The sequence below is a fragment of the Ovis canadensis genome, chromosome 3 (genome assembly GCF_042477335.2).
Source record: "Ovis canadensis isolate MfBH-ARS-UI-01 breed Bighorn chromosome 3, ARS-UI_OviCan_v2, whole genome shotgun sequence".
NCBI classification, from domain to species: Eukaryota; Metazoa; Chordata; class Mammalia; order Artiodactyla; family Bovidae; genus Ovis; species Ovis canadensis.
Window position 1 is genome coordinate 181,219,610 of NC_091247.1, and position 576,716 is coordinate 181,796,325.

Sequence of the window (576,716 nt, forward strand, 5' to 3'; positions counted from 1 at the left end):
CGGCCCCATCTGACGAGCGGCCATTCATCAGGCCGGCTGGCCTATCAATGACATTGCTCCCATCGGGGCTCCTATAAAATGATGCTTTTTCCCATGAAACATCCGCAAACATTTTGACGGGTTTGGCTTTGCCCGGCTGGATTACTGAGTGTCCCCTCTCTGGCTTGCTCTTTCTCGCTCCCCCTTCTCCGAACTCTTTGCCTTCTCTCTCTCTCTCCTTTCTTCTCTTTCTGCCTTTTCCTTTCCTTCTTTCTATCCTTTCGTCCTTGCACTCTCTGCGTCTTTCCTTCCCTCCTTCCTCCCTTCCTCCCTGGGCAGCTCTAGCACAGGGGATCCCCAAACATCAGGATTTTTGGGGGGCGCCTGTGCTGTCCATGGGAAGAGCATGCATTGTGGGTTACTGGAGGAACCCGACATGGATTCCACAGGTTAGTCCTACTGGTGGGGGTTGGGGGTAGACATTGGGAGGGAAAGAAGAGGTAGCAGGGGAACTTCAGAAAGAGTCGCAAAAAGTTCAGAAGGGTCAACTTGACAGTGGAACCCCAGGAAATAATGGAGCGTGCAGAAGTTCTCAATCCCGTGCGATGCGCGATGTGTGTAAGCGGATGCGTGGAAGTGTGTGAGTGTGTGTAAACGTGTGATTGTGTGTGTGTAAATGTGTGTGCGCGCGCTGTGGAGTGCGCTTTCGCTTGCCCTGGACATAAAGTTACGTAAAGATTCGCTGGCTCGCGGCGAGCCCGAGGTGCCACTTGCAGAAACTTTGCGAGCCGACCGCCCCCTCCCGGGTCCAGCTCCTCCCCCGGTTTGGGGGTCCCGGAATAGCGGTGCGTTCCGGGGCTGGTGGCTGGGCCAGGAAGCCGAGCGGAACGCCCCAGAGGCGGGGGAGGGCGACGGTTCTGCACAGCGCCTGGGAGGTGGGGACAGAGGCTCCAACTGGTGGAGATGCGCAGCTGGAGGGAGTGGCAGAGGCGAGCCCGGTGGTCCTGGGGAATCCGCGCCCGGTCGGGAGGAGGGAGCCCCGGGCAGTCCGAAGCGCGGTGCAGCCTCCTTGGCCGGAAGGAGTACCTGACGATGCGTTCTGCTTGGGGACAGTAACTCTACGGAAGGGAACAGGATGCTGCGCGGCTGGCAAGGCCTGGCGTCTGGGTCTGCAAACTGCTCGGCACTTTGGGGTCTGTTGGCTGGAGGCGCCAGGTTTGGGGGTCGCGGCCGTCCGTAACCACCGAGAAAGTAAGCCAAGGCATCTTTTACAACGAAAAAGCCCAGCGTCTCGGTTGTTTTTCCAGTAGAGCCTCGCAGCTCTAGTATGTTTGAGGAGCCGCCAAACTTCTAGATCAGAGTTGTGCTCCCTACGCCCCTTCCAGGTGGAAGAAATTCTCCGGAAATTCACCTCCTCCTTCAGTTGCATGACTTAGCGACTGAACAAGGACAACCCTCAATTGCCATCTTCCAGCCAGTGCACTCCTACCCTGGCTAGGTTGCAGCCTCGGAGTTTCTTGGAGAGGCAGAAACAGCAGTGAGAGCAGCCTGGGCCGAGACAGCAGCTTGAAGCGATGCTTGGGAGAACGCCTACGAGAATCCGCTGCTGGACTTTGCCGCGCGGAGCAACAAGTGCCTTCCAGCCTCTGCCATCCTTAACACACACGCCTCTCTTCCCTGAGCAAATAAACAAACAACACAGGACGGCATCCTCACCTCCACCTGCAGGCTGGAAATGAATGTGGACTGGGAGTAGGGGTCATTCGGGCATCGGCCAGATGGTCTTCTTCCCATTCTTGCAGAAAGGTTTCCAGCCCCTTCTAGCTTCCGCTGGGGCCCTGGTGGCCAAGATGCCCACCCTACTCTGGTCAGAGGTATCTTTGATTTTCCAGGAAAATTGTCTATCTCTGATCTCAAGAGATCAAACCTCTCTTTTGCAGTCCCTGCCAAGTGGGTGTGGGCTCCCTGGGAGTGGGGATGGGCTGACACCCCCCCCCCCCCCCCCCCCCCCGCCCCGCAGCCTTCCTTACTATATGCAATGACAAATGAAGGCAAGGAGAGGGGTTACCTGCCCTGCGACTGGCTACTGAGTGTGGGGCCAGCCCTGACCGGGTCCTCTCCGCTGGCAGTAAAGAGGGCACCCAGAGAGAGAAAGAATCCTTTCCCCTCCATACTTCCATGAGAAGTATTTGTGCCACCATGCATGTCCTGAGCACCCCAACTTTAGAAGTGAATATCCTTGAACAAAAGTAAACCCATGTCTGCATGGTTTGGGGCCAAGTGTTGATATTTGCAAGGGGTCCACGCAGGACTTGAGGTGCCTGTGTGCCACACCAGCCACAGCCCAGCTGGGGGTTTTAGCAGCCCCCTCAACAGGACTGGAACTTCTCTGTGCATCCCGAGAGAGCTGCGGGTTTGTGGAGGCCTTCTGTTTTCTGCTCTACCTTGTGGTCATGGAGACACCTTGTCACTTTCACTTAATGCAGACATCCCCAACGGGTTCTGAAAACTTTTCTCCCGTCCACCAAAGGGGAAGGGAGTGAATGGCTAGATGGCCATCCTGAACTCAAAAAGTTCTGGGAAACGGCAGCGGGACGAAATGACACGAGGCGCACCAAGTGACATTCTCATGCGGGTTTGCAAAACCGACGGCGATGGAAGTGCAGCTGCCGCGCGCGGTCCGGTCCAGAACCTTCCCTCACCTCGCTTCCAGAGAACTTAATCCCATTAGCTTTTCTTTGGAGTTTCCCTTGTTATGTAAAGGTTCCTTTCTTCCAGGCTAGCTGGGACCAGCGCTCCTTGGAGCAGTCCGATTCTGCTCCTTTAACGGCAGATTGTGCGCAAATCTAGGGCCGAGACACGAATATTACTGTTAGTAATATTACTGTTAGTAGTGTTTCATCCCGAAAGGGCTGGCACAATCGATTAGCAGCAAGTGCTGAGCCGAACTCCGGAGCATCCCGGGTCAGAGAGGCCGGCGGGCCAGGCCTCCGTCCCCTACTGTTAAGAGGAAAATTCCCGCAACTTGCCTCGGCCCGGCAGGAAGGTTTTGCAGGGGCCGGGGCTCTAGTGTTCTGCCTGGGGGCCACTTCAGCGTGACCTGCGGCAAAGCGCCTCTTTGTTCCGCGCACGGAGCCGGTAATATATTCCTCGAGTTTTCCCCAAATACTCAGCAAGTGTGGGACTAAGATAATGGCCCCGTCGGAGGAGGCTGGGGAGCCGCCGGCGCGCTCCTCTGAGCCCTGGGCTAGCCCGCCGCCGAGCGCCACAAAGCAGAGCCGCTCTCCCCGGAGCTCCGCGGCGCGGCCGAGCCCGGGGAGGCGGTGGGGGCCACAGGCGCGCGCGTGGGGCCCAGGACGCGCCGTCCGGCCGGTGTGCTGTTGGCAGTGATATTGTTCCCGGCTCGCGCAGAAGTCCCGCACCGCGCAAAGCCTCGCGGATCCCGGGGTGGCCAGCCGTCCCCACGCGGGCCGCCGCCGCGCCTACGTGTTGGTGGCCTGTGGGTCCAATCCTGGCGGTCCTGCCAGGCCAGCGTTGCTCAGTTACTCAAGGTGTCTGGAGATTCGAGAACGAGAGGAGGGAAAGTAGGTCGAATTTTAGGCCGCAGAGAACTTGTGCACAGTGGGCCGGGGCCAGGTCGGTCGCCTACGCAACGGAAGAATTGTTTCTTGTTAAACGGGATGGCGCCTTAGCGACGGGCACTGATGAGCCCGACCTAGAGACGTCGTCTGCCTCCACCCGCTTTCCACCTGGAACTCCAAAATTCAGAGCCGCCAACGCACCCATAGAGCCTGCTTTGAGGCCCCTGGACCACAACGGCGGGAAGGCACTCTGGTCTACAGGCTCCCGGCTCAAAACAAGGCCCGACCTGGCTCCGTGGGCCTGCAGGTGGGGACATGCAGTGGATTTGGCATGGGGCAACGGGAGAGGGAGCGCCCGGGTGGGACCAGGCTCTAGGCCTCCTCCATCCTCTCCCAGGCACGGCCCTAGTAAAGGAGCCGCCTTCTCTGGCCCTGGGACCCGGACTGCGGGCTTGGGGAACAAGGATCGGAGCTCTGAACTTTGCCCTCACGTCCAAACCGGACTATCTCGCCCTCCTTGGACCTGTGTGTGCCGCAAAGGAGGCATGCTCGCTCCACCCTCGCCACCTGCCAAGTGCCGGCGTCTGGGTTTGGCATCAGGATCCAGTAAGAGCCGCGTGGTCCCCAGGTCCCCTAGCCGTGTGGCTGCAGCACTGGGCAGCACACGTGCAGCCGGGGATCCCGGAGTCCAGCTCGCGACTTGGTGCAAGTGGCCCAGGACAGCGCGCTTTCCCACCCGGCCTGCAGGTCCTGGAGACTCGGAAGTTTGCTGTGGCCGCCGCGCGGCCAGGCCCTGGGATTTCCATAGCTGCGCGCGCCCCCCTCCCCAGCGCGTCGCCATGGAGACTGCTGGAAGTTGGTGGTGGAAAACAGACCCAGCGCAAAGCAAAATATTATGAGTGCAGTTGGGGTGACTTCAGGGGGGCAGGGGACCGGAGGGCATGAGCGGGAGCCAGAGGCAGAGGCCGACAACAAAAGGCCGTATACGCGGAGGAGAGAGGAGTTCGCACGGGGCCTCCCTGCCGCTGTGTGAGAGCCGGACCGTCCTGCTTCCCAGAGGCCCCGAGGTCTCTAATTTCTCTCCAGCAGCTACACCTTTTCTCATCCCGCCTGTGCCCCAACCCCGCCACCCCTCCTCCTCCGGGTTCTCGTCCAGCCTCCTTCCCCATCCCGAGGTTAGGAGCCAGCTGGGCAGTATGCCCGCCTCCCCCACGAGCAACAGGCTCTCCAACGTGAAAGGTTCTGGCATTTCTTCCCCAGGACCCATGGGTCGCCCCAGATGAATTTCTCAGCCCCACTTCTTAAACGGTATCTGAAAAAGTGAGGGGACTTAGCAGCAGCAGTAGAATAATGCGGGAAAGAGAAGAGCAGGAGGTGCCTGGTCAGAAATTTTGGAAGAATCGGACGGGTAGTAAAGGGAAGATTCTATGGATTCTTTTACTCCTTCGCGCAGTGGGGAAAGCTCCAGGTTATGATTCTGACTGGAGCACTTTGGGTAAATCTTTGAGCCTTTCCAAGATTAATTTTAATTGTCTGTAAAACGAAGGGTTAGACAGCTCCCAGACTGGGATTTTCTGACAAGTTAGACGGATCCTTTTCTACCATGGAGGCCAGGTTACCACTATCCCAACTGTGATCCACAGAGTTAGTGAATCTCTCCTCAAACTAATACTATACTAAAATAGTTTTACAAGTCATTTAGGATTTTAAGAGTCAAGAACCTTGGATAACCCCTTTTTAAAGGCCTATGATTGCCATTGTCAGTTAAACCTAAGGAGCATTAGGTTTTATGGGGCTGTGCCCAGGGTTGATTTAGGGAACACTAAAATGCCTCTAGGTGATGAAGCCACCATCACAGACCTTCACCTATGCTGGATAAGAAGACACACTGGCCCATGTGACGAGATGCTACCATCAAAAGAAAACCAGACTTTACTCTCCATTGCTTAAGCTTTTAGGAAGAGATGAGGCTCCTCTCACACTTGGCCACTCATGGTGATACATTCGGCAGAGGAATCCTTCCCTTCTCTCCAGATTCTGTGGCCTCATCTATAAATGAACAGGTTGGATATAGAGACTGCCATGGTCTGTCTGAGAGTTTGTAGCTCATTTACATGCCCTGTGTGTCTGCGAACTCTGCCTGGGACTTGGTTTATAAAGTCGTTAGTTTATCACTCACTGAGCCTCATAGGCGCCCCATGAGAGAGGCATTTTTTGTGACCTGCATCAGGCACAGGGTTTTTCTTCCATTTTCAACACAGCAAGGTAGTGATTCTAAGTCAAGTTAATGCTTGTGTTTCCTGGTGTTTGTGCAAAAAAAAGGCTGAAAAGATATGGAACAGTGACATCACATGTTGGATGCCAGAGAGTCAGGTCTCCACTTGCCTAGGCCCCTGATTGCTTGCCCCTGCCTGTTGTACAGGCCTTTTGGGACACTCTTCAGCTGCCCCTAGGGCTCCACAGCTCTGCAGAATGGAAAGGTGCGTGTGTGTGTCAGGAGCGGGGGGTGGATTTCTGATGTTGTTTCTTTCCCACTCATTACGAGATACTTGCAGTTTTATCAAGGTGAGGGGAGAGAGTAACTCAAAGATAATTTGGAGGTATTGGGTAAAAGTAAAAAAAAATACTTTGGATGAATTTATCAGTTTTTATTTTATTTTATTAAAATTTTAGTCTGCCTCAGTCACTGAGCACCTGTTGGGTGGCAGAGCCTGGAGATGAATAAGGCCTAAGTCCCTGCTGTTAAGGACTTGAAAACGTTTTGGTGAGGGATGGTATGGGCATATTTAGAGCGGTGAGTGCTACAAGGGACAGAAAAAAAGAGTCCCCTTGAGGCCTGGAGGAAAGCATGCTCTGTGTTGTTGACTATCTACCATATGGCAGCCGTGTTTAGGGCATTTTCCCACACATTAGCCATTTATGTGTGTGCTCAGTCATGTCCAACTCTCTGCAACCACGCTGGACTGTAGCCCACCAGGCTCCTCTGTCCATGGAATTTTATAGACAAGAATACTAGAGTGAGTTGCCATCTCTTCATCCAGGACATCTTCCTGATGCAGGAAGCGAACCCATGACTCTTGCATGGGTTGGCATCTCCTATTCCAGGGGCTTTTCCCCACCCAGGGATCGAATCTGTGTCTCTTGCGTCTCCTGCATTGGCAGGAGGATTCTTTACCACTAGGGCCACCTGGGAAGCCCTTAGCAACTTATGCCTGATCACAATTCTGTGTTGTCCCATTTTAGGATGAAAGAGGGTCTGGAACTTCCATGGGGGTCACAACTAGTACCTGGCAGAGCTAGATCAGAGGCCAGGTTGGGAAAGCCCATTCCCTCTCTCCACGCAGGCTGTTTCAGCTGGACACCTGTAGAGTGCTAGCCTGGCGCGGCTTGGTGATGACGCTGGCCACCAGGTGGGTTTGAATCTCCTTGGTGAGAAGGGAAATGCAAGGATGAAAGTGAAAGAGCACATTGTTCCCTAGTGCTCCTAGAGAAAACCTTGCTGAAGCTGTCATGTGATCTGGGTTTGAAGAGGGTTTTAAATGATGGCAGTGGTAGGGAGCAGTGCATCAAAACGGTTGAGTACAGACTTTGGGCAAATGTTAGCTTGTTTCATTCCTCCATTCAAGAATTATATGGGTCTTCTATGTGCCTGCCCTGCATTGCGCTAAATGCTGGGCTTAAAAAATGCCATCTCTGCTCCTCTGGAGCATACATTCTAGACAGACAAACAGATAAATACAAAAATAATCTCAGCCAGTGATACATACTATGAGGAGAAAATGTTCTCTAGATGAATGAAGATAGAGCGTGGTGGTGGGTAGGTTGCTGCCTTTCACAGGGTGCCCTTCTGCCCCACGGAGCTGTATGTCTTTGGTCTGGAAGCTTCATATTGCTGGGCTTCAACTTACTTAGGGAACTGATAGAATGGTTTGATAGTACTGTTGTGAGTATATGATGTGAAAGGCGTACTAGGTAGCATATATTCAATACTTACTATATGTCTTTGATAAGCATTTTAATTTAAATGCATTATCTAAGTAATGCTTACAATAATGCTATGAAGAAGAAACTATTATCACTCACAGTTTGAAGGAAGAAACTGACAGGCTCAAAACAAGAAAGTTTCTGAACTCTAGAAGCTAAGCTGAAATGCACCTTGACAGCGTGGGGAGCAAGACTGATCTTAATTGTGTATGCATGCTATAGTTTCCTGGGAAAGAACACAAGTAATACATCTAGCTTTTTGTCTTCATTTTTAAAGCTAATGGTTGTCAAATGCCTTTCATATGCCAAACGTGTACTAAGCACTTTAAATTCATTATTAGTTATATTTTAAAATATATATTAGGGGTACTATTATTATCCACTCCATGTTATACATTGGAGAATGGAGGCGGATAAAGGATATCCTTGAAGTGGATAAGTACCCTAACCAATAAGCATTCCACACTGTTGGTTACAAGGCTGTAATATCTTTTTCTTCTTTTTGGTTTTAGCAAGGGAGTGGGTTGTGTTGGACAGGATGTCCAATGAAGTTCATATCATTTTAGCAAAACATGCTATTATCTCCCCATAAGAAAGTGATAGTCCTTTATACTGTGGAGACAAAATTTTAAATTATTGTTGGCAAAAATAGGGACAAAAAAGGACATCTCTTGGAGAAGGAATGGTAACCCACTCCAGTATTCTTGTCTGGATAAGTCCATGGACAGAGGAGCCTGGCGGGCTGTAGTCCGTGGGGTTACACGGCTGAGCATGCATGCATGAGGGTAGAGGGAGATGGGTTGGGAGCAATAAACTGGTAGAACTAAAAAAAAAGGAACATCTCTTTACTCCTGATGTGAAATGCACTGTGGGGATTCATTTGAAGTTTAGTCATCATTCACTTTGTCTCTGTGAATGTCTAGGCTTCATTCATGCTCATATATAGACACAACCAAAACACACAAATGAGGCAGAAGCCAAGGCTGAGCGCCGAAGAACTGATGCTTTTGAACTGTGGTGTTGGAGAAGACTCATGAGAGTCCCTTGGACTGCAAGGAGATCCAACCAGTCCATTCTGAAGGAGATCAGCCCTGGGTGTTCTTTGGAAGGAATGATGCTAAAGCTGAAGCTCCAGTACTTTGGCCACCTCATGTGAAGAGTTGACTCATTGGAAAAGACTCTGATGCTGGGAGGGATTGGGGGCAGGAGGAGAAGGGGACGACAGAGGATGAGATGGCTGGATGGCATCACTGACTCGATGGACGCGAGTCTGAGTGAACTGCAGTAGTTGGTGATGGACAGGGAAGCCTGGCGTGCTGCGATTCATGGGGTTGCAAAGAGTCGGACACGACTGAGCGACTGAACTGAACTGAACTGTGATTATTTATGTAGCCTTTTGGTAATTTAACAAACTATATATTGCAGCTAGAAGTCATTCACACACATGTGTGTTGATCCATGACTTCAGGTGGATGTGGGTGTGACTTAATGAAAAGAACATGGGCTTTGCCATCGATAGACCAAGGCTGAAATCTCAGCTTAGTCACTTGCTTGCTGTGTGACCCGGGGAAAATGACCTAACTTCTCTAAGCCTTGCCTTCCTTATTTCTGTGTGAAAAATCCCCTCCTTATCTTTCAGTGTTCTTCAGAGGATATAAGTGTCCGGGGAGGGGGAGGTTGTTGGTAAAATAGGTGGAGGGGATTAAGAAATACAAGCTCTGGCTATAAAATGAATAAGTCACAGGGATGTAGTCAATAATACTGTAATAATTTTGTATGATGACGGCTACTGGACTTGTGACTGTGTGGGAATGTATGTGATTGTCAGATCACTATGTTGTACACTTAACAATATTGTATGTCAACTATACTTCAATAAGAACAAAAAGAGGATATGATGAGATTATGCACTTTAAGCTTGGCTCCTAGAAATTGCTCAGTAAGTGGAAGATCTTATTATTATTAAAAATAACTATCTGATCTTTCTCTGTCAAATTTTAGGTATCTAGTTGGGAAAAGGGATAAGAATCCTGAAAAAATTTAGATTGTTTCTGCATATCTAGCTGTTTTCTGTACTAAGTGTGGTGCCTTGCTCAGTCGCTTCATTGTATCCAACTCTCTGCCACCCCATGGACTGTAGCCCACCAAGCTCCTCTGTCCATAGGATTCTCCAGGCAAGAGTACTGGAGTGGGTTGCCGTTTCCTCCTTCAGGAGATCTTCTCAGCCCAGGGATCAAACCCGTGTCTCTTTCATCTCCTCCATTGCAGGTGGATTCTTTGCCACTGAGCTACTGGGGAAGCCCCCCAATAGTCTCAATTCTCATGTCAGGATAAATAATTCTTTTCTAAGAGGATTGGACTGAGGGATTCATCTTATTTTCATTTCTCTACCTTTTCCATGAACAAGGCGTTTTCATGCTTCTGGTCGCCATGGTTTTACCCTTGTGTTTTCCAGTTTGTTAAAGGAAGGGGAAAATGTGTCTTGTAGAAGCAACACCTGTTGACTGGGATGTGACTCCCGGAAGAGAGTTGCATGGAGCTCTCAGAGAAGCCTCTGGTGGAGATCCTTGCACAACCCCGATGCCCTCTCAGTTCTGGAAGGTGATGGCCTATGTTCTTCATCCACCCCCTCTATACTTGTAGGCATCACTCTTCTAAAGACTGAACCATTTTACACTTGGTTTTCAAGAAGTAAAGAATTCAATTTCAAGTGAGCCTTTCTCTGAAACTCGTTTTAACGGGAAACTCGTTTTAACGGGAAACCCGTTTAGTCCTTTTTGCCTTTCTTGCATATTTTTCTACTGTGAGGAGAAAATGTCCATTTGTTCTCTTTCTGTTTTTACAACTTGATTTTATATACATTGTGTTTTTTTTTAGTTTTTGAAATATTTGACAACTTTCTTTAAGAGAGAAAGATCACACAAAGCAGAGAAGAGTGAAATTTGGCCCTTATGTTCTCACAGGGTCCAAACTTGGGCAACGAGGACTGGATTGACCTGTGCCAGTAGGTTGTGTGGTCTCTGTTGTAAGTTCTGATCCTCAGTGCAGAAGTTCTTTAAAATAGGTGTATAGTTTCCACTTTTGTGGTTGGTTAATCCTCAATGAAATATAAAAGCATAATCTGCCTCTGAGAAATAAAAAATCATTGGCAGACAGGTGAATCTGGATGTGTTGGGTTTATATTGTTGTAATTGTTTTGCTTTAATTTAAGGCGATAATGAGAAAGCTTTTGGAAAGGCTGCAACCCAGTGAAGGTTGGTTAGGGCTTAGTGTCCTGCGTGTTTTCTGACAACTGATTTGTGCTAAAGGTCAGCATTGTTTAGACGCAGCCTAAGTGAGATTGATGAATGCAGCAGGTTTTTATTTAACTGGAAAGGAGAATTACTACTTCATAAGCACTGATCCTCTGAATCCATCATGTTGAAGGAAATCCACTATCAGTGAACACACAAGAGAACTACTCCTGAACTAGATTTTGGACTGTCATTTGAATAATCTTAAGAGTGATTAGTGATTGCTAATCATGCCGCAACTAATTTTTGAGGCACAAGTGCATCTGGTGGAGAAACATATCAACACGTTTGTTCTGAATCTTGTGACTGCTGTGAAGTCGTTTCAAGCTAATATTAGACTTTTGAATAAGGAAGTGTTTCTTTGAATGTTACAGTTACAGGATTTATAATTTTTCAAAAATGAGCATGGGAGATATTTGAAATTTATTGATGATATTCCACATCATCTTTTCCCCAAATGATTAGTCTAAATTAGGGGTGTTCATGCATGTACTGTATTTATAATTTGTATACTGCTTCTAAATGCTCATGGGTAAGTGAAATTCCTATTGAAGTTATTGGGGTCTTATAAAGTTCCAGAATTGGGCCCATGGCATAAACTCACATCTATTTATGATGGAATTGATTGATTAAACATTTTGACATGTTTTCTTTGTGGTGTTCAGTTTCATTGCTGATAAAAAAAAATCTAGAGTTGGGGGAGAATTTGAATGTTTCTGTAAGCTCTTTACTCGGTCTAAAAGAAAATAACTAATTTTATGTCATCCTTATGCAACTACTAAAACAGCTTAAATTTCTGTTTTTAGTTTTTTTTATTTTACTTGATGACTTCTTTTACATAACCAACATAGTTTATCCATAAAGCATTATTAGACATCATAAAAAATAAGTAACTTTGGCTGAGAAAGCCCTGGGAGTTTTACAAGGAAAAAGATTCCAGAGGGCTTGAGGCCCTCAGTTAAAATGTTCAAATTTTTAAACATTGAAAAGAAGATTTCTAAAGCATTGAGCTGTTGTTGTGAGAGAGCCTTTGGTCTCCATGAACTTTTATTTTCGACTCAGTGGGCAAAGTTTTTGAGGTTGCTGTGGTTTGGGTAGGGGACCTTTTCAGAAATGCCAGGCTTTTAGAAAAAAAAAAAAACAACAAACCCACAGCTTTTCTTCTAATCAAGGCTCTGTTTTAAAGTTTGAAAACTTTGCTGTGATTAGAAAAATGAATTATTTCTCTGTTTCATTGGGGTTTCTGCTGGGTGCCCAGGCTGCAGAGTGTCTCCGCCTGTGTTACCTTGCAGGGCACCCCAGAGGCACTGGGAGACAGGAGGGCTGCCTGCCTGGAGCTGGTCCCTGCCACACTGTACCGGGCATGAGCATCACTCAGAGGCCAGCTGAGCCCTGAGCAGAGCTGGGAAATCACCCTGGGCAGAGGGGGTCTAGAGAAGTCCAAGAGATGAGGAACCTAAAGATAGCATTCCGAGGGGGTCTGTGTTTCGTTTAAAGTTCTTCTTGGTATTGAAAGGTGATTTTACAAAAAGAAAGGGGGAAAAAAACACAAAACCCATCTAATTGTACATAGTATCTGGAGACTATATATTGATATATAGATTATTTTCAAGAAGGGAAAGGGAATAAAGAGAGAAAGAAGGAAGAAAGAGACAGAGGGAGGGAAGGAGAAAAGTACACTGAAATTATTTTGGTAATTAATGGCAGGCTGACCTAATGAGCTATTTTCAAAATTATTCGTTGCTTTTTTAACAAAGTGACTCACTTTTTGAAATTGAATAGCAAGTTAATAATATTTATAATCTTTTCCAATCACTGTGTGAAATGCTTATGCATGTTAACTCAATTAATTCTCATACCCAACTTGTGGTATTAGTTACCCATCTTGTAGAAGAGGAAATTGAGGTGCAGAGAGCCCAGGTAACATCTCCAAGCCAAATGGCTAGCGGCAAACGAAGGTTTGAACCCCAATTTTTCTGATTTCAAACTCAGGCTGCCTCCTTGCGGCCTAAGACCAGGAGTTAGGAGGAGACCTTAGAGGTGTCCATCCTAGCTCACCTGCTCTACTACATAAGGAAATTCAGGAGGTCAGGTCACCCCTAAACCTAGGGGAGACAGCATCTCACTCTGCAGTTTCCTGGAGTGCACTTTACGACTGTCCCTGGGCTTCTGGTTGCCATGGGCACCACGACATGACTTTGGCCAAGGCTGCTGACCGAAGGCACCCAAAGAGGCTCCTTCCTGTGGGGGTGCCTTCATACCATGTATTCCTTTCATCTGAGTCCAACCTGGCACCACCACTGCGAAGGTAGTTCCCACCTGCCAGTCACTCTGGCCAATTTGACATCTTACATCATCAGTCTTCATACCTATTACCTCACAGGCTGCCTGCTTTTCCTTACAATGCACGTGTGTGTGCTCAGTCAAGTCCAACTCTGTGATTCCACGGACTGCAGCCCAAGCAGGCTCCTCTGTCCATAGTATTTTCCAGGCAAGAGTACTGGAATGGGCTGCCACTTCATACTCCAGGGGGTCTTCCCAACCCAGGGATCAAATCCATGTCTCCTGCATTGGCAGGCAGATTCTTTATCACTGCTTGGTTCGGCATAAAAACCTTGGTTGTTAAAATAACAGCCAGCCCCTTCCACTGCATAGCATGTTATCATTTGCCGTCACTGATATAATCATTAACTGCTCCGGCCCTGGAATCCCACAGGCTTAGTAAGAACTGGCTTTGCCATGGGCTAGATAATCAGAACTCAGCAAGTCATGTGACCTCTCTGAGCCTCAGCTCAGTAAGGTGGGGCCATGCATAGCACCTACCTTATAGGGTATTGTGAAGACTAAATGAATTAGTGCATATAAAAGGGTCTGCACAGGGCCTTTGCATATTGTAAAAGCTCAATAAACAAAGGGGTTTTGAGGTCTTGCTTCTTCTTGAGTCCCCGTAATAGCTTCCAAGGCCTTCTCTCCACTCCCTGTCTCTGTCCTCCACCCAAGACTGCATAGGAGACAAAAACACTTTCTACAGCACTTCCACTATATTCAGTCTTTTCAACACATAACCTCATAAGCCTGTGACCTGGGTGGGATCATTCCCATCCTGTACTTAGGGAAATTGTCACTCCATGGGATTCAGTCACGTGCATTGGTTCATTTTTGTTGTTGTTTAGCTGCCAAGTTGTGTCTGACTCTTTGTGACATTATGGACTGTAGCCCACCAGGCTCCTCTGTCCATGGGATTTCTCAGGCAAGAATACTGGAGTGGGTTGCCATTTCCTTCTCCAAGGGATCTTCCTGACCCAGGGATCGAACCTGCATCTCCTACATTGCTTCGTATGGCAAGAGTATCCAAACTGAGGTTGTTATGCTACCAAAGCTAGTTGCACTTTTTAAAGCCAGGCCATCTCCACACCAATTAAAAACATGCAGTTGCAGGGAAGGGGCTGGGAGTTTCCCTCGTGTGTCAAGTTCTGACTGACTTAACTTTGGCTCTCAGTGTACATACTTCCCATCCTCGTTTTCCGTGTTTACTTGATGCTTCTTCCTTTCCTTCTCCAGATTTCCATCCATGTCATTATTCTCTGTGCTTAGTGAAGTGCAAATCACCTGCCAGAGTGTCTGACACAAGTCAGCGCTCAATAAGTATTTATTTAAGATATTAATCAACCTCTCTTTCATATTGTGAGGAATGCTTCATCTCTTTGCTTGCTTTCTAGAAAGCCTGACTCAAGGCTCTGTGTAAGCAAGTCCTTGATAGATTAACTGCAGATTCCCTGAGCCCCTGTGAACCAGGCATGGAGCTGGTGCTTCATTCATTTATTTCTTTCCCTTCCTCTTCTCTCCTCATTGATCTGCTCTTCTGTGCCAAGCACTGTCCTAAGAGTGGGGAATCAGGTACAGTCAGCTCTTAAGGAGCTTATTCTTAGGAGCATATTAGTACTAAGTACTAATATTAGGAGCATATTGTTCTCCTAATCCTCATAATAACCTCATGGAGTAGATATTTTTAATATAGGAAGAAAATTGAGGTCCATGAGGTTAAGTAATTTGCCCAGGATTGTGTAGTTTACCTAGCCCCTTTTAAGGGGAAGATTAGAATTAATGCCCTCCTGGCTTCCCAGGCCATGCACCAAGAGATCCAAGTATCAAACAGAATGATAACAGGAAGGAGCTAAAGAGTAATGCTGGGGAGGTGGGCCTGATATAAGAATTACAATATTGGTAGCTAAGACTCACATAGTGCTTATCATGGAAACACTCTATGCCTCATGATACAAATCCCATGAGGTGCCATTATTACCACTCCTATTTTGCAGATTAAAAAAACTGAGGCTCAAGGAAGTGGAGTTGCTCACCCAAGGTGACAGCAAGACAGTCCGACTTGAACCTGGCAGTTGAGCCCATGGTCTGTGTCTTTAACTACTACAATGTTAATTCAAACAAACCAGAGAAGTGCCCCAGGCATAAACAGATGCCTGGGACTCATGGCGGCTCCATGTGTCTACAGCTTGCCCTGTGCCACTCCTCTCCCTGAGCTGCCTGCTCTCCAGGTATGCTCTCCCCACTGCTAGAAGTGGAGAGAAAATGACATTTTTCCAACCTGCTTTTGCAATTATGTGCATTACCTCTGGTGTTCTCAGGGATATTTTCGGAGCAGGGAGCTGCTTTTACATTGCATTTATCTTTGACAGGAGATGGCACTGAACATCTTAGGTTTAATTTTCTCTAGTCTCCGGAAACTGTTGGTGAGTTCAGGATCTGTGACATATTGGCATTGGTGTATCCTTGGGCTTCCCTTGCTAATTCTTGTTAAGTTGCAAATAATGACATCTTAATCTCTGCTCACTTCAGAGTTTTCTACATTGAGTTTTCCTAAAGTAAGAAGGGGCAGTAACATTTTTGAGCATATATTGTGTGTCTGGTATTATTTTAGACATAGCTTAGTGCTCACAACGAGACTTTAAGATGTGTAATTATGGGTCTCATAAGATTGCTGGGAGAAATATCAACAACTTCAGATATGCAGATGGTGCCACTCTAATGGCAAAAATTAAAGAGGAACCTAAGTGCCGCTTCATGAGGGTGGAAAAGGAGAGTGAAAAAACTGGCTTAAAATTCAACATTCAAAAAACTAAGATCATGGCATTCAGGCCCATCACTTTGTGGCAAGTAGATGGGAAAAAGTGGAAGCAGTGACAGATTTTATTTTCTTGGGCTCTAAAATCACTGCAGCCATGACATTAAAAGATGCTTGCTCCTTGAAAGGGTATCTATGACAAACCTAGACAGCATATTTAAAAGCAGAGATATCACATAGCTGGCAAAGATCCATACAGTCAAAGCTATGGTTTTTCCAATACTCATGTATGGATGTGAGAATTGGACCACAAAAAAGGCTGAACACTAAAGAATTGATGCTTTCAAGCTGTGGTGCTGGAGAAGACTCTTGAGAGTTCCCCAGACTGTAAGAAGATCAAACCAGGTAATCCTAAAGCAAATCAACACTGAATATTCATTGGAAGGACTGATGCTGAGGCTGAAGCTCCAGTAATTTGGCCATCTGATGCAAAGAGCTGACTCACTAGAAAAAATCCTGATGCTGAGAAAGACTGAAGGCAAAAGGAGAAGGGGGCGGCATAGGATAAGATGGTTCGATAGCAAGACTGACTCAATAGACATGAATTTGAGCCAACTCCAGGAGATAGTGGAGGTCTGAGGAGCTTGGCATGCTGCAGTCCATGGGGTCGCAGAGTTTTACAAGACTTAGCAACCAAACAACAACAACAAAACCTAAGTTAATGCTTAGGTTAGAGTTAGCTGGCTCAGTTGCTAGGCTGTGTGATCTTGGGCAAGTCATTGCTATGATGATGATGTTGACGAGGATGATGGTGCTTGCTTTGAGAGGCAGTATTCCAGGAGATGGCAAAAGTGTCACCTTGAACTCACTCACATCATGCAGTGACCGAGACCCCAGCAGATCAAGAAGAGACATGGGACACTGTTCCTGTGGCTAGGCCAGATGAGTGGATACAGTTAGCTAGAAAGAGGACACATTTCTTATCTCTTCTCATCTCACTCATCTGTTCTGACTCAAGCCTTAAGACTGAAACTCTTGTAGTGGCCTCCTACCAGGGGGACATTAAGTGCCAGTTAGCCTGGGGCAATCCTGGTTTACGTATAGTGTGTCAGTCGCTCAGTTGTGTCTGACTCTTTGTGACCCCATGGGCTGTGTAGCAAGCCATGCTCCTCTGTCCATGGAATTCTCTAGGCAAGAATACTAGAGTAGGTAGCCATTTCTTTCTCAAGAGGATCTTCCTGACCCAGGGGTCAAACCTGGGTCGCCTGCATTGCAGGCAGATTCTTCACTATCTGAGCTACCATGGAAACACCCGGTTTATGTATATTGTCCTGGCAAAATTCTTACCAGCATTGCTTTTTAATTTCAGAAATGTCCAGGTTTAGATGATAAGAGGTAGGGTCTCATGCTTCCCTTTTCCTCCCCCACTAAGACTGTGTTTAGCAGCCCCTGATGGAGCTGCCCGCAGAGCTGATTTGCTTCTGCCACACTCTGCTCGAAAACTTTTAGAGGTTCTCAAACCTCTACTGAATAGAGTCCAGACTCCTTAACCCAGCCCTGAGTATGAAGGCAGTGCCTTTATGTGCTCATGCCCCATAGCATCTTACAGAGTGCTAGTTAAACAGGATGGGTCTCATTAAGCACACGTTGAATTAATACCTGTTCTTGAATGCGTCACTTTCCTGCCAGCCCCGGGGCCTTTGCACATGCTGTTTCTCCTGCCGTCCTCCCTCTGTTTACCTGGGGTAGTACTATGTGTCTTCTTACTCTTCAGCTGTCAGTTTGATGCTACTTATTCTGAGAAGCTTCTCTTACTCTCATGGGTTAGACCAGACCTTATTGTTTTTCCCCTCTCCCCTGGCTTTCTTTGTAATGACATCTCTATTTGTGAGATTACTGAATAGCTGACTCCTGCACTAAATGCTAACGTTCCACAAAGAAAGAAACCATCTGTCTTCTTCCCTGCTATGTTCCTACTGTCTAGCTGAGTGCCTGTAACAAGTTACCCTATAAAGAGTTGATAAACAGACAGTGGGATGTACGAGTGTAAGGCCCGTCACAGGCTGAGGCTGTCCTTTCTGAGCTAGTGCAGTTCATGTCACCCGATTAAACCCTGCAACAGAATCTTAGCACACTTGGAATACATATGAGGTTCTTACTCCGGCCAGCAAGTCACGCATCCTAACTTCCTGACCTCATTTCCTACGGCCCTCCCACTTCCTCCCTCTCCCCTACCACGCTGGTTTCCCACCTCTTCCTCACACCCTCGAGCCCTCTCCCACCTTGGGCCTTTGCACTTCAACATCACCTCCTCTGAGAGGCCCTCAGTGTCCCTGCCCCTTAAAACTGCACCCGCATCTCTCTCTATCCTGTTCCCTGGCTCCATTTCTTCATGACACTCATTGCGCTCTAAGTCATCGTGTTTCTTGGTTTTCCTCCGTCTCCACCACAGAGTATAAGCTCCCTGAGAGCAGGGACCTTGCTGCATGTTCACCACTAGAGCCTCAGAGCCTGGCAAACAGTCGGTGCCAAATCACTGTTTGGTGGGCCAGGGATGGAATGAGAGCAGGGCCAGGGTGGGGCTGCCCCTTGGAGGCAGGGACAAGGGCCCCTTCCTGGAACCCAGTGGCCCCTGGGGCAAGGCCTGTAGTGTTGCCATGGCAACCCACTGACCTGAGGCGCCCCCACCCTGGAGAGGTCACAGCTGCCCACCTCCTGGGCCCACTTCCCACACGAACCTGTGTGTCACCACCGTGGGGAGCCCCAGGGGAGACAGGAAAGGGGCCGAGACAGAATGATCCAGAGGAACGCACATCCGGGCCTGAGGGGAGACAGGAGCAGGCCCCGGCGGCACGGGTCCACTGGTAATGACTGGGGTCTGGGGGAGGGCTGTGAGGGTGCGCCCTGGCACCCCCAGAGGGAACTGGGGCCCGGTCTTCCCTGGGTAGCTTCACGTGTGGCCTGTCAGCTCTCTTATGTAGCATTTCTAAAGCTGTGCGTTCCTAAAATAGGCCCCAGTGCAGCACCCCAAAAGACTGCTGATAAAAAGAGGATGAATGCCGCCTTCTATTAAAACCTGGTGACACTTCCTAAGATGAATGCCGCTTTCTATTAAAACCCAGTGACGCTTCCTAAGTCAGGCGGCATTTTCCTCAGGTATTGCATAAGTCAAGAACTCCCTGTTCTCACCCAGTTCCTCAGAAACAAAGCTCATCGTGTTATTCCCCCACTGCTTCAAATCATGGCCAGCTCCCAGCTGCCTGCAGGCGTCTTGGCCTGGGAGAGGGGGCAGTGAGGCCTTTGCAACCTGCTCCTAATGGAATCCCCCACTTGTCCCCTACCATGCCTTGGGTCACGGGTCATTGGGTTCTTCACCTTTCCCAGAGCCCATTTTGTGCCTTTGTCCGTGATGGTGGCCCTCTTCCCCAGAACACCCTTCTCTCCTCCTTGGTCTGGCAGATGCTGACCTCTTTAAGGGCCAGTTGAAATGCCCTCCCCCCTACCCTCTGTGAAGCAGCCCAGCTGAGCTGGAAGCCCCTTTTTGTCATCTAGACATACTCCCAGTTACCTGCTGGCTTAGAAAGGCAGGGTGCCGGGGTGACAGACAACAGCACTGGGGTCAGACAGACCTGTAGTGGTGACTTCACCTAGCTTGTCTGACACTCACTTTCCTCCTCACAGCGCTGGAGCTGTTCAGGGCTCTGTTCCAGAACTGCTGTGAGGAGGAGAGGTCAAGCAGAGTGACCAGCGTGGAGAGGGCACTCAATAAATGCTGTGTCTGTGTGCTTAGTCCCTCAGTTGTGTCTGGCTCTTTGCAACCCCACGGACTGTAGCTCATCAAGCTCCTCTGTTCATGGGACTTTCCAGGCAAGAATACTGGAGGGGGCTGCCATTTCTTCCTTCAGGGAATCTTCCAGACCCAGAGATCAAACCTGTGTCTCCTGCATTGGCAAGTGGATTCTCTACCACTGAGACACTTGGAAAGCCCTCAACATATGCTTGACTGTCCCCACCACAGCTGTGAGCACCTGGTGCGTAGAGACCATGCTTCCCTCACTTTCCCACAAGCCCAGCATGCTAAGTGCATCACCTATGTCATTTCAGCTAATTTTTGGAGAAACCTGGAAGGCAGGACTTTAAAGAGGTTCAGGAACCACCTCAATGTTACATAGCTAGTAAGTGGAAGGACTGGGCTTTGAAAGCTAGTTTTTCTAACCACTGGGTCCACATTCTTCCTGGCTTGCCTCTATCTTCTCTTTCATCTTGTACTGTCTGCCTGGGGTTACTCTGCATCAGCCACAAACATGTTCCATAAACAGATCACTCACGATCCACCCGTGAGCCTTTGTCTCTGTGGTCCCGGCTCTCAGAACCTCAGAAGTGCTCACTCCCTCACCATGTTCAGTCTCTGCTCCAGTGCTGTTTCTTCCCAGAGGTCTTCCTGAGGAAGGATGTTCCCTCTTCTTTCATTCACTTCATCACAACCATCACGACCAGCTCTGTGCTTGACACCACTCCAGACTCTTGGGGACTAGGCACCAAACGAGATTCTCAGGATTGTTAGAATTTACATTTTTAAGACGGAGGGAAACGTTGTTGCTGTTGTTCAGTCACTCAGATGTGTCCACCTGTTTGTGACCCGATGGACTGCAGCACGCCAGGCTTCCCTGTCCTTCACCATCTCCTAGAGCTTGCTCAAAGTCATGTCCGTTGAGTCAATGATATCATCCAACTATCTTGTCCTCTGTCATCCCCTTCTCCTCATGCCTTCAATCTTTTCCAGCATCAGGGTCTTTTTCAATGAGTCGGGTCTTTGTATCAGGTGACCACAGTGTTGAAGCTTGAGTTTCAGCATCAGTCCCTCAAATAATATTCAGGGTTGATTTCCTTTAGGATGTACTGGTTTGATCTCCTTGCTGTCCAAGGGACTCTCAAGAGTCTTCAGCACCACAGTTTGAAAGCATCAGTTCTTCAGTGCTCAGCCTTCTTTATGGTCCACCTCTCACATCCATACATGACTACTGGAAAAACCATAGCTTTTCTATATAGAACTTTGTTGGCAAAGTGATGTTTCTGGTTTTTAGTACACTGTCTAGATTTGTCACAGCTTTCCTTCCAAGGAGCAGGCATCTTTTAATTTCATGGCTGCAGTCACCATCTGCAGGGGAAGGAAATGGCAACCCCCTCCAGTATTCTTGCTTGGAGAATCCTGTGGAAAGAAGAGCCTGGAGGGCTGCTGTCCATAGGGTTGCACAGAGTCGGACATGACTAAAGCGACTTAGCATGCATGCATACGTTGGAGAAGGAAAGGACAACCCACTCCAGTGTTCTTGCCCGGAGAATCCCAGGGACAGAGGAGCCTGGTGTGCTGCTGTCTATGGGGTCGCACAGAGTTGGACACGACTAAAGCTACTTAGCAGCAGCAGTAGCAGCAGTCACCATCTGCAGTGATTTTGGAGCCCACGAAAATAAAACCTGTCACTGTTTCCATTGTTTCCCCTCTATTTGCCACGAAGTGATGGAACCAGATGACACGATCTTAATTTTTTGAATACTGGGTTTTAACCTGAGTGAGGGAAATAAATAAAAAGAATGCATAACAACATCTTTTCAGGTCCTGAAACTCTCGTCCATCAGAAATATCCTGCTGTAATATAATGGTTTCCTGTTAAATAGCTTTTGTCCATCTCTTCTTTTTAAAATTATTTTATTTTCTTCTTCTTTTTTTTTTTTCTTGGCCACACCACCTGACATGTGGGCTCTCAGTTCCCCAACCAGGGATCGAAACTCCGCCCTCTGTACTAGAAGTGCAGAGCCTTAACCACTTAAAACAGTGACAGATTTAATTTTCTTGGGCTCCAAAATCACTGCAGATGGTGACTGCTGCTACTGCTGCTGCTAAGTAGCTTTAGTCGTGTCCAACTCTGTGCGACCCCATAGACAGCAGCCCACCAGGCTCCTCTGTCCCTGGGATTCTCCAGGCAAGAACACACGGGGAAGTCCCTGTTCATTTCTTCTGTTAGAACTTTACACTGAAGACCTTTGATAAGTATTTGCAAAATAAATAGATGGATGGATGAGAGGGAACCACTGGTCTGTGCCTGCTCTTGGGTGGCCTCGGGTGCAGTGGCTTGAAGCAGGGTTCCCGGCCAGAGTCTGAAGTGAGATCGCTGAATCCTCGGCACTAGACCGCCAGCTCCAGTGGCCAGTGACAAGGCCCTGGCAAATTCATGTGGAAATGAATTTGCACATAGAGACAGGAGTGAAACAAGTAATGTGTTTATTAGGAAAAAAAAAAGGGTACATGCAGACAGACACGCAGGTGGGCTCCAGGAGACAGAATGGTAGTAATTGAATTACTTTTATGGGGCATTTCTTCTGGGTTTCCTTCGGCCAATCATCTTGCTTTGCCTGGTTCTGAGTCTGTATTGGGTGTATCTTAGGGTCCTCCCCTGTGTGTGTGCACATCTCTCAGCCAAGATGAATTCTAGGGAAGAGACCTATGGGTACGTTGACATCACTTACTATGGGTGGTGCCCCTTCCCCTTTTTGACCTCCAAGGAGCCTTTCTGTGCATGTGTAGTCAGAGACGTCTCCTTGACTTCGAGAATGAGGAACGTGTGGTCTTTTATCTTTTATCTGGACAGGGTCCAGCCTCCTCCATGATCCTGCTGTTATGGAGTTTCTGTCCACAGGGGAGAAACTATTCAGCCTGGGGCCCATCTATCTCTTGTAGGATGCAGTGGGAAGAATAAGCATAAGCTTTGGAGCCTGAAGATCTGGGTTTGAATTCTGACTTTAATACCTTTGAACTGTGTGACCTCGGGCACACCACTGCCAACAAGCCACAGCTATGTGCAGTTTCCTTATCTGTGCCTACGTACTCAGTCCTTTAGGAGTGTCTGACTCTTTGTGGCCCTATGGACTGTAGCCGGTCAGGCTCCTCTGTCCATGAGATTCTCCAGGCAAAAATACTGGAGTGGGTTGCTCTGCCCTCCTCTAGGAGATCTTCCCAACCCAGGAATTGAACTCATATAACCTGCTGCTACTGTATTGCAGGCGAATTCTTTACCGCTGAGCCACTGAGGAAGCTATTCCTTATCTGTGACGTGGTGTAATTTTCTATCCCATGAGGTTGACTGTGAAGCTCAGATCAGGTTCTTTGTGTCAGGGTGCCCTGTAAACTTCAAGGATTATGTGCCTTTTGGCAACCAACGTGGTCGGCTCCTCCTGCCAGGCCAATGTATGTTCGCAAAGCACTGCTCTGAGTCTTGGACTGGCCTGGATGTGCCGTGCCCCCGGTGCAGCTACTTCCTAATTGTTATTTGCTGCTGCTGCAAAGGGAAGCAAGATTTCCTCCTGGGAAACCCAATAACCACTTAAGGCTCTGCTCAACCTCATTTTAGGAACTTGAGAAAGTCACTTCAAATTCGGGTTTCCAAATCTCTGATCTGAAGTGGGGAGGCATGAAGATTGGCCTCTAAGTAATGTGGGTTAAACTCCCTGTAAGATGAAAAATCTATGAGGCATCCTCCTTCCTGCCCATGATCCCAGATGAGTCAGGTGAAAGGATGCTTTGCAGCCCAGGAGCCTATGCTCACAGTCATCTATAAATCCTGTTGGACACTTAGAGCAAGGCTCGTCCTTCCTAAAAGGTCAGATGGTTTTTATGGATCAAGTATGAGGCAGGTGGGAACAGGAGGTTATCCAAGTGTGAATTGAGCTCTGCTTCTCCAGTATCCCAGAGCACAGCGCCAATACTGCTGTGATGATCACAGTATGAGAACTTTTGTTTTTCATAACAATAAAATAGATATTAAGGCATATCACATCATATTGTCCTGAGTTTTAATTTATGACTTCTCCACACATGTAAAAACTCACATAGTATCTGGCACATAGTAGGAACTTACTGTTGTTTTTCAAAAACAGTAATGCATTCAACAACATATTTATTGTACTGTATCTGTGCACCCAGGCAGAGTGCCAGCTCCTGGGCACAGGTAAACAAAAATGACAGGGTCCCAGCAATCATGAGCTGATGGAGGTGCATCCGCCTTGTTTTTTTGATGGCAACTAGAGGGCAGAAACCAGTCTTACTCATGTTTATATCAGACTCACTTGACTACAGCTTCTTGATCTACATGGGACAAAATACATTTTTGTTAAATTTTTCTTGATTTGGAAAATTGCCTTTGATGTGTTTTCCTTTTTATGCTGTATGTGGTAGAAAAGAAAGCAATTAGGAAATTCTATAGACATGTGGATATATCTCCTTATACACTGTGCATTTTTTGATATCATTCATGTCAATAACATAATGTTCGTTGAAGCCAGCCTATAGGAAAAACTTTATACCAGGCATTAGTGGAGAATCAAGAGAAATAAATAAAATGGACTGCATTCTTAAGATGTTCAAGTTCTGAACTGAGGAGCCTGTTATGTAAAACAAAGGCTTGCAAAGAAACATGTAAATGAACTTAGCAAAAATTGTAATATGTAAGTTGAGTTTTAGCACAAGTTGTGATACAAGGCAGACTGTGATCATTGCTGCAATACTGGCAATGTGTTCTGGAGACCGTATGGGATATGGGATAAGGAGAGCTCAGAGCACGCTTGGAGAGACAACACTGTGGTTATGACCTGAGTGTGAATGCTGATCTTCCTCTTACTAGCTGGATGACTTTGGACAAGTCATCTAATCTTTCTGAGCCTTAGTTTCCTGATCTCTAAAATGGGCATATTGATAGAACCTATCTTGTAGGGCTGTTATGAGGATTACGTATGATGGTGTACCAGATGAGTTTACATAATACTTGACCCGTAAGAGCTCAGAATATGGTGGCCTTTGTTCAGCCCCTTCATCTACAAATGAGGGCTTCCCAGGTGACTCAGTGGTAAAGAATCCATTTGCCAATGCTGGAAACACAGGAGAGGAGGATTTGACCCCTGGATTGGGAAGATCCCCTGGAGGAAGGAATGGCAACCCACTCCAGTATTCTTACCTGGAAAATCCCATGGACAAAGGAGCCTGGCAGGCTACAGTCCATGGGAGTCACAAAGAGCTGGACATGACTGAGCACAGACACGCACACAATCTACAAATGAATAAGATAGATGAATGCAGTGTTTCATTAAACATTCAGTATGCCTGTCGTTCTGGTTGATTAATTCTTGATCTTTGTAAGACCATAACCCATTATTAATAGTTCTAAAGTATGTAATGTTTACATCAGGTGACCTGAACAGAGAGAGGCCTTTCAGTCCTATGGAGCAACCTGACTTATGGGACATGAGTTGCAGATGGCACTGTTAAGGGTCCCCCTAGGGAAGAAGACAAAGCTCAAAAAGCACCTGTGACTCCAAGGCTTGTGGCCTCCATAGATTTTTCAGAATGTTGTGTTCATACTGTCTGGAATACAAGACCTTTGAACACTCTGGAAACCCCCATGTGTAGAACAACAGAGGTGGTGTTTCTGTCAGATCTGGCACAGCTTAGACCCCGTCTGAACCCTCAGAGCTCACTGAGCCCCACGTGTTCAAACAGACGTTGATTAAATAGAAGATGCCAGAAGCAGGAGAACTGGATGGCTAAAAAGTAGAGGAACAACTTCTCCCAAGAAAGTGCTGAAACAAGTGGGGTCCATTTTGACTAGAAAAAAATGAAGACGTGTGGCTTCCTCCTATATCTGACATGTGCCTCAGAGACCAGACCTACTCTGCACTGCTCCAGGGAGCAGAGCTGGGCAGCACAGTGGACACAAGCTTAAGCCATGGGTCAGAGAGGTCTGAATTGGGGGCAATGGATGGGGGAAAGGAGTACTTGGTGAGATTTCTTGTCTCTCCCCTCTCTCCCTCCTGTCACCTTGCTTTCATCTCTCTCCAGGGCTGGGGTTGGGCAGTGTTGGGGAGAGGGACTGCCCTCAGGACAGCTCTTACTTGACTTGAACTCTTGTGGACGGTTGTTGCATCTCTGGCCCAGCTGGTGACCAGAGCCAGCTCCTTTCCAGAATGTTGCAGTGAGCTCTTCAGAGAGGGTTCCCCCTCCAGTTGCTGGGGATTATCACCTGCAAGTATAGGCCCCTTTGCGGAATAACAATGATGGTAACAAACCTGATTTTGGCACAGGCAAATGGGTGAGAGTGCTCCCTTTTACTGACGAAGGAGAGTGGCGGTGTATTTGTGAATGTGTGTGCCCACACGCACATGAGAGTGAGTAGGTGTGCATACCTAGCTAGGAAGACCAAGGGCTGACCTCGAACAATAGAAATTGATTTTGGTGGTATGGTTAGGTGGAGGGAGGGATTGCAAATTTCATGAGACGCCATCTGACATCAGCCACGGCTGTTGCCAGGGAAAATGTGCCAGGACTTGAAAGGGTTAGAAGATCTGAGTAGAGGCATTCTGGAGAATTCTGAAAAGACTTCTGGAGATTTGTATCCAGATGTGGTTTTGCATAAAATGTGATGACACACACCCACCCTGTGTCATCACAGCTTTGAAACCATTGCAAGCTGTTTGTTTCTACATTGTGCGTTTGCTCTCTGGAAGCGGGTAGCGTTTTAATGCTTTGAATCTCTCGGCTGCTCCCTGTTTCCTTAGAAATACCAGATTTCCATATCCTCTTAACAAGCTGGTGCCTGTTCCACTCCTTGGATATTTCTCTGCTACTTATTTACAATTGGGGAAGCAGCTTTTTTAAAAAAGCAGTTTGTTGAAACATTCAATACACACCAAAACCCCAACATTTCACTCTGCTGTTGGCACTTGCTTTCCCTTCACTACATCGCTCGGGAGCCAGTGTTAGCGTGGTTTCCTTTAACAATATGTTACTAAGTAATGAACTTTTCCTTGGCTCTTTGAATTATGTGGCGTCACATTACTCGATTAAGCTTCAGTTGCTCTCTAGGGAAACTGGAGATGAAAATCCTTACTTCAGAGAGTTGTGGTCAGAATTCAATGAAATATGTTAACATTAAAATAGGGGTTCAGTAAATGCCAGCTCCCACATTATAAAGAAGGCAGCAGGCGACAGCACTGTTCAAAAGCACACATTCATAGGTGTAATCAGTTCTGCTCTAATACTAAACGCATCCCCCCCAGTTATCACCATTCTACAAAACTGCACAGCAAAAAGCACAGCATTCACTGGAATAATAAACTAGGGGCACAACGCTTAAAAACTTTGTCAGCGACGCGTGGGGGAAAAGCTAGGACCCTAATAAGAAGGATAGCATGGTTTTACACATGTTAAATGGTTAAGAGGCATATAAATACAATAAGTATGGCACTTGACCTTGAAAAAGACTTGAAATTTACTCTTGGAAGTGGACTTTGGTAGGGCCACAGTTTGTGGGTTAGTGTGAAACGGTGGAACGTGGTCTATCTGTGGCTCACAAACCATGCCAAGAACTCAAGTAGCTGGTAGATGTTTGAAGTGTGAGCACGCGTGTCTTTTGCATATTCCTACAGGGCTCAGTTCAGCTATGTGCAGTTTCTGCGTTCACTTAATGTTTTCTAGGAAAGAAATCAAGCATAAGCAAACAGAAAATTTGTGCTAGGCACAAATGGTTCCCTAAGGTATCACTTGCATTGAACACATTTGTGGTTTCAAAACAAACATTGTAGCAGAACTGATGTACTTACCTGATGCTGTTGAATGAATGAACGAACCAATAGTGGATGCTCATAGAAAAAGCATTATGCCACTTCTTGGAAAGTACATTTGTATTGTCTGGATTTGGATTTTAAAAAAATCCTATGGTCTTTGGGTTTTAAAACTAATGCAGGGACTTCCTTGGTGGTCCAGTGGCTAAGATGCCATGCTCCCAATGCAGGGGACCCGGGTTCCATGCCTGGTCAGGGAACTAGCTCCCACATGAGACAACTGAAAGTTCATATGCTGCAACGAAGACCGGAGAGCCTGTGTGCCACAGCTAAAGCCCAGCAGAGTCAGCTAAATACATTTAAATAAATAAAACAATAGGTAGCTATTCCAGACCTTCTGAAGCCTCCTCCTGTGGTGACTTTCAGTCTGGGCTTGAAAGAGCCCCTTCAGGGGTCACTGACAGAGTAGGGGTGGAGGAAGCTGCAAGTTTCCCTGCCCTCCTCTTCAACCAGAACCCTCAGGGTTGTATCTGCTTTTCTTTTTGTTTTCTTTTGAACTAAGGGTTCTGCTGCTAACTCACAGGTCTCCAAACCATCAGTGATTCAGTTGACCAAATTTTGTTTTACAAACTAGTTCTCAGAAATATATTAATATCTTCTTTTTGAAGAAAGATAATCCCCTGTGGACACTCAGTTGGTACTAATACTCCAAAATTATTTGAATTTGGCCAAGAAATACTCAAGTGGGGCTTTGAATTACCATTTTGCCTCCAAGCTACTTAGCAAAGTCTCATCAGCAATGGTGCATACTGGGCTTCATGTTAAACCCAACTCCAGTCTGGGCAGATCTCAGAGGAAGGTTGATGGGCATTTAATCTAGTGCATTGATGATGTTCCTGTCTCTTTGCAAACACCAACAGTGTGATTTTCTTTATTTTTCATTTTCAGAGAGCTGGATTGAAAGATGTCTCAACGAAAGTGAAAACAAGCGTTATTCCAACCACACATCTCTGGGGAATGTTTCTAATGATGAAAGTAAGTGCTTAAAACTCAATCTTCCATGATGTCCTGGCTATGGGCTGTGTTCTGATGAGGAATGGTGCTTCTGGAATGCTAGACTAGGACGTGTTACCTGAAACAAAAGGCTCTCCAGCCATTTATGAAATACCCAAGCCTGCCTTATAATATCCTCCAGCAGGGAGTTCAATGCATTCAGATGGATGTGGAAACTGAGGCCACAGCAAAAACTTGCTGTTTATAAATTCTCATTGTCTGAGTCCCTAAAGACTCCATCTCAGTGATGCTCCAGTGGGAAAATGTGGACTTTGAATAGGAAAGGCCATTCTCTGTAGATATGGATTTAAAGGAGTGTGTCTTGGGACTGTTGTTTTAAAGTCACAAATGTCTTTGGTGTTGGAAAGTAGCGATTTCTCCTGCATCTTGAACTAGAGAATTGGAATTGAGGAAAGATATAAACTGCTGTGTTTGTTCCTTTCCCTATGTATGTCAGGCTAGGGCTCCTGGGTACCTTATATTAAGAGCAGAGGACTACTTAGGACTTGAATTTGTCCCTAAAGCACTACAAAAAGGGGGCAGCTTATTACAAAGTCATTTCCAACAGGGACAGAATGTCTTTCTTAGTTGGTAAAGTGCATCTCCTTGGTTCAGTTTTCTCAAAGATTCAGGGACTCTTCAGGGAAGATTTAGCCATACTGTTGTATGTCGCAGTAGGTTTTCTTTTTCATTGCTGCATAGTACTCCACCGCATGCTTCTATCACAGTGTATCGATTTAGATGTTGACGGATATTTAAACTGCTTCAAGTTTTCGACTGTTTAAGCATCTCTGAACATTCTTTTTTAACGTTTATTTTAATGTGGTAGAATATGCCTGATGTAAAATTTATCATTTTAACCACGTTAAGTATATAATTCAGTGGCCTTAGGTACTTTCACCTCATTGTGCAACCATCACCACTATCCATCTCCAGAACTTTTTTCATCTCCCCAAACTAAAATTCTGTACCCATTAAACAATAGTTCTCCATCCTCCTTTCCCGCTAGTCCCTAGCAATTATTACTCTACTTTCTGCTATTCCTTATGAATTTGACTAACTGTAAGAATCTCATATAAGTGGAATCACATAGTATTTGTCCTTTTGTGACTGACTTATTTCATTTGGCATAATATTTATCCATGTTGTAGCATGTATCACAATTTCCTTCCTTTTTAAGGCTGAATGACACTCCACTGTATGTATATACACCACATTTTGTTTATCCATTGGTCCATTGATGGACATTTGGGGTATTTCTATTTTTTGGCTAGTGTGAATAATGCTGCTATACACACAGGTGAACAAATAACTGGTTGAGTTCTCCTTTCATTCCTTTTAGATATATAACCAGAAGTGAAATTGCTGGGTCTTATGGTAATTCCATATTTACTATTTTGAGGCACTGCTGTATTTCTATGGTGGCTGCACATTCTCACCAGCAATGTGCTAGAGCTCCAGTTTCTCAACATTCTTGCTAATACTTGTTATTTTCTGTTTTTTGTTTTTTTTTTTTTGTAATAGCCATTCTAATGTATAAGGTAATGTCTCATTGTGGTTTTGATTTGTAGTTTCCTAATGATTAGTGATGTTGAGCATCTTTTCGTGTGCTAAGTGACCGTTTGTATTATGTATATTTTGGAGTAATGCCTATTCAAGTCTTTCAGCCAGTTTTGAAACATAAAGCTTGTGAACTCTGAAAATGTCATTCATTTGCTTTTTGCTGCTGCATTCAGGCTCTCTCTAGTTGCGGCAGGCGGGGCCTCTCTCTAGCTGTGGTGCACAGGCTTCTCGCTGGGGCGGCTTCTCTTGTCGAAGGGCCTGTGGACTCCAGGGTGCACATGGGCTTCAGTAGCTGTGACCCATGGACTTAGTTCCCCCGGGGCATATGGAATCTTCCTGAACCAAGGACCAAACCTGTGTACCCTGTGTTGGCAGGCAGATTCTTAACCACTGAATCACCAAGGAAGTCCTTTTGATCCTTTTTTAAAAATCAGATGGTTTATTTCTGTGGTTGATGAATGTAGGAACTTCCCCGATGGTGAGTGATAGTGAACATTTCTTTCATGTGCTTATTGATTATTTGTTTTATTCTTTGTAGAAAAGTCTATTTAAGTCTCCCAACTGCTAGTTCTTTACATATTTTGTATATTACCCCCCTATCAGATATATATGTTGCAAATATTTTTCTCCTATTCTGTGGGTTGCATTTTACTCTGTTGATTGTGCTCTTTGATGCACAGTTTTCAATTTTAAGGTAGTCTAATTTATCTATTTTTTCTTTTTCTTACATTTATTTATTTTTAATTGAAGGATAATTGCTTTACAGTATTGCATTGGTTTCTATCAAACATCAGTATGAATCAGCCATAGGTTTACCCATGTCCCCTCCCACTTGGACATCTATTTTTTCTTTTATCTGTGCTTTGGTGTCCATATTCAAGAAATCACTGCCAAATCAAATGTCATGAAGGTTTTCCTTTGTTTTCTTCCAAAAGTTTTATAGTTTTAGCTCTTATGTATAGGTTTTTGATTCATTTTGAGTTAATTTTTGGTAACTTTTCACTTTTCCTTTTCTCAGTTTATGTCTTTTTTAAAATTTCATGTACTTCTGCTCTTATCTCTAGGTTTTCCTCCCTTGCACTTTCTTCGAGTTCAATTTTTTTGCCTTTTTCTATTATGAGATAGACACTTAGATCACTGATTTTCAATTTTTTCTAAGGTAGGCATTTAAAGTTATAAAAACTCCTCTAAGTACTACTTAACTGCATCACATAATTTTCCTGGTATCATATGTGCATTATTATACAGTCAAACTTATTTTTTAATTCCTATTGTGATTTGTTCTTTTACCCATGATTTATTTAGAAATCTACTGCTAATTTCTAAAAACTTAGGGATTTCCTAGTTGCCTTTCTACTAGGAAACCTTATATGATTGCTGTTACAATTCCACCATGGTCACAGAATATATTCTGTATGACTTCAATGTTTAAAATTAGTAAGACTTGATTTTTGTCCAAACATATGTTTGATTTGGCAAATGCTCATGTATGTTTGTAAGGAATGAGTATTCTGCCATATTTGGATGGAATATCCTACAGGTATCAATTAGATCAGGTTTTTCAGATGTTCCATATCCCTATGGATTTTGATGTTGTCTCTAAGGTACTGAGAGAGGTATTACAGTGTGATTACCTATCTTTTCAGTTTTGTTAATTCCTGCTTTACATGTTTTAAAGTATTCATTTCTTAGAAATTTAGGATTGTTGAATCCTCTTGTTGAAATGATGTCCCTCCTTATATTGGGTTTCCCAGGTGGCTCAATGGTAAAGAATCCTCCTGCCAATGCAGGAGACACAGGAGACTTGGGTTCAATTCCTGGTCATAAAAATCCCCTGGAGAAGGAAACTGCAATCCACTCCAATATTCTTGCCTGGAGACTCCCATGGACAGAGGAGCCTGCCGGGCTACAGTCCATGGGGTTGAAAAAGAGTCACACGTGACTTAGCGACTAAACAGCAGCATCTCCTTATATCCAGTAATACTTATTGCCTTCATGTCTATTTTATCTGATGTTACTGTAACTATACCAGCTTTCTTTTTTTTATTGGGATTGTTGTGGTATATCTTTGTCTTTTTATTTTTAACCTTTCTGAATTCAATATTAGGATTTTTTATATAGTTTAAAAAAACCAGTCAGATTATCTTTAACTAGAATATTCAGATCATTTAAATGTAATATAGTTACTTACATTGTTGAGCCTAAATCAGCAAACTTGCTATCTAGTTTTTATTTCTCCCATCTGACTTTATTTCTTTATTCCTCCCTTGTTCCTTTTTTGGGGGGAGGGATTAACACAGTTAAATATTTTAAAGTGTTTTTCTCTGCTAACTCTCTGATTAGATGTTCTTTTAGAGTGTTTCACTCAGGGATTACATTCTGCACCCTTCCTTTCATGTCTGCCTCACATGAATCCTTCCCCCACTTCAAATACAGGGCATGAACACTCTCACAGCCTGACCTAACTTAACACTTTTCCATCATCTGCGCCATTGCTTCAGTGTATTTTACATCTAGCTATGTTAGAAGCCCTGTAAGACGTTTTTATCATTGTCTTACATATTAGTCAATGCTTATTGCTATTTATTCGCACGTTGACCCTTTCCAGGGCTCTTCATCCTTGCCAGCAAGTCCTTGTTTCCATCTTGGATAACTTTTTTTGTTTCCTTCATAACTTTATTTATTTATTTAGGCTGGAATGTGTGGCATGTGGAATCTTTGCAGGATCCTAGTTCCCTGACCAGGGATCAAACCCATGCCCTCTGCATTGAGAGCACTGAGTCTTAACCACTGGACACCAGGGAAGCTCAGGGATCATTACTTCTTTAACCCAAAGAAATTCCTTTACTATTTTTGGTAGGGCTGTATAGAGTAGTGTAGATCATGAAAACCATTGTTTATTTTACCTTTATTTTTGAAAGATATTTTTGCTGAATATAGAATTCTAGTTTGGTAAGATTTTTATTTCCCTTTCAACCCTTTAAAGTTTTCATTGCATGGTTCTCTGGTTTCTAAAAGTTAGTCATCAGACTTACTTTTACTCGTTTGAATGAAGTGTGTCTTTTTGTCTCAGACAAAAAGATATTTTTCTTTGTCTTTAGTTTACAGCAGTTTGACTGTGATGTTCTACCCAAGGTTCAATCCCTTGTCCGGGAACTAGATCCTGCCTGCTGCAACTAAGATCTGGTACAGCCAAATAAATAAATATTTAAAACATTTCTTACCTCTTAAAAAAAAAAAAAAACCTGTCTCTTCTGTAGGTCCCTGCTCTCAAAGAATTTTCATTCCAGAAGGGAAGCTAAGGCACATGTTTGCATATTAGTAAGGCAAGGTTGTATGTGATAAATTCCACTTGAATTGTGTTCTACCTTGTCATACCAGGTATGTCCCTGGATTCCAGTATGACCTCACTGGAAGCTTGTTAGAAATGCAGAATCTCAGGCCCACTCCGGACCGACTGAGGCACACTCAAGGCATGCTAAAGTTTGGGATCAGTCAAACAGTTGGAAAATGACTAGGGAAGGCATCTTGAAGGAGGCGGCATTTGCGCTGGGTCTCGTAGGATCCATGTGGTTCCTTTAAGTAAAGAACTGGGAGGCAAAAACCCACAAGGCAGGTTTTGAACTTGAAGAGTTCTCCACAGTGTCTTGAGCAGAGAGATGGAAGGGTCATGGGAACCAGGACTAGGGAGGAGAGTTTGGACCAAGTTGGTGAGGGACTTGCATTCTGACAAGGGGTTTGGAGCTGCATAGCTGTGGTGCCACTGCAGGGGCTGAGTGGAGGAGTGGCAGACCCCAGTTTTCAGAGGGTGAGTTTGGTTCTCTGCAGGTGAATTGGAGCCAGGAAGACACTTCAGAGCCTCCCACCTGGTCTGGGGAAGGGGACGAGGCTGAAGCCCAGGGTGATATCAGTGGGACGGAGGGAACTGGACAGACTGGGGTGATGGGATGGGTCTGAAGAGCAGGAACCCAGTGGGATTCCTTGGGATTCCTGTTTCCCTGCGTGGGAAACAGAACAAATGACTGCGCAGTCCTGTAACCCTGATGGGCCCAAGTCTTCTAGGCTTCAGGTCACCATTTCCTTAACAGCTAAATCAAATGACTTCAGCCTCTATCTTAGATTCTGGGCAGATGTCTAGAGTTTTCCCTGTATCTCCAAGAGTTATCAGACTGTGTGTGTGTGAGTGTGAGTGTGTGTGTGTTTGTGTGAGTGTGTGTGTGTGTATGAGTGACAGTCCATACGAAGTCCTGTTCCCTCTGCTCTCTGACAACTCCTAACAACTGTCAGACCCTTCGGCAGCTCCCTCCCACCTGCCCCGTGCAACATCCGCTTCCTTTACCCTTCCTGACCCTTCAGCAGCTCATTATCCTGGCGTTGCTGACAGACCGGTGCTGAAGGGGGTATTTATAGCACAGGGACAGGAAGAGTTGGAATTCAACAGCACGGCAGCGTAGAACTGGGGTCACCGTGGGCCACCACTTAATTCCACTCATCATTAACATTAAAATCCCATCAAACTCCAGGGCTAGAGAGGTGTAATTTACTTTTCTCTCCCCCACTCGGCATGTCCGGTTATCATCCAGTTTGGTATTTTCTAACTCCATAAGAGAGGGTTCCAGAGAAATGTGGTTCAACGGGTCCACATTCCCATGGAGTTGTAGGCAAAAGCCCCAGCCCCGCCAACAGCAGAAAGGCTCTGGGACACCTCCTAGAGCAAGGACAGGGGCTTAGAGCCAGAGGTCTGGGGTGGGAGGTGTGCCACAGAGAGTCCATCTAGGATGGCTTTCAAAAACTGGATTGCCCGTGTTGGATGAACCCTGCAGTGTTAGTCCCGGCTGGGCACCTAGGTGCAGCCCTGCAGGCGGGCTTGGGAGGCCCAGTGCTTCTGTTATGATTGAAGACAACCTCCAACTCTTGCCCTTCCTCGGTCTCCATACACATCATGGGCTGCCCTGTTTTGTTTTGTTTTTTAATATTTTCTTGAATGTGCCACACGACATGTAGAATCTCAGTTCTCCAACCAGGGATCGAAACTTGCATTGGAAGCTCGGAGTCTTAACCACTGGGCTGCCAGGCAAGTGTCCCTACAGATTGCCATTTCTGCCCCCCGAGTGTCTGTCTGTTCTCTCCTTGTAGAGAATTAGGTAGTTCCTCCTTTGCGCATGAAGCCCACTGCCAAGCCCTTCTGCACCTGCACTTACTCCCTCCACAGCTGTCAGTCCCTGAGGGGAAAGGAGCGTGTCTGATGGACTGGGCCTCACTTAATATAGAAGGCCTGGGGCATCATAGGTGCTTACTGAGTGCTCATTGCTGCTACTGCTGCTAAGTCGCTTCAGTCGTGTTTGACTCTGTGTGACCCCAGAGATGGCAGCCCACCAGGCTCCCCCGTCCCTGGGATTCTCCAGGCAAGAACACTGGAGTGGGTTGCCATTTCCTTCTCCAATGCATGAAAGTAAAAAGGGAAAGTGAAGTGGCTCAGTCGTGTCCGACTTTTAGTGACCCCATGGACTGCAGCCCACCAGGCTCCTCCATCCATGGGATTTTGCAGGCAAGAGTACTGGAGCGGGGTGAGTGCTTATTAAGTAATGGTTTTTAGCAAAGCAAAATACCGTACAGCCATGCTAGATTACGATCCATATCTGTACTTTACTTTCAGCTTTTGGCACTCCAGGACCATTTTAACCATTTGAAGAGGTTCTTCCTTCTGATATTCCCTCCCCAACAGGATCTTTAGGTCCCTCCCTGGTCTTCCCTTCTAAGCTTCCTAATGGGAAGCATATTTGTTTATGCATTCTTCGAGCATTTCCAATGTTTATGGTATATTCTTCCAGAATTTGATTTCTTTATGCAAACATTCATATATATGTTCTTTTTTTGCCATTTTCTCTTTTATTGCCACTTTCTTACACACAAAAAATAGCACCTTATATACACTTTGCTGTGACTAGCTTTTTTACAGAAATCCTAGAGTGTAAGAATGGAGAGCGCATTCTCATTCTTTTCTTGTTTCTAGTCTTCTTTTTCACAGCTGTGTAGTATTCCACTGTGATGTCATTTAGCTAACTAGATGAGCACTGGGCTGTTTTCAACACTTTTGCTGTTATAGCCAAGTCGCAGTGAACAACCTTGTGTCTGGTCATTTCCCATGTGTCCAGGAGTAGTGGCAGTATCTGTTCACAGAGGTGGGACTGCTGGATAAAGGACATGCAGGATTTCAGTGATTCTGTTAAATGTCTTTCCACACTGGGGGAGGTCATCATTTTGCATTCTCCCTGCAAGATAGGAGTCATCTGTTTCCCACAGCTTCACAGCAGAGTTTTGTGACTGTGGTTTGGATTTTTGCCAATCTGATAAGTGAGAAATGGCATTTTAGTGTACTGTTCATTTTCATTGGAATCGATGATCTTTTCACATTTCAGGAAGATTTGCATTTTCCACCGCTCATGTATCTTGGACTTTTTCTTTTTTGAATATTTATCTATTTAATTCTGGCTGTGCTGGGTCTTCGTCACTGCATGGGCCTTTTCTCTAGCCGTGGTGAGCAGGGGCCACCCTCTAGTTGCAGTGCTCAGGCTTCTCCCTGTGGCGGCTTCTCTCGTTGCCGAGCGCAGGCTCTAGAACTTGCAGGCTTCATTAGTTGCGGCTCCCAGGCTCCATGGGACAGGCTCGAGAATTGCGGCCCACGGGGTCAGCTGTTCCGTGGTATGTGGGATTTTCCCCCGTCAGGGACTGAACCTGTGTCTCCTGCACTGGCGGGCAGGTTCTTCAACTCTGAGCCACCAGGGAAGCCCTCCTTTTGGTTTTAGTGGAGCTCTTTCTAATAAAAGAGGAGGGCGGTGAGACTGTTGTCTGTGGTATGATTGCAAGTTTCCCAAGAGAGTACTTACGGTGCGGGGGTTTTTTCCCCACTTAGAGACTTTAGATTTTTCTCATGTGGTAAAATTTCTCAAAATTTCCTCGTATGACTTTGGGCTTTGTATCAACATTAGAAAGGCTCTTTCCTGCTCCAAGATTATGAAGGAATTTACCCAGAGGAGGTGAAAGGAAGCAGGTGTGGGGCCCCCTCTGAGCGGTGCTGCCAACATCACAGTCTTGTTTGGGACTTAGCCCCATTCCCACGGGGAGAAGGGTTTGCTGCCAGGGGCTGATGCCCATTGCCAAAGGCCTGGTCCAGGCACCCTGATCATCAGCTGGTGCTCTTTGCAGGGGCTGGAAGGGAAGTAGATAAGGGGGAACGAAATGTTTGGCAGCCCCATTTGTTCCCAACAGGTGAGGTCTGGCCAGGTGCAGCCTGATTAGTATAATGAAAGGAAATAGAATTAGAACTTTGAAGTGAAACTTGAGGCTTACATAAATTTGAACCTTTCCTGGGATTTGAAAAGAAGTAATTAATTTAGAAACGTTCTCCATCCATATTAAACGCTGCCACACCAGCTCTAAGCAAGAAATGTTCTAAAATAGAGTTCCCAAATATTGTGAATTCAGCCAGCATAGAGGCAGAAGACAAATGATTAGGTAGGTAGTATGTTCCCTAAAAGTCTTTAGTTCAGTTCTACAGGTTTGAAGGGAGAATGAGCCTCATGAGTGTTGGGGTTCAGGGAGGTTGGGGTGTCCTTTAGCCTGGGTCCGTCTCCTGGCTCCACTGCTAAACTGTATGACTTAAGGTAAATCACTTCACCTCTCTGAGCCTCAGTTTCTTCCTCTGTAAAAGGGGATAATAGTCATAATTAAACCTAACATTAACTAAGCACTAAGAAAGTATCAAGTATTTGATGTTTCACATTCATTAAATTATTCACTGTTTCAGGAAGCCATGAAAATTAAATGCAGTAATGTGAGGAGCTTTGCCCAGTACCTGGCATGTTATAAGACCCCAGTGAACATTCCCTGATGAAAGTGAAAGTGTTATTTTCTCAGTTGTGTTCAACTCTGCGACTCCATGGACTGTAGCCTGCCAGCTCCCCTGCCCATGGAGTTCTTCAGTAAAGAATATTGGATAGCCATTTGCTTCTGCAGGGGATCTTCACGACCCAAGGATCGAACCCATGTCTCACACGTTGCACACAGTATCTTTACCATCTGGGCCACCAGGAAAGCAGCACTGTGACTTTATATGCTTACTGCAATCGGATGGGTAGACTCAGCTTTCGATTGTGGTATTGTCTTAGCCATTTATTCATTCCACAAATACCTTCCATGTGTGGGTATTAGAAATGCCATGGTGACTGTTGTCTGTGCCCGCAGAGCTTACAAACCCCCAAGGCAGGTGCACTGGCCAGCATATAGGGATCGCATCCTGTGACAAGGGACATAGGGACATGGCTTTACTGGGGACCAGCCAGGGTGCTATGTTATTACCCCCATTTTACAAGTAAGGAAATTAAGGCACCAAAAGTTTGCTTGAGGTCACACAGCCAGCAAGTGACAGAGCCGGGATCTGAGCCTAGGAATTTGACTGCCAAGTTAATATTAGGACATAGATCCAGGAAGGGCAGCAGAGATGCTCCCCATTGGGAAATGGACCAGGATTCCCTGGATGGGGATATTAGGAATTAAAACTGCAAAGTAGGAGCAGCATGGAGGGGCAAAGAGAAGACCAGGCACTGGGCAGCATCTCAGTGGGAGGAATTTTAAGCCAATGTTGCTCTCCGGCTTTGGTAGGACGAGCGATGTGGGCCTGGAGGGTGGATGGCTCAGTGTGGGCTGTGAATGGCTCCAGGAACCTTGTTGGGCTAGAATTCTGCCTTAAGCATTTCTGCCTGTTAAAATGAAGAGGTACTTGGCAAGGCTGATTCCAAAAGTCTCTATCAACCACGGCTATGTTCATTTTTCTAAAACGTGCTCTCCTGTCCTCTTTGCCTAGCTGGCTCCTGCTGCTCCTTCAGATCCCAAGCCTGGGCTTATACCCCTACTCGGTCCTGCCATAGCTTCTTGGGTCTGCCTTCTCAGCTCTTGCCCAAGACTTACATTTTATTGGCTGACAGTTTGAGCTCAAGAAAGTAGAGACCATGTCTGTTTTTTCTCTTCCTTTAGCCCCTGGCATGGGGCTGGAACATACTCAATAAACATTTGATGAAAGAGTGCATTCTCCAGCACTTCTGGGGAATTAGGATTGAGAGCCATCAGATAAGAGGGTGATGCCCGAGTGTGACACACACAGTCTTTGAGGAAAAGATGCTGGGAATGAAGTCCTCAGGGGTCTGGAGGGAAAGTGGCCACAGAGGTTGGAGGCCTCTGTTTGATGACTGAGCCAAGGGTCCCTGTTGGCTCCAGGTAGTTCTTGTCTAAATGCTTTCAGTAGCTACCTCATGCCCATCACTGAGGGAAGTCCAGTCTCCATCCATGGGGTGCATGGCTTCCTACAAGTGTTTCAGTCAGTTCAGTGTCTCAGTCGTGTCGGACTCTGAGACCCCATGGACTGCAGCATGCCAGGGTTCCCTGTCCATCACCAACTGGCGGAGTTTACTCAAACTCATGTCCATCGAGTCGGTGATGCCATCCAACCATCTCATTCTCTGTTGTCCTCTTCTCCTCCCACCTTCAATCTTTCCCAGCATCAGGGTCTTTTCAAATGAGTCATTCCTTCGCATCAGGTGGCCAAAGTGTTTCAGCCTCATGCAAAGCTCCGTTTCCTTACTTATAAAAGAATATAAAACAACTCCTTAACACTGTTGGGAGGACCAAAATAAGATGGCAAATGAAAAGTGGGGTACAGTGCCTGGTTTAAGTACTTAGCTGGTGAATGCTATCAGTATTTTTACGATCCTCTTTTTAAATGTTTCTAGTATCTTTTTAATCATAGTTTGTGATATTTAATCCTCAAATAATCTTTGTGATGTCAGTTATGATTTTCAAGTTTTAGGGGGGAGCCCTCCAACTTGGATGAGTCAAGCAACTGCTTAGGCTCTCATAGAGTTGAGGACAAAGTTGGAACTCAAACCCATGTCTGCCTGCCTTCAAAGCAAATTCTCTTACCAGTGGTTGGTATTGGAAATGGGGCCTTAACAAAGTTTAGTTGGGGGAAAAAACCTGATACAATGGAGATAGATAACCCCTGAATGGGCTTCCCAGGTGGCTCAGTGGTAAAGAATCCGCCTGCTACAGCACGAGACACAGGAGATGAGGGTTTGACCCGTGTTTCAGGAAGATCCTCTGGAATAGGTAGTGGCAACCCACTCCAGTATTCTTGCCTGGAAAATTCCATGGACAGAGAAGCCTGGTGGGCTACAATCCATGGGGTTGCAAAGAGTCAGACAGGACTGTGCAACTGAGCATACATGCATCCCCTGAACGGGAAGCACTAGGTATAATCTTGGTATGGGGAAATTTTCTGGCTCCGGACAATGGGCCACTTGCCCTTCCCCTCCCCCATGCCTTTTTGCATTCTGCTTGCCCTCCCCCTACCCAGAGCACCCCCTCCCTCAGGATCCTCCTCTCAAAATCTGACCTGTCCCTGTAAGGGTGACTGAGAGAAACGGTATACAAGCCAGGATGTGCTATGTGGCCCTCACTTACCTTAAGTTAGGCGTGTTGTGTGTGTGTGCACTTGGGTGTGAAAGAGAACACCAAAAACAGACTGGCGGTGTATAGGATGAAGAGTTGACAATAGTTTGTCCTATTGAGAGGCACTTAGGTTTCCAGAGATTTCCATTTTCCATGTATTTTCCAAATTTAAAAAAAATGTTTTATTTTTGCAAACAGTAAACAAAGCTGTGTTTTAAATTCTGATCATCTCTTCAAGGTCAGCTCAAATGCCACTTCCTCTTTGGAGCTGTGCTGTCCCCTGCTGTGTATTTGCTGTGCAGGGTCCCTATTAGTGCGGTTGTGTTTGCCCCCCATAAATTTTCCCAAGCAGAGAGGCAGCCTCCCTTGCCTGCTTCTTGCACTAGATTTCAGCTGAACAGGAGAAGGCAATGGTGCCCCACTCCAGTACTCTTGCCTGGAAAATCCCATGGATGGAGGAGCCTGGTGGGCTGCAGCCCATGGGGTCACCAAGAGTCGGACACGACTGAGTGACTTCACTTTCACTTTTCACTTTCATGCATTGGAGAAGGAAATGGCAACCCACTCCAGTGTTCTTGCCTGGAGAATCCCAGGGACGGGGGAGCCTGGTGGGCTGCCATCTATGGGGTCACACAGAGTCGGACACAACTGAAGCGACTTAGCAGAGATGCTCCAAGGCCTCGGAGCCAGAGCAGCCCAGGGCAGCCTTCCACGCAGCCTCCTGCACTGGCGTTTCCCAGCTCTCAGCTCCAAGCTCTACTCTCTGGCTGTGGCTCTCACTTTGACGGCTTCTTTTATGGCAGGACGTGGGCTCGTGGGCTCAGCAGCTGTGGTGCGTGGGCTCAGTTGTCCCAAGGCACTTGGGATCTCAGTTCCCAGACCACAGATCGAACCAGCGTCCCCCTCATTGCGAGGCGATTCTTAACCACTGGACCACCAGGGAAGGCCCTGAGTTCCTTTCACTCAATCTTCCCTGGTACCTTTCAGGATAGGCATTATTATTGTTGTCGTCAGTTTAGAGACCAGAGATTGTCTTAAAGTTTGAAGGGGATTACCAGATGTCATAGCACTTCTCCAGCACCCTTGCACCCCTTCACCTCTTGACCAGGACCTTCAGCCACCTTGCTTCTCAGAAGGTGGCCTGATTTTTCAAGTCCCTGTAGTTTTATCCCCTTACCTTCACCACCCTACCCTTGACTTTATGTCACCTTCCTTGACATCTGGTTCCCATCTCTGGCCCAGTTCAGGGTTCAGCTTACTTGTGGTTTCTCCTAGGAAATCTCTCTTGATTGGCCCCACTTTTTCATGCCATCTGGGTTGGCGGTATCCTCTCTGCCTACCCATATCACATTATTTATCATTTCTTATTGAACCTGATTTCTCTCGCTGCTGTTTGTTTGTCTCTTTCCCCAACCAGACTCTAGGACAAGAGCTTAATTTCTTTATCCTCAGTGTCTAGTTGGCATACATTAGATATATAATGAATTTTTGTTGAATTAATTAATAGGATCCCTTCAATAGCCCTTTAAAATGACAAGGTTTACAAGTGAAGAAAAAATAAAGCCCAGAGGTTGAGGGGTTTTCTCAATCATGGCCAGTAAGGTTTTGAATTGATTTTAGAATATAGATCTTTTGTGACTCACGTTGACTGATGTGCTGAAATTTTAAAAAGCAGAGAAAAAATGCCACCCACTCCAGTGTTCTTGGGCTTCCCTGGTGGCTCAGATGCTAAAGAATCTGCCTGCAATGTAGGAGACCTGGGTTCAGTTCCTGGGTTGGGAAGATCCCCTTGAGAAGGGAAAGGCTACCCACTCCAGTATTCTGGCCTGGAGAATCCCATGGACTATATAGTCCATGGAGTTGCAGGGAGTCAGACACAACTAACTTTCACTTTCAGAGAAAAAAATCCTGCCAATCCTAGGGGAAACGAAAATGTAAATCATGAGCCAGCACAAGCTGGACAGAGATATATAGGATGTTTATATATTTTTCCTTATTTAAAAAATGCAGTTGCTGGTTTTTTTTTTTTTTAACATAGCCTTCCTTTCAATTATTTACTTAGTGTAATTCTTAGGAGTTGAGTTGTGGGACCAAGTGACTGAATATTTTAGATAGCTGTCAATATCAGTGCAAAATTACTCACAAATCTATTGTACCAGTTACCACTACCTTCAGAGAAATGTGACACTGTCAATTTGACTGTTTGCACCCTAGCACTGGAGATTGTTAATTTAAAATTTTTGTTGTTCTCAGAGATATAAAGTTGTGCCTCATTGTTTTCTTTTTATTTCTTTGTGAACAGTTGAGGTTGAGTATTGTCCTTTACGTCTATTTACCTACATTCTTATGAGACTTATATGTTCATGTTCCTTTTTGTGTTATTTTTTTTAAGATTGTTGAAGACATTTGTGGAAGACAGACTCAACTATTTAATTAAGTGCCAATGGGAGGCACTGACTGGAGGGAACACAAAGATGACTAAGATACCATCCTGCTTTCTTCTTTTTTAAATTGAGATGTGACTGACATATAAAACACTATATAAAGTTCCAGGTGTATAATATAATAATTCGATACTTGTATATATTACAAAATGATGACCCCAGTAATCTAGTTAACATCCATCATCATACATAGTTGCAGAATTTATTTTTCTTGTGATGAGAACTTTTAGGATTTACTCTCTTAGCAATGTTCAGAGAGTACTGTTAATTATAATCACCATGCTGTACATGACATGCCCACAACTCATTTATTTTATAACTGAAAGTATATACCTCTTGACTCCTTTCACCGATTTCACCCATCCCCTACCACAACCCATGGCAACCACTAGTCTATATCTGTTCTCTTTATTTATAAGTTTTTTGTTGTTCCACATATAAGTGAAATCATATGATATTTGTCTTTCTCTGAGTTATTTCACTTAGTATAATGCCCTTAAGGTCCATCATTATTGTTGCAAATTGCAAGATTTCATTCTTTTTATGGCTGAATAATATTCATGTGTATATCTATGTATAAACTATTTTCTTGAGCCATTCATCTGTGAGTGGACGCTTTGGTTGTTTCCATATCTTAGCTATTGTAAATAGTACTGCAATAGATGTGGGATGCAGATATCTCTTCTTACTAGTGTTTTCATTTTCTTCAAATAAATACCCAGAATTGCTAGATCATGTGGTAGTTATATTTTGAATTTTGTGATGAACCTGTATACCATTTTCGATAGTGGCTGCACCAATTTGCAGTCCTACCAACAATGCATGAGGATTCTCTTTTCCCCACATCCTCACCAGCACTTCTTATTTCTTGTCTTTTTGGTAACAGTCATCCTAAAAAATGTGAGGTGATCACTCACTGTGGTTTTAATTTTCATTTCCCTGATGATTAATGATGTTGAGCATCTTTTCAAGTACCTATTGACCATGTATATATCTCTTGGAAAAAAATGTCTATTCAGATCTTCTGCCCATTTTTGAATCAGATTGTTTAGGGGTTGTTGAGTTCTTTCTATATTCTGAACATTAACTCCTTGTCAGACATATGATTTGCAAATATTTTTTCGCATTCGGTAGGCTGCCTTTTTTTGTTGTTGCTGTTTCTCTTTGCTGTGCAGAAGATTTTTAGTTTGATGTCTTCTCACTTGTCTATTTTTGCTTTTGTTGCCTTTCCTTTGGTATCAAGTCCAAAAAAACCATTGCCAAGTCCTATGTCAAGGTGCTTGTTGCCTATGTTTTCTTCTAGGACATTTATAGTTTTAGTTTTTACACTCAAGTCTTTCATTGATTTTGAGTTAACTTTTTATATGGTATAAGATAGTGGTCCAGTTTAATTCTTTTGCACATTGCTATCCGGTTTTCCCAATACCATTTATTGGAGAGATTGTCCTTTTGCCATTGTGTATTCTTGGCTCCTTTGTCACAAATTATTGACTGTGCGTGTGAGTTTATTTCTGGGCCCTCTGTTCTGTTCCATTTCTCTGTGTCTGTTTTTATGCCAGTGTTCTACTGTTTTGATCACTATAACTTTGTAATTTAGTTTGAAATCAGCCATCCTTGCCTTCTTAAGTGGGATCTTCTTAAGCAAGATACTCAAGTCAGAGAGATGAATGTGGATATGTGTAGAAAAATAGTGTTGTACAGTTTGGATGGTTTTGGAGGCAGGGAAGTGAATAACCAATGAAAAGAGGTTTTATTAACTCAGAAAATTGTATTATCTCACCAAACAAAGATGCAGGGATTTTTAGGGTTGGTTGATGAGAGGCACAGCATGATATTCAGAATCCCCAGGTTTTCCCCCTTTTCCTCTCTGACTTCCTTGGCACTGAATTTGTCCTCTGACTGCTCTTTTCCCAGTTGAAAGTTTGCTACCTCACTCCAGTTATCATGTCCACTCACAGCCATGTTCAAACGTAGGTCAGAGCAGGGTATCTCTTCTGTTTCTTTCCCTTCCCCCTCCCCTTTCTCCCTCTTTTCTCCTTTCATTTCTTTTCTTTCCTTTTGTCCTTCCTCCATTCCTCCCTTTCTTTCTCCCTCCCTCCCTCTCTCTCTCCCTCCTTCTTTCAAAAGCATACTCCCCCCAACCCACCCCACCCCAGTTTTGGAGACCAGAAATTTGAAATCAAGGCCCTTTTTCCTTTTTGTTAGGAAAAAAATAACTTTCCCAAAAGCACCACAGGGCTTCTTCTTAATCTGATAGTCCAGATCACCATGTCACATGCCCCACCTAATCCATCAGGGGGTCAGAGGATAAAAAATTACCATGATAGATTTAAGTTAACCAACATTCATGTCTCTAGGATTTGGAGGAGTGCAGTCATACTATTCAGTGATGGAGATGGCTCTTCAAACTATAATGTATTATGTCAAATAAAAATACAAATTGATATAAGATTTGTCTGTAAAAGTCAGTTTCTCCTTTTTTTCATGTTAAAGTGTGATAAATCTCTTATGTTGAAAAAAGCCAAAATGCCGTTGCTCTCAAAGCATCAACATTTGAGGACAGTGTAGTCTTCTGAAACTTGAGAGAGCTGAAACGCCCGGGTGGTTTCCTACTGAAGTTCGCTCCTTCTTCTTTTAACAGATGAGGAAAAAGAAAATAACAGAGCATCCAAGCCCCACTCCACTCCTGCTACTCTGCAATGGTGAGTTCCCTTCTGAACAAGCTTTCCTTGATGCAAAGCTCATGTGACTGGTCTTCTTGCCAACAGCACAGCATATTAGTTGGAATGTCATAGCAACTTGACACTCAATAGCCCATATGCAATCAATTTAATTTGCAGGTGTGTAAAAAATACTCACCTTAGATATAGCCTGGAGATATACATTTTGATATTTATTTTATTTGGGAGTAGACTTATTTTCCCCACATTGAAACACTGACAAGGACTGGATTCCACATGGATGTTATCGACTTGAATAAAATCTATTATTTTAATAAATAATGTTGCAGCCAATTATAGAGGTATAGGTCTGTTCTCCCTTACCAATGACCCCTCAATAAATTAATAATTAATTGCAACTATTCTACAATTGGGGCTTCCCTGGGGACTCAGAGAGTAAAGAATCTGCCTGCAATGCAGGAGACGCAGGTTCAATCCCTGGGTTGGGAAGAGCCCCTGGAGAAGGAAAGGGAAACCCACTCCAGTAGTCTTGCCTGGGAAGTCCCATGGACAGAGGCACTTGGTGGGCTACAGTCCCTAGGGTCATGAAAGAGCTGGATATGACTGAGGGCCTAACACTTCATACTATAATTATTTTTTGACATTAGTAACATGAATACAAATTATCTACTCAAGTGGCTCTCCCCTTACTATTTGAAATTCCTGGACTTGATGTAACAGTTAATGATGTGGTTTAAGTGTTTGCAGTCATGTTTCATATGTACAGGTAAACTCCCCTCTAAGAGCTTGACTTACAAATTATGTTGTAGCTTTGAACACCAAGGCTACAGGAACACCTGACACTCACCCCTCAGAGGATTTTGTCAGTTACGGGCTATTACTGCTTCTAGCAGTGCAGCCCACAAAGGTGAAGGAAGTGAGGAATTAAGGGGAAGGAGAGAGAAAGGGATGAATCTACTGTGTGCCAGGCTACATGTTAGGCACTTTGTACAAGTGTCTCATTTCATTCTTACAATTCTGTCAAGTTAGTGTTGTTATGCCCATTTTACAGATGAGGAAAAGAAAGCTTAGGCAGTTAAATCATTTATCCAAAAATACACACAGCCATGAAGTGGCAGAGGCAGGAACCTGGCTGGATCACTTTAACTGCAAAGCCTTTGCTTCAGAAAAAAGGAAGAGAAAAATCAGGAAAGATGGAGAGACCAGATCAGAAAAGGAAGCAGATGGGCTTTAATGAGCAAATCATATTAGATTCTTTTGACTTATCCACCCACAGGTGAGAGGAAAACAACATTGGGAGAAAGCATTCAGGAACGCAACTCAATCTTCTCCAACAAGAGTCTCAATAGTCAGCTTGTTTTGCTTCAAGGATAGCAAAGGTTGTTTTCAAGAGCTCCATTTTCAGTCTTTTGGCTTGTTTCCTTCAATTTGTCCCTACATTCCTTTTCTCACTGCATTTCCTGCTTTTTTACTTTATTTAAAACTCTACTTCCCTCTTCAAATCTCTCCCTATACCCTTCTGCCCAAATTATGGCCACACAGATTCCCTCAATGCCAGCACATTGAGTGAAGGATCAACATAAAAGACTTTGGGAGTGAGAGTTTCTAGAAACGCTAGAAATCAGCAGATACTCTTGGTTTAATCATCTGAACACATTGTACACTTCAGAGTGAAAAATTTGAAGGGGACTAGAAGAAAATCACCTTTTTCACATCTGTTTTCCTGTGATCTCCTGACATTTGCCTGGCAACAGAGAGGCTGTTGATAGTGTCATCTCTTACGTCAGACTGCATGCATGTGTGTTGAGCTGCTTCAGTCGTGTCCAACTCTTTGCAGCTCCATGGACTGCAGCCCGCCAGGCTCCTCTGTCCATGGGATTCTCCAGGCATGAATACTGTAGTGGGTTGCCATGCCCTTCTCTGGGGGATCTTCCTAATCCAGGGATCAAACCCTCATCTTTTACATATCCTTCATTAACAGGGGGTTCTTTACCACTAGCACCACTTGGGAAGACTGCCAGGAATTAACTCCCAGCTGTGCTTTTCCGTGTGACCTTGAGCAAGTTCCTTCACCTTTCTGTGCCTCAGTCTACTCACCTGTAAAATGGGGATGGCAGTAGTATTTTCCTCATAATGTAATCACAAAGAGTATGTACAGAGGGCTTGAACAGTGTCTGGAGAAGAGTGGGTGCTGGATAAACCTTAGCAGCTGTGGATCACTCAGCAGACATCTTCCTTCTGAGTCCTGGAATAGGGCTTCTCTCCTTCCTGTTATACTCAAAGTCAGTTCTCCCGCTGCACCTAAGTCTATACAAAATATTTATTTTTCTAGATAAAAGGTCCCATATGTCATTCCAGAAGAAATTTCATCTTGCAATTCACAAAGCCAGGCAGTGGATTTGTTTTTATGAAAACAAAAATCTGTTTTCAGAGCCAAATCAGGTTTGAAAATCTTATTATTATCAAGAGGCATCAGGTTGTTCAAACCTCAAGTTTTCCTCCAATCCCCTTTATATTTTTAAGATAGAATTTCAGTCATTCACTAAATTAAGAAATATTAGCACCTACTGTTTGCTGGCCCCTATTCTAGGCTCTGAGAATGCAGTGGTGGGTAAGACAGACCAAGAATAGGGGCTGATGAAAGAAAAATTTGGATAACAATTTTAAAAATTATTAATGATAAATAAATAAACAAGGAATATATTAGATAGAGATAAGCACAGAGTGAAGAATTAGAATTGGCTGAGATAATAGTATCTCACAGGCTATTTTAGGTTGAATAGTGAGGGAAAGCTTCCTTGAGGCAGTGACATCTACGTGGACATTTATGTGACAAGAAGTCCTCACGACACCACGATAGTGTTAAAATCAGGGAAACGTTCTCAGTAGAGGGGACAGTGTGGGTCAGGCTCTCCCAGAGGCAGACCCTGAGCAGAAACATGCGTGCAGGTAGTTTATTAGGTGGGTGGTACCGCAAGGGTGTAAGGAGGGTTATTGGTCTGCAAGGGGGCTACGGCAGTGGCTTTGGTGATCCCACAGGGAGTTCTGAGCTGGGGTGACCCGTCAGAGATAAGCCCTTCAGAGACTAACTGAGGCGATGGATCTGGGCCTTTATTCTTGCACCTCACTCATCACAGCAGGTAGGCAGTCCCCAGGAACAGGGCTAAATTGGGGTGAGACAGTTCCCTTCCAGTCCTGCTGAGGATGACTCCCCAGGAAAGCTTCAGCCTCAGCAGTCAATCTCTCAGCAGTGGGGAAGGACATTTCAGTCCTGAAAGGTAACCCAGGCATGCACCAATGCACCACGGCTTGTTCACTCTCTCCAGGGTGGGAGCTTCCTCAGGGCACTGCAGAAGGTGGTCTGTGTGATGGGAGCTTAGCCAGTAAGGAAGACAGTGACACTGATGAGATGGGATTAAGAGGCTGGGAGACTGTAAACAGCAGGGGAGAAGCAAGGGCATTTCTCTAAACTTAGGGACAGCAGTTGTTCAGTCTCTAAGTTGGGATCTGTTTGTGATCCCATGGACTGCAGCGCACCAGGCTTCCCTGTCCTTCATCACCTCCCAGAGCTTGCTCAAACTCATGTCCCTAGAGTCAGTGATGCCATCCAACCATCTTATCCTCTGTCATTCCCTTCTCCTCCTGCCTTCAATCTTTCCCAGGATCAGGGTCTTTTCCAGCGAGTTGGTTGTTCATATCAGGTGGCCAAACTACTGGAGTTTCAGCTTCAGCATCAGTCATGCCAATGAATATTCAGGATTGATTCCTTTAGGATTGACTGCTTTGATCTCCTTGCTATTCAAGGGACTCTCAAGAGTCTTCTCCAATAACACACAGTTCAAAAGCATCAGTTCTTTCAGCACTCAGCCTTCTTTATGGTCCAGCTCTCACATCCGTACATGACTACTGGAAAAACAATAGCTTTGACTATTTGGACATTTGTCAGCAAAGTGATGTCTCTGCTTTTTAATATGCTGTCTAGGTTGGTCATAGCTTTTCTTCCAAGGAGCAAGTGTTTTTTCATTTCATGGCTACAGTCACCGTCCACAGTGATTTTGGAACCCAAGAAAGTAAAGTCTGTCACTGTTTGCATTGTTTCCCCACCTATTTGCCACGAAGTGATGGGACAGTCATGCTCAAAACCGTGGTGGAGGATATGTGACCTCTTACATCGAGTTCCACATGAGTACATTGTTTTAGACTAGAGTTTCAGCATAAAACTGTCTCTCAGAAGGAACTGAAGACACCTTCCATTTTACAAGGGAAAATGGCATAATTTATACTAGGTCCCCTTTCTGCTCTGGCTGCCAAGAAGTCCAGAGCTAAATCTGGTGTATCTATACTTTTCAACCTCTTTCCTTTGTCTAATTTTCTTCTCCTTTTTCTTATTTTGTTAGGCTTTTGGAAGAGGGCAGGATGCAAATAAATTCAACAAATACTCATTTACATTTGAATTTTAAATTCTTTACACAAAGTGTATTTCCTTATTGGAAAACAAAAACATCACAGATAAGGTTAAAGTCCTTTTTTCATGTAGTTCCTTCCCTAGTCCTCCAAAGCAACGCTGTTACCAGTGAGAAATATGTGTGTGTGTGTGTGCATACATGCATACACGTGTGTGTATATGTGTGTGTGTATGTGTGTGTGTGTGTATATGTGTGTGTGTGTGTGTGTTTACTGTCCCTTACCTATGCATTTACATGCATATGTACTGATAGGACGGACTTTCCTGGCGGTTCAGATGGTAAAGAATCTGCTTCCATGCAGGAGATCCAGGTTCAATCCCCAGGGTCAGGAAGATCCGTTGGAGGAGAGTATGGCAACCCACTCCAGTATTCTTGCCTGGGAAATCCCATGGACAGAGGAGCCTGGTGGGCTACAGTCCATGCAGTCACAAAGAGTCTGACATGGCTGAGCAACTAACACACATGTACTGATAGAAGTTTCTGCACTGTGTTTTTTATTTAGTATTTTCTCCTTTATAAAAGAATGCAGATATATAACACCAAAATTATAGTTAGTTCCACAACCTGTCACACTGTCTTGATACATAGCTTGTTTTCTTCCTCAGCTTGCTTTTCTTCTGCATATCCTCAAGCTATAGCCAGATTAGTCCACAAAGAACAACCTCATTTTAATCACTAAGCAGTATTTCAGGTAAGACCAAGGCAGAATTCCTTTCACCGTTTCCCTCTTTTTTAAGAAAAGTATTTATTTGGCTGCATGGGGTCTTAGTTGAGGCAGGCAGTTTCTTCCCGAAGATTCTTCTTTTGCAGCTCGGGCTTAGTTGCCCTGGGGCATTGTGGGATCTTAGTTCCCTGACCAGGGGTCAAACAGACACCCACTGCACTGAAAGGCAGTCTTAACCACTGGACCACCAGGGAAGTCCTGACATTTCCCTCTCGACATGCATTTAGCTGTGTCCAGATCTCATTTTTGCCATTACATACAGAACCCCAAAGAACATCTTCATACATCCCCTCACACACCTAACAGAAGTGTATCTTCTGCATGGGTATCAGGCAGTGGAAGTGCTGGACGCACAGAAAATGTTAACAGGATTGCAAAATTGCCCACTGTAACAGTCTTACCATTTTATATACAGCCTCAGTGCAAAATGCTTTTTTTAAAAAAAGAGCGTTGCTCCATGACAGGACATCTCATCCTTTGGGGTATCTACATCCTTCACGTTGTCCCCTTTCTCTAGGGGTATTGGGCAGGCTCAGGAAGGGACCCTGGCCTCACCACCCAGGTGGTAGCTGCTGGCCTGACAGTGCCCAGCTCTGCCGGGATGCTTGGCTTGTTTCTGGGATTGGGTTAGGAGCCATCTGCTTCTCTTGCCTTCCTCAGCCTCGTCGCCAGCCCCCTCCCATGTCCCCAGATACCATCCCCGCTCTAAGAACAAATAACACAGCAGCCAAGCTGCTGAAAATAAGCAGAGTCACATGATCTGAAGGCAGCCCCCAGCAGAAAACAGGCAAATATTGTCAAATGCCTTCCGCCAAACACTTTCCAGCATCCTCGGTCATGAGGTTAGTCAAGCCCAACCCACTGGGGATGGTGAGCCCTGCTGGAATCCTGGCCACACAATAACCTCTATTCACAAGGAGGATTTCGGCCGGGGAAGCAGCCCGTTCCACTGTCCCGGCCGGCTTGCGGCCAGCACATGTCCTCCTCCCTCTCACACACCTCCCCTGTGGCCGGTGTCACTCGGAGCTTCTCTGTGCTGTCAGAGTGGAGACACTTTCTCATCTGCAGCTTCCGGGGAAAGGAAGGCCCTTCCCCAAGGAGGGGAATGGAAGACCACGCTGCCACTTGCATAGGAGACATTTTCCTTTCTTTTGAAAAATAATAATTAGGCTTGAATGATTGCTAGGCTTTCAATATCTCAAATCAATATGAAACAAGATAAATTTGGTGTTTCTCTTTAAAATGTCTTCAGAGGCCAGAGATAGAAAATCAGACTGGATACTATTCCAATACTTTGGCCACCTGATGCAAAGAGCTGACTCATTGAAAAAGACCCTGATGCTGGGAAAGATTGAGGGAAGGAGGAGAAGGGGACGTCAGAGGATGAGATGGTTGGATGGCGTCACTGACTGAATGGACATGAGTTTGAGCAAGCTCTGGGAGATGGTGAAGGTTAGTGAAGCCTGGTGTGCAGCAGTCCTTGGGGTCACAAAGAGTTGAACACAACTAAGCAACTGAACAACAACAAAGCATAACCTTATTTGCTTCCATAATATAAGTTAGACCACCTCTTTCCAGAAAGAGAGGCTAAACATTCTTAGTTGTGAATGTAACCAGAAGTGATAGATAATGGCAGCATCTAGCCCATGTGACTTAGTCCTGCTAGAAACCTTCACCTAGAGATGGAGAAAGATAAGCAGAACAACATGAAGGGTATAAACATCTCAGAGAATGAGATGCTATATTGTAGAGCTGGGTTCTTACTTTTAGAAAATATTTTATGCTGTGGGTAAAGGTATAAAATGGTAAAGCCTTTTGAGTGGGCAATTTTGCAATCCCGCAAATTAAAAACATGTTGATATATGAGTCCACGCCTGGATACTGACAATGGAGAGACACTTCCCCAGGTGTGCAAGGGAGCACATATGATGTTCTCTGCAGTCCTATTTGTAATGTGAGGTGGAGTTGAGTAGACAGGGACTAGATGGAAAGGGAAGATTGAAAAGGGTGGTTTATGGTAGAGGATGGTGCCAAAATCTTATCTGCTGCCAGTCGGGGCCACTAGCACTCTGACTGCCAAACCCTAGCCTAGGCCCCAACAGATGGGTTAGCAACAACACCGAACTTGCGACACTCTCCTATTACACTGCCTAGTTTCTGTAAAAAAAAAAAAAAAAAAAAAGACTTGATTAATCAAAAAACGAACAGAGCAATTTTGATGCCAAACCATTGCTAATGCCAGGCCTTTCTGGAATACCAGTTTGGTAGCTTGTAGGAGAGAAACAAGATTTGGATTAGATTACTCCAGATTCCGGTCCACTTGAGTCATTACAATGGCAGAAATAAATCCCTGATTCATTCCATGGCTGAGCACTGACCAAACTAAACAGGTTGAGCCAACACCCGTGATGTGCCAGGCTTGCCCCAGCTGATGTCACCAACCGAGCTCCTTGGATCCCATGAATACTTGTAGAGAAGGCCGGACTGTTACCCCTCTTTGAAGAGGAGGAAAACAAGGCAGAGGTTCCCAGTCTCACTCTACCCAAGTAGGGGAAATGCCTAACTCCTAAGAAGACCCTCAACCAAGGGGAGGTGGGGCCAGTCGAGGTCCCGGGAGAAATACCAGGGGCCCACCTGAACTCATATTTGTCTGAAGACAGTTTAAATGTTAGTCATTCAGTCATGTCTGACTCTTTGCAACCCCATGGACTGGAGCCCACCAGGTTCTTCTGATCATGGGATTTTTCTAGGCAAGAATACTGGAATGGGTTGCCGTTTCCTTCTCCAGGGGATCTTCCCAACCCAAGGATCAAACTCAGGTTTCCTGCATTGCAGGTGAATTCTTTACCATCTGAGACACCAGGGAAGGCCGTTTGTCTACCCAACAGCAAATCTTGGATTTAATTGTTTGTTTAATAAAATAGATTTGGTGGGTTTTTTGATTTGTTTTGGCCTTTTGGGGAATCTGACTCAAGCCTACTCAGAGCCCACGTGAGCCACCATTTTGTACTTATTTATCATCTGGTGATCGTCCTTCCAACTCTTTGTAACCCCATGCAACGTAGTCCATGGAATTCTCCAGGCCAGAATACTAGAGTGGGTGGCCTTTCCCTTCTCCAGAGGATCTTCCAAACCCAGGTATTAAACCCAGGTCTCTAGCATTGCAGACAGATTCTTTACCAGCTGAGCCACAAGAAAGCTCCTTCCTCGGTGATCAATGCAAAGAAATAGAGGAAAACAATAGAACAGGAAAGACTAGAGATCTCATCAAGAAAATTAGAGATATCAAGGGAATATTTCATGAAAATATGGGCACAATAAAGGACAGAAATTGTATGGACCTAACAGAAGCAGAAGATATTAAGAAGAGGTGGCAAGAATACACAGAAGAACTGTACAAAAAAGATCTTTATGACTCAGATAATCACAATGGTGTGATCATTCACCTAGAGCCAGACATTCTGGAATGTGAAGAGAAGTGGGCCTTAGGAAGCATCACTACAAACGATGATAGTGGAGGTGATGGAATTCCAGTTGAGTTATTTCAAATCCTAAAAGATGATGCTGTGAAAGCGTTGCACTCAATATGTCAGCAAATTTGGAAAACTCAGCAGTGCCCACAGGACTGGAAAAGGTCAGTTTTCATTCTAATCCCAAAGGAAGGCAATGCCAAAGAATGCTCAAACTACCGCACAATTGCATTCATCTCACACGTTAGAAAGGAATGCTCAAAATTCTCCAAGCCAGGCTTCAACAATACGTGAACTGTGAACTTCTAGATGTTCAAGCTGGTTTTGGAAAAGGCAGAGGAACCAGAGATCAAATTGCCAACATCTGCTAGATCATCGAAAAAGGAAGAGAGTTCCAGAAAAACATCTATTTCTGCTTTATTGACTATGCCAAAGCCTTTGACTGTGTGGATCACAATCAACTGTGGAAAATTCTGAAAGAGATAGGAATACCAGACTACCTGACGTGCCTCTTGAGAAACCTATATGCAGGTCAGGAAGCAACAGTTAGAACTGGACATGGAACAACAGACTGATTCCAAATAGGGAAAAGGAGTACATCAAGGCTGTATATTGTCACCCTGCTTATTTAACTTATATGCAGAGTACATCACATGAAATGCTGGGCTGGAAGAAGCACAAGCTGGAATCAAGATTGCTGGGAGAAATATCAATAACCTCAGATATGCAGATGACACCACCCTTATGGCAGAAAGTGAAGAAGAACTAAAGAGCCTCTTGATGAAAGTGAAAGAGGAGAGTGAAAAAGTTGGCTTAAAGCTCAACATTCAGAAAACGAAGGTCATGGCATCCAGTCCCATGACTTCATGGGAAATAGATGGGGAAACAGTGGAAACAGTGACTGACTATTTTGGGAGGCTCCAAAATCATCACAGATGCTGATTGCAGCCATGAAATTAAAAGATGCTTACTCCTTGGAAGGAAAGTTATGACCAACCTAGACAGCAGATTAAAAAATAGAGACATTACTTTGTCAACAAAGGTCTGTCTCGTCAAGGCTATGGTTTTTCCAGGAGTCATGTATGGATGTGAGAGTTGGGCTATAAAGAAAGCTGAGTGCCGAAGAATTGATGCTTTTGAACTGTGGTGTTGGAGAAGACTCTTGAGAGTCCCTTGGACTGCAAGGAGATCCAACCAGTCCATCCTAAAGGAGATCAGTCCTAGGTGTTCATTGGAAGGATTGATGTTGAAGCTGAAACTCCAATACTTTGGCCACCTCATGCGAAGAGCTGACTAAAAGACCCTGATGCTGGGAAAGATTGAGGGCATGAAGAGAAGGAGATGACAGAGGATGAGATGGTTGTATGACATCACCGACTGAATGGACATGAGTTTGGGTAAACTCCAGGAGTTGATGATGGACAGGGAGCCCTGGCGTGCTAAGGTTCAATGGGGTCGCAAAGAGTCGGACACTAGTGAGCAACTGAACTGAACTGAACTGAACTGATCATCCTTCCTGGGTTCCCACCTGCCTTCTGAGAAACTGTCAGCTTCCTAAAAGCAGAGGTTGGATTTGTGTCTCCTTGTTTACTGCTGTATTCTCCAGTGCCTGGCACATAGCAGATGCTCAATAGGTAAACACTGACTCACTGAGCAGATGGATATGAGTCCCTAGCAGAGTGAGAGCTTTATAAGGGTTGCCCCTGAGTTCATACTCCAAGGAAGGCTTTCTCCCAGCCTTGTGATTTGAGGCAAGTCACTTAGCCTCCCATCTCTTCCTTTACATCCTGGGGATAATGTTACCCATTGAGGGAATGGCAACAGCAAGTATGAGCATCTCTGGTACAGAGTTGGCCCTTGAAAATATATGTAAATCAAATCTGTTAGTGTAAACAGGTTTCCCTTTGACCACCCAGGTGTTGCAGTTTTTGTAAAAAGTGTTTTGAGGGACTTTCCCTGGCTGTGAGGCATGTGGGATCTTAGGTCCCTGCTGCTTCTATTGCTGCTAAGTTGCTTCAGTCGTGTCCGACTCTGTGCGACCCCAGAGACAGCAGCCCACCAGGCTCCCCCGTCCCTGGGATTCTCTAGGCAAGAACACTGGAGTGGGTTGCCATTTCCTTCTCCAATGCATGAAAGTGAAGTCGCTCAGTTGTGTCCGACTCCTAGCGACCCCATGGACTGCAGCCTACCAGGCTCCTCTGTCCATGGGATTTTCCAGGCAAGAGTACTGGAGTGGGTTGCCATTGTCTTCTCCGACCAGGGATCAAACCTGCATTTGCTGGGGGTGCGGGTTTGATCCCTGGTCCAGGACCTAAGATCCCACATGCCTCAGAGCCAAAAAATAGACATAAAACAGAAACAATGTTGTAACAAACCCATTAAAGACTTTAAAAATAGTCCACATAAAAAATTGTTTTTAAGTTTTTTGTTTTTTGGATCTGTGCAAAAGCTTGCTTTTCTTCCCCCCATCCTCACTCCCTTCCTCTTCCTTCCATCCGCTGTGTTACTGACCATGTTCAGGGCACAGTGCTAGGAACCTCGCTGACTAAATAGGAATGTGCTTTGGTCCCAGTCTTGAAAGAGCTTTCAGTCTAAGATGTGAAGCATTACCTGAATATTCCACAATAACATAGTTACCCTCCATACCGATAGCTACCCTCCATTGAGTGATTGGTGTATACCAGCCGGAGGGCTGAGGGCTATGCATGGATTCTTGTTTTACCCTCACAGCAGCCTTGGGAGATGAGTATTGGGTACCACTCCCTTCATTTTCACAGATGAAGGAAGTGAGAATCTGAGAGTTCAGGTAACATACCTGAGACAGTAGTGCTTGTCAGTGATGGAGGAGAATTCAAGCCCAGTGATCCCTGATGTAACACTGCTTTCTCTCAGTGAAGCTGTTAGAGCCATGAGAAGATGGGAAGAGCTCTGGAAATCCCTAGGAGGCAGTGAGAGCTTTGGGAGCAGAGGACGCATCTCCTCAAGTAAAATGCTTTCTACAGACATAACTCAGCACTCTACTTATTATCGAATGAACGAATATGTGAATTTGTCAAGGAAGAAATTAGTGTTTAGCAGATGGGGCTGTGTGGGAATTAAACATGGCTTCATGGAAGAGAAATTTCAAGTGAGCATTGAAGAGTGAGGCCCCAAAGAGGGAGTCCCCTCCGGTGGTGGGAAGGCCAGGGAGGGTGTATAGGAGGGTGGAATGTGGCAAGGTGTGTTTGAGGAGTGGCAGACAGTCCAGGGGTCTAGAAGTGTCTATGTAGGGGAGTGAGGCCAGAGAAGCTGGAGATGGAGAAGTTGTTAGGGGTCAGAGAGAAGGAGCTGTGGGTGTCAAGGCAAGGAGTTTGGACTTGTATGAGAGATAGAGAGGAGCCAACTGAGTGCTTAACTAGTGTATTTTTCCCACGTATTTTACAGTCGCAGAGCTCTCTGATAACCTCAGTATTAAATTATGATGTTTAGCAAGTTAAAAATAAAAGAATCCTGGCATCTTTTTGTTGTTCAGTTATTAAGTTGTGTCCGGCTCTTTGTCACCCCATCTACTGCAGGACACCAGGCTTCCCTGTCCTCCGCTATCTCCCAGAGTTTGCTTAAACTCATGTCCAGTGAGTCGGTGATACCACCCAACCATGTCATCCTCTGTCATCCTGTTGTCGTTAATTTTGGTAAAATAGAAGAAAAAAGTTTCTGTCCCAGACACGTCTACAAGGACTTGAGAAGCAGAGGCTGGACTGAATGCCCATGTGCATATACAAGAAAAATAGGTTTAAAATGAGAGCAGAGGAAGAGATTATGCTACCAGCTGAGACATCTGCTCTTCATTGTAAAGTGCTAATATGAAGCTTCCAGCACGTGCCCCCAGATGCTGTGTGCTGAAACTTAGTGAGGAGGCCTTTTGACAATGTATACTGCAGATAATGACTTGTGTTGGCGAGTGGATTGAGGTCATTATCCCTCCATAATAGGATAGGCTCAATTCAAATATGATCAAGTTGTTAAATAGAAGATCAGAAAATGGAAGAAGTAGAATGTTTTTGTGATCATTAAAGAAAAAAAAAATCCAGGTATAATGGAGTATTGTTCACCATGCCAGACTAATGATGTCCTGTAGAAGTGAGGAGGAAAAGGGGAAATTTCATCAGATACGAAGAGATATAATTAACTGCCTTTCTTTATGCCATGCCTTGGGCAGGGAAGCTGGCATTCCAATTAGCAACTTCGGTACACGCAGTTTGCGAGGAGGTTTGGGGAACAGTGTCATGATGCTATTCCTGTAGAAACTCATCAAGCATCAAAGTCGCCCTTAACGCCAATTACATCTCTTCGCTCCTAGAGCTTATTAAAATGCTTCATAGTCATAAGCCACCTAGATACCTTGAGGCGAAGAAGCTCCAGTAAGAGAAATGAAACATGGATAAGAATGTGGTTATTTTAGAAGGCTGTGGTCTTTGGTAGGTGGCTGCTTCGTTAGCTTAGCCTCTGTGAACCATGACTGACACCCATATGATTCAAACTGCTTGTCGTAGCTATGGTCTCAGTTAATGACATGTTATTTTAAACTTGATCTCATATTTAATCCTGATTCCATGAGTGACCAGATTTAGTGAGCAAACAAGCCACACAAACAACAAACAGAAATTGAGGCACAGGGGCTTAGGTCTTCCCGGGTGGCTTAGAGGTAAAGAATCCCCTTGCAATGCAGGAGACACAGGAAACAAGGGTTTTGATCCCTGGGTTGGGAAGATCCCCTGGAAAAGGGAATGGCAGTCCACTCCAGTATTCTTGCCTGGAGAATCCCATAGACAGAGAAGCCTGGTATAGTCCATAGGATCGCAGAGTCGGACACGACTGAAGCAATTTAGCGCAGGGGGTTAAGTAAAGTAACCAGTGAGTGGAGGAGCAGAAATTTACCTGGGAGCCCATGCCCTTGAGCACCACATTTGGAAGCATTATCCTTCCCACCACCCCCCCATAATTTGCCTTGTTGGCATTTATTAATCATGGGAATGGAGCCCCCTTCCACCCATTCAGCTCAGTTAAACCTGAGGGCTTCCCAAGGTGCTCCCACCCTCCTCACATCTGGCATGAGACCCACACCCTATGTATTATCTCTGCCCCTTCAGCCACTCCTTCAGTCCACACGCCATCATTTCCTGCCCCAACTATTAAAGTCACTCCATCCTGATCTCATTTGTTCATTCATTCATTTGACAGGAACTAGTGTTAGCCACTTGGAGAAGGCAATGGCAACCCACTCCAGTACTCTTGCCTGGAAAATCCCATGGACGGAGGAGCCTGGAAGGCTGCAGTCCATGGGATCGCTGAGGGTTGGACACTACTGAATGATTTCCCGTTCACTTTTCACTTTCCTGCATTGGAGAAGGAAATGGCAGCCCACTCCAGTGTTCTTGCCTGGAGAATCCCAGGGACGGGGGAGCCTGGTGGGCTGCCATCTATGCAGTCATACAGAGTCGGACACGACTGAAGTGACTTAGCAGTGTTAGCCACTATGTGCCAGGCTTCATTAGTCCCCCTTGTCCAACCATCATGCAGGTACTAGGTGAGTTTTCCAGAGAATAAATTCCATCATGGCACTCCCATGCTTTGAAAAGTTAAGCTTCCTGTAATTTTAAAGATCATATGCTTTTTATAAGATGAATTCCAAATGGTTTAAAGCACATGTTTGTTGAATGTGTCTATGGATTTTTCTTGCCAAAATTAATTTTAGGAAATCATTAGCAAAGATAAGCAAAAAGTGGTATTTCCCTGCTCTGGGTAGCTGGCTATGCACTGGTTATGGGCAAGGTTCCAACTGCCCAGGTTGTTCTTGTGTGTGCATTAGACTGGAAAATGTCCCACAGCACAGTGGCCAAAAGAGTTAGAGTAAAGTTTTCTAAGGAACTCCCTTAGTGGAAATCTCAACAGTCCCAGATGAAAATTATGAGACCTGATTGAGTTGTTGTCTTTATTTTTTTAACATTCTTTTATACTCAATCTATTGCTGGCAAATACAACATACTAAATTTTCAATTAATGGTAGTTACTGTTGTTGATTACCTTTTAAATTGAAGTATAGTTGATTTACAATATTGTGTCAGTTTCTGGTATACAGCAAAGTAATTCAGTTGAACATATATATTTGTTTTCATATTCTTTTTTATTATAGTTGATTATAGGATATTGAATATAGTTCCCTGTAATATACAGTAAGGCCTTGTTGTTCATATGTTTTATATATAATAGTTGGTATCTGTTAATCACAAACTCCTAATTTATCCCTCCCCCACCCCGTTTCCCCTTGGTAACCATAAAATTGTTTTCCATGCCTGTGAGTCTGTTTCTGCTTTGTGAATAAGTTCATTTGTATCATATTTTAGATTCCACATAAGTGATATGGTATTAGTCTTTTTCTGACTTACTTTACTTAGTATAATATTATAATCTCTAGGTCCATCCATGTTGCTGCAAATGGCATTATGTCACTCTTTTTTATAGCTGAGTAGTATTCCATTATATTTGATAACATTATTATTATTCCTACAACATCCTAGAAACACCTGGGACTTCCTGCCTCTGAATATTTTTTTTTCAGTTCTCTCAGTACCACTCCATTGCCTTCTGAAAATAACACTATCACAGTAACTTATTTTAAAAAATATTTATTTCATTTTTTGGCTGTGCTGGGTCTTTGTTGCCACTCCCGGGCTTTCTTTAGTTGTGGCAAGTGAGGGATATTCTGTAGTTGCTGCATGAGGGCTTGTCATTTCGGCGGCTTCTCATGTTGCAGAGCACGGGCTCTGGGCCATGTGGACTTCAATAGTGGTGGCCCGTGGGCTCAGTAGTTGCAGCTCAAGGGCTCCAGAGAATAGGCTCATTAGTTGTGGTGCACATTTGCCCTGTGGCAAGTGGATTTTCCTGGACCTGGGATCAAACTGGTATCCTTTGCATTGCAAGGTGTATTCTTAGCCACTGGACTATGAAGGAAGCCCTGACCCTTGAGGTTTTATTTTCTCTGTTTCATGCCCAGATGTTGGAGGTCCATGCTTGGAGCAGGTACTTAAGCAAGTCACCAAGGATACAGGCTTCCTCTTGCTTCTTGCACCCCAGTCTTTGTCCTGTGGCTTTTATCCTCAAAGTGGCTGGTCTGCATCCGGGTTCTGCTTTTGGCTGTGGGCATCTGTGAGCAGCCACTGAGGGTTCACCAGCACAGCTCCACAGTAGAGCTGGTTGCCTCTTACTGACGGCATACCCTGCCCACGGCTGGCTGCGCTCTTGCACTTGGTCCCATTCACCCTGATAGCTCAATTGGTAAAGAATCCGCCTGCAATGCAGGCAACCCCGGTTCAATTCCTAGGTTGGGAAGATCCCCTGGAGAAGGGAAAGACTACCCACTCCAGTATTCTGGCCTGGAGAATTCCATGGACTGTATAGTCCATGGGGTTGCAAAGAGTTGGACACAACTGAGCGACTTTCACTTCACCATGTGGCTGCTACTGGTATCATCTGCCCTGGTGTACTTCCTTGCCCAAAGTCCAAGGTCTTGGGTGCTCCCAGAGGGCCTGATGGCAGAGGGATTGTCTCTCGAAGCAACACCATTTTCATAGAAACTCTTCAACTCTAGAGGTTGCTAACTCTTATGCCAAGCCATATTCTCCTATGTGGCATTCAAGGATTCTCCGTGCTCCCACAGTTTTCTCCTTGTAGATACTGCTTCACACACCCCACTCTCCACTCAGACCAGTGTCTCCATCATCCAAAGCTTGTGCCACATTGGTCTCTTATCCTTGCTGTTCTCCTTGCCTGGAACCCCCTCCATCTACCATGGCAGAATGCCACAGTGGCTCAGAGTGTGAAAAACTCTCCCGTTTACTAGCTGCATGACCATACGCAAATGAATTTCACCCTCTGAGCCTCAGTTTCCTCATCTAAAATATGGGCATAGCACTTCCATCATATGGTTATTGAGAGATAATCCATACCCAGTGCCTGGCGCCTAATAAGAGCACAACAGATGATACTGTTTTTGTTATTGTTACAAAGATGGAACCATAATCATCTGTTCCCATTTTCACGGTAATTTCTGTTTTCCTACCTTCCTCTGCACCTGTGGTTGGGAATTTGTAGTACTTCAATATTCTTATTTCTGTGTGTTATTCTCCCTCAAATAAACTGCAAAGTAAACTAGGGCATAGATTGTGTCTTATGTCAACACAGGAGCCTACAGGAGGCAGACAGGGAACAGAAAATAGATTGAGTGTAAGAAAAATAGTGAGGAGGGAGGATTCTGGCCAACCCCAGGGTGCATGTAACTCTGGCCAATTGTTGTCATGCGGGAATATGGGCCGAATGCTGCCAGATCTCAGCCTTTTCAAAAGAAGCCAGAAATCCAGCTTCTTATGTGAAATGTCCTGAATTTTAAAAGTTGGGCCAACACTGTTCAAGCCAAACAAAGAATGTTTGTGAGACCCCACTTTGTGAAAGCTGCATTTTTCAGATGATCCCCACGAGTTTGTGCATAAGCTGGTTGTTTGGACCTTTGAACTTCACTTTTCTAGGGAGATGATACTGTGAATGGCATTTAGGGGTCCATTAAAAGGCTGATCCCCATTCACACCAGCCCCAAGGCTCAAGATAGAGCCTAATCTAATCTCTAAGTAAAACCTAATCTCTAAGTGAAACCATTTTTTCCACAGGGTGACACCCTTTGAGTTCCGATTCGTGATGCTGGGGACACACAGAATGTAAGCCCTTTCAGGACAGGGCCTTTGCTTTGTTCACCACCGATTCCTTAAAGTCTAGAACACTGGCACTCAGATATATTTGTTGAGTTGAAGATGACCTGTATCTTTATCTGTCTATGCTATGTGCTGTGTTAAGTCACTTTAGTCATGTCTGACTCTTGGTGATCCATGGACTCTAGCCCACTAGGCTCCTCTGTCCATGGGGATGCTCCAGGCATGGATACTGGAGTGGTTAGCCATGCCCTTCTCCAGGGAATTTTCCCAACCCAGGGATCAAGCCCACATCTCTTACGTCTTCACATTGGCAGGTGGGTTCTTTATCACTAGTGCCATCTAAGAAGCCCCTTTATCCACTGTCCACCATTCATCAGTTCTCCAAGTACAAACAAGGACCACCCTGTGCCCCACGGCATCCCCAGCACCTGGTGGGCGATAAGAGAGCAATAAATATTTGCTGAAGGAATGTATGACTAAAACAATCTGTCCAACAAACATTTACTGAGCACCTGCTGTGTACCCAGAGGTCTGCTGGACTTTAAAAACGCAGAAGTGAATCAGACACCACCCCGGCCTCATGGAATTAGGTTGCCTAGAAGGGATTGCATCAACTATTTCCTGGAACACTTCTAAAAATTGTCAGGCGTTACTCAGCGTTCCCCTTCCCGGAGGAAGGAGGAGTGGGTGAGATGACCTGGGACCGGTCGGTCAGCACAGGCGTCTTCACTCTTCCGAGCGTCCCTTGGGTTGTTTGGCTGTCTGCGTCATCCACGCACTTGGAATATGAAATGACTGAGCCGATTTTCTCTCAACCACATGTTGCAATGAGCCAAAGGACTACTGCCCTTTCAAGTGGGCACCTTGGGAGGCCGTGTCCTCATTCCTCTTCAGTTACGACAGCACTGAACCACTTCTTTGGCAAGTGCCCTCAGAGAAAGTTAGAAGCCACTTGAGGACATTTGTTTCATTGCTTTAGCATCATGCCTTATTTCTGACCCCCTAGAAAAAATCATTGGGAGAAAAGGGTATTCCAGTCACTTAAGCCCTCAAACTTGGTTCCAAATGACTTGGGATTGTTTCCTAAAATTCAATTCACCATCAAAGGAAAAATGTTTTCTGTTGGTGAGTTTATTGAACAGTGTGTGCCTCATGCTCTGGTGGCAGCAGGGCCCAAAGAGAAGTCCCCAAACTGTCATGTGCCCTGGCAGTTTTGTTGAAAAAGAGGTTTAACCTTCCAGTGTGTCCATGACAAAGGAGGCTGTTTCTTTTGGATGTTCACATTCTCCTTTTTTTATTTCAATAGTGAAAACTTTTATATTTAGACTTAGCCAACTGGACTCAGTTTAGATGATCCCAATTTTGTTTTCAGTATCCAAAGTATCACAGTCAGGAGCTGGTCAAATATATGCCTTTTCCTCTCCATCAGGTCTGATCAAGGTGTGACCTCAGCCGCATAAATGTCATAGAGCTTCTTCACAGGCTGTTTTTTTTTTTTTTTAACTTTTTATTTTGTACTGAAAAGTGAAACTGTTAGTCACTCAGTGGTATCTGACTCTCTGCAATCCCATGGACTGTAGCCCTTCAGGCTCCTCTGTCCGTGGAATTCTCCAGGCAAGGATACTGGAGTGAGTTGCCATTCCCTTCTCCAGGGTATCTTCTTGACCCAGGGATTGAACCTGGGTGTTCTGCATTGCAGGCAGATTCTTCACCTTCTGAGCCACTAGGGAAGCCCCATTGGGGAATAGCAAATTAACAAACAATGTTGTGATAGTTTCCAGTGAAAGTGAAGGGACTCAGCCATACATATACGTCTATCCATTCTCCTCCCAAAGAAAGGCAATGCCAATGAATGTTCAAACTACCACACAATTGCACTCATCTCACATGCTAGCAAAATAATGCTCAAATTCTCCAAGTGAGGCTTCAACAGTACATGAACTGAGAACATCCAGATGTTCAAGTTGGATTTAGAAAAGGCAGAGGAATCAGAGATCAAATTGCCAACATCTATTGGATCATAGAAAAATCAAGAGAGTTTCAGAAGAACATCTATTTCTGCTTTATTGACTACACCAAAGCCTTTGACTGTGTGGATCACAACAAACTGTGGAAAATTCTTCAAGAGATGGGAATACCAGACCACCTTATTTACCTGCCTCCTGAGAAATCTGTATGCAAGGCAAGAAGCAAGTCAAGAAGGAACAGTTAGAACCAGGCATGGAACAACAGACTGGTTCCAAATTGGCAAAAGGAGTACATCAAGACTGTATATTGTCACATTGCTTATTTAACGTATACGCAGAGTATAACATGCGAAATGCCAGGCTGGATGAAGCACAAGCTGGAATCAAGATTTCAGGGAGAAATATCTATAACCTCAGATACGCAGATGACACCATCCTTATGGCAGAAAGCAAAGAGGAACTAAATAGCCTCTTGATGAAAGTGATAGAGGAGAGTGAAAAAGCTGGCTAAAAACTCAACATTCAAAAAACGAAGATCATGGTATCCAGTCCCATCACTTCATGGCAAATAGATGGAGAAACATTGGAAACAGTGAGAGACTTTATTTTCTTGGGCTCTGAAATCACTGCGGATTGTGACTGCAGCCATGAAATTAAAAGACGCTTGCTCTTTGGAAGAAAAGCTGTGACCAACCTAGACAGTGTATTAAAATCAGAGACATTATTTTGCCAACAAAGGTCCATATAGTCAAAGCTATGATTTTTCCAGTAGTCATGTATGGATGTGAGAGTTGGACTATAAAGAAAGCTGAGTGCCGAAGAATTGATGCTTTTGAGCTGTGGTGTTGGAGAAGACTCTTGAGAGTCCTTTGACTTCTCCCTTGGAGGAGATCCAACCAGTCCATCCTAAAGGAAATCAGTTCTAAATATATATTGGAAAGACTGATGCTGAAGCTGAAACTCCAATCCTTTGGCCACCTGATGTGAAGAACTAACTCATTGGAAAAGACCTTGATGCTGGGCAAGACTGAAGGCAGGAGGAGAAGGGAGTGACAGAGGATGAGATGGTTGGATGGCATCACCAACTGAATGGACATGAGTTTGAGCAAGCTCCAAGAATTGTGATGGACAGGGAAGCCTGGCATCCTGCAGTCCATGGGGTCGCAGAGTCGGACATGATTTAGGACTGAACTGAACTGAACTGATTCTCCTCCAAACTCCCCTCCCATCCAGGTTGCCACATAACATTGAGCAAAGTTTCCTGTGCTAGGTCCTTGTTTATCCATTTTAAATATAGCAGGGTGTACATGTCCATCCCCAACTCCCTAACTATCCCTATCCCTCATCCTTCCCACCGGCAACCATAAACTTGTTCTTGAAGCCTTCACAGCCTGTTTAATTTGGTGCTGGTTGCTCTTGACATTCACAGTGAATACCAATGTGCTGTTGTCTTCTGTTTTCTTCATGGCTGATTTAGTGAGGGGGAACTTGGTGATTGGATATCTATGTTTTGGTGTTTGGGTTAAAGAGGGGGAGGAAAAACAACTGTCTAGTTTATTCTTATGTCCCCAGTATCTAGCACAAATTCTGGACATCTGAGTGTTCAAAAATGTTTTATGGAGAGGGAGAGTGGATGATAATGAAGTCCAACACCTACTAAGTGCTCACCACATGCCAAGCCCCATGCTGGTTTGTGTCACACGTTACACCTGATCAACAATCAGATGTAACAGTCTGGCAGTTACAGTTGATACCTCCAGAAAGAAACTGAGGGCTGAGGTTAAATAACTTGCCTAAGGTCACGAAGCCAGCAAGTGCCAAAGCTGGAATTTGAACCCAGGGAGAAATTCCTTGGGCTTCTCTTGATGGCTCAGACAGTAAAGAATCTGCCCACAGTGTGGTACCCTGAACCGCTAACCTATAGTCATTAAGAAGGTAATGGCTATGGAATCATATGATATAATCTCAGTACAGCAGGGAAGGTGAGCCTAAAGAAAGCAAGCAGTTTAGCCCCCTGCTGTGGTCATAGAACCTCCCTCAGTGAGCAGGTCAGAGCCTCTCGAGCTCCCAGCCTGTCTTGGGGTGTTTGTTTTCCCAGGCTGTCTCACTCCGCTGCTCTCATTAGCCAAGAAGCTGCAAAATTTTGACACCTATCAGAGATGGCTACACAGTGGGTAGCTTGGGTAAATGGGGGCACCTGCAAGATTCTGTATCATTGCTTGGAGTTGGGGGGAACCTGATTCATCCAGAATGCAGTCAGGTCAATGACCCCGCAGAGGAAAGGGATTAGGAATTTGCATTGGAAAAGCGACCTGAGGTAGTACCCAAAGGGGCCAGGAGTCTGATCCTGCCAACTCTGTGCCTGACCTTAGGCAGGTTGCTTTGTTTTCCTGGGTCTCAGTTTTCACATCTGTAGTAGAAGAGTTATTTCTCAGGCCTGCCCAGCTCTGGAGAAGGACTAGAAAGAACAGGTCCTTCTTGCTTGGGTTCTCTCATCAAGCTTTCATTTCCCCAGGCTCGAGGAGAACTACGAGATTGCAGAAGGGGTGTGCATCCCCCGCAGCGCCCTCTACATGCATTACCTGGATTTTTGTGAGAAGAATGACACCCAGCCTGTTAATGCTGCCAGCTTTGGGAAGGTGAGTCCAACTTCATCCAGCTTATTCCTTTTCTCCCCCTTCTCAGTAATGGATGTGTAGTTCTTAACCATGTTTTAAATAATTCCATTTTTTTTTTAGGTTACCAAAGTAAATACTTTGGTTACTTTGCCATTAAAATGTCAAACAATTGTTAACAAAGTAGTACCAAACCGAATGCCAAAACAGAGTAATAACAAAGATTAAAATTTTCGAACAATTCAGACATGTTGTAAAATAAAAGTGAATGTCTACCTTGAATTTCCTCAGTACTTAGTTTGCAAACAATAACTTCTTTTCTCTGAGAGGTAGTTCTTGAACTGGAAAGTTTGTTATGTGGATGTCAGTGGGACAGGCTTGGGTTAGCAACGTGAGAGACTTGGAGAAACTGTGAAGGGGCCTTGCATCATCAGCGTGGACGTCTGGGAGTCCTCAGCTGGAGGTAGTACAATTTGTACTATCACTGCAGACCCGAGTGTTCTCTATCCACTTATGATGAAAATACATTCCACACGTTTTCTGTAGTTATCTCTACAGAAAACCATTACCACTGAACATTCATATTCAGCAGGCCAAGGCAGGCAGCTGGAAGTTTAAGATTCACTCCATTGTACAGCAGAAACTAACACAACATTGTAAAGCAATTGTATTCCAATAGGAAAAAAATAAAAAGACTCATCATGTGTTTATTTGATAGATTAAAAACCTAGATATTTTACATCCTGAAAACACTCATTTTGAGTCAATACATCTAAACTCTTTCTCCTTTTATTAGCTTCTTTTTTTACCATGTATAATTTTTTTTTTTTCTGCATCTGCCAACAACAACAAAAAAAGATAGTCTTGTCCTGCACCATTATTCCTTACCAGTGTTCTGAGTGTAAGTGTAGTGGACTGAAACAACAGGAAGATGTTTCAGTTTCAGAAATTTCCTTTTCAGATCCCCAACAGATATATCATGAGCAAGAAAATAAAAAGCAGAGCAATGTTAGGCCTAGCAACCACCCCAGAGAGTCTGAAAGCAAGTGGCCAAGAACTGGCTTCACTCAAAAAATGTGAAGATGCTCGGTGGTGATTTAGGGAGGGAAAAATGTTTGTGTGATGGGTTAATGCTGGTTCTCCAAAATGAAAAGAACTTTAAAAAACAAAGGTCAATGAAGAAACAACTTTTGCCGGTTCATTTATTCATCTGGGCAGTGTTGACTGAGACACGCTGTATGGCAAACATTATGGCAGGCAGTGGGACTTAAAGGGAACCCGATCTGGGTCCCCCTGTGGAAAGGCTCACAGACTAGGGAGGGGCAGTGTGAGCCCTCGGCAGTGGGAGAAGGAAGAATCCAGATGGAGGGCATTCCTGTTCTGTGGTCCTGCAACATTTTCTCGTATTCACACGCACCCTGAATGACTGTGATGGAGAGTCCAGATAAAGCCTCTCAGATAGGAAGACAGGGTGGGTGAACCAAATGACCAAGAATCCCAGCTCTCCTGGATTTATCACATGACCTTTCTGAGCCTCAGTCCTGTCAGCTCTGAAATGGGAATTAACCCCTGCATTCTTCCCAGGGATGTTGCAAGATACACAGGAGAGAATGGCGATGGCTGATACAGCCTACTGTGCTATCAGTCATCTGGTTGCTCAGATATTTAGTAACACCTACCATGTGCATTACAACTGTCGTTCTTATGAATTCTCCATGAGATGCTTGTGCACAGATACAAATAGCCATTGGTTAGCTTAGGTTCTGAAACAAAACAAACCAAAAAAATTCACCATTTCTAGAAACTCCAATTTGCCTGTGTAAGGACCTTCTATTCCTTTTTCTCTCAAATCTGTTGTCAGCTCAGGGTTTCCTTGACCTTGTGATCTAGGTAAAGTCAATTTATCTCTGACCCCTTCCTCCTAGCACCTCCTAGACCCCCTCTGCCTAGCATTCCAAGTCTTAAATCTGCCCCCAGGATTTCAACAAGTCCCAGGGTGTTTGCATCCTTCAGTTCAGTTCAGTTTAGTCACTCAGTCGTGTCCAACTCTTCACGACCCCATGGATTCCAGCACACCAGGCCTCCCTGTCCACCACCAACTCCCAGAGTTTACTCAAACTCGTCTCCATTGAGTCGGTGATGCCATCCAACCATCTCATCCTCTGTCATCCCCTTCGCCTCCTGCCCTCAGTCTTTCCCAGTATCAGGGTCTTTTTCAAATGAGTCAGTTCTTCCCATCAGGTGGTCAAAGTATTGGAGTTTCAGCTTCAGCATCATTCCTTTCAAAGAATATTCAGGACTGATTTCCTTTAGAATGGACTTGTTAGATCTCCTTGCAGTCCAAGGGACTCTCAAGAGTCTTCTCCAACACCACAGTTCAAAAGCATCAATTCTTCGGCACTCAGCTTTCTTTATAGTCCAGTTCTCACATCCATATATGACTACTGGAGAAAAACCATAGCCTTGATGAGACAGACCTTTGTGGGCAAAGTAATGTCTCTGCTTTTTAATCTGCTGTCTAGGTTGGTCATAACTTTCCTTCCAAGGAGTAAGCATCTTTTAATTTCATGGCTGCAATCACCATCTGCAGTGATTTTGGAGCCCAAAAAAAATAAAGTCTGACACTGTGTCCACTGTTTCCCCATCTATTTCCTATGAAGTGATGGGACTGGATGCCATGATCTTAGTTTTCTGAATATTGAGCTTTAAGCCAACTTTTTCACTCTCCTCTTTCACGTTCATCAAGAGGCTTTTTAGGTCCTCTTCACTTTCTGCCATAGGGGTGGTGTCATCTGCATATCTGAGGTTATTGATATTTCTCCCAGCCATCTTGATTCCAGCTTGTGTTTCTTCCAGTCCAGCATTTCTCATGATGTACTCTGCATATAAGTTAAGTAAGCAGGGTGACGATATACATCCTTGATGTACTCCTTTTCCTATTTGGAACCAGTCTGTTGTTCCATTTCCAGTTCTAACTGTTGCTTCCTGACCTGCATACAGGTTTCTCAAAAGGCAGGTCAGGTGGTCTGGTATTCCCATCTCTTTCAGAATTTTCCACAGTTTATTGTGATCCACACAGTCAAAGGCTTTGGCATAGTCTATAAAGCAGAAATAGATGTTTTTCTGGGACTCTCTTGCTTTTTCCATGATCCAGCGGATGTTAGCAATTTGATCTCTGGTTCCTCTTCCTTTTCTAAAACCAGCTTGAACATCTGGAAGTTCACGGTTCATGAATTGCTGAAGCCTGGCTTGGAGAATTTTAAGCAGTACTTTACTAGCATGTGAGATGAGTGCAATTGTGCGGTAGTTTGAGCAATCTTTAGGGTCACCTTGACTTATGACTCCTCCCTCTATATATACCACCTCTCTCCACACCTGCGCTGTTCAGTATAGTAGCCACTGGCCACATACAGTTGTTTAACTTAAAATTAAAATTCAGGTCCTCAGATGCACAGTAGCTACGTGTAACTGCAGGCTACCATATTGGACAGTGCCAATAGAACATTTGCATCTGCATAGCGAGTTCTGTTGGACAGCCCTATTCTGTACCGTCACAAGCTAGGGGTGGCACTCAGGGTCTTCTTTGCTTTGCACAAAGCAGTCCACAGAAAGCATCTGTGATCCTAACAGATTGAAGTTTGCAGTGGTAGTTTACACCCCAAACATTGTCCCATGGAACAGATGTCCCCATCTCAGAATGCTCCCTGGTCCTCCTTCTGCCAGTTCCCCAAAGCTGATCCCAGCACTCTGCTGCCACATCCTTCCTCCTAGAACTCCTCTTTCTGTTCCCTTCACTGTCTGCTTCTCTCTTGGGATGACCTCCACCAAATTTCCTCTGCTCTCCAATCCTTGGTTCCTGCTGACATCTATACCCACAGGTCTCATTTATTCCAAATGGCTTTTCAAAGTATTTTTCCAAATAGTAAGTTTCCTCTCTAAGAATTACAGTGCCAGCTGCTTTCAGAATAGTCATTTAAAAAAGCATCCAAATGCCATCTTATCTTCAGTCCCAAAGCAGGGAAATACTCTAATGGAATTAAAAGCATAAATGAAAAACGCTCTCTGCAGCTGCCTTGCCATCGATTTCAAGTGCACTGGAAAGGAGGGCTGTCCTTCCAGCCACAGAGGACAGAAGGTGCCTGCTGAGGGTTTTCGCATTAAGTTTGTTGAATTGAAATCCCAGACACATTTGCCCTTCCTGAAGGCTCCAAGCAAGCTGCAGCTGCCATCTCCTAAAGAGAAAGGGACTAGTTGTTCTGAAAAACCTTGGAGGGGAATCGTGGACAGTCTTCCTTTGAGCAGTTCTGTCCGAACGTATGATTCATCTCTGAACTTGTAGCTCAGAACAAGCAAAGTTCACTATTTCGGCTTAGGTTTTAGAGAAAAATTAAACTGGTAGTCATCTTCCCATCTGACTTGTAAGTGGGCTGAAATGAAACAGGCATTGGTAGTGAAGCTCTCCCAAAGTCACCTGGCTGAGATACTGTTCTCGATAATGTGGACAGAAGCAATTGCTCTGCTGCAAGTGAGATCCGAAATAGAATTTCTCTCTCCAATACTGTGGCCAAGCTCCAAAAGCACTGGCTTCCAGTAATGTTGTATTGACTCTGGGTCCTGGAACTAATTTAGGGATTACAGAGAATGCTGAAGCTGCTAGCTGAACTGGTCTTGTGCTTGCTTTTGCTGTTAACTAGGGTCATGAACGGTCACCCAACTTGGAGACCCTTAACTTTTCTGAGCTCCCATCTCCTCACCTTTCCTTGGAAGCATCCCTCACCAAACTACTGTGTGGATAAAATGAGACTGTGCTATGAGAACGTTTTTTAAAACTAAAATTCTCTACCAAGGGAAGAAATCACTGTCCAGAACTGGCTCCATTCCACTCTGTCTCCTCTGTTTTATTGTGCTCCATTTTTTACTTATCACTGTCTGAACTATTTTGTATATGTATGATGTTACTAGTATATACAGTTATCTATACTGTACTGTAGTTATCTATACTGTATTATAGTGTGTGTGCAGTCAGTCATGTACAACTCCTTGTGACTCCATGGACTGTAGCCCACCAGGTTCCTCTGACCATGGAATTCTCTAGGCAAGAATATTGGAGTTGAGTGCCGTTTCCTACTCCATGGGATCTTCACCACCCAGGGATCAAACCCACATCTCTTACATTTCCTGAACTGGCAGGCAGATTCTTTATCACTAGTGCCACCTGTACTGTATACAATGTATATATTGTATGCAATATATAATTACATATAATTAACATATCTATCTATATATAAGTTGCTTGTGTTTTGTCTGTCTCTTTCTTTAGAATGGAAGCTCCATGAGGACTTTTTTTGTTCACCATGCATGCCTAACCCCTGGAATGGTGCCTGGAACATAGTAGGTCTTCAGATATTTGAAGACTGAATGATTTATATTATTGCTATTCACCAAGAACACTATGAATCATTTGACATATGGGAATTTGTTTAACCCATATGGTCACCCTATGAAATTGGCATTGTACCCACTTTCCATTAGCCCACTTGCCAAGTAAGGATAAACTTGTTGAGGTACCAGTGTCCGTCCTTCCTATTCTGCCCTCTGACAACCTCAAGGGGAAACCCCACGTCCGACCCTGGCATCATTCCATGATCAGGCATCGTATCAGTCCTGGATGGATTATTAAAACTCATCCTCAGCTATGAAAAAGCCCGTGCATGCGTGCTCGGTCGCTCAGTCGTGTCTGACTCTTGGCGACCCCATAGACAGTAGCCTCCAGGCTCCTCTGTCCATGGGATTCTCCAGACAAGAATACTGGAGTGGGTTGCCATGCCTTCCTCCAGGGGAGCTTCCTAACCCAGGGATCGAACCCAAGTCTCTTCTCCTGCATTGGCAGGTGGGTTCTTTACCATTAGCACCCACCTGGGTTCTCTCCAATTTAAAACTTCCATCTCACTTCCATGGAAGTAAGAGTCTCCCTCTCTCTATGCCTCAGAAATTGCTCTGTGAAAGGGGAAGGGGAGTTTTTTTCTTTCCTATTCTGACTCCTCCAGTGTTGCAGGAGGGGTCAGTGGGGGAGGGTGGCTAGAGGAAAGCAGCTGGAGCCATTTCGCCCAGTCAGTGCTCTCCGAAGGCTCCTCCCAGCTCTCAGTGTGCCCTGCTTGGATTGCCATCCATGTGCCGTGGGTGGGCATCCAGCAGTGTGTTTGCAGGCACCTCCTGTGGGTCCCCCTCCACTGGCTGCAGGGCAGTGCTCTCCAGCTGACCTCCCATTGCCCATCACTCTCACTCCTCCCCTGAAGATTCACCCTGTGGCTCTGGCCTCGTGCTGGAGGGTTTTGACCAGCTCTCTGCACACCTTGTGTTGCACTTATTCTCAGAGACACCCAGATGAGTTCCCACAAGTGTAATGAGTGTGGAACAGGCCAAACATACGAACAGAAAATGGCTTTGCTTTGTTCCTCAACTGTGTTCTGGCCAAACTGCCTTCCTGGACCCCTGATGGTTTTGTGGCAGGTTGAATAGCTTTTTGGTTATCCACTAAAAAAACAAGCCTCTTTTCAATAATGTGGATGCTCTTGTAGACACTAGAGTCCAGTCTAGTGCTCCAGTTAAAATTGCAGTCTCTCATTTACTTCAGAACTCCTTCCCCCCAACCCCATCCCATGAGTGGCCAGTTGATGGGGGTTGGAAACTTTTAGTGGGGGCGGGGGAGGGGAATGGTCTGACCTTCTGCTCATCCCTGACCTTTCCTTCCTGCTGCTGGTGCCTCCAGGCTTGCCAGGGTGAGAAAAAAACACTTCCAAAGGGATAGCCCTAGTGCTCCAGCAGAGGCAAGGAAATAAATATCTAGAGAACAACAGAACTGTCAGTTGAAACAAACACAAGGTAATAGGGATCAGAACTGGCCTACACCTGACATCATACTCAGTCAAATTACCCAATCTTATTAGAGACAATTCTTTTTAACAGATATTAGAAGTATCTGGGTGTGGGTAGTCGCGGAGTCATGTCCGACTCTTTGCAATCGTGTCTAACTATAGCCATCCAGGTTCTTCTGTCCTTATGGAATTATCCAGGCAAGAATCCTGGAGTAAGTTGTCATTCCCTTCTCCAGGGGATCTTCCCGACCCAGGGATCAAACCCGGGTCTCCTGCACTGCAGGCAGATTTTTTATCACTGAGCCACCAGGGAAGCCCTAGAGGTGTCTAGCTATGTGTAATTATAAATACAGCATTCACGGATGTTTAATAAAATTAACAAAAATAGCAAACACTTACATTAGTTCGGTTCACTCGCTCATTCATGTCCGACTCTTTGTGACCCCATGGACTGCTGCACGCCAGGCCTCCCTGTCCATCACCAACTCCTGGAGTTTACCCAGACTCAAGTGTATAGAGACGATGATGCCATCCAACCATCTCATCCTCTGTTGTCCCCTCCTCCTCCCGCCTTCAATCTTTCCCAGCATCAGAGTCTTTTCAAATGAGTCAGTTCTTCACATCAGGTGGCCAAAGTATTGGGGTTTCAGCTTTAGCATCAGACCTTCCAATGAATATTCAGGACTGATTTCCTTTATGATGGACTGGTTGGATCTCATTGCTGTCTAAGGGACTTTCAAGAGTTTTCTCCAACACCACAGTTCAAAGCATCAGTTCTTCGGTGCTTAGCTTTCTTTATGGTCCAACTCTCTCATCTATACACGACTATTGGAAAAACCATAGCCTTGACTAGACGGACCTTTGTTGGCCAAGTAATGTCTCTGCTTTTTAATATGCTGTCTAGGTTGGTCATAACTTTTCTTCCAAGGAGCAAGCATCTTTTAATTGCATGGGTACAGCAGTGATTTTGGAGTCCCTCTCCAAAATAAAGTCAGTCACTGTTTTCACTGTTTCTCCGTCTATTTGCCATGAAGTGATGGGACCATATGCCATGATCTTAGTTTTCTGAATGTTGAGTTTTAAGCCAACTTTTTCACTCTCCTCTTTCACTTTCATCAAGAGGCTCTTTAGTTCTTCTTCACTTTCTGTCATTAGGGTGGTGTCATCTGCATATCTGAGGTTATTGATATTTCTTCCGGCAATCTTGATTCCAGCTTGTGCTTCTTCCAGTCCAGAATTTCTCATGATGTACTCTGTATATAAGTTAAATAAGCAGGGTGACAATATACAGCTTGATGTACTCCTTTCCCAACTTGGAATCAGTCTGTTGTTCCATTTCCAGTTCTAACTGTTGCTTCTTGACCTGCATACAGATTTCTCAGGAGGCAGGGCAGGTGGTCTGGTATTCCCATCTCTTTCAGAATTTTCCACAGTTTATTGTGATCCACACAGTCAAAGGCTTTGGCATAGTCAAGAAAGCAGAAGTAAATGTTTTTCTGGAACTCTCTTGCTTTTTCAATGATCTAGCAGATGTTGGCAATTTAATCTCTGGTTCCTCTGCCTTTTCTAAAACCAGCTTGAACATCTGGAACTTCACAGTTCATGTACTGTTGAAGCCTGGCTTTGAGAATTTTGAGCATTACTTTGCCAGTGTGTGAGATGGGTGCAATTGTGCATTATAATAGTTCAAGCATTCTTTGGCATTGTCTTCCTTTGGGATTGGAATGAAAACTGACCTTTTCCAGTCCTGTGGCCACTGCTGAGTTTTCCAAATTTGCTGACATATTGAATGCAACACTTTCACAGAATCATCTTCTAGGATTTGAAATAGCTCAGGTGGAATTCCATCATCTCCACTAGCTTTGTTTGTAGTGATGCTTCCTAAAGCCTACTTGACTTCACATTCCAGGATGTCTGGCTCTAGGTGAGTGATCACACCATCGTGATTATCTGGGTTGTGAAGATCTCTTTTGTGTAGTTCTTCTGTGTTTTCTTGCCACCTCTTCTTAATATCTTCTGCTTCTGTTAGGTCCATACCAGTTCTGTCCTTTATCGAGCCCATCTTTGCATGAAATGTTCCCTTGGTATCTCTAATTTTCTTGAAGAGACCTCTAGTCTTTCCCATTCTGTTGTTTTCCTCTATTTCTTTGCATTGATCACCAAGGAAGTATTTCTTATCTCTCCTTGCTATTCTTTGGAACTCTGCATTCAAATGGGTATATCTTTCCTCTCCTCCTTTGCCTTTCACTTCTTTTCATAGTTGTTTGTAAGGCCTCTTAAAACAACCATTTTGCCTTTTTGCATTTTTTTCCCCCTTGGGGACAGTCTTGATCACTGCCTCCTGTACAATGTCACGAACCTCCATCCATAGTTCATCAGGCACTCTATCTATCAGATCTAGTCCCTTAAATCTAATTCTCACTTCCACTGTATAATCATAGGGGATTTGATTTAGGTCATACCTGAATGGTCTAGTGGTTTTCCCTATTCTCTTCAAGTCTGAATTTGGCAATGAGTTCATGATCTGAGCCATAGTCAGCTCCCAGTCTTGTTTTTGCTGACTGTATAGAGCTTCTCCATCTTTGGCTGCAAGGAATATAATCAATCTGATTTCAGTATTGACCATCTGGTGATGTCCATTTGTAAAATCTTCTCTTGTGTTTTTGGAAGAGGGTGTTTGCTATGACCAGTGCGTTCTCTGGCTTCCATAAGCCTCTTATCCTTCTTCATCAGAGAGCAGACAGACTGTAACCCACAATCACAGAAAACTAATCAATCTGATCATATGGCAGCCTTGTCTAACTCAATGAAAATGAGCCATGCTGTGTAGGGCCACCCAAGATGGATGGGTCATGGTGGAGAGTTCTGATAAAATGTGGTCCACTGGAGAAGGGAATGACAAACCACTTCAGTATTCTTGCCTTGAGAACCCCAAGAACAGTATGAATAGGCGAAAAGATAGAACACTGAAAGATGAACTCCCCAGGTCGGTAGGTGCCCAATATGCTACTGGAGATCAGTGGAGAACTAACTCCAGAAAGAATGAAGAGATGGAGCCAAAGCAAAAACAACACCCAGCTGTGGATCTGACTGGTGATGGAAGTAAAGTCCAATGCTGTAAAGAGCAATATTGCATAGGAACCTGGAATGTTAGGTCCATGAATCAAGGCAAATTGGTAGTGCAAACAGGAGATGGCAAGAGTGAACATCAACATTTTAGGAATCAGCAAACTAAAATGGACTGCTGCTGCTGCTGCTAAGTCGCTTCAGTCGTATCCGACTCTGTGCGACCCCATAGACGGCAGCCCACCAGGCTCCCCCGTCCCTGGGATTCTCCAGGCAAGAACACTGAAGTGGGTTGCCATTTCCTTCTCCAAAATGGACTGGAATGGGTGAATTTAACTCAGATGACCATTATATCTACTACTGTGGGCAAGAATCCCTTAGAAGAAATGGAGTAGCCATCATGGTCAACTAAAGAGTCCGAAATGCAGTACTCAGATGCAGTCTCAAAAACGACAGAATGATCTCTGTTCATTTCCAAGGCAAACCATCCAATATTATAGTAATCCAAGTCTATGTCCCAACCAGTAAAGCTGAAGAAGCTGAAGTTGAATGGTTCTGTGAAGACCTACAAAACCTTCTAGAACTAACACCCAAAAAGATGTCCTTTTCATTATAGGGGACTGGAATACAAAAGTAGGAAGTCAAGAAATACCTGGAGTAACAGGCAAATTTGGCCTTGGAATACAGAATGAAGTAGGACAAAGGCTAATAGAGTTTTGCCAAGAGAACACAGTGGTCCTAGCAAACCCCCTCTTCCAACACTTACATAGGACTTTCTACGTATCTGGCCCTGTTCTGAGCATTTTACATATGTCAACCTTGTCTAATCCCCCAAACAACTCTGTGAGGTGGTAACTGTTATTTTCGCCATTTCATAGATGGGTAAGCTGAATTCCAGAGAGGTTAGGTAATTCACCCAAGGTCAAAAAGCCAGTAAGTAGATCTGTGATTTAGAATGTGAACCTGAGAAGTCTGGTTCCAAAATCCGTGTACTTAACCGTCTCCTTTACACAGAGCAAGTTATTTTGGGGGTTAGGGTGGCACAGAGCAAGTTATTTTGGGGGTTAGGGTGGGTATGTGTAGAGGCAGGTTTTGCCTAAACAATTGTCCTTTAGACTTTGGTGTCATTAGCAGTCGCCTGGGCATTTCCACGTGATCAAATTTGGGAGTGAAGTCTCAGCCTCTCCGTCTCTCAGTTGTTAAGCATGCTGGTCACTGCAATTGAGATATTCCCCCTTCAGCTCTTCCCCTCAGGGTGTTCCAGGCACTGGAAACCCCTGCCAGTATTTTCCAGCCTGCCTCCCCTCAGCCCGTGGGCTCACCCATTTATTAGGAGTGCATTTATCTCAGGAGATGGGCAAGAGGTTGGGCGTCCTCTGGGTGTTTGCACGTGAGAAACCGCAAAACAAGATGACAGGCGAGCCCTTGAGCTGTGAGCACCCAGGATGGGAGGGAGGGGTGCAGAGGAGGAAACTGTCACCTCTTCAGTGGCAGTCTGAGAACCAGGTCAGTCTGGAAGACCTCTCAGAACCCAGTATTGCCTTCTCCCAACCCACAGCCTTGTGAGATCCATGGAAGGCAGAAGCGGGTGTTCCCATTTCACCAAATGCTTCTGTCTCCTGCTCTTCTACTGGTCTTTTGTGTGCTAAGTCACTTCAGTGGTGTCCAGCTCTTTGCGACCCTATGGACTGTGGCCTCCCAGGCTCTTCTGTCCATGGGATTCTCCAGGCAAGGATATTGGAGTGGTTTGCCATGCCCTTCTCCAGATCTTCCTGACCCAAGGATCAAACTCTCATCTATTAATGTCTACCTGCCTTGGCAGGCGGGTTCTTTACCACTAGCATCACTGGTCTTCTAGAAGTTCTGAAAACTCCACCCAGGCCACTCTGCTTTCTGAGGTGGCCCACACTCTTGTCTGTCAATTGTGTTTCTTTCTAAATAAATCCACTTCTTACCTAGCCAAAAATATATATATTCCATCCCTAAGACATCCCTGGTGGTCCAGTGGTTCAGAATCCACCTTTCAATGCAGGGGATGTGTGTTTGATCCCCAGTCAGGGAACTAAGTCCACGGCCCACACACTGCCAACAAAGAGCCCATCTCCTGAAACTAAGACCCGCTGCAACCCCCAAACAAAGCAACAACAAAAAGCTCTACCTGCACAGAGATTCAAACTGTGTTTAGCGAGAGTTAAGCTTTTCCAGAAAGAAAAACTGGGCCTCCGATTTCTGGCTAAGAGAACATCTCTAACTGGAATGCCTTCCAGGCACTTGCAGCAGATATTCCTTCCAGCGGAGGCTGAAATGCAAAAGAAAGTCTTCTTCCTCAAACTTCTCTTGAGGGCCCACCATGTGTGATAGGTGAGGAGTTCCCAATAATGCTAGTTTTCTGAGCCCTGAATGTGAGGGTCTATCACCCTTACTCTCTGTGTGACCCTGGACAGGTCCCATTTCCCTCTCTGAACCTCAGTCCCTCCACCTATCACAGGGGGAAGCTACTCTACAAATGTGCAAAGATCTTTACCATATTAACTGAAGACACTTTTCAACTAGGAATCATGATGACAGTAACACTGATTCTTTCACCAGGCACTGGGTCAAGCCCTCTGCATGTATTACCTCATTTAGTCTTTCTACAGCTCTGTGAACTAGATGCCTTCTTTGTTCCCATTTAAAGATGAAATAGTTGATTCTAGGGCCACTGGAGCCTTTCTTATGAGGTAAATCCTGGGTAGAAATCAGAAGGTGTATCAGTTAGGAATTGTGTAGGGTTGTGGTTAAAAGATGCCCCTCCTCATTCCCTTAAATAAATTAGCAGCTTTACTTTTCTTCACATAGAGTAAGTCTAAAAGAGGATAACCTATGCTGGCATACAGCTCTACAGTAGCATCAGGGGGCCACCAGGACTACTTCTCTCTCTGTGCTCTGCCATCCCTAGCAGATGGCTTCTAATTTCTAGGTCACTTCATGGTCCAAAGTGGCTGCCTTACAACAAAGCCTATATTCCAGGCAAGAAGTATGAAAACAGGGTGTAGGGAGAGAAAGGTCAGAACTTCAGCCAAGTCAGCTCTCTTTAGGAGCTTTCCCAGAGCCCTGCCCAGCAATTTCCCTTTTGTCTCATTGGCTGCCCTTGGCTGTCAGGGAGGTGAGAAAATGTAGTCCATCATCTCCTGTAATAAAAAATTAGAGTTTGGTTAGAGAGGGAAAGGGGTAGACATTTAGCCATTTTATCCATATAAGAGCTTTTCAGAAATTCACATAGCCCTTTTCTTAAAAAAAAAAAAAAAGAGCTGTAATTGACATTTAACATTATATTAGTTTTAGGTGTACAACACAGTGATTTGATGTATGTTTATATTTCAAAATAATTGACACAATCAATTTAGTTGACATCCATCGCTACACAGAGGTACAAGTTTCTTTCTTGTGATGAGAATTTTTTTAAATTCGTAGTTAGCGTGAGAAATTTGTTTGTTTATTCTTGGCTGTGCTGGGTCTTCCTTGCTGAACGTGGGCTTTCTCTCGTTGTGGGGAGTGCGGGCTGCTCTCTAGCTGCGGTATGTGGGCTTCTCCTTGCAGTGGCTCCTCTTACTGCACGGGTTCTAGAACGCAGCCTCAGTAGTTGTACACTGATTTAGTGGCTCCACAGCATGTGGGGTCTCCCCAGACCAGGGATCGAACCTGTGTCCCCTGCATTGGCAGCTGGATTCTTAACCACTGGACCACCAGACAAGTTCCATGAGAACTTTTAAGATCAACTCTCCTCACAACTTTCAAACATACAATACAGGTTTTTTAACTCTAGTCATCATATTGTATGTGACAACCCAGAACTTATTTATCTAATAAATGGAAGTATGCACTTTTTGATCACCTTCACACAGTTTCTCCCCCATGTGTCCTTTTTGTGTCCCAACTAGGAAATGGACCCCAGAATCCCGAGAGCGGGTAGGGTGTACTCTCAAATGTGGAGCCCACGGGATCCAGTGTAGGTGGCAACAGGTGACCAGCTTAGACTGTGTGTGAGTAACAAGATTTATGGTCCACGGTTTGTTGAACTTATCAGGAAGAGGCTGATTCACCAATAGGCAACTGGACACCTGTGACCACAGGGCAATTTGAATACATGCAGAGGCCCTTTGGCCTCGCAAATACTCCTCCCCACTCCCCACCCGCAGAAGGCTTGATGATTTCTCAAAATCCTTGATTCCTTTCATTAAGGCCTTTAGTTTGTCCTGTAAGTATGACAGAGCAGGATAATTCATTAATACTTACCAGTTACTAACACTTCAATACAAATAAGTTTAATCTATTAAAGGAACTTAGAGATCTGTTGGTGAGACCTCATCTTCCAGACCAGAACACTAATAGTCAGAGGGATTGAATGAGTTTCCTAAAGTCACACATGCAGTGGCAGGGCTGGGTCTGAGCAGGTAGGGGGCCGTCACTGGATGTCTGCTATGGGGCAGGAACCCCTATCAGATGTAGGAAGACTGGAGGAAGGGGATCTGGGGCAGCAGACGCACTTGTTTGAATTGAATTTATTTATATCCTGTCTCTTCCCCATGAGGCTTGAGGTACTTGGAAATTTGGGCTGTGGGTAGCGCTTACTTGAATGTATGGCTCCTTCCTTCCTGCCATCCTTGCTTGAGCAATGCAAAAAACAAACGAACAACGATGTTCTGGGACCTGTGCTTCTGTCAGCCACATAAATGGGGAACACAGATGAGGCCAAAGATTCCTCTCATTTTAAGAGACTGCCCTCCTCCAGTACTTTTGCCTGGAAAATCCCATGGACGGAGGAGCCTGGTAGGCTGCAGTCCATGGGGTCGCAACAGTCAGACACGACTGAGCGACTTCCCTTTCACTTTTCACTTTCATGCATTGAAGGAAATGGCAACCTACTCCGGTGTTCTTGCCTGGAGAATCCCAGGGACGGGGCAGCCTGGTGGGCTGCCATCTATGGGGTCGCACAGAGTCAGACACGACTGAAGCAACTTAGCAGCAGCAGCAGCTCCTCCTTGAGTCCTCACAATCTGCCTGACCCCAGGTCGCTCACACCTCTGTGGAGGGGCACAGAGACAGACAACTGGACTCTTGAGGGATCTTTAGGATTCTTCAGGGATGGTCTTTTTTCAACTTGCAAAGGAAAAAAATTAAGCACATGGATAGTTTCCTTCAATTTCTTGCATATTTTTTTCTTAACCTTAGTATCTGCTATAGTGTTTCCATATCAGAATGTCTAATTTCACACCAGATTCCACATTTTGTTATTTCAGGAGTCTTTACTGACATGCAGCCTGAAAGTTCAGAAATCAAAGTGTATGGGTTTGAATCCCATCTCCACCATTTACCTGCTGCATGAACTCAGGAGACTTCTTAATAGCTATGAGCCTCAGTTTCCTCCTCTGTGAAATGGGGGCATGGTTCTAACCACCTCAGGACTGTTGAGATAATGACTGTTAAAAGGGCTGCCTTACCACAGTGTGTGGTAAATATAAACAGTCAATGCACTTCAGCTATAATTGTGCTTTCAGTTTACCTTTGCAACATTTTATGAGTTTAATACATCATACTTTTAATATACCATCAGCAACATATCAATGTTTCAACCCTTCTAGATGCTCTTCCTTCTGAACAATTTTGAGAACAATTGTTCTAAAAATTTCTTACATTGCACACATGCTACCTTCACCACCCTCACCCTCTCTTATTATCGTCTTCAGAATTATTCCATTTTTGACTTAACCTTATCTTATGTAACTCACCTCATTCTAGCTAAATCAGTGTATGATGACGGTTTCCCTTTACACTCACACACATGACACATCATCTCATCAGCCTAAGGACAATCTTGGGCTCACATATGGATTTTGGGACTTCCTGGAATCCACAGTACTTATCAAGGGGCAATAGATTGTTAGATTGTTACCTTTCTAGCCCTGGGAGTTTTCTTGGAATTCTTCACCAGTCTGTATGCATGATTTGAAATTCCATTTCTGTCTCATTGCTCTAGATGTAAGTTTCTTGTAATTTTTTGAAATTTCTTTTGTGGAATTTCCTGTGGAACCTGCAGCAGGATAGAACCTCCCTCAACCTCTAGCGCCTGGTACCCAAATGTGCTGCTTCTCCCCACATTATTAAATGCATAGAGCTATAATAGTAAAATTAGTCTGGCAAACACCCATTTCAAGGTGGTAGCTTTGAGGTATTGGAGAAGGAAATGGCAACCCACTCCAGTGTTCTTGCCTGGAGAATCCTAGGGACAGGGGAGCCTGGTGGGCTGCTGTCTCTGGGGTCACACAGAGTTGGACACGACTGAAGCTACTTAGCAGCATTGAGGTAAAGTGTTCAGGAAAACTTATTCATACTACCAGCCTTAACTATTTTTTCTCCTCTGAAAAAGGGACAAGGTCTGTTGTCAACAAAGAGAATGAATATCCTGCTTTCAGATGTCAAGTTGTGACAATTAGGATCCCTTTTAAATAACTTCTTCCCCTCATCCTTTTTCTCTCTTGTTCAAAAAATTGTTGTGTGTTTTATGAGAAGGCCCAAGACTTCTACAATGCGTGGTTATAAAAGAACAACTTGTCCTTGTACTGAATTTATAATTTCGTACTATTTGAAAAGGCCCTTTTCTTTTTCCACACCAAAATGACCTCTGAAATAAGATGGGCAGCTTTTGTTTTAAAACTGTCTCCTGCAGCCTTGATTCTTTGTGCACATGAATTTGTCTCCCTCGGAGTCTGGAGGGATCTCCACTTCATTGCACTGGGACTTCTGGATTAGTTCTTGTCAGTGGCAAATCTTTGCCTACTACTGAGCGGGAATGAATGTGGGGGAACAACCCAAAGCCTTTTCTTAGCACATCCCCGATGACTCCGTTTGGAGATCAACCTGGATCGGGACCGTACGACTTGGAGTCAAAATCAAACAAGGCCTATTTGTAGAGTAATGAGGCGAGTGGCTTCCGTATGTGGCTCTGAAGGTGTCTCTTGAGGGGACACCCACAAAGGACACTGAGGGTCTCATGCAGTTAGTGGATGCCTTGCTGGCTCCCTTGGGGGTCAGCAAAAATGGTGAACAGAAAACACCATGGAGCTGGATCCCTGCTTCTCCAGCTTGCTGGTGTCTGTGAGTCCAGGCAGCCTGTATCGCCATAAAGCCCAGCCTCTCGTCTGTGGGACGGGAACCATCATGTTCTCCTCCAGTGTGGTTTTTAGGATTAACTTTAGTGCCAAAAGTAAAATACTTCCTCTAGTGTGTGGGCATCCATTCTTCCTCTTACTCTTCCCCTTCCTTATCTTAAACCCTCCGAGGGTTCGAAGATGCCATTTCAGAACCATTTGCCCAAACTCGCTTATATTTCTTAAAAGACTACACCCACATGTCAGGGTAGCCTGTGTGCTGAGTTCCCTTTTACCTAAAACGATGTGTTGTATGGAATGAAGAACGGACCGTCGAAGGAGATAACCCAACCACTACCCAAGAAAAGTTTCCAGCAGCCCCCGGAGAGACCAGCTCTCCAGAGCTTCTCCACTTCCCACCCCCCGGCCCGGGGAGCCCCCTGCCCTGTCTGCCCAGGCTGAAAGAGCGGAGGGTGGGATTCCCGAGTAATTAAAGGGAATTTGGAAGACTGGGATGTCGCGGAATGTTAGATCAGTAGCTAGAACAGCATGTGGTGTTCTTTAGGCAGGCTTCATTGAATCCATACAAAAAAAGAAAGAGGGGCTGCCTGCCGTCTGCTCATTTATCAAACAGTGAAGCTCGACTCTCACTGCTTCACAAAAGTGTTTGACTGTTTGCTGAGTCTTGCTCCAGAAATTAAAAGCTGAACAGCCTTAGTGGGGCTGAACCAACCCTGCATTTTGAAACTCCAACTAAATTGTGCTGGGCTTTCAGATTCAGGGGCCAGCTGATTATTTCGTGAAAGGAGAGGAGAATAATTTGTAATTTTCAGCCTATAAGAAACACTTAAAAAAAAAAAAAAAAAGCAAACTCCCTTCCCACAGGTTTTTGTTGCGGCTGGAGGGAGGAGGTGCTGTCGGCAACAGCTTTCTTTGCTCAGAGTGGGAAAAGTCTTGACCTCCAGTGGGGCAGAGAGCGATGTGGTGCAGCCGGGCCTCCGCCCATCCCCCACCCCCCACTGCTAACAGACTTCCTCTCCTCTTCCTGCTTTATCTGAAATGACCTTTCTCTCTTTTTGGAAAAGAGGATTTGGCTATCAGATATTTTTAGAGAAAAAGCGTTTTCACAAACGGAACTAAAGATGCTAACAGTGCAGATATATGGCTTTGGATACTGTTGTTTAGTCACTGAGTCATGTCCGATTCTTTTGTGACCCCCCCGCCCCCCACGGACTATAGCCCTGCCAGGCTCCTCTGTCCATGGGATTTCCCAGGCAAGAATACTGGAGTGGGTTGTCATTTCCTTCTCCAGGGGATCTTCCCGACCCAAGGATAGAACCTGCTTCTTCTGCATTGGCAGATGGATTCTTTACCTCTGAGCCAAGATACCACAAAAGCCTGAAAACTGAGTTAACTGAGAATCCTCTGAAGATCTATCAAAACATGGAAAGATACAGTGCTACCTCTGCCAATGAAGAGAATGTGCTAGAAAAGGATGATGGCTCGTGGAAGACATCATGAGGGAGGCAGAGATGTGTTGGCAGAGGTGACCCTCCCTGGCACCTCTTCACCTGTCCAGCCAGTGAAATTCCACTGAAGTGGATCCTCTAGCCTCCAGGCTCCTCGTCCTCCTGGCTGACAAAGCTCTAGGTCCACTCTCTAACTTCTCGGACCCTGCTATAAGGCTGAAAGTCAGGCCGAAGAAGTGTTACTATCTTCATCTGATAGATGAAAAAGCCTTGTGTTCAAATGGAAGAAAGAGACATAGGTCATTTTTTGGAGGGGGCTCTTCAATTTAGCACATTTTTTAAAAGTGGGGTACAGCAGAAACTAACACAACATTGTAAAGCAATTTTACTCAAACAACAACAACAAAAGTGGTAATATCCTTCAATACTTCATGGGATGGGGAGAGGGGAAAGACGAGAGGTGAGCCAGAATGAAGGAAGGAACTGGTGGGTTTGGACTTGTCTGGAGGCTTTACTGAGAAGTAGTTAAGGTGAGGCATGCCTGGCAGCGGGGGCAAAAGGAGACGGTTGCAGCAACCCAGGTGTGAGATCCTGGCTGGTAAAGATGGAGATACAGGTTATGTTGACAACAGAGGGAGAGTGGAACTTAGTCACCGGCTGGAAGCAGTAGGTGCAGCAGTTTGGAGATGGAAGCGCTCTTACCTGGTCAGGGAATCAGGAAAGTTGTGATGGAGGCAGACGGTGTATGTGGGGTAGTGGGTTTGAGGGCACAGTGGTGAGGAGGAAGAGACAGATGCAGGTGGAACGCACAGAGGTACGGAGCCCAGAAGCTGTGAAGCAGTCAGAGAACTCAGCTACATGAAGTAGGCTGACCTGGATGGAGCATGGGGCACCTGACTGGTAATTTAAAAAGAAAAGATGGCAGGAAAAGGTGGCATTGCACAAGGGTGTTGAGCTCCTGATAGAGGAGCCTATGGCCACAGAGAATTGTCAGTCCACTGAGTAGACAGGTATTGACTTGGGTTGTCCCCCGCTGGCAAATTCACTTCAGTTCAGTTCAGTTGCTCAGTTGTGTCCAACTCTTTGTGACCCCATGGACTGCAGCATGGCAGGCTTCCCTATCCATCACCAGTTCCTGGGGCTTGGTCAAACTTAAGTCCACTGACTCGGTGATGCCATCCAACCATCTCATCCTCTGTCGTACCCTTCTCCTCCTGCCTTCAGTCTTGCCCAGCATCAGGATCTTTTCCAGTGAGTCAATTCTTCACATCAGATGGCCAAAGGATTGGAGATTCAGCTTCTGCATCACTCCTTCCAATGAATATTCAGGACTAGTTTCCTTTACGATTGACTGCTTGGATCTCCTTGCTGTCCAAGGGACTCTCAAGAGTCTTCTCCAACACCACAGTTCGAAAGCATCAATTATTCAGCACTTAGCTTTCTTTATGGTCCAACTCTCACATCCATACATGACTACTGGAAAAACTTTGACTAGATGGACCTTTGTGGGCAAAGTAATGTCCTGCTTTTTAATATGCTATCTAGGTTGGTCATAGCTTTTCTTCCAAGGAGCGAGCATCTTTTAATTTCATGGCTGCAGTCACAATCTGCAGTGATTTTGGAGCCCAAGAAAATAAAGTCTCTCACTGTTTCCATTGTTTCCCCATCTACTTGCCATGAAGTGATCCGACCGGATACTATGATCTTAGTTTTTTGAATGTTGAGTTTTCAAGCCAGCTTTTTTCACTCTCCTCTTTCACTTTCATCAAGAGGCTCTTTAGTTCTTCCTCACTTTCTGCCATAAGGGTGGGTCATCTGCATATCTGAGGTTATTGATATTTTCCCCAGTAATCTTGATTCCTGTGCTTCATTCAGTCCAGCATTTCATATGATGTACTGTGCATATAAGTTAAATGAACAGGGTGACAATATACAGTACTCCTATACATGACAATTGATGTACTCCTTTCCCAATTTGGAACCAGTCTGTTGGTCCATGTCTGGTTTTAACTGTTGCTTCTTGACCTTCTCGTAGATTTCTCAGGAGACAGGTAAGGTGGTCTGGTATTCCCATCTCTTGAAGAATTTTCCGCAGTTTGTTGTGATCCACATAATTAAAGGCTTTGACATAGTCAATAAAGCAGAAGTAGATGTTTTTCTTGAATTCTCTTGCTTTTTCTAGGATCCAACGGATGTTGGCAATTTGATCCCTGGTTTCTCTGCCTTTCCTAAATCCAGCTGGATATCTGGAAGTTCTTGGTTCATGGACTGTTGAACTCTGGCTTGGATAATTTTGAGCTTTACTTTGCTAGTGTGTGAGATGAGTGCAATTGTGCAGTAGTTTAAACATTTTTTGATATTCCCTTTCTTTGAGATTGGAATCAAAACTGACCTTTTCCAGTCCTGGAGCCACTGCTGAGTTTTCCAAATTTGCTGGCATATTGAGTGCAGCATTTTAACAGCATCATCTTCTAGAATTTGAAATAGCTCAGCTGCAATTCCATTTCAACTAGCTTTGTTAATAGTGATGCTCCCTAAGGCCCGCTTGACCACATTCCAGGTTGTCTAGCTCTACGTGAGTGATCACACCATTGTGGTAATCTGGGTCATGAAGATCTTTTTTGTATAGTTCTTCTGTATATTCTTGCCACCTCTTCTTAATATCTTCTGCTTCTGTTAGGGTCCATTCTGTTTCTGTCCTTTGTTGTGCCCATCTTTGCGTGAAATTGTTCCCTTGGTATCTCTAATTTTCTTGAAGAGATCTCTAGTCTTTTTCCCATTCTACTGTTTTCCTCTATTTCTTTGAATTGATCCCAGAGGAAGGCTTTCTTATCTCTCCTTGCTATTCTTTGGAATTCTACATTCAAATGGGTATATCTTTCCTTTTCTCCTTTGCCTTTTGCTTCCCTTTTTTTCTCAGCTATTTGTAAGGCCTCCTCAGACAACCATTTACCTTTTTGCATTTCTTTTTCTTGGGGATGGTATTGATCACTGCCTCCTGTACAATGTCATGAACCTCTGTCCATAGTCCAAATCCACCTGGGGACCTCATTTATCCAAAAAGGACTTTTTGCTTTGTTAATATTTTCATCAAGCAGAAGGAGTGTTTAATCGCTGGATCTCCTCTCTACTGGCTGTGGGTAGATTCAACCCAGGAGGAGACAACAGTCTGCCTGCTGATGTCAGTCCTCTCCAAAGTTTCCCACCTTTCCCGCCTATTAGGGGGCAGTGCTCTCAGATGCTGCTCATAGCCGAGGCCACCAGAACATTTCCAAGAGAGTCAGAGTTGGGGGGAACTGAAAAGAAACCTTCCTGGAAGTATAGATGGGAAGAAGAAATCATTTCCTTCCTCCAACACACCTGGCATGAACAAATGCAGGAATATGACATAAAAGAAAGACAAGTTTCTGTGAAAAGAAGGAATGAGGGACTTTGGGGCACCTTCATTCATTCAGAGGGAACCGTATGCTGTGGTAGAGTGCTGTGTCAGACGGGGTGCATTCAAATCCCAGGTCTGCACCTTGTGAGCTGTGTGGCTTTGTATGGGTTACTTAGCCTCTCCAAGTTTCAGTTTACTCATCTGTACAGAGGAAATAGCAGTGGAACCTGGCTTGTAATGACTGACTGAGACAGTATGTGCAAAGTGATGGGCATGGGGCCTGAGCTAGGACTTGCCTGTGTGCTTAACCAACTCACCTCTGTATCCTACTGCTTCCCGGCTTACTAGGAAAAGAGAGGCAGGGGCACCTAAGGGTTCATGAGTAGGGTCCCAGGGGAAGTGGGGGAGGCTCAGAGAGAGAGGAGCTCCTTGGGGTGAGTGGGAGACAAGGTGGCTTTGGCATTCCAGACAAAGGAATCAGCATGTCCCTGAAGCTCAGGGAGCACACTGGGGAAGAGGCCAGATTTGAGGCTGGGAGCTGGGCTGGGGGAGGTCACAGAGGGCATCCTGGGCTAGCCTGAGGATGCTGGCATTTTCTCCAGTGTGGGTAGTGAAGAGGTGCCCTCCATTTTCTACAAGAAACTGAAATGATCGCACTTGAATTTTAGAAAGATCCTGCTGGTGGAGCAGCAAGCCCGGAGACAGGGCAGCCAGTTAGGAAGCTGAGTCTGTGGTCCAGGTGAAAGGTCACAGGAGCTGGAGCTGTGGCAGGGCATCAAGAGAAGTGGCTGAAATCCACTGGATGTCTTGGGCAGAACCAACAGGAGAGGGGTTGTGCAGTGTTAGGAAGAGAGTGGAGTCTTGGGAGTGCCTCTGTCTTGGGTGACTCATCAAAGGGTGATGCTGATCTCAATGACAGTAAAACTGCATGTATTGTTGTTGTTGTTTAGTCCCTAAGTCATGTCTGACTCTTTTTCAACCCCATTGACTGTAGCCCACCAGACTCCTCTGTCCATGGGACTTCCCAGGCAAGAATACTGGAGTGGGTTGCCATTCCCTTCCCCAGGGGATCTTCCCTACCCAGGTTTCAAACCTGCTTTTCCTATATTGGCAGGTAGATTCTTTACCACTGAGCCACCAGGGAAAAGTGAAAGTGAAAGTCACTCAGTCGTGTCCGAATCTTTTCAACCCCATGGACTGTATAGTCTGTGGAATTCTCCAGGCCAGAATACTAGAGTGGGTAGCCTTTCCCTTCTCCAGGGGATCTTCCCAACCCAGGGATCGAACCAAGGTTTCACACAGTGCAGGCAGATTCTTTACCAGCTGAGCTACCAGGTAAGCCCAGGAATATTGGAGACTGTAGCCTATCCCTTCTCCAGGGAACCAACCCAGGTACCAAGCCAGGGTCTCCTGCATTGCAGGCAGATTCTTTACCAGCTGAGCTACCAGGGAAGCACAAGCCATCAGGGAAGCCCTCAGTATCTACACATATTTCAAAAGGAGTAAATAAAACCCATTGGCTCTGGAGGAAATCATAAGTTAAATTGATTGTGAATTTACAGTTCCTGTTCTATGACTTGATAGTTCCTCAAGAACCTAACGGAAAAAGTCACATACACGCTGGTTATGTTTTCTTGTCTCACAAAGGCAGGACAAAAACAGTGCCTCCTGAAGGCCTGTCCTCATTTCCCTGTGCCTCCAGACATGTCTCTGGACCAGAGTCTAGGGGCCAAGGGCCAGGCACTGCTGTTTGGTTTGTGGATGTTATGTTACACACCATTTGGATAAACATTTTAAAAGATTTCACAATTCTGTCCTTTCTGTTAAATCAAGTAAGAATCAAGCCTCTCAGTCAAAAAAAAAAAAAAAAAAAAAAAGAAATCTACATATTGTCTGTAGGGAGTGATCTATTTTTAAAAAAGAAAAACAACCAGTATAACATTCTTACAGATTTTTTATCCTTCCTTCAAGAATATCTTGAACTTCCTTGTCAATTAAGAATATTTATAGGAAGAAAATCCTTTTCTATTTCCAAAAAAGAGTTGATTTTGTATACAATGCATTATATAAAAATCTTTTATATTCCCCACCATCCTGCTACCCTAACAAATATCCATTTTTATGTTTTCATTCCTATATTTGTACAAAAATTGATTACAACCCTAGCATAAATTTTGATGCCTGCTGTTTCAGTTAATATTATGTCATAAGCATTTTCTGTGTCATAGCATAGACTTTGTTACCATAATATTCTATTGGGTAGATATGCAATCATTTATTTAGCCAGTTCCCTGTCATTGTTCATTTCCATTGTTTCCAGGTTTTCAGTCTCATTAGTAGCCCTGCACAGAGCTTTTCCTTATTTTAGCTTTTTCCCTTGAAATTAGTAGAAAAAGTATAAATATTTTGTGGCATTTGATATTTACTGGTAAAAATGCTTCTCAGAAGGCTTGTACTAATAAACAATGTCATCAGCAATCTATGAGCTTTTCAGTTTTACCACACCCTTGCCAGGATTCAGTATCATTGTTTTAAAAATGTCTGCTAATATCAGAGCATTTTTAAACATGGCACCTTACTGTTGTACCCATTGCATAGAAAAATTTCCCAGACTGAAAAAAAAAACAAAACAAAAACAAACCTCTGGTTTTCCTAAGCAACTGATATGCATTTATCTTACAGATGGGTTTCTCTGGTGGCTCGGTGGTAATGATTCCACCTACCAATGAAGGAGACCTGAGCTTGATCCCTGAGTCAGGAAGACCCCTTGGAGGAGGGCATGGCAGCCCACTCCAGTTTTCTTGCTTGGGAAATCCCATGGACAGAGAAGCCTGGCAGACTATAGTCCATGAAATCAAAAGAGAGTTGAACCTGTAGCTACTAAACAACATCTTATGGACACTGGACTAACTAACTTGACTGTATCTACTTTCTTTGCTTGAGTAGATAGAAAACTCAGAACCCAGATCATAACCCACTTTTAACTAAAGTGAAGAACATGTGGATTTGTCCTTACACTTCCTGTGCTTCTCTCTCCATTGCTGCTGCCACGTCTCTAGCTGTTCAGTAACTGTACCCTATGAACAGCTGCTTCACATCTTGGCTCTGAAACCAAACATGTGGTAAGGGACTGGAGGGCATCCTTGGCCAGAGTTAATATAAGTGACCCAAGGGGACGAGGCCACTAAACCTTGGTGTGGTCTTAGGCTGCATGGCAAACAAAGTGTTAGAGTCCTGTCACTGACCCCCTGAGTCAAACCCCATGCTTAGTGCTACATTTCCTTAGGTGGCAACAATTTTAAAACCTGAGATATAGCTGGGCAAACTCCGGGAAATGGTGAGGGAGAGAGAAGGCTGGCGTGCTATAGTCCATGGGGTCCCAAGGAGTCAGACTTGACTTGGCAACTGAACAACAACAAAAATAGTTGATTTACAATATTGTGTTAGTATCTGGTATACAGTAACATGATTCAGATGTGTGTGTGTGTGTATGTGTGTGTGTATATATAATATGTATTTTCAGATTATTTTCCATTATAGTTTATTCAGTTCATTTCAGTTCAGTCACTCAGTCGTGTCCGTCTATTTGCGACTCCATTGACTGCACTTTGCCAGGCTTCCCTGTCCATCACCAATTCCCAAAGCTTACTCAAACTCAAGTCCATCGAGTCGGTGATGCCATCCAACCATCTCATCCTCTGTTGTCCCCTTCTCCTTCTGCCTTCAATCTTTCCCAGTATCAGGGTCTTTTCCAATGAGTCAGTTCTTTGCATCAGGTGGTCAAAGTATTGGAGCTTCAGCATCAGTCCTTCCAATGACTATTCAGGACTGATTTCCTCTAGGACTGACTGGTTGGATCTCCTTGCAGTCCAAGGGACTCTTAAGAGTCTTCTCCAACACCACATACAGCTCCAAATTCGCCAACACCACAGTTCACAGTTATAGTTTATTACAAGATATTAAAGTTTCTTGTGTTATACAGTAAATCCTTGCTATTTATCTATTTTATGTACGATACTGCACATCTGTTAATCCCATATTCCTAATTTATGCCTTCTCACTCCATAACCATACATTTGTTTTCAATCTTAGTTTCTGTAATATAAATAAGTTCATTTGTACTGTTTTTAGATCCCACCTATAGGTAATATCATATGATATTGTATAATATTTGTCTTTGATTCACTTCGTTTAGTACAATAATCTCTAAGTCCATCCATGTTGTTGCAAATGGCAGTATTTCACTCTTTTTTATAACTGAGTAATATTCCACTGTATATACACTATATCTTCTTAAATCAATCCTCTGTGTCAATCATCTGTGAATCGGAACTTGTGTTGTTTCCATGTCTTTGCTAATGTAAATAGTGCTGCTATGAACATTGAAGGGCATGTATCTTTTTGAATCAGGGTTTTCATATTTTGGGGATGTATGGGTCACAACAATTTGAGAGGGATGTAGACAAAGTGAGAAGCTCACATCCTTGGCTTACAGGAGTTGAGATTAAAGAAACCAGGGATGTGTTGTCTCAAAAGTGACACCCTTAGAGAATTTGGAGATTTACTGCATCGCTTTGTTCTACAGAACAAATCATCACTACAAGGTTACATCTTAGAAGCACTTTTTCTTACTTCCAAAAGTGGTATCATGATGTTATCTTATTAGATTCTCCAACCATCCTTGTGAGGATTTCAGCTTTTTTCATCCCTTTTCAAATAAAGAAATACTGTGCCAGCCATTCTCTACCCTGGAGACAGTTGGCAGCTTCCTGATATACAGAAATAATCAACCTTCATGCTGTCTATTCCAGATTTTCAATTTCTGTCTAATTTCTCCACTTCTTTCCACCCTGCTGATGCCGATTCAGTTGGGGCCACCAACATCTATCCCTCTGATGAGGGGAGAACTACAGAAGACCCCGAGTATTCAGATGTTGGAGGAGGAAACTAAAGCACCGAGAGGTTAGATAGTGAGTCCAGGTTCACATAGGATCACAGTACATGTTTGTTGAATGAATGAGCAAATCAGTCAATGAGAGAATCAATGTAGTTGGAAAAGGCTGTGAGTGGACCAACAAAGATGGATGAAAAGATGCTCATAGCTCATGCCCTGCTAGTGGAAAACCAGCAACAGCCTCTCTCACGAAGGACAGTGTACACACTTGCTCTCCCTGACCATGCTTGCCTGCTCGATGCTGTATTAGAAGGGAAAATGAAAGTGTTAGTTGCTCAATCCTGTCCAACTCTTTGGAATTTTCCAAGCAAGAATTCCAGTATTCTTGCCAAGAGAATTCCATGGACAGAGGAGCCTGGCAGGTTGCAGCCCATGGGGTCACAAAGAGTCAGGCACGAGTGAGCAACTAACACTTTCACTTTCAAGCAAGAATACTGGAGTGGGTTACCATTCCCTTCTCCAGCAGATCTTCCTGACCCAGAGATTGAACCTGGGCCTCCTGCATTGCAGGCAGATTCTTTACCGCTGAGCCAGCCAGGAAGGGAGCTGGAAGAATGTGGCTAGACTTAAAAGTCCCTGGAAATGAGACAGAATGAATGAGTCATCAAGATAATCACTAGTAATAATGGATAACATTTATTGATCACTTACTAAGTGGCAGGCACTGTTGCAAATTATTTACATGTTTATGTTTTAAATTTTCACAAAGATTTTCTGAAGTAGATGTTATTATCATTCCCATTTTACAAATGGGAGTTATTTGAATGTTAAATAACTTGCTGGAGGGCCCCAGATAACAAATGGCTGAGCTCTGATCTAATCCAGGTAATCTAGCTCCAAAGCCTTTGCTCAGAACCTCTCCACCATCCTGCCTGTTCACACACGTCATTGCTCTAAACACCAAGAAAGATGCACATTGGTTGTGTTTTCACCTTGGCAGATGGCTCCTCCTCCTAGCTTTCTGGCAAATCTGTGTAGTTGTCCTGGGCCGCAGCAGTTTGCATTGTCCACTAGGCAAATGAGCAAAGGAGGCTCTCCAGAGCCCGCGGAGTTGGGCTTCATGCCTTCATTCAATAAACACAGATTGAGCCCTCTTCACCTGAGGCCTGGGCCACGTCCCTGCTCTCATGGAGCTTGTGCTCAAGTGGAAGGAGATGTAAGATAAGTACTCAGAGAATAAGAGCTCAAGACAACTTCAGAGAGTTCAAAGTGAGAGAAAAGAGGAAAGCAGTGTCTCATGATGGGGGTCAGAGGTGTCTTCTTGTGTTACTCTGCACCTGCTGGGCAGAGAAGGCATAGGCAGAATGACTGTCCAGAGGCCCGAATGTTAAAGGAGCTAATACTGTGAGGATCTGGGTGAAATGGGGTGCTCAAGGCAAAAAGAATCTCAAGAAATGGAGGCTCTCAAGGCACAAGCTGGAATCAAGATTGCTGGGAGAAATACCAATAACCTCAGATACACAAATGACACCACCCTTATGACAGAAAGCAAAGAAGAACTAAACAGCCTCTTGATGGAAGTGAAACAGGAGAGTGAAAAAGTTGGCTTAAAACTGAACGTTCAGAAAACTAAGATCATGGCATCTGGTCCCATCACTTCATGGCAAATAGATGGGGAAACAGTGGAAACAGTGAGAGATTTTATTTTCTTGGGCTCCAAAATCACTGTAGATGGTGACTGCAGCCATGAAATTAAAAGATGCTTGCTCCTTGGAAGAAAAGCTATGACCAACCTAGATAGCATATTAAAAAGCAGATGGACCACAAAGGTCCATCTAGTCAAGGCTATGGTTTTTCCAGTAGTCATGTATGGATGTGAGAGTTGAACTATAAAGAAAGCTGAGCGCCAAACAATTGATGCTTTTGAACTGTGGTGTTGGAGAAGACTCTTGAGAGTCCCTTGAACTGCAAGGAGATCCAACCAGTCCATCCTAAAGGAAATCAGTCCTGAATATTCATTGGAAGGACTGATGCTGAAGCTGAAACTCCAATATTTGACCACCTGATGGGAAGAACTGACTCATTTGAAAAGACCCTGATGCTGGGAAAGATTAAAGGCTGGAGGAGAAGGGGATGACAGAGGATGATATGGTTGGATGGCATCACCGACTCAATGGACATGAGTTTGAGTAAGCATTGGGAGTTGGTGATGGACCAGGAGGCCTGGCGTGCTACAGTCCATGGGATTGCAAAGAGTCGGACGTGACTAAGTGACTGAACTGAACTGGGTGAAATTGTATTCCAGACAGAAGGAACTGCAGTGCTAGGGCCCCCAATGAAGAGAAAGCCTGCCATGTTTCAGAAATAAGAAAAAAAAAAAGAAAGCCAGTGTGGCTGGGATCCAGTGAGTCAGGGTGAGAGTCAGCAAAGAGGAAGGCCAGGAGGTAAGCACAAGTTACAGAGGCTGAGGTGGGGGGTTGATTCCAGGTACGTTGGAAGCCATCACTGGAGGGCTGTAAACAGGGGAGAGGCAGGCTCAGAGTCAGTGTGTGCACTGCCTACATTGTGAGCAGGGAGGGAAGCTCAGAGCGGCCAAGTGAGACCCTCTCAGGATCCAGAGCCCCAGCATCACGCAGGTGGTCTCTTCCTGACCCTCCGAAACCTGTGGTCCTCTCAGGGGGCCTGTCAGACGCCCTCATTGCAACCCAGGGTCCACGTTTTCCTCCAGCCCAGGGTCCACGTTTTCCTCTGTTCTTTAGATTGCCATTTGTAAACACAGCCACTGTGCTCCCAGCCTTTTCCGATGGGTAACTGGTTCTTGCTTGACTTGCAGATCATAAGGCAGCAGTTTCCTCAGTTAACCACCAGGAGACTCGGGACCCGCGGACAGTCAAAGTAAGCACCGACGGCCTTTCCACCTGCAGAGCGCGCGTCCATGGGCCTCCAGAGACCCAGACTCCGGGCCTCTCATCCTGAGCTCAGTCTGGGGAGAAGTCTGTGCCTGGTGGGAGTGGCCCCCTCTCCTAGGAGCCCTAACAGAGATGCTGTCCAAAGACCAGCTGCTTTAAGGAATCCGACTTGATGCCACCCTGCCTGTAGGTGTTTATGTGACGTAGTCTTGAGCATCTTCTAAAAGGAGCACCTTGTGGTCTTTTGACCAGTTTCCAGGTTACTCGGATTGTTTTGACCAGCAAACTGTGTACTCTCACAGAATCCAATCAGCCAGAGAAGCAACACATACCAATGCCTGCAAGGGAGATGGGCCAAAAGATGCTGTGGTACCCAGGCATCCTGCTTCCCAGTCACCCATTCTGTCAACCAGCCCCTCAATGTTTGGTTCTCGTTTTCTGCTGTAAGATAATGGTGCTAACTGCTGGGGAGACATGAGCAGACAGGTCCCTGCACTCCTGGACGGAGCAAATATTCTCCAGGGGAAGACACACACACACACAAATATCATTAGATTGTGAAGGGGGTTGCCCTAGGGAATAATAAGACAGTGGCCTGGTCTAGAAAGGGTAGCCTAGGAAGGAAGGCCTTACTGAGGAGGTGACCCGAGGAGTGAGAAGGCTGTGCAGGCGTCTGTCTCCCAGGTGAGAGTCACTGGGAAGGGAATCCTGCCTATCCTGCCCAGGCTTCACAAAAATCTAGATTTATAAAGACTCATTTCAAAGGGTATTTCAAAAGACTGTTGGAAGTGACTAGGTGTTCTGTGAGGAAGGTCTGTTGACCATGAAAGTTTGTAAGCTCTGAACTAATCATGTTCCTTTATGCAGGACTTGTCAGAACCTTTATTATGCCAGTTATACCTGGTGACTCCACTAGGGAGAGCTGTATTATGTAGCATTTCTAAACATTTTGACCATATTGGGTAGCGGATCAACCTAGTGACTTATAAAACAATGAAACTTTTTATTAAAACACAGCAACCACATATAGGACTTGTAAGACTTGTCACTTAAAGTGCTTCAGAAGCAGTTATCCAATACTGTCCCCCTCATCCCAGCCCCCGGCCATCCCTGGGCAGCACATTCCTACCCTCCAAGGGTAGGTTTAACTTTGGAGCCAAATTGGATAAAGAATGTGGAAAGTAGATGATCAAACTGGGGAAACTCTTTTTAGTAAAGGTCTGAAAATCAAATGAACCTAATTTTTTTTTTAACGTGGCTCAAAAGTTCTGGGGGCAATTTTCAAAGAGAAAAATTTTGACCAAGGGGTATTTTGGAATAAATTTCTAATAATTTTTCAGGGTGACTCCTCTGAAGAATAAGTTTCATTCATACTGAAGAATTCAAGTATTTGTTTAAAATGAGTTTTCAGCCCTGGTAAGAGTATGAAGTAGAAAACCCAGATTCTTTCTTTCTTGTTTGCTGGTGAGCATGTGGTTGGCACACAAGGGCAATTCAATCCACAGATAGTGGATGGTTGGAAGGCTATTCAATGAATGGAAAGGAATTATTTTTTTCTCCAGCCCATGGTCTTTTTAGCATCACTGGCTCCAATACATTGCTGCACATTTCTGAGATAAAAGAGTTTAAGTAGATAGTAATGATATATACATGGTAAAAATAGGCAATAAAAATAGTAAAGATAGAAGGAAAGTTTTCCCATCCTACATAAACTTGGAGAAAGTTTCATTCTGTCTACATTTAAGAGCCTGTTTTTGTTTTTTGTTTGCTTTTTCTTTGACCTAGAGGTTGGCAAATGGGGAAATATCTTTAAAAATTCAGTTTCATTGTATCCTCTCCATAAGCATCCTCCAAGGTTGGTAACACATTCAACCAAACGAAAGGTAATAAGAAGCTCTAGTCTCCAACATGGCACTTGGCCTTACAGAGACAGTCGTGCCCGACTCTTTGCAACCCTGTAGACTGTAACCCACCAGGCTCTTCTGTCCATGGGATTCTCTAGGGAAGAATACTGAGGAGGTTGCCATGCCCTCCTCCAGGGTATCTTCCCAACCCAGGAATTGAACCTGAGTCTCCTGCAGCTCCTGCATTTGCAGGCAGGTTCTTTACCGCTGAGCCACCAGGGAAGCCCCTTACAGCGACAATCCCTCAGCAAATTTACCTGGACAGACTAAATGGGTGTGGGGTGGTGTGCTAGTGCAGAGTGTGTTGACCTGAAATAAAAAAAAAACTTACAGACCTGAAATAAAACCCTGAGAAGTGATCAGAGCACTAGCATCACTAGCTTCACTGCAGTTGGCAATTCTAGCAGTATACTCTGAAAAATCAAGAAGTGGTCTGATTTTACGTTATTACCATCTTGAGCTTAAGAAAGAATAAAGGCGGACTTTGTAAAGTTAGGGAGGCGTGTCATAACTTCCTTCCCACCTGGAAGGGCTCCCAGAGCAAACGGAACTCCCCCACCCCACCCACCAAAGGAGTGCCTTCCAGGTGGGAAGGCAGTTATGACAGTTGGCAAGCAGAAGGCACAGGAGCTAGAAATCAGTTCGACATAAGGAAGAACTTTCTGATCACTACACTGACCTAAAATGAGCTGGGCTGCCTTTGGAGGGTCCGAGTTCTTCATCCCAGCAGGCATTCAGATAGAGGCGCGATGCCCTCTAAGCAGAAGTATCACAGAATGGTATCCGGAGTGGAGGGGGAGTTGAGGGAGGGAAGGTTACCTGTGCTCAGCTCTCCCCTCCCCAGGAAGGCTCTCCCAGAACTCAAGAGTGTTTTCTCCTTTGAGTTATTTCCTGGCTATCACCACCAAATCGCTACCAGTAGAAAAGAGTAGTTACCACATTATACAGCATTTCTGAAATCAAGGTCCAGAATTACTTACATTAATATTGCCATGTGATTGCACAAAATGACCCTGGACCTGCTAAATGAGAATCTCTAGGGGTGGGACCTGGGAGTCTGTATTTTAATATGTTTTGTGGGTGGTTCTTATCATTAGTAAAGTTTGAGAATCACTGGCTTAGTGGTGAAAAGCACCGTATTTACAGGCTCAAATCCTGCCTCTACTGCTTACTCACTAGGTGATCTGGGATGTCTTAAATTCTCTGGGTCTTAGTTTCCTAGTCTGTAATATGGGGATATTAATCAGTTCCAGCCTCCCAGGGGCTTTGTGAGATGAAATTAGGTAATGTGTGTAAAGCACTTAGCACCTTGTTGGCGGCTATGTTACAAATAGTAGATAATGACGGTCTCATCAAGCCAGGAATGTCCTGCAGGGCCACACCCAGCAGGCTTGTGGATCCCAGAGGGATGTGCATGAAAATTACCTGTGGTTTGTCTCAGTGCTGATTCTAGGGCCCTATCCCCTGTCCTGGGAAGGGGCCTTAGAATCTGTATTTGTATTATGTGCCATAAGAGGCTCTGACAAACATCAAAGTTTGCAGCAATGTGTTTTCTTAGTGCAGCACAGAGGCTCTGTGGTCAGACCGACCCACTTCCTCCCCTAAACAAGCTGTATGACCTTGAGCAAATTACTTAAGCTTTCTTGCCTCCAGTTCTCACCTGTAGAAAGGTTATAATAATCTCCACTTCATAGCATTATTGTACAAATAAATGTAGGGAAAGCATTTGCCAAAGTGCCTAGCACACCATAAGTTCTTGATAGATAGTTGCTAAAATCCAAGCAAAATGCACCCTTCATCCCTCATTAGTCTTAATTGAAAACATTACTATTATTAAGCCCTTCCTGAGCTAATAAAAGGTTCTGGTCTTTGTTTTCCATTCAGTGTCAACTGAAACACTGAGTTTATCTTTTTAGATACAGTTGTTTAAGACTGCTATTTATTGATTAAGAAAAACATAGGCCAAATGAATTTTTGTTGTTGGTACAGCTGGCAGCCATGAACACCCTCGTCTTCTTGGGTCTTTGCAGAGGGGGATGTTCAGACGCTGTGCCTCTGGAATCATGCTTGGCTAGATACAAGAGATTAAGTACAAATGGAAATTTTTTCATCCCACTTTCTGCTTTGCAAAGTATTTGACTTAACATTGTCTGTAGGAGGCAATTCTGGTTATTTTTACCTGATTGATGGCTGGCAGCATGGAAATTTGTTTTAATTCTAGATTCTAAGATGTTGAGCCTAACAGGGGAGTTAACTCTTTTAGTTCAGGGAGGATGGGTCCAAGCCATCGTTGGCCTTGGGCTCCAATGGCTCAGGATCCCCCAGCTGATAAAGGTACACGTGGGTCTCTCTCTCTCTCTCTCTCTCTTTATGGCCCAGGTACCATTACTATGGTATTGCAGTGAAGGAAAGCTCCCAATATTATGATGTGATGTATTCCAAGAAAGGAGCCGCCTGGGTGAGCGAGACAGGCAAGAAAGAAGTGAGCAAGCAAACGGTGGCGTATTCACCCCGGTCCAAACTTGGAACATTGCTGCCAGAATTTCCGAATGTCAAAGATCTAAACCTACCGGCCAGTCTGCCAGAGGAGAAGGTGAGCACGCCTGCAGGACTGCTGGAGTGGGTGGTTTCTGTCTGTCTCTCACAATCACACCACACCCACACACACCACATCCACACAAACCACACCCACACACACACACCCCACAACCACACACACCACATCCACACACACCACAACCACACACACACACCACAACCACACACACCACAACCACACACACACACCACAACCACACACACAACACACATACACAACACACATACACCACACACACACACACACCATACTCACATACATCACTCATACATGCCACACTCACATACACCACACTCACACACACCACACCCACATACACCACACTTATACACACTTTTATTGCAAAATAGTGAGTTTAAAAGTATAAGGATAGAAATCTGAATCAAGTTGGTCCATTAGTTGTGACAAAGATAGCATCCCAAAGCAAGATGTTAATAGTAGAGGTAATGGGGTATGAGGTATACAGAAGCTGTCTGAACTACCTTCATAACTGTCCTGCAAACCCAATCCTATTCTAAAATAAAAGTTTACCTCTCTCCCTATCCAACTTGTCTACCTACCTACCCATCTGCGATGCTGCACTGGTTTCATTTCATAGGGGAGGGCCCCCTCCTCTGCATAGCTTTTTCACAGGATTAAGTTTATTTTCCCATGTGCTGCAGAGGATGTGGTGACCTCCACTCCCACAGACAAAGAAGATTTTAAAGGTGGTGGTGATTCAGAGAGTTTGGGCCATGGCACTGGGGAGAAATAATTGGAAACACCAATCTGGAGACTCTCTCCCGGGTGACCCCATCCTAAGCGATCTTTTTTTTTATGGGAGTATAGTTGCTTTATAATCTGTTTCTGAAGTGACTCAGTTAGATGTATACATATATCCCCTGGTGTTTTTTTTTATTTTCTTCCTGTTTTAGGTCATCATAGAAGCATTAAGTAGAGTTCCCTCTGCTATACAGCATAATGCCTCTATCTTGATGTGGCCCAGGGTACCAGCAGGTGTTGAGTTTCTACATATCACACTGGAATGCAGTGATGAATGAGACTTGATTCTTGCTGTCAGGAAGCTTACAGTCAAGCCAGGGAGACAGATGCTTGTACAATCAAACTAAGTTTGTATGAAACGTATATCTATGTTCTCAAACAAAAAGAAAAAATAAATCCTTATTTTTCTCAAATTTGATTTTTTTCTCAGCAAACTTCCTGTACCATCGCTTTAAAATTCTTGGGAAAGTGAAGCTAGAGATGCATTTCTTTTGCTAAGCAGATTCCAGAGAATTTCCAAATGTCTTTTTTGTGATTTTGGCAAAAGCACCTCTTCTTATAGATATAGGCTGGATGTTAACTTTTCAATATCTCAGCTGATGAGAATTTAATCCAGTAGGCCTTAGTGAACTCTGTCTACAATGTGCCAGACACTGAGCTAAATGCTTGATACACAAGCATGAATAATATGCTGTTTTTATTAGTATTTTCCCAAAATCCACAATTTCAGGGGGTAGACACGGCACAAAAAGAAAAACCTGTTCTTTCTGTACAACAGGGTGAGTGCTCTGAGAAATATGCAGGTGCTATGGAGCACAGAGGAGGGAGCTGAGGGAAATGAGTTTCACTGGGACCTTACAGGATGCATAGGAGTTAGACAAATTTCATCCCCTTGACAGAGAATGAATGACTTGAAATTCCAAAGGCAGCAGTAATGTGTATTAATGTATGCTTTTATTGTTGATCCTTCCCCACCCCCACAGGTTTCTACCTTTATTATGATGTACAGAACACACTGTCAGAGAATACTGGACACTGTAATAAGAGCCAACTTTGATGAGGTAGGTCACTAAGTGTTAGGCTGTGAATACTGTGCATTAAAATATTATATTACAATAACACTAGCTTTGACTATTTTCCAGGTCTCTAGAAGCCCTTGATGTACATTAGCTCCCTGGATCCTCAGTGATCCCAGGAAGCAGGCACTATCATTACCCCCATTTTGCAGATTTTCTGTGTGGGCAGCGGCTGGCATGGCTTTTTCCTTGTTCTAATGAGTGAACTACATCCTGCCCAGTTGGCCTACTGGGAACCCAGTTTTGTCAAGGTATCATTATGCCAGAATTATACATTCAGAAAAACTAAAGGAAAGCTTGTCTATATTTTGGGTTTAACCTTTTCCTGAGGCTCATCTGCTTCAGTGCATTTGGAACTGATTACCCTCCGTTCTCAAGTTCTGGTCCCCATGTCCATCTAACACTGCCCGTAGGGCCATCTTTGAATACAAACAGTGTGAGGATTTAATTTTGATTTTAAAATATTATAGTTAAAGAATGGAGAGAAGAAATGAGAGGATAGAAGCACTGGTTATATAAACAGAGAGAATAAAATATTCTTGTCTAAAATGCCATCCGAAAGAACCTTCCAAAAGGATGGCAGGAAACTACACATTTCACCCCATAACCTGAGTCCATTCTGTTTAAAGAAAATGCCTTTCAAACAAAAACAAAAACAAATAAAACCACTTGGGATCAGATGTGGACATTGAATCTGAGGGAAGATAACCTAGACTCTGGGCTTCCGGGATATCTCAGCTGGTCAAGAATCTGCCTGCAAAGCAGAAGACCCCAGTTCGATCCCTGGGTTGGGAAGTTCCCCTGGAGAAAGGATAGACTACCCACTCCAGTATTCTTGGGCTTCTCTGGTGGCTCAGACAGTAAAGAATCTGCCCACAGTGCAGGAGACCTGGGTCAAATCCCTGGGTTGGAAAGATTCCTTAGAGGAGGGCATGGCAACCCACTCCAGTATTCTTGCCTGGAGAATCTCCATGGACAGAGGAGCCTGGCGGGCCATAGGGTCACAAAGAGTCGGACATGACTGAGTGACTGAGCACAGCACAACCTAAGCTTTAAAGGGGGCTGCAAGAATCTGTTGTTGGTGGTGAAAAAATGCCTGAGGTTTCCTGTTTTATTTATTTATTTTTTTCCTCTGAGGCATTTTATTTGTATGTATTACATCCCTAGAAAAAGAATCCAAGGATTTTCCCTCCTGTATGTTTTCGTCTTGCTTCTTCATGGTCCATGATGCCAGCTGAGGTTGTCAGTACAATGAAACCAAACTGACAGGATGGGAGCAGGTTATTCTGCCATTTTTCTAGATCTTTGAGTTGTACATCAAATCTGGGGCTGATCACTCCACACTTATTTAGCCTGCCTGTGAGGTTCACAACAATTTTCCCAGCCCTGTGATCATCAATGATTTCAAATTCGCCAATGTAACCATGCTTCATCATCACTGTTAGAAACCTGAGGATGACTTTGGAGCATGGCCTAATAAGGACCTGGCGTTTGCCTCTCTTCTCGGCATTGTTGATACTCTTGAGAGCATCAGCCAGGACATTCATGCGCACCATTATGGCAGCACGGAAAGATGGCGGAAAGAGAGAGCAATTTCCTGTTTTAGAGTGGGGGGTTTGTGTGCTGCTGGAGATGGAGGGGACAGGATGAGGTAAGGCAGTGAAGACTTGCTGAGCACTTGCTGGTGCCTGTGCGGCCCCTTGCACTGTTCTCTCTGGAGCCTGCTGCAGCAGTGGTACCCCCGTATGTGAGCTCTCACTTGATTCATAGACACAGCTCCAGAAGAGGGGGCCATGTGTTGATCGAGTAGGACTCTTCTGCCTGCTCTTGACTTTCAGCCACTAGGTTTTTAAATCTCCCAAATTCCTTCTGAGACCATTTAAGTGGATTTTTTTTTTTTTTTTTTGTCTTAAAGAAAGAAAGCTCATTGCTTTCTCTCATATTGTGGTTTGGCTATGTCTTACATATCAAAGAACCCTGAGATCTGGGCAAATCATGACTCATGATTAGTTAAGACAACACTGGCTTCTGTAACACACAAGCCCCAAGTCTCAACACAATTTGACAAGACATGTCACAATCCAATGTGGATGCCCTCGATTGGATGGCTGGTTGCTGGGGATAGTTCAGGGACCCAGGCTCCTCCTACCTTATGGCTGTAGCCTGCCCTAGAGTCTTGGCATCCTCTTTTTCAGCTGGTGGATCAGGGAAAATGATTACAGGGAAGACATCCTCCCTTCTTGAACATGTTGGCCCAGAGATAAGATGCATCACTTTTGCCCATATTCCATTGGCAAGAGCTGGTCTCTTGGCACTCCCCCACCCCTCTCTGCTCCTTGAGGTAAGGGGAGATGGGAAGTGTGGTTCCTCTCTGGGCAGCAGCTTATTTACTAGAGGAGATCTAGTGGTCCCTCTCTGCCACAAGTACTCACAACAAAACTGGTGATAGTCCTCGCTTAACATTCAAAACTTATCAAAACTTACTCATCGTCTCCCTTCACTGTCTTCTGTTTCTTAATTCTGACACTTATTGGGCGTCTAATGACTTACACACTGCTAGATCCCAGGAAAGGGGTGATAAGATAAGCCTCAAAGGGAAAAAAGTCATGCATACCAGTAACTCTGGAGAAGGGAATGGCAACTCACTCTAGTATTCTTGCCTGGAAAATTCCATGGACAGAGGAGCCTGGCAGGCTGTAGCCGGTGGAGTCACAAAGAGTTGGATACAACTGAGAAACTCACACACAACAGCAGTTAGGATGCAGAATATATGGTGAGAGGTCCAGAAGCCTTGTGAGGGCTTGAGTGTTCCTGTGGGAGAAGGGCCAGACTTGGAGCTCAGGCTTGGATTCAAGACGTGGCTCAATTCCTCATCCTAAGAATGAAGATAGGAACTGCCTATCCAGTTCACAGGATTGTTGGGAGGAGGAGATGAGACAATGCCTGGTAAAAGGTCATACAAATGCTTGCTTTTATCAGATATGTTAATCAAAGAATGAAGGGAGATCACACAGTTGGTTAGATCTTTGTCACCTAACACTGCTGGTCCAGTATTCTTTCCACCCCACTGGCAGGGGTATTTGGTGGCTATTTTTGAGGTGGCTGATGAAAATGTGGTTGATTCTACCCAAACACAAAAAGAATGAAAGGGGATATTTTACCTCTGATGAGAATGGCTTTTTCTCCTACAGCTGAGAGAAGTCATCAGTAAATAGATGGTGGATGTCTCTGGTACATTTTGATGATATAGTTTGTTTCAGATCTTCAAGATCTTTAATATCCATTGAGGTCACAATGTATGCTGGTATCACAGTCTTAAATTACCTTGTTTCCTTGTTCATTGTTTGTCTCCTGCTACCAGAACACAAGCCCTTAAGGGCAGGGACCTTGTTTACTACTGTATCCAGGTCAGCTATACTCTCAGGCTCTCAGTAAATATTCTTGGGTGGGTGAGTAGATGGATTGATGGATGATGGATGATGGAAAACCTCCACAGACTTACAGCATTATCAGGAGAATGCAAAGAAGCCAGCTCTGCATGTAGGGGACTTCCTGCAAAGCCTTCTCCAAACTACATTGCACAAAGAGTTGTAAAATCAGATAGCCCCGTGTTTGAGTCTCAAATCCACCACTTACCAGCCTGTGACCTTGAGAAAGGTACTCAACCTCTGTGAGCCTCAGTTTCTTTTGCTGTAAAATGGAGGTAATAGCTATATCTACCTCATAGTAAAATTGTGATAATTACATGAAAATTGTATAGAGTATCTAATTTCAAACTCAGAGCATAATAACTGCTAGCTATTGTTTTGTCAAGTTCCTTTTAACACTATAGCAATTAAGTACCCATGACTCGAAATCATCAGATAAATTTCCACAAGATGCCAATATACCAGGAATAAAGTAAGTATGGACATGGAAAAGAAATAGAAAACTTACCTAGGTATTGCTAAGGAAATCACCTTCTGATGCTTTATTGAGCAGAGAGGAAAAGGGCTGAGAATTCAAGGGACAAAAGTAGATAATCCAGAAAACTTGTTTTAAATAATCATTTTCAATCATTTACCTGTGATTCACCATTTTTGCTTGCAAGGAGTAAGGAGAACTTTTTCTGTCTAATTATGTTTCTATTTGTTAAATGCCTTCATGATGCCAGGCATTTTATAAATAATCTTATTTCATCCTGCTGCTGCTGCTGCTGCTAAGTCGCTTCAGTCATGTCCAACTCTGTGCGACCCCAGAGACGGCAGCCCACCAGGCTCCCCCGTCTCTGGGATTCTCCAGGCAAGAACACTGGAGTGGGTTGCCATTTCCTTCTCCAATGCATGAAAGTGAAAAGGGAAAGTGAAGTCGCTCAGTTGTGCCCGACTCTTAGCGACCCCATGGATTGCAGCCCACCAGGCTCCTCCGCCCATGGGATTTTCCAGGCAAGAGTACCTGGAGTGGGGTGCCATTGCCTTCTCTGTATTTCATCCTACTAATAGGTAAACATCATCTCCATTTTGCTAAAGTTGATAACTCTCTTTTTTACATAATTATTTAGTCCCAAGCTCCAGATTGAACTGACTTGCCATCTAACATAACATGGCCTAATCAGAGCTCTGACTTTCCACCCTAAATCTGTTTTTCCCAAGTCTTAGATAGCCACTACCACACATCCAACTACTCAAGCCACAAACCTCAATTCTTCATATCTAGTCTATCAGAATGTCCTGTTGGCTCCACTGCCTGATAAGAACACTGCGTCTGTTCATTTCACACCTAACTTCCAAGTATCAGCCCTTGAGCTTTGCAGTGTTTTCCCTCCTTCTGAGGAACCAGCCCGTCGGACATTGTTGTTGTTCAGTTGCCCAGTTGTGTCCGGCAGACATTGCTGCTGCTGCTGCTAAGTCACTTCAGTTGTGTCCGACTCTGTGTGACCCCAGAGATGGCAGTCCACCAGGCTTCCCCGTCCCTGGGATTCTCCAGGCAAGAACACTGGAGTGGGTTGCCATTTCCTTCTCCAATGCATGAAAGTGAAAAGTGAAAGTGAAGTCGCTCAGTTGTGCCTGACTCCTAGCGACCCCATGGACTGCAGCACACCAGGCTCCTCCACCCATGGGATTTTCCAGGCAAGAGTGCTGGAGTGGGGTGTCATTGCCTTCGCCGCCGGCAGACATTAAATGCTCTTAAATGCAGAGTAGGAGGAGAGGTTGAAACTGGATAACACGGCATCTACAAATGCTGCTCCAGTGACAGAACTGACGGCAGTTCTCAGTGCCAGTTGGACAGACTTGAAAAAGACAGATGGCTGTTCATGCGAGTGATCCTCTACAGATTTGTTTTAATGTACACAGTCGCTGATGCTTTCCAGAATTTCTGCTGGAAACTGACTCATAAAAAGAGAGTAGGGCTACATGCAAGGAGAACTTAGAAAGACAAATGAATTTAGAATCTACCAAATATTAGGAATCAACTGGGCAGTGCTTCTTATTCAGAGTTGGAAGGGCAGGCAGGGAAGTCCAGGACCTGGCCAGAGGCCAATGTCCCGGGATGAAATGGGATCTGGGGACAGCCAAGGGTTGTCTGGAGGGTGAGCACCTTGTCTAAGAGATGCGGCTATTTCCAGGCTGAGGCCAGCTAATAGCCATCCGTTATCCCAATGACAATAAGAGCCTTGATAGGTGAGCAGAGCCACCATGGGGATCCTGGCTGGGTGATGCTCAGAAACTTAGGCGAGGGTGTCTCAAGTGTTTATGGCAGTGCAGGGATTTCTTGGGGCTTCCCAGGTGGCACTAGTGGTAAAGAACCCACCTGCCAATGAAGGAGGCATAAGAGATGCAGGTTTGATCCCTGGGTTGGGAAGATCCCCTGGAGGGGGGCATGGCAGCCCACTCCAGTATTCTTATCTGGAGAATCCCATGGACAGAGGAGCCTGGCGGGCTATAGTCCGTAGGGTCGCAAAGAGTCAGACATGACTGAGGTGACTTAGCGCATATGCGTGCACTGATTTCTTATGCCTGGAAGTGGTAGTGCCTCCATAATATAGTAATTGTAATAGAATTTAACCTTTATTAGGCATTTACTATGTGCCAATCACTATAATAAGTACTTTTATAGGAGTCTTTACCAAAATTTGGTTGATACTATTTTAATTCCCATGTCACTGATAAAGAAACTGAGGCATAGAGATATTACCCCTCTAGCTGGTAGTGGGGACTTAAAGGCAGTCTTCACTCATCTGATTTTTAGTTGTTGTTGATTTTAATTTTCAGTCTGGTTGAAAACTTTGCCATATTTTCACTGTCATGTGATTAACAGAACTGTGACTTGAGTTTTACAGTGTACAAACCTGACCTCATTCACCTTGATCATGTTTTTGGCAATTAACCATTTTCCCTCTAGGAAGTCAGGGGGCATGCTTTTCTCTCCATTCCTCATCCATCAAGCCTCCCATCCAGTGTTTGCACTGAGAAGTCCAGCCAGGCCACAGGCATCAGGACAGTCTGTCCACCTGAGGCTGAGCTGATGTCACCAGGCTGGGGTCAGAGGTAACCTGTAAAAAGGAAAGCAAGACCCCACTCCTAATAAGGGCTTGAAGGACATCTGCAGGTTCCCAGGGTGGGGCCAGAAAGCTGGGAGGCAGGAGACAGTCCAAGGAGAGCCATAGGTCTCGGGAATGGGATAGAAGTCCAGTTATCAAGAGAAGAGCAAAGTAGCCATGGGATTGATTTATGGAAAGATAGGCAGACTTGTGCTCTATCTATCCATTTCCTGACTCGCTGTCTGGCTTTGGACAAATAAGTTAATCTCTGCAAGATGGGAGCAGCTATCCTCAACTGTAGTATCAACTGAGAGAAACTGTGCTAAGTTTCTAACATATAGTAGCACCCAGTAAATACATAATGCTGACACCAATAATTACACCACCTCCAAAGTGTTAGCTTCAAGTACTGAATTACTTCCTGCTTTGGATCAAGATTGACTTATAGAACCTGGGATATAGGCAGTGCTGTGCATGGGCTTCCGGAGTGCCCATCTCTGGAGGAAAGAATGATACCTGATCTAGGAACCAAATCGAGCTTGTAAGAATTCACAGCAATTCAGTTATTTCTTCCCTAACCTTAAGAAGAGTCATTCCTCAATGTTAGTTGTGTCTGACTCTTTGTGACCCTATGGACTGTAGCCCTCTAGGCTTCTTTGTCCATGGAATTCTCTAGGTAGGAACATGAAATGGTGTGCTGTGCTTAGTTGCTCAGTTGTGTCCGTCTCTTTGCAACTTCGTGGACTGCAGCCCACCAGGCTCCTCTGTTCATGGGGATTCATCAGGCAAGAATACTGTAATAGGTTGCCATACCTTCCTCCAGGGGATCTTCCCAACCCAGTGATCGAAGCCAGGTCTCTCGAATTGCAGGCAGATTCTTTACCGACTGAATCTCGAGGGGAGCCCACAGAGTGGGTAGCCTATCCCTTCTCCAGGGGGCCTTTCCAACCCAGGGATCAAACCTGGGTCTTTACATTGCAGGTGGATTCTTTACTATCTGAGCCACCAGGGAAGCCCCTTGAAAATGTTATTATATGCACTAAGTAAACATCCTCAACTCTGTCCATTCACTTCCTTTGTCTTGTCCCACCCCTCCCCCTACCTGGCTCTCTCACTGACCTCCAACTCACACCCTGGAAGATAGAGGTGTAGGGGCCTGCTATCCTGGTATTTACAACAATAATTCCATTTTGAGTACCTACTAGATTTCTGTCTGTTGCTAGTGGTTAGAGTTGTGGGTGGGGGGGTTGTCGTAGCTTACTGTCCAGATATCACCATCTAGCATCCCGTAATAACACCAGCCAGCCAAGGCTGCAGCAAAGGCTCTTTGAGAAAATGGTGGAATCTGGATACAAAGAGGCCCTTGCAGTTTATCAATTTGGGGGCACATGTGCATCAGGAGACTTCAGTTTGTAGCACCTACTCTCTTTCCTCCTAGACATATTCCTTTTACCAGCAGCTCATCACTGTTCTCTTCCTTTCCAGAACTCCTTGAGGCCCCCAGGGCACCAACAGGCCCAAAGAGTAGTTCTAGTGCTCCAAGCTTTTTAGAAGCCATGTCCCACTTTCCCTTTCTTAACCTTTTTACGCAGACCCCAGTAAGTATGAAGGGGCCGATGGGGTGACAAGCTACTCCTCTCTCCCAGGGCAGAGCAGACCCCAGGCTGCCAGGCCAGGTGCTCCTCCAGCAGGGGGCATGCACACAGATGGCCAGGGTCAGGACTTGGGATGGGAGGACCTTCCAAAGCTCCTAATCCACCCCAGGCTGAGAGCCTCTGCGTCTGCAGGGGGAGCAGAGAAGAGCACTGTGGACCAGAGTGGCCTTGGCCAAGTCCCCAGGCTCTGCCGGGAGGGCCCTGTGTAACCTCATGGTTCTTCTCTCTGTGGGTCAATACAGGTTCAAAGTTTCCTTCTGCACTTTTGGCAAGGAATGCCGCCCCACATGCTGCCTGTGCTGGGCTCCTCCACGGTGGTGAACATCGTCGGCGTGTGCGACTCTATCCTCTACAAGGCTATCTCCGGAGTGCTGATGCCCACCGTACTGCAGGCGCTACCTGACAGGTGGGCACGCTTTTTCTCCTATCCCCGTGTGGCAGGTCCTCGGCCATTTCTCAGTTATGGAAAATAACTGTGCGTTCTTTGGGGTCCTCCCTTGTAAAGATAATTAATTTTGTTGTTGCTGTTCAGTTGCTGTCATGTCTCACTCTTTGCAACCCAATAGGCTGCCACACTCCAAGCTCCCCAGTCCTCTTATCTCCTGGGGTTTGCTCAAGTTCATGTCCACTGAGTCAGTGATGCTATCCAACCATCTCATCCTCTGCCGCCCCCTTCTCCTTTTGTCTTCAATCTTTCCCAGCATCAGGGTCTTTTCCGATGAGTCAGTTCTTTGCATCAGATGGCCAAAGTACTGGAGCTTCACCTTCAGCATCAGACCTTCCAATGAATATTCAGGATTGATTTCTTTTAGGATTGACTGGTTTGATCTCCTTGCTGTCCAAGGGATTCTCAAGAGTCTCCTCCAGCACCACAATTTGAAAGCATAAATTCTTCAGCACTCAGCCTACTTTATGGTCCAACTCTAAAGTCTGTACATGACTACTGGAAAAATCACAGCTTTGACTGTACAGATCTTTGTTGGTAAATGATGTTTCTGCTTCTTGCTACACAGTCTGGGTTTGTCATAGTTTTTCTTCCAAGGAGCAAGTGTCTTTTAATTTCATGGCTGCAGTAACCATCTGCAGTGATTTTAGAGCCCCTCCCCCCCAAAAATATCTGTCATTACCTCCACTTTTTCTATTTGCCATGAAGTGATGGGACCAGAGGTCATGATCTTAGTTTTCTGAATGTTGAATTGTAAGCCAGCTTTTCCACTCTCCTCTTTCCCTCTCATCAAGAGGATTTTCAGTTCCTTTTTGCTTTCTGCCATTAGACTGGTATCATCTGCATATCTGAGATTATTGATATTTCTCCTGGCAATCTTGATTCCAGCTTGTGAGTCATCCATTCTGGCATTTAGCATGATGTACTCTGGATAGAAGTTAAATAAGCAGGGTGACAATATACAGCCTTGACATACTTCTTTCCCAATTTTGAACCACTCCCTTGTTTCATGTCTGGTTCTAACTGTTGCTTGCTTCTTGACCTGCATACATGTTTCTCAGGAGGCAGATAAGGTGGTCTGATATTTCCCATCTCTTTAACAATTTCCCACAGTTTGTTTGGATCCACACAGTCAAAGGCTTTAACATAGTCAACGAAGCAGAATTGGACTTTAAATTTTAAAGTATAAGACATTAAATTTTATTTATATTTTTAAATATAAGTAAAAAAGTTTAATATTTTAAACCACTTGTACTTTTCAAAACTTTCTTGTGGTCCAATGGTTGGGACTTCACTTTTCAGTACAGTGGATGTGAGAGCTTCCCTGGTTGGGGAGCTAAGACCCCACTTGCCGTGCAGCCTGAAAACAAAGACATAAAACAGAAGCAGTATTGTAACAAATTCTATAAATACTTTAAAAAATGGTCCATCCATGTCAAAAAATAATCTTATAAAACAAGATACAAAACATTAAAAAATTCAAAAAGTATGACATGGTACACAGTGAAACGTCTCTCCGTTCTATTCTTCTTCCCAGACACCCAGGTCCCCTCCCACAAAGCATCAAATAGAAACATTTTCTTGCCGGGGGGTGGGGGGGGCGGCATTCAGATCTGCTATTAACATGTAACCAATGCATGACATATACTTTTTAAATTTAATTTAATTTTTAATTGGAGGATAGTTACTTTATAATATGTTTTTGTCATACATCAACATGAGTCAGCCACAGGGACACATATCCACATCCTCTCCCTCTTAAACTTCCCTCCCACCTCCCTCCCCATCCCACCCTTCTAGGTTGTCAGAGAACACCAGCTCTGGGTTCCCTGTATCATACAGCGAATTCCCACTGGCTGTCTGGTTTACAACTGGTAATGTATTTGTTCCAATACTACTCTCTCAAGTCTTCCTACCCTCTCCCTCCCCGACTGAACAGTCTGTTCTTTATGGCTGTGTCTCCTCTGCTGACGTGCGAATAAGTTCATCTGTACCATCTTTCTAGATTCCATATATATGCGTTCATATACAATATTTGTTTTTCTCTTTCTGACTGACTTCACTCTGTATGGGCTTCCCTTGTGGTTCAACTGGTAAAGAGTCTGCAACATGGGAGACCTGGGTTCAATCCCTGGGTTGGGAAGATCCCTGGAGAAGTGAAAGGCTACCCACTCCAGTATTCTTGCCTGGAGAATTCCATGGATAATCGATGGAGTTGCAAAAAGTTGGACATGACTGAGCAACTTTCACTCACTTCACTCTGTGTAATAGGCTCTCGTGACACCCTATATATGCTGTTCTGTACCTTGTTTCTAAAAGGAACAAGTCTTGAAGACTGTGTTGGACAGCTTCTGTGCCCCTGCAGAGGAAGGCTCCGCTGTGTTCTGTGCCGCCTTCTGCCCTGTGAGGTGCAGCGGGGCAGGGTAGACTGTGTGGAGCCCCTTATGGGGCTCCATTTCCCTTTGGCTTCCAGCTCAGATCAGCCAGTGTGAAGGTTGGGGTCAGCAGGGAGGTCAGAAGGAGGGAGAAGAGTGAAGTCGGGAGACTGCCTCTCTGCTTGCCTCCCTGTGAGGTCACCTCTGGCTGGCCACGTCCTCCTTGGGGCTCTGCACCCCTTCAGGCAGCCTCTCTCTCCCTCCACGCTGTCCTTTGGGTGTGAGGTGGGTGACAGCCTGCTGGCCCTAAACCCGGGTTGCTGCAGTCACCCTTATGGGTTCACCTATGCATATCCATGCCTTTATGACTTGTCCCCTGTAAATAAACTCCACTATTTTGAGTGGCATCTGTTTCCTGTCGGGACTGTTACAGAGAGCATTCTATATCCACCCATGATGAAGTTTGTTTTTTTCTTCTCTCTTAACACCTGCATATTATGCCTTTGTGTTGAGTTTAATTTTTGCCTTCATGTTTCCAGTCTTGTCCCACTACTCTACAGTGCTATGATGAATAATGTTCTCAGTACATTCTTTTATACAGTGCAGTTTGTTAGTTTCCTAGGGCTGCAATAACAAAAAGTACTGCAAACTGGGTAGTCTGAAAAAATATATATATATGCCTCACAGTTCTGAAGGCTGAAAGTCTGATATCAGGGTGCTGTCAGGGTTGCTTCCTTGGGCTTCCCAGGTGGTGCTAGTGGTAAAGAACCCACCTGACAATGCAGGAGACAGAAGAGACACAGGTTTGATTCCCGGGTTAGGAAAATTCCCTGGAGAAGGGCATGGCTACCCACTGCAGTATTCTTGCCTAGAAAGTCCCAGGGACAGAGGAGGCTGGCAGGCTACAGTCCATGGGGTCGCAGAGTTGGACACAGCTGAAGCAACGTGGCGCACATGCACGCACAGGGTTGGTTCGTTGCAGAGCCCGAGAGAAGATCTGTCCCACACCTCTCTCCCAGCTTCTGATGGCCACCATCAGTCCTGGGCACTCCTCGGTTTGCAGCTGCACCACTCATCTCTGCCTCCATCTTCACACTGACCCCCACTCTATATCTCACTGTCTCTTGTAAAGACACTTGTCATTGGATTTAGGGCCCACCCAGTTAATCAAAGGTTTCATCCTAAGATCCTTAATTTAATCACATATCTAAAAACCCTTTTATCAAATAAGGTCAACTTAATGGGTTCCAGTGGACTTATTTTGGGGGAAACAACCCTTCATCCTACTGCATAGAGTATACATGCAGGATCAATTCCTAAAGGGCTCAATTCCTAATTCAAAGCCTACGTGACTTAAACTTTTCACAGTGAAGTTTTAATTTGCATTTATCTTATTATGAATGGCATTAAATTATGGAATTATTCTATCTTTTCTTCACAGATTTAAGGTGCCTCCTATTTTATGTAGTAAATGTTATATGTTATATATATTGGTACTATTTCTAGCTTTCCTAGTCTATACCATTCATATTGCTGAATATTCATGTTCTATGCTTCCCAGGTGGCGCTAGTGGTAAAGAACCCAGCTGCCAATGCAGGAGACAAAAGAAACGTGGGTTCAATTTCTGGGTTGAGAAGATCCCCTGGAGGAGGGCATGGCAACCCACTCCAGTATTCTTGCCTGGAGAATCCCGTGGACAGAGGAGCCAGGCACTCTATAGTGTACGGAGTCACAAAGAGTTGGACACGACTGAAGCGACTTAGTATGCACCCACGCATATTCATGCTTCAGGGTCACGCTATCTTTAAGCTTTGTGCTTTTTTTTTTTTCCTCTCTTGAAATACAGAATTTTATTTAGAAACTGTATAAAAATAGAAAAAAAAAAACAAAACCCTGTCAAGAAAGACCAGGTGGAAAATGGGTTCCCAAGAAAATGGAATTTTAGGGCAACAAAAGTCTAAAAGGCCACAAAAGAGAAATAGCACCAGTGTTATTTGAACAATGGCTAGTTACTTGCATTTTTTGGCATTGTTAATCACTGAATCTGGGTTTTCCTCTGAATTCCACACAGAGCATGCACTACACAACAATTTTATCATACAATACCTGCTTGCTACACACATTTCAGGACAAGCTACCACCAGAAACAAATCAATACAAATACATCAGGAGCTGAGCAGTCTCGGTAGTGGGTGACACACACGTTGCAGAATTCTGCCAAACAAAGGAACTGAGTCGGCTGTGAGCAAAGCAAATGAGGGGGTTAAGGAATGAAATATTTTAAATATTAATAATTAATTCAGACATGGTACTCTATTTTCTGCAAAAGAAAATTAACATTTAGTAACATGCTAACATTTTTATCTCCAAAGAGATTAGTGTACTGGCAAAGTATTCCAATAACAGTGGAGGGCTGTGGACAGCAGGTACCAAAACAGCCTTGTGTTTTTAAATGTATTTTAATATTTGATAGGCTAGCTCCTCATACTTACTTTCTTTTGTAGAATTTTCCTCTTATTGTCAACACAGTGGCATGGTGGTTTTAAGTGTTTGTGTGTGCATGTACGTACATATTGAATATATGTACATATTTAAAATTTGTCAGTTAGAAATGCATGCTCTGTTTTTAGGGGTGAAATGATACAACATCTTGAATTTGCTTAAAACACTCTAGAAAAGAAAGAGTAGCATGTTATAAATCAAACCGGCAAAATGTCTCTAATTATTCATGCCGGGTCATGGGTATTGGAGGTTTAAAGTTTTTCATAATAAAAGTATTAAAAGCAAAACTTAACAGAAAGTAGAGTGCCCACTGAAATAGAAAACACAAGAAAAGAACCAGGTGTGATGGGGGAAATAATGAATTCTGTTTGAACGTGCTTAATTTGATGAATCTTTGAGGGCTTTGAAATGGCGGTGTCCCCGGGGCTGCCTGCCCCATCGCTGAGTTGCTGCTTTCAGTGACTCCTAATGGTTGCAGTCAAAACACCATCAGAGATCATAAGACTCTGTAGGGCCCTGCAGGGAGGACTGTGGCCTGTACTGTAGGGAACACATGAAGCCCTTTGTTGCTGTTGTTGTTTGGTTGCTAAGTTGTGTCTGACTCTTCTGCAGCCCCCATGGACTGTAGCCTGCCTGCCAGGCTCCTCTGTCCATGGAATTTCCCAGGCAAGGATGCTGGAGTGGTTGCCATTTCCTTCTGCAGGAAATCTTCCCGACCCAGGGATCGAACCCACATCTCCTGCATTGGCAGGTGCATTCTTTAACCGCTGAGCCACCTGGGAAGCCCACGAGGTGCTAACCATGTGTCATTCCTCTTTCTAGCTTGACTCAGGTGATTCGGAAGTTTGCTAAGCAGCTGGATGAGTGGCTAAAAGTGGCTCTCCATGACCTCCCAGAAAATTTGCGAAACATCAAGTTTGAATGTAAGTACTAAGTTTGGAAGCAGAGGGGAAGCGAGGGTAACACTTTAGTACCAGGTATTTTACACAGGTTGTTAATAAAATAATAAGAGCTAACAATTTACTGGTGCCTACAAAGCACTGAGTACTATGCTTAGCACTTTCCATGCATTAATTTAGTTGATCCTTACAAAATGTTTATTACAGGTGGCACACCTCTCCTTTACAGAAAATGAAACAGGCTCAGAGACAGAGTCAGCGGCAGAGGGAGGTCTGTCTGTCTGACGTCCATGTTTCTGCTGTCACCTCCACACTTTTTATTCTAGTTAGTCCTCACTCACTCGCTGATGTAGAAAACAATATCCCTCTGCTGCTGATGAGGCTCAGAGAAGCAAAGAACGTTCCCCAAAGCTACACAGCCACATAGCTGGTAATTAGGGGCCAGAAGTTGAACTCATATCTTTCTGACCCTAAAACTGAGATTTCCCCGAAGCTCCTGCCCACAAAATGGGGCTAACAGGAGATGAAAAACAGCTTCAGGGGTCCACATATTTAATTCTCTGCCTAAGGGGAAAGCAAAATTAATATTTCTCACAGGGTATTGGGACTATGGATCTTTTCTCTGACAAGCGTCACCACTCAGTCCCCAGTAATCATTTTGCCTGAGAAAACTGGGCCTGTTTCTCTGGCTCAGTGTGTCCATACTTGTGGGAAGTCTCACGTGCCATTAAGTAAAGATGAAATGATTTTAAGCAAAACAAAGTTTTGAGGTATATGTTTCTTAGAGCTCCATTTGAAGACAGCTTGCCATTCTTGCCCGAAATAAGTGCCAGCAAGAAAAATGAAGGAGATCAAATTACCCTCTCTCCACAGGCAAAGGGGGCCCTTTCAGACTCCCTTTGAGGCCGCCTGCCGTGCCCATCACCTATTGATAAAGCCCGCTTTATTTCACGGCTCTCAGTTCTTTTCTTTTCACGAGCACTAAATTCCACATCACAAAGTTAAAGAAAAAGTAATTAAGGAGAAGGATTAACGATTGATCGCCCTGGAAAATTAGAAGTTCATCTGTCCCCCCACCCCACCCACCTACCCCTCATTCCTCCACCCCACGCCCTATTTTTCCAACCAGGCTGGCTCTGAGCACAAATTGGAATAATCCCAGGGAAATTTCTGATTGTTTCTTGACCAGTTCAGAAATTAATGAGAAGAATGCCCCGTGCCCATTTTAATTACGCTAGCAAAACAAACCTGTTGAAAGTCTGAAGCCAGGAGGTTTGTTGCACCTGCCACCTGTGGGTGCCTGGAGGCACCCGCTCTCCCCAGGGAGCCTTGGGGTTGCGCTTGGAGAACTTCCAAGGAGTAGAGACATACTCCTCTCCAAAGGACTCTGTAAGGACGAAGATCTCGGACTGGCATGTGGCTTGTCTGCTTCAAAATCTACAGATATAAGATCACCCCACTTCAAAGCATCAGCCTGTTATGTTAGCAGAGAACCCAGTCATCAAAACACACCAATTGGGCATGGAGACCATTGGTTGAAAACGACAGATTGTGAATACAAAGCCATATTCAAGGTGCTGCCCAGGGTTCCATCCTAGGAGCAACCCTGCTCAATCAAGGTTTCCTAGTAGATACACTACTTTTTAAAGGGCCTTCTTCAAAGCCTCCACTTGATTCCTGCAATTATTTATGGGGAGAAGAGATTGAACTTGCAATTAGCGAAATGAAAGACAAGTAAATAATTGCTTTTACTCACGGTTGATTGACGCCACAATTTCTCACACCTGCCAGTGTGGAGTGCAGGCAACTTTGAAATATGTACCCCAAATATCGCCATCTTAGGAAATAGCTGTCCAAATGGGAGAACAAAAGAGCAGATGCAGGGTTTCATCAGCAGGTAATAGAAAATAGTGTTGGACCATGCATGAGACAAAGTTAGGCAAATAAGGAAGCTACTTTTGAAAATCGCCCCTGGAAAATCCCAGGTCAGACCATAAAGCATGCAAGTATTTCATACTCACTCTTTTCTTCTTGCAGTGTCAAGAAGATTTTCCCAAATCCTGAGACGGCAAACATCACTAAATCACCTTTGCCAGGTAGCTGTCCTGTGTTATACGTTCTAACGACTGCTAAGTCATTGCAACTGAGGGGCAAATCCACGGGAAACTCTGGAGCGGCTCCATCAGGACGTGGCTGTTTAACAGTACACTGTCATGGGACTTCTCTGGTGGTCCAGTGATTAAGACTTCACCCCCACCCCCACCCCCCACCCCCCCCCGCCAGTGCAGGGGGTCCAGGTTCTATCTCTGGTTTGGGAGCTATGGTCTCACATACCTTGTGATGAACAAACCAAAACAGAAAACAGAGGCAATATTGTAACATTCAATAGAGACTTTAAAATGGTTCCACATCAGAAAAGTGTTTTAAAAAACACTAGTACACTCTCACTATTATCTTGAATTTCTACAGATAAGGGATGGAAATGTTAGCCAATCACCAAGTGGTTTCAGCTAACATAGAAAATGATTTCTGATGTCATTTGTCCATTAACCCTTTAGATACCCTAGGTCCACAAGTTTGCATTTTGCTTGAGTACGTCAGGGTTCCTCAGGCACTGTTGCCTTTGGGGCTGGGTGATTCTTTATTGTGGGGAGTTGTTTTGTGTATTGTAGATGTTTAGTAGCATCCTTGGCCTCTATTTACTCGATGCCAGGAAGGCCGCCCACCCCCAAGTACCACTTCAATTGCAACTGTCAAGAATGCCTTCACCATTGCCACATGTAACCTAGGGGGGTGCAGAATCACCCCAATTTTGTTTTGCCCCAGATTTCTGTCCTTTTTAGCACAGAAGTGATATGTACTCACTACAAAAAAAAAAAAAAAAAACGAATAAAGGTATGTATAGTAAAAATTAGAAGATCCCACTCTAGTTCTGTAGTTCTAACTGAAGGCATAAATCTTTGCATTTCTGTTCATTTTGCACCTCAAGGAAGCAAATCTAAGTCTGTTAAGGCAGTCCACTAACATTCATTAAAATATGAATGACCTTAAAGCAGAGGGGACAAACTGGTGGCTACAGGTCAAATCTGGCCCTCAGATGTATGGCGTTATTTTTGTTTGACTGGCATAGGTTCAAAAATATTTTTTCATTTAGTCACTAACAGTGGAAACTAGGAGATGACAGCTAAACACCCACATTTTCTGTAGAAAACTTTTAAGAGCTGCCACCCCAGAACTAATTCCCCCAGCGTAGCAAGCAGCCGGATGGGCTGAGTGTCTTCATCATCAACCCCGCTTTCTCTTACGCTTGGCCCACCTCGCTCATGAGTGTCACCTGTCTGCCTTATGTGTTCGGGTCTGTAACCTCTCCCTTACACTGGTGGCTTCAGATTGGTGCTGGTTACTCAAGGTCGAGGTGGTGATGGGGGTCTCTAGTTGGAGTGGCCTGAAGGAAGGCGCCAGGCCAGGAACCAGAAAGTATAAAAGTACCCCCCAATACACACACACACACGTCACTGTTCCAGCCCTGCCCCTGGAATAAAATGGCACAAAGGGTGATTTGGAGACCAGAGGGAGACGCTCCACACTCATGCTGTCACAGAGCCCACCTCGGGGCATTGCTGTGGGGTAGGGTAGAGCCTCACAGATGGGTGGGATTCAGGAAATAAGATGAATATTAACGAAATAAACACTGCCAGGGTTAGTTTTTAAATCCTACCTCTCTCCATCAAAAGGTTTTAGGATGGACTCGACATAAGCCTGAGGGTTCCATTATATCACTAAACACGTAACATCTACCCATAAAGATCAAAAGTTTCTTGTTAAATGTTTTCTGCTAAATTTATATTGCATGGATGTGTATCTTGTTAAACAAAAACAATAATAATTTTATAATAACAAAATTAGCAATTTGATAGAAGCAAACATTTCCAGCCATTAAGGATGGTAAATTCTAGCTCATGGAAAGCCATATTCATCATGGGTATTGGGTCTTGGGAACTGTCATTTTTGTCTTTGTAGCTTACATATTTATTAAATATAAAATATTTTAATGTGTGTATAGAATTAATTGATTTGAGGTATTCTTTTACAAAGGAAAAAAAGAAACATTGTCATATTTCTGAGGGTGACTGTCTTCTGGTTCTTTTCCCCAGCTTGGAAGAGACAATCTTAGGGTCATATCAGGGAAATAGAAATGGTTTTAGGACATAGAACTAGACACTTAGGAAGTGTGGAAAGGCTTGACCCTTTAATGTACCAGGTAGTAAAAGCATCCACTTGCATGCCTACAATAGCCTACATGCTCATGTGCACACACAGACACACTCTTTCCACTTTCCAGACAGACAGTATGTAAGTTAATCAGCAATTATTACCTTTCCCATCTTCACTGGATAGCCACCAGACACATTCCTGGACCAGCCAAAGGATCAGGATTAGTGAGGGGGATGAGACATCATGTAACATCTCAGCTAATATCCCAGCGAGCTTTCCTAAACACACACAAAGCAAGTCAGACGAAACAACATCTGACCAAATGCCCACCCCCACCCCCACCCCTCAGATACTTAAAACCAAGAGCCAAATATTCAGGCCCTTCTGGATACACTAAGTGGGCAACTTGGCATTCATATCTCAGCCATTCATCCCACAAAATCCTTTGAGTGCCTACTGTGTGTACCAGACATTTATGCTTATATCCCAGACACTTGGCCTCAGCAGGAGGAAAAAAAAAAAAAAACCCACCAAAAGAATGAAAAGTGATAAGTGTTATGAAAGAAAGTGAGTGGAAATAGAGGATAACTGGGCATTTTAGATCCTATTCAAATGGTGTGGCTAGAGAAGTCCTCTGCATGGGTGCTGCACTTCACTTGGAGCACACATGATGGCCAGGAGGCCAGGGCAGGGTGAGAGAAGAACATTCCAGCAGCGGGAGCAGTCAGTGCAAAGGCCCCTGAGCTGTCAGTGCCCTCCCAACAAAGAGAACCGACCTGCATGACAGAAGGCCCATTTAGTGGGCTCTTACTCCCTGAAGCGTGCACCTTGCAAACATTACCCCAAGGAATATCCAACAGTGGCGCTCCAAAAGAAATGCATACTATTATATCTCTATTTTAGAGGTCAGGAAATGGAAATTAATCTTGCCTGCCTCTGATCAATCAGCTGGTCAGCAGCAAGGTCAGGATTTGAACTCAGTATGTTTGAATCCAGAATCTGAAATTTCCATATTCAGTTGTTCTCATTATCATTAGAAATCAACCCAACTCACCTTTCATGTATTCATATATTCTGGCTGCCTGTGTCCTTCAAGGCGTTCTACACTGATATGAGGAAGATTTTACCTGAGCTCAGACAGTCTACGTGTAAAAGGGGCTGTCAGTATTTACATCTGATTGGAAATTCACAAGCATTAGGAGAGTTAAAAGGTCCACTGTCTTTGAAATCTTGTTTCATTAAAGACATTTTTGAAAACATGCAAGGAAAGGAAATGATTCTGGAAATGTTTTTCTTTGCTTTTATCAGTATTGTTCCAACTTGCTAGTTCCAACTATTGTTCCGAGTATTGTTCTAGCTCTCAAATTTAAATTCTGCTATGAGGATTGCTGGGGAAGCCACAGATTAAACACAGACACACTCACATTCACACTCACATTAACAAACCACTGAGCTGTAAGGTAGAGTTTTCCTTTTCTTCTACCTCAATTATTCATCTTTGTTTTAGTCATTATAGTCACATAAAAACCGAAAAACAAAAACGTAGACCATAAATTGCTTCCGAATGTATTTAGATGAAAAATACACCTGGTAACATTTCTGAGGTTGAAATCTATCATAGTCCCAAGGATAGTGGGACCTTTCCAAAATCTGAGCCTGTCAATTCTCAGGTGCTAGAGACATGGGTTGTTAAACACAGAGCTCTCACCCAACAAGCTCCCATCAGGAGGCTGACAGATCTCTGGGCCTAATCCCACTGTTCCACCAGGTCAAGACCAAAGCCGGGGGTGGGAGGGGGGTGGGGGGGGAGGGGTGGGGAATAGCAGGTTTGTTCTGGCCTAGGCCACCGGGGGGTAGTTTCTTATAAACAGAGACATGAGGAGAGAGCCACAGAAAACAGTATACAGATCTTCCAAGTTACAGACTCATCTTCTGAGTTTTCTTGAATTTCAAAGCACTTAGCGAAGCCCCATGAGCAGATTCATTAAAAAGAACTGAAAGGAAATAAAGGGAAGGCTTTGAACTTAACAACCCACGAGCTAATGAGTTTATTGGATTGCATTTCCAGGCATCTCGAACAGTGATCCACAGTGCAGACATCACGTTCCAAATGCTGGAAGACTGGAGGAACGTGGACCTCAACAGCATTACCAAGCAAACCCTTTACACCATGGAGGACACTCGTGATGAGCACCGGAAGCTCATCATCCAGTGTAAGATGCTCCACCAGGGCGTGTGTCTTTTTATTTGTTTAAAAAGAAAGAGTATGTTGGTAAACAAAGTGGCACACTCCCACCCTGTCCTTCTCCCTGGGATCTCATCCCTCCTGTTGTTCCTGTTAAAGTGGTTGGCTCAGGTGGAGGAGCTGGTTGATTTACAAGGACGTGGGTCCACATTGCTGGGGAAAATGGGTTCTGGGATATCGGGCGGGACACATCAGGCATTCCCTGGGTGGCATTAACAAATGAGGAACAAAGCTTGCCACCTCTCTTGGCGTACGTCAGCCTGGAGGCAACTGGATATGCTGCCTGCTTTTCCATGGAGAGTCACGGGAGTCAGCCCACATATTGGCAGGTGAACCTGTCAATCACAGCAGATATCTGAGAAGGAAGTGGATGGTGACTTACTTCTGTGAACCTGTGGCCCCTGTGGACAAAGACTGGGAGACTATTGCTCCTGATATTATCCTGATATTGCTGTTCTTGGCAGCAGAGGACATGGGAGGACTACAAAACACCACCATCCTTAACATATCTGTGCTTTTCCTCAACAGCCCATCACAGTCTCTGCCTGGGGAATCCCCTAGACCAGAGTCTGTTGACTTCTTCCTTTCTTAATTCAGCTGGCCCTTCTCATGCTTCTGGGCTTAGGGGGCTGGGGGAAGCGAGCATGAGGACAGAGGGTGAGTCCGCATTAGCTCTCAGGCAGCTTGGTGCTGATGTCAACCAGGAGGAAGGGGATATGGCAGCTGCTGCACCTTCTGAGAGGAGGAAGACCCAAGAACCTCATAGTAACATCATTTGGGAAGCTGCAGAGTGAGGTTCCCCTGAGAAGAGGGGCCAGCTCTCCTGAGAGCCCTCAGCCCCTTCAGTTTCTACTATACCCCCTCAACACTGTTGTCTTGCAGGAAGACTTTCTGCCTCCAACCTAAGTAGGTCATGTTTATAAACAGAGTTCTCAAAGGTGCTCCTATTAGGGACCTCTTTTCAACAGCAAATGGAGCAGCTGAAACATTGCGCCATGTCCCTCGAGTTTCTTTCCTGGTGACCTCAGGGCTCCTCTCAGGCTCATATTTCTTCCTCTGCAACAGCCTCCAGCCTGCTTTGCCCTGTTGAGAATGTTAGAGATTGTCGCTAAAAGGATAATTCAGCTGATACACTGCCCAGTTTATGCCAGATCCTGTGTCATGAGGGAAGATTCACTTCTCACCCCCATATTACAGATGAGCAAACTGAGCCTCCCTGAGCCAGTGAACCTTGCTCAAGGTAGCAGAGCTGACCCTGGAACCCAGGTCTAGTCTCCCTGTCCCTATCATGCACTAGAGCATGCCAGAGCAGACAAAGATAATGAGATGTGGGCAAGCTTCAGATGTTCCGGGACCATTCCAGGTTTTTACAGTCGTGCTCCCTGTCCTGCTTTTCCTTCTAGAAGGCAATGGAGAGCATGACTGTGAGCACCCTAACAGTGCTAGCTGTACCCAGATGGCTGTGCCCCCAGGGCCTCACACAGGGCCAGGTGTGGAGGAAGGGGCCAGCAAAGTTTGTGGAGGACCAAACAGAGGGGTAAAAGCCCAGAGCAATCCATCTTCCTGGTTCTGCTCACCATTCCTAGCAGCACTGGACTCAGCTCTCTTCTCTCTCCAGCTTTCGTGGGGGAAGAAACTGTGACACAGACTCATAAGGAAACATACAATCACCACTGCTTGTTTTGGGGCCAGGCTCTGAGCCTCTGCTGGAGCAGCATGCAGGTCACTACTGCCTCTCCTGGAAAGAATCTGTTGGGCCTTTCTCTTCTTGTTTTCTTCCCTGAAGGAGGGTACAGCAACCCAATCCAGGATTCTTGCCTGGAGAATCCCATGGATAAAGGAGCCTGGCGAGCTACAGTCCGTAGGGTCGCACAGAGTCAGACATGACTGAAGTGACTTAGCACGCGTACACACTTCTTGTTTTCTTAAGCTAGGGGCAGAATGTTGCCCTTTGAATCTTTGTATTCTTCTAGAGGAAGGGCAGAGAAGGCAACAGCAACCCACTCCAGTACTCTTGCCTGGCAAATCCCATGGACGGAGGAGCGTGGTAGGCTGCAGTCCATGGGGTCGCTAGGAGTCAGACACGACTGAGAGACTTCACTTTCACTTTTCACTTTCATGCATTGGAGAAGGAAATGGCAACCCACTCCAGTGTTCTTGCCTGGAGAATCCCAGGGATGGGGGAGCCTGGTGGGCTGCCGTCCCTGGGGTCGCACAGAGTTGGACACGACTGAAGCGACTTAGTAGCAGCAGCAGCAGCAGCAGAGGAAGGGAGTCGTAATGAAGTTTAGGTCAAGCCACCTGGTACTTACTGAATGCCTGTCCTGGGTCAAACACTGGGCTAGATGCTAAGCAGAGAGCAGTGAATAAGATAGACCCTGCCCTTCCCACACGGAGTTTAGAGCTAATGGCAAATCAGAAATCAAACAGGTAATTTCCAAATGGTTGCTTGTGTGCATGCTAAATCACTTCAGCTGTGTCTGACTCTTTGCAACCCCATGGACTGTAGCCCACTAGGCTCCTCTCTCCGTGGGATTCTCCAGGCAAGAATACTGGAGTGGGTTGCCATGCCCTCCTCCAGAGGATCTTCCCAACCAGGGGTTGAATCCATGTCTTTTATGTCTCCTGCATTGGCAGGCGGTCTTTACCATTAGTGCTACCTGCGAAGCCTTCCAAATGGATGAGTTTTACCAAAGGGAAGCCTGAAGGCAGATGGCCTGGCACATGAGTGTCACCCTTGCTCCTTCCAGACAGCTGGGAAATCAGTCCCTGGACACAGTGAGCTGGACCAAGGGCCAGTCTGAGAAAGAACAGGGGCAACTGTGTACTACATTCTTCCTCCCTTACAACCAATTGACAAGTCTTCAGATTCTTGCTTGAGGGGGTTACCATGATGTCCATGATGTAGATGCTGGCAGGGGATGCTCATTTACCTTCAGTTAAAAAGTGCACATAAGGATTTGAGCGTGCTGATTAGAAGGGGTGTTAAGTGGTGCTGCGATGAGAACATGGGGTTGGGATGCCTGATAGACCTTAAGTCAAACGTTGGCTCTGGTGGACTCTGGCTACCAGATCTGTAAAATGGGGATAATGCAAAGAGATTAAATGGGACAATGTGTGCCTTGCTCTTGGCACATAGTGTAGAGCTAGTGTAGTGAAGAGGTTGCAAGGCAAGCGCTTGAGTCCCACTGTGTTTGAAACTTGCCTCTAACCAGAGGTGAAACCTTTGGAAAGTCACTCATCTCTGAGTGCCTCTGTTTCCTCACTCGTCAAAGAGGGAAGTAATAACAGTACCTACTTCTTGGGGCCATTCATCCTTCCAACAAACATTTGAGCAGCTACCAAGCATCAGGCACTGTTCTCGGTTCTGGCCTCGTGACATTCACATACATGCTGGAGGTTGTTTCAGGTTAGAGGGTGTCCATATAAAACATTTTAGGGCAGTACCTGGCATACAGCAAGCACTCAGTAAATGTTGGCAGTTAACACTTTCACTGCAACCATGATCATTATCATATCATCATTGATTGAAGCACAGTAGCTTGGGCACACAGACCGTGCCAGGAAGGGGGAAGTGCCACCAAAGAGAAAGTGGTGCCAGTTCCTGTTCTGCCACCAACTCATCCTCTGACTCTGAGGGGGTCATTTGACCTCTTAGACATAGCCTCTTAGACATAGACATGGGACATCCTCATCTCGAAAATGACACAGATCAACTAAATGGTTTTGGAAAGCCTTTTCTTATTCTGAAGTGTTTGACTTTGGGTCCTGCAAGCCGACCTCTTGCAGAAGCTATCACAAGTAAAGCAGAGCAAATTGGTCGGTCCTGGAAAATGGAACAACAAAAATTGCTCAGACAAATGAAAACTGTAGGAATGCGTGGTTCCTGAATTATGGCTTGATTTATCGAGCCCCACAAACAAAAATACACAAAAATATAATAAAACAAGATGTTTTTGATTGGAGATCATCACAGCAATGTCTCTACTTTCTACAGTGCTCCAGTGATTACAAAATCTTTCTAGATTCAGTTGTTTGACTCGTGCCTGAAGACAGGTTGTGAAGTGGTACGATTATCCTCCTGTTAGTAATGTGGAAACTGAAGGCACAGAGATTGCTCCCTCTACTCCACAAATATTTGTTAAGCATCTGCTACATGTCAAGCACTAAGAGGCTGGTTCAGCTACTTGGCCAATACCATCATGGTTCAGAAACATTTGAATGATCAAATGTGCCGAGAGAGTGCAAGAGAGTATTAGCATGTGTCTGCCTGTTTGCACAAGCAAGTACTTGCTGGATAAGAGCTATGTCACAGGGAATGCACCAGCTAATAAAGATATCAGACAAAGATGTAGCAGGGGGACACACCCATAAACACCACTAACTATAACAAAGGGCTCTTTGTGACATAGTGAAGGTAAGAATACAAATAATTAAGGGCTATGAAAATATAGAGGAAGAATGATCAGCTCTGCTGACAAGGGGCATAGGAGGGTAAGTAGAATTTCACAGGAGGATCATTTCCACTGTTTTGTGATGGACTAAACAATCCAAGCAGAGGTTGGCAGGAATGGCAAGTAAGCTGGGGATGGCCATGGTTGAAAGTGTTCTTAGGCATGGAAGATGAGCTTGGAAAGGTAAGTTGGGGTGTATTCTCTAAATCCTTGAATGTGTGTCTGTTTAAACCCAACTACATGGTGTGGGGGGCTCTCCTTTGTTTGACAGTGTATCAGGAATTTGACCACCTCCTGGAGGAGCAGTCTCCCATCGAGTCCTACATCGAGTGGCTGGACACCATGGTGGACCGGTGTGTTGTGAAGGTGGGTCTGCTGACCGGAAGGTCCCAGCCCTGTATGGCAGTCCATCACTCTTGTTGATGGCACCTGGGTCACCAGCAGCAAGCTAGCTGAGTGTTTCCTTGGCAGCCTCAGAACCCTAAGGATCCAAGGCAAAGCTTGGGCTCCTCCTTAGGAAGTAGGCAGCAAAGAGAGTCAAAGGAGGCAAGACTCTGAGGGCTCCCTCCGCTGGTTCAACCAGGCCAGGATCTCTTTTTTCTGTTGTACACATTGAGTCTTAAGATTTCATTTCTTAGAGTAAACTTTTGCTGCTAAAAATAAAAAGCCAAAAACCACCGTTCCATGATATTGAACTTAGAGACACCTAAACCTTCTTGCCATTTTTTATAAGAAAGAATAATAAGTGAAGATCAAATCAGCCACTCTTAAAGCTGTTCACTCTCTCTTAGGTGGCTGCCAAGAGACAAGGATCCCTGAAGAAGGTGGCCCAGCAGTTTCTCTTGATGTGGTCCTGTTTTGGCACAAGGGTGATCCGGGACATGACCTTGCACAGTGCCCCCAGCTTCGGTAAGACAACCCCAGCCCCCTCCAAACCAAAAACGTCTTCTCTGGGCTCCCTGGATCAAGTCCATCTCTCCAGAGTTAGGCATGGTCTTGTTGTCTCTGAGACCATAAGGGCAGCACCTGGAAACATCCTCTGTTCTGGGGGACGTGATGTTAGGACTTTCAGGGAGAAAGATGGCACTGCATGCTAAAGGAGAAGTATTTATATCTGCAGATGAGAGGTTGGCACGCACTACTATTTGAGTTTAAAGAGGAGTAAATAGCAGTGGCTGTGCTCCCCTTTTTCTGGAAGCCCCAGTCATGGCTGCTTTTACAGGACTATTTTGACAAATTTCATAGTGTGGATACGCTAAGACTGGGCACATGAAGAAGCCCCTGAGTCCAAACATTTGCAAATGGCTTGATTGACAGGCCAGCGGTGGGTAGACAAGTTTCTTTGATGACATGCCCCAGTCTGATCCCTCGTGAAGGACTTCTGCATTCATTTTCCCCTTTGCTTTACTGACCCCTTGGGTTTGCACCACCTCCAGGAGACATCCCTACCCCAAGTCCTTGTCTTCTGTTTTCTATTGTTAATGAGACTTGAACCCTCTGCCCAGAGGTGCTTCTAGTAGTCTCTGTGGGCAAGAACCTAATCACTGACTTGGGGGGAATATTATGTTTCATTAGAAAGAATGGCATATGCACAGAGTTCAGATCATCATTAAACAAGTGACGTAGGACTTCTAGGCATTATCCAGACATTTGAAGTCTCAAAAACACTCTGGCCTTCAATTTTCTAGGCATTTCAGCAAAAGGCTGTTGGCAAATTTTCAGGGTAATTGCCTTGTTCTCTGTTTAACTTTGCAAGTAGAAATGTGGTTTTTGCTTCTCATTATCTCCAATTAAGCCAATCAGCTCTGGGCTTTGCTCTGGGTTTAATCTAACACTTTTCCATCTAGTTTTTTGTGGTCTTGTCAGTATTTTCCAGTTGTGCTATACAACGTGGTGAATATGTGTTGAAACAAAGAATGCACTATTTTTTCTAAACAGCTCTGTCTGTGAAAGACTGTGTTTACTCAATTGGAGAAGTGTTTTGCTGTGGATTTCTTTAATCTCAGCATTGGGAAGTTCTCTGAACCTGCCTGCACCATGGCTACAGATGGAAATTCTCTCTGAGCTGTGTATGGAAATGCTCTGGTGACCGCTACCTGGGCAGTGACATCAGACACGGCATTTTGATGACTTCCAGTTCAACACAGTTAGTGTTAGCACATGTTACTTCTGGCTCTGGGAAAACCATTTGTGCATAACTGCTTTCAGTTAAGCCAATAGGTAAAAAATACTCAAGATTTTTTCACTGCTTTAGAATCAAGGAATTAAACAATGCCACACAAATAAATATATACACAGCCACAAAGCAAGCATCCTCTCCTTGCTTTATACCTTATGCTTCAATTTGCTGGTTCTTGAACTGACTATATTATCAAAAACCCTTCATTAGATAGAGAATGTAGTTGACGTTGTAATAGTCTTTGAAATCCATTTGTATTTACTAAGTTAACAGTCGATGTTATGGACAGTAGAACAATGAGAGTTCAGTGAATAAGTACTAAGAAATACTATTCCTTAAAACGTGTTTGTTTCTTTTTGAACCGTACACTATTCTAGGATACACCGGAAACTCGGGCAAATGGCAAAGAATGGTCACAAAACTTTTAGAAAAGGAAAGAAAAGAGATATGAACCCAATTTCACTTTTACAGTATTTTTCAACCATGAACCGATGGAAATAATACCTGTCTCCAAGTCCGTTTAGCAAGGTCTCTGAAATGGTCCTGCTCATCCGACTCATTGTTGAGTTTTGTGGCTTGGGGTGACAGGCAAGTTGAAAGAATTTGCGGCAGACAAAAGCCCAGCTCCCCCTTTCTGCCTGTATATGTCAAAGACACAGTTGGTGGTTGTGTTTGGGTCATGTGTTCCCTGTATAAAAACAGCTAATTAGGAAAAAGAGCCCTCTGTTCCCTGGCCCCACCCCCAACCGCAGGGGCCAGCTCTATATATCTTATAACTCCCACACGATCCTGGCCCTGTGAATGGTGCGGGCGTTTGTGTGTCTGCGTAGCAGGCTGACCATCACAATGATCGTGTGGAATATCACAATGATCCCGCAGGGACTCTATCACCTCTTCCCAGAAGAGCCTCTTTCAAAGGTAGTTGACTCCTTTCTTCTCCTTAATTCCTTTTCATTCGTTTCTCCCTAATTCCTTTTCACTGAAAGAGCCTATGCTGTGAACTAAAGTAGCCAGACTTTCTTTCTTTGCTGCAAGCAGCACTTTCTAGCAAAATTAGTCAGCAAAGGTAGGGTGGTGGGCAATGAACTTTTTCATCCTAATGGAGCTGAGGAAATTAGAGACTCTATTTAAACAACAACAACAACAATGCATTTGTGGTTGACTGCTCTGAGTCCAGTTCCTAGGATACCTGGCTCCCGAGGCAGGCAGGTGTCTTTACCTTTTCACTCTGGGTTTTCACCAGATGCCCCTGTTTTCACTGTTTGGGAACATCTAGAAGGCAAACATAGTTCCTGGAAGGGCTTCAGCATGAAATGGTGTGGAAAGCTGCCTTGGATTTGAAGGCTAAGGGGGTGGGGCTACGTACCATTTCCCAAGTTTTCACCTTTCTGCACACTTTTGTCCTGGCCTAGAGTCAAAGCTCACCCACTCAGGCAAGGGCAGCGGAAGCCACATGGGAGCAGCTCCCAGGCCAAGTGACTGACGGACAGAGCCTCCAGACTACTTCTCAAGGTTTGGATGTCCTGGCCTGGCTCTCTTACCCAGAACCCGCTAAACTGTAGAATCTTGACCTTCAAAATGTCACTCACAACCCCGCCAAGCACCAGGTGGCATGAATTGCTTTCCCTGTATTGGAGAGAAAAAGCAGAAACCCAGAGAGGAGACGGGGCTTGCCGAGGATATACAGCAAATTGAGCTGAGCTCCCCCGCTAGGGGCTCCCCTGCTAGGGCCACACTGCTAAGGCTTCTTCTAACCTTCTTCAGCCAAATAGTAATAAGAAAAACAAAGTAATGTTTATTCAGGGCCTAGTATACACTAGACACAGTATTAGGCACTTTCTCATTGAATTCTCACAACTTACGAGGTCCGCTAGCAGTGCCCTCAATATAACAGACGAGGAAGCTGTGATAGAACAGGAAGCAAAAGCAAGATAATGCTACTCTTTCTGACAAATGTGTAGGAAGCACACAGTACCATTTAATTCTCACATCAACTCTGCAAGGCAGACAATCAATATGGTAAGTGGCAGAGCTCTGTTTCAAAATCAGATCTGCCTTGCCACAAAAGCCACGCTTTCTCAATTACCATAATTAAGACAAGTATCCTGGGCTCGGATGCATGGCACAAAAAAGGCTAGATAAACTGTTTACCCCTCGTTGATGGTTTTTCTAAAGCCATATTGATGGAATAAAAAAAATATTTAAGCTATGAGAGAAAAGAACATTAATTAGATGATCATGAGTGACAAGAGAGATGCCAGAAGACAAGTGTTGAGAACAAAGAACTGTCAACCATTATAGAAAAATGAGGGCAAAGCAAAGATATTTTCAGTTATACAAAAAGTCAGAGAACTGTGGCGCCCGTAGAACTTCACTTAAAAAAATTAAACAGTGCATTTCAGTAAGAAGAAAAATAAAACCATCACTAAATTCTGGGATGCAAGAAACAGCAATGTTCTAGATATTGTTGTTTACCAAAAGTGTAGTGGTTTAAAACAATATTATGCCTACAGATTTGATGGGTCAGGAATGTGAACAGGATTCAGCAGAGATGGCTGGTCGCTGTTCTATGATGTCTGGGACCTGAGTCCAGCAGGGATGGCTGGCCTCTGTTCTGTGATATCTGGGACCTCAGATGGGAGGACTCAAAAGCTGGAGCTCACTCAGCTGGAGGCTGGAATCCTCTGGAATCCTTGGGTGTCTGGTGCCTGGGCTGGGATGACTTGGAGTCTAGGACGGCCGATCAGGGTGCACTCAAATGGCCTCTCTGTGTGGCTCACTTTCCGTGCTGTGTGCTCACAGCACGGTGGCCTCTGAACAGTTGAACTTCTCTCGTGGAGGCTCAGGCCCCCTGAATAAGTGTGCCAAGGAGGGAGCAGCCATGCCTCTTATAACTCAGTCTCAGAAGTGAAAGTGTCACTACCCTTGCTCTGGTGATCAAAGCAGTCACAAACCTACCGAGACTGAAGGAAGTGCATAGACCACCCCCACCCCCACCCCCGCCCCCCTGTACAACACACACAATTTTCCCAGGAAGGCTTGTTAAAGAATTTGGAGGCCTTCTTTAAGATGAAAGAAATTTTTAAATATATAAGCAAATTTAAGTAACTTTTGATTGTAATTTAAAAACTAACTTTGGTTGTGTGTTTTAAAAAGGTAAAATCAAACTGTAAGAAACAATAAAACACAGGGAAGTTTGGAGAGAACCTTTCAGGAATAGTTAGAGTGTGCTAAAGGTCTTTGTCTTGAAATACTATATAACTTTAGATTTTGTTGAAAAGAATGTATGGTTTGGACTTAATAGATGTGTAGGATATAGAATCATCACTAGAAGAATAGAATCATAATTTGCCAAAGAAAAATGGAAAAATGTGAAAATTTAACTGACAAGAATTAAGAAAATAAAGGAAGTTTAGAAAAAATATATAGTAAACTCAAAACATGAAATAGGATGCTAGAAATAAGATCAACTAATAATCACAGTAAATGAAAAGATCTCTTCCCTCAAAAAAATCAGGCATTAAACTGCAACTTTTACTAAACCTTTAAGAAGCATAAAATCCTTAGTTTATGAAAATTAATATGAAAATTAGTGTTTTAGAGAATAAAAACAAAAGAAGGAAAGCTATACAGTTAATTTTATGAAGCTGATATAATCTCAGCTTCAAAACTTAGAAGAGCTATAGAGGAAAAGGAAATTATGACTCAACCACACATAAATATAGATGAAAATATTCATCTATCAGTTCAGTTCAGTCACTCAATCATGTCCAACTCTTTGTCACCTCATGAATCGCAGCACGCCAGGCCTCCCTGTCCATCACCAACTCCCGAAGTTCACTCAGACTCATGTCCATTGAGTCAGTGATGCCATCCAGCGATTGCATCCTCTGTTGTCCCCTTCTCCTCCTGCCCCCAATCCCTCCCAACATCAGAGTCTTTTCCAATGAGTCAACTCTTCACATGGGGTGGCCAAAGTACTGGAGTTTCAGCTTTAGCATCATTCCTTCCAAAGAAATCCCAGGGCTGATCTCCTTCAGAATGGACTGGTTGGATCTCCTTGCAGTCCAAGGGACTCTCAAGAGTCTTCTCCAACACCAAGGTTCAAAAGCATCAATTCTTCGGTGCTCAGCCTTCTTCACAGTCCAACTCTCACATCCATACATGACTACTGGAAAAACCATAGCCTTGACTAGACAGATCTTAGTCGGCGAAGTAATGTCTCTGCTTTTGAATATGCTGTCTAGGTTGGTCATAACTTTTCTTCCAAGGAGTAAGTGTCTTTTAATTTCATGGCTGCAGTCACCATCTGCAGTGATTTTGGAGCCCCCCAAAATAAAGTCTGACACTGTTTCCACTGTTTCCCCATCTATTTCCCATGAAGTGATGGGACCAGATGCCATGATCTTCGTTTTCTGAATGTTGAGCTTTAAGCCAGCTTTTCCACTCTCCACTTTCACTTTCATCAAGAGGCTTTTTAGTTCTCTTCACTTTCTGCCATAAGGGTGGTGTCATCTGCATATCTGAGGTTATATATATATATGAATAAAATACTAGCAGATCAAATCCAGGGCAAATTTTTTTAAAATCATGGTTGATGAGTATGATGCCAAGAATTCAAGTATGATTCAAAGTCAGAAAATTACTCATTAACATGCATTACAAATTAAAGGTCTTCCCTGTTAAAAGAGAAAAATGATATAAACATCTATAGATACAGAGGAAAACATGTATTTGATACAATTTAGCTCTCAAGTATAACTTTTAAAAACTCTTGGCAAACTAGGAACAGAAGGGAATTCATTGAATATGTTAAAGAGTATTTTAAAAACCTGCAGAAAACAATGTACCAAGTGGTGGAACTTTAGAAGTTTTCCCATTTCAATCATGAATAAGAAACAAATGCCTTTTAATACTGTTTCTGATAGCTATGTACTGGAGGTGCTGGCAAATGCAACAAGAAAAGGAAATGAAATATAAGAATCAGAAAGGAAAACACAAAATTGTCTTTATAGATGTCATGATGGCTGACAAAAAATAATCTACAAACTAATAGAACAAATAAGAATTCAGGCAGGTTACTGACTTCAGTTTTAAAAAAATCCTTAGCACTCTTACCATTAAATAGAAAATAGCTATCTTTATGTATCAGTCTAAATGTCTATATCTATATATTGTATTCATAATGGCAACAGAAAGGCATCCATAAAATAATTCTAACAAAAATTATTTTAAGGCCTTCAAGGGAAAAATTTAAAAGTATTATTTACATGTACCCTGTTCATGTTTGGAAAGTAATATGTGATAAATAATTTAAATACAATCTTCAAAAAAAATACCCTAACAGAAAAATGGGCAAAGAATATGAATAGATAGTTCACAGAAAAGTAAATTCAAATGGAAATAATCATATGAAAAGAGATTGCACCTCTAAAAATTAGGGTACTGCAATATAAAGACAGTAACATTTCACACCCTTCAGATGGCAAATACTGTGTTAACTACACTACCAGTAAGGAGGTGAAAAATACTAGTGAGCAGTTTGGCACTACCTCATAAGACTCAAGAATGTAGATGCTCTTGGACCCAGAGATTCTACCTATGGTCCTTAACACAAGGCAACAGGTACAAAAATTTAAAAAAGAGATTCATTACAGCCAGTTTCCAATAGTCAAAAATGTGAATAACCTAAATTCCATCAACAGGAGGATGGACAAATAAATCGTGCTATGGTCACACAAAGGCTATGGCCATTAAACAAGAGCAATGTGCCTTGGTGTGGCTAGATCTTAAAAAACCCAAGGTATCAAGTGCAGGTTGCAGAATGCTCTGCAAAATATGGTACCATTTCTATCAAGTTTGAAAATAAAAAACAATATAATTTGCTTTTGTGGACATATAAATGTATGTGTTTGAACAATAAATGGCAGATTTGAGACAGTGATTACATAAGGGCTTGCTATGTCAGGGCATGCTGTGTCAGAGCAAGTTAAGGAAGGGAACACTGGGGCTTCATTTTTATCTTCAATTAAAAAATTCAAATATGTGAAATGTTAAAATTTTATAAAGCTTGGTGCTGAGTACACTGGGTGTTCATTTTAAAATTCTTTCTTTTTTTGGGGGTGCCTTTGGAGAAGGCAATGGCAACCCACTCCAGTACTCTTGCCTGGAGAATCCCATGGAGGGAGGAGCCTGGTAGGCTACAGTCCATGGGGTCGCAAAGAGTCGGACACGACTGAGCGACTGAGCGACTTCACTTTCACTTTCACTTTCCCATGCAACATGTGAAATCTTAGTTTCCCAACGAGGGATCGAACCCAAGCTCCCTGCATAGGAAGTGCGGAATCCTAACCCCTGACTGCCAGGAAATTCTCTTAAAATTATTTATACTTTTCCATATATTTGAAATTTTTCAGAAGAAAAAGCAATGCTTTGATTCTATAAGACAGCATTAACTATGTCATCATATAACAACAACAGTCTCCTTTTGTCTGTATCCTAATACCTTTTTCCATAACATACTCCAATGCTCAATAGCTCTGTAACTTTAGGCAAGTGCTTTAAAATCTTCTGAGCTTTCATTTCCCCATGTGTTAACTGAAGATAATATCTTCTTCACAGAGTTGTTGGAAAATTAAAAGGGCTTAGCACAGTGCATATGGTAAGTGGTCAGTGCTTACTTATTTCATTTATTTGTCTAACAAATAACCATGGAGCCTCCACTGTGCCTGACACTGTTCTAGATGCCCAGTAGAGAACAGTGTGTGTGTGTGTGGGGGGGGGTGTAGATAAAAAGACATAAAATTCCATCCTTTTATGACACAATCTAGTGTAGGGAGGCACATAATAAAGATAAATAAATTCAGTCTGTAGACTAGCAGATGTGTTAAGTGCTAAGGGAAGAAATAAAGCAGGAATGTTAGCTGTAATTGCCTCTCTCCTGTCTTTGCTGCTTCTGTCTTTCCTCTCCCTCCCCTCCACTCCCTCCTCTCATCAGTCTTTCTGAGTCTCCTTTTCTGCTTTCCTCCCTCCTGTCTGAACTGCTCCCATGGTCACGACACCCTGGCACTGAACTGTTTGTCGCCTAATAATCTTAAGGATGGATTTCTGCTCACCAAGGACACTGTAGCTTTTGTGGAGTCAGTGACTGAGCTTGAAGTTTCCTTTGTGCTCAAAGCACTTATCACGGTGGTGTGCGAGCAGCAGTAGCTCTACAAACTTTCCTTGTTTGAAGGATGATTGAAATGATCAGACCAGTTGGGTAGCTGATCAGTCATTAGGTGGAGAGCTTGAATCCCCAAATCAACACTTCCCCTGGAGTACTGGCCTCCAAGCCCAGCTCTGATATTTTCTAGGAGGGTGATCTTAGTGTCTTCACTTCATCAGATCTTGTTTCTTTATCTGTTAGACAGGAGTATTGTGTAGATGATCCGAGGTGCCTGTCTGTGCTAAAACTACTAAACCCATTTTTATTATCTAGGGTTTTCCCTTCTAATTTGGTTTCATAATGTCTTTCTCTCTATCCTTGTTGACTTAGAGCCACATCTCAGCAAATACTTCTTCATTGTGGAGACCCTTTGGAACTTTTTGGTATATGCTGCCGTCTTTTGACTTCTTTGACTCTGAATGAACAGTCACGCCATAGGACTTAGAATGTTAGAATGTTCTAATCTTAGAACATTACTAGCAAAAGAGACCTTAGCCACTGTTCATTAAGCACATGTACTTTTCTTCATTATGGCACTTCTGTAAAATAGAGTTGACTATTCCCCTCTCAGAGAACCTTATTACATGATTGATTGAAGAACAACTTCAGAATCAGTCAGACTTGGGTTCAAGTCCCATGTCTGACACTTAATAACCATGTGACATTGGACAGTTATCTTTACCCATCTGAGCCTCAATTTCCTCCTTTGTAGAGGGAGGGTATCACTCATCTCAAATGGTGGTGATGAGGATTAATGCAGTAGTAAATTTCCAGCAGTTAAACCAGTGGCTGCCACAGAGCAAGAGCTCAGTAAATAACTGGTTTTGTATCTAACATTTCCAAGGAGCAACTCATCCAAGCCTTACTAAGTCTTACTAAGTAGCAGAGCTGGAGTTCAACCTGGGCAGTTTGATCCAGCCCCATGCGGTTACCCACCGTGCTCTACCTATGGCTCACAGGACTCATTCTGGGGAAGTGGATGGAAAGTTTAGTTGTGGAAGTCTGCATCTCACAATGACTCAAAAACACCTGAATGTTCTGAATTCCAAATGGGGTCAAACAACAGACACAGCACCCCGGGAATGGAGGAAGAATGAAGACCAAGTTCAGGATGGGGGTCAGGGTCCTGGAGCTCTGTGGAGGGACTGGGGTAGATGTGCATGATCTGGGGGTATCTGGGTGGCCTCAGCGTTAAGCCAGGAATCTTGTTCTGTAGCATTTCTGGACCAAAAGAATCAATCTATCTGAACTGAAAGGTTGTTGTGTGTGTGTGTGCACGTGCACAAAGAACCCAGGTACAACTAAAAAGCAGAAAATAAATTCCACCTAAGAGGAGCCATCCTAAAGCCCCCAACTGGCCCTTATCAACTTATTTCTGAGACCTGTAAAAGCATAGCACCCAGCTCACATGGCCCTTCTGAGGACCAAACCCTTTAATCTTCCCATCTGTGCTATGAGGAAACTGAACCAGATGGATCTGTATGGGAAAGGGGAACAGAGTTTTGGAGCCAGACAACCTGAGACCAATCCTTGCTTAATTCCAATGGAGAGACTCATTTCCTCATCCATAAGAGAGTATAATGGGCTTCCCAGGTGGCTCAGATGGTAAAGAATCCACCTGCAATGCAGGAGACCTGGGTTCAATCTCTGGGTTGGGAAGATTCCCTGGAGGAGGGCATGGCAACCCACTCCAGTATTCTTGCCTGAAGAATCCCCATGGGCAGGAAAGCCTGGTGGGCTGCAGTCCATGGGGTCATAAAGAGTCAGACATGACTGAGTGACTAAATACAGCACAGTTCAGTTCAGTTCATTTCAGTTCAATTCAGTCGCTCAGCCATGTCTGACTCTTGGCGACCCCATGAACTGCAGCATGCTAGGCCTCCCTGTCCATCACCAACTCCCAGAGTCCACCCAAACCCATGTCCATTGAGTTGGTGATGTCATCCAACCATCTCATCCTCTCTTGTCCCCTTCTCCTCCTGCCCTCAATCTTTCCCAGCATCAGGGTCTTTTCAAATGAGTATAGCACAAGAGAGGATAATACCACCTATCTCACAGTTTTGTTGAAAGAATGAACTCTCTGTTAAGCGCTTAGCAAGGTCCTTGGCATATAGTGAGCATCCGATAAATCTGTGATGACAGTCATAGTGGTGTTGATGATGATGTGATGATCAGATCACGAGATAAATAATCCTGGGGAGTCTCAGAAGGCCTCTAAAAACAGCAAGGTGAATGGGGGAAGGAGAGGTCAGTGAGAAGTGCTGGACACTTCATGGGACAGCAGGATATCCATGTGGAAATGTCCCTTTGAGAGGTGGAAACATGGGACAAGAGATGAGGGCTTGGCCCCTCTCTCCGACTGCAGACATGGAGTACCCTCCCACATGTGGATCCATGTCCATTGGAGGCAGCACAACATGCAAGAAATGAGGGTTTTGAAGTAATGTATGCTGTCATTGTGAACAACTTGACTTTGCAAAACAGAAATAAAAGCACCTACTTTTACAAAGTGGTTATAGAAATTGAATTACTGAATATAATATTTTGAGAACAAAGACTGACACATTAGAAAAATCTTCCAAAATGATTGTTCATATCCCTTTTAATGAAATAATCTACTCTAAGTTTAAGATGAAGACTACTACTTGAGGATACCCAATCTTTTCAAGCAACACCTTTTGTAAGCACCATGTGGTAAACAGAGGTCTCAGAAACACTCAAGGAAATAATTCATTTGTTGCTAACTTAAAACATCGATTATGCTCCTAGAATTATGTCACATACATTGGTAGACACCAGTGAGTTAGAAGACAAAGTCTCTGCTGTGGATATCCTTACAGTCTAGTCAGGGGAATCAGAAGCTTGTGGAAGAGAGGAAAATGCAAGACACTATGTCCAGAAATGCTGAACAAAGTGAAGAGTGCCTGGACAAGGATAAGGACAGTGTGAGTGGAAGAGCTCAGATGCATTTTGACAGATGGCTCAATAGGTGCCATTTTTGATGATGTCCTATTAATAAATTGAACAAGGAAGAGACTCCCTTGCTCAATTTATTAACTGAAACACTTCAGTCCACTCAGTCGTGTCCAGCTCTTTGAGACCCCATGGACTGTAGCACACCAGGCTTCCCTGTCTATCATCAACTCCTGGAGCTTACTCAAACTCATGTCCTAGAGTCAGTGATGCCATCCAACCATCTCATCCTCTGTCATCCCCTTCTCCTCCCACCTTCAATCTTTCCCAGCATCAGGGTCTTCCCCAATGAGTCAGTTCTTCACATCACGTGGCCAAAGTATTGGAGTTTCACCTGCAGCATCAGTCCTTCCAATGAATATTCAGGACTGATTTCCTTTAGGATGGACTGGTTGGATCTCCTTGCTGTCCAAGGGACTATCAAGAGTCTTTGCCAACACTTAACCTTATACTAAACCCCAGGCTAGGAGAGGAGATGGCAAAGGAGAGCAAACTCTTGGGAACAAGGTAATTCGTACCTGAGTGGGAATGAGGGTCTGGGACAGGTGGTCAGAGCACTGCTCAATGTGTTGTCAGCCAGACCAGAGGGCACACCTGAGCTGAGACGGCTTACCTTCCCTTTGGATCTCCTCTTACCAGGGTCTTTTCATCTAATTCACTTGATGTTTGATGACTACGTGCTCTACCTGCTAGAATCGCTGCACTGCCAGGAGCGGGCCAATGAGCTCATGCGAGCCATGAAGGGAGAAGGAAGCACGGGTAAGCTGGCACTTCACTGGGACGTGCCCTCCTTCTCACATTGACTTGGATCCTTATGTCTGTGCTCTGTGTTTCTTCAGCTCCACATCCCAGAGAATTTAGTTTTGGTGAACAGGTCAGATGGTGGGAAACCAACACTGTCTTTTCCTTCTTGAGAGTGGGCATGTGTGTATGCAGGAATCGCCTCATGTGCCACCATTGTGATGGGAGACCATCAAAGATTTTAATCAGAGGAGTGCCATGATAGGGGCTTCCCAGGTGGCATCAGTGGTAAAGAACCTGCCTACCAATGCAGGAGATATAAGAGACCTGGGTTAGATCCCTGGGTCGGGAAGATCCCCTGGAGGAGGAAATGGCAACCCACTCCAGTGTTCTTGTCTGGAGAATCCCATGGACGGAGACTGGCGGGCTACAATTCATGGGGTTGCAAAGAGTCAGACATGACTGAAGCAACTGAGCACACAGCACGCACATGACTTGATAAATACCACAAGAACATTTCCTTTTTAAAAGTCCCTTAAGGATAACTTGCCGTGACCTTTGGCTCTAAGAATCCACACTTCTTCTTCCCATAGCAGAAGTCCGAGAAGAGATAATCCTGACAGAGGCTGCCCCGCCCACCCCTTCACCTGTGCCATCATTTTCTCCAGCAAAGTCTGCCACATCAGTGGAAGTGCCGCCCCCCTCTTCCCCTGTCAGCAACCCATCGCCTGAATACACTGGCCTCAGCACTACAGGTAATGAACGTCCCTCCAAGGCTCTGAGTGGGGAGATGATGTGTAAAGCCAGGGCTCTGTGGAAAAACATTCTCCCTCCAGCACCCTCCCAGAACAGTGCCAACATCTGAGTATCCTCCTGGATTTATCCATTTATTCGTCTGCTCATATTCCTGATACTTCTGTTTTCAAGTTGGCAGATTAAGTACATGATAAAATCTCCAGATTCCCCCACCAAAAAAGAGAGACTAAGTCACTGACATGGTTGAAATTATATAAAACACAGGACACAGACATTCTAGAAAATGAGAAAGGGTTCTCCATGAACCAGAAACTGAGGGGTATCTCTGGAAAATGGGGAGACAGGAAGCCATATGATAAGCTGTGGCCGTACTAAGGTAGGCAGGGCTGTAAGCAAGGTCCGAGCTAATGCTGTGGGTCCCCAAGGAAGGGGAGAGTCCATCTAGCTGTGGAGACCTCACAAGGGAGGAAGAAGCTGACACTAGATTTTAACTGACAAAGGTATTACAGGAGGGCCTCTGGGCAGAAGACAGTGTATGCAAACGCAAGTGTGGGACCCTTTCAGGGAATGGTAAACTGGCTAAAATATGGGTGGGCATGAAGGCATGTTATAAGCCTGGGAAGGTAAATTTGAGTCACATCCCATAGGATCTTGCATGCCAAGACGTTTGAAAATGGAAGAAATGTTACAAGGATAATCATAGCTAGTTGCTAATATTTAAGTGTTACTTTACCATGAGCAAAGGACCCTCAGCATAATTGTTTTACTTGATTACAAGGTAACTATTGTCCCATTTTATGGAGGAGGAAAAGTAAAGGGTGGAAAAGAAATTCCCGGTCCTGGCAGGCCCCAGCGTCAGCAGTTGCCATAAACAAATTTATTCATTTGGTCATTCAGCAAATGTCCTAGCTCTCAAGACTTGTGGAAATGATATATTGTATGTGGAATATGCAGTAAGTGTTGGGTAATACAAATGAACAGAGTGCATGTGTGTATGGGTGTGTGTTTGTGTGCACCTCTAGGTTTTCTCACGTGGTTAGAAATACGGGAATTAGATGAGGTAAGAAAAGTCTAAGTGCTTGGTTAACAGTGCAGTGCTATCTAGACAGAAGTGGTTACTGTTCGGATTGCCTATAGGATGAGGGCTGTGGCCAAGAGCGCTGTAGGAGTTCAGAGAGAGGAGCAGACCCTGTCCATCCCACCAGAACCCCAGGCAGGCAGGAGGGAAGCCTTCGGGAGAGGGGTGAAACTCAAAGGCAGCCTCAAAAGATAAGAAGGAGTCAGCTAATAGGAGAAGAGTGAGCACATGGGAATGAAAGGCAGAGACAACTTTCTGCTGGATGGGCCTGGGTGAGGGTGGGGGTGAACAGACCAGACTGTAGAGTGGAGAGCTTGTGATAATAATTCTGTGATAATTCTAAGTCTGTGATAATAATTCCTTATCTTTCCTTTTTTATTTTTAAAATATTTACTTGGCTGTGTCAGGCCTTAGTTGTGGCATGTGGGATCCTGGTTAAGGTGTACAGTTATGATTTGTGGGCCCAGAAGTTGTGGCACCTGGGCTCTCTAGTTGTGGAGAGTGGGCCTAGTTGCTCTGCAGCATGTGGGATCTTAGTTCCCTGACAAGGGGTCAAACCTACTTCCACTGCAATGCAAGGTGGATTCTTAACCACTGGACCACCAGGGAAGTCCCTTATTATCTTTTCCACCCAAATCTGCTCTTCTATTCTGCCATTTACCCAAGTACTAAATCTGGGAATCAGCTCTCCTCTCCCTCAACTCCTCCAGGATTAGCTAGGGTAGGCTAAGCCGCTGTAACAGACCCAAACATGGCTGGAGTTAACACGATGGGAATTTATTTCACACAAGGTGTTTCAGTCAGAGAGGAGGCTGTCTTTAATACAACCATTTGGAAATGAATGTCCCCTCAATGTGGGGCTCCACCATACCCCCAGGGCATTGCTTCTCAAAGTGTGGTCCATGGACCAGTGGTATGAGCATCACCTTGAAACTTTTTGGAAATGCTTGTTATCACAGCCCATCACAGACCTACTGAATCAGAAAGTCTGGGTGGTGACTTTCCTGGTGGTCCAGTGGCTAAGACTCCATGCTTCCAATGCAGGGGCCCCAGATTCGATCCCTGGCCAGGGAACTAGATCCTGAACACCACAACAAAGATCAAAGATCCCAAGTGCTGCAACTAAGACCTGGATCAGCCAAATAAATAAATAATTAAAAAAAAAAAAAAGAAAGAAACTCTAGGGTGGGGCCCAGCCATTTGCTCAAGAAGCCTCCAGGTGATGGTGAGGCTGACTAGTTTGAGGACCACTGGCTTTGGGCTTTGTTAAGCCTGCAACCAGCTGAGAGAAATGGAAAGTGGACCTGAAGGAGGAAAAAGCCACTGATAGAAGCCCTGGCCTGAAGGCAGCACGTGCCACTTCCACTTCCATTCTCTCAGTGAGGACTTTGTCACATGGCCTCATGTACCTGCACACAGAGGTGGGGAATGTGGATAGTGAGCCCCCAGGCGGGAAGAGGGACGGATTTGGGGGAGACAGCTGGCATTCTCCTCCACATCTCCCAAGGCCAGTTGTTCTAACCCAGACCTTGACCCACCATTCCTTCCAGCCCACTACGGCCACCAGGTTCAGGCCTTTCCCACCCCTCACGGGCATCCACAGTGACTCTGGAGCTGGGTTCCTTCCAGGTTAGAATCTTGCTCCAGACCCTCATAACATGGGCTTAGTTACATCACAGTTCCAATTCAAATACACTGGGAACGACATTACGTGTTTGTGAAGATCAAATAGGATGAGATTGTCGTGTTTAGGTTCTGTCTTTTATCTCTTCATTCAGTCACACATCTATGCATTTATCTATTCGTTTATCCCATAGATACTGTGGCAGACTTTATTTTGGGGGGCTTCAAAATCACTGTAGATGGTGATTGCAGCCATAAAATTAAAAGATGCTTACTCCTTGGAAGGAAAGTTATGACCAACCTAGACAGCATATTCAAAAGAAGAGACATTACTTTGCCAACAAAGGTCCATCTAGTCTAAGCTATGGTTTTTCTAGTGGTCATGTATGGATGTGAGAGTTGGACAATAAAGAAAGCTGAGCACTGAAGAATTGATGCTTTTGAACTGTGGTGTTGGAGAAGACTCTTGAGAGTCCCTTGGACTCCAAGGAGATCCAACCAGTCCACCCTAAAGGAGATCAGTCCTGGGTGTTCGTTGGAAGGACTGATGTTGAAGCTGAAACTCCAATACTGTGGCCACCTGATGTGAAGAGCTGACTCACTTGAAAGACCCTGATGCTGAGAAAGATTGAGGGTAGGAGGAGAAGGGGATAACAGAGGATGAGATGGTTGGATGGCATCACCAACTTAATGGACATGAGTTTGGATAAACTTTGTGAGTTGGTGATGGACAGGGAGGCCTGGCATGCTGCAGTTCATGGGGTCGCAAAGAGTCAGACACAACTGAGAGACTGAACTGAACTGATTCAATAGATATTTCTCAAGTGGCTTCTATGAGCTAAACACTTCAGAAGTTGGTGATACAAACAGGTGAACTACGGTGCCTGCCCTTGGGAGTTTATTGTTAGATGCCAGGGTTCTGATGGGGCTTTCCTGGTAGCTCAGCTGATAAAGAATCGGCCTGCAACGCAGGAGACCCCAATTCAATTTCCGAGTCGGGAAGATCTCCTGGAGAAGGGATAGGCTGCCCATTCCAGTATTCTTGGGCTTCCCTGGTGTCTCAGACAGTAAAAAATCTACTTGCAGTGCTGGAGAGAAACCTGCATTGGGATCCCTGGGTTGGGAAGATCCCCCAGAGGAGGGCACGGCAACCCACTCCAATATTCTTGCACAGAGGACCCTGGCGAGCTACATACAGTCCACGGGGTCACAAAAAGTTGGACATGACTGAGGAATTAAGCACAGCACAGCACAGGGTTCTGAAGATCAAGACAGTAGCTATAATTTAAGGTAATGACTGCTGAATTGGAAGAAAGGTCAAAGAGTTAGGGAGCACAAAGCGGGGCCTCCAGCCTGTACTTGAAGAATCTGGGGAGCCAAATAATGAGAGAAAAGGTATTCCAAGCACAGGCTTGGAGGCAAGAAACAGCATGTCATTTTCACGGGACTTCAAGTATTAATACGTATCCCAGGAGACTTTTGTTTAATTCTTTTCCAAATGTTTCCAGAGCCGGAGCTACTCAGAGAGGAAATGAGCAGATGCTTAAAGCCTATAAGGTGCCTGCCCTCTTTTCCACATTGCCAGGGACAGAAAACGTGCTAACCATCCCAGTGGCCCTTCGTCAGGGACAGTTCAGGAGAATAGTTCTTCAGAGCAGTGATGGGAAGCAGGGTTGTCCATAACTGGCATTAGATGGAGCAGTGGTTTCACTTTGGGTCCACAGCTGGAGAGAGTCCTCCTTTTCAGTGGAAATTTAGATGTGAGCATCATCACATTTATTTACATGTGTGCTCAGTTCAGTTCAGTCGCTCAATCATGTCTGACTGTTTGCAACCCCATGAATTGCAGCACGCCAGGCCTCCCTGACCATCATCATCTCCCGAAGTTCACTCACACTCACATCCGTCGAGTCAGTGATGCCATCCAGCCATCTCATCCTCTGTCATCCCCTTCTCCTCCTGCCCCCAATCCCTCCCAGCATCAGAGTCTTTTCCAATGAGTCAACTCTTGGCATGAGGTGGCCAAAGTACTGGAGTTTCAGCTTTAGCATCATTCCTTCCAAAGAACACCCAGGGCTGATCTCCTTTAGAATGGACTGGTTGGATCTCCTTGCAGTCCAAGGGACTTTCAAAATTCTCCATCACCACAGTTCAAAAGCATCAATTCTTCAGCGCTCAGCTTTCTTCACAGTCCAACTCTCACATCCATACATGACCACTGGAAAAACCATAGCCTTGACTAGATGGACCTCTGTTGCCAAAGTAGTCTCTGCTTTTGAATATGCTATCTAGGTTGGTCATAACTTTTTTTCCAAGGAGTAAGCATCTTTTAATTTCATGGCTGCAATCACCATCTGCAGTGATTTTGAAGCCCCCCAAAATAAAGTCTGACATGGTTTCCACTATTTCCCCATCTATTTCCCATGAAGTGATGGGACCAGATGCCATGATCTTCGTTTTCTGAATGTTGAGCTTTAAGCAAACTTTTTCACTCTCCTCTTTCACTTTCATCTTCACTTTCTGCCATAAGGGTGGTGTCATCTGCATATCTGAGGTTATTGATATTTCTCCCGGCAATCTTGATTCCAGCTTGGGCTTCTTCCAGCCCACCGTTTCTCGTGATGTATTCTGCATAGAAGTTAAATAAGCAGGATGACAATATACAGCCTTGACGTATTCCTTTTCCTATTTGGAACCAGTCTGTTGTCCCATGTCCAGTTCTAACTGTTGCTTCCTGACCTGCATATAGGTTTCTCAAGAGGCAGGTCAGGTGGTCTGGTATTCCCATCTCTTTCAGAATTTTCTACAGTTGATTGTGATCCACACAGTCAAAGGCTTTGGCATAGTCAATAAAGCAGAAATAGATGTTTTTCTGGAACTCTCTTGCTTTTCCGATGATCCAGAGGATGTTGGCAATTTGATCTCCGGTTCCTCTGCCTTTTCTAAAACCAGCTTGAACATCTAGAAGTTCACGGTTCACGTATTGCTGAAGCCTGGCTTGGAGAATTTTGAGCATTACTTCACCAGCGTGTGAGATGAGTGCAATTGTGCGGTAGTTTGAGCATGCTTTGGCATTGCCTTTCTTTGGGATTGGAATGAAAACTGACCTTTTCCAGCCCTGTGGCCACTGCTGAGTTTTTCAAATTTGCTAACATATTGAGTGCAGCACTTCACAGCGTCATCTTTCAGGATTTGAAATAGCTCAACTGGAATTCTATCACCTCCACTAGCTTTGTTCGTAGTGATGCTTTCTAAGGCCCACTTGACTTCACATTCCAGGATGTCTGGCTCTAGATGAGTGATCATACCATCATGATTATCTTGGTCGTGAATATATTTTTTGTACAGTTCTTCTGTGTATTCTTGCCACCTCTTCTTAATATCTTCTGCTTCTGTTAGGTCCATACCATTTCTGCCCTTTATCGAGCCCATCTTTGCATGAAATGTTCCCTTGGTATCTCTAATTTTCTTGAAGAGATCTCTAGTCTTTCCCATTCTGTTGTTTTCCTCTATTTCTTTGCATTGATTGCTGAGGAAGGCTTTCTTATCTCTTCTTGCTATTCTTTGGAACTCTGCATTTAGATGCTTATATCTTTCCTTTTCTCCTTTGCCTTTCACTTCTCTCTTTTACACAGCTATTTGTAAGGCCTCCCCAGACAGCAGTCATGTCCAACTCTTTGCGACCCTAGGGACTGTAGCCCACCAGGTTCCTCAATCCACAGGATTTCCCAGGCAAGAATACTGGAGTGGGTTGCCATTTCCTTCTCCAGGGTATCTTCCCCACCCACGGTTCAAACCGTGTCTCTTGTGCCTCTTTCATTGCAGGCAGACTCTTTGCTGCTGAGCCACAGGGGAAGCCCTTATTTATGTAGATGCACCTCAAATCGCATTTCATTTTCTACTTTGAGGACGAAGAATCTGACTCCCTCTCACCTCCCTCCCATTTTTCCCTCCACAGTGGGTTATTGTAGTTCCTGCTTAGAAGGCTCAGGAAGAAAATTGTGCATCAAAGAACAACTTTATCTGCTGAAAATAAAATGGGATGAGAACTCGAGCATTGTTCGAGCTCTGCTGATGCTCAGGGGTTCTTTGGAGGCTGAATCGGGGGTCTCCCTCCTCACTCAGGAAGGAAGGGCAGTGAGAGCACCTAGAAGCCTCTTACCTGAATAATCCTGCCCGTGCACACACCCCTCCCCCCTACCCCCACCTCCTGGCAGACAAGCACATCAGTCAGCCAGTGATAACATCCATACTTCTAAAATCAACAGGGAAATTATGCAACTGGAACAGCTGTGCATTATGAAGCAGAAATAATTTGAGTGGAATCTTTTGGCCAACCTAGCAACAGATCAAACAAGAAGACTCCAAGGCAGTAAGGGGAAGGAGGAGTGTGAAGGAAAGACTTCTAGGGTCTCATCATCTTTCTCAGCCAGCTCGCAAGTCTGCCGCTGACTTTCTTTGTACTAATGTGGAGGCCTCGAGGTATGGCAGGTGTGATAGTCAAAGGCACAGGAATATCATAAACGTGTTGAGAGATTTCTGTGCAATGTGTTCAGGCGTCGTAAAAGTAGCTTCTTAGAAATACAAATGTGAAACAGGTTCTCCTCAGATGACTGTAACCTTTGAAGATTTTGGCACATTCCAGCTTTGTTCTCAGATATCTCCAGGGGGCATTAAAAATGTCATCCTGTATAAAACTATCTGTAATATTTTTCTCAAGTACCACTTTTGAAATACTCCATTGCTAAATTGGACTGGGCCTTGGCATGCATTGTGGCTCATGGTCTTGGAAGAACCACAAGCATAATTTCCTAACAGCATGTATGGTTTTATAGATACTATGATATAAAGCACGAGTTATCCATGGTATACACCTGAATATCAGGAAATCTATTACAGTAGGCTTAAATTTGGGAATTTGTGTGTTTTTTGAACAATATTGTACATTGGAAAGCAATTATTGGAAATCTTTTAAAATGCATCTGTCATGTTTTTTTAACTCAGCATATGGTTTTCATGCTCAGTTAATTTTTATTTCTATCTTTAAATGATTGCTTGATTTATATATTACTTTCCAAAAAATGGTTAAAAATTTTAGAAAAAGCAAAACCATTTTGTTTTTAAAAGGACCCAAACCAGGAAGCAAGAAGTAAAGAAGTAGAAAAAATTAAACAAAACAACTCTTGGCTGGAACAGCTTATTAACATCTTAAATGAAATTTTGTGTGATTCAGTGACTCTGTTGGGCTTCCAGCACTCTGAATATCATTGCTCAGATGATGTACATATTATCAAGTTCAGCTCCTTGAGTATTAGAGCCAATCAGGTGTTTGCAGGTCTTCCACAAACCAGCATCTCACTGTTGATGGACATTTCCTCATTTTTTCAGCTGTGAAAAAGAGAACAGTATTATGTCTGCTTGGTAAGCACAAAGAGAACATTAATTCATTGCACACAACCTTTGGGGATCCTTTGATACAAGGCGTACAAAGTAGGGTGAGAATGGAGCTATGATTCACTAGGAAAACCACATCCCACCTATATCTGTATATAGTGCTCTGTCCATCCCTATATGGATTTCTAAATATGTTTTTTAAAAAGATTTATTTATATATGTATTTCTGGCTGTACTCATTTTCATTGCTGTGCCCTGGCTTTCTCTAGTTGTGGCAAGCAGGGACTGCTTCTCTTTGCAGTGCACAGGCTTCTCATTGTGGTGGCTTCTCTTGTTGTGGCTCGTGGACTCTATAGAGCACAGGCTGAGTAGTGCCGGCACACAGGCTTAGATGCTCCGTGGCATGTGGACCAGAGATGGTCCTTTGATGGACCTGCTGGACCAGAGATGGAACCTGTGTCCCCTGCACTGGCAGGTGGATTCTCAACCACTAGACCACCAGCGAAGCCCTAAATATGTTTTAAGATGGTATTTATTCATTGTTGTTAAAAGTCAGAGGGAAAAGGAAAGGCATATCAAGCACCTCGAATTGCACATGATGCACGGCCAGTTTTGACTGGGTATGTCAGAGTCTATGGGAATGCCTTGAGAGACTGCTTACAGGGTTCCATTTTAACAGATTTCTACAAGGCAGAATCAAGCCCATTTATCCTCCCCCCCCCAATGTTGGTGGCATGCCAGCTCCTTCATGACCCAGCAAGGTTCAGAAACCTTAGCTTACTTTAAAAAACGAGCTTCTCCTCCTGAGGAGCATGGCAGGTGGTTCCAAACTGAGTAGCCCACTTAACATGACACTGGGCTGCAATTCTTGAATGTCTTTAAAAGCAAAATGTTAAGATCCCACTCTCTCCAGGTCAGGCCACCAGAGGATTCTAAGAGCTTGTTTATGATGTCATTTTAAGTATGCCCTCTTTCAGCAATGACAATAAAAGTTAACTATTAAACTCATGTTTTCAACTTCCCATCATGGGTTCTCTACAACACAAAACCAGCAAATTAAATCACTGAGATGCTAGGATGCCTAAAGAAATACAGGCAAATTCCTCATAAATAGCCCTAACTGTAGAACATCTGGCCTTCCCAGCTGCGTTTTCTCTGCATCCGTTGAGGATGTAACAAAGATAACTGGCCCCTAGTCTTTCCAAATAACAAAAGCTCAGTTATTCTGAGGGAAGCCGAAGTGAGTGGGAGCTGGTGGTCACCGCAGCCCTGCCACAGAGCTGCATGACTCACTCACAGAACTCAGAATGGTCCCTGCCAGTGAATTCCTCCTCTTCCATCCCTGTTGCTTCCTTTTCTCTAAAGGAACAGGATTAGGAAATAGACGCTGGCATTGAAAATAAATTGTTTAATCTGCCCCTGACTTCACACCAGCGAGGTCTTGGCTTCATGTTGGGATCTTTAGATTTGTTCATTCATTCATTTGGTCATTCATTCAGCCACAAGTAATTCCATGTCTAATCTGTGCCATGTCCTAGGGTACAAAAGTGAAGAAAAAAAAAAAAGGTGCAGTTGCTGTCCTCATGATACTTATGTTCTAGTGGGTAAGAGAGTCAATATGGAAGTTAAGCATCAGGTAACTATATAATTTCAAATGGTCATAAGTGCCATGGTGGCATCATCTTAGTTGGGTGGTCAGAGGAGGCCTCTCTGAAGATGTGACATTTGTCTGAGACCTGAAGTGTCACAAGGGGCTAGCCACATAAAGACTAGGGAGAAGAAAAGATCATTTTAAGTAGTGGAGTACAGCATGTGTACGGGTTTGAGGCAGAAAAGAGCCTGGCATAGTGAGGACTGACTGATGGGTATAAATGAGGGGGAGAGTACAGGAGAGGAAGCTGCAGAGATGCACAGGGGCCAGGTCATGAACCAACTTATCTCTCTGGGAGCTGATTCACTTGCTGCCCCTGATCAGTTTTGTCAGTCTCCTTTTGGCCATGGAACTATTGGTACTGTGTAATTCAAACAGATGAATTTTCAACTTAGAAAATATTCTTCTTAAGCACAGCTACCTTTAGGATAGATGATAGCCAGTGGGGATGGAGCCAGATGTAAAATCTTTCTCTTCTCAGTTTTGAATGTTATGGGAAATGTTTTTTTGGTGTCAAATCCTCTCAAGCAATCCTATCCAAATAGAACTTTCTGTGATGATGGGAACTTTTTTTTTTTTTTTTAACCTGAGCTGTCCAAAACAGTAGACACCAGTCACTTGGGGCCACTGAGTAACTGAATGCAGTTAGCGCAAGGAAGGAACTGAATTTTTAATTGTATTTAATTTTAGTGAATTTAAATTCGTACTGGCTACTGTATAGGGCAGCAGCTCTAGACTCTAGATGTACTTCTAGGAGCTTATTTCTCAGGAGGGTACTAAGAAAGGCTTAGGTTGGCCCCAAACCTGAGCAACATCTGTGATGGTTCATAGAATCCTTGTGGGGAAAAGGTTCATATGATTTAGTCCAAGACCTGAAGGGAGGGTATGGCCAGATAGACTAGGAAGCAGCTTAAATGTTCATAAGTCTGTACCGGAGTCACAGCTTGTGATCTGTAATGGCCCCAAACATGTAAAACACATGATAGGAGGCAGTGTTTCCTAGAGCCTTGCTGCTCAAAGTGTGCTCTGTGAACCAAGAGCATTGTCATCATTTCAGTTCAGTTGCTCAGTCATGTCTGACTCTTTGCAACCCCATGGACTGCAGCACATCAGGCTTCCTTGTCCATCACCAACTCCTCGAGCTTGCTCAAATTCATGTCCATTGAGTCAGCGATGCCATTCAACCATCTCATCCTCTGTCATCCCCCCTTCTCCTCCTGCTTTCAATCTTTCCCAGCATCAGGGTCTTTTCCAGTGAGTCAGTTCGTCGCATCAGGTGGCCAGAGTATTGGAGTTTTAGCATTAGCATCAGTCCTTCCAATGACTATTCAGGACTGATTTCCTTTAGGATGGACTGGTTTGATCTCCTTGCAGTCCAAGGGATCACTTAGAAGCTTGTCATCATTTAGAAGCTTGTTACACATGCAGAATTCATGGCTCAACTCCCAGTCTCCCAACCAAATCAGATTTGCATTTTAACAAGATCTCCAAGTGATCCAAATGCACATGCAAGTGTGAGAAGCAATTCTTACTGTTGAGTTCAGATCCCCCTCTGCTACTCACCTGCCCAAGTTCTGGGCCTCAACTTTCTCACCTGAAAAAGGTGGTAATACTGCTTACTTCAAAAGGTTGTTGTGATGATTCAATGAGTCAATATATAAAAAGAAACTAACGTGAGGCCTGGTCTATGTTGATGATCATTCATGATGATCATGTCTATGGATGATCATTCATTCATTTATTCATTTAACAAGTTCATTATTGATTTCCTGTTATATTCTAACCATTCTCCCTGTCCCAAGGCACCTTCTTTTTAAAGCAACCCCTTTCAAGGAAAAAAAAAACACATATATAAAAAACTCAGGGAAGAAGAATATTTTATTGAGGATGGGAAGGAAGGAAAGTACTCCTCTCCAGTAGTTACAATATTATCATTCTCAAATCCTATAAGATCTTTAGAGGATTCTCAAAGATCAAGGACATTCACCACTATTCTCAGACTTAATTAGAGGTGGTGGACCGGGGAGGGGAGAAGAGAAAGATACGGAAATTAGACAAACAGGGAAGGTTTGTTATTGTTTTACCAACAAATAAAAAGCATTAGAGCTGTCTTAGAAATGAGGCACAAACTGTTAGCTGCACAGATTTTCTTTTATTAGTTTCCTTAAAGAAGCAGCAGCAGCAATTCTCACTGGAGGTCCCACCGGTAGGAAAGGGAATGCAAGGGGTGTTCTTTTCTGCTCCCTAGGCAGAGAGGGTTTCTCACCCAAGCCAGTAGGTGTTAATCTGCTTAAGCCTGCCTGACTGGATCTGTTAGCTTGCTGGCACATGGCCATTTAGGGGTTTTGTTTCCCAGACCACAGGAGCCCATTTTTCCAAGAGTTCCACTAGCTTTTTGTTTGATAACGTCTATTTCTAGCAGCATTTACTCCTTCAACAACAAATTCAATGGAACAAAAATTTACTGAACACCTACTATTTGGCAGACCCTCTGTTGGGGATACAGAGATGAATAAGGAGCAGTTGCCGTGCTCCAGCAACTCACACAAAAGTAACTTCTGCATTCTCTCAGGTGATGGCTATTCTCACTGTGTCTTCCTACTGCTTGAGGGTGGGTAGGGGGAGAAAATCCTTTGGCTTCCTTGGTTGCCCCTTTTAAATACCCACTGACCTCACTCTGCTCTCCTGAGGGCCCAGGGGCTTGAAGGGTTAATTACTTGCTTGCTGTGGCTGGTTCATTGTTTGCCCAAACTTCTCACCCCCTCCAATTCCGTTTCTAATTGTGAAATTTGCTTAATATATTTTAATAATGCTTTTCTTTTCACAGAGGCAATATACATTCTTTATAAGAAAATACAGATAAACCAAAAGAAGATAAAATATTAAAACTGTTCTCAGCAATAACCTGTTTTTAATAAAAAGGGGACTTAAGATTATAAGTTATTTAATTTTATATGAAGTTCAAAATATAGAGGAGAGCAGTCACCCATAATCCAATCATCTGAGACACGGGCAATTTATTATTTTTTCCTTCCAGTCTTCTTGCATTTATTATAAATGACAGCTAGCATATAGCCTGCTAAGTCATTATCTTTGCGGGGGAAATATGGTATGGATGTCTAAACAAGGAAGGGGTACTTTTAGCTGTACTGGTGGATAAGGATTTTGTGATTTTGCAGAAAGACATGAATTTAGAAGTTTACTCACTGTTAGTTCAAGTCACTGTTGCTATTCAAACATTTCATCCCTAATGACAGAATCTGACCCAAGAAACTTGTCTTCTTTGGAATCTGAAATGGGAAATAAAGAAATGTCTACTTTAATAAAGTCTGATATGAGACTTCCCCGGTGGTCCAGTAGTTAAGACACCATGCTCCCAATGCAGGGGGCCAGATCAGGAAATTAAGATCCCACAGATGTCATGAAGCAGCCAAAAAAAATGTCTGATAGAAGAATACCTGAGAGTGCTTGAATAACATTAAAAGCCTACCACGTGCCAGGCTCTTTGACATATATTATCAGAGTTAATCCTCATAACAGTCATACAAGATAGGTGTATCTATTCCTAATTTACAGATGATGAAATAAAGGCATATAAATTTTAAGAAGCTAGCTCAAGATCTGACAACCAGTGCATGGCAGAACTAGGACCCAGAGACATTATGGTAGAATTCCACTTTTAAATGAAAACCTTTCCTTTATCTTCCCAGAAGAATTTCAAGATAAAAATGGTCTGCTGCAGAAAGTACAAGATTGGAGGACCAAAGTTTTCTCTTTTCAGTTCAGTTCAGTCGCTCAGTTGTGTCCGACTCTTTGCAACCCCTGCAGCACGCCAGGCCTCCCTGTCCATCACCAACTCCTGGAGTTTACCCAAACTCATGTCCATTGAGTCGGTGATGTCATCCAACCATCTCATCTTCTGTCATCCCTTTCTCCTCCTGCCTTTATTCTTTCCCAACATCAGGGTCTTTTCAAATGAGTCAGCTCTTCGTATCAGGTGGCCAAAATACTGGAGTTTCAGCTTTAACATCAGTCCTTCCAATGAACACCCAGGACAGATTTCCCTTAGGATGGACTGTTTGGATCTCCTTGCAGTCCAAGGGACTCTCAAGAGTCTTCTCCAACACCACAGTTCAAAAGCATCAATTCCTCTGTGCTCAGCCCTCTTTATAGTCCAACTCTCACATCCAAACATGACGACTAGAAAAACCATAGCCTTGACTAGACGGACCTTTGTTGACAAAGTAATGTCTCTGTTTTTTAATATACTGTCTAGGTTGGTCATAACTTTCCTTCCAAGGAGTGAGCATCTTTTAATTTCATGAGTACAATCCCATCTGCAGTGATTTATTTTGCCTTAAAAATGACCTCCGTTTAACAAGTTCTTTAGTCTTCCATGTGCCTAAAAGGAGGTGTCTAATCCTATTCCCAGAACCTTTCAAAATCAGTTTAATCATTTCTATTGTATCAACATTCTAACACTTATCAGAAATTAAGTTGATGAATTTATTGTCACTATTAGTGATTTCTTAAATTACTCTTTTTTATTCTCACCATCTCATAAAGTTTCTAAGCCTCTTGAAGTTTTTAAATTTTGTCAGGTTCTTTCCCCAATCCCTAGCACTTTCAAGGTATCCAATTAAAAAGCAAATTAATGGAATTAATAGTATGTATGGACGAGGTCAGCATTAAGGTCACTGTCTAATAATCTTTAAAAAGACCTGGGCAGGTGGAGCCCAATAATCTCCTTACGTTTGTTTAAAGCAATTTGTTGGATCCTTAACACCTGTTGAGTTGAGTGTTGCGAAGTTATTTGGAGAGCCCATTGGAGCTACATGGCCCGAGCTTTCTTTGTCCTCTCTCCATTCTTCGGTCTTTTTTTCTTGTTTTCTCTTTCTTTTTTCTTCTTCTTCTTTTTTTTAAAATTTATTTTAATTGAAGGCTAATTACTTTACAATACTGTAGTGGTTTTTGCCATACAGTGACATGAATCAGCCATGGGTATACATGTGTCCCCCATCCTGAACCATTCCCCCCAACCTCATCCCTCAGGGTTGTCCCAGTACACTGGCTTTGAGTGCCCTGTTTCATGTATCAAACTTAGACTGGTGATCTATTCAGTGCTATTCTCTCAAATCATCCCACCCCCACCTTCTCCCACAGAGTCCAAAAGTCTGTTCTTTACATCTGTGTCTCTTTTGCTGTCTCGCATATAGGGCCATCATTACCATCTTTCTAAATTCCATATATATGCGTTAATATACTGTATTGGTGTTTTTCTTTCTGACTTACTTTACTCTGTATGATAGGCTCCAGTTTCATCCACCTCATTAGAACTGATTCAAATGCATTCTTTTTAATGGCTGAGTAATAGTCCATTGTGCTTATGTACCACAGCTTTCTTATCCATTTGTCTACTGGTGGACATCTAGGTTGCTTCCATGTCCTAGCTATTGTAAACAGTGCTTTGATAAACACTGGGGTACACGTCTCTTTCAATTCTGGTTTCCTCAGTGTGTATGCCCAGCAGCGGGATTGCTGGGTCATATGGCATTTCTATTTCCAGTTTTTCAACGAATCTCCACACTGTTCTCCATAGTGGCTGTACCAGCTTGCACTCCCACCAACAGTGTAAGAGGGTTCCCTTTTCTCTGCACCCTCTCCAGCATTTATTATTTGTAGACTTATTGATAGCTGGCATGAAATGGCACCTCACTGTGGTTTTGATTTGCCTTTCTCTGATAATGAATGACGTTGAGCATCTTTTCATGTGTTCGTTAGTCATCTGTTATGCCTTCTTTGGAGAAATGTCTGTTTAATTCTTTGGCCCATTTTTTGATTGGGTCATTTATTTTTCTGGTATTTAGCTGCATGAGCTGCTTGTATATTTTTTAGATTAATTCTTTGCCAGTTGTTTCATTTGCTATTACTTTCTCCTATTCTGAAGGCTGTCTTTTCACCTTATAGTCTCCTTTGTTGTACAAAAGATTTTAAGTTTAATTAGGTTCCATTTGTTTATTTTTGCTTTTATTTCCATTACTCTGGGAGGCGGGTCATACAAGATCCTGCTGTGATTTATGTCAGAGAGTGTTTTGCCTATGTTTTCCTCTAGGAGTTTTATAGTTTCTGGCCTTACATTTAGATCTTTAATCCATTTTGAGTTTACTTTTGTGTATGGTGTTAAAAAGTGTTCTAGTTTCATTCTTTTACAGATGGTTGACCAGTTTTCCCAGCACCATTTGCTAAAGAGATTGTCTTTTCTCCATTGTATATTTTTGCCTCCTTTGTCAAAGATAAGGTGTCCATAGGTGCATGGATTCATCTCTGGGCTTTCTGTTTTGTTCCATTGATCTATATTTCAGTCTTTGTGTCAGTACCATACTGTCTTGATGACTGTAGCTTTGTAATATAGTCTGAAGTCAGGCAGGTTGATTCCTCCAGTTCCATTCTTCTTTCTCAAGATTGCTTTGGCTATTCAAGGTTTTTTGTATTTCCATACAAATTGTGAAATTATTTGCTCTAGTTCTGTGAAAAATATCATTGGTAGCTTGATAGGGATTGCACTGAATCTATATATTGCTTTGGGTATTATACTCATTTTCACTATATTGATTCTTCCAATCCATGAATATGGTATATTTCTCCATCTATTTGTGTCATCTTTGATTTCTTTCATCAGTGTTTTATAGTTTTCTATATAGAGGTCTTTTGTTCCTTTAGGAAGATTTATTGCTAAGTATGATGTCTTTAGGGATTTCTAAGTAGAGGATCATGTCATCTGCAAACAGTGAGAGTTTTACTTTTTCTTTTCCAGTCTGAATTCCTTTTATTTCTTTTTCTTCTCTGATTGCTATAGCTAAAACTTCCAAAACTATGTTGAAAAGTAGTGGTGAGATGTCGTGTTCCTGACTTTAGGGGAAATGCTTTCAATTTTTCACCATTGAGGATAATGTTTGTTGTGGGTTTATCATATATGGCTTTTATTATGTTGAGGTATGTTCCTTCTATGCCTGCTTTCCGGACGATTTTTATCTCAAATGGATGTTGAATTTTGTCAAAGTCTTTCTCTGCATCTATTGAGATAATCATATGGTTTTTATCTTTCAATTTGTTAATGTGGAAGAAATAGAAAATCTTAACAGACCCATCACAAGTATGAAAATCAAAACTGTAATAAAAAATCTTCCAACAAACAAAAGCCCAGCACCAGATGGCTTCACAGGTGAATTCTACCAAAAATTTAGAGAAGAGCTAACACCTATTCTACTCAAACTCTTCTAGAAAATTGCAGAGGAAGGTAAACTGCCAAACTCATTCTATGAGACCACTATCACCCTAATACCCAAACCAGACAAAGATGCCACAAAAAAAGAAAACTACAGGCCAATATCACTGATTATCATAGATGCAAAATTTTTCAACAAAATTCTAGCAAACAGAATCCAACAACATATTAAAAAAGATCATACATCATGACCAAGTGGGCTTTATCCCAGGGATGCAAGGATTCTCCTTTTTCTTTTAAAATTTTCATTGAAAACCCTTTGGCCAGCAGTCTCTGTACTAAGCACTGGTGACCCAGTGGTGGGCAATATAGGCAAGGCCCCTACCCTCATGTAGCTGACAGTCTGGTGGGGAGGGGGTTCATACATTAATTCAATCACACTCATGAATGGCTATAAGGTTACAAATTGTGGTAGGCACAATCATGCTGTATGGGACCTGACTTAATGGGATCTGGGGTTAGGAGACAGCTTCTTTGTATTGAAATATGAAGAATGAGTGGGTACTTAGGGAAGACTGAGGGTTCCAGGCAGTGGAAATGGCTGTGCAAAGGCATGTGCAAAGGCCTTGTGGTGCTAGGAATTGTGGTACTCTGGAAAAATGAAAAAAAAAAAAAAAGCTATGGTGGCTAGATCAGAGGTACAAAAGCAGGGAGTGAGGGATGCTTCTGGTGAGGTCAGCAAGAACCAAGACATAGGATGTGTAAAGATTCTGGCTTTCAGCTAAAGAGCAGTGGGAAACCACTAGCATGCCAGAGAAGAACTGGGGGAGTGAGAACTGCTGGTGATGATGCATCTTTGCTTATCTCTGCAGGAGCGATGCAGTCGTACACGTGGTCTCTAACGTACACGGTGACAACAGCAGCAGGGTCCCCCGCTGAAAACTCTCAACAGCTGCCCTGTATGCGGAGCACACACGTGCCTTCCTCTTCGGTCACACACAGGATACCAGTTTATCCCCACAGAGAGGAGCACGGGTAGGCGGCTTTCCTGGGATGTTGTTTTACTTTTGCTTTGAAAGGACAGAGTTTACTCAGCAGTGGTTTCCTCAGAGGACAAGAAGGACTTGCCCTTTGTTGAGGTCTGCCCACACCTTGTATGACTATCTCATGCAGTCCCCTCAACAACCAGGTGAGGTGGGCAGGTGACCCACTTGGACAGACGAAGAAACTAAGGCTGGACTAAGTTCACTTCCTCAGGCCACATGGCTGCAAAGGGTGAGGCTGACTGAGATTCTGTCTGCCTCCTTTAGGAAAGAAAACGGAAAAGTCCCTTTCACCAGCTCTCCTGGGTGGCTACTTTATAGGCACATAACATACAGCTTCATGGTGGGTCCAAGTCTCAATCACAGGGGGGCTTCCCCACCCAAGGCTGGGGGTCCCTGGAAGACAGGGCTTACTCATGGGGTTCAACTCCAAGCGGGTTCCAGTGGTGATTTGGACCCTGAATAAATAAATCATTTGTTTTGCCCATATTTTCCCCTAAATCTGTAGTGGTGTTACTGTGATGTATAAATTACAAATCCCCTTAAAAGGGTAACCTGAATCATAGCAGCTTTTTGCCATTTTGCATTGTCTTTATGAAAAGACCTTCCTCCTCCAGTGTCTACTGTGCCCTGATCTGAGAAACACTGATGATGTTATAAAGGGCCCTCCTTCTTGAGAAGGTGAGACTTGGCTCTGAGGGCACAGTGAGCCTCACAAACCAGGTTCCAACAGACCAGCTGTGGGGGACACAGGAAAGGAGGAAGGAGGACCACTCAGGTCCCTTCCACGCAGTAACTGAGGCCTGACTGTGGGCATACTTGGAGTTAATTCCAAAGGCTCAGGTGCCCCTGCCAGTCACTGGGACAGCCATTATTTTCTCAGGGGACCCCTGAGAGTATTTCCCCCACACATTCAAAATCGACTTAGAATTGTTTCAGAGAACTTTCAATTCTGCAGAAATGACAGCACAGACACTCGTGTGGTCATATACCAGCATCTTTGATGTAAAGATGTTATTAAGAATAGTGGTAACAGTGTTCTGTGTTTTCAAAGCAGTATCCTATGTTTATAAAGTGTCTTCACATATACGACTCTCAGAGTAGCGAGGTGCAGCATTTTTTACAGATGTGAGAAACAAGGATGCAGGTAGCCCAGGGCCCCACAGCTGGGAGCTGGTGGAGCCAGGCTTAGAACCGGAGGCTGATGCCTGGTTGGCCATGTTGTTTTCCCCAGGAGAGAGCTCAGAGAAACACACTGCATCCTTCCCCAAGATGGAGAAGCAGAGGACTGAGCAAAACAAAAACATAAGTCCCAAAGTAATTTCTTCTTTTTTTCCTATTTGACTTCAGGCTATAATGTGGGGCTTTTTTACCACAACAGGAGACAAGGTCTCCATCACTAATGATGTTTTGCTCAGGGCTGTTTTTAATTCCCTGAGCACTCACTGGGTGGTGAGGGAGGTATGCCGAGGCGAGAAGGAAGACCCACCTGGGAGTTTGACGCTGTCACAACAAAGCCAGAGTGGAGACGGTAGGAAACAAGAAGAAAAAGAAAAATGTAAAACAAAAAGAAAGAAAAGAAGGAGTAGATGAGGTTGATTTTTAAAGGTGTCAAACTGCTTTGTTCTCCCTGCCATTACTCACAATATTCCATGCGCCTCCTGCGTTTTAGATACACGGGAAGCTATAACTATGGGAGCTATGGCAACCAGCATCCTCCCCCAATGCAGAGCCAGTACCCAGCTCTCCCGCATGACACAGCCATCTCAGGACCGCTCCACTACTCCCCGTACCACAGGAGCTCTGCGCAGGTGAGTCGGTGGTCCTGCTTGCCTGCCCAGGCCTTGGTGAGCTTGATGCCAGGTCTAGTCAACACAATAGGCACCTTCTGCATACTGTGTGTGCAACCTCTGTGCCTCCAAGGGAAGGCTGGTCTTTTCCTCCGTGCCACTTTGTCCCTCCCGTGGCTGCCCACAGTGGGTGCTCAGTCAGCGTCATCCCAACTTGCTTTCACCTACGTGGGTACCGACCATGTGCCTCTAGTTCTGTCCTCCCTTTGACCTCTCTCCTGGGAGCCAGTCAGCAGTGAGGTCTGTTACCCTTTTTTCGGGCGGCCACCTTCAGACTGGATCTTTTGTCTCCTCTCCCATCGCCCCTTCCTGGTGCAGTCAGACCTTCATCAGGTGCTGTCAGGATGGTCATCTCAGCATCATCCTAACTGGTCTCTCAGTTTCACGTGTGTTCCTTTTCTGTCCAGCAGCCCAACCACAGACTCTTAGTAGAAGAGTCTTCCTGAAATGGACCCCTAACACATCATTCTCAGGCCTTTGGGTCTTCACTGTCTCACAAGCCACACTAATCCTCTGTGGCCTTGGTGAATGGGAATGGTGGCTGCCACTGTTACACCAGTGTTAGGCACTCTCCATGCCTCAGACGCTTTGCTGTCTACTGGCCCTAAACACAAGTGTTGCCAGTTCCATCCAGTTCTGCATGCTTGGTGTCTCTGGACCCTCACCGTCCTTGCCTCAGATCAGGTCTTTATCTAACTTAGACGATGACCAAAGCGTTCCCGTCTGTCTGTCTCTGTGTCAGTAACTTGTCCCATCCTTGGTCCATCCTCAGTACTGCAGCTGAGAGAATCTTTTGGGTAAAACAAAACAAATCAGAAGCCTGGCCACAACACTCTTCCTCTTTTGCATATTATCACTTTGAGGGTCAAGTTCAATTCCTTAGCACAAGACTCATGACCATCTGGGCTCTGCCTGCCTTTCTGGCCTACCAGCCACACCCCACCTTTGTCCCTCCATGCCAGTTCATGTGTAGCTCCCTCAGGTCTTTGCAGATGCTGTTGTCTCGGGCTGGGACTCTCTTTCTCAATAAGCAGCACTCTTCTGCTTATTGTTCAGGACAAGCATCCCATTTGCTGACACTGTCCTTGTCCTTCTTCCAGAACCATATTAGGTGCCACTCCTCTGTACTCAAATGGTGCATTGGGCTTTCCACTATTGGTACACTTCTCATCACTGACTTTCCTGATACCTGCAAGAGACCTCAAAATTTCCTGAAGGCAGAAATTAAGTCTAGGATCCTCAGGTCACTGCACTCATCAAAAAGAAAAGCTAACTGTTACTAAACATTGTCCTGTGCCAAGCACAGTACCAAGCACCTTCCACATCCCCATGGTAACCCTTGCAGAAAGGAAGTGAGGGTAACTTGGTCAAGGACTTAACCCCGGGCAGAGTGACCCCAGCTGTACAGGCTCCTAAGCCCTAGCCTCTGTCACCATTCAGAGAGAGCACTCGCTGCTTAATTTAACAGAGGAGTGAATAGGAGGTGGGTCAGCAGAGACAACTGTGGTGTGAGGCAAGCAGGGAGGGAGCCGCAGTAGGTCTGGGAGACATGATGAGAGTTCAGCCTAGGAAACAGCTTCTGTAGCACTGGTGAGACCAGGAAGTAGAGAGGGGACCGGCAGAGCAGGGAGGCTGCCAAGGAAGCACATGCAGGAGTCTTAGAACAGAGGTGGCAGGATGTGAGCTAAGTGGAGGCTGCAATTACATCAGCTGTCAGCACAGACTTGCCTCCGAGGGAGAGCGCTGAGCAGAGTGTATCCACAATGGATGGGCACTTGGGGCAAACAGGCATCTGTTTTGATGTCTATCCGCAGTCCCAGGGGAACCGTAGGATAATCCCTAGACAAGCCAAGGAGTTGATTCCTCTAAACCATCACCTGGGGCATTATTATAGGTCTCCATCTGTGTCACATGGAGACACCTGCTCCCTAGGTCCTGCTTCTCTTGGGACCAGGGTCTGTGCTCTCCATGGTGATCCCCTAAATGACTAAGAGCTGCCGCCATAGACTGGGTCACACTTTCACAGTATAAGCAGCCTATCCATCCAACCATTCATTCATTCCCCCATGACCGTTGAGTACCTACTATGTGGCAAGCATTGCCCTAGCCTGTGAGAATAAAGGGAGAAGGAGATGGAGGCAAGCCTGCTTTGAGAGAGCTTCCACTCCAGTAGGAGACCCTGGCGAGACCAAGCGGAGATCCCAAGCCACAGCTCCCAGCATTCTTCCCTCTTTCTTCACCCCCTCATCTCTTTCCTGAAACTTCTGGAGCTGGTTTTTCTGGGTATTAAATTTTTAAAGCCTTTTGCCATAAAAAGAAGCCACGGGCTCCTAAATGCCCACGCAGCCCACAGTGGTCCAAGACAGGCTGTAGCATCCCCTCTGGAAACCACAATGGTCCCCAGCTGGAGCACCATCATGTAATCACTCATCCTAACTGGAGAGCTGGGGACTAAACGAATGCCCATGGAGGAGCCGCTGAACCCAGACTGGCTGTGGGAGGCCACAGGGTCCTGCAGCCCCTTCACCACCATGCTCTGTGACTCTCAGGTCCTTTCACAACCTCTGACCCCCACCACATACTCACACTCTGCACTTTATGGTTAATGCCTCCGTCTCCATTTGTAAAGTGGGGTGGGGAGACATTTAGTTACACTACATCTCTGCCCAGGTTGATGGATGAGGTCAGGGTTTCTTCCGGGGAAGGTACTATCTAGTACTTTCTAAATCCTTCCTCTTTTTCCATTCACACTGATGCACGTTGAGGCACTCTGAAATACATAGGCTCACTCAAATCTCAGAGCAACCTTCCAAAGAAGGCATTTTCCCCACTTTTTAAAGATGAGGAAAAACTCAGAAGGCAATTTGCCCAAGGTCATGCATCTAGTAAGTGACCAAGCAGATTCAAAGGCAAATTCTCCAAATCTCAACCCCAAGCCTGTGGCACTGAACACTTACAGGGTGTGTGTTTTAGAGGACAGGAGGTAAATTCAAGAGGTTACTGAAGCTATTCTCAATAAGCTTCAGGTTCCCAAAGAGGAAAAAACACACACCAAGATACTGTATTTCTTTCCTTTCCTGGTACTGCGGTTTAAGGTTGAACACACAGGGGGAAATCTACTGTAGGCCTAATTAGTTTTAGCTTCCCAGAGCAGAAGTCAAGCCATTCCAATCCTGAATACCAAATATCACACTTCATTATAGCAGACTCAGCCAGGAAAAGATTAGTCTGAGGTGAAGAAAAATCATAATGATAAAATATGGTTAAAGAATGCAATTGGTCATTAACACAAGACACTACTTTCTGCAAATAAATGCCTACCATTTTAGTCTTAAAGAACTAATACAACATCTTTGTGAAGTCCAGTAATTATAGATATCCCAGCATTTATATACTCAAAATAATGTGAAGTCATTTGTTTTTTGAACTATGGTACCGTGTGCCCTTGTTTCTACTATTCATTTGTACAAGACATGCTTTCTTCATGAGTACTACAAAGGTAAACCTCCACACTCCTGCTTGAATGCTCATAATTCCTCAGTTAGTGAGTCCAGATGGATGAGGCTGCACAGGGAAAGGTTTGAATTATTCCAGAAAAACACCCTTCTTGCTGCTATGCTGCACGTGTCCCACATCATCAGTGAACAAGGGACAGTATCAACGGCCCCTTCCCAGGCGCCCCATCCTCATGGCCAACCAGAAAGAAAACAAACATGGAACCTCTACCTGTCCGCAGCCGTGAATGTGAACTGGGTTCTTGAGCTCAAAAGCTGTTAGACCAACCATAAGCAAACTGGCTGGAAAGACACTTACAGTGAACCAGAAAGTGTTGCTCATTTCTCAGCTGTATAGCCAAGACCCAGCCTTACCAGCTGGTCACACAGCTCTCACAGTGTCTCCAGTGGACCACGTCCAGTGGGTCCTTGATCTCAGAGGCACAGTGATTGCTTCAAAGTTTGCTTAGCATGCTCCACTTTGGGGTAGCATCCTCGGCCAAAGGTGAGTAAAAATAGAAAAACAGACTTTCTCTGACTATAGGGCCAGGCTTCCTGAGTTCAAATCTCAGCTTGGCCTCTGATTAACTCGGTGCCTCAATCTCCTCATCTGAAAAATGGGGATAATTCTAGTACTTATTTCATAGGGTTGTTGTGAGGGTTGAGTGATTTAACAAAGGTTAGGACAGGGGCTGGCTCATAGTTAACACTATCTGTGTATATTATTATGATTATTCTTTGTAACACCACAGTTATTATTATTTTTTGTAATTGTAGAATTAATATCTGTCTTCCTCACTATACTAGCCCTGTGAAGGCGAGGGGGTCTAGGTCCTTCCCCTTCTGACCATTATATTCCCAGGACCCAAAACAGACCTGGCTCTTGGTTGGACCTCAGTATACAATGGTCAGTGAATGAAGGGATGAATGGATCCTTACTCTGGCAGTAAGTTGTGTGTGACCACAAGAAGATCATTTATCCCTCTCCTGACCTCAGTTCCCTCATCTGTAAAATGAGAGGTGGGATCAGATGGTCAATCACTTAAGGCTCTTCCTATCATTAGTGGACCACGAACCTATGACTCGAGGAAGAATAATATTCATAATTGCAACTATGTTTTGAAAACTTATTGTGTGGAAGCTCTGGGGCTTCTCAGGTGGCACTAGTGGTGAAGAACCCACCTGCCAGTGCAGGTGACATGCAATATGGGCTCGATCCCTGGGTCGGGAAGATCCCCTGGAGGAGGGCATGGCAACCCACTCCAGTATTCTTGCCTGGAGAATCCCATGGACAGAGGAGTCTAGCGGGCTACAGTCCATGGAGTTGCAAAGAGTCGGACATGACCGAAGTGACTGAGCACACGGACACACTGTGTGGAAGCTCTAAATGTTTCACATGTACTCACTTAATCGTGACCCAAAAGGCTCAGCAGACGCGGACTGTCCAGCACAGATTTGGGGGAGTTGTGTCCTGGGTGGGGGATGCCTGTTGGCAGGACTTTGGGCAGTGAGAGCCGCCTTTCATGGGAAAACAGGGGGCCACCTTTCACCCATTCTCCAGTAGAGGCCCGTTTGGTGAAGGTCAGGGATAAAGGGCTCATTCTTCTCTCTCCACGTGCAGGAAAGTCAGCGCTTGGTGTGAGAAGTCACTTCTCAAAATAGCATTTCCTAATATGGTTCCAAAGAGGCTCAGGGTCAGTCTCAGCAGAGATGGACTCACACCCTGGTCCCTTGAGGGAATCTTTGCCCATTTGTGCACACACACACCCACACATGCCCACAGACACCCCTCACACACCTCCCACAGGGTGGGGACTGGGGACTTACCTCCATTTTCACATCAGTATCAACAGCCCTTGATCTGACCTAGAAAAGGGTAACTTCAAGTAAGGGCCTTCAACAAAAAGCACTTTTATCCTGGACAGAGCTCTGGGGACCCCAGGGTTTGTGCCCAGCATCTGGATGAGCCCCATGAACCCGGATGTGAAGTGTGAGCGGTGAGGCGGGCACTCCCATTGGACTGAAGAGCAACTTCACTGGTGGCTTTAATGGCCGGGCCAGACAGCCGGCACTCCAGCCTCTCAGCTTTCAATGGTCTCTTCACCAAGGGGAAGACGAGGCACTGACTCATTTGCAATTAGCTGACCTAACGGGACAGAATTTTCCAGGCCGGATCCTGTGGTAACAGAATTTTATTGTCACGCTGGAGATATTTTGAGCCCGTCTCATTTCCAGGCAATTACTCTTTTGAGCCTGTGACACAACCCCTGGGCACAGCTGCATTGAGGGGCCTTGACTTGGCACAAAAGCCACCCTCTCTTGGGTTCTATGGGGAGGAGGCTGCATGATACAGTCCCTACACAGGCCAGGCAAGCGAGGCGCCTCTCAGGAGCATCAGGCTGAGGCCTGGTTGGGGTTACCAGACCCTGTGGTCTGCAGTGGGAGGAAGGTACTGAAAGGCAGAGTGACAGAGAGATTCAAGTTTAATGTGCTGTGTTCCAAAGGGGAGTCTTCCTCTCTGAATTCTCTGGACTTCAGTTGTGTGGTGGCTCCTGCCTTGTTTGGGCCAGACTGACGTGGGGGGAAAGAGCTAGCCCAGGCCCGGGCTCCCCTGCCAGCTCATCCACTAGCTCACCATGGGCTCCGCACCTCATCCTAGCTGGATCCTAGCTGTCTCATCAGTGCAACGTGGGGTTGGAGTACAGGAGCCCTGAGGTTATTTCTAGCTGTAACAACCTAGGGTTCATTTGCCGGATAGTAATGTGGCACCTGCTAGGTACCAGGCATCATTCCAGATGTTGGGAACACGCTGTGGAAGATGACACCACGCCACCAGGAGCTTAAGAATACAAGCCAGTGGGAAGAGATACCTGACAAGCAGGATGCTAAGATCCTGCCCTGAGAGGTGAAGGTGGGGCACTAGCTTGGAGAGACAAGATGTCCAGAAAAGTCTCTTTGAGTTGGTGACATTTGAGCTGAGACCTGAAGAATGATGAAAGGGCAAGCAGGGAAGGGGCTTGGAGGGAGGGGTGGGAGAGACGTGCTCCAGGCGGAGGGAACAGGTGGGACAAAATACCTTGAGATGGGAACCAGCCTGGCATGCCTGAGGGCCAGAAAGTAGGTCTCCGTGCTAGGGAGGGGACATGTATCCGAGGAGTTTACTAGAGAGGCTACTGGGAGCGGGGAGCAAACTTTTGGGAAAAATTAAAGACCATTTTGTAATAATATGCTTTAATATTACCTGTTTAGTACCTGGGGGCTCATTATCTTGGTCAGGACCCAGTCTTACCATGGTCTCTTTGGGGTTCAGAGGGGCTGCCACACACACACACACACACACGCACACACACACACACACACACACAGCTGCTTTGGGGAGTATGAAAGCCTCCGGAGGCTCCCCGTGGTCTCCTTGGCAACAGCCCTGGGTGCCTCCTCTGCCCTGAGCTCCAGATACCACCTCTGCCCTTCTCACTCTTTTCCTACCTGTTCTTCTGACTGTGTAAGGCAAGCTGTCTGTCCTGTGGAAGACCAAGCCCTCACTACCAGACCTCCTTCTTCACCTGTAAATAGCTGGTTCTCTTTGCCTGCTTTGGGCCTAACAGCCTTCCCCCACTGCCCCTCAGACTCCCACTCAAAAGGCGGAGAACAGTTCACTTGGCCCCCTCGGCAACAGAGAGCAGCCATTGCTGTCATAACCCCCTCTCCTGGCTTGTCTAGGCTTCAGTCTGTCTGTCTCCCTCACACTGAGGCAGCCTCCCACCTAATCCCTCGGGGCTCCACTCTCCAACTGTCAGGGAAGACAGATGGGAGAACAGAAGACTTCGCACATTCGCAGGCAGACTCTCTCCCTACTCGCTGCCCTTGCCATCCTGGCTGACTGGCTCCTGTTCATGTTGGCGTGGCCCTTAGCACAGCAAGGAAATCTTTGTGTTGACCAGCCTGCAAACGGAGAGCTCTAGCAAAGGGAGCCCAGGACTCCTCCCCTTCTTCCCCTCTGATCTACTAAAAGCAGCTCGTTTGCATAGCTGTCTTGGAAACTGAATAGAATGTAAACGAAGCAGCACTTTGGGGCACTTCTCTTATTTCTGATTCTTTCTAGAAATGTGTGTTGTTGTTGTTGTTGTTGTTGTTGTTTTGCCTTCTTCTGGTAGCTATTAACACCCTTTTCCCTGACCTGCACAAAAGCACCTTCCTCCCCTCCCAAGGGGCTTATCTTGACTCCTTCCAGGTTCATACCAAGGCCAATAACTCGCCATCCTATCTTCTAGGACTTCAGTGAATGTGAACCCAAAAGAGATGTTCTCTAAATGATAGGCACTAATACTAACCTTTGACACTGTTGACTTGATTCCTCTTCAAAAACCTGCTTTTAGGCTGCAGTTCATAAGTGGATTCAATTGCAAAATGCTATTTTTAATGAGGTCGTTGTGTTTTTCTTGGCAGTATTGTTCTCTTGGGTTGATGGAGTGGGACCTATCACAACTCCATAAATGATAAAATGATACAGCTCAAACCCATCCATCCATCCATGTCTATTTGGACATACTGTGACTCAGGTACACACACACTCACTCTTTCTCTCTCTCTCCTGTATTCCCAGTGGGGTTATTCCTTCTTTGGGGTTTGACTTCCCCAAACATTGCAGATGAAGAGCACAAAGCCTGTATGACTGGTTGAATGAATATCAGCCCAGCTCTGGCTATGAAATGTTTTGCTCTTCTCCTGCCGGTTGCTTCCTAGACCAAGAGTCAGTCTTGCAGAATCTCACTGATGACTTCCCACAAACTTTCATTAACAGAGTCTTAAGAATTTAACGTAAACTGTGAACGTGACTGATACTGTGTACATGCAACTTCAAGCTAATTTTAACTTTGTGGAATTTCTTTCCCCTCAACAAGTACCCTTTTAATAGCCCCACTTCCCGGATGGAACCTTGTCTGATGAGCAGTACTCCCAGACTGCATCCTACCCCAGTCACCCCCCGATGGCCAGAGGTGCCCACAGCCAACACGTGCTACACAAGCCCGTCTGTGCATTCCACGAGGTATGGAAACTCTAGTGACATGTACACACCCCTGACCACGCGCAGGAATTCTGAGTACGAGCACATGCAACACTTTCCTGGCTTTGCTTACATCAACGGAGAGGCCTCCACAGGATGGGCTAAGTGACTGCTTTCATAGGAATCCGTATTTAATATTAATAATAATTAATAATAATAATAATAAACCCATCACCCACCCACCCCCAGAAGACTTTATCTCTCTACATTGTAACTCCTGGACTATTCCTAGGCATCCACTTTCCTAATGAACATGAGGCTGGGATTCAGTGCGGGATGAATAAACTTTAGTTCTGAAAAGGGGCTCACTAAGAGTCAGTGAGATTGGGTTCCTGTATCCAAGCCAGACTTGACTGTTTGTACAGAGCACTATCTCAGGCAGGCCGACAGACCCGTGACATTTCCCTCTGTTCCATGTCTTCGCAACCACTCCCAGTAAACCACTTATTTTCCTGTTGACAAAAACTCTTTAGTCTTGAAGGATGGATACTAGAGACAGAATCTGGTTGGCGCTCTTGGATGGGCACATAATTGACCAAGAGCATTCACCTTTCTATCCGGCTGTCATCTTACTGTACAATGAACAGCCCTCAGAAGTGTCTTAAACATCCCAACTTGCTGGTGGTGTCAGCACTGCTTCCTGGAGCACCAGGGCTAAATGGAGGTGTCCAGAAACCCTAGAGTCCCTGTTACACTCACGCTGTCACCATTCCTGCCTGGTCTTGGAACATAAGCACTGTTGAGAGGGAAGGAAGAGGCCTGTTCCGTATGCCTTAAGTAGATCGAGGTTTGTAGAAGACCGGTTCTTCTACATTCAAGTATTTGTCTTAAGTTTGCACAATGGCTAGTGTCAGCAAAAGGCAGAAGAGCATTTTCTAAAGTTCTGTGAGAATGCGGACTTATGGCATTCAGTATCACACTCAGCTCTGCTGTATTAACTTTGTGAACCTGAATGGACCAAACTTTTAACTTACCAAGCACCAAGTGTGAAGACGACTTTCATGGTTCCTTCATAAGACTATAATAATTTCCGACACTTTGATAGAAAAAATTCAAAGCTGTGCCTTTGAGCCTATACTATACTGTGTATGTGTGGAAATAAAAAAAATGTATTGTACTTTTGGAAAATTTTTTCGTAGGCATTTTTCTGTCAGATTTGTAGCAATTTGTGAGGTTTGTTAGAGATTAACATAGGTTTTCTTTCTGTATTATAAAAAACACCAAGAAATTATGGTGGACCTATTACCCTATGGGTAAGAAATAAGTGGAAATATGACACCGGATGTTTTAGCAATTGTTCTGTAAATAAAATCTTTGATCACACCACTCAGTGTGATAATCATGTCTACAGCTAAAATGGAAATAGTTTTATCTGTACAGTTGTGCAAGATATGAATGGTTTCACACTCAAATAAAAAGTATTGGAATGACGTTCTTTCTTTTTGTTCATTTTGCGTTTGATACGACCTGTGTGTGTGCACATATGTATTTTGTGTGTGTGTGTGTGTGTGTGTGTGTGTAATATATATGACATTCTAAATACCTAGGGTGTAAGTAGGCAAAACAAAAGTAAATGGTCTTCTATAGTTGTACTTATCGAGTTCCTTGTGATCTTGTCATTATTAAAATGTGGATAGGCCACACATGCAGTCCTTAAAAAATGATTTAGCACCTACAACCTGATTGTAAGAAGCAGTCCTACACACAAGGACTGACCTGGAGTTTTCATGATGGCTAATGTCAGCAAAGGGCAGAGCCTTTCAGCTCTTACAGAGGATATTATTCTTCAATGCCAATATCACTAAGAGGTCCCCTGACACTCAGTTCATTATGCTTTAATGATCGCTAGGTGTAAAGATATTTTGAGCACAGTGGTTTAAATGCTAATAAACTTCTGAAACAGGACAATAATATTGTTAAATAGTTAATAAATATCAACAGATTTTTTTTTCCAGGACTGCAGTTTGATTCTAGGGCTGGAAAGTGAGGCAAAATTATTAAATGCTTTGCCCAAATGTTAAAGAGTCTAGGATCTATGAGAAATTCAGAGCCACAGATTTCCAGAAATGGCAGTACTGACTATTTTAACTAAAAGGCATGAGAATTTGACAACTCAATTTGCATTTTAAAAGGTTTATTTTTAAAGCCAGGCTCTTACTTGCTATTACATAACATATGTACACCTGAAAATGCTTTGGGGATTAAAATTATACATTTTATATAGTATTCCCTTTAAAAAAATTAGCTGTGTTGTTCTACCAAAAGAAAGCAGATGTTGGATTTCACTCTGATGGTAATTAGTTTGATCTTTCGGCCAAGGTCCATTAGTTGGCTTTATATGAGGAAAATAAGGGAGAGGAAGGATGAAATTTCATATTTAGTCAGTGAAAATAAGCCTGAGAATAACCAGACCTATTGCTCTCTTTACAATCCAAAGCTCATGCTCCAGAAATGAATGGGTGTATTAAGTCTGACTTTTGACCTACTAAGCACAAAAAATTAAGCAGTTGCCAAATTCTCTGGCCAGGTAGCTGCTGCTGCTGCTGCTAAGTCGCTTCAGTCGTGTCTGACTCTGCGCGAACCCATAGATGGCAGCCCACCAGGCTCCAGGCAAGAACACTGGAGTGTGTTGCCATTTCCTTCTCCAATGCATGAAAGTGAAAAGTGAAAGTGAAGTCACTCAGTCGTGTCCGACTCTTCGAGACCCTATGGACTGCAGCCTACCAGGCTCTTCTGTCCATGGGATTTTCCAGGCAAGAGTGGTGTAAAGTAATTAACCTCCAATTACAATAAATAAATTTATATATATATATATATATATATATATATATAAAAGAGTACTGGAATGGGGTGGCAGCAGTACATAATATTGAAATAAACGACACCCATGTACACAAGTACTAACCACAAGCTCTTTAAACGCACAGATATTTAGGCAAAAATAGTCACAGCCAATAAGGGCCTGAATCCCGGAAAACACAGTGATTGCTCCAAGAACTTTGCAGAGGAAAGAATGTGTTCACAGCACAGCCAGGAACCGAGAGTCATCAGCACCACAGGAAGAAGGCAGCTTCAGGTGAGGCAAGTGGCCCCTGGGCGTTTCTCTCCAGACCACAAGGTACCCATCTCTTGGGAGATGAGTGGACTACCTGTGTTCCCAATTGTTCTAAAGCTTCCACTTCAGAACAGAGAGGGATATGAGTAAGAAAAGATAACTTCTGTGAGTTCATGACTCAGCTGCACCTTCTCTCCCTCTTGACGGTTCCTAGCCAGTCACCAAGATGGGAATGGGCAAGGTCGGCCACTGGGAGTGGGGCCAGCCACTTGTCAGAGGAAGAACAGAGGAGTCTTGGCAATAAAGGGACCCTCCCCTCTTCAGGACACTCTCTGAAAAGGACTCTGCCAGCTTGAAACTAGCTGAAATCATGAACGGCAGCCAGGATGGCTCACCCACGTCGCAGGCCTGTGGAGTCCAGGCATCCATCCTGCTGAGCCCTTGTCAGGCCTCTAGCATAGCCCAGGTCTGGGAAGAAAGGGGAGCTGTGGCCCCTCGGAGACCACAGCCTGGTTACAGACCAATCAAAAATGTACATCATCAAATAAACCCAGCCTCACTGGAGAGAGGGCGTGAAATCATGGAAGGTGACCTTGGAGGGGTCACCTCCCTACTCTGGGCTGTGAGCAGGCCTGCTCTATGACTATGACATCCTGAATTACAGCCTGTGTGCTGATGGACCAGGGCAGGCAGATCTGGGTGAGGAGGGTGGACAGCTTAGGGAAAACAAAGAACAGACTGGCAGCTGGGCAGTGATTCAGGGAGGCAGCCACAAGAGAGAAGGCGATGGCTCCACCAGCTGGTGCTAAAGAAATGGCCTGAGGTTCACATCCACGAGCTGAGCCCATATCTCTGCACCACCATCACCAAGCAACACCCCTTCCTCGTACCTGATCCCACTCTCTCTTTCACAACTCCACTGGGGCAGTAGTCTCCTGCTATCTCCCCCATCCTGCAGATCTGTCCTATTTGCTTTAACGTGACATCAATCAAAATGAAGCGAATCTGGAGAAGGAAAGAGAAAAAACGAACAGGCTATTTGTCCCAGCTTTTCATACCTCTTAAAGGCAGAATGGAAAGATTGAAAAAAATTAAATCCTAGGAAAGGGCTAAACACTCCCTTTATCACATGGGAAAGAGTGTCGGGGTGGGGCAGCTGTAGAGCTCCTGAAACTCAGAGTTCAGACTTGGTCAAGGGCCTGAAGTATGCAAATCATCATTATCGTCAGAAGCTTAAAGGAAAAATAGAGGGATGTCCTCATTGGCTTCGAAGTGAGGTAGAACCGAGATTAAATCTTGGTTCCACCAGAGATGATGTAGAAGGAGCATTCCTACCCTCAGTAGGATTAGACGTCATCTGTTCTGAGTTCTAGCTGCCCATTAGCATTACTCTATCAACTTTGTAAAAATAGGGATGTGTAGGATTCACCCACAGTCAGTAACTGACCTAGAATGTGATGGGGAAATCTTTTAAACTCTCCAGATGATTCTAATACGCAGCCCAGGTTGAGAAACATGACCTCTGCCACCTTGAAGTTCTAAGATCCAGGGACTGCTCTCCCCTGAATAGGTACCCCAAGTTTCCTTTTTATAAGGTTCCGGTCTGTCCAGAGTGGCAGACACCAATCATCCACACTGTTTATAGTTTTCCCCAGCTGACAAACCTCTCCCTGACAGCACTGTTTTGTTTGTGCTTCAGCCCAGCCCACCTCCCTACCACTCTGCCGCCTGCCCTCCTAACCTGGACCTTCTCTGCTTCGGTTCCTTGGCAGCCTCCCAAGCTAAGCCAGCCCTTGTGGTTTCCTCTTCTTCCAAGGAGGTCAGAACCTTTTGTGCTTCATCAGCCTCCTCCCTGAAGCTCTTCCTCCATCCCTCCTCCTGCATATCAACTCCCCCCGCCCCGCCAGCCCTCTCACCCCCATATTTTGCTGCTACTGGTGTAGGTGGGACGGAAGATGTAGGCTCAAGAATTGAGAAAAGAGCTGTTGCTAGGAAAGGAGTGTGGGTGAAGAGAGAGCGTGGGTGGGAGAAACAGGGCTCCCCAGTTTTATTCCTCCCTTTGTCGTCATAAATGCCTCCAGAGCTAAAACCAGTTGTTTTAAGAACTATTATGAAAAATAATAAGGTCTGACCGGGACAGCAGGGGTGAGAGAATCAGCCTCAGAACAGCTGCAGTGCTGATCCTTGATATTTATAACAGTCTTCTGATAGATGGGAAAGCCACTGAGAGAAGTCTCTAAGAGTGAATTCTCCAAGAACTACCAAACGGTGCCCTGACCAGACACAGTATCCAAAACGTCTCAGCCTGTGCTACACCTCTTGGAAACAAGAACCTGCCAAATGTCTTCTTAAGGACTGAAATGTAATTACAACAGAAGGCCAAGTTTTAAATGAGGAGACACACTTCCTTCTTCTCACATTGAGCAACGCGTGGTCCATTCCTGAACCAGCTCTAGAGGTTCTTGTTCCTGGGAGGTCTGCAACATGCTAGCCCCATCAGAAGCATCTTTCCCACTTCTTATAACCTCCTTGAGATGTCAGTGGTGTAGTCATTTCTGTTTACAGGTGGAGAGACAGAGGCTATGACCGGTTTAGTGTCCTGCCAGAGCCGGGATGTACAAACTGCACTGTTCCACTCCAGACTGTCTTTTCTGCTACAGCACCCTGCCTTCTTCCTCCTTCCTACTTTTGTTTCCATGCCATCCCGCCCCCATTCCCTTCTCCTAAGTGGCTTTGCAGTTTATAAATCAACCTTGACCGTGGTAAGAGAACCTGCTGGGGTTGAACAGAGTTTCAGAAGTTCTGGGAAATTTGTGTGTGTTCAATGAAGGCAGCTGCTAAGCTGCACCAGCTCTTTCGCCCACACCCAAAGTGGCATCCACTCACTGTAAGTTCACAGCAGACGCTAGCTTCCCTCCGTCACTTCCCAGGGTACATACAAACCAACACATTATCAAGAATCAAGACTTGGTCATTCTACAGAGAAACAGGAACAAAAGAAAATCAATAATAATGTAAAAAAAAAAAGCAGGGCACAGGAGAATTTTTATTACTAGGTCAAAAAAAAAGCTCTGCGGGGGAGATGCAATGAGCCAAGCATTCACTAGAATGAAGTCATTGGAGGGGGTGGAGGAGGGGTGCTGGCTACCTCTTGCTGTTCAGGTCACTACCCTTTGACAGCAGTGGCCTCTGACCTCAACAACCCTACAATTCTGTTTGGACTGACCCTGAAACCCATGAAAGTCAGATGTAGGCAGTGCCCAAAAGTTGAGATAAAGCTGACTAATATGGGAAAAGCTCCCGGTATGTGCCCCCAGCTGAAAGGAGCTGGCAGTTCTTTGGCGGGAGATGCAATTTATTCTGTCCTCCTCCTTTCAGGGAAATGCTAATCCTTCATAGGCAACTGGAGGGGAAGACTAAAAAGTGGTGATGATGAATGACAATAATCCTTTGTCCACTGCCACCTCCTCCTAGGGTTGAACCTTAAGAGTTTAATCGAATGTTGGTAAGTAAATTAATGCTTTACTGCATTAAGAGTTAAAAAGGAAGTGGCAGGAAGAAGAGTTGTGAAAATGCATGTCCTCTGATACGTGACTCTCAAAAGCTTAATTACAAAGACATTGGTACAGAGTGTGTGTGTGCACACGTGTGTATAGTGTTTTAGCCTCCTTCTTTACATACACAAACAAAGGACAGTCACTATCCCCAAACTCTTTTGTCAAAGCATGTCAGTGTTAAAGACATTAACTTCAAGGTTTAAAGATCAAAGTGGTATGTTAAAATTACTTTTCTGTTGTTAAAAACATCAACAACAACAAAATCTCAAGCATTTGTTCGCCAATAGTAATAACATGACCTTTATCCCCACATCTTCCAGCATCACTGTGAGGGAGGTTGCCTTTTTCATTCCAGTTCAGCTAACACCTGAGTGGCTACTCCATGCCAGGACTGCTGTGCTGGCCACTTGGACAGTCATCTCCTTTAACCCTTACGACATCCTGCAAAGTAGGTATTATCATGTTCGTCGCAGTTGAGAAAATCAATGTTCAAAGAAGGCAAGTAGAATCTTTTGGCTTTCAAGTTTTCCTCTGAGATACAAAAAACTGGTTGCCAGAACGGTTTTAAGGAATTTGACAAATGATGGGCTTCTGAGACTCACACAGTGAATTGGGACTAAACACCAGGTTTTCCAATTCCCAGTCCAGCTCTTTTGCCACATTACAGCACTGCCACCCAAAGTGCTGGGTTTTCCCAAGAGGTGTTTGGATGGGAGTCCAAGCCAGCGAGATGCAAATAGGTCTGACCCACATTCCAGCTCTTGGATAAATAAAAACTCCTAAAGGGCAGAGCCCATTTCGTGTGCTTAATTTGAGAGCCCCACTGTGGACAGTCAATCAGTATTAAACAACTACAGGTACATTTGCCAAGGACTAACAGCATGGGCTCAATTTTAGCAATTAGAATACTGCAGAGGAATATTACAGAGGAATCTCGTACAGGTACTGAAAGGCTGGATCAAGTAATCATAAATTTCTAAGAGTTTAAAAAGAAACCTCTGAAGTCACCTAATTAAACTCTAATTTTATAAATAAGATCCAGAGAAATTAAAACAACACACACAAGGGTTTGACACCAGTCAGCAACAGACCTTTTCCTGTCTCCCAGTTCTATTTACGTCATATGGTATTGTGACGTAGTTTTCAGGAATGGAACATGTTGTAAGCTGAAACTGGACTGGATGGTTATACAGAGTCATCAGTGATAATGACGTCTCCCAGATTTAATTTTTCCTTATCCTACTCGACCAACTGACCTCTAAATCTCCCTTGCTGGCTTTCAAATTCAGCTAAGTTGGTTTTCATTTCTCAATAAGTGTTTCATTAGTTCTGGCCTCTCGAACTTCTCTCTTGGCATTTCCCCCATCTGCTAGCCCTCTAAGCTCTCTGTAGTATTCTCTATATAGTTCTCCAAGAAGGCTTCTCTGATTACTCTTCTTCCCATAAATGTTTATCTTGCTTTGATTTGCATAATATTTACATTCAATTTGTTCCTTCCTAACAGTAGAAAAGATCTGCCAACTGCCTGGGTGCTTCTTATATTCCCAAAGAACAGGATCAATTGATTTTACTTGTTTTTATTTTTTATGGTACCTAAGACAATGCTTTTCACACTGTTCATGGGGTTCTCAAGGCAAGAATACTGAAGTGGTTTGCCATTCCCTTCTCCAGTGGACCACGTTTTGTCAGATCTCTCCACCATGACCCATATGTCTTGGGTGGCCCTACATGGCATGGCTCATAGTTTCATTGAGTTAGACAAAGCTGTGGTCCATGTGATCAGTTTGGTTATTTTCCTGTGATTGTGGTTTTTCACAACAAACTGTGGAAAATTCTTAAAGATATAGGAATACGAGACCACCTGACCTGCCTCCTGAGAAATCTGTATGCAGCTCAAGAGGCAACAGTTAGAACTGGACATGGAACAACAGACTGGTTCCAAATTGGGAAAGGAGTACGTCAAGACTGTATACTGTCACCCTGCTTATTTAACTTATATGCAGAGTAGGTTATGTGAAATGCCAGGCTGGATGAAGCACAAGCTGGAATCAAGATTGCTGAGAGAATTATCAATAACCTCAGATATGCAAATGATACCATCCTTATGACAGCAGAGAACTAAAGAGCCTCTTGATGAAAGTGGAAGAGGAGAGTGGAAAAGTTGGCCTAAAACTCAACATTCAGAAAACTAGGATCATGGCACCCAGTTCTACCACTTCATGGCAAGTAGATGGGGAAAACAGTAGACACAGTGACAGACTTTATTTTCTTGGGCTCCAAAATCACTGCAGATGGTGACTACAGCCATGAAATTAAAAGATACTTGCTCCTTGGAAGAAAAGCTATGACCAACTTGGCATATTAAAAAGCAGAGACATTACTTTGCCAACAAAGGTCCGTCTAGTCAAAGCTATGGTTTTTCCAGTGGTCATGTATGGATGTGAGAGTGGGACTATAAAGAAACTTGAGCACCAAAGAATTGATACTTTTGAGCTCTGGTGTTGGAGAAGACTCTTGAGAGTCCTTTGGACTGCAGAGATCCAACCAGTCCATCCTAAAGGAAATCAGTCCTGAATATTTTTTGGAAGGACTGATGCTGAAGCTGAAACTCCAATCCTTTGGCCACCTGATGTGAAGAACTGAGTCATTAGAAAAGACCCTGATGCTGGGAAAGATTGAAGGCGGGAGGAGAAGGGGACAACAGAGGATGAGACGATTGGATAGCATCACTGACTCATTGAACATGAGTTTGAGTAAGCTCCGGGAGTTGGAGCTGATGGGCAGGAAAGCCTGGCGTGCTACAATCCATGGGATTGCAAAGAGTCAGACATGACTGAATGACTGAACTGACTGAAGACAATGCTATGCTCCAGTGAGCCCCAAATTATTTGTTAAAGGCACAAACCACGTCAAATAACTTTGCTACAAAAAAGAAACTTCATTCTTAATAGAAAATGAATTTAAGGTAACTTTTAACCTCCTAGATTATTCTGATTTCTCAAAGACTAATTAATGAGTCACATGCTTATAAGTTTGTTAGTCTACAAAAAAATTATATTCATTTAGTGGTTGATATTCTATCAGAATCTTGGTCCAGTGATTATCAACCAGGAAGCTTTTAAAACTACCAGTACCCAGGCCTCACCACAGATCAACTAAATCAGAATCCTTGCAGGTATGCCCAAGCCATGATTTGCATACATCATATTGTAATTTGATTTGCACATATTTATATGTAAAACCTCACTCTCATTAATAAATTGGTCTAAAGAATGAGCATGTTCAAATATGCTTTTGTTGTCCTTAGATCATAGAATGTTAGAACTGAGAGAGAACCAAGACTCTATCTGGATCAGATCCTTTATTTTACAGTTGAGGACACCAGATGACATTGAGAGTGTCATGACATTGGGAGAGCCTCACATGGTGGCGTGGTGGTTGTTGAGCGACACTTTGTATCTCGAATTAGTGAAATTCTCTGAAGTCCAATTGTGGAGCTGTAGTGAGTAGGCCAAGCTGTTTAGTTTTTAAATTTCTTCTAAAGAAAATGTATAAAAAATACTACATGTGAAAGACTTGGATTGTAAAAGCTGTTACTGCCAGGTACTTCTATAAGACCTTTAATTTGGCACATTCCGACCAGTCCATTGTTATGGCAGAGGAAATGCCAGCACAGGATATATCAAAGTCCAAAATAAATGACTAGTATCTATTTGCAGGGTTTTTCACTGGCCCTGACCCATACGGTTGTAGCATTTTATGCTATCAGAGCCCAGAGCATTTCTAGCCCTTAACTATACCACTTACGAGCACTTATTGCTCATGAGCAAGCTAATCTATACATTGAACTTCCCTTTTCTTTATAAAAAGGAAGATAGTGCCTGTCCTACTGACCTTGCATTTTCCAGCTATTACAAGGATTAAGTCAGATGATCTATGTGGAGATATTTTGAGAACAGTACAGCACTATCCAAACATAAATACAGAATTATATTATAATATCTTAGAGCAGTGACTTGTGAATAAATATTTGTTGCTTTGATTACCCAGACTCTAAATCCCAATTCCTTGGCACCAAGCCAGGCAAGAATCAACAGGAACTGGAGTTACTGCTGAACTAGAAACTCTAGTTACTGAAAGTATCACATAACTATTCAGGGAGGTAAAGTGATGTAGTGATCCAGAATTTAGCTAGTCTAGGCTCTAGTCCCAGAGTCTGCTTTTAACTATTGACTTTGGACAAGTCACTTAATTTTTCTGGGACCAGAGTCTCGTCAGTGGTCAAAGGATGACTTGAATCAAAGACCCTTTTGATTTATAAAATCAGAATATTAGTGCTTAATTAAAATTACTAAAGTGCAATTTCCCAAGCCATTAATTCATGTGGTTTCACATTTTAAAAATCTCTTTTTAGAAGTAGAGGGTTGAAGCCTAAAAACATAAGCCTATTTCTGGTAAACAGACATTTCAAACACATGTGTATAAGACCCTCTTTAAAATAAATGTCTCTACTCAGATACTTTATGCTAGCTAGTATCCTGTCCAGGAGCCGTTGCTCCAAAAATAAATATATGGTTACCCCAAAACCATGTAGAACAGTACTGGACAGAGAGTAGGCAACCAAATATTTTATGTTACGCTTCTCAGTTTGAGTCTCAGTTGGTGTTATTTAACTAATCCGAGCCTGATTTCCTATATGTAAATGGGAATACCTCACTCAATGATCCACTGAGATGGTGTACAGTAGAATGCTTTGTAAACAATTAAAGATAACTGCAAGATATTACTACTAAATGAGGAATATAGTTTACTAAATCTTGCCTAAGAAGATGCTTTTTAAAGAGACAGACCAAAATCTGACTTTATTATGGATACAGCACTTACCCCAATATCTGGCTTAACAAATATGCTCAATAAAGGTTTGCTGCATGAAATGTACAATCCAACGAAAGGCCAAAAGCTCCATGAGCTCAAATTCCACTTCTTATTTCTAAGTTCTCAGATTCTAGCACAACATCTGATGCACAGAAGAAACTCAATAATTATTAGATGAATAAATTTTTGCCCCTTCTAATTCTTCAGCACAGCTCAAGAGGGAGAGGTAAGCAGGGCTGGCATGGAAGATGATTCTGGTAAAGGTAGCTTGGAATGGAAAACTGAAAGTTACTTAGAGAATTCATGCACACTCTAGCAAATAGTTTGGGAGAGCAGAAAGAGCATAGATAGGATCCTAGTTCAAATTCAGTTTTCAAATTCTGCCATCTCAGTAAATTAACCTATTAACCTCTTCAAGACTCAGATTCCTCATCTTAACAGTACCTCCCTCACAAGCTTAGGGCTTCCCCAGTGGCTCAGCAGTAAAGAATTTGCCTGCAATGCAGGAGAGGCAGGAGATGTGGGTTTGATCCCTGGGTGGGGTAGCTCCCCTGGAGAAGGGCATGACACCTCACTCCAGTATCATTTCCTGGAATATCCCATGGACAGAGAAGCCTGGTGGGCTACAGTTCATAGGGTCACCAAGAGTAGGATATGACTGAAGCAACTGAGCATAAGGTTAACGACTAAAATGGAAGCTCCATAATAGTAGGGACTTCATTTTGGGTCCACTGTAGACAGACTGAACTGTACTGTACGGTATTGAACAGTGTCTGGCACAGCATAGAGTCTCTAATATTTGTTGGTTTGTGAGAAACTGAGATAACATAGGTAACGTGTGTGACAGAATGTCTGCATGTAGCGAACACTTAGCAAATGTGAGATTCCATTATCATCATCATCATTACCATTACTAGTATATCCATATTATTATTTACTAGCGGTCGTAGAGGACCTGCCTTTGGGGAAAGACGTAGATACAAATATCGAATTCCCTACTTACTGGCTGTGTGAGTTTGGACAAATTACTTAACCTATTCGGATTCGTATGGTTCCACAAAAATCTCAGTGCCGTGAGAAATCACCTAACACTGAGTCTTGAGTCCCTAACACGCGATACACGGCGGCTATTATTATTATTATGAAGGCAAAAAAACCCGCCGAGTCCCCTTTTATCCGAGAGCTGTCTACCATTTTCCCACATTATTGTAGCTGAATACATAGCATGACCGCAAACAAGGAAGGAAGGAAAGAATTTCAAAGAGACCGAAACCGCTAAACGAGAAAAGAGGGAATTAAAACGGTGCCTGACAGTTCCCACCAAGGGGTGCCAGTTTCCGCGACTGTCAACCAGTCCGACCAGCCAGGGCTCGAGCAGGACAGTCAGCTCGGTAAGGAACAAAAAGGAGGCAGAGCCGACGTTTGGACCCTCCCCCTAACGGTCTCCCGGCCGCTGGCCTCAGGCGGCCGCTGGACTCCCTTTTCCGGCCTCTGCAGGACCACAGTTCCCAGCATGCCTTTGGCAGGAAGTCTTTCCCGCTGGATGACTACGAGTCCCGACATGCCATTCGGCACTCCAGTAGATTAGATGAAGAGTGGAATGACCCCGTCGCACGCAGGGAATTGTAGTCCATTTAGCTGGTGGCTCTTAGAGGGGCGGGGAAGAGCCGGGTCGCTCTCGTCAGCTGAGGAGAATGATTCATAGAGGAGGGTCAGGAGAGAAGAACAGCTCTGTCCGTGAAAGCCCATTTAAAAGGCTGGACTCTTCTCCGAGGGAGAGAGAGGCAGGGGAGCAAGCAGGGTCTCGGGCCTGACCCCGTCCGCCAGGCCTCTACCGAGTACTGGGCCTTGTCAGAGGTGGCGGCTAGGCGCCGGTTGCTGGGGGACCGGTGACGTCGCGGGGTGAAAGTTGAGGGGCGGTGACGTCGGGCCTGCCCGGGCGGAGGCTGGCGGGCTGGAGGCAGAGGGAGGGAGGGAAGGAGGGAAGGAAGGAAGCTGGGAAGAAGCGAGCGAGCGGGGGCGCGAGGCGTTTACCTGGAGGCAGCGGCTTGGGCGCGCAGAGCGGCCGCGGCTCCCCCGCACCTGCGGCCATGGATGAGGAGCGCGCCCTCTACATCGTCCGGGCCGGCGAGGCGGGGGCTATCGAGCGGGTCCTGAGGGATTACAGCGATAAGGTAAAGAGCCCTGGCCCCGGGCGTGCGGTATAGCACCCTTGGGCCGCCCCCCTGGGCTTGCATATCGCATCCCTCCCAACCCCCCCTCACGCCGGGGATGCGCATTGCTCTCCCCCGAAAACGTTTCCGGCTTGGGCATGCGTGTTTGTGCCCCCAGCCTTTTCCATCCGCGCATCCTGTATCCCCCCTGCCCCCATCCTGGCTCCCACCACTCTGATTCCGGCCCAGCAGCTTGTCCCACGGTCCTCTTCCCAAGCGTGCAAGTCACACCCCCGGAATCGGTGAATGTCCGTCTGTGCCCTGTGCCCCACTCTTGGATGCAGAAATGCACGCGAGGCTTCCTCACCTGCATAGCATAAAAATACGTGTTTCTTTGCATAAACACGGCCTTTGACATGCTTAAGACGTATCGGCCACGATGGCAGTTCTTTATAGACACAGCACTGTACAGTTTTCAAGGTGTGATGTCTCATATATGGTCTAACTTGATTCTCAGAATATTTGTAGAGTAGAGAGTATCATCCTTCCCATTTTCTAGATGAGAATACCGAGGCACGAGGAACTGAAATCACGCCAAGGTCATGGACCTACTGTGTTGTACTTGGGAGGAGACTAACTCCTAATAATACCTGTTACTTGTATCGCATTATCAGCTTTCCCATCCTTTATCTTATTTAATCTTGACAGCCGTTCTGTGAGGTTTCATCTGCGTTTTGCAATTGAGATTCTAGATCGGTTAAGTAACTTGCCCAAGGTCATACTTCTGAGCTGGGATTCCAACCTAGGTCTTCAAACCATTCATTATTCTTTCCACTTTACAACTCTACACTAAAAAGGTATCTTCTTTTATATCCCAGTCACTTCTCTGAATGTCTCTTCAAGAACCGTTAGCTCTCCATTACTTTTCCTTCCAGGAATTGTACAAGCTCGCTTCTAAAGGTGACATACCACACCTTTATTCTTCCATTTAGAAGACTACTTAATAGAAATGACTGACTTCTGTGAAAACACACCCAGCACCATGTCACATCCTAGATATAACATCTTCCTTCCTTTCATTTGCTTCCATTCATAATTTCTCCTGTGTTTGCTATGTGCCCACCACTGCCCTAACCTGTGCTTTGCATTGTGGAGCTGCCAGTATGCCATTTCTGCCCTATGTGGAGAATATCAAAAAATCAGGCAACTTCACTCCTGTTTGATCTTCTCAACAATCCTGTGAGGAAAGTGATGGTATTCCCTGTTTCACAAATGAGAAAATTTAGAATGTTGTTGCCCCAAGTCCACACAGTCATTGAGAGATGGGGCTGAGATTTGAATCTAGGTTTTCTGATTGCTCTTTTACAGTACTATGCTGTTTTCTTTGGGAGGCTGTATGGATTCAGTTAAATTCATATCTTAGTTTCTTCAGTCTCTGATATGCTTTATTGTTGCATATCTGCTTAACTTAGGAGAAATTCATTTAATGCACAGGTGTACATATTGTGGAGATTATGGTCGTCCAGTGGTATCTGCTGGGGATTTGTTCCAGGACCCTTTCCCTCCCTCATGGATACCAAAATTCATGGATGCTCAAGTCCTTTATATAAAATGGCATGTTGTTGTTGCTTAGTTGCTAAGTCATGTCCAGATATTTTGTGACCCCATGGACAATAGCCCACCAGGCTGTTCTGTCCATGGGATTTTCCAGGCACAAATACTGGGGTGGGGTGCCATTTTCTTCTCCAGGGGATCTTCCCGAAACAGGGATTGAGCCCGCGTCTTCTACATTGGCATGCAGATTCTTTACCACTGAGCCACCTGAGAAGCCCATAAAATGGCATGTGTGCTTGTGTGCTCAGTTGCTCAATCATGTCCAACTTGTTGCAGCCCCAAGGACTGTAGCCCACCAGGCTTCTCTGCCCATGGAACTTTCCAGGCAAGAAAACTGAAGTAGGTTGCCATTTCTTACTCCAGATGATCTTCCTGACCCAGGGATTGAACCTGCGTCTCTTGTGTCTCCTGCATTGGCAGGCAGATTCTTTACCACTAGCACCACCTGGGAATAACCTATACACATCCACCCTTATACTTTGAATCATCTCTGGATTGCTAATAATACAATGTAAATGCTATGTAAATGTAAATACAATGTAAGTACTATGTAGCTCAGTTTAGTTCAGTCGCTCAGTCATGTCCGACTCTTTGCGACCCCGTGAATAGCAGCACGCCAGGCCTCCCTGTCCATCACCAACTCCCGGAGTTCACTCAGATTCACATCCATCGAGTTGGTGATGCCATCCAGCCACCTCATCCTCTGTTGTCCCCTTTTCCTCCTGCCCCCAATCCCTCCCAGCATCAGAGTCTTTTCCAGTGAGTCAACTCTTCGCATGAGGTGGCCAAAGTACTGGAGTTTCAGCTTTAGCATCATTCCTTCCAAAGAACACCCAGGGCTCATCTCCTTTAGGATGGACTGGTCGGATCTCCTTGCAGTCCAAGGGACTCTTCAAGAGTCTTCTCCAACACCACAGTTCAAAAGCATCAATTCTTCAGCGCTCAGCCTTCTTCACAGTCCAACTCTCACATCCATACATGACCACTGGAAAAACCATAGCCTTGACTAGATGGACCTTTGTTGGCAAAGTAATGTCTCTTCTTTTGAATATGCTGTCTAGGTTGGTCATAACTTTGCTTCCAAGGAGTAAACGTCTTTTAATTTCATGGCTGCAGTCACCATCTGCAGTGATTTTGGAGCCCCCAAAAATAAAGTCTGACACGGTTTCCACTGTTTCCCCATCTATTTCCTATGTAGCTAGTTGCCCATTAATTCAACTTTTGCTTTTTGGAACTTTCTCCAGTTTTGTTTTGTTTTGTTTTCCTTCAAATACTTTTGATCCATGGTTGACTGAATTCATGGATGTGGAACCTGCAGATATGGAGGCCTGATGGTATATTCAATGCAACTTGATTTATAATTGCTTTCCAAAAAATACTTGAGGCAGCTACAAACAGATTTTCAAAAGAACAAAATGTAATAGAAAACTTGGCTGTTGTGTTGAATCACCTAGTGTTTATTTAGCACTTACTATATCCCAGGTATCCAGCAATAAATAGAAACTTTCTTCTGTGGGAAGGGAGGAGGAAAAAACCTCTGCCTGGATCTTATCACCTCCTTCAATATTCCTCCTTCTCTTCACGACTAAAGTAGTTAGAACTCCAGATTTGCTTCCTCTAGTTTATCTTTCCTTTTCTTGATCTCCCTCCAGGTTAGTTTCATTTACTACTCCTGGCCAAGTGCTATCAGAGCTTAAATTCTGAACTTTCACATTGGGAATGGTTTTAGAGTTATAATGCCCAATGTGTGTAGTTTTGGGGTGGTATTCTGGGGGCCAGCCTTGAGAATGCTGTGGCTTAATGTGAACTGGGTCGGCCAACTTCTTCAGAAAAGAGCTTTCATGTTTAATGCTGATTGCAGTAGATCCAGAGAACAAAGAAAATAGCTGCATTTCATGTTGGCAGTGGGGCTTTGCCCTCAAGGGAAGAGACATTAGAGGCAGATGAAGAAGAAGGGGAAGTATGATTGCAGTGGTCTGGCAGTAAGAATGAGGAGGTCAAATTAATTGTCCCACTCTCTGGGAAACGGAATCTGAAATTCTAAAAATGTGCCTGGGTCTACTGTGTGCCTCATTTTCTTTATCTGGAAGAGTGGATGAGAAATGTTTAGAATGAAGTGATTACGAGGCATTAAAGAGTCTAACCAAGAAGGGAAATGAATGATGTAGAGAGAGAATGATTAGTTTGTTCTCAAAAGGAAGCTCAAGTATTGTGGAAAGAAGGTTGAATTTGGAATCAGATAAATCTTGCTTCAGATCTACCATTTATTAGCTTCATGACTATGGATAAGTTATTTTAAGCCTGAGTCTCAGTTTCCTTATCTGTAACATAGTTAACAGATATGTACCTATGTACAGATATGTGCCTTATCTGTAACTTAGGTTCCATCACTTAAGTTATTATGAGGTCTAAATTAACTGATGTATGATACCAAATACTGTACAAGGCATCTAGGAGGCATTCCCTAATGATCAAAATTCTCAAGAGGTCCTGTGGCCACAGCACAGGTTCTAGAGCCAAATTGCCTGAATTCTGATCCCCAATTTACTATCCATGTGTATAAAACAAGGTACTTAACTTTACTGTCCCTCAGTTCACTCATCTGCCAAACACGGATAATAATAGTACCTGCATCATACATTGTTGCCAGGATTAAATAAGTTACATGTATAAATCAGAACAGTGCCTGGCACTGAAGAAAAACCCATAGCTGTTCTAAACAGAAAAAGTCAGGGATTAACCCTGTGCCATGGAGTTGACGTCGCCTGATTAAAAAAATAGAGAATATATTTCAGTTTTTCTTTTTCCTTGACCCTTGGCACTTATTAATGGCTGGCGAAATACTTTGTACCATGTTTAAAGCAACATTTACCTGTCTGGCTCCAGGTAACATCTAATTTCTACTGTGTTAAGAAGATTCTGATTTTCAAGCCACCTTCTCTTATTCACTGATCTTGTCATCTTGGGGAGAAGGAAGATCAAGCTATCCCTTTTAAAAGGAAATTTGCCTGTTTCTCAAGGGCATAATGCAAGTTGACTCAGTGTAGGAAAGTATTTTTTAAAAATAGGAAGAGTTGCCCTTTTCTTCTCCTCTCAATTCATCTGTTAACATGTATTGAGTGCCATGTATTTTGTTCTTTTAACAGATTTAGTAGAGATATTGGTTGCCTTCATTATGATTATCAACAACAAACAGTGATCTGGGGCCTTGAGGTGCATAAAAGTATCTTAGTTCCTTGAATCCAGGATATTTGGACTAGAAGGAACCTCAAAGATCACTGGGTCCAATACTCTGAATTAATAGGAGAAGAAACTGGTGTAGCATCATCATCAACTATGATGATAACTAGAGAGATATTTTGCGGCCATAGAGGCCACCGGGGCGTATGATTACCCCTTGGCAAGCTCCAACAGAACTCCATTATGTAAGTATGAGAAGTTTATGGCCAAATGAAAGGTAAAAGTTACTTAAGATACAGACAGGTAGGTAGGTCTCTGAGATGAGTCCTCATGAGAGGAAAACAGCACTGATAGTAGTGAAGTGTGTTTATGTGCTGCTGCTGCTGCTAAGTCATGTCAGCTGTGTCCGACTCTGCGTGACCCCATAGATGGCAGCCCACCAGGCTCCCATTCCTGGGATTCTCCAGGCAAGAATATGGAGTGGGTTGCCATTTCCTTCTCCAGGGCATGAAAGTGAAAAGTGAAAGTGAAGTCGCTCAGTCATGTCTGACTCCTCGCGACCCCATGAACTGTAGCCCACCAGGCTCCTCCGTCCATGGGATTTCCCAGGCAAGAGTACTGGAGTGGATTGCCATAAGAATCTAATTGATAGGGACCTAATTTGGAGACAGTTGTAGAAATACAGCCTCCACATTTGAATAAGGGGTATAAACATCCTGGACCATGTAAGAGGACATTTTGTTTTATAGTTTGAGGTTGAGTTCTGACTCAGAGTTCATTCTACAGATTTTTGATGAGCATGTGTAGTGGGCTGTTCCTTTGTTATACGTGTTCTTATTTCCAGATTGGATTGGAATTGCCTCAGTAATTGGCAGTTACTGAGGTTTAGTTCTAGAAATAATCTCCGTTCCTAAAACACAGCACAACACACATACACACACAGACACCACTCCAGTTAGGTTGATTCCTTTGCATTGGTACTGTTTGAGTATATATTTGGAAATCTATGAAATAAATCCTAGTTGTCTAGTGGATCAGTATTTGGCTGGATGCCTCCCTGTAGACTGTGCAGTAACAATAGTAGTGTCTACTTATTGAACACCTGCAATGTGCAAGGTGCTATACACAAAGATAAGGAAACTCTTGACAGGTAGTAAAGTTGAATAACTTGACCAAGGTCACGCTTTCAGTAAACAGTGGGACTGGACTCAAACCAGTGCTTTCTGACTATTGAGCCTAGCCTGTTCATGGGATGTGAAGCTGGCGGGGGCAGTCCTCAAGAGCTGGATGTGTTACTGAGCTGTTACTAACTTACTTGGTCCCTAAAGCTTTACTGTTGAGTTCATATTTGCTCCTGTTCATCTGGAAATTAAGCATATAAAGAAGGTGAAGTGGTTGACTGTTGGCCAGCAGTTCTAGAAAGGCATTTGCAGCCAGAAATGCTGGATAACCTTCCCTTCCCTTTCAGCCTTAAAAAGAGGAGAGAACAAGAGTTGTGGTGTGCTGTGCTTAGTTGCTCAGTCATGTCCGATGCTTTTTGACCCCGTGGACTGCAGCCCACCAGGCTCCTCTGTCCATGGCTTTTCTCCAGGCAAGAATACTGGAGTGGAGTATCATACCTTTCTCTAGGGGATCTTCCCAACCCAGGATTTGAACCCAGGTCTCCTGCATTGCAGGCAGATTCCTTCCTGTCTGAGCACCAGGGAAGCCCGGTACAGAATAGGTTAGGTATGATCTAAGTTGGATAAGAGAAGCCTGCCTTAGAGAAGTCAACATCTTTGAATCCAAACAACCATAGGCATCTGAGTTCCTGAATAGATTGGCATATTCTAAATTCAATTTATTGCCTCACAACACCAGTATATTTGCTAATTAAATTAAGTCCTCATGCTAGTTGGACAGGGCTTTTGAAAGCTTTTCTTCCTCTCTTCCTTCTTCCCTTCTTTTCTTTCTTTTTTAATATTGTAGTTTTACCACAGGATCAACTTTACATTTAAAAAGCAAAAGAAAAATTAGTCCTTGGTACTATTCTAAATTATCACCTTAAAAGATTTAATTCTATGTAGAAACCTTTTAAAAAATATTTTCATAACTTAGTGATGGTCTTTCTAAAAGATGATTTCTTCTTCTGTTTCCTTACCACAAATGCAAAAAAAAAAAAGGTTTAGGAGGACTATTATATTGGCAACTAGGTACATTTATTCTAGATAATGTATGGAATTAATATTTCATATATGATGGCAAAAATTAAGCTTTCTTAGTTCTAAATGCAATTATGTATTTTCATTTGTAGTGAACCTTTACTAGGCTTCAGTTTATTACCAACAGAACAATCTATTGATTCTTTATCTTTTGTTCAGTGTTAGTTTTTACTAAACCTTGGATCTGTAAATTTCTAAGTTAAAGCTTTTGTTCTTCCTTTTCTTCTTTCTTTTCTTGTTTGTTCATTAATTCACTTTTCTGTTAATTTTTTTCTTTTAATAATAACAATATATCAACAAGTTTTATCAAAGGAACCACCAGAAATTCCACCAACCCTGTACAGGTTTTATTTTTGGATTTTTAACACTCAAGCCTTTGAATGCATCCATCCATACATTGATATAGGTACTGTCATCATAGACATACAATTTGATATTTTACTGTTTTTACAGTTATTGTCATAAAATAATTTTCCATGTTGTTACAGAACTTTTTAGCCATCTTTAAAAAAACTGCAGTATGATAATGTTTCAGATGAATGCACAGTAGTTTACTTAATCAGTCTCCTGTTGTTAGATATTCAGGTTGTCTCTTTTTTTCTTTTGTAACATTTGGTAACACTGCAGTGAATATAATTTTTATCTCCTCTGGATGATTTCATTAGGATAAATTTCTAGGAGTAGACGTTCTGGGTCAAAGGATATGAATATTTTTATGGTTGCTATTATGTGTTGCCAAATCACTTTCGTTTTTGAAGATGATGTCAATTTATACTGCCTCCAGCAATATTACACATGGATTACTGAAGCTTATTTTTCAGAGAGCTTTATGTCCTCAGCCTTGTTCTCCTTTGCTCTGGTCTGTAGGCTGCTGCTCAAAATATTCTTCCAGAATAAGCTACTGTTACACCTCCTTCAGAGTCTTCCCCTGGTGGCCTGTCACCTTTATGTCAGTTCAGGTATAAATTTTTAAATCCAAGCCCTCACCATCTGACATCCATTTTAATTGTTTTGCAAACCATATGTGAGGTAGCTTCTCTTTAGGTTTCCTCAAATGGCCCTTCTCTGTTACGTCTAAGTCTTCCCTCTGACTATTTTGCACTTTAGAACTGCTTCTTTGTCAACATTTCTCAATCTCATTTAATTTCAAAAATCAGTTCTTCTACAAAGCTGTCAGTGCAGAACCACCTGTAATGATAATATCTTTAGTACTTACTGTACTTAACTCCTAATGGGTTGCCAATAAATGTTTGTCAGTGTTGCCAATGAGAAATACAAAGGAAAGGCAGAGAGATGTTCAGTAAAGGTTTTTTTAAAGAGGAAAACTTAGAGGGTTCTTAAGTGCACTTGGCTCTCTTGAATAAAACTTGAGAAGAGAATGAAGAACTTTATGCTCTATTTTTTGGGGGGTACTGCCTCTCTCTGACAGAGGACAACTTACTCCATTCTCTATCTCAGCTACAGAGAAAAAATAGTGTTGCCAGTAATTTCAGGAGAGTCGTGACCCTCCTTTTTCTTTCAGTTATTTTTTTCTCAGTATCATTGGCATCATCATTATCATCCTAATGATAATCATCCTCCTGCTAACTGAGTGTTTACTATGTGCCAGGCACTCAGATGGTACATTTTATGCCTTAGCGGCAGCAGCTTTGTGAAGTAGGCACCCCTCTTTCCACATGGGAAATACAGTTATAGTTTGTTACTTGCTTAACTATTAAGTGGTGGAACCATGGTTTAAACTCTCATTCTTACAGAATTACTGTCCTTCCCTATCTATAATTCTCTGATGACTTCTTATTGCATTTGATAAAGTACAAGCTCCTTAACAACACTGGAAGATCCTTCCAAATCTCTGTCCAGTCTACTTTCCCATTCTTATCTTCCTCCACTCCTATCATCCTCTAACATGTGTCCTGTGTTTCATTCCAACAGAGCTGCTTATTTCACAAATATATCATACCATTTGACACATGAGCCTTTGTTTCCGTCCCTAGAATGCTTTCATTTGCCTCCTGGAAAACTCCTATTCATCCCTCAAGGTCCAGCTCAAATGCTCTATACTCTATGCAAAGCATTCCAGATTTTCCTGGACAGTTTGTGGCTTGGTACTCTGTTCTTTTCTGTATATATTTTTGCTTTAGTCTTTTTGTACTGCTTTATAGTTATTTGCTTACTTCTCTCTTTCTTTAGTAAGAATATTGAGGTGATTTGGGAAGACAACTTTTTTTATAGACATCAGATATTTTTTAATGTAGCCAAAATGAAAAATCTGTATATTTAAAATGACATTGTTTCCCTTTTCTTCCTCTTCAGCATAGGGCTACTTTCAAATTTGAATCAACAGATGAAGATAAAAGAAAGGTAAGCCTTAATGTTACTTTGTGTGCTGTGTGTGTCTGTATGTATTTTCATTCATAAAGTCCGCTTTATAACAGCAGACTTGATTTCATCTGATGGTTTAGTATTCAGTTTCCCTTGTGTTTGATTTTTAGGACCTCTGAGAAGAAAGACAAGTGCCAGGTTTAGTATGAATTACACACAACACCCTCCTTCTCCATCCCCATAGGACCATTACACTTGGATAAATCAGGGGGATGGGAGGGGTTCAGAGGGGACCCTTCGCCATATCTTCTCCTCTCCAGAGATTGGCTTTGTTTGATGGCAGGATTGCAGGCTGCCAAAAATTGCTAATTGCTAATATTGTAAAGCCAAGCTTGGCTTTGGGTTAAGTTTTGGGGAAACAGCTACTGATGCTGCTGTGCCTCAACCACATATTGTTCTCTGTGCTGGCAGCTTTTTTTGTAGCCAGCAATCATCTTCGTCACTGACTTCACTGGTAAAGAGGAAAATGGGATCAAGAGGCTCATCACTAGAGGAGTTGTTATAAGAGAGGATGCATCAGAGATCGGATCATAAAATGTTACATTGGCCTGTCGGGGTAGCTTGTGGTTGCTTTACTTAGTTGATTAGAACATGATGTTCAAGGAGAAGCTCACCAGTTCTGCCTCAGTGTTTCCTGGGCCCTGTACTTCTATCCTTGGCCTTACAAACAGTAAGACGAGGTGAGAAAGCATGACTGAATCTGTGTAAACCCATGATTGCTGCTGGAAAAATAGCTTAAGTCCAGTGCTTTGCTGGTAATGGTTTGATCATACCTTGAAATCATCCCTCTCTTCACGTCTACCCCCATATTTAATGTCGACATCCTGCTCATTTTGCCTTGTAAGATTTCTCCATACATTCCCTCCTTAGCCCAGCCCTTGTTCATACCTCCATCTGGACTACTGTACCAGTTTCCTAACTGTTCATTCTTTTTCCAGTTATGTGGCCTTCCATAATTCCATTGTCCATAATTCTATAACAACAATCTGACTGTGTCACTCTCAACCTTGAAACCCTTGAGTGACTTTGTCTATAGGATAAAGTTCAAGCTTCTTATCATGACCTCGATGCTCAGTGATCTGAAGTTTGCCTACTTTTGCAGCCTGTTGCTTACTTCTGTCCCTTGTAGTTTATGCTCTAGCAACATGAAATGTTTCCAGTTATGTACACATACACATCCCTTCTGTTTCCTACTTCCTATCTTTGCATGTGTTGTTTTCTGCCTGGAATGCCCTCTTGTATATTTCTTCACCCTTTCACCTGTTTAATTCCTACTCAGCTCTAGGAGCTTCTCCTTCAGGAAACCTCTGGCATTCCAATTAGGGTGAAATGCCCCTTTTCAGTATTCCTATAAAATTTTATGTAAATCTTTAATCCTAGGCTTATTATTTGTTTCTTAATTTTATATGTGTGTGTATGTTTCTCATTGTTAGCCTCTGTGAACTCCCTGAAAACAGATGCTATAATAATATTTATCTTTATATCCTCGGCATCTAGAATGCCCAGCACAGATAGATACTTGAAAAGTTTTATTCAGTGAGTGACATGGAGGATAAACTTTGGAAGTTAAAGATTTACTCTGATTTTCTTTTGAATTTAAACAATGTAAATAAGACTAGAATACCTTTTAGAACAGGGTTCTCAGCCAGGGATGTGCTGTTTGGGGAGCTTTTTCAACAGGCCTGCTCAGGCCCCATCGCTGCCTACTGAGTCAGAATTTGGGGGATGGAATCCAGGCATGTGCATTTTGATAAATGGTCTTCAGGAAATAAGTACCTTACTCACTTGGTGGGAGTAGAAAATAACACAAGTCCCTATGGAATAGAAGCTAGTTATATCCACCAAAATTACAGATGCATTTTGCCCTTTGACCAAGCAATGTCACTATTAGATCTATTCTGTGGGTAATTGAAATAAAGTAAGCAGCGTTACTCACTGAAACATTGTACATAATAGCAGATGATTGGAAACAATAAAACCTCCGGGAATCAGGGAATATTTATAGAAACTTATAGAGATTTGCATAATGGAATACTGCACTGTGGTAAAAGAGAGAAGGACAGGGAGGAGAGAGACTATTATGTGCTAATGGGAGAGATGGTCAAGTGAGAAGAGAAAAGAAGCCAGGTGTTAAAAAATGAATATATGCATTTTTTAGGTATTAAGGCTAGGAAGGCAGCTGCTGTTTAGTTTACTTGGGAGAATCCATACTATATCTATAGATTTGTGGTACCTTATGGATCTGACACCAGAATCTTTGACAGTGCTTTCACTAGTCAAAGTAAGTGCATAAAGACAGATTTCCCTCCCTCCATATGGCTTTCAGTTAAGGGAAGAAAAATCCCCACACAGTTGCTAGTAAAGCATGTTTATTTCCTGTAGGGTAGTAGCAAAACTTAACATTTTCAAGGTATTATCTTTTATTGCCTTTTAGATTTTTGCTGACCATAACTACTGTACTGGTGTTAATTTGGTTTAGTGTATAGATTGCTGCTTCCTGGGAGCAAATGTAACAAATGTCATTAGGGACCTAGCTAGGTAATCTTCATTAACGTAAAAACATTGGCAAACAAAACTATTTCAGTCTCCAAAGGTTGAAACCATTTAGTGACTCTTTCATGCCTAAGGCCCATAAAGACTTTGAAATCAAAATTATTGGATTTCTCTAAAGGATCTGTATCCTAACAGCTTTTTCAGTTCTCAGTGTAGAGAGACATGGAATAATAGGCATGTCTCCACATTAAACCCAATCTTAGAAAGGAGGAACTCAAATTACCATCCAGTTTGCTTTCCTGCTCTAGTTCTCTTTTTCTCTTTCCTAAACATGTCTCTGGAGCCTTCTATCAGTTTGTTGGTAACAGCATCACCCCTTTCCATAAACTACAGGTGCTGTTGCTCTGAAAAACACACCTCTCTTATGTAAAACCTTATGACAACCAATAAGTAGATGTAAGGGAACAGAGCCTTTCAAAAAATAAAACTTGATTATGTGAACTTTCTAGGAATTGATTATAAAGTAATGATCTTTAGAACTAATTCCTAACATTTGTGTAGCATTTTGCATTTTTATGAAGATTTGCTTTTCAGTAATAAAGTTGTAATGTTATAAGTATGGAGAGAATATCACCATACCAATTTTATGGATAAGAAAACAGGCTTATGTTAATGACAACTTGTTAACACTCACATTACTAGTAAGTGGTGGAGCCTCAAGCAGAGAACAGATTTTCTTGCCTTCACTGCTTAGTGCTCCATGGCTCCCTCTCATTATCACTTGAGGTATATTTCAGAAGGCTTGAAATTATGACTCAATACTTTGTTTCATCTCTTATACCTTGAGACACCATTTAGGCAACTAGACTTTAGACTTAAATCAGAAAATATCAAAGGAAATTACCAACTAGGAGTGCTTAAATTTTTCCAGAGAAGTAAAGACAGACACATTTCTGATGTTTGTGCACAGAATGCAAATAGTTCCAGGTGCATGTAGCTCATGATATATTTGGGTGTAAGCACCTGTGCTTACTGAAGCATTTACTTTACATCTTCTCTACCTAAATAGATGGCTATGACTATATACCAACACATAAACAAATGTATCATGCAAATATGAAGGACGGAGGAAGGTATGATGAATAATCTGAAATTTTATACCTTAAGGAAATGAAAGTTCTTATATTGGTTTCTGAAGCACAGCTGATCTCAAGGCCAATAAAGAAAACTAATTGCAATAAATATTGAAAAATATCTATCGCAAAATGATTTTAAAAATTGCAGCTCTTTCACCTATAAGAATACAACCATATCCAATGCAGAAAACTTCAGTTGTTGTCTGAGATAAACTTTTAGGTATTTAGTTATTTTCCTCAAAAGAATCAAGTTAAAAATAGTTAAATTTCAAGCATTTATTTCATTAACTTCAAACTGACATAGGTAATTTCATATATCTGTGAAGGTATAAGGTAGTTACTGAGTTGAGAACTCTTTGAGGACAAAAATTCTAGCTTACTTTTCTTTGTACTTTCAGTCCTTGACACTGCATCTGGCACAAAATAGGTACCTACAATACATACCAGTTAAATGAATAAAGGGGATTGGAGATTAAGTGGAGACCAGAATTTGTATAACTTGTACATATGGTTTGGTTTTCAGTTTGATATTTTCTTAAATAGGCAGCAGATTCTCAAGCACTTTTCATACTGTTGTTTACTGAAAATGCAGAATACAAAAATATTCATACAGGTGATCACAACCATGTAAAACTAATACAAAGAAAAATGTCTACAAGGAAATTCACTAAATAGTGGCTTTGTATTATTACTGTGGATGATATTTTCATTTCTCTTTTCTATATTTTAAACTTTTTCAGTACAGTATATCAGATATAAGAATATGATGATAATATATGTGATAATATATTCTTTCAGAGTTATGTGATTCGGGATGTAAGCAAAGACCCAATACATTTTAAAATCATTTATTGTTTCTAAAATTGGCCCTTTGTGATTATCTTACATATACCTTTTGGGGGAACATAAAAATATTATTAGGTTTGGAGATAGTATCCCTTGTGGAGCTAGTTTATGGAGTGAAATAAATTTATTTGAACACAAAAGTCCATTTTACCATTTGAAATATTTCTTCTTTTTTCCACAAAGTTGGATGTACTTGGCATATTAGTAGAGATCTCTGTAGTCCACAAATATTTTTTCAGTAATTCCTGTGTGCCAGGTCCTGTGTTAGGCCTTGGTTCCTAAGTTGGCTATTTTCCTATGGTGTTTGGTTTGGCATTTCTCAGCTACAGATGCATACTGAGGGTTGTCATTGTGGACTATAGAAAATGAATGGGTAATTTTCCATATTAGAGTCCCCCAAGAAAAATGTGCCAAGATAGAACCATCAGTCGTATACTGTGAATCCATGCTTAGGGATAGCTTGAGGCATGAATGCTTGTTCTAAAAGCCTTTTACATTTAGTATAGTCATTTGAAATTGTTAAACTCCAATTTTCACTAAAAGAAAATGAGCTTTGTGTGTCTTGCAAATTTGACTCAAATTTTAGTTGATGTCTCACTTTGGGGAATAATTTGATATATGATGCAAGTTTGGTTCTCATTTAGAAACCAATAACTTTAAAGATAATCATTTTTAACATCTTGATTTCTTTAAAACACACAAACACACATATTACCAAATGCATTCTAAAACTTTTATTTTTAAAGTTTCTATCCAGTTGGATCTGGCATAAAACTTGACTAGAAGGGCTGAATTATATCATAGGCCAGGATGAATACCTCACAGTAGTTCAGAAGTAAAATAATTTAGACTTCATTTCAGACTCCATTTTTTATATTAGATGTGCTGCCAAGGTATTGAAGGACAAATGTAGGAAGAAAGAACAGAACAGCCTTCTGATATAGTAAGCCTTAGATGTGACAGTCCATACATGATCTCTGTATGGATCACTTTCTGCCTGGGAATGTTAAGAGTAGTATCTCTGATTTGTACTTTAGAGTTTCAATCCTTTTTCTCATATAAAAAACTCAGCAAGAAGTTCTGCTTCCAGCCATGACAGTGTGAGAGCTTTATGAACCTGCTCCTTAATTAAAAACTGGTTATTTAAAAACAACAACAACAACAACAATAGCCATTTAAATTATCTGGAAATCGTCCTAAAAGCATGAAGTCAATGAAGGAACGCTTATTCAGGAAAATATACTGAAAGAAAAGTGTAAGTCTGTGGTATTTGAACTGAGACCTGCTCCCTTTCTTCCCACTTTCAGTGCAGTGAGATGGAAACCCTCCTCCAAACTGAGACCAAATTGCCAACATCACTTGGATCATAGAAAAAGCAAGGGAATTCCAGAAAAACATCTATAAAATGTTTTTATAATATTTTATAAATGTTATAAAATAATTCTGATTTATTAACTGTGCTAAAGCCTTTGACTCTGTGGATCACAACAAACTGGAAAATTCTTAAAGAGATGGAAATACCAGACCACCATACCTGCTTCCTCAGAAACCTATTTGCAGGTCAAGAAGCAACAGTTAGAACCGGACATAGACATACAGACTGGTTCAAAATTGGGAAAGGAGTATGTCAAGGCTGTATATTGTCACTCTGCTTATTTAACTTCTATGTAGAGTACATCATGCAAAATGTAGAGCCAGATGAATCACAAGCTAAAATCAAGATTGCTGGGAGAAATATCAACAACCTCAGATAAGCAGATAATACCACTCTAATGGCAGAAAGCAAAGAAGAACTAAAGAGCCTCTTAATGAGGATGAAAGAGGAGAGTGAAAAAGCTGGCTTAAAACAGCATTCAAAAAAGTAAGATCATGGCATCTGGTCCATCACTTCAAGGCAAATAGATGGGGGAAAAGTGGAGACAGTGGCAGATTTTATTTTCTTGGCTTCCAAGCTCACTGTGGATGGTGACTGCAGCCACGAAATTAAATGACATTTGTTCCTTGGAAGAAAAGCTATGAACAACCTAAGCAGCTTATTAAAAAACAGAGAGACATCACTTTGCCAACAAAGGTCTGTGTAGTCAAAGCTATCGTTTTTCAGTAGTCATGTGTGGGTGTGAGAGTTGGATCATATGGCTGAACATCGAGGAACTGATGCTTTCCAGTTGTGCTGGAGAAGACTCTTGAGAGTCCCTTGGACAGCAGGGAGATAAAACCAGTCAGTCCTAAAGGAAATTAACCCTGAATATTTATTGGAAGGATAATGCTGAAGCTCTAATACTTTGGCCACTTGATGGGAAGTGCTGACTCATTGGAAAAGACTGTGATGCTGGGAAAGATTGAGGGCAGGAGGAGAAGGGGATGACAGAGAATGAGATGAGATGGTTAGATGTCATCACTGACTTGATGGACATGAGTTTGAGCAAGCTCAGGGAGATGGTGAAGGACAGGGAAGCCTGGAGTGCTGCAGTTCATGGGGTTGCAAAGAGTTCGACATGACTTAGTGACTGAACAACAGCAAACTGATAGAGCCAAGATCAGAGCTCCTACTTTCCTCAGTCCTCAGTTGGAAGGCTAACTAACCAGTAGGGACAGGGATAAGGTCAGCATTTGACATCCTGCCCCAGCCACATGTCACTGAGACAAAATTCTGGGTGAATTATAGCTGAGAGATGGGGTCTCTCTTCTTTCACCCAGTCTCCACTCGTGGGTCATGGGCTCTACCTTGAGTAAGGCAACACTGAGAATATTGGGGCACCAACTGCCCTTGCCCTGGCTGGTGGGACAAGCGGATTCCACCTTGGAATCTGAGGAGGCAAATTGAGTTTTGGGCCTGCTACTCCCCTGTCTCCTCCAGTTGAACTCTCAAGGAGGTGTCACCTAGAAAGAAGCATGCTGTTGTCTCTGCCCTCAGCATCAGAACCAAGGTTCAGGAATTTTGCCAAGAGAAATAAGCAGACCTTATAACAGTAAGCTCTGAATCTCTTCCCCAGAGGGACCAACTTTTTGCTACAGTGTGAAGTTTCTGCCTGAAGGTATGGGTTGTGGTGAAAGGAGGAGTTGGGAGGAGACTGACATTTTGATTGGAGTTATGGGGCTAACCAGACAGTCTAGCTAGTTTGCTAGAAAGGAAGGAGGAAAGACAGCTGGGAGGAACCTTCCTGTAATTAGAACAAATCTTAAATACTTACCTCAGGAACTATCTCTTCAAAAGAGCAGTAATAAATTGGTTCAGTCTGTAGAGCAATTTATGCCCCAGGACTTTGTTGAAGACAATAGATCAATCATTCTGCAGTTAGTGGAGCTTAACAGCTGGGTGTGGTCAGGGAAGAGAAAGTCAAAGAGAGGCCTGCCAAAGCCACTGTCATCCGAGGATGACTGTAGCATACCAAAGGGTGAGACCCATGAGGAGCTACATCTGCAGGGAGGAGGAGGAAAATATACTCAACTAAAATAATTCATCTAGTCACTGAGCAAATAAGAAAAATAACAATAGCAAATCTTGGATGGCATAGACAATACCCAGTGTTGATGTATTATTTAAAATGGCTTCAAAAAAGAACAAACAAAGCTATGTGAAGAAACAGGAAAGAATGACCTATACACTGGGGGAAAAGCAGGCAGTAGAAACTGCCTGTGAGAACAACCAGAGGGTGGATTTAACAGACAGACTTCAACATATTCATTATAAATATATTCAGAAAGGACTTCCCTGGTGGTCCAGTGGTTACAACTCTGTGCTTTCACTTGAGGGGGCTTGGGTTTGATCCCTGGTTGGCAGAAGTTCTGCATGCTGTGCGGTGTGGCCAAAACAAAAAAGAGAAAAAACAAATATTCGGAAAAGTAAAGGAAACCATAATTAAAGAAGTAATACAAAATTTGATGATATCATAACAAATGAATATCAATACAAAGATAGAAATGATTAAAAAGAAAAAGAAGAACCAAATGGAAATTTTGGAAGTGAAAAGTACAATAATGGGAAAAAGATCACTAAAGAGGCCCAATGTTGGGTTCAAACTGTCAGAAGAAAGAATGAGCAAATATGAAGATAAATCAATAGTGTATACAAGGTAAAGAACAGAGAATAAAGAATAATGAAAATGACTGCCTCAGAGAAATATGAGATGATGTTAATGTATCAACATACATATAATTGGAGTACCAGAGGAGAGGAGAGAGAAAAGGGAAGAAAAAATATTTGAAGAAATGTCTAAAAACTTCCTAAACTTATTGGAAAACAACTTACATATCCAGGAAGCTCAATAATGTCTGAGTAGAATAACCTCAAAAAGATCCATAGACACATCACAATAAAAATGCTAGAACGCAAACACAATGAGAAAATTTTAAAAGTAGCAAAAGAAAAATGGATCATCACTTACAAAGTAGTCTCAGTGAGATACACAGCTGACTCCTCATCAGAAATGTAGGCCTGTGGCAGTGGAATAATGTATTCCAAGAGCTCAAAGAAAAAACCTCAACCAAGAATCTTATATCTAACAGAGCTATCTTTTTAACACTGCAAGGGAGATAAAAACATTTTTAGATAAATGAAAACATGAATTTGTTCTAGACCCACCTTACAAGAAATACTAAAAGTCCTTCAAACAGATAGCAAGTTACCTCAAACAGCGATTTAAATCCACACAAAGAAACAAAAGAGAACTAGTAAAGGTAATTATATAATTATAAAAGATAATATAAATGCATATTTCTCCTATTCTTTTAAATGATCTTAAAAACAGTTGTATAAAACAATATGTCTATAATACATTGTTCAACTAGTAACACACAGAAACATCATGTATTTGTCAGAAATAGCACAAAGGTTGATGAGAGCAAAGCTGTACTGCACTAAGGAAGTGGCTCTAGATAATAAAGTCACTATTTGGTTCTAGAGAACCAAAAATTATAAATAAGAAGGCCAAAATAACAAAAGCTGTAAGTATATACCAGCTGTCGTTTCTCCTAAGTGACTTCAAAAGACAAAATTATATATCAAGTAATCATTTTTGATATGTATAACAATAATGCCACTAAAGGGGAAAGGGACAGCATCATATAGAAGTAGTGTTTCTACACCTGACTGGAACTGATGTAATTTGAAGCTAATTCTGTTAAGATATATATATATGTAAGCTATTTAAGCCCTAGAACAACAATTTAAGGAAATGACTCAGAAAATAATTCCGTTTTGTAAAAGACTACAAAATGCTATTGAAAGAAACTAAAGAAGATCTAAGGGCTTCCCTGGAGGCTCAGTGGTAAAGAATCTGCCTGCTAGTCAACGCAGGAGACACAGGTTTGATCCTCAATCTGGGAAGATCCCACATGCTGTGGAGCAACTAAGCCTGTGCACCACAACTACTGAGCCTTTGCCCTGGAGCCCAGGAGCCACAACCACTGAGCCCTGCACAGTGCAGCTACCGAGACCTGAATGCCCTAGAGCCCGTGCTCCACACCAAGAGAAACCAACACAGTGAGAGGCCTGTGCATCACAGCTGGAGAATGGGCCCCGCTCCCACAGCTAGAGAAAAGCCCATGTAGCAATGAAGACCCACCACAGCCAAATGCAGAGAGTTGGACGGTGAAGAAAGTTGAACACCGAAGAATTGATGCTTTTTAACTGTGGTGTCAGAGAAGACTCTTGAGAGTCCCTTGGACTGCAAGGAGATCCAACCAGTCCATCCTAAAGGAGATCAGCCCTGGATGTTCACTGGAAGGACTGATGTTGAAGCTGAAACTCCAATACTTTGGCCACCTCATGCAAAGAGTTGACTCATTGGAAAAGACCCTAATGCTGGGGCAGATTGGGAGCAGGAGGAGAAGGGGACGACAGAGGATGAGATGGCTGGATGGCATCACCAACTCAATGGACATGGGTTTGGGTAGACTCTGGGAGTTGGTGATGGACGGGGAGGCCTGGCATGCTGCGATTCATGGGGTCGCAAAGAGTCGGACACGACTGAGTGACTGAACTGAACTGAAAAAGAAATTAAAGAAGATGTAAAGAAATGAGAAAACATCCCATGTTCATAGTTTGGAAGATTTATGCTCAGATGGCACTACTTCTCGTTTTGATCTGTAGATTTAATGAGATACCTCTTAGAATTCCGGGTAGCTTCTTTGTACAAATTGACAAGCCAGTTCTGAGATTCATATAGAATTGCAGGGGATGCAGAAGTGCCAAAACAATCTTGAAAGGAACAGACCTGGAGAACTTACAACTCCCAACATCAAAACCTATTACAAGGCAACAGTAATCAAGACAGTGAGTACTGTGACACAAAGATAGATAAACATACATATGGTTGACCTTTAAGCAACTCAAGGTTTAGGGGGCCAATTCCCTGAGCAGTCAAAAACTCATGTGTAACTTTATAGTTGGTCTTTCACATCCACAGTTCTGCATCTGCAATTTCAACCAACTGTGGATCTTGTATGTATTTACTGGAAAAAAAAACCTGCATATAGATATAGATGTAGATCAATGGAATAGTATTGAGAGTCCAGAAATAACCAGTGTGTCTGTGATCAACAGATTTTTGACAAGAGTGACAAGACCATTCAGTGGGGAAAGAATATTTTAACAAATGGCACTGAGAAACTTAGCTACATATAAAAGAATACATTGAACCTTTAATTCACACTATGTGCAAAATTTAACTCAAGATAGATCAGACCCAAATGTAAGATCTAAAACCATAAAACTCTTAGCAGGAACGTAGGGTAAGTCTTCATGGCCTGCATTTGACAGTGGATTCTTAGGACACCAAAAACACAAGCAACCAAAGAAAAATCAATACATTAAAGTTAACTTCATCAAAGTTAACTTTTGTGCTTATACTATCAAGAAAGTGAAAAGAGAACCCACAGAATGGAAGATAGTATTTGCAAATCATATGTCTGATAAGAGACTTGTATCTAGGATATATAAAGAACTCAATAATAAAAAGACAATTGAATTTTAAAATGGGCAAAGGATCTGAATATACATTTTTCCAAAGAAGATATACACATAGCCAATCAACATGTGATGCTCAACATCATTAACCATCAGGGAAATGAAAATCAAAACTGTAATGAGATACCAGTTTATACTCACTGGTATGGCTAAAATCAAAAAAGTCGGATAATAAGTATTGACAGGGATGTGGAGAAATCAGAATGCTCATACATTACTGATAGATTACTGCATGTAAAATGATGTGGCCACTTTGGAAAATAATCTAGGAGTTTCTCAAAGGATTAAACAGAGTTACTATATGACCCAACAGTTGCACTCCTAGGTATCTACAAAAAAGAAATGAAGATATGTGTCCACAGAGAACTGTGTACTTAAATATTCACAGCAATATTATTCATAATAGCCAAAAATGGAACCAAACCAAATGTCTATCATTTTGTGAATAGATAAATGGAATGTATCATAGCCATACGATAGAATATTACTTATCCATAAAAAAGAATAAAAGTAACTGTTGTAAGTGCTTATAACATGGATGAACCTTGAGCATATTATGCTAAATGAAAGAAGGAAGACATAAAAGGCCACATAATGTACAATTCCATTCATATGAAATTTCTAAAATAGGCAGATCTGTAATAACAGAAAGTAGATCATTGGTTTCCCAGGGGCGAGGGAGAGAGGGGAATGGGGAGTTACTGCTAATGGGTATTGGGTTTTTTTTAGGGTGATGAAAATGTTTTAAACAGTGATGATGGTTGCACAAGTGTGAATATACTAAAAATCAATGAGCTGTATACTTTAACAGAGTAAATTTATGATATATAAATTATGTTGATAAAGCTGTTATTAAATACTACATGCCCATCATTCCAAGCACTATGTGAATATTAACACCTTTAATCCTAATAACAAAGCTAATAAATGAGGTACTGTTTTCTTACTTACTTTACAGATGAGGAAACTAAGGCACACAAAGAAATTACTTGCTTAAACTAGTGAAGTAAATTACTTGCCTAAACTTGTGAAGTGGGAGGACATGATTTAAGCCTATGCAGTGTGGTCCACAGCCCTTGTGCTACACCATACTGCCACTCATTAATAATTGAGTTGACCTGTGTATAGCTTATGCATTGATTCTGTTTTCTGGTTGTAGGCTCCAACTTTCTCCAGAATTTGAGATTTGTTGCAGAGCATAAACAAAACTTTGACACTGAGTTAATTAAAACCATTGACAGAAAACAGAAGTCCAGGATTTACAGTATGACCGGATAGGGTAACTAGTGTCAGCCCTCCCCATAAGCAGTACAGTACTTGACCTATAGGCATGCTGCAGATGTCTTTTACGATTATTATTTTGCCTAAAATGTAGGGTTTTGATTTTTTTTCTTCTCAGCAGTTAGCTCTTCCTTACACAGTTTGGCCATGTACTAAGGAAAGGGTATAACATGTACATCTTTGGCTAATTGAAAACTCTTAGGACCTGAAAGAATTCCAGGCTGAACAGACATTTCCAGTTCCCCATTTATAGATGAAAAACTGAGAGGTTGACTTACTTGAGGTTATGAAAAATGAGTGGAGGATCTGGGACTCAAACTAGGTCCTCTGCCTCCTTTCCTGCCTTCAGTGGCTGTCATTGCAGCATGGCCCCTCAGGAATTTACAGTATAGTAAGGGACCCGGAAGATCTTCCAGGACAGTGATTCCTTCTAAGGTGTCTTGTGCTGAGGGTAACCAACCAGAATCTGACTGAATACTTTCAGTAATGGGATCTCCACAGCAGCCATTTTGCTGTTAGATAACTTTGTTAGAGAGTTTTTACTTGTATGAACTTGACATCTGCTTTAATTGATCCTCCTGCTCTATCCCTCTCTGCCTCTGCCTTTGTCCACCACTTAGCTTGTCTTCTACCTTCTTTCCCCTGCTCCGTCTCTTTCATTTTTTCCCCTACTTATTACCCAGCACTCACATTTATCAAGAAGCTTTTTCTAGCTAAATTCTCTATGTAGTTTATTTCTTTAAGCTTTAATACACAGTTTAAATTGCTATGCATTGAAATACATTTACAGTCCTTATTCATTTTACATATGTTCAGTCTCCATAGTATTGTAAATAACTTGAGTTATGTGCTTTTATAGCTCCCTAACCCCAACTCAACCTTTTGTCGCTTGGTTAGCATTTATTTCTCTTGAATAGTTTGCATGTACTTGAATTTTACATTGAGAGCATTTTAAGTTACGTGCCTGTATCAGGCCTGTGTGCGCAAGTGCTCAGCAGTGAACTCGATAGATTCTAAATGGATACTACAGAATCTATAAAACTAATACAAAATTGCCATGTTATAACATCCGCACTTACCTTTTCAAGTGGCTTTGGCATTAAATGGAAAATACAGATAAAATTTTCCTAGCCCTATTGTGCTTGTGCAGAGTGTGCCTGTTAATATTACTTGATCTGCTCGTCCATCTGGCTATCTTTATGAGGTAATGTGCATAAGTCTCTATTCTATCCCAAGCACTGTGCTAGAGATTTTTAAATATATCATCTCATTTAATATTTATAAGCCCTAGATGTTATTCCTGTTTGTAGAGATGAGGAAATTAGGCGCAGTGATTTTAAAAAATTTGCCAAGGTCATACAGCTATAAGCTAGTGTTTGAACCTAGGTGCTTTCCTTACTTCAGTTGTACTGTTTCCTAATAAATAACCTGTGAGATACCTTACTCCTTACAATATATTGTCTCACATGCTGTTCATGTTAAATAATATATGATATTAATAATATAGATCTTTCACAATAACTGTGAAATAGATATATTTATATCTTACACATGATGAAATTTAGCTTTAGGTGGAATAAATAAATTGCTCCAGATCCAAATTCAAAAAACAATAGAACTAGGAATTAGAAAAAGCCCAAACTGTTTCTGTGCTTTTTTTCTGCTACACCACTCATGTGTTCTTGTGCCTTTGAAGACCTCTAACATCACAGCTGTCTCATTGAAACAACTTTACTCTTGTCCTTATTCTCGGCTGTCTTAGTCTGCTCATGCTGCCATGACAAAATACCAAAAGCTGGGTTGCATAAGCAAAACAAATTTATGCCTCACAGCTTTGGAGGCTAGAAGTCCAAGATAAAGGTGTTGGTAAGGTAGATTTCCTTCTGAGACCTCTTCTCTTGGCTTATACTCACCTGCTTTCTGACTGTGTACTCATCTGATCTCCTCTTTGTGCAGAGAAGGAAGCGAGTGGGGAATGAGTGAGCCAGCCCTCTGATGTCTCTTGTAAAAAGGATACTATTCCCATAAGACCAAGGCCTCTCCTTCATGACCCCATCTAACCTTAATAACCCTCTCAAAGCCCCATCTCCAAATACCATCACACTGGGATTAGAACATCAACATATGAATTTAATGGGGATACAAATATTTAGTCCATAACTTCAGCTTACCATCAGAGTCCCTGATTATCTTCTATAGGGGCCTGGGCAACTAGAGCTGAGATCTAGGGATTTAGAGTATTTCAGAGTGAAGAGGTGAGCATTGTGGAGTAGACGACGTTGGAGACAAAGAAATTCCAGGGAAACCTTATATAGGTAACACTTTGATACACTGAAAAAGACAAAAAGCTGTAGAGATCCACGGGATGAGAATCTGTACCAGCCACCAAGGTATAGAATATATGTTGTGACGGAATGTATATCTGCCAGCTTTGTTAGTGTGCTTTTATATAATCAAACTATGACTTGGCTAAGAACTCAGTAAAGATTAAATGTGAGAATGTTCCCTTATTTGGCAAACTAAAATGCAACAAATGATAATGCTCCTGTATTTGTCAGTATATTAACTTAAAATACTAAAATATGTTTTGTATAGGTAGTGAAGAAGAACGTTTTCTGAAAAATAAAGACTCTTGCTTAAGTAGTAAGAAAACCAGAGTTGGCTGGTACTGTATTTGAAGAGAGATTAATAGTTTTGACATGTCCATTTCTGCCCTCAGTCAAGAAGGGAAAGGCAGCTGATTGGTTTTTAAGTTTTCGTTTACAGCTAAGCTATTTTTCCCATCTGTTAATGAACTCTTGATGATGCATCATGTCTTTCTCAGGATTGCTAATTAGCAAAGAAACTTGAGCCAAACTTACATAATTGTTGTTACTGTGAACTCTCAGTCTTTTGGCAGGATCACCATGATATAGAACATAGCCAGAAGGGTTGTATTATTGAAAAAAAATGTACATGTGCAAGAAAGGGAGCTAAAGGTGAAATTAAGGAAGTGAAATAAAAACTTCATTCACAAGGACAGTATCCATTAACTAAAAAGTGATAATTACTATTGCCTCCCATAGTAAAAGTAGGAAAAAAAAAACCCAAAGTGTATAGGTATCATATCATATTAAACTAAATGTAATTGAAACCAGCTTCATGGGCATTTATTTATATTTTGCTTTTTATAAAGAGATTTCAAATTTGACCTCCAGAATCCTCTCTAACCTTTCTTAGAAGTGCAGTGTAGAATCCTGGCAGTAAGCCATTAATTGTTTAATGTTTTTGTAAAATACTATTTTTTAATAGGTCTGTCTTCTGGCAGTGACAGCACTGTTTCAACTATTGATTATAATCTTATTTTAGAATTTAATACATCTCTGTCTTGTGCATATGCATGTGTGTGTGCGCACGTGCACGCACACACACGCACACACACACATTGCTGTGCACAGAAGGCAGAAGTTTAGAACTATCAGATTTAGGTGGCTGACCTTCAGCTCCAGTTAAGAACTAAAATTAGATCCCTGTGGAATATATATCCAGTGACATCCATCAGAAAAGAGTGTAGGCATAACCCTGAGAAGCCAGGGAGGCATCATTCAAGGGACTTTGCCCTTAACTACAAAACTGTTTCCCATTTGAATTTTTATCTTAAAAATTCATGTGACTTTTTGTATTGTCAGTTGTAACACATTTGTTTATTTTCATGTAGAAACACTTCCCTGTTTCCACCCTTGATAAATCTTTTAGTAAATCTTCTAGTTAAAGAGGATGCACAAGGATTGTCCTGTGACTTTAAGTATCTCTGGCATTGTGCCAAATCTCCCAGATGAATGTGCCTATTTTAAGAGCAGGGTTCTCTCCCATCACTATAGGAACACTGGTTGATTGCAGTGAGAGCATAAATCAAGCATGTGGCTAACACTGCAGACATAATGGACAAGAAGGTGGGGGTGGGATGGGGAATCCACTCTTATTAAAGAGAAAGTGTTTAATTCTATTAAGGAGAATGGATAGGTATTTCAGCACACAATAGAAGACCAGAAACAGAAAATAATAATAAGAACCATGTTTAAGGACTTGTCTGTTGAAGGAGAAAAAACAATCAGTCCTTAGTAATTCCTTTCACAGACCTAGCTTATCCCAGAATTGCTTTGAATGTTGTAACATTCATTTTTTATTTATTTTGTCACCAGATACCAGTAGAATGAAAAGAGAGTAGGACTGGGAGTCAAATAATAATCTTAGTCCCCTTTTCCATTGTAGCTTTCTGTGCTGCTTAAGCAAATCATTTAGCTTCCTTGGGAGTCAGTTTTCATTATCTATAAAGTAAATCCCCTGATCCTGAGTATGGGCTTCCTAGTTGGCTCAATGGGTAAAGAATCCACCTGCAATGCAGGAGATATAGGTTCCATTCTTGGGTTGGGAAGATCCCCTGGAGGGAGGCATGGTCACCTACTCCACTGTTCTTACCTGGATAATCTCATGGACAGAGGAGCCTGGTGGGCTTCAGTCCAGAGGGTCTCAAAGAGTTGGACATGACTGGGCACACACACACAATGTGTTATTAACATATGTTATTATTAACATATGTGAATATGTTATTAAGTATTATTTTCTAAAAGGATTCTATGGTCAAATAAATACAGGAAGTATCAGCTTAAAAAACATGTTTCTTTTCTACAATTCATCTGAGAATCTTTAATATTTTAATAAGCCTTATAAATTTCCCAGATTTATTCTTTTAACAAAACCCATTTTTTTAATAGAACCTTTTGTACTGCTAGTGTTTATTGATGTTAAGTAGTCATTATAGCCCTTTATAACTCTTAATATTCTGATTCTAGAAATTATACTCATTTTGTTTGGCTCTTCAACTGTTTTCTGGCCTGTAGTTATCATAGGGTTACTGCCAAGTTGAACTCACTGCCTCTGCTGTGTGTGTACTCTGCCCCTCTTTCCAAGTTGAACTGAAAAGTTATTGCATTTTCCTGTTTCTTATAAATAAAACAGACATTAGTTTAGTCCTTGGCTTTTGCAGTGTTCACTTTCTCTGTTCACTGCCATTTCATTTTTGATTTGGTTGTTCAGTCATTGGCCCATTTTTAGAGGTCTTGTTCTTAGAAATGTACAATTTTGTCTCTTACTGTGTACCATCCTCTCATTTAATAAGCAGCACTGTAATATATAGGGTGTTATCCCCATTTCACATGTAATGAACCTTATGCTCAGAAAAAAACAAATAACTTGCCCAGATCTCACAGCTAATAAAATAGCAAAGTGAAGTCTCTCTGACTTGGCAACTCAAATTTTCTATTATGGCATATACATTATAGTTATAGTGGTAAACTGAGTATTTTATTCTAAGGCAGCACATACATATTATCTTATTTAATTCCCCCAATAGCCCTATGAAGTAGATACTGTCATTCCCATTTTATCTTGAATTTAGTAAACAGACATTTGGTGAATTGTTAATGAATAGATAAATAGATGAACAAATGAATATACAAACCAACCATGGCACAAACAGGCCAAGTTAGTCTTGAGTCTTGGTATTAGATATAGAGTAGTTGCTTAGTCATTGAAAATGTTAATTGCTCAGTCATGTCTGACTCTTTGCGACCTCATGGACTATAGCCCACCAGGCTCCTCTGTCCAGGCAAGAATACTGGAGTGGGTAGCCATTCCCTTCTCCAAGGGATCTTCCCAACTCAGGGATCGAACCCACATGTCCTGAATTACAGGCAGAGTCTTTACCATCTGAGTCACCAGGGAGGTACAATATCACTTATGTTACTTACGAAATGATGGTATAAGAAGTTCTATATGGGGCATCATTAGGACATCATATTTCAAAGGTACATTCTTATTTAAATGTAAAGCCAAGTTGTTGCAACAGAGAGACCCCCAATGAAGAAGTGATTTAAGGAATATGGGCGTTTATTACCTTTCCAAATAACAGTTCATAGGTGATCAACCATGCAGGTGAGTAGCTCTGCTCCATGTGATGATTCAGTGACCTAGCTTCTTTACAGGTTTGTCAAGTCATATCTTTGCCATTGAACATTGTCTTAGCCTATACTGGGCTGCCACTTCCAGGTTCTGGGCTGCAGAAGGGGACAAGAAAGGGGAGAAGGCATGCCCACTATTGTAATGACCCAAACCTGAAAAGGGCATACAGTGTGTCCTCATATGTTCCATTAGCAAGAGTTCAATCATATGGCCATGAAGAAGAGCTGAGGAATGTAGTGTAACCAGGCAGCCATGAAACTTGCCACAGTTCTCTTACTGTTTAAGAAAGGGAGGATGGATTTTGATGGACATCTATCACTTTTTACCACAGTGCCTAATAATTAAAGCCTTAATAAGTTCCCTGGTGGCTCAGTGGTAAAGAGTCCACCTGCCAAGGAGAAAATGTGGGTTCAGTCCCTGGGTCTAGAAGATCCCCTGAGAAGGAAATGGCAACCCACTCTAGTATTCTTAGCTGGAAAATCCCATGGTCAGAGAGGAGCCTGGCGGGCTACAGTCTATGGGGTCGTAAAAGAGTTGGGCACAATTTAGTGACTGAGCAACAAAAACAAAGTCTGTTTATGAGGCATTATAGTATTTCCTCATTACTCTGGGATCTGAGTTAATTTTACTGCCTTCATTATATATTTGAAGAAAACATATGGGATAAAATGCATTCTCTAGAGCTGTGCCTTCACATTATTTGTGATGAAGGACCAAGTTTTTTGCTTATTTGTTTCTTAATTTTCCTCTAATTTGTAATAGACCAGTAGTTTTGAAAGTACAATAAAAATGAATCATTAAATAATTACATTCTTGGATAGCAAAGTCAAATCACTATAACAGTTTCTGAATACATATTCTCAACTTTTTATGTGCTTAGTTGTGTCTGACTCTGTGACCCCATGGACTGTAGCCCACCAGTTCCTCTGTCCATGAGGATCTCCAGGCAAGAATACTGGAGTGGGTTGCCATGCCCTCCTCCAGGAGATCGTCCCAACTCAGGAATCAAACCCAGGTCTTCCTCATTGCAGGCAGATTCTGTACCGTCTGAGCCACCAGAGAAGTCTAAGAATACTGGAGTGGGTAGCCTATCCTTTCTCCAGCAGAACTTCTCAGCCCAGGAGTCAAACCAGGGTCTCCTGCATTGCAGGTGGATTATTTACCAGCTGAGCTACCAGGGATGGTCTGATAACAGACAGTTTGTGAACTGGCACCAATCTGCAGACACTTTTGAGTAGTAATATTTGTCTCAAAAGTATTTTCTTACTACCTCTTTGGAGTTGCCAGAGTATAATAGACTAACTATGATGTCTATATTATAAGCAAAGACATTTTCTTTGTGTATATAAAACTTGACTTTTCTCTTTTAAAAATATTTTTAGAAATAAACTTTTAGGATAGCATATAAATCATGATGGATACATTATTTGAATGCTCATATATATGTCATAGCCTGTTTTCGCTTGTTTCATAGTTGAAGTTACAGCTAATCCTGGTTTTACAGATTGATAGTGAAAAGCTTACCATTCTGGAGCTGGAAGAAGGTTGCCTGAAAGAGTCTTGATGCACGATACAGAGGAAGAAGAAAATCTCATAAAGTGACATACTGAGGGTCACAGCTAAATGAGAGATAGCATAGTATGATCATGGACTTAAGTGGAAATCACACTGGAGTCAGATGATCTGGATTGAGTCCTGGCCTTCTACTTCTCAGTTAAGTGTTCTTAGGTAGTCATTTCAAGAACCATATAGTCAGTGTTCCAGAGAAGGCAATGGCACCCCACTCCAGTACTCTTGCCTGGAAAATCCCAGGGATGGAGGAGCCTGGTAGGCTGCAGTCCATGCTAAGGGTTGGACATGACTGAGCGACTTCCCTTTCACTTTTCACTTTCATGCATTGGAGAAGGAAATGGCAACCCACTCCAGTGTTCTTGCCTGGAGAATCCCAGGGACGGGGGAGCCTGGTGGGCTACCGTCTATGGGGTCACACAGAGTCGGACACGACTAAAGTGACTTAGCATAGTCAGTGTTCAGTAAGCATTCCTTAGATTGAGGAATGTATATGAAAGTTTTTTGTAAACTATACAGCACTTAAGCAAACAATGTTGCTATTATTATTAAAATTATGAAATCATCCCTTCTGATACTAAGTCCACTGCTTTTCCTGAACTCTGCTATATTTCATGCTAAACACCTGTTGAAAACAGGAGTCATATTTAATATTGCATCAAATTAAAATTGCTCGAAAGGGGATAGGCTACCCACTCCAGTATTCTTGGGCTTCCCTTGTGGCTCAGGTGGTAAAGAATCCTGCAATGCAGGAGACCTGGGTTTGATCCCTGCGTTGGGAAGATACCTTGGAGAAGGGAAAGGCTACCCACTCCAGTATTCTAGGCTCGAGAATTCCATGGACTGTATAGTCCATGGGGTCTCAAAGAGTTGGACATGACTGAGTGACTTTCACTTTCAAATTAAAATTACGTTTATAAGGACTCTATAGCAATGTGGAAAAAGTAAATTTAAAAGACAGGAAACAAAATTATTTACACATGATGATTGTGATTCTGTAGGCTGAAGTAATGTGCTTATTACTAATACTCAAGTAGATTGACTAATGATAAATCTGTCCACTGCATATAAAATATGTTAATACTGCATAGTATAATTATAAATGTATTTTCTATTTTCTTTGATAGTTTAATGCATTTTACATTTTAAATAACATGCATAAGGAATTTAAACTCTTCAGAAAAGAGAACTTTATTTGAAGTCACATAATTTTTGCTTTTCATATAAAAAGACTTTTTTACACCATAGGACAAACCATCTTACCAGTACAATCACAAGAACAGCGTTTACTGCTTCTCCCATTCCTTCTTAGAAAGGGCAACTATCCGGGCAACATTAGTTGACTTCTACTAATGCTTTAAATTCAGGGAACTTCTTAGTATAATCAGTTTATATGTTGGGTGCTCATTGTGTTCTTGTTGCTCTGCTGAGGGCTGCAAGGATTATGAAGAAATAAAACACAATAATAGTCACAATTCAAATGTGCTTGTTATGTCCCAGAGACTCTTTCACAACAGCCCTCTGAGATATAAGTGATATTATTCCCATTTTACAAATGAGAAAGTGAGGCTCACAGAAGTAAAAAAAAAAATGTCTGAATCATAGTGGTAAAGCTGGCTGTTAAATCCAGGTTTTTCTGATTTGAAAGCCTCTACAGTACATTTTCTTCTCTCATAAAAGAAAGATGTCCTTTCTACCTTCAGAGAGCTTTTAGTAGCTGAGGCAAACTCATAAAACAACAGGAAGAATTCACTAAATACCAATGATTGCTACAAATTTTGGTATGGGCATTACTTGGAGAGGAAGAATGTTGGGGGCTGAAGTAGTAAGGAAAAACTTTATATCAAAAGTTAATTTTAAGCTTAGTTTTGGAGAATGGATAAAACTTAAATAATCAAAGGAGAAGGACTGATGCATATACAAGGGAGATAGCAAGAAAGAAAAAAAAACTCTACATGAAATAATTTGAAATAAATATAATTAGGAGGGTTTGATAGGGGAGCAGTATGAAAGAGAAGACTCAAAATGCAGGTTCAGTTCAGTTCAGTCGTCAGTCATGTCCGACTCTTTGCGACTCCATGAATCGAAGCACACCAGGCCTCCCTGTCCATCACCAACTCCTGGAGTTCACTCAGACTCATGTCCATCGAGTCAGTGATGCCATCCAGCCATCTCATCCTCTGTCGTCCCCTTCTCCTCCTGCCCCCAATCCCTCCCAGCATCAAAGTCTTTTCCAATGAGTCAACTGTTCGCATGATGTGGCCAAAGTACTGGAGTTTCAGCTTCAGCATCATTCCTTCCAAAGAAATCCCAGGGCTGATCTCCTTCAGAATGGAGTGGTTGGATCTCCCTGCAGTCCAAGGGACTCTCAAGAGTCTTCTCCAACACCACGGTTCAAAAGCATCAATTCTTCAGCGCTCAGCCTTCTTCACAGTCCAACTCTCACATCCATACATGACCACTGGAAAAACCATAACCTTGACCAGACGGACCTTAGTTGGCAAAGTAATGTCTCTACTTTTGAATATGCTATCTAGGTTGGTCATAACTTTTCTTCCAAGGAGTAAGTGTCTTTTAATTTCATGGCTGCAGTCACCATCTGCAGTGATTTTTGGAGCCCAAAAAAATAAAGTCTGACACGGTTTCCACTGTTTCCCCATCTATTTCCCATGAAGTGATGGGACCAGATGCCATGATCTTTGTTTTCTGAATGTTGAGCTTTAAGCTAACTTTTTCACTCTCCACTTTGACTTTCATCATGAGGCTTTTTAGTTCCTCTTCACTTTCTGCCATAAGGGTGGTGTCATCTGCATATCTGAGGTTATTGATATTTCTCCTGGCAATCTTGAGTCCAGCTTGTGCTTCTTCCAGTCCAGCGTTTCTCATGATATACTCTGCATAGAAGTTAAATAAGCAGGGTGACAATATACAGCCTTGACGTACTCCTTTTCCTATTTGGAACCAGTGTGTTGTTCCATGTCCAGTTCTAACTGTTGCTTCCTGACCTGCATACAGATTTCTCAAGGAGGATCATAAATCCTAAGCTGAGGATTTGAGATCTTTACCTTATAACAATATATAAATGATAACCAGTACTGAACACTTAATGCTTTCCAAGCACTGTTCTAAGTACTCTACATATGTGATTTCATTTAGTAACTTTCCAAGATCACACCATTAGAAGAGAGTAGAGTCAACCTTTAAACACAAATTTAAATCCAGAACCCCTGCTCTTAATCACAACACTGTTCTAGTTCTGGAGTCTATGATAAGTTGAACAAGTTTCAGGCCTAGGACCACTGATCTTAAACAAGTAATACACTTTACACCTCAAGTGATTTTTAACATTTACGAAAAGTAGTATGACCAGATAATGACATCCCATCCCTATTCTTGCCACCCTGATATGTCTTTAGGACAGTTGAGGAGAAGTTACGGTGTTTGTGCTAATGGCTTTCAGCTCTGCCTACTTTTCTGTGCTTATCTGGTCAGTTACTCTCAGTTAACCCCTGGTCCCCAACGTCCAAGTTATATCAGTCCATTGTTAGTTGTAGTTCATTGGCTCCTGAACTGACAGCAACAGCATCAACTGGGAACTTGTTAAGAGTCCCAATTCTGGCCTCATTCCAGACTGACTAAATCAGAAACTCTGATTCAATCTGTGTTTCAACAATCCTCACCTAGAGATTATGATACTAAGTGAAATAAGTCCGAAAGAGAATGACAAATACCCTATGATATCACTTATATGTGGAATCTAAAATATGACACAAGTGAACATATCTATGAAACAAACAGACTCAGACATAGAGAACAGACTTGTGGTTCACCATGGAGGAGGGTGAGTAGGAAAGCGAAGGACTGAGAGTTTGGGACAAACTATTATATATGAATGGATAAACAACAACGTCCTGTTATACGGCACAGAGTCCTATAGTTAGTATCCTGTGATAAACCATACAGAAGAGAACATGCAAAAGAATATATACATATATATGTGTAACTGAATCACTTTGCTGTACTGTAGATATTAACACAAGACTGTAAATCAACTCTACTTCAATAAAATTAACAAGAACAACAAATAATTCTTTTAAGAGATTATGATGCATGCTGAAAACCATTACTATAGTATACTCTAGGGTTTCCATTAGGGAGCAAGCTACCAAAAATTTTTTGACCAAACATGGTATTAACATTGAGAATCTCAATCTTGAGTCTCTGCTGCTGGGTCTTACAGCCTAACTTTATGGAAATAGCCATGGCTACTAAGCTAGTGGGGGGTTCCCAGATGGCTCAGTGGTAAAGAATCCACCTGCCAATACAGGAGATGTGGGTTCGATCCCTGGGTCAGGAACATCCCCTGGAGAAGGAAATGGTAAGCCACTTCAGTGTTCTTGCTGGGATAATACCATTCACAGTGGGCTACAGTTCATGGGCTTGCAGAGAATCTGACACGACTGAGCACGCGCACTGCAACCTAATGAGCATTTTAAAAGGGCTTTTTGTCAGCCTCTCTGAAGTAATTATACTTTATGAGCATACCTAAGCTTTGCTTTATGACTTTAGTTCATTCCTGAAAACGTTACCTCTTAGTGAAAAGATTTTAAAGCAGAAGATATTTCCATCAATTTTAATGGAAAAAAATTATGTGTTTCATGGTTATCTAAGATACCAAAATAGTTTTCAGATTAAAAAATATATCAGTTGAACCGTGATAACAAGTTTGTATAAATAAATACTTAGAAAGTTAATAAAAACAGTTTGTACTTAAAATGTTATGTAATGATGATTTATTGTACTTACAAAAAGAGGAAGAGAAGACTTGATAGTGAGAGGAGGCTGGTGGTGGAGGAATACAAAGGAATTATTCTTTGGAAGGGGTTGGAGAGTCAGGTAGTAAACTTTAAAGCAGATAATCTTTGGGAGTATGTGGGTATCTTGCACTGAGATGTTGTGGGGAGGGAGGTGGGAGGGGGGTTCATGTTTGGGAACGCATGTAAGAATTAAAGATTTTAAAATTTAAAAAAAATTAAAACAAACAAACAAACAAAAAAAATAGCTATAGCACACCTGGGCCTGCCAGTGGGATACAGATGAAAGGAGTGAGATGCCCCAACATCCATCTCACTCTATAAGGAACTAAGTGCTTATTGAAACTAAGTGCTGTATAGAAGGAGAGCAGATGGAGCAGCTGGGGAATCTTTTGTTCCCTTCAGTCTTCAAATTAAGCCTTAGAAAAAGAGTGGAGTCCTGACTGGTGGAAATGGGGACAGGGTAGGCCATGCTGAGGTAATGGTGGGAGAAGGTTCAGGACATATTGTCAGGGAACTGGGAGTCCGTTTGGAGCACTTGGAAAGGAAAGAAAAGGGAGGGTGTATGTATGTGACAGAGATATAGGAAAGGGGACACTGAGCTTATTTCAGCTGTATTCTGTGGGCAGCAGGGAGCAATGGAAAGCATTTGAAGAAAGCAAGGCATGTTTTTGAAGGAGTAAAATCAACTGAAAAAAACAGTTATAGTACAGGAAAATACCATTAAGGCAAAATAAAGAAACAAGAGCACCTTTGAAACAGAAGTCTTTCGTGCACTCAACAGATGGGGGAATCATAAGGAATGCTACCTCTTCAGTGTTCTTAATGTGGTTCATATGCAAAGAAAAACTTCTGATTCATCCAAATGCGGTACATGGTTTAATTTTTCTTTATAATATTCTCTAAATAGAAATAATTGTATTGAGTAGAGCAATGAATGTGTCTGTTAAATATAACTTCTTATATTTTGAGTACGTCTTTGATTTTTTTTTAAAGTTGTAATACAAAAGGGGAGGGGTTCATTGTCCAAGAAGTGGTTATTACTTTTCAAGAGACATTATAACAAAAAGCTACCTAACAGTTGTCATGTGAGGCAAGTCTGTGATGAGAAATGACATATCTAAAAACAACTGATTGAAAACTGTGCTTGAAACAGTCTTGGTTGTGGATTTCCTGCAAGCCTTTAGGTGAGGCAGTTTTTAACTCTAAATTTTGTAGGCCTCTCTAATCTCTTTTATGTAGCCTTCTTATGTCCCAGAGTTTTAACAGTCCGTTTGGTTTATAGCCTTGGCTATTTGTATTCATACTTTGCTCTTTTTTTTCCTTGAATCTGACAGTGGAGGAAGAAAGAAGTCATTCCTACCCACAGACTTGGAGCGAGGGGAGGAGATTTTATTATTGTTTTTGGTTTAGAAAGAAAAGAACTAAAGATTTCTGTGTTTTATTAGATATGTAGAACTCCAAATACATGTATATAATATTTTATAATACCTTATTTATTATGTATTTCTTAAATAGGAATGTAGATAATTCCTTCTTGGTTAAAATTATATGGGAACAAAGGTTATTTAACTCCACCACCCAGGAATATAGCACGTAGGAAACAGTGTGTAAAAGATATTTTTTTTCTTTGTCTCGGAAGTGAAAAATCTGAAATTGGAGAAATTTTCCTATTTTATGTATTATTAATAATGGGCATATTATACTTTCCTCTATCCCGAAACAGCATTCATGAAAAAAATGCTTTTATGATGATATTAAAATATTAAGTAGAAGTCCCTTCTAGTTAATCAGGTATATTAAGGGATAGAGTTATCAATGTAGTAAAGTGTTTTTTAGCTTGCTAGGTTAATTTTTTTTCCACCTCCATCTAGAGAACATAGTACATTTAAAATTGACATTTCCATAGCTGTTTGACTCAGATGTACTGAGAAGATGCACATGGCCTAAAATTTCTGCCAAGATCATAATTCTTGACCCACAGATAGCCTCTTTTAGTTAAAGTCTGATGACAGAGTAATAGAAACTTTGTAAAACCTCGTATTGGTCATAGTTGTTGCTTTTGTTTTTATAAAATATAATGGGTATAGAAATGGTTGGCAGTGGAATGGTTATACCTGCTTTTCCTCATACAAGGTTTGAGGTTCAGAGACCCAGATCTGCAGTTTATGGAGAAGAAAACTGGACATGGACTTTTAAGAGAATTATCAGTGGTTCTTAAATTTGGCAATGACAGAAAAAACTTTTTCAAAAAATTCAAGATAGCGTACACTTGGGTCCAAATAAAGAATTGTTTCTGAGATAGTGGTAGCAAGATTCAGAACCAGGACTACTAGTATACTTGTGTAATCTGTGCCCTACTCCAAGAGAACAACGGAGAGCTAAGATCCTGCCCACACTTTGAGCTTCCTAAGCCATGTGTCCTGGCACAGGGCTGTGTGGAGGAAGAGGGCTTTTTTGGTAATTTGACCACCCAGTAGGAACACTGTCTGCAGTTAGCGTGGAGAGGGGCACCTTTTTGCAATTGACTGAAAGGAATCACATATGCTAGCTGAGCCCTCTTTGCAACCCAGTACTTGAAATGATTGTTAGCAATGTTGTCAGCAAAATATCTTCTCTGGGGTCATTTGATAATTAAATGTTATTACATATTAGCTAAAGAGAGTTCTAAGGTTTATATAACATGGGACTACTGCCCATAGTACTATAAATTCGGAAAACATTAGCAAGGCTGAAACTGGGCATAAATGTAGGCTTCTTTAAGTCTTTTTATAAGAGCCTATACTTGTGGCCAAATGTGAACCAGTTCTCAAGGCATTAATTTTTATTTCCAGGAGGGGAATAGCTATGATTCAGACGATTACCTTCAATCCTCATAGTATATGTAGTCTGATGTTAAAAATTCTTGAGAACAAACTTATATAAGATATTTGAAACTCATCTGTATAAAGTCACTAATTCTCTTTGAAACTAAGAATATTAGGCTGGAAGTTAGGAAACCCATACTGTTATTCTTGCTACCCCACTAATTCATTCTGGCCTCATACAAGTAGCTTAACCTTTCTGGCCCTCAATTTCCAAATCTGTAAAATGAAAGAAGTGCACCAAATATAAGGTCTCTTTCAGTTCTAACATTCTGTGACTTTAAAAAGGTAAAAATCTTTTCTAGCCAGATCTTGAACTGCAGTTTAATACACTGATAGAGAAACAGTCCATTTTAAATCACTTAAGCCAAATAACCATATTTTTCATACTCATTCTTGTTTTTCAGAAACTCTGTGAAGGCATATTTAAAGTCCTTTTAAAGGACATCCCAACAACATGTCAAGTGTCCTGCCTGGAAGTTCTCCGCATTCTCTCCAGAGACAAAAAGGTTTTAGTTCCTGTAACAACCAAGGAAAATATGCAGATACTGCTGCGACTAGCCAAGCTAAATGAGTCGGATGATTCTTTGGAGAAGGTGTCAGAGTTCCCAGTTATTGTGGAGTCATTAAAATGTCTTTGTAACATAGTGTTCAACAGTCAGATGGCACAGCAGCTCAGTCTGGAACTTAACCTTGCTGCAAAGCTCTGTAACCTCCTGAGAAAGTGCAAGGACCGAAAGTTTATCAATGACATTAAGTGCTTTGACTTGCGCTTGCTCTTCGTCCTGTCACTTTTGCACACCGACATCAGGTCACAATTGCGCTATGAGCTCCAAGGACTACCGCTGCTAACCCAGATCTTGGAAAGTGCCTTTAGCATCAAGTGGACCGATGAATATGAATCGGCCATAGACCATAATGGACCTCCTCTCTCACCTCAGGAGACAGACTGTGCCATTGAGGCCCTTAAAGCTCTCTTCAATGTGACGGTAGACAGTTGGAAGGTGCATAAAGAGGTAAGGTCAAGAAGAGTATTCTCGTCTGCTTGGAATTTCATTGATTTGGGAGCTGCCTGAAACAAAGGAATGCTAAACAGGGAAATGGAAGAAGTTTCCAATTCCCACATTAATCAGTTATATGACTCAGGATACATTTCTTAACTATTTGTAACTCTTACTCTTTCCATCTGTGTGACACTTATCAGAATAGGGTGAGGATGGACTGCTGTTTTGTAAGGTGCCAAGTATAGTTCCTTTTTGAGTTGTACTATCATGTGTCTTTTTTTTTTTAAGTGCCTCTTTCAGAAACAAGGTTTAAATTATTATAAGAGTTGATGGGAAACAAAACAATAATTCATAAAGGTATAGGCATGTTCATTGCCTCTGTTTTAAAGAAACATTGAGATATTTATGCCAGTTGAAATCAGTCAGTCAGAATGGATATCTGCTCAGAAGAATAAAAGACACTGTGTTTATCACCTGTCATACCAGTCTCCTGATGTGTTACTCTATCAGAAGTGTAGGATACAGCTAGGATATATGCTGATACACCAGTATAATTACACCAGAATATGGGAAGGTTATTTTAAACCACTTGATTTATTTCTAGACTAAGATCCTTTTCCGTGGCTTGGACCGTCCAGCAACCCAAAGTGAGGCAGATTTGATAGTTTATATTTGAGTACCACAAGAACAATATGCTGAATGAGAAGATTAGTTTAAGAAAGTCAACTATTTTCAGTGAAGAGGACAAACCTTTTCCCTTGCTTCTACAATCTTAATATTTCACGTTTACCATCACTCTTTAACCTTAAGTAACTCATAAAATATAGTCTCTTACAAAAAGAAAGAAAAGAAGTATTTTGGTGCCAGAGCAAATTATCTTTTTTGACAGTTGACTTTAGGACTTAAGTTAACATTTTCCCGTGTCTATTTGAGGCAGTTCTCACCATGAGTAAAGGTCTGTTTTTGCCAGCACCTTACTTTGAAAGGATTATCTCAGTGTGGTGCTATAGGAGCAGTATGCAGGCATCTGAGTTTTAAAGTGCAAATAGGTCTATATTTTGAAACCAAATATTTGAAGATCAGTCCTAACAGCTGTTTTAGATGACTGTAGTATGGTTAGTTTTTCCTGGGACTTGGCAGAAAAAGATGCAGAAAGCCCACATGCTCCATTTGTGCTTTGAAACCAAATATTTGGAAGTATTTAAAATGTTATGTCTCTATGCTTATTTGGTACCTTCTATGGTTATTTTTCTTATACTGTTTGGTGTTTTTAAGTTCTCTATTTAGTTGCAAGAGCTTTTCTGAGACTGTTGGTTTGCCATTGTTGGAGGCCCTGTTATTTAAATTGTGTCCAAAATAGTAGCTCAGACCCTTTCAGATTCCTGACAGAAAGGATTTATAGTTCAGCGGCTGCACATCAGCATATGTATGGAATGATGTGTAATAAATAACAGTATACTGAGATTAGCCCTAATTAGTGTGCTTCAGTTATAATTAATAGCAGGGCTGGAAGAGGCTTTAGAAAATGTTGAAGTGGCAAATGCTTACTCTGTATTATAGACTGTTTATTTTTCAAAAGATACATGATAAAGGATCAGTAGTCCTGAAGTGGACATCTCAACAAATCCCTTGTGAGTCATGGATCACTGGATACAACCTTTGTAAAATGTACATAGTTAATATGCCTCTGGGCTATTTTGAAATTATCTGAAGTTGTAAACAGTATTGACAACAGAGTCTTGAGTCTGGAAAAGGTTGGGCTTCCCAGGTGGCCCTTCTGGTAAAGAACCCACCTGCCAATGCACGAGACTTAAGAGACCCAGGTTTGATACCTGGGTTAGGAAGATCCCCTGGAGGAGAGCATGGAAACCCACTCCAGTATTCTTGCCTGGAGAATTGGACTACTAGTGGGCTACAGTCCATAGGGTTGCAAAGAATTGGACACGACTGAAGTAACTTTGCACGCACGCATGCATGCATGCATGGGAAAGGTTAATTTAAACCATTTGAGTCTCCATAAGTCTCTAAATTCAAATTTTAGCAAGCATTTAGTCAGTCAACAAATATTTATGAACAATTGCCAGGTATTACCCAGGCATTGTGAAATATATTGGTGAATAGTACTAAAGCAAACTTCAGTTCTATTGGTGAGACAGATAATTAGTAAGCAAATATGTAATTTAGATTGTGTTAAGTGCTAGGAAAGAAACAGTACAATGATGGAGAATATTTACTATAGTTAGAGAAGACCTCTGAAAGTCTCTCCTGAGATCTGAAGACTGAGAATGATTCAGCCTTCTAAAGAATGAGGGGAGGAAACCTTTCTCAGAGATTGAACAGCATGTGAAGAGACACAGAAATCAGAGTATAGAATACTTTTTATTGAGGTGTCTACAACTTGACTATGATGCTTTGGATGTGGCCAACAAAATTGGGATCATCTAAACTGAGTTGGGCTTCCTTGGTGGCTCAGACAGTAAAGAATCTGCCTGCAATGCAGGAGACCTAGGTTTGATTCCTGGGTCAGGAAGATCCTCTGGAGGAGGATGTATTACTGGCAATCCATTCCAGTATTCTTGCCTGGAGAATTCCATGGACAGAGGAGCCTGGTGGGCTATAGTCCATGAGCTCACAGAGTTGGACACAACTGAGAGACTAATACACTACAACTTGGCATAAAGAAAATCTGTAGTAAGGGTGCAGAGAAACTCTTCCTCTTGTCAGGAAGAGTTCATTTACCTGAATTTTAATATCTACTTGATTGTCAGATTAAAGACATCTTTCTCCAGGTGAGCAATCATCTAAAGAATTGCTAATACTTTAAAATACCAACTGAAAAAATAAATAAATAAATAAAATAAAATACCAACTGAAATAAAGGGATGGGAAAGCTGACTGTATGGAAGAATCCAACTTTAAAATACATATTTAAAAATAATGTTTTCCTTATTCTGAAAGGGAATACTTGCTAAATAATACTTCAAAGATCTAAGGGAAAAAGCATATGAGCAAGAAGAAAGGACAGATTACCTGTAAACCCACCACTCAGAGATAAGCCTTATTTGCATTTTGCTGTATATCTTTCTAATCATTCCTCATTGTATAATATATAAACATATATATATACTTTTTTTTTAACAAAAATGCAGTCATTTTATCATCTTGCTTTTTTTCTTCTCCACAATAAAATGTTCTTGAAGAGTAGTAGATTACGTGATGTGTTCCTTGAAGCTATAAAGTTCCTAGGAGTGACCTCTGAGGTTGAGTGGACAGTGTTTCAGTTTCCCACCCTTTCTTTAAAAAAAAGCACCTTTGATTGTTACTGTTGCTATTGTTATTTTTCTTTAAATTTAGGTTACAACTAGACTTCATTTGGGATATAGAGTTCTGCATCCAAAAAAAATAAATTTTAATAACCACTTTCTTTTCATATTTGTTAAAGATAAATCTTTATGAAAGAACAAAAGTGAAAGTTGCTCAGCCGTGTCCGACTCTTTGTGACCCCATGGGACTATACAGTTCATGGAATTCTCCAGGCCAGAATACTGAAGTGGGTAGCCTTTCCCTTCTCCAGGGGATGTTCCCAACCCAGGGATTGAACCCAGGTCTCCTGCACTGCAGGCGGATTCTTTACCAGCTGAGCCACCAGGGAAGCCCTTATGAAAGAACACTCACAAGTATATGTGTAAAAATACTTATAAGTATTCCTTCATAAGGATCCATCCACCTTTACCAGATGCCCTATGTGTAAGAATTTGGGTTTTTTGCAATTGTTTGCTACTTTAAATAGTAATACAGTGAATTTTCTTACAAAGTCTTTGTAGATAAATTCCTGAAATTCCTGTGCCAAAGGATTTTTCAAAACTTTAGGGTTTTTTGTATGTATCATATGTATTTAAATGTATATGTATTACCAAATATTGACCTTCAGAAGAATAGTACTAGTTTATACCTTTCAAAACCTAAGCATTTCACTTTTTAAAATCTTTACCTATTTTACAACTCAGTTGTCACAAAAAAATATGTTTGGTTTTGGTTTTAACTGTTCCAGTAGGTATTTTTATGACTGTTCATTTACAATTCACAAAAATGGAAAATTAAATTTCTCTTGAGGTTTAGCAAATTAGTGGAATTTGTTCATTTTAGATTCATGCCTCAATGTTACTATCTGGAAGCCAATGCTATCAGTAGAATTTGGAGATTCTTTTCCATTCATTAGGAAATGTAGCTAGCCTTATTTCCACATGTGGTGTCTGTCTGTCTCCCTACCTTCCTCCCTGTCTCTTTCTCTCCCTTTGCTGATAGTAGTGTATTTTAAAAGGTCAAATGGTCAAGTGATTCCTTTTATAGGACCCAAAGTCAATTCTGGAAAAGTTTATGGAAATGATCCTATCTTCTTCCTGTTTTAACCCTTTGCTAAATGTCTTGGCTCATCGAGGAAAGCATGTTATTCTAGAGATCCCTTACTTTTAACATATGTTCCCTTCTGCAGTGTTTCCTAGGTATCCATGCAATGTAGTGAAAAAATACAAGGACAAGCACACATGTTAGAGCCAGACAACCAAGTACAAACAGAGAAGTAGTACAAGTATCTGAGTATTAAAGGATGCTGTTTGAGTGAGATAAGAGAGTGAGTATCTTTAGGAGTCAATCGGAATGTCACATTGTAACAGAAGAGATTGATCCCATAATTATTGTAGAGACTTTGAAGGAAATGTGAAAAAAGTACATGACATTATTTAATTAAAAATAAAGTTTCTCTCTTTTAACTGAATCATTTTTTCAACAAACATTTATTTTGTCCCCAACATATGCAGAGTTTCATATTAGGTACACAATATGCATTATAAAGCATCTTTGCCCTCAGAGAACTAACAGTACAATAGGAAAATCAGACACGTGAACAGATGGATATACATAACTGTTTTGTCCTATTATTTACTCTCTACACTTTCTGTATGTTTGAAAATAAAGAATTACCTCAGAATACACAGATGCTACAAATGCCATGTATTCTATAGATCTTTGCAGGTATATCTAACCTCACTGTCTTAGTCTTTTTGCTAAGCAATATACCTAGCACAGAATAAATGTTTAGTGAGTATTTGTTTTATGAAAAATAAAATGTGATGCAGTTTGTGCAATCTGCATAAACAGAAATATATAAGAAATAGCCCTAAGTGACAGGGAGGAAAGAAAGTTTATGATACCTTTAAAAATTTCAAAACTATTAAAAAATTTTTTCTGGAAACCTAAAACATTTAATAACATTGTTTAGAGAGCAGATTCTTTTTTGAAGATACAGCACACTATTTTATAGCATTTATATTTCCCTTTGTGAGTTAATTCAAAAAAACATTTATTACTTTATGCCCAGCACCATGTTAGCTGTAAAAGATGTGAAGGTAGAATACTTAATCTTTGCCTATAAGGAGACAGAGATCTTTGAACATAATATAATTTAGGAGGACAAATAACTGAAAAATAGCCTGGGTAAAATATAGGGTGAAATACTACCCAGGGTATAGCTATATTTCCAGGTAAGAGTACATGTTTACGTTTGTGTGTGCGTGTGTGTTTATGTTTCACCTTTGTAGAACTGAAATTTAATTTTCATAGGACTAGTTTCCTAAACCTTCTTGAACTAATTAGAACTACCCTGGGATAACATAGCCTGTTTAGGACTCACTGGTGTGAAGTATTCTCCTTTCAGACTTCTTCTCAGGCCTTGATTAGATCAGTTAAAGCTTTCAGTGAAAAGGTATGAAGATATTGATACCTTTACCAAACAAAAATGAAAATATTACACAGATTGTATAGGAGAAAGCAATGGTACAGTAGTGGAATCTATACATAAGAAGCAAAGTCTATATAAAAAGGTCCCCCCACCAAAAAAAGATTCCAAACAGTTTCATGAGTTTCTACCTCTCTTTTAGTGTTACCTCATTTTGATTTCTTCTATCCCAACAAGCGTGCTTGCTTTTCTCTTTTTTCCTCTTCTCTGTCTTAGGGATTTTTTTTCCTTATCAATCTTTGGCGATAGTAGGATTACAGAAGAGAAAATACTGATGCCCTAAAGATATCAAATCTAAGCTCTTGAAGAAGTAAATGACGGCTTATAAGTTGTTTGTATACTGTTTTGTAAAGAGCAATTATATTTAATCCTTCAAGCATCTATATGAGACAGGAGGAATATTAATCTCATTTGACAAATGAGGACAGTGAAGATCAAAGAGTTCATGTAGTCACACAGCAGAATAACCGATAGTAGGAAATCATGTCCACTCTAACCTTTGTTAAGTAAGACATCTTAAATGATAGATCTTATTCAACAAATATTTATTGAGCCATAGACAAATAATAGGATAAAAAGTCTAGAAACAAACATATACATATATAGTCAACTGAGTTATGATACAGGAAACACTGAAGTGCAATGGGAAAAGGTGGGTTTTTTAATCAATTAAAAATGAATTTAGGGATTTCCCTGGTAGTCCAATGGTTAAGAATCTGCTTGCCAGTGCAGGGGACACAGGTTTGATCCCTGGCCTAGCAAGATTCCACGTGCCACAGGGCAACTAAGCCATGGGCCACAACTCCTGATCCCACACTCTGGAGCCAACAAGCCACAACTATTGAGCCTGTGTTATGCCTAGAGGCCATGCTCGCAACAAGAGAAGCCTCTGCAATGAGACGCCCACACACCACAACTAGAGAGGAGCCCCTGCTCATTGTAACTAGCGAAAGCCCACATGTAGCAACAAAGACGCAGCACAGCCAAAACTACATAAATAAATTTAAATCTCTACCTTATACCATACAGAAAAAATTTGTGATGGGTAAGAGATTTTAAAATGTAAAAGGTAAAGTAATAAAAGCTTTTGGAAGAAAGCAGAAGATTATCTTCATGACTCTATTTTAAATAAATCAAGCATTTCTTAAATACGAAAGATTTTTAAAATAGTACAAAATAAAGATCAAGCCATAAAGGAAAAATTGACAAATTTGCTTTCATTAAAATGAGTTCGTCAAGAGAAAAAGGTAAAAAAACCAAGCTACCAAATGGGAAATTCTATTTGTAATACATATATGCAATAGGTACTCTATCTAGAATGCTTTAAAGAAGTTCTACAAAGAGTGTCAATCAACCCAATGGGAAAATATGCAAAAGGCTTGAACAGGCACCTCATAAAAGAGCTATACAAATGACTTACAGACATAAGAAAAAAATGTGTTCAACATTATCGGTCATTGGGAAAATGCATAATAAAACCTCTGTATGGCAAATTTAAAAGGCTGACAATACCAAGTGTTGGCACAGCTGTAGAACACACTGATAGACGTGTAAGCTGGTATAAACACTTTGAAACACTGTTTTGTGGAACCTCCTAAAGTGTGTCTTATGTATATGACCCAGCGTACCAAATGGCATGTAAGAAAGTATGTACATGTTCATAGCAGCACTCTTCAGTATAGCCCACGTGTCCAGCAAGAGTAGGATGGATATGTGAATTATAATATATTCAGCAGTGACTTCCTAACCTAGCTATGAGGAAACAGATTGTTTTCCCTAGATGTCAGAATGGAACTCTTGTAATACAGTATTACACAACAATGTCAGACTGCTTGAAAAGTTTCTAAATGTTCAAATGTACCTTCTGTACTCATGGCATTGCAGATCAGTGGCAAACAGTGCAGACCAGCACTTCAAATAACTAATCTCAAGTAATGAAAATCAACAAACTACAACTGCACAGAGCAAAGTGGATGAATCCCACAACCAGATGCAGAAAGGTCTTTATTTTATGATTCCCTTCATATAAAATTCATGACAACAAAAATCACTCACCTATGATGTTATTTGTTAGAATTATAATTGAAGAGCTAGAGATCTATCATTTGAAGAGGTCATGAGGGCAGTTCTGAGGTTCTCAGTCCTGGCATTGCTTTGTTTTCATGCTGGTTGTATGGACGTGCTCATTTTGTGAAAGTTTATCTAGCTGTACACTTAGGATTTGAGCACTTTTTAATGTTTTATTTACATTAAAATTATTGAACATTTATTAAACATATGCCTTCTAAACCTGTGAAGGTAATAGATGAATGGAGAAAACAATGCCTATCTAAGTATATAAACAAATGTGAAATTACAGATTATGATTCCCTGAAAGAAATCATAACAAGATACAGTGAAAGAGAATAATAAAAGAAGGAATTGAAGCTCCAAGAAGGGGCTTCTCTGAGACCTGGAGGATGAAAAGGAATCAGCGATAACCAAGGCAAAAACTCTAGGGACTTCAGTAGTTATTTTGAGTAAAGAAATAGAATTTAGTGTATTTACAGTAAAAGAGGATATGCAGACATAAGGTACAACCTGGGAATTGGTGTCACAAAGATTGGGACAGGAGGAGAAGGGATGGAAAGAAGTAGGATTTTCACTTGCAGTTGCAGAAGTGAAAAGACTAGTGGAAAGACCAGCATGGAGTTTTGCAAGAGGCTTGTCAACATCAGCATGAGAAGAGAATGATGTGATATTTAAAATAAAGAAAAATCTAGTGTTAAAGGAAGTGTATTCCTAGTTAATTATCCAAACCAAAGAAAATACGATCTTTTTAAGAGTTAACTGCTGTGGTTAGTTGCTCAGTCGTGTCCGACTCTTTGCAACCCCATGGACTATAGCCCACCAGGCTCCTCTGTTCATGGGGATTCTCCAGGTAAGAATACTGGAGTGGGTTGCCATGCCCTCCTCCAGGGGATCTTCCCAACTTAGGGATCAAACTCAGGTCTCCTGCATTGCAGGCGGATTCTTTATCATCTGAGCCACCAGGGAAGCCCAAGATTTAAGTAATAGATGAATTTCACGTGCATTTCAGTGTGCTTCATGTAATGTGATGTATGTAAAAGTAATTTGCATATTAGAGAATTTTGATTCAGACATTTGAAGATGGATGGCAAGTAGAACAGCATTCATTCCAAACCCTTAGCATTTCTAGCATTCCACTGGTCCCTCCTCCCCAGCACACAATAATTTCCTTATCACTCATTTCAGCTCTATCAGTCTTCCCTTTTGATTTCTTCCTACCTCATCCTTCCCCCTCACCCTCAAATGTTTCATTGAAAGTACTAAGCATTTTCATGTATGTCAGCTTCTTTAATCCTTTTGTAACCCCAGCAGTCTCATGTTTGTGGAGCTGCATAGAGGAAACTTTGGCTCAGAGAAGCTATATGACTTGCCTAAAGTCACAACCTATACTCTTGACTCTATGTGCAATGCTTTTTCTCTCATGCCATTGAGACCTTCATCTTTTCCAAATTAGCACGTGGTAATGTTATTTCCACTCCAGTGTTCTTGCCTGGAGAATCCCGGGGACGGGGGAGCCTGGTGGGCTGCCCTCTATGGGGTTGCACAGAGTCGGACATGACTGAAGCAACTTAGCAGCAGCAGCAAGCAGCAGTGTTATTTGAAAATATTGAAATATGAAATATTTGAAATATTGAGATATTCAAAATATTACATTATGAGTAATGCAACTGTGCTGTTTTTTGTTAGAGTTTACAAAAGACATCTTTCTGGAAGTGCTAAGTTGTATATAGGGATATAAGATGTTGTTCAGTCATTAAGTCATGTCCAGCTCTTCACAACCCCATGGACTGCAGCGCACCAGGCTTCCCTGTTCCTCATCATCTCCCGGAGTTTGCCCAAGTTCATGTCCATTGAGTCAGTGCTGCCATCCCAACCATCTCATCCTCTGTCACCCTCTTCTCCTTCTGCCTTCAAGCATTCCCAGAAACAGGGTCTTTTCCATTAAGTCGGCTCTTCACATCAGGTGGCCAAAGTATTGGAGCTTCAACTTCAGCATCAGTCCATATATGTATAGTGACCATATTTCACTTTACATAGACTTGGAATCAATTATATATATATACACAAACAAAACTTTAAAGCTTTTAATAGCTTTTGAAGTAATTGGAAACTTTCTAAAATGTAACATATCTGCTGCTAAGTCACTTCAGTCACGTCCGACTCTGTGTGACCCCATAGACGGCAGCCCACCAGGCTCCCCCATCCCTGGGATTCTCCAGGCAAGAACACTGGAGTGGGTTGCCATTTCCTTCTCCAGTGCATGAAAGTGAAAAGTGAAAGGAAAGTTGCTCAGTCGTGTCCGACTCTACGCGACCCCATGGACCGAGGAGCCTTGTAGGCTGCGGTCCATGGGATTTTCCATATCTAGGATCTGATTATAGTAGATAATTATCACTAATTTCACATGTCTTCTTAATTACTAAAAATCTGGAATAAGAAAGGTACGACCTTGATGCAGATGGTTAAAAAAATTGTAGTGGCCCAAGATCTCACTAAAAATAAAGAGGTAAACCAAATGATTATTCAGAGCTTAGCTTATTTCCTATTATTTGCCTTGCCTCTGACAGGTGAAAGTTGCTCAGTCGTGTCCGACTCTTTGCAACCCCATGGACTATATGGTCCATGGAATTCTCTAGGCCAGAATACTGGAGTGGGTAGCCTTTCCTTTCTTCAGGGGATCTTCCCAACCCAGGGATTGAACCCAGGTCTTCCGCATTGCAGGCAGATTCTTTATCAGCTGAGCCACAAGGGAAGCCCAAGAATACTGAAGTGGGTAGCCTGTTCCTTCTCTAGTGATCTTCCTCACCCAGGAATCAAACCGAGGTCTCCTACATTTCAGGCAGATTCTTTACCAACTGTGCTATCTGACTATCTACATGTCTTTAACACCACTGAAAGTGAAAGTGAAGTCACTCAGTTGTGTCCCACTCTTTGCGACCCCATGGACTGTAGACTACCAGGCTCCTTTGTCCATGGGATTTTCCAGGCAAGAATACTGGAGTGGGTTGCCATTTCCTTCTCCAGGAGATCTTCCCAACCCAGGGATTGAACCCAGGTCTCCTGCATTGCAGGCAGACACTTTACCATCTCAGCCACCAAATACCACTACCAATGAGTAAACATTAGGAAAATAGGAGATTAAACTCAGATTGCTTGTTTTTCATCACTTGCTTGTCACTTTGGAGAGCCTAGGAGCAAGATTGGGAGGAACTAGGAGATTAAGAAGATTCATTAAAATGAAGTAGATAGATTAGTAGATTTTAATCCATTGTCTTTGAAACTTAAGAGATAAGGTATTTTTACTGAGAACCCACAACCTGCTTCTGAAATATCAGATAGTATTATATGTGTTTGAATTTTTACACTGACTTGTAAACTGGAACAGTATATTATCCAACAAAAGAATCTAGACTTTGTGGAAATGGAAAAGATCCCTAGTTGCACTGAATCTTGTCATCAGGTAAAACAGAGTAGGTAATATATGGATCTGATCATGTTTTTCTTTGACTGACACATCATAAGGGAGAGGCCAGATCAACAATTTCTGGTTTCAGCCATTTCTGGCAGTAGCTGTAGCTGTTCATATGAGATGACTGTTCACTTAGTGTTACCTTGGAAATTATTCCTGGAACATCCTAGTGTCTATTATGTACGCATGAGAATAAGTGTTTTGGGGGTCTGATATGCCATAGGATGACTCCCAGGAATGTGGTAATGTACCAGACTCTTTGCTAAGGCATTCTTTCAATCTCCAATTTTTCTTCTGTTTTATTTGCCATAGAGTGAGTCTCATCAGTTTCGTGTCATGGCAGCTGTCCTTCGTCATTGTTTACTAATCGTAGGTCCAACTGAAGACAAAACAGAAGAGCTACACAGGTAGGTAGCCTCTATTGATATCTCAGTGAAAGACATAATCAGTTCTTATTGTTTTTATGCATTTGATTTTAATTGTTATAAACACAAGAAAGTGGAAATATTATAGTAAATCAGGTAGCCAGTTGGTTGAAAATCATTACTGTGCCCTGATGAGAAATTTTCATTCTGTTTCCTTTGACTTTGTTATATTGAGCCCCTCAGCAAGAGAAGAGAATTTGGCATTTGTTGCATTCAGCAGTAAAACCCAGAACAACAATAATAATATCACATAGTTATTGAATACTGTGTATAGCATTATGTTGAGTGCTTTATAAAGACTAACCTCTCTTAATCATCACACCAATCTTATGAGGTAGGTACTATTTTTCCCTTTCAATACGTGATGAAACTGAGTCATAGAAAAATCAAGCAGTTTCTCTGAGATTGCATATAAGTGAAAGAGCTTGGGGTTGAACCCTGATTTTAATTACTACACTTAAACTAACACTATATTTTCATTGTAAGAGGGTTTATCATAAAGTATATCTTAAGCAATGTTAATCAGATTTTTAAAACTTATTATAAGAATTGGGTCACAGTCTCAAGTATCATCAATATATAAAAAAATAGTTCAAGTTTTGTGACTTGCCCACGAGAGCTATTATGGACTGCTGTTAAAAGTTATCATTCTCTGAGAACAACTGAAGAAGTACTAATGCATTTTTCCAGTTCTCTTACTTTCTATTTTATGTCAGATTAGTAGTAACAGCACTTCTTACTTTAACATGAGATTGTCTATGGTGCTTTATTCTATAAGAACACAAATGACATTTTAAACAATTCAAATAAATTCAAATTTGTAAACTTTGGCATTAAATCTCCTTTAAAAACAATTTAAAACTGGGTTCTTCTAATAGTAGAAATTATCTTTAGAAATTATCCAAAACATACATTATATTTACAGTATATACAGCACATACAGTATATCCAAAATATATGGTATATCCAAAATATAGCTTAAGTAAAACTGTATAGAAATACAGCCAGAGTGTAAAATATACCCTTGTTATTTTTCAGTCATATCCATATTATTTTAGTTATGATTGGCAGTTTATCATTTGATATTGTACTCAGTTTGTTGGTAGGTTACCTTATGTACTCTGCCCTGCAGGCCTTCAAAAAATTGTTTTCTTCACAATTAAAAAGTATACTTTTTTCTGTAGCTACAGATCAAAAGTTCCTTTAAATATCTAGAACTGTGTCTTTAAAAATAATCAGATTAACTGCAGTAGCTCAAATCCTTTAAAAAAGATTTTATTGAGCATTTTTATCTCACTAATTTTTTCATAACAAGAAACACTGGAAACCTAGATATTAAATCTAAAAGAAAATGGGTTTATAAGCCCAGGTATAAATTTCTTTATTTTGGAAATCTGATATCACAAGTTAAATGACATTCATACAAGGATATGAGAAGAAAGTGTTTTGATGGAAGTTGTTAACACTAGTCACAAAAACATTGCTAAGAATTTCTCTGAAAAGTGAATTTAATATTTTAAAACAGTACCCAATATTCATCAAAAGAGAGCAAAACTGTATAGAGGTTTTAACAAGAAAAGATTTTTTTTTAAGTAATCTGATATCTTTATTTCTGATATTTGCTTTAAATACTTATTTTTCTTAAATTTAAAAAATATTTTTCTTTAAATTTATTTTTATCTTATAAGTTGCTCTGATAAATTATGTGTTAGTTCTACTATAAATAAAAAGGAATATCCCTAGGGCCACAGACAGATTTATATGTATTTCTAAAAGGCTTTCTTGGGAGATTGAGGTTGCTGCTGACATGACAGTTTATCTGGACTGGCCTTGCATGTCCCTTTAATCAGAATTAAAGTGATTAGTATCATTAGAGCAGTAGTAACTCTAAGCTAATCTATTTAAATGCAGAAAAACTGTACCAGCCTCAAAGGGTTATTTTAAGAACCTTATTAGAATTGTAATATCTACTAAATTCTGCCCAGTTGTAGTGGCTCTGAAAACTTATGTGTGTGGTTAAAAGCATCATTTTAAAGATAATCGGAATGTTTCATATTTCAACACCTCATTCCATTTTTTACCTTTATTTTGTAAATTTGTTTTTGCTTTTTTTTTTAAGAGGAAAAAATGTAAGGAAATAAGTAAACCTAGATAGTGTGGTGGATGGATATGCATTGTCATCAAACTCAAAGGATTGTAATAGTGATTAAATGAGAGCAATTAGTAAAGCCATCCATCCCTGGTATGGAGTGAATTCTCAGAAAATGGGGAGAAGCTGCTCCTGCCAGCACCACAACCCTATTGCCACTGCTGCTTCTGTTACTGTTATTATAATGAGCATATTGGCTTTGAGATCCAATATTTCATTCTAAATCTCTTCTTTAAAGTTTCTTCAATTTTGATATTTTGTTTAGAAAGCTGTTTCTTTATATATATTGTGATTGTGTAGTGAAATCTCTTTTCTGTTAATCTAAGATTTTATCAAGCCAGATGCTTGGCAGGCATGTCAGGAACCTGCTAAGGTGCTCTAGGAGACAAATGAGTAAAAATATGGCTTAGCAGCAGCTTTTTCTGATATGTTGTCTCTGTAAGACAGTGCCTTTCTTTTTCCCCCTAGAGAAATCAGGAGGACATGGACATAGAGATAAAATGAGTTAGCTGACAAAGACAACTGACCTTGACATCAACTTTATTACCACTAATCAGAATTTTATATGCTTTCTAAAATCTATATGTTCTATTTCATTTCCTTCTGTCTTTATTTATGGTAAAAAGTAAATTGTTGGTATGATCCACCTTTGCGGCTCCATTAAAGGACACCCTAATTCTGTCTATCTCTGCTATCTGCTTGAGAGTATTTTCAGCCCTCTTGTCCATAATCAGTAAGTGTATGCTAAACACTTAGCCAAAAAAAAAAAAAAGAGTTGCTTGTGGATGTGGTTGTGGTTTTGTTTTATTTTGGAGAGAAGGGGGAAGATGGGGATGGCCTGTATGCTAGAGAAGAAAGGAGAGAGAAGGACCAGATCTGATTTAATTTCCTTCAGCTTCTCACCCTAATTCTTTCACTCAACACATTGGCATCTACAAAGATTTCTTTTTTTGTATCCAAAAGTACCAGTGTGTATTTAAAAAGTACTTGCTTCCTTGCTTTTTTTGTTGTTCTTTGTTTAGACCAATTCATTTTATCTCACATATTTAAGGGGACAGTTCAGCACCTAATGACACCTCATTACAATGCTAAGTATAATGTCTTTTTCCCCCAGCTTTACTGAGTCATAATTGACATATAACATTATGTACATTTAAGGGGTATAGTGTGTTGATTTGATACACATATTACAAATATAAAATGTTAAAAAATAAGCATAATGTCTCACACATGGCAGACTTTTGATAAATGTTTGAAAATTGGAACATTTCATTTGATTTATATTTATAAACTGAGTACTTACTGTGTGTTAGACACTATGTTGAGCTCTAGAGGCGACAAAGAAAAAGAGAGTATGATCTTTGTTCTCCAAGGCTCACCAACTAAGTTGATGAGTTGTAGTTTTGAATAGGGTAATCTGGGCAGACCTCACCTAGATGGTATTTCAGCAGAGACTTAAAGGAAGTGAGGGAATGAGTGAGCCCTTTGACTGTGTGGGGAAAGAGCGGTCCAGGAAATAGCACAGAAGCAAAGGCCCAAGGGCAGGAGCAGTGGCAGGTGTGAAGAACTGCCAAGAAGTTTGTGGCTAAACCACCATGCACATGTCTCTTTACCCTCTTGAATTTTACTCTCAGAGCATTTATTGCCTTCTACTCAGTTAGCTTGTTTTGACTGATCTCTACATGCTAGAAAATAAGCTCCAGAAGGGGAGGGATTTACCTCTGTTTTCTTCATAATACCTGTCTAAAAATGCCTGGCATAAGTAATTAATAATTACTGAACTGAGTTAGATTAAGGTAAACTTAGGTATTTACCTCTGAAAATCTTTTGAAGATCTTGAGATTCATATAAGTAGATTTTCCAGCCATGAAAAAATGTATGTGAGCTCCCAATATACAGAAGATACATTTGACCAGGAAAGTTTGCTAACAGCTGTAGGTCTGCTTATACTGTTATCATGCTCCTCAGTGTCATCTGGTATTAAATTATGTTTAGCCCAGCAACTGATACAGGACTGGATTTCAGATTGCCTTCCTTCTCCCACAACTAACTAGATTTTAATCAGAGCATTAAGGAGCTCTAAATAGGCCCTTGCTTTTGAATCTGCATATCAGGAGGGGGCTGGGAGCTTGAGTGGGAGGATGTCATGTCCCAGTGATTAATGATCTCTAGGAGGCTGAAAAGGGGAGAGTAATATACACAGTATTTCTACCCCCTGGAGTAGGAATGCAAACACCATTGTGCAGATTTGTGCATAGTCACTGACTTCCTGGTAGCTGGAGAATTTCATACACTCTTCTACCACAAATAAAACTGTCAGAGAAGTGACAACTCAAAAAGCTGGCTTTCCTTACTTAAAAAGAATAGCTCGGACACAGTGAGCCAGAAAATTAATTTTGTAGTTGTTTGGTAACCCAGTTGTTCAATAAGAAACGAGAAAATGGAACCTTTTCTTGAAAAGCCTAAAACCTCCAAATATTTGTTAACTCAAACTCTACATTTGATTTTTTAAATTTACCAAATTCCTAGAAACTGCCAATTTTAGATGAATTTAGAGGGAAGCAGTACTTTATAATGTAATGCATCACCTTAAATATTTCAGTGTGGTCTCTGTGTTAGATTCCAGCCTATTGCCCTCTGTGTTGAAAAAATACTGGTAACATTTCAAAATTGATTTTACAGTTTTAGGAATTAATTAAGAAGAGTTCTGTTTTTTTTCTTTTACCCCCAGTAAATCTATGATATCTAATAATAGTTCCCAAATGCTTAAGTTAGGAGCACAATATTTTTATCTATAGATAATTATCTACAGATAATTGCAAAAATTTTAAAAGGAAAGTTTGAGGGAAAACTGTGGTATTTCAGCCAATTGTGATCTTTTACAAATAACCAAAAAGGGACTTTGTTTAATACTAGTAACAGTGATAGCAGCAGCAGCAGCTGTAGTAGGTTCTTTGTAGGTAGAACCAAATAACTTGTATTTTACCAGGAACCATTCATTCATAGGACTTGTTAAATTATTTTTCTTCTTGGTTTTGATTTTTTTTATATTTCCCATAATGTAAAAAGAAAGAAAAGAAATACTCATTCTTAGGGAAATGCAGCCACACTTCAGGATAGAGGAGAGAAAATATTTTGTATTTTATTTCTATTTTGTTGTTTATTTTTTATTTTTGAGGGTGTCACTATAATCTAAATTAAAAGAAACTACTGTGGCCTAAGTTAAGACTGCATCAGTTAGATTAAGCCTTGAATTTGGTTTCCAAGTGGTTAGACTTTTAAATTGCATTTGCAAGAGTTTATTTTTAGTCAGGATGTGGTTATTTTTAGATCTGCTTCTCTGTCATTAGGAAATGTAATGCCTGTCTCTCCATTGTTGTTTATCAGGAAGTTCTGAGGCACAGGCTTTTAAGATCCAGTTAGCACAGAACACCACCTCTCCTTTTAAATGAAAAAATATGAAATAATACATGAAGGAAAATATATTAAGTAAGAGCATGTCTGATTTTTAAATTGTTAATGTCATTTTAATCTCTTACACACTGAGAAGCAGAACAAAATTTTTAGGAAATACCAAAAAATACAAGGTTTGGGTTCCCCCTACTGGTGTACATACTAGGCTTGTGATTTCATTAATACACAGCAAGAAAGGCCTAGGGGGATGAAGATTTGAAATAGCTATATTGGCCTCTTTTAAAGAAATCTGGGCATAAGAGAGGGAGAAAAAGCACCGTTTACCATTTTCTGGAAATGTCTTACGAAAAAGGGGATGACCTAAAAATTGTATTTCTACATCTAGAAAGGACAAAACTTAATCCTGCAATATTTGGTTTTTAATGCTGTTGCCTCCATGATAAGCTGCTTATATACAGTGCTTCTCAAATGCTTTATGTTGTAATCTAAGGAATAATATAACACCAGTGAATCCACAAAAGGATTTAAAACCCCAAGGAAAAACTGCAAGACTAGTATTGTATCATAATGAAATTAAAGAGCTAGTGTTAAAGCTCACTAATTCCTATTTTAGCATTTCAGAAAGTGACATGACATCATGTGATTGTGTATGTCCATTTAACATCTGTTCTTTCTAATTTGCCATGTGTGTATTTGAAACAATTCTTTTTATTTTTTGTCTCTTTGTCAGTAAATGACAAATAATATTAAAGGCTCATTTTGAAAAAGAAGAATTTTAATTGACTCCTTAAAGTCTTACTATGTTTGCATTTTAAAGGACTATTCAATCAAATTAAAATATTGTCTTTTTAAATTGCTTTTCAGCAATGCAGTCAACCTTTTAAGCAATGTTCCGGTCTCTTGTTTGGACGTTCTCATTTGTCCATTAACCCATGAAGAAACGGCCCAAGAAGCAACGACTTTAGATGAACTGCCCAGTGATAAAACAGCTGAGAAAGAAACAGTTTTGAAAAGCAATACCATGGTATACAATGGTATGAATATGGAAGCCATTCATGTCTTACTCAATTTTATGGAGAAGAGAATAGACAAGGTAATTCTGATAAAATGGAGAAGATGCTTCTAAAGAATGTAATTGTACACATATACAAACATCACAGAATGTGATTTTTTTAATCTAAATTTTTTATAGCTGATATCTTGAATAATTATTTATACTCTGGAAAGCTTTTTATTTACCATAAATGACAAATTGCTGAAACCAAGTGAATTTATTTGTTTAAAGCTGAAAAGTGTGTTGATGTGACACCAAAATTGTGACTAGTGCCTGAAAACAAAGAAAAAAGTAATTTTCTAGTGTAGATATTTTATAAGTTCTAGAGGTAAAAATTATCCCCCCCCCAAAAAAAATTGATGATAAATATTTTCCATAACACCCAAAAGACATCTTTAAAGGAAAATTGCCACTGTAAGCTGCTTATTTTCTCCTTTCTGATCACTGTCTCTGTCAAGTAACTATATTAAAAGGCAGAAAGTTAGTTGGGGTCGGTCATGAAAACCTTTGCTGCCTTTAAGCCCATTGAGCCAGTGAGAGTCCTATAAAATGTAGGAAAAATCAAGGATATAAATGAGCATTAGTAAGCATGATGATAACTCATGAAATAGAAATATATTTAAGAAAATAATTTTTAAAATAGTTTTTACAGCTTTGGTAACATAAAATATCTCCCCCTCAAAAAGAGGAGTATTAATATACTCAGTTATATGAAGAAAAGTAATACTGATAGAAAGTAATCTAATGCAGCATGTATGGTTTTCTTTATAGGGAAGCAGCTATAGAGAGGGTCTCACTCCAGTTCTCAGCTTGTTAACAGAATGTTCCCGAGCCCATCGAAACATCAGGAAATTTCTCAAAGATCAGGTAACTGTTTAATGTATATTTCATCTCAAAGTTAATCTTCCTATATGTATTTTTTAACGTAAAATCAATGAGTCAAATTCTTTCAGTTATTTCCTTTCAGAATGTCAGAAACTCAAAAAAGTTAGTGTTAATCTTTGAAATCTTCCTAATCCAGAAATAAGTGACCCTATATATTTTTTAAGTCATTCATTCATTTATTCAACAAATGTTTATTGAGATTTGTGTGCTGTGTTCTAAGCCTTGAAATACAAATGAAGTCTTTGCCTTGTGGAGTTTCCCTTATAGTAGGGAGATTAAAAAGTAAACAAGTATCTTGATACAATGGCAAGTAGTGATAAGTGTTCTGAAGAAAGATACAGAGGAAGGGAAAACTTAAGGGAATAAGGAAAAGCCTCTCTGAGAAAATTTGAGCAGAAGCTTGGATAAGTATGAAAAGGATCTTTGAAAATATCTGGAAGAGGATATTCTCTGAGAATAGTTCTGGGAATATTCTGGAAGAGGAATGTACCAGAGAGAATGAGTTCAGAGTCTCTGGATGAGAGGATATTTTGGTATGCTTAAGAAAAAGCAGAAAAGCTAGACAATGTCATGCCAGAGGGAGAGTGCTGAATAAAGTACAAGAGGTAAGCAAGAATCAAACATAGTAAGGTTGTGTAGGACTTTCAGTTTTCTTCTAAGTGACGTGGGAAAGCATTGGACGGATTTGAGAAGGGAAGTGGTGTCACCTCATTTATATTCTGGCTACTAGATAGGCCAGAGGAGTGTGACTAGATGTGAGGAGACCATCCCAAAAGAGAACTGATGCTGAAGGTTATGATGGTAGTAGTTAGAGTTCATGGTAAGAAATCATCTTCCTACCTGCTGTCTGTCTGCATCTGTCTATACCACCATATCCTTTGTCTCCCCTCTGTCATAGGGGATTAACTGTCCCTGCTTCCTTCTGTGGCCAGCCTCTGTGCTCATATCCTGGAACCCTTTCCCTCTCACCTCAAGAACTTTGCTCCTACATTTATTCTCTTTCTTCTCACCTTTTTTTTTTTTTTAATGTATTGGATCATTTTTGCCTGCACCCAAACACATCTCCCATCTTAAAGGCAGAAAAACCTTCCCTTGATCCCACTTCTCAAGCTGCCTCCCCATTTCTCTGCTCTTCTTCATGGAGTGTTCCTCAGGAGAGTTTTCTGTGCTCACCTTCTCTCTCCTTTTCACTCATTTTGATTCTCATGTGAACCCACTGAAATTAGGTTTTCATGCTTTCCACCCCACTACAGAGGTGTTTATCAAAAGTTATCAACCCAATATTGCCAGATCTAATAGTTCTCAAATCTTTTTTTTAATTCCCCAATACCATTTTGATATAATTAAGTATTCTCTCCTTTTTGAAGTAATTTCTTCACTTGGTTTCTTGGACACACAGGGAACCTCTTCTTTGCAGTGTTCTGAGTTCCCCAAGACAATGTTATCTTTGTCCCTATGTCTGCTCTCTTGCTGATCTCATTTAACAATCTTGGTTTTGAAAATCTTCTATTCGCCAATGGCTCCCAAATTTCTAGCTCTAGCCTTATTTGTCCCCTAAGCTCTCCAGACTTATATAATGTATGCCTACCCATCTCCTCCCCTTAGATGGGTAGTAGGTAACTTAAGCTTAACATATCCCAAACTAATCTCCTGACTTGCTATCCTCCGTCCTTCTATCTTCTCCTTCTTTCCTCATTCAATACATGGCACCACCATTCACCCCATTGTTTATTGTCAGGTAGAATTTCTCTTAATAAATGAACTAGGTTCATTTTTCTCTGTATGTTTATGGTCAAGATTTAATAAGCACTTTGTGTAGATCATATTAATAGATATTGCTGATAAGGAGAGATTAGAAAGTAGGGACTCATACCTTTGAAGAATTTATAGTCCATTAGAGGACTAGGTACCATCAAACATGAATAATCATTTAAGCAAAATAAATTAGATAACTGAATTAAAGTCATTTCCAAGTTTGATTATTTTAAGACAGCTATTCTGACTAGAAAGACTTAGTGAAGAATAATATATGAAAATTCTTTGTGTCCTGTATTTTAGCTTTTCACATAGGAGAGCCACATTCTACTAAACTGTTTAGATTTTGCTATCTCTAAGCAGGATACCCCAAATATATCCTGTTTGTTAAACAGATTCTTTATATGAAGGCCTTAGTCTATACATTATATAGGTACAAAAGACTGTGAGACCCACTCCTTGTCCTCAAAGAAATACTGCAGTACAAAGGAGACATAACAAGTAAAAAGTTGACTAAAGAAGGATAAATGGCACAATACAAAAATCAACTTTCCTTCTGAGGAAGATGCGCTCTAGACTATGATGATCAAGAAGGGCAGAACCTCAAGTAACAGATGATTAGTTTTGGTAACAGAGTAAATGGAACCATGGCTAATTAGTTATTGTGCCCAGTGGTTAATACCTGCTTAAGTCTACCTTGTGCATACCCAAAGTAAATTGGTCTTGAATATTCAGTATTTGGGCAGGTAGAAAGAGAACAGATGGTAGAAATTACTTATTCAGGTTGGATTAGTCTGGAGAGGCATATAGAAGAGATGAAGATTCCATGGGTTTGAAAACGAAGTGGACGAGATTTCTCAAAAGAAAAAATTTAATGAAAGGTAGTATTTGGGGGAAAATAAAAATTTTGGAGAAAAATGATCCATTGGAGAAGGAAATGGCAACCCACTCCAGTATTCTTGCCTGGAGAATCCCATGGACAGAGGAACCTGGCGGGCTATAGTCCATGCAGTCGCAAGAGTCAGACATGACTTAGCAACTAAACCACTACCACCGCCAGAGGTGATCCAGACTTATGCAGTTTAAAAACTACAAAATTTCACTTTAAAAACTTGTTTTAAGGAACCGAAAACATAGCTAATAAAATTTTTGTTTGATAATCTTTATTAATAGATACTGTGCTCTGGAACTGTAGGCACATACCACATGAAATCACTTGTTTCATGTCTCATTTCTCTAGAAATGGGAGATAAACTCAGTAGGGTTAGCTGAATCAAATAATAAGAATTTATTGTGTAATTATTTTATGCTTACAGGGCACAAATAGCAATCTGCTCTGTCCTGCCAGAGATATTGAAATATGGATTCTATAAACACTTGGGTAGATTATTCAGTTTTCTGAGATTTCGTTTCTGGTTTGTTTGGTTTTTTTTTACGCCACCTGATACATGGTAGGCACTCAATATAGAAAGAGATAAAGAAGGAAGGAAGGAAATCAGCTGAATGGATTAAACAAAAATAATATGCACATAAAGAGTCTGGCATAGTAAATTATAACTTGACTTTGTGTCTGTCTCCATTTCCTGGCCTAGTGCCTTGCCTATAGAAGGCACTTTTAAAAAGTTACTTGAATGAATTCATTCTTCCTTCAAATAGCAAATATTTATCGAAACCTGTAATGTGCCAGGCACTGAGAGTGATAAACAAAACAGAAAGAAATCCCTGCCCCCAGACTCTTATGGAAGAAGGTGGACAGTTAAGAAATGTATACTGTGTCAGGTGGTGATAAGTGCTGTGAGGAAGACTAAACCAGGAGCAAGGGATGAGAAAAGATAATGCTGAATTCCTTAGGGTGATCAAGGATTGTCTTCCTGTAAATGATATTTGAACAGAGACCTGAAGAAAGTAAGGGAATGAGCCAAGCCAGTTTCTAGAAAAAGGGTTTCTGGGCAGAGAGCGCAGCAAATGCAAAGACCATGAGGCAAGAAAGTAGTCAGTTAGTTTAAGGAGTTCCATCTGTGAAAGTATAGAAATGTGAGCAAGAAATTGTCAGAAAAGTAGCAGGAAGACACATTATGTGAAACCCAAGGAATCTGGAAAGATCTCGACTTTTATTATGCATGAGATGAGAGGCCATGGGAACTGGAGGACTTTGAAAAGAGGCATGACATGATCTGACTTTCAAAGGATCATCCTAACTGCTCTGTAGAGAATAGATCATAGAAGGACCAGAATGAAAGCAGGGATGACTTAGGAGACTGTGGGACAGTTCAGGTGAAAAATATTGGTACCTTGAATTTAGTAATACTAGAGGAGGTAGTGAGAAGTGGTCGAGTTATGGATATAACGCAAAGGTAGAGCCAAAATAATTTGCTGATGGACTGGATATGGGATGTGAAAGAGAGGAATTAAGGCTGTTTGCAGTAAACAGTTGGAAGAGTGCTGAGTCGCTTCAGTCATGTCCAAGTCTTTGCGACCCTGTGGACTGCAGCCTGCCAGGCTTCTCTGTCCGTGGGATTCTCCAGGAAAGAATACTGGAGCGGGTTGCTATGCACTTCTACAGGGAATCTTTTCGACCCAGGGATTGAACCTGATTCTCTTATGTCTCCTGCATTGGCAGGTGGTTCTTTACCAATAGCACCACCTGGGAAGCCCAGGTTGAAAGAATGGACTTGCCACTTAATGAGATGGAAAACTGTAGAAGAAACAACTTTGTTGGGAGCTTCAATATCTGTTCAGGACATTCTAAATTTGAGAAGCTTTTAAAGTCTGGGGGTCATGGAAGAAATCAAGATAGAGATATACTTTAGGGAGTTAGCAATAAATAGAGACCATATAAATCCATAAAACTGTATGAGATCACCAGTAGAAAGTGAAAATAGTAAAGAAATGTTGCCCAAGAACTCAACCCTTGAATATTCCAACAGTTAAAATACAAGAGGAAAGGGGTTTCCGTGGCAGTCCAGTGGCTAAGACTCCATGCTACCAATACAGGGAGCCCAGGTTTGATCCCTGATCAGGGAACTAGATCCCACATGCTCCCACTAAATATCCAGCATGCCACAACTAAAGATTCCATGTGCCACAACTAAGACCCAGCACAGTCAAAAATATTTTTTTAAAGAACAAGAGAATAAAAGAGAATTGGCCTAGAGGCTAAGATGAAGCAAGCAGTAAGATAATAGGAGAACCAAAAGAGGAAAGGTCTAGGTGAGTGAGTGAGTTATCAAACAGACAAACCAAGCAAGTTTTGTAACTCCTCTAGGGACCAGTCTATAAAATAGGAATGACAGTGTTGATACCACCTCCCTTGTATGGTGACTGTGAGGGTTGATCATAGAGACTGTATGTATATCATCTATTACAGTACTCCTGCCTGGAAAATCCCATGGACAGAGGAGCCTGGTAGGCTGCAGTCCTTGGGGTTGCCGAGGATCGGACACGACTGAGCAACTTCACTTTCATTTTTCACTTTCATGCATTGGAGAAGGAAATGGCAACCCACTCCAGTGTTCTTGCCTGGAGAATCCCAGGGACGGGGGAGCCTGGTGGGCTGCTGTCTGTGGAGTCGCACAGAGTTGGACATGACTGCAATGACTTAGCAGCAGCAGCACGTAGGAAGTACTCAATAACTAATAACCATTTTATTATAAAGAAAACAACTAGAAAACATATGTACAGGGGTTTTTTGTTTGTTTGTTTAATAATTAATGAATATGTTGCAGGAATTAAAAGAAGGAAAAAAATCAATCAGTAAGGGTATTAAAGAAGTCTCTGAGGGAGAAAGAGAAATTTGACCCAGACTTTAAAATGGATTTTGGTAGAGGCAGCTGGGGCATTCCAAGGTACTGAGATGAGTAAACACCCAAGAATGGATTTGAATATATCATGATGGTCAGTGAAGAGCTGTTTCTCTTCAGATGAAATTTCATTGCAGACATGAAATGAAATTATATGAGGTTGTTTTTGTTGTTGTTTCAGTTCAGTTCAGTCGCTCACTTGTGTCCGACTCTTTGTGACCCCATGGACTGCAGCACGCCTGGCTCCCTGTCCATCACCAACCCCTGGAGTTTACTCAAACTCATGTCCATTGAGTTGGTGTTGTTGTTTAGTTTTATTTTATTTGGAAAACTATTTTTTTTAATGTTTGTTCTACTCTTATAAAACTAAGCTTGGTAGACATTATAAGAAAGACTAGTTGGATAGTACCATTCTTACTTAATTCAGCACTTAAACGATTGATGATGGTTTTGCATTTGTGCCATTAGGTTTTACCGCCATTGAGGGATGTGACCAATCGACCTGAAGTTGGCTCAACTGTGAGAAATAAGCTGGTGCGCCTCATGACACATGTTGACCTGGGAGTCAAGCAAATTGCTGCTGAATTCCTTTTTGTCCTTTGCAAAGAGAGAGGTAGGTTAAACTCTTTGCCCTCTACTTTTTCACCTTTCTGAGGGTATTTGGGAAATGTTTCTGTTATTAGTGGCCATCCTGTTCTGCTCTTTTCAGAACTTATTCTCTATCTGTTCCATTAGAGGGTTTGAGGAGATAATAAAAATTAATAATTTAAAAGCTTTTCTATACACTTCTGAATTTATTGAGGCATGCAGACAGATACACTACTAAACACATTCACATTTAAACTTTGCTTCCTGTATCCTTAACCCAGACTTCTTAATCCTTATGAGTCAGGACCTGGAATCATTATGAAGAATCTGCTTACGTAATTAAGGTGTTACTATTTTGATAACCAGGCAAAGGCCTAGGTTATTTCCCCTTTTTAATTTCTCTTGGAATTAAAACTACAGGAGTTTTAATCTCTTCATTTCTTCTTTAATCAATAAAAAGTTATTGAATGTGAGCTATAGATGCTTAAGATACATCCCTTACCTTTGTGTTAATGGTAGGACAAAAGTAGAAAGAAATTTAAAAGTAACTATACTATAATAAATACTATTCTATAAGTTCATATAAAGTGATTGCCTTCTGAAATACATCTAACAATTTAAATTATTGGGTTATTTTGCTCTGCAAAAGTTCTCCAAACAAGAACTTGAACCAAGTTATTCAGGTATTTTTACCTATTTCTTTCTTCATCGCCTAGTTTATAAAAGTACTAGTAAAAGTCCCAACTAAGCAGATTTTATATTCCACTTTTTAAAGTTCCCCAGTTTTGTGAGATAGATAACTTAGAGGTGAGAAACTTCACTCACTTCTTCAGTCAGTTGAATTCTTTTCTCCCCCACCAGCTTTACTGGGGTATATTTGACATATAAAATTATATATATTTAAAGTATACAACGTGATGATTTAATATACACTGTGAAATGATTACCTCTGTCATGTTAATTAACACATTCACTACCTCACATAGTTACGTGTCTGTGTGTGTGTGTGTGTGTGTGTGGTGAGAATGCTTAAGATTTATTATCTCAGCAACTTTAAAGTGTACAACAGGGTATTGTTAACTATAGTCATCATGCTGTATATTAGATCCCCAGAAATTATTAATCTTATAACTGAACTTATTCATCTTATAAATTGTACCCTTTGACCAGATCTCCTTGTTTCCCTACTCTCTACCCTCTGGTAATCACTACTCTACTCTCTATTTCTATGAGTTTGAATTTTTTTTCAGGTTCTACTTATAAGTGAGTTCTCTAGTATTTATCTTTCTCTGTCTGGCTTATTCATTTAGCATAAATATTCTCTAGGTCCATACATGTGTTGCAAATAGCAAGATTTCATCTTTGTCGTGGTTGAATAACATTCCATTTTATATACAGTTCACCATTGACACGAGTTTGAACTGTTTGGGTTCACTTATATATGGATGTTTTTTTAAATAAATACACACTATAGTACTACATGATCCACAATAGGTTAGATCTACAGTTGGTTTGGTCTGTGAATGTGGAACCACAGACACAGAAAGCAGTCTATAAACCTATATCCATATTTTCAGCTGCATGAAGGGTGGACATCCCTAACCCTAGGATTCTTTAAGGGCCAACTCTGTGTGTCTTAGCTGTTCTTCTGTTGGTGAACACTTAGCTTGTTTCCATTTCTTGGCTATTGTGAAAAATGCTGCCATGATCATGGGAGCTGAGATATCTCTTAGTTACTGACTTCATTTCCTTTGAATATATTTCCGGAAGTGGCATGCTGGATTATATTGCAGTTCTATATTTAATTTTTTAGTAACCTCCATTACTGTTTTCTGTAGTTGTTCTTCAGTCACTAAGTCATGTCCGACTCTCTGTGACTCCACAGACTGCAGCATGCCAGGCTTTCCTGTCCTTCATAATCTCCTGGAGTCTGCTCAGATTCAAATCCATTGAGTCAGTGATGCTGTCTAACCATATCGTCCTCTGCCGCCCTCTTCTTTTGCCTTCAGTCTTTCCCAGCATCAGGGTCTTTTCCAGTGAGTCAGCTGTTCACATCAGGTGGCCAAAATATTGGAACTTTGCTTCAGCATCAGTCCTTCCAGTGAATACTCAGGATTGATTTCCTTTAAGATTGACTTGTTTGATCTCCTTGCACTTCAAAGGACTCTCAAGAGTCTTCTCCAGCACCACAATTGATAAACATCAATTCTTTGGTTCTCGGCCTTCTTTGTGGTCCAACTCTCACATCTGTACATGACTCTTGGAATAGTAGCTAGTAGCTACACCAATTTCCATTCCCACCAACAGTGCCGCATCCCTCCACATCCCTGTATCTCTTGTTTTTGATAAAAGCCATTCTAATAGATGTGAGGTGATCTTTCATTGTGTTTTGATTTGCATTTTCCCTGATGATTAGTGACATTGAATACCTTTTCATGTACCTGTTGGGCATCTGTATGCCTTTGGAAAAGTGTTTATTCAGGTCTTTTGCCTAATTTTTAATTGAATTGTTTGGGAACTTTTGTTATTCAGTTGCATTCACTGAAATTCTTAACCTTCATTTCTGACTAATTGATACAACCATTTAAGTTACTGCTAAGATAGTATATCAATAAAATCAATATCACTATAGTGATAATAAACACAACTATTGAGGTATCATGTGTCAAACATTCTAAGCCATAATCTCATTTCATTCTCATAAGGATTCTAATGTAAATATTATTATTATTTCAGTGTCATAAATGAGGCAAGAGTTTTATCCAAGGTCATGCAGTTGCTTAAAGCTAAGCCTGAATTTGAGTCCTGTCTTTCCATTCTGCCATATTTCCTCTCATGATACAAGTGATCCATAATGCAATACAAATGAACAAACTGGGTTTGGACTGCTGTCTGTGGTCCACTTATATGCAGGTAAACATATACTACAGTACTATGTGAGCCACAGTCAGTTTAACTCACAGATGTAGAACTGCAGTAATGGAGGGCCAACTGTAAGGTTATGGGAGGACTTTCAACTGCTTGGAGGGCCATCATCCCTAATACCAGTGTTGCTCAAGGATCACTAGTAATTATCCTCAACTGTTCTCACAGACTAGCTCATTTAACATCTACTTTTTTAAGCAATTCGATTATTTCTATGAAAAAAGATCCCACATCTTGAAATTAAGTGATTGGAATAGTGCCTTGCATTTAGTAGTCTGTAAAAACTTGCTGAATTCAATCAATTTTTCTGAGATCAGAAATTAGCTGATTTTCAAGTATAATTGTTTGTATATATATGTGTGTGTATGTATACATATATATGTACATATATATACATACACACACATAAATCTAAACCACACATGTATGTAGTCATTAAAAATGTTTATCAAAATATAATGTTTTTCAAACATTTATCAAAATCTTATCCATTGTTACCTCTAAGTAGTAGAATGCCTGGAGATTTTCTTTTAGTTCTCTATATTTTATAGTTTTCTACAGTGAACATGCATTTATTACCTAAATACATAAATTACATTTATAAATATATATCTAAATAATTTTATGAATCTAAATATAGTTCAGCTCAGTTGCTCAGTCATGTCAGACTCTTTGCCACCCCATGGACTGCAGCAAGCCAGGCTTCCCTGTCCATCACCAACTCCCAGAGCTTATTCAAACTCATGTCCATAGAGTCGGTGATGCCATCCAACCATCTTGTCCTCTCTTGTCCCCTTCTCCTCCTGCCTTCAGTCTTTCCCAGCATCAGGGTCTTTTCCAATGAATCAGTTCTTCACATCAGGTGGCCAAAGTATTGGAGTTGCAGTTTCAGCATCAGTCCTTCCAATGAACATTCAGGACTGATCTCCTTTAGGATGGACTGGTTGGATCTCCTTGCTGTCCAAGGGACTCTCAAGAGTCTCCTCCAACATCACAGTTCAAAAGCATCAGTTCTTTGGTGTTCAGCTTTCTTTATAGTCCAATTCTCACATCCATATACGACTACTGGAAAAACCATAGCTTTGACTAGACGGACCTTTGTTGGCAAAGTAATGTCTCTGCTTTTTAATATGCTATCTAGGTTGGTCATAACTTTTCTCCCAAGGAGGAAGCATCTTTTATATATAAATGTATATATATAAATATAATCAATCACCTCACATATGTGTTAGTGTCATAACACATATGGTATATACATTTAAAATGAATTTGTTAATTGTTTTTTGTTTGAAATGGTTAACTTTGTTCCCCTAGGACCCCGTATTCAAGGTTTCATAGTCCTAACTTTGAGCCCCAAATGCATGTTCGCAAAACTTTATCTTTTTCATTTGATCTTTAACAATTATTTATATTCATCTGCTTTTCCTTCCAGTTAGACTTTAATAGTAAAAGTATTCTTTTGGAATACAAATTTGCTTATTCAAATTTTAAATACTTTTTGAGGTAGACCCTGGGAATACAAAGATATACATGATAAACAAGGTCTCTGCCCTCATATTATTTACTTTATCAAGGATTATAAATTCAGATGCCTACAAAATTAATAAAGTAAGTCAAATGGATAGAACATAAAATGATCAATGAAAACTGATACTTAGCTAATTGTTGGGGAGATAGTGGGTTGGGAGTGGAGGAGCAAGGGGAATGTGGGGGACTAGAAAGAGGACCTTGGTGCTGTTTAGCTCCAGCCGATTGTTACCATGAAGGGACATGTGGCCAGTGTTACCAAATCATCCAGATTTTTCAAGATAAGCCAGGACTCTGGATTTTTACATAAAATTCCTCAGTTTTTAAATGCTGTCAACTAATTCTCATTTAAAATTCGAATTCTAATTTAAAACCACCAAAAAGTTTGTAGTCCATATTCAACTTATAAGTCATCATAAGATTTTGGAGCTTGGGCTGGGTTTGGAGACAGATTATATCACAGTAAAATAAATTTAAAATAATTTATCAGAGTGATTAAACTTGCCTCTTAAAGATGAATGTCTTTAAGCTGAGTTTGAAAGTTAAGGTACGATGATCCAGGCACAAAGGTCAGACCACTAAGTATAAACAGCACAAATATAAAAAGCAGTCAAATTGGGTTAGGAACAGAGATGAGATTAAGAATGAAAACTGAAACAGAACGAGATACAAATTCAAAACTATGGAAGATTTGGTACAGAAACAGCTATCTAAGGGCCCTCTGTGCCAGGCTAAACATATCTCGCAACTAACAGCTGCCTCTTTGTTTTGTTGAGCCCTGACAAAACTAAATTTTTATTACCTGTTCTGCCAATTATGTACTTTATACAGGGGCCCTATAACAAGCCTCACATAGTTTAATAAAGAAAATAATTTGTAAAACAAGCCTTTGTGGGTATTTCCCCCCTTCCCAAACTCCTCCTCTTAACACATTTATTAATTCTCAGCATGTGTTAGGCACTGTGGTAGGGCAGAGGCTGAATTGCAGAGATAAATAAGGCTTAAACTCTCTCAGCACATAGCCCCACACTTTTATATGCTTACTTTTGTCTCATTTATTTCAGACACAGTAATAGGAGTGTCAGTGGCACCCCTCTCCAGTGTTCTTGCCTGGAAAATCCCAGGGACAGGGGAGTCTGGTGGGCTGCTGTCTATGGGGTTGCACAGAGTCGGACACGACTGAAGCAACTTAGCAGCAGCAGCTTGAAAGCAAGCAGTCTCCCTCTCCTGATGATCTTTTCTCTTCTTGTCTTCTCAAAAGCCTTGTTCCATCAGGTGTTAACCCTTTGTTCCTTTATTAACTCTTCCTAATTTGTTCTTCTTTTCAGTATCCTTATTACCCACTCAGACTTCAACTTGCAGCAAGTAAGGCATTTCCACCATTCCCTACTTCCCAGATTCCACTGAAAATGCTTTCAGTAAGGTCACAAAGTCACAAAGAAACAAAGTGTTAGAAAGTGTTAGTTGCTCAGTCCTGAGACCCCTGTGGACTTGCCCTTCAGGCTTCTCTGTCCATGGAATTGTCCAGGCAAGGATACTGCAGTGGGTTATTATTTCCTTCTCCAAGGGTCTTCCTAACCCAGGGATCAAACCCTGGTCCCCTGCATTGCAGGCAGATTGTTTACTATCTGAGCCACAAGGGAAGCCACAACTAATTTTCAAAAGGAATGGATAGTTTTTAGTCTTTATCTTAATAGCATCTTTCTTTTGTAACAGTTGATACTGGTGACCGCTGTCTGTCTCTACTACAACACACTCCTAGATTTCCTTTGACCCACCTCTCTGTTCATTCTTTTCAGTCTGATTTGTTCACTCCTATCTTTGTCCACATCTAGTTGCTATCTTTCTCTAAAGTTCTCATCTGGCCCCGTCCTCACTTTACCTTGCTTCCTGAGCAGTATTATGCCCTCCCTTGGCTTCTGCTTCAGCCTATTTGAGGGGGATTTCCAAAGCTGCATCCCTCTTAATAAACTATTAAAATAATACTATCCCTGTGTTTCTGGTCAGGTTTTCTTCATTCTTTCTTACACACGGCTGAGAGCGGGACTGTTCTAGGGTACACATATCCTATTGGCATTCCCCCTTATAAAACTTTCAATGGCTCTGTCACCTCCATGGTAAAATACAAATCTTACCTCCATGGCCTACCTTTATAGTGTAAATATGCTAAATCTACTCCCTACCCTGCACTTTTTGCTTAATCATGCTAAAGACTTCTTTATTCTTGCCTGATTATACTGCACTGATCCTTGGCTTATCTCCACGGCTTTGCAGATGCTGTTCCTTTCGCATGGAATGCTTCTTCCATCCTTGTTAGCATAGTGAGCTTTATGTATTCTTGAAGATCATAATCTTCATCTGTGTGAAGATCATCCAATGAAGAGTTCATCATTCTCTGCTTGGTACCATTTTTACTTAGCCCTCTCTCTTTTTAAAATACTTCTGACATTTGTTATAACTCTTTGTTAAACTTTTATTCTGGACATTGAGTTTCTCTAGGTTAGATATCTTGTCTTCTTCACCTTTGGTTCCCCAGTGTTTAACAGAGTACCTTACAGGTAGTAGGTACCCCATAAATGTTTAATGAAAGACCAAACATTAATGCTGTCTATGAATTCAGTGTAGTGAATACACTGTCTTATGGACTTTTCCATATAAAGGAATAATTGTAATATACTTTGGTAAGCACCATAAGAGAAGAATGTGCCAGGTACAACCTGGAAGAGGAAATGATTGGTTGGTGTGGAAAAGGTCAGAGAAAGTCTTCATCCAAAAGAAAAGAGAACTGGGAAGAAGCCTTGTTATATACAGAAAAGAGACTAGTTCAAAGTGTGAGGAATCTGCATTGCACAGGAGCAGTAGGAGATGAGTTTGGGAAAGAAGGCAGAGGCAAGAAAATGATCCCTCTAGGCCCTGTTTTAGAATTTGAGCTTTAGCCTTTGGGGGAGGTTTTGGAGGTTTTATCCAGAAAGGTGCTTATGTCATACTTTTGCTTTACAAGGATATAAGGGAGTTGTGTGTAACCAGGAGAGGAGGGGGTGTGAGATTGGAAGTCCAGAGACTAGTCAAAGGAAGCTTCTAGTACAGTATTTCAAAAAGTCACAGCATTTAACTGAAAGGAAAATTACTGTAAATCCTTCTCTGTGTAACAGAGAGGGGGGAATGGTTTCTGGTAGAATCTGGTTCTGCCCTTCTTTCTCCTCAGTAAAAGAGCAAAGCCTTTTTTCTTTTTTTCTCTTAGTCAAGTGTGATAAACCCATGCTTTGTATAAGCAGTAACGTCATTACTACCAGTGCAGTTCTGACTTTGCCATGTGCTGCTGTGGTTGCTTTCCTCTGTTCATAGTGCCCTCTAGCATCTTGATAAAATCGTGCGGAAATCTTTCTTGTCATTTGTTTCATTTCTTCAGCAGTTTCATCTAAGTGCATGGATGAGTACTGTGACAAAGACAAAAACATATGTTGTGTTTCTTTTTTTTTTTCTTTTAAGGACCACTCAGAAGATCTTTTGTTTGCCTTAACAGCTCATCTTAACATCCAAATTCAGTGCATTTTCCTTTTACTAGTTTCCCAATATCAAATAGGATATTATAGAGAATATTCAAAAATAGACTGAAAAGTAATTAGAAACACTCCACTAGATATCAGTAATATAAATCAGAACTTCACAAAGAAAATGCCTCCTCACTATGTGGTTTTTGTAGTCCATTTGTCTCTCCTTCCGAACACCAGTTTTTAAGGGTTTATCTTATTAGCAAATGTTCATTTGATTTTTAAATTATCGGCTATAGCCTTATCTACTGTTCTGAAAGCAAAGTGTGTCTGAAACAGTCTTTGTAACCCAACCTATCACAGAGTTGACACAGAAGGTTTGTTCCAGTGAATGAATAGTAAGTACAATTTTCATAAAAGTGCTAGGAATTTTTACCATTCACTATCCAGGAGGATTTTCTACATAAGAAAGCAGGTTATTTAGTGTTCTGTTGACTTCTTTTTAACCTATTTTGGCCTTTCATAAACTATATTCTTAAACTATTTTAATGTTTAGCCACTGTAGGTGGGTATTTAAATTTTGTGTCTTTTTTAGTTACTTTTTAGTATATTTATTTAAACCATTTACTCATAACATCTCAATTTAGACTTTCACAGTTTCAGTGAGTATTTTTTTTTTCTGGAACTGCTAAATATCTGTATTTGTTTAAAAATATATCTTATCCAAAAACTTGCAATGAGAGTGTCATTATTAATGTGGGTTCAGATATATGATCCTTCAGCCTCAGTGACTTTGTGTCTGACCATGTCTGGGGTCATGTATATTAGGAATATCTGTATATACTTTTTATTCACTTCCCCTAATAACCATTAAGGCTTCCCAGGTGGTGCATTGGTAAAGAATCTGTCTGCCAGTGCAGGAGACACAAGAGAATGGGTTTGATCCCTGTATGAGGAAGATCCCCTCGAGCAGGAAATGACAATCCACTCCAGTATTCTTGGCTGGAAAATTCCATGGACAGAGGAGCCTAGCGGGCTACAGTCCATAGGGTCACAAAGAGTTGGATATGACTGAGCATGCACATATAATAATCCATTAAGAATCCATTAATTTATCTAAATCACTCCATCTTGTGGAAGAACTGATGGAAAGAGAGAGCATATCAGATTTGTTCAGAGGGCTTTCAAATTATATCACCATGATCCCTCATTAAATTCTGATGATTCTACCCAACACCCATTGAGAATTAGTACCAAAGAGACCACAGTTACCAATAGGTTTTGATGTAGAAAATAGTTAAAAGTGACTAATGTAAAACTTTATTTAATCTACTTACATTATTAATCCATATTTCCTTTTGCATAAATTTTCCTAGTTTCTGAGTCCTTTGAAAGCAGACTTCCCTTTACTTGCTCCCAAACTACCTATTTTCAGTGTCAAGGGAGATACTCTGTTATTAAAGTATTTGAAAATTTAATGAACAGTTCTATCCTGGACTGTTCGTCCTACATCCTCTCGGTGCCCTTCATGGTACAGTGCCATGGTGTTTCAAGAAGTTTTGCAAAGAAGACAAGAGCCTTGAGGGTGAGCGTAGTGACTCGCCATTGGAAGTAGAGAAGTTGCCCAAGAACTCAACATCGACCATTCTACAGTCATTCAGCATTTGAAGCAAATTGGAAAGATGAAAAAGATAAGTGGGTGCCTTATGAGATGACTAAAAATTTAAAAAAAAAACATCATTTTGAAGTGTCGTCCTCTCTTATTCTACACAGCAACAAACCATTTCTCAATTGGATTGTAATATGTGATGAAAAGTGGATTTTATATGACAACTAATGACCACCAGCTCAGTGGTTAGACTGAGAAGAAGCTCCAAACCACTTCCCAAAGCCAAACGTGCACCAAAAAACTGTCATGGTCACTGTTTGGTGGTCTGCTGCCTGTCTGATCTACTACAACTTTCTGAATCCCAGCAAAACCATTACATCTGAAAAGTATGCTCAGCAAATCAATGAGATGCACTGAAAATGGCAACATCTGCAGCCAGCATTGGTCAACGGAATGGGCCCAGTTCTTATCCATGACAATGCCTAATCGCATGGTTGCACAACCAGTGCTTCAAAAGTTGGACGAATTGGACTAGGAAGTTTTGCCTCATCTGCCATATTCACCTGACCTCTCGCCAGCCAACTACCACTTCAGTCATTTCGACAACTTTTTGCAAGGAAAAATGCTTCCACAACCAGCAGGAGGCAGAAAATGCTTTCCAAGAGTTTGTGGAATCCTGAAGCGTGGATTTTTACACTATAGGAATAAGCAAACTTACTTTTTGTTGGCAAAATGTGTTGATGATAATAGTTCCTATTTTGATTAATAAGGATGCATTTGAGCCTAGTTATGATGATTCATTCAAAATTCACTGTCCAAAACAGCAGTTATTTTTGTACCAACCTAACACCAGATACTTTTCTAAGTACCTTGCATGTATTAATCTGTGAGTTAGGTATTATTCCAGTTCTGTATATCTGAAAACTGGAGTAAAGAACTGCAAAATAATTTACCTAAGGTCCATGTGCTAATTGGTAGAGTTGTCATTAAGGTCCAGCAGTTCCTGGCCTTATACTCACTGGGTATATATAATGTGCTTCCATACTTTTTCTGATTTCTTTGAAAAAGCAGTAACTTAGCCTATCCTGTTTACATTTGCTAATATCCTTAGGTTTTCTTGGACTTCCCTTGTGGCTCAGCTGGTAAAGAATCCACCTGCAATGTGGGAGACCTGGGTTGGGAAGATCCCTTGAAGAAGGGAAGGCTACCCACTCCTGTATTCTGGCCTGGAGAATTCCATGGACTGTATAGTCCATGAGGCCACAAAGAGTCAGACACAACTGAGCAACTTTCATTTAGGTTTTGTTATTCCTTATTATCTTAATTCCTATTTCCCTCCAGTTCCTATAAAAGCAATAAGAAAGATTTTACATTATATGCTATATTGGTAAAATCCAAGTCTGGCTTTCCTTAACTCTAATCATCATTTCTCTGAAACTGAATAAAGAGAACAATTTTGTGATCAAAACCTTAAAACATCACCCTTACCAATGGCCTGGCAGTCACAGAAGCCCCACTCTTGCCACAGAGTGTATTCAAAACATCTCCATTTGAATTTCTGATACTTTAAAAAAGGGTTTTGGTCCTCAGAGCATATAGGATTACTACTACCACACTTTGACAGCCTCTCAACTTTTAAGATTACTACCATGGCATGTATGTCCAGCTTCCCTGTGTTGGTGGGTCGTTGGTGATGACAGTGAGCACTCAAGGATTCCTGTCTAAAAACCTGTTCTGTTTTTGCAGTGGATAGTCTCCTGAAATACACTGGCTATGGGAATGCTGCAGGACTGTTGGCGGCCAGGGGCCTCTTGGCTGGAGGAAGAGGAGATAATTGGTACTCAGAGGACGAGGACACAGACACTGAAGAATACAAAAATGCAAAACCAAAGTATAGTATCACATTTCTTTTCACCTAACTTTGTCTCCCTTTGGATTGGTTATTTGCCTTTCACTTCCTTTGTCTTTCATTTCTCTTCTTTTGTGGATTTGGAAGCTTCTGTTTAGTATTGTTTTAGAGATGGTTGCATAGCTAGTGCCTTAGAGAATGACATCAAGTGATTGAGGAAGGATAATTTTGCAAGAAAATGTTTTGCTGCATGATACTTTTAACATGCTCATCATCCTCTCCTAAGTATTAAGAGAGGTAGTATTTTTCGACGTCTCCTGTCATACATTTAAAGGATATTGTTGCTTATTTTGTGCTCTCCTTTCCATAAGTTGAGATTTTATAAGGTATAACCAAGACCAAGAATTTAAGTTGGTTATCTGATGCTTCAGTCTTTCTCAGAAATCTAAATGTAGGTTCCATACATTCTGATCTTTCCTCTTGTGTGAAAGTCCTTATAAGTCAATCAAGTAAAGCCACAAGGCACATTACTAGCCAAAGGAAAGAAGTCTGGCTCTGTGGTAAATTTTAATTTAGCAACTAGGGAACCATCTTTTAGCAGAGGCGTTAGTCCGCTGGGTAGGCAAGCCAGAGACTCTTATCAAGTTTTCCTTGACTCAGTGCCTGTAAGTCAAAGACACTAGTTGTCTCTCATCCCGAAACAAACCACCTCTACTCTCTTCTACTGCCTTCCCATCCTTTTCATCCCCCTCTCAACTCCTTAGTTTCTACTTGTTAGGAGTTATTTGAGCTCAGTTTTTTGGTTTTTGTTACTGAATGTTAAAAGGGTATGCCCTTCCTTCTCAATGATGACATCGACATATGCTGTTTTCTACCCACGGTCTTCTAGAGTGTGATGTGGATCACGTAGTAGTTGATCAGGGCTGGAAAAATGATTATCTGCAAGATACAGCCCATTTTTAAAAGTGTAGATTGTGCCTTGTTGAAATGACAATAATGGGTTGTCAGAAGGTAAAAAAGATCACTCCCTAGTTTGATGAAGTTTCAAAACCAAAATCATCGCCAAAGCCAATGTAAAAGAAACCAAAAACAAATATCCTTCCCTAATCAGATAAGACTTATAGGGCCCGTATTCTTAGCAAATCAGGTCTGAGTAGGTGGTGTTACTTGTGGCATTCCCAGATCTTTCAGCCTTGGTAAGATCTTATAGAGTGTGTCCCCGAAGAAAAAGGCTTTGGGGGAAAAAAAGCTAGCAGTGACTTTAAGCATTAAATTCTTAAGACTGACACCATTTAGATGTTATAAATTGGGCATCTCTATCAGATATTTGAAGCTAAGGTAGAAAAATAATATATTAATCTTTGGATAATTATAGAAGTCATCATTCTAAATTATTCTTGCTAGCTCTTGATTTTTTTCATTTCATAAACTCTATTTCCATATTAGTTTAATATCCTCTATTTGAGACATTAAAGTGTACCACTTAAAGAGTCTCATGTTTTTAAATTAAGGAAGAAATTACATTAAGCATTCAGTGTGTCCCCGGGTATGTGGACACAGTCAGCTAACACAGGAAATTCTTGAGTACTCATGAGTGGTTGATATCATTGCATCTCAGTGTGTATTTTTGAATTTGTTTGGTGGATGACTTCTAAAATGGCATTGGTCATATACCAAGCAGGGCTTCCCTGGTGGCTAAGACAGTAAAGAATCTGCCTGCAATGCAGGAGACCCGGGTTCTACCCCTGGGTCAGAGAGATACCTTAGAGAAGGAAATGGCTACCCACTCCAGTATTCTTGCCTGTAGAATTCCATGGACAGAAGAGCCTGACTGGCTACAGTCCATGGGGTTACAAAGAGTCAGACATGACTGAGTGACTAACATAGATCCAACAAACACAAGACTACTACTATAACAAGAAAAACCTCAGAAAATATACAAGAACATTGGGTGTCTCCCAATAGTACAGGAAATAGAAATGTGTTACATTATGGAAGTGATGTTAGAGTTCAGGAAAGTACTGTTTTTTGAAATCAAGGACCATGATGTGTGATATTGTTATTATCTTGCCTCTTGACCATAGACGGATTTTGTGCTTAGGCCTTACATCCCTGGTTGGAATCTTCTTCAGCCTTTGGACTTGGCCTGTATCATTAATATAGGAATGGTGTGTTAGTGTGGCCAGAATAGTCACCATTGTGAAATCTTGTTGTGTTTCTTAAACACTGCTCATTACAAGTGTAAATATGTCTTTTAACATAGCATCACATCTTCCCTTTTCAGATAGATCTGCTTCTGTTTTTTTCTTACATCTTCCCCCTTTCAGGTGCAGCAGTGTTTCATTTGTTAATTTTAAATATTTATTAAACCGGTTCCCATGGAAGTGGTGGTAAACAAAGTGCTTTGCAAGCAAGATAATCCTTTGTGCTTTGGACAGTGATCCACAAGCTCAAAGAACTTCTTCCTTTAAGATTGTTATGAAAACTTCTTAGCAATCTGGTCAAGTTTATAAAGTCAGCATCTGAAAGGATGACTTACTCCCCTACCGCCTGATTAATCATCACCAGTCAGTGCTCTCAGGATCACAGTCTGCTTCTCTTATGATGCACTTATTCACAGTGTTAGTATTGGCAGAAGCAGAGAAATTACCCTTTATTCAGTTGGCCCTCATCCCGTTGTCAAAAATATAAGTGGATTCTGATTAATGCACCAAGGTAACCTGTAATCCTTTAATGGAATCTGAAACTAAGAATTGTATGGAGCTTACATTTAGGCCATGAGAGACAGTTAATATCACAACAGTCCTTTCTGTGTCAAGATAAATGTATTTAATGGGCTGGAAATAGCTTTCTGCAATTAACATACTTAGAGAAAATACAGTCATAGAATCAAGTATATGCCACACAGGTTTTTGGTGTATGTCTAGCCATGTTTGTAAAAAAATAATTAAATAAGCTTTGGTCCTGTATAAAAGAGAAACCATATTTCTAAATACTAACTTTATACCTGTTTCTTTTATGCCTCTGAGCATGAAGGCCCCTTGACTGTATTGGTGATATAATGTATAGGGCTTCCCAGGTGGTGCTCGTGATAAAGAACCTGCCTGCCAATGCAGGAGACATCAGAGATGCAGGTTCGATCCCTGGGTTGGGAAGATTCTCTGGAGAAGGAAATGGCCACCCCTTCCAGTATTCTTGCCTGGAGAATCCCATGGATAGAGGAGCCTGGCAGGCTATAGTCTCTAGGGTTGCAAAGAGTTGGACATGACTGAAGTGACTTAGCACAGCTTTCTAAATTCTAACTTTATACCTGTTTCTTTTCCACCTCTGAGTATGAAGGCTCCTTGACTGTATAGATGGTACAGTGTAACTGATCACTGTGGTTTGTACATCATTCCAAACATCAGTTGACAGGTGTGTACCCTAGTGGCATCTGGCTCATTTTAGACCAGTTGCCTTCAGGCTTGGTATAGTGTATAGGAGCCTATCAGTCCAAAGGGTATCTTTAAAAAAGAGCTGCTGTATGGAGGGGGAGAAGGGAAGGGCCAAAGTGGGTAGAACTGTAGGATGCCCTGTTATATTCTTAATACACCACACTAGTTCATAATTACACCCAGCAGATTAAAGTATTATACTACTAAGCAATTTGGGGGTGTTTTCTTCTTGAGCATGTATTTTTCAACAGTAGCTATGGCAGCAGCTGTATAGATATTATAGTTTCTTCAGCACAAATGACTTTGTTTTGTCAAGATTTTGTTACGCTGCTTTAAGTCAAGTTCCATTATAATTTTCTCCATATGTTGGGGTTATACAAATGAAGAGATAGCTTTGTTTTTAATATTTCTTGAAGTAGATAAACCAGAACTAGGACTTGAAGATTTCTCGTTTTGCTTAGTTTAGACTATGATGGTATATTTATATATAGTAGGTTGTAACTAGCCTTTCTAGGAACTAGAATTAATTTCCTGTAAGCAGTCATGAAACACAATCTAAATTCAGATCTCTAAAGACCAGGATTGAAAATAAAATCACTGCCTCTACTGCTGTGCATACTGGTTAACTCGCCTTTGTGATATTTACAATTCATACCAGCTTTGCACTTCACAAATTGAGTTCTCTGATTTTTCTTTTGTATTTTAATTTTAAGAAATGACCAGCAAGAGCTGTGTTATCTGAATCTACAATATTGAGCTTTGCTTCAGATTTTATTTCCTACAGATTTACAACCATAGTTTTTTATATCCTTTATATCAAGGATATCACTTGAAACCAACAGCCCAATATAAGAAACATATAAAGCACTGTAATTTTAAAAGTATCTTGGAGCTTTTTTAGTTGCCTAGATGCAACTTGGTGTATATATGTGTATTCAGTGTGTCTACTTATATTGCTGATCCATGATACTTAATAAATGAATCATACCACATTACCCTATTTCTTTGCATTGTTAATAGGATGCAAAATCTTTGATTAAGACATTGTTCCATAATTTATCCTACTTCTTAAATGTGAAATCAGTCTTATTTATACAGTAATTCTCAAATTTTCACCTCAGTCAACATTATTAACTGGTATCTCTTTAAAATATCTTGAAACTGGATTTAACCATAGCAAACTCCACAAAAAACCTAGTTGTTGCATGGCTTCTTTAGTTAATGAAGATTGCATGTGCAGCTCCATGGTGATGACTTAACTTAATAAACTAACTCACTGGATTCAAGGACTTCTGGCTTGCTTACTTCTTAACAAGTAGCTCACTTATGCTAATAATAGCTGGTGATTTCTTGAATGTCAGAGAAGGCAATGGCAACCCTCTCCAGTACTCTTGGATGGGACTTCCCTGGTGGCTCAGTGGTAAAGAATCTGCCTGCTAGTGCAGGAGATGCAAGTTCGATCCCTGGGTTGGGAAAATCCCCTGGAGAAGGAAATAGCAACCCACTCCAGTATTCTTGCCTGGGAAATCCCACAGACAAAGGAGCCTGGCAGGCTACGGTCCATAGAGATGCAGAGAGTCAGACATAACTGAGCGAATAAATAACATTTACTGAGTATCTAATGTGTTGTACTAAGAACTTTCTTAACATTATCTCATTTAATCTTCACAGCAAACTTTGGGCTAAAGGTTATCCACATTTTACAGATGAGGAAAATAAAGCTCAGTGGTTTCCAGAACTTGTCTAGGGCACACAGTTCATGAGCAATCAGGTGACCTAACTAGAGCTGGTCTTTTTTTGAGATTTTTGTTTGTTTGTTTGTTTTTGAGGCAGGCAAAGCAGGCTTTATTGTACTTTTCACTCTGCCTTATTTTGAGGGTAAAATATACATAAAATTTACCATTTTAAGCATACAGATCTGTGGCACCATGTACATTAACGTGTAGCCATTACTACCATCTATTTCCAGAACTTTTCATCTTCCCCAGCTGAAACTTTTATCTATCCCCTGTCTCCACAACCCCTTGTAACTATTGTTACACTTTCTCTGTGAATTTGCCTAGGAAACCTCATGTAAGTGAAATAATATACAATATTTCTCCTTTTATGACTAAGTTCACTTAAAATGTCTCTAAAATGCATCCATATTATAGCATGTGTCAAAATTTCCTTCCTTTTAAAGGCTGAGTAACATTCCGTTGTATGTATTTACCACATTTTGTTTATTGATTCATCCATCAGTGGATGCTTGGGTTATTTCCACCTTTTGGCTGTTGTGAATAATGCTGTGAATGATGAAGTTTGGGTATATACCCAAAGGGGAATTGCTAAATCATATGGTAATGCTATGTGTAATTTTTTGAGGAACTGCCATACCATTTTGCATTCCCACCAGCAGTGCACAAGGGTTCCAGTTTCTCCACATCCTCTCCAATACTTATTATTTTTCAGGTTTTTCTTTTAATATCTTAGCCATCCTAACGTGTGAAGTCAAAGCTTGTGTTTTAACTGCTACCATATTCTTCAGGGCCAATCAAAATGAGAGATGAGTTTGCCCTTCATGTAATCTCCCTGTTCTTAGAGCATCTATTATTTTTCTTTGATATAACCAAAATAGAAAATAAGGGAAAATATATTTTTTATAAATCCTGATATCCCTGAAAGTTAAAAGTTTTATTCAGTTCATTCTGATTCATATAAATCTCTCAGGTAATTCTGGTTCTCCCTTCATAGTACATTCAGAATTTAGTCACCCCTCACTACCATCACTGCCACTATTCTAGTCCAAGCTCAAATTTTATCTCTCTCTCAGATCATTTTAAATAGCTTCCTAACTGGTCTTGTTACTTCTATCTTTGTCATACTTTACTCATTCTTTACTTTTTTTACTTTACTTCTGTACTTTTTTTTGGTCATTCTTTTAGTTCTCAACACAGCAGCCAACATGATCTTTATAAAAATGTTAGTCAGACATTACCACTGCTCAAAACTCTCCAATGGCTAAAAATCAAAGTCCTTACAGTGACGTACATGTACCCTTTCTCACTGGGCTATCACCACGGTGATTCACTGTTTGTCACGCTCCAGACACACTCCTGAGGCCTCGGCATTGACTGTTCCTTCTGCCTGGAATGCCTGTTCTCCAGATAGCTAGAAGGCCATTCCCTTGGCTTCTGCACGTCTTTACTCAGTTATCGTCTTCCTGGTAAAGTCTGTTCTGTCCCCACAATAAAAATTGCCACAATCCTTCCTTCACCCTCCACCTCACACTTGCTTGCTCTTTTTTCTTCATAGCACTTATTACCTTCTAACATACCATACAATTTACTTATTCATTTAGTCTGTTTTTCCCAGTAGAAGATAAACTCCATGAGAGAATTTTTTTTATTCATTGAGATGTCCCCAAAATAGTGCCTCATGTGCAGTAGGCATTCAGTAAATTTTTGTTGAATACATTAGTTTTTTAAAGGTGTTAGTAAATTTAAGTTGATCAGCCCCTTCTTATCATGAGGATAACCAAGACAGATGAGGTCCCTGCCTTCTTCAGGCTCCACATCTAGCTGGGAAACGGGGCCAGCGGATGGAATTCAAGAAAACAGGGTATGGTAAATTTCCACTCTGTTTATTGTTTTATGGGTGGCAGATGTTATGGAGAGTTTTTCCTGGAAAGATATTTCATGAGCATATAATGTCTCCTTTCCCGCCCCACTGCCCTCTTCTTCCTTAATCTGGACTCACAAACGCCTTCTCCTAAAAATCCTGATCCCTTTCCTAGAAGTTGCAGATCGTTAGTCCACAGACTAGATTTAGCCCACAAGTAGGTTTTGCTTCACTTGCCTGATGTTGCATTGGTTATTTGGTTTTATGTTTTTAATATCTGTTTTACATAGGGCTTAAACTAATTTAGAATTCATATCTTTCAGATGAAAATTTAGATTCCTAACTTCTTTTGAAAAGATGGAAGTTCTGATAACATTAGGCCTACAGTGCCACATGGTACCTGACTGAGTTGAGTGACTGTGGCCCCTGTCATAACAGGCATAAAAAGCTCCTTCGATTTGATAATGTATCTTCTTTGTTCATCTTATCTGCCTTAGCCTCTGTAGGGACTTGACTTTACAGCTTGTTAACCAGGATGCTTGGAGTAAAATTTGACCTATGTTTTTTAGAGATAGATGTTAACTTTCTTATAGCTCAGGGAACATTTAATAGCTCCTTTTTTTTTTAAGTAAAGTAGTATAATGCAATTGATGTTGGCCAAATGTAGCAACAATTTGAAGAGTAAAAGTCTTAATCCTTTTGTCTCCAGACCTATAGCTGCAGTCATATAACAGCATTATATACAATATAAAATTCTTGATGAAATATCACACAGAAGAGTTAGGATTGGAGTGATGAAAATATGGGGGCCGGGAGCAGAGACAAGGTGGGAAAATCTGTGATAAATATAAAATTACCCAATAAAATATCTACCGTGGTTAGTGTACTTAAAGTATCTTAGGACCAGAGTCTTGGACAAAAAACCAGTCCCAGAATTTCAGTGTTAAGATTCTGAAACCTGGAAAGTTACATCTCAGACTATACTCTTAAGGTTATAAAGGTAGCAAGTATTTGTTCAGTGAAAATATTCTTTTATGAAGCCTCACTCTGTTGCTGTGGTGGTGACTATTATTTGTTTTCTCTTTCTCTGGGTGGGGAAACTGCATGAGACTGGTTTGAAGTGGGGAGCAGGGGGGGAGACCGTGTCTTAGGCTGCCTCCTGCCCCGCGCATATTGGCGTTTTTGATTTTTTTTTTTTAACCATAACTGAGTGGCAGAGTTCAGCAACTTCTGCATGCCATGGTGGTGGTTATGTTCTTCTGAGTATCAGCTTGGGGTTTGGGGCGGGGGATGTTTTTTCAAGGAAAAAATTGAAAGCTCAATTCCCAGAGTGTTTTGAGGGGGTGGGTTGGAATGTTTTACTACATGGGTAAAGGATGGTAAGTTCTTAGTCTGTAAGAGTGAATTTTATGCTCAGTGAGCAAAGCATTGTATGACTCTAGTAGCTAATTTCACAGCAAGTTGTTAAATCATTTTAGCAGCAGCAGACTTGAGCTTGTGGAAAAGAGTCATCATTTCCACTAAGTCCTTAAAAGCACCAATAAAAGAATCAAATGTGTCCTGATCCAAGAATCATGTCCTGACTTCATGTGCTGTGGTATCCTCCTGACAGATTTTTTTCCCCTAAGGCACAAGATGACCTGTGCTGATTTCATTATATTCTAAATCAGTGTGTGGATCTAATTTTTTTGTCACCTTTCTATTGAACTTGAAGAGAGACTTCTCTTAAGAGACAGATGAGCATGACTTAAAATAGTTAATACACCTGTCTTGCCTTATACCTTCTTCTAAGGCCATATTTCTTTTGTCTGCTTGGAAAGTGGCATGTGCATTATAAGTACCTTTACTTACTTATTTTTAAGACTAGTTGTTTTTCTAATTTAACAGGCTGCGGAAGAGAAACCAGTGAAAATATGTCCTGTTGTTTTATGTCTAAGCAAATAAGAGATGAGTGGTGGAATTACATTTTCATTGTGGCATCTGGAGACTTCTTAAAAACTACCTTCTCAGAAGCCTTATTTGGGTCCTCATTGTTCCTGACTTTGGGGAAATATGATGACCCCATTCAACATTTTTGTTAATGGCCACCAACTCGAGGCCTTTTTCTTTTATTTTATGAGTACCTGACACTTCCCAGGTGGCACAGTGGTAAAGAATTCACCTGCCAATGCAGGAAACGAGGAGACTTGGGTTTGATCCCTGGATGGGGCAGATCCCCTGAAGTAGAAAATAGCAACCCATTGCAGTATTGCCTAGTAAATCCCATGGACAGAGAAGTCTGGCAGGCTACATACAGTCCATGGGTCACAGAGTCAAGCACGACTTAGCAACTGAGCATGCATGAGCACCTGAAAAGAAAGGAGAGGGACTAGTAGCACACAGGGAGTGTCTCAGGTAGGCTGTATCCCGGTGGTTCGTAACCTCAGTGTGTATCACAGTCACCTGGGAAAAAACATTTAGTTGGTTTCAGGTGAGGCCCAGGTCGCATCTTTTAAGTTTCTCAGGTGATTGCAGTTTACAGCCAAGGCTAAGAATCACTGACAAGCCCGTGGGTTTTCAGACTGTTTCCCCAGAGTTCCTGAAAGTGTCTTAGGGGCTGCCTTCAGAGGAAGCGAGTGAGTGAGGATAGAAGGGAAGCAAATAAAAGGGATTCTAGGCCCTTACTCTCTTTGGCCATCCCTGGCCCCTCTTCTGCCTGAGCAGTTCCACTTTCATCTATTTCATATATCAGCTTTCTGTGTAGATTTTATTTGTTTAAAAGGATGAGGGTTTCCACTGCTTTAAAGGAAAAAGAAGTTTTTTAGCCATGGCCCTTGACAAAGGTCTTTATACAAGAATGGTAAAATAGATGTTTGAGATCCAGTTTTTGAGGATGGTAAGCACTGAGTCCTTCTGCAAGGAATCTGTCAGGCAGCCTCTGAGAAATGTAGAAAAAGAAATATTTTTCTAACATTATAGTACCTAGCCCTTGCTCTATGTGAGGAAAAGCCCTGCTTAGTTAAGGAAGTCAGCTTGCCCAAGTGAAAAGTCTAAAGCCAGGCCAGCAAGCTGGCCACGCGAGGACGTAATCAATCACAATGTCTTGGTTTTGGCCCACATGATTTTTTTCCCTGTTTAGACTAGAACTGTTCTCCATTTTACCCTAGTGCACAATACTCCACGTTACTTATACTTAACCAGTTCACTCATCTGTCTGTCCTTAAGGCTTGGCCCCTGAAAGCATTTGTGTTTATAAACCCTAGAAAGTAATTTATTGGCACTTTGCTATTTGCAGGGATATTTGATCATTAAAAACATTACTGTCTGTCCTTGGCTGGTACAGAGTATTATAACCTCTTGTCTGCTTATCCAGAAAGATGTTTAAACTGTAGATATTTGGCAACAATTGAAAGAATTATCTTTTATTTCACCTCCTCCTCAAAAAAAAAAATAGTATGACTTTTAATTAAGAGGATAGTTTGGTTTGGTATTAGAACTTCATACAAAGTTTATGGAACACATTCATTTTAAGTACTTTATTAAATCTATTTCCAGAAAGCCAGATGGCATACCTGTCTTTTGGTAGACTAGATTTCATTCCTTTTTTTTTTTTAATCTAAGTTAGATCAAATCTGATTAAAATTGTTCTGCTTTATCTTTTATTATTTAAACACTCATTGCCTTCCGTGGTCTCACTAATGGACTAATTTCCTGAGATTATAAATTGGCATGCTTTCATTTTCAGATTCCAGCCTGTCATCATTTTTCCAATTTTTTTGACATATTTGTTTTATGCTGTATCACAAAATAGGTTTCTTTTCTCTGAAATCATTTGTCCCCTATATAATTAAGCTGTGCATCCAAGGATATTTATCCTAACGGCACCAATCAAATTTCCAATTTTTAGAAAGTAGCCATGCTTCAAAAAAAAACCTGGCAAGGTAGCTATTACCCACTTCCCAAAGCAAATTAGTAGGAAAAGTCAGTTTTTTAAAAAAATTCCTATAGCAGTTCTATACCATAAAATTGCTACTGCCAATTTTTTGGCTATTATACTCTTTCTTATTATAACTTAAAACTTGGACCAGAAAAGTATAGAAAGAGCATAATTTGAAAACATACAGCATAACTTTTTTTTCTTTTTGTAGCATTAATCTTATCACTGGTCATTTAGAGGAACCAATGCCAAACCCCATAGATGAAATGACAGAAGAACAAAAAGAATATGAAGCCATGAAACTTGTCAACATGCTTGATAAACTTTCCAGGTATTGTATTCCCCTCCATTTTTTGCTTGGTTTCTAAAAATGTTCTATTTCTTTGTCTCTCTCACTGAGAGTTACCATAGAACAGCAACTCTGGAAATCCATGTTGATTGGAACAGGCTGGCCCAGGCAGCACTAGTTCAGACCTCTCTTGGCCACTGTGGTTCTTCTACATGTGCCGCTTATGGATGTGCGTTCCTAAACATTTCAGCTCTCAAAGCTAGAAGAGTAGCTGCCAGGTCACTGTGATATTTAACCAACTAACCTCCCTGTCTTCAAAAAGATGCTGCGAATTAGGTTTGATGATTTTGCTGCTTCTTGTATTTTTTTGTTTTAGTCTGTTTTGGTTTTTGTTCCAAATCATGATGCTTTTTATTTTTATTCATTTTTGATGTGCAAGTTTGCATTCTTTCTTTTTGGATTGCTGCTGAAACCAAGAATTCTAAACTGTCTAGGAAAAGGTGAAAAGGAATAGCTCAAATGAAGGATTTTCTGAAAGCAGGCACTTGTATTAATTAGGGATTCTAAAAACAATTTCACCTTCCCTTCTTGCTTCACACCTCCTTCCCCTCCAAAAATAGCCAGTTTTTCAAATAATTAAACTAAATATATACTAATAAGTAACTAGTCATCTTGGAGGAGTTATTAGAAAGTATTCCTTTCACACTTGCCTGAATTGCTCAATTTTCTAGTCATATATTGAGTCACTGTCTCCTTTAAGCCATCTTGAATGAGTGCTTCTGTGTGTTGGTGGCAGCTGCCACCAGAAGGTGAATTTCTTCTGGTCATCTCCTTTTTACAACAACTCTGCACAGGCTAGTATCCCTCAGTCAAGAGAAATAGCAACTGGAGTGGTAAAGCCAGAAAGTGAACCATAGAAGGGAAAGGTATAATAAAGAAATAGTCAGAGGCTAAGAGCACAGCAGGAAGCTTAGAGCAGAAATGTTCAAAAACAGGAAGAGCTGACATGAGGAGTGTGACAAGTTAGGATATTTAGACCCTCTACAGAGTCTGAGTTTTCAAATGATGCTGATAATGCAATAGACTTACGTAGAAGTAAGTAGCTTCATATATAAAAAGCTAGTATGACTAGAATTTAGTTGAGTTCCAGCTATTCCTTTTAAATTTCCATCATTTTCCCAAGCTTAGAATTTACAGCTAACCATGCTCATAATATTCAAAAGACATTGTTATCTCTTTGCATATGACATTCTTCATACTTTGTATAGAATATACATGTTTCTACCCTGAATGAATTTACAGTTAAAGAGAAGATATGTTGTTAGAGCAAACATAGGAGGCAGAGGAACAAGTTCTGAATGAACAAATAAAAATAAGATTTGTACTTCACAAGGATCTGATGTGGCAAGTGAAACACAGCAGTGTAACTACAGCAGTTAGGATGAGAACCAACAGAGTCCACCTGGTAGATGGAAATATTAACAAGGACCAGAATGGAGCATACTAGCTTGAAGACAGTGAACTAGGTTGAATAAATTTCCTTTTTCTTAAATTTTATTTCAGTAATATGAGTTCTTAAAAGATAACACAGATACTATCCAACTGGCCCATTTGCCTTGGATGAGTAAACATCCAGCCGACTCTCAGCTCAGTCTGAAGGTGGTATTGATTTTTGCATAGCAAAATATGTTTTGTGTTGGATTTGATGGTATGAATTTCGCCATTCAAGTTGAAGTTAAGGCAATTTTGAGAATAGTCCTAAATCACAACTTTTCCATGATGTGTGGTGGGTTTTTTTTTTTTTTAACATTGTCTGCCTTTATGTGCTTTCTAACATTTGCTCTCACTAATAATAGTCAATGACAAAACCGTATGGAGATCAGCAGTGGGCATTCCAAAGCTGGAATGCAAAGAATGAAACCATTCTTTATGCGTCGTCTTACGTGTTTGTCTTAGTTCCTTCTCTTTTTTCATTGTTGTTTTTGGTTGTTTTTTTTTTTTTTGAGGTAAAAAAGATGCCATAAAGCCAAGGGAGACTAAAATCAGTAAATTCGGGGAATGTTTATTAAGCAGGTACTCTGTGCAAGGCACTGTGCTAGGAAGATGAGGGAGATTCAGAGGTGAATGTGGTAGTCTCTGCCTTTGGAAAACTCACCTTTTAGTGTGGGATATGGCTATAAGCTATTTTAGAACACAGGGTAGAAGTTAGTAATGTCAAAATAAGGTCTGTATTGAACTGTGAGCACCAAGGAAAAGGAGCAGTTCATTCTGTTGCAATGAATCAGGGACTGTTTCACAGGGAAGGTAACAATTGTGCTGATCCTTGAAGTTTAAGAGGTGTTAGATTGACAAATGGAGAAATGACCATTCATTCCAGGTGGAGGGAAACTTACTCTTGTTAATAAGATAAATCTTTGAAATTCACATACTGCATCTTTCTTCCAAAGAGTTCTGGTTATTTTATCACAATCTGATTAAGTTATCAGATTTATCATTAGGGGAAGCAAGGCCCAAAGAATTGCCCTACACATTTCCAAGCTAATGACTGATGAAAATCCATTTCCTTTCACAGTTTACAAAACTGTTTACAAAATGTACACATTTCCTTTCACAGTTTACAAAACGTACACTGTCTTTCTAGCTAAAGTGAGGCTAAGAACTTCATTTTTCAGAATTCAAGACCTTTGCTCTGTCCACTGTGCTACTGTGTCTGTCTGTTAGAGTCAGTGTTCGCCAGAATATTTCCTAAATCATCCTCTTCAGCAATGTGCTATTGGTTAGTTCCTTCAGCTGTCACTTTTAGGATGTTCTGCATCCCACCAAGTCTTACTGTGCTAAGAGTGTACTATAGCTTTGTCTGGTTAGCTTTCCTTTCCAAAAATGAAATCATTTTCTCCTGGGCCTGAGTTGAAAGGCGTGTGAGTAAAGGATAGTATTGGAGGTGATGTGGCCAATGAATGGACACTAGACACTCCCTTTTTTCCATCCATAGGAGAGCAGATGTGAAGGACCTGCACCAGGATGGTGGTTAGCAACAGTGGCCCGTGCCAAAGCACTTACCAAAGTGATGACTAAGGTTGGTCATGCCAAGTACTATTACTGAGCCTGGTGTAGGGTACAGATGTTATTTACCACCAAAACTGTAAAAACCACCAATACGAAAATTTAAATTACATTTCCATTTTGCCTCCAGGCTGGACATAGCCACTGCCCCAAGTTGTGCACCACCTTAGCAACTTTATCTAAGCTAGATTTTTAAGGACACTGGAGAGAGCAGTGCTGAAACATTTTCTTCCCATTGAATACCAACTGACAGTGGTATCTTTCCTTTTTTAGTATAAGGATCCTGTTTGTGACAGATGTAGGTAAGGGGATTGGCAGTGGACCTGGAGGTCTTAAGAGTTTGAGAATAATCTGAACCCTATAAATCCCATCATGTCTAGCTAGTACAGTGCCTTGTACCCTGTGATTTTCCCAGTGTGTTTGATGAAATGTCAAAGCTGATCCCCAAATCAAAGGTTAATTTTTTTGCTCAATAAAATAGCCTACATGGTTTAAAGACTATAAAGTATACTTTTGTCATTTCAATTTCTTGGCCAGATGTCATAAAATTCAGGTCTGGAAAGGAATTCTGTAAGGTACTTTGGTCCATGAGTGGCTAATTTAAATAATGGGGTACCTAATTTCTTTAATATAGAATGATAATTGTAATATTTATCAGACATAAGCATTAAGAGGCATGGAGATTATAGAAAGCTTCATTGACATTTTTAATGTGAGAACAGAGGTGGGAAAGAGGATGAAATTGGCCTGCCTCTCCACCTCTTCTTTCCTGTTTTGAACTGGAAAAAACATAAGTCCCTGCAACTTAAGCGGGAGATTAGAATTCGGATTGTATGCGGTTAAGCAAGTCCAGTGTGGCTAATACAATTGCATTCACCTTAGCTACAGCACACAATTTGCATATTGCAGCACAGCCTCCTCCAGAAGAAGGGAGAGAGGATTGACTGGCTTAAGCCTAAACTAACCAAGGGAAGTAATATTTTAAGTTTCAAGTTTTGTTGTGACTTTTCTAATCCCCCTTAGTTTCTTAATTGGAACAGGACTGACTAATCCTCTACTGTACACTTACCCCATCACTGTTTAACAAGGTACATTGCCTTTTTGCTTATAAATTGTATCAAAATCTTCTAAAATTTACATCTATATAAATAATTGTTTTCCATTTCTTCCCTTTCTTATCTACTCCTTGTCCAATATATTTTTGCCAGCCATTGTGTAGTATTGGTGGGACATGGCTTTCTTAATAAATGAAAGTACCAAATATAGAAATAGTTCCCCTTTAATCTCCAAATATTATTTTTAAGCTTATTAAAGCTGGGACAGGTAATTTATGACTGAAAGTAATAACTATATAATTTCTTCCTTATGACTAAATTTCTTGACTCTGCTTATAAAAATAACAACTGTGATTACTCCCACCTTGGTGAGTTAATCAAGGAAATGCTTTGTAGGTACATTTCAGAAATACGATTCAGTTTTTATAGCATTGTAAGATCTATTGTGGGTACGAAAGTGCAATGATCTTAATTGCTTACATCAGAAAATCCTTTAGATCTGCACTGTCCAATATGGTAACCACTAGTCATATATGACTATGGCTAGTCTGAATTGGGATGTCTTCTAAGTGTTAAAATACTCAGACATTCAAAGACTCAGTACAAAAAGAGAATATAAAATACCTCAATTGTTTATTATGAATTTATGTTGAAATAATATTTTTGATATATTGGGTTAAGCAAATTATTTTAAAACTAATCTTACTTATCTTTTCTCACTTTTTCAATGTGGCTACTAGAACATTTAAGATTGCATATGTATGGCTTACATTATGTTTCTGTTAGACAGCACTGTTATGCCTCATTAAAAATAAACTGTAAGTTTTCTTAGAAGCTTAATTAAAGGAACTTGGATCCAGTTAAACTAATATACCCTTACAGTGGTAAGGGAGAAATATGATATTGTTCATCTTTAGGTTAAAGAGGGCCTTTCCACTGGCTGGACAACTCTAAGTAGGATGTCATGCAATCTTTGTGTTGCTTATTGGTAGTCATTGTCCCTTAACTCTGTAGTAGGAATGCCTACTTTGAGCTCTTGATTTAAAGCACTAGCCAAAATAGTGGCTTTTGTTTATTAGAGAAACATCAAATAAGAATAATCTCCATTGACTACTTGCTCTTAGTCACCCTCCTCCTTTCTAATTGAGAAGAGCATGTCAGAACTTCATTTCTACTGCTTTATTCAACACTGCCAGTTGGCATGCTGACCTCTTACTAATATTTATTTTGCTGATTTTGGACATCAGGATAGAAAGGTCTGTAGAGAAATTACCAAGAAATAAAGATCATCTTCACTTAAGGGTAAAACTCAGTTTTATTTTTCTAACACTATCCCTAACCTCTTTCTCTATATTTTCTTAACCATACTCTTTAATGTGAGGTGGATAGCACACATTTTTAGAAGCTTTGCATGTGATCTTCTAACAGAAATGAGAATAATAAAAGACTAATATTTTATATATTGCTTTTAAGTTTGAAAACAGCCTTGTGAATTAGATAGGGTAAGAGATATTTTATTGAGGCGTAAATGGGACCAGTGATTAAGTATCTAAACCAAGATCAGTCATCTTGTCAATGACATAGTCAGGATTTTGTTCTTAGACTTCAGACTCCAAATCTTGAGTGGTATTTTTAAAAATTACCAACATACAGCTCTCAAATTTGTCAGTCTGATTATCTTTAGTAAGATGCTCTAAATTTTAAATAGATTCAAAGGACAAAGACAGATAGTAAGCCTATTTACCTGAGAAGAAAATTAAGATTTGGAGGCCATTCCTGCTTATTCATTCCATAATTGAGCTTTTCTCAAATATCAAGTCGGGTCCTAAGCAGCTTATATCAAAAACAAAAACAGCTTCATATGAAGGAAACCAGTAAAACTGCTACGATTCTATGTTACTATAAAATATTTTAATTATTTTGAAAAGAGAATATTCTGACAGATTCTTATATTCAGTGTGATCATATGAAGAAAATTAACTTTAGAAAGACTTCCCTATTTATAAGGCTGTTGCCTGTTTATTCAACTCTCGAAGTGGAAGGACATGCATGGTGTGGACAATGTGCCATGTCCATTTCTCTTGGGAATGATATTTTATGTTATGTAGTTTAACTTCCCAACTGTACCCAATCCCAAAGCATGACGGTGAGGCTGAGGGAAGGGTCTCGAAATGTTTTTGAAAAATGGAGCTTGAAGACCTCAGATTTGGTACAGAAAAGCTACTACACCTCTCCTACCTGTTGGTTAGTGGCTTAGTAAAAGATGAGTGTAACTTCAGCACTAGGAAGCCATCAGATGGAAGATTATACTGAAAGGTGAAGGATCAGCAAAGGACATGCTCTAATGGTATATAACTGAACATTTAACTAGTGCCAAAAGTTGTATTAATTTCTTGAGGACAAAGCATTTAAAACACTTCAGAATATCACAAGTTTTGAGGAAATCCATTGTACTTCAGTAGATTATGGACTATTCCGTTGATGCTGAAGTATTGAAATAAGATGCACTCTCAGAATTATAGCAAAGATTACAGAGCTTCTTTCTCGGGGCTTTCACAGGCTCCGTTACAGCAGGCATTTTTGGAAAAGCTCTGTTAATTAAAATGCTTTATTTATATACTAATTTTCATCCCATCTTCCAAATGTGAAAGGGAATTAAATACAAAATGGCTAATTTTAAATGTCAGGGTTCTTTTTTTCCAAGCCAACCTTACATTAAGAACAGGAATCCCTGTGCCAAAGAAATGGTTCCCAATTATCCCATCCTGGGTTTTGTTATACATTGTACAGAAGTCAACAAAACAAGTATGTAACAGAACCTGCCTAAATAACAGCCACCCTCATTAAAATCAGAATTAATCAGGGGGTGATTGAAGGAAGCAATGCTTCATAGGTTCCCCCTTTTTCTTCTTTTCTAATCATAGAACAAAATATGTTACATAAAAGGATTGGAACTATTATGCAGTACTCAATTAGAGGGAGGTGAATAGGTCTCTAACGTGCTGTTTTATCAAAAGAGCAGACTGGTGTTTGCATGACTGTTGTTTCATTACAGACCCTGTCATTAATTCCATGTGTCAATACTGCCCTGTAGTACACAGAGCAGACAAGAAAGAAGAGCCCTTGAAAACAAGGGAATGATTTTTGAGTCGTTATCAAGCTAAGTGGCAAGCGGGAAGCTGAAACTCGTATAGGTAAATTCGAAGGGACTCTTGGGAGATCTGCAAGTGGGAAACAAGAATGCATTTTACCAACTGCTTAATTATGTCCTGTTTTTCAACAAGTACACTTGAATTGAATGCTTTGTTTGTATTGCACAAAAACATGTGCTTTGGGCAAGAGTATTCTCTTGTTTCCAGGTCAAGTAAGGTGTTTTATACACATACACATCTGGCCTATTCTGTAATGTGCTATTGGGTATGTTAGTATCTGAGCCCCAATATTGCACTGTCATTTCTGGGGGAAAGTTACATAGGAACCAGAAGTCTAAAAAGTGGAGCTTTCTCTAAGGTCCTGAGAGGTTGTATAAGCCCAGGCATCCCAGAGGAGCATACTTACAAGGAAATGGTGGCTCAGGAAAATGCGGAACTATATCTGGGGGAAAAAAAGACAGACTATAAAACTTTCAGTATGGTATAAATTCCATAATCTCCCATCCCTAAACCTTTAAAAAAGTACTTTTTGGTTTCCGTTAGCAGTCCTGAGGGTTAGGCTGGGGCAAAATAAGTTTTCCTTTCTTGGACGTGCTTTATCTGTGTCCTCGTGCCTGGCCAAGCCCTTATAGATTATGGTTCCTTATCGTTTAGTAAGATCAAATTTCTAAATGATGTTTCGTTCCAGTTGAACATTCTTGGAGGCTTATCTCTTCCCTGGCCAGATGCCTGATCAGATGAGAAGCCCGCCATGATACTGTCACAGTGCCTAGAATGGGCTCTTTATCCAGTAGACATCACTGTACTTTTTGATGATAACGAGGGCAGTCTTAACTTGTGTTAAGGCCTGTGTATAGCATTGAAGGTAAGTATGAAGGAGTTATTGCTATGTGAATCTCTTAACCCTGATGCACATTTCAGTATACAGTATCTTCGTTTAACTACATGATCTACATATATCTAACACTTAGCCATCCTTTTTAGATGGGACCTTCATAATTTAGGACCAGTAACTCTTCATGAAATGGCCTGTTTATTGAGGGCCATGATTGAATTTAGATCCATCCTTAAAACATTTGCCATTGCTTTGATTTTATTTTTGGAATCATTCTAATCATTTGCTGGTAGCTTTGCAGAAAGGACTTGTGGTCTTGGTGTATGTCAGTGACAATTAGGTAGGCTGCTGTGCTTGACTTTTAGGTTTAGAAGATCTTTCTTAGAAATAAAAGCCTAGCAGTTTTAGTGTCTTAAAAACCTAGTAGCTTTTTAAGCAGATCATAACTATTTAGTAACCTAATATTTAGACTCTTGGAATTAAAATAGAATCTTAGGGATCATCTTGTCCAACCCCTTCATTTTATAGACGGGGAGACTCAAGCCCAGAGAAGGAAATGACTTGCCCAAGGACACCGAGCACATTAGTGGACAATCTGAGACTAGACCCAGTGGTGCCCCATATGTAAGCAGCCAAGTCTACATGAATCAGTGGTTGGAAATTCCAGGTTGTATGGCACAAAGAGGGCCTTGATTTCTGGACGGTCAGAATGTCTGATGACACTGACTCATCAGGGAAGTAATTATAGTTAAAATAGTATGAGGACGACTCGTGGCAAATGGTTCTCTACCATTGTCCATTTATGCTATGACCCATGTATTACATTCTCTCAGTAGAACTTTACTGAGCACCTGTTATGTGCCCATCCTAGATACTGCAGATCACAGCCAGATAAGACATGGACTCTGTCCTCAAGTTGCTCAAGTCCAGTAGAGAATGAGAAATCCCTGGAAAGCATCATACAGAATTCCCTGTAGAGTGCTAATACTTTTCCTAATTGTAAATCTTGGTGATGAAAGTGAACCTTTTCTCTTGGTCAGGGTTTGTTTATTAGGAGTCACATAAAACACTATACCATTCCTTTCTGTGAAAATACAAGATAATACCAACTGCAGCTAAATTGAGTTCATAAACACTTATTGAGGATCTACCATCTGCAAGGCACTGTGCTAGACACATAGGGATATGAAAATGAAGCGTAGAATATTTTCTTTTTAATATGTCAAAGCAGTATTGTTTTATAGCTTTCAACCTTTGTAATAAGAATTATTTTTAATAGTCTTAAAATACAGGACCCTTGAAATAGAAGACAAAATATCTCTGTACTGTAACCCAGACTTGTCAGCCCAGGATTACAAAGTCTCCATCCAAATCCTCTTTTGTACCCCATATCTGTCTTGAGCTTTCTTTTTCCTTTATCTCAGCCAAGCCAGCCTGCTTGCCAGTCCCTGCACACAACTAACTCTCGCTTCTGTGCCTTTGCTTGACTAATCTTCTGCTTCGGGATGCCTTTCTCCCCATGAATCTATGTCCATCACTGCCATTACAGTCTGGCCCTGAATCCATCTCCTGCCAGGAGCCTGTGATCAGCATCCCCATCTCCTCTGTGTCCCTCCCATGTGTACATAGCCCGTACGACTGGTGGAATAACAGTTCTGTGGTATTCATTAATGCTTCCCATTCTCTGTCCACATCTTGCTGATCTAGATACAACAGATCTTACTAAATGAAGCAGTTTAGTATAACCAGGTCACTTTTCAGACCTTTTAGGAGTAAGTTTCTATATCAAAGAATTCATTTTGGTATTTGTGGACTGTTACATGATAGAGAGGAAGATCAGAATCGTTAGGATGGGGGTTTGAAAAGTAAGCCTCGGGGTCCATAAGAGAAAACAGTCACATATCTATAAGTGATCCTCTCTCCTTCTATTCCCAAACAGGATGAGAAATCGCCTTTAAATAAATTTCAGATACAGTAAGGGTGTATTGAACTGTCAGGCTAGGGGAAGCAGGGCTCTGCCTGTTAATCATCTCAAGCTTGTTGATCTGCTGTTCTGTAATTCCTTTAATATTGTTTAATGTGTGTGTGTTTTACCTTCTGAACTGACTAAAAGCTTCTTGAGGACAGGGACCATGTCTTTTATTTGCTTCTGCATACTCTTCCCCCACTTATTCCTAAAGACTGCCCTAACAATCTTGTGGAAACCTTCCTTGCATAAGCACATAAAGGACAGGAAATGCATTTCATGGGTTCCAACTACATCCCAGCCATTGCACTATGTACTTCATATGTATAATGACCTTTCACCCGCATGATGATTCAGTGAAATGGGTATTGCTATCCCAATTCTACTGATAAGGAAGCTGAAGTTCAGAGAGTTCAAGATCTTACTGCTATAGAACCTAGGTCTGATTCCAAAACCTTTATATGCCTTTCACTGTACCATAATAACAACAACTAATATTTAGGACTCCTTTACAGTTCATAGAACTCTTTCATTTACACTATTATTGTTGCTGTTACTACTACCACTGCTAGTATTATAACCCCTTAAGTCATCACTAGGAAGTAGGTAGGTAGAGCTAGTATTATTATCCCCATTTCACAGATGGGAATACAGAGACTCAGAGACTTGCCCAAGATCACACAACTGGTAAGTGGAAGAGCCAGGACTTCAAAGAGACTTCCTGACTCTAGACCTTTTTGTTCTTTCCAGTGTATCACATTGCCACCTTAATTTATTTGCATGAATGCATAATTATTTGGCCAGTTATCACTGACACCTCTCCTACAGGAGTGTCAGTAAGACAAGACATCCTAAAGCATCCTATAGCCAAGTGAAAAAGAAAATAATTCATATCCTTAGAGGAGCATCTATGTTAGTAGAGGGGTGATACAGAAAATCCAAAAAATAAAGCCTTGAGAAGAATAGTTCACAAGTGAGAATTAAAATATGAGCCCCTTTATTCTATAGATGAATTTTCATAATTTGGCCATAAAACTTTTGTAATGTTTTTAATTATTTCTATTATAAAATTGGATTAGGGAGTAGGGGTGAAACCTATGGACTTGATTTGAAAATATTCCTCCTGGGTTTGGATGGGAAAGTACTGCCTACCTTGTGCAAGCTGGTAGCTAGCCCCAGTATCATTCTGTTACCAGAGAAATGCAGAAATATTAGGAGTGATGGCATGCCCCCCACCCCCCGCCAGCAGTTCATCACTATCTTGGTAGAATTCATACAATCTCATCTACTGATCCCATTCCACCCACCCATACCCTTCACCACACCTCACCTTACTGTTCCTGCAGTCACCAACCCCTTCAAACCTTTGAACATTCTGATCCCTTAGTGTTTCACCCCCGAAGGTGGTCCCCTTCTCCTTTTGTATTGATTATTAGTAAACAGTGTCCAGGATCACAGAGTCCTTCAGGACAACCAGAACTAGGAATTGTTACTAAAGTACAGATGTGTAGTATGAACTGGTACTAGAGAGAAGTTTCAGTGGAAGCAGATTGTTCTCTAGTTCCACTAAACATTTCTACCTGGTTGTCGTGTAGAGTTCTTCACTGTCCTGAAAGATGTCAGTGTCTTCCCCCATCCCCCAAAATCTGCTCCATCTGCTGTGCTCTTGCTCGAATGAATGGTCACCATCCACATGGTCATCTGAGCTGGGAGCCATAGAGACACTCTTCCTCACTCCCCTTTACCAACTCTGCCCTCCCAGTGGATGACAGCTCTACCTTGGAAGTGATGCCTTTTCTTCCCGCAACCACAGCCCAACTTTGTGTCTCCTCTCACACACACTGTTACAGTGACATCCTCGTGACTTGCCTCTCTGCCAGTTTCCCTGATTCCGATGTGTCTTTGCACTGCTGCCAGAGATTCTTCCCTATAAAGCAGCCCTGGCTGGGCATTCCTTACAGACTAGGACCCAAGCTGCTTACTTTGACATTCAAGACACTTGACTCCCAGACCCCAAACTGCCCTTGCAGACTTACTTCCTGCTGTTCCTTCAGTGAACCTTACCCCTCCCCAAACACTGGGCCCTTTCCCAGCTTGAGAGCAGAGAAAGAAATTGACACAATCCAGAAAGGTCTACACAGTCACAAGTAGGTGGGACCATACAGAGCCCTCCACACAATCTCCCTTGCCAGAAAAGTCCTGTGCCATCTTTGCCTGGCATAGGACACCTCCCTGGAGGTGCTGCTCCCTCCCACCTTCCTCAGGTGATTAGATCGATGCTTCGTCTCAGGAGCTGTGATTTCCTTTGTTCCTGATCCTATTACAGCATTTACCCCATTATGTCCTAAGTTATTTTCCATGAGTATGTTTCACTCACTGCTCAAGGGCAGCAGCTGTGCCTGGCCTTCCTTCTCTCCCCAGTATATGACACAGTTCTCAGCACATAGTTGTTGAACAGCTGAACTCAGAGTGTGTTCCTTCAGTGCAGTTAGAGCAGTTAATCCAGATGTGCAAAGAGCCCTGAACTGGGATTCAGGGACTGTCCCAGGTCCAGCTTTGCCACTAGACATGTGACCTTGGGTAAGTCACTCAGTCTCCTTTATTAAACAAGGGAGTTGGACTAAATGATCTCTAAGGCCACGTTAAGTTCTATGATTCTGACCCCATTTCTGGGATCACAAAACACATTTCCTACTTTATAAATATTTAGCAACCTCAATTTAACCAGTCAAACATCCATATTAATAGAGTCTTCAGACTCTCAGCAGTAGTCTCCTGGTAAGAGCTGCTTGATTAGGCTCCTGTTGGCTTATCCAGTGACCACTGAGCTGTTCTTCCCCTTCCCCAGAAGTTTCTCTGCACTTGTAACACTAGCACATGGTTGTGTGGCTGGCCCTTCCCAGGAGGGAGCCCTTCTTTGTGCTGGCCTGAGGGACAACCACAAGGAAGCAGAGGGAGAGGAGGCTTTATTATCTTCCTTCACTCTAGCTCCCACCAACATTACAGTTGCTGCCATGTGTGTTCTTGCTGTAGACATGTTTGTAGGGGGCGATGCCCGTTTCTGTGAGAAATAAGCTTTAAGCAGCTCATGTGCTCTTCAAGACCCTTTTAAAGTACACTGCTGACCTTTTGGGGTGGGAGGAGGACTAGAGTTAGCAGCTCAACAGGTACATTCACCATAATCTCCATATAATAAATAAGAGCCCATGAAAAGATTAAACAAATCTTTCCTAACGCTTTTTGATTGGCTTAATCAATAATTAATCATCTTTAGATGAGGCTGTAACTTGTGGAGTAGATATAATTGGATTAGCTGAGGAGAGGCAGTTGGGGAGCTTTGAAGAGATTAAAATGGCTGTCAATCCCATAATTAAACTGCCACAAACAAAAGCAATGGTTGTTTTTTTTTTTTTTTTAAAGAAGGAGAGAAGAAGGAAAGAAAAGGGAGGGAGAAAGTTGGGAAAGGCCAACTGATTTGAAATCAATAAGTATTAATATATCACTAGAGACTGGAGAGGGAAAAATCAAATGGCAGATTTATTCCATTAAATGATATCCATACATTTCAAATCAGCCATTTAATTACATGGCTGGTCCACTGGGACAGGTGAAATTTTGGCAGCTTCAACTTCACTAAAACAAATCCACAAAAGGAAAAAAGTTAATTATTAAAAACAGAAGAGACCTGCTCCTTGTCCTGAGCCCATTTAGACCTTGACTTTTCATACTTTTAATTGGCTTAGTAGGTTTGGCCTGTGTGAATGAAGTCTTTTATCTCCCTCTTTTTCTTTCCATACCCCTTTCATCTTTCCTGTTACAAACACACAGAGAGAGCTTGAGGAAAAATACTTTGTTTTTTAAAGACTTTTCTTTTTTTTTTAAAGGATGTGGATTTGGGCGGGGGGAGGGTGTGTGTGTGATGCTGGTGAATACTTTTTTCTCTCTCTTTTATCTCTTTTTCCAGAGAGGAGTTGCTTAAACCAATGGGACTAAAACCTGATGGGACAATAACGCCTTTGGAGGAAGCACTCAACCAGTACTCTGTCATCGAGGAGACCAGCTCTGACACAGACTGAAAGCATCACCTGCTCAAATCTCAATATTGCTTTTATCAGCATCTTTTCTCTGTAGCTCCAGGGGAATCTTTTCTCTCAAACATTTATGCCCTTGCTTTGGCTAGAAACACAATAACTGGTTTACTCATTGAGAATCCAGCGTATTTAAGAAGTGATCCTGTGTTTTTGCGATATTGAGGCATTCATACAGAGCTGCAGTTAGATGGAGTTGCAGGGACTAGGAACAGGAAAAGAAAATTCCATTCTGTCAAGATGGAACTGAAGGACTTCACTCTATAAGGCAGCCTTGGTTGAATCTGGCAGTTCTGTTTGCCAAGATTCTTAACAGAAGATTTAGCTGTGTCCTTCCTCTCACTTGTGTGAGCTGCCCTTTCTGAATCTCTCCAGAGACAGAGGCACATGAGAAGCAGAATGAGCTGCTAAAAGGGGCTAAGGCAAGTGACCCTTTAGATCAGGACTGAGTGAATGGAAGCCAAGCAGCTGCTCCATAGGCCTAGCCCCACTCTTCACTTCATTTCAATTTTGTATAAATCTATAGAGACTCACACACACACACATGTGCGCACACACACACACACACACACACAGCCCCAGACTTGCAAACTGATTAATTAAAAAAGTTTGTATGTCAGTTATCTAGAACTTCAGAATACATTTCTCCCTATAAAGTTACAAAGGATGGTTTAGTTCTGAGGCAGCTACCAATGCCTATTTATTCCCTAATAACCTGAACACTAGTACCATAGAACTGAACCCCGCCTGTATTGCTGCATGGGGAGCATGCATTCTGAGGTCTAACACAGGGGTGCCAGGAAAACATTCCCTCCAACCCGGAAGAGGGAATGGGGACCTCTGGGTACTGAGAGTTCTTCTGTGGCCTCTGCTGAGGGTGGAGGAGACAGCAGCACCCATTTGTACATATAGGTCATTCATACGCCACATGTTTTAAATCGGGGACTGTGTGTGCTTGTGTGTGTTCTACCTTTCTACCATATGTGATCAGTTTAATGGTAACTTTATTTATTTAAAAAAGAAACACAAATAGTTACTGTTAAACTGATTAAGGCTGTTTTTACTTTGGTAAAACAGATTGGTCATATGAAAAAGTAGAAAATGAATCATGCAATAGACAGTGGGCCTAGTTAATCAATGGCTAAAGTTGAAAAGGGGTTGGTTTCCTCTTATATATATATATGTATGTATGTATATACATACATATATATACACATAATGTGCTTAACCACTGCCTTTTAAAACTTTAAATTAAATAAAACATTGGGGTTGATTCAATTTAGCCATCTGTGTGTGTTTCTTTATAAACAATACTATTTATTGTTTATTGGGGTAAAAATACTATTTCACAGTTTATGCTTTTTTAAAGTGCTTTTACATCTATTATCTCAGTTGTAATAAATAGCTTTTCTAAGGATAAAGTACACAGAGTATTAGTGAAATGTCTTTTATCCAGAAGTCACTTCTCTGGCAAAAGTACAAATCAGGAATACAGTTTTAAAAGGCCTTTGAGCTGCCAAAAGAGATGTCAGAGTTTCTTAGAATTTATTTCTACGTGAGAGCCTCAAGAATCTATCTCACTTTTTGCCTCTCTGCTAAAATTTGCATATATTTTAACATGTTTAGTTAATCTGACTTTCAAGTCCACCAAAAAAAAAAAAAATGGCAAAGGAGGAGGCTGTTGGATGGAAGGCAGACCTACTGAAAGCAAAAATCCAACTGAAAACTGGATAGGAATGTGGGGAGAATGAGAACTACTTGAGGTATCATAAGTCTGGGACCATCTGTTTCCCAAAGGACATTCTAGTTGACCCAGAAAGTATCCATACAATAGTATGGCCTGTAAACTAATTCTAATAATGATGACCTTGTGTTTCTTTTTTAAAAAAGTTAAATCCAGAATACTCTATAAAAAGACTATAAAGAACACAATACATTTTAGGATTTTCATCCAAAATAACTGAAGTAGAAGTTATGGGCGACCCATGTTTTAACAGTAAATAAAGTGAAACTTGGTAATTCATAATTTTAGATTAAGTGAAAAAAAGTTTAGAAAAAAGAATTTTAAGTATTTTTGTTACTTCATTCTACAAATGCATTTTTAAGATATTTTTATAATTTCTGCAATCAGATAGCTTTGGCATGAGTGTCGCTTACCTAAATGAAGACATGTTTAATGAAATACCATCTTGCCAGCTTTATGCAGAGTTAGCGTTTGAACAGTCTTGTTTAAGTTACTGTGCTCTTCTGTTTTCAGTGAGTTCTGTTTCATTTTGAATTTCTCTGTGCTGGGCACTAGGCTTTGTTTTGAAGAGAGAATTTGCAGAGGGAGAAGATGAAAGTGACTTCATCTTGCACATGGAAAGAGAACCAACATCTGTCAATTGCTTGCTCTGTGCTGGGCTTTTTATGTATCTTTATCTTGTGTATCCTCATCACATCTCATGTTAGAGATCATCTCTGGAAAGCACAGTAAGTTACCCAACATCACACAGCAAGTAAGACGCCAACTTGCGCTGGTCTGACCCCCCAACACCTCACCTTCCCCTTCACATTGCCCACGGGGGTCCACCTTGTGCCTCCTTATGACTTTGGAATGCTGGGAGACTGATAATTCTCGGGCCATTTTAACCAATAACTATTTCAGCATAACTGGTTTAAAGAACTTATTATGTAGGGAGGTGACCCAAATGAAGTTAAAGTATGAGCAGAAAACTTGCTCAGTTAGTACTGAATTTCAGATAAGGGCGTGGAATCCTTTAGGTCAGAGATTAGGGCTGCAGGCTCCCCAACACTACCGCCCTGCCCTGACCCTCAACATGTCCTGGCTCGGTGACCTGCAGTGGGGATGGTGAGAATACACTGGCCAACTGCACTCTGCAGGCCCCTGTGTCTACATCCCTCCCAATCTTTAAAACAGGGTATGGGGAAGCAAGTTCGAACATAAGGCACTTGAGCTGCTTAGAGTAACAGTTAGCAAATACCTGAGGCCCTTTCTAGCCCTTTTAAGCCCCTTTCACACACCCACTGGTCCTAAGAGGTGGACAGGATGGACCTTACTGTCCCTCCTTAATAAAGGTGTGGGCAGAGGTGGTATAAGTATGCAACCTCCCCTCACGACCATCAGTCTTGCTGCCTCCCAGTACTAGATGTCTCATGTTGACTTCCCTTCCCCCTCAGATTTTAAAAATAATACATGTTTCATTGTGGAAAGTCTGGAGAATACAGAAAATGCTAAAGTTAATCATTGACCCCACAACCCACCACCTGAGATAGTCTCTGTTAATGTTTCAGTGTATTTCCATCCTGTGTTTTTTCTATGCGTATATAATTTATTTTACTACTAGATTGGGATCATGCTGTATTTACAGATTTGTATCCTGCTTTCTTCTTTAACATACTGTAAGCATTTTCCCATGTCAATAAATATTCTTCAAAAATTAATGGCTATATGATATTCCATTATATGCATTGTGGTAAACAGCAGTAATTGCTTACCCAGTATTATTCTTCCTTACTAATGGAGGAGACATCATGACCTATCCCTCATCCCCTCAAAAATCAGTGCCTGCTGCCTTTCTGGGTGGCAGCGTGGGCCTTGTCAGCACTGCAGAGCTGCAGGAAAGGGGAATGGGCACCAGGAGAGCAGACTAGCTCTGCCATACACAGCCCAGCAGGAGCCTTGGTGGCACAGATCATGACACAGCTAGATTAAGTGCCTAGATGATTCTATAATTTTTGTTAAGGAGAGGCATTTGAAAAGAGCACAGTATCTAGCTGACTTTAAGAAGTCTGCATGTGAGGAAAAAAAAAAAGATGTCAATCATGTTTACTATGGTGCCCAGTTACTGACATTACATTGTTTGGAGCTATTCTTCACTGCAATAGCAGAAGTGAAAGGGTCTACCCAGGGGTGGGGAGAGACATGTTATTCTTTCAAGAAAAGTGAAGGGACACCTGTCAACACCACTGGGTAGTGATGAGCCCAACACGGAGAAGGAACAAATGAATGGCATTCCAGGGACAGGTTATATGGGTGAGGGAGGCAGGAGGGAGGGAGAGCTGACAACTGCCCTAAGTGAAAAGATGCAAGGAAACAGGTTTCTAGAGAGGATGTGACTGACACACTGTCCCAGCACCCAGTCTTTAAGAAGACTCAGAACACCCTTTTCTTAAGGGAGGGGTGGGGAGATTAAGCCTCAGTTGCTGAATCATGCATTGTACACAGTGAACCAACATTCCTCTGCATCTAGAATGGTGTTAGCTACCTAGCATCCTTGACAGAGAGGGGAAAGTTGTCACTCCAGTCCAGAGTTCAGTGGTTCAGATGAACCCTGGTTGAGAAAGGCTGTCTTAAAAGATCAAAATGATTATCTGAGGCTTCTGGAGTCTGATTTGTGTTTTCCTTTAATGTAACAAAGGGAAGATCCTGGGCCCTAGTCTCCAGCTCTACTGTATCCAGGTCTCACAGACCTGTACCTTTTCTGCATTGAACATAATTATAGCTGTATATACTTCCTGAATAATTAGATAGTCTAAACACTTTATGTGCACTTACTAATTACATCTTCATGACTGTCTTATGAGGTAAGTACTAATTTTAGAATAATTCCCACTTTCCAGATGACAATAATAAGGCATAAAGATGTTACATACTATGTGCAAGCCACACAGACAATAAGTAGCAAAATTTGAACTCAAACCTACATGATATCTCTGTAAATACTATGCTATATGTTGCTTCTGCAATCAGAAAAAATGCAATAAAGTCTTATTTGAGAGAAAAAATTTTCAGAAGAGATTGAATAGGAAAAACAAAATTGGAAAATAACTTCAACACATTTTTCCTCACTCCATTTCCAGATCCCCACTGCATAGAATACCATAGCCCTGCTAGTCTCAAAGAAAGGCCCATACTCACAAGCACACCAGTCCACACTGGTGTCTAGTAAACATTCACTGAGCATTTACCATGTACCATGCATGACTGACTGCCCTGGTGGCTCAAACGGTAAAGCGTCTGTCTACAATGCGGGAGACCCGGGTTCAATCCCTGGGTTGGGAAGATCCCCTGGAGAAGGAAATGGCAATCCACTCCAGTACTATTGCCTGGAAAATCCCATGGACAGAGGAGCCTGTCTGTGGGGTCACAAAGAGTCGGACATGACAGCGACTTCACTTTGATGCATGACTGAAGTGACAGCATGCACAGGCACTGAGGTGCTTGGGGACACAAACACAACTGAAAGTCCCTGTCCCCAAAGTGCCCATAGTGTGAGAAATCCATAACCAAAGCCTAGACAAAGTGCTACAGGATGCCAGCAGGAATGTGGGGTTGAGTAACAGTTTCATAAGTGACATTTGAGCTGAGCACGAGTTCACCATGTGGAGGAGAAAAAAAACTGTTCCCACCAAAAGAATTGGCCCCAACAAAAGCTTGTGTGTTTGATGTGATTATAGAACACAAGCAGCTGAGTAGGACTGAAATAAAGGCATCCCATATCTCAGATGGCACACGTGAGGAGCAGCATTTCAGGCGAGGAAAAGACAAACCAGAAGGATCATGCTGACCTCCCTATGGAGACTGGAGTGGAGAAGGGACAGGAAGTAAGAAAAGAGACCAGATAGAAGGCTGCCGCAGCTACACATGATGGGTAAGCAGGGCCTGAACTGGGTAGTGGCAGGTGTGAAAAAGAGGGAATGGAGTAAAGAAATACCTAGACATTGGAATAAACACAATTTGGCACTGTGGAAAGGCAAGAAAGAGCTCATTTAAACTCAGGTGGGAATGACTTTGGGGAAAAGATAGTCTAAAACACTGGCTCGACCAACCTGTGAGCTAAGCAACTTTCAGTTTGGGAACAGGAGGGTGGTGCTATGAAGTATTTCAAGGAATTTGCAGATCTGTAGGGTCTCCAAGCATCCTTTACACACTGAAAAATGTTTTGGATATCAAGTACAGCTGTTTTACAAATACTGTATCACATGTTGATGTGGTAAGAGTTCATTGATAAGCATTACTCAATTTATAATATCCTTTTGACCATCTGTATTTCTGTCAAAATATATAATGATAAATAGCTATCATGTGTGGAAAGAAGATCCACAAAGTTCAGGTTTAAAAAAAAAAAAACACCCAAAACCTCGAAATTGGAAGGACTTAGCTCTTGGTAACAAGTATCAGAAATTCAAGTTGAACTATCTTGGTCATGAAAGCATAAGGGAAGGAGATGAACAACCGAGTTGTGCAAAGATGGAGACATCATGGGGGTCTCAGTTACAACCAAAACCCAAGTCTTGCTGTATTACAGGGGGAAGATAAAGGAACTTATAGAATCCTTTTATCCACAATGAGTTATGACTTTCAAAACTATTATTTTGTCTTTAAAGTTAAAAAAAAACAATTTTTCTTGCTTTTTTCTTTTCTTCTCTAACAATTCCTTCCTCCTCCACCCCTCTATCTCAAGACAGATGATAAGCTACCCAGGAATAAAGTCATGAACTCAGTAAACAAAAATACATGTTGATAGATGTAAAACACTATTTCATTCTACCCAAAGCAAACATTCCTGAAACTAAAAATTTTTATTGTTTCAATGTCTGTGGTTATAAGAGTTACTATTATGTTATTAAATGAATCTATTTTCATACCAAAGGTACATTAAGCAATAGAAATTAATGAAGTGAATTTTATACTAAAATTTTATGTGAGCCATAAAAGGTCACCAATAGTAAAAATGAAAAAAAAGGAAAAGGAAAAAAAGCAAGAGAGAAAACCTACATAGGTCAAAGAATATGGTAACATCATACATTTTCAAGCATGTACATGCAAGAAGAAATTAAAAGTAATTCCAAATAGAGACACTTCTGGCTAAACAAAGCAGTCTGAACACACGCATTTACCTTGACAACCTCCTAAACCTATTAAAATAGTGAACTGGATGTGTGGGAGTAAGGCTTAACCTCAGTAAGGCAATGAAAATGAGAAAGAAGATGACAGCTGAAAAGAGCTATCAACAAAATTTTGGAAACTAAAAATTTTGGAAATTTTAGATGAGCAAGAAATATTTGATGTAGGAAGAAGACAGAAGATGCAGAAATATTAAAGCCTACAAGAGACAAGGGAAGCCAAAAGCAAGATGACAGCTTATACCAGCTCATGAGAGCAGACTGTTAAATGCTTAGGAATTTTTACAAGCTGATTAAAATTGTTCCTTATTAAAAATTATATAAATTTTAATTAAATAAGTTATATTAAAAACAAAGTTAATAAATGCTCGAAACTCCAGATACATGGGTGGGGTTTGAAACAGGCAACCAGGCTCCTCTCCCCCAGCTGCCTCGGCACACATTCCTGTTTCACCTCCCCAAGAGAAACCAGGAATTTTCCCTCAGGAGAAGTTATTTCGAAGGGCTCTGCACCTAAGGACTCAAGCACAAAAGATAACTGAGTACCTTACTAAAAACAGAAGGATCGGGTAGAAGATCTCCTTCCCCCAGTCAACTCCAAGAACACTCGAAGCTAGTACCCTTATGGCTGGGAAAATGGCCCAAAAGAAGGATCTGAAGAGAATGAAAAGTAGGGATCTTCCAATGCAATGGCCAGATACCGGTCTTCTCACACTCAGGGAGGCCACCATTCACTCATTCACGAGATATACACTGAATACATGCTAATGTCCCAGGCCTGCTTCAGGTACACATAAGTGAACAAAATAAAGACCCTGATCTTAGGAGTTTTAATTCTGGATAAAGACAGAGAATAGATATAGTGTATCAGTGAACCTAAAAAAGCACACAATCCCTGATGCCATGTCAGGTGGCAATAATACCTATGGAAACTAAAGCAGAGTTAGGTCCAGATAGAAGTTTTATAAAATGGTGTCAGTGAAGGCATCTCTGATAGTGTTATTTGAGCAGAGACCTGAAAGCAGTGAAGAAATAAGCAATGTGAACGTCTAGCCGATATTCTCTCTAGGCAGTGGGAACAGCAAGTAAGCGCAAAGACCTCGGAGCAATAATACCAATAATGACTGGGGAACTACAAGGTGTCCAGTGTAGCTGGAGGAAGAAACGTAAAGAGCAGTCAGAGATCCCTGGGGTCGGGAAGATCCCCTGGAGAGGGAATGGCTTCCCACTCCAGAATATCAATATTTAAAAGATCCACTCCCTAACCAATTTCTACCCTCTGGGGGGGCACACTTACCACTGTTGAGAATGCACAGGAGATGTCATAGCAACTCATTTTCTGAGCCACCTTACACACAGCATCCCAACGTCCAGTGAAATAGTACTAGTCTATTCTGCCAAAGAATAAACTGAGGCTGGCTTCCCTGAATCCACCTGCAATGCAGGAGACCCCGGTTCAGTTCCTGGGTTGGGAAGACCCCCTGCAGAAGGGATAGGCTACCCACTCCAGTATTCTTGGTCTTCCCATTGTGGCTCAGCTGGTAAAGAATCCACCTGCAATGTGGGAGACCTGGATTCAATTCCTGGGTTGGGAAAATCCCGAGAAGGGAAAGCCTACCCACTCCAGTATTACCGCCTGGAGAATTCCATGGAATGTATAGTCCGTAGGATCGCAAATAGTCAGACACGACTGGGTGACTTTCACTCTCACATGAAAAAGAGAGACCTTGGCTCTCTATTCTGTTTCATCAATCTATGGATCTGTTTTTGTACCACACTACGCTGCAGCTTTGTAATACAGTCTGAGGTCTGGGAGGGTTATAGCTCCAGCTTTGTTCTTTTTGTGTCAGGACTGCTTTGGCAATTTGGGGTCTTTGGCAATTCCATATAAATTTTAGGATTATTTGTTCCAGTTCTGTGAAAAATGGTTTATTTTGATAGGCAGTGCATTAAATCTATAGATTGTTTGGGGTAATATGGCCATTTTCATAATTCTTCCATTCTAAGAGCACAAGATATCTTTCCATTTCTTTGAATTCTTTGAATTTCCTTCAATTTTTTTTTATAGTTTTCAGCATATAGGTCCTTAGCCCCCTTGATTAGGTTTACTCCTAGTTTTTTGTTTTGTTTTGTTGAAGCTTTAAACAGGATTGTTTTCTTACTTCCTCTTTTTGGTATTTCATTATTAGCATATAGGGCTTCCCTGGTGGCTCGGATGGTAAAGAATATGCTTGCAATGCAGGAGACCTTGGTTTGATCTCTGGGTTAGGAAGATCCCCTGGAGAAGGAAATGGGCACCCACTCCAGTATTCTTACCTGGAGAATTCTATGGACAGAGCAGCCTGGCGTGCTATAGTCCATAGCGTCACAAAGAGACACGACTGAGCCACTAACACTTCCACTTCAGTTTTTCACTTTATTAGCATATACAGTGACAAAGAATTGATGCTTTTGAACTGTGGTGTTGGAGAAGACTCCTGAGAGTCCCTTGGACTGCAAGGAGATCCAACCAGTCCATTCTGAAGGAGATCAGCCCTGGGTGTTCTTTGGAAGAAATGATGCTAAAGCTGAAACTCCAATACTTTGGCCACCTCATGCGAAGAGTTGACTCATTGGAAAAGACTCTGATGCTGGGAGGGATTGGGGGCAGGAGGACAAGGGGACGCCAGAGGATGAGATGGCTGGATGGCATCACTGACTCGATGGACCTGAGTCTGGGTGAACTCCAGGAGTTGGTGATGGACAGGGAGGCCTGGCGTGCTGTGATTCATGGGATCACAAAGAGTCGGACACGACTGAGCGACTGAACTGAACTGAGCATATAGAAATGCAGTACATTTCTGTATATTAATCTTGAATCCTGAAACCTTGCTGAATTTGTTATTAGTCCTAATAGCTTTGGATGGTGACTTTAGGGTTCTCTATATACAGTACCATTGTCATCTGCAAATAATGACAGTTTTCCCTCTTTCCCTCCAATTTGGATATCTTTTATTTCTTTTTCTTATTTGATTGCTATGATTAGGACTCCAATACTATGTTGAACAGAAATGGTGACAGTGGGCATCCTTGCCTTGTTCCTGAATTTAGAAGGAGGGCTTTCAGCTTTTCACTGCTGAGTATTATATTGGCTGTGAGTTTGTCATAAAAGACTTTATTATGTTGAGATATGTTCCCTCTACAACCATCTTGATGAGTTTTTTTTAATCAGAAATAAACCCATACACATGCCATTAATCTATGACAAAGGAGGCAAGAACTACAAGGGAGAAAAGACAATCTCTTCAACAAGTGGTGCTGTGTGGGAAAACCAGACATATAAAACAATGAGACTAGAACATCCCTTCAGTTCAGTTCAGTTCAATCGCTCAGTTGTGTCTGACACTGCGACCCCATGAATTGCAGCACACCAGGCCTCCCTGACCATCACCAACTCCGAGAGTTTACTCAAACTCATGTCCATCAAGTAGGTGATACCATCTCATCCTCTGTCATCCCCTGTCCTTCCTAACCCCAATCCTCCCAGCATCAGGGTCTTTTCCAATGAGTCAACTCTTCACATGAGGTGGCCAAAGTATTGGAGTTTCGGCTTTAGCATCAGTCTTTCCAATGAACACACAAGACTGATCTCATTTAGAATGGACTGGTTGGATCTTCTTGCAGTCCAAGGGACTCTCAAGAGTCTTCTCCAACACCACAGTTCAAAAGCATCAATTCTTCAGCACTCAGCTTTCTTCATGTCCATGGAGTCAGTGATGACATCCAGCCGTCTCATCCTCTGAAATCCCCTGTCCTTCCTGTCCTCAATCCCTCCCAGCATCAGAGTCTTTTCCAATGAGTCAACTCTTCGAATGAGGTGGCCAAAGTATTGGAGTTTCAGCTTTAGCATCAGTCCTTCCAAAGAACACCCAGGGACTGATCTCCTTTAGAATGGAATGGTTGGATCTCCTTGCAGTCCAAGGGACTCTCAAGAGTCTTCTCCAAAAAAAGCATCAATTCTTCGGCACTCAGCTTTCTTCACAGTCCAGCTCTCATCCATACATAACCACTGGAAAAACCATAGTCTTGACTAGACAGACCTTTGTTGGCAAAGTAATGTCTCTGCTTTTGAATATGCTATCTAGGTTGGTCATATCTTTCCTTCCAAGGGGTGGGTGTCTTTAATTACATTACTGCAATCACCATCTACAGTGATTTTGGAGCCCCCAAAAATAAAGTCTGACACTGTTTCCACTGTTTCCCCATCTATTTCTCATGAAGTGATGGGACCAGATGCCATGATCTTTGTTTTCTGAATGTTGAGCCAACATTTTCCCTCTTCTCTTTCACTTTCATCAAGAGGCTTTTTAGTTCCTCTTCACTTTCTGCCATAAGGGTGGTGTCATCTGCATATCTGAGGTGATTGATATTTCTCCTGGCAACCTTGATTCCAGCTTGTGCTTCTTCCAGCCCAGTGTTTCTCATGATGTACTCTGCATATAAGTTAAATAAGCAGGGTGACAGTATACAGCCTTGACATACTCCTTTTCCTATTTGGAACCAGTCTGTTGTTCCATGTCCAGTTCTAACTGGTGCTTCCTGACCTGCATACAGGTTTCTCAAGAGGCAGGTCAGGTGGTCTGATATTCCCATCTCTTTCAGAAGTTTCCACAGTTGATTCTGATCCACACAGTCAAAGGCTTTGTCATAGTCAATAAAGCAGAAATAGATGTTTTTCTGGAACTCTCTTGCTTTTTTGATGATCCAGTGGATGTTGGCAATTTGATCTCTGGTTCCTCTGCCTTTTCTAAATCCAGCTTGAATATCTGGAAGTTCATGGTTCACGTATTGTTGAAGCCTGGCTTGGAGAATTTTGAGCATTACTTTACTAGCATGTGAGATGAGTGCAATTGTGGGGTAGTTTGAGCATTCTTTTGCATTACCTTTCTTTGGGATTGGAATGAAAACTGACCTTTTCCAGTCCTGTGGCCACTGCTGAGTTTTCCAAATTTGCTGGCGTCTTGAGTGCAGCACTTTCACAGTGTCATCTTTCACGATTTGCAATAGCTCAACTGGAATGCCATCACCTCCACTAGCTTTGTTCATAGTGATGCTTTCTAAGGCCCACTTGACTTCACATTCCAGGATATCTGGCTCTGGGTGAGTGATCACACCATTGTGATTATCTGGGTCATGAAGATCTTTTCTGTACAGTTCTTCTGTGTATTCTTGTCACCTCTTCTGAATATCTTCTGCCTCTGTTAGGTCCATACCATTTCTGTCCTTGATTGAGCCCATCTTTGCATGAAATGTTCCCTTGGTATCTCTAATTTTCTTGAAGAGATTTCCAGTCTTTCCCATTCTATTGTTTTCCTCTATTTCTTTGCATTGATCACTGAGGAAGGCTTTCTTATCTCTCCTTGCTATTCTTTGGAACTCTGCATTCAAATGGATATATATTTCCTTTTCTCCTTTGCTTTTCGCTTCTCTTCTTTTCACAGCTATTTGTAAGGCCTCCCCAGACAGCCATTTTTCTTTTTTGCATGGGGATGGTCTTGATCTCTATCTCCAGTACAATGTCATGAACCTCCATCTATAGTTCATCAGGCACTCTGTCTATCAGATCTAGGCCCTTAAATCTATTTCTCACTTCCACTGTATAGCACAAGGGATTTGATTTAGGTCATACCTGAATGGTCTAGTGGTTTTCTCCAGTTTCTTCAATTTCAGTCTGAATTTGGCAAAAAGGAGTTCATGATCTGAGCCACAGTCAGCTCCTGGTCTTGCTTTTGCTGACTGTGTAGAGCGTCTCCATCTTTGGCTGCAAAGAATATAATCAATCTGATTTCAGTGTTGACAATCTGGTGATGTCCATGTGTAGAATCTTCTCTTGTATTATTGAAAGAGGGTATTTTCTACGACCAGTGTGTTCTCTTGGCAGAACTCTATTAGCCTTTGCCCTACTTCATTCTGTACTCCAAGGCCAAATTTGCCTGTTACTCCAGGTGTTTCTTGACTTCCTACTTTTGCATTCCAGTCCCCTATAATGAAAAAGACATCTTTTGGGGCTGTTAGTTCTAAAAGGTCTTGTAGGTCTTCATAGAACCGTTCAACTTCAGCTTCTTCAGCATTACTGGTAGGGGCATTGGCTTGGATTACTGTGATATTGAATGGTTTGCCTTGGAAATGAACAGAGATCATTCTGTTGTTTTTGAGATTGCATCCAAGTACTGCATTTCAGACTCTTTTGTTGACCATAATAGATACTCCATTTCTTCTAAGGGATTCCTGCCCACAGTAGTAGATATAATGGTCATCTGAGTTAAATTCACCCATTCCAGTCCATTTTAGTGTGCTGATTCCTAGAATGTTGACGTTCACTCTTGCCATCTCCTGTTTGACAACTTCCAATCTGCCTTGATTCATGGACCTAACATTCCAGGTTCCTATGCAATATTGCTCCTTACAGCATCGGACCTTGCTTCTATCACCAGTCACATCCACAACTAGGTATTGTTTTTGCTTTAGCTCCATCCCTTCATTCTTTCTGGAGTTATTTCTCCACTGATCTCCAGTAGCATATTGAGCACCTACCAACCTGGGGAGTTTGAACAGTATGAACAGTACCTTATATATACGAAATAAACTCAAGTGTTTAAAGATCTAAGTGTAAGACCTGAAACCATAAAAATCCTGGAAGAAAACACAGATGGGAAATCTTTGACATAAATTTTAACAATATTTTATTGGATCAGTCTCCTAAGGCAAAAGATATAAAAACAAAGATAAACAAATGGACCTAATTAAACTTAAAAGTTTGTATGCAGCAAAGAACACTTTCAACAAACTGAAAAGACAATCTAGAGAATGGGAGAAAATATTCTGCAAGTGATGTGGCCAACAAGGGGTTAACATCTACACAAACAACTCATATAACTTTATATCAAAAAAACCTGAACAACCTAGTCTAAAATGCAAAGAAAACTTGAGTATACATTTTTTTAAAGAAGAAATACAGATGGCCAACAGACATACAAAAAATGTTCAAATATCACTAATTATTAGAGAAATGCACATCAGAACCACAAGGAGGTATCATCTCACACCTGTCAGAATGTGTATTACCCAAAAGCCTACAAATAAATGTTGGCAAGGATGTGGAGAAAAGGGAACCCTCCAAAACTGTTGTTAGAAGTGTAGGTGCAGCCACTATGGAAAACAGTATGAAGATTCCTTGAAAAAGGAAAAATAGAACTACTAGACAATCCAGAAAATTCACTGCTAGATATTTATTGGAAAAAAAAGAAAGCAGTAATTTGAAAAGATACATGTACTCCAATGTTCATCACAGTGCTAATTAAAATAACCAAGACAAAGAAGCAACCCAAGTGTCCATCAACAGATGACTAGATTAATAAAATGTGGCATATTCAAACATGTGTGTGTATGCACACACACACACACACACACACTGGAATACCACTCAGCCATAAAAAAGAACGAAATACTGATTTTGCAGCAACATGGGTAGATCTGAAGAATATTACGCTTAGTGAATAAGTCAGAGAAAGACAAATGCTATATGCTATCACTTCTATATGGAATCAAAACAATAATACAAGTGAATGGATATGCAAAACGAAATCAGACTCACAGAGAAAAAACTTGTGGTTACCAAAGGAAAGAGGAAAGTGGGGAGGAACAAATTGGAGTATGGAATTAACTCTAGTATATATGAAATACTATATATAAAATAGACAAGCAATAATAATATACTGTCATAGGAAATTATAACTATTATAATAACCTAAAACAGAATATAATCTGCAAAAGTACCAAATCACAATGCTCTACACCTGAAACTAATACAATATTGTACATCAATTATATTTAAATTTAAAGAGACCAAATCAAACAGAAAAGCACAGAACCAATGAAAACTTATAGAAAACTATAATTAAATAATTGTAGACATCAACTCCATTATGAGGATAGAACAGATAAGGAGGAAACAATAACCGAAAATAAGTAATTCTAGAGCTGAACAATGCAATTAAGTAAAAATAAAAATTAACTGACAGGAGTAGACTTGGTAGCTGGACACTTTGTTTAAAGTACACTTATTTAGAAACCTTGATGGCATGTTGGTAGGAAACCCAGAGAATAAATATCACAAATACTATGTGAAAAGCTGGTTTTAGAAAAGGCAGAGGAACCAGAGATCAAATTGCCAACATCTGCTGGATCATCAAAAAAGCAAGAGAGTTCCAGAAAAACATCTACTTCTGCTTTATTGACTATGACAAAGCCTTTGACTGTGTGGATCAGAGTCAACTGTGGAAAATTCTGAAAGAGATGAGAATACCAGACCACCTGACCTGCCTCTTGAGAAACCTATATGCACGTCAGGAAGCAACAGTTAGAACTGGACATGGAACAACAGACTGGTTCCAAATAGGAGAAGGAGTACAACAAGGCTGTATATTGTCACCCTGCTTATTTCACTTCTATGCAGAGTACATCATGAGAAACGCTGGGCTGGAAGAAATACAAGCTAGATTCAAGATTGCCGGGAGAAATATCAATCACCTCAGATATGCAGATGACACCACCCTTATGGCAGAAAGTGAAGAGGAACTAAAAAGCCTCTTGATGAAAGTGAAAGAGAAGAGTGAAAAAGTTGGCTTAAAGCTCAACATTCAGAAAACGAAGATCATGGCATCTGGTCCCATCACTTCATGGGAAATAGATGGGGAAACAGTGAAAACAGTAGCTGACTATTTTGGGGGGCTCCAAAATCACTGCAGATGGTGACTGCAGCCATGAAATTAAAAGACGCTTACTCCCTGGAAGAAAAGTTATGACCAACCTAGATAGTATATTCAAAAGCAGAGACATTACTTTGTCAACAAAGATCCGTCTAGTCAAAGCTATATGGTTTTTCCAGTGGTCATGTATGGATGTGAGAGTTGGACTGTGAAGAAAGCTGAGCGCCAAAGAATTGATGCTTCTTTTCGAGAAAACTATTGAGAGTCACTTGGACTGCAAGGAGATCCAACCAGTCCATTCTAAAGGAGATCAGTCCCTGGGTGTTCTTTGGAAGGACTGATGCTAAAGCTGAAACTCCAATACTTTGGCCACCTCATTCGAAGAGTTGACTCATTGGAAAAGACTCTGATACTGGGAGGGATTGGGGGCAGGAGAAGAAGGGGACGACAGAGGAAGAGATGGCTGGATGTCATCACTGACTCGATGGACATGAGTTTGAGTGAACTCCGGGAGTTGGTGATGGACAGGGAGGCCTGGCGTGTTGCACAAAGAGTCGGACATGACTGAGCAACTGAACTGAACTGATATAAAATACAGCAGGGGGCAAGCCAACAACTGCAGGGTCAGAAAACCAAAGCCCATAGAACACCAGGCTTCTTACACTCCCTGTGTTTGTTTCCTCTTTGTTTACCATTTTAAAAAATTATTAATTATTTACTTGCGGCTGCACTGGGTCTTCACTGCTGTGCATGGGCTTTCTCTAGCTGTGGTGAGCGCAGGCTCCTCACTGCGGTGGCTTCTCTTGTACCCGAGCACGGGTGTAGGGTGCACGGCCTTCAGTAGTTACAGCACACAGGCTCAGTAGTTGTGGCTCGCAGGCTCTAGGAGACGCAGGTTCAGTAGCCATGGAGCACGGGCTTAGCTGCCCCATGGCATGTAAAACCTTCTCGGACCAGGGATTGAACCCCTGCCCCTTGCATTGGCAGGTGAATTCTTAAACACTGGACCACCAGGGAAGGCCGACCCTTGTTTTTTTAATTAAAAAAGAAAAACACCTTTTATTTTCACCAGAATTAGCTGTATGTGGGGGCAACCACGGGAAGGGAGTTTTTCCCAAGCTAGAACAAAAATACTAGTGAGTAGGAAAACCCAGCCCTCCTTCTGAGTTCCCCCTTTCTCTCACACCAGCTCTACTTTCAACACTTCTGACACCAGAATAGGGGTGTGGGTGATTGCCCCACCGCAAACAAGTCTCTGACAGCGGCTGGGTGCCCTACAATTCAGCTCAAGTCTGACACCATCTACCTGGAGACCCTACAGGTGAAGGGCTCTGCCTTCCTCCACCTTCAGACACCCTTTGCAAGCCCAGATTGTTTTGTATGTTTCTGACCGACTGGTTATAGATTGGAGGCTCCCATACCCACTCTTTGTGTTTAGTTTCATTTGCAAGAGTAGCTCACACAACTCAGAGAAATCTTTTACTTACCCGACTACCAGTTTCTTAGGAAAGGATATATAACTCAGAGCCGGATGGAAGAGATGCACAGGGCCAGGTATGGGGAAAGGGCGCTTAACTTATGCTCTTGGAACACTGCAGTCTCCCCAAACCTTCTAGGTGTTTACCAACCTACAAGCTCTCTAAACACTGTTTTGGGTTTTCAGGGAGGCCTCGTGACACAGGTGTGATTGATTACTTCATTGGCCATCGGTGCCTGATTCAACCTGACCCCCTCCCTGGAGATCAGGGAGTGAGATTCTAAGTTCCACCACTCTAATCACCTGGTTGATTCCCCCAGCAACTAGCCCTTATCCATGGGCTGTTTCCAAAAGTCACCTCATTAACGTAACAAAGACACATTTTTGGCTCTCATCACTTAGGAAATTCCAAGGGTTTTAGGACCCCTAGACCAGGAACCAAAAGAAGACCAAATGCAGATTTCTTGTTATAAATTGGGATATCTCAGCTTGCTTTCATCCTCATCATCATCAAGCAAAGTGGAAACAGTGGGACACAATTTGAGAGAACGGTGAAGATCAATCCCAGAACAGCACTGTAAGTACTTAGCAGAAGCTTCTCTCCTGGAAAATCTTTCAGAGTCGAATCCTAGAGATCCTCATTTATATATTCTGACAAGAGTCCCGGCTTCATTTTCATCATCCCATATCAGTATTCTATTATATTGCACACTCCTGCTTTTTCCAGTGCAAAACACAAGATAGGCAGACTCTCAGGAAAGAACAGAGGTAAAAATTACAAACATTATCTCAGTCAGTATGCACATCAACAAGTAAGGGTTCCTATACCTTTTAACTGATGAGAAAACTGAGGTTCAGAAAGATAACTTGTTTGAAGTCACAAAGTTGGAGGTGGCAGAGCAAGAATTTCATGCCTAGCTATAATGACCCTGATATTATGTTTTACCTTACTATACCACACCAACTAACAAAATGATGTACAGTCAATTCTGAAGAAACCAGTCCTAAATCACTGCTCTCTTCCTTATAAAGCAGCCAGACAGGCTGAAAGAAAAGGAAGGAAGGGAGGACATCAACCAGCCTCTTTTTCCCTCATCTCTGAGTTCTCAGGAATAATAAGAACTAGATGAAATAAGTACCTACTCTAAGACACTAAGGGCTTTGTATGATTAATCTCATTTTAGTCCTCACAACAACCTGAAAGCATAGCCATTGTTCCTAACTTACAGATAGAAAACGGAGGCCAAAAGATTAGATCATTTAACTAGCAATCAAGCTGGGCTTGAGAAGGAAAAAGGAAATCAAATATACCTGGAGACAAATGAAGACAAAAATACAGTGATCAAAAAACTATGGGACACAGCCAAAGCAGCTCTAAAAGGGAAGTTTATAGCAATGCAAATTTACCTCAGGAAACAAGAAAAATTGCAAATAAACAATGCAACCTTACACCTAAAGGAACTAGAGAAAGAAGAACAGAACCCAAAGTGAGCAGATGGAAAGAAATCATAAAGATCAGAACAGAAATTAATGAAATGGAGATTAAAAAAAACAATAGAAAAAAATTGATGAAATTAAAAGCTGATTCTTTGAAAAGGTAAATGAAATTGATAAACATTTAGCCAAACTCATCAAGAAGAAAAGGACCCAAACCAATAAAATCAGAAATAAAAAAAGAGTTATAACTGACTCCACAGAAATACAAAGGACTATAAAAACTACTATGAACAACTATATGCCAATAAAATGGACAGATTTTTAGAAAGGTAAAACCTCCCAAGACTGAACCAAGAATAAATATAAAATTGAACAGACCAATTATCAGTAACAAAATTGAATCAGTAATTTTAAACCCCCCAACAAACTAAAGTCCAGGACCATATGGCTCACAGATGAATTCTACCAGACATTTAAAGAAGAGTTAACACCTCTCCTTCTCAAACTATTCTAAAAATTGCAGAGGAAGGAACACTTCCGAACTCATTCTATGAGGCCAGCATCACTCTGATACCAAAACCAGACACATATATTACAAAAAAAGAAAATTACAGACCAATACCACTGATGAACATAGATGCAAAAATCCTCAAAATATTAGCAAACCAAATCTAACAATACATTAAAAGAATCATACACCATGATCAAGTCAGATATATCCTAGGGATGCAAGTATTTCTCAACACTGGCAAATCAATCAACGTGATACATCAACCAAACAAATTGAAGAAAAAAACCATACGATCATCTCAACAGAGGGAGAAAAAGCTTCTGACAAAATCCAACATCCATTTATGATTAAAAAAAAAAAAAACTCTGCAGGAAGTGGGTATAGGGGGAACATATCTTAGCATATTAAAGGCCACAGCTAGCATCATACTCAGTGGTGAAAAGCTGGAGGCATTTCCTCCAAGATCAGGAACAAGACCAGGATACCCACTCTCACCACTTTCAATTAGCACAGTATTAGAAGTCCTAGCCACATTGATCAGAGAAGAGGAAATCAAATGAAACCAAACTGGAACTGAAGTGGAACTGCCACTGTCTGCAGATGACGTGATACTATACATAGAAAATCCCAAAGACACCACCAGAAGACTACTAGAGCTCATCAATGAATCTGGTAAGATTGCAGGATAGAAAATTAATTCACACAAATCTGTTGCATTTCTACACACTAACAACAAAATAGCAGGAAGAGAAATGTAGGAAAGTTACTATTGCATCAAAAAGAATAAAATACCTAGGAATAAACTCAACTAGTGAGTTAAACTCTTCACATGAGGTGGCCAAAGTATTGGAGTTTCAGCTTCAGCATCAGTCCTTCCAATGAACACCCAGGACTGATCTCCTTCAGAATGGACTGCTTGGATCTTCTTGCTGTCCAAGGGATTCTCAAGAGTCTTCTCCAACACCACAGTTCAAAAGCATCAATTCTTCAGTGCTCAGCTTTCTTCACAGTCCAACTCTGACATCCATACATGACCGCTGGAAAAACCCCCCTTGACTAGATGGACCTTTGTTGCCAAAGTAATGTCTCTGCTTTTGAATATGCTATCTAGGTTGGTCATAACTTTCCTTCCAAGGAGTAAGCGTCTTTTAATTTCATGGCTGCAATCACCATCTGCAGTGATTTTGGAGCCCCAAAAAATAAACTCTGACGCTGTTTCCACTGTTTCCCCATCTATTTCTCATGAAGTGATGGGACCAGATGCCATGATCTTTGTTTTCTGAATGTTGAGCTTTAAGCCAACTTTTTCACTCTCCTCTTTCACTTTCATCACGAGGCGTTTTAGTTCCTCTTCACTTTCTGCCATAAGGGTGGTGTCATCTGCATATCTGAGGTGATTGATATTTCTCCCGGCAATCTTGATTCCAGCTTGTGCTTCTTCCAGCCCAGCGTTTCTCATGATGTACTCTGTATATAAGTTAAATAAGCAGGGTGACAGTATACAGCCTTGACATACTCCTTTTCCTATTTGGAACCAGTCTGTTGTTCCATGTCCAGTTCTAACTGGTGCTTCCTGACCTGCATACAGGTTTCTCAAGAGGCAGGTCAGGTGGTCTGATATTCCCATCTCTTTCAGAAGTTTCCACAGTTGATTCTGATCCACACAGTCAAAGGCTTTGTCATAGTCAATAAAGCAGAAGTAGATGTTTTTCTGGAACTCTCTTGCTTTTTTGATGATCCAGTGGATGTTGGCAATTTGATCTCTGGTTCCTCTGCCTTTTATAAAACCAGCTTGAACATCTGAAAGTTCTCTGTTCACGTACTGTTGAAGCCTGGCTTGGAGAATTTTGAGCATTACTTTATTAGCATGTGAGAATAGTGCAATTGTACAAAAAACATCTTCACAACCCAGATAAGCACGATGGTGTGATCACTCACCTAGAGCCAGACATCCTGGAATGTGAAGTCAAGTGGGCCTTAGAAAGCATCACTACGAACAAAGCTAGTAGAGGTGATGGAATTCCAATTGAGCTATTGCAAATCCTGAAAGATAATGCTGTGAAAGTGCTGCACTCAATATGCTACCAAATTTGGAAAACTCAGCAGGGGGCACAGCACTGGAAAAGGTCCGTTTTCATTCCAGTCCCAAAGAAAGGCAATGCCAAAGCATGCTCAAACTACCGCACAATTGCACTCATCTCACAGTGGGAGGGATTGGAGGCAGAAGGAGAAGAGGATGATGGAGGATGAGATGGCTGGATGACATCACTGACTCGATGGACATGAGTTTGAGTGAACTCCAGGAGTTGGTGATGGACAGGGAGGCCTGGCGTGCTGCAATTCCTGTGGTCGCAAAGAGTCGGACATGACTGAGCAACTGAACTGAACTGAACTGAAGGAGGTAAAAGACCTGTACCTGGGGAATGTAGTCTTAAGTAGTCAGTTTGGACTTTTCCTATCAGCACCAATGAGGTGATCAGACGCATAGTCCTCTTCCATCCCCACAGGTAGGTTACAAGCCTAAAACAATTCAGTCTTTCCCCCTTCTGCCTGTAAGAGCCTTCTATTTTGTTCAACTTCTCAGAGCTCCTTTCTACTTGCCAGATCATTTGTCAAATGAGTCAATTTGATCTTTAAACTTCACTCAGTTGAAGTTTGTATTTAACAACCCTCATTCCAGTGTCATTACAAAACCCAGTCCTATTTCCTATGGCCCAACTGTCAGTCCCAAACCCAAATCATAAGAGAAGGGAGCTTCCTGGGGGTGGATGTCAAGCGGACACCACTTGGCCATCTTCCCTGAAGGCTGTGTGTTTCATTTCACTCTACCTCTCGTCTCTCTCGTCATCATCCTAACAAGCTTCCATCAATATCACACCTTTAAGATTGCAGACTGGGTACAGCCCTAAGAAGAGAAACTACTCCCCTGCCTACCCTACCCTGCACACTCCCCTCCTGCCCTCTGTGCTCTCTCCCTTCACGTGGTCAGACACACACAGGTAGCCTTTGGGCAGCCCTCCACATTTGAAACTCCTCAGCAAACACATTAAGAGTTTCCTCTTCACCTGAGCTGAGAAAATTATCCCATCTTAAAGGACTAGGCCGTAAGCCTCCTGCTCTTAATGCTTTCTGCATTCATGCATGCTAAGTCGCTTCTGTACTGTCTGACTCTTTGTGACCCCATGACTGTAGCCCGCCAGGCTCCTTTGTCCATGGGATTTTCCAGGCAAGAATACTGGAGTGGGTTGCCATGCCCTCCTCCAGGGGATCTTCCCAATCCAGGGATCGAACACACATCTCCTGCACTGCAGGCAGATTCTTTACCACTGAGCCACCAGGGAAGCCCAACTCTTTCTGAAACAGAAGGAAAAAGAAAAAAGTCCTGCTGATCTGGAGGTGGCCATTCCAGACACGGCAAACTTATTTTATGTGCCCTTTACTATAAGGAGAAGAGGGAGTTGGAGACAACGGAGGGCCTGGGTTAGCTGGAGATACCTATCCCTGTTTTTCTTGGTGTCAATTAGCATAATTTAAAAGACAAGGGTGGGGGAACTAGATATCTGTGCGCCTGCTTTCACGCTTTGAACTTTTCTGTCCTTTGGGGCTGATTATGGCCAAGTGACCCATATTTTAAAAGCATTTACAATAAAATGATGCACTTTCTTTTGTGCCATCGGCTTTCCCAAAGAAAAGCAAAAATGTTTTCAAATTGTCCCTTTTTGTCAGCGGTAATGGCTGTGCTATATTTCAGCTCGTCCCCCTTGCGGGCATAGAAAGGGATGGGTAATAAAGGCACAGCTGTAGACACTTTATGGCCTGCTTGGGGGGTAGAGGGGGAGGAGGGGAGTGGAGGCAAGAAACAGATTGACTGTGTGTCAACAAATGCAGCTGGGGAAAGAGAAAGCTCTTAAAGAGCTCTGCAACTTAAAGTCCAAGATAAATGATGTTCCTATTTGGAAAGGAAAAAAAAAAAATGGAGGTGAAATTCAATAAAGCCTAGTTCAAAAGAAAAGGTTTCCAAAGGCCTTTTTTTTTGCAGCTAGGCAGCTCCCGAGAGAAATGAGCAAGAGTAGCCATAGGCAAGGGGGGTGTGCAGCCCAAAGAGACAACAAAAACCCGTCCAGGCTGATGCATTATGACCCGGGCCTGGCAAAGCTGGGCTCAATGGAGCACCACCAGTGGGGGGCGGGGATGATCTGGTTCACAGAAGTGGGCCCAGGAAACTGACACAGTCCTGTTTCAGGGCCCAGTCAGGCCTTGAAATGGAGAAAGGGCAGAAAAGAATGAGATGATGTCCTAGGTGGTGAGGCTGAGTCATGTTTTGATAGAGATCATGTTGCATCGGAGGTCAGGAGATCAGATGAAGCCCCAGCTCTAACACCAACTGGCTTTGAGAGGACAGCGTGTCTATGAGGGGTGCTGGCCCTGACATCTCTGCAGCCCGTGATGGATTATGAAAACTTTCCCCTTCTAACACCTCATCTGAATCTCACAAACATCCTGTGAGGTCAGTTGAGATTCTTGGCCCCCAAGTTACAGATGGGAAAACTAAGGTTCAAGGAGATGAAGCACTTGCTGAGGGTCACACTCTACACACTGTAGCAGGTGCAAGAGTCAGGACTTGTCTCCCAAAGCACCTGCCTCTGGAGCTCATGCGCTTCCTTTTCTGTCCCTTAGGTCTCAGTGAATGGAGACAAGGGGCTTTCCTTCACTGGAAGCCCATAGGGAAGACCACCAGGAAGAAGCAGTTGAGTTTTCTTCCCACAGACGTGGGTGGGCACCAACTTTAAAGAAAAAGTTGTATCCATTAGGATGCAAGAAGCAGAAACATCAATCTGGTTTAAACAGAAGGGAACAATTATCTTACAAAAACTAGAAGCCCAAGGTACTTGATTCAGCAGCTTATAAGGTTAAAGAGAATACTACTTCACCCCAAAGCTAGCAGCAAGATGAAAGAAATCCCAAATATGACATCACATCTGGACGCGACAGTATCTAAGATCACCTTTTCCTATGGTTCCCTCTTAAGACTAAGGAAACTTTACCCAAATCCTCCCAACAGACTTGCTGAAGATTCTTCAGACAGGATGGTGTCACCTGCCCATTCTCAAACTGATTATTATTAAGGAGAGTAGGATTACCCTCAGTGAAATAAAGCCCAGACATGGAAACAAGGCCAATGCCAGCTTCTGCCAAAGCCCGTGGAAAGGGATGGAGACAAAAGAAAAGAAAGGCAGACACTGAATTCTGGCAATTCTTAGGCAACCACTAGTGGCCACTAAACCAACAGCATCCACTAAAAAGGTGAAAGATACACACAGGCTTTGACTACATACCCACGCTAAAATGAAAAAGATGAAATGTCTCAAAAGATTAAACATGTTGGCAACCCAGATCTCTTAGATACAGCTGATAGGAGTGTGACTAGTACATCCACTTGAGCATCGAATAATGCTGACTATACATGTACTCTATGACCCAGCAATTCTACTCCTAGCATTGATCTAGAAAGAAACCCATCCTTATGCTCACCATAAGATATGTATAGAATGTTGATATATCCATAAGAGCCTAAAACTGGGAAGTCACCCAAATGTCCATCAATAGTAGATCAGGTGAGTACATTGCGGCAGATTCACACAAGAATGAGAATAAGCAATCTACACCACATGCATATTAACAAATTGAAAGATGAAAACTATATGATAATCTCAACAGGTGCAGAAAAGCTTTGGACAAAATTCAACACCCATTTATGATAAAAAAAAAAAATCCCAGAAAATAGGTATAGAAGAAACCTACCTCAACATAATAAAGGCCATATACAACAAGCCTATACCACATGCAAACAATATGCATGAATCTCACAATGTTGAACAAAAGATGCCAGAGAATGGGTTTCCTCACAAAAACTGGAAGTCCAAGGTGGTTGATAGGTAGCTCCATGGTGACAAAATAAGTTTCCTGTGGCATGCCATTTATACAAAGTGCAAAAACTGGCAAACAATCTAAACAGGTAGATGTCAGGGTAGAAACTACCCTTGGAAGGTTAGTACCTCAAAAGGAGCAGGAAGAAGGCTTGAGAGGCATCCATACAGTTATGACATGTGACTGTGCATATATCTCAATATTTTAAAATACAGACTCGAGAGTCATACAAGTTGGATTTGAATCCTTGATGCATCAGGTTCTTGCATGTGATTTGGGGCAAGTGACTTCACCTCAATTTTTCATCTATTATATGGTGATAATTATAATATGCAATAGAAGATTTTGAGCAAGAAATGAGGCAATACAAAGTGCTTAACACAATATCAATAACATTGTAAATAATCAATAAACAGTATCTATTATTTTATTATTACTACTGATAACAACAATAACAGTGCCTTCTCAGGCATTAAGGGTACAGGCTCTGAAAAGCCTCAGGAGTAAAGTTAGCAATTTTAGGGTCAATGGGGACAGGAGGCCTCAATGCAATAAGCTAAAGAAGACCAGGAAGAAAATGGCAAGCTCCACAGGCAACCCAGACCAGAGCTTCTCAAACTTTACTGGACATAAAAATGTACCAGGACCTGACTAAAATTCAGATTCTGCATTTTTAACAAAGTCCAAGGTGAAGTTGATGATGCTTTGAATAGCACAGACCACACTTTGAATAGCAAGGCTCTTTAACTTCTATGCAGATGACATCATGAGAAACACTGGGCTGGAAGAAGCACAAGCTGGAATCAAGATTGCCAGGAGAAATATCAATAACCTCAGATATGCAGATGACACCACCCCTATGGCAGAAAGTGAAGAACTAAAGAGCCTCTTGATGAAAGTGAAAGAGGAGAGTGAAAAGGTTGGCTTAAAGCTCAACATTCAGAAAACTAAGATCATGGCATCTGGTCCCAGCACTTCATGGGAAGTAGATGGGGAAATAGTGGAAGCAGTGTCAGACTTAATTTCTTTGGGCTCCAGAATCACTGCAGATGGTGACTGCAGCCATGAAATTAAAAGACGCTTACTCCTTGGAAGGAAAGTTATGACCAACTTAGATAACATATTCAAAAGCAGAGACATTACTTTGCCAACAAAAGGTCCGTCTAGTCAAGGCTATGGTTTTTCCTGTGGTCATATATGGATGTGAGAGTTGGGCTGTGAAGAAAGCTGAGCGCCAAAGAACTGATGCTTTTGAACTGTGTTGTTGGAGAAGACTCTTGAAAGTCCCTTGGACTGCAAGGAGATCCAACCCGTCCATTCTGAAGGAGATCAGTCCCTGGGTGTTCTTTGGAAGGAATGATGCTAAAGCTGATACTCCAATACTTTGGCCACCTCATGCGAAGAGTTGACTCATTGGAAAAGACTGATGCTGGGAGGGATTGGGGGCAGGAGGAGAAGGGGACAACAGAGGATGAGATGGCTGGATGGCATCACCAACTCAGTGGACATGAGTTTGAGTAAACTCTGGGAGTTAGTGATGGACAGGGAGGCCTGGCATGCTGCGATTCATGGGGTCACAAAGAGTCGGACACGACTGAGTGACTGAACTGAACTGAGGTCTTGAAAAGCACCCCACTCCAGTAGTCTTGCCTGGAAAATCTTATGGATGGAGGAGCCTGGTAGGCTGCAGTCCATGGGGTCACAAAGAGTCGGACACGACTAAGCGACTTCACTTTCCCTTTTCACTTTCATGCATTAGAGAAGGAAACAGCAACCTACGCCAGTGTTCTTGCCTGGAGAATCCCAGGGACGGGGGAGCCTGGTGGGCTGCTGCCTATGGAGTTGCACAGAGTCGGACATGACTGAAGTGACTTAGCAGCACAGGTCTTGAAGAACACATGAGTCAGAGGAATCTGGAGTGAGAGGAGGTGTCTGTCTCTTCCCTCTCATGGTGGAGACAGATCTAGAGATATAACGTGTGTAGCTCCCATAACGAATCCTGTCTCCCATAACATGTGTAATGATTCTGCTCTCTGATTCAACCATGACTGCTATACCTGTTATGAGGAAGAGATTTCTTTTTAAATTGAAAATATTAGACAGGAAAATTGTATAAGAAAAAGAAAGGCAATTAAAAACCCCAGGAGACAAAAAGCACTGTCAAAAAGGAAGTGTAATAAAAGGCAACAACTTGACTATGTGATGAAAAATAGTTATTGATTTAAAATATTTAGAATCAATGAATAGACAAAGTATGGAAGGGTTAAGTACCACTACCCAACCCAACGGAATTTAAAACTATGAATCTTGACAACACAAAAATAAAAGTTTGTAAAGTGAAACTGAGGAGAAAGGAGCTGAAGGGAAGGCAGGGGCCCTTAAAAACTCATTACAGGAAATGAGCCAAAACAATAGTGCTACAACTCTCTTACAGTTTATAGGGAGGGGACAGACCTTTGCCTTGTTTTCCTATTTATTCCCAACGTCTGGAATACTGTCTGGTACAGAGGTGTTCACCAATACTGGTCAAACAAAGTGAAGTCGCTCAGTTGTGTCCGACTCTTTGCGACCCCATGGACTGTAGTCTACCACGTTTCTCCGTTCATGGGATTCTCCAAGCAACAACACTGGAGTGGGTTACCGTTTCCGAACTCGGGTCTCCTGCATTGGAGGCAGACGCTTTAACCTCTGAGCCACCAGGGAAGCCCCAAAAGGAAAATGTTAAAGTCCAAAGGCACCTCAGAGATCATCTCAGCCCACTCTCCTTACTTTACAGATGAGGAACTCAAGGTGCAGAGATGTATAGGCGAGACAAAAGTCTCACTACTCTTTTGCGGCCAAGCCAGGATTTAAATATAGATTCTCTGGCTCCCAAGTCTTATGCCTTCTCCTCCATGCTGCCTTGTTCGGGTCCACTCATGGGTGGAAGAGTCACACTGAGGCTTGGCAGAAGACCCTTCCAGTCTCAGGAGTGCATCTAAGTGCTCCTTGTGGAGTTCGCAGAGCAGAATGGCCGCTGTGGTTGAACTTCACCCAGAGCTAAGGCCAGTGATGGAATGGAACATCAGTGGGTAGACCAACGTGCCATTCACCCCCCGACCAAAGATAATCACGTGCGTGCATGCTCAGTTATGTCCAACTCTTTGTGACTCCATGGACTGTAGCCCACCAGGCTCCTCTGTCCATGGAGTTGTCCAGGCAAGAATACTAGACAGTGTTGCCCTTTCCTCCTCCCAGGAATATTCTTGACCCAGAGATCAAACCCGACCCTCTTGCATCTGCTGCATTACAGGTGGATTCTTTACCACTGTACTACCTGGGAAGCCCAACAGAAAATAGATTTTTAGGTTTTTTAAAATATATATATATTCACAATTGTGATTATATCATATAGAATTTTATAAACTGTTTCATTTGTTACCGTAACACATTTCTCCCTAGGAAATTACATACTGAACCATTTCAGTTTTGTTTTTTTGTTTTTGACCAAGCAGCTTGCAGGATCTTAGTTCCCTGACCTCAGCAATGAAAGCATGTAGTCCTAACCACTGGATCACCAGGGAATTCCCAGAAACACTTGGGTTTTTTTGTAACTTGAATAGTATTGCTTCACGTGGCCATACTGTCCTTAGCTTAAGCAACTTCCCTACTGTTGGCAGATTAGGTTGCTTATTATTTAAGGTTTTTATTATTTTGGGTTTTACCATAATGGCATCAGTCAATAGCTCTGTAAGTAAGACTTTTAATTTCATTACTTGCTTAGTGGAGACTCCAAGAAGTAGAATAATGGAATAACAAGGAATAAACATTCATAAGGGGCTTCACTGGTGGCACAGTGGTAAAGACTCTGCTTGCCGATGCAGGAGATGTGGGGCTCGATCACTGGGTCGGGAAGATCCCCTGGAGGAGGAAATGGTTACCCACTCCAGTATTCTTGCCTGGAAAACCCCATGGACAGAGGAGCCTGGCAGGCTCCAGTCCATAGGGTCACAAAGAGACGGACACAACTGAGCACGCATGCAACAAAATACCACTGACTCCCCTGGTGGCTCAGACGGTAAAGCGTCTGTCTACAGTGTGGGAGACCTGGGTTCGATCCTTGGGTCGGGAAGTTCCCTGGAGAAGGAAAAGGCAGCCCACTCCAGTACTCTTGCCTAGAAAATCCCATGGACGGAGAAGCCTGGTGTCCATGGGGTCGCAAAGAGTCGGACACGACTTAGCAACTTCACTTTCACTTTCAGGTAGCTTATAAAAAACAGAAGTTTACCTCTCACGGTTCTGGAGGCTGGGAGTCAAGATCAGGGTGCCAGCATGGGTGGGTGAGGGCCCTCTTTCAGGTTGCAGACTTCTTATATCTTCACCTAGAGGAAGAGGCAAGGGAGCTCACTCAGGCCTTTTCTATAAGGGCACTAATTACATTTGTGAGAGTTCCACCTTTATGACCTAATCACCCCCAAAGGTCCCATCACCTAATGCCATCACCATCAAATTGCATGAGGATTTCAATGTATGAATTTCTGAGTGGATTCAAACATTCAGACCACAGCAGAGGGCACACAGACTGGAGCTGCATAAATAAATACATATTCTAAGTAGCTGCCAAGCTCCCATCTTTCTAGAGTTCCTAGACTTTCTAAAGGCACTTTACACAAGGCTTTAGAGTCAAGCTTCATTTCTGATCCAAGATTCCATGGCACAGCTTGACCACCCACTTTGTCCAGGACACCTAGTTTGTAAGTGGCAGTGCCAGGATTCAGGTTTAGAACTGACCAAGAAGCTTCCAGAGGGAAGTTTATCCTCACCCCCAGGAGACTCACAGAGTCCCTTGTATTTTCCTTTCACAACTCTTCTCACAATTTGTAATTACATAATTACACATTTGTGAGTATGTGTTTACTGACTGTCTCCCCAACTGGACTGTCAGCATTTTGCTTACCACTGTATTTTCAGGGCCAGGCGCTCAGAAAAGGTTCAGCAAATGCTTGCTCTTGGGTTTCCGGGGGCCACGACACCCCAAACCCAGGCCCAGTCCCTCCACGCGACCCCCTCCACCCTCACGGGGCCCAGCCCTTCCCCCACGTGCCCCAAGCAGCCAGCCAGATGTCACCTCACCTCAGCGCGGCTCAGCCTCGCTACCCCAGGCCTGCCTGTCGTCCCTGCCCCCTCTGCCACTGCCCACTGCTGTCTGGGAAGAGCTGGAGGTCCAGAACGCCTGGTATCTCATCACTCCTTGAAACCTCTGACCCCAGGCAGTTCCCCTGGGTTCAACCTGCAGGGCTGCAGGAGAAGCCCAATCCTGGCCACTGAAAGACGACAGTCGCCACAGCGGCTCCCATGGAAAAGGGCCGCAGCAGGGACAGGAAGGAGGCCTTGGGAGTTGCTGAGGGAGGGAAAGGGAGCGCCCACGACTGAGCTTAGAGGCTTTCTTAACCACCAGGGTCTCAGGGCTTTCCACAAATACGCTAATTTTGGTGCGCTGAGGCCCACCCAGAAGAGCCTAGCCCTGGCTGGGGCTAGGTGGGGTGGGTCCTGAGGGGAGGGCAGGGCCTGAGAGGGAGGGCAGAGCCCTGGGCAAGCAGAGCTGATGTGAAGGAGGAGAGAAGCCTAATGGTAGGAGGGTAGACGGTAGGGGATGGGGCCTTGGCCAGGGGCCAGAACCTCAGTACAGTTCAGTTGCTCAGTCCTGTTTGACTCTTTGTGACCGCATGGACTACAGCACGCCAGGCCTCCCTGTCCATCACCAACTCCCGGAGCTTGCTCAGACTCATGTCCATTGTGTCGGTGATGCCACCCAACTATCTCACCCTCTGTTGTCCCCTTCTCCTGCCTTCAATCTTTCCCAGTGTCGGGTTTTTTCTGAGGAGTCAATTCTTCCCAACCGGTGGTCACAGTATTGGAGGTTCAGCTTCAGCATCAGTCCTTCCAATGAATATTCAGGACTAATTTCCTTTAGGATTGAATGGTTGGATCTCCTTCCAGTCCAAGGGACTCTCAAGAGTTCTCTAACACCACAGATCAAAAAGCATCAATTAAGCTTTCTTTATAGTACAACTCTCACATCCATACATGACTACTGGAAAAACCATAGCTTGTACTAGACGGACCTTTGTTGGCAAAGTAATGTCTCTGCTTTTTAATATGCTGTCTAGGTTGGTCATTTCAGATCCTGAAATATGATGCTGTGAAAGTGCTGCACTCAATATGCCAGCAAATTTGGAAAACTCAGCAGTGGCCACAGGACTGGAAAAGTTCAGTTTTCATTCCAATCCCAAAGAAGAGCAATGCCAAAGAATGCTCAAACTACTCCACAATTCCACTCATCTCACACTCTAGCAAAGTAATGCTCAAAATTCTCCAAGCCAGGCTTCAGCAATATGTGAACCGTGAACTTCCAGATATTCAAGCTGGTTTTAGAAAAGGCAGAGGAACCAGAGATCAAATTGCCAACATCCACTGGATCATCAAAAAAGCAAGAGAGTTCCAGAAAAACATCTACTTCTGCTTTATTGACTATGCCAAAGCCTTTGACTGTGTGGATCAGAGTCAACTGTGGAAAATTCTGAAAGAGATGGGAATACCAGACCACCTGACCTGCCTCTTGAGAAACCTGTATGCAGGTCAGGAAGCACCAGTTAGAACTGGACATGGAACAACAGACTGGTTCCAAATAGGAAAAGGCTGCATATTGTCACCCTGCTTATTTAACTTCTATGCAGAGTACATCATGAGAAACGCTGGACTGGAAGAAACACAAGCTGGAATCAAGATTGCCGGGAGAAATATCAATAACCTCAGATATGCAGATGACACCACCCTTATGGCAGAAAGTGAAGAGGAACTAAAAAGCCTCTTGATGAAAATGAAAGAGGAGAGTAAAAAAGTTGGCTTAAAGCTCAACATTCAGAAAATGAAGATCATGGCATCTGGTCCCATCACTTCATGGGAAATAGTTGGGGAAACAGTGGAAACAGTGTCAGACTTTATTTTTTGGGACTCCAGAATCACTGCAGATGGTGATTGCAGCCATGAAATTAAAAGATGCTTACTCCTTGGAAGAAAGGTTATGACCAACCTAGATAGCATATTCAAAAGCAGAGACATTACTTTGGCAACAAAGGTCCATCTAGTCAAGACTATGGTTTTTCCAGTGGTCATGTATGGATGTGAGAGTTGGACTGTGAAGAAAGCTGAGCACTGAAGAATTGATGCTTTTGAACTGTGGTGTTGGAGAAGACTCTTGACAGTCCCTTGGACTGCAAGGAGATCCAACCAATCCATTCTAAAGGAGATCAGTCCTGGATGTTCTTTGGAAGGACTGATGCTAAAGCTGAAACTCCAATACTTTGGCCACCTCATTCAAAGTTGACTCATTGGAAAAGACTCTGATGCTGGGAGGGATTGGGGACAGGAGGAGAAGGGGATGACAGAGGATGAGATGGCTGGATGGCATCACTGACTCGACGGACAGGAGTTTGAGTGAACTCTGGGAGTTGGTGATGGACAGGGAGGCCTGGCGTGCTGCGATTCATGGGGTCACAAAGAGTCAGACATGACTGAGTGACTGAACTGAACTGAGGTTGGTCATAGCTTTTCTTCCAGGGAGTAAGGGTCTTTTAATTTTATAGCTGTAGTCACCATCTGCAGTGATTTTGGAACCTCCAAATAATAAAGTCTCTCACTGTTTCCACTGTTGCCCATCTATCTGACATGAAGTGATGGGACTGGATGCCATGATCTTAGTTTTCTGAATGTTGAGCTTTAAGCCAAGTTTTTCACTCTCCTCTTTCACTTTCATCAAGAGGCTCTTTAGTTCCTCTTCACTTTCTGCCATAAGGGTGGTGTCATCTGCATATCTGAGGTGATTGATATTTCTCCTGGTAATCTTGATTCCAGCTTGTGCTTCATCCAGCCCAGCATTTCTCATGATGTACTCTGCATAGAAGTTAAATAAGTGGGGTGACAATATACAGCCTTGACATACTCCTTTTCCTATTTGGAACCAGTCTGTTGTTCCATGTCCAGTTCTAACTGGTGCTTCCTGACCTGCATATAGGTTTCTCAAGAGGCAGGTCAGGTGGTCTGGTATTCCCATCTCTCTCAGAATTTTCCACAGTTGATTCTGATCCACACAGTCAAAGGCTTTGTCATAGTCAATAAAGCAGAAATAGATGTTTTCCTGGAACTCTCTTGCTTTTTTGATGATGCAGTGGATGTTGGCAATTTAATCTCTGGTTCCTCTGCCTTTTCTAAATCCAGCTTGAACATCTGGTAGTTCCCAGTTCACGTACTGTTGAAGCCTGGCTTGGAGAATTTTGAGCATTACTTCGCTAGCGTATGAGATGAGTGGAATTGTGGAGTAGTTTGAGCATTCTTTGGCATTGCCCTTCTTTGGGATTGGAATGAAAACAGATCTTTTCCAGTCCTATGGCCACTGCTGAGTTTTCCAAATTTGCTGGCATATAGAGTGCAGCACTTTCACAGCACCATCTTTTAGTATTGAAATAGCTCAACTGGAATTTCATCACCTCCACTAATTTTTGTGTAGTGATGCTTCCTAAGACCCACTTTACTTCACACTCCATGATGTCTGACTCTAGGTGAGTGATCACACCATTGTGGTTATATGGGTCATGAAGATCTTTTTTATACAGTTCTGTGTATTCGTGCCACCTCTTCTGAATATCTTCTGCTTCAGTTAGGTCTATACCATTTCTGTCCTTTATTGAGCCCATCTTTGCATAAAATTTTCCCTTGGTATCTCTAATTTTCTTGAAGAGATCTCTAGTCTTTCCTATTTTATTGTTTTCCTCTGTTTCTTCATATTGAAATGCAATGGACATTTAATTGATGGACATTTTTTCACATTCTTCACACGTAGGAAGGCTTTCTTATCTCTCCTTGCTATTCTTTGGAACTCTGCAATCAGATGAGTATATCTTTCCTTTTCTCCTTTGCCTTTTGTTTCTCCTTTTTTTCAGCTATTTGCAAGGCCTCTTCAGACAACCAATTCTGCCTTTTTGCATTTCTTTTTCTTGGGAATGGTTTGGATCACTGCCTCCTCTTCAGTATTACAAACCTCCATCCATAGTTCTTCAGGCACTCTATCAGATCTACTCCCTTGAATCTATTTGTCACTTCCACTGTATAAGGGGTTTGATTTAGGTCCTACCTAAATGGCCTAGTGTTTTTCCCTACTTTCTTCAATTTAAGTCTGAATTTTTCAATAAGTAGTTCATGATCTGAGCCAGTCAGCTGTGGCTCAGATCCAATTGTAAATCACCCCATTTCCACCCTCTGTAGAACATAATCACTTTTACCATAATCATTTCCAAGTTTTTCTAATTTTATAACCACAGTGTGCATCCCTAAACACATGCTTATTTTTGAACTTCATGTAAATGGAAGCCCTACAATAGGAAATATTTGGGGTCTGGCTTCTTTCCTTGAACATTGTATTTGTGAGACTGATCCGTGTCCTTGCATGTAACTGTGATGTGTTGGTTTCCATTACTGTGTAGTATTCCACTCCATGACTACCACAATTCCATTACCTCTTCCACAGTTGATGCACATTTCGATTGTTTCTATATTGGGGTTGTTACAAATAATGCTCTTATGAGCATTCTTATAGCATTCTTGTGCAAGTTTCCTGTTGGTTTGAGGCTCACTTTGTAGGCTAGACACATGCTAGTGGAAATGCTGTACCAGACATGTGGAATTTCCAACAGAGCAAATAACGATAAGTGGTTTTTCAAAGTGAATGCATAGAACTACACACTCTACCGCAGTGTGTGGAAGTTCTTGTTGTTCTTATCCTCTCTTTCTCCCTAATATGTTTTCCAAAGGCTTCCCATTTTGCTCATTGAGGCGCCTGGACCCCATCCCAGGTGAAACAGAAACCAGAGCTTTGGGTGGCAGTTCTTGGGCTAAACTCTTGTGCTCCTAATGTCACCTATCAGGAACTCCAGTTCCTAACTAGCATTAGACCTTTCCTGAGGACTGACCAGGGGCTTCCCAGGTGATGCCTGGGGAAAGAATCCGCCTGCTAATGCAGGAGCTGCAGGAGATGCAGGTTCAATCCCTGGGTCTGGAAGATCCTCTGAAGGAGGAAATGGCAACCCACTTCAGCATTCTTGCTGAGACAATCCTATGGACAGAGGAGCCTGGGGTTGCAAGGAGTCAGACATGACTGAACAACTGAGCACTAGGACTGAAAGTGAAAGAAAACTCCCTGGACAGTCCAGGCTGAGCCACCTGTGGAGGGAGCAAGCACAGGCGAAGGCAGGACTGGCAACCTTGGGAACTGGACCAGCATTTAGACACCTGTATCTTCTCTCTACGTGGCCATTAATTAGCTCTGTTTGGGGCACACCCATTCGCCTCTCTGTGCACCCACTAGCCTCTTCTGGGAATGAGAAGAACCACTGATATCCGCCTACCTCCTAGGTGGGGGCTCATCTGGGCATCACAAGATGACAGATAAGGCCGCCAGAAAAGAATTCTAAAATGCAGGTCACATTGTGGTTTGCATTGCTTCCTGATTTTACCAGTTAGAGTAATATACAAAACCACTTCTTCCCTTTATTTCCTCCCATTTGTAAAAATTGTATGATGGACGTTTTACTTCTTAGTTCTCCCCAAAAGCCCATCCAGAGCCTCTGGGGCTTCAAGTGAAGGAAGATAGCCATTCTGGTGAAGAGAAGACAGTATGGAGTCCTATTCTAGGCAAGTGTTACTTCCCAAAGAGTAGTTCACATCCCAATTCCCAGTGATAGTGGCAATCCCCTAGTTCCCCCTGTGGGGTGCCCTGTCATGTCAGACACTGAGAACTCCTGGCTGATGATAACCTTACAGGGGTTTTCTATGCCACCTCTATCTCAGGAAGTGATGGGAGAAGAAAGCTAAGTACATTTGACAGTAAGTGGTGGGCACTGTGCTTTTGAAATAGGATTTCTTATCCTTATTTTTCAGTGGGGGAAACTGAGTCTCTGAGCAATAAAGCTCTCCCAAGATAACTTAGCTAATAAGAGCTGCAAAGTCTGCCTATACACCTAAGTCTATCCTGATTCCAGAAGCCAGAGGCCTTTTGCTCTAGTTTTGTTTTAGAATTGTACTCTCCTGATTCCATATTGTTAGACTAGGAGTCTTTATGAATGGAATATTTCACAAAGTCCCTCAGTCAATAGCAAATTGGAGAATCTCCCCATAAAAGCTCTGAGCATCTATCAATGCAGGGTGAAAGTGGCTCAGTCATGTCTGATTCTTTGCAACCCCATGGACTGTAGCCCAACAGGCTCCTCTGCCCACGAAATTCTCCAGGCCAGAATACTGGAGTGGGTAGCTGTTCCCTTCCCCAGGGGCTCTTCGCAACCCAGGCAACGAACCCAGTTCTCCCATATTGCAGGCGGATTCTTTCATCATACTGAGCCACCAAGGAAGCCCAATGCAGGCTGGGAGAGGGGTTAACAGAGTTTCTAGTTCTGGTCTTTTCTGAGGCTTGACCATATCTCCTGTCGTTGGAGGCCATGAGATGCCCCTATATTTTCCCACCCCCCCCCCTTTTTAAAAAATTATTTTTATTTTTGGCTGTACTGGGTCTCAGTTGCCTGGTTGCTCGTGGGCTTTCCCCAGATTCAGCAAGTGGGGCTTCTCTTAGTGCAGCGGTTTCTCTTGTTATGGAGTGTTGGCTCTACGGTGCACAGGCTTCGGTAGTCGTGGCCCATGGGCTTAGTTGCCCAGTGGCATTTGGGATCTTCCCAGACCAGGGATCAAACCTGCATCTCCTGCATTGGCACCCTACCCCTTTTTTGACGAAACAGGGAGAATAGGTTTTTGTTTCTAGCAATCACATGAACCCTCCCTGGATTCCTCAACGATATCTGTGAAGTCTCAGACACCAAAAATGTCGCTATAGCTGGTCAAATTGAGGAGCACAAACAAGTTCTCCCAGCCTTGTCTCCTCTCGGCTCTGCTGTATACATACTCTCTCCCGGCTGCCTCCCGGATTTGCAGGAAGCACAGCCTAGTGGGAGAAGCTTGGGTTTAGGTATGAGAGCAGAGTTTGAATCAGGGATCCACAGACGTGAGCAAGCAGCTTCATGTCATTGAATCTCAGTGTCTCCCCAATGTACAATGGGAATAATAATATCTCCAACTGTAATAATTTGTTAGGGCTGTCCTAACAAATACCATAGAGTGGGTAGTTTTCTCATGGATTTGGAGGCCACAAAAATCTGTTTTCTCATGGCTCTGGAGCCTAGAAGTCAAAGATCAAGGTGTTAGCAGGGTTGGTTTCTCCTGAGGCTCTCTCTTTGACTTCTAGAGGGCTGTGTGTTCATAAGGCTGCCCCTCTGTCTGTTGTCTACGTCCTGATCACCTCACCTTATAAGGACTCGAGTCATACTGGGTTAGGGCTCACGCTAATGGCCTCATTTTAACTCAGTTACCTCTTCAAGGCCCCTATCTCCAAATACAATCTCAGTCTAAGATATTGGGAATTAGGACTTGAACATAAAATTTGGCGTGGAGGGGACATAATTTAGCCCAAAACACCATTGCAGTTTGTTTTTAAGGCTTTTAGAAGATGAATCAGCACAGAGGAGGTATGAATAAGGATGAAGACCTATAGGTTCAACCCAGCCTCATTTACCCATCCTGGGAGCCCAGGACCCACCTAGCGGAGCAATTGCATGGGAGCGAGGTGGAGAAGATCAAGGCCTCAGGCAGCGCCGCTTGCAGAAGGCCGGCAAGGGCGCCCTGCTGCCCCAAGTTCCAGATAGAACTGACCCCTCTGGAGCCCACAGCTTGGGCTTTGCTCTGAAGATGGTGCGGAAAAATTCACTGAGGAATATGTTCAAGCACAAAGTGATGAATGACTGTCTCCACAAATTAAAAAGAATGCTTTTCTCTAGCCCAATGACTTTTAGATATTTCAGACGTTTTCTGTGGCCTGGCACTATAGCCAAACTCCTACAGAACTTGGTGAATCATTCAATTAAGGAACCTGGGTGAAGGAGTAAATTTTTAAATAAAAATCACCTGGTTCTTTTGGTGAACTGCTTTATACTTAAAGCAAACCAAATCATTATCATGAAATATATCAAAATACATCTCTTTCATGAGTGAATTACTGGTGTTTGTGTACCTGGAATATCATATATACTTTGTTTATTGAATGTTTACATTATAAGAAGGAAAACATTTTTTAAAAATTGAATGTCTGTAATCAGTTGTTCCTAAGTTTTCTATACTATAACATAAATTTGTTCTTTTCCTGTGAATTTACAATTTCTAAATGAGGACCAGCAAGTGTAATACCAGGGGAAGAATAGATTTTACCAATCAAATGATGTCTTTGCTTTTGTAAATGAAAACATTGTTTTATTTTTAACACTAAATCTGGCAAGTATTTCTTAGAAAATGTGTTTGGAAAGATTAATGCTGTGTTGTATATTAGATTTCCCCATCTGATATATGAAATAGATTTGATCTTTGTCTCCCTAATTTCCTCTACTTTATGATTGTAGTACTCCTGTACCACAAGAGTACTATGATTGTTCTCTTTAAAAATACTGTATTATTTCATGCCTTTAAAAAATGTTTTAAATAAGACCTGCAAAACATTGCAAATGGTTAAAAAAAGTAGTGTGAAAATTTTACAACCTCAAAGGATTCTTAATGTTACATGATGTCATTCTGATTTAACATGCACACTTTTAAAAGGATAGTTTATGTTTATCATAAACTTTGAAGAGCTTAGAAATAAAATTTCTGCTTAATTTATGAAAAAGAGTAGTAAATATTACTTTAATGTGAACCTCAAGGCAATGGCACCCCACTCCAGTACTCTTCCCTAGAGAATCCCATGGATGGAAGAGCCTGGTAGGCTGCAGTCCATGGGGTCGCGAAGAGTCGGATGCGACTGAGCGACTTCACTTTCACTTTTCACTTTCATGCATTGGAGAAGGAAATGGCAACACACTCCAGTGTTCTTGCCTGGAGAATCCCAGGGACGGGGGAGCCTGGTGGGCTACCGTCTATGGGGTCACACAGAGTCGGACACGAGTGAAGCGACTTAGCAATAGCAGCAGCAGATTTCCAGAGACAATCTTCATTAAAGTAGTATTTATTCACTCCTATTGTTCATGTAAAATGTGGAGTTTTCCTGGACATTCCATTATTTTGGTATCCAATCTCCAAAACTGAATCAGCATGTCCCAGTCTTGGGTGGAAATCTGTGGTGCACTTGAGACCTGGGCTCCAGGAGGGGTGGACAGTGGCAGAAGGAGCTCACTGGTCTCTAACAGAAGGACTTCACCGCTTCCAGGCTTGAGAATCCTGTTCTGTGTTGACAGTATTGTTCCTGCTGCCCCCACAGAGCCGCAATTCAGGCCCCAGGCTTGGCCCTGCCAAGTTCCCGGAGAGCTCTGGATCCTACGGAGTGGTCACTGGCCCCCAGTGCCAACCATGTGAAAAGAGGCCACTTTACATTTGATACAAAGCGTCAGCCGGTCTCATTCACGGTGCCCGGAACATGCTAAGCTCCGGACGTGGAGCTGGAAAGTGGCACTTCAACACAAACTCCCTTTCCTGCCAACCCCACCCGCAAGGATTCTACAGGCAGAGAGGAACACGCGGAGGCTTGTCTTTTCCACCCCTTCTCTCCCCAGATGTCAAGAGAGGTTGTTCTGGGGAACAGCCCAAGAAAAGCCCTATTCTCCTCGCTCCTCCTCACCTGCCAAGAAGCCCTGGCCTGCAGGTGCCTGACCGAACCTCGGAGCTGCCAGGAAGTGTTCGGCCCATTCACTCTGGTTGAGAAGCCGCCTCCCCTGTGCCAAGTCCCAACTTTGGCAGCTCCATCCGTGGCGCCGGATTTTCATGAGCAGCACCTGTTTGCCTAGCCTTCGAACCCCAGCTCCCACCCGCCGCTTCACACAAATGCAGGTGACCCCATGACCGGGAGGGCCTCCCTCGGAGCCATGGTGCCCCCTCTTACAAAGCCCGGGCTTGTTCGAATCACTGCGCCTCAGAGAGGTATGAGTCCCCGAAGTAAGGGAAGCCAGCAGACGGATGATATTTCCCAAAGTGCTTTTTTTTTTCTTTTTTTTACAGATGGATAAATTCGGGTGGAGCGAGAAGAGGGACCTGGGAGAGTATCATCAGGTGTAGAGGTTCTTAGCTCTGGATACAACTAGAATCAGCTGGAGGAACTTTAAAACATGAGATATAGTCTGGTGTGGAGGAAGGGCATGACCCCTCAGTGGAGCCCATGTTGAGAATCCCTGATCTGGTTCAACACACTTGTTTTACAGAGGAGAAAAACTGAGGTCCTGACAGTAGGGACTTTTGAGGTCCTTTTGTTGTTGTTCAGTTGCTAAGCTGTGTCTGGCTCTTTGAGACCCCATGGACTGCCTCACCCCAAGCTCCCCTGTCCTTCACTATCTCTGGAAGTTTGCTTAAACTTATGTCCATAGAGTCTGTGATGCCATCCAACCATCTCACACTCTGTCACTCACGCTGTTGATCTTGTCCAATTCTCTAGTTTTACAGATGGGGAACTGAGGCCCAGAGAAGTTAAGGAGGGTCACCTAAGCCTCCATAGCTAGTAGGATGTATCTTAGTACTTTGGCAGTTTGACTTTTGTCTTAGAATGGTTCTACTTCTATCGAATCTAGTTTTATTACCATAAAGCTCTGCTTTAAACCCATTATGCTTCTCTACTGCTCAAGAAATAAAGTCTACATTCCATAACATGGCATCCAAAGCCCTGTCACAACCTGGCCCCACTTACTTTTCTAAGAAAAGCATTAATAATCCCTTTATACACAGGCAAGTGAGTAGGGTCTATGCCCTGGTCCCCTCACTTTACAGGGCTCCACTCTCGCCCTTTTCTATCTGTATCACACCTCATGGGACAGAGTCCACAGGGTTAAGGAGATATGCTCAATAGGGTACTCTCAACCTCAGAATATCTTGAATTTACCTACAGCACCTGTTAAGAAGACCTCTTTCTGAAAAACACAATAGTGCTGCTGGGCCTGAGGGACAGCCGCACAGCATCTGTCCAGTGGGAGGTGAGAGAGGAGCTTTGGCTCCTCCTGGCCTGATGGTGGAGCTGCGCATGCAGGTTGGATGTCATCAGGTATGTACCCAAGTCTCCTCCCAGGGCGCTAGTCCTGAGTGGGAAGAGCAGAGAAGCGGGCTGCAAGCTGGGAGCTGGCTCCTCTATGTTCCAGAGAATCTAAGAATTCTAAATTCAAATGTTACCTTCTTGTCACGAAGGTGTATTTGTCAAGACAGGTGGATAAAACGTATCTGACTGTTTCCTTTATAATTTTTTATTTAGTTTTGGCACTGGGTCTTTGTTGCTGCATGCAGGCCTCCTCTAGTGGTGGAAATCAGAAGCTGCTCTTCAGTTGCAGTGTGTGGATGTCTCGTTGTGGTGGCTTCTCTGGTTGCAGAGCACAGGCTCCAGGCACATGAGCTCCAGGAACTGAGGCATGAGGGCTCAGCAGGGATTTGCTGGCTCTAGGATGCACGGGCTTCAGCACTGGTGGTGCAGGGCTTAGTTGCTCCGAGGCATGTGGAATCTACCCAGACCAGGGATCAAACCCATGTCCCTTGGATTGGCAAGCACATTCTTATCCACTGTGCCACCAAGGAAGTCCTTCTTTATAAATTTTAAAGATTTACATATGGTATGTAGGCCTGATATTAAAGCTGAAGCTCCAATACTTTGGCCACCTGATGTGAAGAGCTGACTCATTGGAAAAGACCCTGATGCTGGGGAAGATTGAGGGAAGGAGGAGGAGGGGGTGATGGATGATGAGATGGTTGGATGGCATCAGTGACTCAATGGACATGAGTTGGAGCAAACTCTGGGAAGATGGTGAAGATCAGGGAAGCCTGGCATGCTGCAGTCCACAGGGTCACAAAGAGTCAGACCCAACTCAGCAGCTGAACAACAGCAAAGGCCTCCTTTTGCATACTTGCCTTGACCCTGTGCATGCTAGGGAGGGGGCTTGACCACTGAGGGAGTCAGGGAGGGAGGGATGGTAGTCAGCCTTGCTGTTGGAAGGTGAGTGGTACAGCTCTCCAGTATGTATGAGATCTGCACTGGCGATTCCTGGAGGGATCACAAGTGTACTTATGGTTAAAAAAAAATATATATATATATATATATATATATGTATATATATATATAGTGTTAATGTGATATGAAACCAGGATGTGGTGTCATTCAGGTCCTGGCTGGTGAGCACTTCCTTCCTTCCTCCCTGCAATACAGTTCTTACAAACTCATGTGTTTAAATTCTGGTGAGGGGCTTCTTCTGTGTTGCAGACGGCTGTTTTCTCATTGGATCTCCCCATGGCAGAGACAGCAGAAAGCTCTCTGGGGTCCCTTTTATAAGGGCACTAATCGCATTCATGAGGGCTCTATCCTCATGACCTAATTACTTCTCAAAGGACTCACCTCTTAATATTATCACACTGGGGATTAAGATTTCAACCTATGAATTTTAGTGTGTGGGGGGGACATATTCAATCCATACAATGACTAATGATTTTCAGCAGCTCAAATCCAATTTTTTTTTCAAACTAAAATAACTATAATCAGCTCCAGATCCTATTGGGCAGCCCACCTTTTTCTACCGTTGTCTGCAAGGATAGCTCGAGAGACCAGGAACCAGTCTGCGATCTAGATTCACCACGGCACTGAATAGTGGAGATACTCATGATGGTACAGCATTTGCCATTTCTGTTTATCCTCATCCTTTGGGAAATTCATGTCCTGCCTTCTAGTCCCCTCTAGTCCCTTCTTCTCCAGTTGCACTGGCCATGAGCATGCAAAGCCATCCCCACACCCTAGGAACTTTGTCTCCCCGTTTCCCCTGCCAGGACCACTGACATTCTAAAGATGTGTTCCTTCCCTCGCTTGAGTTTCTGTTCAAAAGTTGTCTCATTTGTGATACCTCCTCTTTCCTTTGTAACTAAAGTAGCTCTTTGTCTACTTTCTCCCCTCAAGTTTTCTTAACACCCCTCAGTAACTGGTATTCCCACTGTCTGTTTATTTAGTGTCTGTGTACTGGATGCCACAATAGCAAAGACTGTATCACTTCTATATCCCAAGTGCATGGAGGGTGCCTGGTAGACACTCAATAGTCACTTATTAAATTTAATAAATTGTTACTGGTTACTCCCAGGGCTTTCCAGGTGGCAGTGGTAAAGAATTGCCTACCAATGCGAGAGATGCGGGTTCGATCTCTGGGTCGAGAAGATCTGCTTGAGCAGGAAATGACAACCCACTCCGATATTCTTGCCTGGGAAATTCCATGACAGAGGAGCCTGGTGAGCTACAGTCCATGGGGACACAAAGGGTCGGACACGGCTGAACGTGTGCACACTGGTTACTCCTATCTTCACACATTGACACAACATAATTGCAAACATTTAGACATTTATTAATTTTCACAGGGTAGTTTTTAGATCATTAAATAAATGGTAGTTTTTAGATCATTTAGAGGAATTACAAAATGACAACCGTCAAACAGGCGAATAAATCATAGAGTGAGGGGATTTCATTATCTCCCCCAGGGTCTCTAGTGCCTTCCCCAAACTGACCAAAGAGATACTTTTCCAGAACTGGCTTTGAAAAAAATCCAGGTTTCTCCTCAATGTGAGATAATTTCCTAAAGTTCACATAGCACACATTATTTTGGTTGTCTTGTATCAGTGATACGAGTTCAGTTACAAGTGATCAGTTTTTAGCTTGAAATTTTAGTCCAAAACAATGATGAATAATAGGAAAAGCACCTTGTCACAGTTGCACAAATGCTTTCTAAATAACTCTACTTGCTTTCTCGGAAACTTCAGGGAAAAAAGTGATTAGGAAACACTAGGGCTAGAATTCAGCCACAGCCATGTCTTTCTTTAAAAAAAAAAAAGTCAGTTGGCGTGCCAGCTGTATAGGGCTGTCCATTGTCTAAGATAAAAAAAGTTTTAACCCCGGGGTGGAAAAACTAACATTGTCACTAGGATATGAAGAAACCATGGTGAAGAACTAGCCACAGCGAGGCCCCACAGAATGGCCGGCGGCATCTGCTCCGAGGGCCTTTATCAGCAGCCTTGTATGTTCTATTCAAGACTCTCAGAACGATTGTTGGCATGATGTAGACAAATTGACGCAAATTAGTTTAGCATGGGCTATGCAAAGTTTAAGCTTGTTGAGCAACGCACGTGGACCACATAGCAACAGCTCCCAACACTATGCAAAAGGTGTTGGATGCAAAGTACTAACTACCCAGACTCTCCTCTTCCAGATTGGAAGCAGGATTTGCAAATCATTGGTAGAGGATGGGGGAGGCATCTGGGGAGTCAGGAAGCTGGTAACAGAGAGCGGAGCCCCTATACTGACCCTGAAGGCCAGTGAGGGCTGTGAAAAATATCTCCTGAAAGGGCCGCTTTCCCCATCGAAAACCGACTGCCTGTTATTTCATGGCCACAAATCCTCAAAGGATTGGCCCCCAAAGATTAAGGGGATTCCGGCACTTTGCTCTTTACTTTGGTTCAAATATCTCAAGACAATTCCTTTGGGGCTAGTGTCACACAGACCACCTAGAGGGGCCTTCTAATTGTATTTACAGTAATTTAATTACATCAGGGAGAGCTTCAGAAGGCAGGATTTACCAAGATCGATACTATAGGTGTCGCTGGCAGAGTTTTAATCTGTTAAATCAACAGAGAAATGGTAAAAATAAAGCCACTCCAGAGTCTAGAAACCACTTCATAAACTTTCTTTTTCTTTTCTTTTTATTTTTTTCAAGAAGAATGGGAGGGTGAAGGAGACATTTTCCTGGGGTCCACAGCTTTCCCACTTTTGTTCATATTATTTTATACTCCATGCACACATTAAATCCATGTGAACACACACACAGGAGTCTGGATATTATAAACGCACCACAGCCAAGTATGTGTGTGTGTGCATGTTTAATTAAATACATCTCTGGAGAGTTATTTAAGAATTTGGTGGCAGTGGGGTTTCTGGGGAAGACACCTAATGGGAATACAGGGTTGGGGCGTGAGACAGACTTACTTTTAATCTCATTCCTATTTGTTTGTTCTGCTTCTTTAAAAAAAAAATTTTACACCAAATATTTTAAATAGTTTTCAAATGAATCCATAAGGAAGTTTTTGACAAATATTAAATCATGAAATTCAGCAATCTGTATAAAATTTAGATTGTTTGGCTAACTACCTAGCCTTGGTTGGTAACTTTCCCTTGGAGCTTTAGCTTTCCTACCGGTAAAGTATTTGGGAATGAACCAATTACCCTGGAAAGCCCTTTCCTCTCTGTGAGATTGTTAACTGGAGTCTAAAAACAGCATGTGCTGCTACTGCCATCTAGTAGTTCAACTGGGACCATGTGGGTCCAGCTTTTCCTGGGCATTTAAAAAGAAGGCTGGGGCTATTATTCAACACACAAAGACAACATTGGCTATGCAGACACCCTGCCGTCCCAAAGCGCTTTCTGGAGTAGCAGAGATTTTAAACATATAAATAAATCCTTAGATACTTAAAAAATAGTCCTCTATCAAAAAACTGTTAGAACAAATTAATTCAGTAAAGTTGAAGTATATAAAATCAATATACAAAATCAGTTGTTTTTCTTTACACAAATAACTATCAGAGAAATTAAGAAAACAATCCTATTTACAATTGCATTATAAAAAATAAGATCCCTGGGATACCAAGGAGGTGAAAGACCTATATATTGAAAACTATAACACATTAACAAAAGAAACTGAGTAGACAGAATTAAGTGGAAAGATTCTGCACTCATGGATTAGAATAATTAATATTGTTAAAATGGCCACACTACCCAAACAATCTACAGATTCAATGCAATCTCTATTGAGATTCCAATGGTATTTTTCACATAAATGGAACAAACTATCCTCAAATTTGTATGGAACCATAAAAGACCCTAATTAGCCAAAGCAGTCTTGAGAAAGAAAAACAAACCTGGAGGCATCATGATCCCTGATTTGAAACTATATAACAAAGCTACAGTAATTTAAAAAGTATGGTATTGGCATAAGAATGGACTCAGAGATAATGGAGCAGAAGAGAAAGCCCAGAAATAAACCCAAGCATATATAGTAAATTAACTTACAGCAAAGGAGCTAAGAATGTACAATAAGGGAGGGTCTCTTCAATAAATCTGTTGGGAAAACTGGACACCTACACACAATAAAACAACCACTGTCTTACACTATACACAAAAATTAGCTCAAAATGGATTAACAACTTAAATGTAAGACCTGAAACCATAAAAATTCTAGAAGGAAACATAGGCCTCAAACTCTTGACATAGGTCTTGGCAATAATTTTTTGAATCTGATACCAAAAGCAAAGACAATGAAAACGAAAATAAACAAGTGGGACTGCATCCAACTAAAAAGCTTTTGCATAGCGAAAGAGAAGATCCACAAAATGAAAAAGCTGTCTACTAAATGGAAGAAAATCATTCCAAAGCATACATATGATAAGGGGCTAGTATCCAAAATATAAAGAACTCAAACTACTCATTAGAGAAAACAAAACCCAAGCAATCTGATTTTAAAATGAGCAGAAGATATGAATATACATTTTTCCAAAGATGACATACAGATAGCCAACAGGTACATGAAAGATGCTCAACATTATTAATCATTGTTGTTATTGGCCAACTAAGTCATGCCCAACTCTTTTGCAACCCCATGAACTATAGGATACAATGCTCCTCTGTCCATGGGATTTCTCAGGCAAGAATACTAGAGTGGGTTACCATTTCTTTCTCCAGGGAATATTCCTGACCCAGGAATTGAACCCATGTCTCCTGCTTGGCAGGCAGATTCTTTACCAGTGATCCACCTATGAAGCCCTATTCATCATTAGGGAAATGTTAAGTCAAAATACAATGAACTATCTACTCCACACAAGTTAGAAAGGCTATTATCAAAAAGACAAGAACTGACAGATGTTGGTAAGTGTGTAGAGAAAAGGGAACCCTATGCACTGTTGGTGGAAATGTAAATTGGTACAACCACCATGGAAAATGGTAGGAAGTTTCCTCAAAAAATTAAAAACAGAACTACCATACAATCCATTTCTGGGTATTTATCTGAAGAAATTTAAAAACTAATTTGAAAAGATAGATGCATTTCCATGCTCACTGAAGCTTTATTTACAATAGCCAAGATGTGAAAACAACCTAAGTGTCCATCAGTGAATGATTGGGTAAAGAAAGTGTGAATATATGTACACATACGTATATGTATATTATTAAAAAGAAGACAATCTTGCCATCTGTGGTAATATGATAATTGAGGGCACTATTCTAAGTGAGATAAGTCAGAGACAGACAAATAACATATGAACTTCCACAGTATAATCTAAAAACAAAAACAGACCAAGAAACACCACCAAAAACCAACCATATAGATACAGAGGATAGACTGGTGGCCAGAGGTGGGGAGCTGGAGGAGGAGGGTTGTAGGAGAAATGGGTGAAATGTGGAATTTTTTGTTTGTTTATATAAATTGAATTTTAAAAATTTTAAGATAGTTTTGAGCCTATAATATTTGACTAACTATAAAACCCTCATTGCAATTTACTAGCCTCAAGGGCCTCTATTAACAAGTATTTGTTGGGTATCAGCTATGTGTCGAGTGCAACATACAGATGTGCGTGTGGCAGGAAGAGGCGGAAATCTGGTGTCCTGGAGTTCAGACACTGTAACCCTGTAAGGACAGAGACTAAGACCTTTTGGAGGTATATTCCTGGTTAGCCCATTGCCTCCCAGGAGATAGCATGGTACTGGCATAAATCAGTTCAGTTCAGTCACTCAGTTGTGTCCGACTCTTTGTGACCGCATGAATTGCAGCACGCCAGGCCTCCCTGTCCATCACCAACTCCCAGAGTTCACTCAGACTCATGTCCATCGAGTCAGTGATACCATCCAGCCATCTCATCCTCTGTCGTCCCCTTGTCCTCCTGCCCCCAATCCCTCCCAGCATCAGAGTCTTTTCCAATGAGTCAACTCTTCGCATGAGGTGGCCAAAGTATTGGAGTTTCAGTTTTAGCATCAGTCCTTCCAAAGAACACCCAGGACTGATCTCCTTTAGAATGGACTGGTTGGATCTCCTTGCAGTCCAAGGGACTCTCAAGAATCTTCTGCAACACCACAGTTCAAAAGCATCAATTCTTTGGCACTCAGCTTTCTTCACAGTCCAACTCTCACATCCATACATGACCACTGGAAAAACCATAGCCTTGACTAGACAGACCTTTGTTGCCAAAGTAATGTCTCTGCTTTTGAATATGCTATCTAGGTTGGCCATAACTTTCCTTCCAAGGAGTAAGCGTCTTTTAATTTCATGGCTGCAATCACCATCTGCAGTGATTTTGGAGTCCAAACACAAACAAAGTCTGACACTGTTTCCCCATCTATTTCCCATGAAGTGATGGGACCAGATGCCATGATCTTCGTTTTCTGAATGTTGAGCTTTAAGCCAAGTTTTTCACTCCCCTCTTTCACTTTCATCAAGAGGCTTTTTAGTTCCTCTTCACTTTCTGCCGTAAGGGTGGTGTCATCTGCATATCTGAGGTTATTGATATTTCTCCGGGCAATCTTGATTCCAGCTTGTGCTTCTTCCAGCCTAGCATTTCTCGTGATGTACTCTGCATATAAGTTAAATAAGCAGGGTGATAATATACAGCCTTGACGGACTCCTTTTTCTATTTGGAACCAGGAACTTAACAAATTCTTGTTTCCGATGAATGAATGAGCTGGATTTGAATTCATAATTTCTGCTTATGATAGCATTTTTTTCTCTGAGCCTCCATTTCCTGGCCTGTAAAACAGAAGTAATCCTTGCCCCTAATTGTGAAGGTCCAGTGATTAACAAAGGGCAATGCCTCGGTCAAGTGGAAAACATTTTTTAAAGGAGATGGGGCAGGGGACTCTCCATAATTCGAGACTCATCGAAACATTTATTTTGTGTGACTGTGGTGCTGGAGAAGACTCTTGAGAGTCCCTTGGACTGCAAGGAGATCCAACCAGTCCATTCTAAAGGAGATCAGTCCTGGGTGTTCTTTGGAAGGACTGATGCTAAAACAGAAACTCCAATACTTTGGCCACCTCATGCGAAGAGTTGACTCACTGGAAAAGACTCTGATGCTGGGAGGGATTGGGGGCAGTAGGAGAAGGGGACGAGGATGAGATGGCTGGATGGCATCACTGACTCAATGGACATGAGTCTGAATGAACTCCGGGAGTTGGTGATGGGGTCGCAAAGAGTCGGACACGACTGAGCGACTGAACTGAAGAAATATATTCTTTACTCCCAAGGCTGGTATTTCCATTTGAGAATTAGAAAATGTTTTCCACCATGTATTCTAAGTTTTCTTGATAGCTAAAGGGGATACTGTGGAAATAGGCCACAGAGGTTGTTCTCAACAGCTTTTCCCCTGATCTGCCCTTTAAGCAAATGAACACATTGTGTTTTTTGTTTTTACCACATATCCAGGTTTCCATATAGGTAAACTGGGGGAGTCAAATTAAACTCAGCAGTCTCTTACTTTCAAAACAGATTCTAACAAGGAAAATTGTCCAGCACAGACACAAAGACAGGCCTATAACGGTGAAGAAACCATGATATGCTGCCACCTGTCGGTGATGCATGAAATTATCTTAAATTTTAAAGCTGAAGTCAAGTATTGAAATAATGTTAACTACAAACTAATGGATTTACATACATATTTACAGTTAGAAGCTCATTACAGTGCCAAGGGAGAGAGATCTTTTCTCCCAAAGTAATAACAGTTGGCTCTTAAGAAGTATTTATTACCAAGTGCTTGCATGTATTCTCCAAATTAAATCCTCACATCCAACTTAAGCTAAGATTCTTTTATGATCCCCACACCCACCCCCCTTTACAGATGAGGAAACATAATCATGGAGGTAATAACCTGCCCCAGATCACATGGCTGAAAAGTAACAGAGGCAGAACTCAAGTCCAGTCATTTCTGACTCCAGGGCCTGAACCTTAACAATAATATATACCCTCTGCTAGTGTATTCTTTGCTTAATTTCCTTGTTTCTGGTTAGAAAAGTACCTAACACCTATGTAGAAGTTTTATAAATTATAATGGAAATAAAAATAACTTGCGATCCTACAACTTAAAATCAATGTTAGCATTTTGTACATATCTATCAAGTATTTTTAATGCTTATACTGTGTACACATTTGTACTTTTATATATAAATTGTGTCAAAACAATAGATCTCCTTTCCATTTATTTTTTTTTGTTTCCTTTTTAAATTCATTCAGCTATTTAATTAAATTTAGCAAATACTTACTTTGTGCCAGGTAGAGATAGTAGTGGATGAGATTAAAAAGCAAAAACAACATGATCACCAACTTTGTGAAGCTAATAACCTAGAAGAAATATACAAATAATCACAAAGAGATTAAATGCTCTAGAGGAAAATTATTTCAGGAGACTAGGTGACAAGGGATGCTAGTCTACTCTGTGCAACCACAGAAGGCTTCCTTGAGGAAGTGATACTTAGTAGGTATGGACAGTTCATGCACCTCATTCCCCTACCCCCACAATCAACTTTTCAAGCAATTGGCTTCAAGGAGGGGAAAACCTGCCCTCTACATTCTCCTCCCTTTGGTCAAGGAGGCACAGGGATGGATTGGTAAAGCCTTCCCTAAGCAGACGAAAGAGTGAGAATTAGATGTTATTCTTTTCTTATTGCTGGCACCTTGATATTTGCGATCATCCCTCTCTTGTCTTTAGGGAAAACACCTTCCCCATAAACATTGCATTTCCACTCCTACCACTAAAGGGATCTAGCGGTCTATCCCCAGTTGTTGGGACCTCTACTGGGGGAGATCTAGAGTCTAAAGTCCTAGTTCCTGGGTGACAGAAGGAGGCCTGCCTAGCAATTGCATGACTTGTTTTCAATCCTAACAGTATGTGAAAATCAGCAGAGCTGTGGCCCTCAGCCTCAGCGGGTGTGATTTAAGCGGTCTGGGGAGGGTGTGATTTAAGCGGTCTGGGGAAGTGCCTGGGTCTCGGGTTTGGTTTTGTTTTTTTTTTTTTTAAGCTACCAATGTGAAAAGGAAGCTGACAACAACAGCATTTAAAACTGTTATCTGCTTCCATCTCCCACGCTCTTCTTTCTTTCCTTGGTTTCTGATGCTTTATAGAATGTTTAATACTTGAGAGGACTTTAGTTTCCTCTCATTATTTTCTTTTTCAGTTTTCTTGGCAACTTTTCTTTGTTTTTTATATTAATTTCAGATTCAATTTGTATAGATTTTTTTTAATGGTTGATATTTTCATTGGTTACATCGATATATGGACAGTTACAATCTTTTTGATGTTCAAATTGTCCTATCTTTTCCGTTGAAAATCAATTTAAATTCATTTGAATTCTTTCTAAATTAAAAAAATGGTTATAAAATATTTCAGACATACACAAAAGTGAAGAGACTAGAACAACACATTACCCTCATGTACACAAAATCCAGCTTTAATGATTATCAACTAATCACCAGTCTTAATATCAATAAGTGTTGGGGAGGATACAGAGAAAAAAGAACCCTCATATACTCTTGGTGGTAATGTAAATTAGTGCAGCTACTGTGGAAAACAGTTTTCAGGTTTCTCAAAAAGCTAAAAATAGAGTTACCATATGATCCAGCAATTCCACTCCTGGGCATATATCCAAAATATAGAAAATAATAATTCAAAAAGATATCTGCACTCCCATGTTCAATCAGCATTATTTACAATAGACAAGACATGGAAACAATTGAAATGTTCACCAATGAATGAAGGATAAAGAAAATGTGGTATTCTAAATGTGAGACCAGACACTATAAAACGCTTAGAGGAAAATACAGGCAGAAAATTCTCTGATATAAATTGCAGCAATATTTTTTTTATTTGTCTCCCAGAATAATGAAAATGAAAACAAAAATAAATAAATGGGACCTACTTAAAAGCTTTTGCATAGCAAAGTAAATAGTAAACAAGACAAAAAGACAACCCACAGATTGGGAGAAAACATTTGCAAATGATGTGACTGATAAGGAATTTGTCTCCAAAATTTATAAACAGTTCATGATGCATCAAAACAAAAAACCCACTAAAAAAAATGGGCAGAAGACCCAAATAGACATTTCTCCAAAGACATACAGATGGTCAATAGGCACATGAAAAGATGTTCAACACTGCTAATTATTAAAGAAATGCAAACTAAAACTACAATGAGATATTACTCACACAAGCCAAAATGGCCATCATCAAAAACCTGAGTTCAGTTCAGTTGAGTTGCTCAGTTGTGTCCGACTCTTAGTGACCCCATGAACTGCATCATGCCAGGCCTCCCTGTCCATCACCAACTCCCGGAGTTTACCCAAACTCATGTCCATTGAGTCGGTGATGCCATCCAACCATCTTATCCTCTGTCATCCCCTTCTCCTCCTGCCCTCAACCCTTCCCAACATCAGAGTCTTTTCAAATGAGTCAGCTCTTTGCATCAGGTGGCCAAAATATTGGAGTTTCAGCTTCAATATCAGTCCTTCCAATGAACACTGAGGATTGATTTCCTTTAGGATGAACTGGTTGGATCGCCTTGCAGTCCAAGGGACTCTCAAGAGTCTTCTCCAACACCACAGTTCAAAAGCATCAATTCTTTAGCACTCAGCTTTGTTCACAGTCCAACTCTCACATCATACATGACCACTGGAAAAACCATAGCCTTGACTAGATGGACCTTTGTTGACAAATAAAGAAAGCTAAGTGCCAAAAAATTGATGCTTTTGAACTGTGGTGTTGGAAAAGACTCTTGAGAGTCCTTTGGACTGCAAGGAGATCAAACCAATCAATCTTAAAGGAAATCAGTCCTGAATATTTATTGGAAGGACTGATGCTGAAGCTGAAACTCCAATACTTTGGCCACCTGATGCAAAGAACAGACTCATTGGAAAAGACTCTGATGCTGGGAAAGATTGAAGGCAGGAGGAGAAGGGGATGACAAAGGATGAGATGGTTGGATGGCATCACCAACTTGATGGACGTGAGTTTGAATAAGCTCTGAGAGTTGGTGATGGACAGGGAAGCCTGGCATACTGCAGTCCATGTGGTCTCAGACACAACTGAGTGACTGAACTGACTGAAAAATTCCACAAACAGTAAATGCTGGAGAGAGTGTAGAGAGAAGGGAACCCTCCCACACTTTTGGTGGGAGTGTAAATTGGTACAGCCACTATGGAGAACAGTATGGAGGTTCCTAAAAAAACTAAAACTAGACCTACCATATGACCCTGCAATCCTATTCCTGGGCATGTATCCAGAGAAAAACATGGTTTGAAAGGATGCACGCACCCCAGTGTTCATTGCAGCACTGTTTACAATAGGCAAGACATGGAAGCAACCTAAGCGTCCACTGACAGAGGAATGGATAAAGAAGGTGTGTACATATACACGATGGAATATTACTCAGCATTAAAAAGAATGAAATAATGCCATTTTCAGCAACATGGATGGATGTAGAGAGTGTCATAGTGAGTGAAGCGAGTCAGACAGAAAAGGAAAAATATCGTATGATATCCCTTATTTATGGAATCTAAAAAGAAATGATACAAATGATCTTATTTACAAAACAGAGACTCACAGACTTAGAGGACAAACGTATGGTTGTCAGGGGGGAAGGATAGTTAGGGAGTTGGGATGGACATGTACACACTGCTATATTTAAAATTGATTACCAAAAAGAACCTACTATATAGCACATGGAACTCTGCTAAGCATTATGCGGCAACCTGGAGGGGAGGGGGATTGGGGAGAGAATGGGTACACGTATATATATAGCTGAGTCCCTTCATTGTTCACCTGAAACTATCACAACATTGTTAGTTGACTATGCTGCTGCTGCTAAGTCACTTCAGTCGTGTCCGACTCTGTGTGACCCCATAGATAGCAGCCCACCAGGCTCTCCAGTCCCTGGGATTCTCCAGGTAAGAACACTGGAGTGGGTTGCCATTTCCTTTTCCAGTGCATGAAAGTGAAAAGTGAAAGTAGTGTCACTCAGTCGTGTCCGACCCTCAGCGACCCCATGGGCTGTAGCTTACCAGGCTCCTCTGTCCATGGGATTTTCCAGGCAAGAGTACTGGAGTGGGGTGCCATTGCCTTCTCCTATACACCAATACAAAATAAGAAGTTAAAAAAACAGAAAATGTGGTATACATATACAATAGAATACTATTCAGTCAGAAAAAAAGCCATTTGCAACAGCATGGATGGACCTTAAGAACGTTATGCTTAGTGAAATAGGCCAGAGAGGGAAAGACAAATACTGGATTTCATTTATATCCGCAATCTTAAAAAAAAACTGAACTCATAGATATTGAGAATATATTGGAATGGGTAGATAAAATGGGTGAAGGTGGTCAAAAGGTACAAATTTCCTGTTACAAGATAAACAAGTGTTGAAGATATAATGCATCATATGACAATTATAGTTACAATAATATGTTGTATATTGGAAAGCTGCTAAGAGTAGATCTTAAAAGTTCCCATTACAAGAAAAAAATGTAATTATGTGTAATGATGAATGTTAACTAAACTTATTGTGGTGATCATTTTGCAATGCGATATACATGTCAAATCAATATGTTGTAAACCTAAAACTAATACAATATTATATGTCAATTATAAGTGAAAGAAAGTGAAATTGCTCAGTCGTGTCCGACTCTTTGTGACTCCATGGACTGTAGCCCACCAGGCTCCTCCATCCATGGAATTTTCTAGGCAAGAGTACTGGAGTGGGTTGCTATTTCCTTTTCCAGGGGATATTCCTGACCCAGGGATCGAACTGGGTCTCCTGCTTTGCGGGCAGATGCTTTGCCGTCTGAGCCACCAGGGAATCAATTATAAATCAACTTAAAATTATTTGCCTTCTCTGAAAGTTTCACATAAATGAAATCATATAGTATGTAATCTTTTCCATCTGGCTTCTTTCGCAGGTGGGAAACATTACTGAAGAATGTCGAAGCATGTCACTGATCATACATCCTAGAGTTACTGGCAGAGGCAAATAGGAAGTATTGATAAAGAATTATCAGGAACAATATTGGAGTAAGGCTGATAAATTTTGGAAATATGGATATCAGAGTAAACTTGATAAAAAATTATGAAAAAGATGGTATGAGTAAACTCAATGTAACTCAATGTAACATGAATTAAAAAACTGCTTCTGTTTATTAAAATTTAGATGAGGTGTAACAACTGTACCTTTAATTCTAGACTAAGTAATTTCCAGAACTGAAAATCCATTATAGATTTATGGTCACTTTTTAGTAACTTGCTTGCATTGTGATTTTTTTTTTTTTGCTCAATAATAAAATGATCTAATTCTATATTTATTACTTACCATGTTCCTTTGGGTCTCAAGTTCTCATTTCTCCTACATACACAGCAACAATGGAAACAGTGATAGACTTTATTTTGTGGGGGTTCCAAAATCACTGCAGATGGTGACTGCAGCCATGAAATTAAAAGACATTTGCTTCTTTGAAGAAAAGTTATGACCAACCTAGACAGCATATTGAAAAGCAGAGACATTACTTTGCCAACAAAGATCCATATAGTCAAAGCTTTGGTTTTTCCAGTAGTCATGTATGGATGTGAGAGTTGGACTATAAAGAAAGCTGAGTGCCAAAGAATTGATGAACTGTGGTGTTGAAGACTCTTGAGAGTCCCTTGGACAGCAAGGAGATCCAACCAATCCATCCTAAAGGAAATCAGTCCTGAATATTCATTGGAAGGGCTGATGCTGAAGCTGAAACTGCAATACTTTGGCCACCTGATTCGAAGAACTGACTCATTGGAAAAGACCCTGATGCTGGGAATGGTTGAAGGCAGGAGGAGAAGGGAACGACAAGAGGGTGAGATGGTTGGATGGCATCACCAACTCAATGGACGTGAGTTTGAGTAAGCTCTGAGAGTTGGTGATGGACAGGGAAGCCTGGTGTACTGCAGTCCATGGGGTCACAAAGAGTCGGACACGACTGGGCAACTGAACTGAACTGAACTGAAGGATATACAACCTATTCTCATTATTCCTGGTAGTTATGTTCTATAAAGTTGCTTCAAACACTGAATTAGTGAATTCTGAATTACTGTCCCTAGAGGAAATATAGAATTAAGTTCTTGCAAAATGTTATTTTCATCAGCTAATCAATACATAACCTTTTTTGTGTGTGTGAGTTTCTGTTTAAAGATGCCTTATTTAAAATATATTGTTGATTCATTAAAACTGAACTCATGGCAAACAGCACTATAATTTATGCCTGAATGAAGCTTATCTAATACATGTATTTTCTCCATCAAGTACATCACAACCTTCTCATGCTTAGGAACAGTAGATAACATGCTAGTCCTATGGTTGGATGCTATTTTAAACAAAATCATGAACAAAGAGCACAAAACAGTGAAAACTGACACTCGTGTACAGCAAAAGTGCTGAAACAAGAAGGCAGAGTGTTGCCTTGTTTGACCTCAGCTGGGAACATGTTTGTTGGGTGACTCAAATTTTTTGCTTTTCTGCACATGTACATGTCTTTCATGACCAAGGAGTCACTGTCTTGATCTGGAGTTACAAATAAGTTTCAGCAAGTAAGCAAATATGGAAAATATGGAATCCATGAATAATAAGAATTAACTATACTATGTTTTATTTATTCATCAGTTGATGGACAGCGCCTGGACTTTCTTCGTCACTCAGCTTTCTTCACAGTCCAACTCGCACATCCATATGTCACCACTGGAAAAACCATAGCCCTGACTAGACAGACCTTTGTTGCCAAAGTAATGTCTCTGCTTTTCAATATGCTATCTAGGTTGGTCATAACTTTCCTTCCAAGGAGTAAGCGTCTTTTAATTTTATGGCTGCAGTCACCATCTGCAGTGATTTTGGATCCCCAAAAACATAAAGTCTGACAATGTTTCCACTGTTTCCCCAACTATTTCCCATGAAGTGATGGGACCAGATGCCATGATCTTCGTTTTCTGAATGTTGAGCTTTAAGCCAACTTTTTCACTCTCCTCTTTCACTTTCATCAAGAGGCTTTTTAGTTCCTCTTCACTTTCTGCCATAAGGGTGGTGTCATCTGCATATCTGAGGTTATTGATATTTCTCCTGGCAATCTTGATTCCAGCTTGTGCTTCTTCCAGCCCAGCATTTCTCATGATGTATTCTGCATATAAGTTAAGTAAGCAGGGTGACAATATACAGCCTTGACGTACTCCTTTTCCTATTTGGAACCAGTCTGTTGCTCCATGTCCAGTTCTGACTGTTGCTTCCTGACCTGCATACAGAGTTCTCAAGAGGCAGGTCAGGTGGTCTGGTATTCCTATCTCTTTCAGAATTTTCCACAGTTTCTTGTGATCCACACAGTCAAAGGCTTTGGCATAGTCAATAAAGCAGAAAGATGTGTGAAAGCTGAGCAATGAAGAACTGATGCTTTTGAACTGTGGTGTTGGAGAAGACTCCTGAGAGTCCCTTGGACTGCAAGGAGATCCAACCAGTCCATTCTGAAGGAAATCAGCCCTGGGTGTTCTTTGGAGGGACTGATGCTAAAGCTGAAGCTCCAGTAGTTTGGCCACCTCATGTGAAGAGTTGACTCATTGGAAAAGACTCTGATGCTGGGGGGGACTGGGGACAGGAGGAGAAGGGGATGACAAAGGATGAGATGGTTGGATGGCATCACTGACTCAATGGACGTGAGTCTGAGTGAACTCCAGGAATTGGTGATGGACTGGGCGGCCTGGCATGCTGCGATTCATGGGTTTGCAAAGAGTCAGACACTGAGCGACTGAGCTGAAATGAAATGAACTGAACTGAACCTGGACTTTGATTCACCATGTCATATTGTCTGGTCATATCATCTTGAAATTCAAATTTAATCTACTCAAAGCTCAGAAATCTTGAAGGCAGAGGGGAGGGGTATAATTAAGGTACCCAACAGAGACCAACTGAGTCAAGAGGATTGGAGGTCCAAGTTTCACAAGTATAGATGCACTGAAAGGCATATCTTGCTCAATTCTGTCACTCTTATAATCAATTCTCCTAAGAAGCAATGGGCGGTGGGACTAGTGGTCTATTTTTGGACTTTTTAACTAGCACGAAAGCTCTGAAAAGCTAATTAATCTCTTGGCAAATAAGTGATTAGACCCTATGTAAGAATGTGCCCTCAAATCAAGGATGGAAAGTAGGTCAAGCAGTTACCAATGAAAAGTGTTTTCTTGGCAGTTTTATATCTAGAAAGTGATTAATTGGCTCCTCTACACTTTGGTGAAAGATGTGTGGCTATTTCCCTCACATTCAAGGAGAATACAAAGGACAGATTTTTAAAGTTGCCCTAAAACAGGATTTTCTCTCCAAGAACTCATTTGCCTTTGTATATTGTTTGGTATCAGAATCTCATGTAAAGAGAAATCCACTTACCTGGGTTACAGAGAACTTGATTTAGGATGCCACTAATAGATACCCTCAGGCTTTTTAATTACCTCCATAAAAGGGATCATACATCTTATGCATACAGCACTACCTAAACCATAGTTGCGTAACTGTTCCCAAAGACCAAACGGAGAGGTTCTCTGATTGTAGTGCACACAAATCCCAGGCAAACTGCACTGTGTTCTGGTGTCACGTGAAAAATGTTTACATGCTAAGTCTCCCCTCTCATGGAAAATGTGCATGCTCTTTCAATCTGACTATTCTAGACAATAAAGACCCTATGGCTCAACTTTGGATTCCACTTTGTTTGTTTTTTTTAAAGCTCTATTTTGCCCATCTTCTCTTATCCTCATTTATCTCTCTCTTATTTTTTGGCCATGCCACACTAAACCAAAGGTTGAACCCAGGCAATGGCAGTGAAAGCACTGAGTCGTAACCACTGGACAACCAGGGAATTTCCCATTAACTCTTTACCATTGAAAAGGCTTATGCTTGGTGAGCTATGTTATCATTCTATGCTTTTTATTAGTCTCTTTCATGGATCTAACACCTATACTAGATGTACATGGAAAACAGTAATCATTCTATGCTGCCTATGTATAAGTATCCAGCTCAAGTTCTAGTAAAAGTAGGTACTTAATAATTATTTAAAAGATAACTTCCTCTCCCTTTCCCGTCCCAGAAGGTTTCTGCAGCCCACTTTCATATTTATCTTTTCTGCATTCATTTAGTACTCATTTTATGACCACTCATAGGGGCTTCCCAGGGGCTTTCTTGATGGCTCAGAAGGTAAAGAATCTGCCTGCAATGTGGGAGACCTGGGTACGATTCCTGGGTTGGGAAGATCCCCTGGAGAATGAACTGGCAACCCATGCCAGTATTCTTGCCTGGAGAATGCCATGGACAGAGGAGCCTGGTGGACCATGGGGTCTCAAAGAGTTGGACACAATTCTCTAGAAAGAATTGCAGAGCTGGAAACGGAACTAATGCCAAAGATGAACCTGAGTGACTAGATGACATGATATATATTATCCTTCAATGATATACAAACGCTTACTGTCCACATCTTTCTCAACAGTGTAAACCCCTTAAAGAATAAGATTTATATCATCTATCTTCTAGTGTTAGACACATGAATAGTGTGTAAGAAATGCTCAGTGTTTTGCTTAGATTCTCCTGGCTACAAGAAATAAAGGCTACAGTTCCCTCAAGTGATGGAGGGAGACTACTGAAACAGAAACCAGACAGTTAGCTAGCCCATAGGATGAGCAGGGCCTGTAGCAGGATCAGGTTTTTGCATATTTAGTATTCTACCACTCTAGAATATAGAACCAGGGGTAGAAGCCAGATTCAAACTGGGGTATTTAGGTTATTTTCCCCAAGCATATAGACTTGTCTCCCAATCATTTTAACAGGAAAGATGGTTTGAAGCTAATCTGGTAAGGGATATGGAAAGATGAGAGTAGGAATGAGGGAGAATTCTCAAAAGAGCTAGAAGTGAGACTGAGAAAAGCAGAGGGTAGTTTCCTTGATCATAGAACGCCTACCATTTCATGGTTATAGGCTCTCGTGAGGTCTTATTGCACTTAGTGCCCTTGTCTTCAGTGAGATATTTCTAGTTATCCTCCCAATTTCACCTCTCTTTTGACTCTAGCTTAAATGGGTTGCTTCTTTTTACAATAATAGCATCCTTTTCTATAAGTCAATTGCCTCCTATAAAGTGGTTCCTCATTAAGATCACAAGATAGCAGTAGTCTGTTAAAGCACCCAAATTACTCCATGAATAATGGAATTTTCCATTATTCAAATCATGAATTTTATTAAAGTTGGTTATTTACCTTTCATAACTGAAGTCCCTCCTTTTGGGAACTACTGGGAAGAGAGAATATCACCCTCAGTGTACACACTGTAGCCTGTACTGCCTCTTTTGACCACTGAGGGCTTAGAGGAGGAAATGCAAAAATGCAGACCACACTGGGCCTGAGAAAACTCTAAGTCACAGGATAGATGAGCCAGACAAATATTCAATGACTGAAAGAAGAAAAGGAGACTTAACTTAGGAACTGACAGAAAGGATAAGAGAGAATATTTCAACAGTTATAGATTTTCTGTCACAGGTACAGGTTAAAAAACTTGGAAAGAATTGCAGAGCTGGAAACAGAACTAATGCCAAAGATGAACTTGAACTCAAGGTTGAAAAATGGGGGAGAGGAGGGAAGCCACTGTGGCCGAGCAGGAGAAAGAGATTCTAAGGAAGTCTAGCATCTAGTCTAGATGCTAGCCAAATTAAAGATGGCTGTGTGAAAAATATGGAAGTGCAACTGATTGACCCCAAAGACATCCTATACCCCAAAGCTTTACTTCACCAGGAAAAAGTTACCTTGGAAAAGTTATAAGAAATTTCAGGATAACAAAGACAACAGTAGCTACTGATGCTGGAAGAGTTGGTAGATAAACCAACCTGGGTTAATCATTGAGGTCTGTTAAGTAGAGAGACAGTTCTATGGCATGTCTGATGAAATTTTGTACTCACCCAGGGAACATGGGTTTGATACCTGGGTTGGGAAGATCCCTTGCAGTAGGAAATGGCAACCCACTATAGTATTCTTGCCTGGAAAATTCCATAGACAGAGGAGCCTGGTGGGCTACAGTCCATGGGATCACAGAGTCGGACACGATGGAGCACGCATGCAGCCGCAGAGAACAATGAGTAAGACTGAACTCTCTAAGTGAAATTGGAAGGTTTCCAAGTACTATGCAGTCTTCACTAAGGGCCTCATAGGAACCTGGAGCACTTAAGGAGAATGAAGTCTCTGGCCTCCACTGCCACTAGAGAAATAGGAAATTAGAAGTTCCATCAAAAGCAGGCCTTCTGAGAACTGATGGGTGAGCCCAGGATGACTGTTTCTACTAGCCAGAGAGAAATCTCTCTACTGCAGCAAAGATTTTTACAGACTTTCAGTAGTTGAACCAAGATTAGCATGAACTATGAAATTAATCTCAAATTAATCCACCTGTAGCTCTGCTAGATCTCTAAATCACATGATGGGGTTACAACGTGTATTTGCACATTTTAAATCATTCTAGTTTACTCCCTCTCATTCTCATCCCCTTTTCAGAGGCCTAAAGCAGAGCTGCTATTTATGTTCCTAAAGGATAGCACTTCATGGTAATTTCAGTAATTATAACCTCAGTTTGAAGATGCTTAATTTGCTGTTACATTTTTGTCTAATTGCTCACCACTATTTACCCCTGTTGGTTACTTCCTGCTCTCAAATGCCCTTACCTCTACAGTAGAGTACAGGAACCTCATTTGTACAATAAACATGTTCCTGAAAAATTGTAAATCAGAGTTTTTGAAATGCAATTTTATTTTCCCACAGTCCCAGAGATGCTCTATACTCATCTATGATTGATCAGTTGGCAATGATTTTCAACTTCAGTTTTGTTATTCCACTATAAATCAAGTAGTTCCTCAATTATAAAAAAAAATTTCAGTGTACTATGAACTCTGTTACTCTACAAAAAAAGAATAGATTTTTTTATAAGGTAGATCACCTATTAATAATTTATCTGATTTATTTAGAATTTAATATCTGGTGAGATACTCTGTTAGTGTCTTCATATTCATGGTGCTGGGCAGCCCTGCCTCATCCCAACCTTTTCCCCCTTTCAACTTCTTTCCTTTTTAAAGTCAAGTTTACTGAAATATAATTTACATAGAATAAAACTGTTCTTTTTATTATACGGTTTTGTGAGTTTTGAAAGATGCACACATTGTGTAACCCGCATCACACTTCAAGACATGGAACTGTTCCATCACCCCACAAAATTCCAAGCCCCTCTGCAATCAACCCCTCCCAACTCACAGGCAATGACAGATATGTTTATCCCCCCAGTAATTTTGGCATTTCCAGAATTTCATATAAATGGAAGCAATATGGACTTTTTTGAGTCTACATCTCTCACTTAGAATAACACACCTAAGCTCATTTAGGTTGTGGTATCAATAGTTGGTTCCTTCCATTGCTGAGTAGTTTCCATTGTATATATGTACCACAATTTGCTTATCTAGTCACCAACTAAAGGGCACTTAAGATTGTTTCCAGTTTGGGGCTGTTATATAGCATGTGTCCAGGTTTTTGTGTGAACATGTTTTTATTTCCCTTGGGTAAATATCTAGGCATGGGATTGCTGGGTCATATGGTAATGTATACTTAACTTTGTAAGAAACTGCCAAACTATTTTCCCAAGTGTATCACTCTGCATTCCCACCCACAAAGTCTGGGAATTCTAGTTGCTCTACATGCTCAACAGCACTTGGAATTATTTTTAAGTAAGTACTGATACTTCTTTATGGTTTTGATATGCATTTCTCCAATGACTAATAACGTTATCATTTCTTGTTGATTGTTCAGTTATACTAATATTTTAAAAATTGATTTCTTGCCTTTTACCAAATTGTAGTTCTTCATACAGTCTGGATACAGTCATTTGTCAGATATATGTTTTGCAAATATTTTCTCTTGGTTTGCTGCTTGTTCTTGCATTTTATTAAGTGCTGGTGAAAGAATAGAAGCTTTCATAAATTAAAAAAAATTTTTTTTTCTTTTATGGACTGTGCTTTGGGTGTTGTAGCTGGGAAATTTTTTGCCTAGCCAGAGATGGCAGACTTCCTGTTTTCTTCTAAAAACTTTATAATTTTACATTCAAATTTATAATCTATTTTGAGTTATTTTGCACGTGGTACAAGGCATAGGTTGACACGTTGAAATTCTTTCTTCTTGCAAAATGATGTCCAATTATTCCAGTACCATTTGTCTCTTTTGACTATCTTTTGATAAAGTTCCATTAGCATAGAATCTATGTAGAACCTACTAACAGGAAGATAATCCTCTGGCTTTGGTGTGACAGTCCTATGGCTGGAGATGGGAGGGAAGTCCCCAATTTCTTTGACTGGTAAGAAATAGCAAGGCGGTATGCCTTCCACTCCATATATTATACATGTATGGTGTATGACAATTCAGAAAGAACTGTCAAAGCTCTCTAGCAAAAGATCACCATAAACACACGTGTGGCTGAGGAAGCTAAGTTTATTACTCACTGCAACAAGAGGGAACATAAACTATGGTAACCGTGAGGTATCTCAATAAGAGTGTTAGAAATGACCTATGTTAAGATTTGGGTTTGTTGAGTGATTTGAAGAACTCTTCTCTAAGTTGGATGCTGTCAGGAAGCAGGACTAATTCTGTAATTGGGTATCTTAATAAATCTTATGTAGAAAAATGAAGACTAGTATGAGGATAAAACTGATAAAGAATAGTCATTTATACTAATCTGATTGTTTTTAATTTGTGTCTTCCATTTGATTGCTTAGATAAGGTTTGTGTTTTTGTCTGTGTTCAGACATGATTATGGAGTAGTCTTATTTTTGTCCTGATCCATCACATTCGTGAAATGGACTTTTCTGATGTTGATGTTCTCTGCAACTGTTTATATCCAACAGAATATACCAGAACCCAGTTATGCCAGGCCAACTGCTAGCAACTCCAAGACCTAGGCGACAGCATCAGACCAGCTACTTGACATCAGGAACTGTCTTTCTCTTTCATGGTTAAGAACTTAGGTCCTAAAGTCATAAAAAATCATGTTTTATTACAGAGTCTGCCTCTTGGGTAAATTATCTAACTTCTTTATGCCTCAATTTCCTAATATGAACATGGGGATAATAATAGATCTTGCCTCATTGGGATGTTGGGGGTACATGTCAGAAATTACATTAAATAAGTCTTGAAAGTGAAGTAAAAGTGTTTGTCACTCAGTCATGCCCAACTCTTGCGAGCCCATGGACTGTAGCCCATCCATGGAATTCTCCAGGCAACAATACTAGAGCAGGTTAATATTTCCTCCTCTAGGAGATCTCCCCAACCCAGGGATCAAACCTGGGTCTCCTGCATTGCAGGCAGATTTTTCACCGTCTCAGCCACCAGGGAAGCCTAAAATAAGTCTCAGCTGTCATTATTATATCAGAGAAAAGCTTAAGAAGGATTGGGGCAGAAAACCAAGAATAGTCCAGGTTACTGTGCCAGGAAAGTCTGCCTGTCATTCACACTGGAAAGGTCACATATTAAGTGGTTTCTGTTAAAACAAGCAAACAGAGTTGCTTTGTATCTTGTCACATGATGGGCAAACACAACAATGCATAGATCCTGCTAACCATCCAGATCATGTTTTAAAGTGACCAGATTATCTCATTTCTCTTTCAACATCTGGAAAACTAAAATATCTTGATAATGTCACAACAATGGTCTAACTGGATCTAAGTCACTGCTTTCAAAAAAAAAAAAAAACATCAATGATTAGGCTGAAACCATAAATTATATTTGATCTACTCTAAGACATGGCTCAAAGGTAGTTTCTTCCAGGATGCTTTCCTATCTTAGCATGTCCTTTTCTGGGCCTTGTCCAAGTTATCATTCAGTCACACCACCCTGATTATTTTGTATTCGAAAAAATACTTTGTGAGGTTATTCAGTTCAGTTCAGTCGCTCAGTTGTGTCCAACTCTTTGCGACCCCATGAACTGCATCATGCCAGGCCTCCCTGTCCATCACCAACTCCCAGAGTCCACCCAACCCATGTCCATTGAGTCAGTGATGCCATCCAACTGTCTCATCCTCTGTCATCCCCTTCTCCTCCTGCCTTCAATCATTCCCAGCATCAGGGTCTTTTCCAATGAGTCAGTTCTTCGAATCAGGTGGCCAAAGTATTGCAGTTTCAGCTTCAACATCAGTCTTTCCAATGAACACCAGGACTGACCTCCTTTAGGATGGAGTGGTTGGATCTCCTTGCAGTCCAAGGGACTCTCAAGAGTCCTCCAACACCACGGTTCAAAAGCATGAATTCTTTGGCACTCAGCTTTCTTCACAGTCCAACTCTCACATCCATACATGACCACGGGAAAAACCATAGTCTTGACTAGATGGACCTTTGTTGGCAAAGTAATGTCTCTGCTTTTTAATATGCTAAGTTGGTCATAACTTTCCTTCCAAGGAGTAAGCATCTCAATTTCATGGCTGCAATCACCGTCTGCAGTGATTGTGGAGCCCAGAAAAATAAAGTCAGCCACTGTTTTCACTGTTTCCCCATCTATTTGCCATGAAGTGATACTGGATGCCATGATCTTCATTTTCTGAATGTTGAGCTTTAAGCCAACTTTTTCAGTCTCCTCTTTCACTTTCATCAAGAGGCTCTTTAGTTCTTCACTTTCTGCCATAAAGGTGGTGTCATCTGCACATCTGAGGTTATTGATATTTCTTCCGGCAATCTTGATTCCAGCTTGTGCTTCCTCCAGCCCAGCGTTTCTCATGATGTATTCTGCATATAAGTTAAATAAGCAGGGTGACAATACACAGTCTTGAAGTACTCCTTTTCCTATTTGGAACCAGTGTGTTGTTCCACGTCCAGTTCTAACTTTTGCTTCCTGACCTGCATACAGGTTTCTCAAGAGGCAGGTCAGGTGGTCTGGTATTCCTATCTCTTTCAGAATTTTCCACAGTTTATTGTGATCTACATAGTCAAAGGCTTTGGCATAGTCAATAAAGCAGAAATAGATGTTTTTTTTTTGGAACTCTCTTGCTTTTTCGATGATCCAGCTGATTATTTTGTATCCAAAAAACACTTTGTGAGGTTATTAGATATTTCTTAAACACACACTGATGCTTTCAAATTGTGGTGCTGGAGAAGACTCTTCAGAGCTTGGACTGTGAGGAGATTACACCAGCCAATCCTAAAAGAAATCAGTCCTGAATATTCATTGGAAGGACTGATGCTGAAGCTGAAGCTCCAATACTTGGGCCACCTGATGCAAAGAACTGACTCACTGGAAAATATCCTGATGCTGGGAAAGATTGAAGGTAGGAGAAGTGGACGACAGAGGATGAGATGGTTGGATGGCATCACCCACTCAAAGGACAGGAGTTTGAGCAACTTCCGGGAATTGGTGATGGACAGGGAACCGTGGTATGCTGCAGTCCATGGGGTCGCAAAGTGTTGTATGCGACTGAGTGACTGAACTGAACTGAAACACACATTAGTGTATTTTGTCTTGCTAACCAAACTGTGAAAGATTTCATACCTAGACAGGAATTCAGTTTATAAACCCCTTTCACATCCACCATCTCTTTTCTCTCTCGAAAAACCCCTGATGGACTTACTGTCATCATTATTTCATAGGTGTGGAAAGAGGAAAGGAAAAGTTAATAGATAAGGTTTATCCAATTCGGTACCCTTTCCTCCTGATAACCACCTGTGCGGTGGATGTCACGACCCTCACTGTGCAGCGCAGAGACGCCTCACCTCACTAGGAGCTTAGGTGCAGACTCTGTCCTCTCACTGCTACCCTCAACACCTTCCAGAACAGCGAGCAGGACCAGAGCCGGGAGACCTCAAGGGGCGCCGTGCCAGGTTGCAGGTGGCGAGAGAGGGGCGCGAAGCCGGGTGTTCTAATTTTCAACTCACGTCCCTGGTGGCTCAGCCGGTAAAGTGCCCGCCTACAACGCAGGAGACCAGGGTTCAGTCCCTGGGTTGGGAAGACCTCATGGAGAAGGAAATGGCAACCCACTCCAGTATTCTTGCCTGGAAAATCCCATGGACGGAGGAGCCTGGTAGACTACAGTCCATGGGGTCGCAAAGAGTCGGACACGACTGAACGATTTCACTCACTTTTCTCTCTTCATTACTGAACACCCACTCTCTCCTGTCAATTTCCAGCTTCTGGCAAGCCCTCGGTAATGCGGTAAGTGGTGGGTGACCGCGGCGAAGCCGAGTTCTCCCATGATCAATTCTAGGGGCAGAGATTTCAAATAAAAATAACAAAAACAGTGACAATAATAAATGAGCAGTGTCTCTCAACAACAAAAAATAAAAAGGAGCAGCGTCTCTGTCGTCACCCCTGTCACCTGGAGAGTAAATAGAGCTCACAGGGAGCCCCAAGGGTGAAAGGCTGAGAGCAGGCCCAGCTCATTCACTCTCCTGAGGGAAAGCAGGTAAGGGGACGTCGAGGCCCCAGGCGAGGGATTGGAGAAACTGGCAACCGTCCCATATTCCCTAGAGCGAAGGTTCGGAATTCAGAGCGACCGTTATCCGTGGCGGAACTGAAGCTTCGCAGGGCCGCAGGCATTGGCGGTAGGGCCGCAGGGCAGCCGACTACGCGTTGCTAGCGCTCCGCGCCCCTCGCCCGATCTGATTGGACGGCAGCGGGGAAGGGGGCGGGCCAGGGGGAAGCGCGCGGAGACCAGCCCGGGGTTCTCGCGGTTGCACCCAGCGGGCGAAGGGGCGGGAGTAGGCCTGAAGCTGAGGAGCGGCGCGCGTGCGCACGTCGGGAGGCGACCGGCTGGGGGCTGCTGGGAGGGCTGGGTAGTTCGAGAAACGGGTGGGCGTGTGCCCGGTGGGCGCAGGAGGGGCCCCGGGTGCGCGTGCGCGTTGGAGCGCGAGCCGTAGGAGGAGGCGGGAGCTGAGCAGGCGGTGGAGGGGGCGGGTCGCGTCGGCGCCACGTCCGCAGCCAGAGGCCGCCGTCGCAAACCGTGTCTTCTGGCTCCACAGCCGGAGGAGGCGTCTCCGGAGCCCGCGACTGCCCGAGGCTGTGCCCACCGCTCAGGCCGCCTCGCCCTTCCTCGGTGCTGCCCGCTCCTCCGCCCGGCCCCGGCGCCGGTCCCCGACCCAGCGGTAAGTCGGTTAGGGAGGGTAGGGGGCGCCGTTCCGGCTTCCTGCCCTCCTCTCTGTTGCCTTTTTCCGTTAGCTTTTCTGCACCTCCCTGCCTCCCTGCCCAGGCTTGGCTGCCGAGAGCCTTTTTTGGTGGTGGTGGTGGCGAGGGGTTGCTGAACGGGGAAGGGGGAGGGGCGGGACCGTGTTGCGGTGGAGGTTAGCTGGCGGGGTTACCCCCCCTCCCCGCCCCTTTACTCGTTTCTGACTCCCCGCCGTGGTTTGAGATTGGGACCCTTATTGGACGCTTCCTCCTGACTTCTTATCTCCTGGGGTGTCAGGCCGGAAAAATGGGGGGTGGGAGGATGTCAGCAGCCTGGGAGACGAGAGGGATGCGGCAGAGGGGGTTGTGTGCTTCCCCGCCCCGCTCACTCTTAACCTGTTGATAAACTGTTCTCTTGGGTTCATCCACACGAGACTTGGTCCCCAGTGGACATTCCCAGTGCTCTTCCCAGGTAGCTCTGCCCCCACACCTAACCTGAGCTTGAAAGTGAAGCGATGGGCGGAGGTGCTGACGGCCCCGGGGGGTGACTGGGGACCGCTGAAGCACCCATAAGTGCCATCAGTGCCTCCTGGGTCTACATAAAAACCGTGCCTGCTGTGCACACGCACCTCAAAACTGATCCCCAAGCTCCCACCTATGATCAGTTCCTCTCCTAAGCAGATCGCCTCTTATATGTTAGAAGACAGAAATTCTGGAACTCTGTGGGAGTGGGGTTTGCTGGGTGTACAACGTGGAGCAGAGGGAGGAGGTGCTGAGCTCAGCCTCAGCCAGGGCTCCTTCAGGGTCATTTTCTGCCTCTCCTGCCACGTCACTCCCTCCGCTAAAGAAAAAAAAAAAAGGACTTGCTAGTGCCCAGAGGGATAGGGGGTGGGGATGGCGGGGAGGGGGAAGGGGCCTTTGGGAAAGGTTTAGAAACACCCAGGGAAGGAGGAGAGTTTATTTGATTTATTCTGCCCTTGTGCACACTTCTGCTAATTCCAAATGAAAGCACTTTATTTACTGTCTGTGATTATTTGCTGTTTGTTGTTTAACCTTTAAAATTGGTGTGGGTGCTCTAAAGAGTTCCCGAGGAGTATTGATATAACATCAACAGGTATTATGTCTGAGTGTGTACCCATGTCTGTTTTCTTAAAGTAAGAAGGAAGTAACTTTTAATAAACTTATATGCATCCTGTTTTATTTTTTTCACTTTCATTTTTTTAGTCTTTGTTATAACGTACACTAGAAAGCAAGTGCAGGAAAAATATGCCATTATGTGGAGAACATTGTTATATCTTGTGTGTGGTTCTTTTTAACTCCAGGAAAATCTTTACCTTTTTCTTGTTTTAGTCATTGAATTGTTTTTGTTATGCTACTTCCTGAAGGTACCTTACTGGATTATACATAAACACCCTGAAAGGAGGGCTTTAACATGCTTGTTCAGAATAAACCTTCAGTGTCTAACGCAGTGTCTGACATAGCAGGGACACAGATATCTGTTGAACTAATGAAGTATAATTTAGTGAAAATGACTGGTGTGCTGGTTATTTGGTTTGATAGGTTATTGTAATTCTGCTTAATGTTTCATTTAAGAGCAACACTCAAAAATTGCCCTTTCAATACTGTCAGTTGTTACTTGTCACTAGGTGTAAGTTTTACTGGCAGATTTCTTTTTCTTTCCTGACACATTCAGTGCATTTCCTGCAGTTCACTTGCTGTTGATTTAATGGGCAGGGACCATTTTTAAAAGGAGCCTGTTGAGGAGAGCTAGTTAACTAGAGAAGCCTAAAAACAGTAAGCTGGTGTTTTAATATACACTGTTTGTTGGTGTATGTGGGCTAAAGCTCTGTATAAATACATATTTTAAACTCCTTGTAGTTACTTGGCAAAGAAGCTAAAGCATAGGAGTGAGAACGTGGCAGAGTTTCTACATATATTAAAATATGTAGAATAATGTAGCTAATTGATTTACAGTCTTTTTCTTATAGGGAAATTGGCACTTACTGTTTAGTAAGAGATTTGTGCAGTGTCTTTGGAGGTGAACATCGTGCACTGTATTTTGCAGTTGTGCTTCATATGCAGTTTGTTAGTGCTCTTTAACTTCCCTTAGTACACAGGGCTGTGGAGCCTTAGACACATTTGAGTACTATTTTCAGATTTTCTTTTCATTATTAACAAAAATTTTATATATATTACAGACATCTGTAAACAACACTGATTTGTTTTCTTTTAAAAAAGGGAGGGGGTTCATAGAGGCATTTGTTTACTTATTTCTATTATTGGAAGAAATTACCCTCTAGAGAATAGTGTTGTTATAAATCTTGCTCAATGTATTTGCCAGCTGTTATATCTATGATATTGTTGTACTGGACAAGAATTATTTCTCCCTGGCCTAAAATGCTTAAAGGAACTGCAGATGAATTGCAGTCTACAGTAAAGAACTCTTTCACATTTCAGAGTTTCTTAAAAAAACATACTTATGACCAGTTTTAGCTGGTACTATAATCGTTTATTCACATGTCAGGACCACATGGTAAAACTGATTTATGTCCTTAGAGTAAGTTAAATTATTTATCCTTATCTAAAGGCTGTTTTCTGTCTTTATTGCCTTTCTTAGGAAAGTACATTTTTTTAAAAGAAATTTGTGTGCATTATGAGTTCCTATAGAGCAGCCTTTTTTTGGTTTTTGAATGAAATTAAATAAATGATGGTAAAGTATATAACCACTGGATTGTAAACTCTTAGAGTAGTCCTCTGTTGTTTAATCACACTCGCACTGAAACCTTGAGTGCCGAGCAGGGTACCTGGCACACAGCAGGGACCCAAGTATATGTTGAATTTAGGGCTGATGGTTTGCATAGAATTTAATAATGTTGTTTAAGGGTAATATTTTTAAATGGTCTTTTCAATACTTTCATTGTCAGTTGTTATTTGTCTTCATGTGTATACTTTAAAATTTTATTAAGTAGATTATTTACCTCTTCCAGTTTTAGAATATTAGGGGTGTATTTGTCTTCACAATTCCATATTTAAGAGATAAAAGTGTAATGATGATAATGACCAGGATAGTAATATAAAAAGTATTTCTCCTAGTGATGAAGTGATAATATTCATGAAGAGGTAGTACCACCAGAAGTTTGGCACATATATGTGTGTAGAAGTTGGGAATGGTTTATGTGAGTAAAAAGTAAAGATGGTATTACAGACAGTTAAGGGTTTTAGCAAAAATACCTTTATAAGGAAAATTGCTGTCTTGGGTTCTGAAAAATATATCCCATACACTTAAATATACTTAAAAAGCTCTTACACAATTTTTACTACCCTAAAGTGTTCTGTAGGAATTTTAATAATACATACTTGCTGTTAATATGAGTGACGTACAAGAAATGTAGACATTAAAAAAATATATTTACAAAACAAATATCAATCTTTGTGCCGTCTTAGGGCTGCCGTCTGTGGGGTCGCACAGAGTTGGACACGACTGAAGCGACTTAGCAGCAGCAGCAGCAGCAGCAGGGCTTTCAAAGTCAAGTTGTTTCAGTCTAGATAGCCAGGTTCTGGCCTGCACAACTCTAGACTTTGTATTGTTTATTGATAATCCTGTTTGTTACTATTGATAACACTAGTAAATGTAAGTGTAAATGTAATTTAAGGATGGGGTAAACTAAGGGGAGGTGGAGTGTGGTTGGGCAGGGAAAAGAGCTGGTAAATTATACTCTAAAGGTCCTGATGCTGGGAAAGATTGAAGGCAAAAGGAGAAGGTGGCAGCAGAGGATGAGTTGGACACGACTTAGTGACCAAATAACAACATACCCTGAAAGAAGCTCCAGGCAAGAATGACATTTATTGAAAATCTGGTTATCTTAAAAAATTCCCAAGCACTTTTAACTTTTTAGTTAGTGTATATTTAAAAATAAAACTATTTTGAATTACTGTGTAGTAGAATTTATGCATTATATCTCTCCTGTGGTTCTTGAAGCCCCTGGCATACCAGTGCCTATTCTTCAGGAGGTACATTTGAAGAGCATGAATCCAGCTGAAAGTTTTTTTTTAAAAAACCAGAAATTTGGATCATGTATTGGTATGCGTATTTTCTTATGATGCTTAAAGGCAGTATGGATACAAATTATAGTTTTTTTTTCCATTTATTCCACAAATACTTTGTTTCGGCTTACAACCAAAATATGTACTATAAGATGGTAAGAATTATAAATAAGATTTTCAAATTGCAAATCAGGGAAAAGAGCTATAAGAGTGAAGGTCTTGGTGTGCTGTCAGGACTGGGGTTGGGGAGGAGAAGGGAACAAAACCATGAATAAAACTCAGTGATGTTATTTTCTTTAAGTCAGCATTTTATGATTCAGGAACATTGCTTTTTAAATGATCAACTTGATTTAAGGATAAAAACCTATTAGTTACAATAACTATATAGATGAACTGTGTCATCTTTAAAAATATCCTTTGTGAATATCACTGATTTCTAAGACTTAAAAATATAATTTTCTTTAATTACAAAATCAGTACATGTTTATGGTAGAAAATTAAAATATAGATGTTAAGTATATATTTCTCTCTCTATAGAAATACTATGTATCTCTTCCTCCTCACCATATATATAATTTCTATCCCCTTCCCTGGTGGCTCAGAGGTTAAAGCGTCTACCTGCAATGTGGGAGACCTGGGTTCGATCCCTGGGTCAGGAAGATTCCCCTGGAGAAGGAAATGGCAACCCACTCCAATATTCTTGCCTGGAGAATCCCATGGACGGAGGAGCCTGGTGGGCTACAGTCCACCGGGTCGCAAAGAGTCAACAGGACTGAGCGACTTCACTTTCACTTTCAGTGGCAATCTTTGTTAGCACTTTGGAGCTTCCCAGGTGGCGCTAGCGGTAAAGAACCCGCCTGTCAATGCAGGAGATGCAAGAAATGCAGGTTTGCTCCCTGGGTCAGGAAGATCCCTTGGAGGAGGAAATGACAACCCCACTCTAGTATTCTTGACTGGAGAATCCCATGGACAGAGGAACCTAGCAGGCTACAGTCCATAGGGTTGCAAAGTCGGACATGACTAAAGCAACTTAGTGTGTATATTTACCTTCAGTCTTTTATGTGCACTTGAAAAAAATAGTATCATGTGACATATGCCTTTTATATCCTCTAAATAGAACATTAACACTCCCCCATACTCTTTGACCTTCATAAATGATTTTAATGTCTCATTGTATGTATCTTTAGGAAGCTTATAAATTCATCTCTTGCTATCCATGAGACTCTACTTTGACTATCTTTAGGTATATTTTATTTTTGCTGGCTTCTCTTGCTCACTTCTTAAATATGAACAGTCCAATTAAGCTTATCAATCTACTCTCTTACTGCACTTTTCCTTAGTCATACCACTTACCCCATGCAACTTTAGCTGTCACTTCAGACCATTCTTAGGACCTCAGTTCTAACTCAGACTTCATGCTAAGTTTCAGGCCCTTTAAGTCCAATTGACTGCTAAATATCTCCTGTGGATGCGCTGAAGGTATCTCAAATAGCTGTTCAGGAGCAGATTATAGTCAACAGTCAGTGTACACTTAATTAAAGGGGAGATCTCATGGTAAGTGTTCTTATTGCAATAAAATAAACATTAAAAAAAAGAGTCCATCTCTCTCAGCATTCGTTTTCTCTCTTCTGTCCCCTGTCTTCATCATTTCTATTTTGTTTCTCACACTAGAAATTTTATATCCTATATTCTCCTTCTGTCTCACATTAACACCCAAGTTATGTTCTACTTCACGCAAAAAATTCCAGTATTTGAGTGTCCACTTACTAAGGCATCGGTTAAGGCTCTGGAAATGAAGCAGTGACACCACCAAGCTTTGTTACAGTAGCTTTCATTCTAATTGGGAGAGACACAGAATAAACATGTATACCAAGTGACAGTAAAAAGCAATGAGGAAAATAGAGCAGTGTTAGATGGAAATGGTAGGGAAAGGAGTTAGGAGGGTGCTAATCTGTTTTAAGGTAGTCAGGGAAGACCTCTGAGAAGGGGACATTTGCACAGACCTGAAGGCAGTAAGGAATCAAGCCATGTACATGTATTGGGGAAGAGCCTTTCAGGAAAAGATGAGCAAAGAAGCCTATGTTGTCAGGCTGGAGTGAGCAAGAAACAGAATGGTAGGGCATGATATCAGGGTATTAGATGCTGACCCTCAAAGGCGAAGGAAAGGACTCTGGATTATATTCTGAGCAAAATAGGAAGCAGCTGGAAGGTTTTAAGCAGAGTATGACATGGCTAGACTGAAGGAAGAGCAAAGATGGAAGCTTGGAGGCCGGTTAAGAGACTTTGTAGTTGTTCAAATAAGAGATTGTGATGGGTTAGTTAAAAGTGGTAGCAGAAGAGGTGATGTGTAGTAGTTGTATCTTGGACTTATTCAGGCAACAGAATTTACCAACGATATGATGGGAATGTTAAAAAGGAAATCAAGGGTGACTTCTAGGGTTTTGGTCTAAACATTTATTTAGACAAGAACAATTGACAAGAATTCAGGTTGCTGTTCCATCTCATTAGACTATAAAGTAGCCACTTGCTGTATTTAATCTCTGTCCTTCCATCTGATCTTGGTTTAGTTAGCTTCTTAAAATACAGATCTGACAGTATTACTTGGCTGATGGCTCCTCATTGCCTGCTGGCAGGAGAGTAAAGTCACTTCATAGTATTTAGATGAATTTGTATACGTCTTTTATGCTATCATAGAATACAACAGCTCTGATCTTTTAATATGATGGTCTTTTTCTTTTTTAAACTACCAGGTAGATACATGTGAAGAAGTTACTTTTTGTTTGTTTTTTCAAAAGGGATTCTGTATTAGGAGGAAAAGGCAAGATTTTGGTAGGAATTTGTGGGATATATACAGAAAAGCAGAAATGTATGTAGTTACTAGCATGTCTGTTTTATAACTCCAGCTAAAATATGAAAGGTGTATGTGTTTATAATATCCCTGTATTTCTGTACAGAATATTGTGACATCTATTAATTACTTGATCACCCAAATGATCTTCTGATATACAGATACTGGGTTTAGTGCTGAGTAAGGCAGACAAAGTGTCTTTCCTTTTGGAATTAACAGTTCAGTGGGAAAGAAAGTGGGGATCCCAGGTAGCTCAGTAGTAAAGAATCCACCTGCAATGCAGGAGATATGGGTTCAAGTCCAAGATCCCCTGGAGAAGGAAATGGCAACCCACTCCAGTATTCTTGCCTGGGAAATCCCATGGACAGAGGAGAGCCTGGCGGGCTACAGTCCATGGGGTCACAAAGAGTCGGACAGGACTGAAGCGACTACAACAATGGGGAAGAAAGTGGCTCCAAAATAGTTATTTCTCAAGAAGGGGCACACACACTCCTGGCCATTCTGCCAGGAGTTTCTGCATATTTTTGTTTTCAATTGTTAAGTAGTATTCTCAGAGTGAGGGTTAGAATATCTTTAATTTCTGTTTCCTGAACAGCAAGGATCTGGAGAAGTTATTTGTCCTCAGTCATATAATTTATATAGTCAAGGTGGAATTCAAATGCAGGTTCTCTGATCCCAAAACTTTAAACACTGTGCTGTATAATTCTCATGATCTTAACATGACAATAAGTTAAAGAAATATAAAAATGAGAATGAAATTTAACTTTCTGGCTTGAAAGAGTTTCAAAATGAAAGCAAATCAGTCAGGAACTCCTAGTAATGCATCAGCTGATACTCTTTCAGATATTGTTGTTGTCAGAGATTACATATCTTTAGTGTTCCTTTTAAAATCTTAAGTGTTTATGAAATACATTAAGTTGACAACGAGACCAGCATAAGATGAGATGCGCGTGATCTGTGGTCTGAGTCAGACTTTTAATTAGAGCAACTAAAAATTACTTATTTAAACACAGGATGTATGCTGCTGAATGCTAAGGGTGCAGTTACACACCCTTTCGGTTTTAAAGACAGTTCAAGTTGAATTAATGAAGTTAAATTACCTTTGAAAAGTCTACCTCTAGCATCCTCATTTGCCGTCAGTGTGTTTTGCCTGGCTTATTGACATACAGAAGGAAATATGAATGACTTTTTATTTGATCAACTGGTGCCTAAAAGCAATAGGAGTCATAAAGGAAAAGGGAACTTCCCTGACCCTCCTCTGATCATGTAACATTAGTCCTGATAAACACTGCAGTACGTGTAAACCCTGAAAACCCTAGGTTGAGACTGATAGGTCTTTCTGTGCTTGTTTCTGTTCGCTTGTTCTCCCCACACAGCCAGAATGAACTCTAAAAAGGGTAACTCAGGATACATGACCTCCCTGGTCAGCTCCTTTCTCTGGCTCCCCGTCTCAGAGTTACTCGCCTCTCTGGCCTGTAAGGGACTGTCATCATACCTCACTCTGACCTTTCCTACTGCGTTTTGCTGCAGCCCCCGCCACATTTTTCTGGCTGTTCCTTCCTGTTTGTGGTAAGCTCCTACTTCAGGACCTTTGCTTTTATTGTTTTTTCTGCCTTGAGGGCACTTGACTGAAGTACCTTTTGTCCTTAGCTCCTTTGGGATGTCACCACAATGAGGCCTTCAAAGACTCCCAGTTAAAATATTACATCCTCTCCCCTTCATCTTTTTTTTCCACAGCAGGTAACATTATCTGATACACAATATGAAACTGAAAGTTGCTCAGTCGTGTCTGACTCTTTGCCCTCCCATGGACTGTAGCTCTCCAGGCTCCTCTGTCTGGAATTCTCCAAGCAAGAATACTGGAGTGGGTAGCCACTCCCTTCTCCAGGGGATCTTCCTAATCCAGGGATTCAACCTGGTTCTCCTGCGTTGCAGGCAGATTCTTCACTGTTTGAGCCACCAGTGAAGCCCCAATATACAGTATATTCTTTGCATATTTATTGTCTTTCCCACTAGACAATATGGGATGTTCATGATGGAGTTTTGGTCTGTATTGATCACAGCTATATCCCATGCATAAAACATGACACATAGTAGGTACTCAATCTGTCAATCAGCATATTAAAGTATACTGTTTGCACAATATTATTTTTTCCTAGCTTTCTTGAGATATAATTGACATACAGCATTGTGTAAGTCTAGGTGTATAATGTGATACACATATATTGCAAAATGTTCATCAGATTAAGGTTAGTTAACACATCCTTAACTCATATAATTACTTTTGTTGTTGTTACTATGGTGAGAACTTTTTAAAATCTATTAGCAATGTTCAAGCATACAATACAGTATTTTTAACTATAGTCATCATGCTGTATATTAGATCCTCAGAACTTATTCCTCTTATAATGGAAAGTTTGTACCCTTTGACCAACATGTTATTTCCCCAACTCTACACTCCCAGCCCCATGTAACCACCTTATCTTTAAGTTTGGCTTTTTTAGATTTCATATATAATTGAGATTATATACTGTTTGTCTTTCTCTGACTTATTTCACTTAAAATAATATCCTCAAGGTTCATGCATGTTGTTTTGCAGATGGCAGGATTTTATAATATTCTTTAAAATCTCTGTTGTATATTTACATATTTAATAATTTAGGCTCTATGGTTTTATGATTAGTAAATACTTATTTGACTACTGAGGTCACAACCCTAGTTTTCTGGCCAAGCAAGAAAGCTTTTAGACTTAGTCTTGCTTTTTTAAATCTTTACTTAGTCAAGTGAATATTAAAGCAAATATTTTAAGATAGTAAAGAAAATTGGGCAAAGAAAGTTTGTTTTTCCTCCCAACATAGCTTATTTTATTTCTTAGTTTCCCTTATTACTTGTATTTAGACACAATCATAGTATAATGTGTGTTTTAATAGTAGATTTTGAATTAGTTTGCTAGTGAACACTTCTGTTTATAAGAGCTCTGATAACAATACAAATTAATCAAAATCCTCCTCTAAGTGATTCAGATTGGTGCTGTCATCTCTATAGAAGAATGTCATGTTTTTATGAAATTTTTCAGGTAGAATTTTTTTTTTTAGTTCATAGTATAGTTTTTCTTTAAGTCTCTTGTGAAATAAATGATAGTTAACCAGTATTCTGTAGAGAATACCAGATGTACTTCCAGAGGTATAAGCTGGATTTAGAAAAGGCAGAGGAACTAGAGATCAAATTGCCAACATGTGTTGGATCATAGAGCAAAGGAATTCCGGAAAAACATCTACTTCTGCTTCATTGACTACTTTAAACCTTTGACTGTGTGGATCACTACAAACTGGAAAATTCTTAAAGAGATAGGAATACCAGACCACCTTACCAGTCTCCTGAGAAAACTGTATGTAGGTCAAGAAACAACAGTTAAAACTCACATGGAACAACAGACTGGTACAAAATTGGGAAAGGAGTCAGGCTGTATATTGTTACCCTGCTTATTTAACTTATATTCAGAGTACAGCATGTGAAATGCCAGGCTGGATGAATCACAGGCTGGAATCAAGAGTGCTGGGAGAAATGTAAATATCCTCAGATATGCAGAAAGTGAAGGGGAACTAAAGAGCCTCTTGATGAGAGTGAATTAGGAGAGTGAAAAAGCTGGCTTAAAACTCAATATTCAGAAAACTAAGATCATGTCATCTGGTCCCATCACTTAATGGCAGACAGATGGGGAAGCAATGGAAACAGTGACAGACTTTATTTTCTTGGGCTCCAATATCACTACAGATGGTGACTTCAGCCATTAAATTAAAAGACGCTCGATCCTTGAAAGAAAAGCTATGACAAACCTAGACAGCATATTAAAAAGCAGAGACATCACTTTGTTGACAAAAGTTTGTCTAGTTAAGGGTAGTTTTTCCACTAGTCACGTATGGATATGACAATTGAACCATAAAGAAGGCTGAGAGCTGAAGGATGATGGATGCTTTTGAACTGTGGTGTTGGAGGAGACTCTTGAGAGTCCCTTCGACATCAAAGAGACCAAACCAGTCAATCCTAAAAGATGTCAACCCTGAATATTCATTGGAAGGACTGATGCTGAAGCTGAAGCTCCAATACTTTGGCCACCTGATGGGAAGAGCTGACTCACTGGAAAAGACTTTGATACCGGGAAAGATTGAGGGCAGGAGGAGAAGGGGGTACCAGAGAATGAGATGATTAGATGGCATCATCAACTCAATGGACATGAGTTTGAGCAAACTCCGGAAGATACTGAGGGACTAGGAAGCCTGGCATGCGGCAGTCTATGGGGTTGCAGAGTCAGACATGACTTGGCAACTAAACATAGGTTTTTCTTTAGGTCTGTTGTGAAATAAAAAAAATATATATTTTAGTATGCATCATGTAAGATTTATTATGAAGATTTATTGTCTAAATAAGTAATAAAAACATCATCTCAAAAAATTAACAGTAACGTGATGGAGTTATCTAGCATTCAGTCCATATTAAACTTTCCCTAGTTTTTCCAAGAGTGTCTTTTATGGCTAATATTTTTCCCTCACCTTGAATAAATATCCAGTTGAAGTTTATATATTACGATGAAAGGTATTCAGTTTTCCTAGTGTATTTCTGCCCAAGAAGTAATCATTATCCTATTTACCTGTCAGGTCTGTACTTTTATACTTATGCTATATATGTTATATATGTAAAATAATATAGTTTTTGTTTAAAATTTTACTTAAGTAGTATTATAATGTGTGTATTATCCAACAGTTTTCGACTTTATTTTTTTGGGGGGGTGGGGGTTCAGGATGGGGAACACATGTACACCCATGGTGGATTCATGTTAATGTATGGCAAAACCAATATAGTAAAGTAATTAGCCTCCAATTTAAATAAATAAATTTATATTAAAAAAATGAAATATTCTGTAGGAGGAAGCACTTAACATTTTTGTCTGCTGACCCCACCTTTCAACTTTATTTCAATTAGTAATTTTCAATTTAAGTTGAAGCTGTAGTACAACATAGAGCCTGTATTGTGCCTGCCAGTCTTTGCTTGATTTAAAATTTATGTTTTCAACCAGTAATTTTAACTATTTCTCAGCACCACAGAGTACGAGACAAACAGGTGAAGTAGTCTTGTTATGGGTGTTTTAAAATATTGTTTATCAGGCGTTCCCTGGTTGGTGGTTAGGATTCTGTGCTTTTATTGCCATGGTCTCAGTTTAATGCCTGGCCGCATAGCTTGGCCAAAATAATAATAAATAAGTAAAATGTAGTTTATCAACTTAATAAAGTTGATTAAGTGTTAATAAGCATATAAGAGTAGTTTCAGAGGTTGAAATTGAGATATGTGTGTTTTTTAGGTGATCATGAATCAGACAGATAAAAATCAAGAAATCCCATCATACCTTAGTGATGAGCCACCAGAAGGTAAGTACACATCAATAGCACTAAGAATGAAAAAACGTCCTAGTGAATTAAAGTTCAGATTGTCTTTATTAAATTTAAAGTAACAACCTGTTTTGTCAGCAGATGTGTTCCAAAAATACTTAAACGTTTTTTTTAATAAGAAAGCATAGATATTATGAATAGGGACACTATGTAACTGTTTTATTGTTTAAGATCTATTTTTCTGCTACTCTTTTATTCTTCTAAGACCATTTCACAAGTAGAGCATCCTTTCATTTGTAAAGAATTGGGTGGGGTGCAGAGGAAGGATGGACTGGGTTTAGTTTTGATGTCATGAATACAAAAACTCAATTCAGGAGGCACTTGAGATTTGTAAAACTCCTGTTATTGTCTATGTTATAATAGGTAACTTCCTTTTTTAATACATGGTCTTGGGGTTTGCTTAATTTATTTTTTAGTTTGAAAATCGTGACATCAGGAATCATTTTTATCTTTACTTCAAAAATCTTTGGAAACACCAAACGCACACCTGAATGTTTCGACTATACACAGAAACAACTAGCTGTTTGCTTTATTTTTTAGGGACTAGAACTCTGGAGTATTGAAGAGAAAAGTTAGGGCTCAATGAGAAAGTAAATAAGGACTTGTGAGAATGATGTCAGGAAAGAGATAAAGGCTATCCAGGAGCATGACTGTTAAGGAAGAGAACAGCCTCAACAGTGTCTTTATATTGGCAACCTGTTAAACAAAAGTAGTCTGCAAAGTGAATAATTTATATGGTGGTAATTAAGAGCACAGTGATAACAGTATTAAAATTTGTCTGATTTGACGGAGAAAAATTGTCTTAATTAAATGCATGTACACCAAATTTAGCATCTGAGGTATTCAGCATGAGGTTTTTATGTTTTATCCTCAAGTCAAGATTCGCCCCCTCCCCACCTTTTCCTAGTGTTACTAACCTTGATTACAAAAGAATTACCACTTATGTAATTCTTTCCATCATAATTTTATAATTAATATATTCAAATGCTTATCTGTGTCTTAAGTCTCTTATTTAGCTATTTTAAAATTTATATTAACTATGCTTATTACTCAGTTTCAATTAAAAAATTGGTTTTATAAATTTAACTATTGCTGTATCTTTATAAGTGAGCTATTTTGACTAAGCAGTGAGGCTTTCTTCCTTGTGAAATGATGTAAACTCTCCAAACAATGAGAAGAAAATGTTACTCAAGGTAAATTTGTGCCTTGTGTATTTAAAGAAACTCTATTTTCAGAATTTTTTCTCTCTTAAATATTGTTGGTTTCCCAGAGTTATCTAACCACGATTTTAGTAGCTTTGGTGGTGTTGAACCTATTTATCCATGAATTTACCTTTCTTGTGTGAGATTATACCTTTTTTAGTGGTTATAGCCTGACTTATAGTTACCAAGCATTTTTTCATGAAGTTAAAAAAAAATAAAAACACCATTGCTCATGTGTTGTTGCTGCCTGAGTCACTCGATTACGAAGGAGAAAAGATCTCTGTGCATTTGAGAGTGGCAGAAGTGAATTTTTATGAAGTCTTCCTGCTAGTCATTTTATGCTGGAGTTTGGGTTACATGCCAGTTTGAGTGCCTCTATTAAACAAACAGAAAAAATTTATGACAGTAAATCTGAATTTCTCATAATGATGTTCCTTTTCTGGGAGTATACGATGAGTTTTTACAAACCAGATGCTTAAATCACATATTCTCTTCTATAAAAATTACTGAGCCTGTGGAAGTATTAATCATAGCTATGGTTTTCTCATTACAAAATAAATTTTATGTAGGTGACATGATTTTAAGTGATGAATGATTTTCCTGTTTTTGCATATAGTATTAGCTCTTAAAATACATTATGAAGGAGCTCATAGAATAAGAAACTAAGTATTTTACTGTGAGGAGAATTCAGCAGGCCCATGTAACACATTTTTTGAAAAATATACAACTATTTTCCAAAAAAAGAAAAATAACATTGTGAGCAGAGTGACATTTTATTTGTGGCAGTGCCATGGCTTGCAGGATTTTAGTTCCCCAACGAGGGAATGAACCCAGGCCTTTGGTATTGAAAGGGTGGGGTCCTAACCACTGAACCACCAGGGAATTCCTGACATTGTTTTAAAATTTTTGCAAATCTCTTTAATATTTGGATTAATAGAAGAGAGATAGATTCTCATAGTTGCTTCTGTGTTTAGTCTGTTGTGTTACTGCACATCATTTAGCTTCTGGAAAATCCTGTTGTAGACTGGTGACAGAATGAAAGTGAAGAGACACGTTAATATTGATGTTTTAGTATTACTATGAAAGCAGTTTGTAACCCCTTAAATAGTCCTGGGGATACTCAGGGGTTCCACACCACACCTTGAGAACCAGTGCTTTAAATGAGGAAGCTTTTTTCAATAATGACTGAATTCTATCAAGGAAATAAGGGCTAAATATATTTATCTTTTCATGCTTTTAGGATATAAAACAAAGCTTTTTAAAAAGTTAACAGCAACAGAACTGTAAATCAAGGAAACACTTAAAATAGTTTTCTATTTCATGAAAGTTGTCAAGTCTTTAAAGCATTTCTTCTTATAGATACTAAGACTTAGCATTGGACCAAGATGTTTTAAAAACATGTACAATTATGCCCTTGAGGGAATAGCTCATCTGATCAATGTCTTGATCAGATTTGTGTTTATATGGTTGACCTTATCAATACAGTCTCCTGATTGTTAGGAAGTCTTAGGCTACTCAGTGATTTGTACTGTTTTTATAAAGACTTACATTTGACTGTCTTATATTTTCTCTCATTAGGTTCAATGAAAGATCACCCACAACAGCAACCAGGCATGCTGTCCCGTGTGACTGGGGGTATCTTCAGTGTTACAAAGGGAGCTGTTGGTGCCACCATTGGTGGCGTGGCTTGGATTGGTGGAAAGAGTCTGGAGGTGACCAAAACAGCTGTTACAACTGTGCCTTCCATGGGAATAGGGCTGGTGAAAGGGGGCGTGTCTGCTGTGGCTGGAGGTGTTACAGCTGTCGGGTCTGCTGTTGTAAACAAAGTGCCCTTAACAGGAAAGAAAAAAGACAAATCTGACTAAAATATGGAGATGCATTTGTTCTCCACAGCATTATGATGCCAGTGGCATTGAATTGCTAAATTATGGACTACAACCAAGTCACCTGTTTTGGACGTTTATCTTCTAACTGCTGTGTTGAAAGTATTGATGACTGACTGACTGGCTTTTGTCTAAAAAGAAGAGACCAATACTAGCACAGTGTATGAAGGTTTCTCATACTTAAATTCCAGCTTTTTATCTGGTAAAATGTTACACTTATTCAGTTGTAACTGAAGATATGGTGTATTTGAATATTTACTATATAAGTCTTTCAGTTTAACTCAAAATGTGAAAGTTGAATTTAGTGGATGATCTTCACAGTTCCATATGTATAATGTGCCAGGTAACTCATCTGCCCCTTAAGAAGGGAACCTTGAACTACATAAACTGTACCTTTGATGTGCCTAATAGTTTCAGATGTTTTAATTAGTTTTTTTTTTAATAACCATAGTTGATTAGACCAAGAGGCATTCTTTTATAATTTAAGATGGTAAAAGTAGCAGGAACTAGAGAAGGTTAAAAGATTCATGGTTTTGTGAGTATTAACCATCTTGTATTAGACATGCATTATATTAATTTAATCATTGATGCCTTACAAAAGAAAACATCTTTTCTAATACCCTGATATGTGCGGTTCTTAGGATTATTATTATATATGGATTCTTTCAAAAGTTGTTTGTGAAATTAGTTTTCCCTCAAGAATCTCAGGATTAGTGGGGTAAAGGCATTTCTTGCTCTCAGCAGATAAGACAGTGCTTGTTAACTGTTAGTAGTTATACCAAATTGTATACTTCAACCTGGGTTCATGCTCCATCATTAATAAACCTTACAGTGCCTAAGGAACATTTCTTTGCTGGTCAGAAGCTATGTTAAAAGAGTTTCATATTAAGGAGGAACACATAAATCATTTTAAGTTCCTAAGAATTATCTGAAGCATCCAAGATATAAAAAGAATTCTTCACACCTATTTTGTCTCACGTGCTTACATACTCAGTTGTGCCCAACTCTTTGTGACTCCATGGACTGTAACCCATCAAGTTCCTTTGTCCATGGAATTTTTCAGGCAAGAATACTGGAGTGGGTTGTGATTTCCTACTCCAGGGGATCTTCCCAATGCAGGGATCAAACCCATGTCTGCTGCTTGGCAGATGGATTCTTAACCACTTGTGCCACCTGGGAAGCCCCATTTTGTCTCAAGGATGGCTTAAATTATTAGCAGTACCCCTTTTAAAAAACACAGTAAAAGCAATTATGGATATATGACTTAAATTGAATGGAATGGGCTCCATAGATTAGTTCTGAAGATTAAGGATATTGATAAGTGCTATCAGTGTTTGACAGGTTTTTTAAATGTTATCTTACAGTCCTTTAAAGCAGCAGTAGACTGTATCATTTTCCAAGTCAACTTCAGGCAGGGAATTCAATTTTTTGGTTACGGATGATAAGCGTGTCATATCTTAATAACGTCTCATCATGTCTTTTTCATTCTAAAAGAATATGACTTAGCTGGAATTCATCTTTGTTTCATGTTCAATTTCATAAAAATTTTAAAGTGGAATATATATTCGGCATATCTCTTAACTAAGGGTTTAATCCAAGTTTGAAAAAATCTTAATTTTCTTTAAGTTTGGAAATTTGCTACCATTCTGCACTTTTTTTTTTTTTTTTTTTTTAATGAGTGAGGGGAAGAAAGGAGGTGATACTCTGGTCAGTAAGTAAAAATAGCACTCCTGAGAACTTAAATCACTCCAACACCCAAAGCTTAAGTGTTTGTTTGCAAACCCCTACGAGTTTTACATTAATAATGTGGATCAAGAAATGGATAAAAACAAAACTTAACTTTTAAAAGCTTTTATAAATACCAGCAGGGACTTAGGCAAATCCAGTTTCCTGAACCTTTCTACCATATACAAATCTGGAAGGTCATTAAGGAGTTAATCAGAAATTAAATTGCCATTTATTTCATCCTGTATGATTTATCTTGTTGGTATAAAGAAAGAAAGTGAAGTCACTCAGTGGTGTCCGACTCTTTGCAACCCCATGGACTGTAGCCTACCAGGCTCCTCTGTCGATGGGATTTTCCAGACAAGAATACTGGGAGTGGGTTGCCATTTCCTTCTCCAGGAGATCTTCCTGACCCAGGGATTGAACCCAGGTCTCCTGCATGGTAGGCAGACGCTTTACCGTCTGAGCCACCAGGGAAGTATTTGTTGGTAAACTGTGATCAAATATAATTAGAAGCAGGATTAAAAAAAAAACAACTGAAATTAATAAACACTAAATGATCTAAATAATGGTATTGGAGAACTTTTTCCTGTTATTTGAAAGAAATTATTGCTTTGTTGCTAGTTTATGTTTCTTAATTATCTTTATAGGCTCTGCTGTGCTTTGTACCTGAATTTCTACATATAGACTTTAGTTTACTGTATGCTTGAATATTTATTTTCAACTTGGCTTGTCTTTAAAATTGCTTGAGAAAAAATGGTTGTAATTAATTTCTGCTACAGAAAAGCCACCTGGTACATTTTATCTCATCAAGCTTGTTTTAAATTTTGAACTTATAACTTTGTTCAGGAGAGGCTTTGCAATGATAGCAGAGAACTTGTACAAATGAACAGTTAGTTGTAGAGGTTCTTGTTGAAATGAACTTGCCATTTGATATGTAAAGCTGTACACTTGAGTCTTTTCCAGTTTATTTTTGTAGACTAGCAATTTGACCTGTTGAACAGTACTAGCTAACTTCAAGAAACTGAGGTTGTTGTATACACCTGGAGGCATCTGTTATTCAGCTTATCTTTAGAGTGGGTATTTGGCACAATGAGGATAAACTTGTGTGACCCACTAGAATGACTGATCTAATAATGTTGACATCATGAATCCTGTACTTAGTGAAATGTCAGATGAAAATGATTGATGATTGAGTAAATTTTTTGTGTTAAAGAAATGGGAAAATAATACATGAATCTTTAATAAAGCACTATGATCTGCAAAAGATGAACTGTTTCATAAAGATCTAAGGAAATAAAGGGAATTTTAAAACAGGGTATTCTTAAAATTGTAGTTATATAGCAAATCAGAAAGTACTGTAGCCAGTTTTTAAATTTTTTGATACTAATGCACAAACATGACAGAACATCTCCAAATATGAATTCTGATGCCAACAAGCAAGTCCACATATATTTTAAACAACTCTAATAAATATTAAAAATGCAGATTTCTAGGTTTGACAGCAACTTGCTGAATCTTTGCAGGGTGGAATTCAAGACTGCAGTTTAATAACCTCTGCAGTTGGTTCTTGTGCGCTCTAAACTTCGGGAATTGATGCAGGAATTATAAAATAGGGAGGGCACTTCTATGTCCTAAGCAGATGTGGAACCAACTTAAGACTGCTTACTGGCCAGAAATGACTCAAAGGGAAGGGAACCAACTGGAAGAAGGAAGAATACTGATACTTACTGGGCACCTACTTACCTATCAGGCATGGTCCATAAATTCTCTTATTTAATCAGTATGAGGCCCTTTAGGAGGAAAGTATCTGTATTCCCTTTGTACAAATATAAACAAGCTAACCTCCAATGTTAGTTGAGTTTCCCATAACGCTTGAATTAGTGTCAATCACCACCTCTCCAGCGTATGTCCAGAAACAGAAGGGACTACTCAACTAGTCCTTCATTCTGCTGTAGTGCTGCCTGTATGCTTGATTTACCAAGCTGTGTGATTTGAGCTCACTTCAAGTCTTCTGGGTGATCATATTTATTTGGCAGCTAATTGCGTTCTGCCACAGAAATGAATTTATACATAAATTGTTTAAAGGGAATAATGTAATTTGTTGTTAGAGCCTATTTTTCCACAGGGGAAATGAAATTTTGACTCTAGTGTTTTATGTAAGGGTATCTCCCCCTGCTATGTTGTTGATTTTGGGTATCTAAAATTTTACTTGTAGGAAGATCTGGGTTAAGAATGCAAGAATGGAAAAAAGCAGAGGTTCACGGGCTAAAAAGTATGGACTAGGATTTGGTCTAAAGGAAAATAAAGGTGGTATACTGCATGTTTGACCATGAATGTGGATTTTTTTTTTTAACTTTTCTAGTTAGACTAAGCTACAAATGTATTTCTGTAACCACAACTGCCTCTGGTTTGCTAGTGTACTGACAAGTTTTTATTTATTTAATTGAAGGATAATTGTTTTACAATATTGCATTGGTTTTTACACAAAGCTTTTTACATTAATGGCCACAAAGCACACAGGGCTACTCAACTCTGCTAAACTTTCTTATATACTTTCTTGTTTACTTCCCTACTCCTCAAAATGACTCATTCCCCCGCTTCCTACCCCTCCTGCTGTACTCCCTTTCTCCCATTCTAAATCTCTCTGTAAAAAGAGGTAACCAGACAGCAACTCTTCTGCCTCTCACAATGCACACCCCTCCAACCAGCCTGCATGTGTTCCCATGCTCTGTGGGCCGGACATGGGCCAGAACTAATGTCTCTGCTCTTATCCAAAGTAAAGCCCACTTTCATTTCCTCAAGGATTTTAATCCTTAGTATTAATTCACTTTCCACCTATCATCCATCTCTTTCTCCTTGGGTCATACCCACTGGCATATAAACATGTTCCAGTATTTCCTTTCTTTAAAGAAAAATTACTCAAAATCTCATTACCTCCATTTTCTGCTTCCATTTGCAGCAAAATTTCTTGAAAAACGATATAGTCCCTGACTCTTATCTCCTATTCTCTCAGCCCACTCCAGTTGCCTTCTTACCTGTCTCATTCCACCAGAATCACTCTTGACAGGTCCAACCAATGATCTCCTTTTGCCAGATCCACTGGTCATTTCTTATCTTAGCTGACCTCCCCATGGCATTTGATATTGAAAACGTCCTTTTCTCTTGGCAGACTTACTCTGGTCAACCCATTCCAGACCTGGTCTGTTGCTACTACAAATTTATCCTCTTTCTAGGCAGTCTCACCTAGAGCTATAGCAGATAAGCAGATGATCTCCAGGTAACTATCTCCAGTCCTGATTTCTCACAACTCCAGACTTCACTATTTTTCTGTTTGAAAACTCTGCTCAAGTTGGGCATCTCAAGATTGACATCGGTTAATAGAATTACCAAGGTGACCATATAATGAATAATGCATTTCAAACTGAGACACTTTTGAGGGTGAAAGAGAACACTGCTAATAATTTTGTCAGGGCAGCAAGCATAAACAAAAATCTGCCAAAGGATTTCCCATCACATTTAGAATGAGATCCTGTTCCTTAGACCTGTGCTGTTCATCTTGTGTCACTCTTCCCATCACTTAACTCTGCCCTGCCTGTACTGGCTGCCATGCTCCCCTTGAGCAAACATTTCTGTATGACTTTGAGTGAGTGACTTAGCCTCTCTGTGCCTAAGTGTCCTCATCTGCTAGAACAATAAACAATGGTACTCTTAGCTCTTAAGAGTTGTAAAGTACAACATGCCTAGCACTTAGTAGATGCTGCAGAGATACCTGTCTCCTAACTAAGGAACTGAACAGATTTGGACAGTAAGGGTTACCTGCATTTGCTGAATGAAGGAATAAAGTGAAGATGTGGTCTATATTTTTCATAATTTTTCATTACTTAAGGGCCTTGCATACATAGTGCACATATGTTTGAGTGTCAAGAGTCAGTTGTGTGTGTGTTACATAGTTCAGACTCCACTGCTGAAAGTGAGCCAGTCTATCTGGATAATACTTACCTTGAAACAAAACTTAGAAACTTAAAACCTAACTAAAATCAGTACCATCACACACTTAACCTTTCATATATTACAGTCAGACCTGGATTCTCAGTTTCCTTAAAAGCTGTACTTCAAATGAATATGAATTAGATCATTTTAAATTTAAGGAATTTTACAGAGACGTTTTCATAAAAACTCCTGAATTTGCAGCTGGTACTCTTAACATGTCAGGTAGTGGTAACTTTTTCTTATGCCAACTCATAAGCAATCCTTTTTCTGTTCACAAGCTTTGAACAGAAGAGAGATCTCAGTAAATCTGGGCTCTGGCACTTGGCAGCTGGATGGTTCTCTAAGCTTGAGTCCTCATCTGTAAAAAAGGGAGCGTAATACACGCACACAGAAGTGTTTTATTAAATAAAACCGTCAATTTTAAACCGACCATATAAATGAGTTCTAATTATTCCTTATGATGGGTAATACTAGGTTCTAAAAGATACCTATTCCAACCTGGAGATAAAATTTCTCCACCAAAATGTTTTAGAAATTTGCTAATGTTTCACCAAACACTACAGGATTCAGACCATAGTGGCGTGATGTTTCAGAGCTGGTGGTGAGAAAGAAGGCTGGGTCTGCATCCCAGATGAAATGTGCTATATCAAAAAAAAAGTATCCATAATTTGAATGGAGTACACTTTTCAGTTTCTAAAACTATTCACTTACAAAATATCACACTTGTGGCATTTAATAGTTTTTTTTTAATAGCTTAAGGACAAAACTACAAACTTTATTAAATGCAATTTATATATTCAAGTATAGCAGCTGAGTCAGAGATCGTCTGCTGCTGCTGCTGCTAAGTCACGTCAGTCGTGTCTGACTCTGCGACCCCACAGACGGCACCCAACAGGCTCCTCTGTCCCTAGGATTCTCCAGGCAAGAACACTAGAGTGGGTTGCCATTTCCTTCTCCAATGCGTGAAAGTGAAAAGTGAAAGTAAAGTTGCTCAGTCATGTCTGACTCTTAGCGACCCCATGAACTGCAGCCTACCATGCCCCTTCATCCATGGGATTCTCCAGGCAAGAGTACTGGAGTGGGTTGCCATTGCCTTCTCCTACTGAGAGGTAATTTAAACACAACTCAGAAGCTACTTAGGTTCTTAAAATTACCCACAATGTTTTAGAAATTTATACCCACAATATTCCTGAATCACTTAAGTTTTTGCTACTTGGTTTCACTCTGCACTGGTGAAAAGAAGCAACATCAGTAAGCAAGTTACTCTTCAACATTTAATGGTGCCACAGGGTTAAATAATGGCCGCCTTTTTTTGGCCTGAATTTTACCAAAGTTAGCCTCAAATTCTTTTTTTGTTCCATTCAGATTTGCTAGATGTCCATCCTTTATTCCATAGCCTAAGGAATTCAGTTTCTTTATCCTGTATTGTACTATTTGTGGTGTTAATTCAAGAACCATTGGTGTCTCTCTTATCTGAGCTATGGAAATTCCTTCTTTCAATAATCCCTGAATTCTCTCCTCCAAAACTGGAACAGAGTAATACAAAAGGGCAGGACATTTCAAAACCAATTGCTTCAGGTCATGATCAGTACATTTAAAAGCATTTTTAGAGAAAGACATACTGTTCTGTATACTTCTCGGGCAAAGCTGAAAAAGAAATCCTTTGAGTTTGGAGAGAAGCTGGAGAATTTCAAAGTTTGTGAAACCCTGCTCCTGGAAAAATTCTAGTGTTTCCTTTATAGCTGCAGAAGAGTTTAACAAAATAAATGGATTTTGGCTTAACAATTTTAGAAGCCAAACTTTCATGTTGGCCTCGGAGCCACCTAAATTTAGATAACTCTCTTGGAGAATCTTTATCATTTGTTTATTCTTCTCCATAGGATTATGAAAAATATTAGTTGCAGTTGTCAAAAATCTGCTAATGACCACATTTTTAAGTCCCAACTCTTGAAAGAACTGAATATTTAGCTTCCGGTTTTCCTGGTCTTTAACAGTAAAGAAAGATTCTGGAAACTGTTCTATTAACTTGACTAACTCTTCCTCATTTTTACAGACCAATTGCCAGAGTTCTCTTTGAGTGTTAACAGCAGTTGGACTGCAGATAATTGCTTCTGGGCAGCGTTCCAAGATACTGGCTACAGCAGTCTCATTGGCACCCAGCTGTTGTAAAATATTTGCAATTTCTTCAACATAGGTTTCATCCTCCAGAAGTACCCAGCCTTTTAATCTTCGAATTTTCCTGATGTCAACTGACAATTTAAAGAGCTTTTCTACTGTCTTTTTATTTTCTTTCTTTGACTGACTATCAGCTGTACAGGTGAAGGATGCTAGAAAAGGTCTGTATTTTGGAGCTGATAGCATTTTCCGGAAAGAACAGAGTCTGCAGGGCTGGGATCTCATCAGCAACTTCCACAACATGGCTGCAATCCACTGGCTAATTTCCACCGTCCTGAGACTCCAAATGTACAAATCATACCTGTAAGAAAGAAAATACAGGTTCTCTTAGAATACAAACACAAATCTGAGCTACAAATATTGAGCATGAAAATAAAATGGACAAATTAGACAGGTAAACTACTCATGTGGAGTATTAAATAGAGCTGTTTAAATAATTTATGAAGTAACTGTCATATACTGCTTCCCATCTTAAGTTTAATAAATACCCTCTTTGAGCTTTGCAACAACTTGTGAAGTAGTTATTTCCATTTAACAGATCAGTAGCAAAACCACAGGGAGTTCAAAGATTCACAAACCTCAAATGTTATTTTGACATAAATTTCATTTCTTACAACTCTGTTTCTGTCTAGGGCATATACATTTATACACATACCCATTTTTTAAAAATGTTTTTCGTATTTTAAAGTTGATGTCTAGGTAAAGCAAATACTTTTTAAGGAGGAGAGTCAATTTTAATTTTATATTGTATTTTTTGCTGAATAGCTATTATCCAAAATAAGCCACTGAATTTGTTTTAAAAATGAGTTAATAAATGTAATACTGTTTTATGAGAATTTATGAAAATCTTTTTTTATAAACCCAGAATTAAGTCTCAGCCAGGTAAAACAAGGAATACCATGTGACTGCCCAGTGGAATCATGGGAAATCATGTTAGCTGTGGAATGTCTTGGTGACCATGGCTTATTTCACTTAGCATAGTATAGCATGTGTTAGGACAAATCAGTTAATTTTAATAGGTCAAAGAGTCAGGAAAGTTTCCCTTTCCTTTACGATTCCTATCGCTTTTATGCATCAGATGAAAAGATAAAAATTCATCCCTATTTCCTTCTATATTATTGTTTGAATCTTAAAAGCTAGCTCCTTTAATTCATTTGAAATTTCTGGTTGTGAGCTGAGAATGTATATAGACTTTATCAATAGTTTAGCTATCTCTAAGCACCATTTTTGAACAATCCTTTCCTTCCCCATGATTTGTGATGTCTCTTTTGTTATGTTGTATTAAACGTAGCTTCTGTTTCTAGCTAGCCTCCATCCTTGTGCATGCGTGCTAAGTCACTTCAGCCCGCCAGGCTCCTTTGTGCATGGGATTCTCCAGGCAAGAATACTGGAGTGGGTTGCCATGCCCTCCTCCAGGGATCTTCCCCACTCAAGAGATCGAACCCGTGTCTCTTACATCTCTTGCATTGGCAGGTGGGTTCATCACTAGTGCCACCTGGCAAAAATAGAAGGGGAATCCTCACTCCCCTACTATTTTTGCAATTCCCCGAAGGAGCCAGGTGGCTAATTTCCAACCTTTGCTTCATACTTGACTCCCTCTGCTAGACCATCCTAAAACAATCTCTGGTCAGCTCATTCTTTCATACCCCTCACAATGATGTCAAATGTCAGCTTAGACCTCCAGTTTCCCCCAACACCCATTCTCTCATTCACTCTCAACCCGATACCCTTGCCTCTAACTAGTACAAAGAAAGGAGTGCAATTCACCACACCAAACATAAACCTCCTGCTGTTTCCCCTTCCCTAGAGTTACACCTTTCATCTTCCAGGTAATTCCTGCTCTTGTGCTCATCCCAGCCTCTCTAGCCTGAGATCTCTAGAGCCCTTCTTTCTCATGTATTCACTCTTCAGTTGAATCCTCCTCTCTCAGGTTCCCACCCTTCACCTCAATGGCTCCTTCTCTCACTGCCCCTCCAGCTAAAATTATTTTTCTCTTCCCCTCAGTTAATTCTTGCACAGCCTTTCTCTTCATTTCTTCTCTTCTCATTTACATAACTGCCCATAAAGACAACTTCCATGTGATTAAAGCCAATGAATAGTTTTAGGTCCTCTTGGCATCTGCAGCTTTCAGTACAGGTGACCACTTTCTTTGGGAAATAACTCTTGAAATGACTTTCAAGACTTCCCACTCCCCTGGTCCTCCTTCCTTCCTCTGTTTCTGACCACCCTTTATCTGTCTCCTCTGCAGGCTCATCTTCAAGGCTTGATTCTAGGTGCTCCTCTTCTTACCTTAGAGTTTCTCCTCAGAGATCCTGTCCTTATCCAGGGCTTGTTAATCCACGGAAACTTCATTCCAGCTTCTCCAAATGTAATCTTGTCACTTCCCTGCAATAAACTTTTTAATCGCACTTTAGGATAGACATAAAATAAATGTCTGCTTTACCATGGCCTTTTAAGGCCTCTCTGTCTTAGGCTCTGTCACCACCCAAATCTCCTGTCCCCCACTGCCTATACTCAACTGTACCAACTCCCTTTCAGCCCTTGGTGCTCTACCTGTTCCCATCACAGGGTCTCTAAAGACTGAGGGCTGTTTCCCATGCCCACAATCCTCCTAAATCTAAGTGTCACTTTCTCAGGGAAGGTTTCCTGCCCTTTGTGAACAGATGAGGCCTCTTGTCCCCCAGATAGGCTGTCTTGGCACTGTGGACTGTTCCTCTGTGTGCTTAGTTGCTCAGTTGTGTCCAACTCTTTGCAACCCCATGGACTGTAGCCTGCCAGGCTCCTCTGTCCATGGGGATTCTCTAGGCAAGAATACTGGAGTGAGTTGCCATGCCCTCCTCCAGGGGATCTTCCCAACCCAGGGATCGAATCCAGGTCTCTGCATTGCAGGCGGATTCTTTACTGTCTGAGCCACCAGGGAATGCCACTTGTCATAGCTGCAGCTGCTCATGTGTGATTTCTGTCTCACTCTCCGTGAGGGTAGGGATGGTTTACTGCCCTGTTCCTATGATAAAATGCTTCTCTACCTTTCGCCTGACTGTCACTGCTGACTCTAGCAGGCACGCCTGGGCAGATGACTTTCACGTGTGCTCTTCCCCAGCACGCTGCTCCTGACCCTACTGTGGCACTTATACTCCTGTAAGTTCTTCATTCTTTCAACCAGTTCTTTTGGGTTTGTATGTTTAGCTCATTCTCTGTGACAGACATTACACTAGGCACTAGCTTTTCTGCTAAAACATTCTTCATACCTTTGGATCACAGACCCAGCAGAGAATATGGTGTGAGTCAGAGGCTCTCTTTCCAAAAAAAAAAGACCTATACTCACAACATTTTGCAAACAACTTTAGCAGGATTTGTGAGCACCCTGCAGTCCAACTATGAACAACCTGCACCAGATTGCAAGCATCTGGAAGACAGGATGTGAGTGCGGTTCTACTTTATCCCCTGTACCCAACAAAGAACTTGGTCCACAGAGAAACAAAGTATCTGTCAATGGAAAAGCAGCGACAAACCAAGTGCACCACAACTTAAAGTAGTGGGTAAAGCTGTGGGCTGCCTGGGCCTAGTTCTGGATCATTAGTTGTGTTATGACTTGCGGAAGTCACTTCTCTGTGCCTCAGTTTGAGCATCAGGAAAGTGGCAACATTCAGTGTTTGTCAAGGTTACAAACTGGGTGATTGTGAAGATTAATACCATGAATCAGAGTATTCAGAAACTCATTGTCATCACAACAACCTATTATTAAAGATGAGTTAACAGGTGAAAGTAAAGTACCCCAAGGTTGCTCAGCTAAAAAAATACCAGATCTCGCATTCAAACCCGAAAGCTTAGCTCGAGCCTGCTCCTGGCCCATGCTCTGCCCATAGTAATAATCCAGGTAAATCTTTGTTAAATCACAACATGGGCTATTTTTCTGATGCTTCATTTTTCTTAAGCATTTTTTGGGGCGTAAAACCCATTTCTGTAATATGCACAGTTTTCATAATAACGGCCCACTAGACGAACATTAGTAATTCAATTAAGTTCGACTGTGACAACACGTTTGATCTGCTCAGTTTCAAAGTAACCCGTTTGTAAAAAAGAAAAAACGAGGGCCCACGGAAGACGGTGTGGGGGAGAGACCGAAAACCACACATCCGTCATGTGGGGCAGGCGCTTTCAAACAGAAACTTCCGGCTGGCGGCGCCCCGGATTCCACCAGCACCCTGGCCAGCCAGTCAGAGCTGAAGCATCTGACGGGGAGTCTGTCTTCATGATGGGCAGCTCCCAACTCCAGACTGCAGCGGCGAGCACCCACAGGTGTGCAGGACCGGGACGACTCACCTGTCAGTGTCGGCTCTGTACACGGTACGAGTTCCGGGTCTCCAGCCGCCGGCCAATTCCTCTCAGCAGCGCTGACCCGGCCACCTGTGAACCCGCAGACACGCCCGGAGCCCCCAACGCAGCCAATCAGGACGAGAGGCACAGGCTACGTGACCCCTCTGACGCAGAGCGGAGGGGTGACGCGAGGCGGGGCGGGGCGGCGGAGTTCAACGCGACCGGCTTTTTAGCTTTCAACGGAACAGCCCCTCTGGCCAGCAATTATTGCCGCTGGCATTCTCACGCCTTTGCCCTCTGTGTAGTTTAGAGAACTTGGGAGTTTCAGTCTTTTTGTCCCTTGGTGAATGTCACAGCCCGCGAGAAGAAAAAAAGGTAGAAATAACTCAGAAACCGCTCTATGTTTAAGCTGTAGCCATTCAGAATTCCCAAAATAAGCCTACAGATAAATATCTAATTTACAAAAGAAATTTAGTTTAAAAAAATCCCGAAACTTCTTTGGAACATATCTAGCCTTCCTGTCCCCCGCCGCTGCCAACCCAGCAGTCAGCTACAGTGCCTGATTCTTTAATGAAGAATTAAAGAACTTTCAAGAATTAAACTGCCTCCTGACACTTTAACCCAAATAACTAGCCTTTTCAGATAAACTGCTAGGTGGTTTATATTCTGATTATTACCGGTGACTCCAATCTCATAAACAAATCTCTCCCTAAATCCAGGCTCAAAGTCTGCCCCATTTACTGTCATATTTATCCATACACATATTTATAGCATGCCTATTAAGTGTTTACATTTACAGCAGCAATGACAAGTGCACAAGACAAGGGGGAATATGGAGTTCACATTCTGGTGGTCACATTCTAGTGTCATTAACAATCAATGACACTATTAATTGCAACTATAATAGAGTTAAATGTAAAGGACAAAGTGCCAAAACTGGAATAGTTGTCCTATGCTCAGTATGGAGTTGGGATCAGGAAAGCAGTGATTTACACAGGCGCTAGGCCCCTCACTTTGTATTTCATAGTATACTGTTCAGTTCAGTCGCTCAGTCATGTCTGACTCTTCGCGACCCCATGAATCGCAGCACGCCAGGCCTCCCTGTCCATCACCAACTCCCGGAATTCACTCAGACTCACGTCCATCGAGTCAGTGATGCCATCCAGCCATCATCCTCTCTTGTCCCCTTCTCCTCCTGCCCCCAATCCCTCCCAGCATCACAGTCTTTTCCAGTGAGTCAACTCTTCACACGAGGTGGCCAAAGTACTGGAGTTTCAGCTTTAGCATCATTCCTTCCAAAGAACACCCAGGATCGATCTCCTTCAGAATGGACTGGTTGGATTTCCTTGCAGTCCAAGGGACTCTCAAGAGTCTTCTCCAACACCATAGTTCAAAAGCATCAATTCTTCGGCCTTCAGCCTCCTTCACAGTCCAACTCCACGTCCATACGTGACCACAGGAAAAACCACAGCCTTGACTAGATGGACCTTAGTCGGCAAAGTAATGTCTCTGCTTTTGAATATGCTATCTAGGTTGGTCATAACTTTTCTTCCAAGGAGTAAGCGTCTTTTAATTTCATGGCTGCAATCACCATCTGCAGTGATTCTGGAGCCCCCCCAAAATAAAAGTCTGACACTGTTTCCACTGTTTCCCCATCTATTTCCCATGAAGTGATGGGACCGGATGCCATGATCTTCGTTTTCTGGATGTTGAGCTTTAAGTAAACTTTTTCACTCTCCACTTTCACTTTCATCAAGAGGCTTTTGAGTTCCTCTTCACTTTCTTCCATAAGGGTGGTGTCGTCTGCATATCTGAGGTTATTGATATTTCTCCCGGCAATCTTGATTCCAGCTTGTTTCTTCCAGCCCAGCGTTTCTCAGGATGTACTCTGCATAGGAGTTAAATAAGCGGGGTGACAATATACAGCCTTGACGTACTCTTTTTCCTATTTGGAACCAGTCTGTTGTTCCATGTCCAGTTTTAATTGTTGCTTCCTAACCTACATACAGATTTCTCAAGTGGCAGGTCAGGTGGTCTGGTATTCCCATCTCTTTCAGAATTTTCCACAGTTGATTGTGATCCACACGGTCAAAGGCTTTGGCATAGTCAATAAAGCAGAAATAGATGTTTTCCTGGAACTCCCTTGCTTTTTCCATGATCCAGCGGATGTTGGCAATTTGATCTCTGGTTCCTCTGCCTTTTCTAAAACCAGCTTGAACATCAGGAAGTTCACGGTTCACATATTGCTGAAGCCTGGCTTGGAGAATTTTGAGCATTATTTTACTAGCATGTGAGATGAGTGCAATTGTGTAGTAGTTTGAGCATTCTTTGGCATTGCCTTTCTTTGGGATTGGAATGAAAACGGACATTTTCTAGTCCTGTGGCCACTGCTGAGTTTTCCAAATTTGCTGGCATCTTGAGTGCAGCACTTTCACAGCATCATCTTTCAGGATTTGAAATAGCCTCACTGGAATTCCATCACCTCCACTAGCTTTGTTCATAGTGATGCTTTCTAAGGCCCACTTGACTTCACATTCCAGGATGTCTGGCTCTAGATGAGTGATCACACCATCGTGATTATCTGGGTCGTGAAGATCTTTTTTGTACAGTTCTTCCATGTATTCTTCCCACCTCTTCTTATCTTCTGCTTCTGTTAGGTCCATACCATTTCTGTCCTTTATCAAGCCCATCTTTGCATGAAATGTTCCCTTGGTATCTCTAATTTTCTTGAAGAGATTTCCAGTCTTTCCCATTCTATTGTTTTCCTCTATTTCTTTGCATTGATCGCTGAAGAAGGCTTTCTTATCTCTTCTTGCTATTCTTTGGAACTCTGCATTCAGATACTTGTATCTTTCCTTTTCTCCTTTGTTTTTTGTCTCTCTTTTCACAGCTATTTGTAAGGCCTCCCCAGACAGCCATTTTGCTTTTTTTGCATTTCTTTTCCATGGGGATGGTCTTGATCCCTGTCTCCTGTACAATGTCATGAACCTCATTCTATAGTTCATCAGGCACTCTATCAGATCTAGGCCCTTAAATCTATTTCTCACTTCCACTGTATAATCATAAGGGATTTGATTTAGGTCATACCTGAATGGTCTAGCGGTTTTCCCTACTTTCTTCAATTTAAGTCTGAATTTGGCAATAAGGAGTTCATGATCTGAGCCACAGTCAGCTCCTGGTCTTGTTTTTGTTGACTATATAGAGCTTCTCCATCTTTGGCTGCAAAGAATATATAATCAATCTGATTTCGGTTTGACCATCTGGTGATATCCATGTGTAGAGTCTTCTCTTGTGTTGTTGGAAGAGGGTGTTTGCTATGACCAGTGCATTTTCTTGGCAAAACTCTGTTAGTCTTTGCCCTGCTTCATTCCACGGCCAAATTTGCCTGTTACTCCAGTTGTTTCTTGACTTCCTACTTTTGCTTTCCAGTCCCCTATAATGAAAAGGACATCTTTTTTGGGTGTTAGTTCTAAAAGGTCTTGTAGGTCTTCATAGAACCGTTCAACTTCAGCTTCTTCAGCATTACTGGTTGGGGCATAGACTTGGATTACTGTGATACTAAATGGTTTGCCTTGGAGAAGAACAGAGATCATTCTGTCATTTTTGAGATTGCATCCAAGTACTGCATTTTGGACTCCTTTGTTGACCATGATGGCTACTCCATTTCTTCTGAGGGATTCCTGCCCGCAGCAGTAGATATAACGGTTATCTGAGTTAAATTCACCCATTCCAGTCCATTTTAGTGCGCTGATTCCTAGAATGTCGACGTTCACTCTTGCCATCTCATTTGACCACTTCCAATTTGCCTTGATTCATGGACCTGACATTCCAGGTTCCTATGCAATATTCTCTTTACAGCATTGGACCTTGCTTCAACCACCAGTCACATCCACCTCTGGGTATTGTTTTTGCTTTGGTGCCATCCCTTCACTCTGGAGTTATTTCTCCACTGATATCCAGTACCATGTTGAGCACCTACTGACCTGGGGAGTTCCTCTTTTGGTATCCTATCATTTTTCCCTTTTCATACTGTTCATGGGGTTCTCAAAGCAAGAATACTGAAGTGGTTTGCCATTCCCCTCTCCAGTGGACCACATTCTGTCAGACCTCTCCATCATGACCCGCTTGTCTTGGGTTGCCCCACAGGCCTGGCTTAGTTTCATTGAGTTAGACAAGGCTGTGGTCCTAGTGTGATTAGATTGACTAGTTTTCTGTGAGTATGGTTTCAGTGTGTCTGCCCTCTGATGCCCTCTTGCAACACCTACCACCTTACTTGGGTTTCTCTTACCTTAAGTCCGGGCGGCTGCGACCGATGCACTAAGTGTGGCCGAGAGGAGCTACTGCATGTCTGAGGTCAGGGGCAGAAGCCGGGAGGACCCCATGTCCGAAGGGCAGTGGCCAAGAGGAGTTACCCCACGTCCGAGGTCAGGGGCAGCAGCCGAGAGTGCCAGGCTGCGACGGCGCAGGAACAGCTGAGAGGAGCTACCCAACGTTTGAGGCCAGGGGTGGCTGTGCATACTTCTAAAAACATCCTTACCACAAAGGACTGTAATTCTTCTAGACTGCCCTGTCTCCTTGTGGAGTGTACTCATTGTGGATACTGATAATTATTCCTATGAACAACTGTGAAGGAGCTGGGAGGCTTTAAGCAAATACTGAGAATGTATTTGCTCCACTCGTGACGAAGGTTGGAAGCTGGGACGAGCATAACAAAGGGTTATGGGCGTTCACCAAGTGCCCAAGGCTGGGAACGGATGACGAAGGGTCATACGCCCGGCCTTGAAGCGTTCGGAGGCTTCCTTCTGACCACCTGTTTCTGGCAGCAAGGACTGTTGTTTCATGATAGGATTCCCTTTAGAGTTTCGCCAAAGCTATGTTACGGCTTGGGTGGTGGGAACTGTATTTTATGCTTGAATGCTTTGATGTTTTATCGAGAAAGGTTACGTGCAAGTCTGCTTTATGCTCTGCTCCCTGAGACCATATATCTGCGAAAGCTGGATAATAAGATCTGTCAGTCCACTAGAGGCTGTCCCTGAGTGTTCCTTTCAGAGTGTGGTTCTCCGAGCCTTACAACTGGTGCCCAATGTGGGGCTCAAGCAGCAGACTGATTTTAAACAAGGACTGCATTCCTGCAGAAGCAAGGTAGGCAGGATGGGACATCAGACAAGTAAAATTCCTTTTGTTCATCTCATGCATCATTTCTTGAAACAATACGGGGTTAATCTGCCTGAAGAGCAGTTAACTAGCTGTTACCAGACAGTGGTTGAATATAATCCATGGTTTCCGGAGGAAGGAACCTTGGATTTACAAACTTGGACCAGAGTAAAGAATAATGTTCTAAAAGCTTATACACAGGGGGTAAAAATTCCCCCACAATGGTGGGTAACTAGGTCTCTTTTACAGGCCATTATGGAACAATTAGATGGTTCAGGAGGAGATTTAGAGGTTGAAACTGTTCGATCCCTGCATGAATATGAATTAGAAGAGAAAGATCTATCAGAGGTTTTAAATCAGAAAAATGTCATGCTAGGGCAGATTACGGACAAATTAGAGTCACAGGTGCTGAAAGCTGTTAAACAATCAACTTTGCCAGAGGTCCCTGATCTGCCGCGAGCTCATATTAACAAGCCTCTAACACCGGCGTTTCCGCCCACTGCAACGCTGTCTGCTGCTGCTTCTGCTCCCCTATTTCCTAGCATTCCTCCTCCGGACATGCCTCTTTTGGCATGGGCTTTTCCAGTCCAGTTTAATAATCCTCAACCTGGACATAATCAGTGGCAATCACCTGATTTCGGTTTGCTCACACAATTCAAAAAGGCATGTACGCTATATGGTCCTACCTCACCCTACTGTATGGAATTTCTTAGGGGCTAAGCAGATCAATGGCTTCATGCAGATTTCTTCACAGTTGCTAAAATGGTTATGACTCCACAACAGCTACTACAATGGCAAATGTGGGTCACGGATGAAGCCAAATTAATCTTGCAAGAACAGCAAAGCAAGGGAAACCCTACTGGACTAAATTTTGAAATTCTCACCGGCACCAAAGCTATGGCTAAAACTGCTGCACAATTACAATTTGTGCAGCCGCCCATGTTATACTGGATTAAGGAAGTAGCTATCAGAGCATGGGCTAAAATTGACAGTTCCACCTCTGATGGATCTTTTGTAAAAATACTGCAGGGACCAACTGAAGAATATGCTCAATTTATTGGTAAATTGAAGGAGGCCATTGATCACAGTCTTAAGGATGCATCTTTGTGAGAAATCATTTTGAAACAACTGGCTTTTGACAGTGCTAATGAAGATTGTCAGGCTATTATCAGACCTATTAGGGAGCAAGGAGGAATTATGGAATACTTGAAAGCCTGCAGGAATGTGGGGACGATTCAACATAAAGCTAAAATAGCCGCTTTAGAAACCTTAAATGTTTCCCAAAAGTCTAAAGTTATATGTTTTAGCTGCGGCAAGCCGGGACACATGTGGAAGCAGTGTCGCTTGCCTCGGCAAACAGGTCTTTCTCCTGACAAAGGAGGGGCTATTAAAACTAAGCCCCCCGGGCTCTACCCAAGATGTAAAAAGGGGAATCATTGTCTGAGTGAATGCCGCTCTAGATTTGATAAACAAGGTAATGCTTTACCCATTCAGACACCTCCTTCGGGAAACTAGAACAAGGGCTCTCCTCTAGCCCCATTAAACAAGGAGGACAACCAAGTATTACTGAATTAACAGCGGCTACCAGACATAGCACATGTGTAGACATTCCTGCTCCCCAAGATATGGAATTATTAATGGTAAATAATCCTATGAAAATCTTAACTGGGTATTTTGGCCCTATACCAAAAAATACTGTAGGCCTCCTGTTGGGACGAAGCAGCAACACCATGCGCAGGATAATTGTACATACTGGGATCACTGATGAAGATTACACGGGTGAAACTGCAGTAATATTACATGTGACCTGCAACTTGTATTTACAAAAGGGTGACAAATTTGCTCAGCTATTGCTGTTACCTTATGGACCCCCCACTTAACAGAAAAGCAGACACCAAAACAGGTGGCTTTGGGAGTACCAACATTACTGCAGCCCTTTCTACTGTTATAAAAAAAAATCAATAGGCCCATGTTAAAATTAAAAATCAGAGGAAGAACTTTGGAAGGAATGTTAGACACTGGGGCAGATGTTTCCATCATAAGAACAGAGGAATGGCCTTCAGATTGGCCTGCAGTTTTAGCCTCACACCAGTTGGTGGGAATAAGAACTGCAGATGCAGCTCAAACTTATGTTAGTTCATCTTATTTACAAGCCCTGGGCCCTGATCAATTAGTCGCTTACATTAAATCGTATATTGCCATTACCATTAAATCTGTGGGGAAGAGACTATCTACAACAAACTCAGGTGACTATACAATTGAATAAGAACCTTTTTCTTAGGGGTCACTAAGATAAAGCCACTGAAGTTAGAATGGAAGTCTGATAAACCTATCTGGACAGCTCAATGGCCCCTATCAAAAGAGAAACTGTCTGCTTTGCATACTTTGGTGGCTGAACTACTACAACAAAATAGAATAGAAACTACTCAATCACCATGGAACTCACCAGTTTTTGTCATTAAAAAGAAATCAGGTAAATGGAAACTGCTAACAGATTTAAGGAATAGTAACGCTATAATGACTCCTATGGGAGCATTACAACCAGGACTCCCAAGCCCTGCTATGGTCCCTAAGGACTGGGCTATTATGATTATTGATTTAAAAGATTGATTTTTCACTATACCTTTATATCCCGATGACAGGCAACGCTTTGCCTTCTCAATACCTTCCATTAATAATCAATCTCCTGTTCAACAGTATCAATGGAAGGTCCTGCCTCAAGGAATGATGAACTCCCCTACGGTCTGTCAATTCGTTGTTGATAAAATTTTGCAGCCCATCAGACAGCAATTCCCTGAGGCATATCTCATTCATTACATGGATGACATTTTATTGGCTTCTCCCTCAGAATCTCAATTAAGTTTATTAGGTAATGAGGTCATAAATAATTTAACTAACCATGGGCTGCTAATAGCAGAAGATAAATTGCAACACCATTCCCCTTTTAAATATCCTGGATATCTTATGGACTGCTGCACTGTAAAGCCACAGAAACTTTCTATCAGGAGGGATAATTTACAAACACTTAATGACTTCCAGAAACTTCTTGGGGATATTAATTGGCTACAACCTACCTTGGGAATTCCCACATATGCTTTACAAAACTTATTCAAATATTAGAAGGTTCCTCTGATTTGAATAGTCCCCGACAACTTACCCCTGAGGCTGAGAAAGAATTACAATTGGTAAAACAGAGCATTCAACAAGCATTTGTTTACCGTATTAATTACAATTCCCCTTTTCAGAGATATGTCTTTGGTACTAAGATATCTCCTACTGCCATTATAGTGCAGGATAATCACCCTATTGAATGGGTATATCTCCATTCCAAACAGACTAAACACACTGTTTCCTATATAGACTTAACAGGGAAAATCATTTTTCTTGCACACTCTCGCTTATGCACTGTAGCTGGATAGAACCCTACTAAGATTTACCTACCTTTAGCAAAAACAGAAATTGATAATGCTCTTCAGGTGTATACTACCATTCAGATAGCCCTTGCTGATTATTCAGGGGAATTATTGGCCAACCCACCTAAAAGAAAATTATGGAATTTCTTACAAAACACTTCTTTTATCATCAACAATATTGTTTCTGAACACTTTCTCATGAATGCACCTAACTATTTCATAGATGGAAATAAGGCAGGATAGACAGCCATAATAGGTCCCAACCTGCAAGAGAAAATTAAAAGTCCTTATCAATCCGTTCAAAAAACAGAATTATTCACATTATATTGTTTACTTACTCTAATAAAAACCCCATTGAATGTTTTAACTGATTCTCGCTACGTGGCACATCTTTTTCCATCCTTTGTAATGGCTCATTTTATATCCAATGAAAGTAATCTTATACATTTGTTCTTATTGATTCAGCAAGAAATAAGAGCTAGACTCCATCCCTTCTTCATTACTCACATTCGTGCTCATTCCCATTTACCAGGACCCCTCAGTTTAGGCAATGATTTGGCTGATCGCCTCATCGCCTCTATATTTTCTTCCCCCAAACAGGAACATCAGCTCTTCACACTAACGCAATAGACTACACGTTCAATATAAAATACCATTACAAATGGCTAGAAAAATTGTTCGGGACTATGCCACATGTGCCCCCTTTCATTTGACCACTAGTCCCCAAGGGACTAATCCTAGAGGCTTACAAGCAAATGAATTATGGCAAGCTGATTTTACACATTACAAACTGCCCCCTTTTAAATTGTTATTTGTAGTCATAGATACCTTTTCCAGCTTCATTTGGGCAGTTCCTTCCACCGCCAAGACTACTAAAGCTGCCGTCACAGCTCTTCTGCAATGTTTTTCAATGATGGGGATCCCTGCCTCCATCAAAACGGACAATGGTCCTGCTTTTACAGCCAATGCTTTTCGTAATTTCATGCATCAATGGGGTATTTGCCATCTTACTGGTATCCCGTACAACCCTCAAGGCCAAGCCATCATTGAACGGGCCCACCATACACTCAAGCTCGTTCTTAATAAACAAAACGGGGAATAAGCTAAGGGACCCCTATGGACCTAAAGCCATCTTGCCTATAGCCCTTTTAACAATCATTTATTTTAATTGGCCTCTACACAGTCAGGAAACACGAGCAGAGCGACATTTTTCTGATTCACCCTCACGTATGCCTGAACAAACTGTTGTTTGTTCTTGATCAATGGTGGCCAGGAATACTTAAGCTCCTAGGCAAGGGATGTTGTCTTGTCATTTTAGATGATGGAACCGAACAGTGGGTCCCAATCAGAAGAGTCAGAAGACGGACAGACCTTGCTCCACACCCCTTGACCGGTAACAGCACTAAAACAGAAATTGCAACAGATGACATTGAAAGACAGCAAGAAAATGTAACGTCCCCAATGCAATGTGCCTTTTCCGACCTGGGCTCAAATGAAAAATCTGTCAAGACGAGCTGAGGATACTCTGTTGATGACCAACAGCGAGGTAACACCGGAAAAACTGTTGCTGGCCATGATGGCCGTTTTAACCTGTGCTTCTGGGGTAAGCAGTAATTATACCGATTGGGCTTATATCCCCGACCCGTCTCTTTTACAAGTGGTGGATTGGACAGAATCACCTCCTGTGGTTTTCACAAGTGATAGCTTACATTTTCCTGCCCCCAGTTGGATCTAGGACCACGAATAAAAGAAGAAGAAGGAAAGACAGTTAACACTTACGTATCCAGTGCTCCCCATCTGTTTTGGTGCCCTCCCTTTGTGTCTCCACCTATATCCACAATGGTGGGCTTACTCTTTCTCAAATGGCTCTTTCCGTCTTGGAATGTTTGCTACCATGACCTTTATTCTTAACTGGACAGACTACCTACCATGGACAAATAGCCAACTTCACCCACTATCTATTTAGGCCTGCTGAGCCTCCTTGCGACAATGTATCTTGGAAGAAAAAATTGTCTGTGCTGGGAATGGACTGGTCCACCTGTAGAGAGTTTGGAAAAGTCTCTGTTCCTGCCATCATGACTTTTGTTGATTGGGGGCATCATGGACTCTTTGTGAATTGCTCAGAATCACAAAAAATAATAACACCTGCCCATGGTGTAATGTTTCAGCACCACATTTTAACCGAACACAAACAGGACTCTGGCATCAACGCGATGAACTTCTGAACTGGTACAACGGAGGTCTTTCACCTCCCAGACCCCGGATAATCAGTCCAGTCCCGGGGCCTGAACACTGGCATCTTGGAAAATTCCTGCTTGCTTGTCCTGGTTTAACGTCTCATATGCTTATGCACGTTTCCATCCCACAAAATTATACTACTGAGTATAATTATACCAGTTACGTTCATTCTTGTGTAAATGCACCCTATCTTTTTGCTATTGGACAGTTTAGGAGTAATGGCTCAATTCTGTCCTGTACTGAGTGTTGTTTACTTGCTTAAACCATATTGTGCCAATTAATGTTAGTAAAGACAGTGGTTTTTTAGTCTGGCAAAGGACTGATTTGTGGGTTCCAGTTAAGATTTCTGAACCCTGGTCAGATTCCATGTTGTTGTTTTTTGTTCTGAGAGAATCCCTAAAAAGCAGCAAATGCTTTACTGGCTGGATTGTAGCTGCCATAGTGGGTATTATTTCAGTTGTAACTGTTGGTACAGTTTCTGGAATGGCATTGTATAATTCTATTCAAAATCATGATTTCATTACTGCTTGGAAAAAGGATTCTCATGAGCTCTGGGCCCGGCAAGCTCAGATAGATCAACAAATACAAACACGCTTAGATGACCTACAAGCCGCCCTTATGTATGTGGGGGATGATCTGCATACTTTACAGGTACAATTGAAGTTGTGGTGTCACTGGAATTTCACTACTTTCTGTTTGACCAATATGCCATACAGTGCCACTGAATATCCTTGGGAACAAATAAAGTTACATCTTTTAGGTTCGAAATCAAACACTAGTCTAGATATAGAGAAACTGAAGCAACAAATCACGTCTACTACCTTCAGCAGCATTCCCCCTGTTATATAACACTGACTTCTATAATACACTATCCGCTAGTACTTCCTTTCTAAATCCAAAAAATTGGGTACCCCATACGATGGCTTCTTACGCGCTGATCTGTTTATTGTTTGTTACTGTTCTTATAGGATTCCGAACGTTATGTGCTCAAGCCACCGCTGCCCAAAAAGCAGGAGTAACCATAGCTGCAGCAGTTCTTGCTCTTGAGGAAAAAGGGAGGAAATATGGAGGAGCTGGAAGGCTTTAAGCAAATACTGAGAATGTATTTGCTCCACTCGTGACGAAGGTTGGAAGCTGGGACGAGCATAACAAAGGGTTATGAGCGTTCATCAAGTGCCCAAGGCTGGGAACGGATGACGAAGGGTCATACGCCCGGCCTTGAAGCATTCGGAGGCTTCCTTCTGACCACCTGTTTCTGGGAGCAAGGACTGTTGTTTCATGATAAGACTCCCTTTAGAGTTTCGCCAAAGCTATGTTACGGCTTGGGTGGTGGGAACTGTATTTTATGCTTGAATGCTTTGATGTTTTATCGAGAAAGGTTACGTGCAAGTCTGCTTTATGCTCTGCTCCCTGAGACCATGTATCTGCGAAAACTGGATAATAAAATTTGTCAGTCCACTGGAGGCTGTCCCTGAGTGTTCCTTTCAGAGTGTGGTTCTCTGAGTCTTACAAACAATGCTTGGCACATGATAGGGACTTGGGAAATGCTAACCAAATCTTTGAGTCTAGCCTTATTACCCAGTTTGTGCTCAACAGCCTTTGCTGAGAGGGTGACAAGTTGTACTTTAATTCCACAGAGTAGCAGCAAAAATACTGACTCCTTGTCTCTAGATCAACTTTGATCTCCAGGATATTCTAGAATTAACTGAATGGCTAACCATATATGAGGTAGGGGAGTGTTTGTCCAGTAACTCTTTTCCCTCTGAGTTACCCCCACGCAAAACCCCCATTATTTATGGCTTTATTGCACTCTATTTCCTGAAATACTAGGATTCTGGGTCCAGACTAACCAAACTGTGTCACCTGCATCTGGGTCTGATACCTGGGTCAGGAAGATGCCCTGGAGAAGGAAATGGCAACCCACTCCAGTATTCTTGCCTGGGAAATGGACAAAGGAGCCTGGCAGGTTACAGTCCATGGGGTTACAAGAGTCAGATACAACTTACCAACTAAACTACCACCACAGAAAAGAGAAGGAAGTTACAGAATGTAAAGTCGGGCCTTAGAACTGCATGCCACAGTCACTGGTCAGGAGGGAGGGGGCAGGGATGTGCATTAAGGAGCTGGCAGCTAGTACCAGGGCTCCACAAAATTGTATGAGGAATGACAACACAACCCTGTACATTGTAATCAACACTTGAAACTGACCAACTGAGCTATGCCAGTTGTCTTAAATAAATGCCACCCAAAGTTTCTTCCATCCTAAATATTTAAAGAATTCACTTCTAGGACAATACAATCAGACAAACACTGGATAGCAAAATGGAATTACCAGATTAATAATAGTTATGATAACAATAATTGGCAGCTAACCAGAGCTGCAGCATACAGTTATGCAGACTATGTGCTGTGCAGTTCAGGGGGCTACACAGCACGACCACCCTATAGCTAACATTTATTGACCATCTTACCACATGCCAGGCACTAGAGTAGGTAACGGACAGGGAAGCCTGGCATGCTGCAGTCCGTGGGGTCACAAAGAGATGGACACAACTGAGTGACTGAGCGCCAAAGAATTGATGCTTTTGAACCGTGGTGTTGGAGAAGACTTTTGAGAGTCCCTTGGACTGCAAGGAGATCCAACCAGTCCATTCTGAAGGAGATCAGCCCTGAGATTTCTTTGGAAGAAATGATGCTAAAGCTGAAACTCCAGTACTTTGGCCACCTCATGTGAAGACTTGACTCACTGGAAAAGACTGATGCTGGGAAGGATTGGGGGCAGGAGGAGAAGGGGACGACAGAGGATGAGATGGCTGGATGGCATCACTGACTCAATGGACGTGAGTGTGAGTGAACTCCGGGAGTTGGTGATGGACAGGGAGGCCTGGTGTACTGCGATTCATGGGGTCGCAAAGAGTCGAACACGACTGAGCGACTGAACTGAACTGAACTGAACTGAGTGACTGAATTCAATGAACTGATGAAGCAGATACTACTCTCATCCTCATTTTATAGATGAGAAAAAAGAAGGCACAAAAGGTTAATAACTGCCCAAGATCTCACAGCCGATGAATGGCAGAACCAGGCATTTGATTCCAGAGCCCACACTCTTAATTATTACCGCATACTGACTAATTCAGAGTTGTAAGCCCAATTACTTGAAAAAAAAAATCTCTTTGGTTTTAAATATTTCTTATAGATACGTTTATTTTTAAAAGTACTAAGTATTTAGAAGATAGTACTCTTACTTAGAATAATTTTGAAAAGTATTTTACTAAATTATAGTAGCTGTTTCTTCTTTCAGAATGGTGACATGTAGTTTACAGACTCTGTTTTTAGTCTGTGATCACATCTCACATACCAAAGCTCTCCTCCTTACCTAAAACAAGCAAAAAAATTTTTTAAAGAAAAAAAATCAAGTACACAAGATTCCATATATGCATATACTTTAATAACATAGTCACTTTAGCTGTAATCGAACAAAGAAAGGGAGAACAAAAAGAACTTAACATACGACAGTTCCACAACTTTGGGTCAAAACAGGCATACATGAAGCTTTAAAACATATACTGTCTATGTTAACAGAGGCTATAACCCCTAATTTTGATTATACACATTTTTTAAAACATTATTATCAAAGAGTGTAAAGTTAGACCAAACAATGATGTGAAGAAAAATTCTGTCTTAAAATTTTAACAAAGTCTTTTAAGAAAGTCTAAAAACCTATTTTCCCACACTGACTCTCAAAACTTTGATTTTTTGTATTAGAATATCAGTTAGCCATTTTAATTTTTACCATACATGAAAAATTATCAAAAATATATTGATGGGTCTATACTAATTGTGACTATTTATATTTACATTAAGCAAATTCTTTTACCAAGTTCTTTATATACAAATTACCATTTGTCCTATGTCAAATACATTTAAAAAGTTAAAAACCACAGAAATGTTATTAGAAATAATGCATTTCAATATGTAACTTCTTTCCATCAATGAGGAATATTTTAAAATAATTTAACTGAAAAAGTATTGAACTCCCCACCAATTTCAGCTGCAACAGTATTCCTTCTGAATGTTTTCTGTGATGTAAGGAAAAAAAAAAACTGCGTAAAGCTTGATTGCAAGGAATGATAAAAATCTGATGAGTGTTTACTAATCGTCAAGAAATTTACAGACTAATTAGGTTCACATTAAAAAAAACAGCAATGATTTTAAAAATGTGAACAGTTCAAGATAACTGAAGAAACAAAAGTCTTAACTGGCAAATTCACTGTATGAAATCTTTTCATATAAATTTAAATCATAAAACAGTATTCCAAAACCAATTGAACTGAATACAGGCATGGCTTTTTGACATTTTCAAAAAGGACCAACATTTAAAAAAACTTAAGCTACCTATCAAACTGGAAATAATTTAGATTTCAGATCTATCACAACAGATAAATTTATAAACACTTAAGATACGAGGAAAAGTTCACAAAGGGATATTATTAATATCACTAGAAGTTAAAAGTCACTTTAATTGTTTTAGACTCATGGTCACATAGGAAGGAAATGAAAAGGATGGCTTTTTCTGAGGAGAAATCTGAGCAGAACACCATAAGCTTTTCAGATTTGAAGATCATCAGTTCAGAGGACGTAAAACTGAGTATAGCACTGTGCCCAGTACAGGTGCATTTCTCTTGTCCCAGAGTTGATTTTGTAACAATCACTGAAAAATTTATGCCTGGGACTTCCCTTGTGGTCCAGCGGTTAAGACTCCGTGCTCCCAATGCAGGAAGCCCAGGTTTGATCCTTGGCCAGGGATCTAAACCCCACAGCCACAGCTAAGAGTTAGCATGCCACAACTCAAGATCCTGCATGCTGCAACTAAGACCCAGAGCAGTCAAATAAATAAATATTTTTTAAAAATTTATGCCCCAGATTCTCTGGTTTGAAAATAGAGATAAGCTCCATTTCAGAAATTATCTTAATTTATGTTAATTACGTACTCTGGCTTAAGCAAGAAATAAAGCTCTAAAATATTTACCTAATTAGTACTTTGTCGCTGGACTTTAGGACCAACACTCTGCGTGTCCTCTTCCTGACTAGGACGTTTCCCACTGCCAAGACCGGCGGCTGTGGAGCTTCTTCCTACACATTAGAAAAAAAAAGTACGTTTAAGATACGAAAGGTGAAAAGAACAATATGCTTGAATGCTTCATTCTTACCTTGCTTTAATAGATGAGTTTGCTGACTGTCTCCATGAGCATAATGTAAAATACCACTCCCTTGAGTACAACCTGTTAGTATTTAAAAGACAGTTTTAAAAGACAGTAAAATCACTCAAGTAAATTCCAAGTTGTATGTATTAAGATTACAAATCTAATTTTTAGTATTTGAATTACGTTTTTTTAGAACTAATCCACAATGCTTCATAAGAACCAAAAATCATATGCCCAAATCAGGAAAACTTAACTTGTCCTTAAATTTAGGGACACAGAAATGTTGACTATTCAATGGAAAAATCACTGATAATCATTTTGTAAAAAACATTTCTTTACTGGATGACAATGATTAGACACTTGATCATGAAGGCAAAACATAGGGCATCAGTAAGATATACATGCTTTCTTCACCTCCTCCTTTCTCAGCACGTATCTAAAACATATGTCCTTGGAGATGAGAGAATTAAGCGTCTGTCAGATGACAGCTAAACAGTTCACACAAGGAGGAGACACAGACGAAGGTGCTACCCACCCACCATCTTCCAAGTAAAGTTTCCTAGTTTCTTTAGCTCTCAATGTTCTTCTCCTTTTTTTCCTATTGCATGGGGAGGCAAGATCTTAACAATTTATCACTTACTTCATTTATTTTTTTCTCTTTCCACACCTCCATTTAGACTCCAAGCTCAATGTAGCTTTTATGTCTTCTGTTTTTTTAAAGCCTCACAGTATCTAGCTACAAAGTGTGTTACAGGCAAATATTTACATAATTAGACGACTTTCAGATTTATTAATCCTACCATAAAACATCATGTGTATAAATTTGTGAAGCTAAATCATTCCAATTTAACTTGCTAACATGATTAGCTTTGCAGATAACTTCATATAATGAATACAGATTTGAACTAAGAAAGAGTATGTACCATCATCCCTCATTAGCTAGGTAACTGGAGTGTGTTGCTTTCTACCCCTCTGCTGCCTCCCTGTTATCTCAGTGTTTCACAGAACTTCTGTCCCTAAAACTCAAGTGTAGAGAAAAAAGGCAGTCTGTGAACTGTGTAAGAAATGTGACAGAACTTTTGAAATGAGTCCTTGTTAAAGTTTATTTTAAATTGTAGGAGACTTTGAGAAAGAACATTTCTGAAGTACACTACCATCAACAGCAACAATTTGAATGTAGGCCAAACACATAATAAAATCTTTTGTTTTATAAACACTACACATGGCCTTACATTTACAGGAGAGGCCCAGTGATACAGGAAAGAGTATGAACTTTAGGACAAGTTAGACTTGGATCTGAGTCTTAGCTCAGCTACTTACTAACTGTGGGATCTCGGTTAAGTTGCCTAACTCTTCGAGGCTTATTTCTCAAATCACAGAATGAGAATCCTACCACCACTGCTCCAGGATACTGTGAGTATGTGGCAAAAATGTCCTCATACACAAAAGTAGGCAAGTAAGATATGAGTGCTTTCATTCCTTTTACCCTAAGCTAACTGTTGATGCTCTCAAAAGTATGCAAAATATTTCTGAATTCAGAAGAGGGTTCAATTTGTTACAAGATTTTATTCTTAATATCAAATTTTGAGTATCTGACATTAAAAAAAAAAAAGACCAGGAGCTGTGACTCAGATCATCAACTGCTATTGCCAAATTCAGACTGAAATTGAAGAAAGTAGGTAAAACCACTAGACCATTCAGGTATGACCTAAATCAAATCCCTTATGGTTAAACAGTGGAAGTGACAAAGAGATTCAAGGGATTAGATCAGATAGAGTGCCTGAAGAACTATGGACGGAGGTTCATGACATTGTACAGGAGGCAGAAACCATCCCCAAGAAAAAGATGCAAAAAGGCAAAATGGTTGTCTGAGGAGGTCTTACAAATAGCTGGGAAAAGAAGAGAAGCAAAAGGCAAAGGAGAAAAGGAAAGATATATTCATCTGACTGCAGAGTTCCAAAGAATAGCAAGGAGAGATAAGAAAGCCTTCCTCAGTGATCAATGCAAAGAAATACAAGAAAAAAAAAAAATAGACTGGGAAAGACTAGAGATCTTTTCAAGAAAATTAGAGATACCAAGGGAACATTTCATGCAAAGATGGACACAATAAAGGACAGAAATGGTATGGACCTAACAGAAGCAGAAGATAATAGGAAGAGGTGGCAAGAATACACAGAAGAACTATACAAAAAAGATCTTCATGACTCAGATAACGACGATGATGTGCTCACTCACCTAGAGTCAGACATCCTGGAATGTGAAGTCAAGTGGGCCTTAGCAAGCAATACTACAAACAAAGCTGGTGGAGGTGATGGAATTCCAGTTAAGCTATTTCAAATCCTAAAAGATGAGGCTGTTAAAATGTGCTGCACTCAATATGCCAGCAAATTTGGAAAACTCAGCAGTGGCCAAAGGACTGGAAAAGGTCAGTTTTCATTCCAATTCCAAAGAAAGGCAATGCCAAAGAATGCTCAAACTACCACACAATTGAACTCATCTCCCATACTAGCAAAGTAATGCTCAAAATTCTCCAAGCCAGGCTTCAACAGTATGTGAACCGTGAACTTCCAGATGTTCAAGCTGGTTTTAGAAAAGGCAGAGGAACCAGAGATCAAATTGCCAACATCCGTTGGATCACAGAAAAAGCAAGAGAATTCCAGACAAACATCTACTTCTGCTTTACTGACTATGCCAAAGCCTTTGACTGTATGGATCACAACAAACTGTGGAAAATTCTGAAAGAGATGGGAATACCAGATCTGACCTGCCTCCTGAGAAATCTGTATGCAGGTTAAAACTGGACATGGAACATCAGACTGGTTCCAAATCAGGAAAGGAGTACGTCAAGGCTGTATATTGTCACCTGCTTATTTAATTTATGTACTCTGCATATCATGAGAAATGCTAGACTGAATGAAGCACAAGCTAGAATCAAGTTGCTGGGAGAAATATCAATAACCTCAGATATGCAGTGATACCACCCTTTATGGCAGAAAGAGAAAAAAAAATAAAGAGCCTCTTGATTAAGGTGAAAGGGAAGAGTGAAAAAGTTGGCTTAAAATTCAACATTCAGAAAACTAAGATCATGGCATCTGGTCCTATCACTTCATGGCAAATAGATGGGGAAACAATGGAAACAGTGAGAGACTTTATTTTTGGGGGGCTCCAAAATCACTGCAGATGGTGACTGCAGCCATGAAATTAAAAGACGCTTGCTCCTTGGAAGAAAAGCTATGATGAACCTAGATAGCATATTAAAAAGCAGAGACATTACTTGCAACAAAGATCCATCTAGTCAAAGCTACGGTTTTTCCAGTAGTCATGGATGGATGTGAGAGTTGGACTATAAAGAAAGCTGAGTGCTGAAGAATTGATGCTTTCGAACTGTGATGTTGTAGAAGATTCTTTAGGGTCCCTTGGACTGCAAGGAGACCAACTAGTCCATCCTACAGGAAATCAGTCCTGAATATTCACTGGAAGGACTGATGCTAAAGCTGAAACTCCAATGCTTTGGCCATCTGATGCGAAGAATGGACTCGTTTGAAGAGACCCTGATGCTGGGAATGATTGAAGGCAGGAGGAGAAGGGGACAACAAAGGATGAGATGGTTGGATGGCATCACCGACTCAATGGACGTGAGTTTGAGTAAGCTCTGGGAGTTGGTGATAGACAGGGAAGCCTGGTGGAGAAGGAAATGGCAACCCACTCCAGTGTTCTTGCCTGGAGAATCCCAGGGACGAGGGAGCCTGATGGGCTGCCGTCTATGGGGGCGCAGAGAGTCAGACACGACTGAAGTGACTTAGCAGCAGCAGCAGCAGCAGGGAAGACTGGCATGCTGCAGTCCATGGGGTTGCAAAGAGTCGGACATGACTGAGCGACTGAACTGATTTTTGGTTAGAACATTTGAAAATTGAGGTGATTCAAATGTCGAATACATTCTGACTTCTTCACATGTACTAAGAATATATGTGTGGCAAATAACTATATATATATCACAAGAACACTATTACAGACCAGGCTTTGTAAGGAAAAACTTATGTGCAAAAAGACTAGCGTCACTATGCATGTTTATGATAAATCTCTGGCCACATTCACAGGGCCTCTGACCCTCTTAATTATCTTATAGTTAATACACACTTAAAGAGAATAAAAAATAATGGGCATTCTGAAAATATAACATCTGAGTTTCATTTTCCTTGATATGGCTATCCTCATTCAGTTTGCAAGATCTTTGACCCAAATTCCACTGTATGTAATGATATTTTCCATCTCCATTGTTGTTTTTCAGTCACTAAGTCATGTCTGACCCTTTTGCAACCCCACGGACTGCAGACCCCTAGGCTCCTCTGTCCATGCGATCTCAAGGCAAGAACACTGGAGTGAGTTGCCATTTCCAGCTCTAAAATGTCACTAATGGAATAAGGGGGTGTGTACATATGTACATGTATGCATATATACCAGGAACCTATTACACAAATTTTAGATAGAATTTTAAAAACATATTATAGTGAGGTACAATAAACAATATATTTTATTATTCATCTCTTTATGTTACTAAGTACAGAAATTTTCTTTTTACTTACTTGCACTGCTGCTACAACCTGGGATATTTTCTCCCGGAGAATACCCCATGAGGCCTCCATTCCCATTAGGATTAGATGGCACTGAAGCAAGAAGACCTAAGGGGAAAAAATTTCCTATTAAATTATGATCAAGATGAAATTCAAGGATGGGGACATAAACAGCTGCCAAAGAAACAAATCAAAGGCATTTACTGACATACCGAGTCCTCTGTATCGTGAAAGCTGCTGATAGATCTGTTTCATCCTCTCAATATTCAAACGGCTTGCCTCAGCATGGTTCACCATTGGTTTAGGATAATTAACTCCTATCAAACATTTGGCTACCTTTTGAATACCTTCTGGTGCATTCCAGGGATCATAGATGTATTTTGCAGGGAAGCCTCTTAGGACAGGCAAATAGCGCCTTTTAGGAAAAGGAAGAAAAATTATTAATAAAATGAACTGTAAGCAAATTATAACATACTATCTATTAGCTATAAATGACCCAAATCAAATAAATATCATTTAAATGATTTATTACCCTTTTCCTCATCTCTGCTGCCCATCAGGAGTGGGGAATACCTTAGGCGTTGTTTAAGCATGACAAGCTCTTCCTGGATTAACTATTCCAAACTGAATAATAATCATCCTTGATTTACCTGATATAGTCTCCATTGGGATCTGTTCTCCTACCAAAACCAACAGGGCAATAGCAGTGAAAAAACTGTTGGAAAAAGGAACTACAAGACAGCCACATCCAACTTCCAGCATTTATGCTCCAATCTGCATCAAGCAGTAATTCTTCAAATACCTTCAGAAGTAACGGTAATCAATTAGTTTGCACACAGATATTTCTCAAAGCAAGCATTTTCCAGGTCTCTGTAGATCAAAAGTCAAGGTAAAGAAAATCTAGCACTGAACTATAAAATTAAACATTCCAAAGTTAGTTTCCTTATCTATGTTCTATCCTATAATGAGTTATTCCAGGGGAAAAAAACATATTAGTACTATACAGATTTCTGAATAGAATTTACCATTGTAAGCTTGGCAGTGTTATTGGAAAGGGGAGGGAAAAAGTTATTCAACTCATTGATTTAAAAGGATAAGTTAGGATATGGGAAGATTTTTTTTTTTAAACAGGAAGAAAAAGTAGTAAACACTTTCAAGAAAGCAAAAATACTACCAAATAAACCACCAAAAAACAACTTGGAAGTTTGGTACATTGGTCTACATAATGGGAACAATCAAATACAAATGACCTTTAAAATTTAATTAGAATTATGGAATTTAAATTTGGGATTCCTTGATCCAAAAGGGAAACAGAATTAAATTATTTTAATAAATTCATTAAGTGTGTGCTATGTATCTACCTCATGTACGACTTGGTGCTAGGAAACAGAGATATAAAAAAACATAGGATCAGAAATGGTCTTTGGAAAGGGGAAATTTATGATAATAGATAGGAAGGTAAAACATATTTAAGTCCTCTTATATATACCCATAAGATGATGTCACAAAATGTAGTATGCATCACATTACATAAAAAGCTATGGTGTTGAAGTGAGGCAAAATTTTTTATATTTTAAAATTTATAATATAAAGATGGCTATTTCTAAGACTCTTTGATGACTCCTTTATGTGACAGAAATGATCACCTATAAATATACATAAATCTGCTAAGTCCAGAGTATTAAATTTTGGAGTTCCCTTGATGGGTAGGCTGATTTAGCCACTGAAATGACTTCACGTTAACTGACTTCAGGTTAATGCACTCTGATTATGCCCAAAAGTTGCCTCTATAGTTAAGAAATAAATGCTTTTCTATTGAAAAAAAGAAACAAGACTATAAACGAATCTATATAATAGACAACTTTTAGGAACTGTTATATATATATATACGTGTGTGTGTATGTGTGTGTGTATGTGTGTGTATATATATATATATAAAAGGTATAGAGTTCTTCATAATAAAGCCATACTACATTAGTTGGAAGAACACTTACCTTCATTCCTTCTTCCCAACTAATCCACAGGTCACCTCGTGTCAGGAAACAAGCAACTGCATGTCTGGCTAAATGATGAATCCAACCCTCCTGACGAAGCTGTGTCATGATGGCATCAATCCATGGAAAGCCTGTGCGTCCTTCTGCCCATTTTGCTAAAGCCTCAGGATTCTTATCCCATGGAATCTGAACACAAATGGGGTTTCCTTCCATTTTGTCAAAGCGTGGATTATTTGTTGCTGCTGTATAGAAAAATTCACGCCATAATAGTTGCCCATAAAGGGAAAGGGGAGGGGAACTGTTCTTCTTCACCTAAGATTAAAAAGCAAAGAAGTATTATCAGTGATTTTTTTTTGATAAAAAGTATTTTTTAAAAATAAGCTCCAGTTCTAGATAATACCTTTTTGTAGAGATCTGTCAGTTTGAAATAAAAGAGTCGACATGACAAACAACCAAATCGGAGATAAGGACTGAGTCCAGTAGGGCTAGCGAGCAGGGAATTTGCATTCATTCGAGGTCTTTCAAAGTTTGCCACCCAAGCCTGAACAAAACACAGAGAAAATTATGCTAACTGCCTTTCCAATTTAAAAGACTGTTTGAAATTGAGCTTTTCAAGAACGTTACATAGTCCTTGGGGAATAAAATCTCATTTTTTCAGCCATAAATGACAGATTTTAATAAAAAAACAAGATAAAAGTGAGCATTCTTTTGTTTTAGTCATCCTCATGCGGCAAATTCCTAACACAAGGTTGAGAGCACCTTCAACCTGTCTTTCTGACACTGAGATAATGTGAAACAGAAGAACTCTATCCTAGCTTTAAAGTCATCAGATACCAGCTTACACAGAAACCATAGAGGGGTGGTACTGATACTAGCTAAAGAGGAAATAATCAGAGAGGAGGAAGATGGGTATTTAAATGAAAACAGTTGTTAATCTTCAATTACATTTGTGCTATTTTAATTATTTCTCTTAATCCTCCTTTTTCAACAGCCTATTTTTTTGTTTTTAAAAGAGTGAATATTTTTTAAATGACAATTTGACAATATAAACATCATCTGTATTATCATACTTTTCTTTCCAAATGCCTTTCCAAACGTGTAAGTGCTTCAGTTTCTCCACCTGGCCACACTGCAGAGGGTAAGCCATCTGTATCAAAACCTAAAAAAAAAAAAAGGAAATGGAAAAAAAATCTGACAGCATAAAAATGAAATGACTCCCTGGATAGGTCCTCACAGATAGATGATAAATAACATGGTCTCTGTCCTTTGAGACATTTATCTTAAGGTGATAACAAATAGACCATGAATTAATAGCATACGTAAATAATACACAGATTAATCACTTTTTAGTTTAAGACTTTCTTTTTTCTCCTTTCTTTTCCTTTTAGTGCAAAATACATATCAAATTAGAAGTGGAATTTTTCTGAATGGTTTATTAACTCTTAAGCTCCACATGTATTATTGCTTATACCTACCTAGTTCTTCCAGTGATGGGACTCCATATTTCTCATCATGGTCATCAGATAGAGGAGTTGTGCACTTTTCTATCACTTCTGAAGTAATTGTCTCTACTGGTATTTCTAGTGGTTCCATTTTACTGATGAGAGTCTGGAATCTTTTATAGGTAAGAGGTGGCTGACCACCATTTAGTTCTATGATCCTATTACAAAAATTAGTAAAATGCTATTAGTATTTTTAAAAGGACAATATAATTTGATAAACATTTAAAAGTCTAAAATAAGAAAATTAAATGGAGATAGTAAAAATGAAAATAAAAATGAAAAATCACTTCTATTTTCTATTGTACGTTTTTGTTTAATGTCAATATATGTATCTTACGTATATCTTTTATATTTAATTCTGATCACTAATTTCTCAACTAAGTAATACTATAAGGAAAGAGCCTTGTCAATGGTAATCTGAATTAGATACAATTTGGGAATAACCCATTATTCTTTTTCACCATAGCCATTTGCACTTAAGACTTCAAGAATATTAGCTTCTTATAGGACCAAGAAACTTGTTAAAACAATTAACAAATCTAAAAATCAGTTTATAAACATCTGCTAGATGTCAAAAATATACAGCCTGCAAATATCAAAACTTTTATGACAAAGAAAATTAAGCATCTATAAGTGGAAAAAACAAGTGGCTAATAAGCCTAAAGGCAAAAACAAAAAATAATACATATGGAAATGTAAAACTATTTTGCAGCATAGCTCAGAGAACCTTCTAATCATCAATAAAAGCTAAACCAGGCCAATATTGTATCAAGGAGTAATTAGCAAGTTTTATTAATTAGGATTCTATATTACTATAGTGATAATTACTTGGTATTTTCTATTGTGCATGTTTTTTTTAAATGTTAACATATGTATCTTACATATATATTTTATATTTAATTCTGATCACTAATTTCTCAATTAAGTAATACTAAAAACAAAGAGCTTGCTAATGGTATTTATAACCAAATTAAATACAATTTGGGAATAACCAATTATTCTTTTTCACTATAGCCATTTGCATACTAGCATTTAGGCTTCATAAAAAATTATTGGTAAAATTATACTCTATCACTTTATGGATCGGAAACTGAAGCCTCAAGAGAAGTTAATAAACTAGTCAAGGTCACATAACTAATAAATAGCAAATCGAGATTTTCTTAATCCAAATAGAATAAAGTTTTCTCTATACCACATATAATGGTGAATCAATTATATGTATGGAAAGTAACCACCATAAAAACTATGCTTTGCTTTTAGAAATATTGCTTTGATGTAATTCTTTGAGTTTATACCTAGGATCATAATGAAATCTGTCCACTATAATGATCTACAATGATACTACTGAGGACACCGCTAATTATATAACAGAAGCAAAATAAAAATCTTAGAAAAGATATTTTCTATATGCTACATTTTTATATGATGGATTTATATAGTAAATATTCACATTCAGTCTAACAAACAATCTACTTTTATACATAACATAATTATATACTGAGCTTCCCACTTTAAGCAACTGCCCTTATCTTGTTTTGCCTCCTTCCTATCAGCTCTCTAAGGTTAAGAAATATGGTAAACGAGCAGGTAAGGTTTTTATCAAAGGATATATGACTTCTGGCTTAATAGGAAGTTAAGACTGTTGCCTGAATCAAACCACAATTTTTTGTACAACTGGAAAAGTGGAATAAAATAGTTTGTCATGTTACAGAATCAGCTTCATTATTTTGATAAAATGTGAACACAACTAAAAAAAGTAAAATAAAAGGTACATAAATTATGAGATTTCAGCACCTGTAAGGATGACAGTATGCCAAAGGTTAATGTTAAAAAATCTTATGAATCCTCAAATCTTACAGCACATATTAATAAAACTCCCAAAATTTAACCTTGACCACAGAACCCCTGTTGGACAAAGCATGACAAAAGACTGATATTTCATGAAATATACTTTGAGAAATAAGATATCATACCATTGTTCAGAGGACTACATAATATTAATACAATTTGCATATGAACTAAAAATTCAGACAGACTACAGGCACATAAAATAATTTATGACAAGCATGTAAAATATACCAAGGCACTTGACGGCTATGTATCATATAAACTATAAAATTAATGTTGCTGAGAGCCCAGAATGGCAAATTAGTAGGCTGAGCTAGAATAGTCAAAGATAATTTTGTGATTCTTTTAATAGTTTTGGAACTGAAATTCTGAGTATTTTTATCTTATGCACTTAGGTCTGTAATTTTGGCGTCTGTCTTTGGGTAAACAAAAATTACAGAAGTTAAATAAAATGCTACAAGTTTGAGTTAATTTAATTCTCCACAATTCTATTATGCATGTCTTTATTTTCACTTTTGAACTTAAGTCCCACAGTACATTGTCTTTCTACTTAATACCACTTAAATGTACACTTCAGAATGGTTAAAATGACAAATTTAATGTTATATGTATTAAAAAATCTTACTTGTCTAGATCATATAATGTGTGTGAAATTCGTACAATTACTTCTACTCCAGCTTCAGTTGCCAGTTTCTTAATAGCTGCATCTCGTTCCTTTCCAAAGGGCTCAGAATCATATTCAATTGAAAGTTTAGTAATGTTCCATTCCTAAAGAGAAAGGAGCAAAAACATACATAAAATTTAATGATTATTTTTTCTACTATAACAACACAGGCTGGAAAAACATGAAAAGCTCCAACTCTACATATCAAATGATTATACTACTTTGAATATACAGAAAGAAAATGCACAATTTATAAATTCAAAATTATGTAAATCAGAAATGTGTACTCACTAGATTTATGCTAGGCATTATAAAATCTAGCAATATGCTTAACCTAAGCTTCCTACATTAAATGTGTTTGTATAGCACTTTACTTGTTCAAATAATTTACACTTACATTATCTCATTTGTTACTCAAAATAATCCTCAGAGTTTGGCATTTTGGTTGTTAACTCCATTTTGCAGATAAGATTATTTTGAAAATTCAAGAATTTGTCCAAGTTCAGAGAGAGCCATAATACCTGATTTTATGTCTGTTGATTCTAAGACTAGGTTCTTTTTTTAAAAAATTGGAGTATAATTGCTTTACAGTGTTGTGTTATTTTCTGTGGAACAACCACATGAATCAGCTATACTCCCTCCTTCTTATATCTCCGTTCTACCCACTCCCTTATCCTACCAGTCTAGGTCATCACAGAGTACTGAGCTGAGCTCCCTGTATACAGCAGCTTCCCATTAGCTACTTGTTTTCCACATGGTAGTGTATACATGTCAATGCTACTCTCTCAATTCATTCCACTCCCTCCTTCCCACCTTGTGTCCATAAGTCCATTCTCCATGTCTGTGTCTCTATTCCTGCCCTGCAAAAAGGTTTATCAGTAACATTTTTCTAGATTAATGCATATATGCATTAATATACGATAATTGGTTTACCCTTTCTGACTTAACTTCACTCCATGACATTCTAGGTTCATCCCCATCACCACATATGACCCAATTTTGTTTCTTTTTATGGCTGAGCAATATTCCATTGTATATATGTTCCACATTTTCTTTATTCATTTATCTGTTGATGGACATTTAGGTTGCTTCCATGTCCTAACTACTATTAATATAAACCTTTGACAGTTAATGTGGTACAAGCTGCTCTGGTGAGGTATTGTTTTACAATGTTTTACTCTTGATTATCAAAAAATATTAACTGTGGAAAATATAAACACACTTATAACAAGAGCAGATATTGAGTGCCAGGTGCTGTATTAATAAGTCCTGTAAACCTTCTTATAATCACTTTCAGTGAAGAGACTGTGACTTAAGGGAATTAAGTGATTTCCCAGGGTGGGGTAGTAAAGTTTCATTGTTTTTTAATTCTAAAATCTATTCCGATATACCTTACAAATAAAAAAAAATTCACCTGTCATTCTACCATTATTTAACTGATTATATAATTCAAGTTGTACTTCTCCAAACCTGTATAGATTCAGTTCAGTTCAGTTCAGTTGCTCAGTGGTGTCCGACTCTTTGCGATCCCATGAATCGCACGCAGTATGCCAGGCCTCCCTGTCTGTCCATCACCATCTCCCAGAGTTTACCCAAACTCATGCCCATCGAGTTGGTGATGCCATCCAGCCATCTCATCCTCTGTCGTCCCCTTCTCCTCCTGCCTCCAATCCTTCCCAGCATCAGGGTCTTTTCCAATGAGTCAACTCTTTGCATGAGGTGGCCAAAGTACTGGAGTTTCAGCTTTAGCATCAGTCCTTCCAATCAACACCCAGGACTGATCGCCTTTAGGATGGACTGGTTGGATCTCCTTGCAGTCCAAGGGACTCTCAAGAGTCTTCTCCAACACCACAGCTCTAAAGCATCAATTCTTTGGTGCTCAGCTTTCTTCACAGTCCAACTCTCACATCCATACATGACCACTGGAAAAACCATAGCCTTGACTAGATGGACCTTTGTTGGCAAAGTAATATCTCTGCTTTTGAATATACTATCTAGGTTGGTCATAACTTTTCTTCCAACGAGTAAGTGTCTTTTAATTTCATGGCTGCAATCACCATTTGCAGTGATTTTGGAGCCCCTCAAAATAAAGTCTGACACTGTTTCCACTGTTTCCCCATCTATTTCCCATGAAGTGATGGGACCAGATGCCATGATCTTTGTTTTCTGAATGTTGAGCTTTAAGCCAACTTTTTCACTCCCTTTTTTCACTCTCATCAAGAGGGTTTTTAGTTCCTCTTCACTTTCTGCCATAAGGGTGGTGTCATCTGCATATCTGAGGTTATTGATATTTCTCCCGGCAATCTTAATTCCAGCTTGTGCTTCATTCAGCCCAGTGTTCCTCATGATGTACTCTGCATATAAGTTAAATAAGCAGGGTGACAATATACAGCCTTGACATATTCCTTTTCCTATGTGGAACCAGTCTGTTGTTCCATCTCCAGTTCTAACTGTTGCTTCCTGACCTGCATATAGGTGTCTCAACAAGGGCTATTTCCAATAGTGAGGTTTTTTAAAAATTGCTATTATAAACCTTCCAGTATACACCTTTATACATAAATCTTAAACATTTTGGGACATTTGTCTCATTTTTTCTAGAAGTAATTTTTTGAAACACAATTAATGGATACAATAAATTATATTTAAAATTTTGATTGATATTGCCAAATTTTCCACCAGATATCCTGCACCAATTTACACTCTCAATAGTAGTACACCAGTATTTTAAAAACCACTAATATAAACACATAACATACACAGGAAAATAATATCTCATTAAAAACTTTTTCATTTTTTGAAAGTCTTGGAGAATGCATACAAAGTTGTCAATAGCTGTTATCTTTGCAGGGTAGAATTTAGGAATATAAATAATTATTTTTTATTTTATACAATGTTGTATTGTTCATATTTGTTAAATACAATCATGTACTGTTTTTGAAATTTAAAAATGAAATTAAAATGAGAACAGGAAAGAAAGCATTATATTTCTTTGTTTTATAGCGAGAGGCGGTATAGAGTGGTAGTTAAAAAACAAAGGATCTAAAGTCAAACTTCTCAAGTTCGAACACTGGTGCAACTATCTGTGCAAACTTCTAAACCTTCCATGCCTGTTTCCTGATCTTAAAATGGGTAGCATGTAAGCAGAGTACTTAGAGAGTACCTAGTATATAACAAACACTATGTATTTATTAGAGTAAAATGAAAAAAAAATGACATTTTTGTTGTTGTTGTATAAAGATTAAATTGAGAAAAAATTAAATGAGACAATGTATGTAAATTATTTGGAAGAGAAAAGATGGTGATGCTGGGAAAGACTGAGGGCAGGAGAAGAGGGCGATAAAGGATGAGATGGTTAGATGGCACCACCAACTCAGTGGACATGAGTTTGAGCAAGCTCCGGGAGATAGTGAAAGACGGGGAAGCCTGGCATGCTGCAGTTCATTGGGTCATAGAGTTGGACACGACTTAGCAACTGAGCAACAACAATGTAAATTGTTGAGTACATAGTTAAGTCCTCAATGAATGACAGCTGTTATTACTGTTGTTACTAGCTATTTGTATATTTTTTTCTTTATGAATTGCAGCTTATGTTTGCTTACGTTTCTATTGCAATTAATTCTCTTATGGATTTGTACACTCCTTATTTTTAATGACAAACTTTGTCACATATGTCACTTCCTAAATAGTCCATAATTTAATTCTATGATATTTCTTGACAATTTTTTAGTTTTTGGTTAGTAAATGTTGGAGCTTAAAACAAGTCAGTAACAGTCCCTCCCCTTTTCCCTTTTTGAAGAGGAAGGGAAATATAAGTCAGAAAACTAAATGTAAAATAATAACCCACACAGTCTTCCCAGGCAATTGAAATAAAAACAAAAGTAAATAAATGGGACCTAATCAAACTTACAATCTTTTGCACAGCAAAGGAAATCATAAACAAAATGAAAAGACAACCTAAAGAGTGAGAGAAAATTTTGCAAATTATACAATTGACAAGGGCTTAATATCCAAAATATACAAACAGCTCATATAACTCAATATAAGAAAAAACAAACAATCCAATTAAAAAATTGGCAGAAGATTTAAACAGACATTTCTCCAAAGAAGTAATACAAATGGCCAATAGGTACATGAAAAGATGCTCAACATTGTTATTAGAAAAATACAAATCTAAATCTAAACTATAATAAGGTACCATCTTACATTGATTTTGCTGGTTAAAATGGCCATCATTAAAATGTCTACAAATAAATACTGGAAAGGATTTGGTTTTTCAAGTAATGTATGGATGTGAGAGTTGGACTATAAAGAAAGCTGAGTACCAAAGAATTGATGCTCTTGGGCTATGGTGTTGGAGAAGACTCTTGAGAGTCTCTTGGACAGCAAGGAGATCCAACCAGTCCATCCTGAAGGAAATCAGTCCTCAATATTCACTGGAAGGACTAATGCTGAGGCTGAAACTCCAATACTTTGACCACTTGATGAGAAGAACTGACTAACTGGAAAAGACCCTAATGCTGGGAAAGACTGAAGATGGGACAAGGGGACAACAGAGGATGAGATGGTTGGATGGCATCACCGACTTGATGGACATGAGTTTGAGTAAGCTCCGGGAGTTGGTGAAGGACAGGGAAGCCTGGCATGCTGCAGTCCATGGGGTCGCAAAGAGTCGGACACCACTGAGCAACTGAACTGAACTGGAGAGAATATGGAGAAAAGGGAATCCTCCTACACTGTTGGTGGGAATGTAATTTGAGACAGCCACTATGGAAAACAGTATGGAGGTTCCTCAGAAAACTGAAAGTAGAATTACCACATGATCCAGTGATGCCTCTCCTGGGCATATATCTAGACAAAACTCTAATGAAAAAAGACAGACCCAACCCCATGTTCACAGCAGCACTATTCACAATAGCCAACACAGAGAAACAACCTGAACGCCCATCGATAAATGAATGGATAAAGAAGATGTGGTACATATATACAATAGAATACAACTCAGTCATAAAAACAACAAAATAATGCCATTTGCCCCAATATGGATGCAACTAGAGATTATCATACTAAGTGAAGCAAGTCAGAAAGAGAAAGGCAAATACCATACATATCACTTATGTGTGGAATCTAAAATATGATACAAATGAATCTATCTACAAAACATAAACATACCCATGAGCATAGAGAACATACTTGTGGTTGCCAAGGCAGAAGAAGTTAAGGGAAGTAGGGAGTGGGAGGTTGGGGTTAGCAGATGTAAGCTATTATATATAGAATGGATAAACAATCAGGTTGTACTGTATAGCACAGAGAACTATATTCAATATCCTATGATAAACCATAATGGAAAAGAATATATAAAAAATAATGTATATAACTGAATCATTTTATGGTATAGCAGAAATTAATACAACATTGTAAATCATATATGCATGTATACATACCACATTACTAGTAAAGCTGAACTGGAAGAAATATATTAGGTTTAAGGACAGGTAAGCTTACAGATTTTTTACCACTGAATTAAACAGATTTAGCTACCCAAGGCTAAACAGCACATTTCTTTTAGTGTGGGCTGCCCCTATAAAATTTATCACATGGAAGAAGGGAACAGGACATGTACTCTCTGCAACTGAAGAGGTGAAAGGGGATGATCTGACCAATACTCACCTAACTCCTTCTATTAAACTCACTAGTGAGATCATTCATTTCTTCCCTGGGGATAAATTAGTGGACATCTCTCCACAAGAAATATGAAAAGCTAGGGAAGAGAAAGTTCCCCAAATATTAAATTTATTCATTCATATTCTAAGTATTTATTATAATTCTTAGCTCCTATTGTAGGTCCCTCCATCCTGGAACTTACTGAAGATTGGCAACACAGAGGGAAATAAATAGTCAAATATATATACTATTAGGAAAAAAAGGATGTTATGACAGAGAATACGGGGGTGAGGATAAGCTGGTAAGTTAGTTATCTACTCTTAATTACACTAGCTAGACTTTCAGTTAGTGGTGAAAAGTGAACATCCCTGCTTTGTTCTCTATTTCAGGTGTAAAGCATGTTTCACCATTAAGTATGCCATTAGCTATGTTTCTGTTGATATTACCAAGTTGATATTCAGCAATTTTCTATTGCTAGTTTGCATAAAGGTTTCTAAAAAATTACAAATGGGTGCTGACTACTGTCAAATGCTTTTATCACTGACATAATAATACCTTTTCATTTACTAATAGGATATATTATTATTTTATAATGTTGAACCAACTTTGTATTCCTGAAATAAACTCCATTGATCATGATGCAGTATTATTTCAAAATATTGTTAAGTTCTCTTTGTTAATATATTAAGGATATCTGAGTTTGTGTTTATGGGGACGCTTGGCTACACTTTTTTTCTTTCTTAGAAGTTCTTCATCAGATTTTGGTATCAGAGTTATGCTGCCCTCATAAACAAGTTCAGTGTTCCCAATATTATCCTGTTTCCTGAAAGAGTGTTATAAGACTGGCATTATTTCTTTCTTAAATATGTGATAGAATAAGTAAAGCCACCTGGGACCTGGAGTTTTACTTATTGGAATGTTTTTGATTATAAATTCAGTTTTGTAAAGAGAGGGCTATTCAATTTTTCTTTTTTTTCTTCTGAAATTTTAAGAAGTTGTACTTTTCAAGAGTATTTTTCATTTTATCTTAGTTGTGAACATTGACATTCAGTTCACTTCAGTCGCTCAGTCGTCTGACTCTTTGAGACCCCATGCACCGCAGCATACCAAGCTTGCCTGTCCATCACCAACTCCTGGAGCTTACTCAAACTCATGTCCATAGCTTCAACTAGACAGACCTTTGTTGGCATAGTAATGTCTCTGCTTTTTAATATGCTGTCTAGGTTGGTCATAGCTTTTCTTTCAAGGAGCAAGCATCTTTTAATTTCATGGCTGCAGTCACCATCTGCAGTAATTTTGGAGTCCAAAAAAACAAAGTCTGTCACTGTTTCCTTTGTTTCCCCATCTATTTGCCATGAAGTGATGGGACTAGATGCCATGATCCTAGTTTTCTGAATGTTTCGTTTTAAGCCAACTTTTTCACTCTCCTCTTTCACTTTCATGAAGAGGCTCTTTAGTTCTTTTGTTTATATTGATGTTATGTTCTCTAGTTTATATTGACATTATGACATTTATAATATCTTTTATGTTTTCAAAGTTTAGAGACAATTTAGTGATGTCCCCTTTTTTATTCTTGATAAAGGTAATTTGTGTTTTCTCTCTTTTGGGCCCTGATCAGTACTGATAAGAGTTTATCCGTTTTATTAATCTTTTCAAAAGAAAACTGAACTCTGACTCAGAGTTTAATCAGGTGACAGAAACCACATTAGTAATTTGAACAGGGAAAATTTAATCTGAACAACTGTCAGCAAGTAAAAGGTGGTCAACAATGGTAAGGAGCAGAAGAAGAGTTAAGGCTATACTGTCCAATACAGTAGATAACCACTAGCCACAGAAGCAGCTTCTGAGCACTTGAAATGTGGCTAGTTGGAATAGAGACATCCTATAAGCATAAAATATACTCTGGATTTCAAAGACTTCATATTAATATAAAAAAGGTTAAAATAGTATAGTGGTTTTATAATGATTTTATATTGGAAAGAGTATTTTAGCTATACTATGTTAAATAAAATATATCTTAAAAATTAACTTCACATTTTTCTTACTTTTTAAAATATACATGTTAGAAATTTTAAATTACACATGTCTGTTGGATAGCACTGTTCTAAGCAGCTACCACATCTAAATGAAGGGAAAATAATTAAGCAATGAATTAAGAAAGTTTTCCTTCTTCCCCTGCTGAGATTCACACCTCATTGTGAATGAGGTGTGCTGCCTCAGGAATAACCATCCCCATAGGAAAGAAGCCTGCCAAGGGGCTAAGACCACCAGGAAAGTCTCTGATAAACTGTCTTTAAATGAAGAGTTTAATATAGACTATTTACATTTAATACAATTATTGATATAGCTGTGCTTAATTTTACCATGTTGGTAGCTTTCCTTTTATCCATGTTTTCATTTACTCCTCTGTGCTCCCTTGTGCTCAGTTGCCCAGTCATGTCAGATTCTGTAGCCCCATGGATTGTAGTCCTCCAGGTTCCTCGGTCCATGGGGTTTTCCAGCAAGAATACTGGATTGGGGTACCATTTCCTACTCACACGGATTTTCCAAACCCAGGGACTGAACCCATGTCTCCTGAGTCTCCTGCATTGGCAGGTGGATTCTTTACCACTAACACTACCTGGAAAGCCCTCTGTGCCCCCATCTGCCTTTATTTGAATGAGAGATATTTTTAGAATTCCATTTAAAATTCCTCTATTAACTTTTTAGAAATAGCTTTTTGTGCTACTTAGATCACAGTATACTGTTATTATAGTCTACCTTCAAATAATATATTACAATTGAATGCTGTTACAAATTTACATATACTTTCATTTACCTTTTTCCTGCCTTATGTGATCCTGCAATAGATTTTATTTCACATGCGTGTCAAGTCCCAAGATACTGGTATTATTCCCTACAATTTATCAATATTAGTTGGTTTTAATCTGTCAATGGACTTCCAAAAACAGGACATATGAATGTAAATAACTAAAAATAATGAAAAAAGAGGTCTTTTATATTTACCCATGTATTTAGTGCTCTTTTTCTTTCCTGAAGATCCTGTCTTTAGCCTAGAGTTATCTTCTTTCACCTAGCAGAATTTCCTTTAATATTAGTATTTTTTATAGTATAGATATGATGGAAAAAATTATTTCTGCTTTTTTGTGCCTAAAAATGCCTCCATTGTGCCTTTTCTTTTTTAAAAAAATGAATGTTTTTGCTAAGTAAACAGGGCTATTTCTAGTTTTTTAAAGCTGCCATTCCATTCTGTAAGAAAACACTGAATGCTATTATCATGGTTCCCTGAATATATCTTTTATCCTCTGGCGGCTTATAAAATTTTCCATCTTTGGTTTTCAGTTAATCGAGTATATGACATGACAAGATGTGATTTCCTTTATATTTATGTTGTTTGGGGTCTGTTGAGCTTCTTGGCACTGCAGGTTGATACCTTCCATCAATTTTGGAAACTCAATTATCTCTTCAAATTTTTTTCCTGTCCCAATCTCTCTTTCCCTCTTTTCTCTAGGTCTATAAGTACAGATATGTTAGGCCATTTACTACTGTTCCAGAGATCTCAAACACCCTATTCCCCTTTTAAAAAAATCTTCCTTCTCTTTGTGCTTCAGTTGGGATACTGACTGTCTTCAACTTTACTGATCTTTTTGTCTGCTCTGTTCAATCCAGATATCCAATTAATCAATCCAATTAATGAATTCTTCATTTTGATAGTATGTTTCAGTTCTAAGATTTTATTTGGTCCTTTTTAATATTTTCCATTTCTGTATTAAATTCCCACCTCGTCACATCATTTTTCACCTCTTGACTAGATTCTCTACTACTATCCTTGTTGTTGTTTAGTAGTTCAGACATGTCTAATTCTTTGCGACCCATGAACTGCAATACACCACTTCCCCGTCCTTCACCATGTCCCAGAGTTTGCTTAAATTCATGTCCATTGAGTCAGTGATGCCATCCACGCAGCTCATCCTCTATCATCCCCTTCTCCTCCTGCCTTCAATCTTTTCTAGCACTAGTGTCTTTTCTAATGAGTCAGTTCTTCATATCAGGTGGCCAAAGTATTGGAACTTCAGCATCAGTCCTTCTAATGAATATTTAGAGTTGATTTCCTTTAGGATTGAGTGGTTTGATCTCCTTGCAGTCCAAGGGATTCTCAAAAATCTTCTCCAACACCACAGTTCAATAGCATCAATTCTTCGGCGCTCAGCCTTCTTTATGGTCCAACTCTCACACCTGTACATGACTATTGGAAAACCCATGGTGACTGCAGCCATGAAATTTAAAGACACTTACTCCTTGGAAGAAAAGTTATGACCAACCTAGATAGTATATTCAAAAGCAGAGACATTACTTTGCTGACTAAGGTCCGTCTAGTCAAGGCTATGGTTTTTCCTGCGGTCATGTATGGATGTGAGAGTTGGACTGTGATGAAGGCTGAGTGCCGAAGAATTGATGCTTTTGAACTGTGGTGTTGGAGAAGACTCTTGAGAGTCCCTTGGACTGCAAGGAGATCAACCCTGGGATTTCTTTGGAAGGAATGATGCTGAAGCTGAAGCTCCAGTACTCTGGATACCTCATGCGAAGAGCTGACTCATTGGAAAAGACTCTGATGCTGGGAGGGATTGGGGGCAGGAGGAGAAGGGGACGACCAAGGATGAGATGGCTGGATGGCATCACTGACTCGATGGATGTGAGTCTGAGTGAACTCCGGGAGATGGTGATGGACAGGGAGGCCTGGCGTGCTGCGATTCATGGGGTCGCAAAGAGCTGGACACGACTGAGTGACTGAACTTATAGACCTTTGTCAGATCTCCATTATCTACAGAATAACAATTGTAAAGTCCTTTTTTATCCTAATCCCAAGATCCTCATCAACTGTGGGACTGTTTCTGTTTCTCTTTACTTGATAGCAAGTTACATATAATTGCTTCTTCATGCGTCTCATAATTTGTGATCATATAACAGGCAATGGTATAAAGATTGGAGACAGAATAAACAATATTTATCTCTAGAAAAGTACATAGTCTTTCCTCTGACTGATAGAAGTCAAATTGATGGAGTCTGTAATTGAGCTGGGTCTGGGCTTTGTTGCTGCTTTCCTTAAATTTCATTCACCACTGGCTTCAAATATTTTGAAGGCAGGATTCAGATTTTTCTTCAACAGGGCTTAAGTTCTGAGCAGTAACAAGAGTCCAGCTGTCTCTCTCTGCTTTATAGCTTGGGCACTAGCTTTACAAATTATATGACGTTTCTCTTTGCTTTGCTGTCTACCCAGCAGCTTTGCTTTCTGAGGACTTCTCTTTGTTTTCCAACCCTGTCCCCTAATATTCTGCACCTTTGGAGGCATCTTTCTACACTGATGTCCTGTTGCCAGCTTCAGGGAACAGCGCCTTTGCACTAAGTGAATTCCTAGTGCACTTAAGAGGGATCCCTCTCAACACTTCTGCTTCACCCCAGCCTTTGGCATGCTGCCACTGGAGCTCCATGAATACACTGAAGAAAAGTACTGGACAGTGGGTACAAACTTGCTCTGTGACTAGGGCTTCTTGGAATTCTAATCTGCCATGTCAGCACACATATTACCACAAAGACTTTGGTAAAATTTCAACAAGTTTCTCTTTACTCTTAACTATGGTAAATTCCCTTCTCTTCCTGCTGTGATTCCAGGGGTGTAGCCTTGGGTATCTTTTTTCCCATGAAAGGCTCATCCCCTAATGGAACTTAATTTATTAGGTTTATTTGTGTCATTAACTCTCTAATAGATTAAAAACAAACAAACAAACAAATCTATGATACTATGGCATATTCACTTTCTTCACATTATTAAGACAGGAGTGAATGGTCTACTGCAACTCTGTACATCTTAACCAGAAGTGGAAGTCTCTATCTACTCTTCAGCACAGGGTTTATTATTTATTTTTTAATATTTATTTATTTATTTGTCTGCACTGTGTCTTAGTTGCAGCAAGCAGGATCTTTGGATGCAGCATGTGGGATCTAGTTCCCTTACCAGGTATTGAACCCGGGCCCCCTGCATTGTGAGTGTGGAGTCTTGGCCACTCGACCACCAGGGAAGTCCCAGCATAGGTTTTATTTCAAGCAACATATGGTTAACCTTTGCATTTCAACAGTAAATATAATAAGATTGTTGTAGTATTAACATATTTTCATGTGAAATAAGTATTCACTTCACAATTTTAAGCACTAAGATTCCTATCTGTTTTTATATATCACAATTATTTGTTTAACCATTCAGAAGGCATAATATGAACCATTAAATGATGTAAAGTTCTTAAACAGTAACATTGTAAAATATTATTTCACAAGTAATATTGTGAAAATAAGAAACATAAAATTTTATAGCAAAACAAAGTTATAAATCACAAACTTCCTTGGAGAAAGCATTTAAAGTAGTATAATTACATTAAAAAATGTTAATTCACAAAATAACCAAAATATAATGAAGGTAAAGGTCCAAAAATTTCTGCCCATCCATCTATTACCCCTTCTTTTATTAAATAAATCTAGTTTCAGAGTTTTAAACAGAATTTATATTTAAGGTTCCTAAATTTACTGCAGACTTCTCCCCTGAGCTCTGGAGTTCAATGATACTCAACAAACACATTCATATGTCTAAAAGGCATCTCAAACTTAAAATGTTAAAAATAATGAACTCCTCATTTTTTCCCCAAGTTGTTCCTCCTAGAGTCTTCCTCATCTTGCTGAATGACAAACCACTGGGTCACTTGCCCAGGCTAAAAACCTAGAAGCTATCCTTGACTTTCTAATACCACATATAAACAAACTCTGTAGCCTCTATTTTAAAAATATATTTAAAATCCTACCATTTCTCAACACTCCTGCTATTCTAGTCCTAGTCACCATCATCGTGTTTCTATATAATTGCCTTGGCCTCCTAATTGACCCTTCTGCTTAAGTCTTTACAGCATTTCCATTCAACTTCTATTCTCTACAGCCAGAGTGATTCTTTAAAAATGTAAGTGAAATCATGTCACTCCTCTACTCAGTGATCTCCTGTGGCATTCCATTTCACTCAGAGTAAAAGCCATAAAACATGGTAAAATCCTATGATCTGGCTCCTGCAATCTCTCTGACCCTATCTCTTATTTTTGCTCACTGTGCTCTGGCTAGAGCACACTGGCCTCCTTGCTGTTCTAAACAAGTCATGGCCCACATCTACATCAGGGCCTCTGTAACTGCAGCTCCCTCTGCCTGCGACACTCTTTCCCCATGTTGCAGTTACTCAGTAGCTTAAAACAACTGATTAATTCTCCAAGCCTCTCAGTTAACTAGATGGTTCTTCTGTTGGTCTCACCTGGGCTCACTCATGTGCCTGCAACCAGTGGGCAGCTTGGCTGGTACCAGATGATCTAAATTACCTCTCTCATACACTTCAGGCCTCGGTGCTGGCTGCTGGTTGGCCCGTTCTCTTCGTATGTGTGCACATGCTCAGTTGCTCAGTCGTGCCTGACTCTTTGCAACCCCATGAACTGTAGCCCATTAGGTTCCTCGCTCCATGGGACTTCCAAGGCAAGAATACTGGAGGAGGTTGTAATTTCCGACTCCAGGATATCTTCCTGACCCATGGACTGAACCTGCATCTCTTGCATCTCTTGCATCTCCTGCATTGGCAGGCAGATTCTTTACCACTGAGTCACCTGGGAAGCCCCTCTCTACAGGTGGTCTCCCACAATTTGACATTCTAGCCCAGTCCTTACCCAGTACAAGGAGCATTCCAGTGGGAAAAGGTAGAAGCTGCAAGGTCGCTTGAGGCCTAGGATTTGGAACTTGCCACCTCCTTTGGCACTTTGTCAAAACAACATATAAGGCCAACCCAGATTTAAGGGAGTAGGGAAAAAAAAATCTACCCTTTGATGAACAAGTTGCAAAATTTTGTGGATTCAATATATCACAGCCCAGATATCTGCATGGCTCAGTCTCTTCATACATTTGCTCACATGTCACCACATCAGTGAGGCCTTCTATGACTCCATATAAATTAACTATCCTTCCCTCACCTTGGGACTTTCTTTCCCACATTTTATTTTAGCATCTACATCACCTGACATTGCATATTTATTTTATTACTGATCTCTTTCCCAAAAGAGTGTAAGATCTGTGAAGGTAGGAATTTTCTCTTTGGTTCACCATTATGTCCCCAGCACCTTGAACACTGCCGTGTATACACAGCAGGCACTCAAGCAATATCTGACAAATGAATTATCTTATTCAAATGAGCATGTATCATGAAATAACAAAGAATCCAAAGAATCCAAAATGACTCAAAAAGCATAATATAAATTTAGGCATGTGAAATGTTAGTGGCAGAGGATGAGATGGTTAGATAGCATCACTGACTCAATGGGTATGAATCTGAGCAAACTCCAGGAGACAGTGAAGGACAGGAAAGCCTGGTGTGCTACCCTAACCCTAACCCAGTCCACGGGGTTGCAAACAGTCAGACATGACTTAGTGACTGAACAACAACATTAGTGGCCTTATATGTTCTTCTTTTATTTATTCTGTGATTTTGAACAAAATATTTTATTATGCCTCACTGTGTCCATCTATAAAGACTTAGACACGTGTCTCTTGTTTCTTGGATATAACGAGAATTTTTTATACCAATACTTTAAACTCTTCATAAAAAGCTTCTACAGGCCCTAGAATATGCACTGTCTGAACAGCTTATCAGTCTGGAACCAAATGTAGACAATACAAGATTTAGCTGCATAGTAATAATTTATGTAAGACACCTATGATTAATAGTGTCATTCAAGTTTTGCCTAGGCTAGTGTCTGCTAAGTTTATCATTTCCTAAGTAGAACATGAAAAAAATACAAGTTTTTTAAAAAGCCATCTTGTCAGCTTACATCAAGTAGAACTTAACAGAAAAATTCTAAGTAGAAAACACATAAGAAAAAACAAGTTTATCAGATACAGGTGTGTGTAAATATATGTTTTAAAAATGCTCTGGCCCCATTCCTAAATCTATTCAGTATAAACAGAATAAAACGAATGAATGCTGTAGACAGGGTGTACACTAGAGGAGACATCAGTACTAAAATCACTGTCACCATCCCAATAAATTAAAGGCACTGTTATCAGGTCTAAATCAGTTTTATCTCCAATGTAGGAAGAAGCTGAATTACTTACCCATTAAAAGTTCTCACTATTTGCTGTATTAGAATAATAAAACCAGAGACAATAATGTAAATAAGTCAGCTAGTTGGCAAAAGTCACCCTTATGGCAGAAAGTGAAGAGCAACTAAAGAGCCTCTTGAGAAAGAGAAGAGTGAAAAAGTTGGCTTAAAGCTCAACATTCAGAAAACGAAGATCATGGCATCTGGTCCCATCACTTCATGGGAAATAGATGGGGAAACAGTGGAAACAGTGGCTGACTTTATTTTGGGCGGCTCCAAAATCAACTGCAGATGGTGACTGCAGCCATGAAATTAAAAGACACTTACTCCTTGGAAGGAAACTTATGACCAACCTAGATAGCATATTGAAAAGCAGAGATATTACTTTGCCAACAAAGGTCCATCTAGTCAAGGCTATGGTTTTTCCAGTGGTCATGTATGATGTGAGAGTTGGACTGTGAACAAAGCTGAGTGCTAAAGAATTGATGCTTTTGAACTGTGGTGTTGGAGAAGACTCTTGAGAGTCCCTTGGACTGCAAGGAGATCCAACCAGTCCATCCTAAAGGAGATCAGTCCTGGGTGTTGATTGGAAGGACTGATGCTAAAGCTGAAACTCCAATACTTTGGCCACTTCATGTGAAGAGTTGACTCACTGGAAAAGACTCTGATGCTGGGAGGGATTGGGGGCAGGAGGAGAAGGGGACGCCAGAGGATGAGATGGCTGGATGGCATCACTGACTTGATGGAAGTGAGTCTGAGTGAAGTCCGGGAGTTGGTGATGGACAGGGAGGCCTGGCGTGCTTCAATTCATGGGGTCGCAAAGAGTAGGATACGACTGAGCGACTGAACTGAACTGATTTGCTGCACTAGAATAATAAAACCAGAGACAATAATGTAAATGAGTCAGCTAGTTACTGACAAAAGAATCTTCCTCCTCAGAAAAACTGGGGGTGTAAGGGTCAGAGATGAGGAGACCCCTTTTTATTGTACACACTCTTGGGCTCATTTCTGAAATACATGCATACAGTACCTCTAAACAAAAACAGTAAAAATAAAAACAATACAATAAAAAGAAGAATTAACTCTCTCTATGGTTCTGACATATTAAATAAATCTGAAAGTTTTCATAAAATATATTTTATATGGACTATATCAGAATCAAATAATAAGCACTCTAGGCACAGTAATATATATTCATGTATCTATATTTTATGGCCTTTGTAGAAACCACTGCCTCTCTGTCAAAGTGACAAGACAAGAAGCATAGCATCTAAATTCAGAAGATAGTCTGATCCAATAATATGCTATTTCAGGCAGAAGAAAGCTCAAAATAAAGAACACAAAAGACTTGCTTCAGTTCAGTTCAGTCACTCAGTCGTGTCCGACTCTTTGCGACCCCATGAATCGCAGCACGCCAGGCCTCCCTGTCCATCACCATCTCCCGGAGTTCACTCAGACTCACGTCCATCGAGTCCATGATGCCATCCAGCCATCTCATCCTTGGTCGTCCCCTTCTCCTCCTGCCCCCAATCCCTCCCAGCATCAGTCTTGCTTACTTAAACCATTTTTGTCAAAGGAGGTAAATAAATGTTTTGTTATTTTAAAGGTACTTAAAAATCCTCAAGATTCAATTTACTTATAATACATGGATTTATATAAAGTTGAAGCAGATATTCACATATACTTTATACATATGAGTTGCTGATCAACTACTACCATTGTTCCTGATATACTTTCTGCTCAGAGCTCTTGCATGTAACTAGGTTAAATTCTGACCCTAAGAAGCTATAGTAGTAAGAAAACTTCAGTAAAATAAATTTTGACTAGCCACAACTGTTGCATTAGTCATATCCTAAACGTTAAAAATTTCTTTCATGCTGATGAAAAAAGGCAAGGTAGTGTTAATTGAATTCCCAGAATTGGGGATATTTTCACTCAGGAAAAGGAACTGTTCTCTTCTGCATTCGAAATAGAAACAATGCTATTATAAAAATTTGATGAATCAAACTGTTGTAAGAAAAAAACAGATATACATTAGGAATTCTAACTGCAGTAAATAGGAAGGGATGAACTAAGCCAAGAAACTCAGCCTGAGCACTTCTATGAGCTACTTTATGACCTTGGTCAGCTCATTTAATCTCTTTAGGACTAAATTTTTCATGTGGACAACAGAGGGGAAAATAAGATTAGGAGATCTTTAAGATTCTACCAAGTTTAAAAAAATTACAGTTTTGTAGCATGTCAATTGATATAGTCCTTTGACTCAGAAAGTCTTACAAGAGTTATCCCACAAATGTACTAGCAAATGTGAGTAAAGACATGTATATTTGAACAAGGACATTCACTGACAGCATAACTTGAACTAGCAAAAGGCCTGTGGAAAAACAACTAAGTGTTCACTAGAAAGCTAGTGAAAGAAATGATACTCGCAAAAAATAAAAAATAGAACACAGATCATATGGTAATATGATCCAGCAACTCTACTCCCATTATTTATCTGAAGAAAACAAAAACACTAATTTAAAAAGATGTATGTACCTCAATGTTCACGTCAGCATTATTTACAATAGCCAATATATGGAAGCAACCTAAGTGCCTGCCAACAGATGAATAACGATTTACATATACACACACAGAAATATTACTCAGCCATAAAAAGAAAGAATGAAATCTTGTCATTAGCAACAGCATCGCAAATGTATGAATTTGAGGACATTATGCTAAGTGGTAATAACTTTGCATGGTATGTAATCAATAAAATATTGAACCACTACATTGTATACCTGAAATATAAATTATAAGTCAATAATAATTTTTTAAAAAGGAAACTATAGCATATCTACACAATGGAATACTATGAAGCCATTTAAAAGACTGAGAAAGTAACATGGAACAATATCCAAAATACATGATTATGCAAATAAAGCACAGCATAGAATGGTATTACATAGCATGTTCTCATCTTGGTTTTAAAAACAGAGGTTTTTAAAAAGTTTTAACAGAGGTTTTAAGGTTTTTAAACAGAGGTTTAAAAGCACATGAATAAAGCACGTGAATAAAGCATGGCATAGAATGGTATAACATGGCATGTTCTTATCTTGGTTTTAAAAACAAGAGGTTTTTAAAAGGTTTTAACAGAGGTTTTAAATACACATAAACCACACAAATATATGTATATAAATACACATACACATATGCATTCTTATTTATGCAAGGACTATTTCTAATGCATATATAAGAAAGCGGTAGTAGCTGTTGCTTCTGAGAGGGGAACTAGCAGTTTAAAATAGAAGAAAGATTTAACTTCAATGTAAATCATTTTTTTCACAGTCTGATTTCACACTGTCTAACATTTTCATTAAGAAAAAATCCACATATATTTTATTTAAAAATTTTACATTTCCCATACTAAAATTTAAATTATCCCCCCCACAAATGTGTCTTCTCTGACAAGAGATTTTTCTTTTATGCAAAGATTTTTTTCAATTACCTTGAAAAGCCGGGGAAACACATCTGCTGGTTGTCCACGAATCACAAACAGACGAGAGTTTAATTTTCGCAGATTGGCATCAAGGTCTTCAAGACACTGAAGCAAAAATCTAGAGAGAGGAAAATATTATTTAAATTCTTCAAAATACATATTTATAAGATTTAAAGTAAAGTAATAAAAAGTCATGCTATTCTAAAATTTGAAATCTCATCTTTTTTACCTCTTTAAAATCTTCTAATTTCTAGATCATGTATAAATTACTGCTTCCAGAAACCATTCTTGTAAGTTTTTAAAAATTATGGCACAAGTTTCTCAGTATTTTTAAATGAACTTCCTAAATTAAATGAATAACTGTCATTAAATAATGGTGACTGTTAGTAAAAATCATATAAAGAAATAAAATAATTAAATGAATTGATCTCATTGTTTAAACTTGGTGAAATAAATCCAAGTTAATATAGAAAAGCCACCTTGAAAAACCTAGGACACTAGGTTTTCTTCGGGAAAAAAAGAACACTTTTAACATCCTATTTAATCACTCTGAACAAGTGAATAAGAATTTGAGCCCTTTATTAGGGGATGTTGTAATCATCTAAGAGAGAGAAGGAGTAAAGTCCATTTTCAAGTTTCTAATATAAAGAATCTGATAATAAATAGATGTTAAATTATGTGCGTTAACTCTCTGAGTATAGAGAATACCAAATTAATTTTTTCATAAAAGGTTTCTGAGGAAGGTGGGGCTGTAAGTTTTTTCAATGAAGTTAGCGTCAATAAGTCCTATGCATAATAGATATCTGGGGAAATTCTGGGGTGGAGGCAGAAGACTGCTTATTTTGCATCTTCCATTGTAAATAAATGGGGCAGTCCACAAGAGCAAATCCAAAATAGATGTCACCCCTAGAAGGTTCAACCTCATTGTTTGCCTCATGTTAATTTTCTCTAAGGTTTCATGTAGATTCTGTTCCTCTCTCTGTTCTGTTCCTCTCTCGACTCTGCTTCTTTTATGTTTTTCATTTTTAATATCTATCCATCTTTTCCATAGGGCTTATGATCTTCCAGAATAATGACTGTGCCTTACGTATGAGGAGGAGTGGTTAAAATGAATACAAAGGCATATTTCAGAACCGCATTGTTCAACATGGTAGCCACTAGGCATGTGTAACCATTTAAATTAGTTAAAATTAAAATTTCAATTCCTCAGTCACACTTGCCATATAGCAAGGCCTCTCAATAGCCACATGTATGGCTAGCAGTGACCATATTGGACAGCACAAGCAAAGAATGCTTCCATCATTGCAGAAATTTCTATTTGACAGCACTGTTCTAGAAGATTATTCAGAATAGATCATTTTGTTCTCTTTGCCCATTCCAATCCCCATTCCTCATTGCCCATTCCAATTTCATTTCACCAAGAAAGTCTTGTTAATTTTCTATAGATGTAGTTATTAAATGACATCAGTCAGTTCAGTCGCTCAGTCGTGTCCGACTCTTTGCAACCCCATGAATCGCAGCACGCCAGGCCTCCCTGTCCATCACCAACTCCTGGAGTTCACTCAAACTCACGTCCATCGAGTTGGTGATGCCATCCAGCCGTCTCATCCTCTGTCGTCCCCTTCTCCTCCTGCCCCCAATCCCTCCCAGCATCAGAGTCTTTTCCAATGAGTCAACTCTTTGCATGAGATGGCCAAAGTACTGGAGTTTCAGCTTTAGCGTCATTCCTTCCAAAGAACACCCAGGACTGACCTCCTTTAGAATGGACTGGTTGGATCTCCTTGCAGTCCAAGGGACTCTCAAGTGACATCAGTATAACTAGTCAAATCTGATATTCTTTCCCCTTAGGAGTCATTATCTCTATGGGCTTAGGGAGTCAAAGTGCTATATTCACAAGGCTGTTAAAGACATCCCACCATTTCACCTTAGGAAGTCTAACAGTTGTCCTTCAAGAAATAGGAAATAAACCTTTATATACTCACATTTATGTTACACCAAATCTTTTTGTCTTGGTTTACAGTCACCTCCCTAACACACTATTCTTAATGCTCAAACTACTGCACAACTGCTCTCATCTCACATGCTAGCCAAGTAATGCTCAAAATTCTCCAAGACAGGCTTCAACAGTATGTGAACCATGAACTTCCAGATGTTCAAGGTGGATTTAGAAAAGGTAGAGGAACCAGGGATCAAATTGCCAACATCTACTGGATCATCAAAAAAGTGAGACAGTTTGAGACAAACATCTACTTCTGCTTTATTGACTATACCAAAGCCTTTGTGTGGATCACAATAAACTGTGGAAAATTCTGAAAGAGATGGGAATATCAGACCATCCGACCTGCCTCTTGAGAAATCTGTATGCAGGTCAAGCAGCAACAGTTAGAACTGGACATGGAACAACACACTAGTTCCAAATCGGGAAAGGAGTACGTCAAGCTGTATATTGTCACCCTGCTTACTTAACTTATATGCAGAGTACATCATGAGAAACACTGGGCTGGAAGAAGCACAGGCTGGAATCAAGATTGCCGGGAGAAATATCAATAACCTCAGATATGCAGATGACACCACCCTTATGGCAGAAAGCGAAGAGAAATAAAGAGCCTCTTGATGAAAGTGAAAGAGGAGAGTGAAAAAGTTGGCTTAAAGCTCAACAGTCAGATAACTAAGATCATGGCATCCGGTCCCATCACTTAGTGGCAAATAGATGGGGAAACAATGGAAACAGTGAGAGACTTTATTTTGGGGGGCTCCAAAATCACTGCAGATGGTGATTGCAGTCATGAAATTAAAAAGACACTTACTCCTTGGAAGGAAAGTTATGACCAACCTAGACAGCATATTAAAAAGCAGAGACATAGAATTCAAAAATGCTCATTTCTGTGATGCATAATTTAATATCTATTAATCAGGATGATCAATCAAAGTATTGTCCCAACTTATACCTCTAGTAAACAGTCTTACACGTAGGGTGCAGCATGCTTGGGGCTGGTGCATGGGGATGACCCAGAGAGATGTTGTGGGGAGGGAGGTGGGGGGGGGTCACGTTTGGGAACGCATGTAAGAATTAAAGATTTTAAAGTTAAAAAAAAAATAAAAAAAAATAAAAAGCAGAGACATTACTTTGCCAACAAAGGTCTGTCTAGTTGAAGCTATGGTTTTTCCAATAGTCATGGATGGATGTGATAGTTGGACTATAGAGAAAGCTGAGTGCCAAAGAAGTGATGCTTTTGAACTGTGGTATTGGAGAAGACTCTTGAGAGTCCCTTGGACAGCAAGGAGATCCAACCAGTCCATCCTGAAGGAAATCAGTCCTGAATATTCACTGGAAGGACTGATGCTGAAACTCCAATACTCTGGCCACCTGATGTGAAGAGCTAACTCACTGGAAAAGACCCTGATACTGGGAAAGATTGAAGGCGGGAGGAGAAGGGGATCAGAGAGGATGAGATGGTTGGATGGCATCACCAACTCAATGAACATGAGTTTTCTAAGCTCCCAGAGTTAGTGATGAACAGGGAGGCCTGGCATACTGCAGTTCATGGGGTCATAAAGAGTCAGACACGACTGAGCAACTGAACTGAACTGAACTGATCCCAACCCACCAGTACCAATGTGTAAATCCTTTGGGGAGAATATTGTTGCTCACTATTGTTGTTAAAGCAATATAAAAGCATCTAAGTTTTATAAAATTATCCATAACTATGAATAACATCATGTTTAGTGATAAATGTTTCCTGGGAAGCAGATAGTTTTCTGTATTTGCTTGGCAAAATAATTTTTAGACCCTGAGGTACTCAGATCAAAAATTAACAAGTTGAATGAACTAGCAATTTTAAAGTTTTTTAAATTCAAACAGTACAAAACTAAAATGTCCTGGAAAGATAATCCATGGAAGAAATAATACTCAAATCTCTTTTGTAGTGTGAGTTTCAGTATCTTCTCTACCAGACCAGACAGTAAGTAGCAGAGCTCTCCACATTCTACATTTTGGGTAGAAAAGTTTTCATGTAGTACAAGTAGGTCAGTGACAGATAATAAGATGGGAAAAGGAAAAAAAAGGACCTGATTAATTTATAAAATGAAGTAGTAAGCCTCAACTAGTTAATAATTAGCCCCTTATTTTTCCCTTTCTTGTTCACAGTTGAATAAGCATTCTTAATGATTTTCAATAAACACTCTATGAACCAAACAAACACTGTACATGATGATGTGGACTAAAGCAATGGAAAAAGTTTTGCAACCAGAATTAACTTTGTTTTGGCATTCCATAAAACAAAGGAATAGAAATTGTACTCCAGTATAGTGTTTTTCTCCAACAGATGTTATTGATGACTTTTTTCTTCCATAGTATGTTTTCCTTCCATGGCTATTATTGTTTATATCACTGTAACTTAACATAAAAATTGCAGAGATACAGTAGATTCAAATATGTATTTCAGAAAATAATTGTGAAGGAAAGAAAAAGAGCAGCATGGAGAATGCATGGTGTTGCTTTTCTCTGTTATAAGCCTTTCTATGCTATGACTTTTAAACTGACTGCATATATTATTTTGATAAAATAAAATTTACTTTGCATATATCTACTTGTTACATGTGTATAAGAAAATAACTGTAAGCATACTCATCAACCTGTTAATAATAGCTACCCTGAGCACCAAAGAATTCATGTTTTCAAACTGTGGTGTTAAAGAAGACTCTTGAGAGTCCCTTGGACTGCAGGAGATCAAACCAGTCAATCCTAAAGGAAATCAACCCTGAATACTCATTGGAAGGACTTATGCTGAAGCTGAAGCTCCAATATTTTGGCCACCTGATGCCAAGAGCCTACTCATTAGAAAAGACCCTGATGCTAGGAAAGAGTGAAGGCAGGAGAAGGGTATGACAGACGATGAGATGGTTGGATGCATCACTGACTCAATGGACATGAGTTTGAGCAAACTCTGGGAGATAGTGAAGGACAGGGAAGCCTCAAATGTTGCATCCATGGTGTTGCAAAGAGTCAGACACAACTGAGCGACTGAACAACTATTGGGGAGAGCAAGTTTGGGGTGGGGGTAAAGAAGAGAGAAACATACTTTTTTAAACTTCATAAAAGGTATAAAATTGATAATTAGCATAGATTCCTTCCAAGTAGAACAAAATTGAAAAATATTACATCTGATGGAAACCTGGGTTAACACATAATGAACATCTTTCAAAGCAACTGGCATACTTCTATGGCATCAGTTTTCACAGTTTATGGTATCTCATTGCATAGATGTCCCATAATTTAATAATTAATAGCAACAAATTACTATCCTTCAACCAATCCTGGGAAGTTCTAATTTCCTCATGTGTTAAACTGGGATAGTAATAGGGCCCATATCATAGTACTGTTGTGAGAATTAAATGTTAATGTATATGAAGCTCTTAAAACAGTGCCTGACCCACAGTAAGCATGATTATATGTCTCATCATTCCTACAATAATTTTAGTTCCCTCTTTCCTACAATAATTCTACTTCTTGTTATCTCATGTTAGTATTATTTGCTCAATGCCTTAAAATAGTCCTGCCTACCAATACCAAATTTTCCTGAGGCACACTTTCCTGTAAAAAGGTCTTCAAAGGTTCACTCACCTATAGAATGAAGAACAAATTATTTTGTTTGACTAACTTAGGGTTTCAGGTTCATTTTTCTGCCACTCCTCTTTCCCTTCTGCCAAATCAAACTACTTTCCCCCACACACATTTAATCTCCTGGAATTTACTCCATGCTCTTCCCTTGGCCTGGAGCACCTTCCTAATTCCCATCTCTATTTTCTGCTAATTTTCAATCTTCCATATGAAAGTAATGTCTCCATCCCATATACTCTCAAGGGACATAATGTATCTCATCATAGAGAAACTTTCAGATTGTATGTTACATGATAGTTATCATATAAATCACCTCCTCCTCCTGAAGGATTTCAAATTAAGTATCTGTGTCTCATGCCTAACTACACAGTTAACTTCATCTGTGTTTTGGTTTCTGTATTTGGCAAACAAATTTCAATATGTGCCTTACACAGTTTGCTGAAAAGATCAGAAATAGGAGAAATGACCTATAGAAATGTCTGTAACATCTGTTGAAAGGATTTGTTGTTCTTCAGTTGCTAAGTCACATCCAACTCTGTGACCCCACGGACAGTAGCATGCAAGGCTCTTCTGTCCACTATATCCTGGAGTTTGATCAAATTCAAAGGATTAAAAAAAGTATAAAATCACTAGTACTTGGTAGATATTCATTAAACAGAAGTTGCAATTATTCTCCCTTGGGAAAAATTTATAGTTTTGAAAAAATAACATGTATTTTTATATATAAATAACTGGGCATGACAACAGATGACAATGAATTAGTTGGATGCCTACAAGTATATACACAATTGACTCGACTCTTAACCTTCCCTGAATGTGAATTTGAACAAAGGTTTAAGGTTTGATGAAAATCTTTTCCACAAGCAAAGCAAATGTGAATATGAATATATATACACACAGATACAGTGCAATTAAGACCCTGAATCAACTAATCTCTAAGCATATAATTCTTCCTTGGTAACACCGTAAAATCTCCAATACTCTAAGTTCAAAGTATCAACTCACTGACAGGTAAGATTTCTTTTTAGTACTGAAGGAATAATGTTACTTCAAAGAATACTATATAAAGTCTAATCTTTCATTCTTGACCCTCATCAGGGAAGAGAGTGGGTTCTGCCAGAGTTCAGATTCAATGTATTCCAGATCATATCATTTTCAACCTTTATATATTACAAATGCATGTACCTAAGTACAGGAATCCAATGCTGAATGGACTGATTTAATACACTGAAATTATACACAGCTTGTAGATCTCAGATCCTGGATCATGGATTAAACTTGGGCCATGACAGTGAAAGCCTGGACTCCTAACCACCAGGCCAACAGGGAACTCCTTATAAGGTACAGTTTAAATAGGAACATATTTTCAGACCTTATTCAGTTTGGTGTGTTTACTGTTTTCTTGAAACCATATCCATTTGAAGGCTCAGTTAATAATGCTATTAACTACTGATACATGCACTGGGTTGATTTTTAAACAGGACAAATGTTAGTAAAACTCACTACAGCCTTTTGCATAATCGTACTGCCTAAACAGAAGAATAGTTCTGTTGATATTTAATTACTGAATACAATATGAATTGTAGCACTTCACAATAAATTGAAGAGATGTTAGGTTAATAAAATATATTTCTTCACTTTAAATATTTTAAGGATTTTTTTAAAACCTCCAGTGATCACTACCTTATTGCTATTAGAAAAAATTACATGTTGGTGAGTTTCCTTATACCAGTTCCAAAAGATGATTTCAACATGAATCAACAGAAATAGTTTCTTAAAGTAGGTCATTGCTATAGCAACCAGTGGGCAGTTTGGTATACTCCCCATAACAATGACCTACTTTCCAGCCTGTGCTAGAACAGCTTTATATAACTTGAATTTCTTGTTCTGTCTAGAAAATAGTCTAAAAAAGGCAATAGTAAGATACAACATAATCCCATTCCTGCTAAAAACAAGGCATTATGAATTAACATGTATCATACCAAAATAAAGCCATCTGGTTCTGCACTTTAGTTTATAAAATATATCTTATCACATGCTCAACGATGAAAACTACACTTCGAATATCTCAACCAAAACAATTCACTGCTGACCCTAGAGAACTGATTTACAGAATATAAATTAAGATCATTAAAACCACATGCAAAATATCTTTTCTTTCTACTCTTTCTCCTCATGAAACAACAGTTAGATTTTTAAAAATAAAAGTTCTGGATATATTAACTATAATAAAAGAAAAAATGGAGAGTCTCAGTCGTTAAGAGTCTATGGTGTTTCATTAGAAACTTAAAAGTTATCAATATAAATAGTAATTTGTCTCTCCATAAATTGACTTAAGTTTACATATGCTTTTTTTCTGGTTTGTGACAAAATTTTAGTGTTCTTATCTAACTTTACTCAAATTATCAGAGTATTTGTGATGTATACTTTCCCTGAAGAAAGTAGTTTAATATTGAAAGAGGATTAAACATATACTTTAAAAGCAAATTTCTTATTTTGCCAGGCTTTAATGGTTCATAAACCCGTGTCTGATACCATGACACAATGTCATTTTTTATAACAAATATTTTTCACTGCCTCTTTTAAATTCTGAAATTCATAGATAATATAACATCCTTATATACAATTTAAAAGCATTAATATAATGCTCTAATGTAACATATGAAGGAAGTTTAAGGAAAGTCATTTATATTTGAAACAGAAGTAACATTTACTTCCCGTAAATAAATATCTGGGGATGAAACAAAAAGACAGTGAATTAACTGGATGCCTACACCTACATATAGAATCATTTAAAATTCAACAGCTACAAAAACAGAATGACACAGCTGTATTATCGGTGACTAAAATACCATGAACGGTACTGCCTTTGGTAACATGCTTTTCTGTAATGTTAAGCAAGACTTAGTAAAGTTCTTGACAAAGTTCAGTCTTCCCTGATTTACATGGGTGATAAATATATTTTAGGAGCACTTGATGCATATTAAAATTGTCTAAAAAATAACTAATGTTTACATATAAAAATGAATTTAGGCTCTAGATTCTGAAGGTTATGAGTAAGTTTTTCACTCATATGAAACATCTAGTAGACTATTTGAAAGTTATGTGGGACTCAGGACAACTATTTATTTTGAGAGATTGTCCTGAGCATTGCAAGAAGTTTTCCATTCTTGACCTCTCCTCACTAATTCTACTAGGACCTTTCAAACACTGTCACCCCCCAAAATGCCCCAATAAACTCCTAAAATATCTTCTAATTAGTGACATTATTAATTATTCACATAATTTTATTGATCTGAGGAACACATGATAAATGATAGGAAATGCCAACACTTACGAAGCTTAAAATCTAGAAAACAAACCTGAAAATGTACACGATACATATGAATGTAACAGAACCTGTTATGGTAGAACGCAATATATAAGAGACATGTATAAATATCATTAATTTGCTTTGAAAAATCAGGAGGGAGGAATCACTTCTGGATTTTTTTTTTTGAGATGGGGAGAAACTGAGGCAAAAAATTCCAAGGTGATGGCAGAAAGAAGCCTTGAAGCATTAATTTGATTGTAATAGATGAAGACAGGAAGGAAGAATATTGGCTACAGAATTGTAACCTTCTTAAAGACCAAGTCTAGGCCTTTCTCACCAGTTTTAATTGGTCAGGGAAGGTCCCAAGGCCAAACCAAACTTCAAGAAGGTAGAAGCATACATTTTCTGTAAGTGAACAATAATATCTACCACAATATTCAAACTTTTTAATGAAGGGTATATTATAGCAGCACAGAAGAAATCAAACTGTGTACAGGGGCAGAGGAAAGGAGATAGGAGGCATGAGCAAGAAAACATCTGAGCAGAGTTTGGAATCAACAGGTGTTGATCATGAGGATCAGGTAGCAAAGAGCATTCAAAGCAGGGAAAACAGTATCCTTAAGTCAAGAAATTCAAAAGGGGACTACCACCTGGTAGTCCAGTGGCTAAGACTCGGCGTTCCCAATGCAAGGAAGCTGGGTTCCATCTCTGGTTGGGGAACTATATCCCACACACAGCAACTACGACCCAGCACAACCAAATAAATAAATAAATATTAAAAAAAAGAAATTTAAAAGAACTGTGTGTGTTTGGGTGAGGGATGGATGGATAGTGAGCAACTGGGAGAACGTATCATACTTTGTAACACTAAACTACTTCCCCCCAACACAAGTGTTAACATTTCAAAAAATATTCAAAAACAATGACAAAAGAAACCTACAAACTTCTGTCACTGACAGGACATTGGACCAAGATACTCTAACAGAAATAACTAACAAGTTAACAAAAATAAATAAATAAAACTTTTAAACATAATTCACTGGACTGCCCCAAAAGTAAGGAGTCATAAATAGGTTAAGCAAAGCACTAAGGACAGCTTTAGCCTTGAGGATTTCTACAGATTCCTGGAAACCTTGAACATAATCCAGGCTGAGGAGGACAGGAGATAAAGACCAGGCCCATTCAACTGAAAAAACTAATAAAAGACCCTCAATATTATGCCTGAGCTTTAAAGAGCTCCATGCACAGCTCAACTGTACAGTAGACATAAACCTTAATAGGGCAGACGAGGACAGGAAGGAAACTCGCCTGTCTCTACTTGGTTAGTGTAGAAAGAAAATAAAATCTCCCATTCCTGAATGGAAAGGTTAAACACAGTGATTTTACAGTGGAGAAAACTGGCAAACACTACCTTAACCACATGATCAGAGCAAACATCACCAGTGATAAGTCAGTAGGGTATCAGGTACATCTTGATACAATACGATGAGATTTTTTTTTATGGTATTTTCCACAAAGCAGTAATCCCACTCTAAAGATGAGAAAAACATTACACAAAACTAAACTGAGGCTGGCTATTCTATAAGACAGATGACTAAATCAAAAAGGTCTTAAAAAACAAGGGACGCCTGAGGAACTGGCACAGAACAGAGGAGCCTAAGTGCAATGTGGTATTTTGGATGGAATCCTGGAACAGAAAAAGAACATTTTAGGAAATCTGAATATAGTCCAGAATTTAGCTAGTGCTATGATTTCTTAGTTTTGACAAAAATATGGTATTAATGTTAAGATGTTAATATCAGGGAAAACTGGGTACAGAGTAATCAGGAACTCTTTGTATTATATTTCCACATTTTCTACAAACCTAAAATTATTTATTTTATTTAAAAATTCTAGTGCATCCCCCCAAAGCATAACCTCACTGCAAATTCATGGGATTTAAATGGTACCAATCACCTCAAGCATATCATTGCATTTAATGCAGTCCCAGGTTGGTTATGATCTGAGATAATTGCTAAAAGAAATTATAAATACTCTCTGGATTCTCAACTTCAACCAACACTTCATTTTCTACAGAAAAAGTTCTACCAAAATCAATCAACCAACCAACAAATCAATCATAAAATACATAAGGAAACAAGAATTTATTCCACAAGTTGCAGAATGAGAGGCCCAAATTTTACCGAGAATTTTCCAGAACCATTGAAAGACAGCAATTCAAGAAATTCATGAATCTCATGCCTCTCTCTTCTCATGTAAGAAGAGAGGGACGTGGAGTTGGAGATGGGAGGTGACATGGAGAGAAGGGAAAATAAAAATAGAAAAAAGAACAAGTAAAAATGAGCAGAGATACACAGATGGGGAGATGAGACAGTCAGAGAAAGATCCACATCTAGATGTATCATACTAAAACCACACAAAACAAAAGAAAAAGACAAAAGATATAAGGCAGTCAGAGAACACTATACCCAATAAACAGAGAATATTTATTCAAGTATAAATGGAATACTCATGAAAATTGACCTGTACTAGGTCATAACACTATTAGCAAATTTAAAGGAACTGGTATCTAGCATACATTCTGAAATTAAAAAACACTTCCTCAAACAATTCATAGGACAAAGAGCATCGCAATGGATTTCAGGAAACACCTAGAACAGACTGATAATGAGGAAAATATATCTAAAATGTACAGAATACAAAACAACAAAAAGATGGTATATAACGGCTTAAATGCTTATGTTAGAAAAAAAGGACTTGAAATTGAGTTAGGAAAACAGCAGAATAAATAAGTCCTAAAAAGAATTAACACAAAGAAGGAAATGATCTCTTTCCAGCCAGCACTGAGCAACAGGCATTTTTCTGGACAACTGACACAAGTGCCACAAGACGAGAAGCAAGAAAGCCCTACCACAGGAAGCAGAAGTAGGAGCTGAGAATCCCTGCTGCCAACACTAAGATTGATGCTGGCCTCATACACACAGTCCATGTGCAGGGAGGCAACAAGAAATACCATATCTTGAGGCTGGACATAGCGAAATTCTACTGAGGCTTGGAGTGTTGTATGTGCAAAGCAAGGATTAAAGATGTTGTTCACAGTGCATAACTGGTCAGTACCAAGACCCTAGTGAAGAACTGCATCTTGCTCACTGACAGCACACTATTCTGAGAGAAGTAGGGATCCCACTATGCATTGCCTCTGGGCTGCAAGAATGGAGCCAAGCGGACTCTCAAGGAAGAGGGATTTTAAACAACAACAACAAAAAATGATCTAAGAAAATTCAGAAGAAATATGATGAAAACGAGAATGCCCAAATCACCAGTCTTCTGGCCAAGAAGATGACTATGTGCTAGACAGCAAGGAGCTGAACTTCCATCTGAAGAAAATCAAGGCCTGGAAAGGCAAACAAATCTTCCTCCATCATACCTTAGCTCAAGTAATAAAGGTGTTTATTGTTCTAAAAAAGAAGAAATGGGAAAGACGGAAATGATCAAAGAAAAATGAAATTTAGGAATTAGTGAAAAGAGAACACATATATAATAGAAACAAGCCAAAATGTATTGCTTGAAGAAACAATATTATAAATATCTGACAAGGTAAATGAAGGGAAAAAATGAGAGAAGGCGAAATAAACAATATTAAGAATAAAAAAGAAGAGGGACTTACCTGGTAACCCAGTGGTTAAGACTCTGCATTCCCAATCCAGGGAGCACAGGTTAAAAAAAAAAAATTAAAATGAAGATATAATCTCAGATACTGTAGGGATTAAGTGGAAAATAAGACAGTATGAACAATTTTAAGGAAATAAATCTGAAAATTTGATAAGGTAGATGAATTCCTTATTAAAAGTTACTCAGCAAGAAATTTAAAACTCACCAGAACTGACTCAAGAGCAAAAAAAGAACATGAAGTGGATCTCACAGCTATTAAAGAGATTGAATTCGTGGTTAAAAATCTTACATGAAAATCATAAGTGAGTCAGTTATACAGATGAATTGTACCAAACATTCATAAAATAGACAGTTTTAATTTTATAGAAGATTGTAACCTCATACTGAGTATAGACAAAAAGGAACACTCCTCAACTGACTTTATGAGATGAGATTTACTTGGATGCCAAAATCAGAACAGATGCAGAAGGAGAAACTATTAAAATTCAATTTCCATTTTGCCTCAACAAACCAGGACTAGAAGATAACCTCCTTAATGGTGAAAAGGGCATTTACAAAAAGTATAGAAAACATTCTATTTAATGGCAAAATGTTTTAAGTATTTCTTTCAGGACTAGGAAGAAGACAAGGATGCCTGCCACTGTTTCTATTCAACTTGGTACTAGCAGGACTAAAAAATATAGTAAAAAGATCAGGAGATAAAAGGAAATAAAGAAACGAAAGCACATTTATTTACAGATGGCATGAGAGTTGACACTATCAAATACAGAAAAAGAATACAGAGAAAATTATTAAAATTAGTAATTAGAGTTTAAAAGGGTCAAGATCACTCAATCTCTGGAATCAATTTATACTAATACAACCTATGTAATTAGGCCTCCTTGATCTCAAAAATCACACAAAGCTATTTATAATCTAGAACTCTTACTCCTTGTCTATTTTTAGAAATCACAGCATTATGACTCTATCAGGTTAGGCCAAAATCAAGTATAAGATGTACTTCTAGGCTTTAAAGGATTTACATACAAATAAATAAAATCTAACGTGTTCAAAAGCATGCTTTTCCAGATCTATGTGTAATGCATCTCAGTAGTCTGTCTTATTTGAAATTTCTCTCTCTCAGAAAAAGACTAGTTACATGTAAATTATATCTCAGTAAAGCTGGGGAAAAAAGATTTAATAATATTTTTATTTTCATCTGTGGAAAATAAGGTTCGTGGTTATCAGAGAGGATAGAAGCACAATAAAGGCAAAGGGGCTCAACTGTATGGTGACTGTTTTCATGATGAGCAGGCTACAGTATACACATATATTGAATCATAACATACAAATGAAACTTCTGTGTTATAAACCAATTTACCTCAATAATAATTTTAAAAGATAGGAATCCTTTAAAAGGTTTTGTGCAAACACTGGGACGCAATATGATAACTTTTAGAATAATTTCTTGGACTGATGGGTGGAAAATGAGTATCAGCACAGGGCAGAAATAGGATGACTACTGAGGAGACTACTATACTACTCTAGAGAAGAGATGATGGTGCCATGAATAGGAGTGGTAACAGTAAAAATGATAAGAGCAGTTGGTATCTGGGTAGATATTCAAGAAGTAATACAGCAAAGGAAGTGGATTGTTAAATCTGGAGTCTAAGACAGAAGTGAGATTGCAAGATATAAAACTGGAATTCATCAGCACATATATGGCAGCCATAAGGAGAAAGGAAAAGACCTGATAGAAGAAAAGGACCTTCACTTTGAATGGACAGAAGGACTGACAGGACAGAAAGAAGGTTGGAGAGACAGAAGAAAAAGAAGAGAAAGGACGGAATGAGGTCTGGATATACAGAAAGTGAAAGTGCAGTTGCTCAGTCATGTCCGACTCTTTGTGACCCCGTGGATTGTAGCCTATCAGGCTCCTCCGTCCACGGGATTTTCCAGGCAAGAGTGCTGGAGTGGACTGCCATTTCCTTCTCCGAAGCAGAGGATAAATATGTGAATTCCTAGAAGGAAATATGGGAAGAATGACTGATGGAAGAAAGGGAGGGAGAGAGGACAGATAAATGGGATAAAGATGTAATAACACATGAGAGAAGTAAGGATACATGACAGAAAGAAGCAAGAGTATATGGGACAGAGAAGTAAAGACTGATATGATAAAGAAGAAAGAATGAACATAGGATAGAGAAGAGGGAGAGATGGTAAAAGGGTCAAAAAAGGGGGGGGGAGAAAAGATAACATGGAAATCAAACTGAAATTTGAGAATCCTAAGTCTGATGCAATTATCATGAACAAAAGGGGTTAATTTTATATAATTACTAATAAGTGAGTTATGAACCAGTCATAGACCTCAAACGCATCCCATTAATTTCATGGTTGAAAATAAGAAACGTCTCATCTTTATAGATACTATATAACTACTTACAGAAGTTGTTCTATGCTTAGAGAGAGAACTATAGGTGAAACTAAATGAACCCAAAGTATTATCCTGTCATTTACTTGATAAACAGACTCATTTGGATTCATGTTAACTTTTATTCTCTTTAGAGATATTTGAGAGTTAATTACTATTAGTAATAAATGTGAAGTTGTATTCTGAGGTACATTCTTTCATTCATACAACCAACATCTGGGTATCTACACAGAACACAATAAATCCAGGATTCCAGTTCTTGGAGTCTCCAAGTTCAATGAGGGAATAAGATATGCACATTTATTATTCTACTAATACATCGTATTATTAAAGTCCCTAGCGTTAAAGGACATATAAAAGGAAAGCAATTATGCTGAAGAAGATCTCTACAACTTTACAAAGACATAACTGATCTGGATCTATAGTATCTATCACAGCACTCTGTGACAGAAGTTTTACTCAGTCTTTCTTGAAATATATTTTAACTTCTGAGGTTCATTTAAACTAGTATGGTTATGTAGTATGTCTCCCTAATCCCCAAATCACAAAGGTACTTGAAATCTAAGACTTTTACTATTCCATGTGTATTTTTAGAAACCAGAACATTCTAACCCTATGACGGTAGGCCAAAAATCATATTGAAAATCTACTTCTAGGCTTTAGAGGATTAAAACAGAACTAAATAAAATTTGTGTAACACATGTACAAAAGCAAATGACAGCATTACATGTATTGGTTTTCTGATATTCCTACCAGAAAATTCTCTTCTAATAATGCTAGTTTCCTCTAGACATTAAGTCAAGATTTTTAGAGGTTTTCATGCTGGTAGTACTATGAAAAAGAAGAGGGAAAAAAGTGCCAGAGAAGGAAAAAACGCTATAAAAGATGAAACAAGTACCCAAATGTTGCTTTCCAAATATCCTTCTCCAATAAGAAGAACCAGGATTCCACAGAGTGGTGGCTGATTTCAGAATAGAGCGAAAAAATATAAAAGATGAGAGGAGCATCTCATGGTGTCAGAAAGTAAGAAAGTGCTAAAGGAAAATAAGATGAGTGCATGTCTAAAAATAAGATGGATATCAAAGGTGGACCAATTTAAACAAAACAAACAGCAATGGTAATAGATTATAACCCAAAGAACAAAACAAACATACATCTACAAATTTATAAATCTACAAATTTCATTACTGAATAATGAAACATGTGGAGGGAGAAGGAATACATCTTCAATTACAGAAGAAATCCAACTAATAAATATGGAAGGGATGAAAAAAATCACGATTGGAATAGCACTTAATAACTGCTTCAATCAAGCAAGAGCCACTGATGAATATAAAAATTAGTATCTGAAATAATAAGAAGAAAAAGAATATTAATATAACCTCTGGTGGCTCAGATGATAAAGAAATCTGCCTGCAGTGTAGGAGATCTGGGTTTGATCCCTGGGTTAGAAGATCTTCTGGACAGGGAATAGTACCCACTCTAGTATTCTTGCCTGGAGAATTTCATGGACAGAGGAGCCTGGCAGGCTACACTCCATGGGGTCACAAAGAGTTGGACACAACTGAGCAACTAACATTTTCACTTTTCATATAACCTCAAAATATCTCTCCCAAAATATTTATTAATTACAAAGGAAAAAAATAGTAATCTTACAATGGAGAAACCCAGCAGACACTCTTAGCCAATGATCAGTGGTAATATCACCAATAATAATACACATTGATACCATGTCTCCCGTCATATGAGAAAGCCACATCACTTGTGGTATTTTTCAAAAATGCAAAGCCTCAAGCACAAGAAAACATAAGTCCATTTTGTAGGGACATCCTACAAAATGCCTAATTAGTACTTTTAAAACTCTTAAGGTCTTGAAAGACAAGGAAAGACCAAGATATTGTTACCAGCCAGAAGAAAATAAGGAGACATGCAATGGAGAATTCTAGACTGGACATTGAAACAGAAAAAGATGTCAGTGAAAAAATTGTGAAATTCATATAAAGTCTGTAGTTTCATTAACAGCACCATACAAATGCTAATTTCCTACTTCTGATTAACTATGCTGGTGCTGCTAAGTCGCTTCAGTCGTGTCCAACTCTGTGCGACCCCAGAGACCGCAGTCCACCAGGCTCCCCCGTCCCTGGAATTCTCCAGGCAAGAACACTGGAGTGGGTTGCCATTTCCTTCTCCAGTGCATGAAAGTGAAAAGTCAAAGTGAAGTCGTTCAGTCGTGTCTGACTCTTAGCAACCCCATGGACTGCAGCCTATCAGGCTCCTCTGTCCATGGGATTTTCCAGGCAAGAGTACTGGAGTAGGTAGCTGTTCCCTTCTCCAGGGTATCTATCTTCCCAACCCAGGGAGCGAACCCAGGTCTCCTGCATTGCAGGCAGATTCTTTACCAGCTGAGCCACCAGGGAAGCCCAAGAATACTGGAGTGGGTAGCCTATCCCTTCTCCAGTGGATCTACCTGACCCAGGAATCGAACCAGGGTCTCCTGCATTGTAGGTGGATTCTTGACCAGCTAAGATACCAGGGAAGCCATTTACATAAGCATTATGTAACTATACTATTAGTTACTGATTAACTTAGTTACTGATTAACTTAGTTACTGATACTGATTAACTATACTATGACTACATAAGATATTAACATTAAGAGATGCTGGGTGAAGGGTACACAATAACTATTATTTTTGCAATTCTTAAATAAGCCTAAAATTATTTCAAAATAAAACAAAAAAACAGATCATTGAGAGCACTGCATCCTGAAATAAACAGGTTTGGAAAGTTCCTTCCTACATGAATATTACTTTCACATCTCTACCAGTGGTGGTTGGATGGCATCACCAACTGAATGGGCTTAAGTTGAGTAAACTCCAGGAGACAGTGAAGGATAGGGAAGCCTGGCCTGCTGCAGTCCATGGGGTCACAAAGAGTTGGACAAGACTTAGCAACTGAACAACAACAGGTAGTAACCACTTACAGTAGGGAATGCCAAGTATGGGGGAAAGAATGGATGTTTTATGGGCTAATTGATAAGATTTCATCAATAAGGCAATACTCAGCAAGGTTCTGAAATGAGACTACACGAAAGCCTTTGACTATGTAGATCACAACAAACTGGAAAATGCAAAGAGATGGGAATACCAGACCACCTGATCTGCCTCCTGAGAAACGTGTATGCAGGTCAACAAGCAACAGTTAGAACCGGACATGGAACAATGGACTGGTTCAAAATTGGGAAAGGAGTACGTCAAGGCTATATGTTGCCACCTTGCTTACTTAACTTCTATGCAGAGTACATCACGGGAAATGTCAAGCTGGATGAAGCACAAACTGGAATCAAGACTGCCAGGAGAAATATCAATAATCTCAGATATGCAGATGACACCAACCTTATGGCAGAAAGCAAAAAGAAACCAAAGACCCTCTTGATGAAGCTGCAAGAGAAGAGTGAAAAAGCTGGCTTAAAACTCAACATTCAAAAAACAAAGATCATGGCATCTGGTCCCATCACTTATCGGCAAATAGCAGGAGAAACAACGGGAACAGTCAGAGACTATTATCTTGGGCTCCAAAATCACTGCAGATGGTAACTGCAGCTATGAAATTAAAAGATGCTTGCTCCTTGGAAGAAAAGCTATGACCAACCTAGACAGCATATTAAAAAGTAGAGACATTACTTTGCCAACAAAGGTCCGTCTAGTCAAAGTGATGGTTTTTCCAGTAGTCATGTATGGCTGTGATAGCTGGACCATAAAGAAGGCTGAATGCCAAAGAATTGATGCTTTTGAGCTGTGGTGTTGGAGAAGATGCTTGAGAGTCCCTTGGACTGCAAAGAGATCAAACCAGTTAATCTTAAAGGAAATCAACCCTGAATATTCATTGGAAGGACTAATGCTGAAGCTGAAGCTCCAATACTTCAGCCACCTGATGCAAAGCGCCAACTCATTAGAAAAGATCCTGATGCTGAGAGAGACTGAAGGAAGGAAATGGGGGTGACGGAGGATAAGATGATTGGATGGCATCGCTGGCTCAATGGATATGAGTTTGAGCAAACTCCCGGAGATAGTGAACGACAGGGAAGCCTGGCCTGCTGCAGTCCATGGGATTGCAAAGAGTTAGACATGAGTGAACAACAACAGCAAAGCCAAGAGGGTACTGGGGAAGAGCAACAGCCTAGAGATTTAATAGCATGTTTGAGGAATAGCAAGATGGTCAATATGGTTGCCGCTCAGGGAGGAATAGGAAGAAGACAAAGAATAGATAAGGTGAGCAAATTATTTAAGGCCTCGTTGATGCTTTTGAACTGTGTTGTTGGAGAAGACTCTTGAGAGTCCCTTGGACTGCAAGGAGATCCAACCAGTCCATCCTAAAGGCGATCAGTCCAGGGTGTTCATTGGAAGGATTGATGTTGAAGCTGAAACTCCAATACTTTGGCCACCTGATGCGAAGAGCTGACTCATTTGAAAAGACCCTGATGCTGGGAAAGATTGAGAGCAGGAGGAGAAGGGAACGACAGAGGATGAGATGGTTGGATGGCATCACCGACTCAATGGACATGGGTATGGGTGGACTCTGGGAGTTGGTGATGGACAGGGAGGCCTGGCGTGCTGCGGTTCATGGGGTCACAAAGAGTCGGACATGACTGAGCGACTGAACTGAACTGGACACTGTAAGAGTTTTCTTTGCCTTTTGCACCAAGATAAATGGAAAGGGACTGGAAAGTTAAGAGAACAATAGCAACACGAAGGTTTTACAGGGTAATTCGGACAATCAGATGAAGAACTGGGCTAAGAGATCAATTAAGAAATTAAAGCAGTTATCCAGGTAAGAGAAAATGATGGCTTAGGTCAAGCTGTAATAATGATGGAATGAGAAATGACTAGATTCTGGATATATTTTTAAGGTATAACCTATAGAATCACATGAAAAATGTGAGATATGAGATAGAGAGCAAAGCTGATTTCAAATTAAGGGCACATGACAGGATAAAATTTCTATTTATTAAGATGGGAGAATACAGGACAAGGTGCTTTAGGGATTTTGTTTTATTTAAAAATTGGGAACAAACTTTCCAGTTTTAATTTGTATTCATATTCATTATTTTCTTCCTTTCACCTTCTTGTAGTTTATTTTTTCTAATTTTTTTTCAACTTCTTGGAAAGGAATACTTCCGTCTCAGATTTTTATCTTTCTTCTTTTCAACCTTATGCTTTTGGGGCCATAAATGTCTTTGGCTGTATTTCACAAATTTTGATATGTCATTGTCATTTAGTCCAAATATTTTAAAATTTCCACTGTAATTTCTATTTTATTATTTGTAAGAATATTGCTTAACTATTGGTATTTGGGGATTTTTTGTTAGTAATTCTGAACTTATCTCATTGTGATTAAAGAACACACCCTCTGTTATTTCAATGTTGTGAAATATTAGACTTGCTTTATGACCCAGGATACAATTAATTTTGTTAATCTTTCAATGTACTCTTGAAAAGAATATGTATACTGTAGGTGTTGGATAAAATGCTCTACTTATGTGAATTCAAAGTTGTTAATCATATTGTTCCAATCCTTTAAACTACTGATTTCTGGTCTGCCTATTCCACTAGTTATTTAAAGAAGTATATATTTTTCTCTGTGACTCTAAATTTTTCTATTTCTCCTTTTAGTTCTATCAATATTGGCTTTCTGTATTTTGAAACTATATTTTACACATACAAATTTAGAAGTGCTATGTCTTTCTGAAGGACTATCCATTTTAAAGACCTGGATATTTCCTTCTTTATCTTTAATAAAGCTTCTTGCTTTAAACTCTATCTGATATTACTAAAGTGATACTAGCTTTCTATTAGTATTTGCATGGTATATCTTTTCCCATGGTTTTACTTCAGCTCATCTTTCAGTTCCGTTCAGTCGCTCAGTTGTGCCCGACTTTTTGTAATAGCATGAACTGCAGCATGCCAGGCCTCCCTATCCATCACCAGCTGCCAGAGTTTACTCAAACTCATGTCCATTGAGTTGACGATGTCATCCAGCCATCTCATCCTCTGTCGTCCCATTCTCCTCCTGCCCTCAATCTTTCCCAGCATCAGGGTCTTTTCAAATAAGTCAGCTCTTCATATCAGGTGGCCAAAGTATTGGAGTTTCAGCTTCAACATCAGTCCTTCCAATGAACACCCAGGACTGATCTCCTTTAGGATGGACTGGTTGGATCTCCTTGCAGTCCAAGGAACTCTCAAGAGTCTTCTCCAATACCACAGTTCGAAAGCATCAATTCTTCTGCACTCAGCTTTCTTCTCTATAGTCCAACTCTTACATCCATACATGACTACTGGAAAACCATAGCCTTGACTAGACAGACCTTTGTTGGCAAAGTAATGTCTCTGCTTTATAATATGCTGTCTAGATTGGTCATAACTTTTGGACAGAGGATGAGATGGCTGGATGGCATCACCGACTCGATGGACGTGAATCTGAGTGAACTCTGGGAGTTGGTGATGGGCAGGGAGGCTTGGCGTGCTGCAATTCATGGTGTCGCAAAGAGTCTGACACCACTGAGTGATTGAACTGAACTGATTATGTGTTAATTACAGATTAACACAATGGAAAAATGGACAAGAGACCTGAAGAAGCACTTTCTGAAAGAAAGTATCCAATGACTACTAACAACATGAAAAAACACTCAACTTCTTTGGTAATCACAAAGTGAAAATTAAAGCTATAATGAAATAACACTTCACATCCATCAGAATGATTGAAAAGAAAAAGACCAACAATAACAAGTGTTGATAAGAGTATAGGTCATCTCAAGACTCCCATGAACTGCTGGCAGGAATGTGAATGACATAATCACTTTGGAAAACTCACACTGTTACTAACAGTGAAGAAATGCCTACCCTATGACTCAGCAGTGCCACTCCTATGCATATATCCTCCCAGAATGTGTAGACATATTTACTGGGAGATGTACAAAAATGTTCTCTGTAGCTTTGTTCATAATGGTTCATCTGGAGAAAAATGGATGAGTTATGATGTTCATAAAAGGAACTTGATGGAATTCAACAACTAATCTATGGAAAATAAACAGTGATTAAAAGAAACAGTTGGATCCTTCATACTTACTTTCCATTATCATATTTTTTAATGGATAGGAAGCTCTTACTGAAAGTTTAGGGTAGTGGTAGGAAATGACACTACAAGACAGGTAACAATTAAGTTGAATATAGTAAGTCCCCTACATACCAAACAACTCCCATTCTGAGAACATGTTCATAAGTACAGGTTGTTCATCCAATCTGTTCATAAGTTCCACAAAATTAGCCTAGGTACCCAACTAATGGGGCTTCCCAGGTGGCACTAGCAGTAAAGAACCTGCCTGCCTTTGCAGGAGATGCAAGAGATGCAGGTTTGACCCCTGGGTCGGGGAAAATCCACTGGAGGAGGACATGACGACCCACTCCAGTATTCTTTACTGGAGAATCCCATGGACAGAAGAACCTGGCAGGCTATAGTCACTAGGGATGCAAAGAGATGGACATGCCTGAAGCACGCATGCACCCAACTAATACAATCAGCTATCTAGTATTATAATACTTATAATACTTTTTACATTAATAATGAACTAAAACAAACAAATATAAAAAATAAAATGTTTTTAATCTTACAATACAGTATCTTGAAAAGTACAACAGAACCAGCTACATTACTGCTGCTTTTATGCTTGCTTCCAGACATCCTAGGCTTGAAATAATGATACTGCACTACTGCACTCTATACAGTAGTATAAAGTACACAAAAGCACAAGCACTTGTGGAGGATGTATGCACATGATAATGGGCATCAGACACGTGAACCAACTTACATAACTGGACACACAAACACACATTCACATCTGTGAAAGTTTACAGCTTGAAGGTTTGTATACAGGGGACTTACTATATTAGACAACTTTACCCTGTATGTCTTCTTTGGAAAAATTCCTATTCAGGTTTTTTTACCCACTTTTTGACTGTATTGATAACTTCTACAATATTGAGTTGTACAATGTGTTTTTATATTTTAGATGTTAACGACTCATTAGTCACATCATTTGACATATTTTCTCCATCTATAATCTGCCTTCTCATTTTGTCAATGGTTTCCTTTGTTGTGCAAAAGCTTTTAAGTTTGATTAAGCCTCATTTGTTTATTTTTGCTTGATTTCTTTTACCTTGGGAGACTGATTTTTAAAAATATTTTTATGATTTATGTCAGAGAATGTTTCCCCTATATTCTTTTAGGAGTTTCATGGTTGTCATATCTAATATTTAGGTCTTTAAACCATTTTGACTTTATTTTTGTATATGGTACGAGGGAATGTTCTAATTTCATTGATTTACATGCAGTTATCTAGCATTCCCAACACCATTTACTGAAGAGATTGTCTTTTCTCCATTGAATATCTTGCCTCCTTTGTCATAGATTAATTGACTGTAGGTGTGTGGGTTTATTTCTGAGCTCTCTATTCTCTATTGAACCATATGTCTGTTTTTGTACCAATACCATATTGTTTTGATTGCTGCTGTTTTGTAGTATAGTCAGAACTCTGGGAGGGTTATGTCTCCAACTTTGTCCTTTTTCCTCAGGACTGCTTTGACAATTTTAGGTCATTTAGGTTCCATTTAGGTCATATAAAATTTTAAGATCATTTGTTCTAGTTGTGAAAAATGTCATGGGTATTTTGATAGAGCTTGCATTAACTCTGTAGATTGCTTTGGGTAGTATGACCATTTTAACAATACTAATTCTTTCCAACCAGTCCATTCTGAAGGAGATCAGCTCTGGGATTTCTTTGGAAGGAATGATGCTAAAGCTGAAACTCCAGTACTTTGGCCACCTCATGCGAAGAGTTGACTTATTGGAAAAGACCCTGATACTGGGAGGGACTGGGGGCAGGAGGAGAAGGGGACAACAGAGGATGAGATGGCTGGATGGCATCACCGACTCCATGGACATGAGTTTGAGTGAACTCTGGGTGTTGGTGATGGACAGGGAGGCCTGGTGCGCTGTGATTCATGGGGTCGCAAAGAGTCGGACACGACTGAGCAAACTGAACTGAACTGAATTCTTTCAAGAGGATGGGATATCTTTCCATTTCTTTGAATCATCTTCAGTTTCCTTTATCAATGTTTTACAGTTTTCAGTGTATAGATCTTTTACCTCCTTGGTTACATTTATTCCTAGGTATTTTAAATTTTTGATGTGATTTTAAATCTTTACACTCTTTTTTTGATATTTCATTGCCAGTGTAAAAAGAAATAAAATGGATTTCTGTATATTAATATTATATATTGCTATCTTGGTGAATTCACTTATTAGTTCTAATAGATTTTGTGTGGAGACTTTATGGCTTTCCATATTATGTACCACGTCATCCACAAATGCTGACAGTTTTACCTCTTCCCTTCCAATTTTGAGTATCTTTTGTATCTTTTTCTTGTTCTATTGTGGCTAGGATTTCCAATATTATGTGGAATAAAAGTGGTGAGGGTGACCATCCTCATCTTATTCCTAAAGTTAGTGGGAAGTCTTTCAGTTTTTCACCATTGAGAATTATGTTCAGTTCAGTCACTCAGTCATGGCCGACTCTGCGACCCCATGGACTGCAGCACACCAGGCTTCCCTGTCCATCACCAGCTCCCAGAGCTTACTCAAACTCATGTCCATCGAATCGGTGATGCCATCCAACCACCTCAACCTTTGCCGTCCCCTTCTCCTCCCACCTTCAATCTTTCCAGCATCAGGGTCTTTTCCAATGAGTCAGTCCTTTGCATCAGATGGCCAAAGTACTGGAATTTCAGTTTCAGCATCAGTCCTTCCAGCAAATATTCAGGACTGATTTCCTTTACAATTGACTGGTTGGATCTCCTTGCAGTCCAAGAGACTCTCAAGAGTCTTTTCCAACACCACAGTTCAAAAGCATGAATTCTTTGGCACTCAGCTTTCTTTATAGTCCAACTCTTACATCCATACATGACTAATGCAATTATGAGTTGAGAATTATGTTAACTATGGATTTGTCATGAATTGCTTTTATTATGTTGAGATAAGTTCCCTCTATAACCACTCTGATGACAATGTTTATAAGTGGACACTGAACTTGGTCAAATGCTTTCTCTACACCTATTAAGATGATCATGTGGTTTTTTATCTTTCCTTTTGTTAATGTGGTATATCACATTGATTGATTTGGATATACAGAACTATTCTTGTGCAAATGGAATAAATCCAACTTGATCATGTATTTATTGTTGGACTCAGTTTGCAAATATTTTGTTAAGAGTTTTCTCATCTATATTTATCAAAGAAATTGATCTGTAATTTTCTGCTTTTAAAATAATCTTATTTATTTATTTTTGAGTGTGCTGTATCTTCGTTGCTGCATGGGATTTACCTAGTTGCAGTGGCTCAGACGGTAAAGCCTCTGTCTACAATGCAGGAGACCCAGGTTCGAGCCCTGGGTTGGGAAGATCCCCTGGAGAAGGAAATGATAATCCACTCCAGTACTATTGCCTAGAAAATCCCATGGACAGAGGAGCCTGGCAGGCTGCAGTCTATGGGGTCGCAAAGAGTCGGACACGACTGAGTGACTTCACTTCACTTCAGTGAGTGGAGGCTACCCTCTAGTTATGATGGGTGGGCTTCTCATTGCAGTGGCTTTTCTTATTGCAAAGCACAGGCTCTAGGGCCATTGGCTTCAGTAGTTGTGGCACATGAGGTCAATGGTTGTGGCTCCCAAGCTCTAGGGCACAGGCTCACTAGTTGTGGCTCACAGGTGTAGCTGCTCCGTGGCATCATCTTGGAACAGGGATCGAACCAGTGTCTCCTGCATTGGTAGGAGCATTCTTTACCATTGAGCCACCAAGGAAGCCCCTGTAATTTTCTCTTTTTTTGTAGTACTTTATGTTATTTTGGTATCAGGCTCTTGGTGGCTTCATAGGATGAATTTGGGAGTGTTTCCTCCTCCTCAATTTTCTGTAATAATTTGAGCAGGATAGGTGTAAGTTCATCTTTGTCTGATAAGAGTTCTCCAGTGAAGCTGTCTGGACTTGGACTTTTATTTGGAAGGACTTTTAAAAATCATAGCTTCTATTTCACTTCTAATGATTGTCTGTTCAACTCATCTATCTCTTGTTGAATCAATTTTGGCAGACTATATGTTTCTAGAAACTTCTCCATTTCATTTCGGTTGTCCAATTTGTTTGCATGGATCTTTTCACAGTACTCTCCTATGATATTTTTTTCTATTTCTGTGGTGTCTGTTGTTGTTTCTTTATTTCATTTCTTATTTTATTTGGGTCTCTCTTCTTCTTGGTGCACATACCTAAAGGTTTGACAATTTTATCTTTCCAAAAAGAGCACTCTCGATTTTACTGCTATTTTCTACTTTTTAGGTCTATTTTATTTGTTTCTTCTCTGATTCTTCTCTCATCTTTATTATTTCTTTCCTTCTGCTGACTTTGGGTTTTGTCTGTTCATTTACTTTAGGTGGTAGGTTAGGTTGTTTATTTGAGAATTTCTTGATTCCTGAAGGCCTGTACTGCTATTAACTTCCCTCTTAAAACAGCTTTTGCTGTATCCCATAGATTTTTTTAATATTGTATTTTCATTTTCACTTGTCTTAATGTATTTTCTGATTTCTTCTTTGATGATGTCATTGACCCATTGGTTTTTTTAGTAGCATGTTGTTTAGTCTCCATGTATTCATTCTTTACCTGTTTTTCTTTCTGTGGTTGCTTTCAAGTTTCATAAAATTGTAGTCAGAAAAGATTCTTAAAATAATTTCTATCCTCTTAAATTTACTGAGGCTTGTTTTTACTAGAGAACATTCCATGAGTGCTTGAAAAGAATGTTTACTTCTTGGATGAAGTGTCCTGTAGATATCAGTTAAGTCCAACTGATCTATTATCTCATGCAGTTTCCAAAGACAGAGGAAGACAGAAACATTTCTTAAATTCCAAACAAGAGGGCCTGGACCTGTCATGGACCACAAATTCTAATCACATCTGCTTGCACATGTGAGAAAAGAATGTTCCCTGACTGTCAGATGTTACATAATTATATGACAAAACATAATCTAATTAGAGAAAAAAGCAACAACAGAAGTGTACTTAATGAACTGTGTGAACCACCTTATTTTACTTAGGTTAAAAAGTCATATTTAGGCCTGTATTAACTTTTACTATCTTTAGGGTCCACTAGTGGAATGGTCCACACCATTTATATATATATATTTTTTTTAATATTAAGAACCAGTGACACAATGTAGAAAAATATATCTGAAGCATTTTCATTCATTCATTCTTTAAATAAACATTTTGGCATTTTCCTGAGATACAAAAACAAATATAGAACTCCCATCTGTCAGGCCTCCCTAGTTTAATGAACATAAGCTATAAAAAACTATTACATTTCTTAGTAAATGGTATTATTAAAGTTTATGGTACTAAGTAAACGCAGAGGAATTAACTCTGTCAAGGGAGGATCATAAAGTTTCACAAAGATGATGTTTGATATGAGTCTTTAACTATCACAGCACTTCAATTTTATGACAGTAGTGGAAGATGATCTTAAATACAAGTATTATATATCTTTTGGAACTGAATTACACTAGTACAACTATATGTAACTTATGTTGTCCTCATTTCAAAAATCACTTTGAAATACTTGTAATCTAGGCCTCCTACTAATCTTTGTCTATTTTTAGAGAGCACTGCACTGTAACATCTGAAGGATAGGCAAAATCAGGTAGGAGGTCTATTTCGCGGCTCTAGAGGACTTACATGGAATTAAATAAAATCTGTTAAACATTTGTAAAAAGCAAACTGTCTTAGAGAACTATAAATAATGGGTTTTGTTGTCAAATAGCCTAAAAGAAATTTCTTTTCTGAAAATTTTATTCAAAAATGCTGAAAGTTATACTGATTTTGCTTATCCATGACCTAAATTAAACATAAGCAATTCAAGTTTTCCAGAAGATTTCTCCAATAGTAACTAAATAAGTACACCAAAAGTAACAATAATAAAAGAAGAAACCTAGGTCATAGAAGGTGAACCACAGTATTCTAATGTAATATGATTTGTGACTTTCCCAAAATGTCAGTACCTACTTACCATATTGACAATGCCTTGAACAATCCTATGTAACCATTTATTTATTCAATAAGTATTTATTGAGAACCTATCAGGAACTGGGACTATACTAGATATTAGGGATACAACTGTGACATTATTTTAAAAAGATATTCTTACTATTGTATTGCTATAGCTTACCTTCTAGTAGGGGATGGATGGTGACAGAATAATAAAAAAGAAATCAGTCAAATGGTAATAAGTGAAGAATAAAAGGTTAAAGGGGGAATAAAAGAATGGAGATTGCTATTTTATATAAGACTGTCAGGTAAATCCTCAGTGATAATGGAATATTCATGCAGAGATCTGAAGGGAACTGAGAGAACAAGTCACACTGATAGAAAAACATTCTCCACAAAGGGAACAGCAAATGTACAGTCCAGATTGGGAATATGTATAATACTGTAAAAACAACACTCAAAAGGCCATGATGGCTGTAGCACAGAGACTGAAAGACAGAGTGGTAAGAAACCAAGTTAGAAAGCTATCAAATTCCCATTCACACAGTATCTTACAAACTATTTTAAGGGTTATGCCTTTTACTCTTGAGACATAAGTCATTAGAAGATTGATCTTATGGCTACAAAGAATCATTAATAGGTTGAATTGGAGGAAAGGCAGAGCCAGGGAATTCTAAACGGGAACTAATGCAATAGTCTATGTAGTGGCTTGGGCCAAGGTAGTTAATATGGGGGTATGAGACATGGTCTGAGTTTGGATACTTCTTGAAAGCAGATCCAATACAATTTAATTATGTTTAAGTAAAAAGGTATAAATAAAAGCAGGCAAACAAGCAAAAAAACAAAAACAAAAAGTTTAAGAAGAAATGGCACATTTGAAAAGGGACCAAAGAAAACTTCTACTTAAAAATAACTGAAATGAAACATAATGATGAAGCTTAAAAGAGAACTCATGAAACGGAAAGCTGACATAAAGGAATTTTACAAAACAAAATAATGAGAGACAAAGAGATGGAAAATAAGGAGAAGACCTTAAGAACGCAGTGAAAACATCTAACATGTACAAACAGAGTTCCGAAAGGAGGATGAGGTGAGGGCAATATCTGAACAGGAAATAGCTGAAAAATTTTCAGAGCTCATGAAAGATACCAACTTTCAGATTCAAGGAGCCTTACAAATCTAAGAGGAACAAATGTAAAGAAACTTACACAACACTCATCACTGCAAAGCTGAAGAATATATAAGAGAAAGAGAAGATATAAAATTAGACAAAAAGGAACAACATATTACCCTCAAAAAAGTAACAGTGGGAATGGTAGCTGACTATAACTATTATCTCCAGAATGCTGGGAGAAATACTGTCAAGCTAGAATTCTGTACCCAGTGTAAGGACAGAAACACAATATTCAGACAAACAAAACTTGAGAGTCTCCCATTAGCACTATAGACAATGTGATTCCAAGTGGAATATTTGAGATTTTAGGAAGAAAAAAGAATACAGAAGTTAATACATATGTATATAAACACTGGCTTTATAAAACAATAAAATAATGCATTTTGGCTTTTTAAAAAGCAAATAAACACACAAAAACCAGACAGACAGATAGAATATACAAGTCAGGAGGAGACTAACTGGAGTTTAAAAGTTTAAGTGTTTTTTTTCCTCCACACCCTCTCCAGCAAAAAGAATACATTTGAATCAGTTCTAATGAGGTGGATGAAACTGGAGCCGATTATACAGAGTGAAGTAAGCCAGAAAGAAAAACACCAATACAGTATGCTAACACATATATATGGAACTTAGAAAGATGGTAACAATAACCCTGTATGCGAGACAGCAAAAGAGACACAGATGTATAGAACAGTCTTTTGGACTCTGTGAGAGGGAGAGGGTGGGATGATTTGGGAGAATGGCATTGAAACATGTATACTATCATATAAGAAATGAATCGCCAGTCTAGGTTCGATGCAGGATACAGAATGCTTGGGGCTGGTGCACTGGGATGACCCAGAGAGATGGTATGGGGAGGGAGGTGCGAGGGGGGTTCAGGATTGGGAACACGTGGACACCCGTGGCGGATTCATGTTGATGTATGGCAAAACCAATACAGTATTGTAAAGTAAAATAAAGTAAAACACACACACACACACACACACACACACACACACACAAAAGTTTAAGTGTTTTAAAGTATGATCCAATATACGAAGTCACTGATTAACTGATCAGTATGGCTGCAGTAATTTCTAGGGTAAACACTAGAACAATAGCTAAAATAATGTATAACTACCAAGCTTGTACAAAGAAATGAACAAAATGTAAAATAATTAAGTTTAGAAGAGGACGATAAAGAAATAAAACAAGCAGAAAAAAAAGTAAACACAAAATAAGATAGCAGACATAAATCCAACACAAAGGCAATTATAACAAATGTAAATAGGCTTCAATTAAAAACTACAAACCATCAGGCCAATTAATCAAAATGCCAAAGATACGCTACTTATAAGAGATATCTAAAAACAGGTTTACAGAAAGAGTGAAACAAAAGGATACCAAAAGTTCACCATAAAAATATCAAAGAAAGCTGCTGCAGCCATATCAGTTACAAACTAATTAAGAAAAAATACTTAGCAAAATTCATGACAAACACTTCAATTCACCAGAAAAATAAATAAATTTAAATATAACACAGCCATCACACTTCATGATATAAAACCTAGAATAATCCATTAATCAGGAGGACATACATTACAATAATCTTACAATGTATAAAGTAAAAGTGACAGAACTTCAAAGAGAAACTCATGACTAAATTGGGGGAGATTTTAACACTCTTCTGATAATAACTGAGATATACAAGCAGACCAAAACTAATCATAGAAGATTTGGAGAACACATTAACAACTTTGACCTGATGAGGAAAAAAAAATACTCCACACAATCACAGCAGTAGAAGAATAGTATTAACATGGAACTTAGAAAAAAAAAGAAAATTGACTAGGACATTAAAAACGTCTAAACAAATTTCATAGAATTAAATACTGCAGAGCATATTCTTTGGCCTTTATGTATTTAAGCTAAAAATTAATACTAAAAAGATAATTAGAAAAACTTTATGTTTGAAATATAATAAATATTATAAATAAATACTATAGTAATACTAAAGTATATTTAACATCTAAATGCCTACTGCTAAGTTGCTTCAGTCGTGTCTGACTTTGTGTGACCCCACAGACGGCCTCCCACCACGCTCCCCAATCCCTGGGATTCTCCAAGCAAGAACACTGGAGTGGGTTGCCATTTCCTTCTCCAATGCATGAAAGTGAAAGTGAAGTCGCTCAGTCATGCCCGACTCTTAGCGACCTCATGGACTGCAGCCTACCAGGCTCCTCTGTCCATGGGATTCTCCAGGCAAGAACACTGGAGTGGGGTGCCATTGCCTTCTCCATTAGGGAAAAAAAGGCTAAATATTATCAGCCTAAACATGCATCTCAAGAAGTTAGAGTAACAAAAAGATATCAGAAGGAAGAAATAAAAATAACAGGAGCTATTAATGAAATTGAAAACAAATCTATAATAGAGAAAGATGATCAGTAAGGACAACAGTTGGTTCTCTGAAGATAATTAATCAACATTTGACAAATTCATCACAACAAAAAGAGAGGACAGAAATAAGCAATATCTAAGACCGAAAGGGAAAATAATAACACTACTTACATTTGGATCATACACAAAAATAAGTAGGTTTCAATTTCAAGTAATGGCCTAATTATTTAGATCAATATTCCCAGTAAAACAAATAAAAAATATTTGTTTTTAACATATAAAAATACATCTTATTAAAGCAGCTAAGATCTGACAAGACAATAAGGAATTAATAAACTAAAAGCTAAGTAGAACACATAATCAGCTTTTGCCCTAAGAGCATTTGCTATCCCTAAAGCATCTGAAGAGTGGTTTTAATCATCTCATGACACAAGGGAAATAGACGACAAAGCCTAGGCTCTGTCCAAGATAGAAGGGTTAAAATAAGATACCCCTAACAGTGGCCAGGATGCCAAAACACCACACAAACCCTCAGGAAATGAGTAAACATATAAAGTCCTCCTTTACACCACACAGTGGTGAGGTTGCCCGTGGCATTCAACAAAAAAAAGGGAAGAAAATCAACAAAAAGAAATGAAGCTTCTTAAGCACTGACCAGCCCTGGGACAGAGATGCAGCCCAAATTCAAATCATCAGGATAGTACAAGAAACTTCACACCAAAACATTGAACTGTCCCTCAAGTTGCAGCGACGGATGACTCTGAGAAGTAAGTTCAAATTCTCTCTGAAGAAAGGAACCGTCAGGAATTCCCCACCAATAACTTTCAAAGGCAATGAGAAAAGTCCTCAAAGCAGCTATAGCATAGGGATAGATGACAGATTACCTTTAAGGGATCAACAGTTCTCAATAGCAACAGTGGAAACCATAAAGCAGGATTATATTTTCAATACGCTGAAAAAACGAAAACAACCCAAAACAGCAGTCTAAAATTCTATATGCATGAAAATATTTTTAAAGAATTGAGATGAACATATAGGCATACTATAATAAAAGATGAAAAGATATGTCTTTAAAAGATCTCACTAAAGGAAACTATAAATATGTTTCAGATAGAAGTGGTTTCAGATGACTGCCTAGTATGTAAGAAAAATAAAAAAGAAAGTAGTAAATATAGGCATAAATCAAAATGAACTCTGACTTTACAAAATAACTATCTAATAATACCTAATAGAATTTTTAAAAAAGGACAGAATTAAAACACAGAGCAAATGCTAACATATGGGGCGGGGTAAATGAGATTTCAGACTCCCTGTCTCGTGTCCGACTCTTTGCGACCCTGTGGACTGTAGCTCACCAGGCTCCTCCGTCCATGAGATTCTCTAGGCAAGAATACTGGAGTGCGTTGCCATTTCCTTCTCCAGGGGATCTTCCCAACCCGTGGATCAAACCCAGGTCTCCCGCATTGCAAGCAGACGCTTTAACCTCTGAGTCACCGGGGAAGCCGCATACTATGCAGAAGGAGGTCAAAAGTTCTACGTTCAGTTCAGTTCACTCGTTCAATCGTGTTCAACTCTTTGCAACACCATAAACCACAGCACACCAGGCCTCCCTGTCCATCACCAACTGCCAGTCTACCCAAACCCATGTCCATCGAGTCGGTGATGCCATCCAACCATCTCATCCTCTGTGGTCCCCTTCTCTTCCTGGCCTCAGTCTTTCCAACATTAAGGTCTTTCAAATGAGTCAGCTCTTCGCATCAGGAGGCCGAAGTATTGGAGTTTCAGCTTCAACATCAGTCCTTCCAATGAACATCCAGGACTGATCTCTTTTCAGGATGGACTGGTTGGATCTCCTTGCACTCCAAGGGACTCTCAAGAGTCTTCTCCAACACCACAACCCAAAAGCATCAATTCTTCGGTATCAGCCTTCTTTATAGTCCAACTCTCACAACCATACATAACTACTGGAAAAACCATAGCCTTGACTACACAGACCTTTGTTGGCAAAGTGATGTCTCTGCTTTTGAATATGCTGTCTAGGTTGGTCATAACTTTTCTTTCAAGGAGTAAGTGTCTTTTAATTTCATGGCTGCAATCACCATCTGCAGTGGTTTTGGAGCCCAGAAAAATAAAGTCTGCCACTTTTCCCACTGTTTCTCCATCTATTTGCCATAGTGATAGGCCCGGATGCCATGGATGAACTGTTTTTTGAATGTTGAGCTTTAAGCCAGCTTTTTCACTCTCCTCTTTCACTTTCATCAAGAGGCTCTTTAGTTCCCCTTCACTTTCTGCCATAAAGGTGGTGTCATCTGCCTATCTGAGGTTATTGATACTTCCTGGCAATCTTGATTCCAGCTTGTGCTTCTTCCAGCCCAGCATTTCTCATAATGTACTCTGCATATAAGTTAAATAAGCAGGGTGACAATATACAGCCTTGATGTACTCTGCATATAAGTTAAATAAGCAGGATGACAATATACAGCCTTGACGTACTCCTTTTCCTATTTGGAACCAGTCTGTTGTTCCATGTCCAGTTCTAACTGCTGCTTCCTGACCTGCATACAGATTTCTCAAGAGGCAGGTCAGGTGGTCTGGTATTCCCATCTCCTTCAGAATTTTCCACAGTTGATTGTGATCCACACAGTCAAAGGCTTTGGCATAGTCAATAAAGCAGAAGTAGATGTTTTTCTGGAACTCTCTTGCTTTTTCCATGATCCAGTGGATGTTGGCAATTTGATCTCTGGTTCCTCTGCCTTTTCTAAAACCAGCTTGAACATCTGGAAGTTCTCAGTTCATGTATTATTGAAGCCTGGCTTAGAGAATTTTGAGCATTACTTTGCTAGTGTGTAAGCTGAGTGCAACTGTGGTAGTTTGAGCATTCTTTGGCATTGCCTTTCTTTGGCATTGGAATGAAAACGGACCTTTTCCAGTCCTGTGGCCACTGCTGAGTTTTCCAAATTTGCTGGCATATTGAGTGCAGCACTTTCACAGCATCATCTCTCAGGATTTGAAATAGCTCAACTGGAATTCCATCACCTCCACTAGCTTTGTTCATAGTGTTGCTTTCTAAGGCCCATTTGACTTCACATTCCAGGATGTCTGGCTCTAGGTGAGTGTGAGTGATCACACCATTATGATTATCTGGGTCGTGAAGATCTTTTTTGTACAGTTCTTCTGTGTACTCTTGCCATCTCTTCTTAATATCTTCTGCTTCTGTTAGGTCCATACTATTTCTGTCCTTGATTGAGCCCATCTTTGTATGAAATGTTACCTCGGTATCTCTAATTTTCTTGAAGAGATGTCTAGTCTTTCCCAGTTTATTATTTTCCTCTATTTCTTTGCATTGACCACTGAGGAAGGCTTTCTTATCTCTCCTTGCTATTCTTTGGAACTTGGCATTCAAATGTGTGTATCTTTCCTCTTCCTCTTTTTGCTTCTCTTCTTTTCACAGCTATTTGTAAGTCCTCCTCAGATAGCCATTTTGCTTTTTTGCATTTCTTTTTCTTGGGGATGGTCTTGATCCATATCTCCTATACAATGTCACGAACCTCCGTCCATAGTTCATCAGGCACTCTGTCTATCAGATCTAGTCCCTTCAATCTATTTCTCAGTTCCACTGTATAGTCATAAGGGATTTGATTTAGGTGCTACCTGAATGGTCTAGTGGTTTTCCCCACTTTCTTCAATTTAAGTCTGAATTTGGCAATAAGGAGTTCATGATCTGAGCCACAGTCAGCTCCTGGTCTTGTTTTTGTTGACTGTATAGAGCTTCTCCATCTTTGGCTGCAAAGAATATAATCAATCTGATTTCTGTGTTGACCATCTGGTGATGTCCATGTGTAGAATCTTCTCGTGTTGTTCGTAAAGGGTGTTTGCTATGACCAGTGCATTCTCTTAGCAGAACTCTATTAGCCTTTGCCCTGCTTCATTCTGTACTCCAAGGCCAAATTTGCCTGTTACTCCAGGTGTTTCTTGACTTCCTACTTTTGCATTCCAGTCCCCTATAATGAAAAGGACATCTTTCTGGGGTATTAGTTCTAGAAGGTCTTGTAGGTCTTCATAGAACCGTTCAGCTTCAGCTTCTTCACCATTACTGGTTGGGGTATAGACTTGGATTACTGTGATATTGAATGGTTTGCCTTGGAATTAAACAAATATCATTCTGTCATTTTTCAGATTGCATCCAAGTACTGCATTTCAAGCTCTTTTTTTGACTATGATGTATACTCCATTTCTTCTAAGGGATTCCTGCCCACAGTAGTAGATATAATGGTCATTTGAGTTAAATTCACCCATTCCAGTCCATCTTAGTTCACTGATTCCTAGAATGTCAGTGTTTACTCTTGCCATCTCCTGTTGGACCCCTTTAATTTGCCTTGATTCATGGACCTAACATTCCAGGTTCCTATGAAGTATTGCTCTTTTCAGCATCAGACCTTGCTTCTCTAACCAGTCCCATCCACAACTGGGTGTTGTTTTTGCTTTGGCTCCATCCCTTCATTCTTTCTGGAGTTATTAGGTGCTGAGAGAGGGCATCAGAGGACAGACAGACTGAAACCACAATCACAGACAACTAGCCAATCTGATCATATGGACCACAGCCTTGTCTAACTCAATGAAAGTAAGTCATGCCATGTAGGGCCACCCAAGACGGATGGGTCATGATGGAGAGGTCTGACAGAATGTGGTCCACTGGAGAAGAGAATGGCAAACCACTTCAGTATTTTTGCCTTGAGAACCCCATGAACAGTATGAAAAGGCAATAAGATAGGACACTGAAAGATGAACTCCCCAGTTTGGTAGGTGCCCAGTATGCTCCTGGAGATCAGTGGAGAAATAACTCCAGAAAGTTCTACTTTGGGCTTTGAAAAATTAAGTATATTATATCCTTTTCAAAATAAAATCTTAAAAGTCATAGAATATATTTGTGGTATTTGATTAAATTTAATCACCTATATGAACATATTCTTAGAAACTTAGAAATAATGTTTCTTAACTGGTTTATTCTGATAAAAAGCTACTGATGAAAAATATAAGCAAAAAGCATACTCAGTGGAAAAATATTAAAAGATTCCCTTTAAAAAGTGGGTTAAGACAAGAAAAGCTATTACTCTCTGGCCACTTCTATATAATACTTCTTAGAGATCCTAGTTAGTGCAGTCAGACAAACAAACACCAATCAGCTAATCAAATAAATACCAAATAAAGAGAAGGTAGATAGATGGATTGTAAGGGAAGAAACAAAATTACCCTTATTCTGATGATACGATGTATACTTAGAAAATTTGACACTCTATAGGTAAATAAGAAGTAAACATAAATGGATATAAATCATCTCTGCAGCTGCTGCTAAGTCACGTCTGTTGTGTTCGACTCTGTGTGACCCCACAGACGGCAGCCCACCAGGCTCCGCTGTCCCTGGGATTCTCCAGGCAAGAACACTTGAGTGGTTTGCCATTTCCTTCTACAGTGCATGAAAGTGAAAAGTGAAAGTGAAGTCGCTCAGCGACCCCATGGACTGCAGCCTACTAGGCTCCTCCACCCATGGGATTTTCCAGGCAAGAGTACTGGAGTGGGTTGCCATTGCCTTCTCCTAAATCATTTCTATATTCTCCTAACAAATAAATCATTTTATTTTTTAAAGTAATAAAGTTTGTATTAAATTAAAGTTGGATACTATATCCAACAACATTAGAAAACATGAAGATTCTAGGAATAAATGTAACAAAAGTACAAAAGATTTTAATGGAGAAAAATGTCTTTCAATAAAATTTTAGCTATAAACAAAGTAAATGAATAAATATACTATAGAATGAAGTGAAAGATGCAATGGGGCAAAGACATCAATTCCTCCTAATTCATATATAGAGTTACTACACTACAATTCAAATAAAAATTCCAAAAGGTGTTTGTGAGAATTGAGAAGAGGATGACTGGAGAAGGGTCAACAATGAGTATGTTCTGCTTTTTTCTAAAGAGCCTTAGCATTTTTTGACAGTTCAAACTGTAAGAATATTTAACTTTGAGAAAGATAAACATAGCAAGGAAAAAATATGAATGAAAATGTGCCAAAATGTAAGCAACTGTTGATTTTGGATGAAGGGATTCAGAGGGTCTCACCTTGACTCTTAAAAAAAATAATTTTCCATTCTTTCCAATCTTTCTTTAATGAATTCCACTCTTCATTCCCCTCAAACTGCTTCTTTTTGCCTGGGGAGAAACAAATACCCCTGGGGAAAGAGGTAAGTAACTTTGTTTAAAGAATCAAACAACCATGGCAGACTTCAAATGCTGAAAACACTTTGAGAGCCCCAAATAGAGGAAGATTCACAATTCAAAACCTGACAGTATGCCCCCATGAGAAAAGGTATTTCCTAATCTAGATAGAAAAGACCCCAGTATAGAATTTTAACACCAGTTAACACACAGAAGAATTCAGCTCTAAAGCAAAAGGTTTAGTCTAATGGAGCTGTCCTTTAAGCAAAATACACACACACACACACACACACACACACACACACCCACACACACACACACCCAATGCCACCAAGTAAAGAGAAGTAGATTAAATGGAATGTTTCAGCTCCAAGTATACTTTCCAGGGAAAAACTGAAAAGGTCTCAAATAAATAGGGAAGGAGTCAGAACACACATGTACTTCAACAAAACAGAAGGCTTCAGAACAGCTCCCAGAGTCTACATGCTAAAACTACAAGACTCATGGAAAAAAAAAAAAAGACCTAAATAGATGGAGAGATATACTGTGTTTATAGACTGAAAGACTCAATATTGTTAAGAAGTCAATTCTTTCCAAATTGAACTATAGACTCAGTGCATTTTCAATCAAAATCCCAGTAGGATTTTTTTGGTAAATACTGATGAATTAATTGTAAAATTTATAAAACAAAGGAAAAAGAATAGACAAAAAAATTTTTTAAAAAGAACAAATTTGGAGAAATCACACTATATGATTTCAGGACAGTATGGTTTTCAGTGAAAGGACAGATACATACATCAATGGAACAGAAGACAGAGACCAAAGATAAATTCATTTATATATGAATACACATACACTCACTGATTTTTGACAAAGGTGTAAAAACAATTCAATGGAGAAAGGACAGTCTTATCAACAAATGGTATTGGAACCAATTGAGATCCATATGCAACAAAAGAAACTTTGATACACACCACTACCTTACACAAAAATTAACTAAAAACAAGTCAAAGACCTAAATATAAAATGTAGAACTATGAAAGTTTTAAAAGAAAACACATTAGAAATCCTTGCACCTTTGGATTATGCAAAGACAATACATATGGCATGATATTAAAACCATAACCCATATAAGAAAAAATTAACAAACAGAATTTTACTTAAAAATTTTAAACTGTTCTTTGAAAGGCACTGTTAAAAGAATGAAAAGATAATCTACTGATGGGAAGAAAATATTTGCAAATCATTTATCTTATATCTCACAACTTGGATCTAGAATATGTAAAGAACTCTTTAAACTCAACAATAAAAAATAACCCAATTAAAAACACCCAAAAGATGAGAACATACAGTTCACTAAAGGTTATATGGATATGAGAAATAAGTACATAAAAATGCAAACTGAAACCACAATGAGATGCCATTACGTCTTATCAGAATTGGGGGGGGGGGAGCCTGATAATACCAAATGGTGACAAGGATAAGGAGCAACTTGAATGCTCATGCATAGCTAGTAGAAATGCAAAATGGTACAATTTGCATTTTCAAATGGTATAAAAACAATTTGGCAGTTTTTATAAAGGTAAAATAAACAGTGACCATAAGACCCAGCAATCTCACCCCTAGATATGCGCTCAAGCAAAATGAAAACCATGTTCACACAAAAAAGCCTGTGTGTGAATGTTTATAGTGGTTATGCTAGAGGTCCCCAAGACAATGCCCAGATTCAGTGATTCACTTGAAGAACTCACAGGACTCAGCATATAATTAGTTATACTTAGGATTAAGATTTAATGCAGAGAAAGGAAACAAAGCAAAACGAGCAAAGGAAAAAGGCACATGGGGTAAAATTGGAAACCTGATGAAAACTTCCAGGAGTCCTCTCCCAGCAGGATGCATGCACTTAATTCTTCCATCAGTGAATTTATGACAGTGTATGTGAAGTACTATCTACCAGTGAAACTTCCCTGACATAGGAGTACAAGGTTTTATTGGGGGCTGGTCATACAGTCACAGTAGCTTATAGCATGTGTCAAAATTCCATACTTCTTTAAGGAAGGAAGGTGTTTAGCGTACAGTTTAGGCACATAAATCACCTCCATCAGTTAGAGAATGGTGGAAACTCTCAAAATCCAAGTTCCAGACAATAGCCAAGAGCCAACCTTGCAAACAGGCTTCCTAGCAACAGCAATCTTACGCTTGTTATGCTAACTCTTTGCTACACAGTGGCTTTATTTGTAACTGCCAAAGTTGGAAACAATCCAAATAGTCAATTAACTGGGGAATGGATAAACAAACTGTAGTACATTTATACGATGGAATATTACTCAGCAATGAAAAGAAATTAATGCTACCTACAACAACATGGATAAATATCAAATGCATGTTTGATATTAAGTAAAAGAAGCCAAGGGGCTTCCCAGGTGGCTGAGTGGTAAAGAATCTGCCTGCCAATGAAGGAGACTTAGGAGACGTGGGTTCAATCCCTGGGTGGGGAAGACTCCCTGGAGGAGGAAATGGCAATCCACTCCAGTAATTCTTGCCTGGAAAATCCCATGGACAGAGGAGCCTGGTGGGTTACGGCCTATGGGGCTGCAAAGAGTTGGACATGACTGAGTGACTGAGCACATACACACACACAAAAGAAGTCAAATTGAAAAGGCAACAGGCTATGGCATTCTGGAAAACACAAAATAGATCAGTGGTTGCTAAAGGGCTAAGACTGGGGGGGAGTCTGAATACAAAGGGATAGCATGATGGAATTTTTCAGGAATGATGGAACCATCCTGGTTCTTGATTTTGGTGATGGTTGTAATGTTCTGTGCATTAAAACTCAGAGATGTATAAAAGTGATTTTACCAACTTTTTTGGGTAAAAGTGATTTTTACTACATTTTAAATGTTTATAAAAGTAAAATATAGTTCCCCACATTAAACATGAATAAAATCAAAAGAAGAAACATGACAGTGTTAATGTAAATAACACAAAAATAATTCCAAAGCAGGCAAAAAACTACAAAACCCAGCATATTATATAAAAACAGAAGACAAGCAACAAGAAAAATCTGCCAAAAAGATCTGCATCTTCAGATGAACTTAAAAAGAATATCAAGTTAATTTATCAAATGCTTGGAGACAAAATGATAGAACAGGAAAATGAGATAAAAAGACTGAAGAGCTATGCAATAAAAATAAAAGCTAAGATCCAATCACCAATCTCTTTGTATCTGAATTCAAGTTATCACTGGGTATTGTTCATCTCTCTTTGTTGCTGTTAAAAATAGGATTTCTTTTTACTATGATACTTTCTACCTGGCTCTGTATATGTAGCAGAGGCTTAGCAAGGTAAGGCCATGGGTCAATCCAGCTGCCTGCTTTGCAAATAAAGTTTTTTTGGAACACAGACATGTTCATTTTATTTACATATTTTCTATGGCAGCTTTCATGCTACAGGAGGAAATTTGGGTAGCTATAACAGAAGTTGTAAGATCTAAAATATTTATCATCTGGCCCTTATACAAAAAGTTAGCCAATCTCTAATATGTAAGAAAGCTATTTGTAATTTTGTGAGGTAAAATACATATCACATAATTTTACCCATTTTAAAGTGTATAATTTAGTGGCATTTAGTTCAGTTCATAATGTTGCATAATCATTATCTTTCTTTTAGTTTCAAAGCGTTTTCATCACCCCAAAGGGAACATTGTACCCATTAAGCAATCACTCTCCATTTCTGCCTTCCCCCATCCCTGGCTACCACTCATTTGCTTTCCTATGGACTTTTCTATTTTGAATACTGCACATGAATGAAATAATTTAATGTATGATCTTTTGTGCCTGACTTCTTTCATTTAGCATAATGTTTTAGACATTCATCCAGGATGTAGTTCCTTTTTATCCACTGAGTAACATTCAGTTGTATGGATATACTACATTTTGTTTACCCATCATCAGTTGATAGACATTCCGGTGACTGTGCGCTGAGCTGCTATAAACATTCACAAAAAATTTTTTGTTTCAATACCTGCTTTCAATTCTCCTGGTAGTCTAAGAGTGAAACTGCTTGGCCACATGGTATGACTCATAACACAGCCATGAGAAATTCTGTTTACAACTTTCTATGGAACTACCAAACAATTTTTACAGTGACCATACCATTTTATACTTCCAACCAACAATGTTTGAGGGTTCAGATTTCCTCACATCCTCACTCACACTTATTTTCCTTTAAAGGAAGTTTTACGATAACTATCCTAGTGGGTGTAAAGTAGATACACACTGTGGTTCTGCTCTGCATTCCCTAATGACTAACAGTGTTAGTCACTCAGTCGTGTCTTTGCGACTCCAAGGACTGTAGCCTGCCAGGCTCCTCTGACCACTGAATTCTCCAGGCAAGAATACTGGAGTGAGTTGCCTTTCCCTTTACCAGGGAATCTTCCTGACCCAGGGATCAAACCCAGGTTTCCACCATTGCATACAGATTCTTTGCTGTCTGAGCCACCAGAGAGCAAACTGACAACATCCGTTGGATCATAAAAAAAGCAAGAGAATTCCAGAAAAACATCTACTTCTGCTTCACTGACTATGCTAAAGCCTTGACTATGTGGATCACAACAAATTATGGAAAATTCTTAAAGAGATGGGAATACCAGATCACCTTACCTGACTCCTGAGAAACCTGTATGCAGGTCAAGAAGCAATAGTTAGAACTGGAAATGGAACAGTAGACTGGTTCCAAATTGGGAAAGGAGTACATCAAGGCTGTATACTGTCACCCTGCTTATTAAATTTCTATGCAGAGTACATCATGTGAAATGCTGGGCTGGATGAATCATGAGCTGGAATCAAGACTGCCAGGAGAAATATCAACAACCTCAGATATGCAGATGATACCACCCTTATGGCAGAAAGCAAAGAGGAACTAAAGAGCCTCTTGATGAAGGTGAAAGAAGAGAGTAAAAAAGCTGGCTTAAACTATTTACAATAGCTAGAACTTGGAAGCAACCTAGATGTCCATTGGCAGATGAATGAATAGGCAAGTTGTGGTGTATATACACAATGGAATATTACTCAGCAATAAAAAAAAAAGAATGCATTTGAGTCAGTTCTACTGAGACGGATGAAACTGGAGCCTATTAAATATAGTGAAGTAAGCCAGAAAAAGAAACACCAATACTGTATATTAACACATATATATCCCTGGTAGCTCAGACGGTAAAGTGTCTGCCTACAATGCAAGAGACCTGGGTTCAATCCCTGGGTCGGGAAGATCCCCTGGAGAAGGAAATGGCAATCCACTACAGTATTCTTGCCTGGAAAATTCCATGGACGGAGGAGCCTGGTAGGCTACAGTCCATGGGGTTGCAAAGAGTCGGACATGACTGAGCGACTTCACTTTCACTTTCATGGGATTTAGAAAGACAGTAATGACGACCCTATACACAAGAGAGCAAAAGAGATAGAGATGTAAAGAACAGACTTTTGGACTATGTGGGAGAAGGAGAGGGTGGGACAATATGAAAGAACAGCAGTGAAACACGTATATTACCATAAGTAAAACAGATGACCAGTGTAAATCCGATACATGAAGCAGGGCACGCAAAGCTGGTGCTCTGGGACAACCCAGAGGGATGGGGTGGGGAGGGAGGTGGGAGGGGGATTCAGAATGGTGCGACTCATGTACACACAGGGCTGATTCACATCAATGTGTGGCAAAAACCACCACAATATTGTAAAGTAATTTGCCTCCAATTAAAATAAATAAATCAATTTTTTTTAAACTAGCTAAACTCAACATTCAAAAAACTAAGATCATAGCATCCAGTCCCATCACTGCATGGCAAACAGATGGGGAAACCCTGGGAGATAGTGAAGGACAGGGAAGCCTGGCATGCTGCAGTCCCGGGAGTTGCAAAGAGTCAGACATGACTAGTGACTGAAAGACAGAGAAGCAAAAATGTTAATACCCTGGAAGTCAACTGGAGGCTTTAGAGCATAGGAATGACCTAATCTGATTAAGGTTTTTTAAAACTACTACTCTGGCTTCCACTGAGAAACACTGAGAAAGAAGGTATAAAGATGGAAGTAAAGAAGTTAGGAGGTTACTGCAGTAATCCTGCAAGAAATATTGGTGACCTGGAGAGTATGATGGTAGTAGAAGTGTGAAATTTGAATGAATATGGGATTCTGAAGGAAAAGCCATAATAATTTCAGAAAGACTAGAAACAGGGTTGTGAGTGGGAAAAAACTAATGAAGGTTAAGATGGTTCCTAGGTTTTTGATGAAGGTAAGATGGTTCCTAGGCAGCAATGAGGTGAATGTTGCCATATGTGACACAGAGAAACCATGGAAGGTTGGAGAAAGGGAGGCAAAATTGAATTTAAGATGCTTATTTGAAATCTGAGTAAAACTACTGGATACCTAGGTCTGTAATTCAAGATAGAGGTCAGGTTAGGACATGCATGAAGTATGCGACTAGGTTAAATTACCTAAGGAGCAAATGTAGATAAAGAAGAGAGAGAGAATTGAGACCTAGAATTTCACTCCACATCAAAAGCTGTCAAAATAATGTATATTTATGCTATTTTTTATACTTGTCTTTTTCAAAGACAGTGATATCAGATAAGAGGGCTTTTATTTTTTAGTACCTCCCTCTTCATATTAGGATAATCTTAGCACAGAAGACAGACAACCCTGGTAGAGGGGAGGAGGGATTAGGATAGAGGTGGTGAAGGAGGATATGTGGGAGGGAGGAGGAAGGGAAATACTGGTTTGAGAGAGGAGGAGTTCCAGATATTTCAGAATATTTCTACAGAAGTCCTATGTAACATCCTATATTCTAATTATTTGTCCTTGAGTGGTGTGAAAGTTTCTTTACGGGCAAAAATTATGACCCTCATCTTTGTGCCCTGCCAAGCGCCTGGCAAACAACAATCTTTTAATGAACATTACTGAATGGCTATAAAGGAGTGACTTACTCACAGTCAGTCTAACTGCTACTTAATAGGGAAGGAGGGACTAGTATCTAGGTTTTAGGACAGCCAGATGTTCTAAACTCACTTCAGTCTGTCATTCAAAGGACTACACATTCAGACAGTCCACTACTCATCCTATCTATATATTTTATTTTCTCTTTATCATCCTGTCTGGACTCTAAGTCTGATGATTTCATTGCCTTGACTGTAAATCTAATGATCTACCCAAAATTCACTTTGCCTCAGCCTATCCAGAACCTGTGCATCCAGCTTGTCTTCAGTTCAGTTCAGTCGCTCAGTCGTGTCCGACTCTTTGCAACCCCATGAATCGCAGCACGCCAGGTCTCCCTGTCCATCACCAACTCTCAGAGTTCACTCAAACTCACATCCATCGAGTCGGTGATGCCATCCAGCCATCTCATCCTCTGTCGTCCCCTTCTCCTCCTGCCTCCAATCCCTTCCAGCATCAGTCTTTTCCAATGAGTCAACTCTTCACATGAGGTGGCCAAAGGACTGGAGTTTCAGCTTTAGCATCAGTCCTTCCAAAGAACACCTAGGACTGACCTCCTTTAGAATGGACTGGTTGGATCTCCTTGCAGTCCAAGGGACTCTCAAGAGTCTGCTCCAACACCACAGTTCAAAAGCATCAATTCTTCGGCACTCAGCTTTCTTCACAGTCCAACTCTCACATCCATACATGACCACAGGAAAAACCATAGCCTTGACTAGATGGACCTTTGTTGGCAAAGTAATGTCTCTGCTTTTGAATATGCTATCTAGGTTGGTCATAACTTTCCTTCCAAGGAGTTAGCGTCTTTTAATTTCATGGCTGCAATCACCATCTGCAGTGATTTTGGAGCCCTCAAAAATAAAATCTGACACTGTTTCCACTGTTTCCCCATCTATTTGCCATGAAGTGATGGGACCAGATGCCATGATCTTAGTTTTCTGAATGTTGAGCTTTCAGCTTGTCTTACTTCTCCCATAAAAACTCTCTCCACCAGTCCCTCAAATATCACCATCCTCCCATACACCAGCTAGACACACACATACACTTTCTGTAACACCCTACACAGTCTGATATCTGTCCTTACAACTACATTAAAGCTGCTTTCTCAAGTTTACCAAAGGTCTTTGTAACAGTTAAAGTATAATTTGCAAAGTGGTCAAATCATGACTCTCATTATTCAGTCACTCAGTTGTGTCCGACTCTTTGCAACCCCATGGACTGTAGCACGCCAGGCTTCCCTCTCCTTCACCATCTCCCAGAGCTTGCTCAAACTCATGACCCTCCCTTGAGTCAGTGATGCCATCCAACCATCTCATCCTCGTCATCCCCTTCTCCTCCTGCCCTCAATCTTTCCCCGCATCAGGGTCTTTTCTAATCAGTCAGCTCTTTGCATCAGGTGGCCAAAGTACTGGAGCTTCAACTTCAGCATCAGATCTTCCAATGAACATCCAGGATTTATTTCCGTTAGGATTGACTGGTTTAATCTCCTTGCAGGAGACTCTCATACAGACATGAAATGAATATGAGAAAGGTTTTATTTAACTCATTAATAAATGAAGCAACCAGTAAGATGTTAAATCTGGTTCAAATGAGAATCTGACTCTCAGAGGTTTATATTGTCCAGTCTATGAAATTCATTTGCATGGCATGAACAGGAATAACTGCACTGGTACAGGTAGGGAACACCTGTTCCATTATTGGTTTTCTACAACTTAACTTTTGCCCCTTTTTGCAGAGTTGTAAATCAGTCTAGTCAACCAAGGACAAAAAAATAATATCTCTAAATCAAAGTAATATAATTCTTAGAGGGCCCTCTAGGTCCTAGAGAGTCCAATGCCCATTCAGATACACAGTATTTAGGGCATTCAGATACACAGTAATTTCTTCTGCCCATTTTCAAGTCTTTGACAAATTTTTCTTGCATAACTGTCAAAACTCATTCTAACCTGCCTTCTTTAGCACAATGAGGGAAATTCTTACCACCTTTGGTTTCCATGATACATCATTCTCCTGACTCCTCTGATTTTCTTCAGTCTCACCAGTTCCTATTCATATTAAATACAGTATTCTTCAAGGTACTGATGGGTCTGATTCCATCCAGTATCATCAGTTATGCTTAACCTATTAATTGCATAGGAATTATTCCCATGACCACAGCTCTAACGTCTATGATCCCCAAACTTGAACTTCTATTTCCTCCATTTCCCATGCTGGTATCTTAGCAGCACATCAAATTCATCATGAGCTTAGGTGATACATATTTAGATAGATTATCTAAATATGATATATGCCTGTGTTTTCTAACTTAATTAATGTCTAATTGTCAAAGAGGCATATAACATGAGAAGCTTATATTCTACTCTCTCCCTCATACTCCACTATGAAAACTGCCTTTTACAGACAGTCACCTAAGCTATCCATTGCACCTCTACAGTTACTCTCTTGCAACCTTCCCCTTCCTTACAGCCCTTTCCCTAATTCAAGTCTGTATTATCTTTCAAGTGAACTGCTGATAAAGCTTCCACACTGTTACTGGGTCTCTTTCCTCCATCATTCACTCAGATGCTAAAGTTATATTTCCCTAAACGGACTCAAAGTTTTTCTGACTTGGTCCTACTTTCTGATCTGAGTTTTCAAACTCAGTTTTGTTTTAGGGCATCCACCTACTCCCTACTTATTCTTCTTCAGCTTAGTCAAGCTGAGGCATACAACTTCAGCTCAGATATCAGGTTCACAATGACTGATTCAGAATTGGCCCAAACAGAGCCACTGAAGTGCCACAGACTTTTGCTGCTACTTCTGGGACAGAAACAAATGCTTTTTTACTCTATATCTGCTATTGTCATTGCTATATTTTACCACCAGAGGACAGACTGCCTGAAAAGCTAATGTGGAATAAGTCAAGTCTGGAGATGCTGAGACTTCAGCCCTTCTGAGCCCTAGCTAGCATCAAGCCATGTCTGAAGCCAATTTCCCTTGGATGATTCAATTACACTTGGCAATAAACCCTCTTTCTCCTTACGCCCATCTGAGTAAGGCAACCATCTAAACCACTGAACCAAAAGAATACTAAATAACACCTATCTTTTTATGTACCCATATGATTCAGTTACATCAACCTCCTCATCAGTATCAAAATATAGAACCTTCCCTTATGTTATTTCCTCAGTCTGGAATTCCCTTCCCTCTTTCCTCTGTTTAATAAGATCCATCTCCTACTTCAATGCCTCAGTGAAGCAATCCCTAGAGGCTGGGAAAAGAAGCAGAAGACCAGATTACACAGAGATTTTAAACCATGCTATGGCTTTTTCAACCTTTGTGTGTGCTTAGTCACTTAGTCGTGTCTGACTCTTTGCAACCCCACGGACTGTAGCCCACCAGGCTCCTCTGTTCTTGAGATTCTCCAGGAAAGAATAGTGAAGTGAGTTGCCATGCCCTTCTCCAGGGGATCGTCCCAACCCAGGGATCAAACCCAGGTCTCCCGCATTGTAGGCAGATTATCAGCTGAGCTACCAGGGAAGCCCCATTTGAACCTTTATGTAAGGGTAAATAAATGTAAAGGACATGATCATATTAGCAATTTTAAAAGTTTACTCTGGTTGTTGTGTAAAGGAGGAATCAGAGAAGACCAAACAATAGTTTATAAACTATGAAAAATCTATGCAAAAAGACAGTAGGATAGACTCAAGTGGCAATGGAGACAGAAGAATGTTATTTCTGTGATTATTTCTGAATATATCCCTCCTACGTTGCAAACACCCTGAGGACAGAGAATTTATCTGTTGACTACCATTTTATCGAGATAAATTAGCAAAGTGATTGGCATACAGTGAAAGTGAAAGTGAAAGTGAAAGTCACTCAGTTTGTAACCCCATGGACTATACAGTCCATAGAATTCTCCAGGTCAGAATACTGGAGTGGGTAGCCATTCCCTTTAGTAGCCATTCCCTTCTCCAGGAGATCTTCCCAATACAGGGATTGAACTCAGGTCTCCTGCATGGCAGGCAGATTCTTTACCAACTGAGCCAGAGAAGCACAAGAATACTGGAGTGGGTAGCCTATCCCTTCTCTAGCAGATTTTCCCAACCCAGGAATCGAACCGGGGTCTTCTGCATTGCAGGCAGGTTCCTTATGAACTGAGTTACCAGGGAAGCCTGGCACACAGTAGAAGCACACATTTATTTGTTGAATAAATTAATACACAATTAACAACCTAATATGTAAACTATATGAGCAACTAGGCAAATGGCAATGTTATTTACGAAGATCAGAAACACAAGAAAAATCAGTTTGGGGTTTTTGTTTGTTTTTGAGAAAGAGGTAAGGGAAAAGATGAACCTGGTTTTGAGCAAACTGAGTTTAGGGTAATAAACCCTCCATAAGATTCAAATATGGAGGGAATATTATAGTGGACACATATCTGGGGATCAGGTGAGAGATCTGGGCTGAGGATACTAATTTGTGAATTCTGAGCATACAGATAGTAACCAACTTTATGAAGAGAAAAGATTACCTCAAAATGATGAAAAGAGGGTAGAGACTACAGATTTAAGGAGCACTTAAGGGTTTCCCTGGTGGCTCAGAGGTTAAAGCGTCTGTCTGGAATGCAGGAGAGCCGGGTTTGATCCCTGGGTCGGGAAGATACCCTGGAGAAGGAAATGGCAACCCACTCCAGTACTCTTGCCTGGAGAATCCCATGGAGGGAGGAGCCTGGTGGGCTACAGTCCATGGGGTCACAAAGAGTCGGACACGACTGAATGAATTCACTTCTAAGGGTTGAAAAGAGAGAAACGGAAGTAAAGGAAGGTCGCTAACAACTCTGGCAGAAAAACAAACACAGGAGAGTCCTCTAACCAAAGCAGAAGGAAGAACAGGATGGTATGGTCAAATGCGTCAAAAATTTAAAAGTCCAGGAATGAAAAGTTTTAAAGTATCCCTTGAATGAAAGCAGTTTTGGTGGAGAAGATGGGGGTAAAACCAAGTTTAGAGTGGGTTCAAGGTTGAGCAGGAGATAAAGATATGGGGTCAGCCAGTATTAGACCCATGTTTGTGTTAGACATTCTTGTTCAGGAAGTGTGGCTATAAAGGAATTGAGAAGTAAAGCTTCAGGAGAGGAATGTCAAGGGTAGATTTTGTTCCTGTTTGGTTTTTTGTTGTTATTTCTTTATCTCTTTGTAGAATTTGGTTTCAAGCATGTTTAAATGTTGTTTGGAAGCAACTTAAAAAGAGAACAGGGTTAAATAAAAGGTGAAACAGAATAATAAAAAATGAGCTTCATGATGTATACATATATCATATCATATTGTATATCTTAAACATACAGTTTCAAATTTGTCAATTATACTGAGTTGGCCAAAAAGTTCATTCAGGTACTTCTGCGTGTCAATAATATGGCTAAAAAATAAGACCGAAGTTTATAAAATAGAGTACACATAAAGAAATTGGGATTTTTAAGGCATTTACTTTTATACAATTTTTAAAGGTTACATTCCATTTACAATCATTGCAAAATACTGGCTATTTTCTCCATGTTGTACAATACATCCTCACAGTGTACCTTACACTCAACAGTTGTTACCTCCTCCTCTCCCTTCCTACTAGTGAACACTACTTTGTTATCTCTATCTGTGATTCTGTTTATTTTTTGTTATATTCACTACTCCGTTGTATTTTTTAGATTCCATATATAACTGGTATCATACAGCATTTCTTTCTCTGTCTGACATTTCATTTACCCTCCAAGTCTATCTATGTTATTGCAAACACCAATTTTTCTAATGGCTGAATATTATTTAATTTTGTGTGTGTGTATATACACACCACATCTTCTTTATCCATTTTTATCTATTCAGATGCTGATGAACACTTAGGTTGCTTCCATATTTTGGCAATTGTAAACAATGTTGCTATGAGCACTAGATTCATGTAACTTTTCAAATTAGAAAATCCTAAAGACACTACCGGAAAACTGCTAGAGCTGATCAATGAATAGGATAAAAGTTGCAGGATACAAAATTCATGCGCAAAAATCTTTTGCGTTTTCATATACTAACAACAAAAGAGCAGAAAGAGAAATTAAGAAAGCAATCAAATTTACTATTGCATCAAAAAGAATAAAATACCTAGGACTAAACTGACTTAAGGGGGCAAAAGACATGTACTCCAAAAACTATAAGATGCTGATGAAAGAAATCAAAGATGACACCAACAGATGGAAAGATGTACTGTATTCTTGGGTTGAAAGAATCAACACTGTCAAAACAACTATATTACCCAAGGCTCTCTACAGATTCAGTGCAATCCCTATCAAATTACTAATAGCATTTATCACAGAACTAGAATAAAAATTTTTACATTTGTATGGAAACAAAAAGACCATGAAGTACATCTTTCCATCTGTTTGTGTCATCAAAACTATGTTGAATAAAGGTGGTGAGAGTGAACATACTTGTTTTGTTCCTAATCTTAGAGGAAAAGCAGCTTTTTACCACTGAGTATGCTAGAGGGACAGGGAGGCCTGACGTGCTGCAGTCCATGGGGTCGCAAAGAATCAGACAAGACTGGGCAACTGAACAACAACAGCAACATGCTAGCTGTGAGTTTGTTATATACGGCCTGTAGTATGCTGAGGTATGTTCCTTCTATGCCCACTTTCTGGGGGATTAAATGGATGTTGAATTTTATCAAAAGCCTTCTTCTGTGTCTTCTGATATGGTTTTTATTCTTTAATTTGTTGATGGGGTGTATCATACTGATTGATTTGCGGATATTGAAAAATCCATGCATCACTGAATAAATTCCGCTTGATCATGGCGTATGACCCTTTTAATGTTTTGTTGGATTCAGTTTAATAATCTTTTGTTGTTGATTTTTCCATCTATGTTCATCAGTGATATTGGCCTGTAATTGTCTTTTTTTTCTTTTTTTTTTTCTTTTGTGGTGCCTTTTTCTGATTGGTATTAGGGTGATGGTGACTTCACAGAATGAGTGAAGCCATTCACAGAATGAGTGAAGAAGTGTTTCTTCCAGATTTTTGGATTTGTTTCAGAAAGATAAGTGTTAACTCTTCTCTGAATGTTGGACAGAATTTGCCTGTGAAGCCATCTGGTCCTGGACTTTTGTTTATTGGGAGTTATTTAATCAACGACTGAATTTCAGTACTTATAACTTGTCTGCTTGTACTTTCTATTTCTTCCTGGTTCAGCCTTGGGAGATTCGCACCTTACTAAGAATTTGCTAATTTCTTCTAGGCTGTTCATTTTATTGGCATATAGTTGCTTGTAGTAATCTCTTACAGTCTTTTGTACTTTTGTGGGGTAATGTATCCTTTTTCATTTCTAACTTTACTGATTTGAGCCCTCTCCCTTTTTTTCTTGATGAGTCTGGTTTGTTACTGTTTTGTCGCTCAGTCATGTCCGACTCTTTGCAACCCATGGATTGCACCACACCAGGCTTGCTCAAACTCATGTCCATTGAGTTGGTGATACCACCCAACCATCTCATCCTCTGTCACTCCCTTCTCCTCTAGCCCCCAATCTTTCCCAGCATCAGGGTCAGCTCTTCACATCATATAGCTAAAGTACTGAAGCTTCGGCTTCAGCATCAGTCCTTCTAATTAACAGTCAGGGTTGATTTCCTTTAGGATTGACTGCTTGATCTCCTTGCAGTCCAAGGGATTCTGAAGAGTCTTCTCCTGCACCACAGTTCGAAAGCATCAATTCTTCAGCACTCAGCCTTCTTTATGGTCCAAATCTCACACCTGTACATGACTACTGAAAGACCCATAGTTTTGACTATATGGACCTCTGTCAGCAAAGTGATGTCTCTGCTTTTTAATATACTGTGAATCTGGCTGAATGTTCATTAATTTTGTTTATCTTTTCAAAGAACTACCTTTTAGCTTCATTGATCTTTTTATTGTTTTCTTGGTCTCTATTTCATTTATTTCTGATCTTTACGATTTTATTACTTCTGCTAACTTTGGGTTTTGCTTGTTCTTCTTTCAGTTGCCTTAGAAAGAACCCATTTTAAATGAAAATTACAGCAACATCAAAAGGTAATTTTGTTAATTTTCTTATGCAAAATAGATTTTTGAGATTTGTTTTTCTGTTAAATCCAAAAATCTAGGAAATTTTGTTAATTAAGGAAATAGTACAAAGGAAAGAAGACCAAAACCCACAAGACAGCCTGAATGCCAAGTTAAGGAGTTTGCACCTTATTCTATGGTCAATAAGTAAGGTAGCAAAGTTGTTTAAACATAAAACTATTGACTCCAGGATGTCATTTCATTAACAAACAGTAACTGAGTTACCACTATATGAAAGCACTGAATCTGATGCTGAGAGAAAAGTCTAAAACTCTGTCCCTCCTTTTTATATAGTCATCAGTGGAAGAAAGTCTGTCTCTACTCATTATTTACATCTTTACCTATCTATTATTCATCAAGGGCAATATTTAGTAGTAAAAAAAAAATCCTTTTTAAAAGGAAAATATGAGATTCCTATCAGTTCAGTCCAGTCGCTCAGTTGTGTCCGACTCTTTGCAGCCCCATCGACTGCAGCATGCCAGGCCTCCCTGTCCATCACCAACTCCCAGAGTTTACCCAAACTCGTGTCCATTGAGTCGGTGATGCCATTCAACTATCTCATCCTCTGTCATCCCCTTCTCCTCCCGCCTTCAATCTTTCCCAGCATCAGGGTCTTTTCCAATGAGTCAGTTCTTCACATCAGATGGCCAAAGTATTGGAGTTTCAACTTCAGCATCAGTCCTTCCAATGAATATTCAGGACTGATTTCCTTTAGGATGGACTGGCTGGATCTCCTTGTTATTCAAGGGATTCCTATACTTATCAGTTTTAGTCTTAAAATGCTAAAACTGTAGGCATTTAAGTAGATACTATTTACCTAGGACTTTCAATTTAAGAGCAAACAGCAAATAAGCACTTCCTAGTATGATTTAGTAGTAGCAGTAGTAGCACCACTCACATTTTAAGCATTTCACATCTTTTAACTAATTTAATTCTCCTAACAATATTATGAAGAGAGACTTATTACTATATTACTGTTAAGATATGAATAGATTAGAATATATAACATGCATTATCTTTTTCCAGAATCAATGATGACACCAATTCTGCTAATGAAAATGTTTTATATACAGTTGCTGTATTATTCTCATGAGCACACAAATATCCTGTAATTTCTCTCATCTTTAAAAAAAAAAAAATCTTCTCTTGAGTTCACCTTCTTCTACACCATTTCTCTGATTCCCCCCCAATGGAAAACTTAAAAGAGCTATCTATGTGAGTTATCCCCACCTTCTCTCCTCTCAGCCTCTCTCAAGCCAGTCCAAAAAGGCTTTTGCCCCTGACACTACTGAAACCACTTTAATCAAGATTATGATCTCAAAATGCTAAATATGATTCTTAATTTTCAGTCCTCATCTCACACGACGAGCAACCTGACAAAGGTCAAACATTTTCTTTGAGCCACTGTCCTTTTTTCCTTGGCTTCTATGACACCATTATCTTCAGGTTTTCTTAGCTTACCAGATGTTCTTTCTCAAACTCCTATGCTACTTCTTCCACACGTTCACAATTTAAATACATTCAAGTACCCAGGCTCAGTTCTTTTCTATCTGTATAAATTCACATAATGTTTTCATATAGTCTCACAGCTCTACTAGAATGTATCTTCAACACTGCAGAGATATTTTAGCTATTCTGTTTAATGTCCTGCACCTAAAAGTGTCTAGCACATAGTAGATCCATACAATATATTTGGTCAATATATGAATGGATTAATAGTTTTAAATGTTATCTATAAAGTGATGAATCTCTAATTTATACCTCCTGCCAGGATCTCTAACCTTAACTCTAGACATATCTATCTGCTATCTCCACTTGGATGCATAATAAACATCTCATACTAACCAAGTTCAAAAGAAAACTCAAAGCACCCTCTCAATGGCTTCTTCAACTGACCACTTAGTCAAGATCAGTTCCACCCTTCTAGATTCTCAAATCAAATTTTGAAATTATTCCTAATTCTTTTTCTCTCACACCACATCTGTCAATAAATACTGTGAATTCTGCCTTCAAAATACACTCAGCACTTGACTTCTTCTCCCTATGTCCACCACAATCACTATGGTCCAAGTTATTATCATATCTCACCTGGATTAATGCAATTGACTCCTAACCTGTCTTATTGCTTCTTGTCCACCTCCACCCCACAATTTGGGTCTGTTCTCAGAACCACGGCCAGAGAAGTTTAAAAAAAAAAAAAAAAAACCTTCAGTCAAATCACATCACTTTTCTGCTCATAATCTTAGAATTATTCCTATTTTCATCTAAGTAAAGGCCCAAATCTTGACAACTGCCTATAAAGCTCTACTCAGTCTGGCCCTATTACATCTCTGACCTCATACACTACTATTCCTCTCACTCTGTTCCAGTCACATTGGCTTCTTCTGCTGTTCCTTCCAAAGGTTAAGCATATTCCACCTCAGGCCCTTTTTCTTAGTTCTTTCTCCCTGGAATGCTTTTCCCTAGATATCTGTAATCTACTTGTTTCATCATCTTGCTCAACTGTCCCTTTCTCTGAGTTTTTCCCTATCACCATATTTTAAACTCCCAATTCCAATCCCACTCCCTTGTACACATAAAAGCTGTATTTCCGCACATCATTTATCATCTACTACATTACTACATACTTTCTGGGACATGTGCTAGAAAAGGACAAGAATTTCTATTTGTTTCATTCACTACTGTATCCCTGGTGTTTAAAGCTGTGGCTGTAAGTGATTGTGAGTGAAATCGCTCAGTCGTGTCAGACTCTTTGAGACCCCAAAGACTATACAGTCCATGGATTTCTCCGGGCCATTATACTGGAGTGCGTAGCCTTTCCCCTTGCCAGGGGATCTTCCCAATCCAGGGATAGAACCCAGGTCTCCCGCTTTGCAGGGGGATTTTTTTTTACCAGCTGAGCCACAAGGGAAGCCCTGGTATACAGCAGGTGATCAATACTCTGCTGAAAGAATGCTTTCATTTCCACCACGGGGCCTAATAATCATCTGGCCTGGCATGTCAGGAAAAGATCATAAAGCTTCTCTAAGATTTCTTCCAGTGCTCTAAATCCTGGAAGGATTATACTTTGCCTAGAAAGAAAAACTGTGCTTTGTCTATTCAACCACAAGGAGGAGTTGAGAGGAAGAACTGAGCAAAGAAATGTCCCTTGCTTTTCCTCTGGCAACCTCAAGGTGGAAGAAAACTAGATTTGGAGGGGACTCTACTGAATGAATGATTTTCTCCATACTATGAGTTAACACACAAACGTAAACACTAAAGACCGCAACCCCAAATGCCACAGAGGCCAAGGAAATCAACACACGGGCCATTGAGAACTGGAAGGGTGTTTCTTTAACTCCACCACTAAGAATTCTCCATAAATCCAGGGGAAGAATTCCTACGAGCGCAGAGACACGTAACTCACACCTGAAGGCCAAGGTGTTTCAGGCTGCCGGAACTCTCTCGCCTCAAGGCTATTAAGTCCGTTCTATTTAATACTTAAAGCACCTGCAATAATTCAAACAGTACGGGCAAGGCGGTGCAAGATTTCAATTCTCAGGTCTGGCTGATGGCATGTAAAGTCTTGATTCATTAAACAACGAAATCAATTTCCCACAGGATCTTGACTCACCGCCACCTGTTGATCCCCACGTTGGAGGAGCCGGCGAACCAGGGGTCGAGGATGTAGACGCAGCGGATGGTGTCGGCGCCCTGGATGCACTCCTTCAGGGCGGGGTTGTCGTGAAGCCGGAGCCCCTTTCGGAACCAGTGCACGGCGTTCACCCCCATCCCGGGGGCTGGGGGAGGGGGGGGTGCCGCGGTGCGGCGCCGCCGAGCTCCTCCGCCGAGAAATTCAGGGTGGGAGGGTCCGGCTCATAACCGACACCTCCGAACGCAGGAGAATCGCCGCACCCAAGGAGTGAGGAAAGCAGAGGAGGGGAAGGAAAAGATGAGTCCGAGGAAGGGACTGAAGAGGGAGAGGGCGCTGGCGGCGCAGCTGGAAGATGAATGGAGGTTGCCCAGTCAGCGGAGTCCCGGTGTGACGCCCTTTAGGGGCCGGCACCCGCCGCCACAGACTGGAAAAGACGCATAACTTCGAGGTCCCCGGACCTCTGGAGGCTGACCAAGTTCCACAAGCCCGAGACTCCACCACGGCCCGCGCGGGCGCGGGCAGCCCCAAGAGGTTCTCTGCACGGAAACCTCGCCCACCGAGGCGGCCCCTGAGGAGCAGACGGCCCCGCCTGAGGCGAGCCACCGACAAGGATGAGAGAGAATTCAGTCACTGTCGGCCACGCTGCCTCTCGGCCCCGGTAAGAGAAGTGAGGACAGAGCACGCAAGGCGGTGGTCGAGGCCGCTGGACCGCTGCCGGCCGGTGACCCGTCCCGAGGCTGCCCGGGTGACTCCGCCGCCACCGCCGCGTCAGCGGCTTCAGCCCCGCCTTCGGCTCCTCATTGGAGGGCGCACTCCTCACGTGACCACCGGCACCTCACGTTTCTGAAGTGTGTTTACTACAGCGGCTCCGACTGGGGTATCAGCTTGCACTTCAGTCGCTTCTAGGAGGCGGCAGCTGCTCCATGTCAAATCCATCGGTCCTCTCCCAGACGCTAGACACTTTGCCTCTGTCCCTTTTCTCGGCCAACAAATCGCGGTTGCCTGAAAGCGCCCAGAGTGAGCCGAGGCCCCATGTGAGGGAAAATTTAGCCCCACCCTCGGGGGCTGTGAACGTCCACCATTGGCTGAGACTCGCTGAGACCCGGATGAGCACGGGGATGCGGGGAGCTAGAGAGCTCGCGCTCTGCTCGTGAGGGCGCGCGTGCGCTCTCGCTGCGTTTCGGAGTCAAGGAGGGCGGGGCCGGCGATCCGGAGCGCGCTTGGGGATTCCTCCCGCGGAGTTCGCGGAAGGCGTGGAGACATCGCGGTGTCTTCCAGGAGTCGGAACGAGGATCCGGCGGGGAATGAGTGAGGGCAGGATGGAGTGGAAAGAGCAGAGTAGGAGGCTCCACATCGACTTAGAGCCCAAAACATGTGTTTCCATCCAGCTTTAGCTGGAGAACCCAACCCTACTTTGGAGTGTATAGAGCTGGCTCCCTTCTCATTCTTGTGCCCCTAGCGTTACTGGATCCTTGTATGAGCTCTGGGGAAGAGGATTAATTCGGAGGGTGGTGCCAGGCATCCCTGGAACTCCTTAATACTATCTCTGTGTTGTCAACATGTCAGCCTTCCTTTCTTACACCTAGTGCGGTTTACAGGGCTCTTTGCGATGGGGACTTTGCCTACCCCTCTAAGGACAATGAACTTCAGGCCTTGCTGTTCCTTGATTTAGTCACTAAGTCGTGTCCAACTTTTGCGACCCCATGGACTGTAGCCTGCCAGGCTCCTCTGTTCATGGGATTCTCCAGACAAGGAGTGGGTTGCTGTTTCCTTCTCCAGGGGATCTTTCCCACGCAGGAATCGAACCTGGGTCTTTTGCATTGCAGGCAGGTTATTTAGGGACTGAACTACAAGGGAATCGCTGTTCCTTAGGCATGCAATAACTTTAAGTTCATTCAACAATCACTTATTGAATGAAACTGGCACTATTTAAAGTACTGGAGGTACAGAGAGAGGAAGAGAAAAGCCCTCTTGAAGTTCATGATGTGTCTCCTAACCTTTATACGTGCTGTTTTTCGCTCTGTAAATGCTGTTTAGAATCTGCCGCTCACTACAACACCTTTGAGCTAGGGAATATATTTCGACACAGTCAAATGTTTATTGAATGAAAGAGTGAATGAATTAATTCTGTTTGTCACCAGTGTGTTTCACAAGGCTAGAAGGAGGAAAGATATGGCAATTATTACAAACCGAGTTGTGTACCTCTAAAAGTCATGTAACCCCTAGTACCTGTGAATTTGACCTGACTTGGAAATAAGATCGTTGCAGATGATGAAATTAAGATGAGGTCATTCGGGGACCAAATCCAATGACTAGTGTCCTTATAAAAGGGGAAATTTGGATGCAGACAGCAGTCTCATACTCAGGAGAGAAGGCCTTATGGAAATTGGACTTCAGTTCAGTCAGTTCAGTCGCTCAATCGTGTCCGACTCTTTGCGACCCCATGAATCGCAGCACACCAGGCCTCCCTGTCCATCACCAACTCCCGGAGCTTACTCAAACTCATGTCCATCGAGTCAGTGATGCCATCCAGCCATCTCATCCTCGGTCGTCCCCTTCTCCTCCTGCCCCCAGTCCCTCCCAGCATCAGAGTCTTTTCCAATGAGTCAACTCTTCACATGAGGTGGCCAAAGGACTGGAGTTTCAGCTTTAGCATCAGTCCTTCCAAAGAACACCCAGGACTGATCTCGTTTAGGATGGACTGGTTGGATCTCCTTGCAGTCCAAGGAACTCTTAAGAGTCTGCTCCAACACCACAGTTCAAAAGCATCAATTCTTCGACGCTCAGCTTTCTTCACAGTCCAACTCTCATATCCATACATGACCGCTGGAAAAACCATAGCCTTGACTAGACGGACCTTAGTCGGCAAAGTAATGTCTCTGCTTTTGAATATGCTATCTAGGTTGGTCATAACTTTCCTTCCAAGGAGTAAGCGTGTTTTAATTTCATGGCTGCAATCACCATCTGCAGTGATTTTGGAGCCCCCCAAAATAAAGTCTGACACTGATTCCGCTGTTTTCCCATCTATTTCCCATGAAGTAATGGGACCAGATGCCATGATCTTAGTTTGGCTGCCATAAACTAAGGACCTACTCGAAACTAGGAGAGTAGCCTGGAACAGATCCTTCCCTAGTGTCTTCAGAGGGAGAATGGCCCTGCCAACGTTTTGATTTCAGACTTCCAGCCTCCAGAACTGAGACAATAAATTCCTGCTGTTTTAAGCCACTCATTTTGGGGTACATTGCCACTGCAGCTCTAGCAAACTAATACAGCAGCAAAATAAGTTTCATCGTTTAGTGAGCCAGTATGTCTGGATGTCTTTCCTAACCCTGCTTTTGTTGCCATAGGAAGGACATAGCATCCTCTCTTCAATTTGCTAAGAACATTTAAAATTATATAGTATGTGAAAGCCTGTTGTTCACTATGAAGCATTAAACAGTTATTTTTATGAGGGTGAGCCTTGATTAATTACCACTCCAAGGGGCCGATCGCTTTTGTAGAGGATGTGGCAGACAGAGCTGTGCCTTCACTTGGATTGTCTCATACTCCAGGGCCTAACATACTTTTAAAAATACAATGTTTCATGTTTCATTTTAGGCAGTTTGAAAATAAGCAGAGTATGTCTAAAGATATAAGTATTTTCAAGCAGCCAAATGAAACAGTGGAAGATAGAATATTGATTTGTGTGGAATTGGTTTATGTTTGCCAACTGTCCATTCAATAAAGATGGATCTTTTAAACAGACAGCTATATGTGGGTATGTGTGTAACTTTCATTTACACATGAAAGTAGTAAATTATGAAAATGTCAGTACTGTCAACCATGCATTCCTCAAAGAGTGTGGGGTTTTTATAGCATGGCATCTGGTCCCTTCTATTGTCATGGCAAATAGAAGAGGAAAAACTGGAAGCAGTGACATTTTATTTTCTTGGGCTCCAAAATCACTGCAGATGGTGACAGCAACCATGAAATTAAAAGACACTTGCTCCTTGGAAGAAAAGCTATGACAAACGTAGACAATATATTAAAAAGCAGAGACATCAGTTTGCTGACAAAAAGCCATATAGTCAAAGCTATGGTTTTTCCAGCAGTCATGTACAAATGTGAGAGTTAGACCATAAAGAAGGCTGAGCACCAAAGAATTGATGTTTTTGAATTGTGGTGCTGGAGAAGACTCTCAAGATGCCCTTGGACTACAAGGAGCTCAGTCAATCCTAAAAGAAATCAACCCTGAATATTCACTGGAAGGACTGATGCTGAAGCTGAAACTCCAGTAATTTGGCCACCTGATGTGGAGAGCTGACTCATTGGAAAAGACCTTGATGCTGGGAAAGATTGACGGCAATAGAAGGGGGCTGCAGAGGATGAGATGGTTAAATAGTATCACCAACTCAATTGACATGAGTTTGAGCAAACTCTGGGAGATAGTGAAGGACAGGGAAGCCTGGCATGCTGCAGTCTATGAGGTTACAAAGAATTGGACACAACTTAGCAACTGAACAACAAGATTATTACTTTAATATGTTTTTGCAACAATTTAATAAACGGTGATTTTGAGGTGGAGAGTTATGGGTGGGAGTGGGGTTCAAGAGGGAGAGATTATATATATATATACAGCTGACTCACTTTGTTGTACTTCAGAAACTAACCCAACATTGTAAAGCAATTATACTTCAATAAAATAAAGCTGTGACTTATTGAGCATCTACTATACTCCAGGTACTTTATGCAGGGTATTATTAATCCAGTAAGGCCACTTACTATTATTTAATAATAGTTTATGCTTACTGTGCAGATGAAGATGCTAAAGCTCAAATACAAATAAGTAGTAAAACCAGATGAAGAACTACGACTATTTCTGAACCCAAAGCTCTTTGCTTATCACATACTATCCCTCACTGATAACACCTCTCCCTTTCTTTTTCAGATTGAGTGTTTATGTGTAAGGAAAAGAAGGTATGGGTAACATTTTCAGGAATCTCTTGTGAAGTTCTGGTTGGTTCCAACTTCCTGGTGGTTGAACAAGTATGGGACTAACAAGGAAAATGCTGGGTTATATCTCAGCTTGCAGTTAATTAGTTGTTGCTCTTGAGCAAGTCATTAGGGTTTTCCTGACCAGCTTAATTCATATGTAAAATGGGGGGTTTAACTGGATGATTTCTAAATTTTCTATACTGTTTTAAAATTCTAAGATTCTATAAGCACAACCCTACCTTGGGCTCAAAAATATCTATAAGGAGTCCTATTAAATGTTCTTTTAACTGCCAACAGTGTTAGAAAAATCAGTATCTCTTTGACTTCATGAGCACTCTTGATAAAACTGCATCAGCCTCTAAACTGAAAGCCTGTGTTCTTCTTTGACCCCATCTTCTAGATGTGATTCTGGGCATGTGTTATCAACACACAAATAATGAAGTAGAGGAAAGTGTGATCAGATCATTCAGTCTTGATGTGTTGTGCATATTAGGCTGGTGGCCCCAGGCTGAGTGAACCTTAGCACTAGACTCTTTGAATTTAAATGTATTAAAGGATCTTTTCTTAAAAACTGAAGTATCATTATTTTATAACATAAGTGTCAGGTGTACAACGTTATATTTTGACTTCTTTATGCATTATAGCGTGCTTACCACTAAGTTTAGTTTCCATCCATCACCATACAATTGACCCCCTTTACTCACTTTGCCTTCCCTCCAAAATTGTTATTTTTTAAAGGTAAATTATGACTCTCATATGAATGTAAAATACATGTTGAAGATTTCACTTAACTTGTTAATTAATGAGAGAACCAGTAAAATGTTACAATGGAATAAAAGAAGATTCCAAAGAGCAGTTACATATATAGGCCATCAGAAATGCTAAAAGTAAATTTGCTTAATATATGCAAAACACTGTTACAGAGGCAGGGTTGGAGGGAAATCAACTTCACTTTCACAGAACGAAATCCTATGAAATTCACTTGCATATTTATAGTGAACATTCATTTGTGTTGCATTGATTATCTACAATTTACAGAGTTGTTAAATAGTTTAAAGATAATAACAAGCAGAGAATAACTTGAAGGGTGCTCCAGACAAGAGACCTTTGCCTATTTTAAAAATTATTCATAATTTTTGTCACCTCCTCAGAGAGGTCTTCCCTGTCAGCCCATTCTAAAAAGGACCCCTTCTTAGTTTCTATTATAGCCCTCTGTTTACTTTCATCATATAACCAATTTTTATCTGTATTTTTTGATTATTTACTTATTTAACTTCAGGCAATCTCTATCTGTCCCCAACCCATATGCAAGCTTCAGAAGGGCAAACATTTTGGTCTGTCATGTTCCTCATTATACATTAGCACATGCCCCAGTGCCCGGTACCCAACAGACTCTCAATCACTGCTCTTCTACAGATCACTATAAACACCCAGTTGATCACATGAGTACGGTACCTCACTCACATGTTAGTTATCAACATACTGCCTCTCAACTCCTAATTCACCTTTCATGCCTCCTAGGTGTTGGTGGAACTATATTCTCTTTAAGGATTACTCCTTCACCACTGCTGCTGCTGCTGCTGCTAGGTCACTTCAGTCGTGTCCGACTCTGTGTGACCCCACAGACGGCAGCCCACCAGGCTCCCCTGTCCCTGGGATTCTCCAGGCAAGAACACTGGAGTGGGTTGCCATTTCCTTCTCCAATGCATGAAAGTGAAAAGTGAAAGTGAAGTCGCTTAGTCGTGTCCGACCCTCAGCAACCCCATGGACTGCAGCCCACCAGGCTCCTCTGTCCATAGGATTTTCCAGGTAGGAGTGCTGGAGTGGGGCGCCATTGCCTTCTCCACTGGCGCCATGTAAAACATTGTCAGTAGAGGGCGCCGGAGGGAAACTAAAGGAGGAGGGTCTTCTCTTCCTGTTTTGGTATATTGGTTTCCTCTGTTGTTCGTGCTGTAGTTCTTCCATTGATATCACAGTGCTTGGGGGAGGAACATACACTAGGCTCTCTGGATCCATGGGTTCCACATCCACAGATTCAACCAACTGCAGATCAAAAACATTAAAAAATCAACAGTACACAGGCAACTATTTACATATCATTTACATGGTATTTACTTCTATTTGCACAGCATTTACATTGAATTGTAAGTAAGCTAGAGATGGTTTAAAGTATACAGGAGGATGTGTGGACATTATATGCAGATACTGTGCCATTTTATATAAGGGACTTGAGCATCTCCAACTTTCGGTATCTTGGCAGGAAGAGGTGAGCAGAGGGGTCCCAGGAGCAATCCTCCCGGACACTAAGGGATGCTTATACTGTGGAGCTCACGTCTATCGAGTTTTGGTGGCATCCAGGCAGACGGACTCCCAGTTAGCCTTGCAGGCATCTCAGGCGGCAGCTGCCCTGCCTCAGCCCCTGCATTCTGGCCGTGTGTCTCCTGTGGGCACTCCCAAAGCTTACCCAGTCCAAGCTCACCCTGCTCACCACACAACAGACCAATGAATATGAGAGATGAGGTTCTGAGGCCTGGAATATGACTTTATTTGGAAAGCCAGAAGACCAAGAAGATCACAGAATCATGTCTCAAAATAACCATCTTATCGGGGTCTGGATGCCAGGTCCTTTTATAGAACAGAGATGGGGAAAAGTGAGGAAACAAAGTAAAAAAAAAAATCAACCTTCCAAATATCTCCTAGAATGGCAAGCCTGGGGCAGGAGATGTGTTGATTTATTCTTTCCTGCCACCCACTGGTGGACAGGGTCCTGAACATAAGCACTCTAACAGTCAGGCAGAGGAGCAGGATTCTCTGAGGCAGACCACTGTGTATGATTATAATAACAAAAGCAATGAAAAGCAAGTCAATGAGGTCTGAATCTCACTTTTGAAAGTAGCTCCTGGCACTTTCCCTTCCAAATTTGTCTTTCCTTGGTTACCCTCCCTAAGTCCTGGGTTTCCTGCTAGTTCCTTTTCTCCCTTTATTGTTAATCACCTGTAATCGTTGGGCTTCCCAGGTGGTGCTAGTGGTAAAGAACCCACCTGTCAATGCAGAAGAATTAAGAGACATGGGTTCAGTCCTTGAGTCCGGAAGATCTCCTGGGGGAGGGCATGACAACCCCACTTCAGTATTCTTGCCTAGAGTCCCATGGACTGAAAAGCCTGGTGGGCTACAGTCGATAGGGTCTCAAAGAGTCAGACACGACTGAAGCAACTTAGCATGCACTCAGGTAATACTTAATAATTATTTTTATGAAACATTTCCTGTTGGGGCTTATTGTGTGGTTTCTGTTTCCTCATCAGACGCTAACTGATATAGTCCATTAACTGATGGCATCCACGGAGATGTAAAGTTTTCTTGCTTGTGCTCCTTTTTCGTGATCAAGTGCATTTAGAAAGTCAATAGTTACAAATGTGGTAATATATATTGTGACATATTAGTTTTCCCCTCATTTTTTTTTTCTTTTTGTCCTATGACCATCCCTATTCAGGTTTTTGGGTGTAAGTCTTCTGTTGCCTCAGAATGGCACAATTAGAGGACCGAGGTGGCCCAGTGTTTTTGTTCTAAATACAAGAGCCTTGATCCAGATGTAAATTGGGAAAGATTTGATGTTCCCCACCCCTTCCCTCATCACTATCTAACAGTTCTCTCAGCTGGGGTGGGATATGAGTGCCATTTGAGGGAAATGAGATAAGTATCAATCTTTTCCTAAAATAAGAAGATAGTGTCACACCTACACTTTTTGGATTAACTCCAGATTTCTAGATAAGTTTAGGCTGATCTGAAAAGAAGAGAGGTGAAAAGAAAAGGAGAAAAGGAAAGGTATAAGCATCTGAATGCAGAGTTCTAAAGAATAGCAAGAAGAGATAAGAAAGCCTTCCTCAGCGATCAGTGCAAAGAAACATAGGAAAACAACAGAATGGGAAAGACTAGAGATCTCTTCAAGAAAATTAGAGATACCAAGGGAACATTTCATGCAAAGATGGGCTCGATAAAGGACAGAAATGGTATGGACCTAACAGAAGCAGAAGATATTAAGAAGAGGTGGCAAGAATACACAGAAGAACTGTACAAAAAAGATCTTCATGACCATCATAATGGTGTGATCACTCACCTAGAGCCAGACATCCTGGAATGTGAAGTCAAGTGGCCCTTGGGAAGCATCACTATGAACAAAGCTAGTGGAGGTGATGGAATTCCAGTTGAGCTATTTCAAAGCCTGAAAGATGATGCTGTGAAAGTGCTGCACTCAAGATGCCAGCAAATTTGGAAAACTCAGCAGTGGCCACAGGACTGGAAAAGGTCCGTTTTCATTCCAATGCCAAAGAAGGCTCAAACTACCACACAATTGCACTCATCTCACACGCTAGTAAAGTAATGCTCAAAATTCTCCAAGCCAGGCTTCAGCAATACATGAACCGTGAATTTCTTGATGTCCAAGCTGGTTTTAGAAAAGGCAGGGGAACCAGAGATCAGATTGCCAACATCCGCTGGATCATGGAAAAAGCAAGAGAGTTCCAGAAAAACATCTATTTCTGCTTTATTGACTATGCCAAAGCCTTTGACTGTGTGGATCACAATCAACTGTGGAAAATTCTGAAAGAGATGGGAATGCCAGACCACCTGACCTGCCTCTTGAGAAACCTGTATGCAGGTCAGGAAGCAGCAGTTAAAACTGGACATGGAACAACAGACTGGTTCCAAGTCTGTTGGAAAGGAGTACGTCAAGGCTGTATACTGTCACCCTGCTTATTTAACTTCTATGCAGAGTACATCATGAGAAATGCTGGGCTGGAAGAAACACAAGCTGGAATCAAGATTGCCGGGAGAAATATCAATAACCTCAGAAATGCAGATGACACCACCTTTATGGCAGAAAGTGAAGAAGAACTAAAAAGCCTCTTGATGAAAGTGAAAGAGGAGAGTGAAAAAGTTGGCTTAAAGCTCAACATTCAGAAAATGAAGATCATGGCATCTGGTCACTTCATGGCAGATAGATGGGGAAACAGTGGAAACAGGGTCAGACTATTTTTCTGGGCTCCAGAATCACTGCAAATGGTGATTGCAGCCATGAAATTAAAAGACGCTTACTCCTTGGAAGGAAAGTTATGACCAACCTAGATAGCAGAGACATTACTTTGCCAACAAAGGCCTGTCTAGTCAAGGCTATGATTTTTCCAGTGGTCACGTATGGATGTGAGAGTTGGACTGTGAAGAAAGCTGAGCGCCAAAGAATTGATGCTTTTGAACTGTGGTGTTGGAGCAGACTCTTGAGAGTCCCTTGGACTGCAAGGAGATCCAACCAGTCCATTCTAAAGGAGATCAGCCCTGGGTGTTCTTTGGAAGGAATGATGCTAAAGCTGAAACTCCAGTACTTTGGCCACCTCATGCGAAGAGTGGCTTTCCTCACTGGAAAAGACTCTGATGCTGGGAGGGATTGGGGACAGGAGGAAAAGGGGACGACAGAGGATGAGATGGCTGGACGGCATCACTGACTCGATGGACATGAGTGTGAGTGAACCCTGGGAGTTGGTGGTGATGGACAGGGAGGCCTGGCGTGCTGTGATTCATGGGGTCACAAAGAGTCGGACACGACTGAGTGACTGAACTGAACTGAGAGTAGAAGAGATCTTGTGCTAACTTTCCATCTGAAATTTGGAGGCTGACCCCTCATGAAAGTTCCATTACCACTTTACTGTGACTCAGCACAAAAACTTTAGCGGGATGCCATTGGACAGAGAGGGGCAGGGGAGCCCTACCCCGCATCCTGAGAGAAGATCTGGATTTCTTTCCTTAGAGGGCTGTCAAAGTTAGCTGAATGAGAAAACCAGTTAGCCAAGGAGTTTTGCCAAAGAGCACCACATGGGCAAAATGTCGCAAGAGATTGTGGCCAAGGACTAGATGGGGATGTGATCATCTCAACAGATGCCATCCAGAGAGACAACAACCTCTGAGAACCAGACAGGATCAGACATTCTGCCGATGTCAGTGCTGGCAATTGAGGAATGACAAGTTAGATCAGCACCCCTCCTTCCCCAAGAGGTGCTGTCTTTTAAATATCTGGAAACTTAAATGATTAAATGCTACTCTAGAGAGAAGCAGAAAAAGGAGTTTTGTTGCGTGTGTGTGTTTTTAAAGAATTGATTGATTTTAACCTTGGGATGACAGGAAAATCCAGAAATGATCAAGCAAACCTGAAACTGATTGGACCAGTTTTTAACCAGTGAGCATCAAACTGAGATAAACTTTAATAAGACAGAAAAATAAAGACTTTTGGACTAAAAATAGTTACTTTTGAATTATGTTTTGCAGACTAAAAAAATTACACTTGCCACAAAATCCAGCCATTTATTGTAGAAACTCCAGAGACCTTTCTCAAGCTTTCTGGCTGTGAGATCTGCTCTGTACTCCTACTAGTCTCACTCTGCTTCTTACTCTCTCCTTGCTGTTCCTCAAGCAGGCCAGAAACTCACGAAGGACTTTGCACTTGCTGTGTTCCCTGCTTGAAACATTCTGTCCCGAGATATTCTGGTAGCTCCTTCCTCATTTCCTTAAGTGGTCTGCCTCAGTATCGCCTCCTTAGGGTGGCCTTTCCTGTCCACTGAATCTATACTTATTCTAAAATCCACTCGCCCAGCTGTGTTTTTCTTCTGGCACTCACCTGTACCTGAACTATATATCTTTATGGTTACATGTGCGTATTAGTTGGCACTAGTGGTAAAGAACCTACCTGTCAATGCAGGTTAGATGTAGGGGATGTGGGTTCAATCCCTGGGTCAGAAAGATCCCTGAAGGAGGGCATGGCAACCCACTCCAGTATTCTTGCCTAGAGAATCCCATGGACAGTGGAGCCTGGCAGGCTGCAGTCCTTAGGGTCACAGAAAGTTGGACATGACTGAAGCCATGTAACATGCAAGCATGCACACTTATTAGTCATCTTGGGCTGCTACAACAAAATATCATAGATTGGTGGCTTAAACAGTATATTTTCTCAAGATTCTAGAGGCCGGAAGTCCAAGCTCAGTCTAAGTCCAGTGCTAGTATGGTCGGGTTTTGGTGAGAATGCTGCTCCTGTTTTGTAGAGTACCTTCTTATGCCCGCACATGGCAGACAGAGAGAGAGAGAGAGGGGGCGGGGGGGGGGGGGAAGAGAACTACTTGGTGTCTCTTATAAGGACACTAATCCTATTGGTTCAGGGTCCCATACTTATGACCACATTTAACCTTAATTACTTCCAGCAAGGCCCTACCCCTATCTCCAAATGCAGACACATTGGAGTTTAGGGCTTCAACCTATGCATTTTGAGGGGATACAATTCAGTCCATAGCAATATGCCTCTCCCCTACTCTGGTGGGTCAGTTAGTAAAGAATCTGCCTGCAATGCAAGAGACTGCCTGCCGGAGACCTGAGTTTGACCCTGGTGTCAACCCCTGGGAAGATCCCCTGGAGAAGGAAATGGCAACCTACTCCAGTAATCTTGCTTCAGAAACCCCATGGACAAAGGAGCCTGGCAGGCTAACGGTCCATGGTGTCACAAGAGTCAGATATGACTTAGTGGCTAAACTACCATCACTGCTCTATAGAGTAAGCCTCATGCTATAGAACATTTGTGTACCCTTCCCCCCTCCCCTAAATTCATCTGTTGAAATGCTAATCCTCTTCATGAATGGGATTAGTGACTTATAAAGGCGGCTCCAAGGAGCTCCTGACCCCTTCTATCATGTGAGGACACAGTAGGAGGTCAGCAGTCTGCTACTGGGAATAGGGCTTTTCCCAGAGCCTACTGTGCTGGCACCCTGACCTTGGTGAGGTCTGAGAGACTTCCAGCCTCTAGAACTGTAAGGGATAAGTTTTTGATGTTTATAATCTATTTAGTCCATGGCTTTATATTATAGTAACCCTCCAAAATTAACACACTCCACAGTATTTTTAAAGTAAATGAATAGATAAATATCCTAAATACTATTAATAATATCCAAGATCAATTCAAGTCCTTAATATGTGCCAGACACAGAACCACTATAGTAGGTAAGTACTGTGCAAAGAACCTTAGATACACAATTTAATTTTTAAAATGCCATATGAGATAGGTATCACTATTCCTGTTTAACAGATGAGATAACTGGTGCCCAGAGTAGTTAAGGTTTCATATCGTTGCTGTTCAGTTGCTAAGTTTTGTCCTCATGTCTGTCTCTTTTGTGACCCCATGAACTTGGCCCACCAGGTTCCTCTGTCCTTGGGATTTCCCTGGCAAGATTACTGGAGAGGATTGGCATGCCCTTCGCCAGGGGATCTTCCCAACCCATGGATCAAAGCTGTGTCTCCTGCTTTGGCAAGTGGATTCTTTACCTCTGAGCTACCAGGTAAGCTTAAGGCTCCATATCAAAAGTGGAAAAGACAGGAAGCAAACCCAAGTTCTCCCAAATGCAGAGGCTGTGGGTTGCCCAGGACACACTTCTGCCCTGGCAGTAGGTGCTTTTATACAGATGTAGGACAAGGTCTTTCAGACTGTGGGGAGAAGGCTGAGTAATTCTGGTTAAGATGAATCTGGATAGGCTTTTTATAGAAAGTAGTATTTGAACTGGGGGGAAAAATAAATGAAGAAAGGATTCCAAAGAAGTAGATGATAATGCAATATAAGGCAATATACTTATTTAAAATATTCATGTGGTACAGTAAGTGTATAGAGGAAAAACAGTTATCGAGTATAAACTGAAAACCCAGTGAACAGTAGCAGAAACTTGGAAGATATTTGCTATAACTGCAGCATCAGTTTCAACAGGAAGGAGGATGGAGATGGAAAGAAAGGGCAGAAAGATGGCACTGAACTATGCTGCATATTGCTCAGAGCTATCGATGGGCTTTTAAAGGGCTCATCTCCACAGTTCTTGAGCGTTTGATGAGGATTAAGCCAGCCTGGATTGACATGATAGCACTCCAAGAAGGGTCAGGATAGAAAAGTGGATTTAGAAGTTGGTTCATAAGTTAATCAAGGCCAAAAAGATCGGCCAGGAACTCTATAAAGAAAATACTCAAAAAACAACAAGTATTATGAACTCAAAGCAAAAGAGTGAAGGCAATTCTTCTGTCCTTAATGTTAGATTTTTTAAGTAAGAGTAGTTAGCAGGCAAAACTCAGACAAGTTGGAAGAGGCCAGGTGTGGAAACAGGCACACCTGCTACTTTGCTGAACATAAGCTCTCAGAATTCCTGGAAAGCAAAGTTGCCTGGGGCAACCACCTAGTGATGCCACCTGGTGGCTAATGCAAGAATACTACAAGCAGCTCCACAAGAATCCGTAAACATATTCAGAAAAGACTCCCTTCTGCAAAAAAGCACAGTTAAAACAAGTCTTAGAGAAAATAGTTGGTTGGGACAGCCACTGAAAATGAGTGCAACTTAATAACCACAGCACTAACAACAACAAACCTGATTCTAATAAAAATATGATTAAAAGACAAGTTTAACCCCTATTATGAAAGTCGCTTAGTCATGGCCAACTCTTTGTGACCCCATGAACTACACAGTCCGTGGAATCCTCCAGGCCAGGCTACTGGAGTGGGTAGCCTTTCCCTTCTCCAGAGTATCTTCCCAACGCAGAGACTGAACCCAGGTCTCCTGCACTGCAGGCAGATTCTTTACCGGTTGAGCCACAAGCGAAGCCCAAGAATACTGGAGTGGGTAGCCCATCCCTTCTCCAGAGATCTTCCTGACCCAGGAATCGAACTGGTGTCTCTTGCATTGCAGGCAGATTCTTTACCAACTGAGCTATCAGGGAAGCCCCAACCCCTATTATAAGAAATTATATGTTGGGTTTTACTTTAAAAAAGTGAAGCCAACCTAGATAGCATATTCAAAAGCAGAGACATTACTTTGCCGACTAAGGTCCGTCTAGTCAAGGCTATGGTTTTCCCAGTGGTCATGTATGGATGTGAGAGTTGGACTGTGAAGAAGGCTGAGCACTGAAGAATTGATGCTTTTGAACTGTGGTGTTGGAGCAGACTCTTGAGAGTCCCTTGGACTGCAAGGAGATCCAACCAGTCCATTCTGAAGGAGATCAACCCTGGGATTTCTTTGGAAGGAATGATGCTAAAGCTGAAACTCCAGTACTTTGGCCACCTCATGTGAAGAGTTGACTCATTGGAAAAGACTTTGGAAAAGGGATTGGGGGTGAGAGGAGAAGGGGACGACCGAGGATGAGATGGCTGGATAGCATCACTGACTCGATGGACGCGAGTCTGAGTGAACTCTGGGAGATGGTGATGGACAGCGAGGCCTAGCGTGCTGCGATTCATGGGGTTGCAAAGAGTCAGACATGACTGAGTGACTGAACTGAACTGAACTGAACTGAACTGAGCTTGATGTAAAGAGTATAAGAACAGGTTGAATATACACTCTACTATATATAAAATAGATAACTAATAAGGACCTACTGTACTGTACTGTCTGTAATGACCTATATGGGAAAAGCATCTTAAAAAAGAGATGATTTATGTATATGTATAACTGATTCACTTGGCTGTACACCTGAAACTAATACAACATTTTCAATCAGCTATACTCCAATTAAAAAACCAACAAGTTGCAGCTGTTGATTTATGGAGATAAGAATTCAATAAACAAATATCAGGGAGAATTCCATCTCTTAGACTGAGGACATGGCTAAATGGCAAGAGAAAAACATTGGATGAATCATGGCTATTCTATAGAGTACTGTATTCCTCTGTGGCTTGCTGTATTTAGCTGTGTGCATCTACATTGCCATTGTCTATTGTTACCTAGTGGAACAAAGTGGAATAAATTTGTGGAGTAAAACATCAACCTATTGGGTAAAATTTCATGAATCAAGATACCTTTTGCCTTTTACTGTTATCATTTCTCTATTAGGCAATCACATATAGACTAACTTGCATATTCAGAAATACTTGTAGTTTTCTGTAGTGGAGGAAGGTTGTAGTGGAAGAGCTTGTAAGTTACTTTCACTTCCCCAACCCTCAAGGGGAGCTTCACCTACTAAGCATTCTGCATCAGATCCCTACCAATCAATCTCCCACATTCTGCTCACATTCCCTCCAGTATTCAAAACTTAAGTCCAACTCAGGCAAGCTCTTTATCACTCTTGTTTAGTTGATAGGAATCCCAGTCCACAAAGCCAGGTGTACTGAATTATTTTCTACACATCAACTTGATTTTTCTTGTCATGCTCCTACTCTGCCAGGTTGAGCAGGAAATTGATCATAGTCATTCTTGGAGCTTTCCTTTCCCTTCCTGTGAGTCAAGCCAAAGTTATGTGGCCTCATGCAGGACCCACATTTTGGAAGCCCTCAGTCAACTGTCCACACTGGCCTCTGTGGAGATGGCTATTGTCTCTCCCCCTAGTCCATTCAGATCTGGATGCTGTCTGCTGATTTTCGTGCCTCACTTACGGAATGATGGCTTGGCTTTTGCTGCTGGAATCTCCCCCAGCCTCAGCCAGGCAGCCACCTCCCTTGGTCACCACTCCATCCCTCTGAGGCCTTTCCATCTCCTCAGGGCACTGCCACCAACAGGCATGTGGGATCCATCCCTGCTTCTCCTCCATCACTAGGGACATCTCCTCCGAGTCCCTGGTCATCTGAATCCCTCTTCTTTCTTCTCAGAGATGCTTTATTCTCTCTTTACACCCTGATCTCTCTCTTATCCTTCAAGAATCTTATAGTTGTAAGCAACAGAAAATACAGTTCCAATTGGCTCAAAAGCAAATATATTGGCTCAGATGACTGAAAATCCAAACGCAGGTCTGGTTTCAGATTGGGATTGATCCAGTCAGCCAAAAAATATTGATTGAAATAGATTCCTAGTTCCAGGTCCAGTTAGAACTAGTGATATAAGGGTGAGCATGTGTTTTTCTTTGTCCCCAGTCAAATGCCACATGGAACACAGACAGCTGTCCCTCCAAGCCCTTCTCAAATTGTGTACTTGTTAGCAAATTAATGAGTATTGCTGTTTTAAGCCACTAGGTTTTGGAGTAATGAAGTGACAGCAGGTTTTTCCTAATCAGTTTTGAGTAAATCAGTTTTGGAAGCCACTGTTAGGGGACACAGGAGGGTCTTCTGAGGTACTGGGAAGGTTCTGTTTGATCTGGAACTGGTTACATGAACACTCATCAAGCTGTACGCTGACGGGCATTTTGCTGTATGTTAATTTCAGTATAACGTTTCTCTCTATATATGTCAAATTTGAAATCATCAGAAATCTTTTTCTTATGGTTCCATTTTTCCTTTATTATTTTTATATTTGATACACTAACTACAACATATTTAATGCATATAGAGTTCTGTAATAAATATCAGGTATAAAGCATAATGGTCTTCCCTGGTGGCTCAGTGGTGAAGAATCTGCCTGCAATGATGGAGATGCAGGAGAAGTAGGTTTGACCCCTGAGTCGAGAAGATACCCCAGATGAGGACATGGTAACCCACTCCAGTATTCTTGCCTGGAGAACCCCATGGACAGAGGAGCCTGGAGGGCTATGGTCCATAGGATTCCACAGAGTTGGACCTGACTGAAGTGACTTAGCGTGCATGCATAAAGCATAATATAATAAGCAATCATAAACATCACTAATAACCTGCATCTACCTATGTGTCCCTCCACTGTCCACTCCCTCTGTGAAATCTGCAGAAATCTATAACTCTGTATTAAACCTGTTTCTCTCAAATGCTAAATTTCAAGATACAGTATTTCTTCTTTTTTAGAAATTAGAGTTTAAATTTAAATTCAGATCTACATTACAAATAGTTCTGTGGAACAATTAGTTATATGCCAGACATGTGCTAGGCACTGAAAATAAGAATTAAGCACAAACACAGCCCTTGCCCTAGTGGAGCCCTGCCTGTGGGGCAGACCACCCTGGAAAGGTATCACAACCCAGATGCGGGTGCGGGTCTTTCCCAATAGGGACTTCATTAGAATGTGTGAGCTCATAAAGAAAGAAGTTAATGCAAGTGAGATTGAAACCAAGACCTGAAGATTAAAGGTGAGGGGAGGAAGAGGGAGCTGGGCAGAAGAAACGTCAGGGTAAAGATCCTGAATGGAGACGAAGCAGAAGTGAAAGCCTGCTGAGAAGTGGAGAGAGCAAGGTAGGGAATGATAGGAAAGGAGGTTAGGGGAATAAAGAGATAAAGTCAGCCAACAAAATCCACAGTTCAGGAAAGAATTTTCCAGTAATTTTCTAGTAGTCCAGTGGCTAATACACCACACTCCCAGGGCAGGGGGGCCTGGGTTTGATCCCTGGTCAGGGAATTAGATCCCACATAGTACAACTAAGATCTGGTGCAAATGAATTATAACAAATTTTAATATATTCTTAAAAAAAAAAAGAATGAATTTTCTGGGGGAAAAAGTTTATCAGTGGTTATCAGTAGCTCCCAGACCTGCTTGCAAAGAAGTACTTGGGAACAAAATCTATATTCAGATGTTTCCCTTGAGACATCAGGATGTCAGAAATAATCTCCATAGAGCTGTGAGATGTGCATGTGCTGCGTGCTAAGTTGCTTCAGTTGTGTCTGACTCTTTGCAACCCCATGGACTGCAACCCCTCTCCTCTGTCCATGGAATTTCCCCAGGCAAGAATACTGGAGGGGGTTGCCATGCCCTCTTTCCTCCAGGGGATCTTCCCAACCCAGAGATGAACAAACAGCAAAGGGGCGAAAAGAGTTGATAAGACAGAGACTGGACAGATAATAGACAAAGACAAAAATTTGAAAATAATGCTTGGTTCAATCAAGTAGCAGAAAGACTAGTTGAATCCATGTAAAGAGGTAAAGCAGCTTAAGGGATGGAGTGGGTTACAAATTCAAAGAATTAGATAATGATGTAATTAACACAGAGAAGATGGATTCAGCAAAACTATTTCCCTTGGAAAGATTTGGATTATTGTCCCCAGTTGGAATAAGTGACTAATTTAAAAAAGGCAAGTGCATCTATTTTTAGTGCTAGAAAAATAACCCTGGAATTCATATCCTGCCCTGAGCCAAAAAATCTCTGGCAAGAAATCAATGCAACTTGCTTCGGATGGGAGCATCAACTCATTTTGAGATACTGTAACTGTTCCCTTAGTTGTAGTGTGTTCATGTATTTTAGCCTTGGGAAGACTTAAAATTAAATATAGAAAAGCAAGGGACCAAATACCCAGTATTAACACTTTGCATTAAACTTAGGAACAACAATCTGTGTATATTTGGTATTCACAGTATATATAGTGTTCAAAATAATTGGGTGTAGGAGAATGGCTGAGAGATTAGCCTTCCAATTCCAACTTGAAATGTGTAATGGGGTAATTGACTTAAGATTTGTAATCTATTGCTGAAAGGTGTAAGAGGATTTTATGGTTTGCAAGTAATACAGTATTAGAATGTTTAACAGATTTGTTATATTTATAAATTTAACTTAGTCCAAGTATTGAGAATGTTTTGTTTGTCAGGATAAGTGATAAATGTACTTTAAAAAGAAAATTGAATATGTTGAATTTATTAATGCAATTTAAAACATTTAGTGAAAATTTAATTAAAGTAAGCTTGTAAACATAACAGGTTGGAAGTAGTTTAGCTTGTTCAACTTGAGAATATTAATCAAAGCCCCCTTATTAAAATGTACTAGATTTATTAATAGAATAATGAGATTTGTATGTTGAATTTAAAAGCTTGAGGAAAATGGCTTTAAATTTTATCATTAAAAAGTTTGAATATGTTTAAAAATCATATTTTCTGTACATGTCACCAACCTTCCACCAACCTTCCGATGGAGGTGTCCTCCATTGACCTCAAGCTAAAAGAGCAGTCTTTTCATTTCTTTCCCTAAGAGTTCTTACTATTCGAAAGATTGATGAAAAGGGATGATAGAGGGCTGTGATGAACTCCCAAGAGTTCAGAAGAAAACTGGGAGAGTGGAGAGGGAAAAAGAGCTTATGAGACCATGAGGCCAATTAAGCTGTATCAGCTTTTACTGCAGGGCTATTTATGCATAAAAAGCCACACGTGTGTTGTATCTTTCTATGCTCAGTTCAGTTCAGTTGCTCAGTCGTGTCCGACTCTGCAACCCCATGAATCGCAGCACGCCAGGCCTCCTGTCCATCACCAACTCCCGGAGTTCACTCAGGCTCACATCCATCGAGTCAGTGATGCTATCCAGCCATCTCATCCTCTGTCGTCCCCTTCTCCTCCTGCCCCCAATCCCTCCCAGCATCAGCGTCTTTTCCAATGAGTCAACTCTTTGCATGAGGTGGCCAAAGTATTGGAGTTTCAGCTTCAGCATTATTCCCTCCAAAGAAATCCCAGGGCTAATCTCCTTCAGAATGGACTGGTTGGATCTCCTTGCAGTCCAAGGGACTCTCAAGAGTCTGCTCCAACACCACAGTTCAAAAGCATCTATTCTTTGGCGCTCAGCCTTCTTCACAGTCCAACTCTCACATCCATACATGACCACAGGAAAAACCATAGCCTTGACTAGATGGACCTTTGTTGGCAAAGTAATGTCTCTGCTCTTCAATATGCTATCTAGGTTGGTCATAACTTTTCTTCCAAGGAGTTAGCGTCTTTTAATTTCATGGCTGCAGTCACCATCTGCAGTGATTTTGGGGCCCCGCAAAATAAAGTCTGACACTGTTTCCACTGTTTCCCCATCTATTTCCCATGAAGTGATGGGACCAGATGCCATGATCTTCATTTTCTGAATGTTGAGCTTTAAGCCAACTTTTTCACTCTGCTCTTTCACTTTCATCAACAGGCTTTTTCGGTCCTCTCCACTTTCTGCCATAAGGGTGGTGTCATCTGCATATCTGAGGTTATTGATATTTCTCCCAGCAAACTTGATTCCAGCTTGTGTTTCTTCCAGTCCAGCGTTTCTCATGATGTACTCTGCATAGAAGTTAAATAAGCAGGGTGACAATATACAGCCTTGACGTACTCCTTTTCCTATTTGGAACCAGTGTGTTGTTCCATGTCCAGTTCTAACTGTTGCTTCCTGACCTGCATACAGGTTTCTCAGGAGGCAGGTCAGGTGGTCTGGTATTCCCATCTCTTTCAGAATTTTCCACAGTTTCTACGCTCAGAGTTCTTTAAATAATGTAACAGTATTATTTTCTACAATTTTCAGTTCAAACGTAATTGATTTCTGCTGTAAGATGAATGAAATAGGCTTGGGGAATTAGTCTGAAAACTGAGCTAATTGACAAAACTGTTTTATTGGAATGGAATTCCAGAACATTTTAGAACTTTTAAAACGTGAAACATTTATAAGTTTGAAGTCAAATGTTGACACACAAATGGGCGAAAAATTTGAGAGTATCTAGGCAGAATATTGTGAATTAGCTACATGACTTTCCCTGAAAACTAATGATGCATCCTTTTGTAAATGGCCCACTTTAGAGCCTATGAGAGTGAGTACATGTTACTGTTGCTGCTCTCACTAAAGCTTTTAAAGGACTATAACTAAAGACTAATAAAGGACTATAACTTTATTAATGAGTATGCAAGGTGATATTGTAAAGTATTTAATAAAGTATTCTCTCTCTTCAACCCCTACAAAAAAAGTTCAATCCTGGATTGGACTCTGGAACAATAAAGGAACATTAGGTAAAAATAAAGGACATCTGAATAAACTTTGTACTTAGTTGATAATAGTTTATCAATATTGATTCATTAACTATATATACCAGTTAATGAAAGATGCTAATAATAGGGAAAACTGGGTATGTCTCTGGAGGCACAAGGAAACTCTCAGTACCATCTGCTCATTTTTTCTGTAAATCTACAACTGTTTTAAAAATAATGTCTATAAATTTTAAAGTCAGGAAACTGATAGTGCATGGAAGGCAGGATTGGGCTGAAATTGGGCCAAGACACATCAAGAGACTTCTGAGGTAGCCTGAAACGTTCTATTTCTTAACTTGGTTAGTTGTGACACAGATGTTGTTGCTGTTCAATTGCTCAGTCTCGTCCAACTCTCTGCGACCCCATGGACTGCAGCATGCCAGGCTTCCCTGCCATCACCAACTCCTGGAGCTCACTCACACTCATGTCCATTGTGTCAGTGATGCCATCCAACCAGCTCATCATCTGTTGTCTCCTTCTCCTGCCCTCAACCTTTCCCAGCACCAGGATCTTTTCCAATGAGTTGGCTCTTCACATCAGGTGGCCAAAGTATTGGAACTTCAGCTTTAGCATCAGTCATTCTAATGAATATTCAAGGCTGATTTCCTTTAGGTTTGACTGGTTTGATCTCCTTGCAGTCCAAGGGACTCTCAAGCATCTTCTCCAGCACCGCAGTTTGAAAGCATCAATTCTTCTTCGCTCAGTCTTCCTCACCTTATAAAAACTCATTAAGTTATGCATTTGTTCTGTGACATTTTCAGTGTTTACGGTCTCATTTTTTCTTATAAAAACCAAAACCAAATAAACCAACAATGAACTTTACCTGTTCTTTTTACTTGTTTTTTTTTAAGATGGCTACTTTAAATTGCATATACAATCAACACTTTACATATGTGATTCACATAATGTTTTTATTGGAGAGCTCTGTCCTCAAGCCTCCAGTGTCAGAATATTGTTACATTTTGCATTTGTGTGTTTCATGCAAGATTCTTATAGGACTCTAAAAGGGCAGAGAAGGAATCTCACTGCAATCACTGTGACTGGTCACATGATTTTTTGTCGCTGTTGGCTGATACATATTGTTTCCATTATATGATATCATCTGTTAGTAAGATTGTGCAGAGAGACACATCAGTGCCTCTAATCATGGGACACTCTTGATCCTTACTAAAGGAACCTGGCAATTATAGAACAATAGATACATTCACTTCAGACAGTTTGAAAGGAAGAACAAGCCCAATTTACAGAGTCTTCATGAAAGTTTTAAAAATGAGCAAAGAGAGAGAGGGAAAGAGAATTACAGAACAATTCTCAGTTCCAGGGAGGCACTGCTTCAGAAAGCAAGAAAGCAGCATGGATGATGCACCACTTGGGGCATGGCTGCCTCAGTAGAAACCAACAAAAAATAATACACATGCCCTAAGTTCGTTTTAACCAATTGAAACAGGAGGAAAGGGGCAGGGCACAACCTTTACAAGAATGACATAGCCACAGACATGACAAAAACTGGTTGGAACCAACTAGGTCCAAGATGGAAGATTTGACGTCTAGTAAACTCTTTCAGGATATCAGTCCTGAATATTCACTGGAAGGACCAATGCTGAAGCTGAAACTCCAATACTTTGGCCACCTGATGCAAAGAGCCGACTCATTGGAAAAGACCCTGATGCTGGGAAAGACTGAAGGCAGGAGGAGAAGAGGACGACAGAGGATGAGATGGCTGGATGGCATCACCGACTCGATGGACATGGGTTTGAGCAAGCTCGGGAAGTTGGTAATGGACAGGGAGGCCTGGCGTGCTGTGGTCCATGGGGTTGCAAAGAGTTGGACATGACTGAGCAACTGAACTGAACTGAACTGAACCCTTTGTTGTTCAGTCCTTGGTCATGTTGGACTCTATGCGACTCCATGGACAGTAGCATGCTTTGAGCCTCATTATATACTCATTGAAATACATTACATGTGTGCTCAGTTGCTCAGTCATGTCTAGATCTCTGTGACTCCATGGACTCCACAGACAGGTTCCTCTGTCCATGGAATCTTCCAGGCAAGAATATTGGAGTAGGTTGCCATTTTATTCTCCAGGGGATCTTCCTGACCCAAGGATCAAACCCTCACCTCCTGTGTCTCCTGCATTGGCAGGCAGATTCTTTACCACTGCATCACCTGGGAAGCCCTGTAAGACATGAGTATAAGCTAAGGTGAAAAGCAACAGAGTTCCAGAACATCTATTTCTGCTGTATTGACTATGCTAAAGTCTTTGACTGTGTGGATCACAATCAACTGTGGAAAATTTTGAAAGAGATGGGAATACCAGACCACCTGACCTGCCTCTTGAGAAACCTGTATGCAGGTCAGGAAGCAAAAGTTAGAACTGGACATGGAACAACACACTGGTTCCAAATAGGAAAAGGAGCACGTTGAGACTGTATATTGTCACCCTGCTTATTTAACGTCTATGCAAAGTACATCATGAGAAACGCTGGGCTGGAAGAAGCACAAGCTGGAATCAAGATTGCCAGGAGAAATAACAATAACTCCAGATATGCAGATGACACCACCTTTATGGCAGAAAGTGAAGAGGAACTAAAAAGCCTCTTGATGAAAGTGAAAGAGGAGAGTGAAAAAGTTGGCTTAAAGTTCATTATTCAGAAAATGAAGATCATGGCATCTGGTCCCATCACTTCATGGCAGATAGATGGGGAAACAGTGGAAACAGTATCAGACTTTATTTTTGGGGGCTCCAAAATCACTGCAGATGGTGAATGCAGCCATGAAATTATAAGACACTTACTCCTTGGAAGGAAATTATGACCAACCTAAATAGCTTATTGAAAATCAGAGATATTACTTTGCCAACAAAGGTCTGTCTAGTCAAGGCTATGGTTTTTCCAGTGGTCATGTATGGATGTGAGAGTTGGACTGTGAAGAAAGCTGAACACCAAAGAATTGATGCTTTTGAACTGTGGTTTTGGAGCAGACTCTTGAGAGTCCCTTGCAAGGAGTTCCAACCAATCCATCCTAAAGGAGATTAGTCCTGGGTGTTCTTTGGAAGGACTGGTGCTAAAGCTGAAACTCCAATGCTTTGGCCACCTCATGCGAAGAGTTGACTCATTAGAAAAGACCCTGATGCTGGAAGTGATTGGGGGCAGGAGGAGAAGGGGATGACAGAGGATGAGATGGTTGGATGGCATCACCCACTCGATGGACATGAGTGAGTTTGAGTGAACTCTGGGAGATGATGATGGACAGGGAGGCCTGGCGTGCTGCAATTCATGGGGTCGCAAAGAGTCGATCACGACTGAACGACTGAACTGAACTGATGTGACACACCCACCAGTGCCATGACTGTTCCAAGCCCAACCATCAAGGGTCGTATCCAATTCCTGGAAATCTTCACCCCTTCCCCAAAATAGTTGGACAAATCCTCCCACTCAAAGGCTTATGAAATTACCCAGCCCCTAAAACACCATATTCTGGGGCGGCTCTCACCTTCTAACATGACCCCCATTCTGTCTGTGGAATGTATTTCTCTCTAAATAAATCAACTTCTCACCTATCACTTTGTCTTGTCACTGAACTTTTTCTGCTATGAAACATCAATAACCTGAGCTTCATTAAATCCTGAGACCAGGTATGATCTCAGTTTAAAGACCATGGGTTCAAGACACACTCTGAGTTACACAGTTTCACAATGAACCATTGATTTCAGTGAGATTTATCCTTTTAACCAATGTCAGCATATGACCAAGGACAACTGCAAGTCAGACATTTTCTTGCCTTGCTTCCAAGTTGCCTGGAATGGAGATCATTGTCAAACTCAAGCCCCTGTGCCTAAATCACAGTGAAGCCAAACAAGCCTAAATGTTGGAGTTTGGAACAGAGAAATGGTTATTGCAGAGTTAAGCAAGGAGTTAACCTCAGATATGCAGATGACACCACCCTTATGGCAGAAAGTGAAGAGGAACTAAAGAGCCTCTTGATGAAAGTGAAAGAGGAGAGTGAAAAAGTTGGCTTAAAACTCAACATTCAGAAAACGAAGATCATGGCATCTGGTCCCATCACTTCATGGCAAATAGATGGGGAAACAGTGGAAACAGTGGCTGACTATTTTTGGGGGCTCCAAAATCACTGCAGATGGTGATTGCAGCCATGAAATTAAAAGACACTTACTCCTTGGAAGGAAAGTTATGACCAACTTAGACAGCATATTAAAAAGCAGAGACATTACTGTGCCAGCAAAGGTCTGTCTAGTCAAGCCTATGGTTTCTCCAGTAGTCATGGATGGATGTGAGAGTTGGACTATAAAGAAAGCTGAGCACCGAAGAATTGATGGTTTTGGGTTGTGGTGTTGGAGAAGACTCTTGAGAGTCCCTTGGACTGCAAGGAGATCCAACCAGTCCATCCTAAAGGAAATCAGCCCTGAATATTCATTGGAAGGACTGATGCTGAAGCTGAAACTCCAATACTTTGGCCACCTTACGTGAGGAACCGACTCGTTGGAAAAGACCCTGAGGCTGGGAAAGATTGAAGGCAGGAGGAGAAGGGAACAACAGAGGATGAGATGGTTGGATGGCATCACCAACTCAATGGACATGAGTTTGAGTAAGCTCCAGGAGTTGGTGATGGACAGGGAAGTCTGGTATGCTGCAGTCAATGGGGTTGCAAAGAGTTGGACACAACTGACTGAACTGAACTGAACTGAACTGAACTGAGTGACTGAACTGAACTGGCTTATTTATGGATAAGAAACACTTGCTATCTTCAGAAACAATGCTTTGGCTATTTCTTTGGCAGTTTCTGGCATAGGAGCCATGTTCTCTGCAGGCAACCACTGGTGGTTTGTAAGCCCGGCTATATTGCTATTTTATTGTGCAAAGTATTGCATTAAAGTCTTTCATTCAAGCAGCCTTTTAATAATGTAATTGCAGCTATTTTATCTTGTTTGAACATCCTATATATAAGTACATGACAAGGCAATTCTGAAATCCTTTGTCTGCCTTTCTGTGCATGAAGAAAAATGATGAAAGTATCCTTGTTATCTCTCCGTTTACAGTTAGTAATTCTGCTTCATTAGGCTGCATGGTAATTATTTTCAGAAAACACAACTGAAGATTCATGGTCTAAATAGAACTAAATAACTAAAATCCAAAGGCAGTTTTAGAGGTTAAGGTTATTTTATTTAATGTTATGAATCTTGGAACAGTTCTATAAAAATTAGAATTATGATAATCTCCATTATTTCGCCTTGTTATTTACATTTTAATAAAGGCTGTTGATTCAAAAAAGATGGCAATCTCCCTAAAATTTTCTAGTTAATGCTGTCTCTCTATTCTCTCTAATATTAGAAGTTTCTTAATTTTTCCCATAACATATAGAGCTTGCAAAATCTTCATTAACATTTTACTCCACAAACTAAAAATACACATTTAGACTTCAACTGAGTGATAGGAATTAAAACTCCAAAGTGTACACTATTTTTCTTTTGCTCTGAGTTACATTAAAAATCTTACTTATATTTGAAAGTACATGTGCATGCTTGTATACTCAGTTATTCAGTTGCATCCAGTTCTTTGTGATCGTATGGACTGTAGCCTGCCAAGCTCCTCTGTCCATGGAATTTTCCAGGCAAGAATACTGGAGTGGGTTGCCACTCCTTCTCCAGGGGATCTTCCCAACCCAGGGATTGAACCCATGTCTCCTGCATTAGCAAACGGATTCTTTACCAGTGGGCCACCTAGGAAACCATTCAGATATTAATTATGATCCTGAATGATATGTCATTCTATTATTGACATTGTTAAGCTGAGTAGACTTGATCGTTAACTGCAGTCACTTGCAAATAGATCATATGCAAGTTCAGGAGGTTAGAAAGGGCGTTAAAGTTGGCATTCTGTCACTCAGAATGCCAGAAGGCATTTGAACTTTCAAAGATCAAAGCTGATGCCAAAGACAGATTTCGGGGAAATACTGTGGCTGAAGTCAAGCTTTAGTACAATCTTCATTCCTAGGGAAAGTGATTGAAGGACAAGGCATTTAGGAAGAAAAGGGTACCTATCATAGGCAGCTACAACAGACAGAAATAAATTTTTGCTCAAATTAACAGGGAATATAGAACTAGGCCAGGAATAGGATTTGATAATCAGGACTATAACACATTCTTATCAATTAAGGGGAAGCTTAAATGAGAACTAGCCTTTATGAAAAGTCTACTAAATATCATACCTATGGTACTTATTTTCCATGTGCAGCCTAGACGTCTGCTAGTCTGATAGGCCCTGCTAATTAGCCTTTGTCCCACAACCTGCCCCCACTTCTATCAGTGGCCCCAGTTATTTGCAGAAGACATCCAAAGGTGTGAGTCCCATCTTCCTTCAGTTGGTTGGTAGCTTGTGTCTATGGACATTGCGTGGGAGAAGACTCACTACCCAGCATGGGATTGCCCAGGGCTCTGCTAAGGACACTGCCTCTGGGTTTGCCAAAAGTAGCTTTCCATATGTTTGAAAGCCCCTCAAATTCCCCTTGAACTCTCAACTTTTAGGCTCCTAAGAGACTGAAAACTAGTCTGAAAACTAGTCACTATTCTATCACCTTTCAACTTCCTGGGTTTTTTTCTCCCATTACTCAGCCTTTCTCATAAAAACATTTGTCCACCTTCTTTCAGTTAAAAAAAAAAAAAAAACCTTCAAATGCAGACAGAGATAAATCAATGCTAGTGTGCATAGAGGATAGAGGAGTGAGAATAGGATATTATTTCTAGCTGTTCCCAAGTTTGAATATTGTTCTGATTTTTTATGGCTGCATAGCAAGTTGCCACAAGTTTAGTGACTTCAAACAATCCCCATTTTATTAGCTAATAGTTCCATAGGTCAAAAGTCCAGGTGAGCTCCACTGGGCTCTCTCCTTAGGGTTTCACATATTTTCTCTTCTGTTATCTGCTGGAGAAAACTCTGCTTTTAAAGTGCTCATGTGATGAGATGAAACTCACTCAGATAATCTCTTCCTGGGCAAATGATATCTCATCATAATCACAGATTTCATCCCTACTCAAAAGGGATGGGATTATGCAAGAGTGAGGTCATTGGGGGCTATTCTTAGAATGGTGCCTACCACATATGTATGTCAGAATTATCACTTTGATCAGAATTAAATGTAGATTCTCAGCCATCCCCCATCTTCTCTGAGATTCTGATTTAGCAGAGCTGAGCAGAGCTCAGAATCTTTTTGCTTCACAGGGTCCCAATGTGATCCTGAGGTAGTCTTTTCTGGGAGAGAGAAAGGATATTAGTAAGTAGCCTCAAAGGGTCTGCAACATGTATACCATCTTTTGTCCTCCCTATAACTCTTTCAGATAAGTCTTATTTTTCCTCCATTTTAGAGGAGAGGAAACTGAGATACAAAAAGTCTAAGTAACTTGTTCAAGATCTCGAGTAAGTGAAGAACTCAGGATGTATAGTTTACAAAACTGCATGGTTCCTCATTCTTTTAGAAATGGATTGGTACCTTGGAATCTTCTGAGAGCCAGGCATGTAGACAAATTTAGAATAACCTGGATAGGATGTTGGGCAGGAATCCTAAATTAAGGGAACTAAGAGATAACTCAATACTTGATAAATCTGACTTCTAGACCATGCAGAGAGACCACTCTAGAAAGGTAAATAATGATCCCTATGGGACTGAAGATACAGAAAAAGGAGGAAATTTGAAAAACAATGGAAATGTGGGACCCTCTTTTCTCACCAAAGGCAACCCCTTCAGAGCCAGGGAGGAGATCATGGGAATTACGAAGTGATTAGATCTGGAGCCTACTGTGCCAAGTTAATAGATGAGGGTTTTGTAATGTAACCCAGGATCTTTATCATAAGATCAAAGTAAAGCTGAGATGGGGGGTAGTGAGAGACAGTGGTGGGGGGTGGGGTGAATGTCATACACAGACAGGATGCAAGCCATTATAGGGGATTTACTGTTGCTTTCTCGATGAATCTGATGAACTTTAGATACTCTTCTCCTATATAGCCACGTGGCTTATTTTCTCATACAGTTCAGGTTCCTGCTGAAGATGGGGAGAAAAAAAATTGCTGTAAAAAAAACTGGTTGAAAAAATAAACCCAAGTTTCTCTTTTGTCTAGGTTTTGGAAAACAAGGAAAAGGGATTTAAATCACTCTTGTTTTCAAATTTAAAATTTTTATTATTTCTGCTATTGCACACTCATCATTCACTATATTCCATGCATTTGTAAAGGCTTTAATTTTCTTATCATTTTTATTGGATACTGAATATATGTAAAGTAGTAATTATAACATATGTGGAAGGCTTAAAGAATAACAACCCCATGAACACCCATGAATTCAGTAGCTGGTTTAAAAATGGGCAATTACAATACCTTTGTAGCCAAGCCCACTCTGTGTCTCCTTGCTCTCATTCATTTGTCTTCCCAGAGGTAACCACAATCCTGAATTTTATATTTATTATTCCCTTATTTTTCTTTATGATCTTATCATATCAGTCTCCAACCAATATGTTGTTTGGTTTTCTGTATTTTTGAACTTTATGTAAGTAGAATTATACTGAGTCTAGTCTTCTGTGACTTTTTTTTTGCTTACCTTGTGCTTTTTTGCTCACCTTGAAAGGCAGCCAACTTCATACCTAATATTCCATTTAAAGAACAAGTCATTCTTTTATCAACCAATTTGGGTAAATTTCATTAAAAAAATTATTGCAAACATTGCTGCTATAAACATTTTGCCTTCTGATATTTATTTTCAAGAGTTTTTCAGCCAATCCACTTGGAAGTAGAATTACTGGGTTATAGGTTAGGTGCTTCTTTGAAATTATTAAGTCAAACAATTTTCCAAATAGGTGGTATCTACTTCTACTTCCATTAGAAGAGCACATGAGTATCCCTTGTTTCTCATCTGCAATCAAAACAAAATTTTAAAATATTTGTTTATTTGTCTGCCCCGAGTCCTTAGTTTTAGCATGTGGGATCCTTAGTTGCTCTTAAGTTGCAGCATGAAGGATATTTAGTTGTGATGTGTGAATTCTTCATTGCAGGCATGTGGGATTTAGTTCCCTGCCCTGGGATCGAACCGGGACACCTGGCACTGTGAGCTGGGAGTCTTAGCCACTGGATTACCAGGGAAGTCCCTCTGGCTGCTTTAAGTGAATATGCTTTACCTGGCTTTGGTTAACAGCTGCAGATATTTTTAGAAAGTACAACCAAAATTATATTAAAATTTTTAGATGAGTGCAAAGAGGATTTATAAATTAGTCCTATACTCTTAGAATATGAAAACTATTTTCCTGTGTAAACTGTATCAAACATGTTTCTTAGTTAGTTTCTCTACCGTTGAAGTCCTTAACCCACAACACAGCTGAAATTCACTCATAAGTCTCCTTTGACTCTTTTCTAAAAAAATATAAATTTATTTATTTTAATTGGAGGTTAATTACTTTACAATATTGTATTGGTTTCGCCATACATCAACATGAATCCGTCACAGGTATACATGTGTTCCCCATCCTGAAACCCCCTCCCTCCTCCCTCCCTGTACCATCCCTCTGGGTCGTCTTGATGTCTCACTTCAGAAATCCTTTCCTTTTCCAAGGTCGTAAACATATTCTCCTGTTTGTTTTATCAAAGTTTTATAGTTTTACTTTCTACATTTTAGCCTTTAATCTGTCTGGAATTTGTCTCTGTGTATGGTGTGAGGTGGGCTTCCCTGGTGGCTCAGAGGGTAAAACGTCTGCCTGCAATGCAGGAGACCTGGGTTCGATCCCTGGGTCAGGAAGATCCCCTGGAGAAGGAAATGGCAACCCACTCCAGTACTCTTGCCTGGAAAATCCCATGGACAGAGAAGCCTGGTAGACTACAGTCCATGGGATCGCAAAGAGTTGGACACGACTGAGCGACTTCACTTTCTTTCTTTATGGTATGAGGTGAGGCTTGCCTGGTGGCTCAGTGGTAAAAAGAATCTACCTGCCAAGCAGGATACACAATTTTGATTCCTGGGTGGGAAAGATGCCCTGGAGAAGGAAATGGCAACACACTCCAGTATTCTTGCCTGGGAAAGCACATGGACAGAGGAGCCTGGTGGGCTACAGTCCATGGTGTCTCAGAGAGTCAGATAAGACTTAGCGACTAAACAACAACAATGTGAGGTAGGGTCCAATTTTTTATTCAGTATGGATAACCTATTTGATAGGTCCTCCATTTCTCACTAGCCTGTAAGTTCAACTGTGTTAGATAAGCTCCAAAGACAGCCATGATCGATTCCTTCCCTCCTGGTATATATATACTACTCCATCCATCAGGAAGTAGGTTTATTTTCTTTTTCCTTGAATCTGAGTTGATCCTGCTACTGGCTTTATTTTTTTTTCATTGCCTTTTTTTGTTTGTTTGTTTGTTTGTTTGTTTGTTTACTTTACAATACTGTATTGGTTTTGCCATACATTGACATGAATCCACCACAGGTGTACATGAGTTCCCAACCCTGAACCCACCTCCCACCACCCTCCCCATATCATCTCTCTGGGTCATCCCAGTGCACCAGCCCCAAGCATCCAGTATCCTGTATCGAACCTAGACTGGCGATTCATTTCTTACATGATAGTATACATGTTTCAATGCCATTCTCCCAAATCATCCCACCCTCTCCCTCTCCCACAGAGTCCAAAAGTCTGTTCTTTACATCTGTGTCTTTTTTGCTGTCTCGCATACAGGATTATCATTACCATCTTTCTAAATTCCATATATATGTGTTAGTATACTGTATTGGTGTTTTTCTTTCTGGCTTACTTCACTCTGTATAATTGGCTCCAGTTTCATCCACCTCATTAGAACTGATTCAAATGTATTGTTTTTAATGGCTGAGTAATACTCCATTGTGTATGTGTACCACAGCTTTCTTATCCATTTGTCTGCTGATGGACATCTAGGTTGCTTCCATGTCCTGGCTATTATAAACAGTGCTGCAATGAATATTGGGGTACATGTGTCTCTTTCAATTCTGGTTTCCTCGGTGTGTATGCCCAGCAGTGGGATTGCTGGGTCATAAGGCAGTTCTATTTGCAGTTTTTTAAGGAATCTCCACACTGTTCTCCATAGTGGCTGTACTAGTTTGCATTCCCACCAACAGTGTAAGAGGCTTCCCTTTTCTCCATACCCTCTCCAGCATTTATTGCTTGTCGACTTTTGGAATGCAGCCATTCTGACTGGTGTGAAATGGTACCTCGTTGTGGTCTTGATTTGCATTTCTCTGATAATGAGTGATGTTGAGCATCTTTTCATGTGTTTGTTATCTGTCTGTATGTCTTCTTTGAAGAAATGTCTATTTAGTTCTTTGGCCCATTTTCTGATTGGGTCATTTATTTTTCTGGAATTGAGCTGCATAAGTTGCTTGTATATTTTTGAGATTAGTTATTTGTCAGTTGCTTCATTTGCTATTATTTTCTCCCATTCTGAAGGCTGTCTTTTCTCCTTGCTTTTAGTTTCCTTTGTATAGTGAGAGGTCACCTGGAAGAGAATTGAAACCCCAGCCAACAGTCAGCACTAAGGTCCCAGCCAGGTGAGAGCAGTCTTTGGACTTGCCAGCCCAGTAGAGTCACTAACCTGAATGAAGCTGCATGACTGAGTGGAGGTGAGACCAACACAAGAACTGGCTAATCAATCCACAGAACTGTAAGAAATTATAAAACTATTGCTGTTTTAAGATCTGAAGTGTTGGGGTAGTTTATGACATAGCGACAGGTAATTGCTCTGTAACAAATTCAGTTTCTATATATGTTAGAGTCTGTTTCAGGATATTGATCAGTTAGTCTCAATTACTATATAATAGAGCAAGTATTCCCATTTTGTTCTTATTCACATTTTCATATAATAGAATTGGGCTTCCCTGGTGGCTCAGATGGTAAAGAATATGCCTACAAGGAGGAGACTCAGGTTTGATCCCTGGGTTGGGAAGATCCCCTGGAGAAAGGAATGGCAACCCACTCTAGTACTCTTGCCTGGAGAATTTTATGGACAGAGGAGCCTAGTGGGCTACGAAGACCCCTTCATGGGGTCTCAAGAGTCAGACACGACTGAGTGACTAACACACACATGTACTTTTAGTTTACACATACACACATGCACTCATATATATCCTTCTCCATTTATATGGTCTTGTAAACTGAGGCATATTAAATTTTTTGAGAATTTATTTGAGCAAACATAGATTTGAATAGAGCAGCATTAAACCTGAAGTGGTTATATTCTGCAGTCCACCAACAGGAGCTAGGGGAAATGTCTTTTATACATCAGAGGTGGAAGCAAAGCAAGGAAATTATTTGATTGGCTATAGCTTAAGTGGCTGCATTATTTTGAGAAGTCTAGTTGGCTGTTTGCAATTGGTAGTCCAAAGGTTTCAATTTCTTAACCTTGAGACATTACAAGCTTAGGTTCTAGTTTGCTTACACAAACTACTAGGCACTAAAGTCACCTTTGTACGATGTTCTCCTTGTTTAAGTCTTCCTTAATATTCAGTTCAGTTCAGTCACTCAGTTGTGTCCGACTCTTTGCAACCCATGGACTGCAGCATGCCAGGCTTCCTTGTCCATCACCAACTCCAGGAGCCTACTCAAACTCATGTCCATTGAGTTGGTGATGCCATCCAACCATCGCATCCTCTGTCATCCCCTTCTCCTCCCACCTTCAATCTTTGCCAGTATCAGGGTCTTTTCCAACGAGTCTGTTCTTCACATCAGGTGGCCAGAGTACTGGAGTTTCAGCTTCAGCATCAGTCCTTCCAATGAATATTCAGGACTGATTTCCTTTAGGATGGACTGGTTGGATCTCCTTGCAGTCCAAGGGACTCTCAAGAGTCTTCTCCAACACCACAGTTCAAAAGCATCAATTCTTCGGCACTCAGCTTTCTTTATAGTCCAACTCTCACATCCATCCATGACTACTGGAAAAACCATAGCTTTGACTAGATGGATCTTTGTTGGCAAAGTAATGTCTCTACTTTTTAACAAGCTGTCTAGGTTGGTCATAACTTTTCTTCCAAGGAGCAAGTGTCTTTTTATTTCATGGCTGCAGTCACCATCTGCAGCACCCCTCAAAATTTGGCGCTGATTTTGGAGCCCCCCAAAATGTAGTCTCCCACTGTTTCCCCATCTATTTGCCATGGAGTGATGGGACTGGATGCCATGATCTTAGTTTTCTGAATATTAAGTTTTAAGCCAACTTTTTCACTCTCCTCTTACACTTTCATCAAGAGGCTCTTTAGTTCCTCTTCACCTTCTGCCATAAGAGTGGTGTCATCTGCATATCTGAGGTTATTGATATTTCTCCCGACAATCTTGATTCCAGCTTGTGCTTCATCCAGCCCAGTGTTTCTCATGATGTACTCTGTATAAGCAGGGTGACAATATATAGCCTTGATGTACTCCTTTCCCAATTTGGAACCAGTCTTTTCCATGTCCAGTTCAAACTGTTGCTTCTTGACCTGTGTGCAGATTTCTCAGGACGCAGGTCAGGTGGTCTGGTATTCCCATCTCTTTGATTTAATCTAATATTTAATATTAGATTTATATATTCTCCATAGAGGTCTTACATGTCTTTTATTAGATTTATCTTCATTTTAAAGTTTTTAAAACTTTATATGTGACTTGGTATTTGTGAATATATCTGATGTTCTAAGAATTTCAAACAAAATAATAAAGTCACAATGTAAAGAACAGATAAATAGAACAAATCATTATTTTTATAACATTCTACTAAAACACATTTCAAAACATTCAGTCTTTTCCTTCCTTTTCTTTTTCTTTTTAAAAACATAGCCATTATATTCAGAAGCAGCTCTGTTGGACTCTGCCTAATCCTTTTTCAGTGCTCTGTTGTGGAGGAATCTGTCTTTGAGGATGCTGACTTTCTTCTAATTGTCCTGCTTCTTTATAATGTCCTCTTCTTAGGGAACTACTCTCTCAAAAACTTAACATTTACAGACGAAATTGGTATTAGATTTATTTCTAAGTAATTTTGTTGCTGTTATTATATATCTTCTTTGTTCATTATATATAAATGCAATTTGCTATTGTATACTGATTTCATAACCAGAAATTTTGCTGATTTTTATTAATTTCTAACCTTTAATATCTTTATTTCTTTTCCCCCTTAATTTGCTTCTTTGTTTACTTGGATACAGACCTTTTAATAGGTTTATTTAATTTCTTGTCTTGCTCTAGAAAGTTGTGTCTATTCTATATTGGCTCTTTATTTCCTTTTGAGCCTCTGTTTGAATCCCATTGGGTGTCTGAAACTTGGTGATCTTGTCTGCTCTCGCTAGGTTATGTGAAATACAAGCAACCACCAAGTCCCAGTGACTTACGGCCACAAAGGTTTATTTCTTATTCATCTTATGTGTTATTCACTGGTCGGCTCTGCTACACATGTTCTTTATTCTGGGACTAGGTTGGAGAAAGAGCCCATTCCTGGAATAGAGCAATACATAACTACTGGAAATCTCTTCAAGCTTCCCCTTGGATAGTGCATACAATACCGCCAAGTACATTGCATTAGGCAAAACCAGCCATGTGGCCAAGTCTGATGTGTGTGTTTGGGGAGGAGGGTTGTGGTGGAGAAGTTTAATCAAATCACAAGGAGAGAAGAGAGAATGATGGGGAACAATGGTACAGTCTTCATCACCTGCTTTTGTTGTTGTTGTTGTTGTTCTCTTTGAAAAGTCTCCACATAGATTTTCTAAACAGGAGCTTTTGGTAACTGGTTCAGAGCTGCCCCTGCCTGTCCCCAGTTATATAGGACATCCAGTTCAAAACAACCACGCTGGTCACTTGTTTATGCTTTGGTTATACATGCTGTTGTGCATTTTGCATGTAGTTTTGTCTCGCCTCAACTATTAGACTGAAGATGATTAAGGATTTGCTGAAAACAATGAAAATTACACATAAACACATACATCCAGTTGTGTTTACCATTTAAAGGATTTAAAACAAACAGAAACCCTCCCTGAATTTTGTCCATGAGCTGTAGACCCCTGCTATTTTTGCAATTGCCTATTAACACATCTATATTCTCAACCAGACTACACTGTGAGGTCAGGTAGCATCTGTCTTGTTCACTGTTATGTCCCAGTAACTAGTGCAACATTTGGTGTATAACAGCCTTCACAAAAAAAAAAAAAAAGGTGTGAGATGAACAAACTAAATCAGAATTAGAATACAAGGCTAGGGTCCTAAATTAAATGAATAAGGTCAAGTTAGTAAAGCTATAGTCATTAGAAGCCCAGGATAAATTAGAAATAATATTTATACTAAATCAATAGTCTTTAGAGATTGTCTGCTTTTTTTGTGCGTAAAGCCAATTGAACAACAAAAAGTCTGAACAGATTGAAGCTAGCTTCTAAGTCGGAGAAGGCAATGGCACCCCACTTCAGTACTCTTGCCTGGGAAATCCCAGGAGGAGCCTGGTAGGCTGCAGTCCATGGGGTCGCTAAAAGTCGGACACGACTGAGCGACTTCACTTTCAGTTTTCACTGTCATGCATTGGAGAAGGAAATGGCAACCCACTCCAGTGTTCTTGCCTGGAGAATCTCAGGGACGGGGGAGCCTGGTGAGCTGCCGTCTGTGGGGTCGCACAGAGTCGGACACGACTGAAGTGACTTAGCAGATCAGCAGCAGCTTCTAAGTCAGTGTAAGTGGTCTGGTTTTCATTTTTTCCTTCAAGGGTTTTGCAGGCAGAACTTGTCAGGCTGGTAATGATTTTATGCCATGCCCCTCCGAGAACAGCATCATGTGAGAGTCCCCTAAAGGCAGACAGTCTGAATGAATATATGAGTGGGTGCTGGCGGCAAGAAAGAATGGTTTATGTCAAGGATTTTTAAAAACCTCACGGCGCTTCCAGCCGGGGCCCAGGGTCGGGTAGGCCAGCCAGTTCTCAGTCATGGGGACCACGAGAAGAAGCAGCCGCCAGCTCGGTTCCCGACCGGTACCTTCAACAGTTCTAGGTCCGCGAACCCATGGCGAGGATCCCGCCTGTGGCTTTCGCCTTCTCCAGCTCCTCTTTCTCCTCCGCAGCCGCTTCCCTTTTAAGAACCAGCCTCTCCTATATACTCCGAACCACCAGCAGAGGGCAGGCCTGCCTGATCTCTGTGATGATCAGTCCGTCTGCTTTCGGTTGTGTTTTCAATATTTTTCCGCGTGTAGCGTGCTTCCTTTATGTAGGCTACGTTTTCTCTATCACCTCCCCGTGATCAACGAAACAGCTATGTTGTCCTTACTTATGTATTCATACAATAAAGATTTATTATGTGCCAAATCTCTGCCCTGTACTAAGATTACAGTGGATGCAAAACACAGTCCCTACCTTCTGGAAGAATTCTGCTAGGGAAGATAATTAACTCAATTAGTATTTTCAAAAATTATGATTTGGCTTATACTGGTTGAAATAGTTGGTACTAGGAGTGTAAGTGTAAGAGAATGGACCAAAAATAGCCTAAGAACTAGGGAAATTCTTTTAGGAAAGCAAGGTTTCTAGTGAGTTCTGAAAGGTATCTGAATTAAGTAGACCAGGAACCATAGAGAGAGCATGTAAGTTATTTTGAGCAAGTCTTTGTTCTTGTAATGAGAGGAGAGAAGAGTGAGGGTCTTGTTAGACTGGAGACTCTGGGCTAAACTATCAAGAAAGTAACAGTTCTTGGACTTCCCTGGTGGTCCAGTGGCTAAGACTTCATGCTCCTAATGCAGGGGACCCAGGTTCAGTCCCTGCTCAGGGAACTAGATACCACAAGCCGCAACTGAAAGATCCCGCATGCTGCAATGAAGACTCAGTGCAGCCAAATTAATAAATATTTAAAAAAGGGAAAGTAACAGTTCTTGATTCATGGGCCTATTGTGAACTCATGATAGTGTCTGGCATAAAGTAAGCATTCATGTTGGCCCTGATTGTTATTCACTGGGATATTCAACAATATCCTTTGCCCCTAGATTATTTTTTGGATTCAAAAATTCTCTGTGAATCAGAACTGTGCTAACCTAATGGACTTCAATCTGCTAAATTTTGCTTCAGAAACACAGCCACTTTTTGGCTTTGATTGTTGTTTATGGGTCTTATGTAGACAGCACAGGAGGATCTGGCTGAATTTCCCATGACAATGTGAGATGTACAGCTCCAAGGCACATAATGTAGTTATCCATTGTATAATGTAATTTTTTCCTAATCTGGTAAGAAATTCCATAGATAACATGACTACATGGATAGAAATAGAGTCCTTGGATCTTAAGATAGCAAATCACAGACTTATTTCAAAGTTATTGATGCACAGCACTTTGTAGTATCTTATATTCAATCAGTTTTAACAGCATTTTCATCTCACTTGACAATGTAATCCCATCAGTCTCAGAGCTGCACAGTATCTTAAGTCATATAACTTTCTTTGACTGTTTAATAAAGATCTTTGTGGCTAAATTTTGGGGAGTGCTTTGAAGTCTCTTCCCAATAAAGAAAGCATTAAAAAAAAAGATGTATAGGGCTTAATTGAATGGTTTCAGGAAGCAAAAAACTGCAAAATAAACAAATAGGCCTGACAGGAAACACACACACACAGACACACAAATCTCTGATAAGAAGAGGACACCTTTTAAATTACAGATTATTTTTGTTTTCTGTTTACCTCTTGTCCAAGGTAAGGAGCAGTGGCTGTGCTTTGCTGGAGCAGCCATGAAGAGATACCCCATGCCCAAGGTAAGAGAAACCCAAGTAAGATGGTAGGTGTTGCAAGAGGGCATCAGAGGGCAGACACACTGAAACCATACTCACAGAAATCTAGTCAATCTAATCACACTAGGACCACAGCCTTGTCTAACTCAATGAAACCAAGCCATGCCTGAGGGGCAACCCAAGACGGGCGGGTCATGGTGGAGAGGTCTGACAGAATGTGGTCCACTGGAGAAGGGAATGGCAAGCCACTTCAGTATTCTTGCCTTGAGAACCCCATGAACAGTATGAAAAGGCAAAATGATAGGATACCAAAAGAGGAACTCTCCAGGTCATTAGGTGCCCAATATGCTACTGGAGATCAGTGGAGAAAAAACTCCAGAAAGAATGAAGGGATGGAGCCAAAGCAAAAACAACACCCAGATGTGGATGTGACTGGTGATAGAAGCAAGGTCCGATGCTGTAAAGAGCAATATTGCATAGGAACCTGGAATGTCAGGTCCATGATTCCAGGAAAATTGGAAGTGGTCAAACAAGAGATGGCAAGAGTGAACGTCGACATTCTAGGAATCAGCGAACTAAAATGGACTGGAATGGGTGAATTTAACTCAGATGACCATTATATCTACTACTGCGGGCAGGAATCCCTCAGAAGAAATTGAGTAGCCATCATGGTCAACAAAAGAGTACGAAATACAGTCCTTGGATGCAATCTCAAAAATGACAGAATGATCTCTGTTGGTCTCCAAGGCAAACCATTCAGTATCACAGTAATCCAAGTCTATGCCCCAACCAGTAATGCTGAAGAAGCTGAAGTTGAATGGTTCCATGAAGACCTATGAGACTTTTTAGAATTAACACTAAAAAAAGATGTCCTTTTCATTATAGGGGACTGGAATGCAAAAGTAGGAAGTCAAGAAACACCTGGAGTAACAGGCAATTTGGCCGTTGAATGCAGAATGAAGCAGGGCAAAGACTAATAGAGTTTTGCCTAGAGAATGAACTGGTCATAGCAAACACCCTCTTCCAACTACACAAGAGAAGACTCTACACATGGACATCACCAGATGGTCAACAATGAAATCAGATTGATTATATTCTTTGCAGCCAAAGACGGAGAAGCTCTATATAGTCAACAAAAACAAGACCAGGAGCTGACTGTGGCTCAGATCATGAACTCCTTATTACCAAATTCAGACTCAAATTGAAGAAAGTAGGGAAAACTGCTAGACCAATCAGGTATGACCTAAATCAAATCCCTTATGATTATACAGTGGAAGTGAGAAATAGATTTAAGGGCCTAGCTCTGATAGATAGAGTGCCTGATGAACTATGGAATCAGGTTTGTGACGTTGTACAGGAGACAGGGATCAAGACCATCCCCATGGAAAAGAAATGCAAAAAAGCAAAATGGCTGTCTGGGGAGGCCTTACTAGTAGCTGTGAAAAGAAGAGAAGTGAAAAGCAAAGGAGAAAAGGAAAGATATAAGCATGTGAATGCAGAGTTCCAAAGAATAGCAAGAAGAGATAAGAAAGCCTTCCTCAGTGGTCAATGCAAAGAAATAGAGGAAAACAACAGAGTGGGAAAGACTAGAGATCTCTTCAAGAAAATGAGAGATACCAAGGGAACATTTCATGCAAAGATGGGCTCATTAAAGGACAGAGATGGTATGGACCTAACAGAAGCAGAAGATATTAAGAAGAGGTGGCAAGAATACACGGAAGAACTGTACAAAAAAGATCTTCATGACCCAGATAATCATGATGATGTGATCACTAATCTAGAGCCAGACATCTTGGAATGTGAAGTCAAGTAGGCCTTAGAAAACATCACTACGAACAAAGCTAGTGGAGGTGATGGAATTCCAGTTGAGCTGTTTCAAATCCTGAAAGATGATGCTGTGAAAGTGCTGCACTCAAGATGCCAACAAATTTGGAAAACTCAGCAGTGGCCACAGGACTGGAAAAGGTGTTTTCATTCCAATTCCAAAGAAAGGCAAGTCCAAAGAATGCTCAAACTACCGCACAACTGCACTCATCTCACACGCTAGTAAAGTAATGCTCAAAATTCTCCAAGCCAGGCTTCAGCAATATGTGAACTGTGAACTTCCTGATGTTCAAGCTGGTCTTAGAAAAGGCAGAGGAACCAGAGATCAAATTGCCAACATCCGCTGGATCATGGAAAAAGCAAGAGAGTTCCAGAAAAACATCTATTTCTGCTTTATTGACTATGCCAAAGCCTTTGACTGTGTAGATCACAATCAACTGTGGAAAATTCTGAGAGAGATGGGAATGCCAGACCACCTGACCTGCCTCTTGAGAAATCTGTATGCAGGTCAGGAAGCAGCAGTTAGAACTGGACATGGAACAACAGACTGGTTCCAAACAGGGAAAGGAGTACGTCAAGGCTGTATATTGTCACCCTGCTTATTTAACTTATATGCAGAGTACATCATGAGAAACGCTGGACTGGAAGAAACACAAGCTGGAATCAAGATTGCCGGGAGAAATATCAATAACCTCAGATATGCAGATGACACCACCCTTATGGCAGAAAATGAAGAGGAACTAAAAAGCCTCTTGATGAAAGTGAAAGAGGAGATTGAAAAAGTTGGCTTAAAGCTCAACATTCAGGAAACGAAGATCATGGCATCTGATCCCATCACTTCATGACAAATAGATGGGGAAACAGTGGAAACAGTGTCAGACTTTATTTTTTTGGGCTCCAAAATCCCTGCAGATGGTGATTGCAACCATGAAATTAAAAGACTCTTACTCCTTGGAAGAAAAGTTATGACCACCTAGACAGCATATTCAAAAGCAGAGACATTACTTTGCCGACTAAGGTCCATCTAGTCAAGGCTATGGTTTTTCCTGTGGTCATGTATGGATGTGAGAGTTGGACTGTGAAGAAGGCTGAGCACCTTAGAATTGATGCTTTTGTTTTTTTTTTTTTTTTTTTTTTTAATTTTTAGTTTTTTATTTTTTAAATTTTAAAATCTTTAATTCTTACATGCATTCCCAAACATGAACCCCCCTCCCACCTCCCTCCCCAGAACATCTTTCTGGGTCATCCCCATGCACCAGCCCCAAGCATGTTGCATCCTGCGTCAGACATAGACTGGCGATTCAATTCACATGATAGTATACATGTTAGAATGTCATTCTCCCAAATCATCCCACCCTCTCCCTCTCCCTCTGAGTCCAAAAGTCCATTATACACATCTGTGTCTCTTTCCCTGTCTTGCATACAGGGTCATCATTGCCATCTTCCTAAATTCCATATAGAATTGATGCTTTTGAACTGTGGTGTTGGAGCAGACTCTTGAGAGTCCCTTGGACTGCAAGGAGATTCAACCAGTCCATTCTGAAGGAGATCAGCCCTGGGATTTCTTTGGAGGAAATGATGCTAAAGCTGAAACTCTAGTACTTTGGCCACCTCATGTGAAGAGTTGACTCACTGGAAAAGACTTTGATGCTGGGAGGGATTGGGGGCAGCAGGAGAAGGGGACGACCAAGGATGAGATGCCTGGATGGCATCACGGACTCGATGGACGTGAGTCTGAGTGAACTCCGGGAGTTGGTGATGGACAGGAAGGCCTGGCATGCTGCGATCCATGGGGTTGCAAAGAGTCAGACATGACTGAGCGACTGAACTGAACTGAACTGAACAGCTACATAGAAAAATACTGTAAGACGTTACTCATGGGTCTCATTGGGTTCTGGCGTTAAGGGAAGCTTTTTTTGTTGTTGTAATTTTTCTATTTATAATACTAGCTTTGTATAAAATAAAAATGTGTGGTGTTGGTTTTCTAAGTGGGCCTAAACAATAGTTCTTAGTCCTAAGCAATTCCATTTGAACATAATCCACTGATTTTAAAACAAAACAAAGTCAATTAAAGAAAGTTATCTGGCAAAAGAAATATTATATTTTATTGGAAAATTCCCCAGTTTTAGAATGCTTTGCTGCTCAAGGGTAAGTATATGAGATCTACAACTTGCCTTTATATGATCATTAAGGGTCTTATCCTTGGATTGATTCATAATTGAGACCAAGTTAAATTTTCTGGAAAAAAGAATTCCACAGCTCAGCAGGCTAGCTGCCTTCAGACTGGCTACATTAACTCTGCCTATCCCCAATCTTGCCAGAGAATCAATAAAAGCTGGTGGAATAAGACAGGTCATAAATTTGATTTCTATATCCCAAATCACTTCCATTCTGGGCTGACCTCATATTGGCAGTCTGGTTTGATTACAAGGTCATTTTCCCACAGGCTGTTCAGCAGTTTGAAAGGTACAATGTGTTGGTTCAAATCTGATCCTTGGGGAATATTTACTAGTTTTACAAGCAGCTCCTCTATCTGACATAATTCAATCCAACGGTCAGTTGTCCCCCAGGGAACCTGATGTGCTAAGCCTCAGGGTTGTCCCAGCTGGGTCTCTAGGTGCCCTGCAAAAGACTACCCTGAGCTCTGCTCAGCCAGGCCAGAGTTGCTCAGGCCCTGCTCCCCCTTCCCCCAATTTCAACAATCAACAAGGACCTCTTTGTGTTCCAAAATGTTCTCTTATTTATGATAGCTCTAGTGGAGGGTTGGGAGGCCAGACTCAACCTAAAGGTTTGATTGAAAAGTTTCTTCTTAGCCCCAGAAGAGTCATTTTAATAATAATAACATTCTTTCCTTTACTCAGAACCTTAAAACTTACTACTTTAAAAGCAACAAATTTCATTGATTTTAATTTCAGAACTGAAAAAGACCAGGCACACTAGTGATTTTATCTAGTAAGTGAAGAAATTGAGGCCCTCAAGAAAACCAAGTGGACTGGTCTCATGTTATATGAGTCAGTCTTATTGGATCTGGGATAAAGACCTAATTTCCAATCCAGTGCTCTTCCCACTGCCTCATTCTGCCCTTCTAATCCTCTAATCAGTGCTGGCTAAGGGACTATTTTATAGATAAAATCATTATTAATAATGATCATTACCATTTATAGAGACATTTTTAGGTGCCTGGTGCTGTGTATCAATCTTGAAAACAGCCCAGTGAGGTATGTCTTCTTCTTATCCCATTTTATAGTTGAGAAAATTGAGTCCCAGAGAGGCTAAGTAACTTACCCAGCCTTTTAAATGACAGTGAGTAAAAGTCAGGACTGAGATATAAATCTGGTCCTTTCTGACCTCAGAATCCAAGTTTTGAACTATTTAGCACTATGACTGGATTTCTCAGAATCTTTTCTTATCTATCTTTTAAAGGCTCTTGGCCTTGAAGGCTTAAATTATCCCACCTGATGTATCAGCATTATTCTCAGGCCCTAGGGTCTCATCCTAATGCTCTGTCCCTTCCCTGCCCACAAGTCAGAATATAATTCTTTTAAAATAGGCTCCTTTTGTTGAAAGATAACTAACCTCTCTTCAGTCTGTCTTACACTGCTAAAGTCTGTCCTTTGGGGGATGGGCTAGTAACAAAACCACATCAGAGTCCCCACAAAGATTTCAAGCACCCTCCAGTGGTAGTTACTAAAGACAGATTTTAAAAAGCCAGGGATGGCTGAGCAGAGGCTTCTTGCTTGGGAAGAGTGTGGGGCCCATCTGGGCTGCCCACCGGATCCAGGCAGGCATAGCACGTCATAAATAACCTCTTACTCAAGCCTCCCTGCCAGGTCAAATGGGTTTTGAAGGTATTTGGTTTGTTTTTAAAGAGAGTGTGAGCTAAAGGCTGTCATTTAAAACTGCCCTGATCTCACATCACAAGAACAGGTGGGCCCAGAATGAAAACAAAATAAATGAAAATCTGAATTTACCAAAGCAAACATTATGGACTGATTATTTTGCTTGCAAACAGGATTACCCCTGGGACTATTGAAAGCGGAGAGTCCCTTGACTGCAATTAAAATGGAAATTTCTCTATTCAAATTTGGTTAATACTCCTGACCTTTCAGGGAAATGTGCATTTTGTTAGGCAAAGATCCCTTGTGCGGAAGAACAAATTAAAGGTTTAATCCTTTCTTAGAAATAGTAAAGAAAGTCTGCAAAGCTTTATTTCCTCTTCCTTTCTGAATGTTAATGGTGTTATAGAAGTCCCGTTATGGAAGCATTTTTGTTTTTAAATATTACTTGACACTCTTTCCTAAAACATACTTATTAAAGCCCAAGATGAGCAAGAGGTAACAAGTCTTTTTGAGATCACATTTTATCTGTGGCTTGAAAAGTCCTTTATCAGTAGGTGGCACTCTAAGAATGAGATTACTATACTGTGGGGCCAATGAAGTCAGTCTAGAAAGCAAAATTCCACCCTTTCTGGGGCATCTTTCTGAAGAAACAGTTTTGTCCTACCCTCTGAGAAAGCCCCTCTTCCTAAGCTGTCCATCTTTGCATCTGCTGTTTGCATAAAAGGATGCCCACACTGTACCCTTCTTAGAATTGCAGAGTATGAAGGCTAGAAAGGACCTCTTATGTAATGGCTTAGCTTGCAGCTCTTTTGGTCCTGGGATAACAGGATCTGTAAAGCTTGGAGGAAACTTAGAGGTCTTCTTCAACTCTCATTTTTTTGACAAGGAAGTTGAGACCTGATATGAAAGACTGATCACCCAGCTAGTTCTTGCTCATGTGCTCGGTCACTCCAGTCGTGTCCAGCTCTTTGAGATCCCATGGACTATAGGCCACCAGGTTACTCTGTCCGTGGGATTCTCCAGGCAATAATACTGGAGTGGGTTGCCATTTCCTTCTCCAGGGGATCTTCCCAACCCAGGGATCAAACCTGCATTTTTTACGTCTCCTGCATTGGCAGGCAGGTTCTTTACCTCTAGAGCCACCTGGGAAGCCCCTGAGGTCATCTAGCTAGTTCTTAGCTGAGCCAGGACATAAGCCCTAATGGGCTGGCTCTGTGTCCAGTGATTTCTGGCTTATTGGTGAACCTCATGGGGGTATGGTGGAGGATGAAAAGATACCAGCCTCTGTGCTTTACTTTCATGATGGCCACTCTGTGTGTGTGCACGCGTGCATTTGTGCACGCTCAGTCCCTTCAGTCATGTCCAACTCTTTGCGACCCTGTGGACTGTAGCCCACTAGTAGTCCACGGGATTCTCCAGGCAAGAATACTGGAGTGAGTTGCCATGCCCTCCCCCAGGGGATCTTCCTGGCCCAGGGATTGAACCTGCATCTCCTGCATCAAAGGTGAATTCTTTACTGCTGAGCCACCAGGGAAGCCCCAGCCACTCTACCAGGACTCATTACAAATGTCAGGTGCTGAGTCTTTCTCTCCAAACCAAATTTGTCAGATATCATATTTCTGCCAACCAAACCAGCATTTTCCCCGTTACCTTTGAAACTCTAGGGTCCCTGTTGGCTAGTCCCTGGATTCAGTGTGTTCTTGGAGATGTTCTGGGCTCCAGCATATAGATGTGAACAAAACAGACAAAACTCTACCTTCAGGAAGGAAACAGAAAATAAAGAGAATAGATTAGGCAGTTATATATAGCATGTTAGTAATGAATGCTAAAGATGGGGGGGAAGCAGAAAAGAGGAATATAAAGTTTTAGGGAGGGAATGGAAATTGGGTCAGGGGAAGCTTCACTGAGAAAGTCACTTTTGAGCTAAGATGGGAGGAAAAGACGGTGCTAGTTATAAAGCTAGGGAGAAGAAAAGTATTTTAGGGAAGGGGAATAGCAGGTATGAATGAAGGCTCTGAGTCAGGAGCAGTCTTGGAATTTTTAGAAACAGTAAGGAGACCAATAGAATATTTATAAATTCTTATCAAGTATAGATTTTTTTCTTTATCAAGGTAACCCACCCCCTCCCTGTTTTAATCTCTTTAGTCTAGATTCCTGAACCTGGATTCTTACTTATCTAATTGGTCTCTTCACCCTGAATCTCTCTCCTAGGACACAAGATCTTTAACTCAATGGAATGTGGCCTCCTGGGCCTCCTTGGATCTGTTGTGTATTTACCACTTCCATCTGATGATTGAGTACTGCTGTGAACACTCGACTTCATGGCTCTTTGGGTCAGATAACACCGCGTTCATGATGGACAGTTTGGATCACTGGCAACTTGGAGCCATTCAGTCTCCCCTAGGCCCAGTAGTAGGAAAAGAGCTGTTTTCCAAAAGGAGAGAAGCTATCCACTGATGATTGCAGAGCTTTGCTTCAAAATCCTGTCTGTGCTGTGATTCATCTACGGGGCTGCCAAAGGCTCCAAAACGCATTCCTGTTTGCCACCAAGGTTCCATGCACCATTGGATCTGCTGGACCCTCTAAACCAAGCGGCAAGAGTCTTCTCTACAAGACTGTCTCTTGTTCCGTGCTCCACTCAAAACTGGCACCTTTTGCTCTACAGTGCCTTACTAAGGCATTTCTTTCCTCTTAAATTACTTTTCCTTCCCTCTCTATTTTTCCATATTAGCTTTCAAGGCTTAAGAGAAGTTAAATTTAAATAAATAAATAATGAGTTTTGCAGAAGGAACTTGGAACTGGTTCATTCAACTCCAAAGTCTGTATACTTAACCTCTATACTGTATGCAAGTTTGTCAACTGCTCCTCCCACATTTAATATACGTTGAGCACTTTCCTTACAATATTACATTTCTCAGAACACTAAAAACATAAAACTGTTTCTTATAACATAAAAACTCCTCATAAACATAATTTCTGTGACTACTTAACAGTCAGTTGTGTGACCTTTTGACTACTGATAGCAGCACATTGTTAACATCTTTTTGCATGTATTCTTATCTGGCTTTCTAATTGTTTACCTAGCATATTCTTGGAATGAAATTCCTAGGTTAAAGGCATGAACACTTCTTAAGCTCTTCATACTTAATGTCAGATTTTTTTCCACAGGGTTCTCAAATTCTTTTGTTTTGGGCACCTTTTGCCATAGAGATTATATCATCTGTAAGGTCAGTCATCATTTCTAAATCCCCAGGACCTTATGCAGCACAGGGCATAGTTCTGCATACATATTAGGAATGTAATAAATAGTTGACTTGATTGGAATGGTTGGAATTGAGTAACTTGGGTACCTTATTTATGTTTTTAATATTCATTAATTTATGTTTGTCTGCGTTGGGTTTTAGTTGTGGCTTGTTGCGGTACGCAGGCTTAGTTACCCCGCCATATGTGGGATCTTATTTCCCTGACCAGGGCTTGAACCCAGTCCCCTGTACTGGAAGGCAGATTCTTAACCACTGGACCACTAGGGAAGTCCCTGGGTGCATTGTCTTGTGTGGAGGAATCCAGATCCAGGTGGATACTGTCTGGATAAGAAGTCAAACTGTTCAGTTCAACTAGCTTATCCAGGGGAAAAGGGGACATAAAAACAGATATGTGTCAAAATGAAAAGACAGCCTGCTGAATGGAAGAAAATATTTGCAAATGATAGGACTGATAAGGGGTTAATATCCAACATATATAAACAGCTCATAACATGAAAAAAACAAACAACCTAATTAGAAAGTGGGCGGAAGACCTGAATAGACATTTTCCAGAGAGGACACAGATGGCCAACAGGCACGTGAAAAGATTCCCAACATCGCTAACCATCAGGGAAATGTAAATCACAACCAGAATGAAATTTCACCACACACTGTCAGAATGGCTGTCATCAAAAAGAACACAAGTAACAAATGTTGGCGAGGACGTGGAGAAAAGGGAACTCTTCTACCCCGTTGGTGGGACTGTAAACTGGTACCGCCACTGTGGCAAGCAGTATAAAGGGTTCTCAAAAAATCAGTTTCTCAAAGAACTGCCACATGAACCAGCAATTCTACTCCTGGATATATATCCCCCCAAAACCCCAAACACTATTTCAAAAAGTTGCATGCACCCCAATGATTATAGCAGCATTGTTTACAATTGTCAACATATGGAAACAACCTAAGTATTCAACAACTGAATGGATAAAGATGTACATACACACTCACACACACACACACACACACACAATGGAATACTACTCAGCCATAAAAAGAATGAAAAATTTTACATTAGCAACAACATAGATGGACTTGCAGGGTGTTATGCTAAGCGAAATGTCAGACAAAGAAAGTCAAATACTGTATGATATCACTTAATGTAGAATCTAAAAAAAAATATCAAAAAGTAAATATAAGGGAAAACAAACAAACAAACCAGATTCACAAACATAGAGAACAAAGTAGTGGTTACCAGTGCAGAGATGGGAGAAGGAGGGATAATATAGGGGTAGAAAACTGAAAGGTACAAACTATTGTGTATAAAATAAGCTACAAGGATATACTATACAATACAGGGAATGTAGCCAATATTTTATAATAATTATAACCTTTAAAAATTGTGGATCACTATACTGTACACTTGTAACATATAACTTTATTCATCAAATATACTTCGATAAAAGTTATAAAAACAAAATAGGTATGTATCAAATATTAACAACAGACTTCCCTGGTGGCTCAGTAACAAAGAATCTGCCTGTCAATGTAGGGAACAGGAGTTCAAACCCTGGTCTCGGAAGATCTCACATGTCATGGAGCAGCTGAGCCCGTGCTCCACAACGAGAAGCCACCGCAATGAGAAGCCCACAGACAGCAACCAGAAGTATCCCCCACTCTCTGAAACTAGAGAAAAGCCCATGCAACAGTGAAGACCCAGCACAGCCCAAAACAAGTAAAGAAATAAAATTTTAAAAGTGTATATTAAGAGCAATTGTCTCTGGAAGCCACAACAGACACTGTTGGTTGCCTATAATCCAGTACCCAGTCTCCATTCATGATCTCCTTAACTCATGTACAATCTCATTCTCCACCACTTTCCAGCCAGGTATGCCCATAGGACACAGCTCTGTCCAGTGCAAGGGGAGCAAATTCTGCTGGGCAGGACTCTCAGAGAAGTTTGTGTGCTCTTGATTTTAAAAGGATCAGATTAAGCTGGTATGCCATTTTCTTTTTTAAAAAAATTTTAATTGGAGGATAATTGCTTTATGATGTTGTGTGGGTTTCTGCCAAAGGATAATGTCAATCAGTTATGATTGTATATATATCCCCTCCTTTCTGGACCTCCCTTCCTCCTCCCGTCTCGCCTCTCTAGGTCATCATAGAGTGCCAGGCCGCGCTCCCTGTGTTATATAGCGGCTTCCCACTAGCTATTCTACACATGATAGTGTGTATAGGTCAATGCTGCCTCCTCAATTCCTTCCACTGTCTCCTCCTGCTGTGTTCACAGGTCTGTTCTCTACCTCTGTCTCCAGTTTCTTCCCCCTAAAAACAGGATCATCAGTACTTAAAAAAATGTTTTTTCTGGATTCCACATAGAAGTGTTAATATACAATGTTTTTTTTTTTCTGACTTACTTCACTCTGAATAACAGGCTTTAGGTTCATTCACCTCACTACAACTGACTCAAATTCATTCATTTTTATGGCTGAGTAATATTTCATTGCATATACATACCACATCTTCTTTATCCATTCATCTGTCATTCTTTCCCCTTCTTCCTATCCAGAATACTATATGCCTGAGGATGCAACAGCCTTCTTGAGATTATGAGAGGCCAGAGCATAAGGACAAACCCCAGTGTGCGTATTAACAACTCTAATAACAAGTACACATTGCCTATTTCACTATTTCAGCAGTTTGCACATAATAAACTATTAATCCTTTCAATAGGCCTAGGAGGTAAAGGCTATTATTCGAAAGACAGTTTTTTAAAGACAAGTTTTAGGTTCACAGCAAAATCGAGGGGGGAGGTGCAAAGACTACCCCACATGCCCTCACATAGCCTTGCCCATTATCATTACCCCCCAGAGTGGTCCATTTGTTACAATTGATGAACCTAACTTGACTCATCATAATCACCCCAAAATCGATAGTTTACATTAAGGTTCACTCTTGTATTGTATGTTCTATGAGTTTGACATATGTGTAGTGAAACATACCCGATATTATAATATCATGCATAGTAATTTCACTGCCCTAAATGCCTCTGTGCTCTGCCTAGTCATCCTTTTCCTTAACCCCTGGCAACCACTGATATTTTTACTGCCTCCATAGTTTTGCATTTTCCAGAATGTCTTATGGAATCATATAGTATATAGCCTTCTCAGATTGGCTTCTTCCATTTAGTGAGGCACATTCAAGATTCCTCCATGTGTTTCCATGATTTGACAATTCATTTCCCCCCAACCCCCATCCCTGGAATTCTCCAGGCAAGAACACTGGAGCGGGTTGCCATTTCCTTCTCCAATGCAGGGAAGTGCAAATTAAAGCCTTGCAGTTTTCAGAGTGTAAAAGTTGTACTTCTTTTGTTATATGTACATACACATATATATCCTTATGAATTTTATTCTTTTTGATGCAATTATAAATGAAAATGTTTTCTTAATTTTATTTCCAAATTATTCATCAGAAGTATTCAGAAATACAATTGATTTTACATATATTCATCCCATATCCTAGCAATTTGCCAAACTCATTAAAAATTTATTCCTTTTTTAAAAAATTATTTATTTTTTGATTGAAGGATAATTGCTTTACAGAATTTTGTTGTTTTCTGTCAAACATCAACATGAATCAGCCATAGGTGTGCATATGTCCCCTGATAACTCATTTCTTTTGCACTGAAAAATATTCCAGTATCTGGATATACCACAATTTATTCATCCATTCACCTATGGAAAGATATTTTGGTTGCTTCCAAGTTTTGACAGTTATGAATAAAGCTGCCACAAACATCTGTGTATAGCTTTTTGTGTGGATGCAAGCCTTCAACTCCTTTGGGTAGATACCAAGGAGCTCGGTTATTGGATAGTATGGTAAGAGTATGTTTACTTTGATTAAAAAAAAAAAAACTGCCAAGAAGTCTTTGCAAGTGTCTTTACTGTTTTTCTCTCCCAGTGGAATAAATGAGAGTTCTTATTTAAAGTTTCTACATCTTCGCCAGTATTTGGTGCATCAGTGTTCTGGATTTTGGTCATTCTAAAAGGTGTGTAGTGGTATCTTATGGTTCTAGTTTTCATTTTCCTCATGACACATGATATAGAGCATCTTTTAATGTGCTTATGCTATTTGCAATCTGTATATCGTCTTTGGTGAGCTGTCAAGATCTTTGTCCTGTTTTTTTAATTGAATTATTTGTGTTCTTTGTACGTATATGTTGGATAATGGTTCTTTATCAGATGTGTCTATTGCAAATATCTTCTCCCAGTCTGTGCCTGTTTTCTCATTTCCTTGACATTGCTTTTTGCAGAGTTCAAGTTTTTAATTTTAATGATGTCCAGCTTATCAGTTATTTCTTCTATGGATTGTGTCTTTCATGTTGTATCTAAAAAAGCATCATCATATCCAAGGTCATTTAGGTTTTCTCCAATTTTATTTTGCAGGAATTTTATAGTTTTGCATTTTACACTTATATCGGTACTCCATTTCAGTTAAATTTTGTGAAGGTATAAGGTATATATCTAATTCACCTTTTCACATGTGGATGTCCAGTTATTCCAGAACCATTTGTTGAAAAGACTCCTTTTGTTGCATCACATTGCTTTTGCTTTTTTGTCAATGATCAGTTGACTTTATTTATGTGGGGGGCTATTATTTTCATCACTGTTTTACAGATAAGAGAACTGAAAAACTAGAAGGAGGTTAAGTAACCTTGTCAAAGTCTATGGATAATAAGTAGCAGAACCAAGATTTAATAATGAGTTAACAAGCATCCTTGGTGGCTCAGTGGTAAAGAATCTGCCTGGCAATGCAGGAGACGCGGGTTCAATCCCTGGTCTGGAAAGATCCCCTGGAGAAGGAAATTGCAATCTGATCCAATATTCTTGCCTAGGAAATGCCATGGACAGAGGAGCCTGGCAGGCTACAGTCCACAGGGTCACAAAGAGTTGGACACAAGTTAGAGACTGAAGAATAACAACCACCATAATAGGTAACAGTCTGATGCCAACAGTCTAGATTTAGCCACTGTGCCACACTCCTTGTTTAGAAAACAGACCCAATTTGGGTCCTGGTGTCATGCTTGAGCAGTTGCACCTTTGGACAGCCTATGTTTATATTTTTATGTGCAAAAAAGATATCTCTATCTACCTGTATTTCTTATAGTGTGTGAAAAATAAATCTCTAATTGTTTAATCCACTATTACTTGGAGTTTTTGCTATATGTAATAGAATACAGTCCTGATGTGCAAGCCATCAGAAACTAATACCCCAAATTACCTCTATGTGTCTTGGTAGTACATCACTCCCCTCACCCTACCTCCTTTAGCATGTTAGCTCAATGAAGACAGGGACCACAGCAATCTTGTGTATTTTTGTGCTTTACTACAGTGCCTATTACATATTAGATGCTCATTATATATGTTTGAATAATTGAATAAGTCAATAAATGGTTGATAGCTAAAACTTCAATGAATTGATCTCCTGTTCATGCTTTACTTAGCATCACACTGATTTTTAAACATTTTATTTGTTTATTTATTTTTATTTTTTTGCTGTGCTGGGTCTTCATCCGGTGTACAGGATTTTCTCTAGCTATGGCCAGCAGGGGCTGCTTTTCACGCTGGTGCATAGGTTTCTCATTGCAGTGGCTCCTTGTTTCAGAGCAGGGGCTCTAGGGTATGTGGGTGTAGTTGGGGTGCATGGGGTCAGTAGTTGTGGTTCCCAGGCTCTAGAGTACAGGCTCAATAGTTGTGGTGTGTGGGCTTAGTTGCTCTGCAGCATGTGGGATCTTCCCAGATCAGGGACTGAACCCGTGTCTCCTGCACTGGCAGGCGGATTCATTACTGCTGAGCTACCAGGAAAGCCCCCAGCAACACACTAATTTGCATTCTCTGTGTATTGCCTGGCTAGCCAAGAGAGAGGATGGTAGTTCTGTACCTCATGGGTACATCAGTCTAAACTGGCATTAAAAAAATGTACTATGAATAAATCATCAAGTCCATGAACTATTGAGAACTAAGTATATTTTTTGGCTTTTGTTTCCCTTGCAGTTTTTCTGTCCCCTTTCAGCTTCCTCTTTAGCTATCAGTTTCTTTTAATTTCAGGCTGCTTCTAACATCCATTTGTCCTTTTGATTTGTGTATCTCATATATGCTCTTAATTTCTTCCTTGTCTCTCATTATTTCCCTGGACATGCTGCATGGTTCCTCACCACCTCTGATAGAGTGATTTCTCCAAGGCACAGAGAATTGCTTGCTGCCCTATAATGTACCCTGCTTGTGCTATCCTCACCACTTGTTTCAATTTCCTGGTGTGATTTATCCAGCAATCAGATCATTGCCCAAAATTGGCTTTGCAGAAAGACTTTAATACATTTGTCATACCCCTTCAGGGATCGCACCCGATTATCATCCAGAGACACTCAAGTCTCCATTTTGCTGATTTTTCACTTGAGCCAGATCAGCCACATGAGCCATTTTGTTTAGTACCAAATTGTGCTATTCTCAGAGTAACGTGCAATATGTGGAAAGAGTCGAGTGCCTCTGTTGGCAAGAAGGGAATTCTGCTTCTCTCTGGAAGCACCGCTCGTTTTTTCTTCCTGTGATGCAGCGGAGGGAGCATTGGAAGAACAGGTGAGCTGGAGCAGAGGCTCATCTCATGGATATGATGGTCCTGAGCCATTGGTCCTCTTGGGGCCTCACTTTCCCTCCCTGCTCTCTAAGATATTATCCAGCCCTGCAATCTATGATTTTATAAATAAGAAATGGCAAAAGAACTTGAAAAAAATTCATATTACCAAGACAATTTGAAGTAAATGTTAAACTCAGTCTTCCTCTATAACATTTGTTATCAAATTAATCATATTCAATCTCATAGGTGGAGTTCAGAAAAATAGATTGTAAGAGTCAAATAACAGGATATGTCAGAATCCAGGACTCAAGGTTAGATTCTCGACAGGAATGGAGAACAAAGGAATCAAGTCCAACCAGTGACTTGGGTGAGGCCCAGGGGAAACAGCCTCTAAAAGGTGAACTGTGCCTGGTGTCTTTCCCAGTTCTGCTGCTTGTGTGCTCTTATTTCCTGACCCCTGCACTCTGCTCTCCTGCCTCTCCTGTTGATAAGTGTACAATTCATATTTGTTGTTATTGTTATATAAAAATGTTTTTTGGTCATTTTTGTGGGAAATTTATAAAATAAGAAATTATGTATTTCTTCCTTGTTCTCTGATGATCACAGCCAGGTGTGTTGGGCTTTCGTGCACTGTAGAATCTAATCAGTAGCTACAGTTGATGTGGTCCCCAGTCAACAGATGAATGAGCTCCTGACATTCCCCAGACATTCAAGGTTCCTTCCAGGCAGTGATGCCAATGGGAGGAGCAGGTGGAAATTTTCAAATATACCACCGCATGATTTATTATCTACATGGACTCCATATGAATTGGTAGGAAAAAAATGAATACATCATTCAGAACCCAGAAACTCTAAAATGTATTGGCTCAATTTAAGCCATTTATACACTTGCTTCTTGGAAGAAAAGCTACAACAAACATAAACGGTGTATTCAAAAACAGAAACATCAAATTGCCAACAAATGCCTGTACAATCAAACCTATGATTTTTCCAGTATTCATGTACAGATGTGAGAGTTGGACCATAAAGAAGGCTGAGAGTCAAAGAATTGAGTCTTTCAAACTGTGGTGTTGGAGAAGACTCTTAAGAGTCCCTGGGACAGCGAGGAGGTCAGACCAGTCAATTCTTTTTTTTTTCTCTCTTTATTATTTTATTATTTATATATATATTTTACTTTACAATACTGTATTGGTTTTGCCATACATTGACATGAATCTGCCATGGGTGTACATGAGTTCCCAATCCTGATCCCCCCTCCCACCACCCTCCCTATATCATCTCTCTGGGTCATCCCAGTGCACCAGCCCCAAGCATCCTGTATCCTATATCGAACCTAGACTGGCGATTCGTTTCTTACATGATAGTATACATGTTTCAATGCCATTCTCCCAAATCATCCCACCCTCGCCCTCTCCCACAGAGTCCAAAAGTCTGTTCTATACATCTGTGTCTCTTTTGCTGTCTCGCATACAGTCCTGAATATTCATTGGAAGAACTGATGTTGAATCTGAAGCTCCAATACTTTGTTCACCTGATGCGAAGAACTGACTCACTGGAAAAGACTGTGATGCTGGGAAAGATTGAAAACAGCATAAGGTAACAATAGAGGATGAGACGGTTGGATGGCATCACCAAGTCAATGGACGTAAGTTTGAACAAACTCTGGGGGTTGGTGATGGACAGGGAAGCCTGGTGTGCTGCACTCCATGGAGCTGCAAACAGTCAGACACGTTGGAGCAGCTGAACAACAACTTATGTGTTCCCTCTCCTACACAAACCTCTCCCAGATCCCTTCTCTGATGTTGTCCCAAAGTGGTGCCAGTTAGACCATGATTTTTTTACTTCACTTGCATGCAGTTGCCTCATATGAAGTCCCTTAGTTGTAGTGAGGCTGTTGTGATGGCTAATTTTATGTCTCAAAAATATTACTGATTTAAAATGTGCCCAGATATTTGGTCAAACATTATTCTGGATGTTTCTGTGAAGGTGCTTTTTTGAATATTAACATTTAAATCAGTGAACTTTGACTAAAGTAGATTACCCTCCATAACATGGGTGGGTTTCATTCAGTCAAGTGAAGACCTGTCTAGAACCCTTTGCTCCCGCTGCCCCCACGAAGAGCAATTCCTGCCAGCACATGACCTGAAACTCTTCCATGAGTCTCCAGGATCCGATCATGTGAGCCAACTCCTTAACGTCAATCTCTCTATGCATTCATACATCCTGTTAGTTCTGTTTCTCTGCGGAACACTGACTAGTACAGATTTCCATGGCTAGTCATGCACATAGAAAGCTCCTAGGAAGAGAGAAACAAAAACCTCCTGTCCTTGAAGCGCAGGTACAGATAATGGAAGATTACCCTCATGTAAAATTTCAAGTCTTGGAACCAGAACCTTCAGCTTAGATGACCCAACTGGCTGAGAAGCACAGTTGCTGCCTTATATGGTAATATTAGTTGTTTCTAGCCACTGCCATGGGGTGTAGAATGCACTGAGTCTGTGATTCTATGCTCCTTCGACCTGGCAGAGACTCACTCAGCATGGGCTGAGTTTAGGTGCAGCTCTTTGAGATAATATGCCAGAAAATTTGGAAAACTCAGCGGTGGTCACAGGACTGGAAAAGGTCAGCTTTCATTCCAATCCCAAAGAAAGGCAATGCCTAAGAATGCTCAAACTACTGCACAATTGCACTCATCTCACACGCTAGCAAAATAATGCTCAAAATTCTTCAAGCCAGGCTTCAACAGTATGTGAACACTATGTGAGCTGTGAATTTTCATGTTCAAGCTGGATTTAGAAAAGGCAGAGGAACCAGAGATCAAATTGCCAACATCTTTTGGATCATTGAAAAAGCAAGAGAGTTCTAGAAAAACACCTACTTCTGTTTTATTGACTACACCAAAGCCTTTGACTGTGTGGATCACAACAAACCGTGGAAAATTCTTAGAGAGATGGGAATACCAGACCACCTTACCTGCCTCCTGAGAAATGTGTATGCAGGTCAGGAAGCAACAGTTAGAACTGGACATGGAACAACAGACTGGTTCCAAATCGGGAAATGAGTATGTCAAGGCTGTATATTGTCACCCTGTTTATTTAAATTATATGCAGAGTACATCATGAGAAACGCTGGGCTGGATGAAGCACAAGCTGGAATCGACATCTCTGGGAGAAACATCAATAACCTCAGATATGCAGATGATACCAACCTTATGGAAGAAAGCAAAGAAGAACCAAAGAGCCTCTTGATGAATGTGAAACAGGAGAGTGAAAAAGGTGGCTTAAAACTCAACATTCAGAAAACTAAGATCATGGCATCTGGTCCCATCACCAATGGCAAATAGATGGGGAAACAGTGGAAACACTGAGAAACTTTATTTTGGGGGGCTCCAAAATCACTGCAGATGGTGACTGCAGCCATGAAATAAAAAGATGCTTGCTCCGTGGAAGAAAAGCTATGACAAACCTAGACATCATATTAAAAAGCAGAGATATTACTTTGCCAACAAAGGTCCATCTAGTCAAAGCTATGGTTTTTTCCAGTAGTTATGAGAGTTGGACTATAAAGAAAGCTGAGCACAGAAGAACTGATGCTTTTGAACTGTGGTGTTGGAGAAGACTCTTGAGAGTCCCCTGGACAGCAAAGAGATCCAACCAGTCCATCCTAAAGGAAATCAGCCCTGAATATTCATTGGAAGGAGTGATGCTGCTGCTGAAACTCCAATACTTTGGCCACCTGATGTGAAGAACGGACTCATTTGAAAAGAGCCTGATGCTGGAAAAAATTGAAGGCAGGAGGAGAAGGGGATGACAGAGGATGAGATGGTTGGATGGCAACACTGTCTCAATGGACATGAATTTGAGTAGGCTTCTGGAGTTGGTGATGGACAGGGAGGCCTGGCATGCTGCAGTCCATGGGGTTGCAAAGAGTTGGACACAACTGAGCGACTGTACTGAACTGAACTGAATTTTGAGATAAGAGAGAATGGGGACCAAGTTCACACTCTCACATCCTTGTCCTATTTATACTCTTTGTGATACTTCAGGAGTAATCCTAAGGAGAAGGAATTTTGAACTGAGTCTCAGGTGTCATTCTTTCCTAGTCTAGTGCCCATGCTCAGTTGCTTCAGTCGTGGCTGACTCTGTGTGATCCTATGGACAGCAGTCGACCAGCTCCTCTGTCCATGGGATTCTCCAGGTACTGGAGTGGGTTGCCATGCCCTCCTACAAGGATCTTCTCGACCTAGGGATTGAACTCACATCTGCCTGCATCTCCTGCATTGCAGGCGAGTTCTTTATCTACTGCGTCACCCCAGAAGCCCTTCAGAGTCCAGAACTCAGACCAAATAGTATGGTCCAAGCACATGCAATAATGCCAAGTCCTATAACTGTCCATCTCACAGGGACCTGCTGCTTCTGTTGGTCAAATTACAGGCGCTCTTTGCTACCTTACCTTCCTGTTCAAAACGATGCAAAAATTTTGCAGTTTCCAGTTTCCACCTCCTTACTTTACCTGTTTTTTTCCTACCAGGTCTTTGCTTTTGTACCCATTGCCTTAAATTTAGAGTCCATTTCTACACTTTATTCTTGAGTCCTTTCTCTTCTCTAATATGATTGGTTCTTCCTCTGATCAGTACTGCTTATTCAACAGAAGATCCCCTTAAAGAGGGCATGGTAACCCACTCCAGCATTCTTGCCTGGAGAATTCCATGGACCAAGGATCCATGTGGGCCTAGGGCATAGGCACAGTCCATAGGGTTGCAAAGAGTCAGACATGAACTGAAGCAATTTAGCATACATGCACATAAAGAAAAACAGGAAAATCACCGGTTATCTACTAACCAGCTCCTATTAATATACAGTCTTGGACAACAAGGTGAATGTAGTGCCCATTTACTAATATTGGATGACTGGAGGAAGAGAAAATTTTAGATGTGGATGTCAGGGTTTAGGGGAAATGAAGAATCCAGTTTTAGACAAGGTTGGGATACCTATTAGATATCCAAGTACAGAAATAGAGTGAGCATTTTAATATAGGAATCTGGAGTTCAGAGGAGAAACCCAAGTTGAAGTTAGAACTTGGAAGTTATCAGCACATAGGTAAATGTAAAGCAATGGGCAGAAGAGGTCATTAAGCGAGTATAAAGAGTAGAGATTTGAGGACTAAGTTATGGGCTCTACAGTGTCTAGAAGTGGGGAGAAGGGGAAAGAACCAGTAAAAAAGACTGAGAAAGAGTGAACAGGGAAGTAGGAGAATAAGAATGTCAAATTTCAGGAACAAATGGAGGAAGAATTCCAAGAAGATGTAAGCCATTGATCTGTCAAATGCTGCTGATTAGGTCTAGAAAATGAGGACTGAGAATTGGCCAGTGGAGCTGGCAACATGGTCACTGGTGACTTGGAGAACAATTTTGGTGGAGCAAAGTCTGATTAGAGGGGGATTCTGGAAAGAATGGTAGTAGAGACCAGTACAGTGAGTTTAGATAAATCTTCCCAGGAGTTTTGCAAAAAAGGAAAAGATATGGGTTGTGGGATGGAGGATGACTTGGTGAATCAAGGGAGGATATCTTTTTAAATGGAATATATTACATATGTTTGAATGCTGATGGTATGATCATAATACTGTACTCCATTTATCGATGTACCATAGTTTACTTGATACATTTACTTGAGGATGAGATGGTTGGATGGCATCACCGACTCAATGGACATGAGTTTGAGCAAGCTCCAGGAGTTGGTGATGGACAGGGAAGCCTGGTGTGCTGTAGTCCATGGGGTCACAAAGAGTCAGACATGACTGAGCGACTGTACTGAACTGATAGTTTACTGAACCAGTCCTATATTAGAACACATTTTATGTCCAAGTTTTGCTATTAATAATGCTGCACTAAGCATTTGCAATATTCCAAACGCAAGTGAGACACAACTTGAAAAATTACCCAGATCAATAAACGATGACTGATCAAAGAGGTGGTGTAGCCAGAAATTTGGCCTCTGTACCCCTGTACCAAGGGCTTCCCTGGTGACTCAGTGGTAGAGAATCTGCCTGTAATGCAAGAGACACAGGAGTTGTGAGTTTGATCCCTGGGTCAGGGAGATCCTCTGGAGAGGGAGTGTCAACCTGCTCCACTATTCTTGCCTAGAAAATCCCATGGACAGAGGAGCCTGGGCCTACAGTCCATAGGGTCACAAAGAGGTGGCCATGACTGAGTGGCTACGCACACATGAACCACTGTACCAAATTAAATCTTGGAGACAGGGTTTTGGTTAAAGTAGAAAAGAAGAGTTTTTATTGCTTTGCCAGACAAAGGGGACCACAAAGGGCAAATGTCCTCAGAACTATGTGTCCCGACCTGAAGGGGATGGTGAGGAGTTTTATAGTAAAATAGTTCAAAGAGGAGGGCATAATCAGCTCACAGACATTCTTTTCACTGGATGGTGAGGCAACTGGGTGGGAGTCAGCATCATCAACCTTTTGGTTCCAACTGGTCTGGGGTCTACATGCTTATGGGCAGCACAACATTAATTCCTCCCACCTGGTAGGGGTTTCAGTATCTGCAAAACAGCTCAAAGATATTGCTATGTATATCCCTGAGGGGGAACTGTCAAGGCAGGACTCTTTGCCAAGGCAGTACTATTGTCTCTTGATTGCTTCTCCTTGGTCTCCACATCCCTTCCCTTCCCAGATTAGTTGTTTGACTCTGCTCTGTGGAACTCAGGGAAGGTTAGGATGCTGAGGGAAGCCTGTTTTCCTGCAAACAAGAATGGGGGGCACAGAAAGGCTTTTGTGCCCAGAAGCCCCACAGGGTCCTGCTGGTTTCAGTAGGAATGCTCACTGACCCCATTTAGGTCAGGTGCCCTGTCCCACTCCCTCCAGTCAGTAGGGGGCTGAGATGAGTGATAAAATGGCATTTCTGCAGTAGCAGTGGCCTCCCCAGCTCCAACCCTCCCCTTCCTTTCCACGAGCAGTACCCACCCCCACCCCCAGCCCATCAGGCCAGCCGGCACTGGCCGCTCTGCTCCTGGGGTGCCAGCTCCCGGGCCAGCTCCTTGGTCACGAGTTGCTCATGGGTCAAGCCCACAGCATCCGCTGCTTCAGTGATCCTGGTTAATGTGCACATCAACCGTCTCTGCGTGGCCACTATGATCTCCGACACCTGCATGCCTCGCTTCAGCAAGGCCTGGAAGATGACGTTACTGGAGTGGCTTGGAGCAGCCAGGTACTTCTTCATTCCCGGCTGCTTCTTGGCATCACACTTTTCTGCTGGCGGGGAGCGGGTGGTGAGGGTGGGGGGCTGGTGCAGCGGCAGGAGGCAGCCACGAGTTATAGTAGCCCCTTCCAGCCATTGGTTGATGCCACAGTGGGCCCCTCCCCAACCAGAGAACGTTAGTGATCCCACCCAACCATTGGTCAGTGCCGCGGTGGTCTCCGCACCCTCCCCTCCTATATAAAAGGAGCCCAAAGCTGACTTGAAAGGAGATGGTTTTTGGAGAGGCCAGTGTGTCATCATATCCGTCTGCTAGCTTTCCAATTAAAATCGTTATTCCTTGTTCCAACAGTTCGTCTCCCCTGATTTACTGGCCTGTCTTGCAGTGAGCAGGATAAATTTGGGCTCCGTAACATTTCCATCAAATTGCCAACATCCGCTGGATCATGGAAAAAGCAAGAGGGTTCCAGAAAAACATCTATTTCTGCTTTATTGACTATGCCAAAGCCTTTGACTCTGTGGATCACAATCAACTGTGGAAAATTCTGAAAGAGATGGGAATACCAGACCACCTAACCTGCCTCTTGAGAAATCTGTATGCAGGTCAGGAAGCAACAGTTAGAACTGGACATGAAACAACAGACTGGTTCCTAATACGAAAAGGAGTATGTCAAGACTGTATATCGTCACCCTGCTTATTTAACTTCTCTGCAGAGTACATCATGAGAAACGCTGGGCTGGAAGAAACACAAGCTGGAATCAAGATTGCCAGGAGAAATATCAATAACCTCAGATATGCAGATGACACCACCCTTATGGCAGAAAGTGAAGAGGAACTAAAAAGCCTCTTGATTAAAGTGAAAGAAGAGAGTGAAAAAGTTGGCTTAAAGCTCAACATTCAGAAAATGAAGATCATGGCATCCGGTCCCATCACTTCATGGGAAATACATGGGGCAACAGTGGAAACAGTGTCAGACTTTATTTTGGGGGGCTCCAGAATCACTGCAGATGGTGATTGCAACCATGAAATTAAAAGACGCTTACTCCTTGGAAGAAAAGTTATGACCAACCTAGATGGTATATTCAAAAGCAGAGACATTACTTTGCCGACTAAGGTCCGTCTAGTCAAGGCTATGGTTTTTCCTGTGGTCATGTATGGATGTGAGAGTTGGACTGTGAAGAAGGCTGAGCGCTGAAGAACTGATGCTTTTGAACTGTGGTGTTGGAGAAGACTCTTGAGAGTCCCTTGGACTGCAAGGAGATCCAATCAGTCCATTCTGAAGGAGATCAGTCATGGGATTTCTTTGGAAGGAATGATGCTAAAGCTGAAGCTCCAGTACTTTGGCCACCTCATGCGAAGAGTTGACTCATTAGAAAAGACTCTGTCTGATGCTGGGAGGGATTGGGGGCAGGAGGAGAAGGGGACGACTGAGGATGAAATGGCTGAATGGCATCACGGACTTGATAGGCGTGAGTCTGAGTGAACTCCAGGAGATGGTGATGGACAGGGAGGCCTGGCGTGCTGCGATTCATGGGGTTGCAAAGAGTCGGACATGACTGAGCGACTGAACTGAACATTTCTACCACAGGAGAATGGGAATTTCCACAAAGGTGAGTGTGTGGCAGTTGCTCTGCACAGTTTTCCAAAAACAGTGTTTATTACAGCATCCTTGAAAGCCATTGTTTGCAGTTCCAATTCTTAAGATAAATTCCAGAGTGAAATTAATGGGTCCAAGAATATAAACTTTTTAAAGGCTATTGCCAAGCCCTTTCCCAATCTTTTTGCCCTCCTGCTGAAGCGAAGTGAAGTGAAAGTTGCTTGGTCTTGTCCGACTCTTTGTGACCCCATGGACTTATACAGTCCATGGAATTCTTTCAGGCCAGGATACTGGAGTGGGTAGCCTTTCCTTTCTCCAGGGGATCTTCTCAACCCAGGGATTGAACCCAGGTCTCCTGCATTGCAGGTGAATTCTTTACCAACTAAGCCACAAGGAAAGTCCAAGAATACTGGATTGGGTAACCTATCCCTGCTCCAGTGGATCTTCCCGACCCAGGAATCAAACCAGGGTCTCCTGCATTGCAGGCAGATTCTTCCATCAGTTGAACTCTCAGGGAAGCGTATTAGACAATCATTCCATTTCCCATCTCAGCAGTGACTACTGAAAAAAAAACAGTATTCGAAAAGTGGAAAGCAGTTTCTTGTTGCCTCTATTTTACTAAGATTCACTTATCAACAAACTTGAATCCAACTGAAAATTTGCTTTAACCAGCACGAGCTCTCAGAGTCCACTCACGGGGCTGTTGAGCATGGCGGAACTGAAGGATGCCTCCACGGTTCTGCAGCTCTTCCCACGCTGGGCAGTACTGCAGCCGAATGTTTCTAAACACAGCCCCAGAGACCTGTCTCCTTTTACAGACCTCAAGCTTGAATTGCTGGAGAGCACAGGCAGGGCATCTCTATCCGTCCCCCTCAGGGTCCCAGCAAAGAGAAAAGACCAAGCAGATGCCTGGGGAGCCCAACTCAGTGCACCAGAAAGTAAATTTCAGCTTTGGCTTGGGATTTCTTTTGTGTCCTCCATTCACCTCAGTGACTTTTCCTGTCAGCTGAAAGAACGTGCTGGAGGCCACGGAAAGCAGCAGCCAACAGTGGCTACACTGCAGGTCATCCCAGCTCAGCCCCTTCTCCTTCCAAGGCGCTCGTTTGGATGTCAATATGATCCATGAGGCATGTTTCCATTCCAGGCACTTTTAACCCCAGCAGCCCCTGATTCCCTAATACACGAGCATTGTTCCCAGACTATTCGCTGCAGTGAGTGAATTCCTTAGGAGTGAGAAATGGACCTTTATTCTGAAATGGAGAGAGGAGGAAGGGGGATAGTTTCTTCTTTAAAAGTTCCTCTTTAAGTCTGTGGTCTATAAGACCAGTATTCTTGCCTGGGAAATCCCATGGACAGAGGGGCCTGGCTGGCTACAGTCCATGGGGTCACCAGAGTTGGACATAACTTAGTGACTAAACCACCACTATAAGGACATTTACAAGTTCAGAATTATGCAGAATTCCATCCTTCATCTCATGACTAAACTGCCAGAACTTGTATCCTGTGCCTTACCATCAGAGTGTGTTTTGATTCCTTTATTGTATTTGGGTAAGTCTCATGATCTCTTGGGCTTCCCTGATAGCTTAGTTGGTAAAGAATCTGCCTGCAATGCAGGAGACCTCAGTTTGATTCCTGGGTCAGGAAGATCTGCTGGAGAAGGGATTGGCTACCTACTCCAGTATTCTTGGGCTTCCCTTGAGGTTCAGCTGGTAAAGAATCTGCCTGCAATGTGGGAGACCTGGATTTGATCCCTGGGTTGGGAAGATCCCCTGGAGAAGGGAAAGGCTACCCACTCCAGTATTCTGGCCTGGAGAATTCCATGGACTAGTCCAAGGGGTTGCAAAGAATCAGACACAGCTGAGTGACTTTCACTTTCACTTTCTTTTCATGACCTCTGCTTCCAAATGTGTAAAATAAGGAGCATAATGGGTATCATTTTCCTGGCTGTTATTAATACCTCTATGAGTGAATTTATATAGTGTTTGCTTCTAATGGTGAATAGAGCTTTGGATAACTAAGGTACACTGTATGCTGTCATTTATTTTCTGGCTTTTTAGTCAATTACGAATTCAGAGGCCTTGAAAAAGTTTAGAAAAAATAAACTCCCTCAATGTTTTATTAGTTCTGCAGTGAGACAAACTTGGGTTCAAATCCTAGGTCTCCCACTTTCTAACTACATGTACATGCTAAATCCCTTTAGTCATGTCTGACTCTTTGTAACCTTATGAACCATTCATGCCAGGCTCCTCTGTCCATGGGATTCTCCAGGCAAGAATACTGGAGTGGGTAGCCTTTCCCTTCTCCAGGGGATCTTTCTGACCCAGGGATCGAACCAGAGTCTCTCACATCTCCTGCACAGGCAGGCGGGTTCTTTACCACTAGAGCCACCTGGGAAGCCCCTTCTAACTACATAGATTATGGGCAAATCTCTTAACCTCTTTTGGCCTCAGTTTCCTCATCTACAAAGTGGAGATACTGGTTGTGTTTACCTCATGAGGTTGTTGAAAGTTAATACATGTATTGGGTTGACCAGAAAGATTTGTTTGGGTTTTTTCATTACAAGCAAAAACTTTGTTTGCTCATATGGAAAAACCCGAGTGGACCTTTTGGCCAACCTATCAAAATGTTTGGCATATGAAAAGTGCTTGATATTGGTTGGCTATTATTATTATTATTTTTAAAATTATTGCTAGTTAGAGCTAAGGCTCTGGCACGAGATAGACCTTGGCTCAAATGTCAGGTCTCTTGTTTTTTTTAATGTCTGTGTACCTCATTTTTCTCATCTGTAAAATGAGATGATAACAATACCACCTAACCTCATAGGGATGTTGTAAGGAATAAATGAAATAATGTAGGTAAAGTGCATGGTACAGACTGTGTGCTCTGTAAACAGTGATTTTACTACTGCTCGTTCACCTGGGTCCACCCAAGGCAAGCTTATGAATCTTGGGAAATACATCATCTGGGCCCTAGTACTGACCCATCTGCCTCAGCCATGATCTCCTCTCCCTTTCATCAGGTGTTCATCCATATATTCTTCCCTCAGCCCCAGTCAAAACCTAGGACAAGTTTAGAGAATAAATTTTAGTCCATGAGACATCTATCTCAAGGGTGTTTGCAACTTAAGCCCTGTTTTGAGTGGTAAAACAAGGCTATGGCCACTCCCAGGTAATTTTAACCATCAGTAACCAGCTGCTTCTTCTCAAGCAACTGGCTCTTTCAGGACTCTTGATATAGCAGTACTTTGGTGGCAGGTCTCAGAGAAGGCCAGACCTGAACAGAATAGGAATTCAAAGTTAGGTGTACTATAAGCTGACATATCAGTTAGGAATTGTGTTCAGTTGCTAATACAAGAAACCTGTAGGCAAAAATTTTAGAGAAGAGATGGGGGTCTTTACTTGTGATTCAGTGGCTAAGACTCCCCACTCCCAATGCTGGGGGCCCAGGTTTGATTCCTGGTCAGGGAACTAGATCCCACATGCTGCAACTAAAGATCCTGGATGCCACAACTAAAGATTCTGCATGCTGCAACTAAAAAGATCCTGTATGCCACAACTAAAGATCCCACATGCTTCAACTAGGATCAAAGATCTCACAGCCAAAATAAATAAGTAAATATTTTTTTAAAAAAAGAGAGAAGAGATGGTATCGCTGTGACAACATTAGGGACCTGAGCATTAGGAACAGCATTATTTTCTGCTGTTCCATCCTCATCTGCATCTTCCATCTTCAAAGGGCTCCGTGGGCTTGATATTGCTACTGGAGGTCCAGCCATCACATCTTCTCTCCATAAAAGAAGAGAAAGAGCAAGGGTCAAAAGAGGCCTTATCTGCTAGTTCAGCTCAGTTGCTCAGTCATGTCTGACTCTTTGCAACCCTATGGACTGCAGCATGCCAGGCTTCCCTGTCCATCACCAACTCCTGGAGCCTACTCAAACTCATGTCCATTGAGTTGGTGATACCCCCCAACCATCTCATCATCTGTTGTCCCCTTCTCCTCTTGCCTTCAATCTTTCCCAGCATCATGGTCTTTTAAAATGAGTCAGTTCTTCATATCAGGTGGCCAAAGTATTGGAGTTTCAGCTTCAGCATCAGTCCTTCCAATGAATATTCAAGGCTGATTTCCTTTAGGATGGACTGGTTGGATCTCCTTGCTGTCCAAGGGACTCTCAAGAGTCTTCTCCGACACCACAGTTCAAAAGCATCAATTCTTCGGTGCTCAGCTTTCTTTATAGTCCAATTCTCACATTCATACATGACTACTGGAAAAACCATAGCTTTGACTAGATGGACCTTTGTTGGCAAAGTAATGTCTCTGCTTTTTGATATGCTATCTAGGTTGGTCTTAGCTTTTCTTCCAAGGAGCAAGCATCTTTTAATTTCATGGCTGCAATCACCATCTGCAGTGATTTTGGAGCACCCCAAAATAAAGTTTCTCAGTGTTTCCACTGTTTCCCCATCTATTTGCCATTGGTGATGGGACCAGATGCCATGATCTTAGTTTTCTGAATGTTGAGTTTTAAGCCAACTTTTTCACTCTCCTGTTTCACATTCATCAAGAGGCTTTTTGGTTCTTCTTTGCTTTCTTCCATAAGGTTGGTGTCATCTGCATATCTGAGGTTATTGATGTTTCTCCCAGAGATGTCGATTCCAGCTTGTGCTTCATCCAGCCCAGCATTTCTCATGATGTACTCTGCATATAATTTAAATAAACAGGGTGACAATATACAGCCTTGACATACTCATTTCCCGATTTGGAACCAGTCTGTTGTTCCATGTCCAGTTCTAACTGTTGATTCCTGACCTGCATATAGATTTCTCAGGAGGCAGGTCAGGTGGTCTGGTATTCCCATCTCTCTAAGAATTTTCCACGGTTTGTTGTGATCCACACAGTCAAAGGCTTTGGCATAGTCAATAAAACAGAAGTAGATGTTTTTCTGGAACTCTCTTGCTTATTCTACGATCCAAAAGATGTTGGCAATTTGATCTCTGGTTCCTCTGCCTTTTCTAAATCCAGCTTGACCATCTGGAAGTTCACAGTTCATGTACTGTTGAAGCCTGGCTTGGAGAATTTTGAACATTACTTTGCTAGCGTGTAAGATGAGTGCAGTTGTGTGATAGTTTGAGCATTCTTTGACATTGTCTTTCTTTGGGATTGGAATGAAAGCTGACCTTTTCCAGTCCTGTGGCTACTGCTATGTTTTCCAGATTTGCTGGCTTATTGAGTACAGCACTTTGACAGCATCATCTTTTAGGGTTTGAAATAGTTCAACTAGAATTCCATCACCTCCGCTAGGTTTGTTTGTGGTGATGCTTCCTAAGGCCCACTTGACTTCACATTCCAGGATGTCTGACTCTAGGTGAGTGATCACACCATTGTGCTTATCTGGGTCATGTAGATCTTTTTTGTGTCATTCTTCTCGCTTAAGTTGTCTTCTTTAAGCAGCTCTCCTGAAAGCTCCACCCAAAGATTTACACTTATATATCCCTAGCTGAAAGGGAGGCTAGGAGAGGGAGACTTTTGGCTGAACATATTGGAGCTCTGAATAAAGTTACAATTCTGTTACTGATGAAGCAAATGATAAAGAATGATGGGTAGAGAGCTGCTGTCTCTAACACAGATAAAACCAGCTACCCTCTTTATTTTGTTTTGTTTTCTTAGGGCTGAGTGGGTAGGCATGCAAACTTACTTGGTAAAGTGAGATCATTACCAAAAATAAGTGGCTTATTCTTAGCCATGCCTTTTCTACTTCCTTCTTGGTAGTTTCATTGCAATTTGGTTTTTAAACCTGAAGTTGCTCCTGTTAAGATCTTTGATATTCCCAATGTCTAGATTTAAAGGATCCACTTTAATACATATATTTCTTGAATCCCTATATCTTGATACCAGTGAACACCCTTTGGTCTTAAAACCATTGACTCCCTCCTGCTTCTAGCTTTCAACACTTTCTTCATTGTCTCCCCAACCCCCAGTTCCTATCCCAAACCTCTCTTGTCTTCTTTCTCCAACAAGCTTCCTAAGGAATGTGCAGTAATTCCAGTGACTATATGCTTACGCTACCAAATCGGTACTTTCAGCTCAAACTTCTCTCTTGAGATCCAGAATTATGTATTCAAAAGCTAACTGGGCATCTCCACCTGAAAGACTTAGAGATCACTCCAACTTAATTTCAAAACTGACACCATCATCTTCTCCTCCTTAAATCTATTCCTCCATCTCTTTCTGTTGAGGGCACCCTTCCCACTCCAGGTACTCAACTGGCAACACGGATATCATTCCTTTCCTTGTCCTCCCTCCCCACTAGCAATTAAAATCCCACTGCTCATTTCCTTTATATCTCTGGAATCTGTCCCCTCCTGTCTTCCATTTCATTCCTTCTGCTCTGGTTTGCATGGTCTTTCTCAATGCGTTTTTTGGGGTGGGAGTACGCAGTGCTCTGTGTTCCCAGCTTTCATGATCTCTGTTCCCCAGCAAGGAATTGGAACCTGGCTTCCAGCAGTGTAAGCATGGAGTCCAAGCCACTGGACCACTAGGGAATTCTCTTTCTTAATGCCTTTTGTAGTAGCTCCCTTATTGCCTTCTCTCCTTCATCTCAAATGCCTTCTCCCCACTACTGAGTTTGCTTTTAAAATGCAAATATGATTTTGTTGTTTCCTTGATTAAAGATGTTCTTTGGCTTCTGATTAGGCAAATATGAGATTTAAAACTGAAACACGGCACACAGGAATCTTCGTGATATGATCTGTTTGTCTTGCCTCATCTCCTAACATTTTCTTCTGAGTTTTGTACCACTAAGACTTTACCTGAAGTCCTACATTTATCAAATGGTTTAATTAATTCATTCATTGAGCAAATGTTTATTGACCACTTACTGTTCTTGGCATGGGGGATACAGCAGTGAACAAAACAAAATCCTTGCCTTTATGATGCTTCTATTTCTGGTGAATGATAACAGTGGTAAAAGGCCGTAAACATACATAATATGTCAGGTGGTGATAAGTGGCATAAACAAAAATAAAGAGACTCAGAGTGTTGGAGGGAGTTGCTGCTTTAGATAAGGTGGTCATGGAAGACCTCTTTAATGAGGTGACTTTCAAACAGGGACCTGATATATGAGAGGGGGGATGGGGATATGTCGGGAAAGGCAGATGTCAGGGAGGTTGCCATGAATGGAAGGCTTTGGGATAGTAAGTAAGAGTATCAAGGAGCTCTGTATGGCAGGAGTAAAGCGAGCAAGGGAAACAGTTGCTGAAGATGAGGCCTGAGAAGTAGAAGGGAAACAGATCATACAGGGTCTTAGGAAGCCATGGGAAGGACTTGGATTGGTCTCAGTAAGATGGGAAGTCATTGAGGATACTGAGACAAAGAGGGACAAGATAGGACAATGTTTTGAAATGATCTCTCCAATACTGTGTGTGGCATCCACACTGTAGTGGGCAAGTATGGAAGCAAAGATTGCAGATGAAGGATCATGTAAGTATTCCAGGCAACAGATGCTTGGACAAGAGGGTTGCAATGGAGGTGGTGAGATGTAGTCAGATTCTGGACATAATCTGAAAGTAGAGCTAACAGAATTTGTTGAGGAACTGGGTTACAGGAGAGAAAGGGAGGCATGACTGTAAATTTGTGGCTTTTCAGCCAAATGGAATAATGCAGCATAATTATGCAACCATAATTATGAAGACTGGAAAAATGAACAAGTAATTATGATAAAATGTTAAGTGAAAAAAGTAGAATTCAAAACAGTATGTTTTTTGATGATTTCAAGTTTGTACATTGCCAACAAATGATAATATGCCAAAATAACAATTATATGATAAATATGTTGTAAAAATTTATCATCCTTAAATCCAAGGATAACACTGGCAAAAGGTTAGCATGGCCTTTTCAGGATTTGGCCATCATGTAGCTTCACAAATTAGCTCTTTTGATCTTATTGCATAAGAAATAGAATCATAGAACTTAGACTGGACAGGACTTTGAAGATCACCTCGTACAATCCTCTTCTCTTACAGGACTAAAGCCCCTGAATGTTAGAGTTCCATAAGGTCACACTGCTAATTATGAGTAGAACCTGGTCTAAAGCTGTTCCTCACTCACTGCTAAGTCGCTTCAGTCGTGTCCGACTCTGTGTGACCCCATAGACGGAAGCCCAGGAGGCTCCCCCATCCCTGGGATTCTCCAGGCAAGAACACTGGAGTGGGTTGCCATTGCCTTCTCCAATTCCTCACTCACTAGTGCATGTAAATTCTTGCACCTAATTTTATTTTCTGCTTTTAAAATAATCTTGGAACAATGTTTCTTATAGTTTACTCAAAGCTTGTCTCTTGGTGATTTATTTAAAATCACCATACTCACATAGACTTGTTTGCATGCAAAGTATACCCTATTTTCAAAGTCAGGAAGATGTGAAATGTCTTTTCCTTTGCAAAACCTTGCACAACATATGAATCCTAATATTAGACCTTCAAATGTAGAAATTTGGTAAATCCCAAATGTGCATAACAAATGCTTACTCCACATTTTTCAGGGTCTCTGATTTATTCAGCAGTGCAAGTTATTAATAACTCTGTAGTGTTGGGTGAGAGAGAGTTACCTATCATAATAAATTTGAGTCTGGAAGTAAGTCAAGTCAAAAACTGGGAAAACCCCACAAACCCTACAAAGATCTTCAATTTATTAGATTTCCATCAATGTCACATTCCTGTTACTAAGGTTTTTGGGTGAATACTACAGAGGAATTGGAAAGAAAACCCCCAATAATAGGATTGGTTACATATCTTTTAGAGGAATTCAGATACTGAGAGAGATAGAAGGATGATTCTTGAAAAGAATGCAGAACCAAATACTCATATTACTGGATTTATAATATTGAGGTAGTACTAGGGGTAGAAAGAGCTTTGGGTGGAAACAGAATACCTAAGACCCAATCTCTGTTCTGCCTCCAGGATGAACTGGTTTACTCATTCAACCTTGAATGTCCAGTGCTGTGATTCAGCCTCCAAATAGTTATCAAGCTTCTACTATGTCACAGACAGCAGCAGACACTGTGGGTGGCCAACTTAATATTCATCTCCCCTTCTTACCTGCTCACAGATCCCTGAGTTTTTGAGGGGAGGTAATGTGCCCTGTAAAAAGAAATCTCATTCTTAACCTCCTTGGCAAGCTAAGGGTGATCATGTGACACAGTTTGGGACAGTGAAATAGAAGCACTTGGTGGCTGGAGATTTCCATGGAGGTCCAAGATTCCTGAGATGCAGAGAAGAATTGGTTCCTTTCTCCAAGGAGTTCAGAATCTTGTTCCGTCTATTACTAAGTTCTGTGGCAGAGGAAGGGTACCCTGCTCAGCTTGTGAGGGGGAAGAGAACACTGAGAAAACTTACTGGAGGAGGTGATACTTAAACTGGGTCCTGGAATATCTCTGGGCTTCTCTTTCCTCATTTATAAACAAGAGAAATGAACCAGATCCACTATTTATGTCTTGAGTTGAAAAAGAACACCGTGACTTAAAAAAATCCTACTTATAAACACAGAGGAAATTGAAAACAACAAAAAACCCATATTCTATTGGGAACAATGGACAGGGCTTTGGAGATTATATATAGATATGTTTTTCTTTCGGAGAGTGTTGCACCTAAGAAATTCAACAACTTCAGTGTGAAACTACAGCCCAGGGCAAAGAATGAGCTTTCTTGTAAACCATGGCCCCAAGATGTACAGAAATTATTTCTATTAATTTGTTTTGGATTCATTTTTAAAAATCATTCTTCCTTGGGCCAAACTCAAATTGCAAAAATTCCAGTGTAAAGAACTATTTTCCTGTTAATAGAGATGAGAGAGAGTGGAAGGAAGTGAACCTGACCACCTGGGAGAAAGGGAGGGGGCAATTAACTTCATAGCACCATGACCAGAGAGAAGGAACTTAAAAAGGCAAATGCAACTTGACTCTCTGTTACTGGAGATGAGAACTAATTTTGTCTAAAGTGTTGTTGTGAACAAAACGTTTCCACATCCCTTATCTTATTTGATCCTCATAACAACCTGACAGAGAGGCATTATTAATATCCTTGTTTGACAGGGAGGAAAGCTGATGGGATCTGCCCAAGGTCAGTCAGCAGAAGTAAGTGGTAGAACTTATATTCCAACTACTATACCTTTTATATGATTCCAGAACTCCAGAAAAAAGAAATAATTTGGATGTTTTCTAACAGAAAAAAAAATCTAATCAAATATTTCCTATAAAGATGGTCAAACAGGAAAATCTTGGTGAGACAGCAAGTAGCCAATTTTCTACTCCAGTCTTTTCTTCTAGCTATTATAATTTGAACCCAAGTTTGGGGAATTTGACAGTGGGATTACAGCAGGTCACTACAGAGTGAAAGGCCTTACTTTAGTCAGGACAGGCCAACTGCTATAATAAAGAATCAATCACTCTTATCAAAATAAAAGTTAACTTGTCACTTTCAAGTGGTGGCTATTCCTGGTCACATGGCAGAATGTTTTTCAGGTAAGTAGTGACTTAGGTATTTGGGTCTATCCTATGTGACACCTCAGTTTTTGCATCTGATCTCCATTGTCACTGTGAGCATGAGGTCACACTGCATAGAGTCTTGGCTCTGCAGACACACATCACCTCTCATTTCATTGGCCAGAACTAGAATGTGAGTCTGGGTGATGTAGTTCCTGGCTGGGTGGCTGCTTCGCAGTACCGAGGCTACATAACGGAAGGGAAACATGATCTTCAGTGTCAGCTGTCTCAGCTGTAGGCTGCATAGTAATCAGGCATGTGGTTCCTCTCAGCCTGCTAAAACCTAGAGAGGCCTAGGAACATTGTTTCATTGCTGCAATCTAGAAAATGGCTAAGCGAAGCGAAAGTAGCTAGGAGAGATGCTGTGAAGAGGCTGTGCTTTAAAGATGCGCTGATGGTTAATATCTGGTATTCACTTCATACGGTTGTGTTAGAAGCACAGTGTCATTGAGGCAGCGTGCCAGCCATCTTCTGGGGAACAGTGCATCCCCTAGTTTCATGCTCACCCTTTTCGGCTTTGCCCTCTGCCCTCTACCCTAGGAACTTCCCTGTATGTTCTACATTAAAAGGTTCCATTGACCTCTGGATTCTAGATGAATTTGGCCAAGGGGACTCCACACAAGAGACTGGAGGGAAGGGCAGGGACTTAGACAACCCCACCCCTACCCCATTCCTGCAAAGTCCCTCTCTTGGAGGTTACTGCTCTCTCTCAAGGCTTCTTGGTCTATACGATTCTCTTTTCTTCCAGATTCTGGCAATCTCTCCTCATGTCCCTTCGATCCTAGGGGTAGTAACAACCCCTTAGTTGCTGGCCTAGGATTTCTGCATTGTCTTTGTGGTCCGCCTACATCCTAATCACGTTTTCATTCCTAGTTCCTTTGTAAACATATTATTCTAATTTTATTTTACCATTTGTTATTTCTTTTTTCCTATCTGTTAACATTGTGGTTCCAGCCCTGAGCAGAAGGCCTATTCGCTGTATAAACTACAAGAATCCTTTTTCATTGTTCTTAGCATTTTTAAATAAGCCTTAGAGATTCAAGGCTTTAGCTTCCCAGATATAGCTCTTACTGGGCTTTGCTAAGTCTTTGTACATTCAGTTTGATTCTGTGTCCCTCATCTCTCTTCTTGCACATGCCCTTTGAAAATCTGAGCTCATCAGCACACTCTCCACCCGGTCACATGTCCCTCATCATTGCTCCCTGAATCTTCTAAAAGAAGAAATTGCTAACAAGGCAAGTGGAACATTCATCAAGTATTTTCCTTTTTGCAGAAAGAAAGTTCCATCAGATATCAAAAAAGCTGAATTAGGACAAACCCAGTACAGGAGGTAAAAACTTGTTTTGAAATGTACTGTTACCAGAGAAATCCAGATACACTGGATACCAGAATTCAGCTGTTTTTTGTTCGATTCTTTTTCTTCCTGATTATTTTAGAAGTCTGCATTTGATTTGATTTTTCAGTTTTACCTGTTTCTATCCCAGTTCCAAGCTGAGTCATCTCCCTCCCCCAACTCTCAAATCTCCAAGGAGGATTTTGTTTGATTTCCAGTTCCTGCTCCTAGCCTATACTTCTTTGATCCTGCCTAGATGAGAAGCATCTTCTAGCCTTGACTGTACTGAACCCACTCTTCCTTTTAATTTTCCTCTTCCTTTTATTTTCCTGAGTGCCAGTGTAGAATAATGGTAAACAAAAGGATTTTTCTGTCAGATAGATCTAACCCTGAGTCCTGGTTCTGTTGCTTTCCAAGCGACCTTGGGGAGATTCCTTAACACAATTCTCATTTTTCTCATTTATAAAACAGACAATTAAGACTCCTAGTTTAGAGAACTGTTATGAGGATTGAATGAGGAAATGAATATACAATGTGTGGCACTTGGTGATCACTCAATAAACCTTGGTCCCTTTTTTTTTATTATTACTATAACCCTCTGCATGTCACTCAGAGAAGGACTATATATTTGATCTGTTGTTCAGCGTAGGACCTGAAGTCTTTATATGCTTTCCAGAAGACCCCAGAAGTGTTCATGTTCATTCATTGCTCACTGATGCCTTTCAGTTACTTCTGGTTATTGTTCTGAATAGAGAACAGTTACTTAAAATATCTTCTACAGAGTCAGATCTAAGCAATATTCATGGAGTACTTTACAAATATCAGATATTTTGCTCATAGATTTTCTATCAAAAAGGTTAATGCCACTACAGAATCAGACACAAGCAGTGAGTAGCTTTGTTTTGTGAACAACTGTAGATAATCATCAGCTCTTTTGTTTTTTAGACACTCAAAATATTCTAATCTTCTGACCCACAGATGATCTTTTCTAGTAAGATGGCAGTTTAAAAAAATCAACTACAGACACATAAAATTTAGATGAGAAGGGATCATTACTTGTCTTTAGAACTCTTTTACTTATCAAAAGACAGAAATTACTTTGAATGAGTATAATTTCAAAAGGCTTTTTTATGGTCATTTGTTTCTTGATCAAGCTGTGCATTTGTTCAGGTTCCGTTTACCCTCTAATGCCATTCCTGCAAACTTGTGCCAGCTCTTTTCTCTCCTCCATAGGGACCTGGCCCAATTTTCTGTTTCTATGGGCATTCCAATTTGCATTTCAGTGCTTTATGCTATCCTTGTCACCTGGTTGATATATCTTAAGTTTAACCACCTACAATTGTTTCTTCATTTTTTAAAACTTTTCCTATCCTTTTGTATATTCCAGGACAGTTGCTTTCCCTCCCCCCCCTCCATTTTGGAATGTTGTTTAATACTCTAACAATTTTGGACCTGCAAAGACCTCTGAAAGTTATCTACTTTGTTATTTAGGAATGCTCTTGGCTGCAAGTAACAGGATATGCAAATAAACTGGTTCAAACCATAAGGGTGCACATTTTCCAAGTAACACTTGAAAGGCACTTCCGAGACTGGAAATAGATTGTCCCAAAGTGTTTCAAAAGCTCAAAAATGTTATTGAGGACCCTGTTCCTTCAGTATTTCTGTGCTGGATCTTTGGTGTGCATGCAATGTCTCCTTTCAGAGAACCCGGGAAACTTCAGCAGCTCCAAGTTGCACAATCTCACATCTCAGCATTTCAAGAAGAAATAAATGGATAGGGCCAAAAAGTCCTTCTTAGGCAGCTTTCTTTTTTATCTGGGATGATTTCTCCTGAAAGCCTCCAGAAGTTTTCCCCTTCATTCCATTGGCCATAACCTGATCACAGCCTTACCTTTAGATCAATTAGTGGCCATCGCTGGCTTAAATCAATCATTATCCCCTGAGGATGGGCGCACTGTCACCAACAAACAATTCGTGTTCTGCTATCCAAGAAAGAGGTGAAAGGACTGCTGGAAATAGGCATATATTTCTCCTACTACCATTTATAGATGAAGAATCTGAGGTTTATTGAGTTGAAGGGCTTTGTTAACAACCACATACCTAGAAAATGTCAAAGCCAAGACCAAATCCTTGGTTTTATGTTCTAGAATGAATTTCTCCATCCTATGCTCTTAAAAGTAACCTCTTAACCATAAAAGTTCTGGGGAAGAAATGAAAGTCAGGGAGGAGCCAGGTCAAGGTGAATTTCTGTTTGTATTCCAAGTGTGATGGAATACAAGGTTGATGAGTTTGTCATCCAAATGTGTGAAGTTATTTCATTCATTCACTCAACAAATATTTATTGCCCTCCTACAGTGTGTTAGGAAGTGTTAAGTGCTGGGGATACAGTTCATTTCATTTCTTTTCATAATTACCTCCTCAAATATTAAGTGAAAATCTAGGGGTAAAATTGTACAAATCATTATATTTGGGTACAAAGATGATCTATACATTTCCTAAATCTGTATTTCTCTTCCTAGTCACATAGGAAGACTACATTTCCCAGCCCCCTTTGCAATTACATTGAACCATATGACTGGCATGTGGCCAATGGGATGTGAGAAGAAGGTATATATATATATATATATATATATATATATATATATACACACACATACACACCTTTTCCAGATCTGGCTGTAAAATCCATTGTACTCTTGATGGAGGTCTCAAAGCTAAAACAAGGCCATCTCTGCTAGTCATTTTGCCAGTTGTTTGGATTGTCAATAAATCAATACCTCCACCTTTCCCCCTCTTTAGCTTTATATGATTTAGAAAACTGATAGCTTTGGGAGCAGTCTTGAACTCTCATAGTTTTTTAATTTTTCTCATGAATTCCTTTCAACTAATAGCTTCATCTTGTTTTACTTCAGCTTCTTTAAGATGAGGAAAGGTTTTCCTTTTTAAAATCTGAAACAGAACTAGACTTCCATTCAGAGAGTTCAGAGAGGAAGATCTAGAAGTAACGATCTTGTCTGTGGAGGTTCAAGCCAGTCAGAGGTATGGGGTTGAGGCTCATTTTAGGGCTTAGGCTTTAGTAATTGCTCAAACTTCTTTGATTTTGAGATTCCATATTTTCAAGCATTCATTCTGTTTCTCCGGTCACCAACAGCCCAATGGGGAAAGGAAAAAAAAAAGCAATAGTAAGTAACAAGGTAAACCTAAGCCTTTAAGAAGTCTTTAAAATGGCAATAGAAAACCCAAGTTCATTGGGATGTCAGAAAGATTAATGAAATAAAAGATAAGATAGTCTCAAAGTAGGGCCTAGCATATATTAAGAGCTTAAAAATGATATTACTTAAATTATTATGTTGTTGAGAGATACCAGAGCGCAGAGGTTAAAAGTCTGGAGTGCCCGTGTTCCAATCTCTGGTCAGCTACTTTTCGTGTCACTGTGTATTGCATATTGGTCCAACCTCACATTGCATGTTGTCCCTATCTGCAAAATGATACATAGGACATTATCTGTTTCACCGAGTTGTTGTGAGGATTGAGGTAAGCACCCCAAAATATTAGCTATTAGTGTAGGAGTTTTAAGTTCTGTTGGCCTAATTCTATCTCTTTCTCAAATGAAACAGCATGCCACCAAATAGCCATCATGAGTTGATATAAATCATGTGATATTGGCCCTTTCAAGTTCTCCATATTAGGAAATAAGAAAATCTTTGTTTTGGTTTTATACCTGCAGCTTATTCTTGCTCTGTCTTATAACTCTCTGTTCAGTGCTTGGTATTAACAATAGGTTCATAATTAATTCTATGTTATAATTATTTGCTTACCCTTCTGTATTATATATACATATTTTTTTCATATGAAACATTTGGTTTTGTGACTATTTCACATGTTCTAGTATCAAAAAGTGTTAAATCATTTCTAAAATCCATCTAATACTTGTGTGAATAAAAATGACATTCTCATAAAAGTTGAGGAAAATAGAAATTGTTATCCTTTGAAAACTTAGTGTACCATGAAATGCTTTGCATTTTTACTTCTCTTCAACTGAAGCTTTAACATCTGAATCAGTGATTCAGTGTTAGCTATTGGCTACATGTAAAACTCTCATAAGTAAGCACTGGGGATTGAATAACAGTCTTAATCAAGATGTCATTAAAATGCATGGGAACCTTGAAAAGGTAACCAATGATAACCAGTGACCTATGTAGTATAGGAAAAGGTTATCCAACTTCTAAGCCATTTATAGTTGATTTGAACATAAAAAGATAAAGTAGCTTTTTAATCCTTTGAATAGACAACAGAATCAATTCCAAAATCTCTGTAATTTGTTCTAATAATATACACACTATCACATGTTCAAGTTAGCCTGCTTGTATGTTTCATTAAAGGTAATCTATTTGTGGAGATTAAAACCAGGGACAGAGAAATGCAATAGATTGACTCTCACTCTACTTCCTCAGTTTAATAGGAACCAAGTTCAAAGAACATAAGAACAATAAAATCAGTGCAGGAACCCACAGAAGCCAACTATCCAGGCTGCTCTTATCTACCTAACTCAAGAGGATGGGAGACCAGTACTGGTTGTTACGACACAATGACTTATGTGACCCTGGAAAATTGTATAGGGTTGTGGCTTTAACATAAAACTAGATCCGGATTTGAGTACTGGCTCCATTCTTTCCTGACTGTGTGGCTTTAGGCTCTCTGCTTCATCTTCATAGTGTCATATTTTCCTCATCTGTAACATAGGGATAACATGAGAAGTATGAGAATTATAAAGCACCTTGCAATGGATCTGTAAAGTAGTAACTGCAAAATAAGTGTGTCTATTGTCATCATTATGTTTAATTTTTAACTTACTTTGGCTCTCTGGGGTTCAGTTTGCCTCAGATATTAAAAGAAATATGACTATTTACTCTCATCTGAGAGTACCAGGATGCATTAGATGACCTCCCAAGGTCATATCCTGTGATTCTTAGATGGATATATATTCATCCACTTGTCTTGAAAATAGTGTAGGATTAAGGCTGATTTCATAATGAATCAGGAAATACACAAAACCAGCCCCATGATGGAGTCATTTTGACATCTCTGTTTTTCTTTCTCATCATATTCAATGCATTATTCATTAAACAAATACATAACAAATATATATTGAGTGCCAATTGTATGGCAGGCACTATTTTAGGAACTGGGGATAAAGTGATGAAAAGTCAGACAAAACAAAACCTCAAAATTCTTGCCTGTTTGGAGGTCATTTCCTACCACCAGCGATGGATAATGAATGAACAAATAAATGAACAACATGGCATCAACTCCTGCAGACTGTATCTTCAAGATATATCTCAAATCTGACCGTGCTTACTGCCTTTGCTGGTACCACTGTACAAACCACCATCATTTCTGGCCTTGGTTACTGAACCAGCGCCCTAACTGGCTGCCCTGTATCCATTCCTGGTTCCCCAATGTGTATTCTCCACTCAACAATATGTCTGGATATCACATCATATCACTTCCTTCCTAAAAATCTGCAAATGGCTTCCTATCACACTTAAAAGCCCAACTCTTTCTACATGTGATAACCATTGGCAATTCTTCAGTGTCTTCTGACCATGCATCCGCTTATGTCTACTCTAAACACACTGCTCTTCTCTGAACCTGCCAAGCATGCTGCTGAACTCAGAGCCTTTCTACTTCCTACCTGCTTTGCTGGGCTTCACTTTTTGTATCTTTCTTCTTGACCTCATTTAGGTCTCAGCTCTTCAGAGAGGTTTTCCAACAAGTCTTTTGAAAAAAGCTCACCAGTCCATCTCTCTTTAGCACCCTTATCCTGCTTTATTTCTCTTCATAGCACTTATTATCCCATGGCATTCTATACTTATTCATTTGCTTGTTGATTGCTATCTCCCTGCAGTGGAATATAGGCCCCAAGAATGTCGGGGCTTTTACTCACCATTGAGCCTTCAGCCTCCAGCACTGTGCCTGATTCTGTGAACCACACATATGGTGAAGAGCACAGGTTCTGAAGCTGGATTGCCGCCGGGTTTGAAGCTCAGTTCCTCTCAGCTGTGAAATCTTAGGCAAGTCTCTTACCTTCTCATCTGTATAGTGGGGACAGTAATAGGCATGTAGATATAAAGTTGTTATTATGAGGACTGAACTGGTTAACATTTGTAAAGTGCTTTGAACAGTGCTTAGTGCATAATGGGTCTATGCCAATATTTGCTAAATTAAAAAAAAATCTGTGAGATGAATGTCAGGAGGCCTAGCTGTACAAAAACATCTTACATAGCCAGCCTCAGTATCTTGAATGCTACCATTATTGATGAATTAGTTTGTTTTACTGCTTAATAAATGCTTAGTATATCCTGCCTTTTAATGACTAAGCTTCCCCCAGGGATATGTCTTATTTCTCTAGCTGGATTGTCAGCTGCTAGAGGACAGGGACTTTATTATTACGCTTTTAAACTTTCACTCTCCTCCTAGCCTCTCCCCTTACTCTCCTACTCCTGCCCCTGTCCTCATCCCTGGGTTCACACACATGGCACCTCTTCTTAAGAAATATGCCTAAAAATGTAGCATCTTACAGCCTGTCAAGTTCTGAAGCCCTAATCTGATTTGTGAATCCCTCTTCATCTCCACCAAGTGGCTGTCTGCTTTTATGCTTCCAGTTGCTAGGAACTCACTGATTTTTGTTTTTAACCAATATTTTCTTTTTACTGTTATACAATTTACTGAGTACTTATGACATGCCAAATACTGCAACATGTTGGATATGCGTTATCTTCTCTAACCCTGACAACAACTCCTGGGTATAAATATGGACATTATCTCATTTGCAATTGAATTACAGGAACTCAGAAATGGAGTTGGGTAGTGAACCCAAGCTTTCTGTCAGTCTGACTATTGCATATTACTATATTGCCTCTAGAAAGTTCCTCCTTATTATGATTCCTTTGGTACTGGAAAGCTTTTTAAAGTTTCCTTTTAATCTTCCCTATCTATGTAAGAGTATTTGTTCTGATATGTCTGTTTATCCCATTGCTATGAGCCTTTAAAGCTGGGGATGGAGTCTCATTCAGTTTTCCATCTTCATCATCTGGCAGAACCAGGCAGGTAACAAGCATTCAGTAAATGTCCACTGAACTGACCTCTTGAAATGTGAACAAAACTGGGAGGGGCTTGCTAGGCGCAGTGCAGCCTCAGCTCTTCCTCTCCCTCCCTTTTCTCTCAATTAGCCTCCCCCATGCCTCGTCAATGCCACACTGTTCAAAAGTTTTCCAGGATGTGGATTTTTAAAACTGAAGATTATAAATAATAGTCGCAGAAGCAGATTCTCTTTGGCTCTGCTCTAGTCTATGAAAGATGTTCAGAATAGCAGTGGGTGGGTGGCCAGACCTGGAGCAGCACTGATTTATAAGTAAAGTGAACTGGAAACTAGGTACATACAGTGTAGACACACAGACACACATGTATCCTTTTTATATACAAGAGAGAAACAAAGTGAAAGATTTTTCACTTTTCTCCTGTTTTAACCACAGAATGTTGTTTTAGTTTGCTGGAGTGAGTGATTATCTACTCGGCAGAAAATTACTATTTTGGTTTTTGCTAAAGGATGGTTTGTTCTACAGCAGAGAAGTAGGAAAAGACTAAGTTACCAATAGGAGTATTTTTGTCATTGAGCAGAGCACCGGGGTATGGAAGCAAGAGTGCTGGCCTGGGGGTCAGGTATCCTACATGTACACTCTTCTTTGCCCTGGGCAAATTATTGTGTCGGGGCAAATCCCCTTTCCAGGTTTCAGAGTCTGACCTGGGATTATTGCTCATCTATAAAGGAAATGTTAGAGAAGCAACCCCTATCTCCCAACCTCTACTCTATAACCTGACCTATGGTGACTCTTGGGAACCAGATGGAGCTGAGACAGCTTGGCCGCTTCATGCTGGAGATTCAGCCTCTGAGAGTCCTTGAGTGCTCCTCTGTGAACCCACTAATAATTGTGCCCACTTTCTAATGATGCTGTGATGCACTACTAAGGGATGCATGAAAACACTTGGTTCAGTGTTTGACACATGATGTGTGTCCTTGACAAGCATTAAGTATAAGAATAGTAGCAATGACATGAATTAGTAAAAGAACAAACTATCAAAAATTATCAAAATAACAACGATTACCAAAAGAGCAATAATTATCAAAACCACGTGGTAGAAAATAGATAGGAGGTACAAAGCAGAACGCATAGTCCCTGACCTTGAAGAGATAAGATATAGAAATGTGAAGACAATAGAAGCCAATGTGAACTGAGCTCCAGGATGGAGTAGAGAAAGGTGATATCAGGATTTAGATGTGGTGAGAGCCCCTCAGACGGACTCAGTCCATAGCCGCTTCCCAGAGGTGGCCGGAGAGGAGCTGATAAAATCAGTGTCTGGGTGCCAGGAAGGAAGATGGTGAGATTTCCAGGAGAGGATGTAATGGGCTGTCTGAGGTCAGGACACAAATGCTTTGCCAGACCAGAGGCTTTTTAATAAAATATAAGTAGGTCAAAAGCCTCTCTGGTTTCTTTCCCAGGGAATACAAATCAATAGTCATTGTTTCCTTTCTATACAAAATTTTAAATCTGAAATTTACTTCAGTGAAAGGCTGGCTTTGCGTTTGGGGTTGCATCAGTGTGGCCTGGACACTCCTCCCGGGCCATGTGTATAACTTGCGGACATGGCCTGGACTGGCTGTAAGCAGGGGACAATGAACGTGCTCACAAGAGTGCGCTGGCCAGTGCCTCTAGGTACACAGAGAATTTGGCTGAGGAGCACTGGAAGGTGAGTCCTTCTTTCTGTGTCACCTTTATAGGTTTACACTCTTATCAGTGGTTTGGATCCCCTGTAGCGGCCACCCATGAGGCAACACATCCAGAATTATTCTGTTGAAGAGGCCATGAGTTTGTGTGTTGAGCCTCATAGTTGGATGAAATTCTGGATAGTTTAAATTATTAAACACACACACACTCGACTAACTTAGTCTTTGCCTGCTCCTCAGGGTCTCTCCCCATGGTCAAAAGGTCAGTTGTTGAACAGGCCCATCCCCTGAGAGCAGGGACTGTCCAGGAACCCGGCCAGGTGACAGGTAAGCATGGTGTTTGTGCATACCAGGCCTGGAGGCTTCAGTGTCTCAGGTCATGTTATAACTGAAAGGGTCATGTTACAGGTGAAGAATTTATGAAACAAAGGACTGATGCAAAGATATATACCTATACAGAGACATCTACAGAGAGAAACAGAGACAGCGAGAGGGACAATTTCCAAGGACAATTCTGAATTGTGATCCCTGAATTCTTCAGCCAGATCAAGGATATAAAAAAGGGTCAGAGTGTGGGAGAGATTTGTTGAGAAGGTTCTTTGGGAAAGAAGTGTGCAAGTCTTCTCTATCTCCCCAGGAGGAGAAGAGAGTTCAACCTTCACCCCAAATCTAATGTAGTCATGGCCATAATCAATTTTACAGCCTTTTCATCACCCCAGTAGAAACCCCACACTCATTGGCAGTCATTCCCCATTTCCCTCCAAGCACCTGAACCCTAGGCAACTAGGGTTGAAGGCAACTACTAATTATCTTTCTGTTTCCACAGACTTGCTTATTCTGGGCCTTTCATGTAAATGGAATCATGTTACATGGTATTTTATGACTGACTTCTTTCACATAGCATAATGGTTTCAAGGTTCATCCATGCTGCATCAAATCAATACTTCATTCCTTTTTATTGCCCAGTAATTCCAGTATATGAATGTGCCACATTTTCTTTATCCATTTATCAGTTGATGGACATTTGAATAGCTTCCAACTTTTGGCTATTATGACTATGACTGCTGTGAACATTGGTGTACAAGTTTGTATTTGGACATATGTTTTCATTTCTCTTGGGTATATATACTTAGGCATGAAATTGTTGTGTCATATGATGACTCTATGTTTTAACCTTTTGAGGAACTACCAGACAGGAGATAAATATAAAATCGTGTTTTGATTATGTCACAAGTTGTACTTGTTCAACATACTGGCTACTGATGAATTCATCCCCTAGCACACCTCAGTTACCTTCTGTGGTCAGGACAAGATCAGTAAGTGAGGGACAGAGGAAAAGGGAGAAATAGAGACATATACAGAGAGAGAGAGGGGGAACAGGCAAACAGGAAGTTAAAGACAAGGCATAGAGGCACCAGATGAGACCTTAGGAGTGATCAGACCTGGAAAAGAAGTGGTTTGGATCTAGAGGTCTGTGAAGCAATTAGCTGGCTGTGTGTATTTGAAATTTAACCTAATGTTTAATGCCTCTGTGCCTTCTACTACAGTTCCACTGTGCCAGGTACTAGCTTCAGGTGAAGCTATGATTATGCGCATATTGTTTTACCTAATCATCACAAACATTGGTTGTTCAGTTGTTCAGTCATGTCTGACTTCTTGTGATCCCATGGACTGCAGCAGCCTCCCCAGTCCTTCACTATCTCCCACAGTCATATTGTTCTACCTAATCATCACAAACATGTGTGGTGGCTAACATTATTCCATTTTACAAATGAGAAAACTCAGGCTCAGGTAAATAAATTGGTCAGAATCATACAACTGTAAGTCACAATCTAATATTTATTTTTATTTATTTATTTGGCTGCCCTGGGTCTTAGTTGCAGCATGTAGGATCTTTACTGCAGCATATGAACTCTTAGTTTTGGTTGTGGAATCTAGTTTCTTGACCAGGGATCAAACCTGGGCTTTCTGCATTGGGAGCATGGAGTTTTAGCTACTGGACCACTAGGGAAATCCCTATAAGCAGCAATCTGAGATCAGAAACCTGTCTGCCTGCCCCTTAGGCCAATGTTCTTAACCACTACATGCCTCTCATCCTGGACATCTGGGCTTACCCTGCCAGCTCCTGAATGACTAGTCCTGTGTGCTTCCAAAAATCCTTCTATGTTGTGAGGTGCATTGGTAAAATGGCCCTCAAAAAGGGGGCAGGGGTAAAATATGTAGTATGTGCCAATTTCCATAGTGTAAGTATTCTCACCACAGCAGATGTCAGGCTATCATCACTTCACAAACTAGCTCACAAAATTCCTGAATATTTAACAAGTAGCTTTCATGAACCAGTATGAGCAACTTAGAGCACATCCCTGCTTCCATGCCTTCGAGTTGTATGGACCTTTGCTCTTAGTCTTTTGAAGACTAAGAGAACCAAAGTTCTCAACTGGGAACCAAAGTTCCCCGATGACATGCATCCCTGAGTTTTCTGGTTAACTGAAGGATTTAACCTGTAATACTAACTCAGAAACCATTTTGAGGGCAAGACATGCCTGTAAAACCTGGTGTTTCATGACTCACGGAAATAGAAACACATTCATATTAAAGAAATGCCCTAAATTTGTATGCATTTTCCTCTTTTACCTCTAAGTAATAGTTAACATACTTTTAGGCTTATTCCAGAAATGTGAGTTATAAACCAGTGACCATATGATAGAAGCTAAAATTGAGGGAAGCCTGACCTTCTTCATGCGGTACTTCTCAAACTTGGGTCTGCGTGTTCTACCAGAATTTTAAAAATAGAGTACATATTTTCTTAAAAAAACTTTTTCAGTTACATAAAGGCAAATATTCTCTTTATGTATGATTCACTGACATTTAGCAAAAAACACTTTAGTTTTTTATGGGAATAAATTCTTTGATGGGGGAGGGGAGTGACTTTTTTCCCTTACAAATAGGTGTGTCTTTAGACTCTGATAATCATTTTTTAAAAATTATCCTGCCATATTGTTTCCAGATTTTTTTATTTTTACAGACTCTTTTCAGCTTTATTTAGTTTCTTTTGTTTTTGCACAGACAGGCAACTGGTGACAAACCTCAAGCGTCGTGCGACAGATCGGCGAGAGCAGGATAAAGTGGCAATCTAAAATCTCACAACCAGCTTCACGTGGTTCACCGGAGCAAGAGCTGCTGGAATGGCATTTCCTAGCTGCTAATGACCAGCTTCATTATCACACCGCCCTGAACTAACATTTTCGCCTTTGGCTTATAATGGGTGTCATTAGATTCTAGAAAATTCCCTGTTTGTCCCATCCCAAAATTTGATTTCTTGAGAATCAGAGAGAAAACAAGTTATTCTGAGCTTTGTGTATGACAAATGAATGTGTGGGTGAAACAAGAACCTGCATCACCTTGGTGCTGCTGGACTTTGTCCCCTGATCCTGTTGAAAGGAGTCAAGCTCCAGGTGGAACTGCAGCTCGGGCTTGCTGATATAGCACGAGTGGAGTATTACATAGGAAATTAACTAAATAACACTCACATTCTTTCCCTTCCTTTTCCCTCTTCTCTTCCCTCTTTAATGAAACAGCTTAAGCTCAGCACTTGAACTCTCTCGCAGGGGTGAAATGTTTGACAATTTCAATCCCTTCTGACACTCCGATCAAAAAGAACAGTCTCTTCTTCACTTGCTTATTCCAAAAAGTGCTTTTCCTCAAAGCTATTGTATTTCACTGAATACAACTTTCTGAAAACAAGATGTCCTAAAATGATTGTTCAGAGATGCCTTCCTTTAAAAAATGGCAAAAGTGGCACTTTAAAAAGAACCCAGTCACATAAGTGGATCTGGTCCTGTATGCAAAAAAATAATTGTGGCACAGTCAAATAGTAGGTTGCTAATGCCATAGACATAAAATCACCCAAGGAATCAAAATGAGGGTGAAATCTTCCCCAAGTAGTCATTCTTTTGTTTAATGTGTGTGCTCCTTCTTCATAATGAAACCAGTAATGGAAGGTTTAAGGAAATGTTCAGTAGTAATTTAATAAAAATATTGATAGAGTGCCTTGTAGATTCAAAGCAGTTCCTATCCACTTTAGAGACACAATTCAGCATGGTTGTGACCTATGAAATACAAAACTCTATGATAGGTGATATGAGGTATAAATTGTTGGTCCCTATGTAGATTAGAATAGAAGAGAAAACTAAGTATAAGAATAATCAGAATACAGATAATTACCCATGTAGTGTATATTCCCTGAGCTCCTCTGATGGGTCAGGCACTTTGCTACAATGATTGAGATAGTGGTGAGCCAAAGAGTACTGGTAACCTACCTCCCTGAAGGGAAAATGTAAGTGTCAAAATTCTGTCCTTCCTTCAACAACTATTTATGAGTATGAACTGTATGTCAGCTGCCCTTTTTGGAGCTGTTGATATAGCCACAAGCTAAAAAACCTCTCTGTTCTCAGAGATTATGTTCTATTGTGGAGGTAGAAAAACAAACACATGTACAGTTTCAGACAGAAGTAAGTACTATGAAGAATATAGGCAGGGGGAACTTCCCTGGTGGTCTAGTGGCTAAAATTCCATGCTTCCAATGCAGGGGGCCTGGATTTGATCCCTGGCTGGGGAACAGATCACATGCTGCAACTAAGACCCAGTGCAGCAAAATAAATAAACATTTTTAAAAAAAGAATATAGAAAGGGGTCAGTGGATTAAAAATGACAGAAGGTACTACATTAGATAGGGTAGTTGGGGAAGTCCTTTCTGGGAAGACCTTTGAGCAGGGACATGGTGGAAGAGAGGAGCCCATGGAGATCTCTTAGGTACAGGGAATCCCATATGTAAAGATGCTGAGGTGAGAAGGAGCTTGGTGTGTTTGTGGAAGAGCAAAGAGGCCAGTGTGGCTGGAGGAGATAAAGTCATGGAGAGGGAAGCTGGCAGGGAAGCTGAGGTCAGATTGTGTGAGGCCTTGGTAAGGACTTTAGATGTTGTTCTGAGGGTGATGGGAAGCCAACAGAGAATCTTGAGAAGGGGAATGATCTTAAATAAATTTTTATTGGAGGACAGTTACTTTACAATGTTGTATTAGTTTCTTGCTCTATAGCAAAGTACACTATCATATATATACGTATATCTCCTCTTTTTAAGATTTCCTTCCCATTTAGGTCACCACAGAGCACTGAGTAGAATTTCCTGTGTTCTCATTAGTTATCTCTTTTGTACATAGAAGTATGCATATTTCAGTCCCAGTCTCCTAATTCATCCTGCTCCAGACCTACTTGATTATTTATTCTGAGTCATTCTGGCTATGGTGTGGGGGAATAGATGGTGTGCGGGGGCCGGCAAGGGTAGAAAGCAAAACGAAGCTAACTCTCCCTGAAGTAAGAGGCAATGCCTCTCACCTAACTGCCTTAGATCTGAGACATCAGCTTTTCCTGACTTAGGACTTGAACTGAAATATTGGCTCTTTCTGGGTTTCAAGCCTGCTGGCCTTTGGACTAAAATAATGCCATTTCCTGGGTTTCCAGCTTGCTGACCCAACCTGTAGATCTTGGGACTTGTCAGCCATCATAATCACATGAGTTTTTCTTGTTCTACTTAAGAACAACTGATTGAATGAGACCCATCCACATTAGGGAGGAAAATCTGCTTTAATCAGTCTACCCACTAAAATTTTAAACTCACCCTACAATACCCTCACAGAAATATCCAGAGAAATGTTTGACCAAATATCTGGAAACCCTGCAGCCTGGTCAGGTTGACGTATAAAGTTAGCTGTAACACTGCTGTTGGGGTACCCCTGCCTCTTTCTCAGCCCCATCTCTCAGTCACTCTTCTATACACTTTACACTCCAGTTGAATAAGACTCCCCACTGCTTTCTAATCATGCCCAGCACTTCCAACTATCCTATAGAGGGGTCCCTTCCCTTATTTCTGCTTGTTCAACTCCTACCCACGCACTGAGGCATATGCCACCTCCTCCAGGCAGTGGGTCCTGCTCTCCTTACTGTGCTGTGTCTCACTCTTCTTTTGTCCCTTCTTTGTTTCTGTCTTTCTTTGGCATTTAATGCACTTCCCTCATATAGCCATAATTTACATGTTTATAAGTGATATGAGATGCTTAGCAAGAACTATCCAGGGAGTCACCTAGGAAACACAGAAAGATGGAATCCCTTGTGACGTTCTTTGGTAAATGGTTTGCTGTCTCTTGCTTCCTCCTCTGGAAAGTGAGGATATGGATACTACCTACCTCAAAAGAGTATTGTGAAGACTAAATGAGATGATGCATTGCAAGCACCTAACATAGGATGTCCTGGATATGCATTGGAAGGACTGATGCTGAAGCTGAAACTCCAATACTGTGGCCACCTGATGCAAAGAATGGACTCATTGGAAAAGACCCTGATGCTGGGAAAGTTGAAGGCAGGAGGAGAAGGCGATGAGAGAGGATGAGATGGTTGGATGGCATCACCGACTCCATGGACATGCGTTTGAGTAAGCTCCGGGAGTTAGTGATGGACAGGAAAGCCTGGCGTGCTGCAGTCCATGGGGTCACAGAGTCGGACACGACTGAGCAACTGAACTGAACTGAACATAAGATGTGATGAAGAGTAAACCCTATCTAAAGAAGAGTTATCTCTGAGGAGAACCTCCCTCAGAGAGGTAGACACATGGCTCCCACAAGTCCTGAGGGGAGTTTTCCACAGGAAGATGGAACAGATGGGGGGAAGATAGACTATAAAGGTCTTAAATTTACAAGTTCTTAGTTCAACCAAGGGCTTCCCTGCATTCTGCCTGAATCTGCCTGCAATGCAGGAGACCCAGGTTCAATCCCTGGGTCGGGAAGGTTCCCTGGAGAAGGGTGGCAACCCACTCCAGTTCAAGTGAACAGTGAAGGCTAATGAGCATCCCTGGACCCCAGTTCGAAAGGGGAGAGAACCAGAGTCACTCAGCTTAGGCCAGTTGTCCACCTCTTCTATCTGTTCCGACTGGATGGCAAGATTGCTGTCTTACATCACCACCAGGTCCTGTTCCTGGGGATCATTAGGGGCAAGTCTCAGAGGCGTGAGAGACTGGGATGAGTGTACTGTGGCTAACACAGCATAACACCCATCACACTCTCTGGAAATCTTTTGCCATACTCTTTTGGCTCTTCTATTAGGCCATAAGCCCCCGAGGGCACATCCCTATAACTCCAGTGCCAAGCATACCACCTGGCACATTGTGGGCTCCCAGCAAAGACTCCTTGAGTGAAGGAGCATTTACTCATTTGCTTCCATACTTAAATGATCATGGAAGCCCTGTGTTTACAAACCTCTCAAAACACTGCCAAACAGAACCGGTAAGTAAAAAGCAATGACAACAGTGAAGGTCTTGAGGCATAACCTTTGAAATGAGAGAAAAACAAACCTGAAAAGTACTTGCCTAGAAGTTACTGAGAGTGGGAAAATTTTCCTTCCAAGGCAATCGCTGTTAGTCATGGACAGGGCAACTATTACATGTGAAAATACTAGTGTCAAACCTCCTTATGGAAGATGATTTAAAACTTTACTTGGCATTTCCTTCCATATTCTAAAACCAGAATTTCTTTACATAATAAAAAAAAAAGACCACAGATACTGCATTTTCAGAGACAGCCTCTGTGTTAGGGCCATTCACCAACAATCCTCTCAGCTTAGGCTTCACTATCTAAAACCTGCTTATGCAAAAGTCACCTATGATGCGGTCAGAGTGATCATGTACTGTGCTGTGCTTAGTTGCTCAGTCGTGTCCCACCCTTTGCATCCGCATGGACTACAGCCCATTCGGCTCCTCTGTCCAAGGGGATTCTCCAGGCAAGAATACTAGAGTGGGTTGCCATGCCCTCTTCCAGGGAATCTTCCCAACCCAGGGATCAAACCCAGGTCTCCCACATTTCAGGCAGATTCTTTATAGTCTGAGCCACCAGGGAAGCTCCAGAGTGATCATAGGCATTAAAAAATGAAAACAGTATTAAATCCTATGAGCTGAATTGTGTTCCCCCAATTCATATGTTGAAGCCCTAACCCTCAGTACCTCAGAATGTGGCTGTCTTTGAAGATAGAACCCTTAAAGACAGTGGTTAAGTTAAAGTAAAATCATTAGGATGAATCTTAATCCCATCCGGCTAGTGTCCTTAAAAGAAGAGGAGTTTAGACACGTGGAGATATAAGGGATGACTGTTTGTGGTCACAGAGAGAAAGTGGTCATTGCAAGCCAAGGAGAAGGACCTCAGAAGACACCAAACCTGTCAGCGCCTTGATCTTGGACCTCCAGTCTCCAGAACTCTGAGAAAATACAATTCTGTCCTTTAAGCCAACCAGTTCTGTGATGTTTTGTCATGGCAGCCCTAGTAAGCTAATACAATCACTTTCTCTAATGGCTCCTCATCCTTTTAAGAATAAGGACTTTTTATTTTATTATTTGCTTATAAAATAAATATACTTCACTGAACCAGCAAAGGAAAAGCACAGAACATTTAACTCCATAGCTAGTTTATCAGACATGCACAGAAAAAAATCTTAAAAAAAAAAAAAAAAACACGGATGAGGGCCCATCTTAATCCAGAATGATCTCATCTTGATGACAGCTACAAAGACCCTATGTGCAAATAAGGCCCTTCTCACAGGTACTGGGGGTAAAGATTCAAATATATTTTTCTGGGAAGGGGAGAGATGCAATTCTACCCTCTGCAAATGTCTAAGCTTGAAGGGAGTTGAAGAGTAATTGCAAGAAGTATGAAGAATCTTCTGGAATGTGGTTGATATTCTTGATCCAGGGGCTGGTTATACTGTAGTTTTGGTTTATGAAAATTCATCCAGCTATTCCCTTATAATATGTGAGTGTTTCTCTATGGATGTTATGCATCAATAAAATGATTTTTTAAAATCACTTTTGTTTAGAATTTGCAGTTGTTTCTTCTTTTGATTTATGTTTCTCTAAAATATCAGAGAAAAGCAAATCTATCAGTGTCTTCAAATAAAGCAAAAGAAGACTCTAGTTGGATATATCACCGTGGGCTTTGATTTCTCCTCTGTATCTGTGATCAAGAAACTCTATAATGAGTAAAAGCCACAATGTATTCGATATTTTTAAATTGATGTTTTTATCTTCACAGTAACATCTATATATACTTGAAAAATATTTGTACATAAATGTCTCAGGTATTATATATCTGTTTACAGATTATGCTTGCCTGCCATATGGCTTCACAGGCATTTAGTACTAGTTCTGTGGTCACTCGATAGTCACAAGCTGTGGGTCACCTGTCTGCAGCCCCTCAGGGGAAAATGTACAGTGGTGAAGAGCATGGAATTAGGAGCTGAACTGT

At 41.1% G+C, this 576,716-nt stretch overlaps 6 protein-coding genes, 2 long non-coding RNA genes and 1 pseudogene across 19 annotated transcripts; 5 read left to right on the forward strand and 4 right to left on the reverse strand.

The window, feature by feature from the left end:
• Positions 1–18,711: 18,711 nt before the first annotated feature.
• RFX4 (regulatory factor X4) lies at positions 18,712–171,510 on the forward strand. 2 transcript variants are annotated; one of them, XM_069585249.1, is made up of 18 exons: positions 18,712–18,781; positions 28,473–28,559; positions 45,729–45,789; positions 67,652–67,775; positions 97,395–97,456; positions 101,754–101,967; positions 103,719–103,796; positions 112,229–112,392; positions 118,132–118,232; positions 120,246–120,304; positions 124,492–124,636; positions 129,394–129,488; positions 129,914–130,031; positions 142,121–142,240; positions 142,816–142,977; positions 160,822–160,984; positions 162,665–162,803; positions 171,238–171,510. In XM_069585249.1, the coding sequence occupies exons 1-18, from the start codon at positions 18,712–18,714 to the stop codon at positions 171,508–171,510; spliced, it is 2,235 nt and encodes a 744-aa protein (XP_069441350.1). The 2 variants fall into 2 exon arrangements, with proteins under 2 accessions (XP_069441350.1, XP_069441351.1); XM_069585250.1 differs by lacking the exons at positions 18,712–18,781; positions 28,473–28,559; positions 45,729–45,789; positions 67,652–67,775; positions 97,395–97,456 and adding an exon at positions 100,059–100,153.
• Positions 104,949–105,393, reverse strand: LOC138438309 (small ribosomal subunit protein uS8-like). Its single transcript, XM_069586477.1, has one exon. The coding sequence runs from the start codon at positions 105,365–105,367 to the stop codon at positions 104,975–104,977; it is 393 nt and encodes a 130-aa protein (XP_069442578.1). The 5' UTR covers positions 105,368–105,393; the 3' UTR covers positions 104,949–104,974.
• LOC138437629 (uncharacterized) lies at positions 150,487–185,199 on the reverse strand. The gene is made up of 3 exons (XR_011256046.1): positions 184,923–185,199; positions 155,932–156,014; positions 150,487–151,067 (listed from the first exon to the last, which is right to left on the reverse strand). It is a non-coding gene; the product is annotated as an uncharacterized lncRNA (long non-coding RNA).
• Positions 184,529–286,872, forward strand: RIC8B (RIC8 guanine nucleotide exchange factor B). Of its 5 annotated transcripts, XR_011256044.1 has the most exons (13): positions 184,529–185,062; positions 194,350–194,397; positions 222,796–223,404; positions 235,038–235,132; positions 241,578–241,806; positions 242,539–242,634; positions 248,676–248,820; positions 260,094–260,238; positions 271,358–271,477; positions 274,428–274,511; positions 278,609–278,747; positions 279,394–279,570; positions 285,471–286,872. XR_011256044.1 is itself a non-coding variant. In XM_069585252.1 (10 exons), exons 1-10 carry the CDS (start codon positions 184,979–184,981, stop codon positions 274,465–274,467), a joined length of 1,611 nt encoding a protein of 536 aa, XP_069441353.1. In that variant the 5' UTR covers positions 184,529–184,978; the 3' UTR covers positions 274,468–277,405. The 5 variants fall into 5 exon arrangements, 3 of the variants coding, with proteins under 3 accessions (XP_069441353.1, XP_069441352.1, XP_069441354.1); XR_011256045.1 differs by lacking the exon at positions 274,428–274,511; XM_069585252.1 differs by lacking the exons at positions 278,609–278,747; positions 279,394–279,570; positions 285,471–286,872 and having other exon boundaries at positions 274,428–277,405.
• Positions 286,873–353,441: 66,569 nt separating this feature from the next.
• TMEM263 (transmembrane protein 263) lies at positions 353,442–373,396 on the forward strand. Its single transcript, XM_069581078.1, has 3 exons — positions 353,442–353,908; positions 366,176–366,242; positions 369,044–373,396. The coding sequence occupies exons 2-3, from the start codon at positions 366,182–366,184 to the stop codon at positions 369,328–369,330; spliced, it is 348 nt and encodes a 115-aa protein (XP_069437179.1). The 5' UTR covers positions 353,442–353,908; positions 366,176–366,181; the 3' UTR covers positions 369,331–373,396.
• A 2,926-nt stretch (positions 373,397–376,322) lies between these two features.
• Positions 376,323–383,202, reverse strand: MTERF2 (mitochondrial transcription termination factor 2). Of its 4 annotated transcripts, none has more exons than XM_069581074.1 (3): positions 381,565–383,202; positions 379,531–379,626; positions 376,323–377,542 (listed from the first exon to the last, which is right to left on the reverse strand). In XM_069581074.1, the coding sequence occupies exon 3, from the start codon at positions 377,482–377,484 to the stop codon at positions 376,327–376,329; it is 1,158 nt and encodes a 385-aa protein (XP_069437175.1). In that variant the 5' UTR covers positions 377,485–377,542; positions 379,531–379,626; positions 381,565–383,202; the 3' UTR covers positions 376,323–376,326. The 4 variants fall into 4 exon arrangements, with proteins under 4 accessions (XP_069437175.1, XP_069437174.1, XP_069437177.1 ...); XM_069581073.1 differs by having other exon boundaries at positions 379,531–379,636; positions 381,565–381,942; XM_069581076.1 differs by having other exon boundaries at positions 379,531–379,649; positions 381,565–381,688.
• A 12,336-nt stretch (positions 383,203–395,538) lies between these two features.
• CRY1 (cryptochrome circadian regulator 1) lies at positions 395,539–484,252 on the reverse strand. Of its 4 annotated transcripts, none has more exons than XM_069581080.1 (13): positions 483,051–484,252; positions 426,468–426,576; positions 408,111–408,253; positions 405,611–405,795; positions 405,206–405,294; positions 404,536–404,676; positions 404,136–404,447; positions 402,792–402,943; positions 402,354–402,556; positions 402,154–402,249; positions 397,577–397,648; positions 397,396–397,499; positions 395,539–395,742 (listed from the first exon to the last, which is right to left on the reverse strand). In XM_069581080.1, the coding sequence occupies exons 1-12, from the start codon at positions 483,206–483,208 to the stop codon at positions 397,396–397,398; spliced, it is 1,764 nt and encodes a 587-aa protein (XP_069437181.1). In that variant the 5' UTR covers positions 483,209–484,252; the 3' UTR covers positions 395,539–395,742. The 4 variants fall into 4 exon arrangements, with proteins under 4 accessions (XP_069437181.1, XP_069437180.1, XP_069437182.1 ...); XM_069581079.1 differs by lacking the exon at positions 395,539–395,742 and adding an exon at positions 395,793–396,445 and having other exon boundaries at positions 483,051–484,241; XM_069581081.1 differs by lacking the exons at positions 395,539–395,742; positions 483,051–484,252 and adding exons at positions 395,793–396,445; positions 458,324–458,561.
• Positions 435,913–438,882, forward strand: LOC138435226 (small ribosomal subunit protein eS8 pseudogene; annotated as a pseudogene).
• A 35,981-nt stretch (positions 484,253–520,233) lies between the features above and the next one.
• Positions 520,234–526,160, forward strand: LOC138437630 (uncharacterized). The gene is made up of 3 exons (XR_011256047.1): positions 520,234–520,367; positions 522,358–522,416; positions 525,643–526,160. It is a non-coding gene; the product is annotated as an uncharacterized lncRNA (long non-coding RNA).
• The last annotated feature ends 50,556 nt before the right edge of the window (positions 526,161–576,716 follow it).

What these genes read in the sequence shown, in the direction of transcription:
- RFX4 (XM_069585249.1), top strand. Translation starts at nt 18,712, where the DNA reads ATGATCCAGAGGAACGCACATCCGGGCCTGAGGGGAGACAGGAGCAGG. An exon ending in GCACAGTGCCCCCAGCTTCG is followed by an intron (nt 130,032 to 142,120) that starts GTAAGACAACCC and finishes TCCTCTTACCAG; the next exon opens with GGTCTTTTCATCTAATTCAC. An exon ending in GAAGGGAGAAGGAAGCACGG is followed by an intron (nt 142,241 to 142,815) that starts GTAAGCTGGCAC and finishes TTCTTCCCATAG; the next exon opens with CAGAAGTCCGAGAAGAGATA.
- LOC138438309 (XM_069586477.1), bottom strand. Translation starts at nt 105,367, where the DNA reads ATGGTGCGCATGAATGTCCTGGCTGATGCTCTCAAGAGTATCAACAAT.
- RIC8B (XM_069585251.1), top strand. Translation starts at nt 184,979, where the DNA reads ATGGATGAGGAGCGCGCCCTCTACATCGTCCGGGCCGGCGAGGCGGGG. An exon ending in TGAGGGATTACAGCGATAAG is followed by an intron (nt 185,063 to 194,349) that starts GTAAAGAGCCCT and finishes CTTCCTCTTCAG; the next exon opens with CATAGGGCTACTTTCAAATT. An exon ending in TACAAAAATGCAAAACCAAA is followed by an intron (nt 260,239 to 271,357) that starts GTATAGTATCAC and finishes TTCTTTTTGTAG; the next exon opens with CATTAATCTTATCACTGGTC.
- TMEM263 (XM_069581078.1), top strand. Translation starts at nt 366,182, where the DNA reads ATGAATCAGACAGATAAAAATCAAGAAATCCCATCATACCTTAGTGAT. An exon ending in TAGTGATGAGCCACCAGAAG is followed by an intron (nt 366,243 to 369,043) that starts GTAAGTACACAT and finishes TTCTCTCATTAG; the next exon opens with GTTCAATGAAAGATCACCCA.
- MTERF2 (XM_069581074.1), bottom strand. Translation starts at nt 377,484, where the DNA reads ATGTTGTGGAAGTTGCTGATGAGATCCCAGCCCTGCAGACTCTGTTCT.
- CRY1 (XM_069581082.1), bottom strand. Translation starts at nt 483,208, where the DNA reads ATGGGGGTGAACGCCGTGCACTGGTTCCGAAAGGGGCTCCGGCTTCAC. An exon ending in CCCATCACTGGAAGAACTAG is followed by an intron (nt 405,295 to 405,610) that starts GTAGGTATAAGC and finishes TTTTTTTTTTAG; the next exon opens with GTTTTGATACAGATGGCTTA. An exon ending in AACTCATCTATTAAAGCAAG is followed by an intron (nt 397,496 to 397,576) that starts GTAAGAATGAAG and finishes ATGTGTAGGAAG; the next exon opens with AAGCTCCACAGCCGCCGGTC.